Below are 576716 nucleotides of genomic sequence, written 5' to 3'. Positions count from 1 at the left end.
TTTCCTTCCGCACGCACGGGGGAAGCTCTTCTGGCAGAGGATTTCTGACCTCTCCCTTTTCCTTGACTCACTGCTCCCCAGCAGTGGGGAGGGACAGGAGGACGGGAAGGGGAGGAGAAGCAGCTTCTCAGTGGTGAGTGTGGGGAGTACGAACCCCAAATGCATAGCTCAGCCTCTCTCTGTCTTCCTTCTCTTGGCAGCCAGCCTCCTTTAGAGCCTCTATTGGTGCTCTTCTCCCGTGATGCGTGGTTTACAGGGACAGTTCCCACCTGGGAGGGCTGCTCCAGCCTGTGCGGGTACCCTGCCTAATTCTGGGGTTCACTTACCCACACGTATAAACCACTGACTCCAATATAAAACCTATCAGGATAAAGCTGATATTTGGATACCATTTGTTTGATCTCTTTATGCCCATCCCTTAATTAGAGCTTTGTAAGGGATGAGGGGGTGTCCTTCATTATGTCCTCTTGAATCCCCGAAATTATTAACTCATTTAATCCTAGGAAGACTTCCATTAGAAACGTACTCTTCCCCTCTCATATGAGGAAATAAAGCAGTTCCCATTTGGCCTCTCCCTTGAAGGATAAATATTTGCTCTTAGTTCGGGATCAGATGAAACTAAAGCACATGAGAGAGCTTGCAAATTGTTAAAGCTAAACAAACAGAAGGCCATAAGGGCGGTGGTTCTGGCTCGGACCCTGGCAGTGGGATCCCGATCGGTTGCTTTCCGGCTTCCGGCTCCTTTATCAGTAAAGCCAGGGGTCCGAGTGCCTGCCGCTGGCAGCTCGTTCCTGCTCTACCGTTCAGACTGTGAGTCAGTGGTGACTAGCCTCTGACTGTTTCCCCTGACTTCCTTTGCGTCACCGAGGACTTTTGGAGGCCGCCTTTCCCCTTGATCTAGCTGGGCCCAGTCCCTGGGGGGGCACGAGGTGCTTCAAACTCCCCTTCGGTAACGGGCTCTGCCTTCTGCGGTTTGCTGCTTGGTTACCTCTGGTTGCGCAGCAACATAACATACGCCCACACCTCCGGTTCGGAGAGCCTGATCTGCTGTCGGGCTCTCGTTGAAGGGGTTCCCCCACGCCCTCTGCTGCACTTCGTTGCTTTCTCGGAGGGGCCGGATGATGGCGAAAGAAACCCCCTAGTCATTCCGAGGGAGACGTCGGGGCTGAAGTGGAAACACGCAGACCCCTTCCCAGATAAAAATGCCCATCTCCCTCAGGTCAGCGTTAGGAAGAAAGACCTCACGAGATCCAGGCTTACTCTTAAGAACCTGATTCAGGACAGTGAGTTCTGCTATTGCAAAAGCTTGTCCTTTGATTGGCCTTGTGGAATCTAGTTGGGTCACCAGATTCTGGGGAATAGAGGCCATGTGGCAGGCCTTCACCATAAGTTGCATCTGATTCTGAAACGCCGGTGGTTTAACACCGGAAGAAAGCAAAATAGCAAAGAACAGGAAGTGGAAAAAATATTTTGCCTAGTGGAAACTACCTCTCCTTCACCTGCGTTCCTCCAAAACAGCAGTCAAATTAGCACAGATACCTCCTCTTCTGGGGGGCATCCCCACATGGTGCCTCCCCCAGAAGAACTTTGTTGATGAATCTGTTGCCCCAGTTTTTCAGAAGAGAGTTCTAAAGGCATCATTAGAGGAACCTGAGGCTGTGTCTCCCTGCTTCGAGAACAACAGAGCTCACTCTCTCGCATGTTTGAAAAAAGAAACCGCAGTGGGGTCAGGACGTCAGCACAGAGCCAGGGCCAAGTTCTGAACTAGCTCAAGGGAAATCTTTACATACTGGGAAGTGCTGGAGCAGCTCCCCCACAGGGAGGAGCAGAGATGTGTGTTTGCATTGGCCAAGGCGGACAGAGGAATAAGATAAGCACAGGTTTCGAAAGTGCAAAAGGGTGGGGAGGTCAGCGTGTACCAGAGGGAAGAGAACGGCAGCCAGGATAAGAGACACTGCTCCGTCCTCCTGACCCTTTGCTCCGTCCTCCTGACCCCTGCCCTCGCAGGACCTGTCCCACCCGCCACCAGCAGGCACTTCTTCGCTTAGGTGGAGGAGGGGGGTTGTGGCCCTGGCTGGCACTGTTCCCAGAATGAAAAATGAGGGTGTTGGCAACCATATCAAAGGCCTAGAATTGTTCAGAAACCTTTACACCTCTGATCACCAGACCGCAGAGCCCAAGGGCCATTCAAGGCCGGTGGGAAGTCTGGAACAATAGACTTGGCCCCCTGCTTATCTGTTTGCATGGCTCTCGGAAGGCGGTAAATGGGCCCCAGACCAATCACCATCCTACTAATCTCCTTCAAGCCAGTTCTCACAAATTACAGTCTGTACTAAAGCCAGCAGCAGTTAGAGACGGGAGCTGAGGTTAGGACACTCCACTCTGGAGAGACTGAAACTAGCTTGACTGAGCTCAGTGAGGTACTCACCTCAGCACACAATTTCAGGGGGCACCAAAAAACTAAGTAATCGAGATAAATAATAATGTAATCTTAAAAATTTTTTTTCTTTTGATATTTTGTTCATTATGGATTATTTTGCATTAGTTTTGATTTTTTAAATGATTATATCCAAATATTGTTTATCTTAATTACTGAGTTTTTTGGTGCCCCTTAAATTTTACACCTGAGGCGAGTGCCTTAATCACCTCACCCTAGACTCCACCTAGCTGAGAAATGATATTGTTCGCAAACATTCAGAAATTGGAGACGTGGAAAAGCCCCATGACAATTGATCAGGAGGTGAGGGTCCTTCAGAAGGTGTGGAAAGTGTGGCCCTGATATCCCAGGCCTGGATATTGAAGTTGGATGGAGATGTTAGAAAAGTCAGCCTTGTAACAAAGAATTCTGTCAGGGAATCCAGCTGGAAAGCCCCCTCCAAGGGCTCTATCCAGCCCACCTGAAACCTTTTACAGGGAGGCTGGGGAAAGCATTAGCAGTAGAATGTTGCCTACTTGGTATCATCTGAGAAGGACTGAAAAGGCTCCTTTTCCCTAAGGTCATGACAGGTGTACAATCAGTACCGTGGTCAGTCCTTTGGCTCTTGAAGTTGTCTTGGTTTTAAAGAATGAGCTGTTATAATACAACCATCTCTGTGGGAAACAATTACTGGTAGATATCTTAGCAGAGATGGACTTATTCATTCAACAAACATTCACTAAGCACCGTGGACCAGACTAGAGCAAGATCTACCCTGCCCAATCTAACGGGAGTGACAGATAGGAACGTCCACTTAGCGTACCAAGGTCAGGATGGAGGCCAGGGCAGGATGGTGGAAGGGCCCTTCATTCAGTTCAGATCTCCTTCCATCTGCGACTGCAGTGTGTAAGAAAGAGCAGGGTTCAGGGCAGGCTCCTGCCTGGGATTACAGAAGGGATGGAGACAGCTCTCAAAACACCCTTCACCTGTTTCTCAGATCTGCCTGGGCTTTGTAGGACGACGAGGAGGCAGCCAGCAATTGGGTTTGATTCACAGAGGTCTTGCTCCACAACTCCAGGGGGCACCATTCTCATAGAATATAGTGGCACTGGGCAGGATTGGGAGGGCTCTGTCCTGGCACAGTGAAGACACTCTCTGAGAGGAGGCTGAGTTTGCCCCTGAAGGTATGTGGCTGAGCATCTGTGGGCTTCTGCACCAGGAATCCTGACCCTTGTGGGGTGGGAAGAAGAGCCCAGATGGGCTCCACATCTTGGATCTCTGCCCAGGGCTGACCTGACATTGTGAGAGTTCATCCGGCTTTATGGCCCTGGCCCAGCTCCTCGGGTGAGAAAGAGGCTGTGACCCTAGTTAGGCGGCCTCCCTGGGAGAGACAGAAGCCATTCCACTGGTGCTTTCTTTGATGTGCTTCCCAGGGGAGGTGGCCGGGGAGCTCATCATTGATGGAGCAGCCTGGGAAATGACAGGAGAGTGGAGGACAGGAGTGGTTTAGGTTCCTGAAACCCGTCTCTCTTTTTAATCAACTACCCAACAAACACATATGCAGCACTTCTATATACATCTTCCTGTTTCTTTTTCATGACAACTCTTATGAGAGGTTCTATTATTCCCATTTTCCAACTGTGGAAATTGAGTCCTGAAAGGTGACATAACTTCCGAATAAGACAGTCAGTAAACGGAAAAGTTGGGATTGAACATGATACATCCGCGTCTCTTTCCCTGTGTCGCTCACGCCCTGTGACCCAAATGCTTCTGTGCTTCAGGCCAGACACCGCCGTCAGCCTTTCCTCCTCGTCACTGCTCCTCACACACAGACCTTGGCGGCAAGTATTTCTACCTAAGAATGGATTTCCACCTGCTCATTTTCCCTATCTCCCTGCCACTGGCCTAGTTCAAGCCATACTCATGGTTCTGTGGCCACTCTTGAACTTTCGTGGTTTTTTTTCCTCTTCTTACTGCTGTGTGTCTTTGGGCAAGTTTCTTAACGTCTCAGGGCTTGAGCGTTATCTCTGTTAAAGGGAACAGAGACTAGCACCACTCCACTGGGTTGTGCTAAAGATTAGGCACGATGCTGTGTTTAGAGCAGTTCCTTCCAAGAGAAATATAAATGCGAGACTCGTGTAATTTATAAACTTTTCCAGCCACCATATATTATTTTTAAATTTTATTTATTTATTTTTTATACAGCAGGTTCTTATTAGTTATCGATTTTATACATATTAGTGTATACATGTCAATCCCAATCTCCCAATTCATCCCACCACCACCACCCGTCCCCACTTTCCCCACTTGTTGTCCATACGTTTGTTCTCTACATCTGTGTCTTTACCTCTGCCCTGCAAACCGGTTCATCTGTACCATTTTTCTAGATTCCACGCATACGCGTTAATACAGGATATTTGTTTTTCTCTTTCTGACTTACTTCACTCTGTACGACAGTCTCTGGGTCCATCCACGTCTCTACAAATGGCCCAATGTTCTTCCTTTTTATGGCTGAGTAATATTTCATTGTATATATGTACCACATCTTCATTATCTATTCGTCTGTTGATGGGCATTTAGGTTGCTTTCGTGACCTGACTATTGTAAATAGTGCTGCAATGAACACTGGGGTGCATGGGTCTTTTTGAATTATGGCTTTCTCTGGGCATATGCCCAGTAGTGGGATTCCTGGGTCATATGGTAATTCTATTTTTAGTTTTTTAGGGAGCCTCCATACTGTTCTCCATAGTGGCTGTATCAGTTTACGTTCCCACCTACAGTGCAAGAGGGTTCCCTTTTCTCCACATTTCCCTTTCCAGCATTTGTTGTTTGTAGATTTTCTGATGATGCCCATTCTAACTGGTGTGAGGTGATACCTCATTTTAGTTTTGATTTGCATTTCGCTAATAATTAGTGATGTTGAGCAGCTTTTTTTTTTACTTTATTAATTAATTAATTTATTTCTGCTGTGTTGGGTCTTCATTTCTGTGCCAGGGTTTTCTCTAGTTGTGGCAAGTGGGGGCCACTCTTCATCGTGGTGCACGGGCCTCTCACTATCGCGGCCTCTCTAGTTGCGGAGCACAGGCTTCAGATGCGCAGGCTCAGTAGTTGTGGCTCACGGGCCTAGTTGCTCCGCGGCATGTGGGATCTTCCCAGACCAGGGCTCAAACCCGTGTCCCCTGCGTTAGCAGGCAGATTCTCAACCACTGTGCCACCAGGGAAGCCCCAAGAGCAGTTTTTCATGTGCTTCTTGGCCATCTGTATGTCTTCTTTGGAGAGATGTCTATTTAGGTCTTCTGCCCTTTTTTTTTTTTTTTTTTTTTTTTGCGGTATGCGGGCCTCTCACTGCTGCGGCCCTCCCGTTGCAGAGCACAGGCTCCAGACGTGCAGGTTCAGCGGCCATGGCTCACAGGCCCAGCCGCTCCACGGCATGTGGGATCCTCCTGGACCAGGTCACGAAACCATGTCCCCTGCAGCGGCAGGCGGACCCTCAACCACTGCGCCACCAGGGAAGCCCCTTTCTGCCCATTTTTTGATTGGGTTGTTTGCTTTTTTAATACTGAGCTGCATGAGCTGTTTATACATTTTAGAGATTAATCCTTTGTCTGTTGATTCGTTTGCAAATATTTTCTCCCATTCTGAGGGTTGTATTTTCATCTTGTTTATGGTTTCCTTTGCTGTGCAAAAGCTTTTAAGTTTCATTTGGTCCCATTTGTTTATTTTTGTTTTTATTTCCATTTCTCTAGGAGGTGGGTCAAAAAGGATCTTGTTGTGATTTATGTCAAAGAGTGTTCTTCCTATGTTTTCCTCTAAGAGTTTTATAGTGGCCTGTCTTACATTTAGGTCTTTAATCCATTTTGAGCTTATTTTTGTGTATGGTGTTAGGGAGTGTTCTAATTTCATTCTTTTACATGTAGCTGTCCAGTTTTCCCAGCACCACTTGTTGAAGAGACTGTCTTCTCTCCATTGTATATTCTTGCCTCCTTTGTCATAGATTAGTTGACCATAAGTGCGTGAGTTTATCTCTGGGCTTTCTCTCCTGTTCCATTGATCTATATTTCTGTTTTTGTGCCAGTACCATATTGTCTTGATTACTGTAGCTTTGTAGTATAGTTTGAAGTCAGGGAGTCTGATTCTTCCAGCTCCAATTTTTCCCCTCAAGGTTGCTTTGGCTATTTGGGGTCTTTTGTGTCTCCATACAAATTTTAAGATTTTTCATTCTAGTTCTGTAAAAAATGCCATTGGTAATTTGAGAGGGATTGCACTGAATCTGTAGATTGCTTTGGGTAGTACAGTCATTTTCACAATATTGATTCTTCCAATCCGAGAACGTCTGTTTGTATCATCTTTGATTTCTTTCATCAGTGTCTTACAGTTGTCTGAGTACAGGTCTTTCACCTCCTTAAGTAGGTTTATTCCTAAGTATTTTATCCTTTTTGTTGCAATAGTGAATGGTATTGTTTCCTTAATTTCTCCTTCCGATCTTTCATTGTTAGCGTATAGGAATGCAAGAGATTTCTGTGCATTAGTTTTGTATCCTGCAACTTTAGCAAATTCATTGATTACCTCTTAGTAGTTTTCTGGTGGCATCTTTAGGATTCTCTATGTATAGTATCATGTCATCTGCAAACAGTGACAGTTTTACTTCTTCTTTTCCAATTTGGATCCCTTTTATTTCTTTTTCTTCTCTAATTGCTGTGGCTAGGACTTCCAAAACTATGTGGAATACTAGTGGTGAGAGTGGACATCCTTGTCTTGTTCTTGAGCTTAGAGGAAATGCTTTGAGTTTTTTACCATTGAGAATGATGTTTGATTTGGGTTTGTTGTATATGGCCTTTTTTATGTTGAGGTAGGTTCCCTCTATGCCCACTTTCTGGAGAGTTTTTATCATAAATGGGTGTTGAATTTTGTCAAAAGCTTTTTCTGCATCTATTGAGATGATCATATGGTTTTTATTCTTCAATCTGTTAATATGGTGTATCACATTGATTGATATACATATATTAAAGAATCCTTGCATCCCTGGGATAAATCCCACTTGATCATGGTGTATGATCCTTCTAATGTGTTGTTGGATTCTGTTTGCTAGTATTTTGTTGAAGATTTTTGCATCTATATTCATCAGTGATATTGGTCTGTAATTTTCTTTTTTTGTAGTATCTCTGTCTGGTTTTGGTATCAGGGTGATGGTGACCTCGTAGAATGAGTTTGGGAGTGTTCCTTCCTCTGTAAATTTCTGGAAGGGTTTGAGAAGGATGGGTGTTAGCTCTTCTCTAAATGTTTGATGGAATTCACCTGTGAAGCCATCTGGTCCAGGGCTTTTGTTTGTTGGAAGATTTTTAATTACAGTTTCAATTTCATTACTTGTGATTGGTCTGTTCATATTTTCTATTTCTTCCTGGTTCAGTCTTGGAAGGTTAAACCTTTCTAAGAATTTGTCCATTTCTTCCAAGTTGTTCATTTTATTGGCATAGAGTTGCTTGTAGTAGTCTCTTATGATGCTTTGTATTTCTGTGGTGTCTGTTGTAACTTCTCCTTTTTCATTTCTAATTTTATTGATTTGAGTCCTCTCCCGCTTTTTCTTTTCTTTTTTTTTTTTTTTGCGGTACACGGGCCTCTCACTGTTGTGGCCTCTCCCATTGCAGAGCACAGGCTCCGGACATGCAGGCTCAGTGGGCATGGCTCACGGGCCCAGCCGCTCTGTGGCAGGTGGGATCTTCCCGGACCGGGGCACGAACCCATGTCCCCTGCATCGGCAGGTGGACTCTCAACCACTGCGCCACCAGGGAAGCCCTCCCTCTTTTTCTTGATGAGTCTGGCTAAAGGTTTATCAATTTTGTTTATCTTCTCAAGGAACCAGCTTTTAGTTTTATTCATCTTTGCTCTTGTTTTCTTTGTTTCTGTTTCATGTATTTCTGCTCTGATCTTTATGATTTCTTTCTTTCTGCTAACTTGGGCTTTTTTTTTTATTCTTCTTTCTCTAGTTCCTTTAGGTGTAAGGTTAGATTATTTATTTGAGATTTTTCTTGTTTCTTGAGGTAGGATTGTATTGCTATAAACTTCCCTCTTAGAACTGCTTTTGCTGCATCCCATAGGTTTTGGATCATTGTGTTTTTGTTGTAATTTGTCTCTAGGTATTTTTTGATTTCCTCTTTGATTTCTTCAGTGATCGCTTGGTTATTTAGTAACATATTGTTTAGCCTCCATGTGTTTGTGTTTTTTACGTTTTTTTCCCTGTAATTTATTTCTAATCTCATAGCACTGTGGTCAGAAAAGATGCTTGATATGATTTCAATTTTCTTAAATTTACTGAGGCTTGATTTGTGACCCAAGATGTGATCTATCCTGGTGAATGTTCCATGCGCACTTGAGAAGAAAGTGTAATCTGATGTTTTTGGATGGAATGTCCTATAAATATCAATTAAATCTATATGGTCTATTGTGTCATTTAAAGCTTGTGTTTCCTTATTACTTTTCTGTTTGGATGATCTGTCCATTGGTGTAAATGAGGTGTTAAAGTCCCCAAATGTTATTGTGTTACTGTCGACTTCCTGTTTTATAGCTGTTAGCACTTGCCTTATGTATTGAGGTGCTTCTATGTTGGGTGCATATATATTTATAATTGTTATATCTTCTTCTTGGATTGATCCCTTGATCATTATGTAGTCTCCTTCCTTGTCTCTGTAAAATAGACTCTGTATTTTAGAGTCTATTTTATCTGATATGAGTATTGCTACTCCAGCTTTCTTTTGATTTCCATTTGTATGGAATATTTTTTTCCATCCCCTCACTTTCAGTCTGTATGTGTCCCTAGGTCTGAAGTGGGTCTCCTGTAGACAGCATATATATGGGTCTTGTTTTTATATCCATTCAATGAGCCTGTGTCTTTTGGTTACAGCATTTAATCCATTCACATTTAAGGTGATTATCAATATGTATGTTCCTATGACCATTTTCTTAATTGTTTTGGGTTCACTTTTGTAGGTCCTTTTCTTCTCTTGTATTTCCCACTTAGAGAAGTTCCTTTAGCATTTGTTGTAGAGCTGGTTTGGTGGTGCTGAATTCTCTTAGCTTATGCTTTTCTGTGAAGCTTTTGATTTCTCTGTCGAATCTGAATGAGATACTCGCCAGGTAGAGTAATCTTGGCTGTAGTTTCTTCCCTTTCATCACTTTAAATATATCGTGCTGCTCCCTTCTGGCTTGTAGAGTTTCTGCTGAGAAATCAGCTGTTAAGCTTATGGGAGTTCCCTTGTATGTTATTTGTCATTTTTCCCTTGTTGCTTTTAATAATTTTTCTTTGTCTTTAATTTTTATCAATTTTATTACTGTGTGTCTCGGCATGTTTCTCCTTGGGTTTATCCTGCCTGGGACTCTCTGTGCTTCCTGGACTTGGGTGGCTATTTCCTTTCCCATGTTAGGGAAGTTTTCGACTCCCCTAACATGGGAAATATTTTCTTGGGCCCTTTCTCTCTCTCTTCTCCTTCTGGGACCCCTATAATATGAATGTTGGTACATTTAACGTTGTCCCAGACAGTCACCATATTTAAAAAGGCAAAAAGAAGTAAGTGAAATTAATTTTAGTAATATAATCTATTTAACACAGCATATAAACACAGTATCCATTTAACATGTAATCAGTATTTTTAAAATATTAATATTTATATTCGTTTTTTCATACTAAGTCTTCCAAGTCCAGTGTGTATTTCACTGTAACAACATATTTCAGTTGGAGGACTAGCCACGTGTCAAGTGTCCAGTAATCACATGTGGCCAGTGGCTCCTGTAATGGGCAGCACAGGCTTAGAGTGCTCAGAGCAAGGCCCTGGTGCCTAAGTGTTCACTCTTATAGTGGCATGTTTGCTATATATATATGGTGGTATAGCTGTTCCACGGTCCTGGGCCCCAGGCACATACTTCCTTCTGAGCTCACTGCTTTTGCTCTTGCTTTTCTCTGCCTACTACCTTCAATATGGGAGGTTATGGGACTGACTGCAGGTGGGGCAGAAGCTCTGGCATCCGTTTCCTGCCAGCAGCCAGCCTGAAGGTGAGGCCCACCATACCTTAGTTCTCCTGTCTGCTAATGGGGAGCAGTTCCACTCAGCGAACTTAATTATATCCAATCAATCCTAATACAATTAGTGTATCTGGTGAGGCTCCCCAGGGTGGGAAGGCATATTTTTGTAAGGAGCGTTCAGGAAATGACCCTTTGAGTCAGGAGAAGAGGCATGTCCACATCCCTGGCCCCCTGCTGAGGAGGAGGGAGGCACCAGGAGCCACAGTGGAAGGTGGTAATTAGGGAGGGGTTTCCAGGGCAGAGCTCTGAGTCTCTGCAGAGCCTATGATGTCTTTCCATTTCGTTCATTTTAAAAGAGTTTGGCTGGAAGCATCTGGAGCCTGGAAGGACAGTCTGCCCTTCAGTGCGGTTTCCTGCCCCCATCCCTAATGCCACCCTCCCCTGCCCAAATACAGAAGCAGAACGCTCTCTTCCAAGAGCTGTGTCAGGCAGGCCAACTGCTGGCCCTTGCCCTCAGCTCAGCTGCTGGCATGGGCTATTGGTGCTGAGGGCCCACTGTTTTCCTGCCCAGAGCATTCTCCATGACTTGGCTTTGCCCTCCTCACGCTTCTCAGGCATCCAGATGTATACGTTTGCTGGGGCTGCCCCAACAAAGCACCACAAACTGGGTGTTTTATCATAAAAGAAACCTATTGTCTCACAGTCTGGAAGCTAGAAGTCAGAAATCAAGGTGTGGGCAGGATTGGTTCCTTCTAAGACCTGTGAGGGAAGGTGTCCTAGCCTCTGTCCTAGCTTCTGGTGGCCTCCGGAGTTCCTTGCCTCATAGATGATGTCTTTTCTGTGTCTTTACATCATTTTTTTGCTCTCTGCTTGTCTGTCTCGAGGTCCACATGTCCCCTTTTTATAAGGACCCCAGTCAAATTGAATTGGGATCCACTCTAATGACCTCATTTAACCTGTCTACCTTGCTAAAGACCCCATCTCCAAATAAAGTCACCTTCTGGTGTACTAGGGGTTAGGATTTAAACATGTGAATTTTGGGGGGGACACAATTCAGTCTATAACACCAGCCTAAGCTCTTTTGGCAAGTGTGGGCATCTGTCCTCATACCTAGGAATCTAGAAGGTGGGTGAGCCTCTGAGCCTTCCAGGGCCAGGGACCGTGTCTTCAAGCCTGTAGTGTATCCAACAGAGCTGCCAGGATAATTGCCCGTAATTACCAAACCAGCTCACACAAACTCAGAATTCTCTGGGGCTGCAGGCAATACAGTGACCAACAAAACTCAGGCCCCTGCCCTTTAGGAAATGTAATTCAGTAGGAGAGATAAGACATTAACCAGATAATAAAATACAGGACAGAGAAAGGTACAGAGAATAAAGCCATAGAAGAGGGAGTACGTTCTTGTGGTTCAGAGGTAAGTGAAAGGTTCACGGAGATTCGCTTCAAAGGGTCATTCTGACTCCAAAGGCAAAGATAAGAAAGGATGGGCATTCCGGGGGTGGAATTCCAGGGAAAGGTGGGCCTTCCAGGGAAGACTGGATTGCGTGGAAGTGGACGACGGAAGCAGCTAGGGTGAGAACAGGGTGGGAGAGCAGGACAAAGCCTAGTTGTGGTGGTCTTTTCCTGCCAGGCCATGGGGTCCATGGGGAGTTTTGCAGCAGGAGCACAACATAATGCAAATCACTAATTAGGAACATGAATCTGGTCGGTAAGAATGGGCTAGGAGGGGTTAAGACGGTGGAGTAAAGGCGAGGACTTGTAGGAAGCTGGGGAGAGGCCTGAGTTAGGGCAGTTGCTGTGGAAAAGCAAAGGAAGGGATGGGAGTGGGGAAGTGGGAAGAAAGAGCCCACAGAACTTGACACTTCGGTGTGGGAGGAAAAGAGAAGACAAAGATGGCTTCAGCTTTTCAAGTCTGGGCAGTGTGGAGAGGGTGGGTACCATCAAGAGCAGGAAATGGGGAAGTCAGGGTGTGGCTGTCCTGCTCTGTCCAGACATGTCCTGCCGGAAGGGGGAGGCTCCCCCGTCCTCCCACCTCCCTGCAATTGCCAAAAGCAAGAGTGGCCTCCCCTGACCCCTCCTCGTTTCTGTTTTCCTCAGAAGCTGTATCTTAGTCATTTAAAGATACTCTGTGGTCTCAAGGGTGTTCTTGACGTCACAGTGAGGAAATGAGAAAAGGGAAAGACGTTCAAGCAACATGAAGGAGACTTCAAGAGATTGCAGTGGTGTAAAACAGAAATCGGACAACATCAGCCCAAAGCTGGCTCAGCACCCACAGAACACCTCTGACACTGGCACCCCCCCTTTGGGGCAAAAGAGACACTTCTATTCAGTTCCTAGGTCCTGGCTTTTCTCTCTCTGAAATGCATAAGATACAACTTTTCTCTCCTTATGAAAGCTTATCATCTCCTTTGTGTATAGGCCACGGAGCATGCCTGTGTAGTGTGTGTGTGTGTGTGTGTGTAGTGTGTGTGTGTAGTGTGTGTGTGTGTGTGTGTGTGTGTGTTCCCTGCTTGGTATCTCTTCGTCCCTACCCCATCTCACCCCTCTCCCACTGCAGGAGTATTATAACTCCTGCTAGCAAGTTCCAGAGCCTCATCAGGCAGAAATCCTACTGTGGGCAGGGAGATGCCAACAGTGTAGTTGGGAAATCACTGTCTGCTAATAAAATAAAGATGCTGGAAATGAGATCTAGTTGATACCACTTTTTTTTTTTTTTTTTTTTTTTTTTTTTTTGCCTCAGCTGTGATCTGTTATCTCTGAGGGCTAAGAGGGAGAAGCCCAAGTAGGAGATGAGACTGGGGCTCCTACCACACCTGTTTCTGGATGGGGATCATGCAGCAAAACATCTGGAAATGCCCTGAGGTTGACTAGAAGGGAACACAGTGTACAAAATGCCAAGCAGTCAGGGTGGTGGGGATGATGGGGTTGAGAACTTCAAAAGGCTGCGATATCATCCCCTCTGGTCTCAGCGTCTGCTGCTTCATAAAGGAATTTAAATTCCATCAGAAACAATCCAAATGAACTGCAATAGGGGATTGGCTTAAACCACTACCTTTTATCCACACAATAAAACACGCTGCGGCCACTAAAAGGGAGTGGTAGAAGTGGTTACACGGACATGGAAAGACGTTTATGATCTATTGTTGAGGATATATACTGTGATATCTAGTTTTCTGAGTGAAAACGTATATGCACTAAGTGTTGAAAGTGGTTATGTCCTAGTTGTATTACGGGTGACTTTTCTCTCCTTTTTTTCCTTCTTTTTTCTTCAATGAAAATGTACTACTCGTGAAATTTTTAAATGAATACAATTACTTAGCAGTTATTTAAAATGATTTAACATATGTCCTCAGAAATATTTCATGGGTGCTTAATAGGAAAAGAGCCTTAGATGAAGAGCATCTCTTGACTGCCCAGGGCAGCCTTGGTCCTCCCCACGCCCTCTCCTCACTGCTTTCCATCTCAAAGCTCCTGTCAGCAGGATTGCTCTCCTGAGCCCTGCTGGGAAGGATGCCCTGCTGGGATGGCGGGGGTGGGGCTGGGGGTGGGGCTGGGGGTGTGTGGGGGCTCCGATAAGCATCACTGCTTTCATTAGGAGAGGGGAAGGGTCTCAGGCAGGTTGAGTGACTCTTACTCTGAAATCCCCAGTTAATCGGGTCCTGTAGGAGGTAGGGACTGGCCTTTCTTTCTCTCTCCTTCTGTTTTCCAGCTGCCAGCTGCTTCTCTCATGAATAGGTTTTCTTTTGGTTTCAGTCCCATGACTTTGCTTTCCAAGTGCTATTGTACCCAGGCCAGCTGGTTAGCAGGACTGGTTTTTAGGGTTATAGAGTCTTCAGGTCACACTGGGGTTAAGTGCCATGGGAAAGGCAGAAACAAAGTTAGAAGGTCACAAGGAAATCATGTGGCCAGGGCCAGGGTGAAAGGAGGTGGGCCTTCCTGTGCTGCACGGCCGGAGGGCCCGAGTGAGTGTCCCATAAGTGGGCAGGTCACTGTCAGGGACTTGAGTGCAAGGTTCCTACAGCAAAACTCTCAGGGCCAAAAGAATGTCCAGGTGTTCCTCGGACAGCTGTGCAGGCTTTTGCCACTGCTTTGAAAGGTTAAAGTGGGTCATACCCACCTGTTCAGCCCTGCCTTGCCCTCCAAGGGGCACCACGGCTGCAGGTGAGAGGTCCTCTCCTGTTCCTGTAGTGCCTGCAGTGAGGAGAGCCTGGTTACAGGACAGCTTGTTCTATGTGTGTTTTTACTATGACCCAGCACCTATATCAGTGATTTTAATCTGGGGAGATCCGACCTGGGGAAAAGGGGAGCCCCGAGAAAACCCAGGCTCCCCAGGACCTCGGGCTGCAGCCTCTGAACTCTCCTTGATGGCTCTGCTTTTTCTTCTAAGGAGAAAAGAGTTCTGACATACCAGTTCCAGGGGGTACAGTCAGAAAATAGGGAGCAGTGGTTATGAACTCTGCCGGTATCCCTGGGCTACTTTAATTTCTCTGACCCTCAGTTTCTTCACATGTAAAGAGAAAGACTAATATGCTTTGGAGCTGTCGTGAAATAATGCATCATAAAGAATTTAGAGGACAGTGCTGGGAGCTGAGGGCGCACTAAGCAGAGATGGACTGGAAAACTGTGTAACAGCTAGTAAGGGCAGAGACAGATGTTCCTACCAGAGTGCAGGGCAAGACTGCTGGAGCAGGTTCTGGAGCACCTTCTGATGCCAGGCATTAGCTCGTTAGCTGCTGGACTGTGGGGAGTCTCCAGAGAGGAGCTGGGGTGATGAGGAAGGTAATGCTATTTATCCACAAGCGTGAAGTTACTTGAATACTTTAACAGTCGAGTATGGCAGCACACCACCTGAATATCAATTGTAATTCTAAATGTTAAATATTAATTATTCATTAGAATAAATAAATATTGGCTATAGGGCTTTTAAAGCTAGATTCCCTCTTCCCCAATACACGTGTGCATGCGTACACGTACACACACACACACACACACACACACACACACAGCTTCTTAACTTTTAAGGCAGAAAACCCACAAAGGTAAAGGACCAATACGTGTCAGACTTGGATTGCAGCGCTCAGATGCACGGTCTCTGGGGTGGGGAGTATATGCATCTGAGCAGCTGCAATCCAAGTCTGCTCAGGGCAACTACCTTCTGATGAGCCTTGCAGTCCTGCTCTGCCCAGTACAGATTCTACAGTGTCCAGATTGCAGTGTCAGGGGGAGAGGGCTGGGTGGGGCTACAGGAAAAGCTTCCTGGGCTTTGGTGGCACATCAAGGTGTTCTCTATTCGTTTGCTAGGGCTGACTTAACCCAGTACCACAGACTTGGTGGCTTAAACAACAGGAATTTATTTTCTCACAGTTGTGGAGACTAGAAGCTCCAGACCAAGGTGCCAACAGGGTTGGTTCCTTCTGAGGGATCTGTTCCCGGCCTCTCTCGTTGGCTCCTAGACAGCTGTCTTATGCCTGTGTCTTCACATCACCTTCCTTGTATGTGTCTGTGTCCAAATCTTCTCTTCTTGTAAGGATTCCAGTCATATTGGATTAGGGCCCTTCTTAATGACCTCATTTTAGAGCCTATCTCCAAATATGTTTACATTCTGAGGTTCTGGGGGTTAAATTTCAACATAATGAATTTGGGGGGAGACATAATTCAGTCCGTAACAAGTTCATGCCTCCCACCCTGGTATACCCAGGGCAGCCTGCAGGCGTTTTTCTCTGGCAAATGTAGGGTACGTGCTCCTCTTAGATTTCTCCCCATGTGTTCTTTTTCTCACTTTTTTTTTAAACATCTTTATTGCAGTATAATTGCTTTACAATAGTGTGTTAGTTTCTGCTGTATAACAAAGTGAATCAGCTCTACGTGTACATATATCCCCATATCCCCTCCTTCTTTCATCTCCCTCCTACCCTCCCTATCCCACCCCTCTAGGTGGTCACAAAGCACCAAGCTGACCTCCCTGTGCTATGCAGCTGCTTCCCACTAGCTACCTATTTTACATTTGGTAGTGTATATATGTCCATGCCACTCTCTTACTTTGTCCCAGCTTATCCTTCCCCCTCCCTGTGTCCTCAACTTTATTCTCTACGTCTGCGTCTTTATGCCTGTCCTGTGCCTAAGTTCTTCAGAACCTTTTTTTTTTTAGATTCCATATATATATATGTGTTAGCATATGGTATTTATTTTTCTCTTTCTGACTTACTTCACTCTGTATGACAGACTCTAGGTCCATCCACCTCACAACAAATAACTCAATTTCATTTCTTTTTATGGCTGAGTAATATTCCATTGTATATATGTGCCACATATTCTTTATCCATTCATCTGTCGATAGACACTTAGGTTGCTTCCATGTCCTGGCTATTGTAAATAGAGCTGCAATGAATATTGTGGTACATGACTCTTTTTGAATTATGGTTTTCTCAGGGTATATGCCCAGTAGTGGGATTGCTGGGTCGTATGGTAGTTCTATTTTTAGTTTTTTAAGGAACCTCCATATTGTTCTCCATAGTGGTTGTATCAATTTACATTCCACCAACAGTGTACCAGGGTTCCCTTTTCTCTGCACCCTCTCCAGCATTTACTGTTTGTAGATTTTTTGATGATGGCCATTCTGACTGGTGTGAGATGATATCGCATTGTAGTTTTGATTTGCATTTCTCTAACGATTAATGATGTAGAGCATCCTTTCATGTGTTTGTTGGCAATCTGTATATCTTCTTTGGAGAAATGTCTATTTAGACCTTCTGCCCATTTTTGGATTGGGTTGTTTGTTTCTTTGATATTGAGCTGCAGGAGCTGCTTGTATATTCTGGAGGTTAGTCCTTTGTCTGTTGCTTCATTTGCAAATATACTCTCCCATTCTGAGGGTTCTCTTTTCGTCTTCTTTATGGTTTCCTTTGCTGTGCAAAAGCTTTTAAGTTTCATTAGGTCCCATTTGTTTATTTTTGTTTTTATTGCCATTTCTCTAGGAGGTGGGTCAAAAAGGATCTTGCTGTGATTTATGTCATAGAGTGTTCTGCCTATGTTTTCCTCTAAGAGTTTTGCAGTGTCTGGCCTTACATTTAGGTCTTTAATCCATTTTGAGCTTATTTTTGAGTATGGTGTTAGGGAGTGTTCTAATTTCATTCTTTTACATGTAGCTGTCCAGTTGTCCCAGCACCACTTATTGAAGAGGCTGTCTTTTCTCCATTGTATATTCTTGCCTCCTTTATCAAAGATAAGGTGACCATAGGTGTGTGGGTTTATCTCTGGGCTTTCTCTCCTGTCCATTGATCTATATTTCTGTTTTTGTGTCAGTACCATACTGTCTTGATTACTTTAGCTTTGTAGTAGCGTCTGAAGTCAGGGAGCCTGATTCCTCCAGCACCATTTTTCTTTCTCAAGATTGCTTTGGCTATTTGGGGTCTTTTTCTTTTTCTCACTTCTTACTGTGAAAATATTCAAACACATAATAGAATATATGCCAATCCATGTATCCCCCACTAAATTCAATACTGGTTAACATTTTGTCAAATATCATTTTGTGCGTGTGTGTGTGTGTAGGAACCATTTCAAAGTTACCTTTAAATATTTCAGGATGCGCTTCTAAAAATAAATGAGAAATAAAAAGACATTCTTTTACACAGCCACCATGCCATTATCATATCTAACAATAATTTCCTATATCATCTAATATATAATCAGTCCATATTCATGATTCTTAGACTACCACCAGATTGTCTTACAATGATTTTCTTCACCAACTGAAATTCATACATTGAAAACGGTTCTGTCTCTTCAGTATCTTGCCTCTTTTCATCTTAAACATCCCCCCCCCACACCTTTTCTTTTCATCATATTGACTTTTTGAAGACACTAAGCCACATTGGAATGTCCCACATCCTGGTGTTGTCTGATCATCTCCCTCGAGGTAGTGTTTTATCTCAGGTCACTAGAATAAATAGCTACATGAAAACTGTTTATTTACTGTAAAACAGTTGTGGGGACAGTACCTGGCATGACTCCAGCTCTTGATGTATGTTCCACTGTATGAGAAATTCTCACCAGGTTTTAATACCAGGAAAGAGCTGTATCTACCCCTACAAATGGCATTTTATTTTCTTCTGATTAGAGCTATGAAACTTACAGTCTCTCTTTTTGTTCGGGAAGTGCAGAGTGAAATGTACAACTTAGGTATACTTTAGGGTTATGGCATCAGCTTCTCCTTTTTTCCCTCAATCCTGGTTTCTATTTTGTTAAGTCTTTAAGGCTATTGTGTGTCTTTCATTGTAAATTCAAATTCTTTTTTGTTTGTTTGCTTTAAAGATGTAGGATGTAAATAAATCCAGCTGATTTCCCCGAGGTCTTTCCTTATGTCCAAGCTAAGAGAGGAAGAGCTTGCCCAAAGGTGCTTTGGAGACAACTCCCTTCAGGGAACCAGAGGATTGCAGAAAACTTCTGAAGACCGAGCCTCTCCCGCACACAGTGTGCTCGTCAAGGAAGTTACGATTTAACAGTGACCTTGTCTTCTGACAGTGAACAGGATGTCCGCTCCACTTGCTAATTTCTTAAGGTGATCCTGGCTCTCCCAGAGTAACTTCTGGCCCACATGTATCTGTCACCATTCAGTTGTTCACCAAGCTCTGTGCCAGGAACGAAGAGGAAGCTGAGAAAGCAGTTAGAGCTTCTGAACTACTGGGTTTAAGATGTATGGCTCTTTTATATTTCCTTGAGATCACAATAGCTCTTGATATTCAAGGACTACACACAGATTAACAGGGTTATTAATCTCAGTGGAAACTTGATAGCCAGAAATATAAATACCATGAGGTCTGGTATTAGTAGCTGCTTATTAAGTACTTATTATGTGCCAGGAATATAAGTGTTTTGCCTTACTTAATCCTCACAACAATTCTGTAATATAAACATTCGTGTCAACATTTTCTAAAACAGAAATCAGAGGTTCAGGGACTTCCCTGGTGGTCCAGTGGCTAAGACTCTGCTCTCTCAGTGCAGGGGGCCTGGGTTCTATCCCTGGTCAGGGAACTAGATCCCGCATGCTGCAACTAAAGATCCCGCATGGCCACAACTAAAGATCCCCCAAGCCAAGACTAAGACCCAGTGCAGCCAAATAAATATTAAAAAAAAAAAAAAAAAAAGGAAATCAGAGGTTCAGAGATGCTGAGTAACTTGTCCGAGTAAGTGGTGAAGCTAGGCTTTAAACCTACATCTGTCTCCTAAACATTATATATTTATAAACAGTATAAATATTTTTTTAACATTATACCATATTGTCTGTGTTTTGTTCCTTGCATAGAAGAAATTAGAGAGGAGAAAAACGCAGCTGCTAGACTCAAGAGTGAGAGGAAAGGGAACTATTTATTATGCTTTTGATCTTCTCCAATACACATGGGGCAGGACTGTTCCAGGATGGCAGTTAGGTTAATTCTGTTTGCTTTTTTTTCTTGGCCCCTAGGCTGGAAGTGGCTTCTGACCACCGCAGCGGCCAGTGGCACCTGACAGTACGTGGAGCAGCAGCAACAGTATCTGGTCACACAGCCTTCCTCCAGAAGGCCTACCCACAGCCTGCTCCGCTTCACACAGGCAGAGCGAAAGCATCAGCATTCCCAGACCATGACGCTTGCCAAGAACTCAAACGCTTATTCAACAGAACAAATATGGTTGAAGAGAGTTTATGACCTGATTATGTGTGTAGGCAGAGCAGCTGCCCCAGCACCCTTGATCTCTGCTAATGGGAAGAGTTGGGACCCGGTGTGACGCCCACACCACTTGCACTTGGAGGGGTTTTATTTGGCTCTGGAAGCGTGAGGTCAAGAAATGTTAACTTAGGGCTCCTCCTGGGCTTCAGGGAGTCCCTGAAATTCTGTGCAAACTTTGTGTGTGTATGAATGAGGGGCTTTAATTGTTGTCAGATTTTCAAAGGGGACCCTGACCCTCAAAGATTAAGAATCATTACTTTGAGACTGATTCAGATAATGCTTTGTTGATTTAATATTAACTGGAGCTAATTTAAAATTAGTTTACCTTTCTGTTTGGTTATCTAGGTGGTGGGAAAATGTTAAGTAGAGTGAAAAATGGGTCGTTCATTAACCAGTGGTGGTTTAATCCAGCAGTGAAGAGCCCAGGGTCTGGAGCTTTGCTGTTCTCTAGCACACGGTCTTGGGCAAGGAATTTAAACTCTCTGAGCTTCAGTTTCGTCCTCTGTAGAATGGGTTGATAACTACAGTTCTACCTCATGATGCTATTATGAGGGTTAACCAAGGTAATAAGCACAAAGTCTTTAGCCTAAGGTTAGCCATTATTATTATTTGTTCTATTATTTCTTATTTAACCAAGTGGAGTCATTATTGGTGGCAGAGTCTTTGTGGCAAGAAGACGTGAAGGTTGTCCTTCCAATTCCCCCACATGCTCAGAACAGGCTGGGTCCTCCCACGTGATCCCTCCTTTCTCCTCCCAGATCATTTAAAGCTGGCATAGTCTTAAGGCCAGTTCAAGAAACACCTTCTCAATATCTCCCAGCACATTGCCTATTCCAATCTGGTTTATCTCTTTCTTCTTTTTTTTTTTAATTTTTAAAATTGAAGTGTAGTTGATGTACAATATCATATACGTTGCAGGTGTACAATATAGTGATTCACAATTTTTAAAGACTATACACCACTTATAGTTATTATAAACTATTGGCTATATTCCCTCTGTTGTACAAAATATACTTGTAGCTTATTTTATACATAATTGTTTTTACCACTTACTCCTATACTGCCCGTCCCTCCTCTCTCTCCCCACTAGTAACCACTATATATCTCTCTATCTCTGAGTCTGCTTCCTTTTTTGTATATTCACCAGTTTGTTGTATTTTTTTAGATTCCACGTATAAGTGATATCATACAGTATGTCTTTCTCTGACTTATTTCATTAAGCATAATGCCCTCCAAGTCCAACCATGTTGCTGCAAATGGCAAAAATGCATCCTTTTTTATGGCCGAGTAGTATTCCATTGTATACATATACCACATCTTCTTTATCCATTCATCTGTTGACAGACACATAGGTTGTTTCCATGTCTTGGCAATTATAAATAATGCTGTTCTGAACACTGGGGTGCATGTATCTTTTTGAATTAGTGTTTTTGCTTTTTTTGGATATATACCCAGGAGTGGAATTGCTGGGTCATATGGTAGGTCTATTTTTAATTTTTTGAGAAAACTCCATACTGTTTTCCACAGTCCATTTTAACCATTTTAAGTGTACAATTCAGTGGCATTAGGTACATTCTCATTGTCGTGCAGCCATCATCACTATTTCATATCCAGAGCTTTTTCATCATTCCAGACTGATACTCTGTAACCATTAAACAATAACTCCCCTTTGCCCCCTTCCTCCATCCCCTGGTAACCACCATTCTACTTTCTGTCTCTGTGAATTTGACTATTCTAGGTAACTCATATATTGCGGAATCAGACAACATTTATCCTTTTGTGTCTGACTTATTCCACTTAGCATAATGTTTCCAAGGTCATCCACATTGCAGCATGTATAAGAATTTCATTCCTTTTTAAGGCTGAATAGTGTTCCGTTAATGTATATATCTCATTTTGTTTATCCATGCATTTGCTGATGAATATTTGGGTTGTTTCCAGCTTTTGGCTATTGTGAATAGTACAAAATCTGTTTGAGTCTCTGTTTTCAATTCTTTTAGGTATTTACCTAGAATTGCTGGATCATATAATAGTTCTAGTATCCAGAGACCTTACCTTGGGTCTTCACTGTGTCCAAAGATCTATTTGCTAATGGTATGGGACAGGGAGCTGTTCTTCTATCTCTGCATCCTCAGTGGCTATGCAAATTAGGCTGCCTGTGATCCACCAATATAATGGTACCTTGTATTTCCACTGAGCATTTACTTTGTGCTAGCTTCTGTGCTGAGTATAGTGTCTTTTGTATGACTCTGCGAGGTAGATTTGATTATTTTCCCTCTTTTATAGATTAGGAAACTGAGGCATGGGGGTGTTTTAATTAATTAATTTATATTTTTGGCTGTGTTGGGTCTTCGTTGCTGCGTGTGGGCTTTTCTCTTGTTGTGGCGAGCGGGGGCTACTCTTTGTTGCGGTGCACGGGGCTTCTCATTGCGGTGGTTTCTCTTGTTGCCGAGCATAGGCTCCAGGCGTGCGGGCTTCAGTAGTTGTGGCACACAGGCTCAGTAGCTGTGGCTCGCGTGCTCTAGAGCTCAGGCTCAGTAGTTGTGGCACATGGGCTTAGTTGCTCCGCAGCATGTGGGATCTTCCTGGACCAGGGATTGAACCCGTGTCCCCTGCATTGGCAGGCAGATTTCTAACCACTGTGCCACCAGGGAAGCCCATGGGGTGTTTTATAACTCTCCAAGGGCACACAGATTGCAGATTCTGAGCTAGGATTTGAACCTGGACAACATCATGGTAGCTCCCATATGTTTAACCTGTATGCAATTCTACTTTTTCACACGGAGTGACCATTAAATTAGTCAGCCAGGACTGAATTTATTTGCCTAGAAGAAATAAACAGTTTATGTGGGATAATCACAATAAAAATCAAAGATATAAGTGAAAGAGCTAATGTAAGAAGCCTCTGTGGTTTCAAGGACCTCTGTTGGGAGCTCCCTTCTGTATCTGTGTTAAAATTTTTTTCTTAGCCTTTGTATATGAGAGGGGCCTTGTACACTGTGTAGAGGGGCTAGTTTGCTTTCTATTTGGAAGCATAAATCCTCGATTCTACGAGGTTTTTAAGGGTAACCTAGCAGACCACAGAAACGTACTCTAGGGTGTTGAAATTTGTAATGAAATGTATCACTAGATGGCAGTATAAATCAGTTTTTAAAAATCCAACTGCTTTCTAACTCTGTAGAGTAAATTAAGCTCTAGGAAAGCACCATCATTTTTGACAAGATCAGGGCAACTGTATTTAATTCAAAATTGGTTTTAATCACCTAGAAGAGAATTCACAAGCTTTTTAAAGTTAAAAGACCTGAAAAGTGTAAAGGCTTTTATAAGGAAAGCTGCTTCTAAAGTTTTAGAAATTCCTGCTTTGGAGGAAGACAAAGTTTTAAGTAAATGTTTTCACTTGAGAAAGTGCATCAGCAAGGTAACATCACATCCACATACTTCTGGGATTCTTTTAGTCGGCCATCTTGGTTTGGATAAGAAGCAGCCTTTAGTCCATAATTGAAAATACAGCTGTCAATTTAGTCCTTGGGGAAGTTCCTTTCCGTTAATGCCAGAGAAAAAGCCAGTATTTAAGTAATTCAGGAAGCTAGAATTGACCCACAGGTTGGTTTGACATCTGAGCCCCTGGGCCTATCGAGTTGTGGTTGAGATAATGAAATAGATCTCACCCATTAGAAGGGAATGCCCAGCTTTTTACTTGAGAGAGTACGTGGCAGGCAGTGAGAAGAGAGGTAAATGCATTTTCTCATCTCAGTTCACCAAGGTTTGGCTCTCACAGGATGAGAATTTAAGGATCTAACTGTTACCCTGCCTAGAAGAGAGAATTAATGTTTCATTTCAGAGAAGGCCTGGAGTCAAAATGGAAAACTAACTTAGAAATGGATTCTTTCTTTTTTTCTCTCCAGCTGTCCTATGTAAATTATAGTCTCTTTTAGAAAGTTCACAGGGAACCAGCATCAAAGAAGTGGAATCCAGCCAATCCCTCCAAGAAACTGAAATTTCAGGACATGCCTTTCGAAAGGCAAACACAGGCTGACTCCTGCCCACAGACCATCAAGAGCCAGAGTGTATCTGAAAGCCATTGTCAAAACACGGAGTGAGGACACCCATGGTCAAGAACATCTTGTGACCTTATGGGCAAATCATTTAACCTCTCTGAGCCTCAGATTCCACATTTGTTAAATGGGCATAATAATAGCTCACAAGGGTGTGGTGAGGGCAAATGAGATAATGGATGTGAAAGCACTTGTAGGCTATATGGTGCCATCCATATATTGGCTATTATTGCTTTTGACATGTCAGCCCACCCAACCCCATTGTCACCCTTCCTCCCTTCCCCCGACACACACACACACACACACACACTAATGTAGACTGAGCACTGTCTTTGTTTTCTAATGCCCCACACCCATCAATCTTCACCTCTTCCTCTCCATTTCCACAACCAGAAAAATCTGCTACATGAACTTTCTGCTTCTAACCTAGCCTTGCTTGACTCCATCCTGCTCACTGCTGAAGAAATAATCCTGCTAAAAACTCACTTTGATTATATATCTTTCCCCTATTCAAAAACTTTCAATGGTTTCCTATTGTCTGCAGAATAAAGTCCAAACTTCAAAGTAGCTGAAATGAAAAGCCATTGACAATCTGGCTCTCGGACCTAAATAACATCAATGAGAGGGCCACACGGAAATCAGGATGTAAGTGTCAGTGCTGATAAATGCTACATCGGAGGATAGGTGATTTGGCCACAAACGTTTGCCAGCAATTTTTTCTTCTTCCCCCTTCAATCTTTTTTTTTTTTTTTTTTTTGCGGTACGCGGGCCTCTCACTGCTGTGGCCTCTCCCGTTGCGGAGCACAGGCTCCGGACGCGCAGGCTCAGCGGCCATGGCTCACGGGCCCAGCCGCTCCACGGCATGTGGGATCTTCCCGGACCGGGGCACGAACCCGTGTCCCCTGCATCGGCAGGCGGACTCTCAACCACTGCGCCACCAGGGAAGCCCCTAGATGTATTTTTGATTCTCAAAATATCGGTCTGCACTGTGTTGAACAATGTACCAACTTACTGGACAATTGATATTATAAAAAATTCCATCTTATCTTGAGAAACTCAAAAAGCTAGCAACCAATCCTAGTCTCTCAGATTCAAATGGCTATGACTGACTTCTTGTAAAAGTTGTCTATATTGCTGCCTCCACCTCCTCAATTTCAACACTTTTCCCTAATTCACTGCTCATATTTTTATTTCTATTATTTCACAAAAAATGTTCTTGTCAATGACACCAGTTACCCCCATAATTTCCAAATCCAGTGGTCTCCTCTCTGCTTTGTCTTACCTGACCTTTCAGCAGCATTTGACACTTAATCACTCTTTGCTTCCTGAAATACTTTTTCCCCGGTACTTGGCTTCCATTATACCCCATGTCATGGGTTCCTCTTAGTCTTCATTGCTGGCTCCTGTCCTCTGCCCCACTCCTTTTTTTTTTTTTTAAAGATGAGTTCAGTTTTGGGGCTTCCCTGATGGCGCAGTGGTTAAGAACCTACCTGCCAATTCAGGGGACATGGGTTCGAGCCCTGGTCCGGGAAGATCCCACATGCCACGGAGCAACTAAGCCCGTGCGCCACAACTACTGAGCCTATGCTCTACAGCCCGCGAGCCACAACTACTGAAGCCCACGCACCTAGAGCCCGTGCTCCACAACAAAAGAAGCCACTGCAATGAGAAGCCCATGCACCACGATAAAGAGTAGCCCCCGCTTGCCGCAACTAGAGAAAGCCTGTGCACAGCAACGAAGACCCAATGCAGCCAAAAATAAATATAAATAAATAAATAAAGTTAAAATGATACTTTAAAAAAATAAATTGACTTACAAAAACTAGTCTTTAAAAAAAAAGATCAGTTCAATTTTTTAAAAAAATATTTATTTTTTTATTTTTGGCTGCATCAGGTCTTAGTTGTGTGGCATGCAGGATCTTTCACTGTGGCACACAGGCTCTTCGGTGCAGCATGCAGGCTTCTCTCTAGCTGTGGCACATGGGCTCCAGAGCGTCTGGGCTCTCTAGTTGTGGCATGTGGGCTCTCTAGTTGTGGCATGTGGGCTCTCTAGTTGTAGCATGTGGGCTCTCTAGTTGTGGTGTGCAGGCTCAGTAGTTGTGGCACGCGGGCTTGGTTAGCCTGCAGCATGTGGGATCTTAGTTCCCCACCCAGGGATCAAACCCACATCCCCTGCATTGGAAGGTGGATTCTTAACCACTGGACCACCAGGGAAGTCCCTTTGCCCCACTTCTAAAGTCAGCGTGGTCTGGGCTTGGTCAGGGTCCTCTTCTCTATTTGTATATTCTTCCTAAATGATCATATCCAGTCTCAGAGCCTTAAAGGTCATCTATTTGCCATGTCTACTAAATTTTTTTTTTTTTCCTACCCTGGACTTTTCCTTAGGAGTCCACATGTCTACATCTAACTGCCTATCTAACTTGCCATCTCCTCTTGAATTCTTATAAGCATCTTGAACTTAAACATCACAGAAAAGAGTTTTTGGATTTCCATCTCCCAAACCTCTTCCTCCTCCTTTTCTTCCTATGTCAGTGAATGGCACCATCTGCTCTCAGAGCAAAAAATCAGTAGCTCTCTTTCCTCAGCTTCCACATTCAATCCATCAGCAAGTCTCCTATTCCCCCAACACATAATCTGTACTAGATGCTGGGACATGCCCCTCAGAAGGGACTAGGGGACTTATGCCCACAGCTGCTGGATGTGTTGCCAACTCACAGCTACTCTGCCCTCTCTGGAAATTGCCCTCACCTGAAGAGAGCCACCACACTCAAGGTCACACCCCTTTCCTGGGGGTAAGCAAACCATGTACAGTGACTGACGCATGAGGCCCGACTCCTAACACAGGACGACTCTGCTGAGGCCTTCACTGCACCTGCATCACAGCCCAGCTTCTCCTTCTGCCCAGCCTGCTCCCTTCCTTTTCCTTTATCTCCCTGTCAAGGGTGTTGATGCTAAGAGCCCTGATTAATACACTTATTTCACCCTGATCTTTCTCAGAGTCAGCTTCCCAGGAAACCCAATCTGCAACATCATCCCAAATTTATCCACCTCTTTCCATCTTCACTTCTAGTTGAAGCCACCACCTTCTCTTACCTTGACTACTGCCGTCGCCTTCCCCCAATGCCCCCGCTTCTACTGTCTGCTTTCCTCACAACTGTCACGTTATCTTTTTAAATATTCAATTTGTTTTATCTTATTTCATTAGATAATATTTGATACAAAAATGTGATATATATGTATGTTTTGAACCTTTAATAAAAGTGAAAAATGAATGCAAAAAGAACACAATGCAGAAAACTTAGTATGAATGTTATTCTCACTAGATGTTCAGATCTGGTATAGCACAAGTTTTGTTTATACTATTTTGCATTTTTACAAACTTAAATCACTTTGGCTCATATACTTGCTATAAAGGGTTGGCAACAAAATTCCTCAGATTCATATTGTTTGGCCGCATTATTTCTAACAGATATAGATTTACTTCCAGTTTAAGAGAAAATAATATTTACTGTTGGTGCATGGTCAAGTATATTTTAAAGATTCAGTTAGTGCTTTCATCTAAAAACTTGTTTTTTCTTAAAATGCTGACATCTTCGTTGAAATATATCTATATATATGCATGCATTCCATTCCACTCAATTAAGATCTGGAACTACTGAAATTGCCTGTTTACCTTTCCTTGATTATAATCCCTCCCAACTCTCCAGAAGTAATCACAATCATGAGATTTGTTTTTATCATTTCTGTACTTACAACTATATAGTTTTACCATATAGATATTTATCACTAAACAAAGAGTTTAGTTTTTCTTTGTTTTTGACATTTATAAAAATAGAGCCATAGTGTATCTGCTGTTTTTTTCACACTCAAAAGTATATATCTAATACAATATAATCATTTATGTTGATATTTGTAACTTATGTTTATTCATTTCCATACTTATAGTAGTATTCATTAATCAATTTAATAAGTTAATTATCCACATAAATAAATCCACAATTTATTTATCTATTCTCTGTTGATAAATATTTGTATTTTCCATTTTTGTACATGTTTTTTGGTGCTTATGGGCAAGAGTTTCTCAAGCGTATATACCTAGAAATAGAACTGATGAATTTAGTGTATGCAAATGCTCAATTTTACAAGATAATGCCAAATTATTTTTCAAAGTGATTATACCAAATTTTACTTTTACTAAGAGTATAAGAGGGCCTCCTTGGTGGCGCAGTGGTTGAGAGTCCGCCTGCCGATGCAGGGGATACGGGTTCGTGCCCCGGTCTGGGAGGATCCCATATGCCGCGGAGCGGCTGGGCCCGTGAGCCATGGCCGCTGGGCCTGTGCGTCCGGAGCCTGTGCTCCTCAACGGGAGAGGCCACAACAGTGAGAGGCCCGCATACCGCAAAAAAAAGAAAAAAAAAAAAAAAAAAAAAGAGTATAAGAAACCCTATTGCTGTAAATCATACCAGTGCTTTAAATTTATGCCAACAGAATGGACATTATCATTGTGCAATTAATTTACATTTTTTAATTACTAATGAAGTTGATTGAGTATATTTTCATATGTTTTCATTCGTTTCCTTTTCTATTAAATTCCTGTACATATCTTTTGTTTGTTTTTTCCTGTTTTTATTTTTGGGCTTTTAGGAAATTGATTTTCAAGAGTTCTTATATATTTTGTATTGTTATCCTTTACCAGTAATAAAGTTAACAAATATTTTCTCCCAGTTTGTGGCTTTTAGCTTTCTTTATGGAATATTTTCATGAACAGAAGTCTTTTATTTTAATCTAGTTGACTTTATTATTTCCTTTATGATTTCTGTGTTTTATTCAATAAATCTTTCCCTTTTCTTAGGTTATATTTTCTTCTAAAAGTTAAATTTTTGCTTTTCACAGTTAAGTGCTTAATTCATATGGAGTAGATTTTTGTGTACAATGTAAGTAGGTATCTAATTTCTCTTTTTTTCCCAAGTGGTAAACTATGAGGAACTGTGAAGGGTCTGAGATTTATCCTACTTGCAAATGAATAAGCTAGCCTGCCACAGTCTCATTTATGCTGGCAGAACACACGAGACTCCTGGGTCACAGACGAAGGACAGGATCTATTACTCACAGCACAGCAAGCAGCGTGTTGGTGTTGGTTCCCCTTGCCGTGTTTCCAGACAGAGGGCTATGAGAAGAGGGCTGGGTGGTAACTGCAGTCCAGTGGGTTATATTACAGGAGAGGACACTGAGTTTAGGGAACCTGCATCTTTTATAATGGGCAATGAGTCAGCCTGATCTTTGCCCCAGAGGGAGACATTATCTTTTTAGAGAACAATAAAAAATCTACTTTCTTGGGCTTCCCTGGTAGCGCAGTGGTTGAGAGTCTGCCTGCCGATGCAGGGGACACGGGTTCGTGTCCCGGTCCGGGAAGATCCCACATGCCGCGGAGTGGCTGGGCCTGTGAGCCATGGTCACTGGGCCTGCACGTCCAGAGCCTGTGCTCCACAACGGGAGAGGCCACAACAATAAGAGGCCCGCGTACCGCAAAAAAACCAAAAAAAAAAAAAAAAAAAAAAAATCTACTTTCTTGCTTTGGAGGGAGACCCTGTCTCTATCCTCCCAGGCTGTTAGCTCTACAAAGAGTCTTGAAAAGATAGCTTGGAATAAAAGCAGTCAGTGTCTCTGCACACAAGACCTTCAGAAACACAAGAGGCTCATGTAGAATTGTCTCCCAACAACAACCAATTTGGGGAAAATCAGATCTTAATGCTAATGAGTTTTCCTATCAGTTAATATAGTATATCTCTATATTTAAAAATATTTTCTTTCAAGTCTTTCACTGAAGTTTTATTATTTTTTCCATAAAGGTTCTATACATATTTTGCTAGATGTATTCCTGGGTATCATGAGTTAATAATATATATTTTTGAAATTATGTTTTCTAATTGCTTGCTGTGTGATAGAGAAATACAGCTTCTTAAAAGACTTTAAAAAACTTCTAAATTGTAAAGTAAAGCATAGAAACAGAACACTAAATGAAACAAATGTAGAGCTTAGTGGATAACTATAAGATGGATACACTGTAGCCACTATTCAGGTCAAGAAACAACTTTTCCTGTCATCTCAGAAGTCCGTCTATATGCCCCATACAGTTCACAGTCCCCTCTCTTCCCCCTAGATAACCACTACCCTTTCATAGCCATCTCTCCCTTGAATTTTTTTACTCTATAATTTAGTCTTGCCTGCTTTTTTTTTCTAGAAAACACCTTGTTATGTCTTTTAAGTCTCTTTTAATCTACAGATTCTCCCTCCATCCTTTCTTTCCCCTACACTTCATCTGTTGCAAACTCAGTCTGTTTGACACAGAGTTCTACAGTGTGGATTTTGCTGGTTGCACACACATGTTATAGTCCATCATGTTCCTGTGCCCTCTGTATTTCTTAGAAATTGGCAGCTTGATCCAGATGCTTCATCAGGCTCAGGTTTTATCCATTTATGTTCTTTTTTCAGGAAGTCTGGTTTTCACTCTTTTAAAAAAATATTAGCAGCCATTGATACTCAATGTTTAGACTCATTAATTCATTGTCGGTTGCAAAAAGATGATATTCTATTTCTACCATTTTGCTTTCATGTATTACTTTGAATAATTGTATGAGATGCTTCCCTTTGCCTCCTAGTTCGTTATCCATGGAACAGTTTATACAGAAAAGGCAGAAAAAAATGCTTGAGTTTTTCCCTTTTACTTCCCCACTTTTTTTTTTTTTTAGAAATGTGATGTTTATATTTTGATCTTAAATCTAGTCATTTAATGAATTTCTTATAGATTCTAATAATTTTTACCTGTATCTTTTATGAGAGTAATAATAATCATAAAATGATGACAGTTTCATTTTTCTTTTCATATTCTATCCCTTTTACTTCTATTTCTTGTTTTACTCTGCTGGCGAAGATTATGCGGTATCAACAAAGGTACTGATGGTGGGCTTATCTGTCTTGTTCTTTATTTTAAGGGACTACTTTTTACCTGTCATAATTCCAAGTAAAAGTATATTGTTTGATAGAAATTGTTTCTTAGGTAAAGGAAATTGTCCTCATTCCTACTTCTGTAAAAATTCTTATTATCATAGATGGGTTTTAAGTTTTATCAAATGATTTTTTTTTGCATTTATCAGGCAATCATATGGTTTTTATCTTTTAGCCACTTAATGTGGTGATTTAAATAGATATATTTTAGAATGCTGTTCCTATTAGAATACAGAGGGGCCTGTAGTTTCCCTTTTTCAAACTGTCCTCAGAATGAGCTGTAGGACCATTGCTTCTTTCTGTTCTCTGGATAATTGTGTACTAGATTTAAATAATCTGTTCATTGAAAGTTTGATAGTTATTTTCTTTGTGGGATATTAACATTTAAAAAAATTGAGGTGTAGCAAATAAGGAACTTTTTAATTTTTCTGTGTCCTTATGCTTTATATGTCTCTTGTAAACAGCATATTGATGGGTTTTTAAAAATCCAATCTCAAAATCTCTCTTTTAACTAATTTTAATCTACTTCTGTTTATTATGTTATCTAATTTGGTTTTATTTTTTTCTATCTTACATTGTGCATTTTATTGGTTCTGCTTTTTCTACTTTTTTGTTGTTTTGTTTTTTGGGGAGGGCCTTCTTTTGTACTTACTTAGTGTTTTTTCCTTCTTATTCCACTTCCCCTCATTGTTTTGAAACTATATCTTTTACTGTTTACTTAAAATTTTTATCACTTATTTTTAACTCTCTAAAAACAGCACAGAGAATACTATATAGTGTATCCATTTTAGAGTTATATTACCTGGGTTTGAACCCAGCTCTTTGCTTTCTAGCTGTGTGACCTTGGGTAAATTATTTAAACTCTGTGCCATTTCTTTTATCTGTAAACTGAGGATAACTATAGTATCTAACTCAGAAGGTTAGGTTGTTATGAGGGATAAGTGAGTTATTACATATGTCTGGTGCATTATAAACAATCAGTTGTGAGCTATTATTCATCTATATCTCAACTCTCTTCCCAATTAATACACATTTCTTAAACTCTGATTATCTCATCCTAATTTACGTGTTATTGTTACCCAGTATTTTAGTTGTCTTTTTTTATTCCACAAATTAATGTTTTATTATTAATTTGTACATTTGTTTAGATTTATTCACATGTCCCAACTTCTTTGCTCTCTATTCCTTTTTGAATCTCAAACCTTACTTTTTTTTTAAAAAAAATTAATTAATTAATTAATTTTATTTATTTATTTTTGGCTGCATTGGGTCTTTGCTGCTGCGTGCAGTCTTTCTCTAGTTGCGGCGAGCGGGGGCTACTCTTCATTGCAGTGCTCAGGCTTCTCATTGCAGTGGCTTCTCTTGTTGTGGAGCACAGGCTCTAGGCACGTGGGCTTCAGTAGTTGTGGCTCATGGGCTCAGTCGTTGTGGCTCGCAGGCTCTAGAGCGCAGGCTCAACAGTTGTGGAGCACGGGCTTAGTTGCTCCGCGGCATATGGGATCTTCCCAGACCAGGGCTCGAGCCCATGTCCCCCGCATTGGCAGGCATATTCTTAACTACTGCGCCACCATACTTCCTGACTCATTTTCAGGAATTTTATTTGTGTTGGTCTATTGCTAGTAAATCCCCTTAGGTTTTGTTTATCTGAAAATGATTGTATTCCATCTTTGGTCTTAAAAAAGAATTTTGCTATATAATATTGTATATCAACTATAATTTTTTAAAAAAGTTAATTAGAAAAATGAGTTTTGCTGAAACACAGTTTCAGACTGACAATTATTTTACTTCAGCACTTTGAATATATTATGCTAATGTCTCTGGTATTTATTATCAGTCTAGAAATTGTTCTTTTGCAGGTGGTATACATTTCTCTTTGGTTACTTTTATGGTAGTTCCTCTAACTTTGGACTACACTTTTACTGTCATGCTTGAATTTATTTTTCATTTATCTTGCTTGATATCTATCATGCTTCCTATATGTGTGGATTCATATCTTTCATCATTTATGGAAATTTTTCAAACAACTTCTATTCAAATATTGTCTTTCCATTATTTTATTTCTCCTAGTGGAACTTTGATTAGACACATATATCTTCCCTGATTCTTAGCCTCTTTTCATTTTCCAACCCCTTGGCTTTCTGTATTTCATTCTGGGAAATTTCTTTAGATTTGTCTTCTAGTTTACAACTTTCCTCTTCAATTACACCTTTTTTTTTTTTTTTTTTTTTTTTTTTGCGGTACGCGGGCCTCTCACTGCTGTGGTCCCCCCTGCCGCGGAGCACAGGCTCCGGACGCGCAGGCTCAGCGGCCATGGCTCACGGGCCCAGCCGCTCCGCGGCATGTGGGATCTTCCCGGACCAGGGCACGAACCCATGTACCCTGCATCGGCAGGCGGACTCTCAACCACTGCACCACCAGGGAAGCCCAATTACACCTATTTTATATTTAATTTACAAATCATATTTTAAATTTCAGGGATCATATTTTTCAATTCTAAGCATTTTGCTTCAAATCTATCTGTTGTATCTAATGGATTCTTTATATTTTTATTTTTAAGGAATCACCTTTATTTCTTTTACATATAAAACATGATTATATATATTCTCTATCTAGTAATTCCAACATCTAAAATCTCTGGGACAATAAATCTGTTAATTATTTCTGATGATTCTGTCTCATGGTTTATTTGTGTGTTTAGTAATTTTAATATTGTGAGCACTTACTTTGTTGAACATAATTGGTGAGATCTGTGTGCCTGAGATCTGCCAACTACCAGTGCTCTAGCAAGTTCTTTGATTTCTTGGTTTGGAGTTTCTTTGATCATAAGGAGAGTGTAAGATTGAATTCCAGACTAGAGGGGGCCAGTTTCATGGGTTAAAAATTTCAGAGGTTGACTATTCCTCTTTTTCATTTTCACCCTATCTAGAATCAGTGTGGAGACAGACTTCTTGATAAGCTTCTTTTGTTTGCTAGCATGAATATTCTTCCTAGGCCACCCTTGTCTAAGGTTATGGCCATCTTCAAATGTCCTGGTCTAGGGTGAGATTCTCAAATTTAGCCCATCTACTTCAGTGGCCCAAGGCTTAGCCTCCTCCCATTCCCTACTCTGATATATGGATTTTGCATTTGCTTACACTGCATGCTACTTTTTACTTTTTCTTTTTTATGACTTTGGGATTTCTCTTACTTCCTTGCAAGCCAAGCTATGTATTAAAAATAAGCTCATTAGGGCTTCCCTGGTGGCGCAGTGGTTGAGAGTCCGCCTGCCGATGCAGGGGACACGGGTTCGTGCCCCGACCCCGGAAGATCCCACATGCCGCGGAGCGGCTGGGCCCGCGAGCCATGGCCGCGGAGCCTGTGTGTCCGGAGCCTGTGCTCCGCAACGGGAGAGGCCACAGCAGTGAGAGGCCCGCGTACAGCAAAAAAAAAAAAAAAAAAATAAGCTCATTGTAACAAAAATAAACAAATGGGATGTAATTAAAGTTTAAAGTTTTTGTACAACAAAGGAAACCATAAACAGAACAGAAAGACAACCTAAGGAATGGGAGAAAATACTTGCAAATGAAGCGACCCACAGGGATTAATCTCCCAAACATACAAATAGCTCATGCAGCTCAATAGCCAAACAACAACCAACCTGATCAAAAAATGGGTGGAAGAACTAAATAGACATTTCTCCAAAGAAGACATACAGATAGCCAACAGGCACATGAAAAGATGCTCAACATTGCTAAGTATTAGCGAAATGCAAATCAAAACTACAATGAGGTAGGTATCACCTCACACCAGTTAGAATGGGCATCATCAGAAAATCTACAAACAACAAATGCTGGAGAGGGTGTGGAGAAAAGGGAACCTTCTTGCACTGTTGGTGGGAATGTAAACTGGTACAGCTACTATAGAGAGGAGTTTGGAGATTCCTTAAAAAACTAAAAACAGAGCTACCATTTGATCCAGCAATTACACTGCTGGGCATATATCTGGAGAAAACAATAATTCAAAAAGATATGTACACCCCAATGTTCATTGCAGCACTATTTACAATAGCCAAGACATGGAAGCAACCTAAATGTCCATTGACAGATGAATGGATAAAGAAGATGTGGTACATATATACAATGGAATATTACTCAGTCATGAAAAAGAATGAAATAATGCCATTTGTAGCAACATGGTTAGACCTAGAGATTACCGTACTAAGTGAAGTAAGTCAGACAGAGAAAGGCAAATGTCATATGATATCACTTATATGTGGAGTCTAAAAAAAATGATACAAATGAACTTATTTACAAAACAGAAACAGACTCACAGACTTAGAAAACAAACTATGGTTACCAAAGGGGAAAGTGGGGGGAGGGATAAACTAGGAGGTTGGGATTAACATACATACCCTACTATATATAAAATAACCAACAAGCACCTACTATATAGCACAGGGAACTCTACTCAATACTCTGCAATAACCTATATGGGAAAAGAATCTGAAAAAGAATAGGTATGTGAATATGTGTAACTAAATCACTTTGTTGTACACTCAAAACACAACAGTGTAAATCAACTATACTCCAATACAGAATAAAAAAAAATTTTTTTATTAGTTTCTGCTTTATAACAAAGTGAATCAGTCATACATATACATCTGTTCCCATATCCCTTCCCTCTTGTGTCTCCCTCCCTCCCACCCTCCCTATCTCACCCCTCCAGGTGGTCACAAAGCACCAAGCTGATCTCCCTGTGCTATGCGGCTGCTTCCCACTAGCTATCTACCTTACGTTTGGTAGTGTATATATGTCCATGCCTCTCTCTTGCTTTGTCACAGCTTACCCTTCCCCCTCCCCATCAAAATAAAAAATTTAAAAAAATTAAAATAAGCTCATTGTAATTTATCCAAGACCTGGTAGAATAGTGTGAGGAAGGCTTTTTAGAGTACCTAGGTCATGCTGCTAGAAGCAGAAGCCAAGAGTAATCTTTCAAAAATGTAAGATGGTTTCCGTCTCTCTCCTATGAAGACCCTCAAATGGCTTTCTCTAACACTTAAAAAATGTACCATCCATTCTGGCCTACCAAACCGGAAGCTGGTTCCTGGCACAGCTCACACCCCCTTCCCCCCTCCTTGCTGCCCCTCACGAGTAGTGACCTTATTCCTGCCTTAGAGCCATTACACTAGTGGCGCCCCCTGGCTGGCTTGTTCTCATCATTCAGGTCTCACTCTAAATGCCACCTTTTCAGAGCAGTCTTCCTTGATTCACCTCCCTACTTCTGCATCTCATCACCACGTTTTAATTCCCTCTAGGGTACCTATTATCATTAACTGGCATTTTTCCATTTATTATCTCTTTTCCTACTAGAACATGAGACCTACAAGAGCAGGGGCCTTGTTCGTCTGGTTTACCACTATCCTCCCAGGGTTTAGAACAGTTCCTGGCACACAGCAGCGACTCAGTGCATATTTGCTGAATGACTAGAGCTGAGTATTGGCAATGTCATCTCTTTAGACAAGACCTAGGCTCTCCAGTGCTCCACAGTGCCCACTACTTCCTATTACCTCCCCATCCCAGCTTGCTTTGCTCTGGTAATTTACTTATCTCCCTGGCTCCGGAAGGTACTGAGTTTTCAATCCTTACCCATAAATGTTACTCTAATTATCTTCGACATTCTGAGAGCAGAGGCTGTGTTTTACGTTTCTTTTCTTCTTCAATGTCTTGCCTGTAGTAGGAGGAAGGAATGAAAATTCTTTTAATATTTCCTACAAGTCAAGCACCAGCATAGCACTATACCTTAATTTATAGCCTCACAACAACACTATGGGGCCCAGGCATTACTATTTGTGTTCATTTAATAGGTGAGGATGCTGAGGCTTAGAGTTGTTTAGGGTCATACAGTAAATGAAGGATCTGGCATTGGGACCTACTCAGACAACACATACTCAATATGAACTACTGTGAAAGGGCTGCTCATGTCTGAGGAACAGGTGGCTGTTTACAATATGCAAAAGTCGAGATGGAGCAATTAATTGGATGTTTCAGAATATTTCATGTCAGGTTTTACTTAACAGTCTGGCTATTCATTTATCACTTTCATTCGACTGAGTCTATAAAGATTTAGCTTGAGGTGTATCTATACTTGGTGAGAAGAGGCTTTGAAGATGTTAATCGTGCTTTCCACATGATGAGGGTCCTGCACATCCAATATGTGTCTGCTGTTGACAAATATTATGGAATCTGACAGGAAGGAGATTTTCCGAAGATAGTTATTTCAGTCAAATCATCACCTGTCACTGGATCACTGGACAAAGACAGATGCCGAATGTACCAAATGTGTGCCACACCACGAAACAATCTTTTAAATAACAAAATCTTATTTTTATTTTTTACAGAAATTCAGATATTCCAACAAATTTCTTTATATCCTGGACCTTAAAAAATTACACACAACTTTTGGACGCAATACAACAGAACAGAATGAGAAAGGGAGTCACTTTTTTTTAAAAAAGATAAAAACATACTTCGTATACTTAACATTTAGTGATTTACATGTGTATTACCTATGTACAAATGGTACATTGTCAATGACCCATCTTCAGAGCACTATGGTATGCTAAATTACACTTAGGTTGTATGGAAAAAATTTCTTAAAAACATTTGCATGTGGGTAGGAAGCACTTTTTCATTTTCATAAACACTATTAGTGTTGTAGGACTCCCAGTGGAATCTGTAATTTACATTGATTAGAGAAAGCCAATACCTTCTATTTTCATTATAGATAAAGTAGAGAGGTACCTCCCTTTAAATCAAAAATGAATTCTTGAAAAGTTGTGTGTAATTGAATTTAGTAAGCAGGGTGTTTTGAATGCAGTGGGAGAGTTAATATTTAAAGCAACAAATAACTCCCAGAATGGCTAATACTTTAGTAAGTATTCCCCTAATTTGGTTCTTTAGAAAATCCATATCTTTGTGAATTGAGTTGCACATATTTGACTGTATCTGTAATATACGTTTTAGTTATTTGAAACATAATCTCATTTATGGTGAAAAGATGTAGTACCAGAAACATTTGGCAAAACTAGGAGTGTGGTCCTAATAGAGACAGGGTAAGAGAAAACAACCATGATCTGTATCTTGCTTGATTCTTCTTGTATTATCCTCTGTCTGCTCTTCCAGTGATATATGCTAATTGGATCTTAATTTCGAGTCTAAAAATGAAGGCATTCTACATGTTCATGTTTTCTGCTCAGGTATAGCACATGGTTTGGCTTACACTGATTACCCCACACATACATTTTAGCTTGTTTTCATTCTCAAGCAATTGGCTACTTCAATATTAAATATTTTTCTGTTGTTGCATATTGGCAGGATATGTGGTGAGGGTGGTGGTGGGGGAAGCCTGGGAGCAAAAGATTGCTGAAGACAACTGATCATTTGTCACTACTTCTAAATGCCAACCAACTAAAAAAAAATTGAGTTTTCTTGAAACCAACATTAGTAAACAAGAAGGCAACTTACTCCTATCAAGTTTCTTTGACCTGTATAAGTTTATATTCATTTATTTCTAAGGCTATTAAATTATTTATTTTGTTAGTACCACTCACTATCATTTAGAAATGGGTTTAATGGAATGATGTTTTTTTAAAATAAAAATGAGTGCCTGTCAGTAAGGGAAAGAACGGATATGGATTTCTGATGTTATGTATGGCAAAGAAATAGAAAAAAAGAAGGTATTTTAGATGTTATTTATAAAGTATATTAAATTCCTATGCATATATTAGGGAGAAATAGAAAAAGTGTTTATTTGATAGCAGCCTATACATTATATGTGAGCATCCAAGGTGAAAATGAGCTTTCTATATTTTTCAGAGTTCCTTGATGCTGTTTCCTGAAAGATAGGGAAATCTATGTTGCTCAGGAAACTATGATGTAAAGATGTACTTCCTGTAATATACAGCTTGATGGAGTAATAGTATATGTCAGAAACACTTTCTCAGTAATAAGTACAGACAGATTAAACTGAACACAGACTTGGTAAAAAGTTTGAAGCGTTACATCTCTTAACCGAGTGGTTTTAACTAATTACACAGTGACATAACTGAACGGCAGACATGGGAACCAAAGGTCGTGGCTCCTATGAAAACATTCACAGGCATTTTCTAAGATGCTTCCTCCATAACTGATGCTTGATCAGCTTCTTGGCTATTGAAATAGGAATAATTTAGAATGGACTGCCTTTTTTAAAATAATCGTTAAAGATTAAAGCTTTTTGTTTTCCGTTTGATTAAAAAAGGACAGTTTACAAACTTCGGTACATATATATTTTACATGTTAATTCTAGCACATTTATATTCCTTTTCCTTAAAATATTTCCTGAATGTGATTTCTCATGAATATTATCTGCTCTTATTCAATGATAGTTTCCAGTGAGCTGGTGTTTAATCCGTGATCACATCTCCTTCCAGAAAATCACTCCCATCTCTGCCGATCTAGATTTAGAAGGTGCTTTGACAGTGGATGCTTCACTCTCGCCCATATCCATCTTGGTACTCTGATCTCTCCCAAGCGTCTTCCTTCTCGATGTTGGTGTACAAAAGCTGTTATTCAATTTGTTTAGCTGTTATTTGATTTGTTTTGTGCTCATTCTAGAGAATATTGGCTTAGCAGAACTGCAGAAGGGGGTATGGGGTGGGGAAGAGAAAGACAAAAGAGAGAAAGAAGAAAGGCATCATTTTCTGTCCTCAAGATTTTTGTGCATATTTGTCACGGAAAAACCACACCAACAAATGGTTCAAATGCACTTTAGATTTGTTATCAAAAAAGACTTGAAAAGTTTGAGGTTTCTGGTCCATTAAACAAACAGCACAGTCTTCCTGGTGAGGGGATCCCCTGATAACCCAGCCATGCATATTCCCTATGTGTGGGTGAAGATTACAGGCTGCTTTGAAAGAGCAAGGAAGAATGCAAAATGATCCCAAGCGTCACTGATTTTTCTGCCTGGCATAGAAAATGTCTCCTTGAGTATTTTCCTTTTCCTTCCAAGTTTTACTTTATTATCCAAACAACATTATAACAGCTACAAAAGGAATGATTATAAAGATGAATCATCCATGATCCAATCACCTTGAGACACGAACGGTTTTCTTCCATGTCTCTTTCTATTTCTAATCTAAAATGTGCACTTATTTGGTACAGTAGGAATCACAGTATAGATGACATTTTAAACATTATATTATAAACATTATATTTCCTGCGTTTCCACTCTGCATCATCAGCATCAGTTTCTCATGACTGCGTAATATTCCATTCCATTCTCATTCCTCTCCAGTCCACGCTCAATATTACATTCTCAATGATTTCACAAATGTCACATATGTAGGTAGGTTTCTGTTTCTTTTGTTATTATCAGTAATGAATATCTTTGCATATAAAACTATTTGTTCTCTTAAATTCTTTCTTTAGGACAAATGCTCAGGGGATGGCTGCTTTTTCTTTTCTCCAACATATTAGGGACTGTGCCTATATTGATAGAGACCACAAACAGTATGATCGACTCCATTCTTTGGATGATTTTCATAGACTTCGGCACTGTTGACCAGGGCTTAACCGCACGTTATATATTGTGAAGATGGGTCAGTGCACCTAGTTGGCCAGATTGGGGCGGAAAGAAAACAGCCTGTTGGGTTTTGCATCACAGAGCACTTAGAAACACAAATTATAATGAAACAATTGGCCCATTATTCAGTTTTAGTCCTCGTTTCACATCTCAAGATAAGATTATGCTTTTTGAATAAGTGCTAGGGAAACCTCTGAAAGATTCTGTCGTTGTTTCTAGAATTTATCCCCTTGTTGTTTTCCAACATGCTTTAAAAAATTTTAATGCACTTTATGATTTTTAATGAACTTCTCTCAGGGAGAGAAGTTGCTTTAATGTACCCTGACTACACAGGGGATAACTGAAATATGATCATGTCATAATGATGATTAGTCTGTAATGATTCTTTGAGCTTGAATCATGCTGGCAGAGTGATTTCTTCAGATAAGCAACATAAGTGATTTCTTCAGATAAGCAACATAAGATAAGCAACATCCATGGACTTTACATAGTGCTACAGGCACTTCTGAACTTTGTGTGTCTCTCTTGCCGTGTCATGGAGGTGCTCTTGTTCGATGGAATCCAAAGTTGGGCTTGTGGGTCCATGATTCCACTACTCCAGCCTAATTCACTCACTCTGCATAATTTTCTATTTAAAATCGACAAAGCTGCATGCCTGGGTTTTCGAGTAAGATTTGTGAAAGGTGCTAGTGGGGGAGGGGGGAGGAGGAGTGGGGTTGTAAGTGTAGGAAGGAGAACAGGGAAATGGGCAATGAAAAGGGGCCGTGCGTGTGGAAGAGAAGGTGGTCCCGGGAAGTGCACTTCTCAGGACTATACGTGTGTGATGTAGGGCAAGAGGGAGGCGAGAGGGAGTCCCCACTGTCTTAGGTTTGCAAATGAATACACCCCTGATTTCATGATAGAAAAGCGTGACGTGTTGTGAACCATTTGTTACCATCTCGGAAACAGAGACTCCTGCTTTCTCTTTCCCCAGCTCTGAGCTGCCTGATTTGGCTTTGTAATATCCTACTGGGCTGGGAAGAGAGCAAACAGGGGTTGGAAGGGCTTTAGTTCTGACACCCAAGCCTGGGGAGAAGGGAGCTTCCTACAGGGTATGCACCTCCCTGGGAAGATCCTGAGCCTTCTTGTAGGGAGGGAACCTCTGTGGCCAGTCTCACAGGGCTTCCTGTTTACGCCCCACCATCTGGGCCCATGGCGGAGGGGCAGACCAGGACAAGTCATTCATCACCAACCCTTCCTGGATCTGCTTTGGTCTTGGGTCACGGGTAGCCTCCGTGTAGCCAAATGCCTTACTGGATCCCTTGCTGTAATCTCACCGTCGACTACTCAGCCCTTCCTTCTTAAAGTTCTCTTCTTTTTTTTTTTTTTTTTTTTGCGGTACGCGGGGCCTCACTGCTGTGGTCTCTCCCGTGGCGGAGCACAGGCTCCGGATGCGCAGGCTCAGCGGCCATGGCTCACGGACCCAGCCGCTCCACGGCATGTGGGATCCTCCCGGACCGGGGCACGAACCCGTGTCCCCTGCATCGGCAGGCGGACTCTCAACCACTGCGCCACCAGGGAAGCCCAAAGTTCTCTTCTTTGTTGACCACTGTCCACATTGGGACTATACCCCCCACCCCCAGTACTAACCTTGGGTGGGGAGGTGAGGAGTGGACGGGAAAAGAGAGAGTGAAGTCTGCAAGCCAGGCCTGGACTAGGGGAGGCAAGTGGGGCTCCTCGGGTACGAGATTTAAGGAGGCGCTCACTCTCAGGGTCGTGCAAATGCAGGGCGAGAGCCTCCTTAAATTTTGCGTGCCAGGCTCCTCATTTGCCTCACCCTAGTCCCAGTCCTGCTATGAGCACAGGCTGCGTTGTCAGGAGGCCTCCTGGGAGAGCTGGCTGGGCTGGGGTTACTCAGACAGGGCTCCCACTGTGTATTCTTTCTTCCTCGTGTGCAACGCCCCCATGCAACAGGAACCCTGGGGCGTGCGAAAATTCTGCAGCCTGTGCCAGGCTAAAAGAACCAGCACCTGTGTTCCAGGGTTGATCAGAACACCAACACTCCTTATACAATACCAGGACAACACTTTGCCAAAGGGGTGCAATTAGAATTCTACAGCAATCACTTAAATGGCAAAGAATTTTCCACCTGAAAGCTTGGAAGGGGCTAGCCCTTCAAACAGACGTGTGAAGCCAGCAGGTGGAACAGGACAAAGGGCAGGGTTTCCCTCTCCAGATGTTACTGTCACTCCTCCTGCCTAATGACTCTGAGACACCAGGGCCGCCTGCAGAATTTGGTGGCAGAATTAGCATGGTTACACTGTGATCTTCGCTTTGTAAAACATTCTGCTTTTTTCAAAACTTTTGCTAACATTTCCCACGCACCATGGAGGTGGCAAAGCTCAGGGGAGGCGATTTAAAAGCTGTCATCTTCTCCCAGGTTTGTACAGAGCAGGGCTGAATAAATAAGTCATTCAGTGCTGCTGTGGATCTTTGTTCAGCCGGGTTTGTCCTTGTAACACGTCATGGGCTCCGAGTCGCCCGTGTTCCATTTCCAAAGGGCTCTTTGCAAACCCTTTACGAAGCTGTCATTTGAATCGCTGTTCACGAGAGCAGCGTTTAGAACGGCCACATTGTCCAGGCTGTCTAAATGCTGTGGTGTCGCTGAATTTTCTATGTGTTTGCCGGCTTTGAAAGGTCTCCTGTGATCTGCTTCTGTGTATTGTTCCTGCCCGACCTATTCAGCTAGGGCTTGGAGCTCCCACTGTCAGGATAGCTGAGGGGCAGGCACTGTCTAAGTGAGAAAAATGCTTCGTGGGGGTGGTCAGGCTTTCAGCAGAATAGCTGGCTGAATCTTTGTTGTGAAAATGAGTAAGGGCGGAATTCCAGGCCATTTTTTCTCATCGGCTATACAAGCTTAGTCATTTTCTCTCGCTCTATTGTTTCAAACTGTGCTCACCTCTGAGCGTGCCTTCTGACACCCTTCATCTCTGGGAGGTTGAATACAGTCCCCTGGAAATAACATCTCACCACCTACACCCTCAGGTGGTGTAGACAGGATCTGCCCCACAGTGGGTGTGGCAGGGTAGAGCTGGCTGCAGATTCTCTGCCTTTCCTCTCCTTGAGAGATGGGGTCTGTGTTCCCCTCCCCTTCCATCTGGGCTTTAAGAGTACTGGTGGTTTATTTTGTAACGTGGTAAAAGAAAAACACATAAAATACAATTTACCATCTCAACCATTTTGAAGTGTACAGTCCAGTAGTGTTCAGTATAGCCACACTGCTGTCAAACAGATCTCCAGGACTTCCCATCCTGCAAATCTGAAATTCCATACCCATCACACAACATCCCCCTTTCTCTTAGTAACATACCCCCATCCCTTAGTAACCACCATGCTGCTTTCTGTTTCTATGAATTTGATGCCTTTAGATAGCTCCTTTAAGTGGAGTCATGCAGTATTTGTCTTTTTGCAACTGGTATATCTTACTTAGTGTAATGTCCTCAAGGTTCATCCCTATTGTAGCCTGTGACAGGACTGCCTTCCTTTTTAAGGTGGAATAATATTCCTATGTACCACACTGAGTTTATTCATTCATATGTTGAGGGACATTTGGGTTGCTTCCACCTCTTGGGTATTGTGCATAGTGCTGCTATGACATGGGTGTGCAAATGCCTCCTCAGGACCGTGCTTTCAATTCTTCTGGATATATACCCAGAAGTGGGATTGCTGGATCATATGGTAGTTCTGTTTTGAATTTTTTGAGGAACCTCCATACTGTTTTCTATTGCACCATTTTACAGTCCCACCTTCGGTGCACAAAGGTTCCAATTTCTTCACATCTCTCTGACACTTGTTATTTTCTGCTTTTTTGAGACTAGCCATCCTAATGGGTGTGAGGTGATATCTCATTGTGGCTTTGATTTGCATTTCTCAGATGATTAGTGATGTTGAGAATCTTTAGAGAACTGGCAGTTTCTGATTCCCCCGCTGGAGTGACCACATAGAGAGGCCTTGGTAGTATGTGGAGAGGGAGAATGGCCTGGCTGAGCCCACCTTCCCAGCCATTCCTGAAAGGGCCCTACCTATGCATGAAGCCTTCTTGGACCCTCCATACTACTGATCTACCTGCCAAATGCCACAAAGTGACCCTAGCTGATGCTACATGGAGCAGAAGAACTGCTCAGCTAAACCCTTCCCGAATTCCTGATCCACACAATTGTGAGATATAATAAAACTGGTTGGGCTTCCCTGGTAGTGCAGTGGTTGAGAATCCGCCTGCCAGTGCAGGGGACACGGGTCTGAGCCCTGGTCTGGGAGGATCCCACATGCCGCGGAGCAACTAAGCACGTGTGCCACAGCTACTGAGCCTGCGTGCTGCAACTACTGAAGCCCGTGCACTGAGAGCCTGCGCTCCGCAACAAGAGAAGCCATCGAAGTGAGACGCCTGTGCACCTCAACGAAGAGCAGTCCCCGCTCAATGCAATTAGAGAAAGCATGTGTACAGCAACGAAGACCCAATGCAGCCAAAAATAAATAAATTTATTAAAACAAAACAAAACAAAACTGGTTGTTAGTAGCCATCCTAATGGGTGTGAGTTTTTTCAACAAAACTTTGACAAAGTTTTAAGCCACTAAGTTTTGGGATAGTTTGTCACGCAGCAAGAGATAACTGGAACAGTGGGCAGATGCCCTTTCTCTGCCTGTGGTTTCGATTTGCCGCATTAAATATACAGTAAATGACACGAACAGCTGGACAGCTGGCACAATGCTCACAAGTCAGGAAGAGGGCGCCATCTTTGACGTGTGCATTCCTTCCTGACACATAATTTCTAGAGGAGCAATACCTGAAACCCTGTCCTCCACCTACTGGTCTATCCATAGCCTCTCTCTGGGCAATCACTGGTTTGTCCCTCAGGTGGTCTAACTGTAGGGCATTAGGATCTGTGCTGAAAATAAATGCATGCCCACAACATACTTCTGGGCTGAACTAAGGCCTAACACTGATTTTGTTGCAGGTTGACTAACACCAGCGCTATAGGTGATGAGAAGGTCTGAATTTGCTGTGATTGCACGTATCGATATACGCCCGTTGCTCATCTTTACTTGCAGGCCACCCTCCCACTCATCAATCCCCATCAGCACACTCTCTGGCCCGTGACTGCAGTGATGCAAGAAAACAGTGAGATAGGAAGCTATACACCAGTTACCAGCCCGTCGATATTCTCTAATGCCTTTTTACCCCAACCAAAAAGGTAACACCAAAAAGTACTTCTTTCTGGGCTTTATAATTCAGCTTGCATCCAAATTCTTAGTTGCTTGCAGCCTGGACTTTTCAATGGGCCTGGCTGTGACTGTACCTGCTAGGTGGCATCTATAGTTTCAGGGCTGGTGCCAGAGGCAGAGGGATGGGGGGTGGGGAGAAAAGGAAAGGAGGTTGAAGTATTATAACCTTTGGCTCTTTTCACGGAGGACCAGGGACTATGTTTCCATGTTTAGAACAGAAAGCAAGACACAAAATAGAAATGACTTACTCCTGAAGGCTTCCACCACCCTACCTGTCATAGTTCATTTTGGTTTCTTTCTATCATATTTCAGTTTATTTGCTTCATAGCACTACGCATGATCTGTAACCATCTCATGTATTTTCTTCTTTTCCGCCTTTCTCCCCCATGAGAATGTGAGCTCCAGGCCGTCAGCACCTCCTTTGTCTTGCTGAATGAACGGAAGAATTGAGAAACAGAAGGGCATCTCCCTCTCCCCTGCCAATAATCTACTAGGTCAGTGCTTCTCAAACTTCAATATGTTTAAGAATTGCCCACGTAGCTTGTTAAATATGCAGATTTTGATTCAGCAAGTCGGGGTGAAGCCTGGGAATTTGCATTTCTAACCATCTCCCAGGTGAGGCTGCTGCTGGTCCCACACTCTAAGATGCAAGGCCCTGGAATGAGCTCCCTGAAGAGAGACTGTGTCCTATTCATCTTTACACTCTCAGCTCAGTGATGCGCTTGGTATATAATAAGTGCTCAGAAGTTGTTTGTTGAATGAATAGCTGAAACCAACCAGTCACAGGAATCTATGAAAAACCCAGCAAAGCAAATCTTGAGAGACTGGTGGAGGTACTCAGTGACCTGAAACCTCAATGTGGACTTTTGGGGGCTTTCAATTCCTTCCACCTCCATTAAAGGGCTGGGCAGAGGGAGCCGAGGATGGGGAGGGGTTCTCCTATCCTGAACCTACAAATAGAGATTTTAGCACTTGGTTGTCACAATAATTTTTTTTAAAAATAGAAATACATAGAGAGGTCGTTAAGAAATGAAAAATGTACAACCTGAGACGGACCTATAGTACATTTTCTTTTTCCTTTCTTCACCTATAGCTTCTCCTATTTTTTAGCCTTTATATTCTCTGCCTTTCTTTACCTCTCTTTTTCTTTCTGTCTGTCTCTTCCAACTTCATTTCCATCTGACATCCTATTTCGAACACAGGAGAGTTGGAGGATAACTGCTCAAACTGGTTTTCTGACTCCTCATGCAAATCTTCTTTGCTGAGATGGGGCAGACAATGGCCTAAGGATCAGGTCCTGGTGACCTTGCACTATTCCTGTGTGCAAGGGACAATTCACCCTTGACATCAGGCACAACACTATCTCATAGGACTTTTCCTAGAAAATAAATAATTCATGAGGAGGAATTTCGATTGTTAATTCATGAACATCTCTTTTCTCTTCCTCCTCCCCTTGTCCCCATTAAGGAATACTGTAGAATCTATTAAAAGCAAGAAAACAGGCACAATTACTTGGTAGGCTTCCCCCAGCATGTTGAGAATAGAATGTGGGTGCTGACTTATCAATCCTAACAATAGTCACTGTCCAGTTTTAACAGGAAGCCATTCCGTACTTTACACAGCTTGAAAGGCTTTTAATAATGAAGTCCAGGGCTTCCCTGGTGGCGCAGTGGTTGAGAGTCCGCCTGCTGATGCAGGGGACACGGGTTTGTGCCCCGGTCCGGGAGGATCCCATATGCCGCGGAGCGGCTGGGCCTGTGAGCCATGGCCGCTGAGCCTGCGCGTCCAGAGCCTGTGCTCTGCAGCAGGAGAGGCCACAGCAGTGAGAGGCCCGCGTACCGCAAAAAATAAATAAATAAATAATAATAATAATAATAATAATGAAGTCCAAAGACACGCCCGTCGGAGGGGGAGAGTGTAGCACCCTCATTCTTAGTGTATTTCACGAGAACTCACAGATTGGGTGTCAATCTTACTGCATCATTCCTGCCTTAGTGACTTCTGAGCACTCTTCTGTGCATAGAAATTACACATTTTTCATAGTTGTGTTGCCTTTGCATTTCATGAACTATCCTGAAAATAAGTGTGTAATGGGTTATATCTGCTCGGCCCTACAAAAATGTGTAACTTCATTCAGTCTTTGCAGATTGACTGTGACGTGCACCACATTCTGGTTTAATGCTTATTCAATAATAAAACTCTTTTCCTTTTCTACTGCTTTTATGGAGAGATTTTCTGGGTTGGGGGAAGATTTTGTTTTTAATCATATTACCCAGACAATGTATATCGATATATCTCTATTTGTGCACCTAAATGCTTTCTTTAACACCTGTCCTCTTTTAGGACAGAATTTACAATAAGGAAGGAAATGTCTTTTGAAAATTTCTCAGAGTGCTAGAATCAGTTTTATTAAAAAGGGCTTTACTAACAATTACCTATTAAAGCCCAAATGATGCTCCCCTTTCTTCTTTCTAACTACTCTACAAGCTTCTATGAAATTATGGTAAGGCACAACTCTTTAAAATCATAAACTCATCCTCTCCTTCAGGAAGTGGTGAGCCTTTTGTTTCTTAGGATGTGGACCTATGGCCTTGAGTGAGTCTTTAGCAGACAGAGTTCAAGATCATGAGGCTTCACATGCGCCTATTACCACAAATTTAACAGTCTTGATCCTAATTATCCATATGGGTGTTGGTTGTAATGAATTAAGATATTCAAGTATGATGTATGCTTCCTCTCTAGACCAAAGGGAAGTAGACCACAGGGTCCATAAGGCAATTTATAATCAAGATCTAATTCACACACACACACACAAACACACACACACACACACACACACACAGTAGCCCCTGTCAGAGGAGAAATCAAGAACTAATGCATTTGCAACATGGATGGATGTTGTGGAGGGCATTATGTTAAGTGAAATAAGTCAGAGAGAGAAAGACAAATACTGTACGATATCACTTATATGTGGAATCTAAAAAATACAACAAACTAGTGAATATAACAAAAGAGAAGCAGACTCACAGACACAGAGAACAAGCTAGTGGTTGCCAGTGGGTGGGGGTGGTGCCATATAGGGGTGGAGGAGTGGGAGGTACAATCTACTGGGTGTAAGACAGGCTCAAGGATGTGTTGTACAACACAGGGAATATAGCCAATATTTTGTAATAACTGTTAACGGAAAGTAACCTTTAGAAATTGTATGTATATATATATATATATATATATATATATATATATATATATATATATATAAAAGACCTAATGCGTTTAGCAAATGTGTAATCCATCACTGATTGGCTGACATCAGTTAGCCACAAATGACATAGAGGTATAGGAGAGACAGAGAACAGCTGAATTGCAGAACATTAGAGCTTTTTAAAATGCAGAAAGGAGTGGACTATTCTTCAGCATAGAACTTTTTAGAGGTGACTCTTTGCTGTCAGATAAATCCACGTGCTCAGCACTGCCCAGGAGGCCTCCCATGGCCTCACCACCACAGCCTCTCCTCAGGGGTTCCCCACTTCAGACTGTGCTCTGGCCTCCTGAATGTGACCTGCGGGTCTTGGAAGGAACCCTCCAGGCCTTTGCCCCTTCTGCCGAAATGCCCTTCCTCCAGTTCTCTAAGTGCCGAACCCCTCTCGTGTCTCACATCTCATCTCAAGACACTAGTCCTATAGGATTAGGGCCCCACCCTTATGACCTCATTTAACCTTAAGTACCTCCTGAAAGGCCGTATCTCCAAATACAGTCATACTGGGGGTTAAGGCTTCCACGTATGAATTTGGGGGGATACAAGTCAGTCCATAACAATGCCTAAGGCTCCTTTCAAGAAACATCTGAGGTTTGTTGAGCATCTGCTGTGCACTGGGTGCTTGGGACACAGAGGACTATCAGAAGCAGCCCTTGCGCTCACAGAGCTCACTGTCTAGCAGGACTAGGCAGGCTGGGTTAATGGATGACTGGTGCAAAATGGGGACCAAAAGAGAGAAGGGATGGGTCAGAAAATGCCAGGAGAAAGAAGAGGAAGTGACACCAGGGGTGTGCATGCATGTAAAAAACGCCACGTGAGGACACAGAAGGAAGACGGCCATCTGCAAGCCAAGGGGAGAGGCTTCAGGAGAAATCAAACCAGTCCACATCTTGATCTTGGACTTCCAGCCTCCAGAACTGTGAGAAAGTATACTTTTGTTTAAGCCACCCAGTCCGTGGTATTTTGTTATGGCAGTCCTAACAGTAAGACAGGTGTCGACAAGGCTAACCTCCACCCCTCCCCACCCTTTTTTGTTTTTTGCAGGTAAGCACTCTGAGACCTAGAGAAATGAAGTTGCCCAAAGTCATCCAGCTAGTTAGCCGAAGACTTGAATTAGCCTTCTTCTGACCTAGAGTGATGTTCTTTCTCCACTAGTGTTTCATTTTTTCCCCCCAGTGAAACACTTTTTTCAAGTGGCTCTTTTAGGAATTCCAGTTCTACACATGAAACAGAACTCAATGCAGCTGCCCCGATCAAGGGCCCAGAACCCCACTCTGCCCAGTCTTTCCCCTCTTCCCCTGTCCCTCCTCTATATCACACCTCTGCAGATCTCCAAGGATTCATGGAATCTAGTGTGAAAAGTACTGCTGTACCCCACGCTGCCTCCTCCATACGATATCACACATCTCTCAATGTGCCATGCTCTCTCACTGATGTAAGGCATTAGAAACCTGTTCTGAAGTAGGAAAGCCAACTGGGTCAGTAGAAGATAAGATGAGGCAGCCAGAAGATGGATGACTGGGATTTCTGAGATGGAAAGGTCACTACAGTTGATTTGGCTCTGTCCTGGGGAGATGGTAAAGACCTCAACAAGTACAGTAGAATCTTTCAGAAACCAGGTGTGCCCCTACCCTGGTCTGGGACTCATTTTCTAAGCAAGCAAATATCCAAAACATACACACGGCTTCGCTTCATTCCAACGTGTACTGATGTTACAGTAAAGGCACTTGGCTGATGACCAGGGTAGAAAATCCCATGGCCTTGGGGATCCCTGCCGCAGAAACCGGGCTTTGTGAATGCTCTATGGCCAAGGGCAGTGCCTCCTCTGGACCTCGTTGTATCTCAGTCACCTGGGTATTTGTGAATATGAAGATTCCAGAATCCCAGGTAGACCTACTGAGGCCGTATCAAGCCCCCCACGTGTACGTTCACATTTAAGATGGTTAGCACCTGGGCTTTGGAATCAGAGGAAGGTTTGAATCCCAGGTCGTCCACTTCCTAGATGTGGCCAAGTCATTTTACTTGCTATAGCTTTGGCTTTCTCATCTGTAAAGTGGACGTAATACCTATTTTACAAGTTTGTTTTGAGAAATCAAGGTCAACATGAAACCCTCATCCTCCCCGGGGGAGAGAGAGAGAAGAGAGGAAATAGAGTCAAATTGAGAAAAGCAGTTTCTAAGACTTCCCTGTGAAGTTTCTCCTATTTTGACAAATAATAAAATAAGAAATCGGGGCCTCCCTGGTGGCGCAGTGGTTAAGAGTCCGCCTGCCGATGCAGGGGATACGGGTTCGTGCCCCGGTCTGGGAGGATCCCATATGCCGCGGAGCGGCTGGGCCCGTGAGCCATGGCCGCTGGGCCTGCGCATCCGGAGCCTGTGCTCCGCAACGGGAGAGGCCACAACAGTGAGAGGCCCACATACCGCAAAAAGAAAAAAAAAAAAAAAAAAAAAATAAGAAATCCACATAGTGTCTTAGTGCTTATTTGGAATTCAGCCCTTTAAAATAACCCTCGAGGGTTTTATAGGCACTAAGGATCCAAGTGCTGGAAATACAACTTCATTGGGGTTAGCACTTGGCTGGAAAGAGGAGGGAAGGAGGCAACAGACTTAGCCCCCGGAGAGGTCTGTGTGCTATTTTAGGGACGTGGTCATAACCCGAGTCATACCCCAGTCAGAACATCTCCCCGAAAAGCTTAGAACTCAGCTGTGGTCCTTGTTCTCTGTAAGACCGTTGGCTGGGATTTTAAGGTTTCTCTATGATGATAAAAGCGACCTTTATTGAACACTAACTGTAGGCCAGGCATGTACTGAGTGCTTTACATCCATTATGCTGTTCAATCCCCACAAATACCCCTGTGGCAGGTAATATCATTCATTCCATTTTACTAGTAAGAAAACGAATGCAACGGTTATGACTTTGAGTAGTATATACCAGTAAAGATAACAAAGAGCAAAGGCACACAAGATCCAGCTCTGTTCTCTCGACCATTCTACTCTGATATTCCTTCCCCAGACACGTCGGAGTCTTGAGACAGTCTTGTCTGTCACTCTACGCCTTTCTCTCATCTGCATAGATGAGACTGGGGTCTCAGTGAATACCAGGTTGTGAGTGTAAAGTCCAATGAATGGCACTTAATAAATGTTTGTAAAAAGTGCTCTGAATATACTATTATAACAACAGAACAAAGTTGTACACATAAGCTTGTTTATTATGGCAAAAAATTGAAAGTAAGTGTAATGCCACGATAGGAGAATGGATAAATAAATTGTGGTGCTTTCCTACAACCATTTAAAGTGAATGTATTGAGAATGGACTTGAGGATATGGGGAGGGGGAAGGGTAAGCTGTGACAAAGCGAGAGAGAGGCATGGACATATATACACTACCAAACGTAAGGTAGATAGCTAGTGGGAAGCAGCCGCAGAGCACAGGGAGATCAGCTCGGTGCTTTGTGACTGCCTGGAGGGGTGGGATAGGGAGGCTGGGAGGGAGGGAGACGCAAGAGGAAAGGGATGTGGGAACAGGTGTATATGTATGACTGATTCACTTTGTTATAAAGCAGAAACTAATAAATAAATAAATAAATAAATAAATAAATAAATAAATAAAGTGAATGTAGACTGACAAAGCAATCTTGAGAAAGAACAGAGCTGGAAGTATCATGCTCCCTTACTTCAGACTACACTACAAAGCTACAGTAATCAAACAGCATGGTACTGGTACAAAAACAGAAATATAGATCAATGGTACAGGATGAAAGTCCAGATATAAACTCATGCACTTATGGTCAATTAATCTACAACCAAGGAGGCAGGAATATACAATGGGGAAAAGACAATTTCTTCAATAAGTGGTGCTGGGAAAACTGGACAGCTACATGTAAAGGAATAAAATTAGAACATTTCCTCACACCATATACAAAAATAAACTCAGAATGGGTTAAGGGCCTAAGTAGAAGACTGGAAACCATAAAACTCCTAGAAGAAAACGTAGGCAGAACACTTTTCCACATAAATTGTAGCAATATTTTTTTGGATCTGTTACCTAAGGCAAAGAAAACGAAAGCAAATATAAACAAATGGAACCAAATTAAACTTAAAAGCTTTTGCACAGCAAAGGAAACCACTGACAAAGTGAAAGACAACCTACTGAATGGGAGAAAATAATTGCAAATGATGTGACCAATAAGGAGTTAATATCCAACATATATAAAGAGCTCATACAACTCAATACCCAGAAAACAAACCACTCGATTAAAAGATAGGCAGAAGTCTTGAATAGACAGTTTTCCAAAGAAGACATGACGAGCAGGCACATGAAAAGATTCCCCAAATCACGAAGCATCAGAGAAATGCAAATCGAAACCACAATGAGATATCACCTCACACCTGCCAGAAATGGCTATCATCAAAAAGACCACAGATAACTAATGTTGGCAAGGATGTGGAGAAAAGGGAACTCTTGTATATTGTTGGTAGGAATGTAAATTGGTGTAGTCACTATGAAAAACAGTATGGAAGTTCCTCAAGAAACTAAAAATAGAACTACCATATGATCTAGCAATTCCACTCCTAGGTATGTATCTGAAGAAAATGAAAACACTAATTCAAAAAGATACATACACCCCAGTGTTCATAGCAGCATTATTTACAGTAGCTAAGATATGGAAGCACCCTAAGTGTCCATCAATAGATGAATGGATAAAGAAGAAGTGGCATATACATACAATGGAATACTACCCCCCATAAGAAGAATGAAATTTTGCCATTTGCAACACCGTGGATAGACCTGGAGGGTATTATGTTAAGTGAAATGAGTCAGACAGAGAAAGACAAATACTCTATGTTATCACTTATACGTGGAATCTAAAAAATAAAACAAACTAGTGAATATAACAAAAAAGAAGCAGACTCACAGAAATAGAGAACAAACTAGTGGTTGCCTGTGGAGAGAGGGAAGGGAGGAGGAACAAGATAGGGATAGGGGAGTAAGAGGTACAAACTACTGTGAATAAAATAAGTAAGCTACAAGGATATACTGTACAACACAGGGAATGCAGCCAATTTTTTTTTTTTTTTTTTTTTTTTTTTTTTTTGCGGTATGCGGGCCTCTCACTGCCGTGGCCTCCCCCGTCGCGGAGCACAGGCTCCGGACGCGCAGGCTCCGGACGCGCAGGCCCAGCGGCCATGGCCCACGGGCCCAGCCGCTCCGCGGCACATGGGATCCTCCCAGACCGGGGCACGAACCCGTATCCCCTGCATCGGCAGGCGGACTCTCAACCACTTGCGCCACCAGGGAGGCCCGCAGCCAATTTTTATAATAACTTTAAATGGAGTATAATCTGTAAAAATTTTGAATCATTATGTTGTACACCTGAAATTAATATAATATTACAAACTATCTATGCCTCAATTAAAAAATTTAAAAAGTAAAATAAATGTAGATCTATATTAAATGAGTGATATCCATGACATATTAAATGAAAAAAGCAGGTTATTAAATAGCATGTATAGTGTGATTCCATTTGTGAAAATAAAACACATTGATATGTGCATAGGAAAAAAAACATGGAAGGATCTACCCCATAATGTGCTAATTAAGCTCTGAATGACAGATTTATGGTGTTTTTCACCTTCTGTATTGTCTGCTTTGTTTTGTTTTCTTACAGTGAGCTGAGCATGCATTACTTTTATAATTAGAAAAAAATGTGGTATTATCATTTTGGAAATTAAATGCCTTGAAAAGAAAAGGAAAATGAACATTCTACCATCTTCATAGTCTTCATGAATTTGTGTTTGTTTCTCCAAGAGGGAGATTAGGAGATGGTCTGAAACTCTGAGCACACCACAGGGATAGCTATGTTTGTATTTCTAAGCATCCCTTTTGCTACCTCCACATATACTCAATATATTTTTCAATATGTCACTCAATACATTCTTGCTGAATGAATGAGCACTGGAAAGAAAATCTGTGATCGATATGCAAAGTATTGCCAAAGAAGCACAATTTCATAAGGACTGGAAGAAGCCATAACAATGGAAAAGAATAACTTTCCATTTCTTTTTCTTAGATTCCTGGTAGCAGGATTAACTTGTGTTCAAAGTAATTCCATGAATGATTCTACATCCTAGAATCAAGGCAGACCAGGGTGGTAATTGCTTAAGTCACTGTAAGAGCTGCTCCCAACAGACATTTCCCATCAACCTGTCTATACTACATCTCTCTTCCTCGTTATTGCTGCCTTTGGGGGATGCCACAGATAGGAGGGCTACCATGCCATTTCTCCTTTGTCCAGTGCATGTTCACTATAATAGAACATTCTTCTTTCACAAATGGGGAACAGATTTCTGGTTCTTAGAAAGGCTTCTCAACCTCCAAACAGACTTTGATGATTTTATTTTTGATGCAGGGGAATGGGTCTTGGTCAATATAAAAGAATACCAATTCAGTGACCATTCGAAACAGACTCAATTTGGCAATTAGATGTCTCTGATGTGAGAGGAAAGTTGAGGCGTAAGTAGGCAGGGCACCAGGTCAGCAGAAAGGCTCAAGAGATTAACCCTGACAGTTGCAACAGGTGCTACAGTAGCCGAAGTAGAAATAAATTATCTACTGTGTCACATAAAAAGACTAAACATTCAGTGGCCACCCACTCTGGTCTGTGGCAGGCATGATGCAAGGTGAACAGGGGCATGGCTGGTAAGCTTCCTCACCCCTTGTCCTGTCTGTTCTCATCAGCCTTTGAGGCAGACAAGCACAAGCAGTACCCTCACAGGCTTTCCTGGGGGCCACATTCAATCTCTACCTCAGACAAAGGAACAAAGTGCAAAGGTGGTCCTCACTGCCCACCTAAACCTGCTCAGCTGCTGAAGGCGGTTTGGGCAGAGCCTGGCTTCCCTCCTGGTCCTTCCGGGCCTCCAGCCTGAAATCTTTTCCTTCCTGCTAGCAGTTTATCTCAGCACTGGGCACTGAGGTTTGCACCAGCAAGTGTTAAGAGCCCACTGAGGGGGAGCGGCTGTCAGTTACAAAGGGACAAACATACACCCAATTTAGCCACTTAGTTGCAGCCCCTCCATATAGACATCAAGCCAGGAGCTCTGGGGCAGGGTTACTGCTCCAGGCAGTGACTGGACAGTTTTTCCTGAGCTCTACAGGGAGTTGTAATGTGGGGAAGGGAGAGGATGGAGCCCAGATTAAGATGAACAGCTCTGACGGCCCGGCGATTACTTAGAGCCTTCCTCAGGGTCTCTTCTGCTCTGCAGGGAAGGGCCATAAGAAGGCCCCCAGCATTATTCTGCTGAGCTGTAAAACATCCTTCTTAGATGTTTCCTGCTTCCAAGGACTGAATGAGGAGAGAAGACAAGGAAAGAACACCTCTAGGAAATAGAATTAGAATTGCTCCTTAATAAGAAAAATGGATTGAACTTACTTAATTTTGAGATGGGTACAATATACCAGGTAGAGTGTAGCAGCTTGAAGTTTTAAATTTCTATTTTATCAAGGCAATATGTGCACATTGCTACAAAAATCAAACCATACAAGTGATCTTGTGATGAAAGAGTCACCTGTTTCATCCCTTCTCATACCCAGTCTTACGCCCCCAAGACAATCTCCTTTAATAGTTTGCAGTTATACTATAGTAGTTACTTTGGTAGTCAAAATCATATGCTAATATTCCCCTATTTATTAATATATCAATTTTTGGATAATACCTGTTGAATCGCCTTTAGAAAAGTGAGGATTGGCCTCCACTACTCCTCACCTTCTCTCTCTCCCAATTTTGAGTTGGTTGCCTTAAATACTATGTATACCTTTACCTCTTTTTCTTGTTCTCTTTTTTTCTTTTAATTGAAGCACAGCTGATTTACAATGTTGTGTTAGTTTCAAGTGTATAGTGAAGTGATTCAGTTGTATATTTATATATATAAATATTCTTTTCCAGATTCTTTTCCATTATAAGTCATTACAAGATATCGAATATACTTCCCAGTAGGTCTTTGTTGTTTATTTTTTATATAGTAGTGTGTATCTGTTAATCCAAAACTCCTAATTTACCCCTCCACCCCTTTTCCTCTTTGGTAACCATAAGTTTGTTTTCTATGTCTGTGAATCTATTTTCTGTTTTGTAAATAAGTTTACTTGCATCATTTTTTTTAGATTCCACATATAAGTGATATCATATGATATTTGTCCTTATCTGACTTGCCTCACTTACTATGATCATCTCTAGGTTCATCCATGTTGTTGCAAATGGCATTATTGCATTCTTTTTTATGGCTAAGTAATATTCCATTGTATATATGTACCACATCTTCTTTATCCATTCATCTATCGATGGACATTTAGGTTGCTAACACGTCTTGGCTATTGTAAATAGTGCTGCTAGCTATGAACATTAGGGTACATGTGTCTTTTCGAACTACAGTTTTCATCTTTTCCAGATATATGCCCAGGAGTGGGGTCGCTGGATCATATGGTAGCTCTATTCCTAGTTTTTTTTTTTTTTTTTTTTCTTTTTGCGGTATGTGGGCCTCTCACTGTTGTGGCCTCTCCCGTTGCGGAGCACAGGCTCCGAATGCGCAGGCCCAGCGGCCATGGCTCACGGGCCCAGCCGCTCCACGGCATATGGGATCCTCCCAGACCGGGGCACGAACCCGTATCCCCTGCATCGGCAGGCGGACTCTTAACCACTGCGCCACCAGGGAGGCCCTATTTCTAGTTTTTTAAGGAACCTCCATACTGTTCTCCATAGTGGCTGTATCAATTTACATTCCCACCAACAGTGTAGGAGGGTTCCCTTTTCTCCACACCCTCTCCAGCATTATTTATAGATCTTGTTCCTTTTCTGGCTTTAGTCAGACTCATCTCTATTTGAGATGAAGCTATCACGTGACTGTTCCTTTTTCTTCTACCTTTTTACCTCTGACTTTCTGACATAAGCTTGACTTTTTGAAAGTCAACTGGGGATTTTCAGTATATTAATCAATGAAAACAACTTAGAGAGGAACCTCCCCTCTGCCTTATCAAAGGTAGTTTAAGGCCTTGGCTTTTTACATGTCTACACATGATTGTTTGTGCCTTGTTCACACATACAGCGATAGCTGCATTGTATTGTCATGGATCTATCTGCAAGGGTATCTTCCTCACTGGCATTATGTGAGCCTGGATGATAAGAACTGAGCATTTGACCTCTGTATCCTCATGACCTAGTAGCATGCCTGGTGCATGGTAGGCCCTCAATGTCTGTTTGCTGTGGAATGTATGTACTTCTCTCTATTTTTATATAACTAGACTATTGAATGGTTGAAGGGGTGTGGTAACTTAAAAATATGTTTGAATATGGAAACATTCATCAATGCTGTGTCTCAACTATCATGGTCTCCAGAGTGAGCATGTGTGTATGTGTACATGTATCTGAGGTTCTTGGTCTTGGAAAGAGTGGCCAGAGTGGCTCTGTAAAGGGGCAGCCCTGAGCAGGTGGCTGCCTTTCTGACGGCAATCCCAGAGGAAGTGCCGGCAGCTTCCAGAATGAAAGGCAGGGCTGGTTTCCCCAGTAAGGCACACCAGATCTTTTCTTTGTAACTTGTTCTGACTCTCAAGCTGTTGAGAGTTGTCACAAACAAAACCCAACCCCAATACAGAAAGTGCCAGTCCACTCAACCTGAACTACAATAACCTGCTTCTGAACATATCTCCAAGATTTCAGTTCTACTGAAAACTTTCCAGAGTTCTCCTGTTCAGCCTTGTTCATACACAAGATGACTTCATGGGAGAACATCCATTTTTTAGGAGATATTTTTTGCAAAAGTCAATATTCATAGCAAAGGCTGTTGATTCTCTGCTGCTTTCCCCTTGGGCTTTACCATTTCACTATCCACTGGAACAGTGTCCAACTGCCCACCTCAGCATCTTTCTGCCTGAGGACTTTCTCTGGACACAAGAGCCCTCTCTGCTTATGCATGGGGCAGACCAGAATTGCCAGGGAATTAAGTCCCCTCCCCTCAGCAGTCCTCAGCCGATGACTGGTGAGAATTGTTGTATACATACTACCTCCTTTGCCCCTGGACTACCAGGCTTCTCCAGTGGGACTGAGCTCCAGTTACCTGAGAAGTGACTTGAGGCTTCCCTCCCTTTCATGTCTCCCCTTCTCATGTCCTACCAGTGTTTCCTGGGATTGCTTCCCCAACAAACCACTTACACTCGATTCCTGGTTTCAGGGACTGCCTATGGGAGAACTCGAACTAAGATCATATCCTTACAGAATATGTTAGTCACTTTCCCTTCACTCCAGTTGTTTCCTACAAAGGAATCAGTTTTGCTTTTTCCTCTGCTCTGTGGAGCTGATGCTGACGTGCCCCTAGTGGAAGTTGATACCCACCTTTGTGGGAAAGTTTATGGGGAAATAGCTGCCAGCATAACAAGCTTTGGCATGAAAAGAGAAAATGCCATGGATTCCTTTAAGACATAGCAAGAAAGCCACAAAGCAGATTCTCCATCCATAGTTAGATGTCAAGAGTAGTAAGCTCTTTCGTGAAGTTACATCAGGCTTCCCTTCCATTGACCCCTGACACCCAGGGAGGCCTGCAAGAGTTTTAATGTGATTTCTGGAATGTGCTTAACTTTCAGAGAGGGAATAGTTTAGCCCCCGGGAGAATTCCATTAGTATAATTTTGCAATAGAAAAGCTTCCTATTGCCTAATCTTATTAGCTGTTTATGGACAGTAAGTGGGTAAAAGCTGAGTTTCTGACTTGGTAATTGTGAGTACGTATTTTTTCAGTGCTTAGAATGTGGACTAAAGAAGAGATTATTTATGTGTACAGAGAAGAGGTACAGAACTCCAGAAATGACCACTACTGAAATAGGGGGCATGTCGTATCCAAGTAGCCACCATAAAATAACACAAGGGAGGAAAAAAAGAGAGGAACTAGTTACTCCAATCTTTCTCCAGCTCTCTTAATAAATAAGACCTTCGATGTAACCTTAAAACCACTCGTCAGTAGCCATCCTTACTTACATTTGTACTTTTGCTTAGTTTCATATCATTCACTCAACAAATATTAATTGAGTATATATGATGCACCAGGCACAGTTCTAGGCACTAGGGACATAATGGTGGACAGAAGAGAATAAGTCCCAGCACTCACAGACCTTACACTCAAATGGGGGAGGTAGACAATAAACAAATAAACATACACTATAATATATCAGGTCGTTTTAAGTGCTATGAAGAAAAAGAAATCAGGGTAAGAAAAGAGTTGCTATTTGGGGGCAGGAGGTCAGGGAGGGCTTCTTTGCATGAAGTGAGGGAATAGACATCTGGGGGTCTCCACCTTCTGGGTGGAGGCATCGGCAAAGAAAAAGGCAGGAGGAAGAGCAGGGAAACCAGGGTAGCTGGAGACAGGAGGTGGGTCAGCGAAGTGGATGGGCAAGTCCTGTGGGATGCTCGGACCATGGTAAGGCATCTGATTTTATTTTACTATTATTATTTTTTTTGCGGTACGCGGGCCTCTCACTGTTGTGGCCTCTCCCGTCGCGGAGCACAGGCTCCAGACGCGCAGGCTCAGCGGCCATGGCTCACGGGCCCAGCCTCTCCGCGGCATGTGGGATCCTCCCGGACCGGGGCACGAACCCGTGTCCCCTGCATCGGCAGGCGGACTCCCAACCACTGCGCCACCAGGGAAGCCCTGATTTTATTTTTAAAGTGCTGGGAAGTCATCGGAGGGTAGGGAGGCAATGATAATTATGTTATAAAAAGTTCAACTGTGGCTCTTTGTGGCAACCAGACTGTAGGGGTAAGCGTGGAAGCAGGGAGAACAGTTAGGAGGCAACGAAGCAGGCTGGGTGAGAATGGCTCGGACTAGGCTGGTAGAGGTGGAGGTAGTAAGAGGCAGAGCCAGTGGGGTTTGGTGACAGGTTGGACAAAGGGTGTGTGTGTGTGTGTGTGTGTGTGTGTGTGTGTGTGTGTGTGTGTGTGTGTGTGTGTGTGTGTGTGTGTGTGAGAGAGAGAGAGAGAGAGAGAGAGACTCATGGATGACTCTGAAGTGTTTGATCCAATCCATTTGGGTGAGTGAGATGCTATTTACTGGGATGGGGAACACTGGGGGAGAAACAGATTATTTGAGGAAAAACCAGAAGTTTAGTTTGTATGTGTTAGTTTGAGCCACTATTAGACATCTAGGGGGAGGCATAGAGGAGACAGACACACGGATCTCATCATCAAGGGAGAGGCTGGGACTGGAGATACATATTTAGGAAACATCACTTGTACAGATGGTATTTAAAACCATGAGCTAGGAAGAATTCACTTAGGGGCTGTAAGAGAGAACGGGGGAAGCCCAAGCATTGGGGCCTGTGCCGTATCCCCCTCTAGAGGGAGAAGAAGTGGTCTGGGAGGAACAAAGAGAAGCAAGGGGCTATTACCCTCTTGCAGCTTTATATTAGACTGGGCAACTGGGCAGCTTCGTATTAAAAAATCAAACTGAGTAGCAAATAAAATAGAAGCCTCAGTTGTGATTTTCTCTGGGATAGAGTGAAAGGATAGCACCTGGGTTCGTTTTCCAGCAGTACATTCTGCACTTGGATAAGCTTGAAGCACTGAATGCTGTGAGGGTATTTGGGAGGATTTTTCTCCCTGTCCACCCATCCCCCAACTCCTCTGTTAACCTCTCCTCCATCTCCCATTCTTCCTCCTTCACCTTCTACTTCTCTTCCTCCTCTCCACCAGTCAGTAAACTTGGGACTGAATTTCAGGTGGTTCTAGGGCATAGGAAGTCTTCCCCGAGGTGTGGGTCACGGGCAATGTTGTTTTTCTTTAAACATCCATCTCAGACGTTTCACTAATTGGAAATTCATTAAGGTTTGCAAAATGTCAGAATGCAAATCTTCCTGAAAGGAGAGTTTATTTGTTCTCCACAGTTCAGCATGAATTACTTTAATCCGATAATCAGCTAATTTCTCTCCTAGCAGCTGATTGAGATCAATCTGTACTACATTCTCTATTTGAAAAAAAAAAAAAATCTCACTAGAAATACGGCAGAGATTCTCAAGCTTTATCACGCAATAGATTGACTTTGGAAGCTCATTAATATGCAGAGTCCTAGATTCCATCCCCAGAAACTCCCACTTCCTGGGTCCAGATGATTCTGATGCAGGTGGCTTTTGACCCACATGGGGAAATACTAGGGTAGAGAGGATTGAACAGAACTTTGGGGACCACAGAGTATTTCTGTGGAGAACATACTTGGCAAACTGTCAGAATGAAGACTTCTTAACAGACCAAGAATGAAGTAGGTCTCAGGGGGTCCCTGAGGAAGGAGAGAGGAGGGGGGAAAAGATTGCAGAATGGAAGGGAACAGAAGGAAGCTAATGCCTCCTCTGTGATGTCGTTAGCACCCGAACCCACCTTTGGCTTCCAGGGTGTACTACGGGCCTAAACATTTATGACGCAATAGGCACGGGATTAGGTATTAAGCACTTTGAGACACTGTCTCAGTTAATTCTTATCACCTGCCTCTGAGGGAGGTACTTTATAATCCCTGTTTGCGGACTAAAGAAGCTGCAACGGTTTTAAGCGGGACAGATCTGAAACCCTTGTCTGGCTGACTGCAAATGCATGCGCTCACCCACTGGGTCGCACTGCTGAAAGGCGCGCTCCAGGCTTGGAAGCTCAAAGGGTAGTCTGTGATGATCACCAAGGAGTGTCAACGACTCAGGGACGAGCACAACGTTCCTCCGGGATGGGCTTGCTTTGGTGCCCCCTTGTGGCCACTAACCTGTAGTGCTGAGAAGTGGCGGGGAGAACCATCACTGAGCTGAGTCCTGGCCTCCAAGGACGCAAATTCGATTATTAAAATACCGCTCCTCTCACCTGATAAAACATGCAGGCCCTTGACTGCCTGTACCTGAGCATTGCCGGGGAACTCGCGTTAGAGCTACGTCCCTCATATTCTGCCTCAGTGACACATGACACACTAATTTCCAAATTACAAGCCACAGCCTTTTAACCTGATTACACAGCGGCACACACCTTCCCTCCAACCATTTGGGCTCAGAGAACCGGCTTCATTTTCATTCATCAGTAAGGAAAAGCACCCCGGCTTCCCTACTCTACAAGGCCTGCTTCTATTTTTTAACAGCTGTCTGCCAAAGCACTAGTGTGCTAAAAATACTTACTTATAATACAATTCATCATGTACTCAGCTGCCAGGAGGAAGCTTAGTTTTAAGCTTCATCCAAGAGGAAACACTTCTATGAAACACATTATTTCATATAACTATTTATTAATATCATTTTTAAAGAGTTCTCCGATATGAACCCTTTGCCATAGACCTTGGAAATGAGAGAACTTGAGGCAGAAGTTTGTGACAAGAGATTTCTGCAGAACTATTTGGTCACAGTCTTGGCCAAGGTTATAAAATACTTTGGGAGCTCTTTTCCTTAACTTCAAACTCTATTTGTATCTCTTTGATTTTTTTAACCTTAATTCTAGATCTCTGCTTCCACTTGATCTAGGTGAACTGGATCACCTTGTGAAACTAGAGTTGCCAGGTTTAGCAAATAAATATAGGATGCCTAGTTAAATTTCAGATAAACATTCAACAGTTTTTTAGTGTAAGTATGTCCCAAACAGCCCTGAAACTTCTGTGTTTGGGAACACCCTCAGTCCCAGGCAAATGAGGACAGTTAGGTATCCTAAACACAACATAAGCTATACACTCCTCTTGAGGACTTACCACCCACTGAAAAGTCCTGTGGAAGAGAAACTCTTTCTTTTTTGTAACAGCTTTGAGATATAATCCACATACCATAAAACACCTTGTAAAGTGTACAATTCATTGATTTTTAGTGTATTCATAGAGTTGTGCAACCAGCACTACTAACTAACTGTAGGGCATTTTCATCACCACAAAAACCCAACACTTCTCCATTGTCTCATCTCTCTGGCCTTTGGAAACACTCATCTACCTCTGTCTCTATAGATTTACCTACTCAGGGCATTTCCTGTAAATGTATATGTGATCCTTTGTGACTGGATTCTTTCACCTAGCTAATGTTTTCAGGGTTCATCTGTGTTATAGCACAACTCAGTATGTCCTTCCTTTTATTGCCAAACAGTATTCCATTGTATGCATATACCACACTTTGTTTATTCATTCTTCAGCTGATAGTTATTTGTTCCTACTTTTTGGCTATTATGAATAATGCTGCTCTAAACCTTCTTGTACAAGTTTTCACATGGATGTATGTTTTCATTTCTCTTAGGTATATATATATACACCTAGGAGTAGAATTCCTGGGTTATATGGTAACTGTTTAAATTTCTGAGGAATATCCATACTGTTTTCCAAAGTGTCTGCAACATTTTACATTCCCATCAGCAGTATATGAGGGTTTCAATTTCTCCATATCTTTGCTAACACTTTTTGTCTATCTTTTTGATAACAGGCATCCTAGTGGGTGGGAAATGGTATGTCATTGTGGTTTTGATTCGTATTACCCTAATGACTAATGATGTTGAGTAACTTTTCATGTGCTTATTGGTCATCTGTATATCTTGTGTATATCATTTGGAGGAATTATTAAAATCCTTTGTCCAGTTTTTTTTTTTTTTTTTTTTTTTTTTTTTTTTTTGCGGTACGCAGGTCTCTCACTGCTGTGGCCTCTCCCATTGCGGAGCACAGGTTCCGGATGCGCAGGCTCAGCAGCCATGGCTCACAGGCCCAGCCGCTCCGCAGCATGTGGGATCTTCCCGGACCGGGGCACGAACCTGTGTCCCCTGCATCGGCAGGCGGACTCTCAACCACTGCGCCACCAGGGAAGCCCTGTCTAGTTTTTAAATGGGGTTACCTGTCTTTTTTTTGTGTGGAGTTTTAAGAGTTCTTACATATTTTGAAACATTAATGAAGGAAATTAAAGATGATTCAAAGAAATGGAAAGATATCCTATGCTCCTGGATTGGAAGAATTAATATTGTTAAAATGGCCATACTACCCAAAGCAATATACAGATTTTATGTGATCCCTATCACATTACCCATGGCATTTTTCACAGAACTAGAATAATCCTAAAATTTATATGGAACCATAAAAGACCCAGAATTGCCAAAGCAATCCTGAGGAAAAAGAACAAAGCAGGAGGCAAAACCCTCCCAGACTTCAGACAATACTACAAAGCTACAGTAATCAAAACAGTATGGTATTGGCAAAAAAAAACAGACATATGGATCAATGGAACAGAATAGAGAGCCCAGAAATAAACCCACACATCTGTGGTCAATTAATCTTCAACAAACGAGGCAAGAATATATAATGGCAAAAAGTCTCTTCAGCAAGTGGTGCTGGGAAAGTTGGATAGCCGCATGTAAATCAGTGAAGTTAGAACACACCCTCACACCATGCACAAAAATAAACTCAAAATGGCTTAAAGACTTAAATGTAAGACAAAACACCATAAAACTAGAAGAAAACACAGGCAAAACATTCTCTGACATAAATTATACCAGTGTTTTCTTAGGTCAGTCTCCCAAGGCAATAGAAATAAACAAATAGGACCTAATCAAACTTACAAGCTTTTGAACAGCAAAGGAAACCATAAACAAAATGAAAAGACAACCTATGGAATGGGAGAAAATATTTGAAAATGATGCAGCTGACAAGGGCCTAATTTCTAAAATATACAAACAGCTCATACAATTCAACAACGACAAAACAAACAATCCAATCAAAAACTGGGCAGAAGACCTAAATAGACATTTCTCCAAAGAACTCATAGAGATGGCCAATAGGCACATGAAAAGATGCTCAGCATCACTAATCATTAGAGAAATGCAAATCAAAACTACAATGAGGTACCACCTCACACTGGTCAGAATGGCCATCATTAAAAAGTCCACAAACAATAAATTCTGGAGGGGGTGTGGAGAAAAGGGAACCCTCTTGCACTGTTGGTGGGAATGTAAGTTGGTGCAGCCACTGTGGAAAACAGTATGGAGGTTCCTCGGAAAACTAAAAATAGAATTACCATATGATCCGGCAATCCCACTCGTGGGCATATAGCCAGACAAAACTATAATTCAAAAAGATACATGCACCCCTATGTTCATAGCAGCACTAGTCACAATAGCCAAGACATGGAAACAACCTAAATGTCCATCAACAGATGAATGGATAAAGATGTGGTACATATATACAATGGGATAGTACTCAGCCATAAAAAAAGAATGAAATAATGTCATTTGCGGCAACATGGATGTACCTAGAGATTATCATATTAAGTGAAGGAAGTCAGAAAGAGAAAGACGAATATTATATGATATCACTTATATGTGGAATCTAAAATATGACACAAATGAACCTATCTACGAAGCAGAAACAGACTCACAGACATAGAGAACAGACTTGTGGTTGCCAAAAGGGAGGGGGGTGGGAGAGGGATGGACTGGGAGTTTGGTGTTAGTCATGAAAACTATTACATATAGAATGGATGGACAACAAAGTCCTACTTATAGCACAGGGAACTATATCTAATGTCCTGGGATACACCATAATGGAAAAGAATATAAAAAAGAATGAATATATATGTATAACTGAGTCACTCTGCTGTATAGAAATCAACATAACATTGTAAATCAACTATACTTCAATAAAAAAATAGTAAAAAAAAAAAGAAAAAAAGAGAGTTCTTATATATTTGGATACAAGTCTCTTATCAGGTATATAATTTGCAAATATATTCCCCCCTCTGAAGTTTGTCTAAGAAATCTCTTTTTAACCCAGTGTTCCCCAAATGGAACATTTAAATTCTGTATTCCAACCATCTATTAAATATTGAGTTTACACTGTGTGCCAGGCCTGGAGGTTCCCAGGATGAAGAGGAGCTGTCAGGAGGAGTTCACAGTCTTGGGTGTGGGGGGAAAAGCATACCAGCAAATGACTTTGGGGAGAGCGGGGAGAGGAAAAGTTTTGTAAATACAGAGTATCTTCATCTATCTCTAGTATTTGGTGCAATGTGGGACACACAGAAGTGACTGATAAATATTTAAAATAAAGATTAAATCAGTAGCTAAATAAACTGGGGACCCTCCTGCCTCTCTTTTTTGTGGGTGCCGAGTTGTGATGTTTTTTATTATATTTGTCACACAATTTAAAGAATTCTAAAAGGCTTGATGAGGTCTGAAAAATCTCTATCTGCTACGAACAAGTAACACTTCCATCACCATTAAACACCCCTAAGGCTTTGAAGGTCTTGGTTAAAATGAAGCTATGTTATCTGGGATTATCTGGGAGCTATTATCAGTCAGGTAACAGATCTAATGATCTGCAGAAGTCAGGACTGGTAAATTTTGAAGGAAGCACAGAGCTGGTTTAGCTCCGGTGAGCTGGAGGGAGGGTGGCAGGAGGTGTGAGGATCTGAGGGTAGGCAAAGGAGGCAGTGACAAGGTTCGGGTGGACAAAGAAAGGAACATGGAAGAGCATCAAAGATGATTTTTTTTTTTTTTTTTTTTTTTTTGTGATACGCGGGCCTCTCACTGCTGTGGCCTCTCCCGTTGCGGAGCACAGGCTCCGGACGCGCAGGCTCAGCAGCCATGGCTCATGGGCCCAGCCGCTCCGCGGCATGTGGGATCTTCCCGGACCGGGGCACGAACCCACATCCCCTACACCGGCAGGCGGACTCCCAACCACTGTACCACCAGGGAAGCCCCAAAGATGAATTTTGACTGCGCAATTGTGCTTGGGACCTGCCCTATTTATGGGGAATGAGCATTTCACCTTATAAACAGAAAGGATAATTCATGTAATATTATTCTCTGCAAGAAGCATCAAACTGCAGAGTTTTAATGTTGTCGGATTAGGGGTGATGAATTAGCGTGATTTAACATGTATGTATTATGACTCTGAGAGCCTCTTGAAACCCAACTCTTTTGAATATAAGAAAGAATACCTTAAGGTAAAAAGGCTTCCTTTTAGGCACTAAAACACTGTCAGTAGAAAGACACTCTTGAAAAATCTCTCCCATGTCTTATTATATAAGTCAAATATTAATTAAAGCAAATAAATTAGGTTGCAATTATGTTCAACTGTGAATTGTAGTATTAAGAGGCAATGCTCTTAAGTTCAGTTAATTGGCATCAGTTGTGATTTATTCAAATTAATTTAATGTCCAGAGTGAGGTTAATGTTTTGAACATTCTAATAATAAAAAGAATTAGAGAAATGAGATTAGAGCAGCTGCCAGCTATAGATAGATGACATTTCTTGGGAGTCCTATCACATTTCTGGGGCTTCCTTCTACTCACCCACCCCAACATCAGTGAGGGAAGACCCCATAGGCCAGTTTTCATTAGGGATCTCCAAGAGCTTGGGAAGCCACTCATCCCTCCCTCCTCTCTGCCATCTCCCCCACAAAAGCACTGTCAGACTTTCCCGCGACATTCTGAGAATGACCAAGACTAGCTTCATAAAATGGGTGTAATTAAAAGTCTCGCCAGGGGCCGTGCCTCCCGTGCTGAGATCTCCCACTCTATGAAGGCAAACGGTGGGCAAAGGCAGTTTGCTGGCAGTACCCAGTATCCTCTTGGAAATGTGCAGGAGAAAAAGTAAAATGTGCACATGGGAGTGTATGAGCACATTTCATATATTGTTAAAAATCAGAATTTAAAAAATTAACAAACTGGTTTCAGGTTTTTTTTTTTTTCCTTAACAGGATCGTCTGTCACTGTTTTTCTTTGAAAATAATCTTAGTAACAACATATTTACTTGACACATAATCCTTTGGGGAAGATGAGTTGAAGACCAAATAAACATGAGAGAAATATTCATGTACACACACACACACACACACACACACACACACACACACACACACAGCCCCTACTTTGTCTTCTTTTGAAAAGTTTAAGCAGCCCAGTGCTTCAACCTGCACTGGCTATTAATAGGATTAGAACATCCCTGTCAAGTATTTGGGCAGCTAGGGGGGACCTTGGCCAGCAAGGCTGACCCTCAGTCCAGTGCTGTTACTTGTTCCCGCCCCACCTTGAACTAGAGAACAAGGACCTCTCAGAACTGGTACATCTCCACTGTCCATGTAGTACCCCCTGGCCTCACTTTTTGGTGAGAAAAAGACCTCACAGTTGAGATCCCTTTCTCCTCTTTGGAGGGTTTTTGAGGACGCATTTTTCACACAGGAAGGTGGGGATGGCCGAGTCCTCCAGACACCCAGGTTCTACGTTCCAGTTTGGATATATCTTAGGGTGGCCAGCCTGGAGGAAGCCAGACTCCTTAAGGAAACCTCTCCGAACTTCTTTCCTCGATACACAAACCGGGCCATCAGTCTGGTGAAGTTCCTGCTGTCCCAGGTCCCCTTGCTTTAGGGCTGGTAGAATTTTCTACTCAGGCTTTTCCACCCAGCTGAAAGTTTCATGAAGTCAGGTTCTTGGACCTGGGACAGTGCCTATGATGACGTTAGCAGTTGCCATTTATTTTGCTTTTGCCGTGAGTGAGGCAGGCTCTGTGCTAAGAGCCTTCATACATTTTCACCTGTAGCCCTTGCCCTGTGAGACAGGGATCACTATTCCCATTTCACAGACGTGCAAGTAGGCTTACGGGAGGGAAGCAGCTTGCTAGGGGTCACAGGGTTGGTAAGCGGCCAAGCTGGGATTTGCACCTGATCTGTGTGATACCAAATGCCATGCCCTTAGCTATTAGTGCTTGTTGCTTCTTGGTTTCAGGGCTGTTTCCTGCACAGAACGTCTGCATAGAGGGGGCCCCTAAATGTTTGTCGACTGAGTGAAGCAGAAGAAGAGTTAACAGTTATGTACTGCTAACTTTGTACCAGGCAATGATCTGGGCACTTTATGAACATATACAGCCCAACAATTCCAAGAGGCAGGTACTACTGATATCCCCATTTCATAGATGGAGAAGGGGAGGTGTGGAGAGGTAATATAACTTGTCCAAGGTCCTATAGCTAGCAGGTTGTAGAGCTGGGATGTTATCGTAGGCAGTCTGGCTGCTCCAGAGTCTGGGATCCTGAACATTTACACATATTCCCTCTTCTGAATGAGCATAAGCACATCCAAAATGTGGCTGTGACACGTTTCTTCTGTTGGTGTGAGGGTGGGTTATCCTGGATGAGGAAACTACTCTTGGAAGCTTTCCTGGCCCCTGTAGGCCTGTTCAGCTACTTCCCCCTCTGTGTTCTGGGAGCATCTGGTGCTTAATGGTTTTCTTGTCTGCCTCTCCTTGGTATGTAGTAGGTGATTCGGTACATTTTAAGTGAATAATCAGCTAAATGCAACCTCCTCCACACATTTCTTGACTGGGCAAGAAGTTAGCTAAGAGGCAAAAAGGGAAGTTGAGAAATGATTTTGGAAATGAGAAGGAGAATGATAAAAGCTGGGGAGAAAGATAAAGGTGGGATTGTGAGAAAAAGAATAGTAGGACCTAAACTAACAGTAACACTAAGTTAAAAAATGGAGATCTTTCCCCCCCAGAGAAATACATGTGTCTGCATCAGGAGGAGACTTGCTCAGCAAAATATGAGAAACTTCTTCTCCAGGGCCGCTTGCCTATCATGAATGACTGACCCCAGTTTCATGGAGTTCAGTGCCTGGTTCCCCCAGAGGTGAAGCGGTGTGAGGAGCATGGCAGAAGCAAGAGACAATGGGCTTTGTAACCAGAGAGAACTGGGTTCAAATCCCGACCCAGCTAGTGACTCACTGTGTGAGCTTGAGCAAGTAACCCAATGTCTCTGGGACTGTGTTGTCACGTGTCCAGCGAGGACAATAAACCCTACCTATCCCATAGGGTTATGTTAGAGCTAAATGATGATAACTGAACGAAAGTGCCTAGCATGCAGTAGTTATTCAGTAAAAATGTCACCTACCTTTTCAGCTGCACCACCCTGCCATCCTGACTACAAGCTGCCCTGAGGCAGCTCAGGGCTTTTGCCACACAGATCCCAACTGAAGCGGAACTGGTATGAGTGAGAAGATCCTAAAGACACAGTGCTTGCATTGTGGATGGCCTTTGATGTCACTGAAGCAAATGCAGAGGTCGTAACTGTGCTGATGTGACCACAGCTGTTGGCAGATGTGCCTTGAAAACAGAGGCAGGGGAGTCAATTTTGTTTGGCCAGAATGGAATTCGATACACTCATAAGAATAAATCGAAATGTTTCCAACTGGGAAATCAACCTTCTACCCATCATTTTTGCATTGTTCACTTTATAGGATTTTTGAGATGAAGAGAGAGAAGTTAAATGGAGGTCAAGGAAAACAAGGAAAAATATGATCTGGAATCAATAACACAAAGCCACTTCTATTCTTAGTTTCTTTTGGGGGAGGTCAGGGGCTCTAATTAGAAAAACCCACTAAGCCAAACATGAAGGGCAATTAACAGAGCATCATGCAGCTCTGCATACCTGGGCTTTGCTGTCCACCTCTGAGATGGCGAAGCTTGTTTACAGACACTCAGTTTTTTTAACTGTACAACATCTTTCCTCACGTGCTGTTCTGGGACTTTGCAGGGATGGGGGCAGTTGGACCCGGTAACCAGTCGGGGATGTGGGACCCCGGGCAAGACCAGCAGCTCATACACAGGCAGGTAGACCTGCCCTTCGCCAAATCACAGAGGCCGGAGCATCAGGCCTTCTGCTGCCTGGAGGGGAGTGGTGGTGTGATCCTGTGCTTGCGGTCAGAGAAAGCTGGGCCGCAACGCAGCCCTATCAGTGTGTGATCCTGGGCAATTGCTCACCATCTCAGAACCTCATTTCCTCCTCTGAAAAATAAATGGAAGATAATACCAGCTAACTGAAAGGTAAGTAGTGAACAGAGGTAATGTTTTAAAGTGCCTGGCGCCTGGAGGTGGCAGTATGTGGCAGCTCCTATATCAGTTCCTTTCAAGTCCACCCCTGAAGTTCATTTTCATCTCATTTCACCTGCATTAAAATTTAGGGGATGGGGATTCTGACTAGCCCTGGTCTGTAACTCCCAGCAAAAGGTGAGGGGCTGATTCTTCCAGCTGGCAGACTGTATGGCATTTTGGGGAAGTGGTACTGGAGGCTTAAACTTGAGGGAGGTGAAATTTGGAGACTATTTTCTAACCCTGAGTTGATTTGTCTCCTCTTAGGCCCTGATAGTAGAAAACAAAGGGCTGGACGATGGTGGAAGAGAGGCACCGCTAAGTCACTTCCCAGAGCGGGTTCTGACCTGCTGCCTGTCGGGACGCCGTGTCTCCATGAATGAGAAGTCACAATGCTATCATAGCAGATTGTCGGCCCAGCCTGATCACCTGCTGATATGTCCACCAAAGTCCATGAATCCTGTCGGTCTGCACTGTTGGACCCTAGCGCTCCCTGTAGACCTTGATGGAGAGAATAATCTCCAGATACCTGTGCTGATCAAAAGCCTGCCTGACAGAAACGCTACTTAGGAAGATCATCTCAAAGGGAAGGACTATCTCCCCTCTTCCCTTATGTTCTCTCATGTCTACCACTGACCATGTTAGAACATCAGGAGGCTCCACACTTGGACCATCACCTTAGCTTCTCCCAGAATCACCTTTGCTCAGATGTGTTTTTATGCCTTGATTTCAAGAACTAAGCCATGGAAAACACTCCTTTTTATCACACAGTTACCAAGCTGTTGTCAAGGACACTGTCCATTATGCCACTCAGTGTCTCACATAAAAAGAAATTCCTTCCATAAGAAACTATAGAATTTTTTAAAAGGAACATTTCCCTTTTTTCCGCCCTGAGAAAACAGTATGTTGCTTCTTTCCTGCTGAGAGATGTGCTTACTGATGCCAAGAAGCTCAGAATCAAATGTGATGCTCAGCCGCAGCAACTAGAGTAACTTTTGTGATTAGCATATCTGAATTTTGTTCCATCCTTGGTTCTGATTTTTCTTTCTCTTTTAGTAATATATGTATCTTTTGTTGTATATATATATCCTTTATTATAAATAATATATAGAAATATATGCATGTATACTCTGCACACATACTTTATTTTAGATGGAGTCAGATACTTTTTTGGAGATGCAATTTTCTGCCCAGTAGAAGTGGCCGGGTGATGATAAAGTTTAAGATTCATTCGTTTACTCAAAGAGTTCATCTTCAAATAACCTTTTTTAACATCTATCTCTCTGGGACATCTCACAAATCTAATAAATTTGGGTTATAGCCTTAGACCCTCTGTGATCTTTGAAAAGTTATTTGACCTCAAGCCTCAGTATAAAACCACTGCCCCATTTACTGAATAAAGTGCTACAGCGATCAAATAAAATCACAAATCCCTTTGAGGTGAGGCTTTTTTAAAAAGGTAAAAGAGTGGCTCAACAATTCTCAATGTACAGATCAGTGTTGCTTGATGAGGAAAATGCAACTGGGGGGGAGTGAAGAAGAAGAAGAAAGTATATTAGGCACTTTGCTTGGTATTTTCTGGTTGCTCCTCCAGCTCCCTTCTCCTCCACCCAGCCCTATATCCCAGGAGGCTGACCCCTTCAGACTGCATCAATTGGCCTCTTTTGCCCTCTTGGCTGCAGCTAATAGGAAACACTGGCAGGAGGTTGGAGGACGGAAGAGAGGTTGGAGGTTTTTCTCTCCTAAGGATCACAGGTTGGGTAGCAGCATCCTTCTACTGAAGGCCAGAGCTCCTGGGAGGGGGCCTCGCCCACAGCCAGCTACTGAGAGAGCTGTGGCTACATTCCTCTCCAGCTGTTTGTAACCACTCCCTATGTGATGGCTACCTTTGCTGGTAACCCGGGAATGCCTCACCATCCCTCTCCGTTCTCTTTAGTCCTGCCCACATCTTTGTAAATAGTTGCTTCAATAAACCCTCCTAATTACCCTGATTGAGGGTGCCATCTGTTTCAGTTCGGGATCTCTTTGTGTCCCCTCAGAGGCACAATCCTCACAAAACCTCCTTGAGGTAGATAGGACTGCTCATTTTATAGATGAGAAAAAGATATGGTTAAATAAATTTCCCAAGGTCACGTAAATTGTAAGCTGTAGAGCTCAGTATTAAACCCATATCTCTGTCTTACGCCCTTTCTATCCATCTTATGCTCTCACAGGTGGGTAAAGTGTTTTTGATGCTATATTACAATCTCCAGCATAATGCTTAATGGTAGTGGTGGTCAAGGCATCTTGTTCTTGACCTTAAAGGGAGGACTTCCAATGTTTCACAATTAAGAATGATGCTTGCTGGGCTTCGCTGGTGGCGCAGTGGTTAAGAATCCGCCTGCCAATGCAGGGGACACGGGTTCAAGCCCTGGTCAGGGAAGATCCCACATGCTGCAGAACAACGAAGCCCGTGCACAACTACTGAGCCTGTCCTCTAGAGCCTGCAAGCCAAAACTACTGAAGTCCACTCACCTAGAGCCCATGCTCTGCAATGAGAAGCGACTGCAATGAGAAGCCCGCGCACTGCAACGAAGAGTAGCTCCAGCTCGCCGCAACTAGAGAAAGTCTGTGCACAGCAACGAAGACCCAACACAGCCAAAAATAATAAATTAAAAAAAAAAAGTTGAAAAGAAACCAGCAATTTTGGGGAGTCAAAACGTATATGACAGGCTTCCCTGGTGGCGCAGTGGTTGAGAGTCTGCCTGCCAATGCAGGGGACACGGGTTCGTGCCCCGGTTCGGGAAGATCCCACATGCCGCGGAGCGGCTAGGCCAGTGAGCCATGGCCGCTGAGCCTGTGCGTCCAGAGACTGTGCTCCACAAAGGGAGATGCCACAACAGTGAGAGGTCCGCGTACCGCAAAAAACAAAAACAAAAACGTATATGACTATTAAAAAAAAAAAAGAAAAGAATGATGCTTACCATTGTTTTTTAGTGGATACCCTATAATGAGTCAAGGAAGTTGTCCTGTATTACAAATTTTCTGAATTTTAAACTTTTTTTAAGTCACTGAATACTTTCTTTTCCTGTGGCTATAAGAATGACTGTTGGATGTTCATTACAGCACTCTTTATAATAGCCAGGACAGGGAAGCAACCTAAGTGTCCATCGACAGATGAATGGATAAAGAAGATGTGGCACATATATACAATGGAATATTACTCAGCCATAAGAAGAAACAAAATTGAACTATTTGTAGTGAGGTGGATGGACCTAGAGACTGTCATACAGAGTGAAGTAAGTCAGAAAGAGAAAAACAAATACCGTATGCTAACACGTATATATGGAATCTAAAAAAAAAATTGTTCTGATGAACCTAGGGGCAGGACAGGAATAAAGACGCAGACATAGAAAATGGACTTGAGGACACGGGGAGGGGGAAGGGTAAGCTGGGACGAAGTGAGAGAGTGGCATGGACATATATACACTACCAAATGTAAAACAGATAGCTAGTGGGAAGCAGCTGCATAGCACAGGTAGATCAGCTCTGTGTTTTGTGACCATCTAGAGGGGTGGGATAGGGAGGGTAGGAGGGAGATGAAAAAAGGAGGGGATATGGGGATATATGTACACGTAGAGCTGATTCACTTTGTTATACAGCAGAAACTAACACAACATTGTAAAGCAATTACACTCCAATAAAGATGTTAGAAAAAGAAAAGAATGAATGTTGGCTTTTCAACTTTAATGTGATATATGATGTGCTTAGTTCTAGGCAGATAGAAATAATCAAGGATCTTGGTGGTGGAAGACACATGAAGAGAGGAAGCTGACATTTCCATCTCAATATCCACTGAACAAAAACAAACAAACAAAAAATCCACTGAACTTGGAAACTTCCCCTAATTACCTCCCAAAAGTTCTTTCCATGTTCTGCAGCTCAGAGAGTTGGAGAGTTCCTCACTGGCCTGGGATGAACCAGTATTCTGTAGGGCCTCCTCCTGGTATCGTATAACATAGCTACAAAGAACCCGTCTAATCTCTCTTCCTCTGGATAGCCCTTAGCACACAGCCAGAGGACCTGTTTTAGGTATTTTTGTCATCCCATTTATTCCTTTCTGAACACCCACCAAGGGTTCTATACCCTTGCTTTAAATGTGGTGTCCAGAGCTAAAATCAGCACTGCAGGCCTGAATCAAATACCGTTAAATGGAGGACACGCCCTTCCTTGCTCTAGACATTTTATCTTTCACAGCCTGAGATTCCATTAGCTTTTTCACAGTATTGGTGCCCAATGACCTTGCCATTTAACTAAATCCCTTGTGCCTTTCCTCCATACAGCTCCTGACTTGTGGCCTCTCTGTTTGTGTGGCTGGGTGTTGAGAACCAAAGTCAGGTCCTTATTGTTTGAACACTGTTGAATTTCATACTATTAGGTCCAACCTGTCAAAATCTTTTGGATCCATATTCTGTTACCCAGCTCTATGGTACCTCACACAGCTTTGTGTCCTGATACTTAGTCAAAATCATAGAGACAAAGAATGGAATGGTGGTTCCCAGGGGCTGGGGGGTAGGTGAGGGGGAATGAGCAGTTATGAAAAGAAAAAGAACTCAGGAGGAAGAGTAGTCTCTGGGACAGAAACAGGACAGATTCAGTGGTGAAGGAATAACAAAAGTGTGAAAATAAAGATGTGAGATGGACAGGAAGGGATCTGAAGCTGTTATTGGATGAGCATCGCTCCAGCAGAGGGGCTGGCCGGGGTCCACCGAGGGTGGAGGTGTATTTCGAACGTGAGCAAAGAGGAGGAAGTTTGGAGCCCCTTCTGGAAGGGAGGCGTGAAGGACCAACGAGAACGGATGAAGGAGGTACCCAGTGGCAACGCGCGCTCAACAGAGGTGAGCTGTGGGGTCTTTCTCCAGCTGTGCTCGGCTACCTAGGAGCAGAGGTCGGGAAAGCACATGGTGTTGGTGGTGATCCTGGACACAGGGTTCTCAAGGTGGCGGAAGCAGCTTGGGGTGCTTACAAAGTCTGAGCAGGGCAGAGAAAGGCACCCTCTCTGTCTATAGTTATGTTTGAGAGGAGGGTCTCTGAATGTAGCTTTGCTTTGGGGGACCAAATTGTGAGCGGGCAGAGAGGCTTGTGAATTGTAGTTTGCTGTAAGATCTGAGCCTGCCCCAGGTCCCACAGCCTGTAACTGAGCCCCTAGGGCTGTTTTGTCCCTAGGAAGCCCCCATAGGAACACCTGTAATATAAGAGGGGTGAGGAAAAGTCTTACATGTTGACTGGTTTGGGGTGAAAGACATCTGCAGTGCTAGTTTTCAGGGCAAGTCTAAAGGGTCTTCAAGATATTTTTACACAGTTTTCCTATTGACAGTGAGATATTCTGGTTTGTATTCAGCCTTCATAGCAGGCTAGGGCACGGCTAGAATTTACCAACTTATTTTAACTAGACTTTAACTGTCACAGAAGCTGCTACACAGTAATGATTTCAAACCACATGCCCCACTTCTCCTGCAGAACCTTCAGCTAGAAACCTCCCTGCTGTTCTCGGGCATAGCTTCGCTCTTTATTATCAGGGATGACATCGAGGGGGCCGGTTTTGGGAGCCCAGTAACTTTTATCAGCATTCAGGAAGGAGGAAAAAGATGGACTTTAACACACTGAAAGATGTTAAAAATTACAGTTCCCCAGATTGCATGACAAAGAGGCTTCAGTTCCAAATGTACTGCCCCCAGGAGTGGTTTTTTTTTTTTTTTTTTTTTTTTTTTTGCGGTACGCGGGCCTCTCACTGTTGTGGCCTCTCCCGTTGCGGAGCACAGGCTCCAGACGCGCAGGCTCAGTGGCCATGGCTCACGGGCCCAGCCGCTCCGCGGCATGTGGGATCTTCCCGGACTGGGGCACGAACCCATGTCCCCTGCATAGGCCGGCGGACTCTCAACCACTGCGCCACCAGGGAAGCCCCAGGAGTGGTTTTGCTTGAGTAAGAACAGCCAAACTGGCAGTTATTCTGACATCACACTAATGCAAGGGAGTTGGAGGCTCCTTCCCCTGACAGAATTTTAGGAAGGCAGGCCACGCAGCTAAATGGGCTCAAAATTGCTCAAGGAAGTTGGGGGTGCTGAGTTTTAATTCTGGACTTTCCATGTGACCCAACATTTTAGAAACTGGGAGCTTCTTGACACATATTGATTCTTTTTGTACCCCCAGAGTCTGCAGTGCATGTGTGCTTCATGGATTTAACACACAACGAATCACCATTGTAACAGAAATTGGGTGGACACATGGCAGCACAAAATATTCACATTTCATTGCATCACCTCCTAGTTTCTGCCTTATAAGGGAAAGGAAAACTACCATGATGGTTGGAACAGTGTCGAATAAGAGCCTGAATTCTGGAAGCAGACTGCTGAGAGTGAATCCCTGCTCCACTGCTGACTGGTCGAACAGCCCTGCTGAGCTACAGTGTCCTCGTCTGTAAAATGGGACAATATACTCAACCCTACTTCATAGATGATTGTGAGGAAGAAATGAGATAATACAGGCAAAGCCCCTGGCATACGGCAAAATCACAAGGATGCAAGCGAGTTGGGAGTCTCCTAGCCATTACCACGATTACCTTTTTCTCTAATCCTCCTGAAGATTCACTTCTCAGCACTTGCTTCCACCCTGAGGTTTTCCTAAGTACACCAAACACGCAGGGTATCCCTGCTCAGAGAGAAGTCATGAGGATCAGTTAGCTCACAGAAGCCAGCACAGTGCCCAGGTCATAGTACCTCCTCAATATGTGCTTACTAGGAGGATGAATGCTGAAAGCAATCTGCTCTCAACCTCTGGGAATTACAAAACATACATATTAGCCTTACTAAGCAAGGGATTTAAAGATTCTCATGCATACAATAGAATCATTGGATCACTAGGCTTTGAAAATACAATAATTCACTGAAATTAATGAGTTGTTTGGAGGTCAGTAGTTCTCAAATTTTACTACCTAAGAGTGTCCTAGTAACTAAAAAATTCCCAAACAACCACAATCGGTAGATCTGGGCAGAATGCAGGCTACAGCATTTTAAACCAATTCCCCAAGTGGTTCTGATGCAACATTTTAGGGCAGCCTCAAGGCCTCCATTGAGAAACCCTAGGGGTTACTTAAAAATGTGATGGGTGCTGATGTTCTTTTACTTTTAGGTTTCCTTCTTTGTTCAGTGGGTGAAAGAGTAGTAGGAGTGAAATTACCTTCAGTCATAGATTGGGCTGGGAAAATCTCGGCCCAAGCAAGTTCTGGTATTGTACAAGCACGAGCATGCTTAAAGGATTTGCCACAATGATCTAGAGTTATTTGGACATCCTCTATGCCTGGAAAACATCCAGATGGGCTATTCTTTCGATTGTTAAGCTAGGAGCCTATCTGTTTCTCAGTCTGACATTTCAGGAGGGCTGTATTTTCTCTTTCAGGATTAAAGGAAGAAATACTCTGCAATGCCTTATAAATAATTCAAAATCCAAGAGGGCTTAATGTGAACCACAAGACTGTGACCTGCAGTCACACTCCAAGTCCAAGAAGAATGTGTCTAGATCACGAATAAATGTATATTACTAGGAAATAAATGCTAGGCCCATCAGTCTGCAGGGGAGAAGTGTCTGTGTATTTCTGTGACTTTTCTAAGGAATTAAACTTCCCCAGAGTCTGGACTCTACCTTTAACACCTCCAGTTGAGGTCACCAGTCTGTTCTATCACGACATGGTGCTACGTGGCTTCACTCTCCCTTCCTCACTAATCTGTTGTTGTAAATGTTGCCTTGAAAGGGTCTTAAGATTCAATTATTAATCAGAACTAATTTAACAGACTGTTGATGCCAGGAATGAAATTTTTTCAATTTGCAAAGCTGGGATTAGCTGATCAAGGAGAATGGTATGATTTCACAGGAAAAACATTAAGCTTCCCACTCCGGCCTAAAGAGCTTACTGGGATTCACAGGAGTGCAGAGAAAGGTGTGTTTGGGTGGATACATTACTGGTCCATGGAGAGTAATTATGACGGATTTGCAAACCATAGCAGGCCTCAGTTTAGACAAAATTTTCTTAACCTGGAAGGGTCACAATGCTATACTCTCTTTTAAAAATCTCATTTAAAATGTAGCCCCACAAATTTTACTTTGACAAATGGTGCTCCAGAAATATTTTCTGCACTGAAATCTGCTTTATTTCCTTTTTTCATACTAAAGTGATGAGAAGTTACAAGCTTCTTAATTATCTTTGGAGGCACCAGACTTCAGACAGGAGGCTGATAAATGACCTAAACCATTTGCAATATACTGGAAATACAGACAATCTGTGCTGAGTGTGAGAAGCTATCGTTCTTGAAGACGTTTTCTCATAAATTAATGAACTGACCTCACCCTGGAACTCTCACACTGCCCTCTGCGTATCTGAGGTCACCTAGAAATGTGATGGGTGCTCATCTAAATGCAAGAATCTCTTTTATCTTTTTTTCATTCAAGAATCTTTTATTTTCTTTTTCATTCTTAGGTTTCCTTCTTTTTTTCTCCTGTAGATGAATGGATACTAAGGTTGAAATTACCTTTAGTCATAAATTGGGATCTTTTCCCCCCACAGGATTAGGATTTCCTCTGAAACACTGTGTAAGATTGAATTTGATCATCTCCAAGTCAGCAAGGATTATGAGCTGCACCATTTGCAGGCTCAGCGTTAAATGAAAATCGTTCAAAAAGCAGGCTTTTCCCTTCTTTCATGTGGTCTCTCTCTCTAGCCTTGTCATGATGCTTGTTTGTTTTCATTCTTTTTTCTTTTTTCTTACTGTGGTAACATACACGTAACATAAAACTCGCCACTTAGACTTTTTTTACATTTACACGTTACATGTACATTTTAAGCGTACAGTTCAGTGGTATTAAATACACTCCCATTGTTGTGCAATTACCACCAGTCATGGTGTTTCTTATTTCCTATTTAATGTCATTCTAAGTAAATAAAAATTAAAAATTTAAATGGTTAGCATGAATTTACCATGCATTTTTACATCATGCAATGCCAGTTTTAAGTGCAAATGTTAAGAGCATTTAACTCATTTGTGCAATTATTGAAATCACACAAATGTATTTTGTCCCTGGAGGATGCCTTGAGCTGGCCAGAAAAAACAAACACAGACAGATTCAGGAAGACTGGGAAGGAAGAGCGTGTCCCCCAGGCACAGAATGGGCTCGAGAGAGTGGCTGGGGGTGCGCCTCTGGCTCAGGGATACTTCAGAGCCTCAGAGGCGCCCAGAAGCCCTGCCCTGTGTGCCCTCTCAGGTCTGACGGCTGCTGGTGTTCCCCCTCCCACCAGCTGATGGACCGACACATTGTTCCCTGGCTTGGGGCAGGCCTTGGGGGATCTCTCCTTCCCATGAGGGGATATATGGGTGGTACCCCCAGCCCACGGCAGATGGATGACCCCCCCAGGGTATGGCAACCTCTGTACTAGGTAAATGGATCAGGGGTGGGCAAGAGGTTCTTCCGTCCTTGAGTTGCGACCTCCTACCAGACACGTTGCAGCCCTGCTAGTCCTGGGTGGGAAGGCCACTGCTGTGCCCGGCCCCAAGATGCTGCAAGACAGGTGCACCCAACCATGACCTTCCCCACCCGCACCTGGGCCCTTGCTGGGGCACAAGGCGGGGAGGCTGAGCAGGGCCCAGGTTCCAGGGCGCAGACAACTGGGCTGAGAACCCATTCCCAGGGAGCTGGGGACGGGGCCGGGTAGGGAGAGGAAGTGGGGAGGGGAGGCAGGGCACCGTGACCAGCCTCCCAGCCTCCCCACCCCCTGCACGCTCCAATGTGCCACCGCCCCGTCACACGTCACTGCCAAAACACAGTTCCAAGACTGGGGCTGCAGAGCATTACCCCCAAGCACGGGGCCCTTCTGAGCTTGGGACCCTGTGGACTACACTGGTCGTGCACTCATGGTGCCCTGGGTGCAGGAACAAAGAACAAGGAAGCGAGAGGAAAATCGGTGCTGCCCACCAGCAAGGCCGGCCCCGCCCACTCCCGACTCCCAGAGGGAGTCCTTCCTGACCCAGGCACATCCCTGGGAAGAGGGGATTTATGCTCTGGACAGAAGCCATCTCCTCTCTTTCCTGCTGCCCTATTTTCAACATTGCCCTCTTTTCTTCCTCTTCTCTTTCCTGCTGACTCAGGAATTGAAGCCTGCCGCTTTGACCCGACCCCCAGTGCTGTGGACAGTGTGGGCTGCACTTCGTCTGGACACAGAGTTTAACATTCGACCCTGTTTGTGGCCTCTTTTCGGATTTTCCTTTGCTGCTCTTCCCTTCCTTGCGTCTCCCGCTGTCTGAGGGAGGGGAGATGTGAGATCTGTCTTTTAATTATGCTTCCCGGTAAATGAAGGTGACATTCCCTGCCTGGCAGGATGCCTGTAGCCTCTGCAGTTAGCGCTGGTGAGGCTCTTGGAGTTCACGGGGTGGGGTGGGGGCTGCTTTTCAGGACTGTGGGAGGCCCGAGACGAGAGCAGAGGGGAGGAAAAGCTGGAGACATTCACAGAAGCAGAGGAAAACATGGGAAAGGGAGCATGGGAAAATGGGTAAGGGGCAGCCGATGGAAGGAAGGCGGCAACGAACAACAGGAGGAAGGCGGGAGGGAAGGGAGCCAGCGCTTTGCCTGCTCTACGCACAGGATTTTAAAGACTAGCGTCTTGACCCGGTAAAGCTGCTGCCCCCAGGCAGACAATACCCGTGCACACGGGCGCCTGCACAAGGACTGAGAACCCTGGGTGGCGACAAGGAGCGCCAGCACCACGTCTCTTGCCCTGCTCCCATCAGGTCCTTGAAAAACGTGACTCTGCGTACGTGTCTTCCCAGAGCACAGCCCAACGGATTAGTGCCCCATGACGGTGTAGGTGCTCCGGCGAGAACTGGGGGAGGTGTGTAAACGGGAATGGTACGTGGCACAGAAGAAGGAAGAGGGAAAATCCCCCCTGGAGCTCCCAGGAGGGCCCAGGGCTGTGTTGAGAAGAGCTGGGACTTTTCATTCACAAGAATCTTCACAAAAAGTGAACTCTGTTTCCAGGGTGATCAATGCAGACGCTGTATAAGCCAAGTGTACTCATAACCTCCAGTCTTGAAAACTCCTTCCTCCTAGCAGTATTATAATAAACCAATGTCTTGGGTCTTGTTGAGAAAGTACCACTAAATCTCGAATTGTTCGAGAAGGGAGAATAAAGGGCAACTTTCTATCGGATGGACTCACAGCCCAAAGATGACACACAGCTTCTCAGTCGAGCCTGACATACCACCCAGAGATCCAGGCTCACAAGAAGCCACAGGCCTCCCGTTCTTTCTGTTCCCTCAGGAATTATTATCTCTTTCCAGAGGAAGATTTCACTTTTGGATTGTGATATGGGCTCTACTGAGGTTTTCCTCACAGCAGCAGCAAAACCTCATTTGCTGAGGGAAAATATGACCTGCTTCAAAGACCTGGAGTATCTGATATGTTTACTGACGTCTCTCTCGTGACCAGTGAGATATAAGAACAATATTTATTGCTAATTCAAGAGAGGAAGCAAGGGGCTTCCCTGGTGGTGCAGTGGTTGGGAGTCCGCCTGCCGATGCAGGGGACACGGGTTCATGCCCCGGTCCGCGAAGATCCCACATGCCGCAGAGCGGCTGGGCCCATGAGCCATGGCCGCTGAGCCTGCACGTCCGGAGCCTGTGCTCTGCAATGGGAGAGGCCACAGCAGTGAGAGGCCCGCGTAATGCAAAAAAAAAAAAAAAAAAAAAAAGAGAGAGGAAGCAAAACTGTTGTGGTGAAGATGGCCCTGTTCCTTTAAGAACAGACTTTTTCAAAACGGTGGTCTGTGGATCTCTTGCATCAGAATTACATGGAATGATGATTTAAGAATCAGATTTCTGCATCCCCACTGCAGAACTACTAAATCTCTGTGGGTGAGGGGTCAGCACCCACATTTAAATAAGCTAAGAGTTTGTCATCACATATATACTGACGTTTCTGAATCCATGCTTGGAGCAGGGGGCCTCAAACTAGGGAGAGCCTCACTGTTGTCTGGAAGCCTGAGAAACACAGGTGGCTGGGTCCCACTTGCAGAATCTCTGATTCAGTAGGTCTGGGGCGGGGCCTGACCATCTGCATTTCTAACAAGTTCCTGGGTGATGCCGAGGCTGCTGGTCTGGGGACCTCACTTTGAAAACCACTGGGTTAGAACAATGAAAACAATCCAGCCTTGTGTCAGTCAGGTGTACCCTACTTAACTGTGCTCGGGACGCCCCGAGGATCAGAGTGTGGGTGGTGGCGGCAGTGGTGGCCTGGTGTTCTGTCACTCCAGGAGGTGAACGCCTGGGGAAGCAGTGCACAGCCACCTGGCCTTCAAGCCAGGCCAGTCTACACAGGGCCCCTGGGGGCAGATGTGGGTTGGTACATGTGTCTGTCAGATAACCAGGCTGCTGGTGGCTGGCTCTTCAGACTCGAGGGAGCTCAGTTTGGTTTCAGGTAACAGTGGGGTTATAGGTATATCTTAGGGCAAGTCAGGAAGGGTCCAGCGGATCCCAGAACTAAGCTGGTATAACAGGAGGTAGAGTCCTCACCGTGACTAACGGCCAGCTGGGCATGTTCCCATGGCGACAGACCACTAGGCCTCCAGGCTGATATTTCAGGGGCCTCGGGCCTCTGATACACCCTTTCCTTCATCTAGAAAGTACTTCAGGCTGAGGCCTCCACAGACCACCTAGGACATGCTTGGCTGTGTTCTGGGGCCGCCCATAGGGTCTGACTTCCTCCCCTCCTGCCTCAGACGCCTGTAGTGACCAGTAATGGCCACTAGAGGTCTCAGCAGGACAATTATTACCCTAGGAAGGGGCCAGGAAGGACCTGGGAGAAGCCGGAAAAGCGCGTCTTCCCACCACCCCAGGGATCTCCGGCAGAGGGAAAAGTAAGGTGAGGGGCTCAGGACCTCTGCCTGCCTGTCCAGCACCCTCAGCACGACAACTGGTCTTGTGTGGCTGCCCAAGGATGCCATTTTCCTCTTCATATGGCACAACAGTCACCATGGGAGAAGGAATGGTAACACCAGGGCAATGATGGTTGCCAAGAAGGGGCCTTAACTTCCAACAGCTGCTCCCTCCCCATGACACAGTCGATTGGCATTGTTCAATTTTATGTTAAGTGCCACGCAAATGCAGCTTTAAGAGTCCTTGAGCACAGCCCCTCCAGCCAGATTTGCTGCTGCCTGCAAAGCCCTTATACCACCAAAATCCTGAAGCTGAAATTCTGTCCCAGTAATATTTTCCAAGGTCGCAGCTCTTTGCAGTTCTCCATTGTGTCCAGCAGCGCTAGAACCTGAGACACATACAGGGAGCTTATCCACCTCTGTATTCATTCCCCCTCCCTGTCCTGCTCTTCCCACCAGATCCAGGGGAGACGGCTGCAGACCTGATGGGCTATCTTAGAAAAAGTTGCATGTTAAGCCAAACTTGATCTGTGGACAACAAAAGGGGCCAAATGTTAAATCAGTGATGATTCTTTGCTTTATAAAAAAGATTGATCATGAACATGCCATGGATTTACCATGGAAAAAGAAAGCTCTGTTAAAATGACATTGCACATTTGGTTAATCTCTGTATTTCTGTAATTTTATGTCAACAAGGAGCGTATCTCAAAACTCTGCTGCAGGGCTTCCCTGGTGGCGCAGTGGTTGAGAGTCCGTCTGCCGATGCAGGGGACACGGGTTCGTGCCCCGGTCCAGGAAGATCCCACATGCCGCGGAGCAGCTGGGCCCGTGAGCCATGGCCGCTGAGCCTGCGCATCCGGAGCCTGTGCTCCGCAACAGGAGAGGCCACAACAGTGAGAGGCCCGCGTATTGCAAAAAAAAAACAAAAAAAAAAACAAAAAAAACTCTGCTGCAAGCTAGCACGTGTGGGTCTCTACTCTTGCCTTAATTGGCTTTCAAATTATTCTCGAACTGCCTTACTGACTTCCCTGGCCCTGTTAGCTCAGTAAGCAATGCATCGAAAGGAGAAAACGTGACTTAGTTCACCCACTGAGCCTCCCTAAGTTCCAGAGCTCTAATCAGTGGTGTCTTGGAAAGGAGAGACGTGGATATCAGCCAGATAACCTCAGACTGCAGAAATCAGCTTATCTGAGATGATCACACCTGGAGTCGGCCATGTCCACCTCCGTGTGGCAGGTCCATGTAAGGGGGGCAGGCCATGTCCACCTCCGTGTGGCAGGTCCGTGTAAGGGGGTCAGGCTTCTTGTCTCTCACCTGCACTTTTCCCTCCTGCCCTTGTCTTTCCTCAGTTAATAACAGAGACTCACAGCGCTCTTGCTCCTGTAGGCTGTCCCCATTTACACAGCCTGACTGTAACTTTTCCCATAATCCTACGGTTAGAAATGAATACTGCTGGGAGGAAGCTGCATGGAAACAGCCCGAGGTTAGGAGCAAACTTAGCATCGTGTACTTTTTGAAATTAGCTGTTGTCAAAGTCGTTTTACAGATGAGGAGCCCAAGGTCCAGAAGGGCAGAGTAACTTTCCCAAGTTCATGCAGATATGTAGTGGCAGAGCCAGGAATGGGAACCGGGGTCCCTTCCTGGGATGTAGACTCCTTCACTTTCATTCACTTCCTGGTTGTGTACGTGGTTCTCTCCCAGAGAAAAATGAGCTGGGGCAGCACAGTGGTAAGATGCTTTGGTGAAAAGAGAACTGAGTTATTTATAGTCCAGGCTCTGCCCCATTTGGGCAAGTTACTTTCCCTCTGGAGGCCTCAGTCATCTGTGACTTAAGGGGTTTGGAGGGAAGAATCCATCTCTAAGGACCTGTAAGCTCCAGCATCCTGTGTATGTCTAAACGACAGGCTCGAGTCCCAGCACTGCAGGGCACTAAGCGCTCCGTCACATCTCATGAGAGAGCCCCTGCACTTTTAAATTCTTGTCATCTCTGACAACTAACTTGGAAAGTTTCCTCCTCACTCCCTTTCGACATGCGCTCGAAACTTCTGGGAGACTGAGGACAAGAGGAAGTTCCCACCCTGAAATCACAGTCAGGTGGGGAAAGCCGTACAGTAAGACAGGATACTTTTTGTCAGGCACAAATTCCTTCTCCCCAGTTTATTACTCTGTAAATCTAGTTTATCACATATTGAATTTGTGTGTGTGTGTGTGTGTGTGTGTATGGGTGTGTACAATGCAGGGTCAATATAACTCATATTTGGCTTAGAAACCATTATCCTTTCTCATTGATAATCACAGGTTTGTTCAATATATGTATATGTGTCCATCATATACACAGGTACAGAGAAAACAATAAACAAATGAGAAGATGACCACTTTTCTCCATGGCTCATTTTAGCCCTGTTGCATGGTATTTATTCTCACAGAGCATTCACTCCTGCAAAGGCTCACAGAACAATAAATCGTTTAGGCTCGTGGTCCCAGAAGAAGACTGCACAGCAAAGATGCAATGGGTGCCACAGCCTGCATGAGGGGCTTACACACGTTTCTGCTCTGTGGAGTAGAATGTTGCTGTGAGAACGTGGACACCAGCCCAGAATCCTAAAATCTGACAATACGAGGGTTCACTGTCAGAGAACAATAACAAAACACATTCCCCAGGTGTCCCCAGCTCCTTCCCGGGGAGGTGCCAGGCAGACAGCGGCAAGTTCTCTAGGGATTATGGGAGAGAGAAATACAAATACAAAGTCAGGAACAAAGACATAAGCTCTACGGCTTAAGAGCGACGATTCATGCGGCCCCAGGGGCAAGCGGCGAAAGCGGGAATCGGAACAGCGGAGGAAACATGCGGGGATGGTAGGCGGAAGCGCACAAAACACAGCCGGGCCCAGAGGAGCCATGCTCACACTTACATGGTGTGGTCTCACACTACCTTAGTGTGCTTTAAGCATTTCCATCATCTGAGAGTTTAGGAGGGAAAAACAGAATAGTTAAAGGTACAATAAGTTAAGAGCTTGCACTTTACTTTTAAAGGTTAATAATAACGGTGTTATTCCTGGCCATCCGATTCCTAGTGTGAAGAGCAATACGTGTGACAATTCATAGTGGTGAGAAGCACAGTTCTGAGAGCCAGACCCTGGTTTCTTATCTTGGTTCTGCCACTTGTAGCTGTGTGACTCTGTGTAAGTGTCTTACCTTTCTGTGCCTCAGTTTCCTCATCTGTAAAATGGGTCTAATAGTACTACTTACCTCATCATAAGACTGTGGTAAGGATGGAATAAATTAATACATGTAAAATACTTGAACAGTCCTATTCAAGACTAAGCATCATCTAAGTATTGGTTATCACTGTTGTTATTTTGATCTTTAGCTTCCTCAGGCAGTACCACCCAGAGCAGATGATCAAAAGTTTACAGAAAGCTAAGGACTTGGTGAGAAATTTAGATGCTCAATAAGAAAAACAACCGAAGAAATCAAACACTCAGGAGAAAAACAGACAAAGTTCGAAACGCACGGGTTGAGCAATAGTTTCTGTGTTGTTATAAGTCTTTGAGGGTGTCATTTCAAATTCCAAAGCAATTCAGAGTAGCTTTTTAAGAAAGATAAATAAAAATCAATGGCACACACACAGATCGATTAGAACCCTGAGGCCTGGTTCGTGTTGGACAATTCCAGGCTGTGTACACATCATCAGGTGTTAACCTTTGGACTGACGGCACCTAACATGTTCTAACTTGCTTCTGCTCAGTGCCTCACACAGTAAGCAAATTGCTAAAAGGTGCCAGCGCAAGGATTCTGGGTCAGGAGTAGCAACTCATACAGAAGGACAGACTCCTCTATTCTCTCCCAGAACCATTCTGTCAGCTGGGACTTCACTTGGCAGGATACTGTGGTCAAGGAAAATAGGGGACTTTAGCCTGAAAGGAACCTGCAAGTAAAGGGCTCTGAGGATAACCTGGGCTGAGGCTGCCTTTGCTGATTACACTCTGAGTTCCTGGGTGGCCAGGACCAGCGCCCTGCTAGTGCTTTACTTGCCCCCAGAGTGAATCCCCTCCCCCACTTCCATCTCCTATTGGTGCATCTGCACATGGAGACAGGTCTTATTTAAAAACATGTGGCAGATGGACAAGAGGCACATGAAAAGATGCTCAACATCGCTAACTATTGGAGAAAGGCAAATCAAAACTACAATGAGGTATCACCTCACACCGGTCAGAACGGTCATCATTAAAATGTCTACAAACAGTAAATACTGGAGAGGGTGTGGAGAAAAGGGAACCCTCTTGCACTGTTGGTGGGAATGTAAATAGATACAGCCACTATGGGGAACAGTATGGAGGTTCCTTAAAAAACTAAAAATAGAACTACCATAGGACCCAGCAATCCCACTACTGGACATATACCCTGAGAAAACCATAATTCAAAAAGAGACATGTACCACAATGTTCATAGCAGCGCTGTTCACAACAGCCAAGACATGGAAGCAACCTAAGTGTTCACTGACAGATGAATGGATAAAGAAGATGTAGTAAATATATACAATGGAATACTACTCAGCAATTATAAAGAATGAAATAATGCCATCTGCAGCAACATGGAGGGACCTGGAGATTATCATACTAAGTGAGGTAAGTCAGACAGAGAAAGACAAATATCTTATGATATCGCTTATATGCAGAATCTAAAAAAAATGATACAAATGAACTTATTTACAAAACAGAAATAGACTCACAGATTTAGAGAAAGAACTTATGGTTACCAGTGGGGAAGGGCGGCGGGGAGGGAGAGACTGGGAGTTTGGGATTGACGTGTACACACTGCTATATTTAAAAGAGCTAACCAACAAGGACTTACTGTAAAGCACAGGGAACTCTACTCAATATTCTGTAATAACCTAAATGGGAAAAGAACTTGAAAAAGAATAGATACATGTATATGTATAACTGAATCACTTTGCTGTGTACCTGAAACTAACACAATATTCTTTTTTTTTAACATCTTTATTGGAGTATAACTGCTTTACAATGGTCTGTTAATTTCTGCTTTATAACAAAGTGAATCAGCTATACATATGCATATATCCCCATATCTCCTCCCTCTTGTGTCTCCCTCCCACCCTCCCTATCCCACCCCTCTAGGTGGTCACAAAGCACCAAGCTGACCTCCCTGTACTATGTGGCTGCTTCCCACTAGCTAGCTATTTTACATCTGGTAGTGTATATATGTCCATGCCACTCTCTCACTTTGTCCCAGCTTACCCTTCCCCCTCCCCATGTCCTCAAGTCCATTCTCTAAGTCTGTATCTTTATTCCTGTCCTGCCGCTATGTTCTTCAGAACCTCTTTTTTTTTTTTTGAGATTCCATATATATGTGTTAGCATACGGTATTTGTTTTTCTCTTTCTGACTTCCTTCACTCTGTATGACAGACTCTAGGTCCACCCACCTCACTACAAATAACGTAATTTCATTTCTTTTTATGGCTAATATTCCATTGTATATATGTGCCACATCTTCTTTATCTATTCATCTGTCAATGGACACTTAGGTTGCTTCCGTGTCCTGGCTATTGTAAATAGTGCTGCAATGAACTTTGGGGTGCATGTGTCTTTTTTTTTTTTTTGCGGTACGCGGGCCTCTCACTGCCGCGGCCTCTCCCATTGCGGAGCACAGGCTCCGGACGCGCAGGCTCAGCGGCCATGGCTCACGGGCCCAGCCTCTCCGCGGCATGTGGGATCCTCCCGGACCGGGGCACGAACCCGTGTTCCCTGCATCGGCAGGCAGACTCTCAACCACTGCGCCACCAGGGAAGCCCGCATGTCTCTTTTTGAATTATGGTTTTCTCAGGGTATATGCCCAGTAGTGGGATTGCTGGGTCTTATGGTTGCTCTAGTTTTAGTTTTTTAAGGAACCTCCATACTGTTCTCCATTGTGGCTGTATCAATTTACTTTCCCACCAACAGTATAACACAACATTCTTAATCAACTATACTCCAATATGAAATAAAAATTAAAATAAATAAAAACGTGGCATTCCATGAAACCCAGATTAATGGGCTATCCTGTTCTTCTGACCCAGGGATACCTGATTCCTTCCCCTCTGACACCTTGCATATCCTGCTTCCCATTTCGCCCTCTCCTGACTTCTCTAGTCTGGTTGTTACCTGACTGTGTCACTTCTTATTCATCACTGGTCTGAGAAAGTTTCCAGGGTGGAAGCTGTAGGACTCTTCTGTCACTCTGAGTTCCCTCACACCCTTTCTCACTTCCTCAGAGGACTGTGTCGGCCCTCACTGGGATGTGAGCATTCGGATGAAGCAGTGTGATCCTTTAAAGTTGGAATGTTGGGTGCTAAAAGCATCATTTCAAATGAAAAATGAAAAGCAACACTGGAAGTCTTCAGCTGGTCAAACACAGAAGGGAAGAATGACAAGGAAGATGCCAGGGTCTGTTAGGAAGCCTGGCTTAACCAACTTTTGCCAGAAAGGGTGAGTCATAGGCTGCCTGGGCAGGAAGCACGCTCACCCCTGGAGCACAGACCCCATGATGGTTCTCGGCTTCCACAGAAGTGCATTTTCCCACCAAGCCGTGTGTGTGTGTGTGTGTGTGCGTGTGTGTGTGTGTGTGTCCAACCACAGACTGCTGTGCTCTGACAAGGCCTCTGCTTTGAGCAGAGTTTTAACATGGCTGATATTCTTTTGTGTAAATGTAACTCCTGCTGCCAGTTGGGCTGTGGGCTCCTAAAGGCTGGGCCTGGGTTCTTCCTCGGGTAGCCTCTCACTCTGTCAAGCACAGTAGCAGTAGGCTGTCTACTGCAGGAGCAGGTTAAGGCTGCTGGTGATTGCAGCTTCATTTGTCTGGCAGGGATGGTGGTTTTTTAAAGACACACTCTCAGATCTTTCCCAATTGCAGGTACAGCCTCAAGGACGTAGACTACAGTGCCTGGGCTCTGGGCAAGGACATAGGCTACAGTGCCTGGGCTCTGGGCAAGGACATAGGCTACAGTGCCTGGGCTCTGGGCAAGGACATAGGCTACAGTGCCTGGGCTCTGGGCAAGGACATAGGCTACAGTGCCTGGGCTCTGGGCAAGGACATAGGCTACAGTGCCTGGGCTCTGGGCAAGGACATAGGCTACAGTGCCTGGGCTCTGGGCAAGGACATAGGCTACAGTGCCTGGGCTCTGGGCAAGGACATAGGCTACAGTGCCTGGGCTCTGGGCAAGGACATAGGCTACAGTGCCTGGGCTCTGGGCAAGGACATAGGCTACAGTGCCTGGGCTCTGGGCAAGGACATAGGCTACAGTGCCTGGGCTCTGGGCAAGGACATAGGCTACAGTGCCTGGGCTCTGGGCAAGGACATAGACTACAGTGCCTGGGCTCTGGAACACAGAGAGACACTTTGATCTGTCCAACACCTCTTTGAATGAATGCTATTTACGTCAACAGGATGTTGCTCTGGCAAAATTACAAACGGGAGAAAGAGGCAGAGGATACTTAGACAAGCAAAGCGATTTCCAACCAGAAAAAGTAGGTCTAATGATTTAATATTTGCAGCAATGGAGACATTTAAACAGAATTATTAAGCAATTAGCTACATTTTAACTAGAATGGGAACTACAAGATGATTTCAGAGGGAACCATTTCAAGTAAGTCATTCTCTTGCCTTGGAGGGCTTTCATTCCATGCTGACCAGAAGGTCATTATTTTAACAGAAGAGACAGAGGCAGTCACATGTTTCTTGCTGATGGGACAAGCAATGCCACGTATCCTGGAGGATCAGTGGTCCTACCAGGCCACAGGACCGCAACTGGAGAGCTGGAGCCCTTGCTGCAGTGAAGAAGCTGTGGTATCATCATCCTGCACGGGGTGAATTTTAGTAAAGAGTTCAATGGCAGTAGCTTCTAAGTTCTCCTCTAGGTCCCAGGACCCAATGCTCTCCCAAGGCAGGACAGACATTTCTAGGTGTAAGCTGTCAGGCTAAGTTTCAGTGGGCAGCTCATGCAGGAAAAAGGCCAAAAGAATGGGTTCTGTTGCTAGATGAGGGGCGGATGCCTGAGTAATCTTAGAGTATTTTGATGCTCTATGCTGTGTCTTGGCTACAGAGGTCTCAAGGCAAACCTCTTCTGGGTCCCTCTGAACCCTAAGAGTTATCCCACAGACTACAGGGATGATATCCCAACCACTGCTGAGGCAATGGGGCATACTCCATGTGCACCCTTCCGTAAAGGTGGGAGAGGACTCCTTAGAGAAAAGGAATAGCATTACTTCTACCAAAAGGCAGCAGTGGCTTGGTGGTTCCATGCACATGCATGGCCAGCACACTTTTCTCTTTGCTACAGACACAGACAGGCCTTGTACCATCACTGCACACATGGGACACCTCTGAATGTGCACAGAGCTCACGACATATGTGTCGCTCTCAGAGTGGACTATCAGCCAATAGGCTGAGAGTCCACTCATTAAGTAATTTTATTTATGATACTCAAAGCATAAAAACAGACATAGCTTTTATGTTCCCATTTGATTTACTCGCACTCGAGTGAAGAGCTGTATCATTCATTGGAAACTTTATAGAAACCAGCCCAAATGTCCCTCTGAGATTTCTTTTATATCTGGGTGATTTGCACTGAATCCTGGGAGTTTGGGTTCTCTAGTTTAATTTCTCACTTCCTAGGTGATAGCAGATAATAGATGGGACGCTGAGCTTTACTTAAGTGAGTAAAGCTGAGTGTTGACTGATTTTTTTTTTCCTTCAAACGCATCACCTCCTGACCCTTCGGTGCTCCGTGGTGGAGGGTAACAAAGAAAAGAACAGAAACGAAAGAGAGTCCTAGTGAAAACTACTTTCAATTGAGAGGCCTTTCAGAGAAGACATAGGAGATGGTACTGCAATTTACTGTTATAGTCAAAGAAATCTAGGCTGGATGTGACCTTGGTAATTAATTATCCATTTTACAGATGAGGAAACAAAAGCTCAGAGAGGACAAGTGAAAGCCAGTTGGAGAGTCAGGGTTAGAGGGAGACCGCCTGACTTGTGGTCCAGGACCACCCTACCTATCACACCACTTCCCATTTGCAATAGAAGGGCACAGTTTTCTAAGCAAGGACCTCCATTAGGGAATATAATAGGAATAGTATGCCCAGCCTGCCCTCTGACTTTGGAAAGGTTTAATCTTTTCATAAGCAAGCTAAAGGCAAAGTTGGAAAACTGCTTTAACTCCTCCAACAAGATACAAATCAAGGGGTGTGTGTGGTCTGCCTCTAGGTCACTGATCTCCAAATGTGAAGAAACTATGGACCCCTTTAAAGGAAAATAATCCTCTAAGACCTACGGTAAATTTTCTTAACCAGCATTTGAGAAACATTTACTTAAGACAGCTGAAGTCTCATTCTTTGAACATGATTTTCAATTGAGAAGTCTCACTGAAGAAAAGACAAGTTTTCTGTTTATAATCGGTAAAAATGAAAGCACAAAACCTAAATGTCCTTATTAAGCCCAAAGACCCCCATCTCCCCACAAGCATAGGTGCCTGAAATCTGATTGGAGAAATACTGTCCTAGCTCAGAGTTCATTACTGCTCTCTTGTCTGGCCCATGAATGAACTTCTTCAGTTTACATGCCTCCCATCTTCGCTCCTTTGGTAGCTACTTCTTTCGTACCTACTTCTTTCGTACCGAATGGATTTTTTAGTTCACATTTTTGCAATGGAGCCTGTGTGTCCTGTATTCCTGTTGCCTCGTCACTCTCTCTCTTTCTGAATCTGGGGTCACTTTGTGATTTCCCTAATATTTGCTTTAGATGAAAATTCAGCACAATCCTGCTTTTGTGGAACGGTGTTTGTAATGAAAATGCTAGTTTTCTAAGGTGAAAGCGATTCAGGTTTCGAATCTGCCATCTAGGCAGCATCAGTCCCCATCTGGATTCCAGCAATGAAGTTCCATCGGTTAAAATGCACCTTAAACACCTCAGCTGGACTTGTACGGTTGTTAATTTCCTTGTTTTACAATCTTACCAATTTAACATTGCCATCCTGTCCTCCCTCTGGGGTGACAGGTGGCTAAAAACACATTTAGATTTTCCTCTGAGGGGGGATTTATCTCTCCTTGACAGTCTCTCTCTGCTCTGTGTCTCACAGACAACTAGGAATTTGCCATGGAGCTCCCCTTGGGAATGCCTCTTTCCTGCTTCTCTCCATTCATCTATCCTGGGTCAGAATTTGCTTTTTTTAAAGAATTCATTCCCCAGTGGAAATGTAAGCATGGCAGAGTTTCTTCCAGTCTCTTACAGCGTTGTTGTTGTTTACTGCTTTGGATTTTATGGAAAGTGAATAAAAAAATGGAATGGGTCTTAGTTCTATATTATTTTGGCTAAAAAAAAAAATGGAAGCATGTTTCTCTATACTGCACTGTACTTGTACATTCCAATACGGCAGCCTCTAGACACACGCGGCTATTTAAATTTAAGTTAATTAAAATAAAATACAGTTAAAATTTTAGTTCCTGGGTTTCCCTGGTGCTGCAGTGGTTGAGAGTCTGCCTGCCGATGCAGGGGACATGGGTTCGTGCCCCGGTCCGGGAAGATCCCACATGCCGCGGAGCGGCTGGGCCCGTGAGCCATGGCCGCTGAGCCTGCGCGTCCGGAGCCTGTGCTCCACAACGAGAGAGGCCACAACAGTGAGAGGCCCGCGTACCACAAAAAAAAAAAAATTTAGTTCCTCAGTCTCACTAGCTACATTTCAAATGCTCAGAAGCCACATGTACCTAGGACACTGTATTGGAAAGAGCAGATAGAGAGCATTTCCATCATTGTTCTGTGAGACAGTGCTGCTCTACAACATTTATTATGCTCTAATAAAACTTGAATGTGAGCCGTGTACTATGCTGTAGAAGTCTAATTCTGAAAAAGATACAATGAAACATAAATATGTAAGTATGTAAGTCATCTTCAGTCAAAACCCACCTGTAAAGTGCTGAGGATAATTATTTAATATATTTAATAAGCAATACAGGGACTTTCCTGGTGGCTCAGTGGTTAAGAGTCCGCCTGCCAATGCAGGGGACACGGGTTCGAGCCCTGGTCCAGGAAGATCCCACATGCCGTGGAGCAATGAAGCCCATGTGCCACAGCTACTGAGCCTGCACTCTAGAACCAGTGAGCCACAACACTGAAGGCCACGAGCCTAGAGCCTGTGCTCTGCAATGAGAGAAACCAGCGCAATGAGAAGCCACCGCACCACAATGAAGAGCAGCCCCTGTGTGCTGCAACTAGAGAAAGCCCGAGCGCGGCAATGAAGACCCAACATAGCCAAAAATAAATACAGAAATAAATAAGTTTACTAAAGAAAAATAAGCAATACAGGTAGAAGTCTGGGCGTCTTTATGTTCAAGTCAGCCACATAAAGCCTCATCATTTAATTTAGATTCTAATAAATCAGCCTTTATTTAAATGAAAAGATAGAATTGACTTTCTCTAAATGGAGGTAGGTGTCTGGGGTTGGGGACCGTGGAAGTGTATGGGGAAATGTATCAGAAACACCTGGAAACTTGCATCAACTTAGACAATTCCTCCTCTACCCAGATAGGATGAGGATTTGTTGGGGGAGGGGACGTGCTGCATGTGGAACTTCTGTAGTGTGAAAAAAGCTCATCAGGTGGTTCTCATGTGTTTTCTTACTCCATCCCTCTAGATGGGAACCACTGCTCCCAAGAATGGCTAAACTGGTTGAGGAGACTTGCCTAATTACAGACTATCAAGGACAATTTATGTAAGTCAAGTACCTAAGTCTTTATATGGGTTATATTAGTCAGAGTTCTCTAGAGAAGCAGAACCAATGGGAGATAGATACACAGATGGTGAAACTGATGATAAGAATTGGTTCATGTAATTATGGAGGCTGAGAGGTCCCACAGTCTGCTGTCTGCAGGCTGGAGAACCAGGAAACCCAGTGGTGTAATTCAGTCCAAGTCCAAATGCCTGAGAACCAGGGGAGCTGATGGTGTGAGTCCCAGTCGAAGTCTGAAGGCCGAGAATCGGGAGTGCTGATGGCACTTCTGAGGGGCAGGAGGAGACGGATGTTGCACCTCAAGCAAGAGAGCAGATTCACCCTTCCTCCAACTTTGGGTTCTATTCAGACCCTTGACAGATTGAATGACGCCCACTCACACTGGTGCGCGTAATCTTTTTTTTTTTTTTTTTTTTTTTTTTTTTTTTTTTTTTTTTTTCGGTATGCGGGCCTCTCACTGTTGTGGCCTCCCCCGTCGCGGAGCACAGGCTCCGGACGCGCAGGCTCCGGATGCGCAGGCTCAGCGGCCATGGCTCACGGGCCCAGCCGCTCCGCGGCATATGGGATCCTCCCAGACCGGGGCACGAACCCGTATCCCCTGCATCGGCAGGCGGACTCTCAACCACTTGCGCCACCAGGGAGGCCCCGCGTAATCTTTTTTACTCAGTCTACTCTGTTCTGGAAACACCCTCACAGACACACCCAGAAATGATGTCTTACCAGCTAGCTGGGCATCTCTTAGCCCAGTGAAGTTGATCATAAAATTAATGATCACATAGTTTAAGTTCTGGCTACAGGGGATAGTCTAATGGGTAATTCTGCATAAAAGTCTAAAGCCTTCTGGTTAGCTAGGTTACACTGCTTCTCCAAAGCAGTATAAGTAAAGTCTGAAAGCAAGTTAGCAGAGCATTAAACACTTATTCATTCAAGAATCACTTACTGAGCATCTAATAATATCTGTCAAACACCTTGATACGTACTGTGAATATGATAAAATAAGTAAGGAATGATTCTGGAGTGTGGTAGCTGAATTTCTGCACGGGCTTTGGAGTCAGCCTGGGTTTATATCTGGTACATTCTAGCTATGCTCTCAGGCAAATTACTGAACTCCTCTAAGGTTCAGTTTCTTATTAAATTGGAGATAATGCTAGCACTTATGCCATGGGGTTATTATCAAAATTGAATAAGATGCATAGTAAACATTCAGTAAACTTTAGTGACTACAGATTATTAAAGAGCATATAGAGGGTGGAGTCAACATGGCGGACTAGGAGGACACAGAATTTGCATCTCCACACAACTGGGGCACCTACCAGGCACCACAGACACATGACGGAATGGGAGGAATCCCCAGTGACCGGGTAGGATGTGGGGCATGGGGTGGGGCGAGGGGGGAGGAGAAGTGGAGGCGGGACAGGACCCGTGCCCCTGAGGGGCGGCTGGGGGAGGAGGAGGGATCCCACACCCGAAGGGGGATGGGGGACGATGGGAGGGCAAAGGATCAAAAGGCAGCATGGCCAGCGTTTCCCCTGCCCACCTGGGCCCCCCGGGAGCCTGCTGAGACGCTGGGCCCGATCCTCTGCCCACCAGGGCCCCCTCCAGCAGCGAGGGTCCTGAGGGAGGGAAAGGGGAGCAAAAGTAAAGGCCAGACCTCCAGGGAACGGCACCCCTGAGGGGCGGCTGGGGGAGGGGAGGAGTTCCTACACCCAGCGGGACCCACCCGCAATGGGGGAGACCCTGCGGGGCGGTGCGGAGGAACAGAAGGCAATGCAGCCAGCACTTTCCCTGTCCACTTAGGTACCGGGGAGCCTGTTGGGCTTCCAGTCCTAATCGTCTGCCCTGGGAGCCTCTCTCCTGCTGTGCAGAGCTCAAGCCCCGCCCCTACACCCCCAACTCAGGGCCCTACCTCTACACTCGGAGACCCCCTCCAACCATGCTGGGCCTAAACCCCACCCACACACCCTCACTCAGGGCCCTACCTCCAAACTCTGGAACTCCACACTCGGGAGGCCCTCCATTCCATGTGCTGCCACACCCCTTCTGCTCAGGTCCTAAGCAGAAGCCCCGCCCCATGCCTGAACGTCACCCAGCCTAGGCCCCGCCCCCAAGGCCGTTTCTGGTTGCAAGGGTCCTGAGCCTAGGCCCCGCCTCACATGTAAATGTCAGTCCCTTGCCTAGGCCCCTGCCTAAGTTCCACCCCCCACCTAAACTCTGCCCCCCATTACCAAGGCCTTGTTTTTTTTTTCTTTTTTCTTCTTTTAGGTTGGGGTTCTGTTTTATCTTCTTGTTGTTGACTCACTTATATTTTAATTTTTTTCCAATAAAACTTTTTTCTAATCTTATCTTATTCTTTATATTTTGTTATTGTTCTGCTCCTTTTGACTTGTTCCCCTTTTTAAATTTTTTTCTTTTTTCTGTTGTGGTTTTTGTTTTACCTTGTTGCAACTGTTTTAATTATATTTTTATTTTTCTTAATATATTTTTATTTTTCAAATTTTATTTTATTATTTATTCTTTGTTATTGTACTGCTCCTTTCTTTCTTTCTTTTTTTTTTTTTGGCCATGCCACATGGCTTGCAGGATCTTGGTTGCCAGGCTGGAGGTTGGGCCCAAGCTCCTGTGGTGGGAGTGCTGAATCCAAACTGCTATACTAACAGACAACCTCAGACCCCAGGAACTATTAATCAGAGTGAGGCCTCCCAGAGGTTCTCATCTCAGCACCAAGTCCCAGCTCTACCCAACTGCCTGCAAACTCCAGTGCTGGACACCTCAGGCCAAACAACCAGTAAGACAGGAATACAGCCCCATCCATCAAAAAAAAAAAAAAAAAAAAGAAAGGACAAAAAAAATACATTACAGATGAAGGAACAAGGTAAAACCCTACAAGACCAAATAAATGAAGATGAAATAGGCAAACTACCTGAAAAAGAATTCAGAGTAATGATAGTAAAGATGATCCAAAATCTCAGAAATAGAATGGAGAAAATACAAGAAACGTTTAACATGGATCTAGAAGAACTAAAGAGCAAACAAACAGTGATGAACAACACAATAACTGAAATTAAAAATATCCTGGAAGGAATCAATAGCAGAATAACTGAGGGAGAGGAATGGAAAAGTGAGCTGGAAGATAAAATGGTGGAAATAACTGCTGGGAGCAGAATAAAGAAAAAAGAATGAAAAGAATTGAGGACAGTCTCAGAGACCTCTGGGGCAACATTAAACACAACAACATTTGCATTATAGGGGTTCCAGAAAGAGGAGAGAGAGAGAGAAATGACCCAAGAAAATATTGGAAGAGATTATAGTTGAAAACTTCCCTAACATGGGAAAGGAAATAGCCACCCAAGTCCAGGAAGTTCAGAGAGTCCCAGGCAGGATAAACCCAAGGAGAAACATGCTGAGAAACACAGTAATCAAACTGATAAAAATTAAAGACAAAGAAAAATTATTAAGAGCAACAAGGGAAAAATGACAAATAACGTACAAGGGAACTCCCATAAGGTTAACAGCTGATTTCTCAGCAGAAATTCTACAAGCCAGAAGGGAGCGGCACGATATATTTAAAGTGATGAAAGGGAAGAAACTACAGCCAAGATTACTCTACCTGGCGAGTATCTCATTCAGATTCGACAGAGAAATCAAAAGCTTTACAGACAAGCAAAAGCTAAGAGAATTCAGCACCACCAAACCAGCTTTACAACAAATGCTAAAGGAACTTCTCTAAGCGGGAAACACAAGAGAAGAAAAAGACCCCCCAGAACAAACCCAGATCAATTCAGAAAATGGTAATAGGATCATATATATCAATAATCACCTTGAATGTAAATGGATTAAATGCTCCAACCAAAAGACACAGACTGGCTGAATGGATATAAAAACAAGACCCTTATATATGCTGTCTACAAGAAACCCACTTCAGACCTAGGAACACATACAGACTGAAAGTGAGGGGATGGAAAAAGATATTCCATGCAAATGGAAATCACAAGAAAGCTGGAGTAGCAATACATGTATCAGATAAAATAGACTTTAAAATAAAGACTATTACAAGAGACAAAGAAGGACACTACATAATGATCAAGGGATCGATCCAAGAAGAAAACATAACAATTGTAAATATTTATGCACCCAACATAGAAGCACCTCAATACATAAGGCAAATGCTAAGAGCCATAAAAGGAGAAATCGACAGTAACACAATATTAGTGGGGGACTTTAACACCCCACTTACACCAATAGACAGATCATCCAGACAGAAAATAAATAAGGAAACACAAGCTTCAAATGACACAATAGACCAGATAGACTTAATTGGTATTTTTAGGACATTCCACCTGAAAGTGGAAGAATACACTTTCTTCTCAAGTGCACATGGAATGTTCTCCAGAATGGATCACATCTTGGGTCACAAATCAAGCCTTGGAAAATTTAAGAAAACTGAAGTCATATCAAGCATCTTTTCTGACCACAATGCTATGAGATAAGAAATCAATTACAGGAAAAAACCTGTAAAAAACACAAATACATGGAGGCGAAACAGTGCACTGCTAAATAACCAAGAGATCACTGAAGAAATCAAGAAGAAATAAAAAAAAACCTAGAAACAAATGACAACGAAAACACGATGATCCAAAACATATGGGATTCAGCAAAAGCAGTTCTAAGAGGGAAGTTCATAGCAATTTAAGCTCACCTCAAGAAACAAGAAAAATCTGAAGTAAACAATCTAACCATACACCTAAAGCAACTAGAAAAAGAAGAACAAAAAACCCCCAAAGTTAGTAGAAGGAAAGAAATCATAAAGATCAGAGCAGAGATAAATGAAATAGAAATGAAGAAAACAATAGCAAAGATCAATAAAACTAAAAGTTGGTTCTTTGAGAAGATAAACATAATTGATAAACCTTTAGCCAGACTCACCAAGAAAAACAAGGGAGAGGATTCAAATCAATAAAATTAGAAATTAAAAAGGAGAGATTATAACTGACACTGCAGAAATACAAAAGATCATAAGAGACTACTACAAGCAACTTTATGCCAATAAAATGGACAACCTGGAAGAAATGGACAACCTGGAAGAAATGGACAAATTCCTGGAAAGGTACAACTTTCCAAGATTGAACCAGGTAGAATTAGAAAATATACACAGACCAATCACAGGTAATGAAATTGAAACTGTAATTAAAAATCTTCCAACAGACAAAGGTACAAGACCAGATGGCTTCACAGGCAAATTCTATCAAACATTCAGAGAAGAATTAATACATATCTTTCTCAAACTCTTCCAAAAAATTGCAAAGGGAGGAACACTCCCAAACTTCTTCTACAAGGCCACCGTCACCCTGATACCAAAACCAGAAAAAAATATCACAGAAAAGAAAATTATAGAGCAATATCACTGATGAGCATAGACAAAAAAAATCCACAACAAAATACTAGCAAACAGAATCCAACAACATAATAAAAAGATCATACACCATGATCAAATGGGATTTATCCCAGGGATGCAAGGATTCTTCAATATATGCAAAACAATCAATGTGATCCACCATATTAACAAACTGAAGAATAAAAACCATATGATCATCTCAATAGATGCAGAAGAAGCTTTTGACAAAATTCAACACTGATTTTTTTTTTCTTTTTTTGCGGTACGCGGGCCTCTCACTGTTGTGGCCTCTCCTGTTGCGGAGCACAGGCTCCGGACGCGCAGGCCCAGCGGCCATGGCTCACGGGCCCAGCCGCTCCGCGGCATGTGGGATCTTCCCAGACTGGGGCACGAACCCGTGTCCCCTGCATCGGCAGGCGGACTCTCAACCACTGCACCACCAGGGAAGCTCGAAATTGGGACATTCTTGATGTTATGGAGCCCCCTTGCCAGTCATGAACTGCTACCATCAGAATTCATATTATACGAAGGAAAATCAACCTCTCTGTGTTAAAGGCACTATTATTCGGATTTTCTGTTATATGCAGCTGACTCAGTCCTGAAACACACATTATTTCATTTAATCCTCACAATTCTGGATTATAGGACTTATTGTATCCATTTTATAGATAGGAAAATGCAATCTCCAAGACATTAAATAATTTGTCCAAGGAGACATAACTAGAAGGTGGTAGATGTTAAGATTTGTCTTGGATCAATCTGACCCCAAGTTCATCGTATTTCCATGTTGCTTCTCCTTTTTTTTTTTTTTTGAACAGAGCAGCTAACGTGTGACAGCAAATTCTGTACAATTCACACCATGGACTGCTTTTGCTGTCTAAATATGCTTCAGTTCATGAGGCTCACTGTGGCTATGCTTGGCCCATGCCAACCTGAGTGGGGAAGGGAACTGATCATTTGTATCCTTCTGATCTCTGTGCCAGTTCCTTATATCACTGTCCTACCTTAACATATTCTCTCTCCCTCCCTCCCTCTCTCTCAGCCATACATGCCTGCTTGAAATGTATACTCAAGGCTAAAGGCTGTTCTGTTTTGAGTTACTGGACCTACTGCTTCAAATATCCACTTTCTGTGTGTCTAGACACCAGCTGAGTTACACAAACGTGAGTACTTCAAAGAAGGCAAGTCACAAGCTGGGTCCTGTGCTTTCTAAGCTCCTAAATCTTGTTTGAATAGTTTATTAGCCATATCTCTTTTTTTTCTTCTTCTTCTTCTTTTTTTTTGTTCAGCTTAGTGGTCATACCAGCAAATGTGAAGGCTGATTTACAGTTTGTACTTTGTGCACTCTCTGAAGTGGGGTGAAAAATTGAAAGGCTTATGTCAAGCCCATTCATTCAGACACATTCAAGATCAAATTAATTTTAAAGTACTTATGAGCTATTTAATGTTTCTGAGTTCTGCTTTACACATCTATACTGAGCTTTATGGCATAATATATATTTCAAGCTAAAGCTATTGCAGATTTAGAAATACAATTTTTTATATAAAACATTCTGGGATGCAATACTTCAGAGAATGATAAATTAAGCTCAGAATGGAGAAAACCAAAAGGGCTCAGCGTCACAGAATGTTGTAGCTGGAAGGGCCTGAGAAATCATCCGGTTCAGCCCTCTCATTTTAGAGATGGGAAAACTGAGGCCTAGAGCAGTTATGTGGCTATCATAGGTCACATAGCTGGTTAGGACAGGACTAGTCCTTGAACCTGGGTCTACTAAACTCTTCATTCAGATGAAAAATACTTATAAAATTAAAAATTTTGGTAATAGAGGGACTTCTCTGGTGGCACAGCAGATAAAAATCCACTTGCCAGTGCAGGGGACATGGGTTCGATCCCTAGTCTGGGAAGATTCTACATGCCGCAGAGCAACTAAGCCCGTGCACCACAACTACTGAGCCTGCGCTCTAGACCCTGCGAGCCAAACTACTGAGCCCACGTGTCACAACTACTGAAGCCGGTGTGGCCTAGAGCCCGTGCTTTGCAACAAGAGAAGCCACTGCAAGGAGAAGCCCGCACACTGCAACGAAGAGTAGCCCCCGCTCATCACACCTAGAGAAAGCCCACGTGCAGCAACGAAGACCAAACGCAGCCAAAAATAAATAAAATTCAAAAAAAAATTTTGGTAATAGAAGTGTTTTTGGAATGAACTCATCTTTTTCTGAAATTATTTATTAATCTGGGGAGCAGTTAATAACATTCTCCACATAATGTGCTGACTATCATGTATCACTATTTCTGTTCATCACATATAGCTTGGACCATAATTTTACTGTTGGACATGTCTATGCTCATCTCCTCATGCAGACTATAAAGTTCTAGAGGCTTGGGACTCCATGTTACTTTGGTTTTGCATTCCTTGCAGGTATAGCACCAACACGGTGACATAGCAGACACTCAACAGCTACTTCGTGATAGAATGAACAGTGAGAACAAAGCAATCTTTGCATACAAGCCCACTGTCCTTTAAAATTCTGTCTTCACTTTTACTCTCTCGCCTGTGTCCTTTTTGTGTTAGCCCTTTGCTGAAGATCACATCTATTTTGAACCTCTCTTCGATCTAGGATTCCCCCCAAGCTGTCATGGCTTACTTGGTCTTAGGGGTGGACAAAGAGGGATTTGTTAACAGACCATTGCTAGCCCACAGGGTGCCTTTGTGTGAATTAGAAAAAGTTATTCCTTCTTTGACAAGCGTTCTCAACCAGGGGAAAGTTTGGGTCCTAAGGGACATTTGGCAGTAACTGGAGACATTCTGGTTTATTATAAGTGAAGAGTGCTACTGGCTTTGAATGGATAGAGGCCAGGAATGCTGCTAAACATCCTGAAATGCACAGGAAAGCCCACGAGCCCCAGAGAATTAGCTGGTCCCAAATGTCGACAGCGGTGATGCTGAGAAACCTTGTAGCAAGAGGACAGCATTCAGAACTAGACAAGGATGAAATATCAAGGAACTTGTTTTTACTTGATAAATGTGTTATAATAAGAATGTAGCATTTTCTACATCAAATATCTATTTGGACCAAGACTGAATACTTCTAGACATTTGTATTTAGAAACATCAGGACTACACTAGAGTTTATTTAAGCTCTATGTTACCACCTTTGAGAAAGACCCTTCAGACTAAGGTCACTTCTGGAACAGAATGAGCCCTGGGCTACTGAAGTCTCATCCAAGCATTTAGTATCACAGAAACCTCCTTAAGTGGACAAAGCCCAAATTATGATTGATGGTTGTGAATTACTGAAAGGTCCTCCCCCCTTCCTCCTCCAGGTGGTATTGTCACCAGACTCTAAGTTCAGCCCCTCATGCTTCACTCAATAGGCCCTTTCTGTCCCTGGTGTTGATGCCTTCTTAATATATGCAGGCTGTTATCATCTCCACCCTACAATTCAGGGGAGCTAAGTAGCTCTCAAAAACTCTTGGTAAATTTACCAACCTTTGATTATAGTACTTAATCTGTGTTTGCAAAGTGCTTCACCTATATTCTTATTCATGCAATTTATTGCATTGAGATGAGGTTTCACTTGGAGCTGGGAGAACTGGTTATTTAATTCACTCCTCTGTGAACTCTGCTTTTGCAACTCCAGAGGCTCTGCTACTTTAGACCTTTAAAGACAGCAAAAACAAGGTTATAAAGCAATGTAGTGAGATGGTCACGCTGCGGTTAAATCAGATCTCCTGAGTTCAGCACCCCATCTCATTCATATCACATGGAATGCCGTTAATGGGTCTAGTCTTTGTCTTCCAGAACCTTTGGGCCCATAAGTTTATAACTCTTGGAACTCGAAGATTTAGCTGTCTCTGAGAAGCAGGGACAGGTAAATTTACTTAAGGAATCATTTAGGATTTCTTTCCAGAACCAAGAATATACTCACCACCTCAGCCCTCACACCTCTTGCCCACAGGTACAAGTGCTTCTAACTTGGAAATCTTCACTTCCTTGCCTCTTCTGCTCCTACAGAGGCAGCCTTGCCACACCCTGGGGTGGATGCTCTTAGCAGGGGGCCTGTGCTACTCTGGAGTGGTCCACAGAGCTTTGGAGGAGGAGGATGTGGAGCAGCCCGTTGGACCTCATTTCCCCATGTCCTTACCACTACAGACATTTGCTAAAACCCATGGAATAGATTTGCTCTAGCAGGCACTCCCCGGCACGTTTAATAAAAATTCAATACAACATAATAGTATTTTTTTTTGGAAACAGAAAACATGCACAAAAGATTAATCTAGGTATCCAGAATGAGTGACATCAGCAAAATGGCTGAAGAAGATGCTCGTTGCTCATATCCCCTCCTTAACAACAAGTTGGAATCCATCCATGGACAAAAGTACCTTTGTGGGAGCTCTGGGATCCAGGTAGGAGACTGTCAAACCCCAATACAGTCTAAGAATGAGGAGAGCTATTTTAGCAGAAAGTCCCTCACCCAGGTATCTAACTTGCTGACCACGGTCCTGCCTATACACACAGAAACAACACTGTCACCCTGAGGACTAGGCTACAGGCCCTTTTCGCTTTGGTTCTGTCTTATGGATCATACACCCAGGGACCTGGGACAAGTCTCACCCACCTGTGTGCTGAGTCACGTGTGTGCTTGGCCCTGGCTGTGGTCCCTGTAGTGCCCTGTAAACTGGCTCCAGCTACTCTTGGCTGTGGTCCAGGAGCCCCTGGTGAACACTGACTTAGACAACCATCCATGGAGGAGAGAACATTTGTGGAAGTCTGGTTTTCCAGAGGAGAAATTCCAGCACTTCAATGGAGCAAAACAATTCAAAATTGGATGCACTGGAGAGGAAAAGAGGAACAGTTTGACTTGACCTGTATCAACCCTCCCCAAGGTGGCACGGCTCAGTTCCAAGAGCCCTTCTTGGCCTGTGGTTACTCCTGTGGGGCAAAGGAGAGCGTGTGAGTGCTTAGCCTCCCCATCTGTGCGGGACGCTGCCGAAGAGGCTCACTTCTCTCTTCTGTCATGAGCTGCAAGAATGGGGGGCCTGAATGTGTCAAGGGGATGCAGATCCTAATAACCATATCAAGGACTCCATGGGGGATGCCTACCCAGGAGCCACTGCGGATGTCTCGCCTGCAGATCTCCTCACTGGGCCCCCAGTGCTCTGTGTACCTCACCCACATGGCCCATTACCTCACGCCCGACTCCCTGTATGTATTCCCAATGATGGCAAGAACAAGCTTTTGCAGATGGATAGGGAGCCTGAATCTGTGGGCCTGGGAGAGACCACAAACTCGAACATTGAGCACTGCCCTTGGGAAAGCAAAAGGGAGGTTGTCAGCATATGGCATGGCTCTGCAGGATTGAGAGAAGGCATTCTAGTTTAAGAATTCTGTCACAAGAGGAGGCAAGAAGTGTGGAGCAGGTGTTTCTACAGAAGATCTGAGAAAGCCTCAGATCCATAGTAGGGCTGACAGAAGGTATTTCTCTCCTGAACTCAGTTAGTAAAGATGGAGGAGGCAACTTCAAATGCTAAGACAGCAATGCAAGACTTCAAGGAACATAAAGAATCAAGGACACATGATATTACCAAAGGAACACAAAAATTTTCCAGTAACCAATCCCAAAGAAGTAAGGATATGTGATTCACTTGACAAAGAATTCAAAATAGCTGTTCTAAGGAAGTTCAATGAGCTATTAGAAAACACAGAAAGATAAACTAACAAAGTAAAGAAAAAACAATACAAGAAAAATGAGTAGTTTAATAAATAGATAGACATCATTATCAAAAAAAAAAAAAAAAAAAAAAAAAAAACCCAAACAGAAATTCTGGAGCTGAAGAATACAATGAATGAAATGCAAAATGTAAAAAGAGAATCAACATCACAATAGATCAAGCAGAAAAAAGAATCTGTGAATTAGAAGATAGGAACTTTGAAATTATTACATCAGAGAACCAAGAAAAAAGAATGAGAGAGAGTGAAGAAAGCCTGTGTGATTTATGGGCTACCATCAAAAGAAACAATCTTGGAATTATTGGAGTCCTGGAAGGAGAAGAAAAGGAGAAGGCAGAGCTTATTTAAAGAAATAATGGCTGAGAATTTCCCAAATCTGGGGAGAGATTTATACATCTAAGTTCATGAAGCTTATGGGTCCCCAAACTCAAATTAAAGAGATCTCTTCAAGACACATTACAATAAAACTGTCAAATATCAAAGACTAAGAGAGGACCTTAAAAGAGCAAGAGAAAAGAAGTTTGTAACTTACAAGAGAATCACATAACGCTAAGAGTAAGTTTATCAGCAGAAACATTATATGCCAGGAGAGCTTGGGACAATATATTCAAAGGGCTAAAATTTTAAAAACTGCCAACCAGAATTTTCTATACAGCAAAGTTGTTCTTCAGAAATGAAGGAGAGATAAAGACCTTTCCATAAAAATACTTATATTAAGAAAAAAGAAAGATCTCGAATAACCCAACTTTACAACTCACAGAACTAGAAAAAGAAGAACAAACTAATCCTAAAGTTAGAAGAAGGAAAGAAATAACAAAGATCAGAGTGAAAATAAATGAAACAGAAACTAGAAAGACAATATAAAGAACAATGAAACTAAGAGCTGACTTTTTGAAAAGATAAGCAAATTGACGAAACTTTAGCTAGACTAACAAAGAAAAAAAGAGAGAAGACTCAAATAAATAAAATCAGAAATAAAAGACAAGGTATTACAAGAGGAGATATACCACAGAAATACAGGGGATCATAAGAGAATACTTTGAAAAAATATACACCAACCAATTGGATAATCTAGAAGAAATGGATAAATTCCTAGAAACATGCAACCTACCAAGACTGAATCATAAAGAGAAAATTTGAACAGACCAATAATGAGTAAGGAGGTTGAATCAGTAATAAAAAACCTTCCAACAATGAAAAGCCCAGGACCAGATGGCTTCCCTGGTGAATTCTACCAAACATTTAAGTAGGAATAAATGCCAATCCTTCTCAATCTCTTCCAAAAAATTGAATAGGGAATGCTCCCAAACTCATTTTATGGGGCCAGCATTACCCTGATACCAAAGCCAGATAAGGACACAACATGAAAAAAGTAAACAGGTCAATATCTCTGAGGAATACAAATGCAAAATTTCTCAAAGTATTAGCAAACTGAATTCAACAGCACATTAAAAGACTCAAACACTGTGACCAAGTAGGATTTATCCCTGGGATGCAAGGATGGCTCAACAGATGCAAATCAAAAAATGTGATACACCACAGGAACAACAATGAGAGACAAAAATCATATGATTATCTCAAAAGTTGAGGGAAAGTGTTTGACAAAGTGCAACTCCTTTTCGCGATAAAAACTCTCAACAAATTGGGTACAGAAGGAATGTTCCTCAACAGAGTAAAAGCTACATATGACAAACTCATAGCAAACATCATACTCAATGGTGAACAGCTGAGATCTCTTCCTCTAAGATCAGGAACAAAACAAGGATATCCACTTTCACTACCCCTATCACATAGTACTAAAAGTTCTAGACAGAGCAATCAGGCAAAGAAAAGAGATAAAAGGCAGCCAAGCTGAAAAGAAGATGTAAAACTGCCTTTGTTTGCAGATATTATATAGATATATATACAGACAATCCTAAAGACTCCATCAAGAAACTGTTAGAACTAATCAACCAATTCGGTAAAGTTGCAGGATACAAAACCAACATACAGAAATCAGTTGCATTTCTATACACTAACAACAAATTACCTGACAAAGAAAACAGTCCCATTTACAAAACAATAAAAAATAATAAAATACTTAGGAATAAATTTAACCAAGGAGGTGAAAGATCTGTACACTGAAAATTATAAGACTTTGAGAAAGAAATTGAAGACAACACAAATAAATGCAAAGATATCTGTATTCATGGATTGGAAGAATTAATATTGTTAAAATGTCCATACTACTCCAAACGATCTATAGATGTAATACAATCCCTATCAAAATTCCAGTGGCATTTTTCACAGAAATAGAAAAAACAATCCTAAAATTTGTATGGCACCACAAAAGACCCCAAATAGCCAAAGCAATCTTCAGAAAGAAGAACAAAGGTGGAGGCATCACACATTCTCCTTTTAAACTATATTACAAAGCTATAGTAATCAGAACAGTATAGTCCTGACATAAAAATAAAAGACACACAGACCACTGGGACAGAATTGAGAGCCCAGAAATAAACCCATGCTTATATGATCAATTAATCTACAACAAAGGAGGCAAAAATATACAATGGAGAGAAGACAGCCTCTTCAATAAATGGTGTTGGGAAAACTGGACAAGTACATGCAAAAGACTGAAACTGGACCATTTCCTTACACCAGACACAAAATAAACTCAAAATGGGTTGAATACTTAAATGTTAAGATCTGAAACCATAAAACTCCTAGAAGAAAACATAGTCAATAAAACCTTTGACATTGGTCTTAGCAATATTTTTTTTGGATCTGACTCCTCAGATAAGGGTAACAAAAGCAAACATAAACAAATGGGACTACATCAAACTAAAAAAGCTTTTGCACAGTGAAGGAAACTACCAACAAAATGAAAAGGCAACCTACTGAATGGGAGAAGATATTTGCAAATGTTACATCTAATAACGGGTTACTATACAAAATAAAAAGAAAACAACTCATACAAATCAATATAAAAAAAACAAACAACCCAATTTAAAAATGGGCATTGGACCCGTATAGACAGTTTTCCAAAGAAACATACAAATGGCCAACAGACACATGAAAAGATGCTCCTCATTACTAATCCTCATTACTAATCATCAGGGAAATGCAAATCAAAACCACAAGATATCACCTCACACTTGTTAGAATGGCTGTTATCAAAAAGACAACAAATAGGGCTTCCCTGGTGGCGCAGTGGTTGAGAGTCCGCCTGCCGATGCAGGGGACATGGGTTCGTGCCCCGGTCCGGGAGGATCCCACATGCTGCGGAGCGGCTGGGCCCGTGAGCCATGGCCGCTGAGGCTGCGCGTCCGGAGCCTGTGCTCCGCAACGGGAGAGGCCACAACAGTGAGAGGCCCGCATACCACAAAAAAAAAAAAAAAAAAAAAAAGACAACAAATAACAAGTGTTGGTGAGGATGTGAAGAAAAGGGAACCCTTGTGCACCGTAGGTGGGAATGTAAATTGGTGCAGCCACTATGGAAAACAGTATGGAGCTTCCTCAAAAAATTAAAAATACAATCCAGCAATCTCACTTCTCAGTATTTAACTAAAGGAAACAAAAACACTAATTTGAAAAGACAAATGCACCCCAAAGTTCACTACAGCATTATTTACAATAGCTGAGATATGGAAACAACCTAGATGTCCATCAGTGGAAGAACGGACAAAGAAGGTGTGAGATATATATATATATATACACATACATAAATATATATATATATGCAAAATGGAATATTATTAAGCCATAGAAAGAATGAAACCTTGCCATCTGTGACAACATGGATGGATGTTGAGGGCATTATTCTAAGTGAAATAAGTCAGACAGAGAAAGACAAATACTGTATGATTTCACTTATATGTGGAATCTAAACAACTGAACAAAAACAAAATAAGACTAAGCAAAAATGAGCTCATAGATACAGAAAACAGACTAGTGGTTGCCAGAGGTGAGGTGGGTAGAGGTAGGCAAAATGGGCGAAGGGAGTCAAAAGGTACAAACTTCCAGTTATTTTATAAGTCATGGGGATGTAATATACAGCAGGGTGACTATAGTTAATAATACTGTACTGCATATTTGAAAGTTGGTAAGAGAGTAGATCTTAAAAGTTCTAGTCATAAGAAAAAAAATTCTGTAACTAAGTATAGCAATGGATGTTAACGACTTACTGTGGTGATTATTTTGCAATATATACAAATATCGAACCATTATGTTATATACCTGAAACTAATATAATGTTTTATGTCAAGTTTACCTCAATTAAAAAAAACCCAGAAGAACACTCAATGGGGAAAGAGTAGTTTCTTCAATAAGTGAGAAAACTGGATAATCACATGCAAAAGGATAAAATTGTACCCCTGTTTTACAACACCCACAGAAATTAACTCAAAATGGATTAGACTTAAACACAAGACATGAAGCCATAAATCTCCTAGAAGAAAACACAGGGAAAAATTTCCTTGACATTGGTCCTGGCAAGAATGTTTTGGATATAACGTCAAAAGTACAAGCAACAAAAGCAAAAATAAACAAGTGGGCCTACATCAAACTAAAAGGCTTCTGCACAGCAAAGGAAACTATCAACAAAATGAAAATGCAACCTACTAATGGGAGAAAATATTTGCAAACATCAACAGCAAAAACCAAACAATCTGACATAAAAATGGGCAGAGAGGGCTTCCCTGCTGGTGTAGTGGTTGAGAGTCTGCCTGCCAATGCAGAGGACACGGGTTTGAGCCCTGGTCCGGGAGGATCCCACATGCCACAGAGCAACTAAGCCCGTGCACCACAACTACTGAGCCTGTGCTCTAGAGCCTGCAAGCCACAACTGCTGAGCCAGCGCACCACAACTACTGAAGCCCGTGCGCCTAGAGCCTGTGCACCGCAACAAGAGAGGACACGGCAATGAGAAGCCTGCGCGCCGCAATGAAGAGTAGCCCCTGCTCACCGCAACTAGAGGAAGCCTGCACGCAGCAACGAAGACCCAGCGCAGCCAAAAATAAATAAATAAAATAAATAAATTTATTTAAAATAATGGGTAGAGGACTTGACATTTTTTCTAAAGAAGACATACAAATTGCCAACAGGTACATGAAAAGATGCTCAACATCACTAATCATTAGGAAAATGCAAATCAAACCCACAAGGAGATATCACCTCACACCTGTTAGAATGGCTATTATCAAAAGATGAGATAACAAGTGTTAGAGAGGATGTGGAGAAAAGGGAATCTCTGTGCACTGTTAATGGGAATGTAACTTGGTACAACCACTATGGAAAACAGTATGGAGGTTTCTCAGAAAATTAAAAATAGAGCTGACATATGATCCAGCAATTTCACTTCTGGGTAGACACCCAAGGGAAATGAAAACAGGACACTGAAGAGATAACATGCACTCCCATGTTCGTTCACTGAAGCATTATTCACAATAGCCAAGATATGGAAACAACCTAAGTGTCCATTGATGGATAAATGGATAAAGATGTGAAAAAATATATACATAAAATTATATATACATATATATGTATATATATATGTGTGTGTGTATGTATGTGTGTGTGTGTGTGTGTGTGTATATATATATATATATATATATATATATATAAAATTCATCCATGAAAAAGGAGGAAATCCTGTCATTTGCTATAACATGGATGGACCTTGAGGGCATTATGCTAAGTGAAACAAATCAAACAGAGAAAGACAAATAGTGCATGATCTTACTTATATGTAGAATCTAAAAAAGCTTAACTCATAGAAACAGAAGTAGACTGATAGATTGGTGGTTGCCTGGGGCTGGGCAGTGGGGGAAATGCGAAGATATTGGGCAAAGGGTATAAACTTCCAATTATAAGATGAATAAGCTCTGGGGATTCAATGTACAGCATAGGTAATACTGTATTAGATACTTGAAAGTTGCTGGGAGTGTACATCTTAAATCTTAAATGTTCTCACTAAGAAAAGAAAAGATAAATATGTGAGGTGATGCAGTTGTTAACTAAGCCTATCCTGGCAATCATTTCACAACAGATACCTGAATCAAATCATCACACTACCCCTTAAACTTAAAGCTATATGTCAATTATGTCTCAATAAAGCTGGAGGGGAGGAAAAAAAGGTTAATCTAACTGTGGTGATGTTTTGAAGGTTCTATTTTATAAATTAGCAGTATAAGAGCTAATGTTGGGAAGAAGGCTCTTGGAAGGTGTTTGAAGTTCCCAGGGAAGGGGAAATGCAGGCCAATTTAAGCGGGGAAACCCTGGGAGTGTCACTCTAGGCTCCTGTCTGGGATCAGATCCTGAAAATGCTTAAATCCAATGTCAGGACAAACTGGTTGAAAAGTTAACTGTTTGCTTTCCTTGGCAGTGGGCTCACTGCAAAGGGTTGGGAGGCATTTCCTCCTCTTCTGGAGAGGGTGTGGTCAGGACCTCTGGCACAGAGGTCTCTGTTTTTTTTTGCCTAGAGGGGAGGTAAGGGGTCTCCCCCAAGTTGGTGCTTGCTGAGGTGGTGATGGTCAGACTGTGTAAGTGAGGTGCGTTGCCTGAATAGAGGGAGAAATGGCTTCTACATGATACTGGGAGGACACTGGTGTTGCTGGTTCCACACGCGGTGGACCTCTGCACCCTGCTCTTAAACTGAGGCAAGCTGGGCATGAGATAAGCTGCTAGGGAGCCTCAGTAAAGATCCCTGGAAACACAGATTCACCTGCCTCACAATTCTGCCAGCATCATCTCTGCTACCAGTTTGACAAGGCACGGCTGGCTTATGAAAATGTATTCTGGGCATTCAGCTCACATCTCTTTTGAGTATCTTCCTTTTGCTAATCAAACCCAGAGAAGCATTTCAGTTGGTCAGATGCCAAGCAGAAGCACTGACGCTTTAATCTGGACCGTGGTACATTATTAGCACTCTGCTCACCCTTTCATTCATTTGCTTCTCTCCCAGAAGAAGCTGCCTGGGTGATTTTTTCACTGAGAATGATAAATGGGCTTGGCGTTTCCCGCTCTCATTTTTTGCATGTCTGCGAATGCACTTGCATTTTCCAATTTTCAGATATAACATGTCCAGATGTGTATGAGTGAGAAGATGCAAATGTCCTGATGAGCTCAATTTTCCTGGAGAGAATTTTGCAATAATATGAATATGGAGACCAAATTGTTAAACACACAGGAAAGAGAACGGAGAAAGAGTTTCTCTCTCATTAAAAAAAAAAAAAGTCACAATCAGCTCATCTTGTGCATTGCTTTGATCCTAGAGTTTCCCTTTCATCAGGGGCCTGGTGACAGTGGGGACTACTGTGGCAGCTGAAGCTTCTCTATAGCCATGTTTGTTTCTTTGTAATTTTTGAAACTGATTGCTCCTTGGCAAACTGGGTGCCTTCAAAAACATAGGCTGCAGTGGTGGATTCATAAAGATGGTGTGGAATCCCTATTAAAATATGCAAATATCAATGAGCTCTGATATAAAACGACTGGAATCCTGAATGGTCATGATTACTTTTGAGCAAAGGGCTTCCCTGTGAACTGCATTTAAAGCGATTAACTGCTGTAACATGGGGTATTAGTGCCGAAGGACATAGACTTTATATTACAGGGGTAATACAACTGCTGCTTTTATGAGAAGAGGGAAAAAAGGCACAAGCTTCCTACTGCAAATTACTTTCTGCTGGGATATTGAGAAATCATTCAGAAGCCAGGGTCAGAGTTTTTTGTGTGTAATCATGTACGAGGCTCCTGTGCAAAGCTGAATGTAAGTAGCTGAGAGAGCAGACAGCAGGGTTGTTTTCTTATTTTTTTCCAGATCCAAATGTACTAGAGGAATGTATCCTTTTAGAGACAGATAAAGGGCAGAAGAGGTTTGCATAAAACTGAAAAAACAAAAAAAACAAAAAAACTGAACTCTGGTGAGCTGTGGTGGATTGCCAGTGGTGATATGTTAATTGTGATGGTTGTAAATAGGGAGCATCTGGTTTGGAACCATTATTAGAAATGCAAGCACATTCCCCATCATTCATGTGATTTCCTATTTTCTTAGCAGGATCAAGATGAAAAATGTTTAGTTGCATTTACAGGGATCAAATTAAGCTGATAGTACATCTATTTAGTAATGCTGGGAATGGTTTGGGGCTTTTTTTTTTTTTGCTGTACGCGGGTTGTGGCCTCTCCCGTTGCAGAACACAGGCTCCGGACGCGCAGGCTCAGTGGCCATGGCTCACGGGCCCAGCCGCTCCGCGGCATGTGGGATCTTCCCGGACCAGGGAACAAACCCGCGTCCCCTGCATCGGCAGGCAGACTCTCAACCACTGCGCCACCAGGGAAGCCCTGGTTTGGGGCTTTGCCTAATGCATGTAAAATAAACATTATGAATATCAACAGGGGCCATAATATATTTTCTCTTAAGTTTCTACATAGCTATGAATTGTACAGGCAGTCTCTTCTATAATGAGAAAAGAGAATCTCAGTGTTGGTGATGGCATTACCAGAGATAAAAAAGAGGAAGAAACCTAAAAACTAGCACTTAAAGACAAAATCTCAGGGAATTCTCTGGTGGTCCAGTGGTTGGGACTCCGTGCTTTCACTGCCAGGGCCCGGGTTCAATCCCCAGTTGGGGAATTAACAAGCCACAAGCCACACAGGGTGGCGAAAACAAACAAATAAAAACAAAAAAAAAACATGAAATCTCAAGGATCTTGAATTTGTATAGGAATTTTTTTTAAAGCATTTGAGCAAGAGAAGAGGAGAACTTACTAAAACAAGCTAACAAATTCCCAAATCCAACCCTTGTAAATAACCACATTATAGGAAAAGTGAAACATCGTTGTTTTTCTGGCTTTGCTCCAGTTTCCTCTCTGAGTACTTCTGAATATCTGAAATTTAGATTATTAATCATCCACTTGTAAACCTGAGTCCATAATGATATGCCCACTCAGGGTCAAGAACAAAAGAATCTCAGTAAAGCATAAAACTGAAACTGGGATTAAAAAAATCAAGTAGAGCGGGCTTCCCTGGTGGTGCAGTGGTTCAGAGTCCGCCTGCCGATGCAGGGGACGCGGGTTCGTGCCCCGGTCCGGGAAGATCCCACATGCCGCAGAGCGGCTGGGCCCGTGAGCCATGGCCACTGAGCCTGCGCGTCCGGAGCCTGTGCTCTGCAATGGGAGAGGCCACAACAGTGAGAGGCCCGCGTACTGCAAAAAAAAAAAAAAAAAAATCGAGTAGATGTTTAACGATCACATATATTGGGCTACCCAGGTCAGCTGTCTCAGGCAAGTAAGGAATTCCACAAATAATGTTAGAACTTCCTGCCTGTATGGATTGTGATAGGTTTGATAGATTACCCAGAAGGTGGTGAAAAGACTCTCCTTGAAATTGATAGAAAATGAAACAAAACAGTAAAAGGAACTACCATATTCCTCAGAAGAGTTTAGGCACATTCATCCCTAAGAGTTCTGAAATGAACTAGATGACCCCTGCTGGCTCAATAAATCCTTCCTTCCCCTGTTTTATCATCACTCTTCTTGCTTGCTCTTAGTCAGCACTGTCCAGTACAACTTTGTGTTATGTTGGAAATGTTCTGTATCCGTGCTGTCCAATATGGTAGGCACTGGCCACATGTGGCTACTGATCATTTGAAATGCAGCTAGTGTGATTAAATTGGAAACTTTAGGAAATAAATTGTATTTAATTTTAATTAGTTTAAATTTAAATAGCCAGCATGGGTCTAAGTCCTTAATATTTCAAGTGAAGACTTTATGATGAGTCAGCAATGGGAGGATTTCAAAGGACAGTTGATGATGTGGTGTGAGGGAGGGACTGTTCAGAGCAGAAGTGTGTAAGGGTGCAGTTAAGGGGGTTCATATGGGATTAAAATGAGACAAATGGTACTGTCTGATGGAGAAGGCTTCTGTGAATCTCTACCTAAAACTGTCAATCAGTGAATCAGGGAAGGCCTCCGAGTTTCTTAGGGATGTGAAACCCTTGGGGCTATATAATAAAGCACAGGCATGGTTTTTGTCCTTGGGATTCTCCCAGTCTAATGGAGAGAGATGAAAAAGAGTAAAGATTATACTACTGACCGAAAAACAAGCAAATAAGTTTTGCAAGAGATTGGGAAAGGGATGGAATCCAGAGATAGAGTTGGAAAGTAAGGTTATTAAAAAAGGTGGCATCTACGTGAGAAAACTTCCCTGGAACAAGAAAGTCATGCTCTTCTTTGATTTGGGGTTGGGCTGCATCAAGACAGCCATTAGAGAAGATTAATCAGGTGAGGAGGAAAGTGGTGGGGGGATGCCTGTGAGGGCTGATTGAAGATTATGGGGTGAGGTTAAAAACATCGGCGCCTTTACTTGACCTATCAATATTGAATGCCCCGCAGGGGATAGGCACTGTCTGTGCACAAAGCATTGGACAGGGCTCCACCCTCAGGAGATCTTAATGAAGACGGCAAACCAGCTCTACCTAAGCTGAGATAAACACCACCACAAAACAACACTCCAGTGAGGTGCCTGGAGAAGCAGAGCAGGGCACTCCCAGCTTCAGAGCAGAGAGAGGCGCCTGCGTGCTGGGGTGGCCAGGGTGCCGGGGGTCTTGGGCTGGAAGAGTTTAACAGGGTGGGAAGTGGAGGAGGGAGAAGGGACAAAAGCTGGAGAGGAGCTACAGAATGACTGGAGGAGACAGCTGTCCGGAAGTTAAGGTGGTAACGGTCAGAAGTATGGGCTTGACCCAGAGGACTCTGGAAAGCCACAAGACAGAGAGCTAACGAGGCAGGCTTGGTAAGGGCATTTTCTTGACAAATGCAGTGGTGTTAAAACAGCCCGAGGCTGGGAGGCCCCAGGGAGGCCGTGACCGGAGCAAGACGAGCTATTTCTATACTCTGGCAAAGGTTGCTTAGGCCCGAGCCCTCTGCCAAGCTGAGTGGCCTGAAAATGAAACTGCTCAGCTCTGACAGCCACTGTCTGTCTGGAAAAGCAGGGTCCAAAGTTCATTTTATAAGTGAATTCCCATGCAGACCAAAGTAGAAATTTCAGAGGAGGCTGAAGAGATTCAACCCAGTATCTCCTTTATGTAACTGCTCATAATAATTGGAAGAAGAATTCTGAAACCATGGTTACCATGGAGGACTAAAATTAAGATCAAAGGTGATGATTTCAAATCCAAGGAAATAGAACAGGTTCAAGCTAGAGCTCACATTTATGCTTTGTATAGACTATCTGATAATCCTCTGCACATGCATCTTTTTTCGAAGCAACCTCAGGAGACAGTGTGGTGGTTCTCGCAGCCCTGAAGCTTAGTGCAGACCCCCACCAGTCCTGGGTAGCAGGATGGAATCCTGCTTGGCTGAAAGGAAATGAGGTTTGTAACAGGTAGGAGGTTTTTAGACATGATTCTTACCTACACTGCTGATTCTTGTTACTCCTGGTGGGCCTAGTTGGGGAAAAGCTTGGCATCTATTAGCAGAGGTGATGGCTGTAAAAAAAAAATTTTCCCAGGAGACTTCAGAATAAAGATTTTCTAACAGGGCTCGGTTTTTCAAGTTGTTCTTTCAGGCAGGGATCTCAATCTCGTATTTATAAGGAGGGTGAAGACTGTTGTGGAATGTTCTAGAACAGGTGACAGGAAGTACACCACAGGGCTAATTCTCCTCATTGTGAAAGGGGTGCCAGCCTGTCTGGAATGTTGTGGACAGCTACGAGGCCTCTGCACTCTGAATGAGCAAAGCAGTTCCCTGCATAAATCCCTCATTCTTCAAAGAGGAGGGTACATTGCCAATACTGTAAGTTGGGCAGGAGGCTGTTCTCACCACTGAGTCTCTTTCCCCCAGTGCTGCTATGAGGCAGTGTGGTTACCCAGTGTCTCCCAACAGTCGTGCCTGCAGCCTGCCAAGAGACGACCTCTCCTTGCGTCAGAAACCAACAGACGGTTGAGGTCATGGGAGCCTACTATGGGTGGGGTAGGGGGCAGGGGAGAATCAAGTGGAATTAAAACAAAGGGCCATCTGAGGGGGAGGTGGTATTGGGGAAGACTTCTGAACAGAAGGAGAAAAAGGTAGAGCTGGAAGAATTCTTTTGGGGAATAGAATACTTGGGAATATTCCTCAAATTATTCCTTTGGGGAATAAATCATTGTAACAGAATTTTAAAAATTTGCAATTTAGGTTCCCTCAAATCACTACTCAAGTGGTCTCTTTATCTTAAAAGATTTTTTTGTGTGTGTGAAGTACACATTCAGAAAAGTGCATAAGATACAAATGCACAGACTAACAATTTATTATAAAGTGAACACTAGTCAGGTCAAGAAACAGGACATTGCCAGCAGCCTGGAAACCCCACATGCCCCTCCCCAGTCACATGACCTTCTCTTCCCTCTGGGGGTGACACCATTCTATCTTTCATGACAATCACTTCCTTCCTTTTCATTATGGGGTTATCAGCTATGAACACATTCCAACAATATTCTAAGTCCAACTTCTGATCCTAGAGGTATACTATGTGTTCTCTTTCTTTCACTCAGCATTGTGCATTGTAAGGTTCATCCGTGTTGATGTGGGTAGCTGTGCTTCTTTTATTTCCATTGCTGTACAGTATTCCATTGCATGAATATACCAACTCATTCATCCATCCTACTAGGGATGGCCACTTGGGTCATTTCCCTTTCCTTTCTGAGATCATTGCTTTCTCAGCAGCTGCTGGCTCTCCCTCAGTAGTGGTCATGACAAAAAAATAATTAATTGAAGCTCAGAAGGAGATTTTCTAGGTTGTAATGAAGATCAATCACTGAGAAAATGTTATTGATCACTTTCCAGGTAAGACAGCATGTACAACACACAGTAGAGCTCACGGATGCTCGGACACTGAGAGAAGCTTGAGTCTCCATACTGGCAACTCTTAAATTTTCACCTGCTCTAATTTTGTCAACATTAGAGAAATAATTCTCTGTATTAGTACATTCAGCTTACAAATTATCAAATAATAATTTAAATCTTTACTGTTTGTGAGCTGTATTAATTCTGCAGACTTACTATCCAAATCCTTCATTGTTGTGTGCATTCTCTAAAATAGCTTTCTCTCATGATGATATAATCAGCTGGTAGGTGACAGTAATAAATGTCTTAATGTTATTTCAGGTTTAGCCTTCAAAATGAGAATGAACTAAAAGTGGAAAGAGCTTTAATACATGCATTCATTTATGCTAGCTTTGACAAAGACCGATGCCGAGAATCAGTGTGGCATCTGTCATAATGATAATTGCTAATGATTATAACAACCACGGCAACAACATGCTGTCATCCAGATATAAAATGATGCCACTAACTCAGAGTCAGTAGAATATACTTTTTAGTTTTTTTTCCCTCCAGGATTGGAATATATGTGTGCTCATCCATCCCTGTTCTCTTAACTGACCCCCATTAAAAGTCTGACTTTAGGCAAGTTGCCTTTGATCACATTTCATCCTGACTCTAACTTCAAGATGGAGACAGTTCTCCTGGGCACACTCACGGTATTCCTGGGCCCCCTGATATAAGAAATGCTATAAGAGAAAGGACAGAGCAATAATCCTTTGCTGCCAGTTTATTCTGGCAGCTATAATGACAACAGCCATAAAATGTGTCAATTAAACATCATAGAGCAATTGGAAAGAAACAACTCCCTTAATTGTTCTCTTGGTGGAAAACCCTTTGGTCAAGAATTTCACATAGGGCTTCCCTGGTGGCGCAGTGGTTAAGAATCCACCTGCCAATGCAGGGGACACGGGTTCGAGCCCTGGTCCAGGAAGATCCCACATGCCCTGGAGCAACTAAGCCCGCAAGCCACAACTACTGAAGCCCGTGTGCCTACAGCCCGTGCTCCGCAACAAGAGAAGCCACTGCAATGAGAAGCCTGTGCACCGCAACGAACTAGAGAAAGCCTGCACGCAGCAACAGCCATAAATAAATAAATAAATAAATAAAAGAATTTCACATAAACTCAGACACGTATATCTGCTGTCTAACGGATATCTTCACTTGAATATCTTATTGGTACCTCCCACCTCAATATGTCCCCACACAAGAATGACCATATGTCTGGTTTTCCAGGAACAGGCTCAGTTTATATTGTTGTCCCAATAGTACCAATAGTACCTCCTTTCCTTTACAGATGTGTGCTGGTCTGGATGATAAATGATATGGTCACCCTACCCAAAAGGAACTCATGTCCTCCCTCCTCCAATTTCCCTCCATGTCTCCAACGTACGACTCCACTGATATTCCCTTTCTCAGCTACAGGCACCATCATCCTTCCTATGGCTCAAAGTGGAGGAGAAGAATGACCCTCTCTCATCAAGCCCTGTAGATTCTACTTTGAAATCTTTTTCCAACCAAGCACTCCTCCACCTGCCTGCCACTGCACTTCTTCATATACCATCATCTTTTGCCTGGGCTCTTCCAGGAAGCCTCCCCTCTGGTCCCTCTGCCTCTCGTCTTGATCCTTCACAACTTGATTTCCACCCCCTTTGAACCACAAGTCTGATCATGTCACCCCTGCTTAATCCCTGCAATGGCTTCTCATTATCCTTGGATGAAGTCCATGGTTCACGGGGCCCATCACGGCCGGCCCTCTGGCTGCTCCTTTAGCACTCTTCATGTTACCCTCTGCCTTCTAGGCATGCAGGACCTCAGGTGTTAGGAGCACTGTGCCTGAGCTCTCTGAGGCACTGCAGATACACCTCTCCTCATCTGGCATGTTCCTCCCCTTCACCTGGCTCGCTCCTTCAGATTTCAGCTTAGTTGCTGCTTCCTCCAAGAAGCTTCCTCTGGCCCTTGCAGACTAGAAGCAGTGTTCCTGTCAGGTATAGCCTGCATCTTTCCTACTGGAGCACTGACCATAATTTATTCTAATTGCTTACTTATAGACTATGTGCTCCAAGTAGCTAGAACTGTGCTCATCTTGCTTATCACTGAATCCCTGGCACCTGGCTCGTGAGCATCACTGGTGCTTAGAAAAGATTCATCAATGAAATGACTAACATTCAAATCCAGGGTATCTGAGCCACAGAAGAATGAACTTCCTCTGTCCTGTTTGGGACACACTCCTTTTATCCTCAATAATAATTTCCTTAGCAAAAATAAACAAATGGGATGTAATCAAACTTATATACTTTTGCACAGCAAAGGAAACCATAAACAAAATGAAAAGACAACCTATGGACTGGCAGAAAATATTTGCAAATGACACAACTGACAAGGGCTTAATTTCCAAAATATACAAACAGCTCATACAATTCAATAACAAAACAAACAACCCAATCAAAACATGGGCAGAAGACCTAAACAGACATTTTTCCAAAGAAGATATACAGATAGCCAATAGGCACATGAAAAGATGCTCATCAGCGCTAATTATTACAGAAGCAAATCAAAACTACAATGAGGTATCACCTCACACCAGTCAGAATGGCCACCATCAAAAAGTCTACAAACAGTAAATGCTGGAGAGGGTGTGGAGAAAAGGGAACCCTCTTGCACTGTTGGTGGGAATGTAAATTGGTGCAGCCACCATGGAGAACAGTATGGAGGTTCCTCAAAAAACTAAAAACAGAGTTGCCATATGATCCAGCAATCCCACTCCTGGGCATATACCCAGATAAAACTATAATTCGAAAAGATACACGCACCCCTATGTTCATAGCAGCACTATTCACAAGAGGCAAGACATGGAAACAACCTAAATGTCCATCAACAGATGAATGGATAAAGAAGATGTAGTGCGTATCTATCTATCTATCTATATACACACACACAATGGAATATTATTCAGCCATAAAAAAGAATGAAATAATGCCACTTGCAGCAACAATGGATGGACCTAAAGATTATCATACTAAGCAAAGTTAGAAAGAGAAAGACAAATACCATATGATATCACTTATACATGGAATCTTAAACATGACACAAATGAACTTATCTATGAAACAGAAACAGACTCACAGACATAGAGAACAGACTTGTGGTTGCCAACGGGGAGAGTGGTGAGTAAGTGAAGGACTGGGAGTTTGGGATTAGCAGATGCAAACTATTTACATAGAATGGATAAGCAACAAGGTCCTACTGTATAGCACAGGGAACTATATTCAATATCCTGTGATAAACCATAATGGAAAAGAATATAAAAAAGAATATATATGTATAACTGAGTCACTTTGCTGTACAGCAGAAATTAACACAACACTGTAAATCAACTATACTTCAATAAAATTTTAAGAAACTATTCATTTGGAACTATACATAAGACTCCTATATAAGATTATTGATAGGAAACACTATTTATCAATAATTCTAAATTTAAAATGCTATTGTGAGTGTGTGGGTTATATATTTTAAAAAAGAAAATGTATCAAGAACTAGTAAACACAGCTGACACTAGATCAAGGGCTTCAGGATTCTTCCTCACAGAAAACCTGTCCTGTGTCCAGGCTCAGCCCCTTAAAGGCAGATGTGGATGGTCCCTCCAGCACCCCTGCAGCGTCCACTAATATGCTCTTCGAAGTCGAAACTGGAAAGGGCTCTTCGCATGTCGCTCACTCTCTTCACCACATGTACTAAGAAAAGAATCTGAAGGCATATGTACGTCTTCTGTAGGGCTCAGGAAACTGACTTTTAGGAAAAAGATGTTCAATGATTTATAAACTTCTGGAGAGCTCCCTTCTGAAAGACCTGAACTTTATTTTAATTTTTATTTTATTTTTTTTCCCCCGGTACGCGGGCCTCTCACTGTTGTGGCCTCTCCCATTGCGGAGCACGGGCTCCGGACGCGCAGGCTCAGCAGCCATGGCTCATGGGCCCAGCCGCTCCGCAGCATGTGGGATCTTCCCGGACCGGGGCACGAACCCGTGTCCCCTGCATCGGCAGGCAGACTCTCAACCACTGCACCACCAGGGAAGTCCCTGAACTTTATTTTTTAATATTTCCCTCCCCCCAGCTTTATTCAGATATAACTGACTTATTGTTTAAGGTGTACAATGTGTTGATTTGATACATTTATATATTGCAAAATGATTGCCATCACAGCATTAGCTCATACTATTTCCATACTGTCCATAATTATCATTTCTTTTTTATGGTGAGAATGTTTAAGATTTATTCTTTTGGCAACTTTCAAGTATATAATACAATATTGTTAACTATAATCACCATGCTGTATATTTGACCCCAGAACTTATTTGGCTTATAACTAGAAGTGTGTACTCTTTGACCAACATCTCCCCATTTCCGCCACCCCCCAGCTCCTGGTAACCACCACTCTACTCTCTGCTTCTACGAGTTCGGTTTTTTTAAATTCCACATATAAATGATATTTTCAGTATTTGCTTTTCTGTAAGACCTCACTTTAGATTCATTCCTAATCTTTTGGTAAGATGATCCAAGATCCATTGGGTGTGTGTGAGAGGGCAGCAAATGACCAAGTAGTGATTAATAAATATTTTGTGAGGGATTACCCTAAAATCAAGAGATATTCCTAATAATTAATACTAATAACCTTTTTTTTTGTTGTTGTCATTTGCCTGTTTTTATGATTCACTAGCCTTAAGGTATCTAATAAATATTGCCTTGCAGTGCAGGTAATTATTACAAGTTGGTGGAACCAGCCACTGGTAGAGCAAAAAGAATGAATATTTCTGGGCTTCCCTGGTGGCGCAGTGGTTGAGAGTCCGCCTGCCGATGCAGGAGACACGGGTTCGTGCCCCGGTCCGGGAAGATCCCACATGCCGCGGAGCGGCTGGGCCCATGAGCCATGGCTGCTGAGCCTGTGCGTCCGGAGCCTGTGCTCCACAACGGGAGAGGCCACAACAGTGAGAGGCCCGCGTACCACACACACACAAAAAAGAATGAATATTTCTCTCTCAATATCCAGACCCTGGTCACCCAGAGCTCTGGCCTTGAGTTTCTGTCTTCTTCACCTCTTCACCTCCAATTCTAGAGGATTTCTACCATGTTGTGGAAAAAGCGTCAGCTTTGGAGTCATTCAGGCCACAAAATATTTGCTGACCACCATGACGTACCAGGCACCATTTCAGGATCTGGCTCCTAAGCAGAGAAGTCCTGAGGCATAAGTTCAGATCCTAGCTCAGCCAATTCCCTGCTGGATGATCTTGGGCAATCCAGCCACCTGTGAAATGGGTGGTAATTTTTGAAACGGGAATAATAATTCTTCCATATTGGAAGTGGGGGCTGGTGGGATCAACTGGTAGTAAGTGTCTCACAGTGTTTTACGTATCTAGCAGGTGCTTGATACATGGTACCATGTAAAATCACCTGGGCACCCTGGTCCCTGCAGGATGTTGGCAGAGTTTGCTGTCTTATGCCTCCTCGTGTCTACTGGAGGAAGAGCGTGGGAGGGGGAGAAGAGGAGGTTGAGAGTCAGAGCACTGTCACTTACACGACAGGCACAGCCCTCGTGGGGACACAGACCACGTTTTCCTCTAGGATGGAGTGCAGGGCTGGCTGAGGCAGAGGTCCAGACCTCCTGACCATTGTGTTGAATGGACGAAGGGGCCAGGAACTCTGATTTCCTCTCAAGAATTATCCATTTGTGATTAAACACCAGTGTCTACCAATATATTCAGTAAGAATAGGTATTCAAAAGATTCAATAACGAGTCCGCTCTACACTATTTGGGTGGGTGGGTAAAGCACAAAGATAGAAAAGAAATATATACCTTGCGGAGGCTGTTTACATCTTTTGTATTTCACAGAGGGGAGCCAGGCTCAGTTGACTCATTCTCTTCTTCCTCCTGCTGCTTCTTTTGCTTCTCCTTCCACTGCTGCTGCTTCTTTTGCTTCTCAACTTCCACTGCTGCTGCTTCTTTTGCTTCTCCTTCCACTGCTGCTGCTTCTTTTGCTTCTCCTTCCACTGCTGCTGCTTCTCCCCCTTCGTCTTTTGCCACTTCACCAGCATCATCACCGTCATCATTATCAGCAGCAACAGCAGCAGCAGCACCATTAACTTTTATTGAAAAACCGTTACGGTCCAGGCATTAGGTTATGTAAGCCCTTTACATGACTTTGGGATGTCTGTGTATCTCTTGTCAACCAGGCAGTTTAGAAGAGGGTTTTGAGCTGGAAATAATAGTTTGGATTTGGGATCTGTATTAGTTTTCTAGGGCTGCCATAATATGTACCATAGACTGAGTAGCTTATGTAACAGAAACATATTGTTTCAGGGTCCTGGAGGCAACAAGTCTAGGATCACGGTGTTGGCAGGGTTGATTCCTTCTGGGGACTGTGAGGAAGGAAGGATCTGTTCCAGGTCCCTCCTCTCTGGCAGTTTGCTGGCAATCTTTGGCCTTCCTTGACTTGTAGAAGCATCATCTGTTTCGATCTCTGCCTTCATCTTCACTTCGTGTTCTGTGAGTGTGTGTGTGTATGTGTGTGTCCAAATTTCCCCTTTTATGAGGACACAGTCACACTGGATTAGTGCCCACTCTATGACTGCATTTTAACCTTATTACCTCTTTAGAGACCCTATTTCCCAACAAGGTCACATTCTAAGGGAACTGGGGTTCCAACAACTCTTGTTTTGAGGAGGTACAATACACCCCACAACAGGGTCATAGGAATAAGTGAAATTATTAGGAAGAACATGTAGAAGGAAGAGAGGACTGAGAAAAGGAGAAGAGAATTTCCAAAAGCAGCGTTTAATGCCTGCGAGGCATGATGAGTACAATGAGGCCCTTGGCTCTGGCAGTTAGGAGAGTGAAGGCAGACACCTGATGCCAGACACAGCCCACGGTAGGACTTTGCTGGGTGCCCTTTCCTCACTCCAGGGGCCAGCCCTACAGCTATTTTGTTCAAATTGAATGAAAAAAAAAAAGGACCTCCTTGCACTAATAAATAATTAATCTTCATTCTAGAAATGTCAACAGAATTTAATCATTTTGATTTTTTTTTCATGCTGAAAACATTCAGATGATGTTCAGATCAAAGAACATAATGGACAAACACCCTAAAAAGATCCTAGGGACTCTTCATTTTAGTAGACACTCCAGAGAAAACATTCATGGTCATCATGAGAGCATGTATGACTACTAAAAAAGAGAAGTTTGATGCTTTGGTTCCCAGAATCCAGAACTTGTATTTGTATCAAAGACAACTTTGGGGTCAATGCAATCCCTTTACTGGTTGATGAATCTACCGAGATCCAGACCCATTTGAGGATTCTCGGGAGAAACTGTCATAGAAAATTTTCCCCTAACTGAATGAGTTTTATCCTGAGTTAATAATTTGAAACATGTAATGCATCTCTAAACAGTCTATGAATAATTCAGTCCTGAAAAAACGAAAACTGAAGTGTGAGAGAATCATTGTTTTGTAGCATATAGCATCAGAACTCTGGAAACAAACAAACAAAACGCAACCAAACCAAAGTGAAACTAAAACCCAGAACCTTCAAGTAGTTATGACCCAAATGACCTAAACTTCAGTTAGAAAAAAATTAGCAAGCTTTCCCTCTGAATCCTGCTCTTTGTCTGAAAGCTTGCACCTCTCAATGTCATGTGCCAGGCTGTGTCTTCACCCAGGATTGCTGTAATTCCCGTACTGTGAGTCGCAGGCATTATAACATGGCCCGCAGCAGGCTTTAATTACCCATAAATGCACCACCTGTCGCCTTTTATTGCTTAATCATGAAACATAACACGGTTTACTGCCCGATGAGACTGAAATACTATATTGACTTGCAGAATCACAGAATCCACAGAAGAATAAAGCCCAGGTTTGGGATGAAGCCGCATGGCAGGGGTAAACCTGGTGAATCCTATTCCCTGAGGGGTGAGGCATCCAGTCTAAAAACTGTGGATCGGGTGGAGAGGAGACGGGTGTGAGCAGAAAGGGGGTTCAGCGTCAGCCTAAAAAGCCCAGAGGAAAGAGGAAAGAGGAAATATGACTCTGCAGGTAGGATGATGGTTCTCCAAAGAGCTGGGACACCCTGGAGCCCGACTGAAGGAAAGGCTCTGTGCTTTGGTGGCTGGAAGTTGTGTGCAGTGCTGTGAATCCTCCTTCAGTGCTAACTGCAGCCTGGGCTCTACGGGGCTACAACTAAGCATCCCTGGAAAGAGTGACGGAGGGGAAGAGGAAGGGACTGAAGACAGAAAGAAGGCTGGTGTGGGACTATATGCTCTGACCACGCATGATGACTCCAGGTAGGAAAGGACGTCAAAAACAGGAACAGGTGAGAGCTGTCCCCATCACCACAGACAGTCATGACCTGACATTCACATGGACTGCATTTTCATTTAAGTCATTTCTCTCTTGAAGAGCAGTTATTTTGGGCTCCAAAAATGCCTCCTTACCCTTCAGCTCAGCACCGTCACATTATGTGTGGAGCTGACTTCTGTAGCTGAACTTAAGGGATGCCAGGAGGGCCCCGGATATCAATGAAAAATGTCACTGAATGTCTTTTCCTTTGGGTTAAGACCTAAGGGATCTGTGATAATTGGCCCAGTCAGATGCTTTCTCTGAACAGTGAAACTGTTAGTTTCTAAACTGAGGTTGGTGCACAGATGAGTGAGGGGGATGTATGGGGAGCGGGAGTGCTGGGCCTTCCCCAGGGTATATAAACCCTCTGGTTGCTCAAGACTGGCACTGGGTGCTGGGTAGGAGGGGGTGGGGGAACCAAAGCAGACCTGTGAGAGATTCTGAAAGGCACATGGGAGGGACAGGGAAGCCCATTGGTTATTTATTGCTGCATAACAATATTACCACAAACTTAGTGTCTTAAAACAGCACGCATTTGTTATCTAGCTCTTCTGTGTCCTCTGTCTTAGAATCTGTCACAAAACTGCAATCAAGGTGTTGACCAGAGCTGAAGTCTCACCTGAAATCTTGACTGGGGAAGGATATACTTCCAAGGCCACAGGGTTGTCAGCAAAATTTAGTACTTTGAGGGCTTTTGGACTGAGGGCCTCACTTGCTGTCCAGAGTCACCTTCAGTTATGCAGGCCTCTCTAAATCATGCAACCAAGGCAATAGAGCGAGCCTGCTTGCAAAGTGGAAGTCACAATCTTACATCTTAATCATGAAACTGACATTCCATCACCATTGCCATATTCTATTGATTAGAAAAAGTCACAGACCCCACCCACACTCAAGAAGAGGGCATTACAAAAGGGTAGGATGTCAGGAGTTGGGGGTCACTGGGGGCCACTCAGAGGCTGCCCAACATAGGGAATCAAGAGGGATGGCAGACATCTATTGTTTTTTTTTTTTTTCTTTTTTCTTTTCTGCTTTCTATCCATTCATTTTTCTTCTGGTACTTACATTTTCCCTCTCCATCATCCCCAAAGTGATTCTGGCAGTCCCAGCTACAGAGGTGACATGTGACTCAAGCCTGGTTAACTAGAATGTCATGTCTGGTGATCATGATTGGCTTAGGGTTGGACATACGACCCAACAAGAGCGAGCGAAAAACAATGAAACTTTCTTGGGAATCCGGGAAGAATATGCCCCACTTTTCAGACTGACTTAAAACTAGAGAGAACCTGGGGCTTAAAGCTCCTGCCTCTACTTGCTATGATGTAAAGCCTAAGACCGAAGGTAACATAACAGAAGGAGCACCAAAGAGTCCTAACGCTATTGCTGAATCCAGCTGTGCTTTAACTGAATTATTCCTAACATACTCAATCCATTTTGGATCAAGTTTTCTGTGACCTGCAACTGAAAGGGTCCTAATTGACACAAGGGAAGAAACTAACATTCATTTGGGGGTCATGAACACCCCATATCCCATCTGAAGGCAACGTCTGAATCCTTTGGTTTTATTTAGAGTTGACAAATTATTTTACCTACAGTGATAAATAGTTTACCTAAAATATTTAGCCTATAACGAATTGCCCTAACGCGAAGTACACATGAAGCTTTGAGATAAAGGGGGTGGCTTCCATGATTATCACCTTCCTTTCATCTTTGACTTTCTTGTATTTTTAGCAGCCCCCCAAAACAGAAGGGTCCCAGATATGTATATCCTGCATAGGAATTTATAGCTTCTTCTAGAGCATATTTATGGCTAATATGACCCAAAGGGTCACCTGCTGCTGACATTCACCAATTCAGCCACATCCTTCCAGTTCAAAGTCTTCACACCCTGTGGTCTCTTTGTCTAGATCCCAAGGCTCCGCTAGACCACTGCTGTTTCTCAGAATCTTGCTGGTCTCCTCTGGGACAAGCAGGAACTTCTGACACTCCTACACGCCTTGAGCAGTCCTTGGCAAACTGGAAGCATACCCTTAGGCCCATCTGCCTGGTCACCTCCCTCAGCTCTGTCTAGGCTGTGGCTCAGGGGCCAGATAGTGTGAATTTCTGCACGAGGCTGGTGGTCTCATAACGGGAAGCCAGGCCGAGGTCCTATCTGCTCTGGGGCCTCCAGAACTTATTTGGAGCTTCTGTTGTACTCTGACTCCTGTCCACTCCCTGGTTCTGGTGCCAGAGTTGGGTGTGTGTACAGAAAACTCTAGCATCTCAACTGCGACCCCCTTCTCCAGTTCCTCCTTTATGTACTGTCTCTCTGGCCAGTAAGGAAAGGAACGAGATCCCCCAGGAATACTCAAAGAGGCATTTGGGTAGGTGGGTTGATGGTGGTGGGAGGAGGCAAAGGTTTGGGTGGGGAGATAAAGGGTCAATTAGTTCAGCTTAGGCAGGTTGAATTCGAGGTGTCTAAGGTATTGAAGACACCCTGCATTAGCCGTTGGAAACAGGATGTGCAGCTCAAGAGTGGTTGTAGTCAGAGTGGCTGGTTATGGGTGGTCAAAACAATGGCAGTGGATGGGCTTAAGGAAGAGGAGAGAGGGGAGAAGAGGTGTGAGGAAGAGAAGCTGGGAGGACCCTGGGACGGAGTAGTTGGAAAGGTAGGAGGCAAGTTCTCGGTCCTGCTTGGAAATGAAGCCTAAGATCCCATACATACATACATATCCATATAGATCCATCCACCTATCCATCCATCCATCCATCCAGACCCCAGAAAGCTTGACACCTCTTGGAAAGCTCACAAAAACTCACTTAAGCAGCAACACTTAAAGTTCATTTTGTCTTTCAAATAAGAGAGAAGTATATTTGCTAAACTGAGATGGAAACTCAGTTATCATTGAGGAAGATTCTCAAAGGTGAGGCACTGTCAGGCTTAGGCTTAAGGACATCTCTGGTTTAGGGACAGCAGCCCCTGCATGATCTGCCTTTGTAACTATTTAAAATTTCAGCTCGCTTACATAATAGCAACAAAGGACAAAGCCTAGACCTGGTATCCTACAGTCACAAAAAGGAAGGTCACCTGGAAGAGTAGAACTAGAGACTCCAGCACCAACTGGCCGTCTCTGAAATTATGATAGTAAAAATAGCTCTCAAGTATGGAATTATAACTGCATTTTAGAATAGGGCACAAAAAAATGTAAAAAATGAGCATCTTGTCACTATGAAATCATGCCATTTTTTGAAGATTATGACCTAATCAATACTACCCAGGTATGCTATTCTGGAAGCTCTCAACAACCAGAAAGAGTGTTTTTGAATGCAGCAATATAAATTATCTATAGGAGGGTAAACCACCAAATCTTAAACATTACTCTCAGTGGGGAAAAAAAAAAACCCTCCTCCAAATCATTCTCAGATTATAGACCATGGAATTCCACACAATTCATTTTTGTTGAGCTGGTTAGAAAAATTTTGCTATATATACAGGTCAGAGTCAATCCAAAAAAAGCAGCAACAGAGACAGGAGTTGGTTTTTAAAGTTTTTTTAAGAATGAAAATATACTTGAATATATGGAAGAGGTATTTTAGGTATTAATCACCAAAAACTTTGAGACTTTTTCTGTCTTATTTTCATTTAAACTAAGTTTTCTAAAATCAGAAAATATCCAGAGACTTTACAGCACCTATCTTTTTGGTAGTAGGATAATCTATATCATATACCTACTTGTTCATACTTTAAAAAATGCAGGGCCTCCCTGGTGGCGCAAGTGGTTGAGAGTCCGCCTGCCGATGCAGGGGATACGGGTTCGTGCCCCGGTCTGGGAGGATCCCGTGTGCCGCGGAGCGGCTGGGCCCGTGAGCCATGGCCGCGGAGCCTGCGCGTCCGGAGCCTGTGCTCCGCAGCGGGGGAGGCCACAACAGTGAGAGGCCCGCATACCGCAAAAAAAAAAAAAAAATGCAGTCATTTTACAAAAAAGGCAACTAAGAGTAGAATGACGGTTACCAGGGGCTGGGGGAACTGGGCAGATTTTAAGGGTACAAACTTGCAACCAGTAGATAAGTCCTAGAGATCTAATGCACAGCATGGTGATCACAGACCATACTATATTATAAACTTCAAAGTTGCTAAGAGATTAGGTCTTAATTGTTCTCACCACAAAAATGATCATAAGTGATGTGACAGAGGTGCTAGCTAACGCTATGGTGGTGACCACATTGTGATACATAAATATATCATATCAACACGCTGTACACCTTAAACTCACACAATCGTAATGTCCATTACATTTCAATAAACAGCCAATTATAAGATGAAATAGCACCAAGTTATACTGTTTGGTAGACTATACATTAGAGCAATAAGCATTGCCTATGTGTAGTAATATACACATACCAATTAGTGATACCTACATCAAATGCATTTCAAAAACTAAAACTTATTGGAATAAACATAAGACTTAAAATTTTTGTTTTCTACATTGTAGGCTAGTTTTTTCCATGAATACATTTCTGATCTTAAGTAATTGTTTACATGAATTCAGATTTCCTTGATCTGGATAATTCTTTTTTCCAAATTTTTTTTTTTTTTTTTTTTTTTTTTTTGCGGTATGCGGGCCTCTCACTGTTGTGGCCTCCCCCGTTGCGGAGCACAGGCTCCGGACGCGCAGGCTCCGGACGCGCAGGCTCAGCAGCCATGGCTCACGGGCCCAGCCGCTCCGCGGCATATGGGATCCTCCCAGACCGGGGCACGAACCCGTATCCCCTGCATCGGCAGGCGGACTCTCAACCACTTGCGCCACCAGGGAGGCCCTCCAACTTTTTTGAGTAACTTCTTTAATTTAAAAAAATCCAACAGAAAGTAGATTCCTTTTTATTTCTTATATGCCAGGCATGTGTTTATGTCCTTAAGATCATTAGATTATTTAAAAGAGACGAATTAGGAATAATTTTTTTCTCTTGTTTCCCTTGAGGACAAGAACCATAGCTGGCAGCTCTGTCTATAGAAGGGGATTCTCAGGAAAATGTTGCTTTTTTTTCTGGCTCTAGTACAGACGTGCTCACCCTGGCCTGCCCATACTAATTGATATGTGATGTCCACCTCACCTGGCCTCCTTACCTAGGACAAGACCCCAAGAGCTAATATCAGCTGCTGCCATGGATGCTGTTCATAGCAGTATCAAGGACAAATATGTTGGAGTATTAGAGAAAAGGTCTTAGTAGGTTTTAACAACAAAGTTTATTTCTTGTTCATCCCCACCATGGGTTGGCTGGGGGCTCTGCCCTATGTCTCCTCATTCAGGGATGTAGAATGAATCAGCAGCCACCATCTAGAGTACTCATCTCACAAGCAGAACTAAAGATAGGTCTGGAGGCCTCACACTGACCATTAAAAGTTCCTGGCCTGGCAATGACATGTGTCACTTCTGCTCACTACCCATGGGCTACAACAAGTTTCATGGTCTCACTCAATCTCTAGGAACCAGGAAGTACAATCCCATCACGTGCCAGGAAGGTGGGAAGCCAGAAGCACTTGGTGGACAGCATTAATGAAGATTATAGTCACCCACACAATATACATCTCCTCTGTCTCCTTCCTAGGAGAAGGCTGACTTTGATTAGTTATCTCTCTCTCTCTCCCAGGCTGCCCATTAAGTTAGGCAAATCTGACCTATTTCTGTTCCAGAATAGACCTTGATGTATTTAAGCCAATCAGAATGATCTCAACCTGGTTGCAATTAGTTCAGGAAGGAACATGAGACATAACTTAGGCCAATGAGATGCTATGAGCGGTTGTAGGGCCTTTGGGGAAAGTTTCTTCTCATTTTTCTAGGACAGCTTCTAGGGGTAGCTCTCTTGTTCTCCCTGGATGTGAGACAGAAAGCACAGGAGCCCAAATGAGACTTGCAGCCATTCTGAGACCAAGAGGAGAACGAGTCTCAGGATGGAGCTTACACTGGGGATGGTAGAGCAGAGAGATAGAAGACACCTGGGGCCCTGATGAAATAACGGGCTTCTGGATCAGCCAACCCTAAAGCTTATCCTACCTTTGGACTTCCAGTTATCTTAGCCAAACAATGTCCTTATTGTTTAAGCCACTTTGAGTTGGATTTTCTGTTATTGGCAGCCCAAAGCATCCAAACTGATATATCTGCTTAACTAGGTTTCCTGTCATGTCCTTCCTGCTTGATTTGTAGCCCTTGACTCCAACTTGGCCTCCTTATTCATACCCTACTGGCCACCTTTCCCTCTTGTCACAGTTCACTCAGATATATCAATAGAATACAGTTTTGCCTCAAACTCCCAGTATCGTATGAATTCCTCCCCTTGCTTACCGACTTCATGACCTTCATATATGGCCTGCTGTTCTTTTACTCTCTGCCTCCAACTACTTGGACCATTTCTGGCCTCCCTTGATTCGCAGCTCCCCATACCAGTGCTAAGAAGGACACCAGCTTCTCAAGGACATTTTTTTGCTTCTTAAAAACATGTCCTTTGTGTTGTTAAATTGTATTTTACCTACACACTGGTTGAAACTAAAGCAGCCCATCTGGTCAAATGCTATCCAATACAAAAGGTCAGTGGAGCAGTACTGCAACTCCGTCAGCTGCACATACTATCAAAGAGCTGCCAGCTTTGTGATTTAATGACTTGCCTAAGTCCTAAACTGGGGCTGCACCCCTGAAGCCTCAGCAATCTGATTTAAAGCTGCCATTGAAACATCCCATCGCATCCCATACATGGGCTGAAGGGTGTCAGTAGAGCCCATTTCTGTGGCACTTGCCACAGCAAAAGGCAGAAGTCCCAGCGCTCAGTGAGCAGGGATGTGCTTTTTAGGTCCAGATTTTAATGGGCATATTTTAGGTGAATTCTAATAGGCATGAAGTTAACACAGTTTGTATGTGTCTCCCAGCCTAGCTCATATACCACCATAAATATAAGAAGCTGTGCCAAGATAACTCACTTCAAGTAATTCTGGAGAAGTCAGGGACGAGGCAAAGCCGTGAGTAATCTAAGAAATAGAAGTATTCAAGGAGCTGTGCAGCGGTAGAGGGCCTGGTGTGACTGGTGACTGGACACGTGCAGTCTGAATTGGCCCTTTCCTGAGTAATTAATACTTTCTAAAACCATACCCTGGAAGACCTGGACCTCTTATATTTACTGTCTTTGTATCTAACAGGGGTGATTCCAGCGAGATTTCTGGCAGATTCGGGGAAAATATTCTGAGACTGACAGTTGCTTTGGGGAATAAAGAGGCAGCATGTGGCTGCTTATTTTCCCCCTCCTATTCCTTTTCTTTAGCTCATTTTATTGAGTCATGCAGGGCTTTCACTAATACAGTTGAGGCTTACAAACTGTTAGAAGAATCGCTGTCTTAATGAACATCATTTAAGGAAGAGAGGAAGAAAGAAAGGAGACAAGGGATGAGGAGAGAGAACAGAAGGCTGTTATCTAGCCAGCTTGGCTTCCTCTCATCCAGAAGGCTGACTTTCCGGCAGTGGGAAGGAGGATGGGTCAAATTATGGTAATTAGGATCTTATGTGGCAGCTCAGGATGTGCATTTCCTTCACTTCATTGTTTCCCTTCATGTTTGCTACAGGACAAATAACACACGTCTGAGTTTGTACCAAAGGATTATTCTTGGGACTCAGAAGAGGGACGGCCATCAGAGAGCATGTCTGGCCTGGTTTTCCAGAATGGTTTTCAGGGAGAGAAGGCAAGTGGCTTAGTAGAATCAGGTGACCTATCTCTAGGGGACTTTAGAGACTTTAGCAAAGGATCATGAGATTTTTAAGAATTTCCCTGTGGATCCAGGTGCTGACTAACTAGCTTGATTGTGCATTGGATTATCAAACTCATTTATTTTTCCTTTCTGTGTTCTACTAAACATGTTTTGCCTCCCAAGAGACTCAAGTTATAGGAAAAGCCCGCAGGGAATTAGGTAGGTTTAGCTCATTTTCTTATCAAAGGGAGGTTACAGTCATTTCTATCAATCCAGCAAACGCCCTCCAGCCCAGGCCCTGGACTTTTCCCATCCATTGTGAGGTGTGAATGGCAACTTCTCACTGATGATAGAGATTGCCGATTCTCCCTAGCTGCCAGTCACTGTACAGGTCACCTTCAAGTTCACTTCATATTAAATAAGAAAGGAAAGGAAGTGCTTGAAACACCAAACTGCAGGATTGGTTGGAAGTTCCTGTAGTATATTTTAACAGAATCACATTTTCCAGCAGCTACTTTTGAGAAGAAACTATTAGAGAAACATCGGTTCTTGGATGTAATGTGATTGCGACATCACTAGCTGTGGGATGAACATCTGCTATTAAAGTAGGGGCCCACACTGACAGCCACCTGAATTCTACATCTTTGCTATCAACACAGCCCTGTAGTTCCAATTATTATTCTACATCATTCCCCACTTGGCAAATTTACACAGCCTTCAGTTCATTGCCTCTTCTGGGAAGGCCTGTGGCAACTTTGCCTGTGTTCTGATTATTATTCGAGTCACTAATAGCAGGAGTATCAATGCTCTGCATTCATCACGTGCCAATGATGACGGCACCGAGAAGCTTCAGAACTGGGATCATTTGATCTGCCTTCTCATTTTGTAGAAGAAACTGGGGCTCAGGTGCCCTCCTCCAAATCTGTTGTCTATTTAGAGAAAAATTGGCAAGAGAATGCAAAGGCTTTTTTAATGTAAATGTCTCACTGAAGTCTAATGTGTATTGTACTTCTGTATTATATATAGAAAAGTATGCATATCATATGCGTGAGCTCAGTGAATTCACAAAGTGGGAACACCTAGCCAGACGGCAACCAGCTCAAGAAACAGAATCAGTACCTTTATGCTCCCTTCCCAACCGTATTGTGCCCCCCTAAGGGTGACCTCATCTTGACTTCTAATACCCTAGACCAGTTTTGCCTGCATCCAGACTTTATACTAATGGATCCCAAAGTCTTTAACTCACTGCTCCTTCTACCACCACCATAGTTTAGTTGGGAGAGATCTTCTACAGGGGACGACATAAAAGTTGAGCACTTTCAAAAACAATGCTGGAAGGAGAGTCCAACTTTATTTTGAAGTCAGATTACCATCATATTCAAGTTGGCAGCTCTATAATCTTTCACAGTTAGGGACAAGGCCACTTTATTGGAGCCAAGTTGCTAAAAAACCAAGACAAGACAAAACCAGCTCCTGTCTGATCAGTTCTGAGTGCAGGGCCACTTAGTTGCTTATTGGCCACTCTGATGACAGTTATAATTCTGTAAGTGTGAGTTCTAATCATTCTTTAGAAAAATTTATTACCTTTCTGTGGTGGCTATTGATTTTCACCCTGACATATTACTGTCCTTGACAATACTGCTTTTTCATCACTGACGTCTTAGTAGATTTGTTTGTTTTCATTTTGAATTAAACACTTAGTTTCTATGACAGACATTTCCCATCATTCCTCTGTTTTCTCCCCTTTCTCCAGGAGGTAATGTAAATCTACATGCTTCATTTACCATCCCGTTGTGCAGCTGACTGCATCTTATAAATGTGAGCAAATAGCAGGATCTGATACAGACTAATGGTCAGCTCACAGAATATCCACGACAATTGTTGCATCTTTTGGTCACACATCCCTCTTTGCACAGTCAGATCTTTTTCCAAAGCGGTTTTTTATGTATTCAGATATAAGTGGCTACAGGATTGGGTCTACCAGCTGTCCAAACTCTTTCAGCATATCTGTGGATCATCTTATTTTTCCGCTCTACAAGTTACTGAATACGGGAAAAACAGAATAGGTCCTCCTTGTCTGGTACATGAAGGAGATAAAGTTACAGTAGTAGAAACAAGGTACAGGAACAAAGTGCTTGCGTTTGCTCTCCAGAGGGCATTTTATACAGTCTGTGCCTTCTTCCCCAGAGGCAGCAGGATTCTTTTGACATTTGAGTCTTGAAGAACTCTAAGAGACAATAGTGAAAACGCTATTTAGTCATGGATAGAACCATGTCAAAGTGAACTGAAATAAGTAGCTGTGACGGAGGTGATTAACCCATACGTAATAGAGTTTGGACTCACAGAGAATTCTAGTAGTTTTTGATTTCAAATGGGAGAGAGACATGTTATGGTTTCCAGGAAAGAAGCTAGCCATAGAGAGATCTTCTGTCAGATTAAAAAAAATTTACAGGCTGCCAGCCTTTAGCTGATAAAGGGGCTGGAGGCATACACTTCTATCTATTCTCCTTCCCAAGATGTCTACCCAGTGTCTCCCTGTCCATTGGATGGTTGTAGGCCATCCTGCATTTGTGGGATGAGGGAAAGGGGAGAATGGAAGTAGGAAACAGGGCAGGAATGATACTGATGGGGAAATGCTCTGTCTCTGACTTTGAATGGGAATGTGATGTTTTCTTTCCAACAGCAGTATGGAAACTTTGTTATTCTTTTTTTTTTTTTTTTTTTTGCGGTACGCTGGCCTCTCACTGCTGTGGCCCCTCCCACTGCAGAGCACAGGCTCCGGATGCACAGGCTCAGCAGCCATGGCTCACGGGCCCAGCCGCTCTGCGGCATGTGGGATCTTCCTGGACCGGGGCACGAACCTGCATCCCCTGCATCGGCAGGCGGACTCCCAACCACTGCGCCACCAGGGAAGCCCCTGGAAACTTTGTTATTCTGAGCTTCTTAAAGATCCAGTAACTTTCTACAATCCATTGGGAGACTGGGAGTAGGCAAGCTCTCCCAGTCAAGCTCTCCGGTTCCTGAGAGCACAGTATCTTGAGAAAGAAAAGCCTGAAAATATCCTGTAGCTACTACTAAAGACTCTTAGAAGTTGACTGTCAGGTAAGGTTGTCCTAGTTTGATAGGCCAGGTGAATCAGATATAGTTGCCTTGGAATCCAAGAATATCAAGTCCCCGCACTCCTGGGGGAATATTATTTATAATAAGGCAGGAAATACATCCCTTAAGATCCCTGAAAGTCAGAATCTATCTCCCTCTTCTTTGATTGTCAGAAGCGGTAGCAGCCCAAAGAAGTTGAGCTCCCCAAGGATGGCAAGGCGACCAGCAGTCCCGGCCATGCCTCCAAAGATGCAGGCAGGTGGGAAGACCCTTAGACTGTAGGGACCACATGGTTGGAAGCGAAAAAGATCAAGGAACCTGTGATGTAAGGCTGCCAGAAACCCTTTCTCTCTACTTAACTCCATGATTAATTAAACCCTTTTTAATTATGCCAGAATTAACCCTGTCCATAGAAATGTTGCCCACAGGCTCAGTGCCCAGCCTTTTGAAATTTCCTGTGTACTTTCATGTTTGTTTTGTGAGCAATGAGAAAGTTTCCCTGACGCCAAGGAAGTCTAATGACACCCTCCCCCCATTTTCAGATCAGATCACGATGGTGATAACTTGGTTACTGGCGAGGAAACAGCTCAGAGAAACAGTTCCAATTACACCAACAGGAAGCATGAACAAAAAGAGAGCAGGTTATGGCAATAATAACAGAATATCAATCGGAAAAACAACGGTAAAGCCTTCAATTCGTGGAAGATCTAGGAAGTTCAAGATGCTCTATCCGCACTTTTATGTCAACAATGTATAGAAAGACCAGTGACTTGATAATTAAACGTACATGTTTTAGTGTTTTATTGATATGAATTGCTTTTGCTTATCCTGTCTTTTTTGATCCTTATTTGAACCTGGGAGATAGAAAGGTATGTAATAGAGTAATTTTGTACACAAGGACAATGAGGCTCAAGAAGGTTATGTGACTTGTCCAAAGTCACGAAGGACTTTGAATCTGGTCACCTAGCAGTTGGTCAGATATGAATTTCAATGCACTAGAACGTCCTGTTCAACATATTTCAGGAGGGTGAATTCTAGAATGTGGGCTTGGCATCCTAACATAAATCAAATAATTACTAAGATTACTATAGCCTGTTTTAGGCACCACGGGCTTCAAAAGGAAAACAGAATGTGATGCTGCCCACAGGTGATTTACAACCTGGCTGGGGAGAGTGGTCCTGAAATAAGGGATAAACAAGACACTGCAGAACTGGACGGTACCAAAAAAAGAAAGAAAATTCCAGAAAGGAGACATAAATATGGCCAGGCAATGCTTGAAGGTTTTCAGATAGGAGGCTGTAGAAAAGTAGGCTCTGCCTATGGGGAGATCAGTGGGATGTGTGAATCTGACCCAGGGAGCAAAAAGGCAACTTGAGGAACATCTTGATTTTAGTTATGTACAAGAAGATTTTGAGAATTGCCTTGGAGGGGTGAATAGGTAAGGCTATGAGGATTCAAGTCATTTAAAGCTTCAGGATAAATTTCAACACTTGGAATTGCATTTGGAAGCAACCAGGGAGCCAGGCTGGAGCGCAGAGCCCTGGTTAACACAAAGGTCCATCTGGTTTACACGACTCAGCAAAGTGCCATCACCAGCTTTCTTCTTGTCTTGCAAGGCAGTTTTGAATAAAAACACTAGCAGGGTAAATCAGGAAATTCAGAAACCCAGAGACACACTTGCTTGGCTGGCAAATCTACAATATATAATGTAAATTCAGTGCCATCACTATATAGCAGAGAAGAAAAGAGCTCCTAGAAACAGTTAGGGCCTATAGTCAGTCTGAATGTTGACAAGAGTCCTGTCCAAGGCTTCACTCCTCCACTGAGATGTGTATGGAGAGGAATTCTCTCAAAAAGCATCTAAGTCAGCCACAGAAACAGCCACCTGAACCTGGGGCTAGTAAGAGTGAGTGTTGAAGACTGATAGTGGAAGGAAAATCATAGTTTATGAATAGATGGCTATATTAGGTAATTTTTCTCTGTTTTTCTACTACTCATTAAGTTGTCCAAACCCATTTTAAGGTGCATATGGATTTAGTAGAAAATGGTGGGAAAGGAGTGATTGACGCCTGAAAATAGGAGCCAAAGTTTCTTATTCCTAGTAGGTTGGGCAGTGGGACAGGAAGCCAGAATTTATGTTTTTATATTAATTTTGTTTCCTTCATGGTGGCTTCCAATGCAGATAGTTGAAGGTTGGTTGGAACATGGGAAATCCCAGAAACCCAACCCATTTAAAGATGGCCCCTTAGCATTCCTCTCAACTCTGGGAGTCTTGGAGTTTATAGTCCTTAAGATTCACTTATTCCCTGACCTGTGTCCCCAGGACTGAGTTAGGTTCTCTCCATGTATTCACCAAGAACACTATGTTGTTATTGGCTATAGTGTGAGAACGTGGTGTGTGTGTGTGGTGTGTGTGTGGTGTGTGGTGTGTGTGTGTGTGTGTGAGTAAGGGGTGGGGGGGAGGATTAAATGGTGCAGGATGGTTACTGGCCTTCCATGGTAGTTCTGGAAGGGAAGCTGTCATGAGCGTGTGATGGGCTGTGAATTCCATTCTTCACTCAGTCCTTTGCAGTCCCCTGTGCTTTGCATACTGTGAGCAACTTGTCCTGTCATGTGTTTTGGAGTTTAAATATATATATATTTTAAAGCATAGTGTATAAATACAAGAGTGGTGTTCAACAAGCAGCAACTGCTTCCCACACCAGCAGAAAGCAAAGTTGGATATGTTGGACGTAGAGACAGGCAGTGCTTCCCTAAAAGGGTTTTACAGGGTAATTCTGGCTATGACTTTTGCACTGCCGCTCACTTTCACCACACCTCCCGTGTACATGCAGTCTTCCTCAAGAATGAGAGAGAGAATGGATGAAGGTGAAGAGAAAGACGGAGGAAGTGGGCAGTATGATTTGGACGCCTCTTCCACCAACACCTCAGGAAAGTTCCTCCTTGCCCACGAATGTTCACATCTCCATACACTGTTGATGCAGCATCTTTTCCTCAGGCTTCAGCCATTCTCACAGCTTTCACGTGAGGAAGGCAGAGAGAAGACAGTCTTCGCCTTATTAGAAAAGCAAGAAAGTCACGATACCGGCTGGCCTTAGTCTGTGAGAAAGAATTAGACTTAAAACTCCAGACCCAGTGTATCTCCTCACACATACAATTCAAGCACTATGTGCTTTCTCAAAAGTGCAAGAGCAAAGCAACAGAACAAGGTTTTTACAGTCCCGCTGGATGAAGCCCCACAGCATACTGAAGAGATAAAGTGTGAAATGGTGCCTGAAGACAATGAGCTAAGTTAACGGAGGAGTCAGTCTGAGAGGCTGCAGCTGACAGGATTCGGGATGGAGCATCGCTGATGTCTTCTGGAGAAAACAGTCTTGAATAGTTCATTCATATCTCTTGATACACATACGCCAAGCTCCCTAATAGTTAGGCTGTAGGTGATTCTATTCTGCTTCTTAGACTGTAAATTAGTTGACCTACATCATGTATCTGAGATTATAAAAACAGAACCAGCAAATCTGCTGGGAAGACTCTTCATCAAGGAATTACATTTTCTCCTACGTGTAAACAGAAATGGTTTCTACTCTTCCTGCGGGACTATACACAATTTATAAAAAGCCTCACTAGGGACAGGTTGCACTGTCCAGGGTTTAAAAATTCAGTGAAAAGAATGCAAGGAAGATAACCATCCCAAATCTATTGTTCTCATGCTTTCAATTGTTTTAGGACATGTGATTATCCTGGGAATGAGCTAACATTAATTTTTGGCTTCACAGCTGCTGTGTCCCAACAAGTTACCCAAATTATACTGAAAGGAATTGCAAGACTCTCCGGTACTCGAAGGGCAGAGAGCATAAACTGAGTAACGCGAGGCTTCAGTGATGATGCTAAGAGTGTTTCTGAGTGGTTCTGGAGGCAACTATGAGAACAAGCCCGTTTTAGAAGTGAAAGAATATCTGCCACAATGCCCGGCAATGAAAACATTTACAAGACAACAGAACAAAGCACAAAGGTAAGTGGCTTGAAATAGCAAAGATCTACCTTAATAACCACAGATTGCAGTGAGGCCACGTCATACACGGGGTAAGAGAATTTTCCAGAACTATCTTTATCTTATTGGTTCTGAACAATGCTGGGCTTTTAGAGTAAGTCACATTGTTTCTTTAAAAGTTATTTTTCTAGTAATACAAATGCATTCATATGATCTGGGTAATTAAACTTAATTGTGTAATTAGAACCAATGAGCAGAATTAGATTGCACTAACCACATGTAACAACATTATTAGGTATACAAATCTTTCGTTCAAGTTTTATATGGAACAAACAAACACACACGGTAGTTTTACCCAGGATCATGAACATTCATCTTATCATGTCATTCAGGATGGCACTATTACTTCAATGCCTCTTACTCCCCTGCCTAAAAGAAATTGTATAGTGGTACTCAGATGTTAATGAGGTCTGTTAGTGAGAACACACGCTTAAGTAGCAGAATGAGAAAGTTGATTCTATGATAATAATAATAGCTGCCATTATGTCATGAATTGGGTTAACCACTTTACATATCATCTCATCCAAAATTTGACAACTCTATGGGGAAGGTATTCTTAACCTTATTTGGCAGGTGAGGAGTTTGAGCAAATAGCAACCAGCTACAGAAAATTTCAAAGCTTGGCTCCTAACCATTATAATACTTTTTTTTTGTTTTTTGTTTTTTTTCCTGGTATGCGGGCCTCTCACTGTTGTGGCCTCTCCTGTTGTGGAGCACAGGCTCCGAACGCGCAGGCTCAGTGGCCATGGCTCACGGGTCCAGCCGCTCCGCGGCATGTGGGATCTTCCCAGACCGGGGCACGAACCCGTGTCCCCTGCATCGGCAGGCGGACTCTCAACCAGTGCGCCACCAGGGAAGCCCCTGCTTTGTTTTTTAAGTTAAAAAATGTTTAATGTGCTTAAAAAACCACACAACCTAAAATTTATCATCTTACCCGCTTTTAAGTGTACAGCTCCATGTGTTAAGTATATTCACATTGTTATACATTGTTTCCAGAACTTTTTCACCTTGTAAAACTGAAACTCTATGCCCATTAAACAATTACCCATTTCCCTGTCCCCCAGCCACTGGTAACCAACATTCTGCTCTCTGCTTCTATGAATTTGACTACTTTAGATTCCTGATGTAAATGGGATTGTACAGTATTTACCTTTTTGTGGCTGGCTATTTTCTTTTTTTTTTTTTTTTTGCGGTACGCGGGCCTCTCCCTGCTGTGGCCTCTCCCGTTGCAGAGCACAGGCTCCGGACGCTCAGGCTCAGCAGCCATGGCTCACGGGCCCAGCCGCTCCGCGGCACGTGGGATCTTCCCAGACCGGGGCACGAACCCGTGTCCCCTGCATCGGTAGGTGGACTCTCAACCACTGCACCACCAGGGAAGCCCTGGCTGGCTATTTTCTTAGCATAATGTTCTCCAGGCACATCTATGTCATAGCATGTGACAGGATTTCCTTCCTTTTCAAGGCTGAATAATATTCCATTGTATGTATATACCATATCTTATTTATCCATTTATCTGTCGATGGACGTTTGGGTTGCTTCCACCACTTGGCTATTGTGAATAATACTGCTATGACACAGATGTGCAAATATCTCTTGGAGACCCTGCTTTCAATTCTTTTGGATATATATCCAGAGTAGGGTTGCTGGATCATACAGGAGTTCTAGTTTTAATTTTTTGAGGAGCCACCATGCTGTTTTCTATAGTCTACTTGGTTTTTGATATCCCTGTCTAATTCTCATTGGGAAGAATAGAAAAGAGAGCTATTTTGCATATTAGCTGTGTGTTGAGGAGCATATGTGCATTATCTTACGTAATCCTCAAAACAATGTTGTGAAGAGGTATTACTACTGTATTTTGCAGGAGATACAGAAGCAATAAGTAGTCCATAAAGCTGGTTAAGACTTGGGACTTGACTTTGGGTCATTCTTGATTTTCAGATGCAGCCATTTTGCCATTTTATTTCTAAAGAGAAGGGCTCATTTTCTCAAGCTCCCTAGTGATTCATGAACTGTTTTTCATAATTTGGAGAGTATTTTGTGAATCACAAGGTTACACTGAAAAGGATCGAGAGTCAGTAATTATACTGCCACTCTGATAATTTGGGCCCCGGATTCTTAAATAGTCATATTCTTCTATGCAGAAAATAGAAGCAGTTCATTCTAGGTATCACCAACAGCACTCCAGGTTAGCACTATGCTGAGCCTCTCATTTCTAGCTTGGTTGTCTGCATTGTAAACGGTTGCGGTTATTGTGCGGAATTAATGAATAGTTTGCAAACTAGCATCACTTCTGTGAAAGTTGATGGACATGTTAATTACACCTTATTTAGATTTCACAGTTGCATGAGCAGATTCTTCTTTTCTGCCAAATTTCCAAAGATTCACTGGCATTTTAGAAACTCCAGTAAACACAGTTAGTGTATTAAAATGCAAGCAATGGAGGAATTGGCCACGCAGAGACAGGAAGATGATGAGCTTGGTTTATCTGATTACAGGGCTAGAGTCAGGTAGTCTATTTTCAGGATTTTAAGTTGATTCAACAGTGCGGATCTTTCCCCTTCGGGGTTTTATTAAAGTCTTTTGTAGGCACTGTACCTACTCAGGGTCTCCTTTCTATTACGCAAGGATCAAAGCATTTACTTGAAGCCGGATCCTGGCTGCTAATTACCAGTATCCTCAGTGCATTAATTCTCTTGTTTATGGTGTTTGTAGTCTATCCTTCTAGAAGATCGAGATGCACACCTGAGTTTGAATCCTGGCTTCACCACTTTTTATTGAGCTACTAATGTGACAGGCATTATGTAGATGCTGGGGATACACCAAGTAAACAAGATACAATCCTTGTCTATGGGAGCTCGGAGAGAGCCCACTGGGGCTAAGCAAGTAAGTAGACAATTACACTACCCTGTGATGGGGATATGATCAGGGGAAAGATGAGGGACTGTGGAAACACACAGAAAAGATCTCTATCCCAGGAGTTAGGTGGAGGGTTAAGTCAGGGAAAGCTGCCTGGAGGAAGTGTTGTCTAAACTTGTGTTTCTCAGATTTTAGTGTGCACCAGAATCACCTGATGGGATTGTTAAAGAGAGATTTCTTGGCCCCATCTTTAGAATTTGATTCAGTAGGTCTGGGGTGGGGCCTGAGAATTCCCATTTCTAACAAGTTCCCAGTTGATGCTGATACTGCCTGCTCTGGGACCACACTTTGAGAACCACTTCTTTAAGCCAAGATCTGAAGGAGGGTGAAGATTGAAAATGTATGTGTGTATGTGTGTGTGTGTGCTCACCCATGGGAGATGGGGCATGGGGAGTGCTGGGTAGAAGTATTACAGAGGCTTGGAGATTAAAGAAGGCATGACATGCTTGGGGACATCAATGCTGTAGAGTGTAGAATATAAGAAGTGGTGAGAGGTGGAGGTGTCAGCAGTGACACGTTGCCAAGGACCTAGTTGGCCATGCTAAGGAGTTTGGGCTTCCCCCTCAAGGCAATAGGAAGCTGCTAAAGCGGTTTAGCCAGCAGTGTTGTGATGTGATATGCATTATAGAATGCTGCTCTGGCTTCATTGTGGGTAATGGGATGGAAGGGGCAACATGGGAGCAGGGAGAGCAGTTAGGAAGGCATTAGTAATCCAGGAGAAAAATGATGGTGGCTGTGCAGAGACTGTGGGGTATTTTTTGCTGTGGAGAAGGTTGTGGTGGATTGAAGATGACCACAAATACTTGGATCCCTCTTCCCACTGAGAGAGGGGGGTCTATGTCTTCTTCCCTTGAATCTGCGTGGGCTTATGACTAGTTGACCAATAAAATAAGGCAGAAGGAATGCTGTGCCAGGTTCTAGGCTCAGGCTCTCAGAGACTGGCACCTTCTTTTCCTACCTCTTGGAGCACTTGCTCTTGGATCCCTGACCTGCCTTGTGAGATGACTACACAGCTTGGCTGGAGAGGCCACAAGGAAAAGTCCTGAGACTACATGCAGCAAGAGAGGGTCCCAACTTTCTGGTTATGTCTGTCAAAGTGCCACTCATGTGAGTGAAGACATCTTGGGATTCCAGCCCAGCCCAGCCACTAGCTGAATATTATCGAGTGACCCCAGTCGATGCCATGAGGAACAGAAGAATTGCCCTGCAGAGCCCTGCCTGAATTTCTGACCCACAATGTTATGAACATAATGGAATGGTTGTTGCTTTGAGCCACTAAGTTTTGGGATAGTTTGCTTAGCAATGATAGATAATTGGAACAGTTTCAGTAATTTTTAAAATAATTAATTAATTAATTTATTTATTGGCTGCATCGGGTCTTTGCTGCTGTGTGCGGGCTTTCTCTAGTTGCGGCAAGCGGGGGCTACTCTTTGTTGTGGTTCATGGGCTTCTCATTGCGGTGGCTTCTCTTGTTGTGGAGCATGGGCTCTTGGCGTGCAGGCTTCAGTAGTTGTGGCACGTGGGCTCAGTAGTTGTAGCTTGCGGGCTCTAGAGCGCAGGCTCAGTAGTTGTGATGCATGGGCTTAGCTGCTCCACGGCATGTGGGAACTTCCCGGACCAGGGCTCAAACCCGTGTCCCCTGCATTGGCAGGTGGATTCTTAACCTCTGTGCCACCAGGGAAGCCCCCAGTTTCAATAACTGAATCACAAAGAACATCAATATTTAAGGGTTAGGCAGGGGAAGAGAGGCCCTCCCAGCAGGATAAATTGTAGGGAAGGAAGAAAATAAGGAGAGTGTGGAGTCATGGAAGCCAAAAGAAGAGAGTAGATCAAATAGGAAGGGGTGGTTATCAGCATCAAATGCTGTTGAGAAGAAAAAGATAAGGACCAAACTGTCCTTGAGATTTAACAGCACAGAGGTCTCTGGTGACACTGGTGAATATTTGGTAAGTCCAGAAGACGGTCTGCAGTGAGGAAGTGGAAGCAGAAGGGGGAAAAAGGGAAGATCCGTGGGTAGGTAGGGTTGAGGAAGGTTTTTACTTTTAAGGTATCGGACTTGAATACATTCCAGTGCTGATGGGAAGAATACAAAACACAGGGAGAGAGTGAGGCAAAGCACTGGGGACAGGCAGATACTGTAAGATTCTGCAGAAGCCAGAGGGGACATGTTCCACTGTACAAGCGGACGGATTTGCTTGGGATGGAAGAGGGAGTCCTCTTGCACTGTGACAGGAGAGAATGGGAAAATGATGGTACAGAGGAAGAGAAAGGTATAGATGTATGTCGGCTGTAAGGCGAGGGGATGCTTTATCTGATGGTACCTATGTCTTCTGTGAGGGAGGAGACAGGCTGTGTGCTGAGACTGGTGGGGGAACAGGTGAGACGAGACTTTCAGGAGAATGGAGAAGACTTGAAATAACCACTGTGGGGGACAGCAGAGAAGGATTGCATCCTGGGTAATGGTACATATTTCTGTGGATGTGTGATTTTCTTTTCCCTTTGGCACTACTTAGCAGTCCAGGTGTAAAGTCAAAGAAGGCAGACAGTTGGATTAATCTAGGGTTGGAGTCTTGTTGGATTTATTTAAAGGCATGGATTTGAGGCAAAGGATTTGAGGATGTTGGCAAAGAAAGGACTGAAGTGAGGGCACACTGATCAGAAAGCAAGCGATGACAGAGAAAGAAAGTCAAGTGTGAGGGATCAAAGTCTTGATCAGCTTAAAGGACAGAGAATGGATATCCGGTTTTGATTTTTGGGAGGCTGTAGGTAATGGCAGTCCAGGATTTAGAATAGCTGGCTGGAGTGGAGAGGAATTGAAGAGCATTACGTAGAGGAAATCAAAGCACTGAGAGTCCACGTGATGAGGTCTCTGTGAATGGGGCAGGGCTTGAAGGTAGAGGAAGACTGGGGGCACCAGCTGCTGAAGTGCTCAGAAAATATGCAGGTCTGGGAGGTTGTAAAGTACTGTGATGAGGAGGGGCTGGGAGAGAGGAGACCTGGTGACATGAAGCTCAAGGAGCCTTTTTTTCCCTGTTTCTTTGTTTTTCACCTGAGGGTGCCAGAATATGCCCTGGAAGCAGCACTGGAAATGAAGGAGGATACTGTCACCAACACCTTAAAAAGCTGTGGGACAATGAGCACATCCTCTGGCCAGGGCTGCAGAGGTGGGGCTCTCAGGGCAGGGCAGGGCTTCGGTTGAGGCAAGGAGATGGGGAGGAGGTTGAGGCAGTTGTTGTTGTTGCTGCTGCTGGTTTTGCCACAGAACAGGGGTGCCGGGCACTTGCTGACAGTGGGAGTGGAACCACTGCTTGGGCCCCTGCTATGGCTCTCTCCCTTCCAGGGAGTCTCGGTTCCCATGAAGGAAAGTGGGCTTCTGCACCAGCACTCGCTCAGGAGGAGGAAGTGGCCACCAGTGTGTGGGGTGGGGTCCTGTCCTGTCCTTGTACATGTGGGATCTCTCTGCCCAAGGATGGGGCCACACCTATAGAGATGTGCACAAGAGGAGCGGCCCCTGGGCCCTAGAAAACCTGAAAATTCCTTTGCTTACAGGCAAGATTATAAGCTATGAAATAGATTAAAGATTACTTAAAAAAAAAACCAAATTTATCTACTTCGAGGAGTTCCACTTAGGGGTTTCAGTCATGAAGCTGTGCTGCAGGGATGGCTTCTTAGAGACCAAACACAGTTATAGTAAGAAGCCTACAGACTGCTGTCAAGTCAGACTTGCTGCATGTGGCTATTGAGTTTGCTCAGAGTCCATGTTCAGGGAGAAGTGAAGAAAGGAAGGAAATGAAAACTAGAGATCAGGAGTTCTAGACTATAATCTGTTAAACTATATTTTAGGTACAGAAGATACAGAAAATCAACAAGCCATCCCCCTGTCCTCAAGGAGCTCCAAGTTTAGTGAGAGAGGCAGACAAGTGGGCCCACACTGATATGAGGCTCTGCTTATGTGGTGCTTACTAGGCCCTGGTGTCGCTTTCCGTGTGTGACTTACTTCATCATCACAACCACCCTCCACAGTGAGACCTATTATTATCCCCGTTCTACAGAAGAAACTGTGGCACAGGGATCACACAGTTATTAAGTGGCTGAGCGAGGCCATGAATCTAGGGAGTCAGGCTGCAGTGTTTGTGTTCAACCACAGGAAGCCACCTGTAATTACAGTATATGCAATAGCAGCTATAGAAGGCTGATGCCTAGGGAGCAAAAGAGGGTAGGACGGGTTCCTAGAGGACACGTGTGACATCTGAATTGGCCCTTGAAGAAGAAGAATAGCTCACATTTATCGAGCCAGGCCTTATGGCAAGTATTCTATCTAAAATAATTCCACTGAATTCAACTCTCCTGACATCTCTCCCCACATCCCTCTGAGCAGAGGCTCAATTATCATCCTTCCCATTTTAGACAAGATGACACTGAAACACAGGATGCTTCAGCACTGGCTGCACATGTGTGGAGACTGGATTTTAACTGAGGCAGTATGGAGACGGAGCTGGGGCATCCGACCACCGCCCCTCAGCCCAGGAGCTCCAGGTGATGGTGGTGGGGCACAGGGGACCTGGGGCAGAGGGAGTGTGTCGGTTAACGTAGGAGGAGGTGTGTGCGGGAAATGCCTCGGATGCTAGCAGGCTCAGGGAGTTCCTGCAGGGTGCACATCGCGGGCAGACTGCAGAAACACAGAGTGAAGGATTTTGATTCCACTTGGGCACGAGGATAACTGTTCCTTCCACGTGAGCATGCGGAGCTCAGGACGCCTCTTGGGTACATTTGTGGAGTGGTGAAGTCTGTGGCTGGGGTGCTCCTGGCTCCCCGCTCCCTGCACCAGGAACACAGCCCAAGCTCACGTGGCTCAGCCATCCTAACAGTCAACTGATGCTGGCTTAGGGAAGCAGCAGCTGATCAAGGCCCTCGAGCCCGAGATGGTACAGTTGCCACCTCTGCACGAGGCTGTGGGGGAACGAGCCACTCACAGGTCAGGCTGTAGATGACTCAAGGAGGTGGGGACCATTGAGAGCCCACAGTGATGCAAATCTAAACCCAATCGATCTCCTGCTTCCAAAAGCATGTGTGAAGGATCTTGTGAGAAGTATGTGGGCTCAGGCTCTCTCCAGCCACAGCACCTCTGGCTCCACTGCCCTTATAGGACCTGGTCTGCTTCCTTCTCAGTCCTCCTTCCCCAAGACAGGGCTCTAGTCCCAGGAAGCTGAGCCCAGGTTGTCGTGGAAGGAGCTTGGGTAAGCACTGTTTGGGAAAGGATCATGGATTACATACATGCCGGATTCCTTCTAGACATCAAATCCTGCACAGGCCAACAAGCAGCTGGGGGACAAAGCCTGCTGAAATGATTTACTTAAATTACAAGGGATCTCCGTCCTCCCCTTTCTTTTCACTGGGAGGCATTTCTCAAGAGAATGTGATTTCTGCTGTTTCTGTTCCAATTCTGCCTCCTGGTCAGTCACTCAGACAGAGAAGGAGAGAGAACAAGTGGTTAATCTCCGGCCACTGAGCCATGTAGCAGCGAGCCAGAGAGGACTGTGCAATGGTCTCCCCAGGTTTCTGCGGAGAAACTAAATAAGACAAGCTATTTTCTCTGATGTGCTGGCGATCAGGCACTGGGGATTTCTGGGAACATTGCCTTTGGGGGTTTGGGTCGGGAAAAGGGAATAAATAGCAAGGGACAATGAGAAACCGCAGACTGCAACCAGAAGGTGTCCTCAGGAAAAGCCTCGTGGCGCCTTACTCCCATCAGATCCCGAGCCCGCAGCACTCCCTGACTTGATACCACAGCAGCAACAGAATCAGGAGCGATGGGCCACACAGCGGCGTCCGCTAACGGACGTCAGGGCCTATTAGAGTGCCACTCCCTGCTAACCTCTCAAACCCTGCTTTCTAGGAGCCCCTGGAAGGAAAATATCAAGTGCTCAAGCCTGAACTCATCTCCAAACATATCAAAGAATGTGCAGAGACCCAGTAAAAACCATACGTGAAACACGGTCCCTTCAAGGCAGAAAATCATGACAAGGGAGGTGGCTTCTTCCTCGTAAGGCCACACCAGAAGTCTATGGGCCTATATTTTGTTCCCTGCATCTCTTTCCTGTGGCCCAGACAACCTGAGACTCCTAGAGGTCATGGCGCTCAGAATCAAGACAGCACTGGGCCCTCTGGATGATGCTGGAACATAATGTCCTTTTCCAGTGAGGTGGTCTCAGGGACCGAGTTCACTAAGTCGAGCATCATTTTATTTCTCAAATGGGGCTTTCTGCAGTTGAATCAGGGGTGAGGGGTGTTCAGCCCTCAGTAGGTATTTTTGTTCCCCTTGTCGTAAAAGCCTGTCACAGCTTGTTTTCTTACAGTGTGGGATTCGCTGACCTTCAGTCTGGCAGCCCAGCCACCCAGCCCGGTCCTCACAGCTCCACAGGCTGTAAACAAGAAACCAAACACAGGGGAGATACTCAATGAAAATGCAGCATCTAAATGTCAATACAAATATTTGGGATGTTACAACAGCCATTCCTTGTTACATTAAGACCAAGAGATTCTCCAAACGTGGACCCAGGACTGGCAGGTTCTTATCACCTATGAGCTTGTTAGACACGCGCATTCTTGGGCCCTACCCCAGACCTTCGAATCAGAAAGCCTGGGGCTGAGGCCCAGTGGAGCGGGAGGCTTGGAAGGTAATTCTGATGCAGACTGTTAGGTGAGAACCACTGGTTTACACTGACCTGAGTAAAAGAGGGAACAGGCAGAGGGCTCTTGTGCCTGGACTAGGACAGATACAGGCTGTCTTATAGCGTGGGAGGAAGGCGGAAAGGGCTGAAGTGGCAGTAGGGGTGTAGACACCCGTAGGTAGCTAGGTAGCTTGGGAGCATGGATTTGGGGTATGAATTTTTTTTTTTTTTTTTTTTTTTTTTGCGTTACGTGGGCCTCTCACTGTTGTGGCCTCTCCCGTTGTGGAGCACAGGCTCCGGACGCGCAGGCTCAGCGGCCATGGCTCACGGGCCCAGCTGCTCCATGGCATGTGGGATCTTCCCGGACCGGGGAACGAACCCGTGTCCCCCGCATCGGCAGGCGGACTCTCAACCACTGTGCCACCAGGGAAGCCCCGGGGTATGAATTTTTAAAATTTGCACTGTTTGGCATTATAATCATGGCAATAGGTTAAATGTCATATTTCCCAATACATTTTTCTTATCAGCGTGGGCATATAATTTCAATTGTAGCCTGAGTGACTCTGGACACACAGAGATGACTTCCCTTCTAGTCCTTGGTATCTGTCATGTCCACCACGATGAAACTTTGATGTCCTTAGGAATACCTTTAGAGTTATGTCCACTGGGTTTATACACCTCTTTGGCTTTGGTCTGGTGGTAACCAGTCTACACCTTAAACCCCCGCTTGAAAATATGGACAGAGGGTGTTTTCGGAATTACATTTTCCTTCTTTTCTTCTCAACAGTGCATTCCAAGATTCTGATACAAATCAGATGCTTTTTAGGGTACACATGGAAAATCAAGATTTAAGAACAATGTAAACATGCATTTTTTAATATTCTGATAAGCTGAGCAAAAAAGATGGGAGAGAAAGTTCAGAGAATTTAGAAGAAGAAACCCTGAAGGATAAGCCTTTTAGCCAAGAAGAAAGATTGTTAGTTATATTCAGAAGATTTGCATTTTTAAAGTTAATGACTAAAGTAATAAAACTTTCCAGTTAAATTATTACAGTGGCTGCTTGCTTCAGGGCAAGTAAAAAACCTTTGAGGCTTTATGTCACATTCTTCAGTCTGGCAGGACAGGGTATTTTAAATTCTTGCAAAACGGTTTCTTTAATCTCTAACTTTTCTCTACCTGACCTCTAATTCTCACACACCTAGCAGGCAAATGAAAAAAATTTTTTTGTACAAAAAATGTTGGTATTTGGATACAAACAGGTAATATTAAGAGAGCTGAGGCTTCCTTGGAGATATCCTAGGTTAATAACCTATAAAAAAATCGGTAGCTGTATTTCATTGCCTAAAATGCATCATATTTTAGTTATCCTATTTTTGAGCCTTGGTGTGATGCAAACTTTGACATGTGCACTGACGATGGGACAGGACCCTTGAAATCAAACCTGTCTCAGAAAAGCCCAGCGATTTGCTGTAACTGTAACACCAGTGCTGACGCCTCAGCATTTGCCTTGCACCAATGAGGCACGGCAAGTGGAAATTTTACAGCAAGTTCTGCTCTAATGCATAATGATGCTAAGACTCATATATTTTGCCTCCTGAATGAAGCCTTTAAGGCAGCATGCTCCTTGTACTGCAAAGAGATCCTCAGAGCAAAACGCCATAAAAGAACACGATCAGGAAGAACTGAATATACAAAAGTTCTCGAATAAAATGAACCATATCTCAATGCCCAGAATATAAGTAATCAAAGCACTCTTTGTCAGTAAAGCCCAAGTTCTGGAAAAACACTGGGATGTAGTGACGGGCATTTGCTTAGAGGCTCTACTGGGGTTTAAGCACTGGAAAAGCTAAAGGTTTCGTTTGACCTCAGATTGCAAAGACCCTTTCTTTCTACACTATCTGAGGAAAGGTAGAGAAGTGAACAATGAAGTGGTAGGAATTGGGTTCTGGAGACTTACTGCCTGGGACCGAATCCTGGCTCCACCACTTATTAGCTGAGTGACACTGGACAAGTTATCGAAAAATCTTTTGTGTTAGTGTCTTTATCTGTACAGCAGGGCTAACAGCAGTATCTAACGTAAAGTTGAGGTTGGGTAATGATGTAAAGTGCTTAGAACCATGGCCGGCAAACAGCAAGCTCTCAACGAGGTCAGCTTCTACTACCAATGTTATTTTAGTTTTTACGAGTGAGGGCCCTGTAAGGAGAAGAAGAGAAGAGGATGCACTGCTTTCTTCCTTTCTTTTCTCCTTTTCTTCTGTCACCTTTCTCTCTTTCCATTTCTATTTCTTTGCCACATTCCAAAGGGGTCCTTGAAGCCGAGGAGTTACGCTGAGCATGGTTAGTGTTGTGTGTGGACACAGCCCTGGTCTAGAGAGGGGGGCGCTGACTTCTCTTCCTGGCTTTACCGTTAACTAGCTGTGGGATTCTGGGGAAGTTTTCTTGCCTTCTGTATTAGTTTGCTAGGATTCCCTTAACAAAGTAGCACAACCTAGGGCTTCCCTGGTGGCGCAGTGGTTGAGAGTCTGCCTGCCGATGCAGGGGACATGGGTTTGTGTCCCGGAAGATCCCACATGCTGTGGAGTGGCTGGGCCCGTGAGCCATGGCAGCTGAGCCTGCGCGTCCGGAGCCTGTGCTCTGCAACGGGAGAGGCCACAACAGTGAGAGGCCCGCGTACCGCAAAAAAAAAAAAAAAAAAAAAAAAAAAAAGAAAGTATCACAACCTGGGTGGCTTCAGACAGCAGAAATATCTTGCCTCACAGTTCTAGAGGCAAGAGACTAGAGGTCCAGAGCAAGGTGTAGGCAGGGTTGGTTCCTTCTGACGCTGTGACGGGGGATTCTGCTCTAGGCCTCTCACCTGCTTCTGGAGGTTTCCTGGCCGTCTTTGGCCCCCCTTGGCTTGTAGAAGCATCATTCTGCTCTCTGCCTCCCTGGTTACAAGGTGTTCTCCCTGTGTGGGCGTCTGTGTCCAAATGTCCTATTTTCATAAGGAATGGATTAGGGGCCCAGTGTATTCCAGTGTGACCTCATCTTAACTAATTATATCTGCAAGGACTCTATTTCCTGATCAGTTCACATTCTGAGGTACTGGAGGTTAGGACTTCACCATACGAATTTGTGATGGGGGGCACACAATTCACCGCTAACACAAGGGGACACTTCTCAGAGTCTTCGGGATGTTGTTGGGCTCTGTGATTCTCTGAGAGGGGCATAAAGCATGTATGGTATTTCTCCAACTTATCTAACTAGAGAGCACTTTTGTTCCGCTGTGGAGAATCCTGACAACCTCATGGTAATCACGACAGCCTTTTAGACAATGCTGATAGGGCCGTGACTTCCCTAGCATGAATATGGACAATCAGGGCTGACCATAACCTGGCTCAGAAAGTCCTCCTCCATCTCAGGGCAGAGCCCACCTCCTACCATCTCCTCCAGCTGCACCCTGCCTGTCTGTGGCTAGCTCGCCAGGATGATGGGTGAAAGCAAGACAGCAGCCCCTCACTGCCCCGTCAGTCTCTGGGTGGGTGAGAGACCCCCCAGGGGGCCTTTCTGGCTCCGAGACAGCTGGTGTGGATAACACAGAGACTGGGCGGCTGCATTTACATTCAAGCAGCTGTGATCCCACACAAACGAGAAGGGAAAGGCCACAAGGGAGAAAATGACTTACTCATAAAATTTTAATAAAGAGGTTAAAAGAAAAACCTCCCTCAGCTTCGCACTGCGTTGCTGTCAGCGAGCACATCTTTCAGAGCAAAATGACATTCTTGTCGACAGTGCTGTTAACAGCACCCCGGATAAGGTAATTACCCAACAGAGTTAATGTTAGCCAAACTGCATAGTACTTGAATTAAAAATATATCTGGGGCTTCCCTGGTGGCGCAGTGGTTGAGAGTCCGCCTGCCGATGCAGGGGACACGGGTTCGTGCCCCGATCCCAGAAGATCCCACATGCCGCGGAGCGGCTGGGCCCGTGAGCCATGGCCGCTGAGCCTGCGCGTCCGGAGCCTGTGCCCCGCAACGGAAGAGGCCACAACAGTGAGAGGCCTGCGTACCACAAAAAAAAAAAAAAAAAAAATAGTCAGAGGACCTGAATAGACATTTTTCCAAATAAGACATACAGATGGTCAATAAGCACATGAAAAGACGTAATCAGTAATCATCAGTAGTCATCATGCAAATGCAAATCAAAACCACAATGAGCTATCACCTCACACCTGTCAGAATGGCTATTATCATAAAGACCAGAAATAACAAGTGTTGGCAAGGATGTGGAGAAAAGGGAACTCCTGTTCACTGTTGGTGGGAATGTAAATTGTTGCAACCACTATGGAAAACATTATGGAGATTCCTCAAAGAATTAAAAATAGACCTACCATATGATCTGACAATTCCACTTCTCAGAATTTATCCAAAGAGAATGAAAACACTAATTTGAAAAGATATTTGCACTCCCTTACTTGTTGCAGCATTACTCAATAGCCAAAAACATGGAAACAACCTAAGTATCCAGAAACAGATGAATGGATAAAGAAGATGTGGTGCATACATGCACAATGGAATATTATTCAGCCATGAAAGAAGGAAATCCTGCCATTTCTGACAACATGGATGAATCTTGAGGGCATTATGCCAAGTGAAATAAGCCAGACAGAGAAAAACGAATACCACGTGTTCACACTTGTATGTGGGACCTAAAAAAACAAAACAAAACAGAAAAACCAAACAAACTCAGAGATACTTAGAGAACAGACTGGTATTTACCAGAGGCAGGGGATAGGGCGTGCGGGAAACAGATGAAGGGGGTCAAATGTACAAATCACCAGTTACAAAATAAATACGTCATGGGATATGATGTATAGTATGGTGACTATAGTTAATAATACTGTATTGCATATTTGAAATTTGCTAAAAGAGTACATCTTAAAAGTTCGCATCACAAGAAAAAAAATGTGTAACTGTGTATGATGACAAATGTCAACTAGACGTATTATGGCGATCATTTCACAGTAACTGAATCACTACCTTGTAAACCTGAAACGAATATGTCAATTGTACCTCAATAAAAAAATAAAAATAAATAAAACTAAGGGTCAATTCTGGGCTCAGAGGAAACAATCCAGAATCTCTTATTGTCTTCAGAGAGTAAGTAGTAGAGTAAGCAAATCACTCATGGATGAGCGTGAGGGACGGCAGGAGAAATATTAATTAGGAACTACAAGAGAGAGCCCAAATATCAATATTCATTGGGCTAAAAAAACTAACTTTCTTTAAAAAAAAATTTAGTGAAATACTCAAAATATAACATAATGACCACTATATAACTAGTATATATTTCCAAAACTGTGGAACTGGAGAATATGGATACAGCCTCAGCTGAAGCAAATGAGCTACCAAATGGCAGCATTATCTAGTGGAAAGAGCACTGAGCAGAGAGACGCTACCTCTGACATGAGCAAATCACAAGAAAAACCACCTCTGTGCCAATGCTCCCACGCCTATAAAATGGAGATGATAATTCCTGTCCCCTTCACCTCGTAGGATTGAATGAAATGAAATACATATCTGAAAAAGTGAAAGTGCCGTACACCTATGAGGTATCATTCTTTTAATCATTTGATCTGTTCTCTGTTCTTATTCTAATTCAATTCAGCAAAGACTGATTGGAGGGTCTACAGGCCAAGTGTGGTAAGTTTGGTAAAGAGGTTACTCATGCATGTGGCTGCATGAAGCAAGAAGAGAAAGACGTGGCTTCTGGCTGGAAGGGCTGAGAAGGGTTTGTTCCAGAGGTGATGTATGAGCTGTCCCTGAAAAGTATGACTGATTGATCCACCCTTGCGCCAAGCACTGTTCTAGGGCCTTGGGAGTTCATCAATGAACAGAAGGAAGATCCTTGCACTTTAAGGAACTTACATTCTAGTGGAGGAAGGTCGGGGCCGGGTGAGAAGAAGATGCAAGTCATAAGGGTGAGGAGAGATCATCCAGGGGGGAGAGAGCAGCGTTAATAGAGATACCTCTGTATCTAGGGAACTCACAGGGGCTAGAGAAAATAAGCTTCATTTCTGGGTTTATTTCAGATTATTTGGTAGTGGCCGTCTGGAATCGATGTTGAGGAGGATTCTGAGACTTCCTTATGGCTCAGGTGGAAGAGTGACAGGATTGATTAATGATGTCTGCAATGGGTGTGGAAAGGGAGAATTGGAGGATGTGTGTTGGATGTTTGCCATTCCTATGTGGTTGGGTTATACCTGTGCCATTATGGTCTGTGCTCTTCCAGTCTCCTGAGAATGTTATGAAGCTCAGTAAGCAAGTATTATTAAGTTCAGCGCTTATGTGTACATGAAAAATTATTTGGACATGCTCAGAGCAAGGCTCTCCTACATAAATGGAAGTGTTACTGGTCTACTTCTCTAACTTTTATCTCCTCTACAGTGAGACCATAAGTAGGTGTGTTACGCAGCAATGTTTCACAGAACCTGTTTCTCTTTGTGGTTCCACTTCTTTGGCTCCCGGGACCCCAGCTCAAAGTGAGCTTCAGCCTCAGATTCTCAGAATTTTTAGTTGCTTAATTTTTATTCCTGTCTTCTGTTTGGAGTCATCTAATTTATCCACAGCATTTTGGAAAGCATCTAATAAATCCACAGCATTTTGGAAAGAGAATGATGTATTTCTTTCCTTTAAGTCTCCTAAAGAAACTACACATCCCTCCTTGTTGACTCATCCTCTTTGCCTTGTATCTCTTACAGTTTACTGGGGTTTCAGAATATCTAATACTAGAATGACTCCAACTTTCTGGCTGGGCCTCAAAGGCAGATGGGAGGAAACCCTATTACTTAGCCTTTTATGTGTCAAATAAATAAATTTAGCAAGTCCTTTGTTGAGATTGTATTGCTTTTAGACTACCACGTTAGTGCAAAATTTATTTTGTGTATCAAGAGTGTTAATTTTTTCTATTAGATTGAACTATAGGAAATTGCCATATTTTAGGTCAAAAAGGTTGCCTGAAATTTTCTACAGTTCAACCTAATATTTGTATACTTTCTTTAACAGTGCTAATCTTGAGGGTCTGATTTAGACTATATTAGGGAGATTGTCTTGTTCTTAGAAAGGCAAAAGAGAGATGAACATTAATATTTTGTTAAAACATGTCTTCCTGCCTTTAAAGCCCATTCTTCTTGTTCCCTCCATTATGACAGTAAGAAAGTTGCTCAAAAGCCTTTCTTCCCAAACTTGAAGAGTTGGTTGCCCTTCAACTTGGCTTTTATAAAGGATGTAAAGCCAGAAGGCAGTTTGTCCCCTTTAGAATTCACTGGTTGGATGGAAAAAATCAAATATTGAATGAGAAACTCTGGGATGTTTGAAATGATATCTACACCTCTGTTTCCCAAAAGCCTGAGGGCAGTGTGGTTTCTGGATTAACTACTGAATAGCATCTGTGTTTAATAGCTGACAGAACCTTGAAGGAAGGTGAGGCTGGTGTTCAGAGACGTTCTGTCTGAGCATCTCTTTTTATTTCACTCATGTCATCCAGTGGCTGTTTGTGCATGCAGGTATGGAAGTACCTGAATGCTTTGATTAACATTTGTATGAAGGATTGCAGTGCAACTGAAGAGTGCAACAGAACAGGCAAGTTGGAGAGAGGGCTGTTTCAGTTTGCTAGAAAGTGGAAACAAACCCATCTTCTAAAAGGAGGATGCTAGGAGCAGTGTTCTGTTCCTGGAAATAGAAGTCAAACTAATCTCTTTGTGCCAGAGGCTTTGCTTGCTGGACCTACTTCTCGTTGTTTGAAAACTGTTAGTCGTAGAAATAATGCAGCCAGTTGGCTAATTAGCAGGGATTCTGCTGCTGGGAAGGGTAGCATCTACAGATGACAAAGGGACACTAAGAGACCTTGGTTCCTTGCACTGTCGTCTCATACCATTTCACACAGTACCTCTAGCTACGTTGGGCAAAGGAGCAGGCTGAAGCCCAGCTCTGCTGACTTCACTAATAAAAAAGGCAACACTCAGTGGTTTTTACTCCACAGAGATAGGAGTGTGTCCTTTGGTGTCAATTTTTTTCTCACTGAGACGAGAACAGTGTTCTCAGCAAATTCTCAGACACCCTCAGGCAATTGACCAGGTCACTGTATGAACTTAAAAACAATATAGAACCTGAAGAGCAAAACTACAGAGCTGAGATATTTCCAGTAAGAGGAAGGAAGGAAGAAGCATTGTTCCTGGTTTTGTTTTGTTTTGTTTTCTAGCAGAAGGATCACAAGGGTGTTGGAATGTCTGCTTCAGTCTTTCATAAGTATTCTCCTTGGAGGCTGACGTGGAAGACGTCAGTAGCTTGTTTTTCTTTGCTCCAAGAGTCATTATCTCAGAGCTTTAGGGATTAGAGAACTGAGAATGCCACGTGATGGGGATGAGAGGGTAGAAAACAATCTGGGAGTATTTACTTTTAGGTAAAGATGAAAATCACATGTCTTCTTTTTCTGCTTTGTTCTACAATTTCCTTAAAAGTCATGTCATAGGACAACAGTATAAATAAAAATTATTTTACAAGTGGGGAAAAACCCCCAAATCTGGAGGTGTGATTGTTAGGAGGGGAAGTCAGAAGCCACTGAACTATGGGTTTTTATTCTAAAGCCAACCTGTGGATCTGGAGATATATTTTGGTCAATCCATTTAATTTCCATGGTTTTTTCAACAAAATCACTCTCTGCCTCCTGTGCAAGTTGCAAGGTTGCTTTAATTAGGGTTTGTACTTCGAGAGCCTTGATGAAAGGTGCTTAGAAATTCAAGGCAGTGTAACAAAGTAAGCTGAATGCACCTTATAAAAAGATTAAAAATATGCACAGGGTACCTAAAACTCATTTCGGAGAAGCCTAAATGCAAACTTTACCCAGAGACTACATAAATACCAACTGGAGAGAGTAAGATCAGCTTCCCCGGGCCTCAAGATATCAGAGGCAGGGTGATTCTGTTAATCCTGTCCCTCTGGGTATTACGTGAATTTTCAGCCCTTCTCTCTAGGTTCTCTCCAGGATGGAAGAAACCTGCCAGAGGCACGCCTGGGTTACAAATCCTCCAGCATTCCCACTTCTCCTTCCAGAGCGCATTCCCTGATCGCAGCACCAAATGACCTCTCTTGGCTCCATTTAATCCCCAACTGCTCTCGTCCTAAACAGTTTCTATCTGATCACTACTGAGGACACTAAACTAGAAGACTGAAGAGAATGAACATGATGGTTACCTTGACAAATATCATTTTCAGAAAGTCCCAGCTTATTCCATTTGATCATAACTTTGACCTTTTTTTAAACTGGTTTGGATTATAACTTCATCTTTCAAATTTTGGAGACATTCAGTAATTTTTTGTTGTTGTTGCTGAAACATTTTTACAGGAATAAAGACGGGGACGTAGAGAATGGACTTGAGGACATGGGGAAGGGGAGGGGTAAGCTGGGACGAAGTGAGAGAGTGGCATGGACATATATACACGACCAAATGTAAAATAGCTAGATAGTGGGAAGCAGCTGCATAGCACAGGGAGATCAGCTAGGAGCTCTGTGACCACCTAGAGGGGTGGGATGGGGTGGGGATAGGGAGGGTGGGAGGGAGATGCAAGAGAGAGGAGATATGGGGACATATGTATATGTATAGCTGATTCACTTTGTTATAAAGCAAAAACTAACACACCACTGTAAAACATTCAGTGATTTTTGCTTTTAGCTTTTTAAAAAGGAAATCCAAGTTTCTTAAGGTAAAGGCAAGCAATTACAATGCTTCCCATAATTATAAGCTCTGCGAAATGCAAATAATAATGGAAATAAAATGTACGAACTTGGTATCCAAACCAAGACTAAGCTGCTTTGGATTTGGTGCCCGTCAGAGATATTGACCGAAAATTCTTGAAATGAGTTTTCCTTCCCCCAACATCATTTTATGTGTTTTGAATATGACTTTTCCGGGACATCTGGTATGGCTGCCCAAACCCACAGTTTGAACTTTGCCACAGATTGACCGAGTGATAGAGGAGAAAAACTGAGGGGAGGAGGAAATTAGAAGAGAAAAAAACAGGAGCAGGAAGTTGGGAAGCAGAATGGAAGAAGAAAGGAATGTTTGCTCTCTTTCTCATCCTCTGATGTCAAATTCTGTCACTCACCTCAGGGGCTCAGAATCAGAGGATCACACACAAGGCTAGAAGTATGGCAGTGGTTTTCAAACTGTGGGCCAAGGAACCCCAGCGGTTATTTCCAGGGGCTGCCTCATAGATGGGGAGGGAGAGAAAGGCTCCATCCCCTTTTCCCCAGACCTCTCATGGACTGGACAGCAAAAGAGAATCCGAAAGGGAGAGCCCATTATAGTTTTCCAGGTGAAATTTAACCCATTTAGTATTTTAGTTTTAAAATTAGGATCATCACAAATTGAACAAGGTGGAGAAAATCAGCAAAGATCAGAAATGATCCAAGTGAAGCATCCTGTAGTTGTTATTGGTTCACGTCCTTCATGGCTGGATTTTCCAAGCTCAGGGGCCTGACAAAGCGGGTGCTCCTCACACTGGCCTCTGCCAAAGCCTCGTTCCTGTGACATTCAGACTCCCAAGAAAATACAGTTTAGCTGTAGATGGCCCCACTCCTCACTCTTCAGATTGTCTCCCGTATCTCCTAAGTGTCTTCTGTTCTCTAGAAAGCCAAGATAACAACAAAGCTCAGCTTCGCCATGCACAGAAATTGTTTTACGGTCATTCCAGATAGTCGTTACAGATCTCTGTGCCAACTCAGGAACAAACAACTGTGTCACACAATGATGATCCAGCAGAAAAGAAGCCATAGAGCAGGGTTTAGAGAATTATGAGAGCTGACTATAAAACAGAGAAGAATATGCTGGGGTTTTAAAAAAGCTCCCAAGTAGTGGTGCGAAGTGCAGGGGGGTGACTAGAGCCTGATGTCAATCGTGAAAGAGCTGCCAGAACTTTTCTGGGAGAAGGGCAGGATTTCTGCCCAAGAGATTGGAGCCTGGACTTCCATCACTGTGCCACAGTCATCAGACATCTGCCCTGCATATAAACGGTGGGCAGTGGAAACGCCTGATGAAAGGTCTGCTGAGAATTACAAGAACTGAGTCTTCAATCACAGGACTCTGCCCTACAGCCACAAGGTCTTCATGGGAGGAGTAATGGAGCAGCTTGCAAAACCGAAAAGTATTTGGTCCTTTGCACGCCCTGTATTGCTCTTTGTATATGACAACAGCTCAGTAACTATTAGTTGAAGATGGTGCAGAAAATGCCTTTGCAACTTCTCTTGGTAAATGCCTTTCTTTGCAAAAGGTGGGCTGAAAGGAAAGCATAACTACTTCTAAAAGTGAGGACGAGAAAGCAAGAATGGGTCCCTTCAGGCTCATGCTGTCCCTCCCCAGCAGAAATCATTCCTAAGGTGTATTAAAATTGGAAGGTCTTCTAGGCATCTCTGTGAAGTACAGCAAGAAACTATAGCAAGGTCTTTGGCCAAATACGGAGTTTAGCAGCATTCTGCAGCCCATGCTTATCTTTAAACTCAAAAGAAAAACATCTAATTCTATTTCAGATGTGTTTTAACAGCTCCCTAGTAACCTGCTAGTGTCACAACCTTTCCTCTTCCTTGTAGCTAGGCTGGAGTCCTTTCCCTTAAAATGGCCATTTAATTTAGACTTATCAAAATTTTAACATTCAACAGAATTTTCCCCACCCACTTCATCAAAAACAAAATAAGAAACTAAGTGCCATTTTCTGGTTGCTTCTAAGGAACCCATTATAAGAAGTGGCTTTGAAGTTTCAGATCTGACATCCTATGAGACTGGGCTCCATTTACATTTTGGCTTCCCTCACCCATACCCCAACATTATTTCCCCCGAGAAACAGAAGATGGAGGCATGAACCTTGGCACCAGTTCTTACGAAATGTATAACCTTGAACAAGTCACCTAGCTTCTGTGAGCAATTTTCTTGTCTCTAAAATGAGGACAATAATAATGGGACGGTTGGAAGGATCAAATGAGATAGAGGATATAAAAACACTTTGTAAAGTACTCCACAGATATAATTATAAATACTAAAGAAGCAGTGATAGTACAGTGGAATGAGCATCAAATTTGAGGTCAGGAGTCATGGGTATAAATCCGAAATCTTCTGCTCAACAGCGGTGTGATTTGGGGCAAGTCATGTAAACTAAGACCCACTTTCCTAAATTGTAAATGTGGATCATTAAACTACCAAAAAACTTCACAGGGCTTTGTAACTGAAATAACAGCCAGGTGAACCAGGGGTAGACATTCAGTCTAACCTAGGCCAATCAGTTTCTCTCCCTTGGGAATTTGGGATGAGGCTTAAAGGACTGTCCATCATTTCTGAGCAAGAATGTCAGAGAGAGGAGAAATCAAAGCACCTTGTATAAAGGGCTGATGAGTAAAGAAAGCAGATTTACTGAGAAGGAAGAATGAAGTGGGTGAGAGAGACAGGGATACACACATACGCAGAGAGTAAGAGTCAATGATTACTCCTTGATTTCTTTACTGCTCCGTTTCTAGGTGACATCCCTAAATATCCTTATTGTAAATTCCTCCTGGATTAGTCAAGGTTCAGCTGCAGATAAGAGAATCCATTCTAGCTAGTTTAAGCGGAAAGGGGTTTAATGTAGGAATTGGGTACTGACCAAGCTGTTGCTAGGGAGAGGAGCGGGCTCTAAGCCAAGCTTTCAGGACAACTCCCCAAATGACCCCACAGAAGTGGCCCACTGGGGGAGTTACTGCCCTTCCAGAAAGCTGGGGAAGCAAGAAGCTGCTCCCAAAGCCACTGGCTTTAGGGCCACACTGGTTTTGTCAGGAGCCACACCAGGAAGAATCTTGATACTTGTGAAGCCAAGAACTGGCCATGGAGAAACCTGCTACCACTCTCAGCCTCCAGCCCCCGCACCCCCTTATCAACTGGGGGGCGTGGCCTCCAGCTCTTGAGGTAACCTCTGCTTGGTGGAAGCTAAGTGGTGTGCAGAGACGCGTTCTAAGGATCTGAGCAACGTGGTCTCCACTGCTCCAGCCTGTGGCGTGCAGCAAACCACACATGGGATACAATAGGGTTCAGTGGGCTAATTTGCATATCCCCACCACATCTCCTTTGCCTCTTTCTCTTCAAACGTAGTCCAGTCAATTCCTGTTCATTTAAACTGAAGAGCATTCATCAACACACCCATGACTACTGCCAGGCTGTTGAATGCACTGCAACGGAGCCTCTGGGTTTCTTTCAATGAAATGTTTGGGGACAGCCACCTCAGACACCCACATAGAGAAATAAGGACAAGGTCTGGGTACAGTTGGGACATTGTGACCTTTACAATGTCTCTCCTGTCCTCCCCCAACAATTTTTGCGCTGAATTACTATTGACAAGCCCAGAGCTTAAGATATGGGTACTTCCCACATGAAATAACTGAAGAATTAACAAAGAGACTGAATCATTTCTGGCATCATCACAATCCTGAAGTCTTGGCAGGTCTTCACTATGTCCCGCAATGCCTGGCACCTTATCCTTCCCTCCCTCTCCCATCTTCAGGCCACTTGCTGAACTGAAGGCCCACCTCCTTCCTTGAATCTGGGGTCAGACTGCAGGAGCCCTGGGCTAGAGTTATATTATCCCATTAGTGTGCTGCTAGGCCTGTACGGGGTCATGGAAAGAGCATAGAATGTGAGTTGTTTGCTTTGCCACTTAACAGTGAGGGACCGTAGACTAGAAATTAATTCCTCTGAACCTCAGAAACTTGTCCAAGATGGAGTAATAATGCCTGCCACAGATATCTATGAGAGCTATGTGAGATAGTAATTACAAAGCCCTTTGCAACAGTGCTCAACACACAGACCATGTGTATTAAATGCTAGCTTTTTTAGGGCTGAGTTTTCATATCTGTGGGCTCAGCCATGTTTCTGAAGCTGCACTTTTGGTCAATGGAACCTTGTCTTGTTGTCCTCGGTCTGAGTCTGTGTCTCAGTTCTAGGAATCTGCAACTCAGCTGCTTGCCCACACAGATTTCTGATGCTTCTGAGATTCCCCACTGCACCCATCACCCTTTCAACGGTCATGACATCCTCAATGGCTACTGCTGGCCTGAGGTACCACATGCTATTTGTCATGTTGCTCTTTGGATACCAAGTTCCACCTGGCTTTTCTCTTGTCATTTTTAGTCGGGTCCTTATTTTTCCTCCTTGCTATCTGCATCTCCCTCTCTTCCTCTCTGGTTTCAGTGAACATATCTGCTCTCAGGTCGTGGATATTAACCCTCTCATGCCAGGTACAAAGTCCTCTAGGTACTTGCTGCTCAAACTGTGTGCACTGGCATCACCTGAAGCTTATTCTGAATCAGAATCTGCATTCTAACCAGATCCCTAGGTGATTCATAGGCACATGACAGCGTGAGAAGCACTGCACTATAGCAAGGAAATGTAGGTAGCTTAGAAAATCTTTTGGTAGTGTCTGGTAAAATCGATCAGTCTTCCTCCTTGTGATGTTCTAGAGACAAACTGCTGTTTCCTAATATGGCTTGCTGGCACTTCCATCAAAGGGACTGCACTACGGTATTCCGTGTCTTTACATCCAGGGCATGGGCTTTGTGCTTGAAGAACGCAGTCCAGGCTTGTGTCAAGGTGCCATTAAGTGCAAATTCTGGTAGGCTATGTATTTGAGGATATTGACTCTACGGCAGTTCTACTTGTTTCCGGATCAAATCAAACGAAGGAATTCTGCATTTGTGAAATACACTCTGAAGAGAAAGAACTCTTCAAGTCCATTTTTTATCTTATGGTTTTTCCCTTGTCCTACTCCAGCCTTCCCAAACCTTCCTTCAGAACCAGCACCCAAGCGCAGAGCAGAGCCCAGGAGTCATAAGAGACATGGGAGGGAAAAGCTTTGAAAAATGGCAGCATTTTTGGTGACCTGACTGAACCGGTGGCCTTTCCTCCTAATGTTTGTGTTCAAAACATGTCTTTGTGATATTGGGGTATTACAGGTTTTTTTCAATTATTCAGATAGACCAAAATCCCACCCTTTCCCTTCTTAAAAGCTCTATGTGTTACAAGGATGAACTATTCTAAACATAAACAAAAAAGAAAAAACCCCTATCAATCAATCCACATTCAGATAAGAAAACAGGCTTAAAGCATCTGTTATGAAAGGTGTAGGCTGTGGGTGACTTGAGAGACTTAGTGGTCTTTCCAGCCTAATTGCCCCACATCCACTTCACTTCCATCTATACAGTCATGAGGTGACTGAGTAAAGAACAGCCTGTCCCTCTTTTTGGTTTTGAACACACATATGCTACTCATATTTCTGATGAGGCATCTAAGGAAGATAAGTCTTCCATTTTCAGTGCCAATATCAGTTTGCCCCATCCTGTCAAATCAGCACACCCGGGTCTGCTATCATCTTGTGAAAATGATGGGCTCCATTAGAGGCAGCATAAGGTAATCTGTTGTTTTTCTTTAGATACTGACAGGGTTTGAGAGTTGGGTTAGAAGAGAGGGCTTAAAAGTCATTAAAAATAAATAAAAGGAATGAAAAGGGCTCTCCCTTGCAAGAATGAAAAGGGCTAGAGGTCACTGGCTAGAGAGATTGAAAATGCTCCCAAGCCACTTAATAAATCAAGAGATGGTGGAACTTGTTAGTAGAAAGGTAAATAATTTCTTGTCTCTTGAGCACAGCAGTGGAGGTTAAAATACAATAAGTTAAATTTCAGACTGGGATAGGATTTTTCTAAGCTGCGGTAAATGCACAGTGACTATCACTTGCTTTTAAAAAATGCCACTAGGAAAATATCTGATGATGTGGCTCCATCTTAAATAAAAGATACTGCATGAATTTTTCAAAAGGAAGTAGTGGTGACTTAGAAATGTCTGTGCTTGAGAAAAGACTACCCAGTGTTTACATGATGCGAGACATCCACATGTATCATTTCCTCTTCCCTGCAGGAACTGGGTGAAGAGGTGAATGCTTCCTTACTTGCAATAAAGTACTTACGTTCAATGGTTAATTAAAATGAATAAAAAGGGTCATGATGAGTGCATCTTTCCCAGTCCATACTACAGGGTAGCCAACTTTAGCTAAGAGAACAATAATGGACAAATTTATAGATCAAAGTTCAGTTTCTGCCAACGTAGGGAAGCATCATTATTAGCTTGAGACAGATAGGCATCTATATAAGATATCATATCCAGTCAGTACAGCAGAGGTTCTCAAATTGTGGTCCCTGGACCAGCAGCATCAGCATCTCCCGGGAACTTGTTAAAAACATAAATTCCAAGGACCCACCCTGACCTGCTGAATCAAAAACTGCGGGGGCAGAGGCCAGCAACCAGTGTTTGAACAAGACCTGTAGGGGACCTCACCAGTTGGAGAGCCACTGCTATTTAGCGAGGTCTGAGGGACCGTGATAGAGCAGAAAGTGCCAGGGCTCTGGAGCCAAGCCCGAGTTCCTTCCCTCCCTGCTTTGCCAGCACTAGCTGTGTGACCCTGGTGAGCCCTTGGACTCGCTGATATTGATTTTCTCTTCTGCAAAATAAGGACCATTTCCCCTTCTCACAGATCTGTTTTGGGGCAAATGAGATGACCTAAGTCCTTGTTCATACAGTAGCTCAGAAAACACTGATGCTTTTCCTCTTCCCTTCCCTGAAGCTGGGTTCCTGCTGGGAAACACAGCAGGTCAGATTCATCAATTATTTGTGGAAAGCTAAGAGCATTTTCACATACTCATGGACATTATAATTAAAGTCAGAAAACTTGTATTAGGTGGGCTATTTGCTGCCTTGGCCTGTGCTGTCCTATGCAGGCCCCACTGGCCATGTGTGGCCATTGAGCGCTTGAAATGTGGCTCATTGAACTGAGATGAGCTACAAGAATAAAATACACACTGGATTTTTAAGACTTAGTATGAAAAAAATGTAAAAATATTTAATTTATAACTTTTCAAAACTGATTACATGTTGAATTTAAAGTTTGGATATACTGGGTTAAATATATTCTTAAAATTAATTTCATCTTTTTTTCTTTTAACTTTTAAAAGTGTGGCTACAAGGAAATATCAAAGTACTTTTCTGCCTCACATGACATTTCTGTTGGACAGTGTTGGTCTAGGCATCCCCAGGGTCTAGCATGGCACTGCTCTCATGCCAGACCCAGGAGACCAGGGAATAAAAATTGCTGATAAAAATTGCTTATTATCTTCTTGGCTACAAAATTTATAACCTCTGTGGAATTGTTCCTCATTATAGTCTTTGCAGCATTTTGTAGCTGCAAAGGATTCCACAATCTTTTCATCCATTATTGCTCAGGACATAGTCTATGAGGCAGGTCACTGCTAAATTATGAGACTCGTTAAAGTGATCTTCACCATTCACAGGGCAGTGGAGGCCTCCACAGACACATACCCCCACACAGTGGTGAAATGGGATAGCAAAGGAATGGCAAGAACTACAAAGCAGAGGCTGGGGTGGGGAGCGAATACAAATGTGGGGCTAACCTGGAGTAACTTGTGCATGTTAGTCATGTCCTCCCCCCCACAAGGAAAGCTCACTGTGTGGTCCCCCCATCCCATGCGGCATCACTTCTCCCCTACTTCACCATGCTTTCTAATGGGCAGAATCTAGAGACTTGATTAACCCTTCAGATATTTTAGACTCAGTTTTCAGGAAATGAGGGTTCTGTCAGCATCAGCTCACTCTATCTTCTCTTGCTTAACAAAAGCCAGTGAAAGGCACTTCCCTCAGAGGTCTATTTCTCCTCGGTTCCACTTAAAAATCAGCTCAGGAAATCATTTGTCAATCAAGTACATTACAGAGAGAAAGAGTCATGGAATTACCTGACTTGAGATGTTTCAAATGACAATTTTGCACTTGCACCTCTTCAATTATTCCAGACAACACAAGGCTGCTCTAATCTTTAAAAAGATTTTAGGATTAAGGAAACTTGGCGCTCTATGTTTCAAATATTTAGTCTTACTTGAAGAACCCAGCTCTTACAGGAGAATCAGGGAGGGTTCCAATAACAGAAAGAAGCCCCTTGACATGAGGAATAGGCCAGGTGGTAAAGACAGATGACTCTATGCAGGTGTAATATGTATGATATCTGATTACTCTTTCATTTCAGGTTTTTGGTTTGGGGGAGTGCAGAAAGTTCCCAGTTAGCTAAGCTGAAATAAATATTGAGCACCTGCTGATGCCAGGCACTCTGCCAGGGCACTGAGGGTACAGAACGGAAAGATACACAGTCCCAGGTCCAGCTTGGACTAAAATAGAAATAAATGACAATCCCCTTTACATACCCATGATTATTATTTTGTTGATTTTCATGTATAGAGCCCATTGTTTTCTTTTTTCCTTGTTTGCAAGGCACCATTCTAGGTATTGGGCCCTTGATACATTTTTAAAGTATGAAAGACATTTTTTTTTTTTTGCGGTACGTGGGCCTCTCACTGTTGTGGCCTCTCCCGTTGCGGAGCACAGCCTCCGGATGCGCAGGCTCAGCGGCCATGGCTCACGGGCCCAGCCGCTCCGCAGCATGTGGGATCTTCCCAGACCGGGGCACGAACCCGTGTCCCCTGCATCAGCAGGCAGACTCTCAACCACTGCGCCACCAGGGAAGCCCTGAAAGGCATATTTAAATTTAATTTTAGCAGCAGAGAAAGGAATATTTTGCACACAGTAGTGAAAAGTCATTAGAATCTGGGTTTCCCTGGTGGCTCAGTGGTTATGAATCTGCCTGCCAATGCAGGGGACACGGGTTCGAGCCCTGGTCCAGGAAGATCCCACATGCCGCAGGGCAACTAAGCCCGTGTGCCACAACTACTGAAGCCCGCGCACCTAGTGCCTGTGCTCCGCAACAAGAGAAGCCACTGCAAGGAGAAGCCCGCACACTGCAATGAAGAGTAGCCCCGCTCGCCGCAACTAAAGAAAGCTCACGTGCAGCAACGAAGACCCAACACAGCCAAAAATAATAAGTAAATAAATTTATGGGGAAAAAAAGTCATTAGAATCTGTATTTAGTATTCAAACCAAAAATGCCTTTTTGAATGAATGAATGCTTCTTTGTTGCATTTATAATGTAATATGAATGCACATTTCAGGCTGCTTAAGCAGGTTTTCCCCTACCCTGGGACAAAAGATTCATTTTTTTTCTTCAAAGAGACTTGTGGATACTCAACCATTTCATTAGAAACTGACAATTTTGTATTTAAATTTTATATATGCCATACTGTAGCTACTGATACTAGTATGAACATTAACAGCAGGCTATGATAGTCTATCAAAGGTTCAGGGCAAGGTATCATGATTTAAAGGTTAGGAACAAACCTTATAAAAACTTGTAATTTCATCTCAGTCTTTGGTTAACATCTCTGCATTTGTTCTGGATTCAAGAAAGGGGTTTTTTCCTTTATTTAAAAAAATATTCGCAAATAGCACTATCTATTCAGTTGTCTACTTCTTTAAGAATAGATCTGCACCCTTCTGCACGTCCCACCCCCAGATCTCAGAGTAAGACTCATCTGTCTTTAGTTACTATATTAAAGTTAATATCACACTAGTCACTGGGGCTTCCGCCCTCATGTGTGTGGGTATTTCTCTGTGTGTGTGAGAGAGACTTGCTCAGGCCCACTTTTTGCATCATCTGGCATTCAGTTTTCCTGCTTTTCCAGCTAGGCTGTGTTCCCTCTTGCCTGTCACTCATAAGAAGGATGTGGCTTCCTGTGTTGATTGCATGAATGGGCCAGTTCTTCACCCTTCCCTGTCCTCTGTCCAATTATTTTGCTGTGCCTTCCTCCTAGGGGTGGGGTGCAATTCCCCACCTGTCGGCATGGGCATACAACTTACTTTGACCACTTATTTTAGCAGATGGGACACAGCAGAGGCCCAAGTGTCCTGTGCTATTGAGCTTGATTTTCCTGTGTCTCTGTCATCACCACGGGAAGAACATGCTGGCCTATTAGTTCCAGGAAGAGGGTGAGAGACACGTGGAGCAGAAACACCCCCAGACGAGTCTAGTCCAGGTGCTCCAAACCCCAGGTAACCCACAGACTCCTAAAGAATAGTAAGTGATTGTCTGCTTAAGCCACTGGGTGTTGGGATGGTTTGTACACAGAAAGACTTCCATCCCCTCTACTCTGTCATCATCACAGATGACAGCTCTCCCCTTCTCTACTTCACAGGCCTCTTTTCCACCTAACGTCACTCTGTCCTAGCACCCGGTGGCAAAAAGTGGGACCCTCTGTGGAACTGGGGAGGGGAAGTGGAAGAGAAAATACGGGGAGGAAATAAGGGCAAAGGAGAGAAGACTGATACCAACTGCAAGATGTTTATCGGAAAGATGGAAAACTTAATTGTCACCGCACTCAGCCTGCTCCTGCCTCCATTCTCCCATCTCCTTTCTCTCCCCCAGCCCTAATTTCCTACCCTTAATAAACAATGTTCCCACAATCAATCTTCACGATAAGGCTGAAGTTATATTACGATAATGCTAATATTTATTGAATACCAACTGTATATAGTAAGCACTGAGTTAAGTGCTTTACTTGGACTGTATCTTTTAAACCTCACTGTGATGCTGTAAGATAGATAATGGGATCTACATTTTACTCGTGAAGAAGCTTAAGAGACACCGAGACCCACAGCTAGTAAGGGGTGGAGCTGAGGTTCTAATCCAATCAGCCTGATGCCATAGCCCAGCCTCTTTACCCCCACACCACACGGCCTCCTCTTGTTGAATCCCCTTATCCCCATTTCCCACTGTCATTCTGGGCAACCATTAATGGATATATTTTTATTTTAACATATTTTATATTACACACTGTGGATCATTGTTTGATATGAATTATTTTTAATGTATGTAAATGGTATTTTATTACCTATATTATTGTTTCCTTTTTCTCACTAAGCATCTTGTTTTTTTTTTTTTTTTTTTTTTTTTTTTCGGTATGTGGGCCTCTCACTGTCGTGGCCTCTCCTGCTGCGAAGCACAGGCTCCGGACGCGCAGGCCCAGCAGCCATGGCTCACGGGCCCAGCCGCTCCGCGGCATGTGGGATCTTCCCAGACTGGGGCACGAACCCGTGTCCCCTGCATCGGCAGGCGGACTCTCAACCACTGCACCACCAGGGAAGCCCAGCATCTTGTTTTTGATACATCGATGTTGCCATGTGTTGGCTGTTAAAGCAATCCTGAGAAAAAAGAACGAAGCTGGAGGTATAACCCTTCCAGACTTCAGATTATACTACAAAGCTACAGTAATCAAAATAGTGTGGTATTGACACAAAAACAGATACATAGATCAATGGAACAGAATAAAGAGCCCAGAAATAAACCCACACACCTATGGTCAATTAATCTATGACAAAGGAGGCAACAATATACAATGGAGAAAAAAAACCCATCTCTTCAACAAGTGGTGCCAGGAAAGCTGGACAGCTACATGTAAAACAATGAAATTAGAGCATTCCCTCACACCATATATAAAAATAAACTCAAAATGGTTTAAAAACCCAAATTTAAGACATGACACCATGAAACTCCTAGAAGAGAACATAAGTGAAACACTCTTTGACATAAATCATAGCAATATTTTCTTAGATAACTCTCCCAAGGCAAAATAAATGAAAGCAAAAATTAAAAAAATGGGACCTTATCAAACTTAAAAGCTTTTGCACAGCAAAGGAAATCATCAACAAAATGAAAAGACAACCTATGAAATGGGAGAAAATATTTGCAAATGATGTGACAAACAAGGGGTTAGTATCCAAAGTATACAAACAATTTATACGACTCAATATGAAAAAAACCCAAACAACCCAATCAAAAAATGGGCATAAGAACTAAACAGACATTTTCCCAAAGAACACACACAGATGGCCAACAGGCACATGAAAAGATGCTCAACATTGCTAGTTATTAGAGAAATGCAAATCAAAACTACAATGAGGTATCTCACCTCACACCAGTCAGAATGATCATCATCAAAAAAGTCTACAAATAGTAAATGCTGGGGAGGGTGTGGAGAAAAGGGAACCCTCTTGCACTGTTGGTGGGAATGTAAATTGGCACAAACACTATTGAAAACAGTATGAAGGCTCCTTAAAAAACTAAAAATAGAGCTACCCTATGATCCAGCTATCCCACTCCTGGGTATGTATCTGAAAAAAATGAAAACTCTAATTTGAAAAGATACATACAATGGTCACAGCAGCACTATTTACAATAACCAAGATATAGAAACAACCCAAGTGCCCATCAATAGATGAATGGCTTAAGAAGATGTGGTATACATATACAATGGAATATCACTCAGCCATTAAAACAATGAAATGTTGCCATTTGCAGCAACATGGATGGACCTAGAGGATATTATGATTAGTGAATTAAGTTAGACAGAGAAAGACAAATACTATATATCACTTACATGTGTAATCTAAAAAATAATACAAATGAATGTATATACAAAATAAAAACAGACTCACAGCCATAGAAAACAAGCTTATGGTTACCAAAGAGGAGAGGTGTGGGGAAGGACAAATTAGGAAAACAGGATTAACAGATAAAACTATTATACATGAAATAGATTTTAAAAAACAAGGATTTACTGTATAGCACAGGGAATTATACCCAATATCTTGTAATAACCTATAATATAATCTGCAAAAATACTGAGTCACTATGCTGTACACCTGAAACTAACACAATATTGTAAATGAACTATACTTCAATAGAAAAAGAAAGATCCATCCATCCATGTTGCCCTGTGTTGATTTCATTTTTTGTCTCTGACCTGCTACAGAATAGTCTATGGTTTCCACTCACCCCAAATAATTTATCCACTCCTCCATAATGAAGATCCAGATTTTTTCCAACTCTTCACCACAAATGATACTTCAGTGAGCATCCTCATATGCTGTCCCTCATGGTGCTAGTGAGAAATTCCTGGACATAAATCCAGAAGCACAACTGGTAGGTCATAGGGTATGTTTAGCAACTGGAATAGACTGCTCTCCAGAATGGCTGCTCTGGTTCACACTCTTACTTAGCAGTGCAGAGGGAAATCCCTGCCTGTTATCCTGTCTAAATTCTGCCAACCTAAAAGGTGCAAATTTACAACTCATTGCTGTTCTAATTTATATTTCTCTATTAACGATTTGGGACATTTCTTCATATACCAGTTCTGTTTCCTTTCCTACAAATTGCCTGTTCATAATCGTTGCTCCTTTTGCAATTGATTTTTTTTCTTATTAATTTCGAGGAATTCCTTGTTTATTCTAGATACTTGCTGTTTTCTAACATCCCAAATAAGTTCTCTAAATCTGTCACCTGGTCTTTGCCCTTGCTCTCCTTCATGAACAGAAGTCGTATTTTGATGTAATTCAATTCATTTTTTTCCCAGTGATTCTGAAGCATTTATTGCCCTGATGGCACAGGGTGTTCACTGGGCAGCTTGGCTGTAGCCCAACTCCTCCCCTCCCACCATGCGCTTTTACACAGTGTGTAAAGGAGACCCTTTTATTGCCAAGAGATGTTCAGTCTCTCGGGGAATAGGACCAGGGGCTTTTCTGGGGCCTCAGTCTTGGGCACTGGCTTTCAGAGCTGCTTTGTACTTCCCTGTCATTTCCCTGGGCAATGGCACCAGGCCCGGGCAGGGCACCTGCCCCCTCCACCTCACAGATGCACTGCCGCAGGCAATACTTTTGGGGGCCGAAGTGGGCTGGGTGAGAAAGCTGTTTTTTCTCCTGCTCCTCTCTCTCAAGGGTTTCCTCACGCTTCCCCAGAATCTTTTTGATCTGCTCCATGATCTCCTTATTGCTCTTGGTCTCCACGTCCACAAGGACTTGCTCCCCAGAATCTAAATAGAACCGCAGGAAGGGTGTTGGCGTCATGTTCTTAAACATCATGATCTGTACCCAGGGGTTCTTGTACTGGATCTGAGGTATGTTGAAAAACACGAATTTCCTGGCGCCCTCGCCCAGCTCCCTGTGCGTATTGTAGTTCACCGTCATGACCTTCACCGAGTCCTTGAACACTACGTCCCCCGGCCCAGGTACTGCAGGGGGCGGCGTATCGGGAAGCGGCCCTTCATGGACATGGCGTCTGCGGCGGAAGGGCCGGACCACCGGCCGCGAGCCCAGCAGCGCTGAGACGAGCCAAGCTGACGCCGCCCGGGCGGCCCTCGCCTCAATTAATTTTTTTTTTTTTTTTTGCCTTATGGTCTGTGCCTTTGAAGTTTTGTTTAAAAAAATCCCATCCCATCTCCAGTTCTCAAAGATTTTTATTTTGTATTTTTGTTTATTGACTTTATGGGCTTACATTTCTATTGCCTTTAAAAAAAAGTCCAATTGCTTAAATAACCTTATTCTTCTAACGTTATGAGTGAAACAAGCTTTGGAGGGCAAATCCAAGAAATTGACCGTTGTTGACATCAATTGCTTCTATGAAAAGTATGTGATCTGAGTTCCAAAAGACCAAGCTGGAAGTAAACTTTTGGAATAGATCCTATTTATGCACTGAGGGGTGCCAGGATATTTATGAAAAGCAACTCTAAAGTAACAATACTGCTCTGGCCATGGTTGTTGGCCTCAGTATCGTAACATTATAATTGTAGTGTTAATCTGATTATAAATGACCCTGAGCAGTGTTCCTTAAAGCATTACCCTCAAATCAACTGCATCACATTTACTTAAATGTACTTATTAAAAATACAGATTTCAGTGTCAACACCCATAGAATGTACAACACAAAGAGTGAACCCTAACATAAACTATGGAGTTTGGTTGATAATAATGTGTCAATGTTGGTTCATCAATTGTAATAGAAGAGCCACATTGATGTGGGATGTTGATGGTGGGGAGGCTGTGTATATGGGGAAAGGGGTGTGTGGGAACTCAGACTTTTTGCTTGATTTTGCTGTAATCCTTAAACTGCTTAAAAAAAAAAGCTTATTAATTAAAAAAGAAGACTCCTTAGAGCTGTTCCTTAGAACTACTAAAGCCATAATTTCATTTTTTCATTAGTATCCCAGGTAAATATTATTCTCATAGAAGTTTGATAGCTACTACCTGAAATGTATATTTTAATAATAATAATAATAAAAAAAAGGTTTGTTACCTGGTGGGTGTGAATTACCGGTGAGGGAAGGGATCAGTTTAGAGTGTATCAGGAGAGAGAGCCAGAGGTAAATGGGTTTTGAATAATGAGGGAGGAGTCCCCCCAGTTTATTTTAGCTTCTAATAAAGATTTTATTACTTATGTTTGTTTGACATATGGATTTTATTTGCCATGTATGTGGTGAGGAAAATAAAGATGTGTTCTGACCAAAACACAGGCACATACTAGCCGAGTAGCACTAAACTTTTATTACCCTATGTAAGAACTGAAGCGATTGTATTCTCCTACATTCAGGGGATTCTTGTCTTTACTGCTTTTTCTGCCTGGGTGGAATCCCTTCCCTCTATCACTTCTGAAGGACACTTCTCACAGACATTTTTAAGGCCTTGAGTTTGGCTCTCATCTGTCTAGCAGTGCAGTGAAGGAATTTTCCGTCAGGTTGAAATTGGGTAACGTTGTAATGAGTGAGTCTTATTTCTATCAGGGGATCATGGGGTCTCCTTGGTGACTGTCACTGAATTTACAGAGCTGGCTATACGGTTTGAGCTCTTTGAGTAGCAAATATAATGGGATACCTCCTCCCCCATCCCACCCCTGATCACCCTGAGATATGAGTACATGCAGGAAGATTACAAAGAAACAAAGCAAAAAATCCCACAAAACCTCCAACCAACCAACCCTCACCAGTCGTACTGAAAATATTTGTAAAATTACCAGATGAAAAAAGTCATATTTAAACATGTGGAGGGAACAATTTCTAGATCTTAATGAGGTCCCCATTATGATGCAGAGTTGCTAAGAACAAAGGGAGACCATGGTGCAGTGGTTAGGGTGTGGGCTCTGCACCGCAGGAACCATGGCATACAAACAAGCTCCATATATGTGTCTGTCAAGTAAAATCAAAGCTCTCAAAATAAAAACAGCTTTTATAGGTGTCAGACATCGTGACCGTTTACATACACTATCCCGTTTTCACAACATGAGGCAGGTCCTATTAATGTCCTTACAGGTGAGGACACTGAGGCTTAGAGAGGTTTGCCCAAGTTCACAGAGACAGAAGCTGCCACAGACCGATTTCCCAGGGCTGGCAGAAAGCTCTGCTTCCAAAAATAACAGCAACTGAACTGTAGCAGAGGTGATTATTTAGCCTATTATAGAATGAAACGTGACTATTTTCATGGGTAACCTACTGATTTCTAATGATAAAAAATCAGACCGATGAGATGATCTTTATTTCCCCTCTCTGTGGCTTAGCTTCCTCATCTGTAAAACGAGGGCGCTGGGTGAAGCCATTGGTCCTCAGCCCCGGCTGTACATGAGAACCGCCTGAGGAGTTCTCACACCTGGATCCACCTCATGCCAACTGAATTAGAATCTCTGCAGTGGCGCCCAAGCACTGGAATCTATTTTAAGCTCCCCAGCTGATTGTAAAGAGCCAGGTGATTTCTGGCTCTACAAGTCCTCACTCTGTGATTATACTTCAACATTTCTTTAGCTTGACCCTGTCCCCCGCCACACCCCAGTACAGATGAGAGGAGAGAGTTGGCCATTCACCCAACATCTGAAGAGTTATTAAGCCCACCACTAAGACTTCTTTTCAGTTTGATTAAAAAAAAACAAAAAAAACACAAAAAACCAAACTGTCACCCATGCTTTGAGAAGATTTTCCTGAAAAAGAAACTTCAAGACAGTGTCATCTGGTAATCTGCTACCATGTACTAATCTACATAGCATCTTTGAGCCCCCCTTACCAAGGTCAGGAAAGGGATTTCTTACTTTTTCTTTTTTTAAATGGGTGAACTGGAAACAAAGCTCCCAGAGCCCAGACAATTGCACTTCTCCTGTCTGGACAGTCTGGTTCATTTTGTTTGTTGGCCTTGGCACCAAAAGGCCAGCCCCTGGTGAGAAGCTATCAGGTGAGCAGATGGAATTTGCTCATGTGACTTCTGGGTTTGTCACCCTCTCTGGGACAAGGGACAGTGTTTTAGATTTTCTTTGGAGAAGCTGCCCCTTGTAAGGGCTCCGGATCGGAGCCCTCCTTTCAGTGAGCACTGCAGCTTCACCCGCTGGCACGAGGGGCTGTGTCCGGCTTCTCTCCAGCGACCGGCCTGCCTAGTGGTTCTGTCAGAACATGTGTTGGGGTGGCTGACACTAACACCACAGCTGCTTTTCTCCCTGGTTGAATTCTGCCCTTCAGATCTCTTGACAACATTGTCACTCTCGCTCTTGTGGGCTTGACAGCACACTGACTTGCAGACAGCATCGCATGGCAGTTGCCAGAATTCACATTTCATCTCCTGGTTATTCCAGACACATCATCAAAGGTGACATGGTGAAGTTAAGTCAGGGAGATGATATCTACTCAAGTCAAACCGATTTTTCCCCACAAAATCTGAGGCTGAGATTACGTGTGCAGCAAAGCAGGAAGCAAAAGGCAATGAAATGCATAAATACAGCACTTGCTGAGGATCAGCTGGCTGACTGACCGGAAAGACATTGTTCAAGGGTGATAACATTGGCGGTACAATGGACTTTCCCCCAAAACAGTTTCTGGAGTTTAGATTTTCAATAGGCTGCTCTAAAACGAACGCTTTAGCAGTAAGCGAGAACTCCCCACCTCTCTATTCTGACTTGTCCCTGTCCACAACATATCTATTGCATTTTTTTCATTTCTTCACAGTTGTGTTCTCCTTTGTTTATTTAATACTAATAGACTCACGGATGTTTTTCTACAAGCTGATTTTTTTAAAGCCTCTCAGCAGATGAAACCTTGCGTGTCAAATTGTCCTTGGGAAGCAGTCTCTGCTTATTAGAGCATCATCTTTCACAGGTGCTGGAGTGAGGCAGCTGGCAGGGACGGCATGCACTCACAGAAGTGGTACCAACAAAGCGACCTGGTGAAGCCATGTCTACGAGAACGGGATTGGAACTCAGAAATATAACCTAGTGCCTACAACACTACATGTTCTCCCCAAAGAGACTGAGGGCAAACCTTGCCCCACTCATTCTGGAACTCTCAGTGTTTATCACGAGGCTTGGCACACACGAGGTGTGGAGGAAATGTTTGATGAGCTGACTGATGTGGTTTTGCCCATTGCTTGGCACACGGCAAAGCACAGAGTCCATTTCTGTGCCTGTTGAAATAAGGCCTAAAGCGGTACACTGACTTGCTGAGTGGCAGAGTTACAGTATATTGTTCCAACATGCCGTTCTCTGATTCTTTAAAAATATGTATCTATGTGTAACATGCAGGCAAATTTATTTCCTTTGCAATCCATGAAGTAAGAGACAAACTGCTTCATGTGCAGGAAACATGTTAAATGGGACATTTACTTACACAATTCTTTCATGGAATTGATTCAATAGAAGTAATAACAAGTGCTTAAATTTATGAAGCATTTACTATGTGCTGAGAACTATAATATTGGATATAACAGATAAATAAGACATAGTCCTTGCTCTCAAGAAACTTAGAGTAAAAAATGTAATTTGCAGGGTTTTTGGGGGGGTGGTCATATTTTGTAAAGCACTAATAGAACACCTATTTCTGCAAGTAATCTCAACATTTATTTATCTCAGAAGTATCCGCTTGGCACTGTGTCCTTACCTCCCCTACCAGACGTTAAAAACAGAAGATGTGATACACACACACTCACACACACACACACACACACACACACACAACGGAATACTATTCAACGATAAAAAAGAACGAAATTTTGCCATTTGCAGCAACATGTATGGACTTGAAGGGCATTATGCTAATAATAATAAGTCAGAGAAATGTCAGAGAGAAAGACAAATACTGTATGATCTCACTTATATGTGGAATCTAAAATATACAACAAACTAGTGAATATAACAAAAAAGAAACAGACACACATATAGAGAACAAACTAGTGGTTACCATCGGGGGGGGGAATGTAAGACTGGGGGACTGGGAGGTACAAACTATTAAGTATAAAATAGGCTACAAGGATATACTGTACAACATGGAGAACAGAGCCAATATTTTATAATAATTATAAATGGAATATAACCTTTAAAAATTGTGAATCACTGTATTGTATATCTTTATATAATATTATACAGCAACTATATTTCAATAAAAAAATCAGACCCCCCCCAAAAAAACAGCTCTGTTTCTCCTTTGCCAGGGGCAAGTGAAGTGACAGGTTATATTTTCAGTGTATTCTTCGACCTCACAATGGAATCAGTGAGCATGCAGCAAGAATGTAAACATCACTTGCCAAAAAAGTTTCATGTACACTAAAAAAACAAGTCTGAGTAGGGACACTGAGTCCCAAGGAGATTTAACTAGAATGAGAGTCAAGAACACTAATGTTTCATTTGGTACCTGTGCTTCTCCAGGCAGAGCATGTGGAAAAACACCAGAGACTCCAGCATGAATAAGAGGAAAGCTAGAGGGGTTCATTGTTAGGAAACTAACTAGATAAACAGGAAGCAACTAAACTACTGGAGAATATTTATGGGGGAGAAAAAATTTTCAGAGGTATATTTGTGGCCTAGAAGTTTAAATATGTAGATAAGAATACTAGAAATAAGAGATGTCACGAACTGAGATGGGGAAGACTGTGGGGGAAGGAGGCTTTGTGGGAAAGATAAGGAGCTCAGTTTGGGAAAGTTTGTTAAGTTTGAGAAGCTAATTTAGATATTAAAAAAGGGTATCAAGTAGGCAGTTGGATATATGAGACCAGAGTTCATTGGAGAGGTGGGAGGTGGATTAAATTTGGGAGTCATTAGGGTACAGCAGTCATTTAAAGTCACGGAAATAAAGACACAGACCTACTAGAGAGTGGACTTGAGGATACCGGGAGGGGGAAGGGTAAGCTGTGACAAAGTGAGAGAGTGGCATGGACATATATACACTACCAAATGTAAAATAGATAGCTAGTGGGAAGCAGCCACATAGCACAGGGAGATCAGCTCGGTGGCTTGTGACCACCTAGAGGGGTGGGATAGGGAGGGTGGGAGGGAGACGCAAGAGGGAGGAGATATGGGAACATATGTGTATGTGTGTGTGACTGATTCACTTTGTTGTAAAGCGGAAACTAGCACACCACTGTAAAGTAATTATACTCCAATAAAGATGTTAAAAATAAATAAAGTCATGGCAGAGATGAGATAACCTGGGATATGAGCATAGATAGAGTGGAGAGATAGATAGCGAGGAATCAGCAAAGGAGACTGAGCCCAAAGAGCCCCACAGAGGAAAGAGGAAATCTAGGCAAGGTCAGCTACTGGAAGCCAGCTAAAGACAGACCTTCAGATGGGGCCAGTAGTCAACTGTGAAAGGTTGCTGATAAGTCAATACAAGGATTGATAATTGACTATGAGATTTAACAATTAGGAGATTGGGGGTGACCTTCATAAGACAGTGTCTGTGAAGTGCTGGGGGTGAGAACATGAATGGAGTGAGCTTATGAAAGAGTGAGAGGAGAGGAATTAGAAGCTCCAAGTATATAAAACAACTCTATGAGCACTAAGGTCCGCTCCAGCTGAGACTCACTCACTCCAGTGAGCCCCTCTGAAAAAGTGTCAGGATGTATGTCATTTTTTAGAGGTACACTCTGAGATGCTTTGACGACCACGAGGACTTTGTTCAAATCCCAGCGGGAAACAGACAATTCACCACGGCTTCATTAAAGCTTTAATTCAAAGCACTTGAAGATACTTTCTTTCCTACACTTCCTGATCTTACCTCACCAGGTTTTTATAAAGTTACAGAGTCAAGTAAGAGGACGAGTTTTAAATCAAGGCTATCCCCCATTCTCAGGTGTATTAAACTTTTGATTGAATAATATTATCTAAAAGCTACCAAATGAAAATAAGACTATACTCTATATATAGACTATACTCAGGGCTGACTAGTCAAGTGGAAAGCAATAGAATCAGCATCCATAAAGAATTGATTACATCATGTTGTGTAATAGAAAGAACTTGAAATTTCAAGTAAAATGATTTGTGTTTGAGTCCTGGATCCATTCCTTCCTAGCTGTGAAAATTTACACAAAATATTTAACTTTTATGAACCTCGGTTTTTGACATGTATAACTAGGATGATGATAACAACTTCACAGGATTATTCCAAAGATCAATTAAAATGTCCTATGGGGGAAATGATTAGCAATAAGTAAAGCCGATATCAATATGATTGATTATAAATTGCTTCTACATCGATGCTTTTGGCGGATTCTCCCAACTCTACAGAGGAGGCAGAACTGGGTATTATCATTCCCATTTTAAAGAAAGTGACGCTGAGGCTCTGAGATGTTAAGAGACTTGTTCAAAGTCACATGACTAATAAGTGCCAGAGTTGAGACCAGAAAAAAAGTTTGTGTCTGTGATCTGGGACCTTGTTCACTGTCCACGTGTCCACATGGACATCACATAGTATGGGAATCTAGTGGGGCAGGGAGCCTCCTCTGCATGGGACAGAGTTTCTAAATCTGACTTATTCTCCTCTTGGTGGTGTGCACGCGTGGGGCTGTGACAGCAGGTTCAGTGGGGAGGTACACAGCTGAGAGAAAAACACCTAGGCATCCTGGACCTCCTTCCCCTTGACCTTTATCTTTCCCGTCTCCTAGTCACCCCAGCATTGCTAACAAGTCCCCAAAAGAGCCTTTAGTGTATTCATTGCTCTGAGGGTAGAAGCTCTTACGACTCTCAGAGCATCCTTAAAGGACGCCTCTGAAGGTGTCCCTTGAATTGGAATATTTTACAGCTGGAAGAAACCTCAGATGCCATTTAGGTAAGTCTGCATTTTACAGAGAAGGAAGCTGAATTCCGGGACTATTAAGATATGAACGCAAGGCTCCTCGGGTCACATCACACCAGCTCTGGGCAGTGCACACTCTTTCCACAGACCACACTGCCGCCCTCAATGAGGCCGTGGCACGGCATGGTACCTTAACTCAAAATCTTGAAGCATTTCTCAATTAGTTATTTAAGTAAAATGCATTTATTCTAACTCCCCCTATTACAGCATTAAAAAGAGCTTAAACCACTTAATAAATAAGTGGCAGCTGGAGTCACCTCTTGATGGATAATCATGTTTTCTCATTTGAAGTTAAAGTGCTAGAAGACAAAGTGACTTTAAAACTGCTCATGAGAGGCCCCAATTATCCGATAAGCAATTCCAAAGACCATACACATACACGCAGAAACAGAACTCTTTATGAATGGTGTCTGACAAGGAAAGAGATATTTGTGGCAAAGGAGCTCTTGAAAATGTAATTATTTATCCTTTGACAATTAATGAAAGAAATTGAAAATGAAGCTTTCATTTCAAATCCTTTTCATCTGGATGAAACTTTAACTTTACATACTGAAATTGACTTCACAGTTCAGTGTGTTAAAATATGCAGTTAAGCAGCATTTCAAGGTTAAATGACGACTGTTGTTGGCCCATTTAGAAATCATGCTGCCCAACGCCCAAAACAAGAATCAACACCTGCCTGTCTGCTACTATCCCCAGATCCAGGGACAGCACACAGCCTGCAGGGCCGGCTCCCCAAACGCAGGGGATGCAGTTGAGTTTTCTTGCATGTGCCAACTCCTGTATAAAGTGAGTTGGATATTTAGAGTTTTCACTCCTCTTTGTTTTTCAGTGGGGCTCTTTTTTGTCTGTTTGTTAGAGCCCCATAGATGATTAACTTTCTCTCTTACAGAAGTCTGCCCAAAGACAACACTTGCACCATCAAATTTTCAGTTTGGTGAAACAATGTTAAAACTCCTTCATTCAGATTTTGCCATTTCACAATTTATGATCAATTTCAGCTTAGATCTCTTTCAAATTATATTTACACTCTTAGAAAAGGAGGACCTTATGAAATGCTGTGGGAGGTGTGGTACGGGAACATGAAAATGGGATCGAGGTGAGTTCATTGGACATTTATCTTAAGAGACAGAGGTGGAGATGTTCATCTGTGGACCTCTCCGTTTTCCCTTTGAATAGCACCTTTGTGACAGTTAATTTATGGCTCTGGAGCATCCTATGGAGCACCTTTCACCTTAAGACTCTGTACGTGGAGTAAAGGCAACAATTAGAGCTGCATTCCCTTCCCTTCTCTGATATAGTCTGTAACAGTGATTCTTGTTTTGACCATTGGGGTGGTTGTTGGGAAAGACTTACGGATCTAAGCAATATCTTATTGTACTGAACTCACTTGGTGGCTTTTCTAGATATACAGGGCAATTGTGTTATTAGATTACAAAAGCCACATAAAGAAGAAATGATAATGAGACCTTTCAGGACAAACTTCTTCGAACTGGGGGCATTTGCCACATTTGCAGGTTTATTCTTTCTATAATGGTCCTGCTACTTGTTATAAGGTGTAGGTTGTTAGGATGATTGACAGGCCATAAAACTGGAAGACTACAAAAGATACTACAGTGTGTGTGGTGATATAACCTATATCATAACCTATTTCCTCTTCTGAGTCAAAGCTTGAGTTATGGTATTATCTGCTTCCATGATACCAGAAGGCATCATGTAGTTTATAAAATCTTCCAAAATTCCATGAGCTAGATTTGGCTCTTGTTTCATTGCATTGTGCTGGAACCCAAAGGAGGCCTTAGCTATCAAAGGACATCACGTTAGTTTCATCAGTTAAAAAAAAAACTGATAGTGAAAAACAATGTTTCAATAAGGGAAAATTTATATTAACGTAGCCAAGCAAAGTACCTATATATAACCAATTTCATAATTACAACTTATTCTTACAGATCCTCAGGGAAGTGAAATCTGAGAGAAGGTAACAATGATGTATTTAGTTTTGGTTACTGCATGCACTTCAAAGCCATTAAACTACTGATTAGTGAAACTATGTTCATACACAAACATACAAACAAACCACTGACTGGTTTTCCCTCAAACAACCTAAGTTTTTGCAAATTTTAACAATGAACAAGTGTTTAAATAATAACAAACAATAACGGCTACTCTCTACAACAACCGTAAATCTCCTACCGTTTCTCAGAAACATGCAGGTTTGATTACATTTTATACAAGGCTTAGAAAACCCTGCTCTGATTTTTACAAGGCCCTATTGTTTACGGATCAGAACTGCCTGGGTAATAGAACTGTTGATACATTCTCAGAGTTCCAGGAAAAGGAATTTCAATTGTGAAATAAAAATGTGGTAGAATTGAAATGTTTCATCAATAGGGCCTGGTGCTCTCTGCTGCTTTATTAGATCTTTCTGATTTGATACAGATGAACTGCTACTGATTTTAGTCCCTCAGAACCAGATGGAAGAAGCTCTAGAATACATCCAAATATGATACGTTCAAATGGAGAAGATGATGAACACAGAAAAATTATTCACAGATAGTCCCTAAACCGTATATTGGCCTATTTTAATCTTCTTTCCCATTAATGCTTTTACAAGGTGTTTCCAATATATCATTGAGTAGAAAATGATGCTTTCTTTAATAAAGACCTAGACAGAAGGGATCAAACATCCACATTTAACTGAATCAACTGAAAGAAAAGACCCATCTTGGAAACTGTTGATTATTATTCTATAATCCTGCCTGTTCCATCTTGAAGTATGAATTCAGGAGAATTGTCAGTTGTATGTGTGATTGTGAGTTAGAATTCTCAGTGGCCAAGTGAAAACATTCCTGGCTTTGTTATTTTTTTGTTCTGAATTTTCTTCTTCTTATATGTGGTCAAAGGATATCTGGAAAGTTAAAGGTTCTCAATATAACTTTGAATTGTACAGTGAATAAATAGAATTCTGGGTGGTGGTGGGAATCAAGCATTTGCAGAACAAAGTAGTTTTCTTTAATTCATTCTCTAGGGAAAGGTAATTTATTCTAATATTGAGCTATCTCTCCTATTAAATTTGAAGTGAAGTTAACAGGACAGAGACCCGTCTGTGTACATCCAACAAGACACAAAGACAATAGCCAAGGGCACCAAATTAATGAGTGCATGTGAAAGCACTTTAAACCTGCAACATGCTTTATAAGTGTAATCAGCATCTAGAAAAGGCAACTCAGAGGGAGGTAGTCATGTTTTTAGGAAGTTCAGCACTGTTCCCCTATGAAAGGATTATTTTTGTGTTTAGAATATTTTTGATAGAACCAAGTAAACTAATATGTATTCTGTCTATAAATCAGAGGAATAAAGGGCTCGCAGGTGACTGCTCCTCTCCCAGACTTCTCTATTCATCTCTTTATAGTTCATGGTTTATGAGCATAAATTGTGATGCTCTAAGTATAAAGCTTGCTACACTATCATTACATGTGACATTCACGTAGATATTAATGTATGCTTATATTTGAGGCACGTGGAGGCAGTGAAGAGTTTTTCAAGTAAACACTACTTGAAATAAACTAAATTTCATAATTCAAGGATGGATTTAGTTCTTAATTAGGAATAAAAGCTAGAAGAAGGAGCCACTCAGTTGAAGGTGCTGATACAAGTCCAAAGTATTAACGATAACATAAAGACAAAACAATTTAATGAACCTAAGGCTTTAACAAAACAGAGACAGTAAAATTCTATCCCGAGAAATTGGTTTAGAAATGTGGAAAGAAAATTAAAAGATTTATCTTGAATAACGACTTGCTAGCTCTTACTGGCACACTAGAATATTCATGTATCATTCACTAGTCAATGTCCTATTTTCTATCCTAGTTTGTGTGTGTTTTACAGAAGGCATTTTCTTTTTGAAGAGAAATTTGAGGACTTTTGATTACCCAGATAACACATTTTAAAATTCAGCTAATTAGGTAAACACTGAAATATCTAACTGTAACTATTTGTGGCCAGTATCTCTACCTCTTTCTGAGAGGTTGAGTCTGAATTCAAGTATATTGATGGTGAGCAGTTTAACAAAGACGCTTATAGATGATTCTCAAAGACTCCCCAGGCATTTATTTCAACCTGGAAAACCGCTGAATACTTGGCGAGAAAGCACTTGCTGTTTGGCCCAGTAGGGCCTCCCCACACCCACCCCCCAAAAAAGTTGTTGTTTCATAGCCATTAATTCATGGAAGGAAGAAACTGGAAAAACTGTATCTAAATAACAATGGACTCAGAAAGCCTCAGAAAGGTAAACGTAAAAATACACTAGTTTAATTGTGTAAATGTCTCGAGTCTGGGAAAAGTCTGTGAACTGGACACCATTAAAAGATGCAGTATCTGCTAGTCCCAAGCTCCCAATCCATCCTTCCCCCAACCCTCCTCCCCCTTGGCAAACAAGGTCCTACTGTATAGCACAGGGAACTATATTCAACATCCCGCAATAAACCATAATGGAAAAGAATATGAAAAAGAATGCAGATATATGTATAACTGAGTCACTTTGCTGTACAGCAGAAATTAACACAACACTGTCAATCAACTATACTTCAATTTTTTAAAATGCAGCAAATTAGACCCAGAGGGGATGCACTGCTACCAGACGGGAAAGAATGCAGAGTGTCATTTTTTGTGTTTGAGGCGCCCAGGTAAGAGTTCCCCAAAGCAATCTTACCTTTGTTTTCTGCCTTCAGTTCCTCCGCCATCAAGCTGTCTTGTCGGTTACCAAGCACGAACGCCAGAAACGAGAGGATGAGGGCATCCAAAATCCCAATGATAGCCAGGATGTAAGCCCAGCGGACTGAACAAGCCCCAAGAGTGTACTTGTCTGTCTTTTCTCCACACATCCGTTTTACTTCATCTGAATCCCAGCCATCAGGGAAAATCATACAGCCAAGCACAAGGCAGGCAGCTTAGAGAGAGAGGAAAAAAAGAGAAAAGGAGTTGACATAAATTCCATTTTAGCAAATATAGCTACTGTGTGTCAAATCACTGTCCAAATTCTTGATGTAAAAACCAGCAAATCTTACTGCTGTCCAACCCTGAGTGATTTTTTCCTGGTTAACTTAAAAGCAGCCCAGCACTCTGCAGTGAAAGGGGATCTGGTAACACTCTTTTCAGTGAGACTGAGCATTATAAGAGAGGTTAAGGTATGTTGATGAATAAGAAAATACTAAAAAAAAAAAAAAAAAAAAGAATTTGAGTGCATTTGTGAGAAGGCTTCCACTGCAAATAGGCCACAGGCAATCTTAACACTGCAGAATGACAATTCAATGCTGGTTTTGAAGAGCTATAACAGCAGCCAGATTAGGGATTTAGGATAACATGGAAAATACCAGCGCATATATTGACTTGGAGTCACAGTAAAAAATAGTTTCATATTGTGACCTCCGACATACACACTAAAAAGTTTCTTGAAACTACACTTACCACCGCAATGCACTCTGATATTTTCTAGTCTATTCTCCGTTCTATTTCATTTTTTAAAAGGCCGAAAATCATGGTAACGCAGTGTGGCACCACAGAGCTTTTATGGGAATTCAGGAATTTAAGGAGAATACTTATGTTCTATTTCCCAAATATCATCAAGTGAATCATATGAATACTTTAAAATAAGAATATGTTCATTTGAAGGCTTTTGTTGCTACTCTCTTTACATTTAATCCAATTATTTGAGGGTAAATGATGACACTGTTAGGTTACATAGAGCATTCTGAATAGGTAGTTCACTCATTAATTCAACAACTGCATATTGAGTGTCTCCTAAGGAGTACCAGACACAGTTCTTGGTGCCATCAAGGGATACAGTCATCAAGAAAAGAGACATGGTTTATGTTATCATAGACTTTATGTTCTGTCAGGAAAGGAGGCAAAAGATGAGTAAGCATGCAAATAAAATAACTGTAAGTTGTAATAAGTAATAGGCAAGAAAGAAACAAAGGGCTCAGAGAATAGCGGGTGGGACCTTCTTTAGAGAAAGAGATCAGGTAAGGCCTCTTGAGGGGATGACAGTTTTGGCTAAGGCCAAAAACAGGCAAAGCACTAGACGTGTGAAATAGATGGGAAAGATGTTCCAGGCAAGAGCATGTGCAAAGGCCCCGATGTTGGAAAGAGGCTTGGTGTATTTCAGAAATTACCAGGAGATTAGTGATGGGGGTGGAGAAAGTGATCCTGTTGATGCTGTGAGGCAGGCAGGGGCTATGCATCCCAGCAGGTTATTGCTTCCAGGGCATGTAACTAAAGAAGACTATGATGGCACAACCAAGTTAAGAGTTCTGTGACTATCAGAGGCAAACAATCCCTGAAGCTGGCAAGAGCAAGTCCCATATAACTCTTACCTCACTGCAACTTACTGAACAAGCCAGAAGTAGACACACAAATATTCTCTTACTTTTTAACAGGAGCACAGCTCTACAAGACAGGTCTGGAGGAGACAGATACCAAGAGGGGTGACAGGAAGGAAGACTGCCTGGGAGGACTCTGATTTAGGATTCCCTGTTATTTTACAGGATGATAGTTCAAAACTTTGGGTCACACTTAATTCCTCTCTTTTCTGTGCCCCACATCACAAATGTTGCCATGCTTCTCTTATCTACCTGTGCAATATCTCCGCATAGGCACGCCTACTTTAAGCCTTCATTATCTCTCAAAAGGAACCCTAACTTCCCTCTGCCTTCTGTTCATCCTCACCGTATTTCAGATCACACATTACTGCTCATGCTCAAAATGTCTTGCTGGTTCCCACGGGTACTGAAGAACACTCAGACACTCAGCTAGGTATTCAGGGATCCACGGTCCAGCCCCTACTTAGTTTCCAGTCCTCCTCCCCTTTATACTCTCCACTTCACGTGGGTTGAAATACACATGACCCCCTGTCCATGCACCAAGTTTCTGGATCTCTGTTTTCTCGTTTGCCTGGAGACTTTGCCACTACTGTCCCTAGATACTCTACTCTTAAATATCCTTTAACATTCAGTCAAAAGCAACATTCTCCACAAAGTGAGCCCCTCAAATTCTTCCTGAACTACATTATTGCCCTTCTCTGAACTCACATAGCTGTTGACTGCATTGATCTTCAAGTTCTTATTGTTGTTGTTTTACATGTGTTACAGTTATTTATTTATAAGCATTATCTCAATTACAGACTATAGGCTTTCTGAGAAAAGAATCTTTGGTTAAGTCATCATATTTATAGCACCTAAAAGAGTGTCTTGTAGATAGTTGGCAATAAAATACTTTTGAATCAGAAACTGAATGAAACAATAAACAAATGATAGCTCCTAGACAGTATACTCTAAAATACAGTTTACAGAAGTCAACATCACAACTACCAAAGGTCACCAATCTAGTTAAATATGGATTCATACTTCGATGACATCTAACAGAGGCAATTTTTTTATAACTTGACAACAGATTACAAGTACTTGGGAGATTAGAAAAAAGTGGAGTTGATGATTTGAAAATACTTCAAATTCCCATTCCTTCTGTAGTTTCTAGCATTCAGTACCAACATGCTCTCCAAGGTATTTCTAGTAGTAATCATCCTTGTATTTTAAAAAACATGTGGTTTCCGTGAGTGAAAATTCGTTTTATTTGGGAAGACCCAGATTTTTAAATCTAAACCGTACTTCAGAAAAATCACCTCTAAGGAGGCTATGTTACATGGAATATCTTCTAAAATATTCTAAATGCTTTTTAACATTTTTATTTATGACAAAATTACTTAAAAAGGAAAATCAATTTTTTTTTAATGAATGGGAATCATTTGGAGCATGGTAACTTTCAGTTTTAGCTAAACTAAATAGACATCACCAAGTGACTCAAGTTCAAACAGGTTATTGGATATTATAGAACAATTCCACTGGAATAGGATGTTTGTGGAATGCTGACATCAACAAAGACATCTTTTCTCAAAGTCTTTATGCACTGAGGGTAGACTGACTATCTTAAAAATTTCCATTTCTGGAAACTCTGAATTACATACTGGAATAAAAAAAGCAGAGGCAGAATTCACACTCTGAAGCTAAAACCACAGGAGAATATGAATGGCAATTCATTATTCCCTATCTTCAAAGTATATGATTTCCTTAATCAAATTTTAAGTGAAGGATCTGGGAAGATAGAGGATATAATATACCATTGTGCTTCATTTTACACAATGGGATTTTTGCTGAAAGTAACAAGAATAGAATTTTTGAAGTGCAATTTTTATTTTCAACATGGTCTAAGGGAGTTGGCTGTTCAGAGGAATCTTAAGATAAAACTGGGGCTGATAACAAGGTCGGGTTTTGGCCTCCCAGGGAAAAAGGTTTAGGTCCCCCACTCACAGGTGTACTCCAGGTGTCCTTCAGGCCAGAAGGCACTGGATTTGTACTGGATTCTCCACCCCCTTCTTGTTGGCTGTCTCTTAAAGTGAAAGAACTGATCTTTTAAAAAAATTTATCTGTTTTGAAAATCTGAATGGTTCTGTGTAGTAGGATAATAAAAAATGAAACTTAACTGCACTTAAAAGCTTTTAAAACTTTGTAAGTGAAGTCTGTGATTAAAATCCAATTTTTAAATAAATAAATCCTATCTTTTTGAAAGCTGTGCTTCTAGATGGCCACTGCATAGCAAATTTTATTTTCTGACAATGTATTATCAAATATACATTTTCTTCTCACCCTATCCAAACTTCCCCAACTTGGCTGTTTTATTTTTGAAAGGCAAAGCCCCTTCCCCAAAGTTATAGTGTATTAAAGATTAATTTAAACCATTAAGATAGTTTAGGCTCTGTTGGTTTCTTTGGAAAGGTATGGTTATTACATTCTGCATCAGTGCTTGAGTGCTATTATAAATTCTGTTTTCTGGCATCTTATTAACCAGAACCTCACTAACCTGCACGATTTGTAGAGCCGCTAGAAACTAACAGCTGTTTGTAATCCTGACTAAGAAGTACCTGCAAGATGCTAGGCTAATGCCTCAGTCAGCAAAGGATGAAATAATATTCCTGTTGGCTTTATAATTATTTCTAATTCTTCACAAATTGATCATCTGATCATCCTGTAAGACGCAGCACCACCACTATACTAAACATTAGCGTATACAAGGCACCAGAACATCTGATTAACTTGGACATGCTATTTCCTGACTGGGAGGGATAGTGGAGAATTAGTTCCAACTGGGCTATTATCCAAAAACGGTTTCTTATTAGAATGTCACCTAGAAAATGACTAAGTTACTCGCAGTTATATATTCCTTCATTTCAGCAGCAGGTTTTCCAGAAGTATATCAGAGAACATTGTTGAATATTAAAGAGAAACAAGAGCTCACAAGCTGGAGGTGAGCAGAGAATAATGATGAAAAGAAACCTATGTCCTTATGGAATGCTGCCATGACATCTTCTAATCCAGAATATACAATCAAGGCACCTTTGTGAGGGCATGACTGTTGATTTCAATTTTAAGCATATTCCAAATGGCTAGGAAGCATTCACATTCTAAAAAGAACCTCTATGTAGAGGCTGCCCACAATGGGTTCTTCTGAAATAGTACACAAACAGCTAGTGGTTCCCTAGAGCCACTAATTGCTCTGGCATTTTTCTTTGCCAAAGAGCTGAATATAACCTCTGTGAAAGAAACAGCCTCAGAAAAATCCACAACTGTTTTTAATTGGGTCTTTCTCCAAAGGGGAATGAAGCAAGAGGAAAAAAGCAATAGTGGGGGGTCTATGATTTGGGTCACTTGGGCCTGCTGATACTGCTGAACCAACTCTCCTAATCAGGACTTTCAACATTGCAAACCTGAGAACTGCTTATTTTTTGGACAGGAAGGGACGGTCTAAATTCATTCTTTTAAAAGTCTATGCACAGTTGCACAAAAAGCATGATAAATTACCTCACGTTGCTGAAGCATTCAAAGGGAACGTGGTGAAAAAAATGAACCTGAGTTCACTTTATCAATTATTCAGGCATATAGTAATTGAAGAAATTGATGCCAGAAGAGCTGCCAGGCTATGGAGGGGGAACTTTCACAGGAGGATTTTTACTCTAAACACCTGGTAAAGGAGAGACACGAAGCATTCCTACAGTTTCTTCATTAGCACAGGGCCAACAAAACTGAACCATAGTATTCATACGTCTGGAAAAGGTACTGTATTTATACCTCAGTTCACATCTGGAGAACTGAGTTGCTAGACAATCCAGGACAAAGTACTGTGGTTTAGAGTCCAGTGGAGAAAACAAATTGTCTCCTGACCAGTTTTGGTTTTAAACCCAGTATAATTTTATGAGCATTTAACTTGGGGTCATAACACAAAACATACAACATCCCTTAGAAAGAGAAGAAAGAGAAAATGTAAATAAACAACGGGTTCTCAAAAGAGGAGAATTAGAAAGTTGTGTGTGATGAGAGAAGCTTCTCTGCACAGACGCTCAGCCCTAACTGCCCGAGTAAAGGGCGCCAGGCATCCACTTGTACCTTGTGCTCAATCAGCTGTGAAACCCACACCATCGGGTTTAATAGAAAGGGGAGAATCAGGAGTCCACCCACACCTGTACTTAGGAGCTACATAGTGGAGAAAAGGCTTTTCTGGAATATGAGGAAAAACACATTTGACTAAGTACAACGTAGCTTGCTAATCTGCCCAAATTTTGAGGGTTACTAGCCAAATATAATTACAAATCAGAATGTAGAACTTAAAAATACAATACAGTTCTGATCTCTAGAAGGCTAGTAGATGGCTTTTGATATCTATCTTGGATCCAGTCAGACTCCGTGAAATCTTGATATGACATAGCTAATAACAGTACACACCATAATAAATAGCTAACATTTATTATACGCTCACCATGAGTGGGGCACACTGCACATACATCATCTCATTTAATTCTCAAATAAAGCTAAGACAAACAATACAGCACTACTTCCCAGGTTCTCTAGTTTCTAGAAACAGGGATTTTTCCTGAAATACCCTTTGCTCCTAATCCCATTCTTTCTTCCTTCCCACGGAGATGGAATGAGTCCCCTGAGGAATACCTGGAGGTATTCCTCTCCTTACCTTAGGAGCAGTTTGCCCACATGAAGAATATACTCCACTCCTCTGTGCTGTACATTTTACACAGGGTGGGCTTGATTTTCCAGTGATGCCCAGAAGTAGGAAGACAAGTATGTTTGATTCTGGGGGTGCAGATTAGGAAGTCCTTTTGGCTAAGAGACCCAGAGTCATTTCTTCAACCTAAGCTTTCTTATCCTAAAGGGTATATTTGGTCTCCATCTGCCAGCTCTTCTCTCTCTTAGTTGGTTCAGAGCTTGGGAGGGTCCCACAGTTCTGGAGGCTAGAAGTCTGAGATCAGAGCACCAGTATGGTGGGTTTGGTGAGCACCCTCTTCTGAGCTGCAGATGGCTGACTTCTCGTTGTATCCTCCCTCGCATGGCGGAAAGACAGCTAGCTGGCCCTGTGGCCTCTTCTTATACGGGCATGAATCCCATTCACGGGGGCTCCGCCCTCAGAACCTAATTACCTCCCAAAGGCCCCAGCTGCTAATACCATCATACTGGGATTAGGGTTTTAACCTGTGAATCTTGCGGAGACATAAACATTCAGTCCACTGCAGAGGGGGAACAGAGGATTGTCATTCATTGCTTCTCCACCAACCCCAACATTATTTTCTTTTTTATGTATAGGAAAAAAGGAAGCTGAAGCACAGAAACGTCAAAGAGCTTGCTCAAGGTCATACAAAGCCCACAAGTGGTGAAACAGGATTTGAATTCAGGTAGTCTAGCTTTGGAATCTATGCTTTTAACACCACATACACTATTACCCTTTACTTATCAACAATAATGATGCATATGAAATTACTTTATATTAGAGTTTAAGATTTCACTCTTTTCTTTTTTTTTTTTTTGGCCATGCAGCGCGGTATGTGGGATCTTAGTTTCCCGACCAGGGATTGAACCTGTGCCCCCTGCAGTGGAAGCACAGAGTCTTAACCACTGGGCTGCCAGGGAAGTCTTGAAATTACTTTAGAATATTTTTATTTTTACTAAGAACACTTACAGAATCTTGAAAGTGCTTGTTGTTTATAATTAGACATTTATTGAGTACATGAGCTACTACTAAAATGATGCTTAGAAACTGTTAGCTTTTATATGTATAAATATTTCTTTTGTTTACACCAGTATTTCACCTAATCAGAATTTCACCTTATATGCAGTGCCAAGAACATTAGAGTAATTATAAATTCTAAATGTGTGAAATGGGAATTAATGAGATTAATTATAAATAAATATATGTATATTTGGTTTTATACACATTTCACAAAAAAAGTCCAACCTTTTTTTTTTGGCTTGATATTTTAAGTTGGTTTTTGGCTTGATATTTTAACTTGGCTATGTGTTAGCCAAACATTTTATATGCTCTTAAAAGGTATATATTCCTTTTAAGAGTATATATGTGTATATGTGTATATATGACTATGAATATATTTATCTTATTAATTTACATATGGTTACTTACATATAGAATAAGTTCTACTTCAGGTAAAAATAAAGACATGAGTCAATTCGGTCCTATTAAAGTTTTTGTGAAGATTTACTTCTTTTAAGTAACTTCTTTGACTTTCAGTAGACACATTGCTTTAATGAACATTTCAATAAACGCAAAACCAAACATGCTGGCAGGTCACAAACTTGTCTGAAAATTGCAGGAGAGCTCTTGACTCAGGCAACATTTTCAAGCGCTAAAATCTATATTGCATTTCAGACACAGGACCTTAATAGAAGAAAATATCATCTTTCTCCACAGCCATATGAACAGTACACCTATCATTGTTCTCCCAGCAAATCTGCTTTAGCCATGGTAACACCCAGAGCAAAGACCAATTACTATCTTGCCAGCACTTTTCCGTGTGGCTCCTTGTGTCAAGCTACTTTATTTGTAAAACAGGGAGCCCTGGTCTAGATGTTTGAGTGGTTATCTACTATTTACTTTATATAATTCATATTTAGTAGTATATTTGTATTCACTTGATGCTCCATACATACACATATGATGAGAAATAACTGCATTTGTAAAGTAATTCCTGAGCGGACTCAATGTCTTCCTGCTCAGGGGCTTCCTTGGTGGCGCAGTGGTTGAGAGTCCGCCTGCCGATGCAGGGGACATGGGTTCGTGCCCCGGTCCGGGAAGATCCCACATGCCGCGGAGCGGCTGGGCCCGTGAGCCATGGCCGCTGAACCTGTGCGTCCGGAGCCTGTGCTCCGCAACGGGAGAGGCCCGCGTGCGGCAAAAAAAAAAAAAAAAAAAAAAAGTCCAGGAAATGTCTTCCTGCTCAGCAGACAGAGCGAGGGTGGTATCCTCGCCCTCTGCCCTAACTCAGGGAAAAGAGGCATTGGCTGGAGTTTGACAAGGTCAGGAATCTCATGCCAATCCAGCTAGCAGCATTTCATTTCTCTGTAAAAGGGATAAACCTAGGAGCAACTGAACTCCTTCTCAGTGAGGATGAGCTCTCCCAAACCTGCCAGACTCCCCCGAAACAGAGTGCCCATTTGTACACACTTCCCTGAAACAGAATTTGTCACCAATATAACTTTATGGTGGCAAGCTTTTCTTTTACACAGCTTGCCCACTTTTTATTTTATTCTCCTGATGTAACATTTGAATTCTTTAGAAACTTCAAATGGCAAAAATTATTGTTCAAAGAAAACATGTGGAAAAACTAAATACTACATACTAAAAATGTCAGAAGTGGAACTAAGCTCAAGCAAGATGGATGCTTCCCCAACCATCCTTTGTAAGGAAGGCTCTTACTTTCAAGGGGGCATTAGATGCACACATGAACACATTATTTACAGACTCCCAGGTTATGTTTTTTCACAGTTTAGCTGATACTTCTTTCTCTCTTTCTTTCCCTCTCTCTTTCCCCTTCTTTCTCCCCCCTTCTCTTTCCTCCCTTCCTTCCTTCCATCTATATCTAATCAATATATCAATATTGATATCAATATCGATATGATACATACAGATCTCCCTCTGCTTCACTCCTTGTCCCTATACAGCTTAAGAACAGCCACATAACTATGGAGTGGTGTCACTTTCTTTGCAGAGAGGGCTTGTAATATCATTCAGGACAGATACGGTCTAGTCTAGGCACTGAATTATTTTTTCATCACGTTGAAAAAGGCAGGATGGCACGATGGGGCTCTGGATAACAAAATTTTCGAGCTGACTGTCCCTAATGTCTATTCTGTTCCTCTTTAGTGTCACTTCCTCATTTCCATCCCCTCACCACTTGGATGCTTAAGATCAAGGTTATGTGGACTCTCAGGGTCTGCTTTATTACAGCTAAAACAAAAAACTGCTAAAGAAAAACACAACTGTGGCAAACTGAGTTCCTTTTTTTTTTCTTTATTTCTTGCTCCTTGAAAAAAAATTATTTTTAAAGGCTTCCATTCTCTTTGCTGTGCCTTTGAAACAATTTATTCAGACTAGGGAAAATAATCTGAGATATGTTAGGCTTTAACTAATCTATGGTAAAATCTTCAGTGATTTATGTTTATGGAAAACGCTAATGGTTTAGAACAAATAACTCTCCCCAGAGAAACGGAATTGGAATTGGCAGTGGCTATCAAAAATGAATAGGAGAAAAACCAGGTCAAGAGAGGGTGAAAGAAGTCAGTGGGTTCAATGTTCTGTCAAAAGATTTTCACACATCTTTCAACTTCAAATTCTTAAAGTGGTAACCAAAAGTTTATAGATACAACGGTGTGGCATTTGAAGAACAATGACTGAATCAGAACAATGCCTTCCCTTGACTAAAAGGAAATGCAACCTAGTCTTAACCTGCCAGTGAAATGCCCAGAAGGAGGTTTTGCTTTGAACTCAGGTGCTAGAATGGCCCCAGGCAGGGCTGTGGGTAAGTCTGAAACCTCAGCAGGGAGCTCAGGGCTTTTGCTCTCTGCCCTTGGGGATCATTCCTGCCCTCAGGGTTCGGTACTTTCACCCTTTAACCAAGGCCCCAGGTTCCTGCTTGGGGTTAAAAAAATCTACTGTGATTCATGTGCCACTCTCATAACCAAGGCTGGGGTATGCTGATGGGAATTATAGCACTGTGATGATCTAAGTATTTTAAATTTCGAGATGATGGCCATGTGAATTACTGATAAACTCTGCTAGTTAGAAACATTTAATAAAGTGATAGGATGGTACATTTGTTCCAACATGTTTCAGTAAAGAATTTGTTTTTCTTGGGCTTCCCTGGTGGCTCAGTGGTTAAGAATCCACCTGCTAATGCAGAGGACAAGGGTTCAAGCCCTGGTTGGGGAAGATCCCACATACTGCGAAGCAACTAGTAGTTGTGCTACAACTACTGAGCCTGCGATCTAGAGCCCACGAGCCTCAGCTACTGAAGCCCGTGCGCCTAGAACCCATGCTCCAAAACAAGAGAAGCCACAACAGTGAGAAGCCCACGTACCGCAATGAAGAGTAGCCCCCGCTCGCGACAACTAGAGAAAAGCCCGCACATAGCAATGAAGACCCAATGCAGCCAAAAATTTAAAAAGAAAAAAAAAATTTTTTTTTTACCACTATCCGAATCCAGAATACCAGTTTCCTGTTTGCCCAGACAGAGAGAGGGATATTAATTCTTGTTAGAGACCAATATATGACCAGGGGCAGAGCTTAAAATTTCTGAATGGAAATTGAGAACAGCCTAGAGCAGCCATGATCTGGGCTTGGGTCCTGGTCCCTATCTTGAGTCCGGCTCCAGGGAATAAAAAGATGAACACACATTCTCCACCCTACAACCCTGCCTGCTCTCCCTCTTCAAGGTACTGTTTGTATTCTTCAAAGAGTAGTTGACTTTCATATGTAAAAGAAATATCACTTGGGACAAACTGAGGGCTTGTTGATTATACAAACACAATCTAGATTAAGCATTTCCTTATCTGTAATGTGTATTAGTTTTCTACAGCTACTGCAACAAATCGCCACAAACTTAGTGACTTAAAATAACACAAAACCATATATTTTTTTAATTTTTTAGATTCCATATATTTTTGTTAGCATACGGTATTTGTTTTTCTCTTTCTGACTTACTTCACTCTGTATGACAGACTCTAGGTCCATGGTTCTGAAGAACCTAGGGGCAGGACAGGAATAAAGACGCAGACATAGAGAGAATGGACTTGAGGACACGGGGAGGGGGAAGTGAGAGAGTGGCATGGACACATACACACTACCAAATGTAAAACTGATAGCTAGTGGGAAGCAGCCGCATAGCACAGGGAGATCAGCTCGGTGCTTTGTGACCACCTAAAGGAGTGGGATAGGGAGGGTGGGAGGGAGACGCAAGAGGGAGGGGATATGGGGATATATGTATATGTATAGCTGATTCACTTTGTATAAAGCAGAAACTAACACACCACTGTAAAGCAATTCCACTCCAATAAAGATATTAAAAATATATATATATATAAAATTCTGTAAATCAGAATTCTGATACAGGTCTCAAAGGGCTAAAATCTCATTGTTTGTAGGGCTCCATTCCTTTCTGGAGGCTATAGACAAGAATCCATTTCCCTGCCTTTTCCTGCTTCTAGAGACTGCTGGCACTCCTTGGTTCCTGGACCCTTTCCCTCTTTCAAGGTCATCAATGGTGAGTGGGGTCTTTTCACATGTATCTCTCTGACCCTCTTTTGCCTCTTCTCCTTCCACTTTTAATAATTCATGGGATTAGATTGGGCCCACCCAGATAATCCAGGATAATCTCCTCATCACAAGGTCAGCTGATTAGCAAACTTAATTGCATCTGCAAACTTAATTCCCCATCTCCATGTGACCTAACATATTCACAAGGTTCCAGGCACTAGAGTGTGGACATCTTTGGGGGGCATTATTCTGCCTACCACATCATGTTACACATGGTAGTGTGTTGTTATAATCTTTTTTAAAAAATTGAAGTCTAGTTGGTCTACAATGTTTCAGGTGTACAGCAAAGTGATTCAAATACACACACACACACATGTATATATATATATATATATATATATATATTCTTTCTCAGATTCTTTTCCATTACAGGTTATTACAAGATACTGAATAAAGTTCCCTGTGCTATACAGTAGGTCCTTGTTGTTTATCTATTTTATACATAGTAGTGTGTATCTGTTAATCCCAAACTTCTGATTTATTCCTCTCCCCTACCTTACCCCTTTGGTAACCATAAGTGTGTTAGAATTCTAAGTCCGTGAGTCTGTTTCTGTTTTGTAAGTAAGTTCATTTGTATCACTTTTTTAGATTTCATATACAAGTGATATCATATGATATTTGTCTTTCTCTGTCTGACTTATTTCACTTAGCATGATAATCTCTAGGTCCATCCATGTTGCTGCAAATTGCATTATTTCATTCTTTTTTGCAATTGAATAATATTCCATTGTATATATGTACCACATCTTTATTCATTCATCTGTCAACAGACATTTGGGTTGCTTCCATGTCTTGGCTATTGTAAATAATGCTGCAATGAAACTGGGGTGTACATATCTTTTCAAATTATGGTTTTCTCCAAATGTATGCCCAGTAGTGGGATTGCTGGGTCATATGGTAGTTCTATTTTTAGTTTTTTAAGAAACCTCCATACTCTTCTCCATAGTGGCTGTACCAATTTACATTCACACCAACAGTGTAGAAGGCTTTCCTTTTCTCCACACCCACTTCAGCATTTATTGCTTGTAGACTTTTGATGATGGCCATTCTGACCAGTGTGAGGTTATACCTCATTGTAGTTTTGATTTGCATTTCTCTAATAATTAGCAATTTTGAGCATCTTTTTGTGTGTCTCTTGGCCATCTGTATGTCTTCTTTGGAGAAATGTCTGTTAGGTCTTCTGCCCATTTTTTGATTGGGTTTTTTTTTTGACATTGAGCTATATAAGCTGTTTGTATATTCTGGAAATTAATCCCTTGTTGGTAGCATTGTTTGCAAATATTTTCTCCCATTCTGTAGGTTGTCTTTCTGTTATGTTTACAGTTTCCTTTGCTGTGCAAAAGCTTTTAAGTTTCATTAGATCCCATTTGTTTATTTTTGCTTTTGCTTACATTACTCTAGGAGATAGAGCCAAAACACACTGCTACAATTTATTCAAGTGTGCAACACACTTCAAAGAGTGTTCCGCCTATATTTTCCTCTAGGAGTTTTATAGTATATAGCCTTACATTTAGGTCTTTAATCCATTTTGAGTTTATTTTTGTATATGGTGTTTGAGAATGTTCTAATTTTATTTTTTTACATGTAGCTGTCCAGTTTTCCCAGCACCACTTATTGAAGAGACTGTCTTTTCTCATTGTATATTCTTGTCTCCTTTGTCACAGATTAATTGATGATAGGTGCATGGGTTTATTTCTGGGCTTTCTACCCTGTTCCATTGATCTATGTGTCTGTTTTTGTGCTAGTATCATACTGTTTTGACTACTGTAGCTTTGTAGTATAGTCTGAAGTCAGGGAGTCTGATTCCTCCAGCTCCATTCTTCTTTCTCAAGATTGTTTTGGCTATTCAAGGTCTTCTGTGTTTCCATACAAATTTTAAAATTATTTTATTTCTATGAAAAATGACATTGTAATTTGATAGGGATTGCATTGAATCTGTAGATTGCCTTGGGTAGTATAGTCATTTTAACAATATTGATTCTTCCAATCCAAGGACATGGTATATCTTTCAATCTGTTTGTGTCTTCTTCAGTTTCTTTCATCAGCATCTTACAGTTTTCAGAGTACAGGCCTTTTGCCTTCTTAAGTAGGTTTATTCCTAGGTATTTTATTCTCTTTGATGCTATGGTAAATGGGATTGTTTCCTTAATTTCTCATTCTGATATTTCATTGTTGGTGTAGAGAAATGCAACAGATTTCTGTATATTAATTTTGTATCCTGCAACCTTATCAAATTCATTGATGAGCTCTAGCAGTTTTCTGGTGGCATCTTCAGGATTTTCTGTGTATAGTATCATATCACCCGCAAAACAGTGACAGTTTTACTTCTTCCTTTCCAATTTAGATTCCTTTTGTTTTTCTTCTCTGACTGCTGTGGCTAGGACTTCAAAAACTATGTTGAATGAAAGTGGTGAGAGTGGGCATGTTGTTATAATCTAGTTCCTGTCTTCTGATTTGTAGTTACTGTGGTCCACACTGAGAGGCATAAAGTCAATTGTAGATCTATTGTAAGGGATGAACCCTGAGCATCTGTGCCACACAAGGCTGGCCCTCCATGGATCTCTGCTGGGTTTTCTGCACATGACATAGTTCTATCTTGATTTCCTGATTACCTTTATGTTTTCCTGTTGGGACCAACGTTTGACCTTTTTTGAGCCTGCTTTTCTGAAGTCCTGATATTTTTCCTGTCTCCGACGGTATACATTCTTTAGCTTAAGCCCTTAAAGGCAAGCTTGAGTCATGTTTCAAGAGTGTGGATTATCTTGACCAAAGCAGACAATGCTCAGAAAGGCCATGACTTGGGGGCCTTCTTGCTAGGACCAAATCCACTGCTTGGCCACCTCTCTGCCTTGGATATTCAAGCTTCCAGCTTGAATCACACCTAACTTTGGAATCCTTTGGGCTGTTTGCTATTCCTCTTAGTGACTCTGTGCAAGCACAGACTTGCTAGTCCCCACTTTCTCCCTTTCAGCACTGGCTCCCTGTTGGGGTCACAGCATACTACTTGGTGGAACTCACCTAAACTGCAGCAAACAAGGCCACCTCAACAGCTCCAGACCTGGAGAGATGACACCAAAGACTATCTTTTCTCCCTCCTTCCTAAAAATGCGGGTGATCAAGACGAGTACCTCTGATGTCTGCAGAGTGAGAGCTGAATAATAATTTCCTGAAACGTTTGCCATTTGACACATTTGGAAGTTTGAATAAGAGTGCATATGGATCCTGTCCCCTAACCTCTAGGTACTGATGTATTCAACCTGTGGGCTCGACCTTCACACCTCTAACCCATCTTCACAAAGACAGGCAGTACATTGGGAGGTTCAGATGTAGCTGCATGGAGTTAGTTATGGGTCTAGTGTGTAGCATGAGCTCAGTACCTCAATTCTTACCCATTATTCCCATGTACTGATCTCTGGACATTAATAATAGTATTATTATTGTTCTATAAAGCCAAAGCTATCATTTAGGTTTCTGAGAGTCCAGAATCTCCAGTGAGAATAGTAGTTTGAACCAATGTTGAAGAAAATAAATTTGTCAGGGAAATTGGAGCAAAAACCTGTAGTGCCGGGCCTCCCTGGTGGCGCAAGTGGTTGAGAGTCCGCCTGCCGATGCAGGGGATACGGGTTCGTGCCCCGGTCTGGGAGGATCCCATATGCCGCGGAGCGGCTGGGCCCGTGAGCCATGGCCGCTGAGCCTGCGCGTCCGGAGCCTGCGCGTCCGGAGCCTGTGCTCCACAACGGGGGAGGCCACAACAGTGAGAGGCCCGCATACCGCAAAAAAAAAAAAAAAAAAAACCTGTAGTGCCTTCATTTTCCTGAAATATTTTCATACTGTAAAAATAACAGCTAACATTATGAAGCACTTGTGTCACACACACTCTTATATGAATCAACTCATTTAAACCTCATTACAACCCAATGAAGTATGTACTATTATTACCCCCACTTTATAGAAGTTGAAACAAGAATAGAGAGCTTAAGTAACTTTGAAAATGTCACAGCGGCCAGGATTGACACCTTGGACAGTCTGACTATTGTTCCATCTCTTAACCATTTTATAAGTATAGACTTTAATTTTTACTATTTCAGGAAAATACAGAGCTTTCCTCTGACAACAAAATCAGAATACCAAAAAAGATTCACCCAAGAACTGGTGAGACTGATATAGATAATCTGACAAAAGACTGGTCTTTGACTTAATTAAATACAGTCAACAATTAAGGTCAACACAAGTTGTTAAAAATGCAAAAATTGGGGCTTCCCTGGTGACTCAGTGGTTGAGAGTCCGCCTGCTGATGCAGGGGACGCGGGTTCGTGCCTTGGTCTGGGAAGATCCCACATGCTGCGGAGCGGCTGGGCCGTGAGCCATGGCCGCTGAGCCTGAGCGTCCAGAGCCTGTGCTCTGTGGTGGGAGAGGCCACAGCGGTGAGAGGCCCGCGTACCGCAAAAAAAAAAAAAAAAAAAAAAAGCAAAAATTGGACACATCAACAGATATTTGTATTGCGGTACATGGCTAGAAGCCCATTACTGAGAAATGGTCTTGTGGTGGAACAATACTAGAGTTCCCATGAACTTTAAGAAATGGACCAACTTATCTTAAAGTGTTGGCATCCTGAGTTGTCAAAATGACACCCCTAGAAATAACTGGCAGCAAAATCTCAGTAAACTGAAATGCAGGAACTTCATCGATTTTTGTTATTGCTCTTGTTGAACTTTAGAGCAATATATTCCCAGTTAAGGGAGTTCTTGTCAACAGCTGATGAGAGCCTTAAGAGGTGCCATTTCTTGTATGGCCAGACATAAAGGGATTTTACATAGCCTTGGCAAACAGCTTCTTCAGTCAGGTAACTATTATTTACGTCCCAGTTCTGGGGACAACAGGTGATTAAGACACATCTAATTCCTTCTCTCAAGGGACTTGTAATCTAAAAGGGTACCCAGTTTAACTGCTGTAATAAGGAAAAAAGGGAGAAATAGGTTACTGAGGGTAACTGAACATATAATCTTAAACCTCCAACCTATGCTTTGAAATCTCAAAATTTGCTGAAAGGGAAAATTTAAGATTTTTAGTCCCAGACCACTATTCTTTCAACCAGATCCAAAAGTTGGAAGAGGACTGGGACAAAGAGGACTGGCAGCTGGAGGAGGTAAGTAAAACAGTATGTGTGTGAATGTGTGTGTGTGTGTGTGTGTATGGGGGGGAGCATGGTTATTTAATTATAATACTATATAAAATAAAGGTACAGGTATAACTGTTAAGACTTGGAAGATAACTAGTATCAAAATAGGAATATGCAGTAAAACTTACAATTACTAGGGAGGACAAGAGGGATTTAAAAAAAAATAATTCTAGCAAAAGAAATAGGAACTGGGGTATAGTCTCAAGCTGAGGAGGTCGGGGGATGTCTCTGCTATATGACAATATGATTCAAACTCAAGCTCCCTATATCATCGATAGTGTGGTATGTTATTCATCTCTTCTACTGGAAGTACAGTAAATATTAGGACTGGATGTTTCCACAGTGTAAGTTATGTTTCCTTGAAAGAGTCCAAATAGGAAAAATGATTTACCATTCGCACATTTTAGATGAGGATACTTCATATCTTTCCTCAGTACCAGATCCTAGAACACTGCCTGGAAATGTGAAGTGATGTATGGTTTACATGATCTGTAAAGGCTGACAAGAACCTTGCTCTTGGGTCTTTCTTCATGGTGATGGGTGTTTGGTTGTTTCCACCAGCCCCCCAAACTGGCCCTTCGAAGCAAAGGGAAAAGAGTTCTAGGCACTCATACTCCTGCTCTCCCCTCAACATTTATTTCTGGCACATTCTAGGTCTTTGGCCTCTCTAATGTCCCTGTAGACTCCTCTCAGCATTTTTTGGAATTAAGCACCATTTCATGGTTTTAAATTACTCTTGCTTGCCCTGGTACTATCAGGGCTAAATACGTCCCCCCAAACTTTAATTCTGCTCTTTAAGCATCCTTCTTTCTGCACTGGGTAGGGGGATCACAGTGGTCCCTTAAATTCTACAGGAAGTGTTTTCAGTCATGCAGATGCAATCAATAGAGAACTCAACACAGCCTTTATAAGCCAGAATGTTGCCAGTATACAGAAAGATCTAAAAAAAAGTACTAGAGACAATGGAAAAGGCACACAGCTCTGTAACTAAAACTACTCATGGGTCAGAGGGAGAGAAGGAACATCCTTCTTGTGGTCCCAGCAGGACCTCTATCAGGGATGGTTAAATGCTTAAGAGTTCCTTGAAGTTCCAGTTGTCATGGAGCTATTTGTAGACTGGTCTTCCCAGGATATCAGTTGCTTCAATATTACAGATTATTCTTGCATGGTTGGTGGCCAGTACATTTTTGTGATTTCTAGGGGGTCCCAATTTTTCAGGTCCACTTGACCAGGAAGTTTCCACACCTCAGTAGGGGGTGTGTGTGCTTATTTTACTCATTTCAGGCTGATACAATGCTAAATTTGACAGAAGGTATTTTTCAGTGAACTGGCTGGTTAGAAACCCTAAGCTTCTGGCTCTTCCCTGACTGAACACTATGTACCTTGGGAAGTGGTGAGCTCTGGAGTGAATTAAGCCTAATGGAGCATGAACTTAGGTCTACATCCATCTGCTGTCAGGCACATTCATTTATTGGGTTTGACATGAAATGGTGCTTTAGATGTGGTTGAGTGATGATGTAACTGCTCCTCTGGCACACCTCGGATGCTGAATGTTTGGTGTCAAATTTAGAATGAAGACCTAAGGCTTCTTTTGTTGTTTTATCATAATGCCCTGAGGGACCAGGATATTGGTTAGCATCATACACTAGTCTAGCTGGGCACTGGATCCTGTAGATATCACTCACCCCTTGCACCCTCACGCCACTGCCGACCCGGCTCCTGCTAGAATCTCACAACTGCAGCTACTCATGCTTTCCAGTTTTGGTTTTCTTTTTGTTTTGTTTTGTTTTTAAAGATGTTGCCAAGCATGAGAATTGTGGCTGGGCCACTTAATCTGGAATGATATTGACATCAGCACTGGCCATTGAAATTTCATCACATAGCAAAACATCACTCATGATGATCTTTCTCCCATCTGAAGGCTAATAAAAGAGGAGGCCTTCATGGGGTACTTTATAAGATATGCCCTACCAACCTGAAACTTGACTTCTAGTAGATAGTTACTACCTACAATTTTCACCACCTTAATGCAGTCAGTTCATACATCCTCAAACAATGGTTCTGGGATGCAATCTTTACTGAACTTGAATGTTGGCTCTGTTTCAACCTAGAGTAAGAGCTACATCAGGGATGCCAACTGTCTTGCCTATGAGAACTTAATGGTCAAGAAAGTGAGAATGCTGCCCACCTGGCCTAACTTGTCCAGCTGTAACAATGTCCCCAGTGGTCTCTTGGAATGCTGAGTCACAGGCCAGAGCTAGATGCAAAGCAGCAGTGTCCTTGTCAAGGCCTGTCTGTAAGTGATATCCCTGTCTGGTTTACCTGCCAGTGGTATCACTTGCTGGCAGCAGGTGATATCCTGGAATTTTTAAGGTAATGAGAAATATCATGCCTCCTGTTGCTTTGGTCTGATGATGCTGAGTAGCTACTATCATCATGACATTGGGTCAGGCTGTAAGCCTATAACATAGTCTACTGCTTTGCCACTAAAATAATGTATTGGAAGATGAAGGCCTGAGAACACATCCCGGACTCATTCCTCCAAAAAAAATGAACAAATTGAGGCTGCTGGCAAGTTAAGAGGGTGTGTGCCAACCCGAGAGTCAAAGTTTCTGCTCCCTGTGGTGTTGAGGAAGAGTGGAGAGGGCTGTGGAGTGGAGACTCCAAATTTCCTGCTCCTGGAGGGGGCCAGACCAGCAAAGGCCTGTATGCATATTCTGCTTATGCTCCTGGGAGGACTGTCCGACCTCATGGCCTAAAGGAGAGATATTTTTGTAGCTGAATTGCTTCCAGTCCCTTAGGCGGAGAGGACTGCTGCCTGTTCCCAGAAAGGCCTCCTTCCCACCTCAGTGCAGCGACTACCAGCTCAATGCTTATCAACTGACATAAGCAGAAGTTTTCATGGCAAACATCAATGGCCTAGGGAACCTCTAAGTCCTGACTGAAGCTGAGGGTAAATAAATCATGAAGAGTCAAAGGAATGATAATTCCTTTAAGGGGAATCAGACACCCAAGGGAGAAAGGAAAAGCTGAACTGGAGCTGGTGGCTCTATTGTCATAGTACTGAAAGAAGTGGTGTGTGTGGGGGGGAGAGAACTTGAACAAAGTACTGATGCTCCTCAATGAGATGCAATTAGAATACATTAGACTTCCTGGAGCTAAATATCAACCTCAATTTAAAAAAGAAAAAAAAAAAAAAAAAAAACGACCTGAAGAAGATGGGTGTTGTTGAGAACTGAAATAGTGGTTTGGAACACCGTGAAGAACAAATGGCACAAAAGAACAAAATCCCAAGGTATAAGGGAAAGGACAAGAGAGCTGGAAGTTAGAAACTTAAAATGTAAATAGTAAGAGCTCTGAGAAGAAAGAAATATATGGAGAAATAATTTTTTAAAAAAGAAGAAAATCTCTTTGGATAAAGACAAGTTTTTAGATTAATAATGGTTACCAAGACTCAGATGGGATTAATGGAAAAAAATTTACATACCTAGTTATACCTTGGTGAAGCTTATAAATTCCTTGGATTAAAAAAATCTTATATAAACTTCTACAAAGAACATTATGACAACAACAACAAGAAAAATTAACTAAAGAAATGGTTACTATGTGTTACAGAGTTCTGAAACAAAAGATATACTGAAAGGGAAAATAATATCCCCCAACTAAAATTTTGAAGCAGTCCAGCAAACCCTACAAATTTCAGTGGAAGTAGAAATGCTGTGGTGTATTGGAAATGATTAACAACTGATTCTATGGAAAAATGATAAACAAAAAACAAAGCCTTGGGCCTCCCTGGTGGCGCAAGTGGTTGAGAGTCCGCCTGCCGATGCAGGGGATACGGGTTCGTGCCCCGGTCTGGGAGGATCCCATATGCCGCGGAGCGGCTGGGCCCGTGAGCCATGGCCGCTGAGCCTGCGCGTCCGGAGCCTGCGCGTCCGGAGCCTGTGCTCCGCAACGGGGGAGGCCACAACAGTGAGAGGCCCGCATACCGCAAAAAAAAAAAAAAAAAAAAAAAAAAACCCAAAAAAAACAAAGCCTTGCTTTGTAGTGCTTGCCAATTTTCACAGTGTAAATACTCCCTCCAAGGTTAATTTCAAGCTCTCAAAGTGATGTCATTGAACACAGAGTTGGGAAGAAATGACTCAGTTTAAACCAGCTCCAGGACACCACGGCAGAGAGCGGTAATGTAGATATAACAGCTTAAAAATATCACCTCTGTGGAATACTTGATGAGTATGCAAAGAAAATACCTTAGTGGAAGGACACCTTTAATATGTTAATAGAGAAATGCAGGTGTGATTATCACTGTTGGGGTGAGAAGGTAAGCCTTGGAAGAAGTGAAAACAATTAATTAGCACTTCCAAATTAATAGGGCAAAATACAATGAAAGAACTGACCAAGTTAGAAAAGTAGGAGGGACTTCTAGTTTCCAGTCTATCATGCAAGGAGCTTGGAAGTCACCACTTCATCCTAACTGTAAGTAAAAATTTGAACTAAAAAATCAATAACATTTCTCAGATCTATCAGGAAAGTGACGTCACAGGGCAAACTGCTGTCCCCAAGTTTGGAGAGACAGACAGGTGGATACAGAGACTCACAACTTATGAGACATCAGAAACCCATGAGCTGAAACCTGAGGAACCAGTGCAGGGGCAGGAAAACCTGAACTGTAACTGACAAATTGCTGGGGGCTCAGTGTGGACAAGTTTGAGAGTTACAAACTCCTAGGGGCCCAGTCATAAGGTGGCCTCCACACATTTGTGAGTTTTACCTTCTGGAGCTCTGCCAGATCCCCACAGTGAAGACTGGAGAAAAACCCCCTCATGCTGCTGGCAGAGAGAGGGGCAAAAGAACCATTTTGAAATATGCCAGAGTGTCTGTTCATCTTAACAAGGCCTGTCCTCAAGGAAAACTATTTTACCAGAGTCTAGTATTGGGATTTTATCAGAGGTTCATCAACATGGGGGGAGGGAAGAAATGCCCAACTCCAGCCCCTTCTAGCCATCCTGTCCCATTTAAAGGTAGGGAAAAACTAGAGAAGCACTTGTAAAGAAAAGTAAGAAGAGGAAAAAGAAAAAAATAGTGTGTTCATACTAAACCTAAAATTAATGGAAGGAACAACACAAAGAATATCAGTTATGCAACAAATATGAAAAGTCTGAATTTGCCTATCAATATACATTATCATATTCAGTTAGACAAAATCTAGTTATATGTTAACAAAAATCACCATTAAAATAATGTGATGGGGGTGGAGTAAAGATGGTGTACTAGGAGGATGCGGAATTCGCGTCTCCTCACAACTAGGGCACCTATCAGGCACCGGTGGGGGGCCACGGACAGCTAAGGGGATGGGAGGAACCCCCAAAGACCAGATTGTGAGATCGTGGTTCCCAGGACGAAGGTTGGGCCCAAGCTCCTGTGGTGGGAGCTCCAAGTCCAAATGTCAGGACTAACAGAGAACCTCAGACCCCAGGGAATATTAATCGGAGTGAGGCCTCCCGGAGGTCCTCATCTCAGCACAAAGACCCGGCTCTATCCAACTGCATGCAAACTCCAGTGCTGGACATCTCAGGCCAAACAACCAGTAAGACAGGAATACAGCACCACCCATCAAAAAGAGAAAAAAAACCGAAACAAAAAAAAAAAATGTTACAAAGAAGCAACGTAAAAACCTACAAGACCAAATAAATGAAGATGAAATAGGCAACCTACCTGAAAAAGAATTCAGAGTAATGATAGTAAAGATGATCCAAATCTTGGAAATAGAACAGAGAAAATAGAATAAACATTAAGATGAACCTAGAAGGACTAAAGAGCAAACAAACAATGATGAACAACACAATAACTGAAACTAAAAATTCTCTAGAAGGAATCAATACAGAATAACTGAGGCAGAAGAACAGATAAGTGACCTGGAAGATAAATAGTGGAAATAACTACTGCAGAGCAGAATACAGAAAAAAGAATGAAAAGAATTGAGGACAGTCTCAGAGACCTCTGGGACAACATTAAATGCACCAACATTCGAATTATAGGGGTCCCAGAAGAAGAAGAGAAAAAGAAAGGGACTGAGAAAATATTTGAAGAGATTATAGTTTCAAACCTCCGTAATATGGGAAAGGAAATACTCAATCAAGTCCAGGAAGCACAGAGAGTCCCATACAGGATAACTCCAAGGAGAAAAATGCCAAGACACAGATTAATCAAACTATCAAAAATTAAATACAAAGAAAAAATATTAAAAGCAGCAAAGGAAAAACAACAAATAACATACAAGGGAATCCCCAGAAGGTTAACAGCTGACCTTTCAGAAGAAACTCTGCAAGCCAGATGGGAGTGGCATGACATATTTAAAATGATGAAAGGGAAAAACCTACAACCAAGATTATTCTACCCAGCAAGGATCTCATTCAGATTCGATGGAGAAATTAAAACCTTTACATACAAGCAAAAGCTAAGAGAATTCAGCACCACCAAACCAGCTTTACAACAAATGCTAAAGGAACTTCTGTAGGCAGGAAACACAAGAGAAGGAAAAGACCTACAGTAACAAACTCAAAACAATTGAGAAAATGGTAATAGGAAGATACATATCGATAATTACCTTAAAGGTAAATGCATTAAATGCTCCAACCAAAAGACACAGACAGACTAGCTGAATGTATACAAAAACAAGACCTGTACATATGCTGTCTACAAGAGACCCACTTCAGACCTAGGGATACATACAGACTGAAAATGAGGGGATGGAAAAAGATATTCTATGCAAATGCAAATCAAAAGAAAGCTGGAGTAGCAATTCCCATATTAGACAAAATAGACTGTAAAATAAAGACTATTATTACAAGAGACAAAGAAGAACACTACAGAATGATCAAGGGATCAATCCAAAAAGAAGATATAACAATTGTAAATATTTATGCACCCAACATAGGAGCACCTCAATATATAAGGTAAATGCTAACAGCCATAAAAGGGGAAATTCACAGTGACACAATCATAGTAGGGGACTTTAACACATCACTTTCACAAATGGACAGATCATACAAAATGAAAATAACTAAGGAAACACAAGCTTTAAATGATACATTAAACAAGATGGACTTAATTGATATTTATAGGACATTCTATCCAAAAACAACAGAATACACTTTCTTCTCAAGTGCTCATGGAACATTCTCCAGGATAGATCATATCTTGGGTCACAAATCAAGCCTTGGTAAAGTTAAGAAAATTGAAATCATATCAAGTATCTTTTACAACCATAACGCTATGAGACTAGATATCAATTACAGGAAAAGATCTGTAAAAAATACAAACACGTGGAGGCTAAACAATACACTACTAAATAACCAAGAGATCACTGAAGAAATCAAAGAGGAAATAAAAAATTACCTAGAAACAAATGACAATGAAAACACAACAGCCCAAAACCTATGGGATGCAGCAAAAGCAGTTCTAAGAAGGAAGTTTACAGCAATACAAACCTACCTCAAGAAACAAGAAACATCTCAAATAAACAGCCTAACCTTACAACTAAAGCAATTAGAGAAAGAAGAACAAAAACCCCCCCAAAGTTAGCAGAAGGAAAGAAATCATAAAAATCATATCAGAAATAAATGAAAAAGGAATGAAGGAAACAATAGCAAAGATCAATAAAACTAAAAGCTGGTTCTTTGAGAAGATAAACAAAATTGATAAACCATTAGCCAGACTCATCAAAAAAAAAAAGGGACAAGATTCAAATGAAAAGAAATAGAAATGAAAAAGAGGAAGTAACAAGTGACACTGCAGAAATACAAAGGATCATGAGAGGTTACTACAAGCAACTCTATGCCAATAAAATGGACAACCTGGAAGAAATGGACAAAGTCTTAGAAAAGCACAACCATCCCAGACTGAACCAGGAAGAAATAGAAAATATAAACAGACCAATCACAAGCACTGAAATTGAAACTGTGATTAAAATCTTCCAACAGACAAAAGCCCAGGACCAGATGGCTTCACAGGCGAATTCTATCAAACATTTAGAGAAGAGCTAACACCTATCCTTCTGAAACTCTTCCAAAATATAGCAGAGGGAGGAACACTCCCAAACTCATTCTACGAGGCCACCATCACCCTGATACCAAAACCAGACAAAGATGTCACAAAAAAAGAAAACTACAGGGCCTCCCTGGTGGCGCAGTGGTTGAGAGTCCGCCTGCCGATGCAGGGGATACGGGTTCGTGCCCCGGTCTGGGAGGATCCCATATGCCGCGGAGCGGCTGGGCCCGTGAGCCATGGCCGCTGAGCCTGCGCGTCCGGAGCCTGTGCTCCGCAGCGGGAGAGGCCACAACAGTGAGAGGCCCGCATACCGCAAAAAGAAAAAAAAAAAAAAAGAAAACTACAGGCCAATATCTCTGATGAACATACATGCAAAAATCCACAACAAAATACTAGCAAACAGAATCCAACAGCACATTAAAAGGATTATACACCATGTTCAAGTGGGGCTTATCCCAGGAATGCAAGGATTCTTCAATATACTCAAATCAATCAATGTGATACACCATATTAACAAAATGAAGGCTAAAAACTATATGATAATCTCAATAGATGCAGAAAAAGCTTTTGACAAAATTCAACACCCATTTATGATAAAAACTCTCCAGAAAGTAGGCATAGAGGCAACCTACCTCAACATAATAAAGGCCATATATGAAAAACCCACAGCCAACATCGTTCTCGGTGGTGAAAAACTGAAACCATTTCCTCTAAGATCAGGAACAAGACAAGGTTGTCCACTCTCACCACTATTATTCAATGGAGTTTTGGAAGTTTTAGCCACAGCAATCAGAGAAGAAAAAGAAATAAAAGGAATACAAATCGGAAAAGAAGAAGTGAAACTGTCACTGTTTTCAGATGACATGATACTATACATAGAGAATCCGAAAGATGCTACCAGAAATTTACTACAGCTAATCAATGAATTTGGTAGAGTAGCAGGATACAAAACTAATGCACAGAAATTTCTTACATTCCTATACACTAATGATGAAAAATTTGAAAGAGAAATTAAGGAAACACTCCCATTTACCACTGAAACAAAAAGAATAAAATACCTAGGAATAAACCTACCTAAGGAGAAAACAGACCTGTATGCAGAAAACTGTAAGACACTGATGAAAGAAATTAAAGTTGATACAAACAGATGGAGAGATATACCATGTTCTTGGATTGGAGGAATCAACAGTGTGAAAATGACTATACTACAAAGCAATCTACAGATTCAGTGCAATCCCTATCAAACTACCAATGGCATTTTTCACAGAACTAAAACAAAAACGTTCACAATTTGTATGGAAACACAAAAGACCCCGAATAGCCAAAGCAATCTTGAGAAAGAAAAATGGAGCTGGAGGAATCAGGCTCCTGGACTTCAGACTATATTACAAAGCAACAGTAACCAAGACAGTATGGTACTGGCACAAAAACAGAAATATAGATCAATGGAACAGGATAGAAAGCCCAGAGATAACCCCACGCACATATGGTCACCTTGTCTTTGATAAAGGAGGCAAGAATATACAATGGAGAAAAGACAGCCTCTTCAATAAGTGGTGCTGGGAAAACTGACAGCTACATGTAAAAGAATGAAATTAGAAGAATTCCTAACACCATACACAAAAACAAACTTAAAATGGATTAAAGCCCTAAATGTAAGACTGGACACTATAAACTCTTAGAGGAAAACATAGGCAGAACACTCTATGACATAAATCACAGCAAGATCCTTTTTGACCCACGTCCTAGAGAAATGGAAATAAAAATAAAAATAAACAAATGGGACCTAATGAAACTTAAAAGTTTTTGCACAGCAAAGGAAACCATAAACAAGACCAAAAGACAACCCTCAGAATGGGAGAAAATATTTGCAAATGAAGCAACTGACAAAGGATTAATCTCCAAAATTTACAAGCAGCTTATGCAGCTCAATAACAAAAAAACAAACAACCCAATCCAAAAATGGGCAGAAGACCTAAATAGACATTTCTCCAAAGAAGATATACAGACTGCCAACAAACACATGAAAGGATGCTCAACATCTTTACTCATTAGAGAAATGCAAATCAAAACTACAATGAGATATCATCTCACACCAGTCAGAATGGCCATCATCAAGAAATCTAGAAACAATAAATGCTGGAGAGGGTGTGGAAAAAAGGGAACACTCTTGCACTGCTGGTGGGAATGTGAACTGGTACAGCCACTATGGAGAACAGTATGGAGGTTCCTTAAAAAACTAAAGATAGAACTACCATATGACCCAGCAATCCCACTACTAGGCATATACCCTGAGAAAACCATAATTCAAAAAGAGACATGTACCACAATGTTCACTGTAGCACTATTTACAATAGCCAGGACATGGAAGCAACCTAAGTGTCCATCATCGGATGAATGGATAAAGAAGATGTGGCACATATATACAATGGAATATTACTCAGCCATATAAAGAAACGAAATTGGGTTATTTGTAGTGAGGTGGATGGACCTAGAGTCTGTCATACAGAGTGAAGTAAGTCAGAGAGAGAAAAACAAATACCATATGCTAACACATATATATGGAACAACAACAAAAGGTTCTGAAGAACCTAGGGGCAGGACAGGAATAAAGACGCAGACGTAGAGAATGGACTTGAGGACACAGGGAGGGAGAAGGGTAAGCTGGGACGAAGTGAGAGTAACACTGACATATACACACACTACCAAATGTAAAGTAGATAGCTAGTGGGAAGCAGCCACATAGCACAGGGAGATCAGCTCGGTGCTTTGTGACCACCTAGAGGGGTGGGATAGGGAGGGTGGGAGGGAGACGCAAGAGGGAGGAGATATGGGGATACAGGTATAGCTGATTCACTTTGTTATATAGCAGAAACTAACACACCATTGTAAAGCAATTATACTCCAATAAAGATGTTAAAAAAATGTTTCTTGCGTGAATGCTTGTCATTCAATCAGAAAGTCAACTCTTTCCTTGTGTGGAATGTGTTACAAGTTGCAGCAAGGGAAACAGGTATGGGCTTAAGCAGGTTGCAATGTAATGGAGGGGACCAGACAAGCTAAGATTATCAAGAAAACTCGAGGTCAGGTGTCAGCAAACAATCTGTAAATGACTGGATACTGAATTTTAATTTTAGGTTTTGCAGCCCATATGGTCTCTGTTACAACTACTCAACTCAGCCATTGTAGCATGAAAGCAGCCACGGACAATATGTGAAGGAATGGATGTGGCTGTGTTCCAGGGGTGGAACATATACCTGATTCACAGCAGAAACTAACACAACATTGTAAAGCAATTATACTCCAATAAAGATGTTAAAGGAAAGAAGAAAAAAAAAATAAAGTGACAGAGATATGGCAAACATATGTGTGACTATGTCTCCTCAGGCAAGGAAAAGAAAAGCAAAAACAAACAAACAAACAAATGGGACTACATGAAACTAAAAAGCTTTTGCACCGCAAAGGAAACTATATAAAAAGGAAAGCCGGCTTCCCTGGTGGCGCAGTGGTTGAGAATCTGCCTGCTAATGCAGGGGACACGGGTTCGAGCCCTGGTCTGGGAAGATCCCACATGCCGCAGAGCAACTAGGCCTGTGAGCCACAACTACTGAGCCTGCGTGTCTGGAGCCTGTGCTCTGAAACAAGAGAGGCCGCGATAGTGAGAGGCCCGCGCACTGCGATGAAGAGTGGCCCCCGCTTGCCACAACTAGAGAAAGCCCTCGCTCAGAAACGAAGACCCAACACAGCCAAAAGTAAATAAATAAATTTTTTTAAAAAAGTAACAAATGTTCAAGTACAATTGGTGTCTTTAAAAAAAAGATACTATGCTGTCTCTCAAATAATAGGCACTGAATAAAATTAAATTAAAAAAAAAAAGGAAAGCCACCTACTGAATGGAAGACAATATTTTCAAACAACCTATCTGATAAGGGGTTAACATCCAAAATATACCAAAAAACTCATGCAACTCCACATCACAAAAGCCACAAACGACCTGATTAAAAACTGGTCAGAGCAAAGATGAACAGAACAAACTTATGGATACCAATGGGGAAGGGGGTTGGGGTGGGATGAATTGGGAGATTGGGACTGACATATATACACCACTATGTATAAAACAGATAACTAATGAGAACCTACTGATTGCACAGGGAACTCTACTCAGTACTCTGCAGTGACCTAAATGGGAGGGAAATCTAAAAAAGAGGGGATGTACATATATATATATATATATATATATATATATATATATATATATATATATACAACTGATTCACTTTGCTGTACAGCAGAAACTAACACAACATTTTAAGCAACTATACTCCAAAAAAATTAATTAAAAAAAAAAAAACTGGTCACAGGATCTCAATAGACACTTTTTTTCAAAGAAGATGTACTGATGGCCAACAGGCACATGGAAAGATGCTCAACATAACTAATCATCAAGGAAATGCAAATCAAAACCACCATGAAATATCACCTCACACCTGTCAGAATGGCTATTTTCAAAGGACAACAGATAACGAGTGTTGGCGAGGGTGTGGAGAAAAGGGAACCCTTGTGCACTGTTGGTGGGGATGTAAATTGGTGCAGCCGCTATGGAGAGCAGTATGGAGATTCTTCAAACAATTAAAAATAGAACTATCACACAATCCAGCAATTCTACTCCTGGGTTTTTATCCTAAGAAAATGAAAACACTAATTAGAAGAGATACATGCACCCACTACGTTCATTGCAGCATTATTTATAATAGCCAAGACATGGGAGCCACCCAAGTACCCATCAGTAGATAAATGGATTTGCAACAGCATGGATGGACCTGGAGGGTACTGTGCTAAGAGAAATAAGTCGTACAGAGAAAGCCAAATACTGTATGATTTCACTTACCTGTGGAATCTAAAGAACAAATGAACAAACCTAACAAAACAGAAACAGAGTTATAGATAGAACACATAGGCAGGAAAAAATGACACAGAAAGATTGAAAATAAGGGTATGGACAAGGACACATCTAATTAATGCACACAAAGGAAGCAGTGGTAGCAGAATTCAAAGTCAAAAGCAGTTCATGGGACCCCTGCCGTCTGCGGGCCGCCAGGCCCAGGTCGCCACCAGGCTCTGTCAGTCGGTACCTTCGTGAAGGTGTCTACCGCCCCTTTGGCCGTGTCCAGGCTCATCCATTTGCCACCCCTCTCCACGGGGCCTTCTGAGCCCCGTTCACCAAAGTTCAGGAAGAGACCCCAGCAAAGAAGATCAAGAGGGCAGCATGGTGCCCTGCCTCTGTTACCTGCCCGGTTTGCTGCGGCCAGCCGCGCTCCTCCGATGGCCTCATCTTAGCACATTTTAATACGCCTGTGTCCACCTCAGAACAAAGTCGTGGAACCTTTCTGGGGAAGATACCGAGCACAGGAAGCTGCTTCGCAGCCATGAGCTAGTGATGTCTGGTGATCACAGGAATTCTCTTTTGTGTATTTCTCTTCACACACACACACACACACACACACACACACACACACACACACACACGTCACACGTCACACACTCTTTAGTGCGTTGCCTCTTCCATACGCCACCCTCACTCTCCTGGTCTAGCTCTTCCTCTTCTCCATGCCCTGTCCGCACACACACGCGCTCTCCACCCCCCAGTACCCGGCCTTACTGAGCAGCTGCGCCTCCAGCTTTTCCCCGCAGGTGGAATGCTGTCCACCTGACACCCCAGCGCCATCCCGCCTCCCTCCCATTCAGTGTGACCCGCGGAGCTACAGCCGGGGCACACATGAAATCCAAGGGCCTGCAACACGGCTCCAGGCACAATTCAAGGCCTGCTGGGGGAGACCACCCCCCAGTCCCCATCCCAAGCCTACACCCGCGGAGAACACAGACACCTTTGTCTCCTCTCTCCACAGACAACCCCCTGCTCCCGGGGCCCATGATTTTTGTATTTCAATACTAAGGCTAGACTGAAGCACAGAGTAAGTGTGAAAGCCCAAACATAAAGAGAGGTGACCACTTCCACTGGAAAAAAAAAATTTTTTTTTGCGCACCATTAAGATTCAGCCTCTTTTGATGAGAAGAAATCCCCACCTTTCTTCCAATTCTCCTGGGCCCCAGAACCATTTTCACGTTTTCCTGAGTGCTTTCTCCGGAGATGAGCATAGCTTCCAAAACGCAGATCTGAGGAGGAACTGAAGAGAAATGAGAGGCGCCGGGCAGAAAGGCGCCTACACGAGCCGAAGAGACGCCTGTTCAGGCCGCAAGGTGGAGGCGAGAATCGCAGAAGACGCCGCGCTCCCCAGACCTCAGCTGACGGAGAACCGCGATGACAGGGGCCACGAGGCCAGCGGCACCAACTTCCTGTATTCCAGTCAGAGGAAAAGGGCCTCTGGTACCACAGGAGGTTTAAAATGCGGAGGACCTCTCCTGCTGCAGAAAAGGCCGGCTCGGAAACCCCTTTCCAGCCAGCGGCTCCACTTCAGGCGAGGCACACGCGCGAGCGCATCACGTGGGCTGCCGTGCTTCAGGCTGATTGGTCGATTGATGGAGGGCGGGCGGGCTGCAGGCTCCGGAAGCCAAAGCGGCACTAGAGGCTTTTGCGGTGATAGGGCTTTGAAGGCTGTGAATATTTTTTTTCTTTCGTATGCCTCAGTTTGGGGACCCGATATCTGGAGCTCACTTAGAATTTAGGATTAGGTCACACAGAAACGTCTTAGTTTGCAACAAGTTCATTTCAAGAAGCAGTTTATTAAATGGTGAAGCCAGACTGTGCTAAATCCAAAAGACTTAGACAATTCGTGCCTGGAATATCATGTGTGGGCTTTAACTGGGTTCTGGTTTGCACAAATCAACTGCAGAAAACATTTTGAGAAGCATTAGGTATACTTTAACATAAACTGAAAATTAGATTATGTTGGGGAATTATTGTTAGTTTTGTTAGGTAACCAGGGAAGGGGCCAAGGAGGAAAAGTAATTCCGATTTTCAGACACACATGCTGAAGTTTTTTTGCCATCTAATGATTTTTGGAATTTGTTTTAGAATATTTAAACTTTTACTAAATCAAGGATATGGGGTAAAATGGAAGGAGAGGAACAGTCTTTAATAAAGGGAAAAAAAAGCATTTAATGGGACAAAGAAGTTTATGTACTAACCTAAGATGATATCCATGAGAAAAATAAGCCATGAATCTTTCTACACCAGGTTATGTACAAGCATAGCAGACCAACACCTTAGTAAAAATTTTCTAAAAATTTGAGGAGAAAATGATAAAATCACAGTGGGAGGTTTTAATAAACTTCTTTTGGAATTTGACAGTCTAAAAATAAACTAAAGGATTTGAGTAACATGATCAACAAGGTCAAGTTAACTGACATTTATAGAATTTTTACTCTACAAACACAATAGGTAATCTGAGCCTTTAAAATACTTATAAATATCAATTTGGTGATGAAGAACCTAAATAAATTAATAACATTGGGATTTAGAAGTTACATCTTGATTTGGAAAGATCAGAAATCAATAATAAAAAGATGACCAGAAAAACTACTTGGAAATTAAATAGATACCAGAAGTTAAAAAAAGCTGAAAGATAAGAATTTTTGGATTGAAAAAAATGACTAAATGCTGAGTGGGGTGAGTGAAATCAGATAACTCATGTCACTGTAAAATTGTAGAATGCCAAATATAAGAAAGTAATGTTAACAGCTTCTAGAGAGAAAAAAGTTCAGTACAACAGACAAGAATCAGACTGACATCTGGCATATCAGCAACACTGGATGCTTCAAAACTGTCTAGCAATTCCTTAAAAATTCTAAGGAAAAAGGATTTTCATCCCAGAATTCTATATCCAGACAAATTATTCATTAAGTGGGAGAACAGAGTAAAGACACAGTCCTACAAAGATCCAAAGTTTACGACCCACCTATCTATTCTTAAGAGTTATTTGTCGACGTACTCCAGCAAAATGAGGGTGTAAACAAAGAGGAAGGCATGGCGTCCTGAAACAGTAGATCCAAACCAGGAGGGCAATAAAGGGAGTCTCCCAGTTACTGAATGTGCAGCAGACCTGGAGACAGACTGGTACAAATTGGACAGGGGGGATGGAGGGCTCTAGAAAAAAAGGAAGTTGACAGAATAGAAAATATGATGGATGTTTAGGGGGCAAAAAAGGACATAATAAAGTCAAATAATGCAAGACAAAAGGGCAATTAAAACTAGAAAAATCAAAACTATAAACTAAAATATGGCATGAATTTAAACCACTGATGGAACTTAAGAAGAGCAAATCCATTAACCTCAACGCTAAAAATACTCTCCTTTGGGTCACTGACAGAGGAAGGAAATATAATCAAACACACCATGTGACCCGAGACAAAAGCACATTTGCAGGTTATATTAAAGTAAAGGCAGTTCAGACGTTTTCAACTCTTAGAGTCAACCAACGGACAAAGTAGAGATGATTAACAGTGCCTGCAGGATATGTCACATAGGAAGCTCCATATACTCCCCACCCCCCCAAGAGAAAGAGTGGAGAGCCCTTCCTCCCGGTGGAATCAGGAGAGAGAGAGAGAGTTTCACGGGCAATGAGTAAAGAAGAGTGAGGACCCTGACTGGGTCCCTCATGAATCCAGTAGCTCACCAATCTGGGCCTTGGCCAACGAGGTGAGTGGGTAGAGATTATGGGCACTTCAGGTAGGCTAAGAGGAAGGCCAAAAAAACAGGGATCAGTCATCTCTTTCCTGATTATCTTTGAGCCAATATTGAGAAGGGACAGGACAAAATGAAATGGTGGTAGGACACGTTGATGTCAGAAGAGGACTTGAGGCAGTTCTTATTGATTCCGCATAGCATGGAGATCCTGCATGGTCCTCAATTGCGCAGGATGTGTAAGATGCCTAAAGATGCAGACTGCTGGTCTTATGGCGGGGGTGGGGCGGGGTGGGGGTCAATGCAGGATGGGGTGAAGTGACCTTACAGCTAAGGACTGAAGGGTAGATTCCCAGACTGGGGAATGAAGAGACATTGCAGCTGACCCCAGGGGATCTGTGAGGCCTGATGGCTGAGGTTAGGGTCTACTCATCAGAGCAAGAGAGCAAACTCCCTGGGAGAACAGACCAAAGATGCTATTATGCTGGAGGTAGGGCCAGAACTTCTTTGGGTCAAGACACCCCAACTGATGTCAGAATGCAAGCCAAGGGCCTGGCACCAGAGTTACAAGGATACCTAAATTCTGGGAAGGAGGAAGCAGCCAGGAGAAGCCTGGAAAGTAGGGAAAACTGCCCTTAGAGTAAAATATACATAACATAAAATTTACCATTTTCACCACTCTTAAGTGTACAGTTCTGTGGCATTTTAAGCGCATTCACGTTGCTGTGCAGCCAGCACCACCTCCAGACTTTTTTTGTCTTCCCAAAATGAAACTCTGTTCCCATTAAACGCTCTCCTCATGCCCCTTTCCACCCCCAGCTTCTGGCAATGACCACTCAACTTTCTGTTTCTATGAATTTGACTGCTCTAGGAATTTCACAGAAGAGGAATCATACAATATTTGGTCTTCTGTGACTGGTTTATTCCACCTAACATTAGGTCTTCAGGATTCATCCATGTTGTAGCATATGTCAGAAGTTCCTTCCTTTTTAAGGCCGAGTAACATTCCATTGTATGTGCAGCACATTTTGTTTATCCATTCATCTGTCAGTGGACACTAGGGTTGCTTCCACCTTTTGTCTATTGTGAATAATGCTATGAACGCTGGTGTACCTGTTCACCAGATATTGTTCAAATCCCTGCTTTCATTTTTTTGATTATATACACAGAGGTGGAACTTGGATCATATGGGTTTTCTGTTTACTTTGTGAAAAACGATACTATTTTGGCGGTCACACCATTTACCTTCCTACCAGCTACATGCAAGGGTTCCAATTTCTCCACAGCCTCACCAACATCTGATATTTCCTTTTCCTTCCTCCCTCCCTGCCTCCCTCCCTTCCTTCCTCTTTCCCTTTCTTCCTTCCTTTCTTTTTTTGGTAGTAGCCACCTTAATGGGTGTGAGCTGGTATTATGGTTTTGACTTGCATTTCCCCAATGACTAGTTAGGGAATATGTTAAGCATATTTTCATGTGCTTATTGGCCATTTATGTACCTTCTTTGGAGAAATGTCTATTCAAGTCCTTTGCCCATTTTAAAATTGGGTCATTTGTTTTTTTGTTGTTGTGTTGTAGGCGTTCCTTGTATCTTGTGGATATCAGTTCCTTATCAGATACATGATTTACAAATATATTCTCCACTTCATGGATTGCCTTTTCACTCTGTCGATAGTGTGTCCTGATGCATAAAAGTTTAAAATTTTGATGAAGTTCCATTTACCTAGTCTTTCTTTGTTTGTTTGTTCTTGGTTGTGCTTTTGGTCCTTATAGAGTTTTAAACTTTGAATTGACTGAGAACCCAAAAAGTCTAAGTCAACACACTTCCAAAGCTTAATGAGCAGAAAGAGACATGGCTGACTTTCACTGGTACATTCATGACTTTTTTGGTTTTTATTTTTTGCTACTAGGTGAGAATGAGAGCTCTACTGTAAAGTATGATGGGTTATAAAAAATAAATAAAAGTTGCTTTTTTTTGTTCTTGTACATCTGAATTTTAGTGTGTACATTTTTGGCCCTTACTCAAAAAGATGGCAGAAAATTCAGTAGCAAAATGTGACAAAAGCCCCATGGAAACTTTGATAGAATATCATTCCACACCAAGAATGAGGCCTGGTTGGCAGGCACACTGCTCAACATTTGGAGAGTTATACACATAGGCCCTGTGATATTGGATGAGGGTTTGGAACTTATTTAGGTTAGTTTGTTTTTCCTTCTCAAGAACATGAAAACCATCACCGTGGGAATAAGAAACCTGTAATACAACCATGCTAAAGATGGGAATTTAAATTGAAAGTCATAAAAGGCAAAACAATTTCAGAAGGAATCAATATGCTGTTGCATCCGTTACCTGCCTACCAGGTCCCTGGGATGCAACTGGGTGTTCATTAACTGGGTGTTCGCTCTGCTGCTCTGGTTTCATCAGCGCCAAGTTAAAGAACTTGACCAACTGGCTTTCTTTCCCCTTCATATTTGAGAACATAAATATTGCATTGGCACTAGGGTAAAGCTCAATTATAAAGACAAGTTAGAGGAAAAGCTCAAAATAAAAGCTTTGTTCTTTTGGTTTTGTTGTACTTCTGAAATCGTGTATGGAGAAATTGTTCTGATCTCCAAAGTATACTACATCCTTATTATTTTTGAAAAGGCAAATGAATGATTACATTTACATTCTTTGGCCTAATATACAGCAAATCTGATTTCTGTTCTGTTGGTGCTTCTAAGAAGGCTATAAACCTCCTTTTGGCAGGAAACATCACTGCATATTTTATTTATGTTTTGATCATGTGCTATTAATATTCTCAGACACTATATCTGCTCTATCCTTGTTTATGGATTCTTGCAGCATATAAATTATGTGAACCTCCTCATATACCTGCCAATTTGAAATAAACTGCAGGTTCTCACATAGATTCTCAAAGAACTCAGACTGATGAGTCTTTGCTCAGAGCCTATCTCTTATTAGTCATTAATGCTTGTCTTTATTTTGGGAGACAGTATTTTCTTGTTGCATCATTGCCCCCTTTCTCCTGATCAGACAACTATTTCCTTGTTGTAGGAAATGTCCCCTTGACATGGAACAGAGATATCCTACGGGGAGTGACTTGATTCCCTTCTGCCCCAGAGCCTGTTGATGGAAACAGTTTCTAACAAAGGGATAAAATGATGGGTTATTTCATTTTAACTTCACCAGCTACTTTGGCTTTAACAAAAGACCATTATCTTTCCTTATGCCTCCTATTCACCTTTTCCCAAAGAGTGGCATTTTTTGCACGTTCACTCCCATGCTCTGAAACCCCACTCCAATGAGCCTGTCTGCTGCCCCTGGACTACCCCAATGCTATGCATTTATTTTTTATCAAGCAGCTCCAACACCGATTCACAAAACAAATTCCTGGGTTGGAACTCTGCAGGGACACCTGGTTTACGAGGTGCTGAAAAATCCGCAGAGCCATCCATTTCTTTTATCTTTTGTGGAACTACCTTGAAATGTTCAGTTCTTGCTGCGTTTAGTTCTCTCCTTTAGTGATGGTGAAGCAGGGACTTACACTTGTTTCTATCTTCCCTTCTAAGATTTCCTCCCCATCCCCTTAGCTAATTTAACCCATATTCTCAAAACCCTTCATAAGGTAAATTTGGTAAATTTTACAAGGTATGCACATACACATACACACACACGTATACACACACATGCTCAGTGACATGATTTTTTTTCTGTTTCATCCTTTTAAACTTTCACCCATCTCTTTCTTTCAACTCCCATGTGCTGAGCACGTTTTTTACACCCTGGTGCGTTGCTGTTCACGTATTCTCATTTAATCCTCAAAATAATCGTGCAAGTAGGGATTAATCCTGGTTTACAAATGAGAGATTTGAAGCTCAGAATTCAAATCATTTGTCAAAGAGCATGCACATTTCGGAAGTGGGTGAGCCCAAGGCTGCTGCTCTTTCTACTCTAGCCTGCTGCTTTTGTACCTGGTGTTCTGCACAATTTCCAGGCCTTCTGCTCACTGCTTATTGCCCTTGTCTATCTAAGGCACACATGTGCTAGATTTAGTACATTTATTGCTAGTGCTTGTGGGTCCCTTGGCTAAGTGGTAAGTTTCTTCTGGATGTTTTGCATTCCTCCTGTCAACTTACTTCATCTACATGGACCACACCCAGCAGAAACTATGTGTAAATCTTCCAGATCTGAAATACCCAGATGCAAAGCCCTTGTTTTCTTAGTCACAGCTTTGGCCATGATTACAATTAGGATATTTGCTCCTTTTCATCTGGCATTTCTCTCCAGCTAAACTGTCCTTACCAGAATATTGAGGATTCAAAAATCTAGGAGACCCAACCGATAAGGTTACACCCTTTTTTTTTCTTTTTTTTTTGGCGGTACACGGGCCTCTCATTGCTGTGGCCTCTCCCGTTGCGGAGCACAGGCTCCGGACGCGCAGGCTCAGTGGCCATGGCTCACGGGCCCAGCTGCTCCGCGGCATGTGGGATCTTCCCGGACCAGGGCACGAACCCATGTCCCCTGCATCCGCAGGCGGACTCTCAACCACTGCGCCACCAGGGAAGCCCTAGGTTATACCCTTTTGATAAGGGTCTCATCTGTCTTCTTGCTTCTTTGTTGCTTTGCATCTTTTATTGTATCACTCTTAGTTCAGGTTGGAGATGACCCATCAATGACAATTACATTGAATTAACATAGTTAATTCATTCACTTATTCAATTAAAAACCTGACAAACTATTTCCCTTTCTTTTGGGGGAGTGGTGATGGTGGTAGACATCCATACAACTCTGAATTTTTCACTCTATTTTGACATCATGTCGGCAAACATTTATATACATTTCTATCACCACTGCTTCCACTTCCAGAAAAAAAAAAAAGGGGGTTTTAGGTTTTTAATTGGGTAAGTGAATTAACTTTGTTAATTCAATGTAATTGCCATAGTGCCTTTAATAATTGTTATTTTTTGGGGTGTACTTAGGTTAAGACTATTAAACCTGGTTCCCAAGGCTTCCATGTTGCAATAGACCAGTGTTTCTCAACCTTTGTTTTTTCATTATTCCTGTCTAAGGAGCATTTTTAGACTTTTTTCATAATTGCCCCTCTTCCCAAGGAATTTTAATACTAAAATGCATTGTGTATCTGTTTACATACTATAGCCCTTTGGGAGGGGTTCACAAACCAGTGTAAACTGATATTGCTCCCACTGAGAATGCATGCAGAGACCACCGAGGTAAATTCTACAACACTGTGGTTAGGTGTTAAAAAATTCTAGAACACTTTTTATGATCCTTGCTGTTTCTGAATAGGGAAGTAAAAGCAAACACTATTTCTCCTTCCATTTCAAGACACTATCACTAGACCTAACTACTTCCTAGTGAATGTAGAACATAGACTAATTACTAATTATGTGTGTGGTTATTAAGAATCTCAGATGACAAAATCAGGTGTGCAAGACACCCAACTTTCTGTATTTTTCAATAATGAAACAATTTCCATTTCCTTCTCCCATTCTGCTGCGTGGGAGACATTCAGTATCAGGTAACTCAAGATTCTCACTCCTCTTTTCTCAGGGAATTTGTTTAAACTCCTGGCAGGCTTACAGAGCTCTGGTCCTGAGTATCCTATCAGGACTGGTGTCTGTTGAGATGCCCTGGCTTCCAGCTGCTGGTCCGGGTAGGGCACGCATTTTTTTTGTTTTGTTTTTTAAATTAAAAAAATTTTTTTTGGCTGCGTTGGGTCTTGGTTGCTGTGCGCGGGCTTCCTCTAGTAGTGGCGAGTGGGGGCTACTCTTCGTTGCGGTGCGCGGGCTTCTCATTGCTGTGGCTTCTCTTGTTGTGGAGCACGGCTCTAGGCACGTGGACCCTAGAGCATGCAGGCTTCAGTAGTTGCAGTGCACGGGCTCAGTAGTTGCGGCGTGGGCTCTAGGGTACGTGGGCTTCAGTAGTTGTGGCACATGGGCTCAGTAGTTGTGACTCGCGGGCTCTAGGACGCAGGCTCAGTAGTTGTGGCAATGGACTTAGTTGCTCCGCGGCATGTGGGATCTTCCCGGACCGGGGCATGAACCCGTGTCCCCTGCATTGGCAGGCGGATTCTTAACCACTGCGCCACCAGGGAAGTCCCAGGGCACTGTTATATTCTCTTTGTATCCACCTGCAAAGACCTCTGTCCTCAGTTGTCCCATTCTTGGTGCGTGGGAAGCACATGGTGGCTCCCACAAACTGCTGTGCTGCAGTGAGTTCCACTTCTCTACTCCTATCTGGCACCAGGGCTCACCTGCGTGTCCCATGGGTGGTGCAGGGGACCCTGCAGGCTGTCTGGAGCCTGTCTGCTGTTACGCTGGTTGAGGGGCTGGGTTCTTATTACCTCTGCCCACTTTGAGAGTCTGGGCACACCCCTGGAGGTGTGGTCCTGGGGTGGGGAAGGAACAGGACTTCTCTTCAGGGACCACCTCTACTACCCCCACCCTCCTCACACCCTGAGGGCACTTTGCTCTCACAGTGTTTCCAAACCTTTTGTCTTTTGCCAGGGCTTAGGCTTTTGAAACTCAAAAGCCAAGAATTTGGCTCTTGTTATTTGTGTCCGGCTGAATTGTCCTTTATCTGAGGGAGTGAAGGCAGAGTTCTGCCCAGCTGTCCTGAATATGGAAAAAGTAAGGGTAATATAAAATATTAGAGGTGCAAATGTCAGTTACCATTCTGAAACAGGATCTCAACAATCCTTGGGTGCTTATTTCTCACTCTGAAGGACTAGTTCTTACTTTTTTAAATCTATAACCATTTCTATACTTAATACATTCCCACTGGTAAAACTCTATTTCAATAGGGCAAGGCATGCCCCACCCATCTGAGAATCAATGGTAACTCATCCTGGGTGAATCTAGTAAGATGCCCATTTATACCTGAAGTGCATAAGCCACCTGAGAATCCTTCCTTCCTTCCTGCTTTTTGAGAATCTGCTGTGTGTTTTGGACTTTAAACTCATCCTTGGAATCTAGGCCTTGGAAACAGAGGCCTAACCTCAGAGTGCAGCCTAAGATGGTGGCACAGAATAGACTTGGTCCCATTTGGACCTGATCATTCTTAGAAATATTTAGAGAGGGCAATCTTGGAAGAGACAGACTTTTTGTGGGTTTAGCAAGATTGAGGTTAAGAGCTTAATGATGGCCATTCACATTTAAAGCCTGGTTAGCTCTGGCCAGACCAGTTACACAGAGAAATTTATTCTGAACCTGGCCTCGAAGATTAAGCAGAACTTCTTGTACCGTCTGCTGAGTGTTTGGAACTTTGCTTTTACAGCTCTTCCCCCAAAGGGGTACAAGGCACTAAGAAGTATACAGTGCAAGGAGTTCAAGTAGAAATTTGTTCCCTTAACCAAAAATTTCAGAACATACCATCTAATAGAATATTAGATGTGTAGGGGTTTTGAGTTTACCCTATGTAATCGACATGAATAATATGTAATAATACTGGAAACTATCAATTTTGGAAGCAGCATTTCACATTCAATTTTGTGAATAAAGAAGCCTAAGTAAAAAAGAAAAGAAAAAAAAAGAAAGTCATTTCAGAAAGTGCCCCTCTAATTTTTTTGTGTGTGTGTGGTACGTGGGCCTCTCACTGCTGTGGCCTCTCCCGCCGCGGAGCACAGGCTCTGGATGCGCAGGCCCAGCGGCCACGGCTCATGGGCCCAGCCGCTCCACGGCACGTGGGATCCTCCCGGCCCGGGGCACGAACCCGCGCTCCCTGCATCAGTAGGCGGACTCCCAACCACTGCGCCACCAGGGAAGCCCTGCCCCTCTAATTTTAAACACAGACAGGGTCAGCCCTAATCTACTCTTCCTTTCCCCTCTGGCTAAACAGCACACTTCAGACCTCCATTTTCCTCTGCAATACCGTCGTTGCTTCAGTGGCATTTCTATTTATCACGCTAACATGGAATCATCTGGCTGCAATGTCTCCTCGGGTCTTGCCTGGACTCGCTAACCATTTTCTCAATTCCTCCTCATCTAATCCTTCAGAGATATTTAAACAACAAGTCACGAGGAGCAACCGATCTTAATCTGGAGAATACCTACAACTTCCCCTGGGGCAGGTCTCAGCTGTGTCCATGCATAGTGTGTTTATCATGGAATCTGTGCTCTCAACACTACGTTCTGTCTTTTGTCAAATGAACGAAATCTTAGAGGCCAAGGGTCCTGCAGTTCTGATACTCAGTTGATCTGCTGTGGCTACAGGTACCTGGTTACACCTTCTGGAGGCTTCCTGTGATGAGCACCTGTAAGGATGCCTCCTGGGTGCTCTCACACGCTTTTAAAAATCTAGTGAGTTGAGTAAGGCAAGGAAAACGCATTATGAAGGAGACAGTGTGGAAGAGGGCAAAGAGTACCTGGATTTGGGTCATGCTACCGCCTCTGAGGGTTTTCTTTATTATTTTTTTATGAGTTACTGAATCTTTCTGGGCTAGGCTTCCTCTGAAAAACAGAACAGATGAACTACAGCTGCAGAGTCCTAAAATCCTGTATCTAATACTTTACTCCGTGGTCACAAGAATAAGTGAATGAGTTTCTCTTTGAGAAGGACAACCTATTTCTCTTCTCAAAGTACCCATATAGGCAGGATACTTTGAGATATCAATTCTTATTTTGTTTTTACGCTGTCAAAGAAACAGAATGAGTATGATTGTCCCTCTCACCCAAAAGAGGACAAATGGGACCCTGAGTGGTGGATATCAGGAATATCCTTAACTCCCAAGTTCTCAAAAAAGGATGAAAATTGTCTAAGAAGTAGGAGCCAGCAAGGTTTGAGCTGGGCACGCTTCCCCTCTCTGGTGCAGGCAGCGCATGGCAGGGTGGAGCATCTAGGGCTGCCTGGCAGTGGGTACCTGGATTCCTACCTCTACAACTTCCTTTCTTTGGGGCACCAGGTGGGTTTTTACCCTGAACATATCAGTGGCATCGAGTGTGGAAGAAGATCAGAGCAGGAGGTGGAAAATCATATGGCCTCCTGCCTATTTTTGTACAGCCTGGGAGTAAAGAATGGATTTTACATTTTTAAATGATTGAAAACAAATTTTAAAAAGAATAATATTTTATGACTGTGAGATATTAGAAAAAATATATATATTGGTCTCTGCCCCTGGTTCCTGGAAAAGAGCTCCTGAAATTCTTGTAATTTCCTAAGTGATAAGAGCCCTAGGAACATCTTCTGTTCTCATATTTGGTCTTTGACCCTCATTCCTGGCAGAGTTCCTAAATCCCTTGGAATTTCCTGGGTGATCAGAGTGTCATTTGTTCTAATGAGGTGACTCTTCATGGGCTCCTAGATGGGGCTGGTCACCAGAAAGACCAAGCCATGATTAGAAGCTTGGAATTTTCAGCTCCACCCGGCATTCTCCAGAGAGGAAATGGAGTTAGTAGTTGATCATGCCTCCATGAGGGAGCCTCCATAACCAATACTACGGGGTTTCGAGAACTTCTGGATGGCTGACCATGTGGAGGGGCTGGGAGAGTAGGGCACTCAGGAGAGGGCATGGAAGCTTTGCGCTCCTTCCCACATACCTTGCCTTATACACCTCTCCCATCCGGAAGTTCATCTGTATCCTTCATCATTTCCTTTTCTAATAAGCTGGTAAACAGTAAATAAGCTGTTTTTCTGAGTTCTGTGAGCCACTCTAGCAAATTAATCCAAGCTGAGGAGGGGGTCATGGGAACCGCTGCTTTATGGCCAGTCAGTCAGAAGCACAGGTGCCACCTGGATTTGCGACTGGCATCTGAAGGGGTGGGGGAGTCTTGTGGACTGAGCCTTTAATCTGTTGATCTGATAATATCTCCAGATAGATAGTGTCAGAATTGAGTTAAACTGTAGGACGCCAAGCTGGTGTCACAGAATTACTTGGAGTGGGGAACAACCCCACACATCTGGTGTCAGAAGTATATCGTGACTGTGGCAATAATGTGAGAGTAAAGGAGAAACACAGGGGGAGGGAGGACTAAGCTTTCTCCTACACGACACATGAAAATTACACGAAGTTAAAAGTTTCAATGTCCATAAATGAAGTTTTGCTGAAATACAACTATATTCATTTGTTGACATATGTATTGTCTGTGGCTGGTTTCTACAATACCAGAATCAAGCAGTTGCAAGAGTGACCAGTATGGCCTGCAAAGCCTGAGATATTTATTATCTGCCCACTTATAGAACATGTTGACCCCTTGACTAAGAGAGCCCTTGGAGACTTTCATTTATTTCTGGTGAGAGGAGTCCCATAATGAATGAGGTGAAATTTCCCACCAGTTGGGATTCATGGCAGACCAAATTAGATGTAGAGAGATAAAATAAATATGATGCTTATTATATGAGTGTTATAGATTAAGACGTGCACCTATTATTGTTGTTTGCAGAAAAGATTACATAAGAAGTTTTATTGAACTGGGAACCTGGCTTAAAGTGCCCTCTTTATTAGGCACTTTTCCATTCAAATGTCATCTCTGGGTAGGGCAGAGCATTATATAATCTCAACCAATTAGTAAGCTGCAAGTTCTGAAAACAAATATGATCCATCCCTATTATACTGTCTAGTTTAAGGTAGAAGATTTTTTAGTATTTGGCTATGCAATCAATAAAAAAGATAAAAAAGTTTTATTGAAAATATGTCTCTATCAAAGTTATCCCTCAGAGGAATCTTAAAGGTGTTTCAAAGACCAAGAATCAGATTCTTCTACTGGGAAAGGACAAGTGGAATATTCTATTCGATTCTATTCTGCTCTATTCCATCCCATCCCATCCCATCTCATTCTATTTATTTATTTTAGCTACACAGTCTTTTGTTCAAAGGTAATCTGAAGCACAGAAGCATGGTATTAAAAACAGACAAGAAGCTGAGCTGGGCTGAGCTGCCTGGTGGGGAGCTTGGAGGCAGGGTCAGGGTCAGGGGTATCCGGAATCCTACCTCCTCCTCATCTTCACCTAAGAAGGTCCCTTAGGAGAGGGGGTTTCAGGACCTGCTTTTGAAAAACTCTGAATGAATATAACCTCATTATTTGTATGAGTATTGGGTGATTTGTCCTAAATCTCAGTTAAGTAGGAAAGAATTTTTTTTATCATGAATTAACTTTAGTATGACAACAATATGGGAAATAAAAGGAAATAGTTAGAAAGCAAAACTTAAATTCAGAATTGTGGATTAACAAGCTTGGCACTAATGTATGTTCCAGAAACTAAAGTTTTAAAAGTAATCTGGCATTTTCTTTATGGAAAAAGAGGGTTAAATTCTGCCCCTAAATATAGATGTGCCTTTTTACAAACATTGCAGAGAGAATTGGTTCCTTATAATAATAGCAGCATACACAAAAGCCAACAAAAATTTTTTGTTGAAGTCTTTAATTTGAATAAATGGAGAGAAATGTCAAGTTCCTGGCTAATAAGGCTAAATGTTGTATAAATGTCAATTCTTCCTCAATCGAATTAAAGGGATGTGGACTTCTGATTGTTGTTTTTGGTTTGTAGCTTGGTGATAATATTGAAGTTTACTAAGAAATGAAGAATGCAAATTAAAATAAGGAACCATCATTATATTACCCCTCAATTAGTAGAAACTCAGAAACATATACTAACTCTGGAGTTAGTTGGCTTTGTATTTAGATTAGTACTTAGACTGCTTCTGGGAGAAGGACCGGCATAGTCTTTCTGGAAGCTGACATTATGTTTCAAAGTAAAGGTATCAAATACCCTCTGACTCAGGAAATTTTCAGGTGGGGGGAACCAATACTAAGAAATCACCAGTCATGGACAAAGATTTATAAAGAAGAACATTCATCATAAAATGATTTAAGTAGTAAACAAAATTACAAACCATATATCTTTTCAATTAGGGGTGGTTAAATTTTGAAATAATCACAAAATAGAATAATAGAGATCCATTTAATTTTCTTCAAATTATATGAGCTGGGAAAGTGTTCAGGACAAGTAAAAAAATCAGGTCACAAATCCACCCATATAATACCACTTTTGCTTAAATTAAGATTGATAAGAAACACACCCCTTAGCAGCAGTGGTTCGTATTTTCTAACTTATCTACAATAAGCATATACTGCTTTCATAGTCAGATATAAACAAGCACCCTAAGAAGAAAAAAATCCCATCAACTAAATATGAGCTTGAATTCAAAATGTTGCCTATTAAAATTAATGTCAAAGCAGATGACACCATCAAATCCTAACAACGGCTCAGCAGTTGAGAGGATAAAAATAAACTTGCAAAGATACATTCGACCAGAGGAAGGGGGCACAATTATCCAAAAACTTGTCTTCCCGTCGGCACAGTCCCATTCCAGGACCCTCTAAAGCCAGACCCAAACATTCTGATCTTCCCAGAGGTTTCAAGGTTCCCATTATTGTAGGGAACAGAATCGTGGGTAGAAGGAACAGAATTCTAGCGAGCAGTATCAGACGCTATGCTGGGCACTTTAATTCTCACATCTTCCCCAATGAGGTCACTGAGGCTTAGAGCGGTGCTTCTCAAGATTCAATGTGTCTGTGAGTCACCTGGGGATCGTCAAAAGCAGTTTCTGATTCAGTGGGTCTGGAGTAGGGTCAGAGGTTCTGCATTTCTAACAAGCTCCCTGGCAAAGCCTGTACTGCGAGCCCCCCCAGAGCAACACTTTGAGGAGCAAGGATTTCCGGAGGGAGGTCTCTGGTCCAAAGTCAAACAGCTAGTAAAAAAAAAAAAATGGGGCTTCCCTGGTGGCGCAGTGGTTGAGAGTCCGCCTGCCGATGCAGGGGACATGGGTTCATGCCCCGGTCCGGAAAGATTCCACATGCCGTGGAGCGGCTGGGCCCGTGAGCCATGGCCGCTGAGCCTGCGCGTCCGGAGCCTGTGCTCTGCAGTGGGAGAGGCCAAAACAGTGAGAGGCCCGCGTACCGCAAAAAAAAAAAAAAGTGAAATGAGTTTGAATGTAGGATGTCTACATGAATTATTTTCCATAACTAGTTAGGCTGCTAATAACAGTGCTTGGCAATTATGTAGTTCGTTATATTTTCAAAGCTTTTCTGTAACTATTGGTTTGCTAATCCACCAATTTATCTTGAAGAGAGGTAACTATTATCATCTGTGCTCTATGGCCCAATTAACTGTACACAGTTGTCTTCAATCCTTTACAGTAGGCTGATGGCGGAATCGGGATTTAACTTGAGCTATATAAGTATTACACACAGACAGGTATGAGAATCTAGACCAGGATAATGTGTGTGGGACGCGGCCTACATGTGCCTTAATGTTGTCTTTTAAAGGTTAGAAGAATGATATTTGTTGAGTGAATACATGTTAGAATCAAGCCCTTTGTTAGCTGTGTGGTTTAGGCAAGTTACTTAACCTCCTTAAGCCTCAAAGCCTTATCTGTATGGGTTGGCCAAAAGGTTCGTTTGGGTTTTGTGGTACGATGTTATGGAAAAACCCAAACGAAATTTTTGGGTCAACCCAATTAAATAGGGATAAAAAGGCCGTGTGGGGATTAAATGTGATGATATTTCCTTCCTCTCTTAATCCCTTCCTTTCTCCCTTCCTTCCTTCCTTCCTTTCTCTTGCTTCCTCCCTTTTTTCCTCCCTCCTTTTCTTTCCCTCATCTTTTCCCCCCCAACATTATTAAGATATAATTGACATATAACATTGTGTAAGTTTAAGGTGTACAATGTGATAATTTTATACACATACATATTGAGAAATGATTGTCACAGTAGGGTTATTTAACATACCCTTCACCTCACATAATTACCATTTTTGTTGTTGTTGTGGAGGTGAGAACTTTTAAAATCTACTGTCTTAGCAGCTTTCAAGTATACAAGGCAGTGTCCCCATGCTGTACATTAGACCCCAGAACTTATTCCTTCTCTCACTGGATGTTTGTACCCTTTGACCTCCTTTCTTCTTTCAATAAATAATTTTTGAACACACACTTTGTGCCAAGAACTATTCTACACGTTGCCTAAGGATATGACAGTAAATAAAACAGACAAAAATCCCTGTCCTTATCCTCATGGGCCTAAGATTCTATTGGGGGAAACAGATAATAGGGCATACCAGCCCCCAACCCCGCCAAAAAAAAAAAGGTAAACAAGCAAACAAACAAAACCCTCAAAACCAATAAAATATGTTAAGCATATGTAACAATGTCTTTCACTTAATAAATGCTTAACAAATTAAAATATTATTAGTATACTGGGGAAGGAGGCTATATCTCATATAAGACAATCTGTTCAAGTACATGTTTACGTTTCTATATGAAATAGCAATATTTTAAAAGCTCAAGCTTAATTTAGGTTGGATGGATAGATACTAGAGTTCTATGAATTCAGCCAGTAACTAATTTACTCAATAAACATTTAGAACCAGGCTAATTTTTCTTCCTTTAGATGCTTCCCTTCCTATGTTTTGGCCCTCAGGTAGAATTTACCCTGTGTGGGCAACGCCCAAGCTTCCCTACTTTTCTTTTTCTTTCACCTCCATCAGGTTTATCTCTTTTTTGGTCCTGATTCTTCCAAGCAAGGATCTCTTAGTGATTACAGTAAGCATTGCATGTTAAATTGTCCTGGCTAATGTGTACATTTATAGTGTGAATTCTCTTTCCTAGACCCATGGAACAAAACCTACCAAAGGCCTTTGGGACCAACTCCCCTGGAAAGACGTGAGAATTGTTAGGTCTTGCAAGGGGAGTTCCTTTTAAGGAGGCATGAATGATATGGTAAGAAGCAGAAAATGGGGCTTCCCTGGTGGTGCAGTGGTTGAGAGTCCGCCTGCCGATGCAGGGGACACGGGTTCGTGCCCCGGTCTGGGAAGATCCCACATGCCGTGGAGCGGCTGGGCCCGTGAGCCCTGGCCGCTGAGCCTGTGCGTCCGGAGCCTGTGCTCCGCAACGGGAGAGGCCACAACAGTGAGAGGCCCGCGTACCGCAAAAAAAAAAAAAAACCCAAAAAACCCCCCCAAAAGAAGCAGAAAATGGTAGGACTTAATAGGGAGGTATTTTTGGAGTAAAGAGAGCTTCAAGTATCCTCAAGTCACACCATCAGAATTTCTTGTTCATGTCGCCCACACAATCCTGAGCATAAGTGATTGATGAGTAATCCCCTGTGCAGGCAAATATTCCTGCAGCCATGAGGGGTGATGAATGCTGTCACATAGGCAATGCCATGACAGCCAAATAGGGGAAATCTGTTTCCAGCTTGGAGCCCAGTCAGGACACTACTCTTGCTGCCAAAGGAGTGGGATACACCTCATCCCGTCCCCTCTGCATAAGGAGCAGCACAGTGGGGGCAGGCACGGTGAGTAGCCACATTACCATGTGGGCAGAAACAGCCCATTCTCAGGGAAAGCAAAAAGGGCTCAGTGGTCTGCATGCTTATCTCACTGCTTTTCTTCTTCCCTGTGACACCGAAGGAAATGTTGTGCTTTGGACATGGCAGTTTTGAGAAGCCAATTAATCATCTCAGCAGAGATGTTGAGAAGGCAGCTGGATATACAAGTCTGAAGATCAGGGAGAGGTCTGGGCTGGAGATAAAAAATTGGAACCTTATTGAATTGCATGAGATCACCCAGGAAAAAATGCAGACAGGGAAAAACAGAGGGCAAGGGGTTATTTCAAGTAGAATGTCTTCCATTTGCCAGGGCAAAGCTGCAAAGCACCCACTAGTAGACTTTTCTGCCTCTTTCCTTCAGGGTTGAGAGACCACCTGAGTTTTCTTTGCACCCATCTTTCACAACCAGCCTAGTAGAAATCTTAGGAAACAGAGGGTAGCATGCATTATTGGACTTTTGACTTCACAAACGTACATTCTTAGTGGGAAAAATGTGTCAGGCACAAAATTACAATTACTGTGTAACAGAACCCCAAGAAACATGGAGAGAAAAAGTATACTGCAAATCTGACATTTGACTATGAACCTTGGCATGTAAGTTCTATTCAGATTCTAAGTATGGCTTTGTCCTCTCTTATTTGACAATAGTATAATAAACATAGACCAATCAAGCTAGTTAACAGGTTAAAGCATTCCACGTATGTTTTGGTTTAAAGTACACACATTCCTTGATACTGCCTTAGAGCCTTCAAGAGGCAGAATCTCATTCCTTACTTCCTCAATATGGGCTGGACTTAGTGACTCTCTTCTAATGAACAGAATAAGGCAGACATGGCTACATGACTTCAAGGATGGTACACAAAAGACAGTGAGGCTTTAGACTTTCTCTTTTGGATTACTAACTCTTGCTTCAGTCAACCACCATGTAGTGAGGACACTCAAGCAACCCTGTGGAGAGATCCATGTGTTGAGGCCTCTGTTTCTGTCGAAACTCAGTAAGGAATTGAGACTTCTTGCCAACAGCTATAATGGAAGAGGATCCTCCACTTGGAGGCTCAAGCTAAGGCTTCAGATGACTACAGCCTGGCAGACAGCTTGACTGACATCTCATGCGACACCCTGAGCTAGAACCACCCAGCCAAGTTGCTCTAGGATTCCTCACCTTCAGAAAATATGTGACTAATACATGTTTTAGGTTGCAAAGCTTTGGGTTAAGTTTTCACACAGCAATAGATAATGAATACAATGTACAGTTATGAATTATAACTTGAAGTATATTTTCTTTTACTTTTTGTTTACTTTGTAGAAAATTTATTTAGATTTTAATTAAATTTTCCACAAGTATACTCACACTAATGTGAAAACAAAAAGAAAAAATATTTCATATGCATTTTTAAAAAGCAAGAAACAAGTGAAACCTATGGCCAAACTGATGTCAATGTTCAAATGCAGAGTTAATTGCAATGTAAAGAAAGTCTAACTGAAAGTTTTTTATGACTATATAATTATACCTAAATGCTTCTGCCATTATTTCATTATTTTTAAAACATTATTCTCCCATCAGAGTACGATAGTTACATTACCTTAAGTGCTATAAAATTTAATAATTCTGATTAAGAAGAATTAAGAATTATACCTTTTTCTTCTAGTTAGAAACAGAGATAGTAGTAGATTTGGGGGAAGCTCTGAAACACATTAACCAGAAGAAAATAGCTCTTAAAATCTCAGCCATAAAACAAAATACAGGAAAAGAGCAGGGTTTTTCCCTCCTCCTTTTACGAGGTCATTATAGGGTAGTTCTTCATTTGTAACTCTAATGTGCAGCAAATGCAGACAGAAATAAACCTGTTTACTTATTTTTATTTAACTACAGTTGATTTACAATATTGTGCTCATTTCAGGTGTACAGCTTCAGATTCTTTCCCATTATAGGTTATTACAAGATATTGAATACAGTTCCATGTGCTACACAGTAAATCCTTGTTTATCTATTTCATATATAGTGGTGTGTTTATTAATCCCATACTCTTACTTTATCTTTTCCCCTCCCCTTTCCTCTTTGGTAGCCGTAAGTTTGTCTTCTATATCTGTGAGTCTGTTTCTGTTTTGTAAATAAGCTGATTTGTATTTTTTCAGATTCCACATATAAGTGATATAATATTTGTCTTTCTCTGCCTGATCTACTTCACTTAGTATGATAATCTCTAGGTCCATCCATATTGCTGCAATTGGCAATATTTCACTCTTTTTATGGCTGAGTATTATTCATATATATGAATATTATATGTAATATATATATATATATATATATATATACACACATATATATATGCCACATCTTCTTTATCCATTCATCTGTCAATGGACACTTAGGTTGTTTCCATGTCTTGGCTATTGTGAATAGTGCCGCTGTGAACACCGTGGTCCATGTATCTTTTTGAATTATGGTTTTCTCAGGGTATATGCCCAGTAGTGGGATTGCTGGGTCGTATGGTAGTTCTATTCCTAGTTTTTTAAGGAACTGCCATACTAGTCTCCATAGTGGCTGTACCAATTTACATTCCCACCAACAGTGTAGGAAGGTTCTCTTTTCTCCACACCCTCTCCAGCATTTATTATTTATAGAATTTTGATGTGTCCATTCTGACTGGTGTGAGGTGATTCTTCATTATAGTTTTGATTTGCAAGAAACGAGCCTATTTAAAACACAGTATTTGAGAAGGAGTGTTGTCTACCTTGTCTGAGCATCAGAATCTTGCCTGTAACATTAGGATAGTATTTACCCTGTCCAGAATTCTATCTTTACCAGGATGCAGAAGAGTTTTTTAATTATAAATTTTATGACACCAACCAACTATAGGAATTAAGAAAAAACCTACATTATGGAATGAGAACTCTATATGGTTTACTTAACAGTTAATTTACACCTAAATTACGTGCATCTATGAATTTTATACAGTGGAGATGGAAATAAACCTCCAGTTTCTCCTAGGAAACTGATGGGATCCTAACTCCAAAGGGGCTGAGAGTCTTGGATCTCATCTACTCTGGATCTTGTCTCTTCTCATACTGAACAGGGTCTGATGACCCTGTCCTCCACGCCCCATGCCATAAAACTGCATTGTCCAATACAGTAGCCATTACCTGTATTCTGGTTCTGTAAATTTAACTTAATTAAATTGAAGAATCTGTTTTTCAGTTGAACTAGCTCCATTTCAAGTCCTCAATAGCCACATGAGGCTACTGCATTAGCACAGATATAGAGCATTTCCATTGCTGTAGAAAGTTCTAAAGGATGTGCTGCCCTAGCATGTTGCTTCTGTGCTATTTCCATGAAAAACTCCTAGCCTTTTCTTCTGTAATTGCTCCATGTGTCCATGTAACTAATAAATATAAAGCAGAAAAATTGAAACAGGCAAATCTAATAAAATTAAGATTACTTATCTCACACCACCCAGAGATGAACATATTGTTTGACTTATTTTCTAGGCATATGTAAACAGAAATAGGCTATAGACTTTCACTATATTAGAAGCATTTTTCTATGTCATTACATGACATCATTGTAATTGCTGCATAGTATTTTATCATACAGATATTTCTGTATTGTTCATCATGTTCCCAACTTTTCACCACCCCAATTATGGATACTGTGAACACTCTCATAGTTAAATCTTTGCCCTCATCAATGTGGAACATATATACAATGGATATACAGTATATACAGTATATACAATATATACTCAGCCATAAAAAGAAACGAAATTGAGTTATTTGTAATGAGGTGGATGGAACTAGAGTCTGTCATACAGAGTGAAGTAAGTCAGAAAGAGAAAAGCAAATACCATATGCTAACACATATATATGGAATCTAAAATAAAATGGTTCTGAAGAACCTAGGGGCAGGACAGGAATAAAGATGCAGACGTAGAGAATGGACTTCAGGACATGGGGAGGGGGAAGGGTAAGCTGGGACAAAGTAAGAGAGTGGCATGGACATATATAAACTACCAAATGTAAAACAGATAGTTAGTAGGAAGCAGCCACATAAGCACAGGGAGAACAGCTCGGTGCTTTGTGACCACCTAGAGGGGTGGGATAGGGAGGGTGGGAGGGAGACGCAAGAGGGAGGGGATATGGGGATATATGTATATGTATAGCTGATTCACTTCGTTATACAGCAGAAACTAACACAACATTGTAAAGCAATTTTACTCCAATAAAGATGTTTAAAAAAATAAATATATGTATATATTTTCACTCTATATCAAAAAACACATTTATTGCTGCCTTTGCGTACATTTCTAGGATCAGAATTTCTAAGGCGGGGACTGCTGAGTCAAAGGTATGCCAAGGGGCTTCCCTGGTGGCAAAGTGGTTAAGAATCTGCCTGCCAATGCAGGGGACATGGATTCAAGCCCTGGTCCGGGAAGATCCCACATGCCGCAGAGCAACTAAGCCCATGCGCCACAACTACTGAAGCCCGCGCGCCTAGAGCCCGTGCTCCGCAAGAAGAGAAACCACTGCAATTAGACGCACGCCCAACGCAGCAAAGAGTAGCCCCCGCTCGCTGCAACTAGAGAAAGCCCGTGCACAGCAACGAAGACCCAACACAGACAAAAATAAATAAATACAATAAATTAAAAAAAAAAAGGTATGCCAAGTTTTCAGGCTTTTTTTTTTTTAACATCTTTATTGGAGTATAATTGCTTTACAGTGGTGTGTTAGTTTCTGCTATATAACAAAGTGAATCAGCTATACATATACATATATCCCCATATCTCTTCCCTCTTGCATCTCCCTCCCTCCCATCCTCCCTAACCCACCCCTCTAGGTGGTCACAAAGCACCAAGCTGATCTCCCTGTGCTATGCGGCTGCTTCCCGCTAGCTATCCGTTTTACATTTGGTAGCGTATATTTGATACAAATTGACACACTGTCTTCCAGAAAATATATACCAGTTGTCAAACCCTGCAGCATTGTTTCAGAAAGACCATGTCTCTATCTCCTAGTCAACTGTGGATTTTTTCTTCTATTTTGTGTTCTTTGCCATTTTGGTAAGGGAAAAATTAAATTTCATTCATATGTATGTATATATTAGTGAGGCTAAACATCTACAAGTCTTTACCAATGGTGTTCCTAAGATGGTTTGCTTCATCCAATGTGGTTGTCAGATAACTTAAAAAAAGACAAGATATGCTTGGTAAAATATCTTCTACCAGAAAACAATATGTGCATGATATGAGAAGTTTCTTGATGACTTTTTACTACATCTTTGCTTTTACATTAGATATACTTAAATTTTTGTTTTCACTCCTTTGGAAGCCAGTGATGAATTTTTAAAAGTAAAAAGGTGATAAACATAAGGCTATGACTTCCTGGCTTCACACCTGTTCATATGTATAATCCCTTTCTGCGCTGAAGTGTTAGTGCTCCTCTCAGATATTTTTGAGTTTTTAAGTGTATCAGGAATACTAACCTTTTGTTTGAAAATTTCCCCCCCATCTTGGTTTTTGCCTTTAGACTTAATTTGCAATGTCCTTAGAATAGAGAACAGTTAGTAAACATAAAATGACTAAGTGAGCATAAAAGCAATAGAGGTCATGAAGCAAACATTTGACATATCTGACCACATAAAAATTGTACTCTTCCAAGCGTCTCAGTCTTCTTTGCTGGCTCCTCCTCATCGGCTGGCTCTTAATGGTGCAGTGCCCTAGGCTCAGCCTCAGACAATTTTCCTTCCCTCTACCTTTTCAGCCCCTAGCCAAAGATCACCGCATCTGGTTTCAGGTTTTTAAAAAACATCCATAGGCTGAGGACTCCCAGTGTCCATCTCTAGTCCCATCCTTTCCTCTGAACTTGAGACTCACACATCCAACCACTTTGGAGGGACATCTCAAATATAACACGTCTAAAAGGGAACTCCTGGGTTTTCCTCCCAAACCAGCTATCCCCACAAACTCCCTCATGCTTCAAATTACTGATCTAGCTGCTCAGGTCAAAAAAACCGTGTGTCGTTTGAGACTCCCCTCTCTCACACCCCACATTGGATCCTTCAGCAATACCTGTTGACTCTGCCTTCAAAATATATCCAAAATTTGATTCTTTCTCACAACTCCTTTGTTATCACCGTAGTCCAAGCTAGCTTCATATACTACCTAGATTGTTGCAATTGCTTCTCAGTTGCTTTCTCTGCTTTAGCCTTCATCCTCCCCAGCTTTTTTCTACATAGCAACCAGAACGATGATCCTTTTAAACCTTAAGCCACACTATGTCACTCTTCTGCTCAAAACTCCCAAAGGCTTCATATCTCACTCAGAGCAAAGGCAGGGAGTAGCAGGAAGACCCTGCAGGACCTTTTCCTATCTGCTGCACTTTTGACTTCATTGCCCACTGCTGTCCTTTCTGCCCACTCTGCTCAGCCACACTGGTGGCTCTTATTTTGAAGACACTAAGTTTTCTCTGCCTCGGGGCATTTGCAGCTCCTATTGACTTTCCTAGGAAGTTCTTCTCTTAGATGTCCAAATGGTGAGTGCCTTCTCTTCTCTCTGCTCAAATGTCATCTTCTGAGGCACACAGCCTCCTAATCCCTGGGATTCCTTATTGCTTCTACTCTGCTTTATTTTGTTTGTTTTGTTTAACGAATACATTTCTATTTCTTCTTCTCTGAATTGATCAGATCATTGATTCCTTTTTCTTTCAAGTTTTTAGTGTTTCTGTTATTGGTTTATATGAATGATTTATATTTGGGATACATTTACCCTTCATTGGAAACATATTCTACTAATTTTGATTTGCGTTAAAATTTGGTTTATGATATCCCCTGAATCATGGAAATATTAAAATTTTATGCTGTCATGTGCATCAGTCTTTCTTCCTTATAGTTTATTTCATTGCTTTTATGCCTTACAAAGTCCTTTTCCCCTTTCAAATTTAATATTCACACATACTTTCTTGTAGAGTCTTTTTTTAAAAATGTCATCTCCTCTATTAACTTTAATCACATTATCAACATGCAGCCAAGAATGAAGCTTTGACAGTAAGCCATAAATTTACACAAGCAAGCATTGTCACTTTTCTGCAGTAGCAGCACTGAGATAACACGAAAGTTGAGTATTTTCTTTCTTGTGCCTTTCTTTACTGAAGAGCAATAAAAAAAGTCCTCAAAGATTTATCCATGCCTCAAATTCATCTGCCATAAATCTCTTGAAATTATTGCATTTAATTTTGCTTGGTTTATGGCAAATAAAAAATCAACTTCGTTCCTCAATTAGATTGTTCAATGCAGATTTTTAAAGATCACAGTGAAGACAGAACTGGTACATGTTTCATCATAATACACCTGCTTATGAGAACAGACGTTAAACACTAAAAAGGATTTACATTTAACATGGATCGTTTGCCATGTGGGCAAATACTTCCGGTTTACTCAGAGCTAGTCTTTACATGGTTCCAGAGGGAGGTCTTGCAGATTTTGCTGATTACTCATTAAACAGTTGAAACATGTATAGACATTATTTATCTTACAAAGCTTACCCACAGCTAAACAGACATAAACATTAGGTAAATCTATGGGCCAGGTTATGGTTCTTGGAAAGGTTACAAGTCACCTATATTTTTGGTAAGCTTTTCCTTGTGAGCACGTTTTAAAAGCTGAAAATATGAAGTGCTGGAAGGTCACAAACTTCACAAGCATGTCTTGTCATCCAGTGAAACACGGCATTACCCTGCCATGCAAAATCTGCAACTTCTCCCAACAGGTCATTCAGAGACCAATGTGGCTCTCTGCGTAGCAGAGACAAGGTTTTCACTCTGCTCTCTCTTCAATGTGATGTCTGCTCCCAGGACCGTTGTTTCCCAGTACATTACTCATGGAATAACACTGTATACATTCCTCCAAGAGCCAGGGAGGCTATGACAGGCAGCCACCACATCTGCTTTCTGAGCCACAATAATAAACTCTCCAAAAAGTGTTAGGCGAGAACACATAACAAATAAAGGCAAATAATTTTATACTTAATATTCTATTTCGGAACTTCTCAAGGCAAACCAACAAGATAATGCTAACTTCGTGTTTCCCAAGAACTTCATACTATGTGTGGCTAAGTCACTTGGGACCCGTGTATAAACCCTTTTTATGTTTTGCTCAAGTGTTAAAAAAAAATAAAGTCTGATTTAGTTCAGAATTCAAGTCATTCTCAGCCTTTTTAAGATACAGATCCTATGTAGAGGATCTATAATTCAGGCTGTGAATTTGCAGGGGGTCTGCCAGATGTCATAATGCATTTGTACATAAATGTAAACTCATCAGTAAGTGAGTTATCACGGCAAGGGATTAACATCTACGGTCAAGTGAAAGAGGGGGGAACGTTATTTCATTCAGATTAGAAATCAAAACAGCCTTGGGAGAGTCATGCAGAGAAATGACCACATTTTCTCCTTTACGGATTGGGTAAAGAAAAACACATAGGAACCCTGAGGGCTCAGTTGCTCTAAAGAAGAGGGCAGCAACAGCGAGCCATTCCTGGGATTGACCAAAATAATGGGAGAAGAAGAAAGGTGAAGGAAAACAGCACAAACTCCACGAGGGTTCATGATGAACTGCAAAGGTGTGCTTCTCTTGAGTCCACAAACACCAAGACGAGATTAAGTTGTGATTCGAAAACACAGGTGTGGGTCTGAGATACTTAATAACAATGTGGTAGAGCAGGGGAGGAGAGCAACCTGTGACTTCCCATTAAGCATGAGGCACAGCCTAGCCACATCATGATCGTCTGATGCTGATTCTCTCCTCGACTCTGTATAAAATGTGGGGAGAAGAGTCAGAGCTGGTGCTGCCACTTTCTAGCAGTTGACCTGGAAGAGATTATTCATTTCTCTGAGCCTTGTTTTCATGTCACTCACTCTTAATCACTGATTCATTCATCCAACATTTATTGACCATATTCACTGTGCCAACTACTGTGCTTGGAATCAACAATCACTTAATCACTTATCCATTCATCCAACATTTATTGACCACATTCACTGTGCCAACTACTGTGCTTGGAATCAACAACACAAAGATGAATGAGGTTATGGACTTTGGCCCCAAGAAATCCTGAGCCAAAAAGGCGAAATACCATAGCAGGTGGATTATAAAACAAGATGGTTAGTGCCCCTAGGAGAGAGGAACTCTGTGAGCCCAGATCATTTATCCCGGGATGATATTCAAAACGTTTAACATCTTGTTAACACGGTATTGCTGAGTCACAAGGGAGGCGGCCAGAAAAAAACCAACCCACTGACCCATCAGTTTGGGCCTTCCTGTGCCTATTGGCTGGATGTCAGCCCTGCAGACATCCCATCAAGTAGGAAGTTTGCATGAGTAACTCTTGCAGCAGCAGCGACAACGAAAACAAAAGATGCACTTGGGAATTAAAGTGAATATTCTAAGAAGGGAGAACATAGTACAAAAAAATTCAACACTCTCCCACTTGCTTTTATAAATTGCTCTTCAGTACTACCATCATAGTCAATAAAAGTAATGGAAGGAAAGAATAATTCTTTCAAAAGAAATAGGAACATTGATATTAGTAGAGAAAAAAATCAGACACCAATTCTCCAACTAAATTATAAAATGTGTATAATAACATTTTCTGGGTTGTTATTAGAATTAAATTAAATAACAGATGGGATGTAAACCAGCTATTTCAGTACTTAGCACCTAGAGGGCCCTGAATAAATGGAGACTTTTTTTTTTGCGGTACGCGGGCCTCTCACTGCTGTGGCCTCTCCCGTTGCGGAGCACAGGCTCCGGACGCGCAGGCTCAGCGGCCATGGCTCACGGGCCCAGCCGCTCTGCGGCAGGTGGGATCTTCCGAGAGCGGGGCACGAACCCGTGTCCCCTGCATCGACAAGCAGACTCTCAACCACTGCGCCACCAGGGAAGCCCTAAACGGAGACTCTTAATGTCTTTTTTACAGATGAGGAAACAGACTCGAAGAGGTTAATTAATTTGTACACGTTTACATAACTAGTGTTGAAGCCAGAATTTGATATCATTATATAACCATACAGTGGAAAAGTCCGTAGCTTGTCCTTGTATTTCTTTAATTACTAAGTTGTAAGTTGCAGATATAATGACGTGTTAACCTTCGTTACTATTTACCTTTGGCTGTTTCGACAAGTTCAAGGTTGTACACTAAATGGATAACTAATATGTGTTATGCTGATATTTGGTCCAATTACAAGGCTTTGGAGGAAGACTGGCTAATCTGACCGCAAGTTCATCACCCAGATGACATTGATCCTGCTGGGGCAGCTAATTTAAATTATAGGCATAAGCACCCAGAAGGATGGAAGCAGCCGCTGGGTTGTGAACCTTGAAAAGTCAAATCTACAAAGTGATAGCAATGGCCCATGGCATGTGATGTTTAATACAGGCAGGGAGCATGACAGTGATTTGTGATTATAAGAATGTGGCATAGCCACCATAAAACATCTTTATGTGCTCATATGTACTGGGTGCCGTGTAAGCCAATTAAGGATTTTTCCCCACAAGAAAGGATAATTGTAGGAGGAGATATTTGCACTGGAAATTTGCACCTTTAAAAAGGTTTCACCTAAAATCATTTAGAAGCTATAGTGGAATCTTTCAAACAGGATTTGTAAAGATAAAGCAAGGTACATCTGCAATGCATTTGGAATCTGTGGTTTTATGCCCAGAGGAACTCCACATGGGAAACAGAGCTCAGCAGCAGGAGTCCTCCTCACCTCAAACTGAGCCACCCAGTCTTCTCTGATAGTTAAGAGAGCAGGAAGACACCTGTCGATCTAGGCACTGGAAAAAGTCAAAGCGGCAGAAAATCAATTCTTTCCTCAACCACAAGTCCATTAGAGATAGGTCATTCTTTCCTCATGCATCTGAAATAACTCACCTTTGAGCAGAGATAAAACATATGTGAAGCTTCACTAAAAAAAAAAAAAATCACATTTTCTTTCATTCAAGTTATGAACAACAGATACATGTGAATTAGGGTGTCTATACTCATAGCTCTTACTGCCTTGGACACAACTCTGTCTTGATATAATTGCTTTGTAGTTATGCAAAGCAGAGTTTCTGTACATGGACAAGTCAAAGTTACCGTGGAGACTACAGTTTAGAAATTCCTGGAATTTTTTTGTTTTTTTTTTTTTTACAATGAAAACAAATCTCAATATGGTTGTATTTTTAAAATGAATGGATTATTATAATTAGGACCTGATTTTTAAAGCTCTGAACCATATTTTCCTCATCTTCTGAAGAAAATACTTTAACTTCAGAAACAATTCAATGTCCAGTCTTCATGGATGGACCCACCTGCTGAGTGTTCTGATGAAGACTATACAGAAAATCCATCAGTTAATTACAGATACACAAACTGTCACTTTCCATTAGATGCTACATTTGTAGATAACAAAAAATGTTTCAATAAAAACATGAACTATTGGGCTTCCCTGGTGGCGCAGTTGTTGAGTGTCTGCCTGCCGATGCAGGGGACACGGGTTCGTGCCCTGGTCCGGGAAGATGCCACATGCCGTGGAGCGGCTGGGCCTGTGAGCCATGGCCGCTGAGCCTGCGCGTCCGGAGCCTGTGCTCCGCAACGGGAGAGGCCACAACAGTGAGAGGCTCGCGTACCGGAAAAAAACAAAACAAAACGAAACAAACAAAAAAACCAACATGACCTATTGTTTCCAACATAGAATGAATTACCTCTTTTGAAAACTAGTTTTATAATAGCAGTCTGGGGCAAGAAATTCATAACTAGTAAATTAGTGATTAAGTGCTAAAGTTCATTCCATGAATAGTATGGCTTTTAAGAAATCTGAAACTCAATGTTCATTACTTTAACAGGACCAGCAGAATAGTAGCTATGAGTATGATACATCTGTGGCTAGAATGGCTAAATGTCTATCAAGGACTCATATTTCTCTTCCATGATAGAGATAGAGGTGCTGCCAGGAAGTGACTTCCCAGCCAGGAAGAGACTTTCCAGCCAGGGACTACATTTCCCAGGCACCCCTGCATCTAGGTGAAGCCTTGGATTAATTCTCACTAATGGAAGTGATGCATGACACTTTCAGGGCAAGATGACTCAGCAAAGAGTGTCTGTGTTCTATACATTTTCTGGGAAGATTCTGAGACCTAAGGACAGGGGTAAGCAAAATACAGCCTGGGGGCCAAATCTAGCCTGCCACTTGTTTTTGTAAATAAAGTTTTATTGGAATACAACCATGTTTAGTCATGTTATGGCTACTTTCTGTGCTACAACTACAGAACTGAGGAATGGCAAGGGACTATATGGCCTACAAAACCTAAAATATTTACTCTCTGGCCCTTTGAAGAAAAAGGTTGCCAACTCTTGCCATGGGGAATATTGGAGACAGAGTATGAAAGGAGCCTGTGTTCTTGAATCATCATGAGGAGGAAAAGTACCTGATTAGAAATACCCATTTGGGGTCTGAAGGAGGGAGAAAGAAATAAACTTCTGTATTTGAGGCATCCTAAAATTTTTAATTAAAAAAAATTTTTTTTTATTGTTTTACCATACATTCAAGGAGAATTGGAAGGCCAAAGTTTTTATATGGCTGAAAGAAAGAATGCTTAAATAAAATTTGGTGCAAAACTGGCTAATGTCTTCGGGCAATAAAAATGTAAACTTTATCTTTTCTATGGGACAGAATATGGGACAGAAATTAATTTCTATCTCTACTGGACAAAATTCATTGGATTGCTGTCAGACAAGAGTCATTTCCATCACTATTAGTTTTCTAAGAGTTATTATCTATCTGCTAATCAACAGTAAATAGCAAATTAAACAAAGGAACACACTCCTACAAAATCAGATACTCCCCAGGCAGTTCTGCTAGCTAGTATGTCACCTAACACTGAAAACACATGCAATAATAACTTTTGCCTATTTCAAATTTTTGTTGGTCTTATAGACAAGGTGAATAAATATGGTCTGGGTGACCAAATAGTTGAACATCCAGCTCCAAAGACCTCTTGTTTACATGGATCCAATTCTAGGATCATGGCATTCTGTGATAGTAAATACAAATTTATCTAGGTAATACACCATGAAATCCCAGCTCTTTTAGTTTTCTGGTTGTTCTCTTTTAACATAAAATATGTAGTTTCCTAAACTTGATCTACTACATGGTAACCTGGAAAATTTTGGCATATACCCTAACTCTCCTTGGTTTTCCCATGACAGTAAGGCTACTAGCAGGGCATATGACTCTTTACAATTCTGCATGTTTTATATGAATTCTGCAACCAGATGGTGTAGCCATGTTTCATTTGAAATTCACAGCCTGGATCTATGCTCAGTGAAGGATGGGTGAGCCTTGGCTCCTACTTCAGACAGAGAGCTCCAGCCAGAACTGATACATGGTTTTCTTTAGCTGAATCCCTTCAGATAAAAGTTTCACTCTTCCTGGATTGGAATGCTAACACTGGCTGCCCAAAGGTGTTGAGGAAAAAAGAAGAATTCACAAAGATTCTCTCTATGGGTTGGATATCTATTACTTCTGATGTGTCTTCTCTCTCAGTGTATGAGTTTGTCTTCTAGCATATAATGAAAATCTTTTTTTTTTTTTTTTTGCAGTACGCGGGCCTCTCACTGTTGTGGCCTCTCCTGTTGCGGAGCACAGGCTCCAGACGCTCAGGCTCAGTGGCCATTGCTCACGGGCCCAGCCTCTCCGCGGCATGTGGGATCTTCCCGGACCGGGGCACGAACCCGCGTCCCCTGCATCCGCAGGCGGACTCTCAACCGCTGTGCCACCAGGGAAGCCCGAAAATCATTTGTTTTAAAAAATCCCTAAAAATTTCAGATTCAAATTCACATGCATTGTAAACAAGTTTGACTATAACTCAAGAGGTTGAACCTTCCAGTTCTTGGGTTTGTGATCAAGGTTATTATTTTATTTTATATTCTGAAGTTAACATTTGGAAAATAGGCATTCAAATAACCATTTTTTAAAAAATGTGCCAATCATGGTCGGATTTGTGATGAAAGGCTACATGAGGAACTGGGACTTAAATAAATTGTGGTGAAAAGGAAAATATTTTCAAACACAGATGAACATGACTTATTAGAGGTAGCTGAGAGAATCAGTTCAAAATGTCTAAAGGATCTTTCTGGAAAATCATACATTTTGATTTAAAACTTAAAAGACTGATGATCTAATGGTAATCATACAGAGCTTTTGCTGTTATTAAATTATTCTGATCTGATATTTGGGAAGACAGACTCCACCAACAGGTTCCATCAACATTTACAACCCCCAAAAGAAGAAACTCCTTTTTCTTCTTTGCAAGATGGTTGAATATTCATTCATTTGTTTGTTCACTAATTTGTATCATTCCTCCAATAAACATTCATTAAGTGCCTATAAAGCATCCTCATTGCCCTGGGAGTTGAGTGTCGCCTACCACACCCCTCGGGGCACAAAGTTAAAGAGAGTTGATTCCAGAGCCAAGCTCCCTAACTTTGACTCTAGACATCTCCATTTATTAGCTGTGTAACCGTGGGCAAGTTATTCAGGTTGTTGTGTTCAGTGTCTTCATCTACAAAATGGAAACTAATAATAGTATTTACATCATTGGGTCTTTGGGAGTATTCAATGAGGTAGACTATTTTAAAAGCCTGGAGCAGTGAAGGTAAATAGTGAGCACTGATATACCTCTGCTATAATAATTACCTGTAAGATGATTCAGTTCAAATATGTCACCAGAACTGAACCATAAACACAAGCTGTATCCTGCTACCACAGTTCTTGGTATCTATATATTATGAGGGAAACACGTTTTGGATTTATCAAATACTTCTCCCTGTCCCGATCCCCAAATAATATACAAATATCTTTTTCTCCTCTCAACCAAGAAAACAAGACAAAAACGTCAGAACATAGGCATTTTGGATTCCTGAATTAATTGTCTGTCATTCAGAGAAGGGCAGAGCGGATGGCCTGCTTTCTCAAACGGTGGTCTAACGTGAGTTAGCTCAATGAGAAATATAGCCATGGATGTTGTAACTGTTTACAGACTCCAGGGAACAGGGCATTTGGGTGGAATGGTTAGGACCACCTTCCCACTCAACCAGTAGAACGATGCTTCTGGAGGCCAAGGAGATTTCCGTCTGTAGTTTACATCTATATATCCAGCTGCCATCACCACCCCATGGGAACCTGAATTTCCTTTGACACCATCTTAATTAGGTTCACTGTGCTCTGGGTCCAGCAACTTCATGGACCATTACTGCACCATCCTTAAGCCTGGCTGATATCAGTGCTTACGTGATCTCAATACAGAGGCATCCATCTCATTAAGAAAGTTAGTTGTACTAATAGAAATGTGGTGTCTCCATGACCACAATGCCAGCCAGCAGCAGCACCAGTTTTAAGATTTAAGTCCATCTGAGTTTACATTCGTAGGTATAATATGGAGACGCGTGGCATCTAGTTTTAGGGGATGTGCTCTAGCATAATGAAAAGAAGACCAGAGAAATGGTGGACACTGGAGTATATGACCTTGGGAAAACCATCTGACTTCTATGTGTTATGCAAGAAGAGATGAACAACCTAAAGGGCTGTGGTGAGGCCAAACGTAGAAGATTTTGAAAAAAAAAAAAAAGAGCTATGCAAATGTGACTATTAATATAACCTTCAAGGCAAAGATGAAAGTCTTCAAGGATGATTTAATTGACACTGACTAGAGAGTAATCTAGTTCCTTACGCCTCCACATACAACAGAAGGTGACTAGGATGTTCACATTGGGTTGTTTATATAGCAACTTTCTAACCCACTCTGACATGAAAATCATGTACCTTCTGCTAAATTTGCAACTAGTTGATAGAAAGAGACAACATGGCATAGTGCAAACAGACAGCCTGGTATGACTAACACTCTCCCCCATACTGACTGAGGAAAAAAAATCATTTTTTTTTCTTTCTTTTTTTTTTTTTTTGGTCCAAGGTACAATCGATTGGAAAGAGATCTCAGCCTGGTGGTGGGCAGAGCTGGGCTGGTTGTGCTGACAAAGCAGATGGTAAACGGATCACTTGCTGTACATCAGGTTCAATTAAACAAAAAGGGTTGCTATGGGAAACTTGAAGGCCAAGGAAAGGAATCAATTGGAAACATCTCATAATTATTAAGAAGAAAGTGACAATGAGGCCCTGCTCTGGGGGCAGTGGGCCAGCAGGGCACAGCAGGGGACCACTTCTAACTAACTCTTTCTCTCTAATATTAGAGCTAGTTGGCTCAGAAATAGGGACTGTGGCTAATCCAGACCAAAGCAAGATAGCTTTCTATGTTAGCCACCCAAATTCTTCCTGATTTCACTGTCTGAAATTTTGAGAAGCAGCACCATTGCGTTCAGTTGCTTATTTAGAACAATTGCACTAAGATACCCATGTTAATGGTTTCAATTTTTGTGTTGAAAAGTAGTCACTTTGGTCTCTTTCAGGGCCTCAAGCCATCCCCCTAATCCTACTAAGAATTCTCCTACCACCGTGGATTCAGGTCATCAGAAGCATCCAGAAAAAACATGTGGCTATACTGTGTGTTATGGAGCATGGCTGGCTGGCATCTGAAAGTTCCTGACCTGCTGGTGTGGCCTGGAATTTCCTGGCAAGAAGGAAAGAGCACTGAAGGGCCGACAGAAGATGGTGGTCCAGATCCTGGCTCTACAACCCGGGTGCCTTATTTAGAAGTACTCCTATGTTCCAGGCACGGAGGGAGGCACTGGGTATCTGAGATGAGGCCCACCATGGAGGAGCTGACAGTCTGTGGGAGCACAGACAGGTGTAGAACCAGACACCTGAAATGTGGTACTTACATACCAAACCATCAGAGCAAGCCAAAGACAAGGAGCGGAGGATGCACTCTGCCCGCCAAGAGCTGGGCCATGAAGGGTGAATGGGTTTCCAGACACAGGAAGGTCATGTGCAAAAGCATGTGGTGTGCTCAGGGGACCAGATGGTGCAGGTAGTAGGACCTCACTGAATCTCAGATTTTCCACTGGTAAATTTCTATCTCATAGGCCTGCCTTGAGAATCCAGTAAGGTAATGTTTATTACACGAGTTCTATATCTCTTCCAGTTTATCTCAAAGTAGGGTTTGGGGAATTGCCTGTATCAGAATCATCTGGGGTCCTTGTCAAAAATCCAGATCCCTGGGCTCCAACCCAGACACCCTGAGTTTGAATCTGGGGTGCAGCCCAAGGTGGTGACTTTTTAATAAGTACTCCAGGTACTAAAGATGGAGAACCACTGATGTCATCTATAGTGATTCTGAGCAATTCAGAGATGAACTAACCTGATTTCACAGACTCACTGAGTAGATAAAGGACTAAGTCAGCATGTTTTCAAAGTTGGGAGTGAAAAAAAAAGATCAGAAAGATGTGTGTGTACATATATGGGGAAATGTATTTCCCTAAAGTCTTTCTTCTCATTCTATCTAGAAATGCACTTGATATTCAAAAGAAGTCAGAATTGAGAACTCGCAATAATATATATATATATATACACAAATATATTTAATGGTGCATAAAGTGCTATATGCATATTTTTTGATCAAGTCAGCATTAAATACCAAGCAATTCTAACTGCAAGGCAGCAAGAAATTTGAGAGCGCTCCATAATATTACTTGAAATCATGTATTATTTTCTTCCAATGAACACTTTATGATTTAATATTATGGCCTTTTTTTTTTTCTGCCAAAGGCATAGCATTGAAAATAATTGTACTAGTATCTATGGAAAAACACTTGATTAAATGGGCCCACATATCACTGTAATTGCTTTCTACTGGCAAGTTAGTAGCCAAATAAAATGGGATATTATTCAACTGTCAAGACAGAATTTACTATCATTAAAGCAGTTCAACTTGACTGTGATTGTGGAAGTTTTCAGTACAGTGGAGAAGAAAAAGTTTAAAGCCGTGACCTGTGAGTTGGGGAAGGGAAGTCTGTAAGAGGCCAGGAAGGAAGCTCCAGAGAAGGAAGATGACGGACAGACGGGTGGGTGGGAATGAAATGCACAGAGAGAGCGCCAATTATACCGGAAAGAGTGTGGGATTTGGAACCAGATCTGTATTCACATTCGGGCACCTTCATGCATTTGGTAAAGTAATTAGTAATATCATTCTCAATTTCTTCAGCAGAGTGAAGAAATTATTGTCTATCCTGCTGGGCTGCTATGAGGATTCAATCTCTGCCAATACCAGATGTTTAGTAACTAATAACTATTAAAATTAAACACTGGTATTTCCAACAGAAATGTAAAAAAAAAAAAAAACCCTAGATTTAATTTTTAATCCTCAGAAGGAATTTCAACCCATGATTTGCTGCCTGAAGAATCAAACGTAAACGTTGCCTTTCCAATGTCATTAGTTACACATGACTTAGAACAGTTGAAAGTATTGATAGGCAGGCTTAGCAGAGCATGCCTTCGGGAAGCAGGGTTCCCTTTGGCAGCATTTCATTTCATCTGAATTCTTCAAAGGCAAGGTTCTGCCAACAGCGACTGCTTTTAAACTATGCAGAGTTGGAAAACATGTTGATGATGGGATATTTTGATTCTGAAGAGCCACTTGAAGAGGGATTCATAAAATTAATTAGCATACACATAAGATTGCTCAGCATGTATTAGATTCTGTTAGATTATATTCTGTTAGATTATGCATGATTGAAAAAAAATAAAAAGGGGAATGTGGAGAAAGTGAGTCATCACAATCAGCCAAACTCCTATCCTTACCCTTAAAAAAAGGCAAATGGGAGGCGAGGGCCTCCCAAATGGTTCTGGCCAGGCATACATATTTTTCTGAGGTTTGGACTTGTGGACAACGACAAGTTCCGAAAATGTAAGTTAACGTGGGCTCCAAAGGGACGTGGTAGACACCCATGACCTTTTTTTTTTTTTTTTTTTTTTTTCGGTACGCAGGCTTCTCACTGCTGTGGCCTCTCCCGTTGCGGAGCACAGGCTCCGGATGCGCAGGCTCAGCGGCCATGGCTCACGGGCCCAACCGCTCCGCGGCATGTGGGATCTTCCCGGACCGGAGAACGAACCCGTGTCCCCTGCATCAGCAGGCGGACTCTCAACCACTGCGCCACCAGGGAGGCCCCCATGACCTTTTTAAAAAAGGGCAGTAGAATGCAAAGATGCCCAGATGGGGAATTAGCATATCCACGTGATGTCTTCGCAGGAAGATAAAGTGTGCTTGTAAATGGTCTTACAATCAGCAGATATTTGGTCGGACAGGTCCTCCTCAGCTCAGGGAGTCCTGAAGAAGTCTGGGAGGTAGGAGGAGAATGCTGTGAGGATGGTGGGCAGAGGTATCTTGTGGTGCCTGGCCAGTGGGTTTCCTGTGGGCAGGGCCTTCTCAGGCTGAGCAATGTCCAGAGGGCCACCCTCTTCAGGAAGCACGAAGGCGGGGGATGCCCTTGTAGGTCAGCTCCTCATGCAGGATTTAAAGCTGCCTCTGCCAGGAGATCTGGTCACTAGGTTCCAGGCAGCATCAAAGGAAATCAAGAAGTGGGGCTGGGAGCAGCAGGTAATCAGTGTCACATACCTGGAAGTAGCCCCGAGATTTGTCCACATGCACTTACTTCCCAGCAAGACTCACTCTAGCTCACGTTACCCTCCTTTAGGGCCTACACAAGGCCTGTCCAGACTAATGGATGCACTTGGGTTAAACTCATTTGAACTCATTGTTGTGTAGAACAAGCGCTTGGTAATCATAAAAAAAAAAAAAAAAAAAAAAAGCCTCTATGGAACAGGCTCTTCCCCTGCACACCCTAACTCCCATCTCACTTACTTTCCCCCGGAATCATATAAAACACATTTAGCAAAACAAACAAAAAAACCCACATTTAGCCATTTCAGGGATGTTGGAGGGAATCAAATCAAAAAAAAATTAGCAGCAGTCATCTTGTTTATTTTATTTAGGTGGAGAAGCTCAAATTGTTTTTTTGTACAACCAGATTGATTTTATAGAATTTTATATAAAATGTCTCAATTCTGAAATCTGTAATGAGAGAAATAAAACCTCCCCAGTAAAGAAAACCCCTACTAGTCATTTTCTGCTTTTTTGTTACTGTACTCATTTTTTTTTTTTTGTGGTACGCGGGCCTCTCACTGTTGTGGCCTCTCCCATTAAGGAGCACAGGCTCCGGACGTGCAGGCTCAGCGGCCATGGCTCACGGGCCCAGCCGCTCCGCGGCATGTGGGATCTTCCCGGACCGGGGCACGAACCCGTGTCCCCTGCATCGACAGGCGGACTCTCAACCACTGCGCCACCAGGGAAGCCCCTGTACTCATTTTATTGAAAAACAAAATGCAATGTTTTTCTGGAGACAAAAGCACATCACTAGTTCTAACCTTTGTCAATGCAGCACAAAAGCAGAGATACTTTGTTTAACACCAGAAACCCACAAATGAAGAAATGAAAGTCATTGGTAACCAAGGAAACTAACAGTAAATGGTTGGCTGTCTTTCAAAGGAAGATAAGAAGGGGAAGGAGAAAGATAATACAACATAGGTTAAATCCCACGGGAAGAAAAGATGTACTGCGCCCAGGTATCCTATTAGTACCATCTCTATTTGCATTTTGCTGATTTCTTGCAACAAAATCTCCTGCCACAAACAATTCAACACAAGGAATACCTGTTTTTGGTCTTAGTCCACAGAACAGTTGTGTTTTATAATAAAACCCATTCAATATTTCATTTTGGCCCCTTAAGTATCCCCAATTTTGCCCTCAAGGGCTGTCACCCCAAAGTACATACCAAACACTATTTCCTGTCAAAATATTTATTTGCTGTTGTGATTGACAAGTTATCATTCCTGGCATATAACATCGTCAATTGTACCTATTCACGATGCACACCCAGATATCTGCTACACAATCATGTTTCTCCATTTTTAATCATCAGTCAAATGCATTCACAGGATGCCAGCCATGCATTGAGAGGAGAGAGAGAAGAAACAAGAGGTAGAACCCTGGACCAAGAAAACCTAAGAGACAGAACAAACATGGAGTGAGAAAACAAAAAACATCCAACTGGGAAAACAGCAAGAGAAACACAGGAAGCACACTTTGCCAAAGCTAGTTACACAGCCCCGCACGTACGTGTGGGAGAGCTGGAGTGGGACAAGGGTTGTCGTCGCTCACGGATGGCTTCCTGGACCAGCTGGGGGAGGCAGAAAAGGAAGCAGAGATGGAAAGCAGCATAGGATGCACTTGGAAGAAACTACGCACTTAGCTTCTTTGGATATGTTCTGAAATGGGAGTCTGGGACCTTACAAATATTATGACAACCATTTACTGAGTGCTTACTGGGTGCCAGATGCCTCACTTGGAAGGTTACAAGTCTTATGTCTAATCCTCATGATAATCCTACAAGGTATGCACGATTATCCTCATTTCACAGATGAGAGGTCTGGGGTTCAGAAACGTTAGGTCACTTGCTCAAGGTCACACAGATATTTGAATCCGGAATACAAGTCTGATTCTCAAATTGGAACATTCCCACTATCACATGCTGCTTTTCTCAGAGGTGCACTTCAGAGGGTACAAGATTCAGGAAATCATTTACTCAGGGCAGCCCACCTAAATCCTCTGATCTTGGAAACATGTTGGAATGTTTAAAACAAACAAACAGACATTCTCAGACATTCTCATTAGCTGAAAGGAGCAAGTCCTTTTGGTCAGCCCTTGGGTTTTCTGCCAAGGACACAAGGCAGAAGTACCAGCATGATGCCGTGGACAGCTATCACACCTGCTTTCCTGTTCCTGTTCTTAGACAATGCAACTGACTAAGAAACCTACTAATTAAGTTGCAGGTGGAGTTGCAATTGGAGAGGAACTGCTTACTTGTGGCTTCTCTCTGGAAGCAAGTGGGGAATTTCTTGGCACCGGAGGGAATGGGCAGCAGACCCTAGGTACCATCCGAAGTTTTTTTTTTTTTTTGTGGTACGCGGACCTCTCACTGTTGTGGCCTCTCCTGTTGCGGAGCACAGGCTCTGGACGTGCAGGCTCAGCGGCCATGGCTCACAGGCCCAGCCGGTCCGTGGCATGTGGGATCTTCCCGGACCGGGGCATGAACCCGTGTCCCCTGCATCGGCAGGTGGACTCTCCACCACTGTGCCCCCAGGGAAGCCCCCCGAAGATATTTTTAATGTGAGCATTGTCATGCAGGAAGTTGCTCCCAATTAAGCTTAAGTAGTGGGCAAAAAAGTGCAGTCTCCAGGGAGGCACATCGCCTGGCTCTGCATGGAGTCTGCAGGCATGCAGCTTGGTAGAATGCATCGGGCCTGAGGGTCTGGGGGGATGCCAAGCAACAAATTAGTTCTGCCTCCAGTAGATGAGGCTATAATTTCTTTTCCTTGGCCGGGAGGAGGGGATGAAATTTTACAGGTGAATGTTTTGCAGGAGAAAGTCCCCATAGGCAGGGGGAATGTCAAAGCGTTCTACGTTAATTTGAGGGGTGAAGAGAGCAAGCTCCACACACGTATGGGGTCAAAGCAGAGCTTAGTAAACGGGTCAGCAAGTGACAGCTGGTTAAATCCAGCTTGCAACCTGTTTTGGTATGATCAGAATGACTTTTGCATTTTTAAATGTTTGAAAAAAGAAGAATATTTGACAGAGACCGTATGGGGCCTGCAAAGCCTGAAATATTTACTATCTAGCCTTTTACAGAGAAAATTTGCAGATCCCTGGTTTGAATGTTGCCACTAAAGGACTTTAGGGTCCCTCAGTGCCTCAGTTCCGCTCTGGGGATTCCATCACTTGTGCTTTTTGCCCAATCCTCAATTTCTGGTTCCATCTTTCTTCTCTCTTGCAGCTCCACTCTGCTTAAAAATATCTTTGTTTCCATGACCCTGACTATTCTGAAAGACTCTGTCCTTGACCAAACTCAGGCTCTTCTGAGCCTTCTTCTAGACGAGGCCTCAACCTTGGCCTATAAGGACTGCAGACTCTGCATAAACGACTTCATCCACCCTGAGCTCCACTAAGAGACCTGAACCAACTTAAGCACAGTTTCTTACAGCTCAAGGCCATGTCCCCATCCACTCTTAAGTTCATGCCTGAGAAAGCTCAAGATCCCCAAAAGAATTTACTGTCTGTTCCAGCCAACACCAGAACATAGAACCCTTGTCTCTGATAAGCATCGGACAGCAAACCCAGATGGCCTAATTACACTGACCAACGCCTTTACCTGCATTTTGTAATTTTCCACTTTTCCGACTTGAGCCCCAATCATTCCACCTGCCTATTCCCTCCTTCTACCTTTAAACCACCAATCACCTCTGCACAGAACAAAATTGAACTTGGCTTACATTGGACTCTCTTCCCTATACTATAGTAGTTATTGAGTAAAATCGGTCTTTATTGCTTTTTACTAATGTCTGGCTTCCTCTCTCTTTGACGCCTCCCAGAACTTCTACCCCTCGTCCAAGTGGCCCTCACTTATCACCTCCAAGGTCTTACCTCCCACCCACACCTCGGTCCCCAGCAATCAGGGTACTATCTCCAGAAAGTCCCCACTGACCTCCTAGCGGTCTCCTTTCATCTTTTTCCTCCCAGGCCTTTGCAGCATCTGACCCCATAAAAGACCTTCTTTCTGAAACTTTCCCAAGAATTCAGGACACTGCCATCATCTGGTTCTGTTCCTATTTCGCTCTCTATTCTCCAATCTATGCTTCAATGCTGGCAATCCCCAGGGCTTTTCCTTAACCCTTTCTCCACATGCTGTACACCCTTGTTAATGGCTTCACAACCAATACCATCTACTGTCCCTGGATATCGATTCATCTTTTCAAGTGTCTCTGGACATCTTTTCCTCTCAAACTCAGCAGGTGTCAAACCAAACATCTCGCCCCAGACTACCTACTCCTCTTACATTTCCTTTCTCAGTTAAAAGCAACTCAATTTACCTAGTTGCCGAGCTTAGAAACTAAGGAAACTAAGGCTCAGAGAGGTTACTACCTTCCCCAAGGTCTCACTGCTAGCGGGCGACAGTGATTCCAGAGCACGTGCTCTGACGTGCTTCACGGGCAAGATCAAAGTGGTGGTATATGCTGGAGGCATACAGAGTAGAACCAAAAACGCTTCATGGTGCAGATGGAAGAAGACCTGGCTGAAGTCACTTTCATACACTTCTATGAAAAAATGACAATGCTGGATCTCTTGTATCCAACTCAGCACTGCCTGCATGAAAAACAAAGGCAGGCACCTTGCCTCCCTTACCTTCACAAACTGCACTGCTGAGGGCATGTGCCAGGGTGAGCATCTGATCCACTGCCAGGTGAGGAGGCACCTTGGAGAAGGTGGCAAGGCCCCAGGGCTCAGGGCTGCACACAGACATGTTTTCCCGGAGATTCTTTTTTTTTTTTTTTTTTTTTTTTTTTGTGGTATGTGGGTCTCTCACTGTTGTGGCCTCTCCCGTTGTGGAGCACAGGCTCCGGACGCGCAGGCTCAACAGCCATGGCTCACGGGCCCAGCCGCTCCGCAGCATGTGGGATCTTCCTGGACCGGGGCACGAACCCGTGTCCCCTGCATCGGCAAGCGGACTCTCAACAACTGCGCCACCAGGGAAGCCCTCCCAGAGATTCTTAATCCTTGGGTTCCCATACCTCACAGTGCATTCCAGCCAGATAGCCTATGGCTTAAAATCTTTATTTCAGAATAATGGCAATATGGAACCCAGACAGTCAAGGCTTTGCTCTAATTTCTACCAGTCTTAGAGCTTGAGGAGGCTTGGATTTCTAGCTCATGGAAGAGAAAAAGATCATCAGGGACCATGTTTTTCCATGTGGCCCATTAAAGGGCAGCCTGTTTCCCACTTATTCAAAGATCTTCCCTCAGTGGCTTGGTTTCAGCTCACCCTTGTCCTGCTCCCCATGAGGTGTTATGTAGTCTGATTATTCTCACGGCAGCTGTTACCTCACAGTACTACACTCAGAGGCGATCCTATCACACGAAGACACTCAGATCCTTACAAGTCCTTTGATATGAAGACAGATTTCTATCGAAGTAAGTCACTGTAGAGGCTGATTTTTTTTTTCACCAGTCTCTCTTTGACAGTATGAATCATTCCTTTTAGAAGTTTCACTGTGATGCCCCATAGAAATTTTGAATCACCTTAAGTGACTGTCCACTTTGCTTTCACAGTCTTGTCCCTTTTTCCTGCCACTGACCTCTTTTGCATCTCTCCACAGTGTCAAGGGCAGCTCTCTTTCCACACTGTGGATTTTCTCCCCCCCAACCAAAGGTGTATGTGTTGACAAGAGAAAGGGTAATCAGAAGCTTGTAGCATTGAAGACCTCACTCTCTTCGGGCTGTTAACTCTTTCTGAAGGTTACAAACTCTAGGGGCACTCAGGTGTAACAAAAACAATGCTTTCAGTAAGGGATTCACCAAACTGAATGGAATCATTGAATTTTGCTTGCTATAGTTCTGCTTTGCCATTATTAGCCCTGTATGAAATGTTTCTCTAATATTCCAGATTCATTGGGTCTTGAAAGCATTTAACTGGCTAACTCCCATTAGAAGACTGTTCGCTAAGGAAGAAGAAAGCAGCAGTGAGGACGACTTCTACCGTCACCCTTGTTATCTGGGAGCTGTCTGCAGAAGTACCTCTGTTGCCCCACCTTGTGTGCTGTCCAGCGTCTTCTGAGGCTGCTGGGGACGTGTGTATCCGCCCAGAGGATGGCTCACTTGGTCCCTGGAGAAACTGTGTCTTCCCATTTCGGTGGCTTAATGGCAGCCTCTTACTACACACACCTTCTCCAGATCGCTGTGCCTGAGCACGTGGCATCCGATCCTGGCGTCCTGGACTCCCCTGTCGCTCTTACATGGGCAGATGTTTACTCTTAGTTGCTGTCTCCCCTCAAGTAAAAGCCTTCTACTGGGACTCATTCTTGGATGGAATTTAAAACAGACCTCTTGGTAAAATTCTCTCTTGCCCCTGTCTACTAGATCAGTGCTTCTCAAATTTCGAAGGGCACGTGGGTCACCTGAGGATTCTACTAAAAGTGCAGGATGAGTCAGCAGATCTTAGGTGGGGCTTGAGATTCGGCATCTCTAACAAGCTTCCAGGTATTGCCAATGTGAACCACCGACCACACTTCTGAGTACAAGATACTAGATTCAGTGATACTGGGACAGCACCTCAAGGGGATCCCTCCCCGAAGCCCAGGGCTCCACTGGGATGCACAGGCACCTTCTTTGTTCTTGCTGCTCCCCGTCACTCACATCTCTGGGCTAGTCACACGCAAACGCATCCTCCTCCCTGGATTAAGCACCTTTGGCAGATGCGTGCCCTCTCAACAAGAGATTGTATTCAGCTCATCAAAATCCTAAATGCAGCAACATCACAATTTCTCTTTCTGGGCTGGTCTCCCGTCTCCCTCCCTCACCCTAATCACCTTCCAAGTGACTGATACTGGCTGAGAGGTTGCTACCGGCCAGGCCCTGCCCCTTGGACCCTGCAGCTCTCCACGCTCTTCCATTCCTCCAGGCTCTTGAAGACACTACCCCTTTACTAGGAGCCCCCTCTCCCATCCTCTGCTGTTGAGTGGCAACAGGTCCATGCCAGCTCTCCTGGAAAGTGCTCCTGGATTCTTCCAGGCGGGGTTGCTTGCACCCTTCTCTGTGCTCCAAAAGCTTCCAGGAAAGATCTGCTTTATTTTGTTCATTTGCCTGTCTCTGTTCCCCAGATGTACCCTCCACAATGTGAGTTGAAGGGGCCTGCAAAGTGTCTTGTCATGCCTAGCATCGATCCTAGCCTTTCCCCGTGCTCCAAATTAATGCAGTAAAGTGAATTCTGCTAGCTAACCTATTTGCTCTTCAAAACAGTCAAGTCCTCTCTCAACTCCTAGATCATGGGTTAGGTAAGCAGTGCCTAAGGGATACTGTCCTCTGTTCAACTTGACTGGAGCACAAGGAGTGAAGAAAAATGGGAGGAGCCCTTCAAAGGACGGAAGGCCAGGTGTGTCCACGGAGTTCCCTGTGGTTTGGGTTGGAGAGTTGACAAGACATGTCTCATACAGCAGAATTAAACATCTCCACGTGCTACTTTGAGAGCCACTACTGCATTATCATGCAGAGTAGGGTGTCTGGGATCAGACAATCTGGGTTTAATCTAAGCAATCAGCTTTACTTTTAGAGCCTGTTTTCCTGATAGGACTAGTAAGCGCTAGTGCTAGTAGTCATTGGGTAGCTATTCTGAGGGTGAAGTGGGCTTCTCTATGGCCAGCACTTACTCAGTGCCTGGCACAAAGTAAGCACTTTATACACGGTTGTTACTCTATTACATAGAACCATGGTAATCTAGGGAAGAGGAGAATAAAGTAGTGCAGGGCTAGGAACAGACAAGTCAGGTCTCCAGCTGGGTGACACAGGCTGAGTTACCAAACCTTACTTTACCTTTACCAGCTTTGTGTGCTCACATGGGAATAATACCACCGTTCCTTGATTCTGTGATACCACCAGTGGCGAGATACTTCATTAATTTAATAACAGCTTTCCCTTTGGTAGGGGTCTGAAGATAGAAACTATTAATGTAGACATCATCCGAGGGCCTCGCCTTGAAATTAAGGAAATATGGCTGATTGAAAGGCTCAAGAGGCATCCCTGGCAAGCTCACTCCTGAGCACAGTGCTTGGCAGTGGGGAAGCACTCAGTACACAGAGATGTTATTGTCACTGTTACAAGTAGAAGCAGCCCAGGAAATGGAACAGTACACACTTCAGGACTTGTGTTTCTGCCACTGGCTTCCTACCTAGGAGAGGTCCTTCAGGGGTAATTATACAGATTATGCTTTGATCTGTCAGATGGAAACGGCCCAGCTACTCAGTAAAGAAAGTAGAGAACACACATATAAATATACAATAGAAATAGAAGATACTTCACTCTTCAATCAGTTCAGTAGAAGCCTTCCTCGGAAGTCAGGTATCACTGCTGATATGAGTCAAGTTATTTAGTAGATATGTGAGTCCACTTACACACTTATTTCAATATCATCCATTGCATCCATGAGAGGGGTACATAGCAGACTCTGGTGATTGGCTGACTCATTCCCGTCCCAACTCCCTTTCCCTTTCTGGCTCAAAGAATTGCCAGAAGAGGCCTGCTGTAGGCTTCCTGGGAAACCTGCTTTCCTGATATAGATGCTGCCCCGTCCTCTTCATCCTTCTTCCTAAAGGAACATGAAAAAGATGGCAGGAACTACAGCAGCCATCCAGTGTTATGAGGAAAGGACCAGAGAATCGAGGAGAGTTCTGCACTGGCCTTGTAGATTTGTCGAAACAAATTCCAGTAACGTTACATGAGAAAAAAGAAAACTCTTAGTTTAAGTCACTCTAGTAGAGGGTGCTGCTACTTGAAGCTAACAAAATTTCTAATTAATGCAACATGGAGGAAACTAGAGAGGATCATACTAAGTGAAGTAAGTCAGAAAGAGAAAGACAAATACCGTATGATATCACGTATATGTGGAATCTAAAATATGACACAAGTGAACCTATCTATGAAACAGGATCATGGACACAGAGAACAGACTGGTGTTTGCCTAGGGGGAGCGATGGAGTGGGAGGTTGCGGTTAGCAGATGTAAGCTTTTATATATAGGATGGATAAACAACCAGGTCCTACTGTATAGCACAGAGAACTATATACAATATCCTACAATAAACCATAGTGGAAAAGAATATAAAAAAAGAATGTAGGTATATATATATATATATATATATATATATGTATGTGTAACTGAATCAATTTACTGTACAGCAGTAATTAACACAATATTGTAAATCAACTACACTTTAATAATAAATAAAAATTTTAAAATACCATATGGCACTTGAAAAATGAATATTTGACATAGTAAACCCTACAAATATGTGCTAAGAACCAATGCAACAACAAAAAAGCCAAATTAACAAGTTATTCCAGACTCTTCCTAGATGCCTGTAGAACTCATATTCGTAATTCCAGCCCCACTTCATTCTATTTCATTGCAGCCTGAATGAATACATTCCTTAGGCAGGAACCACTAGCTCAAGCCAAACTCAGCTACCCAAGGTCCAATCCTAAGTTGACATATGTCAGCCTTACTTAGTTGAGACCATTTTACTTGGTGTTCTGGGTGACATGAGCCTTTATGAACTAAGGAGGAAGCTTTCTAGTGTTGGTCCAAACAAATGAATTCCCCCTTCCTGAAAAACTCAGGTTCACAACTTGTACAGTTTAGCAACTATATTATGAATAGTAAAAAAACAGGGAGACTTGTGCTTTCATTAGCCTGAATGAAAAGAAGTAAATAATTAAGACTTCCCCTAAGACTCCTAGTCTGTCCTGGGTATCCCAATGGGATTTCTGATCCCTTTCACTGGGCAGAGGATGGGATCTGTGACTCTGGGTTAATCAATGCCTGTTTCTAACAGCGGCCATTGTACTCAGTTGACTGAATCAAGATACTCATGTTCACAAATCCGTGGGGGGTCCTGAGGCTGGTGGGGGGGTGGGGGGAAGGCACTGTGCTTATTCATACTTGTATTGTAGCACTTAGCCCAGAATCTGGTACTCCATAGAAGTTTGCTAAATACTGAATAAATGGAGTCATTTCTATTAACAGTGAGTTGGTAATTCAAATTTCATTGCTATACTCTAACTGCATTATACTTGCAGAAAATCATCTTAGTGACTAATGACTTAGGTAATATATAAACATTCAATAGTGCAGTTCCCTATAATTATGTTTATCTTTGATTAGGACAGCTTCAATTTGTGCCTGCCCATTTAATTTGTTTTAGTATAATACATATTACAAGTAAACTTGGAATGTCATCCCAGTTAAAACAATTTTCTCATTGAGTTTTAGAATCTGTTTTTCTAGTGGAAACTGGATAATGCAGCCCCAAAGATTTCAGGTCTCTTTTCTCTCTGTTTGACAATTTTTATATTCTATTTCACAGAAATAAAACTCTGAATCATAACTCCTCATTATATACATATATAGCACTATTTTTCTTCACTTACAATGATACTGGTGATCATTTAAAGAATGTTCCAGAGTGTGCTACAGAAAATAAAACTTAGAGTCTTTGGTGACCCAAGTGGAAGTGAACAGATTCTTTAAAATACATGTTTATAAATTGAACAACTGATTTATCAAGCAGCTACAATACACCTGGCATTGGGGTTGTTGCTGTACAAAATTTCCTTAAGCCTCATATAGACATTGAAGGGGATCAGGATATGCCATCCCCAAATATGCCCTTTGACATAAGGATCACTTTGAACTGAAGGCAATTAAGAAACAACAGATACAAGAAGAGTTCTTTGCCCTTTTCTTATCTGCCTAAAAAAAGGGCATACATTTCCCCTTTTCCTGCACTAGGATGAGAGCTGGCACTGAGATGAGTCTCCACGCACAAATCTTACTAAAATAACCCTTATCTTCCATTAATTCCCCTATATGTTTCCTAGTTACTTCTCTGCAGTTTTTCATTTCTTAAAGCCCAAACCCTCTTTCCTGTGCTAAAAAGGGTATATAAGCTCCTGAGTCTAACCACTTCAAGTTTCACTTTTTTTCTGTGAACTCCCATGCATGAAAAATATTAATACATTTATATTTCTTTTCTCCTGTCAATCAGTCTTTTGCCCGTTGAATTTACAGGCCCCCAGGAAAGAACCTAAGAGTGTAGAGGGAAAGTTTTTACTCCCCAACAGCATTATTACCCCTCTCTTAGATGACAAAGGAATATGAGGCTCAGAGAGATGAAGTACCTTATTTTTGGTTCCCTGACTTGTAAGAGGTGGTGCCTCGAGGCAAACCCAGCCCTCATGTTCCCCTGAGCCGTGGTGCCTGGAGTGTTATGAGGAAGCCTCTCCATCACACACTGCTCTGCATTTTGAGGATGAGAGATCCTGATCCCGAAGAGCAGTAGTATGGAAAATCTACCCCCGTAGAGCAGAAATGTCAGGAGAGTGCCCTTATATCACAAGAGGAGCTAGACAGGGTTCCTTTAGAAACATTTTGCTGTATTCATAAATTATTCCTTTTGCAGAGTTACTTCATATTCTCTTTTTGTCAGGAACACAATTAATGTGAGATATTCAGAGGGAATATAGCACTCATCAAGGAATTTTATAAAAATTCTTTCCACTGGGCAATTATAGTTCATGTAATAAGGCCAAAAGACTCCTTATCCTGTTTTATTTTATTTTATTTTTTTTTTACGGTATGCGAGCCGCTCACTGCTGTGGCCTCTCCCGTTGCGGAGCACAGGCTCCAGACGCACAGGCTCAGCGGCCATGGCTCACGGACCCAGCCGCTCCGCGGCATGTGGGATCTTCCCAGACCGGGGCACGAACCCGTGTCCCCTGCATCGGCAGGCGGACTCTCAACCACTGCGCCACCAGGGAAGCCCCTCCTGTTTTATTTTTAAAACTTAAGCAAAAACTTATTTCTTTTTAAAAATAAGATGTCTTTATGGAAAGTTTTTACTAGATTACATGCACATGGCTCAGAAATAAATAGTCTGGACAAGTTAACATGAAATCACTATGCTCCTACTGAGGAGATCACAGCAAGTTTTAGTCACTTGTCTATCCTTTCTGAGATGTCAGAGCATAACCAAGTAAACACAAGTGCATGTACACACACACACATATTCCTTAACCCCCTTTAAAATATATTATAGCATACAATACACTTTATTCTTCACCTTGCTTCCCCCCCGCCCCTCAGTTGCTTTGTACTCTACTGCATATATGTACTGTTGTTTAACTGGCCCCAGATTTGATGGACATTTAGTTTCTAATTTTTTGCTGCAATGAATAACCTTGTACATACATTTTATACACTTCCAAGCACATCTGTAAGTTCAATTCCTAGAACTTCAATTACTGGGTTAAAAGATGTGTGCATTTGCAATCTTTTAGATATTGCTATGTCTCATTCATTGAAATTTAAGCAAATCTGTTCTTCATAAGCGACATATTAAAGTCTATATCTCCATGGCCTCACCAACACAATGGGTTATTAGGTTTTTGAAGTTTTTCTAATCTGATAGGTGAAAATGGCATCTCAGTGCAATTTGAATTTTCATTTCTCTTTTTATGAATGAGGTTGAAAGTCTTTTCATTTAAGCCAGCTGTAATTTCTTTTTGTGATGTATTTTTTCATATCTTTTGCCTGTTTTCCTTCTGATTTATTTTTCTTTATTGATTTCTAAGAGCTCTTTATATAATTGATAAGTTTAGCCCTTTGTCTGTGATGTGAGTTACAAATATTTCCCTGGTTTGTTGTTTGTTTTTGATTTTGCTTTAAATGTTTTTTTGCAGCTTAGAAGTTTTTTGAATTTTATACATTTGAAGATACTAATTTTTTATTTTATTGCACTTTGATTTTAAGTCACAAATGAGAAGGCCTTTTTTACTCTGACATTATATAAAAATTCTTTTGGCATTTTCTTGTATTTTCATGGCCTCATTCATTTTTTTTTAACATCTTTATTGGAGTATAACTGCTTTACAATGGTGTGTTAGTATCTGCTGTATAACAAAGTGAAATCAGCTATACATGTACACACATCCCAATATCTCCTCCCTCTTGCGTCTCCCTCCCACCCTCCCTATCCCACCCCTCTAGGTGGTCACAAAGCACCGAGCTGATCTCCCTGCGCTATGTGGCTGCTTCCCACTATCTATTTTACATTTGGTAGTGTATATATGTCCATGCATGGCCTCATTCTTTAATTTCTAATTTATTGTCCTGTATGGTGTGACATGTGAGTCAAATTTTGTTTTTGTTTTCCAATTGCACTCAGTTGTTCTAACACCACTGATTGACTAGTCCACCCCCACTGATTTGCAATATACCTTGATCATATACAAAAATTCCATCTATATCAAGGTCTATTTCTAGACTTTTCTCTCAATTACATTGGTCGGATTGCTTATTCATGCACCAGTGCCACACCATTCTACTTGTTAAGGCTTTATAATGTTATAAAATCTAGTGGAGGCTAGTTCCCCATCATTGATCATTCTCAAAACTTGCCTGACTATTCTTGCTTGTCTATTTTTTCATTTCAACCTAATTACCTTATCTAGTTCAAAAGGGGGGGGCTCTTAATACCTTTATTTATTATGATTGGGCTAAATTTACAAAATGACTTAGGGAGAGTTGGCACCTTTGTGATGTTTGTTCCCACCTACAACTTGGTCATTTATACAAATAACTATGTCTATTTTAATATTACATAAAATTCTTCCCCATCTCCAGTCGCTTAGCAAAATTATACTTCCAGGGAGATTCCTACCAGTCACATTCTGGATCATCCCTGGAAGTATGCAAACCTTCATTGTAGAAGTTCAAGTTCTAAGGGGCTGTGTTTAAGATGGAAAATATTTTCTCCTTACAATATAATTGGTTCACAGTATGAACCATGATCATTTAAACTGCAGATTAGCTGTGTCTTCCAAGTTGCTTAATGACCCTCTTCAACTCTTTCTTGTGACCTTCCACTTCCCCTAGGCCCATGTACTACAACTGTAGATGCTCAGTGACCATTTTATAAACATTCCTTTGCCCTGGCCTCAGTGACTGGACTTGAGAAAATCTGAGACCTGTATCTAGAAATTTAAGGTTGGGATTGAGAGAGACCAATTTCATTTCTTTCGGTGACTGGGCCTGTTACCTGTTGGTAGCTAAGTTCTGCTATGTGACTAAGGAGGAAATGAAGCTGGTTTAGCAAGAAAAGGAGGAAACAGAAGCACAGAGAACGAGATGAGAATCATAGAGTGGTCCCTGGCTCTAGGCCTTTCCAGGTTGCATTCCCATCCTTGAATTTTATAAAACATCACTGTATCCGGGAAGATCCCACATGCCACGGAGCGGTTGGGCCCGTGAGCCATGGCCGCTGAGCCTGCGCATCCAGAGCCTGTGCTCCGCAACGGGAGAGGCCACAACAGTGAGAGGCCCGCGTACCGCAAAAACAAACAAACAAACAAAACATCACTGTATCCTTATAATAATCCAATTTGCTTAAGCAAGCTGAAGGTGGTTTTTGTTTCTTGCTATCAAAAGTAAACTAATACAGTCAGTGCTTCTGTATGAAATGATCTATATTAATTCCACAATCATATGAAAAAAAAACCCCAAATCTTCCAAATTTCATAGAGAACAGACTTGTGGTTGCCAAGGAGGAAGGGTTGGGGGAAGGTGGAGTGGGAGGTTGGGGTTAGCAGATGTAAGATTTTATATATAAAATGGATAAACAACAAGGTCCTACTGTATAGCACAGGGAACTATATTCAGTATCCTGTAATAAACCACAATGAAAAAGATTATTAAAGAAAGAATGTATATATATATATATATATATATATATATATATATATATATATATATGTATATGTATAACTGAATCACTTTGCTGGACAGAAGGAATTAACACAACTTTGTAAATCAACTATACTTCATTAAAAAAATAAATTAAAAATATCTTCCAGGGCTTCCCTGGTGGTGCAATGGTTGAGAGTCTGCCTGCCGATGCAGGGGACGCGGGTTCGTGCCCCAGTCTGGGAAGATCCCACATGCCGCGGACCGGCTGGGCCCGTGAGCCATGGCTGCTGAGCCTGTGTGTCTGGAGCCTGTGCTCCACAACGGGAGAGGCCACAACAGTGAGAGGCCTGCGTACCGCAAAAAAAAAGAAAAAAAAAATCTTCCAAATTTAAAAATGCTCTTAAATACCTAACAATAGCAATAATGAACAGGAATTACATGCTTACCAAGTATTGAGTTTAAGCGCTTTACATACTCTCTCATTTGATCCCTACAACAGGCCAATCCTGTTTTACAGAGGTGGATACTACCCAGGTATGTTAAGTAAAATGCCTACTCACAGATTTGAGAGAGTCAAGATTTAAAGCCAGAGTCAGAGGTCTCACCTGTGAGTTATGCTGCTTCAAACACTGACTTTGCCTCACAAAAAGCAATGGGGGGCTTTCCTGGTGGCGCAGTGGTTGAGAGTCCACCTGCCGATGCAGGGGACACGGGTTCGTGCCCTGGTCCGGGAGGATCCCACGTGCCGCGGAGTGGCTGGGCCCATGAGCCATGGCCACTGGGCTTGCGCGTCCGGAGCCTGTGCTCCGCAACGGGAGGGGCCACAACAGTGAGAGGCCTGTGTATCGCAAAAAAAAAAAAAAAAATGCAATGGGAAAGTTTAAGCCAACTCACTCTCGAAGCTGGCCCTGGCTTTCCTCAACTGAGGCTGCAACGCTTACCCAGCAGTTCTCTGGCAGAAGCGTTGAGGGAGGAAGACTTGGCCTGAGTAGAAGAACTAACATGTGGTTCTGGAAGAGGCCACGGGCACAGGAGCGCCTACTCGTTTCCCTGGCTGGATGAGAAGGACCCAGATTGGAAAGGTGCTCTAAACCTGGACACCAGGTACCATGTTCCACCGGAGAACTGCTTATTGGGAATTGGCTTAAGTATTGAGAAATGGGGCCATATGAAAAAGAAAACTATTTCAAACTACTGAACTTTAATTAAATATAGAAGTTAATACTAGTAGGAGAGCTTTTGGGGGTCTGTTCTCCTTTCAAATCAGTATCTCTTTCAATTTTTTTTCAGATGTGTACACATTTACCTGGAAATAAAATGGAGTTAATTTGCAAAACATATGCTAAAAATAAATTTTGTAAAAACAAGCATTTTGGAAGAGAAGCCTTTGCTGTACCTTTGGGACTTCTCAGCGACGGGGTGCTCTGGCATGTTCCCTCTGCCGAGTACCATAGGTTGAGGGATGTTTCTGTGCCACCGCTCTTGCTTCAAATGCTAATTATATCACTAAAGTCTGGATTATATGCACACCAGCCACCCTTGTCGCAGTTTTGCTCGTAATTCATTTTTGTGCCTTGCTTTTTGAAAAGAGGAGTACTGGGACTCCTCTGTCGGGGTAAAAGCAGCAAAGCAGAGCCTGCGTCTGCATGCGCAGTGCAGCAGGGAGAATCTAGATTATCCTGATGCAACAGAAAAAGCTGGGTGGTTGCCTCTTTGTTATGGTAGGAATGCTTTTATAGTAAGAGCAGAGCAGACGCAAGGTCTGGGAACGGTAGAGGGGTGGTGGGGAGGGGAGAGGCCATGGGGTAATGGATGAGAAATTCGGTGGTTTGAAACACTCGGTATACATCAAAACCACGTGGGGGCGTTTTAAAAAATACCAATAACTGGAGGGTTTTGTTTGTTTGTTTGTTGCTTTTTGATTGATCTGGTGTGACTTGGGCCCTCCTGTAATTTAAAACTCTTCCAGGTGATTCTTCTGTTCAGCAGGGGTTGGGAAACCACTGGGTGAGTTGATGGACACTTGGTAGGCTGGGAGGGTGGAGGAGTGTCCGTAGAAGCAGCAGCAGGCATTGACCGGGGAGGAGAGTCGGAGCACAGCCCTGAGCAGGGCTCCAAGGACTAAGGACAAAGTCATTTCTCCTGCTGCATGTCACGCACTGCAGATATCAAGAAGCCTTTCTACCGAGAAAATTGAGTCTTGGCCATAATAAAGCGCTCAGCTTGGCAGATGAAGAAAATGCCACTACCCAGTTCTATTCTGACTATTCTAGATGTTGCTTTCCCCAGAGTGGGCATGAATGCTGCCAGTTCACCCACGCTTTGTGTGTGTGTGTGTGTGTGTGTCTGCTTTCTTATCACCCGATACTATTTATATACCTGTGTTATGCGTAGTGTGAAAAAAGAGATTTCTTGGGAACAGCTGGGTTAAAGAAAGTTAGTAAAGGACTCTCACAGTGCTGGCAGTTTGAACCTGGGTTGGTGTGTGAGCGGGAGCTCTAGGTGAGAGGATATGGAAGACAAGTGAAGTCTGCACCTACAACTGTGGGATTGACCATTCTACAGACACAGGTGCCCGAGCCTATTAGAAAGACTCAGAAATGGCAATTGTAACTTAGGACTGCATCAGTGAAATATTTGGTGATGAAGGAGAAATTTGATAATTAGTATTCTGACTAATTTGTGAAATCAATGACAAGTTATTTTGACTCCTATCAATTAAAAAATGGGAAATGTTTTATCAGTGGCTACAGTCTCCTAGTACAGGTAACACTCAGCAAAGAACTAGTAGCTGACATCCATTAATGGTGCTTGGATTTGAACTACATTCGCTTATAAGAGCTCATTAACAGATTTCTCAGGGTTTCTCTGGGATAAGATCATAGTTCAATAGCTACCCAGGAAAATTCTGCAATGTTACAAGTGGTGGAGCATTCCTTTGTGAATGCGCTCTGCATTGGCATTTTTACAAGCTGTACACTGAAGAGAGAGCCCCTTGCTGGATTTTGTTCAGGTGGATTTTGAATCTAAGTTTAAACAAAAATAGAGTTTTCAGCCTTGGTTGCCCATTAGAATCATCTGGGGAGCTTTCAAAAGGCCCAGGCTGTGTCCCAGGACAAACAGTTGAATACTTCCAGGTGTGGGGTCCAGGCATCAGTAGTTTGTAAAAAACTCCGGGTGAGTCCATCGTGTGACCAGGGTCAAGCACTACTGACCTAGAGCTCTCCATGAGGCCCTCAATGTCTCCCACTGTTCCTGCTTTATCCTGGAGATGGCAAGATACATGTAAAAATTTCTAGGAACTTTTCAAGAAACTCTATCCAGAAGAATCATAATGTATATGATAATCATGATGTATATAAGGTACACAGAATGTATATGATTCCATATATAACAAACCCTGTAGTAGTAGTAGCAGCAGGAGTTAAGAAAACAATAATAATAACTAATATTATGGATTATCTCAATCATAAGAAAAACTATGTGAGGTAGGTACTATTGTTACCTTCATTTTAAAAGTAAGAAAACTGAGGCTATGGAGGCCGCAAGAGTCTGAAGGAAGGCTCAGAGAAGATTTTATTTACCATGTCCCTTTTTTATTTCCTGTGTGGGAACTTGGTAGAGAAGGGGTCAGAAGGAGGTGTGGCCAGGGGAGCTGCCCTCCAGCAGACACAGCCAGGTGAAGAAGTCAAGGCTCCACCAACAGAAGAGATCTGGTGGGCAAATGCCTCCCTGATGAGCCAGTTTTATCGGAAGTTTAGACATCAGATTCTTGCGGGCATTCATGCCCCCCTCTGCAGAGTAAAGACCAACCTGAGTTTATGTGAAAAAAAAATCTAAATCAAAAGAGCTTATAAGCAAATAAACTAAAAAAAAAACCTTGGTTAAATATCACTGAACTTGGACTGAAAAGGGGGTAAGCTTTTAACTTCATGAAACTAAAGAAAAGTCACTGCAAATTACAAGATTTTTAAAACAACCGCTTGAGAGAGAGTTGCTGGGCTATAGTTAGATAATCTTTTAGCACTCAGAATGCCAGCTGGTGAAGAGGAAACCTCCAGAGCTGAGACTTCCACCAGGTGTCTTATAATCAGGTGTGGAAGCAGGTGGAAGCAGGATGCTCCCCAGCCCTCTCCTATCACGCCCTGCGTGGGAGACTGGGGGACCAGGTTATGGGGAAGAATGTGGGAGGGGGTAAAAAGTGGTTTTTATTTCCACACGGAAGGGAAAAAACCCCTCTACCTATGACTAACAAGAAGGAGGAGAAAGAGAGAAACGTCACAAACTAGAGGCTTCATTTTGTAAACATGAGATGTACTGTGCTCTGAAAATTGAAGCGAGCAGTAAAACAAAATTTTTCAGTTGGAAACATTTTTATTTATGTTTGTTCTCTACCATATTTATTCCTGAGCAACCAGATTCCTCTAGGGGAGGAATAGAAAATAAACCAATTTGTGAAACTTGGAAGTTATGGGCCAGTAGAAAATCTCAGTGTGAAGCAATTTAAATATTGCTCCCAAGGAATCTTTAAGAGCAACAACCAAAAGATTTATTATTCTTAGTGTCTATTTTGTTATGTCTGGTTACAAAACTTGGGTTTTCATCATTTACGTATTACTTCAAAAACATTGGCTAATGAGAGAACAGAAAACCATCACTTTCATAAGGAGATCTTTTTTTCTATGCCTGTAAATACTAATAATTTAAAAGTTCTGATATACACAATGTTATGGCAATCATAACTCAATAAAAAAGAAGTACAACATTAAAAAAAGAAAGTTCAGATAGAACCTAATGTTCTGAGGATGTGAATGAGTAGTCTTGCAAACATTTTATAATCTCTCCTATTTCTCCTTTCATATAAAGATTTTCCCACTCAATTTTTTTTTTTGCGGTATGCGGAACTCTCACTGTTGTGGCCTCTCCCGTTGCCGAGCACAGGCTCCAGACGCGCAGGCTCAGCGGCCATGGCTCACGGGCCCAGCCGCTCCACAGCATGTGGGATCTTCCTGGACCGGGGCACGAACTCATGTCCCCTGCACCGGCAGGCGGACTCTCAACCACTGCGCCACCAGGGAAGCCCTTCCCACTCAATTTAAGAAGGAATTTGTCACTGAAACCACAGGCCAGAGCACATCAGCAAAAAAGAGTGACTAGTCACCAGAGAAAACCCTCTCATATTTTACTTAAAAGAAATAACCAAGAAAGAGAGGTATCCACTTGAATACTACCCTTTCCCCAGAAGAAATCAGTTCTGATTTTCAAGTTTACCTCCAATGAAAATGGACCAAATGAAGGACACTTACTGAGAGGTAATTACTGCATAAGCGATTAGCTGGATCCTCTTTCATAACAAAATTAGCTCATTCATGTGTCCTCTCTACATAATTCACTGACCATGTTATGTTCTCCATGGTGCATTAAGGGAGGGAGTCACATGGTCCCAGTCAAGTGAAGCTACTCGTGTTTCTAATTTAACTCATTGGCTGATGATCTGAAGTCTGGTATTACCAGCTTTCTCTATCTTGTGCATTGCTGGTGATCAAAAATAATGTCTGGCTTATTTTGACATTCACACTTTTATTACTTTTGCTATTTCTCAAGTTATTTGGCATCCCACTTGAAATAAGATAGACTGGCTAGGAAAAAATGTGGCACCAACACACAGCCAACACACTTACTTATTCCCTGTCCTACTTTCAGCCCAGTGTGCCTTATTTTTGCTCCTCCACCCACAGGATAGGTTCACTTAGGAAAAGAAGACCTGTCTTTAATATGAGTCAACCTAAGGAAGCATCATATAAGGGGCAAATACGCTTCTAAAATCATGTAATATGGTCCAAGACCAAACGTAAATATTTTCCCCATCCCTCAGAGGTAACCCCTTTCAACTCTTTGAGCTGTTTCTTCTGGCACTAACCTCCATGTTTCTAAGTATATACATATCCTGCTACTTCTTAACACATCTGCTTTAGACACTGACTATTGAAAAAGGCTTAATTTCCTCTGTGATAGGTAAATATGCTTCCCCCTCTCCCAATATAATTATGGTTAGGTCCACATGTATTCAGTGTTTTCATTATGATTATGTAAGGATTGTTCACTGCTGAACCAGAAAGTTAATATGATTCCATTTCCTTTCTAGAATTACATTTTATTGTTGATATAGCTAATAATGCCCTTTGTTTTTTTAAACTTAAAAAAAATTTATTTATATTTGGCTGTGTTGGGTCTTCGTTGCTGCGTGCGGGCTTTCTATAGTTGCCGTTAGTGAGGCTACTCTTTGCTGCGGTGCGCAGGCTTCTCATTGCGGTGGCTTCTCTTGTTGTGGAGCACGGGCTCTAGGCGTGCAGGCTTCAGTAGTTGCAGCATACGGGCTCAGTAGTTGCAGCACACGGGCCTAGAGCACGTGGGCTTCAGTAGTTGCAGCACGTAGGCTCAGTAGTTGTGGCGTGCAGGCTCTAGGGAACGGGGCTTCAGTAGTTGCGGCTCGTGGGCTCAGTAGTTGTGGCTCATGGGCTCTAGAGTGCAGGCTCAGTAGTTGTGGTGCATGGGCTTAGTTGCTCCGTGGCATGTGGGATTTTCCTGGACCAGGGGTCAAACCCGTGTCCCCTGCATTGGCAGGTGGATTTTGAACCACTGCGCCACCAGGGAAGTCCTAATTCCCCTTTTTATTTACTCATTTTGGGGTGAACATCTGATTGTTTCCCACAACCTCCAACAGCTCTATAAAATGCCTCTCAGTATGATTTTCAATGTGGTCAAATTTGTCATTAATTTACTGGTCCATCTCTCTCCTGAAGACATACCTCCTAGGGTCCTCTAGTTTCCTGCTCCAGTCTTGGCTGGCTGTGCTCTGGCCTGGAACAGAGATGGCATGCTGGGACTTCCTTTCACTCTCATACTGGAGGTGTCCTTCGTCTCTTTCCTGTATTGATCCCTACTTGTCTTCCTCCTTCTTGTTCACTCCCCTTGCTTTTGTGGAATACATACTGCAGTAACTTCTTGAGTAATGGTGCAGAGAGATAAATTTTGTGTGTGTGTGCTTGCATGTCTAAAAATGTCTTTTTTCTTCCTTTCTGTTTACATGATAGTCTGGCTGGATGTAGAATTCTCAGTTAAAGATCATTTTCTTTCAGTATCTTGAAGGCATTTCTCTATTGTCTTCTGCTTCCAATGTTTCTGTTGAGAAATCCCATACTCCTTTAGTCCTTTTCTTTTTTTTTTTACATGTTGTCCCTTTGTTCTCTCCAGAAGGTTTTTAGCATCCTCTCTTTCTCCCTGGTGTTTGGAAATTTCATTATCAGGTACCTTGGAGTATACCTTATTTTCATTCATTGTTGGAGTACTTGGTAGTTTTTTCAAACTAGAAACTAATACCATCCTGTCTTAGAAATTGTTCATTTCTTTAAAAATGTCTTCCTGTCTTTTAAGTTCTTTCTATAACTCCTATTTGTTGCATGTTGGGCATTCTGTATAGATACTTCATTTTCTTACCTTTCCCACCACTGTATTGTCTATCTCTTTTTTGTTCTGCATTCCAGGGGTTCCTTCCATTGAAAAAAATTATTTGGGTACACCATTCTAAATTTCCAAGGGTTCTTCTTTAGTCTTTTGTTTTTGTTTTTTTTGGCTGCGTGGCTTGTGGGATCTTTGTTCCCTGACTAGGTTTTGAACCTGTGCCCCCTGCAGTGGAAGCACAGAGTCCTAATACTGGACCACCAGAGAATTCTTCCTTAGTCTTTAATTGTTCACTTTTTAAAAAAACATAGCATCTTATTCGTGCTTTGTGTTTCTTCTCTTAGCTTTCTAATTATTTTAATTATAGTCTCTTTGACATTTGATTCTGTTCTGTACTATTTGTTTCCCCTGGGCTCTGTTTTTCTGATTATTTGTTGTAGTTTCTGTTGGAAACCTTCTTCACATGTCACACGGTCCTTTTCTGTCCATTTACATTTAAGAGTGAGGCACCAAAAAGATGACTGGAAGTTCTCTGGGTATAGGCAGGACTGATATACTCAACGGTTTTATTGTAGGGCAGTGGATGCCCAGCTGGTATTTTGAGGGGAATATCCAAATTTCAGTACCTGTAGTTCTTTGACATGGTTCACTTTCTTCAGAGAAGGATCCTCCATCTCCTGCTTAGGAGATAAGATTCTGGGTGCTAGCATACTAGAGCTGGGGGCGGGGATGGGGGAGGTGGGGAGAAGACTGTGAGAGTCTCACTGTTCACTCTGAAGACTTTGATTTAATCCCCTCATTTAAAGTCTCACATTCTTTCCTCTTTGGTGCCTGGTGTCCTTGATCCAGAACTTAACAGATTCATTCATTCATTCATTCAGGGCATACACCTCTATTTTCTGTGGAGGTGGGGGAAGATTCTGTGCCTTAATGGCATGGGAAGGATGTAAAATTCTGAGGGATTCTATCTATGCCTTATGTAGACTTTCAAATACTCTTCCCTCTTTTCAGCCACAGCCTTCCTCTTCCTGTGATGCTTAATGTCTCTAATTTCTAACCCTTTTTAAGAGTCTCACAGAAGAGGACGTTGGCTTGCTTGTCAACGTCCTTCCTCCTCTTGCCTCTGGTGCATGGGATCAACTTGACTCTTCTTGGATAAGTCATTTACCATTCTCATATTTGCTCTCTCATTTCATATGTTGTGATTCAGGATGGTAAATATCTTTGTTCAATTCCAGATGGCATTTGTGCTTTTTGCTTTTGTTCTCTCCGTTGTCTTAGCATTTTTTTTTTTTGAGAGAGAGAAGGGTCATAAGTTATAGGACAAAAAGACAAACACACTTCATCAAATGGTCTGAATCCATGTGTCAAAATGGCTGTTCAACTCATTGAATAAAATGTTAGTCTAACAAGTTTTTTGCTCATAATATATGGACAAAGTATTTTTCAGGGCAATATGGTATAACTGGAAAGAGCACAAGCTCTGGGCTTGGAAGGATCTGGGCTTGAATCTGAGCTGTGAGTTTTCCTAGCTTTCTCATCTCAGACAATTTACTTAACCCCTTTGACCTTAAATTCTCTATATTATTCCTAAATTCAGAGTTGTAGTAAGGCTTATGTGAATATGTGTAAACTTTTTAGCACAGTGCCTGGCACTCTTCAGTGAATAATTTAGGAATCATGAAGATATAGTGTTATGGACTGAACTGTGTCCCCTCCTAATTCATATGGTGAAGCCTGAGCCTCCAAAGTGACTATTTGGAGATAGGGTCTGTGAGGAGGTGATAAGGGTGGGGCCCTAATCCAGTAGGGCTGGTGCCCCTATTAGAAGAGGAAGAGATACCAGAGCTCTCTATGTCCACCATATGAGGTCACAGTGGGAAGTGGCTATCTACAAAGGAAGAAAACTCTTGCCAGGAGCCAAAACCAACCATGCTGGCACCCTGATCTCAGACTTTCAGCCTCCAGAACTGAGAATATAAATTTCAGTTGTTTAAGCCATCCAGTCTATGGTATTTGTTAGGGCAGTTCAAGATGATTAATGTATACAGTGACCATATATTTTATGAAAAAATGTTTATTAGCTATTGGACTTTACATATTTACTTCAGAAAATAAAGAAGACATCAGTGAGGAAAGATATTTGTTAGATAGTTAGGAAGTTAGTGGTACTTAATCAGTGCTGTCTTAGAATTACTGAATTATGCAGGTGAATAGAGAGGGGTGGTTGACACTACCTAAGTGGTCTTTAACACCAGCCGCTGTGTGTCACAAGTGGGCTGGAGCAACAGGGTTGATGCCAGAGGAATGGGTGGAGAATAGGTAGAAAAAAATGGCTACCCCATAGTGAAATAAATTAGCTTAATGGTGGCAGCTTCAGCAGTTACTTTGATAAAGATGAAACTTTTTTTAAAAAGATGAAAATATACAGATGGCAAATTTTTCCCAAGTGAGAAGGTTTATATCTAGGAGAGATTAAAAAGATACATAGTTTCTACTAATGTAATTATGTAACACAACAATACATTGCATATTTTGGGGAAATGATCCCTCACTGCCACAATGTAATAAACATGTGTCCATTCCATCTAATATCAAGTTTTAGGGAGAAAGCTCTACAAGACAGAGATATTAGGTGGTTTCTATCCTTACAGAAACAAAATTATTCCTGCTTCATTATGGTGGTAACATTCAGCCAATCTGATGGGGATGTAGACCACTTATAGTCATTGCCCAAGCAGAAGGCCATGAATAGACTTATTTAGTCCTAAGTTATGGTTGCTTACAGTTTACCAGTGGTTTTCCCAGCCACTTGAATAGAAACAGACAAACAAAATGACTGTCACAAGGTAGGTGCTGAGGTATGGGTTGTGGAACAAATGAACATTCTTTCCCTAGAAAGTTATATTTGTTGAAAATAATCTTGGAACTTAGAATGTAAGATAAATCACTAAATTATGCTTCCAGATGTTTAACTAGCATTCAGCATTGACTGATGTTTTCGAGTATCTGACATTGAGAAATCGAGTAACTTGCAGACGATCAAAATAGAAGCCTTAGCCAGGGCTGGGAAAGTTTCAGAAGCCTCTCACGGCACAAAAAATTGTTTCTAGACTTCATTATTACTGTCATCATATCATCATCATCATTATCACTACCATCATCATCCCTTGTACCTATCAAAAATGCCTATTCTGAGGTGCTCAAGCATTAGTAAGATTATACAATTACTTGCATAATATTCATAGTTTTCACATCTATACCCTTAACATTTAATATCTAACCTGGTGCCCTGAATTGTATATAACTCTGACTTAAATTAAAAGGGTTATCTGCATAGAAAACTAGAGGGACTGAATCAAGTTCCTTAGAAAACATTTATAAAATAGTCCTTGTTCACCTTTTAAAATGTAACTAGGTTATTTTACAATAGTTATAAATTGTTTCACATTATAGCACTGTAATAATCTTTAGGCTACGAATTTACATAACAGTTTAAAATGAACCATCAAATCCTTTCCTGTTATAATAATGTCTATACCTGAAGAGCACATTCAAATAGTGGTATTAGTAATGGCCCTATGCAACTTAATTATGTACAGGAATTTGTTTGTGTCTCTAGGACTGGGATGACTCCAAGTCTTATTGCTGCCTATATATGAGAGGCTGGTTTTAGTGGTCTCTTCACCGTTTTCTTCCTAAAAGAGATGTGACCTCATCAGGCACAAATAACTTAGAGGATGGGTTATATATGAGGTTTGAGCCTTGTCTCTTTGAAGGAATATTGGGATAATAGGCAGGGCTACCTTGGCCTGTTCATATAAAGGACTAGAGAAAGAAGGAAACTCAAATAAATATGTCCCACCTCAATCCAAAGAGAGATGACTCATTACCTCCTAAAATAGTTCCTGATTTTTCTAAGCAATGCTAATATTGAGAAAGTTCTTCTTAGATTGGATCTCAGGTTCCTTCCCATAACTTATTCCTGATGGTTCCTCTTCTGCCCTCTGGGATGATAATGAATAAGTTAAAATTATTTTCTGATATGAAAGCACTTATAAAGGTTGGAACCATGTCTTGCTTCTGCCTTCTTTTTCTTAGGCTAATACCCCCAGGTCTTTCCAGCATGCTTAGCTCCTTCGTCACACTTCATCATTTGTAAGTGGCATAGTTCTTCATTGTCTTTCTTTAAAATGGGGTGCCTAGAATTGAATGCAATATTTAGGCCATAGCAAAAGCTCTGCAGGTAAAAACTAGGCCAATATATCCCTTGTTCTGAATCTGATTAATGCATCCTCAGATTGTATTTGTTTTTCTAGGGATCATATCAAATTGTGGGCCCATAGTGTACCTAGAGCAAACTAATCCCCCCCACTCCCAGATCTTTGTCACAGAAACTGAAAAATCCATTCTCCCTCCGTCCTTTGCACGCAGAGCTGATCAACAGCCCTACTGAATATAAGCATATTAGTTTAGACCACTCTTTCCCAGTCATGAGTCATACTCCCTCCAAGGACCAATCAGGATCTCTGGAGGAGGTGGAGTTGGGTGGGTGGGTGAGACACAGTTGACAAGTGTAAAAAGCATATTCAACATGGTTTTATATTTGAAAAATGAAAGGGGACGTTGGTCAACTCCCCGGAAATGAGAAGAGGTGTTCTGGTTATCCATTTATTACTCAGCTGCAAATTCATACTTTATCGCTTGCTCTGCAAAAATTGAGCTAGGCCTTTTAAATATTCTATTTTGTCAGCTAGTAGTAGGTTGTTAAGCATTGTCAGTAAAAGGTGTTGCAGGAGATGAGACATGTCCTCGTGAACAGCTTTTCCTGGCACCCCAAGGGCAGATTTCCAGCAAGTTCCACCATCATGGCACCCCAATGACTTCTCTGTCATTCAGTAAGCCACAGGTCTTCCCTCTCCAACAAGGTCTGGATTTTAATCCTCAGGCAAGGGTGGAGGGTGTCAAGGCTCTTCCTTGGACACTCTGTCTAAGCTCTAAGGAGAATGGCTGCAGTGGCTACTCCTTATATCTGATTTTCTTATCTTCTTTAGAGCTCTTGACTTTTTTTTACTAGTCAATCTCTTGTTGCTCCAATCCTCTGTTAGAAATAATAATTCTTTATAGTATTCAACATCCCTGTTCAAGTTACTGTGTGCTTTTTCTCTCCTAATTGGAACTTGACTGTTAAACAAGGGCCATGAGAAAGAACTGGCTCCAGTTTGTAAAGATCAGGTAAGCAAATATCTCCACAACACCTGGCAAATGCAAAACAAAATAATGGAGCTGTCCCCTGTCCTGAATCGTGTGGTGTTGAGTTACTAGATTCATCTCCTGCACGTGGTGTTCCAGGCCTCCCATTGATGGTCTCTTTTCTTGCTCTACCATCATAGAAATCTCAGTTTTCAGATTTTTCCTGTCAGCAGTCTTTACCCCAACCAAATCTGCATGCCGCCCTCCACAAGGCGACCTATGTTCTTACAACTATCTCCACTTTTTTTGCGTGTGGTTATCTCCTTCTTGAATGCTTGTTTTCCTCCTCGGAACCAGTCCTATTTCCTTAGAAACCTGGACTGCCATTCAATTTCACTAAAAAAATCTTTCTAACAAATCTTATCACGTATTATTTGCTCATCTGTCCTGCATCTGCCCTTGCTACTTTTGTGGCTTTGGTGTACAGGTACAATGTAAAATATGGATTTTAAATGTTTGAAATCTCTTTTATAAGTCTGTTGAGACTCTGACAGTAAATCACAAACTCCTCAAAGGCAGGGACTTTGTCTTTTATTTGTCTGACACGTTCCTTGAGGGACCTGGTAGGTTTCTTACTTAGAGCTATAACTGAATGACTAGGGACAGCCAGAACCTTCAGTTCTTTGACAAATGATGTGCTGAAAACTGCTGCAGGAAAAGAAAAAGGCCCAAAGCAGTATCCTTTCCTTGGGGTATATGTGACATTGAGGCAATGCACATGGTCCAGTTTATACATTTCCTACTTAAGAGTAGTGGTCAGAAATAAACCTCATCCCAATGTAGCATCAACACTGTGTCAAGCTGAAGAGTCAGCTAAATGTTACAGAGTAGGGGAAACCACGTTTAAGGGACATTATGGCTGGGATACAGACTGGCTATAGCTACTATAAGTAGCTTCTTAAATAGTTTCCTCAACACCATTTTTTTTTTTTTTTTCAGTACGCGGGTCTCTCACTGTTGTGGCCTCTCCCATTGCGGAGCACAGGCTCCGGACGCAAAGACTCAGTGGCCATAGCTCACGGGCGCAGCCGCTCCATGGTATGTGGGATCCTCCCGGACCGGGGCACGAACCCATGTCCCCTTCATCGGCAGGCAGACTCTCAACCACTGCGCCACCAGGGAAGCCCTCCTCAACACCTTTTATGCATCAGTTGGAAAGTCTGAGTCACAAGTGGTGAGCTGGAACATAGCCACTCTATCAGTACTGAAGCCAGGCTTGGAGTAGCATCAGCTCTGCAGGGTTGGAAATGTACAAATGACAGATAACATAAGGCCTGCTTGCCAGATTCCACGTGGGGATGGAAAGGGCAGGCAAAAGAAATGTGGTGAAGACTTCTTGGGGAAGACCTAAGGTGCTGCTACCTACACTGTAAACACTGCAGAAGCTAATCAACCTGGCTTGTGGCCCTCAGAGGCAAAGTAAATCATTTTGAACTGTGGGACCACAAATTCTGGAGGGTAAATAAGCAGAATTGTGAACAGTGACAAAGCCAGCAACTAACCTTCCAGAATATGCAGTAAGTCAGGAGCTGCTGATCCCTCATCAGTCTTTATCAGCATGTGAAAGCATGTGAGCCTCAGTGATGTCAACAGCATCCTTCTATGAATACAAAGTGCAGTGAGTGAGACAGGTCTAATATGTCAGAAGAAATAAGGGAGAACACTGACAGTGCAAAGGAGAGAAGAACGTTTCCAGTCATCAGCAGGTAACACATACAAGATATTTTTGGTGGCTTAAATGGCAGTATTACAATTACACAAAAGGAATAAATCCAAACAAAATTTAATTGACAGAAGGCAAGTTGGTATTTTATTTAGCAATATTCTCAGACACTTAAGTAAGGAACATTTTCAAGATACCTTAATGTTAATATAACTGGTGCTGAGGACAGTCATTGATCCCATGAATTTGAGAAGTCTGCTTCGTATCTGATATCAAGAGACATTCCCACTTAAGGTGTAGCCTCCCAAAATTATGGCCTAAATGTCCAAAGACACCGTTATTAATCAGTAAGAGTAGAACTGGGGTCAGTTCTTCATTTCTTTAAAAAGAACTAACCTTTAGTTAAAATTACATAGAAAAATCCTATAAAAATCGTTCATTTAATTTCAACTGAAAAAGTCTAAATTTAGCTCTAGGGAATCTCAGTAATATGAGTCTCCCTTTCCCTCTCTCACTACACACACACACACACACACACGGCCACTTATTTCCAGTGATCAGAAAACACTGTCATTGGTTGCAATAATTTAGCAATTCTGCACATGCAGTTAGATCCTCGGCAATTTTCACCTGATGGAACCACAAGGGAAGATTTATTAACCAAATTTAATATTCTAGCATCACAGTCTCAAAGTAAATATTATTTACCTCATCACTGATATCTCCCCAAGAGATATTTGTAAACATAAGAGGATCCTTCATACATCATCAGATTAAAAAAACCATTGAGCACTGGATTTTTGTTGTTTGTCAAATTCTGCAGCTTGATTTGCCAGTATCTGAGGATTATGTATTCCAGGGCAGTGCTGTTTTTTGGTTTCTTGTGCTTTACCTTAGCTGAATATGGCAGTGATTTAAAAGCCCTAGTCTAGGGCTTCCCTGGTGGCGCAGTGGTTGAGAGTCCACCTGCCGATGCAGGGGACGTGGGTTCGTGCCCCGGTCCGGGAAGATCCCACATGCCGCGGAGCAGCTGGGCCCGTGAGCCATGGCCGCTGAGCCTGCGCATCTGGAGCCGGTGCCCCGCAACAGGAGAGGCCACAACAGTGAGAGGCCCACGTACCGCGCACGCACGCACACACACACACACACACACACACACACACACACACACACACACAAAGAAAGCCTTAGTCTAGGGTAGTAGCTGCAGCAATAAAGTACTGTTCTATTTAAAGCTTGCTCAGTAATGTACCTAATACAACATTACCTCCAATGAAGTTTCATACTCATGCACAATTATCAGCATTGATATAGACAGGAGTGAGCCATGTGTATCTAATTTTCTATGGACAAGAGAACAGCTATCACTGTCATACACCTCAGACTTGTGCTTCCCTCTTTCTGCTCTACAAGCCCTTCCATCTAAGGCATTCAAGAGTTACCGTGACATTCAAGATTAAGAGCATAGCTTCCCTGACCCCAGAGGAATGTTAGAAACCTTGCCTACTCTGATGATTCAGGACGAAAAGGGTCATACATTTACTACCTTTAACGGATTAGACATCTGGTTTGGATAATTCATGGTTACAATTATTTCCTGATCTCCATTATTGCAAGAGCAACAGTCAACTGCAGAGCAAGAATATTAGATTTTTCAGTAACTCTCCCCACAACACCACATGAGGCAAAAGTGCTGTCTTCGGATTCTGCCTTGGAGGCAATATAGGCTGGCAGTTTGATTGTGGATCAAATTTTAGACATTCAGAGTTCTAATCTCAGATTCTCAACACAGAGCAGCTGAGGTATGCAAGGAACTGTCCTGGGTGCTGTACTCTTCCTAGTTTGTCATTCACAAGAACATTCAGTACAAATAATGAAAGGAATGGTATCTTCATGAAAGGCAAGCAAAATCAGGAGGTCTCTGCGTTGGAAGAACAGGAGACCTAATTTTGTGGAGAAGCCTGCTCACCCCAGATCTGTCCAGTATTACAATACTGTCTTCTAGTTCTTCCTGAAGATGTCCCTGCCTTTACCGTAACAACCACAGTTTGGTTATAAAAGCAGCAGGAGGGGTGCTCCATCAACTAAATAATTTAGTTTCTGGATGTTCCCAACCAAGACATCCAAGTACCTCATAATATCTCAAATTGTTTTGCATCCATGTCCAGCAATCCATATGTCAAAAATCCTAAATTACATAGATGTGTATACTAGATTGGGGACCCCAGATCACAACAAAGAGGACCATTAAAAAGAGGGATGGATGGGACGTAAGTATTTTAAAGTGCCTAAATGAAAGAACAAAGAAAGGATATTATGCAGATCAGAACAACTCAGCTTATTGTAAATTCCTACTTGGGAAACTGAAGAAATAGAATGCAAGTTTGAAACCTTCTGCCTCTAATAGTGGCACTTGTAACTGTGAACAGCTGGACTCTAGAGGGAGGAAGTCTGATGCTCAGAGCTCTACATGTCCTTGGGGTTGATAATGAGTCACACATACCACCCTCTCTGGAAAGCAATCTTGTAAGAAACGGGCACTCAGGTCTAAAATGTTAGGCCCTGGAGCTAGTGCATATTTTGATTAAAGTGAAAAAAGTACATGGGTGTGGAGGATGTTTTTCCCATAATATTAGTGTCTTATTTATATGAAAGGAATGACTACAGTACGTTTGTGTTGTTTATTCTTACTGAATATATGCCAAGTGTGAACGTGGAGCTTATTAAGGTCTATAAGGCAAATTAGCTTTGGCAGGGCCATGGGAGGGAAGATGACAGCTGGTTGGCTGGGGTGTTATTTCAGAAACTTTGAAGAAGTTTCCTGATGCGAGTACCATGTGAACCTTTGAAACATCACCATTTCTGTGTGGGTAAACTTGATTGTATTTGGTTGATAAAGTCACATCCAGTTCATGAAGGACCCCAGGGAAGAGTTCACAGATTGGTAAAAATTTCCCCTTAAAATTTCAAGTTTAGCTGGGCCTTTGACCACTTAGTGATTGAAAGTTGTTTGTAACTTGGAGATGGAGGACAGCCAATGAGTAAGGGAGGCTGCTGTTCACATCGTAAATGCCTGGTGATATTAGTCTCAACAGAAATACCAATGGTAAGAAGGATAATATGGTCTTATCCTTCCTTTATGGATAAGATATAGAGGTACAAAATTAAGGCAGGTATGGTAGACGCTTTGAAGAGAGAAAATGCCAAGTGTTGCTTCTCTCTCTGCTAGAATGCCATGCTTGTTACTGCTGCTGGACTTTTGGTCATGAGTGGGAGGATTTGGGTCTCCTGTACTGTGGAACTGAGATGGGCAGCATTTTGCTTATAGAATAAAAAGGCAATATTGTAAGATTGTTGTTTAAGTTGGCTGTTTTATGTGATAGGCCACAAAATGCCAAATGTAATTACAGTCATTGTTTTCCCATAAATGTCATGATGAAATCAGAATGGTCCCCTTTTTTTCACACATTTTGTTTGGTGAAGAACGACAGCATATTCAATGTAATTAGTGTCTTTTACATAATGGCATGATCCTTAAAACTAGGTGGTGACTTAATGCAAGGACCATCTTAGTGAAGAGTTCATCTGACTATGTATGATTTTCAGAGACGTTTTAATAAATTAGAAGCAGGAAGGGCCCTCTACATATAACTGTCACCTAAATGACGTGGGAAAATGAATATTTAATTCTTCATAATCTTTAAGGAGGTGAGAACACAAGGCTTACTCTCTATAAACTATCTCAATGATTAACATCCCACCTGATCGGAAAGTTCAAGTTTATATGCCCGAACCCAGATTTATTCTCCTTTTGCTCTTTAGTGAATCTCTGGAGATAAATGTCTCTCCTATATGATAAACTAAAGACACATCCAGCTTTTCTGCTAGGGAAAGAAAGAAGGAAAGCACACAACTCATAAATCTCAACCTACCGTTTGTGTGATGTTTCATTTTTCTTGAGTTGAAGGGATACCACTAAATAGTCTTTCAAAGAATATTATTTTTCCTTCTATCCATCCCCCTATCCATCTTTCTATGCATCCATCCACACACCCTAGGGGACTCTGTGGTACTCAGGAGGAAGATAAGTTCCAAGGACATGAAGTGACTTACCCGTGACTGACTATTAGAATAGCTGAAATTCTATCGGAAGTCCTGATTTTCAGCAGGTCCTCCTTTATATACAAGCAACAGGGGTTAATTAGAGGAAGCCTCTGATTCGTGATATTAACTACTTAGCTAGTAGTTGGGTTGTTGAGCACAGCTACAGCTCCACAAACTGCATCCTGAATTGTTTTTAAAAGTGGATGTGGATACTTTCAGATGTGTGTAAAAGTCTCAGGATATTCGGTTTAAATTTGAAGTGATGTAGCATAAAGGCCTGAAAAACCTCCGGCATCCACAATAGTCAAGACTTAGGGTCAAAATTATAACACCAAAAAAATCATCTTTTCTAAAGTAAGTTTCTTGAGTAAATATAACCTTTTATTTCTGAACTAAACACAGTCACTTCCCCAGTGTTTCAGTTATCTACTTTTGTGGAACAAACTATCTCAAAACTTAGTGGCTTAAAATAACATCATCTTATTTTCTCATGATTCCGAGTCAGGCATTTGGACAGGGCTCATCTGCATGGTTCTTCTGCTTCACATTGCATTGACTGGGGTGCTGGATTTCCCAAAAGGTCCAAAATGGCCTCATTCACATGGTTGGCAGTTTGTGCTGACTTTGGCTGGGAGTTCAGTTAGAGGTGTTGGCCAGAGGCCTCAGTTATACTTCATGTGGACCTTTCCGCATGGCTATTGGGCTTTCTCACAGCATGGCAGATAGGTTACCAGGGGAAGTTTTTCTAAATTTGAAGGCATAGTCTGAAGATCTTTTAAGATACAGACTCAGAAGTTGCTCAGAGTCACTTCTGCCACATATCTGTCAAATGAGCCAAAGAGTCAGCCCAGATTGAAAGAGGAATGCCATTGCAAAAAAGCATGTGGGAAGAGAAAATATTTGTTAATCATATATATGATTTGTATCTAGAATATATAACAAACTCTTACAACTCAATAATAAAATCCAAATAACACAATTTTAAAAATGGGCAGAAGTATTCAAGTAGGCATTTCTCCAAAGAAGATATATAAATGGCCCATAAACACATGAAAAGAAGCTCAGTGTTATTAGTCATCAAAGAAATGTAAATAAAAATCACAATGAGAGAATACCTCATACCTATTAGGATGGCTATAGTAAAAGAGACAGATAATAACAACTGTTGGGAAGGATGTGGAGAAATTGGAACACTCATTCAGTTCTGGTGGGAATATAAAACACTGCAGCCACTTTGGAAAACAGTCTGTTAATTCCTCTAAAGGTTAAATGTAAGAGTTACCATATACTCCAGCAATTCTATTACTAGGTACATAACAAAGAGAAATGAAAACATATGCTCCCACAAAAACTTGTATATACTGTTCAGAGCAGCATTATTCATAACAGCAGAAAACAAAAGTGGAAACAACCCAAATGTCCACTAAATGCTGAATGGATACATAAAATGTGGTATTTCCATACCATGTAATATTATTTGGCAATAAAAATAAAGTACTGATGCATGAAACAACATGCATTCATTTTAAGTGAAAGCAGTCAATCACTAAAGAACACATATTGTATGATTCCATTTTATATGAAATGTACAGAATAGGGAAATCTATAGAGACAGCACGTAGATTAGTGGTTGCCTAGGGCTGTGGGGTATGAGGTTTTTGGGGGGTGGTAATAAAAATGTTCTAGGGCTTCCCTGGTGGCGCAGTGGTTGAGAGTCCACCTGCCAATGCAGGGGACACGGGTTCGTGCCCCGGTCCGGGAAGATCCCACATGCCGCGGAGCGGCTGGGCCCGTGAGCCACGTCCGCTGAGCCTGCGCGTCAGGAGCCTGTGTTCCGCAACGAGAGAGGCCACAACAGTGAGAGGCCCGCATACCGCAAAAAAAAAAAAAAAAAAAAGTTCTAAAATAAATTGTGGTGATAGTTGTTCACTTATGAATCTATTAAAAACCATAGAATTGTACACTGTAACTAGATGAATTTTATGGTATGTAAATTATATCTCAATAAAGCTTTTAGTGGGATGGGGGATACTGTTTCAACCATCTTTGAAAACACAATCTACAGCACTCAGAGGGATTCATCGTTTACGCCACAGTAAGTAGAAATAGAGGGAATTTAATAAATTGTAAACACATATGCTTTATCCTCTCAAGTGGGAAGAGTATTTTTTGGTAGGTAGAAGATGATGTTTTTGGTGTCAGCATGGGTTACTAAAAGACCAGAAGGCTAGGCATGAGAGGCCTATTTAAAAAAAATTCTTTGCAGACCTAGAGTTCAAAATTGCTATAAAGCTAGTTTTGTGACCTCCATAAGTGGAGTGGTCCTCTCTTCCTGCCCTCCTTCCTTTTAACATTCTATGATAAAATAAGAGAACTGAAGTTGCTGCCATCTCTTATCCTAGTTACAGATGCAACTAAAAAGCCAGTTACAACCCCCTAGTGAGAGAGAGAACAATTCCCTAGTCTGTCATTATCTTCATAGCTGGCAGTAAGATTAAGTGATCTGCCGGCTTCATGGAGGGAAAGGTGTCAATGTCATCACCTCTGTATGGAAGTTCTAGGTGCCCCCTCTTGCCCAGCTCACTCTTCAGTGGTATTTGTCATTCATTACAGAAGCAGCTGCTTCTTTTAGTATGAATCTGATGGAGTGGGTAGTAATTCAGTTTGCAAATGTGTTAACTCTGGGAAATCACATATTAGCATTGTGCTTTTAGGAAAGGCCACATACAAAAACATGAGCATACCTGAGTGGCAAACTCTTTCAGTGAAACATCTCTCGTGGAATATTAGTTTTCTATTGATCCATCAAGAGAGAAAAAAAAACCCAATTCAACTAAACCTCAAGAGCCCCCAAATTAATTTTCAGGACCAGATCTCATTTGACTTTTGGATGGGCAGGAGAGGTGTCATGGGATTATGGGTAGGGTTGCAGACTGAAAATTGGGAGACCTGGGGATGGGCCCACAGATTTGGAAGATAAAGAAACTTCAAACCCTAGTCCTCATTTTGTCCCTTAGATTGCCTGTGTAAGAGAGGGTATATAGGACAAACGCCTGAAGAGAGCCAACTTCTGTGAGCAGAGGATGGGTTTTTCCCAAAGCGGGGGTAGAGATGTATACTGTAGAGGATTGAGGAAAGGGCTTTCTCTCTGAGGAAGGAAATGAGACAAGTTCCTGGACCTGAGGGCATTTGAAGGTCAGCCTCAGGCACGATCACTTGATATCTTTCTCTGAATCTGCACTCTGGTTACAAAATTAGTCAGGTACGTCATTTAACCTTCTTGTTAATCATAAACCCCTAAACTGGGCTCCTACACACAGGAAGTATTGCCATTTCAAGATCCTGGGTGATGAGTCTGGGCCATTATGCAACTAGAAGTGGAAACTCACTGCGGGGAAGAAAAAGTGCTACACTAAAGATAAACGGTATTTCTATTTGGCTAGAGTTGCTGTGTGTAACGAAAGACCTAGTTGGAGGCTCAGACAAGGGGTTAAAACTGATAAGGAGTCCCTGCAGAAATGAAATGAATGTTGATTTATGAACATATTCAAAGAATCACAGGCTTGAAGGAAGAAAGCAGAGACTGTCACGCAGTGATAAATGGTCAAAATGGAAGCCAAAGTCGCACAATTTGACAATAAAGCAAAAGATGCAGTAGTAGCAAAACATATGTAACACAATCTATACAGACAAAAGGGTTTATGTGTAATTGTTCCATTTAAAGCTCTGAAACACTTTTATGAATCTATGATAGAGCGATAACTGTTTCTAATAACATGTCTAAAGCACTATTAGATCCGAAAGTGTCCTCTGAATCTTCCAAGATCAAATTATATTTAACAAGATTTGCCTGCTTCTCTGATTTCCCAAGGCTGGGTCACAGGTTTGTCTGAAGGTCCCCTAAGAGCTGTGTTCTTACCCACACCATATGACACTTCACATATTGTATGATACTTGTCTAGCTCCCCAAGTAGACCACAAACTCCTTGGATAGTGACGTTATGACATTGTTATTTTCCCAGTATCTAGAACACTGTTTGATTCAGCTAATAAGAATTTTCTGATTAAAGGAATAAATTAATGAACATTAAGTGGTTAAGTATATTTAATTTGAACTATTTGAAAATTGATACCTCAGCCTATTGATTTAATAAATATATAGCATTCTACTAACTAGAATAAATATGTATTATTCTATTAACCAGAATATCTCCCATTCAAATCATTCCAAATTAATAGAAACTTTAATTGAATTATAAAAGAAATATGACAAGCACCGGCAAAAAAAATTTCTGAAACAAGAACAAGGGCCTACAATTTGCAACCTGATATGTAGCATTAAAATACCAATGGCATTAGACTAGAAATTTTAGAAAAAGTCATGGTAAAAGGAGTACATGAAAAGTAGCAGAAGTGGGGCTTCCCTGGTGGCGCAGTGGTTGAGAGTCCTCCTGCCGATGCAGGGGACACGGGTTCGTGCCCCGGTCCTGGAAGATCCCACATGCCGCGGAGCGGCTGGGCCCATGAGCCATGGCCGCTGAGCCTGCGCGTCCGGAGCCTGTGCTCCGCAACGGGAGAGGCCACAACAGTGTGAGGCCCGCGTACCACACACACACACACACACACAAAGTAGCAGAAGTACAGAGAAGGGATTTTTTAAAAAAGCAATGGAATTAATGATAAAACAGTTTTCACACTGTGGTCTAAAAATAGTATCAGAAATAAACATTAATACTGACAAATAAAAGAGACTGTTAAGTTGTGACTACATATGACAAACTGTGTACTATTTTTACTAAGGTCGTTTATATCTAAAAAACAAATCCCTTTGTACAGTCTTAAAAAGCCTCTCCAGTTTCCCACTCTCCGTAGTACACACAGCACGCTGCCTCATTTCTCCTGGAGTCCAAAGGGAAGGCATGAAGCCTGAGCAATGCTCCTGATACAACCACAACTGATGGTTTCATCCCTCACTAGGTGGGGATGAATCGAGAAGCTACCAAGGGGCCTATTCTTCCAGCTGTCCTGAATTCTAGTGATCTGCTGTTAGTGGAAAGGGGATTACACATCATTCCGAACTTGATGAAGATACCATCCCTAACCTCAGCAAAGTCGCTGGCAAGATACATGTGCACTAGTCCCAGCTCTACCATTAAGGGTTGTGGGACTTCGGCTATCATGTGACCTCTCTGAAGTTTCCCATTTGGATCAAATAATCTGAATCTAGTGATTTTTATATTACCCTTCCTTTTCAGAATCTAGTATAGAGCTTCTCCCCCGAAAACAAGAACCTTTTTTTTTTTTTTTTTTTTTTTGCGGTAGGTGGGCCTCTCACTGTTGTGGCCTCTCCCGTTGAGGAGCACAGGCTCCGGACGCGCAGGCCCAGCGTCCATGGCTCACGGGCCCAGCCGCTCCGTGGCATGTGGGATCTTCCCAGACCGGGGCACGAACCCGTGTCCCCTGCATCAGCAGGCGGACTCTCAACCACTGCGCCACCAGGGAAGCCCCCAAGAACCATTCTATAAAGAACTGGTATTGAAACGGAGCACGACCCTATGGTCCTTGACCCCAATGTCCTCAGCCTGCCTTTTGTCTGTGGAAAAACTTTAGCCAAAGAATAAGTTTAATCAGAGAAGTGAGAAAATGCAGAAACAGAGGAAGACAGTCAAAGGAGACCAGATAATAATAGTTTAGTCATTAAGCATAGTCAAGTACCTTTAGTTCCTCCTTAAGGGCTATAGATAATATTCTGAGCCATATCCTGTAAGCTGTTTTATAGATACTGAAGCCCCTAGCAGGTGGAAGAAGTTAACTACATGATGACCAGGCTGTAGCCATGATATAAGCTGCCACAATTCCAAGAATAGGCCTCAAAGAAGTGGAAACAAACCGACCCTGGAATTTAAGATTAACTGCACCTAAAACAATAGAGATAACGCTAGTCGGACCACTGATGACCAATTTCAAGACGACTGTCAGAGGTGACTGAATTGTTTCTGCATGTAGCCCCCCTCCCTCTGTCTATAAAAGCTCTTGCCCCCTGATTGTCGGGGGTGGGAGTCAGCCTTTGGACAGGCGTCCGCCATCCCCACCGGTTGCCAGCCTCCGAAATAAAGCAACCTTTCCTTTCCTACCAACACTTGTCTCTCGAGAATTGGCTTTCGAGCAGCAAGCAGCCAGACCTGGGTTCAGTAACAGTATGCTACTCTAGGTTATTTAGGTCTGTGACATAGCCCAAGTAAGTTTTTCATTACGAAATGGGAAGACAGGTAAAGCTGAGATGATCCAACAACATAAAATGAATTGGAAGAGGTAGGTTAAAAAGGAAGTAGATAGAGGCAGCCAAGCATGGTGTTTAAAAACGTGGAGTCCAGAGCCAGACTACCTGGGTTTGAATCCTGGTTCTGGCACTTGCCAGCCATGAAACTTGGGACAAAACACTTAACCTCTTGAAACCTCAATCTCCTCATCTGTAAAATGGGGAGGATAATAATAGTACCTTCCCCATAGGGTTGTGATGAGCATTATATGAGCCTGTGTTGTAAAGCCCAGAGTAAACACTGCATAAAGTGGGGTTGTTAAGCATCTGTTCATTGGAGCACTGATGGTATTATTTTCTTTATTGCAGAATTTTTGGGGTCAATTTTTAAATTGATGTAGAGTTGATTTACAATGTTGTATTAGTTTCTGCTGTACAGCAAAGTGATTCAGTTACATATATATATGTGTGTATGTGTGTGTGTGGGGGGGTATACAAATATATATATATATTCTTTTTCATATTCTTTTCCAGTATGCTTTATCACAGGATATTGAATATAGTTCTCTGTGCTATACAGTAGCACAGTAGGACTTTGTTGTTTATCCATTCTATATATAATAGTTTGCATCTGCTAACCCCAAACTCCCAGTCCATCCCTCCCCCAACCCCCTCCCCCTTGCCAACCACAAGTCTGTTCTCTACATTACAGAATTTCTTTATTCTTCACTTATTTTCATGTTTATAAAACAATCTTTATCAAAGTGCAGAAACAGTTATTAAATATTATAGTAAGAAGCCAAGACGCAAAAAGTTTCTGGTTATAAAAAAAAAAAAGGAATAGCTATATTATGGAGCTAGTGTAGAAATAGATTCTGGGAAAAAACCAGAAAACAAGGACTGAACATAATCCCTTATTTCAGTCATACCTGAGAGTCCTGTTGTGAATAAACATGTATTCAGTCAACAAATAAGTATTGAAAGCCTACTTTGTGCCAGACACTGTTCTAGGTTCTGTGATATAATGGTGAATAAAATGGGTAACACAGAAGAAAATAATGGAATTGCTCATGATGTTGGAAGGAAGGTGATGGGAAAATGGAACCCCTGTTAAAACAACAGTACCGCCACTACCAAACCACTGAACAATGGTGCAAGCTGCTAATGTCAATTTCAGGATGTGTTATTCGTTTCTGCAAATATCAAGTATTTTGGCAGCACAGACATGATTTTTACCTACACACATTTCTGGGCAGAGTGTTTATGGAGGGGCTTGCTTTTCACTACTTAAGTTTTCATAACATAAAGTTGCCATTTGCAGAGCCCCATTCCTCAGAAGTAGGCAGGTGCTCCAGTGAGGTGTCCATCCTCACCATTCTACCAAAAGAGACTCCTCTTGTCAAAGTCACCAATGATCTCCATGTTGCTAAGTCCAATGGTCAGTATCCAAACCTGGCCCTATTCCCCTGAGGCTGGTCCCTGGACAATCCTCATCTCAGTTAATGGTGATCCTGTCCTCCTGGTTGCTCAGCCCAAAGTCTCTGGAATCATCCTTGACTCTCTTTATTTCTCACACACCATGTCCAATCCTCCATCAGCAAATGTGTCCAGAATGCCACCACTTCTCTCCTCCTCCACTAATACCCTGGGCCAGGCCTTCATCATCTCTCACCTCAATATGGCAATGGTTTCTTCAGAGTGTTCCTCCGTTGGCCTTGCCCACTTATTGTCTATTTTCTAAAAATGTTGTCATATCACATCACTCCTGTGTTCAAACCCTCCAATGTCTTCTCATCTCACTCAGAAGTACATCCCAACTCTCTGCTCAAATGATACCTTATCAGTGAGGTCCTCCCCAAATGCCTTATATAGTACAGCAATATCTCCCACCTTCCACCCAGACAGGCACCTATACACACACTGCCCTCAGAACCAGAAATTCCCCAGCCCCTTTACCTTCCTTTTCCCCCTCTGAGGCACTTATCTCCTTGAGGACTTGTTTTTTGTTTTGCTTCTGTTTTAATTTTTAGATATCTCCTGCCTTTAGACCATAAGCTTAATGTGGGCAGGGTTTAATCTGTTTTGCTCACTGCTCTCTCCCTTGTCTCTAAAGTAGGCACTCAGAAAATAGTTGCATATGAACAGGGATGTCAGAATACCCAAAGCCATTCCCTCCTTCCTTGCTGGCAGAATCTGGACATCCAATTAGGGGAAATCCTGGTTATTCTTTCTTCCATAGTCTCATTCTTCTTGTCAGTGACTAGTTTAGGCCTGCACAAACGATCAGATAATATGATGTAATGTGAAAGATTGCTGGGAAAAGTTCCTTGGCTGATAAAAAGGGACATGTAGGAAAAGATGTCCCTTCTCCCTCAACACAGTATCTGGAGTTGAGGCAATTTTTGGTCCTGAGGACAAGGAGGACACCTGGAAGACTGCAGAACATAAACAATGGACAGTGATGATATTGTTAAGCTGCAGATTCAACAAGTCTGGATCTACCTTACCAACGAGTTCTTGTTCAGTGAGATAATTTGATTTCTTATTGTCAAAGCTTAAGGCCTAATTTATTTTGAGTTCATTTTCTGTTGCTTGGCAGGAAAAGTATTGTAACTGATACAGGATGTGAAGACTGCCAATTTTCTCTACATGCACAGATATTGGCTCGGATTTTGTCTTCAGCAAAATATGGAATTACTATTGTCATGAATCTGTTAAAGAAAACCTTAAAACTCTAAAATGTCAGCTTGAAATCATTACTGAAGCCACAAAGTAGTAAGTTCGGGGGTTACTTGAAGTTAGAACATTTGGATGAAAGGCAAGCCATTCATCTAATAATTATTTCTTGACATCTATGTGTCCCTGTGATTCAGGTATCGGGAAATACCTGGATAGTAGATATTATCTAGAAAAAATCATAAAGCTATTAACTGGATTGTTTTCTTTGCATTCAGGTGTTTTAGCATTACGTAAACATGAATTATATCTAGGAAGAACAAAAGAAATGTAAGATGTCATTATTAGAACTCTTCCAAGTCTGAAGCTTTGGAAGGAACCTAATTTAAATATGTAAAGCAGCAAATTACCTTTTGTTGTCTTTACAATGCCACCACAGGATAGTCCTGGCAGAAGTGAAAGCCTGTATTTTGTGTTATGATTTAAGAATGCTGTTGTTTCATGTCATGCTTGAAAAGCTGATTCTTGGTGTCTGGAAGAAGTTTTTAAATTTCTAGATTCATTTTAATAAAGTCTGTTTCCTGGGACTTCACATTCAATTAACAATCATCTTTATTTTATTTAAAAGGCAGCTGAATCACGGACTTTAGGGGGAGTATCCTCATTGAGGAGCTTGTGTTCCGGGTTCTGTAAATACTTTAATTCTTCTATCAGAACTTATTCTTCTAGTCCAAGGCTAGACTTGAGTGATGATTTAAAAGTTTTATAAAACTACAGTGACTATTTCTGAAAAAGAATGATCAATGGGGTGATTGTAAATGCTTTTACTTGCTGTGGGGAAGTATTTTTGAGAGAAGAAAGATGACATTAGTACAAACGTTTCCAAGTAATTTTTAAAAGAGACATGCTATTTATCTCCTGGAAGCATCGTTGTAAATTTGAAGAGGGTATGCAAAATTTTACCACATCTAATTAGGGCTCATCTATTGTTTTGAGCCAGCTCAATACATGAAAAAATATTTTGCACAGACTTTTGTTCTATCAGTGTTTACTTGAATTATCAAGGGGAAATCAGGTAAAAGACACGCTATTTGGATGGTTGGACAGTACAGAGCTGTGGTCATGGTAATATGTAGAAATTAACAAATGAAGTCTTTCTTCTTTTACCCAATATCCAAATGAATCTTTAACCCTATGATAACAAAGGAAGAGCAGGGAGGAATTCTGAAGAAACTGGGTTCTGTCAGAACTTTCTCTTTTTCCCACAAAAAAAAATTTTTTTAACATCTTTAGTGGAGTATAATTGCTTTACAATGGTGTGTTAGTTTCTGCTGTATAACAAAGTGAATCAGCTATACATATACATACATCCCCATATCTCCTCCTTCTTGCATCTCCCTCCCACCCTCCCTATCCCACCCCTCTAGGTGGACACAAAGCACCGAGCTGATCTCCCTGTGCTATGTGGCTGCTTCCCACTAGCTATCTATTTTACATCTGGTAGTGTGTATATGTCCATGCCACTCTCTCACTTCATACCAGCTTACCCTTCCCCCTCCCCATGTCCTCAGGTCCATCCTCTACATCTGTGTCTTTATTCCTGTCCTGCCCCTAGATTCTTTTTTTTTTTTTTTGCTGTACACGGGCCTCTCACTGCTGTGGTCTCTCCCGTTGCGGAGCACAGGCTCCGGACACACAGGCTCCGCGGCCATGGCTCACGGGCCCAGCCGCTCCGCGGCATGTGGGATCTTCCGGGATCGGGGCACGAACCCGTGTCCCCTGCATCGGCAGGCGGACCCTCAACCACTGCGCCACCAGGGAAGCCCGCCCCTAGATTCTTCACAGCCCTTTTTTTTTTTTTTTTGATTCCATATGTATGTGTTGGCATACGGTATTTGTTTTTCTCTTTCTGACTTACTTCACCCTGTATGACAGACTCTAGGTCCATCCACCTGACCACAAGTAACTCAATTTTGTTTCTTTTTATGGCTGAGTAATATTCTATTGTATATATGTGCCACATCTTTATCCATTCATCTGTCGATGGACACTTAGGTTGCTTCCATGTCCTGGCTGTTGTAAATAGAGCTGCAATGAACATTTCCCACAAATTTTTAATGGGAGTCTACTATGTATCAGGTACTCTGTACTAAGGACACAGTGGTAAACAAAATAGAGACACTGTCCCTGTCCAAATGGGCAAATACTAAACATACTCAAGACGGGTACCTTTGGGGCTCTTATCAAAAACTCTTCTTAAGCTTGTAAATTCACAAACTTTTAGAAGCCCAAACAAGTAGTTGTAATTGAAGAAACTATTATGAAAGTGCCATGAAAGCACATAACAGACAGAAGGACCCTGACCAAGATGTTTCTAATGTTCCCCTAACTTGACTAAACTTTAGACAGGTTGCTTCCTGACTATAGGTCCCAGATCACCCTTTTCTTAGAGATTTACATCAGAAAACTTGTAACTGTAAATTCTATTTCTGCCACTTGGAGGTGTAGATCTTCTCCCAACCTCTTGCCCGTTTTATAACCTAAGAACATTTTTCTGAAGGACCTAGGAGCCATCCCTTTGAAGTGTAATCATCAAGAAAGATAGCTCACCTATCTCCCAGTCAGGGTGGTGAGGAGGTATAGAAGCCTAACTTAAGTGCCAATTAGCAAACACAGATGGCCTAATCACATTCATCAACTTTTTCTAGCTCTCTCCAGTGCTGGAAACCTCTCCCACCTTTTCTCTCAACAGAGCTGAACTCAATCTCTCCCCTATTGCAATAGTCTTGAATAAAGTTTTCCCTGCCAGTTCAACTTGTCTGGTGCAATTTTTCTTTGACAACCTAATCTATTTTGAGTGGCAGAGTGTCTGGGGACACTTCACAAAGGAAGTGATGATTAAGACAGGTCTGAAAGTTGGAGTTACCTAGGCAAATGCTGACAGGGGATGAGTGGAGGGTAGGTGGTGTTGAGGATGGGGTAGGTATGCAAGGCAACAAGGGATAAATTATCCTTTATCACTACCTTTTATCAACCTTGGCCACTTTCAGCCTTCCTATGGGTTCTGAAGAGGTAATTTCAAAAGCATGATCAGGGCCTCCCTGGTGGCGCAGTGGTTGAGAGTCCGCCTGCCGATGCAGGGGATACGGGTTCGTGCCCCGGTCTGGGAGGATCCCATATGCCACGGAGCGGCTGGGCCCGTGAGCCATGGCCGCTGGGCCTGCGCATCCGGAGCCTGTGCTCCGCAACGGGAGAGGCCACAACAGTGAGAGGCCCGCATACCGCAAAAAAAAAAAAAAAAAAAAGCATGATCATTTTCTAAAACCTGGATCCCTTTCTTTGACAGCAGCAATTAAAAGGCATTGAGGTTCATTTGCAGTTACACAGGAAAACAATTCTAGGATTCAAGGCAATAGAGTTTTTATTCTCAAAAATTCTTAAATAGCTCAAGTTGCTTTTAAATTAGATCTGCCCTAAGCTGATCTTTGAAGTTTCCAACTGGGCACTGAGCTTTTAAAAAGTTCTGGGGCTCTGGCATCATTTGGTACTGACTCCCTTTACCCCACCCCTGCTTTACTGGGGTATGATTGACAAACAAAAATTGTATATGTTTAAGGTATACAACATGTTTTGACATACATATACATTGTGAAATGATTACCACAAATCAAGCTGATTTATATGTCCACCACCTCACATAGTTACCTTGTGTGTGTGTGTGTGTGTGTGTGATGAGAAGATATGACACCTACATCCTCAGCAAATATTAAGTATACAATACATTATTCTTAACTATAGGCACCATCTCGTATACTAGGTCTCCAGAACTTATTCATCTCATAACTAAAGTTTGTATGCTTTGACCAACATTTTCCCATTTACTCTACCCCCAGCTCCTGGTAACCACCATTCTATTCTCTGTTATGAGTTTGACCTTTTTGGATTCCACATATGAAGAGTTTTCATTACAAGCACTATGATTGTTAAATACATTTCTTTGCATATTTGTTTCCTAATGAATTACTCCAATTCCACCTCTCAATCATAAACGTGAGAGCTGAGCGTGGTATGGGAAAACACTGATATGAAAAATTCAGGAACAAAGAAGCTATGATTAATGCCACAGGTTAATTCACAACATTTGGGTTCTCAAAGCTAGCCTATGGAGGAGGAGGAAGAGAATCACTGGGCAAGGCAGTCAGGAAAATGAAATGTCAGTCTCTCTAAGCAAAGCAGTGTCATCATCCTTCACAGCCCTCCACCTCCCTGTATTGGCCCAAAACTACACGATTAATCAGTTGAGAGGCAGGAAGGTTTAGATCTCAGCACAGGCGCCTGTGGGGCTTTCATCGAGAACCCTTTTTAAGCTTTTTAATTAACAGACACATTTTAGAAGCCCAAACACATTGTGTGGGCATTCAACTACTTCTAAAACTACTAGCAGCTTTTAGCGAGGGATTTCTCTTTATTCTAAACTTTGGTGTTTGTAAGTGCACTCATTTCTTTTTAAGGCATTCGTTGTTTTGTTTTGTTTTGCTTCTTGGCTATCCATCCATCCATCAGTCCATCCATCTATCCAGCATCACTACTGAAGCATCAGGATAATACTTGACACATTTTATTCAATCCTCAACAACCTGGGAGTTGGCTAAAATCAGCACTAGTTCACATATGTGGAAACTGAGGCTCAGAGGGATTAAATAACATATTTAAAGTCCTAGAGCTAAAAGGCAGAGGAGCTGGGATTAAAAACCTGGTTTGGTTACAAAGTCTATATTCTTAATCTCTGGTCTTGAATTTCCAAACCTACTTAAGTAATTAAGTTCCCTCATGTTTCTGACACCATGTAACTCCAAAAGAAGAACAAAATCAGCCTAATGATGGAACAGAAGTTGTTGTGATAATTATCCAGTTCAATGTTGGAGAGTGATAATATTTTACTGAATACTTACTGTAGGCAAATTGCTATCTCAGAAGCTGATGTTAGTTGTAGATGACATGCTCCCGAAGAGCCCACACACCAGCCTGAAGTGTACAAGGCAGCCCAGGGCTGCATTATCTACTGTACAAAGCTCAGCACTTTTGTATTCTTTCTTTCAAATGATCTAAATTGGGATTTAATTCATATTCTTATAACTACTCTTATTCTATTATTACCCCTATCCCTAAACCCATCTAAATTTTTTTTCTAATATATTCTGCCTTTTAATCAACTATCTTGTTTGGACCCCATGTTTCTTTCTTCTCCTCTATAATTAAAGTTTGGGGTGATTGAGCAGAGATGATTCTACTTCTCTTTTACCCTTTTTCCCCCTTTTTTTTTTTCTTTTGCTGCAATCAACTATCCTCACTGCCGACTTCTCTGAGGTGAGCTAAACATCAGAGACTAGTCTTCCTTGTTTGCCTTTTAATTCAGACACTTCGAAGTGTTCTAACAAATATACCCTTCCTCTAACTAGCTAAGGCAAAACTGTGCAGAGGATGATGTGTGCCCTGGAGTAGTTTCTGCCTGGTTTTCTCCCTGTGCAGCCTGTATTGCTTGGTACTGATGTCTCCTTCCAGCAGTATCACATGGTGGGTTGGAATTCCAGCTCTGTAACTGACCTGTGACTTTGGATCTAACCTCCAGAAGTCTCAGTTTCCTTAGTTGTAAACTGGAGACAGTAATAGTACATGTCTCATATGGTTGCTCTGATGATTAAATAAAATTAGTGTTATGTTACCTTCCTAATTCATTATGATCATTTCATAAATGTTATCTGCTATCCTCGCCACCACTGCTACCATCACCCAACACTTAAAATCATCATCCTAGGTTTTCCCCAACTCCTTTATCAGCCTATGTCTACCTTTCCTGGTCCATACATCTCAGCACTGCTTTATTTTCTCACCCTTCCTGTCCCCCTGCATTTTAAAATGACCAGTCCAGCCTCTCCTTGCTTCATAGGACTCAACTGATTCATGCCACTCTGCAAATGAAAAGAGGGTTAGAAGGTTGTTCCAGACAACCAGAAATGGCATTTAAACTGAGTGTGTGTTTGAGAGAGACACTCTACTTTTTCTCATCCACCCGTGTGATGGTTAATTTTATGTGTCAACTTGACTGGGTCATGTAATGCCCAGATATTTGGTTAAACATTATTTCCAGGTGTGTCTGTGAGGGTGTTTCTAGATGAAACTGACATGTGAATCGGTAGACTGAATCAAGCAGATCATTCTCCCCAGTGTGAGTGGGTATCATCCAGCCCGTTGAAGGCCTGTGTAAAATAAAAGGCTGAGTAATAAAGAATTCTCTCTCTCAGTCTGAGTGTCTGTAAGCTGCGACATAAGCCTTCCCCTGCCTTGGAACTCAGACTCAGAATGGAACTTACATCATCAGTTCTCTGGATTCTCAGGCCCTCAGCCTCAGACAGGAACTATATCATTGAGTCTTCTGGGTCTCCAGCTTGCCAACTGCAAAACTTGTACAGCTGACCCTTGAACTATGTGTGGGGATTAGGGGCACCGACCCTCCACGCAGTCAAAAATCCACGTGTAATTTAGTCAGCCCTCTGTATCAGAGTTTCCTCCAGAACCGTGGTTCTGAATCTGCAGACTCAATCAACCTTGGATCGTGTAGTACTACAGTACTTACTACGGAAAAAAAATCTGCGTATCAGTGGATCACACAGTTCAAACTCATGTTGTTCAAGTGTTCAAGGATTCAAGGTTTACCTGTACTTTTCAGCCTCCATAATTATGTGAGCTGATTCCTTATAATAAATTATATATATATATATATATATATATATATATATATATACAATTCTTATTTACACAGCCTTTTATTTAACACGGGCCTTCAATGGGCTGGATGAAACCCACTCATATTGGAGAGGACTATATATATATATATAAAATTGGTTCTGCTTCTCTAGAGAACCCAGACTAGTACAGACTAAGAGTGGTTCCAGAGGAAAAAAATTTTAAGGAAGAGTTTTCTGAATTCCTACTGGGATTTCTGGAATTGGCTTTTTAATCTGATTAGATTTAAAGATGCTAATGACTTGTTTCCAGTAGTAACAAGGTTACTGATAGTCCATGGTGTGACCTGACAAAAGAGGTGTGCAAAATATCTCCACTGGGTACCCCTAATCAAATCACTTATAAGAAGTAAGAAGCTAAGTGACTCTGTATTTGACGCCTCTGAATATTTTTGGAAATCTAATTAGTATGAGGTTGGCTAGTTGCTCCTAATGTCTCTTGACAAATGGGTGAAAGAAAAGGATGAGCTCACGAATTGAAATTCCCAGCTCAAATTTATGCCACATAAAATGACTGAAAGCTTCCATGGGTGCCCTGAAGGAAACCCTTCTCCTGCAGCCCCAGGTCTGACACTGCTGAAAATCAAATGCAGAATCTCATTTTGCAACTGGTTGAATTACAATGCAAGTTAAACTCCCAGCCTACTGTTAAAGTGGGGGCATTGACTGAGAAAGAATGAGATCCTGTAAGTTGGAATGGGGGCACGTGGGAAGACCCTTTTGAAGCTGGGGACATTGCACTGATGGGTCTTCTTTGCCAGTGGAAGAGGCTTCTCTACTCCCAATGCAAACAGCTTCCCAATCCCCAGTGGTACCAGCCTTTTCATCCCCTACTGAGGGGATTAACCTTAGGTTTCCTGAGGGAACTGTAATGACCTCCCCTGAGGTAGTTATCATGCAAGACAATGCTGATTCTCCTTAGGACCCATCTTTACCACTCTTTGCTTCTAGACCTACAACTAGACTCAAGTCCCAGCAGGCACCTAAAGGTGAGGTATGAAGTGTGCTCCATGAGGAGTGTGCCCAAAGAATTACTTGAGTTTTTTATTTATGTAGACAGAAATCTGGGGAACACGTGTGGGAATGAATGTTGAGGTGTAGGATAATGGTGAAAGGAACATAAAGCTGGATCAGATAGAACTTATTGATAGGAGCTCACTAAGTAGAGTTTCTGCATTTAATGTTTCAGCTTGGGTAGTTAGAAAGAATTCTGTTTGGTTGGCTGAAACATGGATCAAAAGGTGACTCACAGTGTGCAAACTGGTTTAATGTAGAGGAAAGGATTCATAAGCTTAGGGAGATTGGAACGTTAGAGTTGATTTGTTGTTTAAGACCTACTCACCCACCCTGGGAGGGTCCAAAAGACATATCTTTTACCACTACTGTGAAAAATAAATTTGTGAGGGGTGCTCCAGCATCCTTGAAGAGTTCTGTGATTGCTCTTCAATGTAGGCCAGACTTTACAGTGGGGACTGCAGTCACTGAATTCAGTAACCCAAATGTAGTGGGAGTAACTAGATTCCAGGGTGGCAGGGGCCAAGTGGCAGCATTAACTGCCAAAGGCAAGGTAGGTGTGGTTATCATCACAGACAACAGAGTCAAAGCAGCAATCAGAATAGTCTGATTCTGCAAACCTGTAGTGTTGGTTAGTTGTTCATGGTATTCATAGAAGTGAAATAGATAGGACTCTACTAAATACTTGGATTTTATAAGCAGAAAAGTTCTAGGTCAAGTGGACATAAGTCCAACCTAAATCATAAAAACAAAATTATGGCACCTCAGTCAATTCCCAGATTTGAGCCAGTTTACAGATCTAGAATCCCTTGAATGAAGGGAAGGCTGGGCCCCCTCGAGGAAGGACCCTGGTGTACTTCCCAAATTTGGACTATGAATCTTTCTTTTAGTCTTCCCCAAAGGAACCTATGGCCTTTTACCAAGGTAACTATGCATTGGGAAAAAAGAAATAAACTTTTTGGGGGCTACAGGACATTGGTTCTGAGCTGACACTAATTCTAGGAGATCCAAAATGTCATTGTGGTCCACCAGCCGGAGGAGGGGCTTATGGAGTGATCAATCAGGTGATCAATGGATTTTTAGCTCAGGTTTGTCTCACAGTGGACCCAGTGGGTCCCCAGATCCACCCCATGGTTGTTTCCCCCACTTTAGAATGCATGATTGGAACAAATAGACTCGGCAGCTGGCAGAATCCCCACACTGACTTCCTGACTTACGGATTGAGGAATATTATGGTGGAAAAGGCCAAGTGGAAGCCAGGAGTACTGCCTCTACCCAGGAAAATAGTAAATCAAAAGCAATACTGCATTCCTGGAGGGATTGCCTAGATTAGCACCACCATCAAGCAGTTGAAAGATGCAGGGATGGTGATTCTCACCACATCCCATTCAACTCACCTATTCGGTCTATGCAGAAAACAGATGCATCTTGGAGAATGACAGTGGATTACTGTAAGCTTGATCAAGTGGTGACTCAAACTGCAGCTGCTGTACAAGATGTGGTTTTATTGCTTGAGTAAATTAACACGTTCTCTGGGACCTGGTATGTAGCTAGTAATCTGGCAAATGCTATTTTTCTTTATAAGTGCTGGTAAAGACCACCAAAAGCAGTTTGCTTTCACCTGAAAGGTCAGCAATAAACCTTCACTGCCTGCCTCGGGTGTATGTCAACTCTCCAGCCCTCTGTCTTAATTTAGTTGGCAGGAATGTAAATTGCCTTTTCCTTCAATAAGATATCACACTAGTCCATTACACTGATGAAAATAGGCTGCTTGGATGTAGTGAGCAAGAAGTAGAAACCACTCTAGACTTATTATTAAGACATTTGGGTGACGGGGTGAGAAATAAATCTGACAAAAATTCAGAGGCCTCTACCCTGTTGAAATGTCTAGGGGTCCAGTGGTGAGGCACATGTTGGGAGGCCCCCTCACTTTTTAAGGTGAAGCATACGTTGTTGTTTCTGCCCCCTTCTACAACCAAGGCAACAAATTCCTCATTTAAGTGTATTCCTCTGGATCATTTACTGAGTGATCCAAAAAGTTGCTAGTTTTAAGTGGGGCTGAGAACAAAGAAAGCTCTGCAACAGGTCCAGGCTGCTGTGCAAACTGCTCTCCTGCTTGGCCATAGGAGGCAGCAGATCCAATGGCGCCTGACGTGGCAGTGGCAGGTAGGGGTGCTGCTAGGAGCCTTTGGCAGTTCCCTGGGGGTGAACTGCAGTGCAGGCCTTTAGGACTTTGGAGCAAAGCCACTATAGCTGACCCTTGAACAATGTAGGGGTTAAGGGTGTTGAGCCTCTGCACAGTTGAAGACCCCTGTGTATCTTTACAGTTGGCTCTGTGTATCCATGGGTCTGCATGGATTCAACTGACATCTGCATTGTGGATTCAGATAACCACAGATCATGTAGTACTGTAATACTGATATGTGTGTATTGAAAAGAATCCACATATAAGTAGACCCAAGCAGTTCAAACTCATGTTGTTCTAGAGTTAACTGTACTCTCCTTTTGAGGAAGAGCCCTTGGCTGGCTACTGGACCTTAGTGGAGGCTGAACCATGGGCCACCAAGTTCCCATGCAACCTGAGCTGTCCATCATGAACTGGGTGTTATCTGTCCCACCAAGTCATGAAGGTGGGTGTGCACAGCAACACTCTATCATCAAATAGAAGTGGAATATATGTGATTGGGCTTCAGCAGTTCCTGAAAGGACAAGTGAATTACACGAAGAATTGACACAAATGCCCATGGTCCCCACACCTGCTCCACTGCCCTCTCTCTCCCAGCCTGTACCTATGACTGTATGGGGAGCTTCCTCTGACCAGCTGACAGAGAGAGAAGACTGGAGCCTGGTTTAGAGATGGCTCTGCAAGTTATGTAGGCATCATCTGAAAGTGGAGAGCTATAACACTATAGCCCCTTTCTGGGACATCCCTGAAGGAGTGTGAATTCCTTAGAGTAAATCTGTTAATGTGTTTGGGTGTGTGTGTGTGTGTGTCTCCAATTGGTTCTGGAGAGCCCAAACTAATACAGACCCCATAGGAGTGAATTGCAATTAGATTTCCAATTGACCAACAGGGGAATTGGCAAGTTGATGAGAAAAATATTATCGAGTAAGTAGGATCTCTATGGTCCTTTAAATCGTACCACCTAACATAGAGGGTCGGCCATGCTTCAGTCAATTTAAAAAAAAAAAAAAACACTGACTAATTCAATCAAAGATGTCCAGATATTTAGTGAGTCTTTCAGAAGATTCAGGATACAAGGAGGATTTCTTATTTACAACTCAGAATCTAACATTTACTCCCAAGTTTTAATTTGTTGTATTGCATCTCTAGTCACAGAAAATAGTTATACAGCCAACTGGAATCAGTACTAGAATGGGGATCAGCTAACAAAATTAGATACAATTTTGGTTTTAGCAATAACTCTGGGAAGGAATTCAGGCAAAATGTTGATGTCTATTTAATTTGAGTGGTCAGAAAAATGTGTCCTATATTATTTTTCATACCTCTGTTAGTTTGAATAGCTTCATTATGAAAAATTAAAGAAGAAATAATTATGCTTCCCTCACAAGCCCTAAATGTCTCCACTGGCAATGTCTGAGAATGCAATATCAGGTCTTCCCAGAATAGTCTCTTCCTTTTATCCTCAGAATTGCATTATTTAATTACTGTATTTTTTAACTAAAATATTTTCAAACTAATTAGACACTGTTTTAACTATTTTTCCAGATGTCTTCCTTGCTTACCAGCCAAATTTAGGAAGTGATGGCAAACAAGCTTGGCAGGAGCTCATGTGTAACTGTTTTCTGGGCACGTGTAATACCAATATTGTCATTTTAAATGTGCTTTACTGTTCTCCTGGGTTTGTACACCGTCTGCGCCATTTCCATTACTGGTAATTCCGTGCCTCTTCCTGCTCATTTAAGCTGAGACCCCTTAATGTGCCCAACCTCTTAAACCAAAGAGAATATTTATTTTGAATATCAGATAAAGAAATAGATAGATTAGAATATTAGATAAAGAAATATCTACTTATGTATCTCAAGACATATCTCAATTACTGAAAGAAAATTCTCCACGTGCAGGAGATGGGTAGTTGCTTACATTTATGTTATAGATGGACCAACAGAAGTATAGGAGTTTAAATCCCAATTGAGATAATTAAAAAAACGAATTGTAGCTAACATGTATTGAAAACTCACTATGTTGCTTAGCTAAGTGCTTTTTTATTTAATCCTTTTAACAACCCCATTAGATGTGCATTCTTACTATCTCCATTTCACAGATGATAAGACCAAGGCACAGGGAGGTTACGTAACTTGCTCACATAGTTACGTGGATCAAGCAGAATTCACTTTTTAAATTCTGTTCTGCATGAGACTGACTTAACCACCATGCCTAGACTTGAATGCATTTGCTAAAACGGTTAGATTACTGCCAGAGGTTCCTAACTCTTCCTACAGGACTGACACAGTGTCTAGAACAGCATCAGTATTTTTACTCTTCATTCTCACTTCAAGGAAATGTGGGTGTGCTTCTAAATGCCAGACGTCACGCTTTTGGTCTCAGGCTTGGCCCCCTGTGGGTGCTGACCCTCTGCCATGAGCCTTCAATCTTCAGTCTTGCTGGACCTAGCCATGGTGGTTTATAGAGCGCACGTCACACAGGGAACTTTGCAAAGCCTTTCACATACATACACGTGACTCTGATCTGAACACACACTTTTGCAAGTAGTTAAGATTCAGGGATTTCTTGGTTCATTTCAGGCAGACAACTCTCCTGAGACCATTAGAACGAAACCATCCATTTGTGCAGTGCTTTGTGATTTTCAAAGTCCCTTATCGTAAAGAATCTCACTTGACCCTCTTAGGCAGGCAGGAGCAGTATTATAATTAACTCCATTTTTTACATTTTTACAGAAACCTGAGGCTCAAAGAGGATACGTGATTTGCCAAAGCTCACAAAGATGGAGGATTTCCAATACAGAGTCAGAGCAAGTCAGCCCTAGACACCTGTTAGCCTGTTTAAAACAACAAAGCTAGTTGTCGTCTGTAGACATGACCAAATGATGAATTTGAAAAAAAAAAAAAAAAAAAAAAGCCCAAACCATGATAAAAGCAATACTGCTTTCCGACATCTCTGCTTGTCTTCCTACTTCCAAATCTCACTCACTACCATCTGGTCAAAAGCCAACCATGGGACTTCCCTGGTGGTGCAGTGGTTAAGAATCCGCCTGCCAATGCAGGGGACATGGGTTGGAGACCTGGTCCAGGAAGATCCCACATGCCGCGGAGCAACGAGGTCCGTGCACCGCAACTACTGAGCCTGTGCTCTAGAGCCCGTGCTCTAGAGCCCGTGAGCCATAACTACTGAAGCCCGCGCGCCTAGAGCCGGTGCTCCACCACAAGAGAAGCCACTGCAATGAGAAGCACACACACCACAGTGAAGAGTAGCCCCCGCTCGCCGCAACTAGAGAAAACCTGCATGCAGCAACGAAGACCTAATGCAGCCAAAAATAAATAAATAAATTTATATATATATTAAAAAAAGCCAACCATGCTGAAGGAACCCAATCAGTAAAGGTGGATAATTATGATGGGGGTGTGGTTCATACCACATGTTTCCAGTCCCCATGAGACCCTAACTTCTGTCATCTAAACGTGTTCTTGGTTCCCTCTAACTAACACCTTTATGTTTAAAAGTAAGACCTTGTAAAAATCTGCAGTAGCTTTTTAATATTTTTTATGATGTTTCTTTTTAGTAACTGTCATTTTTATTTTGAGCAGCTTCAAAAATGACTTGAATTTTCTGCTCTTTTAATATGAAAGTAAGCCTGGTGATTTTTTCTGTAGTTGTAGCAACAATGGTAAACATTGCTTTATGCATCAGGGATGTTCTTGAAAGTTATCTGTAAACTGAAACACCAAAAAATGTGATTTGAGGCTCTTAAAGTGAAGATTTCTTTTATATGAAATATCACTTACTAACGTTTGTGAGATTATAATTTCACAGTTTTATCAAATCAGAGTAGACCTTGGAATTTCTGTGTGTATGAGAGAGTGTGTGTGTGTGTGCATGTGTAATTTGTAAGTACATATCGATAAAATATTTTTCACTCGTTACTCTGTGGCCAGCATTCTTAAGTTGTAAGTTTGTACTACTGCAGTAGTTATAATATGAATGAGCATGATTTTAAAAGACTTAACCAAAAACAGCTTGGATAGCCATTAAGAAAATTAATATACATGCTTATCACTGTCACTGGAATCAGAGGAACTGACCATTTTTCTCACTTGCCTTAATAGGAGAAACCTTTTCATTTCTCTTTATTCCATTACTAAGAAGGTAATTCTTTGGAAAGTCGGATTATTAGAAAGGTGAGGAAGGTAAAAGGATTGTCCTTATGAAACAAAGTGAAAGCCATTATTTTGACTGAGAATTGTCAGTCAAAGGTGTAAGAACCTTATTTGATAGGGTAGAATTTTTCTTATGGATTAAAAAAAAAGGATAGTTTCTGCATTTACATTGCCAAAACCCAGGTTATTTGAGTATTTAGTTATGGATAATTTGTACAGATAGCTGAAAATAACAGAATTGTGTTTACTGAGAGAACTTTCAGAACCTTGAAGGATGAAGGAGGTGGCTGGTAAATCCCAGTAGGAAAATAATTATTTCCCCCCAATAAAGTCCATTTAATTCTTAGGGTCATTTGTGACCATTTTGAAATAATTCACAGGCTCCCTGGAGATTGACAATCCTGATAGCTTCATCTGGCAGTGGAACAGTCTTGAAACCAGTTCTGCATGGCCCAGCAGCTTCGACAGCTGAATAATTGAGTGGAAAAATCCATTATTGGAGGAATTTGATCTTCCTGCTATTTGCTTTTCCAAGAAGTTAAAAAATATATATATCATAGTGACAGACACAGTTTTTTTTCTGTTATCCTGGTGGAGCTTATTTCAGAGCTCCTGCCAACTTAGGTAGATTCAAATTAGACATTTAAGCATTTTAAGTCATAAAAACCTTAAAATTAAATCATCAGGACTTACACAGATTTCAAAAATGGTAACTGTTATATTTAAGTATGTATTTAAAAATCTATGAGAGGTAAGTTGATCAACAGAGTACGTGCTAATGAATACTTGCTGAAAGAATGAATAAACTGATTTAGTGTCCAAGTCCCACTTGAGAAGCTTATCTTAGAAATTCAGAATTTTGTCCAAATTCATCAATGAAAAAAATGAGGAAATGTCTAAGGGTCTGAATACAAGAAATTTTATTCAACATATCTTCAGCATCTATGTACAAGGCACTGTGGGGCTGTGAAGGTGAAAGATATCTGTCTGTCTTCACATTGAGACGGGAGAGATAACCCAAATTACAAGTAATTTCAATGCAATGCGGAGGTCCCGCTGTAGACACAGCAAGTATCATGGAATGGTAGGGGTGTGTTAATTCTAACTTGGGGTCATCAGTGAAGGTTGTGCAAATCTTTTTTTTTTTTTTTTTTTTTTTGCGGTACGAGGGCCTCTCACTGTTGTGGCCTCTCCTATTGCGGAGCACAGGCTCCGGATGCGCAGGCTCAGCGGCCATGGCTCACGGGCCCAGCCGCTCCGTGGCATGTGGGATCTTCCCGGACCGGAGCACGAACCCGCGTCCCCTGCATCGGCAGGCGGACTCTCAACCACTGCGCCACCAGGGAGGCCCTTGTGCAAGTCTTGAGCTTGGCCTGACAGCTTCTACGAGCTATAATTTATTTAAAGGTTGGCTTTGTGGAAGACTCTCTTCAAGTAAGTTCCAGAACTTGCTTTCTGCTCCATCACAGACCAGGAGTAGCAGAGCTGAGTACTGTCAAAGGATTCACATCCCCAGGATACGTTTCACAGTTTTTTACAAGGAGAGAACGGAATAATTTGAAATATCTCCCAAAGGTCATCAACTCCTTTACCCCATCCCCGATCTTTTATGTTATAGTTTAAAGTTCATTTTTCACTTTTATATAAACTTGGTTTCCATTCACTGTAAGTCCTAGACGAATGTATTTCAGTGATTGGTTTGTATGAAACACTTCTACTGACATCATTCTGAAGGCACCATCGCTTCTGTGACCTTGAGACTTAATTATGCGGAACTTCACCACTCAGCCTTCCTCTGTAATAAAAACCGAATAGAAACATAGCTGCCAGTCACATTTTATGTAAAAATTACAGGACTCTGGGTATAGACATGTCCAGCAAGGACTCATGAGCCAAGATGCTTTCCAGAATCTTCTAGTTCCCAACGGCTCCACTAGCTGCCTTGTCTCCTGCTCATATATTAAGTTCCATTCAGAGGGCAAGAAAAGAAAAATCTGGGTCCTTAACAAAGACAAACGGCTTACAGAAGAATAAACCTCCGAGGTGAATGTTTTTCAGTTTTTAAAAAACGGACATTTTGAAAGTCAACTGTCGTGAGCCAGGGGCTCTCTCTGTGTAGGTTCCCACCCTTGTTGAAGATGGAATGAGTTCTCCTATGGGTGGGGGGAGCCATGGAACCAAGGGCAGGGCGGTCGTGCTTCCAGGTCATGTGGACCAGAGCCAGCTCCAGGCTTTGGCATAGAGAATGGCTTGTGACAGCCAGCCTCGCCGGGTGCTCTTGGCGTTCTGGCCCGAGCTGGGAGTTGAGTAGTCTGAGCTCATGCTTGATGCCTTTGTGGGATGAGGGAGAGCAGTGCCAGTGCCAGCTGTAGGCAAGAAAATGCCCAAGACCCGACTCTAGCTCTCCGCATGGGGTGGCTGCTTTTTGCCATTCATTCTTGGCCTGAATACCACTCAGAGAAGACTTCTTGACCACCCTATCCAGCAGTCACTCTCTCTCCCGGATGTCTATCTCATCATCCTATTTAATTGCATTCAGAGACCTTGTCACTGTCTGGAATATATGCTTCATGAGCGTAGGGGCCTCACAGATTTTGTTCACTGCTGTATTTTCAGTACCTAGAGCACACTTGGCACACGTGAAGTACTCAATACGTTTGTGTTGAAAGGACAAAATTAAGTTGGATCTTTAAAAAAAAAGACTATAACAAGAGTTAAGAGATACAGTTTATTTGCTAATACGGAAGGGAAGAGTCTTAAACCACCCTTTCTCCTGAACGCCCCTCTCCTCACCACCTGCTTTTACCAAGAGTTTCTGATATATCTCCTAGGGGACCAAATCCTTTATGAAAAATCTCTGTGGTGTAAGAAGAGAAGATTATCAATGAGCATGTGCTCTGCTTGTAAATGGATTGGAGATGGAAAAAAAAAATGAGAACCTCTGGCTTAATGGAAAGAACCTTAGAAAAGGAATTTCAGAACTGACTCTACAGCCGGTAAATGGAGACCTGGGAATTAATTGGTTTACTCTTCCAGCAAATATGTATAGTGGTCCCTACCTCACAGAATGTTATGATTTAGATAAGACATTACATATGAATACACTCAGCACAGTGCCTGGTCCAAACTAGCTGCTTGATACCTCTTAGCTGGAGGCGAATATGCATGAACTTAGGTAGCTACATCCCCTCTTATGTACCTCAGTTTCCTTATCTGTAAAAGAATAGTAACTGCAACTCACAGGGACACTGTGAAGAGTGAATGAAATAACAATACAGCCCCTTAGGAACTAGAGAGTGTGTTCAGGCAGGAGGCTCTCTATTTCTGGTTTCACCATGAGCTGAGTGACTATATCAGTCTTTGGTGCCTCTAAATCTTTATCAGTAAAAAGAGGATTTTATGTGTATTATCTACTTCTTCACTGTGAGGATAAAATGAGATAATAGTTTGGAAAATGGTAAAAGTGAAAAGCATTATGAAATACGAGTTTTTTTGTCATCACCACCATCAAAATCAAAATGATGCCTTCAATGGCTCTGGTAACAGCGTGATTGAACAATAAAGGTCCTATTAGAACCTGCTGAAAGAATAATCTTTCAGTCATAGATCAGCTTGGTGACATGGAAAGTGTACAGAATGAAAGACAGTTCCTTATGCTTTTGCGGGTTTGTATGCCCCACAGAACAGAGCTCAATATCTCAATAAATATGTTGAATGGAAAGAAAGAGGGTTTAATTCTCAAAAGCAGCCAGCTCAGAAAGTATTCAAATAGTGAAGTAATGGTATGGTGACAAAATCTACTGAACAGTTCTTCTTCTGTGAATTCAGATACCTTCCTTTTCCCTCACTCCCCAACAGGAACTGTGAGTCAGTGGGCCAGGAGTTACAATTACAAGGGTTAAACACAAAATAAAAGAGTGGAGAGGAAGAATGGGTTCATTACCCTACACAGGCATCAGGTCAAGGGCAGACACTTAAGTCCTTATCTGAGGCTCCTGGCATAGGATAAGGAGTCTACAAGCCTGGCCGGGGCCAGAGCCAAAGGGCCAATGCCACAGTGCTCCCTGGGGCTGTAGTTTTAGGGCTAGGGAAGCTCTGGGTGGTGTCTGGGTTTAAGAGGTCTAGGGCTTTTTACAAAACTTTAAGCTAGTGCAGCTCAGGACTGCCTGCAGAGCTAGACTTTGGTTATCCAGTGGCCTCACATCAGCCATTGCTGATGTTTGGCTGGGAGAGGCACTTTGGTTGACTGAATGGGAAAACAAGAGACCAGGTCCCTGGCCCTTCCACACTACTGCTGCAAGGAAGAGAAGCCTGGTGTTGGTCCTCTGTGATGCTTCCTTAATACCTGGTGCACATCTGCATCACAGACCTTCTTCAGTGTATTCAAGTATTAAATTTCTGACATCTCCCTCATTAGACAGTGATATGTGCTTGGTTCATCCTCGTATCCCCAGTGCTGTACATAGTCTCTGGCATAGAAAAGGTTCTTTACTGGTTGAATGAATGAGGAAGGGAATGGATAAAACCTGTGATGGGTTCTTTTACTCTCCAAGCCTAATGCTGCTCTCCCTCTAAAGAGAGGACACAGGATTCATTGACCAATTAAGGACCATCTAACATCATGACTCTGTCCTACTACTTCTACCCCCATTACAGCCAGTCCAAGAACTTCAGTTACACTTACAAGAAACAGTGTATTTCCAAAATAGAACTTGAAAGCCAAGTTTTATTCCAAAGAAAATGCAAAGAAAGTAAATATAAAACACTTCTGTGACAGAAACCAACTATCAGTGGTGATAATAGTGATTCTACATGTATGGGTTTAAAAATCACATAAACTACAAGAAATCTACAGAAATCACTCTCATTTATTGCGTGGCTAATTCTCAACTTGTGATCACTCAAATGGGAGCAAGCGCAAAGTTTTCTCTTCTACTATCTTTAAAAATAATAAGTGGACACAGTTGGGAGAATATTTATCTATTAAAGAAAAGCACAGCCTTCAAGTCCTTTAGAAGCATTCACATACATGCAAAAGGGGCAATCACAATGTTAGCAGAAGCCAGTATTGTCAATATACAAAGCAATTTTATATATCGATTGAAAGAGGACAAATTCTAGTCAGAATTTTAGCAAAGATAATGCCAGTTCCTTAAAAATTCAGTCTATTTCAGACTTTAATTCATTAAGATTGTATTTCCTCTGAATTAATGCAAGTTAAGTAACCACATTTTATTTTCTTCCACATATCTCAATACAGGCAGGCTCTACTTGTCTATTTATATAGTGGAGTAAAGTAGAGTAGACGTGAATAATCTAATGAGAAAAATAAGCATTTAATTTCTTCTGGTACGACTGTATTATCGGAAGCCTGCAAACTACCTTTAATCAAGGGAGATCAATTTAAAGATGCATCTGCAAGTCTTAACTAAAGTGTTTTACGATTCAGTTGTATCAAAGATTGAAATGTAAAGAGTGAAGTGGAAACTTCATTTTGCAGTTAACTCTAAAGGCAGCTTTAATGAATATTCACAAAAAGAATGAGTTGAATTAAATAGTGTGCAAAAGATACAAAGAAAGAACAACTACTCAAAAAGAAGTTTAAATGGAAAGAAATGCCTTAACATGCTAAATATATAAATTAATAAAAGAATGTTACTCCCATTAAGCAAAGTATTACTGGCTGTGACATCTTATATATCCATTTATCATGTGACAGCTTTGTGACTTAGACTCTGCATGAATTTACAGCCAAAGTATTACTGGCTGTGACATCTTATATATCCATTTATCATGCTACAGCTTTGTGACTTAGACTCTGCATGAATTTACAGCCAAAGTATTATTGGCTGTGACGTCTTATACATCCAGTTATCATGCTATAGCTTTGTGACTTAGACTCTGCATGAATTTAGGTGGGCAGATGACTATAGCTGCTTTCAGGAAGAATAGAAGAGATAGTGTGTGTGAGTTCCTATAATTCAACCAACATGGCTATTCAGCACTCAGATATGGGTTAGACGTTGGGATTGATGTTAGGGATAAAGTACATGAACAAGATAGGGTCACTAATTCCCTCAATGAGCTTATGGTCACTTGGGGAGGATGGACATATAAAAAAATAACAATTTAGAGCTCATTAGTCACTCCAATAAAGAGTACAAAGGCCTAGCCACTCATCTTCTGGCAATGAATGTGGGATGCTATTAGGAGGAAAGCTGGCCAAGTCTACAAGTGTAAATCTTAATGTATCATTAGGTATCTGAATGCAACCTCCGCTCTACAAGAGTAGATCCCGTGATTACCAAGGCAGGTATGAAGTACACTGAGAAGCTTTGTGTCACTAGCTGTTTTGTTATTCATGTGTCTTTAATCTATCTTGAAACAAACAGATCTAACAGAGTGATTTTTATTTCCTAACCTTTGATAAGATCCAAAATGACACAGGATTACTATCATTATTTCTACTTCACGTTGGACAAAGAAACCTGAAAAGTGCTCACTTAGACTTGTAGCCACCCACCAATCATATTGAGATTTAAATTACAAATGGAGGAAGCTACTACTTCATGAAGATGCTGCTGCTTCTGAGGAGAACCTGTGTGATCTGTCTCAACCAATCAGTTCTAAGTATTTAAATGTGTCATGGGCTCACCTTGGAACTGGAGTTCACAGTGGAGGTCTTCATTGGCACCTCTCGACTAAACACATGTTTATGAGCCCTGATAAGGTCCTAGGCAGGGAGACTGCATCCCATGTGATGAAAATTCAAGAAGCAATTTGAAGTTTGGGCACTTCCACCAAAGCTGGATAGAGAGCTCTTGCCTGCAGCAACTGGGGAGCCTAGGAAAGGCTGGATGCAGACCATCCTCAGAAGCACCACGTAAATAACTGTCCTCATGTCTGATGTTATCTGCATGCGTGCTTGCAGAGGATGTTGGAAGCAGATTCCACAAGAGGAAGGGGCATTTGGCGGGAGTATTCCACCCAAAAACTATTAGAAAACGTCAGGTTCTATCAAAGCAGTTCGTATCACCCAGCATTCAGCAATCCTGATTGTTTACACAATAGAGAGTCATATGACACGTCTCAGGGCTCCCTGCTACTTATTCTAATATTCCTAGTTGGAATATTGTAATCACAATATTATAAATACAACTGAATTACAAAATAAAATTTTCATTTTCACTCTTTATACTTTATTATTCTTACTTATGTCCTAACCAGATCCTAGTAAGTGTAAAAATAAGAAAGGATTCCCATTAACACAAGCTTATAGTCTGGTGGGGAAGACGGGCTTCCCCTCCCTTCAAATTACAGAAAAAATTTCAAAATTTTAATGGTGCTCAATGTTTTTAAGGAGAGTTGTGGAGGGTTATAAGAGCATCCATCAGGAATCCTAACTTCGTCAAGAGGATTGAGGGAAGTTTTCCCTGATGTTTAGGTAGAGACCTGGAGAATGACTAGATGGAAGTGGGGCTGGGTGTCCAGGCACAGAAAACAGCCCATGGAACAGTGCCTGTCACACAGTAGGCTCTCAATAAAAATTTGTTTAATTAACGATGGAAGAGCATGGGCTGTTTAGCTCTTTGCCAAAGCTGACAAGGTTACCATGAAGCCTTCAAGGTTATGATTATGAGTTTTCATTGCTGGAAGCTATGCTGTGAGGTCCACAGCAGCTTCAAAGAGAAGTTTCTATTTATTATAAAGCACAACATGGAAGTCCTTTAGGAACTGTTTCATACTACTAAGAATCAATTTCCAAGAAATTCATGCCACTAGAACAACTTGACCCCAGGAAGTTGGCCAAGAAACTTCTGAAGATGTTCCCCACAAACTGAGAGCACTCAAGGGGAAGCTACACCACTGAGTGCAAATTTAGTCATATGTACTGCAGATTACAAAAGTCTGAAACTGGCAAATGATCCATGTTCAAGGTAGTCCAAAACATAAGATTCCCTTCTCTCCACGTACAGCACATCTTTTTCTACAGTTTAATTTACCAAACCAAGTAGGAAAGATTTGTCAGGATATCAAAGGTACCCTCTTACTCAAGTGGGCTTTCTGCACGAGCTTGTTATCTTACAATAACAAGGGTCAAAATAGAAAAAAACATTATAAAATAATATTTCTTTTCATTTAATGACTCTTCTTACCCTCACACCACATTTTTTTATTAAACATCTTTATTGGAGTATAATTGCTTTACAATGGTGTGTTAGTTTCTGCTTTATAATAAAGTGAATCAACTATACATATAAATATATCCCCATATCTCCTCCCTCTTGCGTCTTCCTCCCACCCTCCCTATCCCATCCCTCTAGGTGGTCACAAAGCACTGAGCTGATCTCCCTGTGCTATGCGGCTGCTTCCCACTAGCTATCTATTTTATATTTGGTAGTACATAGAGTCCATGCCACTCTCTCACTTCGTCCAAGCTTACCCTTCCCCCTCTCCATGTCCTCAAGTCTATTCTCTATGTCTGTGTCTTTATTCCTGTCCTGCCCCTAGGTTCTTCAGAACCCTTTTTTTTTTTTTTTTAGGTTCCATATAAATGAGTTAGCATACGGTATTTGTTTTTCTCTTTCTGACTTACTTCACTCTGTAGGGCAGACTCTAGGTCCATCCACCTCACTACAAATAACTCAGTTTCGTTTGTTTTTATGGCTGAGTAATATTCCATTGTATATATGTGCCACATCTTCTTTATCCATTCATCTGTTGATGGACACTTAGGTTGGTTCCATGTCCTGGCTATTGTAAACAGAGCTGCAATGAACATTGTGGTACATGACTCTTTTTGAATTTTGGTTTTCTCAGAGTATATGCCCAGTAGTGGGATTGCTGGGTCATATGGTAGTTCTATTTTTAGCTTTTTAAGGAAACTCCAAACTGTTCTCCATAGTAGCTGTATCAATTTACATTCCCACCAACAGTGTACGAGGGTTCCTTTTTCTCCACACCCTCTCCAGCATTTCTTGTTTGTAGATATTTTTATGATGGCCATTCTGACTGGTGTGAGGTGATACCTCATTGTAGTTTTGATTTGCATTTCTCTAATGATTAATGATGTAGAGCATCCTTTCATGTGTTTGTTGGCAATCTGTATGTCTTCTTTGGAGAAATGTCTATTTAGACCTTCTGCCCATTTTTGGATTGGGTTGTTTTTGTTTTTTGTTTTTTGTTTTTTGATATTGACCTGCATGAGCCGCTTGTATATTGTGGAGATTAATCCTTTGTCAGTTGCTTCATTTGCAAATATTTTCTCCCATTCTGTGGGTTGTCTTTTCATCTTGTTTATTGTTCCCTGTGATGTGCAAAAGCTTTTAAGTTTCATTAGGTCCCATTTGTTTATTTTTGTTTTTATTTCAATTTTTCTAGGAGGTGGGTCAAAAAGGATCTTGCTGTGATTTATGTGATAGAGTGTTCTGCCTATGTTTTTCTCTAAGAGTTTGATAGTGTCTTGCCTTACATTTAGGTCTTTAATCCATTTTGAGTTTATTTTTGTGTATGGTGTTAGGGAGTGTTCTGATTTCATTCTTTTACATGTAGCTGTCCAGTTTTCCCAGCAGCACTTATTGAAGAGGATATCTTTTCTCCATTGTATATTCTTGCCTCCTTTATCAAAGATAAGGTGACCATATGTGTGTGGGTTTATCTCTGGGCTTTCTATCCTGTTCCATTGATCTATCTTTCTGTTTTTGTGCCAGTAGCATACTCTCTTGATTACTGTAGCTTTGTAGTATAGTCTGAAGTCCAGGAGCCTGATTCCTCCAGCTCCATTTTTCTTTCTCAAGATTGCTTTGGCTATTCGGGGTCTTTTGTGTTTCCATACAAATTGTGCAATTTTTTGTTCTAGTTCTGTGAAAAATGCCATTGGTACTTTGATAGGGATTGCATTGAATCTGTAGATTGCTTTGGGTAGTATAGTCATTTTCACAATGTTGATTCTTCCAATCCAAGAACATGGTATATCTTTCCATCTATCTACATCATCTTTTATTTCTTTCATCAGTGTCTTATAATTTTCTGCATACAGGTCTTTTGTCTCCTTAGGCAGGTTTATTCCTAGGTATTTTATTCTTTTTGTTGCAGTGGTAAATGGGAGTGTTTTCTTAATTTCACTTTCAGATTTTTCATCCAAAACTATGTTGAATTATAGTGGTGAGAGTGGGCAACCTTGTCTTGTTCCTGATCTTAGTGGAAATGGTTTCAGTTTTTCACCATTGAGAACAACGTTGGCTGTGGGTTTGTCACATACGGCCTTTATTATGTTGAGCTAAGTTCCCTCTATGCCTACTTTCTGGAGGGTTTTTATTATAAATGGGCCTCACACCACATTTTATGAGTTTTGCCTTTCTCGAATACTAAGTGAGCCAGTGGCTTATGTAATCAAGTCTGTGCTCTGAGCTTTGCTTGAGGGGATGTTTTTTCTACCTACCAAAACAATAATTAATATGTTAACCTAAAAGTCCATTATGGGCTTCTGAAGGTTTTGAATCCTTGAGTGACAGAATGATACACAGAACTTTTTACAAATTGAATCTTGTGAAAAACAGTCATCTTTTAAACTATTTAAACTGGTGTATGAGGCTCTGGCTCACTAGTAGACCACTAGGAGTCCTTTTATTCAACCCTCCTACCCTTCCCTTCATGGCAACTCTCTCTCTCTCTCTCTCTCTCTTTTTTAAAAAAATTGAAGCATAGTTGATTTATAATGTTGTGTTAGTTTCAGGTGTAGAGCAAAGTGATTCAGTTATACATATATATCTATTCTTTTTCAGATTCTTTTCCCTTGGGTTATTACAAAATATTATGTATTAATTCACTGTGCTATACAGTAGGACCTTGTTGGTTATCTATTTTGAATATCATAGTGTGTATATGTTAATGGAAGTCTTAAAATGGAACTGGTCACTGTGGCTATTCCCAATGCATCTTTTCACTTTTCAGTTGGCACACGAAGATGATGTTGCGACAAATGAGCCTGACTTTGGGAAGGTGGAGGGAAAGGTCAGGTGTGGCTACGTGAGAAGGAGTGAGATTACGACTCTTCATGGACCATGTCTGGCTCCAGAGGGACATCGGGGGATGGCCCCAGGGAACATCTTGAGGGCAGGGACCATGAGCTATTTTTGCCTCACTATCTCCAGGGCCTATCTTAGGTCCTGGCATATGAGCACTCACTGAATAAATGAATACATTTGTTGAGCAGGGTGGTGGTGGAGAAGCAATAGGAAGTGAGGCAGCCTCAGAGCTCCCAGGGGAAGGTGATAGAACCAGCAAGAAGCAAGGCCTCTGTGGTCTGTGGTGAGTGTTGTGACCTGCCCTCCATGTCACCCACATGACTTTTGCAATACAATTGCTGAATGCTTAATTTCTGGTAAAAATAAATCTTTTTAAACATTTTCCCTTATATTTAAGTCCTCCTTCACACCACCAAAGTAATCTTCATAACTATCAACTCTAATTTTATTACTCCTGCTTAATACCTTCAGGACTCCCAGATGCCTACCAGATAAAGTCCACACCCTTGACAGAGTTGAAGAGAGCTTTCATAATTTGGAACATACATAGTTCTCCAACTTGTCAACCCCTTAGAGACTCGACTCTTTGGTTAAACTTAGCTGCTTGTAATTTCCACAAGTGGGCCATTTCATGGGGCCCCAGGCTGCTTTTGTACCTGTCTCCTCTGCCTTCTTCCCTTTGCCAAGCAGTCGAACATCCACTCATCTCGTAAGACTCAACTCTGAACACATCTCTGATCTCATCTTTCTGGATGCCCTTGTATACCCTTCTGTCATGGCACCCATAATGTGTCACTGAATTTGTTGGTTAACATAGATATCTCTGGATTCCAGACAGAGGCCTCCTGTCTGGGGCCACCTTCATATTCATTTCTGTACCTCAAGTGCATATCATAGTGCCTGTACCATGGTAAGTGCTCAATACAAGCAGACTAAATGAATGAATGAATAGCTCAATGAGCACTTCTCTGTATTATTTTTGGCATCACAGTAGAAACAATCTCTGTCTCTTTGTTTCATACTTAATCCTTAAAGTTTTCCTAATTTTATGTCTCTGAACCGGAAAAGAGCATGGATACCATCTTTCAACAGGGTACATTTGAAAGAAGGGTCTGTTCGACATTTCACATACTCCCAGATGGGCCTACCAGCTCTTCCAGTAGCTTTACAGAGGACTCAACAGGGGCCTACAGATTGGGTTAGGGTGCTCTGCTAGAAGAGGTTGTTATAAAACACCCCTATATTGCCTGACATATAACACAGGAGACCCACATCTGTTTACTGAACCAATCACTTTTTTAAAAGTTACTATACCAACTGTTCTGACAGCCTTCTATAAAAATGAAATGAGTAGATAATGCTAATTCTAAAATGTTTAAGATGTTTTCACCCATTGGAAATTTTAACAAAATATTTAAATTAAATTCCCTTAAAAAAACATAGCTTTTCAACTTTTAAGAAAGGGATTCTGGGGAAGGGGAGATGAAGAAAACGTAATTTAAGTCATCTCAACTTTCTACTTTGTAATACTTTGTACAATCAATTATTTTTTGAGCAGGAAAGATAATTTATATGCTGTGTTATCTCTTCTCTTGAATATACAGAGGAGAAAGAAAAGATGTGTGTACAGATGAAACCAGGGAGGAGAAACTTGTGGGTGGAAGTAGTAGGTGAATTATAAAAACTGTTTTCAGCACTCTAAAAGACGGAAGAAGCAGATGTGAGAAGAAATAATATTCGATATTCTCTAACTTGCTTTCCCACCAACCTTAACTCCTCTTTCTCTTTCCCCATCAGAACTGTCCAATCCTTAAAGTTCCCCTAAGTTCAAATTCTAACACACCTTCTTTTATTTCCTCCTTCCAAATGAACATAAATGAAGTTTATTTTCATGGTTCACCTTCCCCACAATTTATGCATGTTCTGATATCCTAATTCAGATTTTCATTCTATTCATTTTTTAAAACATCTTTATTGGAGTATAATTGCTTCACAATGGTGTGTTAGTTTCTGCTTTATAAAAAATTGAATCAGCCATACATATACAGATTGCCAACAAACCCATGAATGGATGCTCAACATCACTAATCATTAGAGAAATGCAAATCAAAACTACAATGAGGTATCACCTCACACCAGTCAGAATGGCCATCTTCAAAAAATCTACAAACAAGAAATGCTGGAGAGGGTGTGGAGAAAAGGGAACCCTCTTGCACTGTTGGTGGGAATGTAAATTGATACAGCCACTATGGAGAACAGTATGGAGGTTCCTTAAAAAACTAAAAATAGAATTACCATATGACCCAGCAATCTCATTCTATTCATTTTTCACATTAATTCTCAACTGACTGACCCTCTTCATTGGTAATTATTACTGTGAAGGTTTTGAATACAATTAAACTCTTCTCACTAGCTGCATTAACTTTAAGATAATTTGATTAATTCAGCAAGTCACTGGTAGATGCAGATTTAATACCTCGTAGAATCTGTGCGTTATCAGTATCAGTATTTTGCAGCAACTAGATCAGAAAGATAAATGAAATCCTTCCGGACCAGATTTTTAAAAGGCTGGTTGTTTCCCTGCAAGATTTTAAGTAATTTTGTTAAGCCTTAAAAAGTGCATTCTAAATTGTTTCCCCCAGAATTACAAACAGAACATTCCTCTGCATTCCCCTGCAGTCTTGGTTTAATAACTTTTCATTTCTGTGGCGCATGTATATTTCCAGGGCTCAGCCAAAGGTTCTTCACTTGGGAGAACACAATGACTTTGAGGCAGCAAAAGTTATCAACTGATAAACTGCAGAACAATGTAACTTGCCAAAACCCTCCTCATGCAAAGGCTTCTGCTCTCTTCATCCCTTATCAGAGACAAAGCCACGTTAGCATGTGTGTATGTGCGTGTGCGTGTGTGTGCATGTGTGTGTGTGTCGTTTTCTCCCCAGTGCCTTATTCCATTTCCAGCATTAGCTGCATCATATTCAAATACAGTGGCTATGGATTAAAATGATGAGGGAGGTGATGGAGAATGCTGAAGAGCCCCATGAAGATCTTGACAAAAGTAAGACCTGTTCACGGTAAATGTTAACATCTTCTTTTAGAGGAACAAAGAGTTGGTTAAAACATTTTCTTGGGTTGAATCCTTTTAGTCTTAGATATCCCCTCAGGCAAAGTAGTACCTGTGGGGGTCACCAGGTGCCACAAGAATCTGTGACAGGCCCATGGTACAGGGGAGACAGAGGGCAGATAATAAAAAGAGGAAAGGAAGGACAGGTAGAAGATGACACAAGATTGTTAGTAGTAGAGAGAAGGAGAGAGCATGTGAGAGGGGAAAAAGTGTCAATCATGGCAAATGCCTGTGAGGCTCAGGAGCCACTGAGGGACCACAGTGTGAGGGAACATCTGCCCTTCATGTACGTGCATAAGGCTTTAGTATAAACATAAAACATAAAACCAAAATAAAATCCAAAATATGCCACCTACGTTGGTAAGCCTACTCCACATTTCTTAGTTGATTTAGATTTGTTGAATTCACTGAGCTACTATGCTGACTTATGTTTATTCTGTGGACCACTACGACCAGTGAGTTTTTCCTCTTAAGTACTACTATCTAGTGATTCTTTCTTATTTTGATGACTTATGAGCTTTACTATTTCTTTGAAGTGATAATATAAGCATACTCCTTTTAGGAAAATATTCAAGATTCCATACTAAGAACTCAATGAGACTTTCTTACCTTGGTTAGTCTTCTAATTTGATAAATAACAACTGAACTCTACTACTGTATAATGGCTTACCAGTTGGTTTCCATTTAGATGGTATTTTAGTTAATTGCTAGGAAACAAAATAAAATCATGCCAAAACTTTATTAATAAAGATTTAGTAAATGATCTCTATTTTCTACATAGCTGCTTGACTAAAGGGGGGAAAATGAATGCTTGCAATGTTTCGGTTTGGACAAGTCTATTTTGGCAGTACTTTAAAACGTCACCTATCCAGATACTCTCTGAAATGGCTCCAGGAGTGCCAGACTAGCTACTGAATGATTTTACATTTTTTATCTGGTTTTATTAAAAAATAATATATAATAAATGCAAAAATCCTTAGCAAAATAATCAATCAATGTAATTCATCATATTACAGGCCAAAAATAGACATATACGATAATCTCAGTAGGTACAAAGAAGCATTTGACAAAATTCAACACCCATTCATAATAAATATTAGCAAAATAAGAATAGAAGAGAACTTTTTTAATCTAGTAAAGAGTATCTATGAAAAAACTACAGATAATATCATACTCAGTGGAGAAATGTGGAATACTTTCCCTATGACCAGGAACAAAGCAAAGCTGTCTATTGTCACTGCTTGTATTTTTCTGGAGACTTGCCAGTGCAACAAGGCAAGAAAAATAAATGAAAGGCTTATAGACTGAAAAGAAAGTATTAAAAAAAAAGCCTGTTTGTATTTACAAATGGCATAATTCTTTAAGTAGAAGACATTAACTAATTTAAAAAATAATAATAATTAAACAACAAATGGATCACTGAAGAAATCAAACAGGAAATCAAAAAATACCTGGAGATAAATGAAAATGAAAAAACAACAATCCCAAATTTATGGTATACAGCAAAAGCAGTTCTAAATGGGAAGTGTCTCGTGATACAAGCTTTCCTCAGCAAACAAGAAAAACCTAAAATAACAAATTTACCTTATACCTAAAGAAGCTAGAAAAAGAACAAAAACCCCTAAGGTCAGGAGGAAAGAAGGAAATAAATCATAAATATCACAGCAGAAATAAATGAAATAAAGACTAAAAAATAGAAAAGATCAATGAAACTAAGAGCTGATTCCTTAAAAAGATAAACAAGATTAATAAACCTTTAGCAAGAGTGATCAAGAAAAAGAGAGGGCCCAAATCAATAAAACAGAAATGAAAAAAGAGAAGTTACAACTGACACCACAGAAATACAAAGAAAAAGAGACTACTAAGAACAACTATATGCCAATAAAATGGACAACCTAGAAGAAATGGACAAATTTGTAGAAAAGTACAATCTTGTGAAACTGAACAAGGAAGAAATAGAAAATATGAACAAATTATCAATAATTAAATTGAATCAATAATGAAAAAAACTTCCAAAAACCAAAATTCCAGGACCAGATGGCTTCACAGCTGAATTCTACTGAACATTTAGAGAAGAGTTAACACCTATCCTTCTAAAACTATTCCAAAAAATTGCAGAGAAAGGAATGCTTTTGAATTCATTCTAGGAGGCCAGGATCACCCTGATACCAAAAACAGACAAAGATATTATCATATTAAAAAAAGAAAATTACAGGCCAGTATCACTGATGAACATAGATGCAAAAATCCTCAACAAAATGTTAGCAAACTGAATCCAACAATACATCAAAAGGATCATACACAATGATGAAGTGGGATTTATCCCAGGGATGCAAGGATTCTTCAATATACGCAAATCAATTGATGTGATGCACCATACTAACAAACTGAAGAATACAAATAATATGATCATCTCAACAGATGCAGAAAAAGCTTTTGACAAAATTCAACATCCATTTATGATAAAAACTCTCCAGAAAGTGGGTATAGAGAAAATATACCTCAACATAATAAAGGCTATATAAGACAAGCCCACAGTGACCATCGTCAATGGTGAAAAGCTGAAAGCATTTCCTCTAAGATCAGGAACAAGACAAGGATGTCCACTCTCACCACTATTACTCAACACAGTATTGGAAGTCCTAGCCACAGCAATCAGAGAAGAAAAAATAGTAATAAAAGGAATCCAAATAGGAAAGGAAGAAGTAAAACTATTACTGTTAGCAGATGATATATTTTACATAGAAAATCCTAAAGACCGCACCAAAATGACTACTAGAGCTCATCAATGAATTTGGTAAAGTTGCAGGATACAAAATTAATACACAGAAATCTGTTGAATTTCTATACACCAACAATGAACTATAAGAAAGAGGAATTAAGGAAACAATTTACATTTGTTTGAAATTACATTTGATTGAAACCATTTACCATCACTCAAAAAGAATAAAATACCTAGAAATAAACCTACCTAAGGAGGCAAAAGACCTGTACTCTGAAAACTATAAGACACTGATGAAAAAAACTGAAGACAACAAAAACAGATAAAAGATATACTATGTTCACAGATTGGAAGACTTAATATTGTTAAAATGATAATACTACCCAAGACAATCTACAGACTCAATGTAATCCCTATCAAAATACCAAGGTCACTTTTCACAGGACTAGAACAAATAATTTAAAATTTTATATGGAGATACAAAGGGCGCTGAACAGCCAAAACAATCTTGAGAAATAAGAATGGAACTGGAGAAATCACACTCCCTGACTTCAGGATATACCACAAAGCTACAGTAATCAAAACAGTATGGTACTGGCAAAAAAACAGACACATGGATCAATGGAACAGAATAGAAAGCCCAGAAATAAACCCATACACTTATGGCCAATTAATCTATGATGAAGCAGGCAAGAATATACAATGGAGAAAAGACAGTCTCTTCAATAAATGGTGCTGGGAAAACTGGACAGCTACATGTAAAACAGTGAAATTAGAACATTCTCTAACACCACATTCAAAAATAAACTCAAAATGGATTAAAGACCTAAATGTAAGATTGTAAACCATAAAACTCCCAGAAGAAAAGATAGGTGGAACACTCTTTAACATAAATCACAGCAATATTTTTTTGGATCTGTTTTCTAAAGAAAAGGAAATAAAAGCAAAAATAAACAAATGGGGCCTAATTAAACTTAAAAGGTTTTGCACAGCAAAGGAAATCACTGACAAAATGAAAAGACAACCTACTGAATGGGAGAAAATATCTGCAAATGATATGACCGACAAGGGGTTAATATCCAAAATATATAAACAGCTCATATAGTTCAACAGCAAAAAAACAAACAACCTGATTAAAAAATGGGCAGAGGAACTGAATAGCCATGTTTCCAAAGAAGACATACAGATGGGCAACAGGCACATGAAAAGATGCTCAACATCGCTAATCATCAGAGAAATGTAAACTAAAACCACAACTAGATATCACCTCACACCTGTCAGGATGGCTATCATCAAAAAGAACACAAATAACAAATGTTGCTGAGAATGTGGAGGAAAGGGAACACTTGTACACTGTTGGTGAGAATGTAAACTGGTGCAGCCACTATGGAAAACAGTATGGAAGTTTCTTTAAAAAACATAAAATAGAACTACCATATGACCCAGCAATTCCACTACTGGGTATTTAACTGAGAAAACAAAAACACTAATTAGAAAAGATACATGCACCCCAATGTTTATGCAGCATTATTTACAACTGCCAAGATATGGAAGCAACCTAAGTGTCCATCAACAGATGAATCGATAAAAAAGTTGTGGTATATATGCACAACAAAATACTACTCAGCCATAAAAAAGAATGAAATTTTGCCATTGCAACAACATGGATGGACTTAGAGGGTATTACACTAAGTGAAATAGGTCAGACAGAGAAAGACAAATACTGCATGATATCACTTATATATGGAATCTAAAAAATAAAATGAACTAGTGAATATAACAAAAAAAACCCTGACTCACAAATATAGAGAACTAGTGATTACCAGTGGAGAGGGTAAAGTAGGGGTAGGGTATTAAGAAGTACAAACCACTATTTATAAAATAAATAAACTACAAGGATACATTGTACAACACAGGGAATATAGCCAATATTTTAGAATAACTACAAATGAAATAGAACCTTTAAAAACTGTGAATCATTATGTTGTACACCCTAAGCTAATATAGTATTGTACATTAACTATACCTCAAAAATAAAATATTATTAGAATTAATAAGAACTTAGTAAGTTAATTATAAGGCCAACATACAAAATCCAATAACACTTCTATATATAAGCAATGAAAAATGAAATCAAATAACATTTCTATTAATATTAGTGTTAAAAAAACACAAAATAAAATTTAAAAAAGGATCTGAAAAGAGGAATAAATTTTTAAAAGATGTACAAACCTCTCTAGTAAAAACTACAAGGCAGTATCAAGAGAAATTAAAGAAGACTAAACAAATGGGGAGACATACTATGTGTTTGGATTGGAAGACTCAGTGTAGTTAAGATACCAATTTCCTGAAACTGGTTATAGATTTAATGTAGTTCTGATAATAATCCCATCAAGGCCTTCTTTGGTAAAAATGAACAAGATAATTTAAAATTTTACATGGACATGAAAAGTATCTAGAACATCCAAAGCAATCTGAAAAAGAGGAACAAAGTTAAAGGACGTCAATACTCTACTTTAAAACCTACTATCAAGCTACATTAATCAAGACAGTGTAGCATTTGGCATCAGAATAGATAAATAGATCAATGGAACAGAATACAGAGCCCATATGCAGACCCACACCTATATGGTTATTTGCTTTTTGATAAATGTTCCAAGATAATTCAATAAGAAAAAGAAAGTCTTTTCAACAAATGAGGCTGGAACAATTGGATATCTATATGGAAAAAGTAAACTTCATCATACACAGAAATTAATTTGAGATGGATCATGGACACAAATATAAAAGCTAAAACTATAACTTCAAACATAAAAGCTAAAACTATAAAACTTCTAGAAGGAGAGATAGGAGAATATCTTTATAAGCTGAAGGTAGGAAAGGTTTCTTAGACAGGACACAGCAAATATGCATGAAATTTTAAAAACTGATAAATTCATTTTCATCAAAATTAAAAACTCCTGTTCATCAAAAGACACTGTTAAGAAAATGAAGATGTCAGCCACACAATGGGAGAAAATATTTATAAAACATGTGTAAGACAAAGAACTTACACCTAGATCATAAAAAAATCTTCTACTCAAAAATAAGTGGCAAACAAATCAATAAAAATGGGAAAATATTTGAATGAAAACTTCCCTAAGGAAGATATAAGAATGGCCAATAAGCACATGAAAAAGTGCTCAACATCATCAGGCTTTGGAGATTTGCAAACTAAACCACAGTAAGATATCACTACACATCCCTCAGAATGGCTAAAACTAAAAAGACTGATGACTTCAAATATCAGTAAAGATGTAGAGCTCTCATACTTTGCTGATGGGAGTGTGCAATGGTCCAACAACTTTGGAAGACATTCTGGCAGTTTCTTATAAAACTAAACATGCACCTACCCTGTGACCCAGCAATTCCATTCTTAGTTTCTTACACAAGGGAAATGAAACATATCCACAAAAAGATGTACAAGAACATTCATCGCAGCTTTATTCGTAATGCTCATTCACTGGAAATAACTGAAATGTCTATGAGCAGGAGAGTGGGTAAACAAACAATCATACACAGGAATGCTACTCAACATAAAAAGAACTAGGGTACATGCAACAACATGAATGGATCTCAAAAATATTATGCTGAGTGAAAGAAGCCTTACACAAAAGAGTTCTTTCAATTTATATGAAGATTTAGAACAGGCAAAATTAATCTGTTGTGGAAAAAATCAGAACAGTGGATGCTTTGGATGATAGAAGTTAGCACTGACTAGGAAGAGTTGGGTGAACTTTCTGGGGTGATAGGAATGTTCTACATTTTTATAGGTGTTCGAGTTACAGGGGGCATGCATTTGAATGATATGCTTAAGATTTGTACTTTATAATGAAATATTGAACTCTAGTTAATGATAGGCATGCTGAACTGTGTAGGTGTTAAAGTCACTGATGCTTGCAACTCACCTTCAAATATCTAAAAAGTAAGATGGATTGATGGATGGATAGATGGAAAGATATATGATAAAGCACAAACTTGTTAACAATTCTAGAATATAGGTGGCAAGTACATGGGTGATTACTGCACAATTCTTCCAACTTTTCTTATGTTTGAAAATTTTCATAATAAAATGTTTGGGAAAAAGAAAAAAAATAAGATATGCTGCAGTTGTCACCTGTGACAGACTGTGCTCCTGGGCTTCACAAAATAGTCACTGATAATTTGCATATGTCAGCACTTCAGAGGGAACATGACTGGTCAGCTGAAAGAAGTTTATTAAGCATGAAAAGATTCTCAGAACTTATTTTGACTAAAGATGAGTGAGTGTTTTAATTTCTATAAATCTTCTGGGAGTCTTTGCCAGTATATCCCTGGGTATCTCACCTTTCAACTTAGGACTGAACGTTGAAAGGTCTTATACTTATAGCACAGAATCTAACATCAACAGTTAACTATTTAAGTAAGTACCTCATTACAAAAAGCTGAGTTTTGAGTTGTAAATCTTGCAACTAAATAGTAAAAAGACTTAACTCTGAACCCCCAAGAGCTATAACATGCCCTGTAAGCAAGCTCTAGCTCTAACTTTAGTTACACAATCAGCTTCAGGAGGCTGAAAACACTGTCTTAACTCACTACTGGGTCCCCATTGTGAGCAGAGTTCCCTGATCATGGTAGGTGTTCAGTGAAGATTTATTGTATTGAATGGGTGGATAATATTATGGGTTGGCCTCAGCTTTTTCACTGGCGTTCTAATCTGGTCTAATTCAGTAGTAACTACTGAATGGAGTAATTTAGATATCTATAAAATACTAAAAGTAAGCACACAATAATGACAACAGGGCTAAAGTTGATTGGCTGACTTACTTGGGCGTCTAGAATATGGGGAAAAGATAAGCATAAGCTAAGATCAGGCAACGTAGTTCAGCCCAGTAGACCTCTCAAATGCTTCTAAAATGCATTATCACATGCTCAAATAGTTGGCCAAAAAAAGAGGATGCTTCAGGACACTGGTGGCAGGGCTCTAAATTCAAATTAGGAGACTCAAAATGTAAATCTGCTTTAAGCTCAGGAGTAGCCAAGTATGGTCTTTGAGGGACCACTCTTAGTTGTATCTCAGTTTGTCTCTGACTTTATCTGCTCATCTGCCCATCTATCAATTCTAAATCTTTTCAGGGACATACCTAAATGTGGAGTGAGAAGGGTAAGGTATAGAGTGGTCCCTACTGATGGTACTGCCAAGCAGCATCTATCACGCCAGAGGTGGGGGTACTGATGGGCACGGTCCAAGAATATATGCTAAGGATTGGACACCAGGAGAGCTGAAGCAAGGTTAGCAGTGCAAAATAGGAGATTATAATACAATATGATTTGGTACGATATAATGTAATATAATACAATATCAACTTTTAAGGCTTTAAAATATTTTCAGATGCTTTATTTGATCCTCAGAACATTTTTGCCTGGATGCTTTGAGGCCTGGCACCCACAGGTAAAGACAGGGGCTACCCCTGGCTAGAGAGCGGGAGTGTGGATATGGTGACCAACGGCAGAATCGGTTTGTGAAGGATGAGAAATCCCAGTGTTCAAATGTCTCATGAAGTGGGATGGAAAGTGACAAGGATTATAACTGAAGCGGGCTCATCACAAGGCAGCTCCATGGAGGCTTCTCAGTAGGGGGGCTCACTAGGAGTTATCCGTGCCTGGAGGAAGCCTTTTGAGAACAAGTCTATAATACTGTGAATCTTCAAACATAAATCAGTGACTCTTTCTGAAACCTCTTTCCTGGAAAAGCTAACTGCCTTAACTTTTCTTGACACCTGAGACACAAACAACCAATATTAAGTGACTTAGAAAAATTCCTTAAATAATTGTCCTTTATTGCATTTCTTTATCTGAGGTGCCATTCTTCCTGACATTCTATATATGCCACAATAGATGATAAGCCGACAGAATTTCCTTCCAGAATTTCTTTTTGTTTTTCCATAAAGAAACAAACCCAAATGTATTTTTCTCACTTCACCATGGATGAGGGGAAAAAGAGAGTCTGTATTACTGTGGAAAAGCTTTAAGTATTTATTAAAGATGTCAGAATGCATTAGGAGCCTTGGGACAGAACGGGCACAGTGATGGTTTTCTAGAAAATACAAGGTGATAATGAGGGTGACCACTCACAGAAACCACAGCTCAATATGCCTCACATTATGCTGAATAAACTCCATCTCCAACTTCCCATTAGCATTTTTTTTTTTTTTTTTTTTTTTGCTGTACGTGGGCCTCTCACTGTTGTGGCCTCTCCCATTGCGGAGCACAGGCTCCGGACGCGCAGGGTTAGCGGCCATGGCTCACGGGCCCAGCCGCTCTGCGGCATGTGGGATCTTCCCGGACCGGGGCACGAACCCTTGTCCCCTGCATCGGCAGGTGGACTCTCAACCACTGCCCCACCAGGGAAGCCCCCCATTAGCATTTATAGAAGGCATAGTTCATGAAACCTGAGAACTTCTAGCAAAACAGTGAATATCAGAAGGAGAGTAGAGGAAACCATATGCAGGTTTAAGAACCTAGATATGAAATAATTCACTTTGCATGCATACATGTCCACTTACACACACATGTACCCATACATTTACATATATACATTTACAAATATACAAACAATATATATTCATATTTATATATACATACTGCTGGAATTTAAACCACCTTAGCCAACCCTCCCAGGTGTGGAACATGATATGTTTTAAAACAAAGTATAATTGACTAGATTTTTAAAACTACTCCAAATTAAATAAACTCTTGAACAAGTTTTAAAAGCTATATTAAAGGTGAGATAGTACAAATCAGATTTACATTGGATTGAAACCTATTTGAGCGTGGGCCCAAGAGAAGGTATGTAGCTACTTTGCCTGTATCCTACTTCCCTTACTTCCCCCACCCCTAGCCTGGAGAAGACTTCCCAAGGTCTTAGAAAGACTCTCTAAGTACTTATGAAAATCCCATCTACCTTGGCTATCGAATTTTAGTTGTCCCTAGAAATACTTTCACAAAACTACATTTTAATATCATGATCACAAGTATCCCTTCTCTAGGCATTTATGTTACTACTACCTGGGCTCTGCCATGTAAGTTATCACTCCTTACCTGCTCAGCTTTCTATCTTGTGAAAATATGTTGAAATCTTTAAGCTACTGAGGTGGTCTTTCTAGTGTTTTTGCACAGAGTGGGTAGGTAGTAGTTGCAGTATTTTATTCCTGCACGGTCATTTTATTAGGGTTTTGGGGCAACTGCCATGTTTAACTGGTATGCTACCTATGTTTTTAGAAAACCTAGAATCAAATTTTCAGCTGCATTGCAGCAGCTAGCCTTAGCCTAGGTTTTTTCACTTCTAATTATTTTGCATCTATTTTTAAAAAATCCTTATTATAATTATCCTAAGGTACTTTATTTCATCCAATCTAAGATTGTAAAACAATATTATTCTATGAACCACTAAGAAAGAAAAAAACCCACTGCCAATTAACCTAAGAAACAGGGCTAAGATCTGTTGATATTACAACACACATTGATTTCAGAGAGGGAAAAATGAGAAAAAATGCATTCTTAGAGTTGATAAAATATGGTATCTGTCATATTATTATTATTTTTTTTCTTTTTGCGGTACGCGGGCCTCTCACTGTTGTGGCCTCTCCCGTTGCGGAGCACAGGCTCCGGACACGCAGGATCAGCGGCCATGGCTCACGGGCCCAGCAGCTCCGCGGCATATGGGATCCTCCCGGACCGGGGCACGAACCCGTATCCCCTGCATCGGCAGGCGGACTCTTAACCACTGCGCCACCAGGGAGGCCCTGTCATATTATTTGCTCCTCAAATCCTGTTTGGAGGCAGGTGGAATGTTTATAATAAATGAGTGAATGAGCCTTCACACTGCACTGAGCTTCCCACTTTGGTTGGGTGCGCTATTGACAAAAAGGGCAGGTTGACTACGCCTCTGGCCCTTGTGTCGGTACCTGGTCACACAAGAGACGCTCACAGACTGGCGATTCTGAGATGTACATAGTAAAAAGCTTTCTTCTCTGACATCTGTATCTTTAAATCCCACAGCAGTTATAGACCTTGCAAAAGACACCTACACAATAAAGATTTGTGGAATTAATCTCCAAATAACTTAAACGATGAACTTACATAAGAAAGGCTTTATGCGAACCTTTACTGGCTACTTTTTTTTTTTTTTTTTCGGTACGTGGGCCTCTCGCTGCTGTGGCCTCTCCCGTCGCGGAGCACAGGCTCCGGACGCGCAGGCTCAGCGGCCATGGCTCACGGGCCCAGCCTCTCCGCGGCATGTGGGATCTTCCCGGACCGGGGCACGAACCCATGTCCCCTGCATCGGCAGGCGGACTCTCAACCACTGCGCCACCAGGAAAGCCCTACTAGTCACAATCGATTAAGAGTCAAGAGCAGATTTTCACAAATAAAACAATACAGTTTAGGAATGCCAAAATAAATTTCTCTGACACAGCCAAAAGGGATCAAACCCCTTAATTTAAATTTTTTGATTTATCATCCAACAGGAGCTCACTGACACTTGGGAAGTACTAGCTTACAAGGCGGGGGGACTAGATGATTCAGTTTGCAGACACTGAACAAAAAGAAAATCTTTAGAAAAGGTTAAACTATTTGAGAGCATTAATAGAAAATAAATTACATGTGGTTCTGTAGGAAACTGCAGTGGCTAAAAGTTTAAGACTCTGTGAACACAAAGGTTAAAGCACACAGTGCAGGATATGATTATTTTCCTCACATATGTCAAGATAACTCTAAGTAGAACATGGAACTTTCAATGTCAAATCAGTTAAAAAATTTGGTGTGAATTCAAAGAACTGCAGCAGCAAGTGATTAACACAAGGTGACTGAACTATGACACACGATCAGTGAAATTTATTGTGTGTAGGCTGATCCCATGTAACCCAGTGCCACGGAAGAGAAAAGCAGGGAGAGGATCTTATCTGAGACATGAGAACAGTGGTTCCACTTCCACTTCATGTTCATGCAATAGAGAAACTGAGGCCCCGGGGGACAATGTGAGAGCGTCAATTCTTCGTGGGCAGGTGATAAAGATTTAGCTCTCATTTTCAGTTCTGTAGGTGTCCCATAGGTGAGATAATCAGAAAAAATCTAGTAAGCAATTCTCTCACTAAACTGTGAGGGAATCTTGGAATCCTGAATTTTTCCTCACTGCTCTCTTTCTGGACCAGTGATTATACTAACTGTTCCTGGATGATATCAGCCAAGGGTTTATGAGTCTTGGCTCTGGACCGTGTAAGTTTCCAAGGAAAGTGAGTTTTTTAAAACAAATCAGATGGTGGCACTGCCACCTCCTTCCCGAAACATCCTGCTGTCACACCTGTCATCACACAAGGACAATGATGGGGCCACATCTCTCTCCTTGAAGCCACGCTCCTGGCTTGCTTATCATCACATTCCGTGCACCCAGCACACAGTCTGGCACATGCTAGGTGTTCATGAATGTTTGCTGAATAATAGAACCAATAGATATTTTCAGAGAGGTGTTTCAAGGAAGAGTTGAGCTAATTAACTAAAGAAAATATAGCCTAGGGCCTCCCTGGTGGCGCAGTGGTTGAGAATCCACCTGCCAGTGCCGAGGACACAGGTTCGATCCCTGGTCCGGGAAGATCCCACATGCTGCGGAGTAACTAAGACCGTGCACCACAACTACTGAGCCTGTGCTCTAGAGCCTGCGAGCCACAACTACTGAGCCCACACGCTGCAACTACTGAAGCCCGTGTGCCTAGAGCCTGTGCTCCATGAGAGAAGCCACTGCAATGAGAAGCCCATGCACCACAATGAAGAGTAGCCCCCACTCACCGCAACTAGAGAAAGCCCCACACGCAGCAAAGACCCAACACAGCCAAAAGTAAATAAATAAAATAAATAAATTTATTTTTTTTAAAAAAGAAAATATAGCCTAAATGTGTGGAAAGTTTCCAGATCATGAGTTCCAAAGGTGAAACTCTCTCCAGGGACTTTGGTGGAACTCCCATTCTTTTCTCTTATTTCCAGAGGTTTTTTAATATGAGACAAGATGGCTTATACAACATTTAAACTCTGACTTGAAGAAGCCTTCTCTACAGTGACGATTATCCTTGATTCTGACTGATGCGCTAACTACAAAATCAACAGGACCGGTGATTCTGGATCTTTCAAGTATTCTTGGAAGGGAGAACTGTTCAAGCCAAACAATCTCACCTGTTCCTTCTGTGATGGAATTTGACCCACTAAATAGAAAGTGTCTCTGATGTACTAGCTATTCTGCGGTGAAGGACAGGCTAGTTCACAGATGAGGCAGAAATCCTGCGTGGCTGCTCCCAGTCCTCAGCCATGTGAAGACTGATGCCTGACTTTTAACTGTTAGAGTTCAAACACTTTCTTGGACATCAAATACTTTTCTTTGACATCAGTTAAAATACAGTTGGCATTAGAACAAAATCGGTTTAAGCTCTTATTTTCACATCGCTGGGAGTTAAGAATCACAGAACAAATTTAGATCCAGGAGAGGGGGGACTCAGGAGGAGCCAGGGAAAGAAGGGGTCCGAATAAAGACAGGAGGACTAGAAGGCTACAACATTACACTCAACGGTTGGTTCTTCATTAATATAGACACACACACATACACACACACACACACTGAGAGCAGATCTTTGAAACATCACCATAAAAATAGGTCTAAGATACACCAGAAATACAGCTACACATGGAACAACTCCTACAGAACACCTACTGAACGCTGGCAGAAGACCCCAGACCTCCCAAAAGGCAAGAAACTCCCCACATACCTGGGTAGGGCAAAGCAGAGAGATTCCCGCACAGAGGAGCGGTGCCGAGCGGCACTCACCAGCCCGAGAGGCTTGTCTGCTCCCCCGCCGGGGCGGGCAGCGCTGGAGCTGAGGCTCGGGCTTCGGTCAGAGCGCAGGGAGAGGACTGGGGCTGGCGGCGAGAACTCAGCCTGAAGGGGGCTAATGTGCCACAGCTAGCCGGGAGGGAGTCCGGGAAAACTCTGGAGCTGCCGAAGAGGCAGGAGACTTTTTCTTCCCTCTTGGTTTCCTGGTGCGCGAGGAGAGGGGATTAAGAGCGCCGCGTAAAGGAGCTCCAGAGACGGGCGCGAGTCGCGGCTGAAAGCGCGGATCCCAGAGACGGGCGTGGGACTCTGGAGCTGCTGCTGCCGCCGCCAAGAAGCCTGTGTGCGAGCGCAGGTCACTGTCCACACCGCCCTTCCGGGAGCCTGTGCAGCCTGCCACTGCCGGGGTCCCGGGATCCAGGGGCGGCTTCCCTGGGAGAACGCACGGCGCGCCTCGGGCTGGTGCAACGTCACGCCGACCTCTGCCGCTGCAGGCTCGCCCCGCACTCCGTGCCCCTCCCTCCCGCCCGGCCTGAGTGAGCCAGAGTCCCCGAAGAGGCTGCTCCTTTAACCCTGTCCTGTCTAAACGAAGAACAGACGCCCTCCGGTGACCTACACGCAGAGGCGGGGCCAAATCCAAAGCTGAGACCCAGGAGCTGTGAGAATAAAGAGGAGAAAGGGAAACCTCTCCCAGCAGCCTCAGAAGCAGCGGATTAAAGCTCCACAATCAACTTCATGTACCCTGCATCTGTGGAATACATGAATAGACAACAAATCATCCCAAATTGAGGAGCCAGGAGTCAGTGCTGTGCCTCTGAGGTGGGAGAGCGAACTTCAGGACACTGGTCCACAAGAGACCTCCCAGCTCCACATAATATCAAACGGCGAAAATCTTCCAGAGATCTCCATCTCAACACCAGCACCCAGCTTCACTCAACGACCAGAAAGCTACAGTGCTGGACACCCTATGCCAAACAACTAGCAAGACAGGAACACAACGCCACCCATTAGCAGAGAGGTGGCCTAAAATCATAAAAAGTCCGCAAACACCCCAAAACACACCACCAGACGTGGACCTGCCCACCAGAAAGACAAGATGCAGCCTCATCCACCAGAACACAGGCAGTAGTCCCCTCCACCAAGAAGCCTACACAACCCACTAAACCAACCTTAGCCACTGGGGACAGACACCAAAAACAATGGGAACTACGAACCTGCAGCCTGCAAAAAGGAGACCCCAAACACAGTAACATAAGCAAAATGAGAAGACAGAAAAACACACAGCAGGAGAAGGAGCAAGATAAAAACCCACCAGACCTAACAAATGAAGAGGTAATAGGCAGTCTATCTGGAAAAGAATTCAGAATAATGATGGTAAAGATGATCCAAAATCTTGGAAATAGAATAGACAAAATGCAAGAAACAGTTAACAAGGACCTAGAAGAACTAAAGACGAATCAAGCATCGATTAAAAACACAATAAATGAAATGAAAAATACTCTAGATGGGATCAATAGCAGAATAACTGAGGCAGAAGAACGGATACGTGAGGTGGAAGATAAAATAGTGGAAATAACTGCTGCACAGCACAATAAAGAAAAAAGAATGAAAAGAACAGAGGACAGTCTCAGAGACCTCTGGGACAACATTAAACGCACCAACATTCGAATTATAGGGGTTCCAGAAGAAGAAGAGAAAAAGAAAGGGACTGAGAAAATATTTGAAGAGATTATAGTTGAAAACTTCCCTAATATGGGAAAGGAAACAGTTAATCAAGTCCAGGAGGCACAGAGAGTCCCATACAGAATAAATCCAAGGAGAAATACACCAAGACACATATTAATCAAACTGTCAAAAATTAAACACAAAGAAATCATATTAAAAGCAGCAAGGCAAAAACAACAAATAACACACAAGGGAATCCCCATCAGGATAACAGCTGATCTCTCAGCAGAAACTCTACAAGCCAGAAGGGAGTGGCAGGACATACTTAAAGTGATGAAAGAGAAAAACCTGCAACCAAGATTACTCTACCCAGCAAGGATCTCATTCAGATTTGATGGAGAAATTAAAACCTTTACAGACAAGCAAAAGCTGAGAGAGTTCAGCACCACCAAACCAGCTTTACAACAAATGCTAAAGGAACTTCTCTAGGCAAGAAACACAACAGAAGGAAAAGAACTACAATAACGAACCCAAAACAATTAAGAAAATGGGAATAGGAACATACATATCAATAATTACCTTAAATGTAAATGGACTAAATGCTCCCACCAAAAGACACAGACTGGCTGAATGGATACAAAAACAAGACCATATATATGCTGTCTACAAGAGACCCACTTCAGACCTAGAGACACATACAGACTGAAAGTAAGGGGATGGAAAAAGATATTCCATGCAAATGGAAACCAAAAGAAAGCTGGAGTAGCAATTCTCATATCAGACAAAATAGACTTTAAAATAAAGACTACTAGAAGAGACAAAGAAGGACACTACATAATGATCAAGGGATCGATCCAAGAAGAAGATATAACAATTGTAAATATTTATGCACCAAACATAGGAGCACCTCAATACATAAGGGAAATATTAACAGCCATAAAAGGAGAAATCGACAGTAACACAATCATAGTAGGGGACTTTAACACCCCACTTTCACCAATGGACAGGTCATCCAAAATGAAAATAAATAAGGAAACACAAGCTTTAAATGATACATTAAACAAGATGGACTTAATTGATATTTATAGGACATTCCATCCAAAAACAACAGAATACACATTTTTCTCAAGTGCTCATGGAACATTCTCCAGGATAGATCATATCTTGGGTCACAAATCAAGCCTTGGTAAATTTAAGAAAATTGAAATTGTATCAAGTATCTTTTCCGACCACAATGCTATGAGACTAGATATCAATTACAGGAAAAGAGCTGTAAAACATACAAACACATGGAGGCTAAACAATACACTACTTAATAACGAAGTGATCACTGAAGAAATCAAAGAAGAAATTTAAAAATACCTAGAAACAAATGACAATGGAGACACGACGACCCAAAACCTATGGGATGCAGCAAAAGCAGTTCTAAGAGGGAAGTTTATGGCAATATAATCCCACCTTAAGAAACAGGAAATATCTCGAATAAACAACCTAACCTTGCACCTAAAGCAATTAGAGAAAGAAGAACAAAAACATCCCAAAGTTAGCAGAAGGAAATAAATCATAAAAATCAGATCAGAAATAAATGAAAAAGAAATGAAGGAAACGATAGCAAAGATCAATAAAACTAAAAGCTGGTTCTTTGAGAAGATAAACAAAATTGATAAACCATTAGCCAGACTCATCAAGAAAAAAAGGGAGAAGACTCAAATCAACAGAATTAGAAATGAAAAAGGAGAAGTAACAACTGACACTGCAGAAATACAAAAGATCATGAGAGATTACTATAAGCAACTCTATGCCAATAAAATGGACAACCTGGAAGAAATGGACAAATTCTTAGAAATGCACAACCTGCCAAGACTGAATCAGGAAGAAATAGAAAATATGAACAGACCAATCACAAGCACTGAAATTGAAACTGTGATAAAAAAATCTTCCATCAAACAAAAGCCCAGGACCAGATGGCTTCACAGGCGAATTCTATCAAGCATTTAGAGAAGAGCTAACACCTATCCTTCTGAAACTCTTCCAAAATATAGCAGAGGGAGGAACACTCCCAAACTCATTCTACGAGGCCACCATCACCTTGATACCAAAACCAGACAAGGATGTCACAAAGAAAGAAAACTACAGGCCAATATCACTGATGAACATAGATGCAAAAATCCTCAACAAAATACTAGCAAACAGAATCCAACAGCACATTAAAAGGATCATAAACCATGATCAAGTGGGGTTTATTCCAGGAATGCAAGGATTCTTCAATATACACAAATCAATCAATGTGATACACCATATTAACAAACTGAAGGAGAAAAACCATATGATCATCTCAATAGATGCAGAGAAAGCTTTTGACAAAATTCAACACCCATTTATGATAAAAACCCTGCAGAAAGTAGGCATAGAGGGAACTTTCCTCAACATAATAAAGGCCATATATGACAAACCCACAGCCAGCATCGTCCTCAATGGTGAAAAACTGAAACCATTTCCACTAAGATCAGGAACAAGACAAGGTTGCCCACTCTCACCACTCTTATTCAACATAGTTTTGGAAGTTTTAGCCACAGCAATCAGAGAAGAAAAGGAAATAAAAGGAATCCAAATGGGAAAAGAAGAAGTAAAGCTGTCACTGTTTGCAGATGACATGATACTATACATAGAGAATCCTAAAGATGCTACCAGAAAACTACTAGAGCTAATCAATGAATTTGGTAAAGTTGCAGGATACAAAATTAATGCACAGAAATCTCTGGCATTCCTATATACTAATGATGAAAAATCTGAAAGTGAAATCAAGGAAACACTCCCATTTACCATTGCAACAAAAAGAATAAAATATCTAGGAATAAACCTACCTAAGGAGACAAAAGACCTGTATGCAGAAAATTATAAGACACTGATGAAAGAAATTAAAGATGATACAAATAGATGGAGAGATGTACCATGTTCTTGGATTGGAAGAATCAACATTGTGAAAATGACTCTACTACCCAAAGAAATCTACAGATTCAATGCAATACCTATCAAACTACCAATGGCATTTTTCACAGAACTAGAACAAAAAATTTCACAATTTGTATGGAATCACAAAAGACCCCGAATAGCCAAAGCAATCTTGAGAACGAAAAACGGAGCTGGAGGAATCAGGCTCCCTGACTTCAGACTATACTACAAAGCTACAGTAATCAAGACAGTATGGGGCCTCCCTGGTGGCACAGTGGTTGAGAGTCCGCCTGCCGATGCAGGGGATACGGGTTCGTGCCCCGATCTGGGAGGATCCCATATGCCGCGGAGCGGCTGGGCCCGTGAGCCATGGCCGCTGGGCCTGCGCGTCCGGAGCCTGTGCTCCGCAACGGGAGAGGCCACAACAGTGAGAGGCCCGCACACCCCAAAAGAAAAAAAAAAAAAAAAAGACAGTATGGTACTGGCACAAAAACAGAAAGATAGATCAATGGAACAGGATAGAAAGCCCAGAGATAAACCCACGGACATATGGTCACCTTATCTTTGATAAAGGAGGCAGGAATGTACAGTGGAGAAAGGACAGTCTCTTCAATAAGTGGTGCTGGGAAAACTGGACAGGGACATGTAAAAGTATGAGATTAGATCACTCCCTAACACCATACACAAAAACTAGCTCAAAATGGATTAAAGGCCTAAATGTAAGGCCAGACACTATCAAACTCCTAGAGGAAAACATAGGCAAAACACTCTATGACATAAATCACAGCAAGATCCTTTTTGACCCACCTCCTAGAGAAATGGAAATAAAGACAAAAATAAACACATGGGACCTAATGAAACTTCAAAGCTTTTGCACAGCAAAGGAAACCATAAACAAGACGAAAAGACAACCCTCAGAATGGGAGAAAATATTTGCAAATGAAGCAACTGACAAAGGATTAATCTCCAAAATTTATAAGCAGCTCATGCAGCTCAATAGCAAAAAAACAAACAACCCAATCCAAAAATGGGCAGAAGACCTAAATAGACATTTCTCCACAGCAGATATACAGACAGCCAACAAACACATGAAAGGATGCTCAACATCTTTACTCATTAGAGAAATGCAAATCAAAACTACAGTGAGGGCCTCCCTGGTGGCGCAGTGGTTGAGAGTCCGCCTGCCGATGCGGGGGATACGGGTTCGTGCCCCGGTCTGGGAGGATCCCATATGCCGCGGAGCGGCTGGGCCCGTGAGCCATGGCCGCTGGGCCTGCGCGTCCGGAGCCTGTGCTCCGCAACGGGAGAGGCCACAACAGTGAGAGGCCCACATAATGCAAAAAACAAACAAACAAACAAACAAAAAAACTACAATGAGATATCATCTCACACCAGTCAGAATGGCCATCATCAAAAAATCTAGAAACAATAAATGCTGGAGAGGGTGTGGAAAAAAGGGAACACTCTTGCACTGCTGGTGGGAATGTGAATTGGTACAGCCACTATGGAGAACGGTATGGAGGTTCCTTAAAAAACTACAAATAGAACTACCATATGACCCAGCAATCCCACTACTGGGCATATACCCTGAGAAAACCATAATTCAAAAAGAGACATGTACCAAAATGTTCATAGCAGCCCTATTTACAATAGCCCGGAGATGGAAACAACCTAAGTGTCCATCATCGGATGAATGGATAAAGAAGATGTGGCACATATATACAATGGAATATTACTCAGCCATAAAAAGAAATGAAATTGAGCTATTTGTAATGAGGTGGATGGACCTAGAGTCTGTCATACAGAGTGAAGTAAGTCAGAAAGAGAAAGACAAATACTGTATGCTGACACATATATATGGAATTTAAGAAAAAAATGTCATCAAGAACATAGGGGTAAGACAGGAATAAAGACACAGACCTACTAGAGCATGGACTTGAGGATATGGGGAGGGGGAAGGGTAAGCTGTGACAAAGTGAAAGAGCGGCATGGACATATATACACTACCAAACGTAAGGTAGATAGCTAGTGGGAAGCAGCCGCATAGCACAGGGAGATCAGCTCGGTTCTTTGTGACCGCCTGGAGGGGTGGGATAGGGAGGGTGGGAGGGAGACGCAAAAGGGAGGGGATATGGGAACATATGTATATGTATAACTGATTAAATTTGTAAAATAAAAAAATAAAAATAAATAAAAAAAATAAAGTCCAACCCTTGCTTCCGTGTTTTATATTCTAAATGAAGTTGTGGCTAAGATAAAAAAAAAAAATAGGTCTAATTTGCCCACTGCAGCTTCAACTAAACTGCCCTCTCCCAGGGCATTAGCATTTTCAGAAACAAGGGAGAGTGATTCTCTCTTTCCTTCTTCATCACAGCCCCTGCCTCCCACCCCATCACAGCTTCTCTGCTACCACCACCTACTGGGATGGCTTTGAAACTAGGACAACCACTCGGGCCCTTTATTTGCTAACTGGGCTCAGCATTAATATCCCTGCCTCCCAAGGGATACAATAGCCCAGAGAAGTATCTCCCATCAATCTCTTTACTTGTCTTCAGTCAACTCCTCTCTTTCCCCTCAACTGGAATCTCAGACTCACCTCACAAGGGGCCAGTGGGCATGATCTCATGCAACTTCCTGTTTCAGGTTCCCCTTAATTTCCCCCCAATTTACGTACATCCAACTCATCTTCATATGCATATGTAAGTTTCAGAGGATGAAATGGGTCAAGTCCAGTATTCTATCTGTGCCCTTGACCATACCTTTTCCAGTAAATCTAGAACCATATTTTGTCTGCCATTCCCTACCCCTTGCTCCTGTCTTCAATCATTACCATTCTTCTTTTCTTTCCATTGGTTGTTTTCTTCTAGTTATAAGATTCATCTTTCTCTTCCCTTTTCATCCAGACTCTCAAATACACCCTTACTTCTTTCTTCCCATTCATATACATGCCCACTGCAATCTGGCTTTTATCACACATAGCCCCACTTCCCACCCTACTAAATCCTCCTGCATTGGCTTGCAAAATCTAATGGGCACCTTTCAGCCCTTAAAATACTGAACCTTCCTGTTGAATCTCAAGCTGGTGGTGATGTTCTCCTTTCCCAAACTCATTCCTCCTTTAAGTTAGCTTTCCCCCTTTCTTGTCTCCCCCGGTGCGGGTATCACCATATACCCAATCCTTACGCTAGAATTGGAGTCCTAATTTCACGACTGCTTCTTTCTCATATATCCCAAGACCAGTTAATCACAACGTCTTGCTTATGTTGAGTCTTATATAGCTCTTACATTTTTCTTCTCCCTGGTCTAGTTCAGGCTCTTATAATTTTTTCTTCAGATTACAGCCACAGCCTCCTCACGTATCTCTCTACTTCCAGCTTTGCACATCTCATTATTTAGTGAGAGTGATCTTTCTAGACTATTCCCATGCTTGAAACTCTCCACTGACTGCCTAGCCACTCACGTCCTCTTAATACTTTATGCTCCCAAGCACTGAACTAGTTGAAATTCTCTATATTGTCGGTACTGATTCTTACATCCAGGCCTTTGCTTATGCTGTTCTTTCTGCCTGGATACCTTTCTCTCGCTAATCATTATTTCATGCCTACTTACCCTTTAAGAATCAGATTACGAATGACTTCTTCCAGGAAGCTCTCCCTGACACCCCCATGCTGCCACCTGCTTCTCTAACACTCCCATAGCTTCTCCTAGAGCTCGTTGTCTTTGTCTCGTTATCTCTTTAATACGTCTAGGTCTCCCATTTATAAAATATGTCCCTCTCCTGAGGGCAAGAACTGAATGTTTATAACCTTAGAACTGCAGTTCCTGATTCATGTTTAATGTTCAGCTAATGTGTATTTAATGAATAAATCAATGAACTGTTGGATCCTTTTCATGGAATACAGGAAAGCTGAGGCTATACAGATTCAATTGATTTTGACGTGCTTCATAAAGTCATCAGAAGGCAACCGATCAAACAGAAGATTAAGCTAAAGCCCTGGGCCCAAGGAATGTTAAGCAGAGAGTCTTTGGAGACAGATTCTTTGTGGACAAGGACCCAGTAAGAGACTGTCAAGAGAGATTAATACAATAAAGACCCCTAGGAAGTGATGGTAGATAAGACTGATGGCTTTTGGAAAGTTGGCACTAATTATTCTCCTTTTTAAGCCTTAGCCATGACGTGGATATAGCCATAACTTGTTTGTTTCTCAAGGAACCTGGAGGTCAAGGTATAAGGTTGCTGACTAAGGGGCACTAGGGAATAAATGGTCCATGAAACAGTATAAGTCATGTCAAAAAGGACAGCAACTTTCTCCAACAGGACAGAGGATCCGTAGGTCTGCCCTGGGAGGAAGACCTATGTTTACAATGGTGGTGGGATAGGGAACTCTATGCTTCATTTAGACAGAAAGGCAATCTGGAAGCTTAAGAATTAATAGCAATGCCTAGCATTGGAGGGCTATTGGTGGTACTTGAGCCTGCCTATAATCACCATCAGTTTTCTTCTTCAGACTACTCAAAATGAACATACAGTCTAAATATAAACAGTGTCTTTGCAATCTTGGCTGCAAGCCAAATTACTTAACCACCCATTCCAAAAAGATGGCCTCCCTTAAACCCCTTCTATTTGGAAGTTTTGGAGACAATACTTTCAAGAACAACACATCAAGAACAGTTGTGTGGGGCTTCCCTGGTGGTGCAGTGGTTAAGAATCCACCTGTCAATGCAGGGAACATGGGTTCGAGCCCTGGTCAGGGAAGATCCCACATGCTGTGGAGCAACTAAGCCCATGCGCCATGACTACTGAGCCTGCACTCTAGAGCCCGTGAGGCACAACTACTGAGCCTGCGTGCTACAACTACTGAAGCCCGTGCACCTAGAGCCCATGCTCTGCAACAAGAGAAGCCACCAGAGTGAGAAGACTACGCATGACAACGAAGAGTAGCCCCTGCTCCCTGCAACTAGAGAAAGCCCGTGCGCAGCAATGAAGACCCAACTCAGCCAAAAATAAATAAATAAAATAAATAAATTTATTTAAAAAAAAAAAAGAACAGTTGTGTGTAGCGGGAGGTAGTTTCCCTCTTTGTGTTTCAAGGGTAACGTGAAGAAGCCTGCCATGGGGACCTAGGCAGCTTGCTTGCTTCTGTTTTTCCAACTTCTTGGGGTACTGTCTGCTATTTTATCACTCTCCACATGTTAAAAATAGGCTTATCTGTCAATAATATATTAAAAATGCGCATAACACTTTCAGTGAATTTTAAAGTCAGAATCGTGTAGCTAGTCATACTCAATTTCTATTATTGTATTCCTTAAATAACCTAATCTCCAAATTTCTTTTCAAGATTGATTTTTTTCAAAGTAATTAGGGACATCTCATAGACTTCATGCAAACCCTTAAAGAGAATTCTTACAAGCAAGAGGAAAATGGTGTAGTGGAAAGAGGAATAGTCTGAGAGGCAGAGGTCTTAATACTTAGTTCTGGCTTGGTGATTAACCGAGTTAGGCACAATTTCTCTGGGCTTTAGTTTTCTGATTTGCTGAACTGGGGAAACTGGATCCCCTCTAAGGTTACTTCCAACTCTCAAATTTAAAAAATTAGTAATAAGCAAAATATTCTTAGCCTCTTTTTAAGAGAAGTCTTCTGTTGTATGTGTTCCGTTTCAGTTCTCTCAGAAACAAATGCATTATTTGTTTAGTATTTTTCTTTAAAATCAACTCACCTTTCTTCACTAAATGAACTCATTTAAAGGAAACCTCCTATACTAACTTTAATGGAAAATGAATTATCAATTGCCAAAAATATAATTACTATTAATGTAAATTAATAACTATTAACGTAAATACAATGAAAACAAAACAATTTCATTTAATTCTAGCTAAATCTTGTTGTTGGCCAAAAGCTGTGCTTGACAAGACCTGCTCTTTCTATTTAAAAGGAAACTCGTTAATGTTAGAGACCAACATGAGACTTTGTTCTTCTATTAATTAATAGAATTGAAAGTAATTAAAGAAATACCTTTCTCACTTACGATTCAACATATTCAATGTAGTCCCTAAAATGCCTAAAATCATCTGCTAAAACACCAGTGGTGAAGTTCCAGATTTAGGAAAACACTGATCTACTTTAATCCCTGTACAAGATTAACCCTTAGAAGTAAAGCACTATTAGGAAATATGTGCTATTATGAGGTCACTAATTAGTAGAGCAGAAAGTATCTTTTCTGCTGTTTTGCAAAATTATCCAGCAGAAATATAAAACGTTAGATCACCTTTTCCAAAGAAAGATAGCAAATGTACTTGTGACAATAGGTTATATAAAAAGTGTTGGACAACATTATTATGAATGTTCTCAGTGTCTGAAGAAAAGGAAATCTCCCTAAAAGGCTTGATTTTAGCACCCCAGTTGAATCTATGAGCCTGTAAAATTCTTCTTCTCTAGAATATTCTTTTGAACTAAAACAGACTTGATCATTTGCCGAATCAAACTCCATATTTCTCTCTTGCTTCCAAAGCCACCTCTCTAATAGGTAGACCATAGATGAGACTAAAATTATAATTGTGTGTTATTTTACAAACTTTTTAAAATAACAAAATATAGATTTAAATCTGTGAGGAAAATACTTGAAAATGTCACCACATTTTTTTTATATGACAGATTATTTTTTTTCAAAACTCAAGTGGTACATCTCTTGAAAGGAATAGAATTACTCAGTTAAAATCAGTACTTCAAGCCAGACTGATAGCCAGAATATCCACCAATCCACCAAATGACTCAGAGTGGCTGTCCCTGGGTGGGAGGAGTGTTCCAGATTTTAGGTTTTTATAGTCTACTTTACATATGGCATATTGTTAGTTTTTTTTAAAAATAAGAACACATACAATTTTTTTTTTTTTTTTTTTTTTTGGTGGTACGCGGGCCTCTCACTGTTGTGGCCTCTCCCGTTGTGGAGCACAGGCTCCGGACGCACAGGCTCAGCGGCCATGGCTCACAGGCCCAGCCGCTCTGCGGCATGTGGGATCCTCCCAGACTGGGGCACGAACCCGTGTCCCCTGCATCGGCAGGCGGACTCTCAACCACTGCGCCACCAGGAAAGCCCCATACAATTTTTTAAAGATTTTTTTAAAACCAAAATAGAGTGCATTCAGAGAATCATCAAGATGGCCAATATAGTAAACACCATTCCTCTAAGGAAGGAATGAGAGTATAAGCATATTTACCCTTGGAAGACTTGGATGTCTGCAGATAACTAAGGGTTCCTGGAGATGGGTGGTGGGTGGGAGAATATGGTGGGGTGGTGTTTCTTCTGAAGGCAGAATTCAGGTTAATTGGTGGAAACAATAGGGAAGCAGATTTTTGTTTCTATTCAAGGAGCATTTTTCTTATAACCTGAGCCACTCCTCAGTGGATTTGGCTTCTTTCAAATGAGTGAGCTCCTAATCATTAAACGTGTTTAAGGAAAGACTTGGGAACCATGGGCCGAGGACTTCAGAGATGAGGTGTCTGCACTGTGAGGAAGCAAAGGATGGAGAATGGAGGAGCTTTGAGGCTCTTTCCAAACAGAAGATTCTGTGATTTGTGCTGAAACACATAACTTCATTCCATACCTCATCTTTTTCCATTGACTGAAGATTACAAAAACAGAAGAAAGAGTTTAGTTTAATGGAGAATCATTTATGGTCTCTTGACTGGATGAAATGACAAATTCTTAAATTTTTCATGGCCTTTTTTTTTTTTTTTTTTTTTTTTTGCTGTACGCGGGCCTCTCACTGCTGTGGCCTCTCCCGTTGCGGAGCACAGGCTCCGGACACACAGGCTCCGCGGCCATGGCTCGCGGGCCCAGCCGCTCCGCGGCATGTGGGATCTTCCGGGATCGGGGCACGAACCCGTGTCCCCTGCATCGGCAGGCGGACTCTCAACCACTGCGCCACCAGGGAAGCCCTCATGGCCTTTTTATTATACAGTCTAAAGTAGACACAGGGCATCACGTAAAAATGAGAAGTATGAATTACTGACATCATAAACCATTTAGGATGAATTTGCTCAAGGAGTTCATAAGAGGTTTTTAACACTGAGGCAAGATGAATTTAAGCAGAGTATGAAATATAATCAAATTAACATTTTAATTCAGATGCTACTCTTATTCACATTTGCTGGGTTCTCCAAAAGAGTCCTTTTTACCAGGTGAACACTGAGGGCAGGATGTCTGAGTAATGTGAAAATGTCTGATTATTTACAAGGTAAGAACAGCCAATATTCCAGAATGATTATTAGAAGGAAAATCAGGGTTATTTGGGTAGGGTGTATATTTACATATAAGAGTTCATAAGAAAGCAGCAGAGTTTATTCCAAGCAATTCTATTATCATCAGTGATATCTATTAGATAGTGATATATATTATCATCAGTGGAAACTGATAATAGAGACAGTGCAGCTGCTAGGCGTTCATTCTAGGATAAACAGGGACAGGTACTGGAAATAAATTTGCTTCAGATATAGCATCTGCCCATTTATCAAGGAGACTGAAATTCAAGAAAATTGCTCCATCTTTTTGGCTTGTGACAAAATAAAAAATGCAAATCATACCATCAGGCCCAAGTTCTGACTTGAACCCAGGTCTACCTAACATACTGGCTGAGTAGACAGTGGTGTCATTGGGGACATAGTCAGTTGAGCTCCTGAAATTCTACTGTAGAAAATCCTTCTTTCGGGTGAAGCTTTCTTGTAATAAGTCTTTAACCAAAGTGTGGTGCCATCATGAGGGGTGTGAGCAATGCTGATGATGCTGAGTACAGGCAGGACTGACAAGAGCAGGCAGAAGGTAGAAATGGAAAGGCTTCAATCAATCAATCAATTAATCAAAATTGATTGGGTATTTACTCTGTAATGATAAATTTTACCCATCCCACAATTTTCCAATGGCTTGTGGAAGGTAGAGCTTTCATAACACAGAAACAGTCTGATTTAATTTAAGCCAGCACTTTAAACATGTAAGAGTAAACACATTTTGGAGAAATCAACATTTTCATATAACACTCTTATGCTGCAAAACACAATGAGTCATGTCTTTGCTATAGCAAATATTTATGATTCTCATGAGTTTGTCTTAAGATTATCCTTGAAGATAATCAGGAAAATTGGGTGGTGGCAGGGGATGGAAGGCAGTATAGCACAGTGGTTGAGAAGATAGTTTCTAGTTTCAGTTTCAAACAGAAACTAGAGTTTGCTTGAATCTTATTTCCATTATTTGTAGGCTATGTGACCTGGGGCAAGTTACTCAACTTTCCTAAGCCTATTCTGTATCATGCACATAGGGGAAATAAAAGCATCTCCTTCATACAGCCTGTTGTCAGAATTAAATGACATAACATCCCAGACTAAGCGTTGTGCCTGGCACATAATAAACCCTCAGTAAATGTTAGATGTCATTATGAATACTGCATTTACAATTGCTGCTATTAAGAGATGACTGAATGAGAAGTTGTGGGCAATCATGTGCAATTCTTTCTACCTTTGCCATGAAAGTAAGACTATTTACCTTTTATTTGCAGGTCACATGTCATTCATTCATTTGAATGTGTTTATTGAATATCAGCAAGATGCTGGTGATATTAAGACAGATAAGACATTTCTCTGTCCTCATGCTCCTTGGAGTCTAGCAGAGGACACAGTCATAAAAACAAATACTTGTAGTACAATGTCACGGGTGCTACACTGGGGATAAATGTAACAGATACCATGGCCCAAGGAAGGAAGGTAAGGACACAGGAAGACTTCATCCTCTGAATCTCTGTTCTTCAATCACTACATTGTCTATAGCTGGACATCTATCCAGGGCCACAACATAAAAGATGAGTTAAAAACATAATTTAGGGCCTCCCGGGTGGCTCAGTGGTTGAGAGTCCGCCTGCCGATGCAGGGGATGCGGGTTCGGGCCCCGGTCTGGGAGGATCCCACATGCCGCGGAGCGGCTGGGCCCGTGAGCCATGGCCGCTGAGCCTGCACGTCCGGAGCCTGTGCTCCGCAATGGGAGAGGCCACAGCAGTGAGAGGCCCGTGTACCACAAAAAAAAAAAAAAAAAAAAAAAAACATAATTTATTTAAAATATGACATTAGAGGTATTGAATCTTTTAACAAAGGCTAATCACCAACTCTATTCATTCTCATGGGGATCTTTTTGTTTTTGTTCAAATATACTTATGCTAGCCTGTCACTTTCATGTATGTTGAATATGTGCTTCAATATTCAGTCAAAACAAAGCTTCTTTCCCCATTAATTCAGATAACTAAAAAAAAAAAAAAAAAGCCCACTAGTTTTTTAGTAACATTATGTTGTTTTACATCTCAAGGAATAGAGTCACAGAAAACTTAACTGCAATCCGAGGAACTGATTGAAAAATTTAGTTATTGATTTATAATGTTTTAGGAAATGAATTTTAGTTTCTCTGGCCTTTGGCAGGGAATCACCAGCATGTTTTGGGGAGACAAGAATCTGCACCATATCATGGGTGGGAAGAAGATAGAAACAACCAGAAAGGAAAAGGAAGCTGCCAGATGGGCAGTATGATTTCTAGCATGTCATACAGGCTGCAATCAGGGGTTAGTCAGGTCTACAAGAGAGAGGCCCTATAGATACTATAAGGTTAGAGGGTAAATGTAAGATGTCAGTCCTGCAATAACAGAAAGAAGAGTGGACTGTGAGTAAGATGATCAGAGCCCTAGTGTTAACTGTGCAAGAAATTCATATGTGACCTTGGTTAAGTCATTTAACATTCACCAGCCTTGGCTTTCTCAGCTGAATAACTTCCCATCTCTTCTACAAATCCTGAGTACTTATCATGGGATAAATAATAAGATTCAAAGAAGAATAGGACATGGTCCCTTCCTCCAGGGAGCTCACAGTTTGGTGAGGGAGATGAGCAAAACACAAGTACCTTTAGCACAAGAGGAAGAGTGCTACATGATATCAGATGCTTAACCGGGATTGCACATCAGAATTGCCTTGGGAGTTCCATCTAGCATCTACCAAGTCACTTGCTCTCTGTGGAGCCTGAGTTTGAAAGTCTCCCCCGGTGAATCCCAGGGATTCACCTATTAGGGATCCTATTAGAAGCGATTTGTCTCCAGGGTTCCTTGAGGGCCCATATGAGGGGTGTGGGGGCTGAAGGGGAGGGTAACTTAAACAAGAGTATTAGCCTCGGGTCTCTTCCACCCTGACATATTTGAACCTACAGAAGAGCAAAGCATGGCTCCTGGGAAGGCACTGTTGGTACCTTGAGACCTGACTGAGAGGGCAGCAGACATGTATCAGGCTGCAGGGCTTAGAGGGACGGGAGGAAAAGTATCTCAGGTCTGGAAGGGGTGGGAGGGTCTACAGGAAAACACAGCTGGCATGACCATTAGTTCAACAGCCGGGCTTGTCTGTCTGTACTGAAGGTATGTCCTCTACAGAATGAGGCAGGGATCCACAGGAGCATGTGGAATGATGCACTAGGTCCGTGGGGCATCTTCATGATACAATCTAAAAGGAAAGAAGCCCCCTTCTCTCACTACTAGCCCCAGTCACTTTCTTCACTGTGGGCTGGTCTCTGACAAAAGAGCTTTCTTATACTGTCTAAAGGGACTCTAGAACCTCCCCCAAAGAAGAATGGACAAACGGCTTTGCGACTAGAGGAATGCTTTTGTCCTAGCATCTGTTGGTTTTGACCTAAAACTTGCCCAGATCTTCATCTGATGCCATAGATGGGCTGACACACCAGCTTTGGGGATGTTAGTACATTCAGAGAGAAGAATGTAAGAATGCCCACATCTCCTGATACAATGTGGGCATAACCAAGGTGAACGAAAGCTGCATTGGAAGCTCTTGAAGGGTCATCAAGTCAGTGGCGTCTCCTGAGAGTGACTGATTTATTTAGAGGGTCTAAAACGTTCCTATGATTAAACTGCTCTATTGCCTGTGCGTTCCTATAGACATAATTACTGAGAAGAAGTCATTGAACTCATTGGTAAAGGAAATATTACAGAATCTTCTAAATATGCATGGTCTCTCAATCACTAGAAGTCACTTTAGAAACTCCGCTGTCACAAAAGTTAAGTGAAAGACTGTACTACCTAAAAACTTAGTTTGATATAAAGCTGACTGTTTTGTATACAAAATATAGAAATTACATAGCTGTGTGAGAGGAAGCAATGCAAATAAAACCAAGTTTGCTGAGAACTACGCCAGTCATCGTGGAATACTGGCACAAAAGTGTGTGAGGGATGGGCTACAAGCACGTTACCTGGAGAAGAGAAATCCTAACAGAAGATCAAGGCGGATGTTTAGTTTCACTTGAAAGTTGTAACATTTTCTCCTTATGAAGTACCTCATACAAATAGTTATGAAATGGAAAATTGCATGTAAGAGATAAAGTTTTCTTTGGTGCTTGGATAAACGAAGAAACAAATGGCACAGAGGGGACCTGACTCCCTCTCATGTAGTATTTCCTCAAAACTTTTCACTTTAAAAAATATAAATATAATTCTCATTAGATAAGGTGCACAACTGCCCTGGTGTCATCACTGGGGAAGAAAGGCACGACTTACAGGGCCATCAGTTGACTAGTGGGAAAGAGGTCAGAACAAAGCTGTGGGCCCTGTCATGGCCCTCTTCACATCTCTCAGTTTTAATAATATGTGTAATCTTTGGATCTTACTCAAATATCCATCTTTTTTCCTCCTTAATATTAAAAAGAAACTCTGAAAGCTCTTGTATAAAGTGTATGATGGACAACTCAGTTTCTAAACATGAATAAAAAGACTTATCATGACAAGCCAGGGTATTTTTATTTCCAGATGTGGAAGCTGAGCGTAGGCGTTAAGTGTAGGGAGAAGGTAGATTCTGAGTCACCAACTGATTAGAGCTTACCTCCTGATTCCTACCTCTGTTCAGCACTTCTAGTTAAAATACCTTTTCCCTTTGGTGAATGGATGCCCGTGGGCCTTAACAGTGCCCCACACTTGTTGACCCTGCCACCTACGGGTCAACAAACGTCCCAAACGGTCATCACTCATCAGCGGTTGCCCCAGAATGGGAGCCCAGAGTATCTGTTGACTGGTAATATAAAGGCTACTAAAAGAAAAGACCAAAAAGAAAGTCTTCTATACCACTACAGACCTGGTTTTTGTATAAAAGCCACTTATCATCATAGTTTCTAATGAATCAAGATGCCACATAAGACATACCCTTGTCCCAGAATTGATCTTTAAAGTGATAGGTCATAAGGCAAGATTATTGAAAATTATATCGAGACAGGAAGATAAAGCAGGGTGCCATTTATGTAAACATAGGGAAACTTGAGAAATAAAAGGATAACTATTATCTGTCTTCATTTGGATGAAGTGCATGCATTTGCTGAATGGCTTTCATTAAAGTGCCAAGCAATAAGGAATTTGTATTTTAAATTAGTATTTTCCCAGGATTTAAACGTTCACGCAGCTTTCATTTTTCCTCCTCTCTTACAACTACCTTTCCTCGTATCTACTGAACAAACCTGTTTTGGAAAAGTTAGACCAATTTAACTAATAGGCCAGTTTAGTCCTGATTCTTAAATACAGTTTTTTAAAGAGTGCTCAAGTAAATAGCAGCATTTCGTCTTCAACATTTGTCTCTTAAATGTATGATTTAAAGCACAGAGCTTTCTGAACAGGAGGTAGACTTAAATATATGATTTTCTGGAGGGTTTTAGTTTCTTTCAAAATATCTATGAGTCACAACACTGTAAAAGGTTATCTCCACAGGACTAAATATTTTTTCAATAAATATGTCTCATATGTTTGAATGCTTAGGTGATTTCAAAGACTTACTTGTACTTTTCTAAAGTTTATTAGTTAGCTATAATTTTAACTCATTAATAGTATTTCTACTGATGATAAATTCAGCCATCTGCAAAATGACTTTCCAGATAAATGCAGGCCACACATTGTCATTTCATCTTCCACGTTCACAAGATTCCATCGCTGACTTCTATCAGCTTATATTTCATGATCACTACCGGAGAGTTGCTGCTAATGGGAGCAGTGAGCGTGGATAATTCACATTCACACAGCCAGCAACCAAGCCTCTGCATCCAGCACCAAAAGGAAGATGGTGCCCTCTTCACCACTCTTCTACCCACTTTGGGAATCTGGCTACACCTACATGGACACAAGGTGGGTATCATGGGGTGGCCCTCCCTGGCTTCAGAACCAGAGAGTTCAGCAATGTCTGTTATTTCAAGGCCAATCTTCCCATCCTCAGCTCCACTGCCTTCTGAAACGGACTGGGTGCACAGTCACATCTGATTGCCTGGGTCTTAGAACATTACCAGACTAGGGAGTCTGAAAGACATTCAGGAGAACACATTTCTCTCTGTCTAATTTTGCCTGTTTTGTTTCTTTCTCATATAAAAACATTTTTTATTTAGGTGATCTGATGCAATGTGGTATCTAGGTGAGTTCATTATATTATTCAAATATCTTTTTATCCTTATCAATAACCAGCTTTTATATCTTACACACCACAGGCCCTCAGTAAATATTTGTTGAATTGAATGAAGTACAATTTAATGTCATCAGTTCCCACTCTGGCTATTTTACCTATCTTAGTGGTATATTTTGTAATGCAAGGAAAGATTTTCTAAAAGTGGTATCATTACATCAAGAATTACTGAGTCTTGACTATGACAAGCAAAGCTGTGACTGTAACTTACACATCCAAACATCAATCAGTAAAAGTAGAGGCTATAAAGAGCATAGCATTGGGATTATGAACACAAAGTCAGACAAATATAGGTGTAAATCCTGATTCTATCTGGTGTATGACTTTGGCCAGGTACTTTATCTCTCTATTCTTTCTTATATGGAATAATAGTAGCCACACCATAGGACTGTTGGAAGGATCAAGTGAGATATTATATATGAAGTGTTTAGCATAATGCCTGACATAATAAGCACATACTGCTTATTAACGATAAATTAGAGCTTATAAGTAGTTGCTATTACTATAGCTACTGGGAACCTTCTATGACAGGAAGATCAATTACTGCAACTCCATTTGCCTAACAATCATTAAGTCCTTGGCTGAATGTCAGTTTTAATATTTCTGCTTAGCTAGATGGTTTCTTTACATTTATTGAGTTTTATATAGAAAATGCTAAACTTGAAGGGGATAAAATATACCCCAAGGATCTTCCAATCAGGTTGTTGGCTTGCAATTTGGTTAGGTGCCTTGCAAGATATAGAACTGATGACAAGTCAGATTTGTAAATCACCTAGGATGCATGATAAGAAAAATAAATATCAATGAAAATAATTATAATGTTATTATAATCCTTTTCCTAGATGAAGACAAGAATGTCAAATCAACTAAGGTAAAAACATTCAAAAATAAAAACAAACAAAGACCAAAAATATTGACCTGTTTATCAAAATGAAATAGACAAGGATGTTTCATTGTAAGACTGATGGATAATATAAAGCACTGTGCAAAGGATCAGAGATTTTTTACTGATGAGTTGTCATCAGCCAGAGAGAGCCACATCATGATGTACCTTGGGTATCATATGGAAAGGACTTTGGAACTGACATCACAAGCGAATACTGGGAGACAAAATAAATCAGAATGAATCCACAATAATTCACATTCACACAGTCAACACCTGAGCCTCTAATCTGGCCAGACACTGGTTACTGGAAAAGGAAGATTCCTCCAAGCCTGGACTGATTAAGTTCCAGTGTTTACTTCTCAGCATGAAATGTCAATAACAGCTGGGATGTTAATATGGCAACAGATGGGACTTGCTTATTTGTAGGGTATGAAATAATCTCAGTATTCTGTGGTTTTAATTTGTAAATTGCCTTAAGGCTCATGAAGAATGTGATACAGACCAGTAAGGCACAGAAAAAGAAAAGTTAAACTGAAAAGAGAAATGGGAACAAGGTGACATTAAGCCACTTACAGTTTAGATTCATACTCCTAAATTCACTGGACCTAGAGGCAGTTTCATATTGAACCAGGAGAGTTAGGGTTAAAATTTTCTGAAAGATGTTCAAAGGTTAGGGAAGTAGCAAGTGGTCTCAACTCATTCCTTCCCCCACCCCACCGCCCATGCTAAGAAAGGACCTAACTCTATCTAGGTTGAGGATGTTGGGCCCTTTATAACTTATCAAAATAGACAGAAAGGCAGCAAAGCAGCAGTGGAGAGCATATTTCTGTGTCTTACAACACAGTTTCTGTGGGCTGCCTTCTGCCCTGAGTTATTAATCTGAAGGCTAAACTCTGGCTTCAGTTCAAAAGGTGTGAACTCTAAGAATGTGAAATGTGGTTTCTCTTGGGCAAGGATATTGTAAAACATCTACAGAACAAGACCTGAATTCTTAGTTTAGATTCAGGATCAAAATAACATGGTAGAAAGCTTCACACTGAGCTTAAGGTGTGGAGAGGTATGTGTAACCTCTAACATGTAAATAATAATAATGTAACCTCTAACATGTAAATCTAACATGTAACTAATCATAATTATAATACAGATTAATGTTTAATGAGGCAGAAGTCTAAGTGCTTTATGGATACGAACTCATCCAATTTTCAAAATAACACACAAAATATGTACCACTCATATTTTCATTTAAAGAGGGAAAGCCAAAACAGAGAAGTTAAGTAGCATGCCCAGGTCATGCAGCTAATAAAAGGCCGAACCGGGATCTGAACGTATGAGCTTTATCCCTTTTTCATATTTCCAGATTATAAAAATCTAGATTAAAAAAAGAAGAAAATTAGGAGATAGCAGTTTTCTTCATTGGATTCATTAGATTACAAGCAGCAAGCTTAAAAACCCACTACACTTAAAAATATTTCAATTATAAAACATACATATACATAAAGTTCCTAACACAGATTAATTACAGGTAAAATATGCACTTGCTTAGAAATGGCCAAGAACTGAATTTGTTCCTTGTAAGGCTCCAACCCTGATTCACACCTCTATTGCTTAATGCAAAAGCAAAAGCAAGAGTAAGTCCCCAAATTAAATTTTCTGAGGGGAGAAGGAGATGCCTTCCCATTCCTACTCCACCCCTAGGAAACTTAGCTCCTCCTCACAGGGCCCTCAGCAACATCTGTCAGGTTGGAAGATCTCAAACAGCACAACCATGGACAGGGTGAGCCCTAATCAATGAGGAGGAAATCACTACAGTGCTAAGTCAGAAAGCGAACCGTTGTTTATCAGAAAAGGAACTCACAGCCCGGCTCACGTGGAGCTGTCCATGGTGCTGATCTCTTTTTGAGCCTGGCTGCTCTTGCTGGTCTTGTTAGTGTTTATTTTGATTACTTGGCTCATGTCTCGCTCACTCAGTTGCTGCCTGATACCTTTCCAATGCTGCTGTGGAAGACTTTAACCCCTGTGGCCTATCTAGGCAGGGCTTTACAGATTAGGAAACTGAGGCACAAGGAGCTTAATTAAGTAAACTGCCCAAGGCATATGGCTAGTAAGTAGTGAAGCTGGGATTCAAACCCAGCCTGGTCAGCAGCAGAGACCACGCCTTCAACCTCCCTGAATAAAGGTCTACAAGGCTTAATTAAGTACTGCATAAAAGCAGGCAGGAAGTGCCACACTGTGACTGAGAGTTCTGGAGAGGATAAGGTGGCTGATGAACAGAGCACACCATGAAATGAGCAAATGGTCAGCCGGCCAAGTTGCTATAAAGAATTTCCTCTTGGAGGCTGATTTGCTTCAGAAGGAGTCTTTCTTCCTTTTCTCACACTCCTCCCTGGGAAAGAACTACCCAGCATTTCCCTTGATTATTCAGCTTTCCCTTATTTTTATCCCTGAGAATAACCAATACCTTTATTTTAAATAGGATTGCCAAGTTTAGGTAAATTTTTGAGTAGTTGTGTTGCCCAGGGTCAGGAGGGCATGCTTGGTTTCCCACTTTGTCATCAATACTGTAATTACTATTACTATGAATACTACAATAATAAGTAATATAGTAGAGGCATTTGTGGAAAAAAACAACAACAACAACTTGATTCTGCATTCAAAATACCTTGACAACATGAGAGGTCTCCCTGAGCAAAACTTATCCACAGGAACACTGCAGCAAAATTAGGGGAGGGGACAGAGAGGAAGGGAGTGTTCATGTTCCTAGGAAGAAAACTACACCCCTGCAGGTCAATCTCTGCATACAGATCCTGCCTACAAACCAAACCATACCTGAGAAATAGAACCCAAGGGTGAGCTATTCAAAATTTATAGCTATCATAAACATGCCAGCTTTATTCAAACAGAAAGAAAAATTTCCTATGAAAAAAAGAAATGCAAATCTATGCTTTCCCTAAGCTCAAAGAAATAAAGACTATTTAAAACCTATATTGTTCCCAAAATCTCAAAACATCTGTCTTCCCCTGGACCAGCTTAAAAGCTGTTTTTCAAAATACTCCAAAACATGAATGAGTGTGTGCATGCGTGCGTGTGTGTGTGTGTGTGTGTGTGTGTGGACAAGGCCGGGGCTGGGGCCACTAACCTCATTCAAGTCTATTAAGAAATGTTCCAATTAGTGTATCGTGTTGTACAGTCTATTGAAAAGGTCAAGGTCTATAGCTGAGCTAAATATAACCTGGTGAGAGAGAGTTAGGAGAGCTCTGGAAAATTTTGAGAGGATGTCAAACTGTTTGGAAGATAAGAACATTTTTTGAAGGAATTTTATTCTTTTTTATGAAGTGTGTGATTGAAAAAAAGAGGTACCAAGGATGACTAAAACTTCTTAGACAAATAACTTTAAAGAGAAATCTAGAATAATTTCTCACTGGTTAAAAAATCATAAAAATAGGGGCTTCCATGGTGGCGCAGTGGTTGAGAGTCCGCCTGCCGATGCAGGGGACACGGGTTCGTGCCCCGATCCCGGAAGATCCCACATGCCGCGGAGCGGCTGGGCCCGCGAGCCATGGCCGCGGAGCCTGTGTGTCCGGAGCCTGTGCTCCGCAACGGGAGAGGCCACAGCAGTGAGAGGCCCGCGTACAGCAAAAAAAAAAAAAAAAAATCATAAAAATAATGCTATGCTCCTCTTGTCTATCTTTTCTCTAAGAAACTTAAATCATTTTCACAGGTTTAAATAGAGCTGGTAATCTTGTTCTTTTTGTGAGAGTCGAGGTCAGGGTGACCTTCCAAAGACACACAGCTGACCGGGATCCTTTGCTACTTAAAATCCCAATGACTCCTCATGGCCTGTGGGACAAAGTCCAGAACTCTGCCATGCAATCAAGGCTTCTGGTTTTCTGGCCAATGGTTTCCAGCTCTCTCTTATTCTGTTTTACTCCCATTCAGTCTGTGGTCCTTCAAATTACCTGTGATATAACTGTGTGCCTTTGGACAAAATTGTCCTTTCCCACATTGTCTGCAGGCTCTTCCTCACCACTGAACTGTTATTTCCCCAGTCACACCACCACTGACAACTCTGCCCCACCCTCTATTCCTCTTTCCAGGGCAGAAATGATTTCATCTTCCCTTTGGTCGCCATTGTACATTTTACAGGCAAATGATAGAACATCCAGAATATTTATCATATTTATTAGTTAACATCTCTGTCCTCCCCTCAGCTGTAAATTCCAGGAGGGCAGTGTCCACCCAGCACAGTGCCTGGTACATAATAAGTTGAACTATAAATAATCAAGGTCTCCAGATAGATACAGAAATACAGAAGTTCAGCAAATTTTTCTCCATTGTGTAAAGACATCCTCAGATTAATCAAAGCTGTTATCATTTTTATTTTCTAATCTCATCTCTTCCTTCTCATTATCTGCCTGTTACGAAAGCAAAACCATGAAAGCAATGTCCCTTGTGGGTTCCCACCATCCCAACACATATTTGGGTAGAGGAAGTTCATGCCAAATGTGTATTGTATATGTAAGCATATGTGTGTGTGTGTGTGTGTGTGTGTGTGTGTGCACGGAGGGGTGGGGTGGGTGCTGAAAAGAGTGTACCCTGAAAAACTATTAGGCTGGTGACTCCCCTAGCCCTGTTTTAATCAATTTTGATGGTTTGTGCCAAGCAATAATAATTACCTCGTGCCTAGCCTTGAAGAATACTAAAAACAGTTCCACCTTCATTTTATACCATTTTACATGGCAGGAGACCGAGCTCTCACTTGCACAAGATTACTTTTATCAAGATTCTTCAGGTTTCCTGACCAATTTCCTACTCATTCCCGTACACTAAACTGAGCTCAATGACAGAAGATCAGCACACTTCATGTTCCTTCCAGCATTTCCCTTCAAGAGCACCATACTGTCTGGAACCAAAGGCCTGGGTTCAAATCCTAACTCCATTACATGTTAGCTATGAGACTTAACCTTCTGTGCTTGAATGTCTTGATCTATACAATGGGGATTAACAAAATCCACTTCATTTGATTGTACTATGGGTAAAATGATTAAATATACACACACACACACACATACACACACACTTATAAAATAGAACACTGTCTGAAATATAGTAAGGACCAGAAAGTATCATTCCTGAACCAGAACCTTTAGCAGTCCACCTTGATTCTTGATTACTACATCAAGTGTGGACTCTCACACTACTTTTTTTTTTTTTTTTTTTTTTTTTTGTGGTACGCGGGCCTCTCACTGTTGTGGCCTTTCCCATTGTGGAGCACAGGCTCCAGATGCGCAGGCTCAGCGGCCATAGCTCACGGGCCCAGCCGCTCCGCGGCATGGGGGATCTTCCCGGACCGGGGCACGGACCCGTGTCCCCTGCATCGGCAGGCGGACTCTCCACCACTGTGCTACCAGGGAAGCCCATCACACTACTTTTAAAATCATCTTTGCTAAGTACTCCTTTTTCCACCGATGCACCAGGTTCTCCCATTATTCCCTGTTCAGATCTTATTAACTCCCATCTCAACCCATAGAGGTCTCTTTTCCCCACAGGCCCAACTACTGGATTCTCCAAAGCTGAAGTAAAGTCCAGTTGTCCTGAATATGTCCCGACTCTACAATTCTGCTCTAAGAACCCCTTCATGACTTCACGACTCTATCGAACACTTAAGATAAATGCACTGAGCTACTGTCTAGCTGTTTCGTGTAGGAAGGCAAGACCAAGAGCAGCTGCCTCTTTTCTTCCCAGGACTGGTTCCCAGTTTGTGGAAGTGCTAATTGTCAGAGAACTGCTGCTTTGTGTCTCTCTCCCAGGAAGACACAGAAAAGGGCACCTCTTTCTTCCTACCACTCTCCTGGGCTGGCTAACCAGTGCAAGCTTGGCCAAACTATATCTCTCCTGGGCAGGGATTCCTATTGGAACACTTAGAGAAGGGAATTTTCTACAAAAAGCAGTTACAAATATAATGATTAATTCAAAAAATCACCAGTTTTTTTCTTTAAGTTTCAGGACATACACAGATTATACAAAGTTATAATTATTGGAGCTCTCCATTTGCTCCCTTTCCTCTGTTATTTCATTTTATAACACAAAACTATTTATGTGTTCATACACAGACATGCAACTGGAGAACGAATGTTTACAATAAAACAAGTAATCAAGACTGAGAGGATGAGCAGCAAACAACTTCTATTTCTCAGATTCCTCAATTATCCTTTGTTAATCTTTTGTAGTTATTCCAAAATATTTGGGAAAGAAAGGATAATGGTAAAAACACTGTCTTATTTTTAAATGCTTGTCTACATTGACATTTAGTTTTCATTTGTAAGCAAATGTTCATGATAATTGTCAAATCACTTATGATCAGCACTGGCAGATAAAATCAAAGATTGTATAGATCAACCACGTAATGTTTAAATCCCTTCTGTAAATTCCAACTAAATGGTCATTCAGTTTGTGCTTGCATGCCTGCCAGGACGGGGAGCATCCTACCCTGCATGAATCTCATTATCTCTTTGGACTTCCCTGACCATTTGGAAGGCCTTTTATATATTAAATGAAATAAGTTCCTAGAAAAAAAAAAAAAAGACTGAGAGGAAAACTGCATCAATTATTGGAAAGAGAATTTTATGGTTAAAAGAATACTGGTTTCAGACATTTTGGTTCTTATTTAGTTTAAGCATAGGATGAAAATACTACTCAGAATAAAATAACACTCTAAAAAATGTAGTGAGCTTTTAATCTCTAAGTAATAATTAATTAACTGTGTGTATGTTCTCATAGTTGCCTAGATGTATTTTATATTTCTGAAAAATAATGTTATATTACACCATTTTTTTTCCAGACTTGGAATAGCTGGGATTTAAATTGTATTTGCTGATATCTGCTGTGAGAGCAAATGAAAATATTTTTTCTAAAATGTTGAACTCTAGCTGGTTGCCACATTACTTATTATTAGATGCATTTGATATAAATGAAAATTGAAGAGGGATGGCCCAAATATTCCTTCCATAAGCTTTTCTGGCTCCTGGAACTTGGAAAGGTACAAATCTCCACTTCATTCTCCTACTTTTCCTCATGTCCTATGGAATAAGAACGGCCAATGAACTTGCAGGTCAATGTACCGTCTGGAAGTTTTCTGAATCTGAGAGGAGTTTGCAGGAACATGGCCCTTTGGACAACTGAGGAATCCTGTCTACTCATACCATAATCAATAATCATGATTTATTTATACAAGATACACATGCATACAAACTGCTTTTATATTCAAGAGGCAACCTTGAAGGATCACCCCAGAACCACGTCACTATTTATCATTCACACTCATTATAATTCTCATGCTTCCAAGTCCAGATTCCAACCCCTGGAATACACTACTGAAAAAGAACTGCAATATATCCCTGAAGTACTGTGAAGTCACCAATGCAGCCATCAACACTGACAGGTGAATAAATTAATTCCATCTGGAAGCAGGGGAATTAACTAGCATAGTTTATACTTATTTAAAGACAGCATTTGTTGAGTTCTTGTTAATACATGTGCCAGAAACTTTACATTTTCTCACTTAATCCTCTCAACAACCCTGTGAGGTAGGTACAGATTATTACCCTCATTTTATAGAAGAGAAAACTGAGGCTCAGAATAATGACTAAGGTCACATAGCTTTCTGAGACCAGGCCATGGAGCCAAGATCTGAGCCCAGACCTCCAAATCCAAAGTAAAAACATTCATAACTCAGTTATGCAGCTTCTGGAGGACTCAAGAATTTACTGTAGGTGATGACTTCCCTGTATGATCCTCTATAGCTACAGTGGATCTTTAATTCAATGTGTTATTAAGGATATTAGCAATAGTAACAATTTGTACTACAATGAAAGGAATCTACATTGTCACTTTTATTACAGGGAGGAAACTATTCATTAAAAGATCAGCCTTCATGTCAATTACTAGTTTCATTACTTGACTTTCTTTTGAGTGTCTTTTTTCTCCCCCCCACCTCTCAACACACAAAATTGCATTTGTTATCTGGTGCCTTATTAACTTTCATTATGCAATGTATGATTAATAATAGTTGGCAATGAGTCTTGGCTACGTATCAAGGGAATTTCAAAGATAAATTTACTGATCCAAAAGTGCTAGATTAAATATTTTGTTATGGATTCATGTATTTCCACTAGAAATATAAAATTAAATATAAACTACAAGTGAGGTGTTAAATCAAATTCCAAGGTCCTTTCCCTGGGATATTTTTTTCAAAGTCAGGATGCAAACAGTGTGCATCCACTAAAGACCCATTAAGTACACTGTGGTTCAGGAAGTTACGTCATAATGAAACATACCACAATAGCTCAGAAACAGCTTCCGAAACAAAAATTTAGTTTGCTAATATGAGGCCAAAATTTTCCTCCTTTGCAATGTGTGTGTGTGTGTGTGTGTGTGTGTGTGTGTGTGTGTGTGTGTGTACTATCCTTTGTAAGAGTTTTAGCTCACAGTGGGCTCATAGGCAGCCAACAATCCACTAAGTTTCAGTGTCTGAAGATTTTCACACAGGTTAAGGAAGAAAGAAAAATGCCTGCCTGTTCCATGTAGAAGAGGGGTGCTTGCCTCTTGTACCCTTTTCAGTTGGCAATGCCCCAGTGGAAGAAGGCCTGGTAGAGGTAGGAGGCTGACCCAGGAAGGCCAATGGTGTAATGTCCTTGTTCTTAGGCTTTTCAAATAGATTTGCTGAAGCAGCACGCTCCAATTATGGGACACTTTGGAGGGTGGTAGGAAGGAGCTGCTGGTCGGAAAGATACAATGGGCTAAACTTAGTCCCCTTAACATCTCTAGGGGCTGTCCATACAGTTGGAGGGGAGGTGGTGGCTTCCACAGTATTCTACCAGAGCCAACCCAATCAAACTCACCTTGAAGAAAGCCCTTGAAAGATTAGAGCCCTTCTTCATACTCTCCTCAGAGCAAGCAGGAAGGATGCAGATGACTTGACTGGTAACAAGATCTGGATATTCTCTGGAGGTCAGTATTAGAGGAGCACAAGAATCTAGGGAGTGACGGAAAGTGGCAGGGATGAACATTAGAAAAGAGGCCCAGAGCAGGCCATTCAGAAGTAAAAAGCTTAGAGTTGAGCTGGGCTGATACCATTTGGTAAAGTTTATTTGGTATTTGATCTTTCTCTTCAGTGACAAATAACAAAGCCAGACAAAGATGAAAATAAAAAGGCAGTGACTATGGAAAAAAGAGGAACCAAAGGCAGTCCACGATGGTAGAACTTACCTCCTCTCACAGATACACTGAACCTACAGATACTCATGAAACAATCCTTTTTTTAAAAAAACCTGAAAACTAGCAACAGCTCCTTCACAACAAACAGTAAAAGGGCTACATCAAGACAGGTAGGAGAGGCAGAGATGAGGTCTTGTCAAAAACCCCACCCCAGGTATGGTGACCCACAATCAGGAGGAAACTCACACATCTGGAGTTTCTCTCTGAGAAGCAAGGAGTTTTTGCCCCACATTAAGCACCAAACCCTTCAGACCTGCAATGGAGAGATGAGCCCCCAAAACATCTGGTTTGGAAAACCAATGGGGCTCATGACCAGGAGACCCAAAGGGCTGTAGGGAACTGAGACTTCTCTTAAAGATCTTGTGTGCAGACTCACTCACCCTGGGGACCAACACAAAACCAGCAATTTGAAAAGTGACTAGACTATATGTGAAGGAGATTCATTTGCTAATCTTAGTGTCTGCTGGAGGAGCAGGGGCCTGATGGGACTCTCCTCAAGGACGGAGGCACTGGTGGGCATCATTTTTATGCCCTCTCTCAACTTTGATAGCACTGGCAAGTGTATCCGGCCCTGTGCTCTCCAGCTGCCTTGCTAAAGCCAGCAGGCACGCACAGTCCACGAAGTGTATGCTTCTTCGTCACCTGCTTCTGGTTCCATATGTGTAGAACATCTTCTTCCATACCTTCACTTTTAGTCTCTGTGTGTCCTTACTCCAGGTGAGTCTTTTGTAGGCAACATATAGGTCAGTTTTTTTTTAAATTCATTCAGCCACTTTATGTCTTTTGATTGGAGAATTTAGTACATTTACATTAATTATTAATAGGTATGTACGTATTGCCATTTTGTTAATTGTTTTCTGGCTGTTTTGTAGTTCCTCTCTATTTATTCCAAGGATGAAAGGATGGTTCAATATTCACAAATCAGTGTGATACTCTACATTAACAAAATAAAGGATAAAGATCATATGATAACCTCAATAGATGCAGAAAAAGCATCTGACAAAATTCAACATCCATTTATGATAAAAACTCTCAACAAAGTGGATATAGAGAGGACATATTGAAACAGAGTAAAAGTCATATATGACAAGCCGACAGCTAACATCATACTTAGTGGTGAAAAGCTCAAAGCTTTCCTCTAAGATCAGGAATAAGACAAGGATGCCCACTCTTGTTAATTTTATTCAACATAGTATGGGAAGTCCTAGTCAGAGCAATCTGTCAAGAAAAAGAAATACAAGGCATCCAGATGGGAAAAGGAGTAAAACTGTCACTACTAGTGGATGACATGATTTTATATATAGAAAACCCTAAAGACTCCACCAAAAAACAGTTAGAACTAGTAAACAAATTCAGTCAAGTCGCAGTATATAAAACAAACATACAAAAATCTGTTACATTTCTATACACTGACAATGAAGTATCAAAAAGAGAATTAAGAAAAAAATCCCATTTACAATTGCATCAAAAAGAATAAAATGCAGAGCAAATTTAACTAAGGAGGTAAAAGACCCATATATTGAAAACTATACATTAATGAAAGAAATTGAACTTCTTCTCAAATAAATGGGAAGATAGTCCTTGCTCATGGATTGGAAGAATTACTATTGTTAAATTGTCCATATTCCCCAAAGCAGTCTACAGATTTGATGCAATTCCTATAAAAATCCCAGTGGCATTTTTCACAGAACTAGAACAAAGGGCTCTAAAATTTGTAATGGAACCACAAACGACCATGAGTAACCAAAACAGTCTTGAGAAAGAAGAACAAAAATGGAGGTATCATGCTCCTTGATTTCAAACTATACTGCAAAGCTACAGTAATCAAAACCCTATGGTACTGGCACAAAAACAGGCACATAGATCAATGAAACAGAATACTGAGCCCAGAAATAAACTCATGGATATATGGTCAATTAATTTATGACAAAGGATACAAGAATATACAATGGGAAAAGGACATTCTCTTAATAAATAGTGTTTGGAAAACTGGAGAGCCATATGCCAAAGAATGAGACTAGACTACTATCTTGTATCATATACAAAAATTAACTCAAAATGAATTAAAGATTTGAATGCAAGATCTGAAATGATAAAACTCCTAGAAGGAAACATAGGCAGTAAGCTCCCTGACATCAGTCTTGGCAATGATTTTTTGGATCTGACTCCAAAAGCAAAGGCTACAGAAGTAAAAATAAACATGTGGGACATGGGGCTACATCAAACTAAAAAACCTCTGTACAGCCAAGTAAACTGTCAACAGAATGAAAAGGCCTACCGAATGGGAGGAAATACTTGCAAATCATATATCCAGTAAAGAGTTAACATCCAAAATATATAAAGAACTCACAAAACTCAATAGCAAAAATACCCAAACAAGCTAAATTTTTAAATTGGCAAAGGATCTGAATAGACATTTTTTCCAAAGAACATATACAGATAGCAAACAGGCACATGAAAAACTGTTCAACATCACTAATTATCAAGGAAATACAAATCAAACCAACAATGCGCTATCATCTCACACCTATTAGAATGGCTGCTATCTAAAAGACAAGAAATAACAAGTGTTGGAGAGGATATGGAGAAAAGGGATTCCTTGTGCACTGTTGGTAGGAATGTGAATTGATGCAGCCAATGTGGAGATCAGTACGGAGATTTCTCAAAAAATTAAAAATAAAACTATCACATGATCCAGCAATTCCACTTCTGGGTATTTTTCCAGAGAACATGAAAGCAGTAATTTGAAAAGATATATGCACCTCTATGTTCACTGCAGCATTATTTACAATAGCCAAGATATGGAGACAACCTATGTTCATTGGTAGATGAATGTATAAAAGTGTGGTATATATATACAATGGAATACTACTCAGCCTTAAAAAAGAATGAATTCTTGCCATTTGCAACAATAGGAATGGACTTTAAGGCCATTATGCTAAGTGAAATAAGTCAGACAGAGAAAGACAAATACAGTATGATATCTCACATGTGGAATCTGAAAAAGCAAACAGAACATAATACAACCAAACTTATAGATACAGAGAACAGAATGACAGTTGCTAGTGGCAAGGGGTTTGGGGGAGGGGGCAAAATGGGTGAAGGAGGTCAAGAGGTATAAACTTTCAGTTATAAAATAAATAAGTCATAGGGATGAATACTATTGTAGTGCATATTTGAAAGTTGCCAAGAGAGCAAATCTTTAAAGTTCTCATCACAAGGAAAAAACCTTTTTTTTGTATGGTGACAGATGGTAACTAGACTTACTGTGGTGATCATTTTGCAGTGTACACAAGTATCGAATTGTTACATTGTAGACCTGAAACTAATATAATGTTACATGATAATTGCACCTCAATCTTTTAAAAAGGTAGTGATTGTGGAGAACATGCATTTTTACAAGAATGATGTATGTGGGAATAATTTTCACATTATTCAATTGTCCCTAATCAAACCAAAGAAGGAACTGGACAACTTTCAAAGATAAAAATGATTTGAGAACTTATTTGGGGGAAATAAGAACACAAAGGCTTGAATTCAAGATGAGATGAGGCTGTATCCATTTTGGTATAAGTAGCAATGGACAAACTGTCAGGTTTTATCTGATGTAGCTAATCCAGAAATCCTATATTTGAGGCTCAGTTAAACCAGATACATTTTCAAATGGCTAAACCTCTGTTTCTCCAGAGCCTGTTTTATAACAACAGCTCCACTTCTGGTGAGGGGCAGGAAGAGGACCTCTCATTTTAAAGAATTTCACAATTGCACACTCATCCTCAAATCACTTTCCAATTACCACATAAAAACAGACTTCTTTTCTTCAGAAATCATCTTTTCAGATAATTATAGCTGCAGTATGAAGGGATGGAGTGGCAAGGAACTAACCCATGGCAAGGGTGTTTTTGTTTGTCAAGAGCTCTCACCCATCATTTCTCAGCTAAAACTCCTGGTTGTCCTAGAAAGAACTGAAAGAGAAATGACTTCAGAGCTTAGGGTTAATGGGAATAGAAAATGTTATATTTCTGAGGGAGAGGAAAACAGATGTCCCATCAAAATGCATCTGACCCTATAATGTTCCAAATTTCTGTCTTTGTGAAGGCAAATTATAATTTTGTCGCTTGCCTAACCACCACTTGTTACACAGTGACTTGTGTGTGTGGTTAGCTTATATCCTGAGATACGTTTGAGCCATACACATCTTCCCCCAAACCTATAAATGTGAGTTTGAGTTTACTATTGGCGTTACTTTCATTCCCTAAAAGTGGGATCATAAAATTCATTGGGAAGGGACTGAAATCCCCAGTTATTAGTGGTGTTTTATGACCATCAGTATTTGAATTATCATTTACTGATCTATTTCTATTTTCTCTAAATAGCACCTAGATTAGCTAGAAGAATAAAAATCAGACAATTCTGTGCTTCCTCACCCACCTTTGGGGGTTAAATAAATGGAAAACTCTGAATAGCAGGTATTTTTAAAAGAGCTCTTGCACTGAGAAAAGTCAATGAGAAAGGAAGCAGCATCAGTGGTTGCCTTACTCCCCGATGCCCTGGGGTGGTTCCAGCAGCCTCCCACCTGGGAATGGGTGCGTCTGGGGTGGAGGCAAGGGCAGTGCCTTACTGAGGATCATGACTTGTCTGGGCAGGGCCTCTTATCCAAGATTCCCACCTTGGGGAAAGGTGGAACAATAGAATTGGCTATCAGAGCATGTTCTGTACAGGACTAATTTGGGAAGTCTCAAAGAGCAGCCCGGGTCCGAGATCGGGTCTCTGGTTTTTTGTGGCAGTCCCCAAACTGCTTCTAGTCTTTAGAAGATGGGATCCCTCCACACTGGCTCTTCCATTACAGTTACTGATTATGTACTCGTGGCTCCTTAAGACCACTCAGGCCAGCGGAGGGCTTTAATCTTCACTAGCTGAATTGCCTTACCTTGTTTAGGGAAACAAAATCTAAATGATATAAGGAATAAAAACTTTTAAGGCCAAGTCTCTGTGACCAGGTCCTAGAACCGGGGCCTCAAAAAACCAAGTCAGGGCTTCCCTGGTGGAGCAGTGGTTGAGAGTCCGCCTGCCGATGCAGGGGACACGGGTTCGTGCCCCGGTCCGGGAAGATCCCACATGCTGTGGAGCGGCTGGGCCCGTGAGCCACGGCCGCTCAGCCTGCACGTCCGGAGCCTGTGCTCCGCAGCAGGAGAGGCCACAACAGTGAGAGGCCCTCGTACTGCAAAAAAATAAATAAAAGAAACCAAGTCACCTTCCCCTTAAGCTGTCATCTCTGACCTCTCCATGTCTCCTAACACTCCTGGTGCTTCTCCTTATCAGGAAGGAAAGCTTTGTGAAATAGTCACTTCTCTCCCTTATCTTACGCAGTGTCTCAGCAGCACTGCACGGAGATGACCACTTCTTTCTTCAAACACTCTCCTCTGCTGTCTTTCACAGCATGCACTCACTTCTGGTTTTCTCTGACTGTTTGGCATCTGCTTTTTCATTGCCTTCCCAGCCTCCTCCTTTAAAGGCCTATAACCGTTGGTGTTCCCTGGGCTTCATCTCAGGCTCCTTTCTCTTCCTTGCTAGACGTTCTCCCTAGGAGATCCTATTTATTCCTGTGGTTTTAAATGCCATCTATGTTTTATTTAGATGGTTCTCAAATTTAAAGAAACATGTTCAAGCTTATTCATTTAACATTTGCTGAGATTACACAAGGCAGGAGTATGCTTCTATATTTTGACAATGTTAGCATCCCGGTCCTACACACTTGTTCACTTATGAATCCTTCTCAGTGATCTCCCTCTACTCTCCCACGTGGCCAGTCCGTCAGCAAGTCTTATAGACTTGTTTCTTTTGTGTATTTCACATCTCCTCTTTCCTTCCCCCTGGTCAAAATCTTATTCAAGATGCTCATCACCTTGTGCCTAGGAGAAGAAAGCAGACTTTTATCTGGCCCTCCTATGTGGAGAATACTGAAACCAACTCAATATTCACACAGAGTGATGGTGGGGGTCATTCATTCAGCATGTATCATTTGAGCCTACTATGTGCATGTGTTATTGAAATCATACTGTCCTGGCTCTCAAGTTGTTGACATTTTAGTGGAAGAGCCAGAAAAATAAGTGAACCCCTAAAGCAAAGGGTGGTAAAGGCAATAATGGGATAGGCACAGGTGCCATGGGAGCACGTGGAAAGGGCACCTGCCTCAGTCTTGGGGATCAGAGACGTTCTATCCCTAAAAGTGAGCTCTGAAGGAACTAGAGCAAGAGTTAGCCAGAGGTGTGAGTGAGTGTGTGTGTGTGTGTGTGTGTGTGTGTGTGTGTGTGTGTGTGTGTACTGCAGGGAGGATGTGGATACGAGGAAAACAAGCACCAGCACAGGGAAGCAGAGAAACTGCCAGTGCCTCCTCACTACAGGGTTTTAAGCAGGAAAGTGATCAAGTCAGGAGCACTCTTTGGAAGGCTCCCTCTGATATAGTCAGGAGAAGGGATGAGAGGAAAGCCAGTGGGAGGCTGTTGCGTTCAGTAACCCAGGCAACAGATAACGGTAGCTTTGAACAAAGACGGGGGCAGTGGGGATGGACAGCAGTGGAAGGATCAATAACTTACTGGCCTTGGCGAATGATTAAATGGCACAGAGCCAAGTTCAAATCTGATCTGAATCATGAACTGGATGCAGGCCCCTCACAACCTTCCCTAGCCTCAGCATCCTCATTTGTAAGAGGGAGAAAATAATAACTAATGCCCGGGATCATTAGGATGGTGAATCAGGATTTACTGCATGTGAGAATGCCTGATATAGAGAGTTGTCCATAAATTTTCATTTCTTTCCTTCCTCAAACATTGTATTGATCTTGTAATACCTTACTCCAGAATGCAGAGCAGTTCTCTGCTATTTTATTATATTGAAACTAACTTCCTGTAGAGCAATGTTTCTCAGCCTGGGCACAATTAACAAGGAGGCCTGATAATTTATTCTTGTGAGATGCTGTCCTGTGCATTGATTAGACGCCATTAGATGCCAGTAGTACTCCAACCCTAGTGATGACAAGCAAAAATGTCTCTAGACATTGCCAAACATCCCTATAACCTGGGGGGAAAACTGGCTGTGGTTTAGAATCATTATTCTAGAATTTTCTGTCCCTTTGCCAACCACACTTTCAATATTACCTCCCATCCTCTCAAATACGGTTTCTGATTACTTTCTTCCATGGACCACGACTCTAGCCAGGTAAGATGTATTACAATCTCATTCTCATCTCATACCACATAATTTTCCCACACTTTACACAATGCCTAGAACACAGCACGGAATGTCACTGAATGATATTTTCATCAACTCTATTATGAAGAGATTAGAGCCCACACTCCTAGTAGGCAGTCAACATTGCATAAGTCTAGCTCCTCTAACTCTCCAGCTGGATATCATTATCTCCTATTATTACCCCCACCCCAATTCATCCTTTGCCATAACACTCTGCCTTCCAGACTTCAACATTTCATAGATTAGGGATCTCCACTTTCAATCTCAGCTCACCCACACAAAGAAAACCAGCTAAGTTTGCCAACTTTATTTTTCTAGGTAATAACATTTCAAAAACAATAACAGCAACAAGCGTCCCACTATCCCGTTGTTAAAGGAAATTTTCAGAAAAATAGAAAAGAATGTAATCTCAGGATAAAAGAAAAGAATTTAGATGGATTGAATTTAGTTTTACGAAAGGACTCACTACATTGTTCTTGTTTTCCTTATTTCTGAGAAAACTGGTGCAGATTTCATCATGGACCAGCTTTTGAGACCCACTGATCTCATTTCCAGGCCAACCAGACTAGGTTACTTTCTTCCTTGACCTGACCCTCTTGGCCCATGGGCTTCTGTATGCACCCACCCAATACCCGCTTCCCACCCTTCCCTGCCTGGAAACCTCCACTCCTTCTCCAAAGTCAGCATATAGAAATTAAGTTATGTCCAAATCAGAGGCAGTCTTTCTCCTCACTTGCTTTACTTCTTGGGTCACTTCCATAGTCTACCTGTGGGAAGTGTTGTTATATAGGCTACAACTAGCAGCATCTCCTCACCTTTGTAGAAAAGAACCTTGCAAGTAAATAGTGGACATCTAATAAATGCGTGCTGTATCAAGAGGTTGAAGTGACTCCTGCTTTGGATATTCCACTGCCTCCACTGGGAATAGCTACCCTACTAGTTTCCTATTACTGCCATAACAGATTACCACAAATTTAGTGGTTTAAAATAACATAAATTTATGACCTCATAGTTACGTAGGTTAGAAGTCTGACACAGGTCTCACTGGGCTCAGATCAAGGGGGTAGCAAGGCTGTTTTCCTTTTTGGAGGCTCTAAGGGAGATTCTGTTTACTTCCCCCCACCCCAGCTTGTACAGGCCAGCTGAATTTCTTGGTTCGTAGCCCATTTTCTCCATGTTCAGAGCCAGCAATGCTGCATCTCTCTGACCCTTCATCGATAGTCACATCTCTGTCTGACTCTGGCCTGAGCCAGAACAAGTTCTCTAATTTTAAGGATTCATGTGATTAGATTGAGCCCACTTGGACAATCTAGGATACTATCTCCATCTCAAGGTCCTTACGCTTAATCACACCTGCAAAGTTACTTTTACCATGTAAAGAAACATAGTCACAGGTTCTGAGGATTAGGCTGTGGACATTTTTGGAGGCTATTATTCTGTCCATGATACCCACTTTTGCTGTTCTTTATCAATCCACATTCCTCACTCTTTATTCATGATCTGAAATTTGCTCATGCTCACAAAAATAACATCATAGAATCAGGATTTGAACCCAGGTCTATGTGGACACAGAGCTCCCTCTAATACCTTGGTGATAAAGCAATGGCAAACCTCTGCCTTGTGCAGTGGATGGCCACCATGTGGAGTGGATGACGAGGCAGTGAAAACACTTTATTCTGAGCACCTTTTAAATGGCATTTGAAAATGCACTGATGCTTTCCCCCAGTACCCTGTGTGTGTATGGTTCTGTGTTCAAAGACAAATGTTCATGGCCATAAAAGACATCTGAAAGACACTCTTCTAAATTGGGCTCCAGCTTTTGTAACTCATCTCTGTGTGCTCAGGCGACACTCATCCCTAGGTGTCAATGTATTTTTAGCATCTTGGAACCTTACACAGTTAGGCTTCCTGAGCTTTGATCTAAGAACACGTTTCTTACAAACTTCCCTTTAGCTGTCACAGTGTTCAGATTTGCAAAACCTGTGTGGAGTAGGAATGGTTATTTTTGTTTAAAAATTTAGCATTGATTATACAGTGGTGATTATACAGTGGTGATTCATGGCTTGGGCACTTCAAGGCTTAATTAACATAATAAGTAAGGTCTTAATAATAATAATAAGTAAGTAATAATAATAATAATAAGTAAGTAAGCATGGTAAGTAAGGTCTTTGTGGCAGAATTCATAACTAATTGGCACTGAACTAAAATCCAGAGTTATTGAGTTTTATTTTCTCTAGCAGGGCTCAGTAGAGACTATTTCTTGCAGAAGAAACCTTGCCTTGACTTTCATTCACAGTGACCTACAGCTTGTTTGGACAGTCAGACAATGACTAGAACTGTCCCTGGCTTCAAAATAGTCTTTACCTATCCAAGGAGGAGCTTGGTGGCAAGGATTCTAAAGGAATCAACTGTTTAGAGGCAGGGCTGTGTATAAGATATCCTAGGTAAGTCTCTCCAATTTCCCTCATTCATTTGCATTAGAGACAATTAGGGAAAGAGAGCTCTCTCTTTTTCTCCAGCTGTGTTGAGGTATAATTAACAAATGGTAATTGTATATATTTAAGGTATACAAGTTGATGTTTTTATATATGTATTCATTGTGAAGTAATCAGCACAATCAAACTAATTAACATATCCATCACTCACAAAGCTACCATTTTCTCTCTGTCTCTCTCTCTTTTTTTTTTTTTTTTTGGTAGTGTGAACACTTAAGATCTACATTTAGCAAATTTTAAGTATTACAGGATGGTTAACTATAGACATCATGCTGTACAGCAGCTCTCCAGAACTTATTTTTCCTGCATAAATGATACTTTATACTTTTGGACCAATACCGCTCCATTTCCCTCACCCTTCAGCCCCTGGCAACCAGTATTTCACTCTCTGTTTCTCTGAGTTTGACTATTTTAGATTTTAGATTTTAGATTTAAGTGAGATCATACAGTATTTGTCTTTCTGTCTGGCTTATTTCACCTAGCATAATGTCCTCCAGGTTCATCCATATTTTTGCACATGGTAGAATGTCCTTCTTTTTAAAGGCTGAATAGTATTACATTGCAAGTATATACCACATTTTGAGAGTGCTGTCTTGATTTAAATTAGCAAAAGGAGTGCCATTGATGGTAATCCTCCATCTATATATGATTATACGAGCTTCAAAATGTTCACATCCATGAAGCAGGGAATTCAACAATTTTATCCATGTTAATTAAAGCTGACAAATGCATCACAGATTTACATGCACAACCTTTATCAACCATCAGGACAGATAAAACAGCTGGAGAGGCTGGGTGATGGTTCAGATGCAGGCTTAGTGAGATCACTTTGTTTCATTATATGTGCTTCAGATATGGGCAATGTACCCAGGAAAATCAAACAATTGGGGCTGGAACCCACAACAATTGAGTGTGGGGGGGGTGGTAACAGACAAACAACCAAAAAGCAAAACCAAAGTTGCCTAGCTGAGGAACTTTAGCACAAGAATATCTTTCTTATAAATAGTCTAAAGATTCTAGTGATAACTTCATTTTCTAAAAGTCCTCCATGGGAAACGGAAGTGCCAGAAGGAGAAGGAAACGTGAAAAGAAGCCGAGAGCTTTTAGAAATAATTACTGTTAACTGGAAATGTCACTCTCCCCCACATCCCCATGTCTCTTTTTAGATTAGCAAGCATCAGTGACCAGATGGAGGCTGTGTGTTGAAATGCCTTCTGTGACACTAGCCAAACAACTGCAGGAGTCAAGCTCCTCTTGAATAGATGGACCACCAATTTCTCGGGTTAAAGATCAGCCAGACTCATTAAAGAAGATGCAAGGGTTCAACAGTTAAATTTCCTTTTTAACCTCCCATCCTGAGGGACAGAAGTACCTTCTGCAACCTAAAAAAAAAATGGTTAACCCGAGTTGGGAGATTACATAGTCCAAACTATTGATATCAAGGACTACAGGAAAGAATATAGACAAAAAAGGATGGGATTAAAGGATGGTCATTTAAGCCTAATGCTATTGCCCATTAATGACATTCTTTGGTACTTTTTGGTGTGTTCTATTATAAATGTATTGACTTGAAGGGAATTAGTGGAAGAGTTTTTGCCTAAATGCAAGCTTAATTTATTACAATTCTGAAATAACCAGTACAGGCTGGCTAAAGGGAAGTAAACAAAAGGGGCATCTTACCTTCAGTGTAAAAGGATTAAATTAAATAGAAAATTTGAGGCTGCCACTGGAGGGGAAGCACACGAGGAAGCAGAGATCAAAAGTTATGTTTCATGTTTCCTGAGCAAGATCAGATCACAGAAGATTGGATCAATAGCTTCCTCTGACAGAACAACTTTAATTGACAAAGAGAAAGAGCCAATTATTCATTCCTACTTTAGGGTAAGACTTGAGGTAATGGTCTGGGAAATCGTACTTGGAAAACATTTTTCAAATTGACCTGGAGACGAAATCTCAAGTATTCCCAGGCACGTGGGCTGGGTCAACCATTAAAAAGTATGTGAATCCGTCAAAATTCGACTTCACTGCCCTCTCACATTCATCTGCTTTCCATCTTCATTTATTGCATTTTGGGGTTACAGTTATCTCCCAGCTTCATTAGAGATAGATAATAGATATAGTCATAGGTCAACAGATATGAACCCCATGGTAACTACAACTCAAAAACCTGTAACAGATACACAAAAAAATAGAGAGAGAGGAACACAAGCATACCGCTATTCTAAATATTTTTAAAATTAGGACTCTTTAGAAATGTACTATATACATTTGCACTTTCCTAAACAGGAAAACTAAGTGCCATTTTATCTTGGTTTGAGATTGGGTTCTCTTTACAATTATGAATTATCTGTGATGCCCTCCCTGCAGATATGGCTATGGACGAAGGTGTAGGTGGTATGGGCCACAGGAAGACGAGGTAGCTGGCTAAGGAGTCCCTGTGAGCACAGTGATGTCCCCTCCAGACAGTGGAGCTTCAATAACTGTGCTAAGGCGCACACAGCTCATTCTGGGGGTTGCTAACATGTGTGTTGATGCCACGTGCTTCCTACTTTCCAATGGCATAATTTTTCTTTCTTCCCCTGGCTCCCATCCCCAACATCTACAACAAGCTTATGATTTCCATAGCTTGTTATCCCTGTTGCTTTTAACATTCACTGCTCTCTTCTTTCTGCATTGCTTCTTTGTTGTCTCTTTGGATGCCCATGCTTCTCCCATGTTCCTTAGCTCTCAAAGGCTAGCCTGGTCTTGATACATTCTTCCACTGGTACAGGGCTTTTTTTTTTTTTTTTTTTTGGTAATATGCCTAACATCTAATCTCAGGGTTCCCTATCTGAAATTAAGGTGTTCTGTGGCTTTCACTGTTGCTGGGCTCAAGGGTTACTCCTCTGCTGGTAAAGGCCCTTTTCCACTTAAACCCATGTTTAGAACAGAACCGGACCCTTGAGGGGACTGTTGGTGGGGAGGGTGTCTATGAGTTAACAAGGATTTATTGAAGTGGGTCCTGAATTACTTCACTCAGTAATAGAAAATGAATATGTTCCAGCTACTCCATGGGCATGCACAGAATCAAATGAAGGGTACAATTCTGAATGCCTTGGAAATTGCATTTGGGTACATTTTACTGGGTTGTAGCCAAATACAACTTCTTGCAATACAGATCCAGAGTGACAATTTACACTGCTTGATAGAAGCATCATTTGGATTTTTGGCAATTCTCATCAAGTTATATGATATGATCAATCCTTTCCCAGAGACGTAAAATAACACAAAGTATGCCATTTTCTCCTAGGTTTTCTCTCTTACCAAAGAATAATGCATCTTGAATAACTCATTTGCAGTTCAATCAGAGAAATACTGATGCCTAAAACACCTGGTGGTAGGATTAATGACCTTCTTAAATACAGGTTAACAGGACAAAAAATGACAGAAAGAAGAGTCAGAACTTACTGTCTATATATAGTCTTGGTAAATCGATTCTTTCCTCCCCTCCCAATATTTTATTCCCAGGTCTGTGTGAAGCACGGAAGAGGTAACAATGAAGCAGAAGTCATAACTGCAAGTCATAACTGCTATCCTCAATGGGCTTACAGTCTAGTTATTCAAAGCAGAAAAACCCTAGTTTAAAAATGGCATAAAAGAATGGAATAGGGCTTCCCTGGTGGCGCAGTGGTTAAGAGTCTGCCTGCCGATGCAGGGGACACAGGTTCATGCCCCGGTCCGGGAAGATCCCACATGCCACGGAACGGCTAGGCCCGTGAGCCATGGCCGCTGAGCCTGCGTGTCCGGAGCCTGTGCTCCGCAATGGGAGAAGCCACAACAGTGAGAGGCCTGCGTACTGCAAAAAAAAAAAAAAAAAAAAAAAAGAATGGAATAATTCAGGAAAACGTACCACCTCACAGAGGAACTGATTTCTAAATTAATAGTGTGTTAGCAAAATGCATACTGCTTAGTTCAGCGGTGACTAAGTGAGGATATAAAAGCAGTCTGCAAATACTTTAAAGGTGTAAATACCAAGTAGGGTGAGGAATTATTCTGTCTAGTACTCTACAAAATAGCACTGAACATAGAATTAAGAAAAGGAATACACTGAATTACAATTACAAAGGAATTCTTAAAATGTAGCTCCAGGGTACTTAATGACCTCAAAAGCAGCTGTGGCTCTTTGATAATACCTGCTGTCATCCTGCAACTGTCCAGTCAATGTCATTGAACTTCAAGACTGTAATAGACCCCAGGATAGAGAAAGGTAAGAGAGAACCTCCAGCTCTTTTGGAGCAGGAGGTGAGATGGAAATGTGGGCAGAGGCCAGCCATGGTGGATTTGGGGGGTCATGCTAAGGAGGCTGCACATCAGAGTTACCCAAGGAGCTCTTTCAGCACATTGATGCCAAAGCCCTGTCTCAAATCCACTGAATTACCCTCTCCAGAGTTGAAGCCAAAATAATATACTTGAAACATTTCATGGAATTTTTTTCTGATGAGATGTCAGGGTTGCAAATATTTGCTGATAAGTTTTAAGCAAAGGAATAATCAGCACTGCATTTTAGATTGTGGGGAACAAAATATGAGACTAGGAACCACATAGAAGTTGTCTGAATAATCCAGGGAAGAAGAGATGAGGGTTTAAGTTAAGGCAGTGTCAGCAGGGGTGTAAAGGAGTGTCCAGAGCAGGTTCAGTGATGGCTTAGCGGTTTGAGGAGGTGAAGGAAAGTAAAGAGCCAGGACTTCAAGTCAAGTCTGGAAGTCAGGACATCATTCACCAGGAGAAGGCAGCCTAGAAACTAGTTGAGGGAGTTTCTTCCAAGATTGCATGGGACAACATAATCAGAGAGATAGAACACAGTCAAATATTAAAAGGGAAGTTGAAGTCCAAGAAGCAAAAAGGGAGATGAAAGATTACCAAGATGGTAGGGGTAGAAATAAATGTAATAAAACCTGGAGTCCCAGAGCCAGTTGGATGAGAGCAATAACAAGGAAACAGGGAATAAATCTGGAGCAGCTGTAGCAACTACTTAGAATAGGTATGAGTTTTGTGTGCTTGAGTGGACTGGTCAAGATGAAGGAGAAGGAATGGAAATGACAACCTTGTGAAAGATAAAAAGAACCCTAAAGTGGGGTACAGGTGGGTAGGCTAGAAATGGAGGCATTCTACTTTGGCACTGTTGAGCTTGCGGTGCTAAGGAACATTCACATGGGGGTGTCCAGCGTGCATCTAGATGTAAGGGTCCAAAGTTCAGCGGGCTCAGCAGGGATGAGTCATTAGCAGATGGCTGGTGGTTAAAATTCGGAGAGTAAGATCACCTTGTGAAGGGAACAGAGGACGAAGAATGGAAGCCTGGATTTGTACATGGATACGGATTCAGATGTGGATAAAGGAAAAGGCCTCAGGAAGGATTTCAAGGAGGAAATATCAGAAAGGCAGGAGAAGAACCATGAAAAAGTGCTTCTTTGGAGTCTGAGGGAGAAGAGAGTTTCAAAACAGAGTGGTCACTCATGTCCAATGCAGTCAAAGGTCACAAGAAGGTTCATTTTTTCTGGTGTTTCTGTTTATAAACATGTATCTTTATTTAAAAAAACATTATAATGTAGAGGATTTGTCTAATACTAAGAGATAAAAGATGACTGTATAAATCACTACATTATATATAAAATCATATAAGTACAACAGTTTAATTTGTAAGTGGAGGCATGACAATCATAGGTTCCTTGGAAGATTTCTGGGAAGCCGATTCTCTTTTCACTTTCTCCTCATTGACACATTAAACTAAACTCAGTTTCTCTTTTACCTTGGACACTGTGACAAATTCATAAATTACTCAATGCATGAGATTTGCAGATGCTTTTGTCTAGTGTTTTTGTTTGTCTGTTTACCCAGTGCAAAAATGAATCAATCAGGCATCTGCCTTTCAGAATGTGTGTATGTGTCTATGCTAGGATAATTTTTTTGTGATAATAAGTTATGAGTTTCACCCTATATTTTCTATTTCCTATTCCCCTTCAGAGAAAGAAAAAAAGATTGCCTATAGAAACTTCTTTTCTTGGCTTTTATTTCCAGAAGCAAAAGCCCATTGAGAGGACTGCCCTGGTGGCGCAGTGGTTGAGAGTCCACCTGCCAATGCAGGGGACATGGGTTCGTGCCCCGGTCTGGGAAGATCCCACATGCCGCGGAGCAGCTGGGCCTGTGAGCCATGGCCGCTGAGCCTGCACGTCCAGAGCCTGTGCTCCGCAGCGGGAGAGGCCACAACAGTGAGAGGGCCGCGTACCGCCAAAAAAAAAAAAAAAATGTCCCTTGAGAGTAATGGGGTATAAGAAGATGGGGGTACTTGTGAGGAAAACATAAAGAGAGAAGGCTTTTCCCAAGCTAAAAATAGATTCCCCAGGGCCAGAGGAAAAAGAAAGAGACGTCTTGTGTGCATGCTTCTTCTGGAAATAGAGGCTAAAAACATTATCTAGGCTGTAAGGAGGAGAGAGAGAGAGGTGTGTGGTCTCTTGGGAATTAGAAACTGTAAGTTAGTCCCTGACAATACCAAGAAGAACTGGTAGAACCTAGGAGAAATCAAAGCCCAGGACTCCCAACCTTGACATAGTTTCTTGTGTGCCCAGTGTCAAACCAAAGGTATCAATCAATGCACTTGATGACATGGGCTGGGATAATGTAGGGACAGATGCTTGATGGCCAGGGGGACCATCCTTAGAACCTTAGCAAAACCATGGTGGGGAGAGCCCTACAGATAGCTGAGGTTATAGTCCAGCAAAATGCAGTGTATCATAGTCAGAATTAAACTGTAACTGAAAATTAAAGAGATATGATAGCTCCTGTACTCTTGAGTTGGTGGCCCTCTATTCTTACCCACAACATAAATCATTCCCCATATGGATCCCTTCGTTATACATCTAGCTGTGATCCTTGGGGAAATCCTAAAAGACATGTGTGCACACAGCAGGTGGGCCAGGCTGTCTTTGTGAAGGTCTCAGGCTCCAGGAAAAAGTACAACAATTGCCTTTGAAGCATCTCTGAAATTAAGAGTCTCATTTCAAGGCCAGTGACGTAATTATGTTAGCATCATGCCACAAAGTTAATTGGGATCCTGAGTGTGTTAATCAGCAGAAGCTTAACCCTCCCTCTAGGAGAATAATCAGCTCAGACCCAGTGGCCCTTGTCAACTCTTATTTTATCTAGTGGTTAACAGACGTTGTGGTTGTTGGCTTGTGAGAACTGCTTATATCTTTACTGGAGTCCTACTGCTCCCTGAAGTTCTTAGCTGACAAAGTGAGCTGATTAGCCTGGAGACCTCTGGGAAGAGGAAGCGGTTGTAGAGGGAAAGAAAAGAATACTCAACACTGACAGAAATAAAATCAAATGAAAAGAGATGCAATCATTGTTGTAAAACCGAACATCAGTGGTTTAGGGCAAGAAGCAAATGTTAAGTGGGCATCCTTCAGGGCTGACTTAAGACTTTGTAACTCAGACTCATTCCAGACTGTGTTATGACTTCCAGAACTTTCATTGATTTTTTTTTAAAATACAGCCAATATTTTCGTTTCAGACATTACATAATTGTAAAGCACTTTCTACCAGAACAACCGAGGAGCATTATGCACCTGCCATGGAGAGAAAGCAGACATGTAAATCGATACTGCATACCATAAATTACTTTTTATTACAAGACAAGTAAATGATTGCCTCTGACACTGGACCTGCTTTCCTGGTGAAGAATTAAAAGCATGTTTATTGTTGCAATCCAAACCTTTAAAACAAAACCGTTGGAGGTAGAAAGACAGATTTTGGTGCTTCTGCGACTACTCTACAACACGCTGTTAAATCAGTCCCCTTTCTTGAAGCAGCTAGTAATTTATTGCCCAAAATATGTTGCTGTTGTCATCTGTGAATTCGGAGTCACACAACTGTTAAATTTAACGAACTATGGTTAAGAAATGAATGAACAGTTATGAGCATCACAAATCAAATTCTCAGATCTACACTTCACTTTTTTTGAATTCTAAATATATTTACAGCAGGCATGGCTCCACCCCTCATTGGCTTGTCACGCTCAATTTTACAATGACAAGCACACCACCAGCCACACTGGCTGTCTGCCAGTTACAGCTGTAGCTGGGGTGGGCCTTGGGTGGACTGAAAATACCACTGCTGGGCAGGAAAGTACTCTCTAGGCCATATGCTTTCTGTTTGTGGCCATAAAGGGCCACATGGCCTCCAGTGCAAAGTGATTTGGGTTATATTTGAGTCAGTAGAAAATAGAACCAGTATTTCATCTTCTGCAAGTCTATGGGAATTCACTTGTTTTCATTTCTACAGTCTATAAAATGACTTCTATCGGGGCCTCCCTGGTGGCGCAAGTGGTTGAGAGTCCGCCTGCCGATGCAGGGGATACGGGTTCGTGCCCCGGTCTGGGAGGATCCCATATGCCGCGGAGCGGCTGGGCCCGTGAGCCATGGCCGCTGAGCCTGTGCGTCCGGAGCCTGCGCGTCCGGAGCCTGTGCTCCGCAACGGGGGAGGCCACAACAGTGAGAGGCCCGCATACCGCAAAAAAAAAAAAAAAAAAAAAAAAAAAAAATGACTTCTATCTAGAACTAAAGGCCCAAGTCTCAAGTTCAGAGTTGCAACCATAAATGATTCTTCAGTTGTATCATTTTTTCTTTCCTAATAGGTCAGAGCCCCCTTCAAATGTTACACCACTGTTAGCATTCCAGCAGAAGCTGTACTGAGGACCATTTAGGCTGGGAGGATAAAATCAGAGCACAGACACATTCTTGGATAAGAAGCAACTAAAGCTGTACACTCTCCTAGCCATTTTGGACCTGCACATCCATCCTCACTTCTCTTGTCATGTCTACCCGCCCTTCAGAGACTGACTCATGCTGCCTGAGTCGCACTCTCAGATTTGCCCCGGTTAGTTTACCCCAGGCTGACTTGTTTGACACTAGGCTTCCACCTAGTAGCCACATCCTCTGTGCTGACTCAGCCTTTTCTGGAATAGCCCTACACAGACATGCTCAGATCCTGGTGTTCTGACTCACCAGGCCACTCTCCAGGCCAGCTGAAGAATCTGCCTGTCTTCTTGCCTGCCACCTCCCCAATGAGTCTGGCCCTCAAAACGTGGGCCAGGGGCTTCCCTGGTGGCGCAGTGGTTGAGAGTCTGCCTGCTAATGCAGGGGACATGGGTTCGAGCCCTGGTCTGGGAAGATCTGCCAAATCTCTCAACATGATTTTCTGCCTTCTGTAGAAAAAGAGGAATGTCACCCACAGATAGGATATGGGAAGTGCTTGATGACTACTTTCACTGAAGAGGATGTTATACCCAATTTTTTGATGTATCTTCTTTATCACTCTTTTTGGAGGACGCTTCATCAGGTCAGGTCAGGCAGGAGATGGACCTTGAACATGAGACTGAGTTTTTCCAGAGAGGGAATGATATCAAGGGATGGCAACTGCATAAACACAAGCTCATCATTCTGAAAAGGGCCTGGGGTTCTTAGGAAATAGGAATTAATTCCTTGTGATTGGAACATTGGGGGTTGAACAAGGAATAGCAATAGATGAAGCTGGGGATACAGGGCCTAAGTGAGGAATCTTGTTTAAGGTGTGTTGTTTTGATGTCCCAAAGACAGCAAAATAATATTCAAGGCAAGCCATGTTAATAAGGTCTGGCCAATCAGAACATCACATCCTTCTGATTATACTCATTGGTTCAGAGTTGGACATGTGATCCAATCAGAATCAAGAGATGCAATGAACCTTCTGCAGGGCCTCTTGGGAAGAAAGCACATATTCTTAGTCCACTGGGACTCTGAGCCTTGAGCTGCCAGAAGCTAACATGTAGTGTCTGAGGCAGTGCAGGAGAAGGCTTCATGGAGAGCTGGGGAGAAACTGAGCTCCTAGATCGAGCTATGCATGAAAATAGACCCAACTCTAGACTGGTTATATGTGCTAATGAATTTCCTTTTCTGCCAAAGCTAGAGTTGGGTTTCCTATCCCTTACACCCCCAAAAAGCCTTCAGACACACAGCTTGGATGCTATGCTAAGGTATTTGGACTTAATTCTCTAAAAATAAAAAGATGGTGTGTGAGGGCATGTAATCTACATAATTATGACTCTCTTAAGATAAAAGTTATAATTAACCTTTCATAATCCTGAAAAAGGCCTGGTGATCTTAGGGAACAATAAACCATTCCATAAGATTGGAACATTTGTTAACATGATCTGTTGCACATAGTTTATAACCCTTCATTATATATTACCTTAGACAGTTTATAATTGATTTTTTAAATTTAATTTATTTTACTTAAATTTTTAAATAGATATTTATTGGAGTATAATTGCTTCACAATACTGTGTTAGTTTCTTTTGCACAACAAAGCAAATCAGCCGTATGCATACATATATCCCCATATCCCCTCCCTCCTGAGCCTCCCTCCCATCCTCCCTATCCCACCCCTGTAGGTCATCGCAAAGAACCGAGCTGATCTCCATGTGCTATGCTGCTGCTTCCCACCAGCCAACTATTTTACATTCGGTAGTGTATGTATATATATATGTCAATGCTACTCTTACTTCATCCCAGCTTCACCCTCCCACACATGTCATCAAGTCCATTTTCTATGTCTACCTCTTTATTCCTGACCTGCAACTACGTTCATCAGTACCATGTTTTGGTTTTTTTTACGATTCCATATATATGCATTAGCATACCGTATTTGTTTTTCTCTTTCTGACTTATTTCACTCTGTATGACAGACTCTAGGTCCATTCACCTCACTACAAATAACTCAATTTCGTTTCTTTTAATGGCTGAGTAATATTCCATTGTATATATGTGCCACATCTTCTTTACCCATTCATCTGTTGATGGACATTTAGGTTGGTTCCATGTCCTGGCTATTGTAAATAGTGCTGCAATGAACACTGTGGTACATGACTCTTTTTGAATTATGGTTTTCTCAGGGTATATGCCCAGTAGTGGGATTGCTGGGTCATATGGAAATTCTATTTTTAGTTTTTTAAGGAACCTCCAAACTGTTTTCCATAGTGGCTGTATCAATTTACATTCCCACCAACAGTGCAGGAGGGTTCCCTTTCCACCACACCCTTTCCAGCATTTATTATTTGGAGATTTTTTGATGATGGCCAATCTGACTTGTGTGAGGTGATACCTCATTGTAGTTTTGATTTGCATTTCTCTAACAATTAGTGATGTTGAGCATCTTTTCATGTGCCTCTTAGCCATCTGTATGTCTTCCTTGGTGAAATGTCTATTTAGGTCTTCTGCCCATTGTTTAACTAGATTGTTTGTTTTTTTGATATTGAGCTCCATGAGCTGTTTGTATATTTTGGAGATTAATTCTTTGTCTGTTGTTTCATTTGCAAATATTTTCCCCCATTCTGAGGGTTGTCTTTTTGTCTTGTTTATGGTTTCCTTTGCTGTGCAAAAGTTTTAAGTTTAATTAAGTCCCACTTGTTTATTTTTGGTTTTATTTTCATTTCTCTAGGAGGTGGGTCAAAAAAGATCTTGCTGTGGTTTATGTGAAAGAGTGCTTTCCCTATTGATTCTTATACACTTGTCTTGTTCACTCAACTAGCTCTTCTCTTGTGATACTAGGGACTGTGATTTTGTATGCACTACACAGTCTTGAGCATACGGTAGGTGTTTTTTAATTGCTTATCAGCCTGGGGTAAAAAGGATGAGAAAAAAGGCAAAATCATTTAACTGGAGTCTGTGAACACTTCTCACCAAATTTAGCTTCAATTCCCATATCACAAAATTGCTTATTCTCCAAAAGGAAGCTAAATGACTCTATTTACAGAACTGCTAAGTCCTCCTGCTCTTGTATATATTTCTACCAATCAAAGAAACTCACCTAATTTCTTTGAAATATGTTTATAAATCCCCTGATGGCTGCGGAACCCAAAAGGAAAACACCAGTCCCCTTGAAATGATCAAACCAACAGAATTCCTGATGTAAAAGCAACTGATTTCAGTTCCTTTGTGAAAAATGGATCACAATGTCTAAGGAGCTATTAATTTAATTATCAGCCTTCTACATAAATTCTCTGCTCTCTTGAGACTTTAATTAATTTGGAACAACCATTTTCAACGGATGGAGAAGGATAGAGATCAATGTCCCCAAAGACAACCATGGGTAAACTTTGATATTTGATTTACATTTAAATAAATACGGTGACCCTCTTCGAATATTAAACGTATAGCTTCTGTCCTTGTTACAAGTTTTTGAGTCCTAGGCTATCCTCTATCAGGTGGAAAGGCTGAAGTAAATGGATATTCCTTAATGAGTTTCAAAGATGAGAAGTGAATTTCCCTCTGTATTCAGACCTATAACTGAGGGCAAAGTGAGCTGCATGGCCATAGTGAGGCCAAGACCTTCAAAGGGGCCACCTTGGGTCTGTTGCCTGACCTTCCTCATCACTTGCTCCCTCCCTCCCACCTCTCTGTCCACCTTCCTCCCCAACAGTCTACCTGCACCTCTCTCAAAATCACTACTGATATTCTTCTTTCTATTTAAAAATAAAATTAACCATTGTCCAAGTCAAGGTCTTTTTTTCAGTCTTCACTCTCCCTATCTGGGGGGGTTCTTAACATCTGTTACTGCCCTCTTCTTACTAAAACTCTCTTCCACTTGGTCTCCAATACAGTTGCATTATCCTTTAAAATACATCTAAATCTGTCCATGTTGTACGCCACCTCCATTGCCACCACCTAAGTACAGTTTTTTTGAACTTCCACCAAATCATTCAGTCTTTGCCCCACACAAAAACTAGAGAGGTCCTTTAAAACTGTAAAGTTTTCTCACCGTGATCACCCCCAAATCTTCCAGTGGCTCCCAACCATGTTTAGAACACAACTTCAAGTCCTTGCAGTGGACTACAAGATGCTACAGTATATATCCCCTTCCTACCCCTCCAACGTCATCACCCACCACCGACTGCTGTAGTCACACTGGTGTGAACAGTCCAAGCTTGTTCTCACCTCAAGGCCTTGCCTTTGTGCTCTCACTTCATTCCTGTGTCATCTCCTTGGAAGGGCCTTCCCTGACCCTTCAGCTGAAGTAGCAACCTCTAATACTCTTTTTACCCAGCTTTGTTTTTCCTCATTGCACTTAACGCTATTGGGCATTTTATTACATAAGTGTGTGTTTAGTTATTATCTGTCTCCCTACTAGAATGTATGTTCCACTAGGGTAGGGATTTTGAGAGTCTTCCTCATCATAGGATAGTGCCTCTCACTTAATAGTTACTCAATAAAACCACTGAATGAGGGTTTTTCTGTCTTTGCTGAGAAGAATCCTATGGTATTACTAGTGGGTCCACAGAAACAGAACTATCTGAGATCTTAAAACTGCTTCCTGGCCTCTGATGTCAGTGCACCAAAAAGTCTTAACTACGATGTCAACAAAAGTCTGGATAACATTTCTCAAGTGGGTTAATAGGATTGTTCACCAATTGTCTTAGACTGGGTAGCTTATAAACCACAGAAATTTATGTCTCACAATTTTGGAGGCTGGGAAGTCCACATCAAGGCACCAGCATAGTCAAGTGAGGAGCATCTTCCTATTTCATAGCTGGTACCTTTTTGCTGTGTCCTCACATGGTGGGAAGGGCAAGGGAGCTCTCTGGAGCCTCTTTCCCAAAGGCACTAATCCCATTCATGAGGTTTTTACCCTCATGACCTAAGCACCTCCCAAATATACCACCTCCTAATACCAGTCAGGCATTAGGATTTCAACATATGAATTTGGAGGGGGGAACACAAACAATCAGAACATAGCAATCAGCATTTTAAAGAAATCATTAATTAACATCAATCACTGTCACAGTTCTCAGGTTGACACTGGCCATTATTTACTTATACTACTTAAGTAAATAGGCAATGAATTTGTCATTTGTAACTAGAGAGCTGAGGACTACTATGACATTTTCATACAAAAGCCTCCGTATTTTTTGTCCACCTCTATCTTTTTATGGTATCACTGCTGTGCCATAAAGATGCTTGTAGACATTTTCATAGAATCACAAATACTAAGTAAAGCTCTTTAACGGATGTATTTTTTTGTGTCTGTTTCGCTACTGACCCTTTGTTTTGGAAAATCACCTCTTCCCCATTTCATGTGGTTTTCCAAACCACTGAAATTGGAATTTCTGCTGGTGGTGTCTGGGAATCTGAATTTCCCAAAGTACCCAAGGTAATTCTTATGCAAAGTAAAAGCTGAGAAACTTTGATTAGAGGGGCAGGAAAAGGGTTCATGTGGGACCAATCCAAACCTTTTCTTGGATTGATAGATGAACTTTGAGAAAAAGATGCTCTCTTTCTACTAGGGTTGCCTATCTGAGAAGGAATGAATCTGGGTCTTCCAGCAACTTTCTTCTCCACACATGGGAAGAACCTCCCTACTTGCAGGATAAAGCCAAGGAGAGACAAGCAGAGTCAAGAGAAGATAAAGACAGAGAGCTGGAGGCAATTCCTCTGGACTAGTCCCTGAGACCTGATTCCTTAAAGGTCTTCTTCCAATCTTGTGAATCCCTCAGTAACCTTCTCTGCTGCAGGAGCAGCAAAGAAGGATACTTTCTCCTTTTGCTTAAATTCATTGACTTGGGTTTCCGTCACTTCCAAAAGTATCCTCACTACCCTAGAGTAAAATAATGTCCACGAAAATCATGCATTCAGGAGGCTCTAGAAGGCTCCTTGAATATTTATCATATATATTTATACTGATGCTGTTAGTCTTCAGAATTCCAATGCCTGATGTCGTTATGTTCCACTATGAGTGGATTAGTACATATAGAAATGGTGACATGAGCAGTTTGAAAAGGAGGGGAACTGCTTTTCTTGGGATGATTTGAGAGCTAAAACAGTGAACAGCATATTGAGATTTAAGATGTGTGATACACATTGAGGAGCTCAACTCTCGAATGGGAAACAAACACCCACTACTACTTTAAGGGGAGTTGTTAACTCCAGCGCAAGCTGAAGGAGCTGTTGAATCAGCACCACTTTCTCGTATTTCCATGATGATGCATATGGCCACAGCAGAGTCTGCTTCTCTAGGAAGCCAACATTACAGCAGAAATACTGGGTATATATAATTTGTCAGTGGTTTGAAGCACTACAGAAGCCAAACCAGAAAAAAAAGAATGAAAACTTTTTTTTTTTTTTTAAAGCGAACTGCTGAGCATAAAAAAGGGATTAACAGGGCTGAAAGAATACTTTAGGGGAGGCATAGTACCTACACATTTTGGAAGAAATCTGAACTGTGGGCCAAATACGACTCAGCATTAAAACGTCCCCATTATTCTTGGTCTTTATCCAAAGTAGCACAGTAATCAGTGTTCTAAAATTAAAACATGCCTTTTTCTTGCGGATAAGATATTATAAGACTCTTGAGCAGTACCATGGGTCAGAGTCTATCAGGAGTCCTCAATTCAGTTTAATTCAGTTCAATAAACACTGACAAACACTAGGCTAAGCCTGAGGCTACAGGGAGAGATGCTGCAAGAGCTTGACAATTTTGCAAGTCCAGAGAAATAGGCAGGATGAATTCCATGAGTGCCAAGGACAACCCCATGTATAACTTCTAATTCTTCACTTGAAAAAATGATGCACCTAACCATCCCTCAATACGATATCTACAGTTGTTGCCCCAGAAGCACTTGGAGACGTCTGTGCACAGCTGGCTTGTCTCTCCTGTATCAGTTATTGTCTACGGCTCCCAGGTAACATAAAATTAACAGTCAACACAGTCATCAAAGCCATGACCTTGGCCTGCTTATCTGACTTTTTGAAACAGAAAAAAAAAAAAAATCAAAGGTGTTTTCTTGACACAGAGCTCATTTGGGGGAGAGGTGAGTCAGTGCAATGCAAAAACAAACAAACAAACCCAAGAATTCAAATGATCAGCTACTTTTAAAGGTGCTGGTTTCCCGCCTTTACTCCAAAACTAGTTTCAATCTTATTTGGGGCATATATACATATATATATACTGGAGCATTCAATATCAGAAATATCATGGTTAAAATATAAAAAGTAACACATATCTAGTGAGTTTAAGTTTCTCAATCATGAGTTCAGCCAAAATTCAATTTGGTCCACGAAGTTGCCAATGGCTCCCCTCTCTCTGGTTGGGCTCTCCTGACCATCCTGTACTACCTGCAATCAGAGAAGGCCCAGCAAATCTCAAAACACCCATATAAGTTCTGGGACCTTTCCTCTTCCTTCAAATGCCTTTGTGTCTGGTTGAAAATTCTCACTGTAACATCGTTCTTTTAGGTTACATCATTATTTCCAGGAAGCCCTTGTACAGAACTCTTCCTTTTGGGAAGAGTAACTGATTAACAGTCACCCACACCAAAGTAAGTGTTAGCATGTTAGCCTGCTATGGCGCAATGAGGGTTCTCAGGGACCAGGAGGAAGAGAGTTTTGCTGGAAGAGAAAGAAAGCTCTAAGACAAGGGTCTTCAAAACATTTTTGCTCATATATCCCAGCCCCTCCAAATTTTGAAAAACTATGTGCCCCTTTGCCCATTTTTCAATTAAACATCTAAAGTCTAATTATAAAATTAAACAGGTACAAAGGAAGTATATTAACATTCTAAAACAAAACCCTAACATCGCCCTTTTAAACATACCCAATGGAATTTAAATAGCATAGACTGGATAATCCACTATCATTTATTTAATAGAACTAGACCCAAACTCTTCGTCAAATTTTTATACCACTCTTTTACTCCTTTAAGTTATATTTCCCTTCCACTTACTCCACTAATTATTATTCAAACATATTATATTTTCATCCTTGGAAACCTTTTATTGATTACTCTATCATAGCTCTCTGAAACAAATAAACAAAAAAGTATATAAATTAGAATTTTAAAAAAATGTTCTATTACCATCAGGTGGCAAAAAATTTTTTAAATTCTCTTCTGAATGAAGAAATTGTAATTATTAGTAGTAATACATAAATATTACCAGTAGTATACCAGTGATCAAAACAACACATGTAGATTATAAATTTTGATAAATTATCAAAGTAAAATGCTACTGGAAATGCAGCTCTTAATGGTTTGTTATTCTTGCTGTTGATCTAGCTTATACATTCCTACATTGATATTTATTATTGGAATGAACAGGGCTCATTATCGGTTTGATTCCTATTTTTCATTTTTATAGACATATACTATGAAATGTTGCTCATATAAATAAGTAGATGGGATTGTATTATAGGAATGCCAACCAATTATTTGAACAAATTTTGAGTTATATGCCCAAAATCATTGGGTGATTTATTACTAAAATTAGTTAATAATTTAATTTCATTAAAATTATTTGTCAAATAAATTTAGTCAATTAAATTTAATATCAATAATTATTTAAAATAATTTTAATGCTTATATCTTTTCATTCATTTTCTAAATTGAGGTATATTGACATATATTAGTTTCAGGTGTACAACAGGATGATGTGGTAAATGTATATCTTGTGAAGTGATCACTACAATAAGTCTAGTTAACATCCATCACCATACATAGTTACAAATTTTTTTTCTTGTAATGAGAACTTTTAAGATCTACTCTCTTAGCAACTTTCAGATATGCAATTTAGTAATATTAACTATAGTTGCCATGCTGTACATTACATTCCCAAGACTTACTTATTTTAATAATTGGAAGTTTGTATCATTTAATCCACTTCACCCATTTCACCCACCACCATTCCCCACCTCTGGCAACTTTTAATTCATTTTGGAAAACAGAAACTCATCTTGTACAAGCTTTTGATACTTATTCATTAGAGTCATTAACTTTATCAGGTTCTGGGAAGTGTACCAGAAAGATTTTACCAAGATTCTTCAAACAACTATTCATTAAACCTGTTTCTCTTTCACTTAAAGGCATCTTATCTAACTCAGCATACTCAGAAATGGTTGGAGAAGGAAAAATATTGTTAATTTCAAAACTCGTTTGCCAACAAAATTTTTAATAACATGACAATTAAATTTTTGTCAAAACTTCAGAGCTGCAGATCCAGCTCATTCAATTTATGTTACATGTCTTTGACCTAACGCAAGGGGCAAAGCAACCCTTATTGTCAAACAAGTGGCTTGACAACCACACTTTTTGTTAGAAACGGTCTGGCCTAGTGTTTCCATTCTAATAAGTGTGTTAATACGCATCCCCATGACAGCCACCTCACTTTGGATTCTTAATTCTCAGATAGACGGGTAATAGGGTAATAAGATGTGGAGCCCTGCCAAGAGACTGTTGTAAGAGTTAAATAAAGCGCTGCCACCTTCACTATTTATTTTATGCTTTGTTGGCTCTGTTCTGAAAGAACTCTCCCTCAGGAGCAATGTGTTCTTTCATAATAGTGGAGGATGGAAACAATGAGGTCATTAAAGAAAAACTGCCATCACTATGGGATCCAGAATATCTCAACAAGGACAATCATAGTTGCCTCTAACACCGTGCTTGGCCTGTAACAGCAATGTGTCTAAGACAGGGAAGACACATGCCCTCCCTAAGTGCTTTGATTAAGGGAGGTTACCCAACTTCAGTATTTCCAGTTGTTCCTTTGTTTGATATTCTGGAGTTTACCACAGTGAGGTTTTGGAAGGCTGAAAGAGACTTTGTTTTGTAAAGCAGGAAAAGAGTGATAATGAAACAGGAGGTGGGAAAGAACCTGCATAACAGCTCAGCATATTGACTGCAAGTCCTGTCTTTAGTAGGTGAGTTTTAGGAAAGAGTACGTATGGACACTGAGGATCCAGAAGTGGATTCCCTTATGCTTCCTGTGTGTGTCTACCGCGTAGACACCCTCTGTGAGTCCTGGGAGCACATGAACACTGGTAAGGAGTTCTCTGGCCTTAGGAAACTAAGGGGAGAATGAAAGGCAGTGCTATAAACAGAGAGATGGTGAGAGCAGTTGGCTACATTCTGGCCAAATGCACAAGTTTTCCTAAGGAAGTCATACTTCTTAATTTTATGGTTAAGAGAACAAAAACTCTTCACTGCCAGCAGCGATGTACACACCCAGTGTAGCAGGAAGTGTGCTTTTTGCTGTCACATAGGTCAATGGATAAATTTAGGCAAATGTACAAAATAGACAAACCTTATTTTATTTTATTTATTTATTTTTTAAACATCTTTACTGAGGTATAATTGCTTTACATTGTTGTGTTAGTTGCTGCTGTATAACAAAGTGAATCACTATACGTATACGTATATCGCCATATCCACTCCTTATTGGGTCTCCCTCCCACCCTCCAATCCCACCCCTCTATGTGGCCACAAAGCACTGAGCTGATATCCCTGTGCTATGCTGCTATTTGCCACTATCTATCTATTTTACAGTTAGTAGGAATATATGTCGATGTCACTCTATCACTTCGTCTCAGCTTACCCTTGCCCCTCCCCAGGTCCTCAAATCCATTCTTTAAATCTGCATCTTTATTCCTGTCCTGCCCCTAGGTTCTTCACCACCATTTTGTTTTCTAGAGTCCATATATATGTGTTAGCATATGGTATCTGTTTTTCTCTTTCTGACTTACTTCACTCTGTATGACAGACTCTAGGTCCATCCACCTCACTAAAAATAACTCAATTTTGTTTCTTTTTATGGCTGAGTAATATAACATTGTATATATGTAACACATCTTCTTTATCCATTCATCTGTGGATGGACACTTAGGTTGCTTCCGTGTCCTGGCTATTGTAAATAGACCTGCAATGAACATTGTGGTACATGACTCTTTTTGAATTATGGTTTTCTCAGGGTATATGCCCAGTAGTGGGATTGCTGGGTCATATGGTAGCTCTAGTTTTAGTTTTTTAAGGAACCTCCATACTGTTCTCCATAGTGGCTGTATCAATTTACATTCCCACTAACAGTGCAAGAGAGTTCCCTTTTCTCCACACCCTCTCCAGCATTTATTGTTTGTAGATTTTTTGATGATGGCCATTCTGACAGGTGTGAGGTGATACCTCATTGTAGGTTTGATTTGCATTTCTCTAATGATTAGTGATGTTGAGCATCCGTCATGTGTTTGTTAGTAATCTGTAGATCTTCTTTGGAGAAATGTCTATTTAGGTCTTCTGCCCATTTTTGGATTGGGTTACTTGTTTTTTTGATATTGAGCTGCATGAGCTGCTTGTATATTCTGAAGCTTAATCCTTTGTCAGTTGCTTCATTTGCAAATATTTTCTCCCATTCTGAGGTCTGTCTTTTCATCTTGTTTATGGTTTCCTTTGCTGTGCAAAAGCTTTTAAGTTTCATTAGGTCCCATTTGTTTATTTTTGTTTTTACTTCCATTTCTCTAGGAGGTGGGTCAAAAAGGATCTTGCTGTGATTTATGTCATAGAGTGTTCTGCCTATGTTTTCCTCTAAGAGTTTGATAGTGTCTGGCCTTACATTTAGGTCTTTAATCCATTTTGAGTTTATTTTTGTGTATGGTGTTAAGGAGTGTTCTAATTTCATTCTTTTACATGTAGCTGTCCAGTTTTCCCAGCAGCACTTATTGAAGAGGCTGTCTTTTCTCCACTGTATATTCATGCCTCCTATATAAAAAGTAAGGTGACCATATGTGCATGGGTTTATCTCTGGGCTTTCTATCCTGTTCCATTGATCTATATTTCTGTTTTTGTGTCAGTACCATACTGTCTGATTACTGTAGCTTTGTAGTATAGTCTGAAGTCAGGGAGCCTGATTCCTCCAGCTCCGTTTTTCTTTCTCAAGATTGCTTTGGCTATTCGGGGTCTTTTGTGTTTCCATACAGATTGTGAAATATTTTATTCTAGTTCTATGAAGAATGCCATTGGTAGTTTGATAGGGATTGCATTGAATCTGTAGATTGCTTTGGATAGTATAGTCATTTTCACAATGTTGATTCTTCCAATCCAAGAACATGATATATCTCTCCTTCTGTTTGTATCATCTTCAATTTCTTTCATCAGTGTCATATAGTTTTCTGCATACAGGTCTTTTGTCTCCTTAGGTAGGTTTATTCCTAGGCATTTTATTCTTTTTGTTGCAGTGGTAAATGTGAGTGTTTTCTTAATTTCACTTTCAGATTTTTCATCATTAGTGTATAGGAATGCAAGAGATTTCTGTGCATTAATTTTGTATCCTGCTACTTTACCAAATTCATTGATTAGCTCTAGTAGTTTTCTGATAGCATCTTTAGGATTCTCTATGTATAGTATCATGTCATCTGCAAACAGTGACAGTTTTACTTCTTCTTTTCTGATTTGGATTCTTTTTATTTTTTTCTTCTCTGATTGCTCTGGCTAAAATTTCCAAAACTATGTTGAATAATAGCGGTGAGAGTGGGCAATCTTGTCTTGTTCCTGATCTTACTGGAAATGGTTTCACTTTTTCACCATTGAGAATGATGTTGGCTGTGGGTTTGTCATATATGGCCTTTATTATGTTGAGGTAAGTTCCCTCTATGCTTACTTTCTGGAGAGTTTTTATCATAAATGGGTGCTGAATTTTGTCAAAAGCTTTTTCTGTGTCTACTGAGATGATCATATGGTTTCTCTCCTTCAGTTTGTTAATATGGTGTGTCACATTGCTTGATTTGCACATACTGAATAATCCTTGCATGCCTAGGATAAACCCCACTTGATCATGGTGTATGATCCTTTTAATGTGCTGCTGCATTCTGTTTGCTAGTATTATGTTGAGGATTTTTTGCATCTATGTTCATCAGTGATATTGGCCTTCAGTTTCCTTTTTTTGCAACGTATTTGTCTGGTTTTGGTATCAGGGTGATGGTGGCCTCGTAGAATGAGTTTGGGAGTGTTCCTCCCTCTGCTATATTTTGGAAGAGTGTGAGAAGGATGGGTGTTACCTCTTCTCTAAATGTTTGACAGAATTCGCCTGTGAAGCCAGCTGGTCCTGGACTTTTGTTTGTTGGAAGATTTTTTTTTTTTTTTTTTTTGCGGTACACGGGCCTCTCACCGTTGTGGCCTCTCCTGTTGAGGAGCACAGGCTCCTGACGCACAGGCTCAGAGGCCATGGCTCACAGGCCCAGCCGCTCCACGGCATGTGGGATCCTCCCGGACCGGGGCACGAACCCGCGTCCCCTGCATCGGCAGGCGGACTCCCAACCACTGCGCCACCAGGGAAGCCCTGTTTGTTGGAAGATTTTTAATCACACTTTCAATTTCATTACTTGTGATTGGTCTGTACATATTTTGTATTCCTTCCTGGTTCAGTCTTGGAAGGTTGTACCTTTCTATGAATTTGTCCATTTCTTCCCGGTTGTCCATTTTATTGGCATAGAGTTGCTTGTAGTAGTCTCTTAGGGTGCTTTGTATTTCTGCGGTGTCTGTTGTAACTTCTCCTTTTTCATTTTTAATTTTATTGATTTGAGTCCTCTCCCTCTTTTTCTTGATGAGTCTGGCTAATGGTTTATCTATTTTGTTTATCTTCTCAAAGAACCAGCTTTTAGTTTTATTGATCTTTGCTATTGTTTCCTTTGTTTCTATTTCATTTATTTCTGCTCTGATCTTTATGATTTCTTTCCTTCTACTGACTTTGGGTTTTGTTTGTTCTTCTTTCTCTACTTCCTTTATGTGTAAGGTTAGATTATTTATTTGAGATTTTTCTTCTTTCTTGAGGTAGGCTTGTATTGATATAAACTTCCCTCTTAGAACTGCTTTTGCTGCATCCCATAGGTTTTGGATCGGCGTGTTTTCATTTTAACTTCTCTAGGTATTTTTTTTTCATTACCTCTTTGATTTGTTCAGTGATCTCTTGGTTATTTAGTAACGTATTGTTTAGCCTCCATGTGTTTGTGTTTTTTACCTTTTTTTCCTTGTAATTCATTTCTAATCTCATAGCATTGTGGTCAGAAATGATGCTTGATATGATTTCAATTTTCTTAAATTTACTGAGGCTTGATTTGTGACCCAAGATGTGATCTGTCCTGGAGAATGTTCCATATGCACTTGGGAGGAAAGTGTAATCTGCTGTTTTGGGATGGAATGTCCTATAAATATCAATTAAATCTATCTGGTTTATTGTATCATTTAAAGCTTGTGTTTCCTTATTTATTTTCATTTTGGATGATCTGTCCATTGGTTTAAGTGAGGTGTTAAAGTCCCCCACTATTATTGTGTTACTGTCAATTTCCTCTTTTATAGCTGTTAGTGGTTGCCTTATGTATTGAAGTGCTCCTATGTTGGGTGCATATATATTTATAATTGTTATATCTTCTTTTTGGATTGATCCCTTGATCATTATGTAGAGTCCTTCCTTGTCTCTTGTAACATTCTTTATTTTAAAGTCTATTTTATCTGATATGAGTATTGCTACTCCAGCTTTCTTTTGATTTCCATTTGCACGGAATATCTTTTTCCATCGCCTCACTATCAGTCTGTATGTGTCCCTAGGTCTGAAGTGGGTCTCATGTAGACAGCATATATATGGGTCTTATTTTTGTATCCATTCAGCAAGCCTGTGTTTTTTGGTGGGAGCATTTAATCAATTCACGTTTAAGGTAATTATTGATATGTATGTTCCTATGGCCATTTTCTTAATTGTTTTGTGTTTGTTTCTGTAGGTCCTTTTCTTCTCTTGTGTTTCCCACTTAGAGAAGTTCCTTTAGCATTTGTTGTAGAGCTGGTTTGGTGGTGCTGAATTCTCTTATCTTTTGTTTGTCTGTAAAACTTTTGATTTCTCCATCGAATCTGAATGAGATCCTTGCAGGGTAGAGCAATCTTGGTTTTAGGTTCTTCCCTTTCATCACTTTAAGTATATCATGCCACTTCTTTCTGGCTTGTAGAGTTTCTGCTGAGAAATCAGCTGTTAACCTTATGGGAATTCCCTTGTATGTTAATTGTTGTTTTTCCCTTGTTGCTTTCAATATTTTTTCTTTGTCTTTAATTTTTACCAATTTGATTAATATGTGTCTTGTAGTGTTTCTCCTTGGGTATATCCTGGCTGGGACTCTCTGCACTTCCTGGACTTGGGTGGCTATTTCCTTTCCCATGTTAGGGAACTTTTCAACTACAATCTCTTCAAATATCTTCTCTGGTCCCTTCTCTCTCTATTCTCCTTCTGGGACCCCTATAATGGAAATGTTGTTGCGTTTAATGTTGTCCCAGAGGTTCTTTGGCTGTCTTCATTTCTTTTCATTCTTTTCTTTATTCTGTTCCACAGCAGTGAATTCCACCATTCTGTCTTCCAGGTCACTTATCCGTTCTTCTGCCTCAGTTATTCTGCTATTGATTCCTTCTAGTGTAGTTTTCATTTCAGTTATTGTATTGTTCACCTCTGTTTGTTTGTTCTTTAATTCTTCTAGGTCTTTGTTAAACATTTCTTGCATCTTCTCGATCTTTGCCTCCATTCTTTTTCCGAGGTCCTGGATCATCTTCACTATCGTTATTCTGAATTCTTTTTCTGGAAGGTTGCCTATCTCCACTTCATTTAGTTGTTTTTCTGGGGTTTTACCTTGTTCCTTCATCTGGTACATAGCCCTCTGCCTTTTCATCTTGTCCATCTTTCTGTGAATGTGGTTTTTGTTCCACAGGCTGCAGGATTGTAAGGCTTCTTGCTTCTGCTGTCTGCCCTCTGGTGGATGAGGCTATCTAAGAGGCTTGTGCAAGCTTCCTGATGGGAGGAACTGGTGGTGGGTAGAGCTGGCTGTTGCTCTGGTGGGCAGAGCTGAGTAAAACTTTAATCTGCTTGTCTGCTGATGGGTGGGGCTGGGTTCCCTCCCTCTTGGTTGTTTGGCCTGAGGTGACCCAACAGTGGAGACTACCCGGGCTCTTTGGTGAGGCTAATGGTGGACTCTGGGAGGGCTCACGCCAAGGATTACTTCCCAGAACTTTTGCCACCAGTGTCCTTGTCCTCACGGTGAGACACAGCCACCGTCCGCCTCTGCAGGAGACCCTCCAACAGTAGTAGGTAGGTCTGGTTCAGTCTCCCCTGGGGTCACTGCTCCTTCCCCTGGGTCCTCATGCACACACTACTTCATGTGTGCCCTCCCAGAGTGGAGTCTCTGTTTACCCCAGTCCTGTCGAAGTGCTGCAGTCAAATCCCACTAGCCTTCAAAGTCTGATTCTCTAGTAATTCCTCCTCCCGTTGCTGGGCCCCCAGGTTGGGAAGCCTGACGCAGGGCTCAGAACCTTCACTCCTGTGTGTGGACTTCTGTGGTATAAGTGTTCTCCCGTTTGTGAGTCACCCACCCAGCAGTTGTGGGATTTGATTTTATTGTGATTGCGCCCCTTCTACCGTCTCATTGTGGCTTCTCCTTTGCCCTTGGATGCGGGGTATCCTTTTTGGTGTGTTCCAGTGTCTCTCTGTCGATGATTGTTCAGAAGTTAGTTGTGATTCCGCTGCTCTTGCAAAAGGGAGTGAGAGCATATCCTTCTACTCCACCATCTTGAATCCAGGAATCTGTGACCACATGTTTAAATCACAGCCTTTTCATTGTCAGTATACCTGTCCAAATCATAAAGCTCTCAGAGTCTCATTTTCTTCATTATAAAATAGGGATTATAATCTGAACCTACACCTTTTAGGATCAAATTGAGGCCCACGTGATATAGTGTATATGTATTTAATGAACAACTATTAGTGTTAGACATCATGTTGGCTCTGGATATACAACAGTGAGTATAATACGGCTTCAAGGACTTGACACAGTCTAGTGGTAGAGATAGATAAGTGAACAGGTAACGGGTTACGTGGGAGGGAACATGATATGCACAGCAAAGGTCATGGGAACACTTAGGAGCCTTGAGGGCTCAGGCAAGGATTGCCAGAGGAGATCCATATAAGCTGAGTCCTGAGGCATGAGTAGGAGTTTAATGATGAGATATATATGGGAAGTGTTCTGCATTCTCTGAGGAGAAAGAAAATAGTTTCCTTACAAAGTCCGTTTTCATGCTATTCCAGAGAACTGAATGTGAAGTTCACTTTCAAAGAAATGTGTACATATTATGTGTAATCAACGCCATTTTTGGCTTTGGAGGAAGAGATATGTACAAGATGCCTTTTCACTATATAACTTCTGGTCTACAACTATGATCTTTGAAAATGGAGAAGAGTAACTTTTTAAAGACTTTTCATTAATCTGCTTAAGAGAGATTAGCTTTTATATTACAACAACATCCTCTGATAATTGTAACACTGACTAATTCCATTAATTGTATTTATTCTTATTTGAATACTTGATTAGGTTCTTCTACTATCATCGTTCATCATCGTGTTCTTATCTTTTAGGGATTTACAAATATATTATATATATATGATAATTGGCCAATTGCTATATTCCCAAAGAGTTTTAATTTTTCATCTCTTGAACAAAACAACTCAGTCATCCATGCTCAGACAATTTTCCCCACAACATCCAACACCATTGATATTGTTAAGCCTTTTTCATGTAGAGCTCACCGACAGCTTACCATTCTCCATCTTAACCATTTCCAACTTTTACCCTCTGCTTTCTCATTACCTCTAGGCATATACAGGAGAACACACAGTTGTGCTTTATAATTATCATCATTTACTTCTAATTTGCTCTTCAACATCAGCAACATGAAAGTTTTCATTTCCATATCTCATTTTAATGTGATGGCTTTAAAAATAAATGTAGCCCAGGGAAAATGTTTTCTCCTGTTCATGACTGAATGTAATCATGGAGTTAGAAGACACAAATTCCACTGGTTGTATGATTTACATCACACAGGACAGAAAAGATATATGTATTTTCTTTAATGTTCATCCGTCTGACTATTGATTTGCAGGGCCAGGGCCACTCTGATACAACTGTAAATGTTGAAGAGCTTTGCTTTGATGCACTACCTCCTACATATAAGCAGTGTGACTTTGCAATTCTTGAAGACAAGGAAAATTTCATCAGGTCACGGCTAAGGATTGGCCAACAAAAATCTGCCACAGTAACTCAATGAAGAACAAAGCACGCCAAGTCAACGTTATTTCTTTTTACGCCAATACCACACAGCAAAAACAAAGCAATAGTGACTCAAGCAATTTATCTTGAAATATGGTAAAGGTTTTAATCCATTACACACCATGTCTCATCAACAAGGTAGGAAGTAAGGTGTTTATTGCTCTCTTGTAATGGGGGCAGATACTTGAATCAAGGAGGGAACATGGAGAAGAGGTGATATGGTATGTTTTGGAATCAGCCCTGAGCCACTGTATTTGTTTTTTTCTTTTTTTGAGGCCACTGTATTTGTATTCAACATTCATGACCCAGAATCAGGAATGCACTTACAGATCTGTGGAGAGTTCTTAATCAGAAGGGTTGTTACTCCTCTTAATACCACTGACCACATTCAAAATGACTTTAATATTTTTGAGATATTTTAGTATCAGAAGAATGCAATTTAATGCCATAAGTGTAAACATATAAATGAGAAAACATTTAGGACAAAAATCTAACAGCAGACATTAAAATTGAAAAGAGAAAATTCTGGGAAATATTAACTGTTTATAAAGTGAATACACAATTAACAATGACTATGAAAAAAACCATATCATGTTCATGAAGAGCCAAGGGTTAAGGATAACTACTTCCACTATAGTCTGTCTTAGCTACATTTTTCTATGATTGTCTCTAGTTTCGTAACTGCATTTTAAATTCTACATGAAGAAAGAGAACAGTCAGCGACGAACAACGAATAAAGATGAAAGGAATAGAAAATCGATTCCCAAAGAAAGATAAAAGGAATGGGGTCTTTATAGGCCTGGAGAGGAAAAACGAGTAACAGGTAACAAATATCTTCAAGTACAGGCAGGATCATTGTGCTGAAGAGTTATTTCCATTATCAACCGAATGAAAATGAAACAAGACACAAAAGACAAGAGCCTAATGAAAAAAAATGGGCTTACATGAATGTGCTAAAGAAATATCAGACTTAAGAAAAAAATTTTTTTAAATATGGAAATTATCAAACTATGAAATAGAATACTTGAAAACATTCTGGAAATAACTGCCTTGAGCACATAAAAATATTTTTTGTTTTTTATGAAATAAACAAACATCCATTATAGAAAATCTAGAAAAATATAGTGAGCAAAGGAGATGACTATAAAAAGCACCTATAATTCCATAAGCCAGAGAGAGCTATTCTTTGTGTGTGCATGCACGTGTGTATATGTGTTTGTTTTTAGCAAAACAGGCGATCTTTGTTCTTTCTATTTTTTAGCTTGATCCTTCCACTTAAAATCATGTGTGAACATCTTTTCATAGCTTTATAGTATTCTACTATCCTATTAAGCTTCATTTATTTAACCAATCCCTTATATGGGGTATTTAAATTGTTCCTTGTTCTCCTTTTTACAAACATGTGATGAGAATTTATATAACTAAACATTTACAAATATATATAATTACATTTCTAATATAAATTTCTAGAAGCAAATTGCTGAATCAAGGGTTTGCAGAATTCTAAGGTTGTTAGTAACTATTTCTTAACTATCTTCCAGAAAATTTGAAATGATTTATACTACCACTGACAGTGTGAAAGAGTGACCTTTTCTAAAGACTCAGATATAACTGAGTATTATTATTTTAAAACATAATGCCCTGAAAACTAGAACCAGAATCATCCTATAAACCAGTTAGTATGGAATACAGTTGAATAAACAATAAGAAATGTTATTTATGCCCTACCAATACTGGCATTGGAAAAATACATGTTATTAGAAACCCTTTGAGTTGTAAGGGTTAGAAAGTCACTTTTAGACAAGTTACACTACATTAGTGCATTTCACCTTCTTTGTAAGGAGCAAACCCAAGTACCTCAGGAGGTGATGTATGTGATGGGGACAGGCAGAGCACAGCATCCTGGACTCACCCTGGACAACAGGTACAATCTTCTGTCATCTTAATGTAGAGCAGTTATCATTCCTGCCATCAGAGTCAAGAGATCTGTAAGTACCCACTAGGCAGATGGCTTAGCCAACAAGTGGACACTGTTTCTGTGGTCTTTTCTTGCACATCTTTATGACTTCAAATAAGAAGAGTATAATACCATTTTTTCCTTAATTTGGTGGGAAGCATTATCTCTTTTAAGAACTAAAGCATTAAAAACTGACTTCTTGGGCTTCCCTGGTGGCGCAGTGGTTGAGAGTCCGCCTGCCGATGCAGGGGACACGGGTTCGTGCCCCGGTCTGGGAAGATCCCACATGCTGCGGAGCGGCTAGGCCCGTGAGCCATGGCTGCTGAGCTTGCGTGTCCGGAGCCTGTGCTCCGCAACGGGAGAGGCCACAACAGTGAGAGGCCCGCGTACCGCAAAAAAAAAAAAAAAAAAAAAAAACTGACTTCTTTCCTACTTTTTAAGTAAAAGTGTTTCCAAATTCCAAACCATAGGATAAAGAGGACAGGTTTTAACTAGTTCAGATGTTAGCAAATAAACTGTGCTTTGCACTATTATATTTCATATATAATATAGAAAGTAATGTGTTATACAGTTAGAATACAAGATCTACTATTCTGGTGGACACAAACAATTCTGAATAAATTGTTTCAATATTCATAAAATCTCAATAATGATATGTGACAGTTTGATGATTCATGTCTATTTTCACTGAATCATTTTCTTTATAGGTATCTTTAGGAGTCTAATTTCCACCCCTTTGACCAAATGCATTTACAATAAGCAGACCACTATCTGATTATTTTAAAATTATTTTCAGTTAATTCTATTCCCAGCACAGTACAGCTGCAGAATAAATTTGGTTTTCTTTGAGATTTTCCTTGAGTTACAACCTTTCATTTTCCCTCTAGTTCAAATGGGAATCTGTCATTTCTAGAATTCTGTTTTACTTCTCTTAACATGCTTGAGCCTTAGGCTGTGGCAGGTCAACTGTCTCAGAACCTCTGAACTCACAGTATTTAATAGCAGACATCAGAGACAAGAAGGGCTTGGGAAATACAGCCCCAAACCTCCAGAAGAGAAGGATTGAGTGGCTTGTCAATAAGACTCGTCCTTACAGTTAAGGGATAGGAGTATGTATCTTCAGTTCTACAGTTCACAACAATAAAACCACAAGCAAAAAATTCCATTTAGATGGAGCTCCAAAGTTTATTAACATCTTATTTGCTCTTAACTTCAAATCTAAAAATGTCTGCCTTCAGTTTAAACCACATTAGCAATTGTATAGAGCAGTAACTGCTCCCAAGTGACCGGAACAGTTTAGTTGGCTGGGTTTGAAGGCTTTATCTTACTTAATAGCTTTTAAATTAGCAGAATGAATGTCGTTGAAAGAAAAACAGCATTAAAGTGGTATATGGTATTGGCTTATAATTTTGTAAAGCGTCTGTGCAAATATACTTGTGATTAACTAAGGAATAATATTTGAAGTTCATAAGGATACACCAAATCAAGAAGTTTGTTCCTTTCTTTATTCTTTCCTTCCTCCACTCAATACATATTTACTGAGCACTTTTGCCTGACACTGTGATAAACCGTGCGGATATATTAATGATAAAGATGAGGAGGCAAGAAGTAAATACAAAGTTGCAATATAAAATGACAAGTGTATAGACAAGATAACTATATGCCAGGTAAGATAGAGGGTAAAGCTGCTAGAAGTGTAGGGTTAGATGGGGCAGGTTTGAGAGGGTATCTCAGGGACACATGTCAGTTGAAGGCTGACAAGGCATTTGAAAGGTCAAAAAGAATATTCCTGGGAGAAGAGGCTGGGAGACATAAAGGAGCACAGACCATTCAGAGAGCTGCACACGGTCACATCTGAACAGAAGAGAGGGTTTATTCCACGGGCAGGGATTTGCTCAAGAATTGTAGGCTGGTGAGTTCATCTGATTTGTTTGTAGAAAATTCACTCATTCTTCCGTGGGGAGGAAAGGGTGTAGAAGAGGGAAAGACGTGAGGCAGGGGGACCAATGTAGGCTAATTACAATGGTCTGGTGAGAGAGGATGAAAGCCCAAGGTAGTCCACAAGGAACGAGGAAGCATAGGTGGGTGGATTCAAGAGATAGAGTGAAACCTACAAGGACCTCATCCCCCATCAGAGTACAAAAGGCTAAGTAATGAAATTGTCATACATACGATTTTAAATACATATATAAATATAAGTATATTATTATATATATTCACTAATTATCTTTTTCTTACCTTCATAGAGGTGAAATGTTAACATATTTTCAGCTTTATAAAGCAAAATTTAGCCAGCAATACTTTATAAAATCTCAAACTAGGCTGTAGCAAGTTCTTTCCACTTTGTATTTCAAAATATCTAGTACTGATTTCCATTTGATTAGAAGGGATCACAACGATATTGATAAAATCAGCAGGTTGTTGATACAGATTTCAAGAAGCTGTCTAGTACCCTCAACTATCTCTGAGAAGAACAAACCTCAGAAGAACTTTGTCATAAGGCTATGATTACCTGTGGAATCTCTGAGGCACCAATCTTTACCCACATTCCCGTTTCTTCTAGGACTGAATCAGTCCTGGAAACAGCCATCCAGTCAGGGATGGTGTATAGCCAATGTTTACCCATCCACATGTACTATGCTCATCTTTATGATTGAATCCACATGTACTATGCTCATCTTTATAATTGAATTCTGTTAAAGAATTCTTTAACAGAATAATACATTACTGCATTTGGAAAAATAAAAATTATAAAACATCTTCTAATCTGTTGGTGCATTTTGTTATTTTCTTTATTTCTAGCAATATTTTCTTTTTTCTTCTACTATTAAGAAACTATTAAAATATAATGGAATCTTTTAAAGCAATTTACCAAACTGTACAGTTTAGGGGTTAAATGTGATTATAACTGTACACAGTTTATTATCTTGCTTCAAAATATGGATGAGATCATTAGTTTAATGATTTAAACCTCCCAACAAAAAGAAATTAACATAACAGATTGAGCTAATTCATCTTATTACTACTCACTAGGCTGCTTCAGGGAGGGAAAACATTCTGTAATTAATGACACAATATTGGTGCACTGAAAGCTAACACAAACACAAAGAATTCCCTCATTCTTTTTTTTTTTTTTTTTTTTTTTTTTTTTTTTTTTGCTGTACGCGGGCCTCTCACTGCTGTGGCCTCTCCCGTTGCGGAGCACAGCCTCCGGACACACAGGCTCCGCGGCCATGGCTCGTGGGCCCAGCCGCTCCGCGGCATGTGGGATCTTCCGGGATCGGGGCACGAACCCGTGTCCCCTGCATCGGCAGGCGGACTCTCAACCACTGCGCCACCAGGGAAGCCCTCCCTCATTCTTTTGAAGGCCTTTCTCCAAAGGCCTGGGAGCCACTGAGACTAACTGGTGGAAGAACTTTCCAACAGGAACCGCCAGGGTGATATTAAGAGAGTTACTAAAAGGATAAGAGCTGGGTCATGCTTCACAGTAAACATAACGGGCTTCTTCCATTAAGAGTACATATTAACAAAAATGTTAATAATGCAGGTTTGAGATATATTACAAAAATTTTTTTTCAAAGCACATCAACATCAATCACTTTACTTTATATCAAGGACTCTGTTAAGATGAGTAGGGAAATTTTGATTCATCTTGTAAATGAGGAAACAGGTAAACAAGGGTTAAGTAGTTTTCCTAAGATCACTCATCAAGTTGATGGCAGAGTAAAGACTGGATTCCATGTCTCCTGACTCTTATCTTCCCTCGTATCCTTCTTTTCCCCATAAAGTGGTTAAGATGACACTCCCTTCAGTAATAAGATTAAGGAAATCAAGAGGCTTTCTAACCATGTTCTATGCCATCACTTTTGGAGCAAAACATGACTTTCATTCATGCTTCCCTGAATTTGACCCTCCATGAGTTGCTGTACTTGGAATGTCCATGTCCAAACCCTAGACCCACTGCCCTCATGGAAGGAAATTCATTGAACATTTTTGGAACTGGTCCTCAAAGGAGAAATAGATGTATACATCTTTCCATTTAAAAATTTACTTAAATGTTCTATTTGTAGGTTAGAATTGATAGTGGATGCATTTTCACCCTAACAGCTGGCATGTCTAAGCGTTCTTATTGCCAAGGGAAAAGAAAATTTTATTAAAAATTGTTTCCATGTGTAGACAGTGAAGCATAAGTGAATGCAACAAATGAGGATTAAAATTCACTGCAGATTAAAAGATCTTGGACCAATTATCTTCTAGTGCAAAGATAAGACATCTGGAACAAGGAACAGAGGTGGGTAACAAGGAAGCTTCAGGGCCCAGTGGTTTGATAGAACATATGGGGATTTTTTTCCCAGTAATGGTAGTCATGGCTGATTTTGTTGTCAGAGTGCAACCATAAGCACAATGATGAAAAACGGCATGTTATAGTACAGTGAGTTCACAGCATACATTCATGCTGATTATCTTATTTTTTTTTTTTTTTTTTTTTTTGTGGTATGCGGGCCTCTCACTGTTGTGGCCTCCCCCGTTTGCAGAGCACAGGCTCCGGATGCGCAGGCTCCGGATGCGCAGGCCCAGCGGCCATGGCTCACGGGCCCAGCTGCTCCGCGGCATATGGGATCCTCCCAGACCGGGGCACGAACCCGTATCCCCTGCATCGGCAGGCGGACTCTCAACCACTGCGCCACCAGGGAGGCCCTGATTATCTTATTTAAATCTTATTTAATCCTCACAATATCTCTATGGGGCAAGTATTATTTTTTTTGTCCTCCTGTTAGAGATTAGGAAACTGAGGATCAAAGATAAATCTGCCTTAAAGAAAGAAACTTGGCAAAAAATCATTTGGGCCTTGGGCACCGATGCCTGCCTCACCGACATGCCTAGTTTTTCTGTCTTCCTTAAAACACAGGCCTTTGGATCCTGGCTTCTCACATGGTGTCTGGGCCACCTAAGACAGGTTAGGACTGTGTGACTCAGTCGTCCAGACTCTGTTATCAACATGAGCCATGCAGGGCTCTGGTTCTGCCTGTCCACCCCGGGGTGTCTGCTGCCTTCCCTGGTGGCAGTGGAGATGGGATTGATGGGTTACACTGGGACATCAGAGTCAAGAGATTTCTGACCCGGCTCCAGGCAGGTAACCAGAAGTGGGCACCGCTGGACGGAAGAATGACCAGCACGTTCCACACCCTAGCATATCTTGTATCCAGTTTTGCACAATTAGGGAAGGACGTTAATATTGAAATGTATGTGTGTGCTTTCCTTTCCTCCTTTTTTTATTGGTGTGTGCAGGAATTCTGTAGGGTGGTAACCATAGTAACAGAAGAAGGAGAGAAATGAGATTTCACCTCAAAAATTGCATATTATAGGCTGTTTACAAAAAGTGGCACATCTGCTCACCCTCACAGATGAAGACAAAGCCTTCTTTTTTTTCCCAGAAACTCATTTTATTTATTTATTTTTTAAACATTTTTATTGGAATATAACTGCTTTACAATGGTGTGTTAGTTTCTGCTTTACAACAAAGTGAATCAATCATACATATACATATATCCCCATATCTCTTCCCTCTTACGTCTGCCTTCCGCCCACCCTCCCTATCCCACCCTTCTAGCTGGTCACAAAGCACCGAGCTGATCTCCCTGTGCTATCTGACTGCTTCCCATTAGCTATCTATTTTACATTTGGTAGTATATATATATGTCCATATATACCTTACCACTCTCTCACTTTGTCCCAGCTTACATTTCCCCCTCCCCGTGTCCTCAAGTCCATTCTCTAGTAGGTCTGTGTCTTTATTCGCATCTTGCCCCTAGGTTATTTATGACCATGTTCTGTTTTTTTTTTTTTTTTTTTTTAGATTCCATATATAAGTGTTAGCATACGGTATTTGTTTTTCTCTTTCTGACTTACTTCACTGTGTAGGACAGACTCTAGGTCCATCCACCTCACTACAAATAACTCAATTTTGTTTCTTTTTATGGCTGAGTAATATTCCATTGTATATATGTGCCACATCTTCTTTATCCATTCATCTGTCAATGGACACTTAGGTTGCTTCCATGACCTGGCTATTGTAAATAGAGCTGCAATGAACACTGTGGTACATGACTCTTTTTGAATTATGGTTTTCTCAGGGTATATGCCCAGTAGTGGGATTGCTGGGTCATATGGTAGCTCTATTTTTAGTTTTTTAAGGAACCTCCATACTGTTCTCCATAGTGGCTGTATCAATTTACATTCCCACCAACAGTGCAAGAGGCTTCCCTTTTCTCCACACCCTCTCCAGCATTTATTGTTTGTAGATTTTTTGCTGATGGCCATTCTGACAGGTGTGAGATGATATCTCATTGTAGTTTTGACTTACATTTCTCTAATGATTAATGATATTGAGCATTCTTTCATGTGTTTGTTGGCAATATGTATATCTTCTTTGGAGAAATGTCTATTTAGGTCTTCTGCCCATTTTTGGATTGGGTTACTTGTTTTTTTTATATTGAGCTGCATGAGCTGCTTGTATATTCTGGAGATTAATCCTTTGTCAATTGCTTCATTTGCAAATATTTTCTCCCATTCTGAGGGTTGTCTTGTGGTCTTGTTTATGGTTTCCTTTGCTGTGCAAAAGCTTTTAAGTTTCATTAGGTCCCATTTGTTTATTTTTGTTTTTACTTCCATTTCTCTAGGAGGTGGGTCAAAAAGGATCTTGCTGTGATTTATGTCATAGAGTGTTCTGCTATGTTTCCTCTAAGAGTTTGATAGTGTCTGGCCTTACATTTAGGTCTTTAATCCATTTTGAGTTTATTTTTGTGTATGGTGTTAGGGAGTGCTCTAATTTCATTCTTTTACATGTAGTTGTCCAGTTTTCCCAGCACCACTTATTGAAGAGGCTGTCTTTTCTCCATTGTATATTCTTGCCCCCTATATAAAAAGTAAGGTGACCATATGTGCATGGGTTTATCTCTGGGCTTTCTATCCTGTTCCATCAATCTATATTTCTGTTTTTGTGCCAGTACCATACTGTCTTGATTACTGTAGCTTTGTAGTATAGTCTGAAGTCCAGGAGCCTGATTCCTCCAGCTCCGTATTTCTTTCTCAAGATTGCTTTGGCTATTCGGGGTCTTTTGTGTTTCCATACAAATTGTGACATTTTTTGTTCTAGTTCTGTGAAAAATGCCATTGGTAGTTTGATAGGGATTGCATTGAATCTGTAGATTGCTTTGGGTAGTATAGTCATTTTCACAATGTTGATTCTTCCAATCCAAGAACATGGTATATCTTTCCATCTATCTGTATCATCTTTAATTTCTTTCATCAGTGTCTTATAATTTTCTGAATACAGGTCTTTTGTGTCCTTAGGTAGGTTTATTCCTAGGTATTTTATTCTTTTTGTTGCAGTGGTAAATGGGAGTGTTTTCTTAATTTCACTTTCAGATTTTTCATCATTAGTGTATAGGAATGCAAGAGATTTCTGTGCATTAATTTTGTATCCTGCTACTTTACCAAATTCATCGATTAGCTCTAGTAGTTTTCTGATAGTATTTTTAGGATTCTCTATGTATAGTATCATGTCATCTGCAAACAGTGACAGCTTTACTTCTTCTTTTCCAATTTGGATTCCTCTTATTTCTTTTTCTTCTCTGATTGCTGTGGCTAGAACTTCCAAAACTATGTTGAATAATAGTAGTGAGAGTTGGCAACCTTAAGACAAAGCCTTCTAATGTAACTTCCAGTTGCCTTTTTTTTTGTTCTACCATATATATATATATATTCACAATACATATATGTGTGTATTTTTTATTAATAATGTTCAAAATGAAATTTTACTTTTGGGGTTGAAACCTAAGAATCTTCTTTATGAAATGAATTAGCAAGGCTTTGTTCTGACACACAAGTAAACCTTGTAAATGCATAAAACATGCTATGGGAAAAATGCTTTTGTTTTTTGCTTTGTCAGTCACACTTGATGACCATAATAATGGTAATCAGATCACCTTCTCTTCCATTCTCACACCCCCAGCAGCTCAGCTACCCAGCAAATCACCTATAACAACCACGGTCTCTAATCACAAAATAGTCCGTGGGACAATTTCTCCTGGTTCTAAGGAGACAGGAAGATGCTTAGGGCAGGAATGATAGAGTGAGCAAAAGGGACCTTGTTCTTCACTTAGGCCTTTAATTTTATGTGATAAAGAGGCAGAAATGATATCTGAAAAGTAGTTTGGGAACGTTCTTAAGAACTGGAGAGTTTATAAGAACTGAAACTAAAGTTTTTCTAGGTTTCCCCTCCCTCCCTTTCCAGGAATGCTTTGTACTCACACCCTAGATGGACTGCTCTATGCTGGGCCCAGAGGGTGAGCACTACTCCTGCCTGATGAGTGAGATGAGATACATATTCAAAGGCATGTATTCAATCACATTTAAGCTGAAGTAAAACAGGTTAATGGCTAAACACAGACTTTGGAACTAGCAAGGTTCCAAATATTGTTTAAAATCCTGGTTCCTCTATTTATGAGCTTTGTGATTTCATACAATTAGTTTATCATCCCAAAGTGAAGTAATAAGTGAGGATTAAATGAGATAAGGTACGCAGTGTCTGGCACATCCTGAGAACAAAGGGAAGTGAGACACTGCTCAAATAAATGTGCCATGAAAATCCAAAAAGGTAGTGACTAGCTGGCTGATAGGGGTAGAGGAGGAAGGAAGTGAGCCGTCTGTGAAGAGGAGATCTGTAAACCAGAGAAACACCCTAGGAGAGATAGAAGTATAAAGAAAATGGGGTGAGAGATTGGGAAACCAACCGTAATCTTAGCTTCTGCTTCTTGCTATGGATTTTGAAAGACAAACGGATTAAGCAAGTATGATCTTTTTGAGGGTCATGGAGCAACTTGCATATACCACACAGAGCATTAAAGGAGCTGAGGGGCATTTTTCTGGCATGGAAGAAGCAAGGAAGATTTTATTATGGGGGGTGGTGGATATGGACATGGAACATTGTAAACAAAGAGGGATGGGAACACAAGGGTATGAGTGGGGAGTACGTGGCAGGCACGGTTTTGAGGCATGGAGAGTATAAGCAAGGAACAGAGGGCAATAATGCATATCTGTTGTATGAGTGAATGAATGCATAGGAAATATAGGTTGGGATCAGATGGTTCAGGGCATGGAATGTTGAACTAAAAGATTTAGATTTGATGCTAAAGGAGGCGCTTTGTGAAAGCATTTTGTAAAATAACATATGTTAGTTACTGCTTCTATTGTCAATATCATTTCATGGTGATGAGACGCTGTTAAATTTTTTGAGCAAAATAACATAAGCCTCACTATGTGTTATAACAGTGCTACCTAATAGAAATATACTTAAAATCACATATGTAATTTATAATTTTCTTATTTGCAAACAATGCAACTGACAAGGGATTAATCACCAAAATATATAAACAACTGATACAGCTCAATGTCAAAAAAACAAACATCCCAATCAAAAAATGGGCAGAAGATCTAAAAAGTCATTTCTCCAAAGAAGACATACAAATAGCCAAAAGGCACATGAAAACATATGCAACATCACTAATTATTAGAGAAATGCAAATCAAAACTGCAATGAGATATCCCTTTACACTGGTCAGAATGGCCAACATCAAAATGTTTACAAACAATAAATGCTGGAGAGGGTGTGAAGAAAAGGGAACCTTCTTACACTTTTGGTGGGAATGTAAATTGGTACAGCCACTATGGAGAACAGTACAGAGGTTCCTTAAAAAACTAAAAATAGAGCTACCATAGGACCTCACAATTCCGCTCCTGGGCATATATCCAGAGAAAACCATAATTCAAAAAGATACATGCACCCCAAGGTTCACAGGAGCACTATTTACAATAGCCAAGACATGGAAGCAACCTAAGTATCCATCAATATGAATCAATAAAGAAGATGTGGTACATATATACAATGGAATACAACTCAGCCATAAAAAAGAATGAAATAATGCCATTTGCAGCAACCTGGATGGACCTAGAGATTATCATACTAATTGAAATAAGCCAGCCAGATATGATATAGTTTATATGTGGAATCTAAAAATAAAGATACAAATGAACTTATTTACAAAACAGAAATAAACTCACAGACATAGGAAACCAATTTATGGTTACCAAAGGGGAGGGGGAGAGGAATAAAATTAGGAGATTGGGATTAAAATATACACACTACTATATATAAAACAGATAGTCAACCAGGACCTATTGTATAGTGCAAGGAACTATACTCAATATCTTCTAATAACCTATAATGGAAGAGGATGTAAAAAAGGAACATATATTTATAAATATATGTATAACTGAATCACTTTACTGTACACATGAAACTAACACAACATTGTAAATCAACTATATTTCAATAAAAATTAAAATAAATAAATTTCTAGCTATCACAAAAAAGATGAAACTAATTTTAATATATATCATAATATAATTTCAACATGTAATTCATATAAAATATTATTAAGGTATTTTACATTATTCTTTTAGTATTAAGTACTCAGTATCAGGTATGTATCTTACACTTACTGCGTATCTCAATTGGGACTAGCCACATTTCTAGTGCTCAGTAGCCACTTGTGATTAGTAGCTCCCCATTGTATAGCATAGGTCTCTATGACGGTGGAGAAAAGTAAGAGACCAGGAGAGGGGATTAGTCAGGAGGTGACTGTAATAGCTCAGGAGAGAAGTAATGGAGGGGCTGAATTTGGACAGTGGTGGTAAGAACAAAGAAAAAAGACAGTTGCAAGAATTATTGCAGAATTAAAACCAACAGCCTCTGAAAATTAACTTGACAATGGAGTTAAGGGAAAGGGAGGAGTCAACGCTGATCCTCGTGACTCCAGGACTGGAGAGAGGAGTGGGAGCATCAGCAGGTGTAAGAACACAGCAGGAGGAGCAGCCGACTTGGTCTGATGCATTGGTTGGAGGGTCCACTTTTGAAGGTGTCTGGGGGACATCTAGGTGAAAAAGGCCAGCAGGCTCTTCAGAGGCAAGAGTTCTAGAGAGAGAGGATGGGTACTGAAATCTAAATCAGGAGGTCCTCACACAGAGGAGACACGGAAACTCTGCTATGGGGTGACATTCCAGAGGTGGAGAGCGTTAGGGGGAGGAGAAGGGAGCCAAAGATAAAAAAAAAAAAATCACACCTACACTTGGAGGTGGGTGTGGGGGAGAAAGAGGAGATGCGGAAGGAGCAATCAAAGAAGTCCAAGGAGACCTGAGAAAGCCCTTTGTCCAAGGTGGAGTACATTCCCAGAAAGTGGGAGTCAGATTCTGCAGAGAGAATGGGGAAGATGAGCACAAGAATTGGGAAGGTTTTCACTGGAAACCTTCAAGATCCCAGGGCATGGGGGAACAGCAGCCAATTACAAAGGGTTAAAGGGCATATGAAAAATGAAGTGGAACAGTGCACATATATTACTCTTTTAATAAAATTGAAGAATAAATAAATAAGGAATACGGGAGAATTGCTTGAAGGAGAAAGTGAAGGCTTGATGCTTTGTCTTTTAGAATTAGTGAGACGAGTCCCTCTTTACAGACTCAGGAGAAGGGTCTGGTGGAAAAGGAGGAATGATGGATTGATGAAGGCCCTCAAAGAGGCAGGAGGGAATGGGAGCAAAGATGCAAGTGGAGGGAATAGGTGAACATCTACATTGTCCTCTAAGACAGAAAGGAAGGGGAGAGGGTGTTAATACACAGACATTTTAAATAGGAAAGGAAGAAATTTGAGGGCTCTCACAAGTCACAGATCCTTTAAATTAGTGGACATGGTAGTTATAAATGAATTTGAAACCAGAATACATTTTCATAGAATTTACATAAGAACCAGAACCATATGTCTTTTTTTTGAATTTTATTTTATTTTATTTATTTTTTATACAGCAGGTTCTTATTAGTTATCTATTTTATACACATCAGTGTGTACATGTCAATCCCACTCTCCCAATTCATCCCACCACCACCCCACCCGCCACTTTCCCCCGTTGGTATCCATACGTTTGTTCTCTGCATCTGTGCAGAACCATATGGCTGGAATGTGTATTATTATACAATATTCATTAAGCTCTTCTGCTGTAACCGTACAAGTTTCCAAATGGAAAGCACAGCCAACAAAACAGTTAGCATGTGCCAGGCAAAGCCTGAAGCCAGAGCTATTGCTCAGTACTCCCTGCAAGGTACCATTTCTTCAGTAAATTCAGTATGGTCTATGGTCTGATCCTAGGTTCAGGCATGATCTGAACGGATCCATTCCAGAGTTAATCAGTTGGAAACGGAAGCATTCTCCCTAAAACGAGTCAGTAAACAATTTGGGGCAAGTCAGTATCCTCTTTGCCCAGAAGAGTCCAGTGATTCAAGAATGTTACTATCCTATTTCTATTAAGGGAATTTTGATGTTGTTTCCTGTTAACTACTTGTAAATAAGAAAGGAGGAACAATCACTTAATGAAGCACAAATGCAAAACCAACATTTTAAAATAAAATCCAATTCATAACAGCATTGTTATTCAAATGATCCTATAGTTCTCATCTGCTAGTTGAGAATTTATGCTAGAACAGAAAAAAAACTTTAATAATTTTTAAAATAAATTAACTCCTGGTGAATAAGCACATACTAAAGGAAAGAAACATTCAGAGACAATTACCTTTTACCACACAAACTTCCCCAACACTGGTACACACACACACACACACACACACATATTTTCTTAGAATATAGACGTAATTTTTGTACGACTTTTGAATGAGAATATTTATGTTTACATGTGATGGAATGAAATTGGTAAACATAAAACATTTCTAGTTGGAAAATTTGTATTTTGGGTGCTATGTTGGTCATTTTAATTTGGATGAGAAAACTTATTATTTTGGATATAGTATTAGAATGTTTAATTTGGATTAAATACAGACTATAGTGGAAATAACTTAAATATAAAAGGATTCTAATTCTGTACTTTTATTTTACGCCTCTATGCCCCCACCCCTACACTGAAGGGGGACCCGCAGGCTCTCCCTCACTGTGATGTGATAATCCCCAGCAGGTATCTGGTAGAGCCCTGATATCTCCCTGCCCACCCTGAGGAATGTGTGGGCTGCTGTTTTTATGTCTAGCCTCTCCACCCCCTCAGTCTACAATGCGTTTTTGTACATGGAAAAGTTCTTGTTATTTTGCCAAGCTTGATAGGGTCATCTCTTTACCTGCAATGCTAAATGAAAATACCTAGAAAGGAATATGAATGTGGAACTTCAGCTGGAATAGACCATGATCGACAATGGGAGTCATACACATATGCACACATTAAAGATCCCCTAAAGCTTAGCTGCAAGTGGTCATTTTCCATTCCATTTCCCCCAACTGTATATTCTGTGGGGAAGTAGAGTGTTGCCAGGATTCCTAGTTAACTGCTGAGGCAAAAGGTACATCTATGGAGACAGGGTAGAAATGAAACACCAGTACTGCACATCTGAGTCTACTTCCACAGCTAGATGAGCTTTCTTTATAGAGAAAGATATAAGAACTTCAAGAGCCCCAAATCGTTGAAGGAGAGGAAAGGGGAAAGGAATTAAAAAGTCTAATCTCCAAGCCTATTATGATTAATAAGACTTGAAAATCTCAAGGATACTGTTCAGAAACATATCAATAAAGTTGCCACATAAGCCAACTCTGCTCATTTACTTGAATCAATATCTTATGTAAAATGACTACATGTCCAAAATACAAATTTATGATTTTTTTACTAAGTTACTTGGAAGAACTACAAATATTTCAAAATGTGTCAAGAGTATCTCGCCCACATATTTACTTTTACAGTATATACCTTTTTAGGGGAGAAAAACGGTAAAATTTTCTGTGCAATTTTAAAAGCCTGTGGATCATCAATTTAAAAACCTTGTTCTCTGGTTAAGAAAAGAAAGGACATTACAATTGAACATAAAAGTTATAAAATGGTAAATAAGAGTGGCAGTCATCGTGATCCATACCTTTCCTGTTTAATCTCAGCACCCCCAAACAGTTTATCAACAATTAATTAAGCATCACCACTTGCTGAAAATGTTTTCCATCCTATTTGAGGACAAGAAGGGCATCTATGGGAACAGAATTAATCTTGCGAAACAAATCAAGAGTAAGAGTGAGAAGAAATGACTGGTTCCTGTCCTTTGATCAGTGAATGGAGAGGTCCTCAAACATTTGTTTTGATCACAGTGAGCACATTTTCACAGAATTTACTGACTTCCATCTCTTTTGGAGTCAATACCTCAGTTCTGCGAACACTCCAATCTCTTTGCAAAACCAAGGTTGAGAGTATCCATGTGGTTCCACATGTGTCCATTTCATCAGGACATAAAGTGCATCCAACATACTTCCTGTATTCCGGTGTACATTTCCCTATGGGCAGATAATAAACACTGTCCAACAAACTAAAACCCGATGGAGACTTGGCTCTTAGAAGAATGATGCTGAGCGTATCTACCAGAACTTCTGTGTTCCTCAGCCTGGACCACAGCCAGCCCATGAGCTGCCAGTCAAGAGGAGGCACACCTGGGGTGGGAAGGACGGCAGATGGCACACTGGGCAAACTGCCAGCTGCCTTTTGGGTCCTAAATCTGTTCAGTGTTCCTGGGATGCAAGCAATTGCTGTTTTAGGGTTTGAAGAGGTGGCAAGGAGAAGGAACAAGAAAAGCAAAGCTGGGGCTTCCCTGGTGGCGCAGTGGTTATCCACTTAAGTGGTTAAGTGCAGGGGACACAGGTTCGAGGCCTGGTGTGGGAAGATCCCACATACCGCGGAGCAACTAAGCCCGTGCGCCACAACTACTGAGCCTGCGCTCTAGAGCCCGTGCCACAACTACTGAGCCCATGTGCCACAACTACTGAAGCCCACGTGCCTAGAGCCCGTGCTCCGCAACAAGAGAAGCCACTGCAATGAGAAGCCCGTGCACCACAACGAAGAGTAGCCCCCGCTCACCACAACTAGAGAAAGCCTGCACACAGCAACAAAGACCCAACGCAGACAAAAATAAATAAATTTAATAAATTTAAAAAAAAAGAAAAGCAAAGCTCAGAAAGGCAGTATCTTCTCTTAGACTCTTTCGTGACGAATGACTGACTCACTCTGCCTATTACGCACATTGCAGCAGGGAGAGAGTCACAGGAGTGCAAACACCTAAGAGCCTAAAAGGACAGACCCAACTTAAAGAAGAGCTGTGCTAACTACACCACTGCTGGGACACCTATTCAGGGTGAGAAGAGAGGCTTGAAAGAGGCTCCATCTGTGCAAATACACAATTGGCAGCAACCCTCCGGAGCCCCTTCATCAGGAAAGTCTGGCTCCACGAGAGGGTTTTGGGACCACCAGTGTGGCTTAGGTTGGGTCCCTAGAAGCAGAGCATGAGCCAGGTAATTTGCAAGTGATTTATGAGGAGTGTTCTCAAGAGACAAACTTGTAAGGAGGTGAGGAAGGAGGGAGATGACGGGAGAGATAAAATAAGGAGGTCGGTCAACTGAAATGTAACTTCAGCATGGTCACCTGGGGAGCTCTAGAGTGAAAAGAGCAGGTACTACAGGGTTCTTTCCCCTTAAAGAAAAGAAGCTGGGCTTTTGTACCCCTGTTTCAATCAGTCATCAGTTACAGGCCCCCTCCCCCCGAGGGGAGGGAAGTGTGTAACCGTTCAGGCAGGGCAATTACCCTTCAATAAGGGCAATTCTCCAGTGAAGGGTACAAGTGTGAGTCCATAGCAGCGCACACTTATGAAGTGAGAGGGGCAGGTGGGAGCAGCATTACAGATGTAGACACGGCACCAATAGCTGCTACTACACAGTGGCACAGCCTAGACTGCAAGGTCAACCACTTAGTCCTTGAAAGTGGTTCTGTCAACAGTGGAGGGAAATCTCCCAGGACAGCACAAGTGTGTGGTTTCACCAGTCACTTTGCATAGCTGTCAGAAACTATTTTAGGACTTCCCTGGGGGTCCAGTGGTTCAGACTCCACACTGCCAATGCAGGGGTTGTGGGTCTGATCCCTGGTTGGGGAACTAAGGTCCCATATGCTGCACAGCACTGCTAAAAAGATTTTAAAAAAAAAACCAAAAACTATTTTAGCCAACAACAATGTCCTACTGTATAGCACAGGGAACTATATTCAATATCCTGTGATAAACCATAATGGAAAAGAATATGAAAAAGAATATATATGTATAACTGAATCACTTTGTTGTACAGCAGAAATTAACACATTGTAAATCAACTATACTTCAATAAAATTTTTTTAAAAAGAAAAAAAATCTATTTTAACCAGATTATGGTTCCCTAATCCGGTTCTGGGGTAACGTTGTCCAGTTACCACCCCATCCTCAGTCCATGCCCACAGAACACTCCTGCTTCCCGCAGGGGGCACTTTATTGTGCATTGGAGTTAAGACTAATACCTGAGAGCTAACTGTGCAGCAACATACCAAGGAGTGCCTGAAACTTGGGAAGGGTCCTTTATTAGTAGCCGTTAAGTATTTACCTGAGTTTCACTAAGAGAGATATTTAAGATACACGGACAGAATGCATGGAGCACACCTGTAAACAGCACTCAGAGGACAAATTCTTGCTCCATGGGACCCTTACACCAGGGACATGGGTGATACAAGACCACGTAAAAGGGTAAACCAGTGGTCAGCGAGGGATCAAGATGAGCTGAGGTGCCTTGGTTGTTCCCAACCCCCCAGCCCTGCCATTTTCCCTCTGGAGGACTCCAAGCCTCGTTAAGACTTTCGGTGTCCAGGTGCGTGGAGCAGTGGAGAGAAGAGAAAGGACTAAAGAAGCAAATACCAAAACTGCCTCAAGGTCCATGATCTTGGCTCTTATTCAGAAGCTGTGACTTCTAGGAATCCTGGGTGACTGAAGCACCAGAAACCAACAGATCACACATCTTCCCTCGCCAGGTAATTTTATGGAAGTTAAAATAATTCCTCAACCAATCAGAAGTTTCATTAAGATAATGGAACATCATAAAAGGGTTCCTAGAAAACTATCCATCTAATAAAAGCCCATTTTGATTCATGAGGATTTTTATAACTTTTAACTTTAAAAATATTATATTGTCACTGTTAAAAAAAGGATAAAAACAGAGAGGTAAGAATTTATATACAAAGCACTCACAGTTAACATTGTATTCTTACTCTTCTCATCTTTCCTCCCTGCAAAATATAGAGAGGGCTTTGGAGAGTTCAGTCATTATTCCCCATGGCACTGGGCTCAACATGGACCAGCTTTTCATAAGCTGTTCATAAGCCTGGAAAGCTTTTCCTTCCCCTCCTCATCTGGGGAGTTCCTTCCTGATCATCCTTCAAATCTCAGTTAAGTGTCACTTCCTCAGTGAAGTCCTCTTTCACATGTTAGGTTCTTTTGTTAAATGCTCTTGTAGAGCAGCATTCCTTTCTTTAAAATGCATCAGTGTGTTCATAATCATCCACTCTTTGGTGTGATTATTGGATTAATGTTTATCTTCTCTTCATGGCAGGCTGCATGACAGCAGGGACCATACCAGGTCTGCTCACCAGCTTACGCCGATCGATACCACCATGCTTGGTACAATGCCAACACTTGATAACTATTTACTGAATGAGTGAAGAAAGGAATGAAAGTACCTAAAAGAAATTATGTTTTACAGAGACCAGGATCTCAATGAAATGTTCAACAGTAATTTATCAAATGGCCCCTCTCCTGCTTTACAGTTAATTTTGCTCCAAATGTGTGCGCCGACAGAGTGTATTTATTTCTAAGTTATCTAATATGAAGACTTGAGTGAAAATAATTCCTTTAAAACTTTTCTTTTCCTTTTTTTTTTCATTTAGCAATAAAATGAAGAGAGAGACTAAAGAGTCATTTCAAGGTTCCAGTGAAAGTCATTTATATACACCCATTTCCTCTGACATTCAGATGTTATAATACTCAAGGGGTGACAAAAGTCAGGAACAATATCAACAGTCAACATCATCTGAAACCTAGTTTTCCAATCTTTTCACCAGGAAAGTCCTATCACATTATTTTGATATTTTACATCTCCTGTGTGGTATCTCCAAGTCAGAAAATCTTCTGATGGGATTTCACGTTTGTTTTATTTTTCTATAATAATAATAATTGACAAAGAGGCTCCTTTGGGCATGCCCATTCTACATGGAAGAAGGTAGATGTCTGTCAATGAAAAATGCTTGGGAGAACATTGAATAAGTGTTTTCAATAATAAACAGATTACCACTCCAGTTTCTCTAAGCTCAGTAGGCACAGATTCAAGACATGCTATACTTCTAAGCGAGAAGAAAAACTACTTCTAAGAGAGACTAGTGTCAGTGACAATATGTGTTAAGAGTTTTTCTCAAAATTAAGAGGCTAAAAAATTAACAGCAAAAAAAAATTGATGAATTTCATGTATTCCACTCAAGAAAGAATAGAAAACAAATCATTCACTATTTTCTAGCCATGGCATCTAGACAAGCATTTCCTAAAATTGTTTTGAGAAAAACTAGTGTGTAGTACTATGTTTTGAAATTTAGCACTAAACAAAATTAAATGGGTTCCTTCATTGCAGGACTTCTCAGAGCCTTTGTGAACTGTTAAGTGACCAAAATGGAATTATAAGTATGTACATTTCACAAACATACTTGAGCACAGAGCCCTTTCTGTTAAGACATGATTTTTAATATACCAAAAAACAAGAGTATTCAAGTAATATGCCAAAAAATTCTGGATTAGTTAAAAGATTAAAACCACCAGGACAGATGTAGGGGATGGTTAACTAAAAATATTTAGTGGTTTTCTTTGATGATAATGGGTCACATCTTTTTGAATCTCCATCTGCACCATTACTCCCAAGCTTCTATTGATTATCACTACTCCCATAACTTTCAGAGAATAAAAGTGAGAAATAATGTTTAGATATTATCAGAAACAATGGTCTTCCAGCTGTACCAAAAACGTCATATTGAAAGCAAGCTTATAGCTTACAAGGGGTGTTTTATACATAAGGAAGAATTCTCATGGAGAAATATGGTTAAACTTATTGTATCATGTTTCTTCTCATCTTGACACCCTGCAGTGACTCTCATGGCCTAAAACATGAAGTTTGAGCTTCTTTGCAAGGATTCTGTGCCCTCCATGATTTGGTCCCAGTTTAAATTTCTAGTCTTTTTTCTCAGTACCCAGTGCTTCAGACATCCCACTGTTTCCCCACACACGGTATGCTATTTTTAGATCCCTGTGCCTTTATCTCTTTTATGATTTTATCTGGGCATGTGCTTCTCCCATGTTCTCCACTAAGAAGAACTCACCCACTCTCTGCAACAGGAAATAAAGCCTCTCCATGACACCTTGCTTATGTTTTTTCAGCATGTATTTTATTCCGCTATTACATCCCCTATTCCCGAGCCACAGGGTCTTTGAGGTCAAGGATAATTTCTGAACCTTTTTATTCACCTTCATCCTAGCACAGTGCCTTTTCATAATACTCAAAAATTTGTCCAACTGAATTGAACTGAATCCCGAAATAGACATTCTCTGAAGGTCTTTAGAAGCAGATCAAATTCTAATTGTTCAGCAATGACTTATATCTGCACCTTCCAGAAGACAGGGGATGAGCTAAACTGGCTGGAATGATTTTCTTGTACTATGGTGAATGTGGGTAGAAGAAGAGGTCTTAGGATTTATTTTACATGACTCTCTGCTGAGTAGATCACATGTGCCTCCTGGCATGGTATGTCTTTCTGCTCCCTGACATGGCAGGTTTGAGGGAAACATGGCGAGCTTGTGAGCAAAAGTACACACTGTTTGTGTGTCTGTCTGTCTGTCTGTGTGTGTCTAGGTGGGAGAAGGAGGGTGTGTACTCCACACAGCTTTATAAATACTTTACCCCAAATAAATATTTTACTTTTATTCTTGTTTCTTTTAGTGAAGGGTGACTATCAAGGAACACTTTTCAGAGGAGTGCCTTTAGATATCATCTGTCAAATCAATTTCTAAAATAAATTTACTTTAAGATTTATTTAGTGCTTACTATGTGCCAGGCACTCTTCTAAATGCTTTGCATGGGTATCTAGTCTAATCGCCACAATAACCCCATTAGATAGAGACTGTTTCATTCTAATTTTACAACCAGGAAAAATGAGGCACAGAGTGGTTATGTAGTTTGCCCAAGGTCACACAATAGAGAAGGGATTTAAAACCAGGATTTTTTTTTTTTTTTTTTTTTTTTGGCCACGCCATGTGGCATGTGAGATCTTAGTTCCCTGACCAGGGATCAAACCTGTGCCCCCTGCAATGGAAGAGCGGAGACCTAACCACTGGACCACCAGGGAATTCCCAAAACCAGTCTGTTCTGACTCCAGAGCTCAAGTTCCCCACCACATTCATGAAGAGAAAGGCACAAAGTTAGCATTGAATAAATACCTGTTTTCTTGGCAAATAGTGGAATCAACTGATGAGACAGGAAGATTATAAGAACCAAGCATAATTGTGTTAAAGCTTTTATAATGTTAGTTGACTTGCCTGTCATTTGCTATTCATTCTGTATTAGATACAAGTAAAAAAAAAATGTGGGATGCATGGGTGTTCCACTGAAAAGTCCACCTGGAAATAATCCGCATAAAGAAAATCTTTATTGTCATTAAAACTTTAGAAAGGCCAACCATAAACTGCACAGGAAAGTATTTTAACAGGTTGTAAAACTTATGTTTGAAATAAGTATTTATTCCCTACAGGGTTCTGGTAGTTGTTCTCCAGACCACATGTTGGTTGGATTTATATTTCATAGAATATGTCAGTATAATTCTGAGCCATTTCTCGGAAAACAGTTCTCCATTTCACTGCCTCTAGTTCCACAAAGGAGAAAATCTTAGTTTCATTACAATTACAGCTATTTGAAATTAGAAATCTCTTTCATTAGGATCATTAATATTTGTTCTCCACCTCCTGAGGGATCTAATGAAGGAGGTTCCTATAATGCCACATCAAATTTTATTTTGATCACGTTCAAAATCCTCAATCAAGGATTGGACTGTGACATTTTACAATGAAATTGCATTTTGTTATCAAGCCAGTGACATAAAAAAAAAGGACTGTGTTAAATTAAAAGAGACTTAAGGGACTATAACCAACTATAATGATACTGGTTTAAACAAACCAAGTGTACAGAAAAATACTGGGTCCATTAGGGAAGTAGGAATATGGACTTGATTTAGATGAGATGAAATTTTACCTAAATGAAATGGAAGTCATTGGCTGAAAAAGTAACAGATTACTTAATGGTGGGCATAACAGGATAACATTTTGATTAATTAAAAATGAATATTTGCAAATATTCATAGACATACCTGCATACAAAGGGATCTGGAAACATATGCAGGACAATGCTACAGTGATGATTTCTGAGTGGTAGGAATGTCATATTTTTTATATTTGCTTGCTTATATTTTCTAATATTCTACAAAACACATGTAGTGTTTAAAGGTTATTAAAAATAGAATGAAGTAGCTTTTAAGGACAGTACTTCATATTACCCATTTCATGGAGTGTGAGGCTGCATTTCTAAAAATGTAGCTTCTTTCCACCTCTCATCTTTCCCTTTTGAAAGCATATAAACTTCATGAGCAGCACAGGCTGATCTATATTGTTTTCCCCAATTTTAGTGACTAAAATAGTAAACATTTACTAACACCGAGTAATGAAAATTTTACATTAAGTAAAATGTTCAATAAAAGCGTTAATGATCCAACTTCAGTGTAAGATTTCTCATAGCATCTAAACACATTTACTAATATAATTCAAATTCAAGGTATGAATCCAAATGAGAAGTTTTTTTTTTAACATCTTTATTGGAGTATAATTGCTTTACAATGGTGTGTTAGTTTCTGCTTTATAACAAAGTGAACCAGCTATACATATACATATATTGCCATATCTCCTCCCTCTTGTGTCTCCCTCCCACCCTCCCTATCCCACCCCTCTAGGTGGACACAGAGCACTGAGCTGATCTCCCTGTGCTATGCGGCTGCTTCCCACTAGCTATCTGTTTTACATTTGGTCGTATATATATGTCCATGCCACTCTCTCACTTCGTTCCAGCTTACCCTTCCCTCTCCCCGTGTCCTCAAGTCCATTCTCTACGCCTGCATCTTTATTCCTGTCCTGCCCTATGTTCTTCAGAACTGTTTTTTTTTTAGATTCCATATATATGCGTTACCATACGGTATTTGTTTTTCTCTTTCTGACTTACTTCACTCTGTATGACAGTCTCTAGGTCCATCCACCTCACTACAAATAACTCAATTTCATTTCTTTTTATGGCTGAGTAATATTCCATTGTATATATGTGCCACATCTTCTTTATCCATTCATCTGTTGATGGACACTTAGGTCGCTTCCATGTCCTGGCTATTGTAAACAGAGCTGCAACGAACATAGTGGTACATGACTCTTTTTGAATTATGGTTTTCTCAGGGTATATGCCCAGTAGTGGGGCTGTCCAGCTCCGTATTACTTTCTCAAGATTTCTTTGGCTATTCGGGGTCTTTTGTGATTCCATACAAATTGTGACATTTTTTTGTTCCAGTTCTGTGAAAAATGCCATTGGTACTTTGATAGGGATTGCATTGAATCTGTAGATTGCTTTGGGTGGTATAGTCATTTTCACAGTGTTAATTCTTCCAATCCATCTATTTGTAACATCTTTAATTTCTTTCATCAGTGTCTTGTAGTTTTCTGAATACAGGTCTTTTGTCTCCTTAGGTAGGTTTATTCCTAGGTATTTTATTATTTTTGTTGCAATGGTAAATGGGACTATTTCCTTAATTTCTCGTTCAGATTTTTCATCGTTAGAATATAGGAATGAAAGAGATTTCTGTGCATTAATTTTGTATCCTGCTACTTTACCAAGTTCATTGATTAGCTCTAGTAGTTTTCTGGTAGCATCTTTAGGATTCTCTATGTATGGTATCATATCATCTAAAAACACTGACAGTTTTACTTCTTCTTTTCCGATTTGGATTCCTTTTTTTTTTTTCTTCTCTAATTGCTGTAGCTAAAATTTCTAAAACTCTGTTGAATAATAGTGGTGAGAGTGGGCAAACTTCTCTTGTTCCTGATCTTAGTGGAAATGGTTTCAGTTTTTCATCACTGAGAACGATGTTGGCTGTGGGTTTGCCATATATGGCCTTTATTATGTTGAGGTAAATTCCCTCTATGCCTACTTTCTGGAGAGTTTTTATCATAAATGGGTGTTGAATTTTGTCAAAAGCTTTTTCTGCCTCTGTTGAGATGATCATATGGTTTTTCTCCTTCATTTTGTTAATATGGTGTATCACATTGATTGATTTGCGTATACTGAAGAATCCTTGCATTCCTAGGATAAACCTCACTTGATCGTGGTGTATGATCCTTTAATGTGCTGTTGGATTCTGTTTGCTAGTATTTTGTTGAGGATTTTTGCATCTATGTTCATCAGTGATATTGGCCTGCAATTTTCTTTTTTTGTGACATCTTTGTCTGGTTTTGGTGTCAGGGTGATGATGGCCTTGTAGAATGAGTTTCGGAGTGTTCCTCCCTCTGCTATATTTTGGAAGAGTTTGAGAAGGATGGGTGTTAGCTCTTCTCTAAATGTTTGACAGGATTTGCCTGGGAAGCCATCTGGTCCTGGGCTTTTGTTTGTTGGAAGATTTTTTTTTTTTTTTTTTTTTGCGGTATGTGGGCCTCTCACTGTCGTGGCCTCTCCCGTGGCGGAGCACAGGCTCTGGACGCGCAGGCTCAGTGGCCATGGCTCACGGGCCCAGCCGCTCCGCGGCATGTGGGATCTTCCCAGACCAGGGCACGAACCCGTGTCCCCTGCATCGGCAGGCGGACTCTCAACCACTGCGCCACCAGGGAAGCCCCTGTTGGAAGATTTTTAATCACAGTTTCAATTTCAGTGCTTGTGATTGGTCTGTTTACATTTTCTATTTCTTCCTGGTTCAGTCTCAGAAGGTTGTGCTTTTCTAAGAATTTGTCCATTTCTTCCAGGTTGTCCATTTTATTGGCATATAGTTGCTTGTAGTAATCTCTCATGATCCTTTGTGTTTCTGCAGTGTCAGTTGTTACTTCTCCTTTTTCATTTCTAATTCTGTTTATTTGAGTCTTCTCCCTTTTCTTCTTGGTGAGTCTGGCTAATGGCTTATCAATTTTGTTTATCTTCTCAAAGACCCAGCTTTTAGTTTTCTTGATCCTTGCTACTGTTTCCTTCATTTCTTTTTTTTTTTTTTTTTTTTTTTTTTTGGCAGTACGTGGGCCTCTCACTGTTGTGGCCTCTCCCGTTGCGGAGCACAGGCTTCGGATGCACAGGCTCAGCAGCCACGGCTCACGGGTCCAGCCGCCCCGTGGCACGCGGGATCCTCCCAGATCGGGGCACGAACCCGTGTCCCCCGCATCGGCAGGCGGACTCCCAACCACTGCGCCACCAGGGAAGCCCCATTTCTTTTTTATTAATGTCTGATCTGATCTTTATGATTTCTTTCCTTCTGCTAACTTTGGGGTTCTTTTGTTCTTGTTTCTCTAATTGCTTTAGGTGTAAAGTGAGGTTTTTGTTTTTTTTTTTTTTTTTGCGGTATGCGGGCCTCTCACTGTTGTGGCCTCCCCCGTTGCGGAGCACAGGCTCCGGACGCGCAGGCTCCAGACACGCAGGCTCAGCGGCCATGGCTCACGGGCCCAGCCGCTCCGCGGCATATGGGATCCTCCCAGACCGGGGCACGAACCCGTATCCCCTGCATCAGCAGGCGGACTCTCAACCACTTGCGCCACCAGGGAGGCCCAGGTGAGGTTGTTTATTTGAGATTTTTCTTGTTTCTTAAGGTAGGATTGTATTGCTATAAACTTCCCTCGTAGAACTGCTTTTGCTCCAACCCATAGGTTTCGGGTCATCGTGTTTTCAATGTCATTTATTTATAGGTATTTTTTGATTTCCTGTTTGATTTCTCCAGTGATCTCTGGGTTATTTAGTAACGTATTGTTTAGCCTCCATGTGTCTGTATTTTTTACAGTTTTTTTTTCTGTAATTGATATCTAGTCTCATAGCATTGTGGTTCGGTTTTCTTAAATTTACCAAGGCTTCATTTGTGACCCAAGGTATGATCTATCCTGGAGAATGTTCCATGAGCACTTGAGAAGAAAGTGTATTCTGTTGTTTTTGGATGGAATATCCTATAAATATCATTTAAGTCCATCTTGTCTAATGTGTCATTTAAAACTTGTGTTTCCTTATTTATTTTCATTTTGGTTGATCTGCTCATTGGTGAAAGTGGGGTGTTCTAGTCCCCTACTATTATTGTGTTACTGTCAATTTCCCTTTTTATGGCTGTTAGCATTTGCCTTATGTATTGAGGTGCCCCTATGTCAGGTGCATAAATATTTACAATTGTTATATCTTCTTCTTGGATTGATCCCTTGATCATTATGCAATGTCCTTCTTTGTCTCTTGTAACAGTCTTTATTTTAAAGTCTACTCTGTCTGATATGAGAATTGCTACTCCAGCTTTCTTTTGACTTCCATTTGCATGGAATATCTTTTTCCATCCCCTCACTTTCAGTCTGTATGTGTCCCTAGGTCTGAAGTGGGTCTCTTATAGATGGCATATATATGGGTCTTGTTTTTGTATCCATTCAGCCAGTCTATGTCTTTTGGTTGGAGCATTTAATCCATTTACATTTAAGGCAGTTATCAATATGTATATTTCTATTACCATTTTCTTAAGTGTTTTGGGTTTGTTATTGTAGGTCTTTTCCTTCTCTTGTGTTTCCTGCCTAGAGAAGTTCCTGTAGCATTTGTTGTAAAGCTGGGTTGGTGGTGCTGAATTCTCCTAGCTTTTGCTTGTCTGTAAAGGTTTTAATTTCTCTGTTGAACCTGAATGAGATCCTTGCAGGGTAGAGTAATCTTGGTTGTAGGTTTTTCCCTTTCATCACTTTAAATATGTCCTGCCACTCCCTTCTGGCTTGCAGAGTTTCTGCTGAAAGATCAGCTCTGAACCTTATGGGGATTCCCTTGTATGTTATTTGTTGCTTTTCCCTTACTGCTTTTAATATTTTTTCTTTGTATTTAATTTTTGATAGTTTGATTAATATGTGTCTTGGCGTGTTTCTCCTTGGATTTATCCCGTATGGGACTCTCTGCACTTCCTGGACTTGATTGACTATTTCCTTTCCCATATTAGGGAAGTTTTCCACTATAATATCTTCAAATATTTTCTCAGTCCCTTTCTTTTTCTCTTCTTCCTCTGGGACCCCTATAATTTGAATGTTGGTGCATTTAATGTTGTCCCAGAGGTGTCTGAGACTGTCCTCAATTCCTTTCATTCTTTTTTCTTTATTCTGCTCTGTGGTGGTTATTTCCACTATTTTATCTTCCACCTCACTTATCCGTTCTTCTGCCTCAGTTATTCTGCTACTGATTTCTTCTAGAGAATTTTAACTTTCATTTATTGTGTTGTTCATTATTGTTTGTTTGCTCTTTAGTTTGTCTAGGTCCTTGTTAAACGTTTCTTGTATTTTCTCCATTGTATTTCCAAGATTTTGGATCATCTCTACTATCATTACTCTGAATTCTTTTTCACGTAGACTGCCTATTTCCTCTTCATTTGTTTGGTCTGGTGTGTTTTTTGCTTGCTCCTTCATCTGCTATGTGTTTGTCTGTCTTCTCATTTTGCTTAACTTACTGTGTTTGGGGTCTCCTTTTTGCAGGGTGCAGGTTCGTAGTTCCCGTTGTTTTTGGTGTCTGCCCCCAGTGGCTAAGGTTGGTTCAGTGGGTTGTGTAGGTTTCCTGGTGGAGGGGACTGGTGCTTGTGTTCTGGTTGATGAGGCTGTGTCTTGTCTTTCTGGTGGGCAGGACCACGTCCGGTGGAGTGTTTTGGAGTATCTGTGACCTATGATTTTAGGCAGCCTCTCTGCTAATGGGTGAGGTTGTGTTCCTGTCGTGTTAGTTGTTTGGCATAGGGTGTCCAGCACTGTAGCTTACTGGTTGTTGAGTGGAGCCAGGTCTTAGCGTGGAGATGGAGCTCTGTGGGAGAGCTTTTGTCGTTTGGTGTTATGTGGAGCCGCAAGGTCTGTGGTGGACCAGTGTCCTGAACTCAGTTCTCCCACCTCAGAGGCACAGGCCTGACACCCGGCTGGGGCACCAAGACCCTGTCAGCCACACAGTGTTGTCCTAAAATGAACAGACTGTCAGTTATTTCTCCAGCAAAGATGGGTTTCTTCTGTATCAGAAAAGAATTGCATTTCTGGATCTATAACCATGAGGAGCCATGAGTTAATCCCCCTAAGTGAGAAGTATTAAATGTGAAATTGTATTATGCAGCTTTCAGATTTTATTAATGAAAATAAAATGTAGCCAGGAAAAATGAGGCATAGAGTGTTTATGTAAATAACTTGCCTAATGTCACAGAGTAGAGAACCTTCTATCTGAAGTTGATCAAGGTTTCTATAAGCTCTATATAGTAATTGTCAAGACCATAGATTTTGAAGCCATTGTCTTGATTTTGATCCCTGGCATTGCCATATACAACCTAGGGCAAGTTACCTAAACATCTGTTTCCTCATGTGTAACACAAGTGTAATGATATCCACCTTATACTGGTGATGAGGCTTAAATGAAACAACTTATAACAGTGGCTGGTACAATATGGTCAAAATAATGGAGGAGGGAGAGGAAGATAAGACAAAAACAAGGAGGAAGCCACATCACTTTGTTTCAACAGTGACAACAAAACATCACATTCTCATCCTGCAACTCAGTATTGTCATCGTCAATAACTATTACCATTGCCGTCAAAGATATTTATTAAGAACATTCCATGGGATGCTTTGAACTGAATTACAAGGACTTTTCTTGACTTCTAGAGTCTAAGAGACCATTAACACAAACACATAGAAAATAAACCAAAATAACTGGGCATACCCTCTGGAAAGAAATACTTAATTGTCTTATTGTATATAGCATAATGATCATGCATCAGGAATATAACAAATGAGAAAATCATGGGACTTCCATGTTTATAAAGAGAAATTGTCTTTTTATTGGTGAGGGATGTCTTTGCAGAAAAGCTGAGATTTCTTGGACTCACTGGAAACTGAGAAAGCTTCAACAAGACAAAGGGTAGAAATAACCACTCTGTGAACTGGGCTGGCAACTGGTGGGAAGGCAGAGCCCTGGATGCAACATGTAGACTGGACAGAAAAGGTCCCACCAGGATTTAGATTATGAAAATGACGGTTGGAATGAAAGGGAAGACATGCAAAAGCCAGAGGAGTTGCTATCCAGAGAAAGCATGAATGAGGAGACCATAACAAGTGTCTGTACGCTATGTGACCTTGATCAAGTTCCCTACCCTCTTTGTCCCTCAGTTTCCTCATCTGTACAACAGGGAATAATAGGGCCATTATCAGAGTTCAGCAAATTAGTATTTGTAGAGCTGTTTGTGGTTCCACAGAGGGAGCACTAAAAATTCTGGGTAAGCATAACATGCTGGGACTCTTCCCGGGCCGGGCATGAAGAGGGTCACAAAGATGAGCTGCTCTCTCAGCTAAGGTTAGTTGAGCTGAGATATGACAAATGCTTTAAAATCCTGTCTTACACACAGTATGTTATATGATTGGGACCACGTGGGAAATAGAGGCTCACAATGAATGAGTAGGTAGTAAAAATAAGAGGATGAATATGGATTAAACCATTTGTGAAATAGTTCATTTTCTCAAATTCAGAATTATCCTACAAGAGACGCGACATGGAATCATCAACAGAGGCCAATTCTGGCTAAGACTACTACTCTAATTGACCATTTTTCCTTTTCTTGCTTTTGAAAATATGAGGCCAGACACTAAGAACAGAGAGAGAAAAAAAACCCCAACAATATCCATTTTCTCCTTTTCTCAGTATCTCCCAGCTGGTCCATTCTTCAACCTCCCGTCAACTGTTCTGCACTTTCAGAAAGAAGTACAAAGCAATGCGTGTTCTCACCTAACGTCTGACCCACACACAGCACGCTCACCTGGGGTTTGGGCATTCTAGAATGTGGCATTCTAAATTCAGCCACTTACTTCTCTACACTTTTCCATAACTGTGCTATAACTGTGCTCAAAGGGAATATTAGATTAGGGATAGATATTAATAAATTATTCGTCTCACCTTTAGGACAGTGATTGTACCTTATTCATGCTCTGAAAGTTAAGAAATGTCACCTCTCTCTAACCAATAACAACAAAAACATGCTACATTGATTTGAGTTGGTTAAAGTGTCTCTGATAACCATTTTTAATGGCTTCTAGAAAACAAGAAACAAAATTTAATGTTTACTATTAGGGAACAGAGTTCTACCACTGTTAAAGGTAATTTAGAAGGGGGAAACATCACGAGTCCTTGAAACCGCCAAGAGCTAAATTCAAATGGGGTGGGCAGGAAAATGGATGGAAAATGCGGATTTTCAGTTAATGTCTACCTCAGTCACATGGCCACCCTCTGAAGAAGATTTATACCAAGTTTCATGAGTTATTTAAACCTAGTAAATAATATTAAGAATCATTAATAAGCTATTTATTGGGGGAGGAGACTTTCAGTAAGAAAAAATAAACTAATTCACTAAGAAAAAATAAACGAATTCACTAAGACAAAGTAAACAAAACCCAGTTCAGCACCACTCCCAGTTAATGCCTCCCAGGAAATATTCACAAAATGAATCCCCTGCATAGTGCTGTAAAGCTACCTCATCAGACATACTGATTTCACAGGTCAGGGCACAAAAGGTAGCAGGGGTTTAAAAAGACCTTATCCTTTCTCTACTTGCACAAAACACATTACTGATGAGCTGGGAACAGAATGGAGGTCTGCTTTGAGCCCCCCTGCATGACATCAGTTCTCCGTTTCTACATAGCTCTTGTAAGGATGTGCAGCAGCCATTTCTGAAATAAATCCATCAGCCCTGAAGCTGTCGGCACTCATTTTATTTACTCCAGTGACCAGAGGCTAGATCAAACCATCCATACATCCACAGGGCAAAGGTTTGATGTGAGCTTGTTAAATTGGAGTCTCCCAGGGAATGAATGACACGAGAGCTGAATGAATCAAAGTTCTCTTGCCTGGGAAGCACCTCAGTGGTTAAAGGCAGGAAATGTTTCCAAAGTCCTTGCTACTTTGGGTAATTTGTCACTCTCCATGGAAACTGCTCCATGTTGAAACATGCCTATACAACCCTCAGTCTGAGAGCAGATCTTCACATCTTTGCTCTCAACGTGTGAGGGTGCAAATGAGACATCCACTTTATTGGTTTTCTATAACCCAAAGTCATTATTTTCCCCTCTTTGTTTCTGAAAACTTCAGGATGACCTGGCAATGTAAGCCAGCCAGCCTCCCAAGCTGAAGTTACTGGCAATAGCTTCCATTCTCACCCCATTCTTGTAAAAGCTGGGAAGTTAAAAATTAAATTTCTAGACTTCTTAGAAGCTAGGGTTCTGGACGCAATATACATTCTGCCAATGAGATGCCTCTGCTGGCAACATAGGTCATTATAACCTCAGTAACTGGATTCCATATGCCAGTGTCCAGTCACAGCTTCAAGGATGCAAGATAGCTGAGGCTGGGGGTGGGCAGGGAGGGAGAGCAGTTGCACTTCTTGGCCTCTGGATTGCAGCTATGATAGTTTAACCTCGAAATCAATTGTTCAGATGGTTTCTGCTCCTCCAGCCCTTTCAATAACTTTGTAAACACCTAACTCTCTATACCAAATCATTCTCTTTAAAATATCTCAAGTGCACTGAAAACTGACAAAGCCACCTCTCTGGGGTGAAAGTTGGACAAAGACCTGGCCCCTACTGCTAATGTTATGGGAACACAAAAACACTGAACACTAAGGAAATTCATGGGTCAGTCTACAAGTGAAAGACGTAGTAAACACTCTACTGAAGAGAAGAGAAAAGAAGACAGAGGCAGTGGGGGTGGGGGGAGGTAGAGAGGAGAAAGAAGAACATAAAGTGGGGAGGAGGAGAGGGAGGAAGAAAGAAGGAAACCAAATGACTTAATACTCAAACTAATAATATGCTCAATGCAAATTCTCAATTATTGCCAGTCCATGTTTTCAACTATCTATTCTCAAATATCCTCCTGTCCAAATGTATATAATTTCTTGACTGGGTGAGGAGAAATCAACCCAAGAAATATTATTAAATTGGATATGCATCTATATGCCATCTGCCAAATAACAGAAGATGGTTTGTTTGTCATGTGACACAATCTAATACAGGGATAATGAAATGGATTAAACCCGCAGAGTCAACTTGCCACTTTTTACCTGAACAGAGATAAGCCTGTATAACATACGTTTTTTAGCACTTTACAGTGTACAAGTTATATTCACATACCATATCTCATTTGCTCCTAATACACTTCTGTGAAATGGACAGGTAGGAATTATTTTTATTCCTGTATGACCGTCGAAGAAATAGACACTCAAGGAGACCCCAGGCTACTGAGTTGCAGAGATGTGAGTTAAGCTGAAGTTTTTTGCCCCTTCCCCAATCCTAGGTCCTACCCATTACCCCTTACTGCATCCTAGTTACTCTTGTTTGACTGTCACACCAACCACGTGAGTGAGACAGGTATAGGGCAAGGAACGCCTCCCCTCCCATTTTTACAATGAGTCTTATTGACACCACTTAAGACACTCACGACTGCCTTTTTCTGAGTTTCCACTAACTTTAGACGCCACTGGACTTCAGAGATACAAGTACAAAAAAAACCCAAACAAAACATTTTATTCTAGAGAGAATGTTGGGAAAGAAGGGCACCAATGTATGTGATGTTAATAATGGAGGTGACCAGGGCTTCCCTGGTGGCGCAGTGGTTGAGAGTCCGCCTGGCAATACAGGGGACACGGGTTCGTGCTCCGGTCCGGGAAGATCCCACATGCCGCGGAGCAGCTAGGCCCGTGAGCCATGGCCGCTGAGCCTGCGCATCCGGAGCCTGTGCTCTGCAACGGGAGGCCATGGCAGTGAGAGGCCCATGTACCGCAAAAAATAAATAAAATTAAAAATAATTAATTAATTAATTAATTAATTAATGGAGGTGACCATTGGAGAATCATTAGGATGGGTTTATTCCTGCAGTGGTGAGCATCTTAGAGGGAGGAATGTAGAACTAAAGGAAAGCGTCAGGTATATGGTTCTCGAGAAAGAAAAAAATGGCAATAGGAACCAAAAGTTAGATGATGATTCTGGGCAAATGCTATGTTGGAACATGTGGAGTCCTACAACAAGGTTTCATTTGATTCTCATCAGAAGATTTTAACTCCAGCTAAAATCCCTTCTAATCCACAGGCAGAGATTAAAGCTAGGTCAAACACCCAGTTCCACTTATCCATAAAGTCTTGGACTGATGCCAAACCAACAACATAAAAGCCAGTTTGCTTCAATCGAATAGAACTGATGGAAATACCGGCAGAGCTGTGGCTGAGCAAGAACTGACAACAATATGGGAACATAACTGGACTCTGTAGAATTTGAAAAAGCAACGGTCACTTTTTAGCAGTGGAAGAGCATATTGTTTCCAAACTACCTAGGTATTTTTAGTAGTAGTATTAGTATAATACTATAGAATAAGTGTTTGTATCCCCACAAACTTCATATGTTGAAATCCCAACCCCCAAGGTGATGGCATTAGGAGGAGGTGGGGCCTTGGAGAGGTGATTTGATTATGAGGGCAAAGCCCTCATGAATGGGATTAGCGCTCTTATAAAAGAGACCCCACAGAGCTCCCTTGCCCTTTCTGCCCTGCGAGGGCACAGCGAGAAGACACTGTCATGAATCAGGAAGCTGACCCTCACCAAACATGGAATCTGCCAGTGCCTTGACCTTGGACCTCCCAGCCTCCAGAACTGTGAGAAATAAGTTTCTGTTATTTATAAGCCACCCTGTCTGTGGTATTTCGTTAGGGCAGCCTGAATGGACTAAGACATGCCCACAGCTGTCTGAAGCATGGTAACACAGTCCACTTATTTCTCTTGTTTCCAATGTTGACATTTTCTGCTCTCCTGGGGAAGGACAAAGATGTAAGTATTGTCTAAAAACACATTTATGTGTTTTTAGACACATCAGAAACATACCTACAAGTTCCAACAACATTAGAAATATTTTTGTTTGTTTGTTTTTGCATACTCTCAATAGCAATAGTTAAGGAGATGTAAATTTTCAAATATGTAAATTGTTGCTGGGTAAAGGTATCATTGATGCAATTTTTTGGTAAATTTGTTTAAGCAGTAAAAATGGATTCTTTTTTAAAATTAAGGTTAACAGTCCCTGTAAAGTAACACGCAAAAAGAAGGATATCTTCCTCAACTGTTAGATTGCATTACTAATCCAGGCACAAAAAGACAAATATATAGACTCCTAGGTATTTATCTCCTCTCCAGTGCCAGTCACTAATGGGGCGCTTCTCCTGACAGTTTTCAAGGCGATAGCTTGAGGGAGGTGTGATGCAGCCAGGCACAAGCCCGGCAGAACCAGCCATGAAAATACTTGGATCCCTATAAATTCTTGCCTTCTACACTCTCCACAGCCAAACATTAAATAAAGTATTCCTTAGATGGTCAGTGGTGGCAGTTGGCACCAAGAATTTTGATCTCCTCAGACCAATATTTCTGCCCACTCCATCTTGTTATACTGGCTTCTTTGAAAAAGATTCAGAATGAGGCCTTATGCCCAAGGCTATAATTGTATTTTGGGTTTAAATCTGTTGCTTCAGGTTAAATTCCCAGAGTACATGAACATACTAGGATTTGGACACATTAATAGGTAACAAGTGACACTTAAGTGTGGGAATGAACACAGTGCGTTAGGAACTGATCCGAAAACACGAACCACTCTAGATATTTTAAAAAGAAGAAATTTAACAGAGGAATTGGTTACACAGATGTTGGAAGCACCTTAGAAGCCAAGGCAGACAAGGTTACATTACTCAGAGATTAACTGCTACCCTGGGCAACAGGAGCAGAAACACTCTTGGGGCCAAGGCTCCATGCTGCATGTTTCTGGCTGTCCTTGTAGCCTGGCTGCTTGTGCAGGAGCCCAGGAGCCTGCTGCTGAAAGCCCTGCTGCCCAGACACCCGCTTTCACCCCACCCCCATAGCCAAAGCCAACAATGCTGTTACCTCTCCTGCACTGTTGGAAATTCGCCCCTCCCTACCTCCCAATCCCCTAACAGTGTCTTTTCGTTAGCAGAACCTAATGGAAAGCCCACTGACAATGGGATGTGAGAAATACAGTCTGAGTGCTGGGACCTAGCAGAGCACAGGACAGCTGAGAGCAAACAGGCCAATAACAGCACACAAGGTTTTTAAAATACAGCAGAAGAGAGACCCTTTAAAAATGAGTTGGGGATAAAAGCTGAAAACAATCGTAAAGTATTTAAAGCTAAAATGTGAAGCCACTGATATTTCTTTCCAAAACTTTGGCAACATCTCCAGATGTAGTTTTTACATATTGGAATTTTTTTGTTCTTGAAACTGCAGTCTGAACACACATATATCTCATCATTGTTTCAATTTCTAAATATCAGTTTATTAAAAGCTGTATAGCATTAGTCCTCTATCTATGCATTGCCCCCTTCCACCCTTCAATCTTCCAGGTAAACACAAAGTTCTTCTGAGAGCATCTTAATGGCTCTGCCTTGAGTTAACTATTTCATCATAATTTTTGAGCTTACAAAAACATAAAGCATCACATTGTATAAATACTTTACAAATTAAATGTATATGTATATTTATTCTTCTTTCTTTATTAATAGAGTACATAAAATTGCAAAAGACACATTTCATTTATATATGCAGAACTGTAATAGTCAACTCACTAGAAATTGAGTCTATAATCGCAGTAACAGACAGATAACAAGAGTGCTCCTGACACGTAGGTGCTTCATGTTCTGTTGGTCAACAGAAAACAAAAACAAAAAACTTCATAATCAACTAAATTCCTATTGTGAACCCTTAAAATATAAACTAATTGTCACTGAATAATACATGCAATGATTTATGAAAATAGAGGTTGCTCTGACTTTTTGAGTATTTTTTTCTTACAAATAAGCTAAATATTTGTACCATCTTATAAGGAGTATACTTGGTCAGTATCTTGAGCTGCTAATTCTTAGCAGTTTGAGAGAAATAACTATTAATATATAGAATTCACAATCTAAGTCCCTCTTTTTTATGAATTGAGCTTTAGATTCTGTTTTTGGAAGTGCTTGCCATACACTGTCCAAATTTTCAGATCAGAAACTTTTCAATTAGTTGTGAATCAACTGATTTGCACATTATAGACCCGAGATAAGCAGTTTGTGACTCAATTAACTTGTCTCATCACCAGTGACTCATTAAAAGAAAAATGCTGATTATTGTGCATTTTGAAATCACAAGATCCATTTTTGGTGAACAGGGCTGCCTATGGTCAATGTTGATATTGGTGATGAAGTGAAAAGTTGCAATCCACACCTAGTTTGTGCATCAAGATTAAATGAAACTATAAAGGAAAAACACAGGAGGCTCTGAGGCAAAGTGACAGAGACACAAGGAGAAGACTAGCTAATTGATCACACCTAATAAGGCAAGATGGAATAAGCAGGTTACACACTTCATTTGCTTTCCCCTCATCATTCACACAGTACAGAGTAGACCATGAAACCAAAGGATAGGGTTTCCGAGTAATTTATACCTTTACAGATGGGCAGTATAGGAACTAAAGAATTGAACGGTTAGGCAATTATGCCCCTCATGTCTTTTAATCAAAGCAGGGGGATGGCATTAATGAGTTGGGGAGACAATACGATAGGGAAGGGAACAAAAATTAATTGACCTCATTCTACGTGAGGGACCTAGACCAGGCATTCTGCATACGTGATCCCACTGAATTATCCCACAAACCTTGAGTAGAGTTATTATCCCCATTTTACAGGTAAGGACACTGAGCTTCAGAGAGGTTAAATTACTTGTCTACAGGGTACTAATAACAGAGCTGTGATTAGAAGCCAGGCCTGCATGTCTCAGGGCTCCTGCTTTTCCCTATGTTGTGGATACCCTTGACAGGTACAATTTGTGGCAGGTGAGGATGAGGTTACTCAAGTAGGAACCAGCAGAATCCAAGTGCTCAATGAGAGTAATAATTCTCATTTCTCAGAGCTGAGAACCAATCTTACAACACAGATTTTGACTGCCTGACCTTGGTGGAGGGTTTCAGAGGCCAAGCAATGGGTCTGACTGTACCTATGGTCTGACTGATACCCCTCTGCACCATGTTCCTTTTACTTCAACAACCATTTGTACACACATGACATGAATTTCAGTCCTAGCTTCTGCCTGAAAAGTACTTCAACCAGTAAATGGAAAAGTCGAAGCTATTCCTCTCTCCCCCATCTCTTGCCTTGATTACCTTCCCTAGGCCTGAGATGGATATTACCAAGCAAGACACTCTTAACAGCCCCCTCAGCTTTACTATTAGACAGGTTTCTTCCTGACTATATGCCCTTTAAATTTCCCTTTTCTTAGGGTGTCTAGAAAACTTGCAATTGTGAATTCTTTTTCTTCTCCTTTGAGATGGAGGTGTGCTATAATCCAGAAATATCTTTCTCAAGGGCCTGGGAGCCATCCCTTCAAAATGCAATCATTAAGAAAGATAACCAAAAAAAAAAAAAAAAAAGAAAGATAACCACCCCAACCTCCTAGTGTTTGTGGGAGGGTAGGAGCTTAACATCAAGAAGCACTGATTAGCAAACAGAGATGTCCTAAATCACATTAGTTAACCTCCTCCCATCCCAGAAGTCCTCCGGTACTTTTCCACTAGCTCATTCTAGCGCTTAAATTCGCCACCTTTTCTTTCAGTGAAGTTGGGCTCAATATCTCTGCCCTATTACAATAGTCTTGAATAAAGACTTCCTTGCCTGTTTAGCTGATCCAGTGCAATTCTTCTTTTACGCAAGCAAGTCTCAGATCAAGGAGCAGACAACTGTAAAGGCTCTATTAAGTAAAAGTTTAAGACAAATTACCAATCATAAAAGTATTTGAAATACATATGACAAACACAAGGTTAATATCTACTATATAAAGAACTTTAACATATTAAAAAAGGTACAGGGCTTCCCTGGTGGCACAGTGGTTGAGAGTCCGCCTGCCGATGCAGGGGACACGGGTTTGTGCCCTGGTCCGGGAAGATCCCACATGCCGCGGAGCGGCTGGGCCCGTGAGCCATGGCCGCTGAGCCTGCGTGTCCGGAGCCTGTGCTCCTCAACGGGAGAGGCCACAGCAGTGAGAGGCCCGCATACCACAAAAAAAAAAAAAAAAAAATATATATATATATATATATATATATATATTCAGTTATATAATATATATAACTGAATCACTGTGCTGTACACCTGAAACTAAGATGACATTGTAAATCAACTATACTTCAATAAAATTTAAAAAAGAAAGAATAAGTATTAAAAAAAAGGTACAAAGATGCCTCCTGTGCCACTGTGTGAAAACTGTAAACAACTTAAATGTCCATCAATAAACCCACAGTAAAATAAAATTCATCTGTAGATTAAGATACAACACAGCCATTAAAACTGATGTCTTGTGTGAGAAGTTGCCATGTCACACTTTGAGTAAATAAGCAGTCCCATTTGTGGAAAGTCACATAAATCAATCCATACCTACGTATGCATAGAGAGATGACTATAAGGAAAGAACACCAAAATGTTAGCAGTGGCTATTTCTGGGTGATAGTTTTGGGAAGTTTTTACTGTCTTTCTTTTATACTTGACTATATTATTTGAAAATGTTAAACAATGAGCATGCATCATTTTTGCCAACACAATAAAAACATTTTAAACATAGTATATTCTAAAAAAAGAATATATATTCTAAAACCAATTTTATCATATATATTTATGCATAGAAAAAATGTGCTTTAACCAAGTGTTGACAGTTATCTATCACTAAAATGATTACTAGTTTTTACTTTCTTCATACATTTTCTACATTGTTTGCTTTCATATATAGTACTTTTAAAATCAGAAGAAGCTATTGCACTAGAAAGCAAACAGGAAAAAAACAATACTCTTCATCACCAGCATCAAGGCATTCCTCCTTCCCTCATACCCTAGTACTTTACAGATTAGATATGCTTAATCAATTTATAATTGATTGGCTTGCCTTACTGACTCCAATTCCTTCAGTTGTCTTAACTTTGAACATGGCGGCCAAGTACACTTTCCAGCCTTGCCAGCTTATCACCAGGAAGACATTCTATCAATGAAAGTAGTAATCTGTATGAGTCGTGAGACACTCTCCCTGACACCCTCCATGAAAAAAAATAATTAGCCATTACATACATACGATATCCGGAAAAGCAAAATCTAAATCTATAGTTTCAATTCCACTTTCAGTTCTCTCTGGTCCTAGTCCCACTGGGTCTTTAGGAGGAGTTATGGGCTTCTTGCTCAGGGCTCTGGTCCACCTATTATGAGCCTCCCACCTCTGAGGACCCCCCTGGACAGAAGCGGAAGGCAAGAAGTAGAGGAGGGTTTACAGGAGCCTGAAACATTCATTTCCACTCTGCTTTGTCTCTTTAGTAAGGGCTTTTCAGAGTGAGACAGAAAGAGAGACAGAGAGAGAGAGAGAGAGAGAGGGAGACACAGAGAGAGAGAGGGAGGGAGGGGGGGAGAGAGAGAGAGAGGGAGGGAGGGAGGGGGAGGGGGAGAGAGAGGGAGGGGGAGAGAGAGGGAGGGAGGGAGGGGGAGGGGGAGAGAGAGAGAGGGAGGGAGGGAGAGAGAGGGAGGGGGGAGAGAGAGAGAGAGGGAGGGGGAAGGGGAGAGAGAGAGAGAGAGAGAGAGCGCGCGAGCTCTCTGTAGAATGGAGACAGGACATCCCCAGGGAAGCCATGAGGGTAAACACACAGCCAGCAGCCATTCTTTCTCTTTTTGTTCCTAACTAGAAGGGTAACTTCATTTCCTACTACTGTTTTTTTAGAAGGCACTATTTAAAATTCAGAAGTCAGGAAGGACCTTTTAATGCTAAGGGTGGCACTTTTGATGCCAAACTGCATAAGCAAAACAACTTTTTTCTTTCTTTCTCTTCTCTGCCTCTCACTACTCTCTAGATTTCTCAGATAAGTTTGGGTGATTTTTTTTCCCCTGAGAGTCATCAGAAGACCACAGATGTTTCTGAGGAAAACAAAAACAAAAACAGAAAACAAATTGCCATATAGTATCCAACCATTAGGAGGGGGTTTTCTTTGGCCCTCTTCCTTGAATATTTCCACTCAACTGAGGGATGAAAATGTAAATACAAAACCAGAAAGCTGTGTGAGCTGAGGGAAGCAGTTGAATGTGAAGGAACTCTCCTCCTCATATGTCACCTACCAAGAGAATCCAGGCAGACAACTCCGATTATCAAGCAAGTGGTCACCTGAGATAGAAAATGTTAATGACATTTCACATTCTTAGGGAAGATAGCCTAGAGTCACTAGCTGGAGAGAGAAGGCAGAGTTTGAGGCCATTATCACCACAAGGGATGATGGGAAAGCACCGTGAAGAGACCTCAAACTCAGTTTTCTTCCCTGATTCAATCACACATGGATTAGCAAGATGGACTGAAGGACTTTTCTTGGAAATGTAAATGGATTAAGGTAAACCCTCAGGCTAAGGCTTAAAATGACACACTGAGATACGAACCACATGTGTGAGGAGCAGTCAAGATCTTATTCTTCACCCTGTGCTCATAGGGTCATTGAATGCAGCAAGTCCTGGTGTGGCTTGTGGGATTCCATTTCAGAGTCCTTGCATGATTCCATTCTAATTCCCCACTTCTGTGCTCGGCAGAGACTTTCTAAATATACTTAGATTGTCACACCTGTACTCAGTGTATGTAGCATGCCATCAGGGGAAGAAGCAAGAAACAGCATGGCATTTTCCATCAAAGCCCAGCAGCACAGTGTGGCAGGGCGGCTATTTTTGTCTTTCAGGGGGGAAAAAAATCATTACAGTGGGCAGGCACTCCATCTACAACCTAATGCATTGCTTTGTTAGGAATCCTTGCATGATGCATCACTGCAAAAACAAACGAGCACAGATTCCTCACCACTGTCTCCATGGATTTTTTTTTTTTTTTCCGGTACGCCGGCCTCTCACTGTTGTGGCCTCTTCCGTTGCGGAACACAGGTTCCGGACGCGCAGGCTCAGCTGCCATGGTTCACGGGCCCAGCCGCTCCGCGGCATGTGGGATCCTCCCAGACCAGGGCCCGAACCCGTGTCCCCTGCATCTGCAGGCAGACTCCCAACCACTGTGCCACCAGGGAAGCCCCAGCATATCTTCTTAAATGGGTTTTATACTTCTGTCATTAAGCTATTCCAGGTTTAAATGATCACATAAAAATTGTGCCAGGGCCTAAACATTATAAAATCATTTCTTCCCATTCTTTAAAGGTAATAAAAGCTATTTTCTTCTCTATCAAAGCAATTCACATTAATAGTCCGGGCACTGTGTCCTGCTATCTCTGACACTGAGAGACTGTTCATAATAGAAATAACTATAAAAACAATTACACTAAGTGATTTTCACGTTGAAATAGAGCCTTGTACAGTGTTCATATACTACAGGAATGGTTTTCAAAGAGGTTCCAGGGCTTCTCTGGTGGCGCAGTGGTTGAGAGTCTGCCTGCCAATGCAGGGGACACGGGTTCGAGCCCTGGTCTGGGAAGATCCCACATGCCGCGGTGCAACTGGGCCCGTGAGCCACAACTACTGAGCCTGTGCTCCGCAACAAGAGAGCCCGCGATAGTGAGAGGCCCGCGCACCGCGATGAAGAGTGGCCCCCGCTTGCCGGAACTAGAGAAAGCCCTTGCACAGAAACGAAGACCCAACACAGCAAAAATAAGTAAATAAATAAATAAAAATTTAAAAGAGGTTCCAAAATACTCATAAAGGGTGATAGGGAATTAGCTGAATGCTGTAGATTGATAGACTATCAACGAAATAACACACATTTTTCATGAAAATGGCTAAATCACTATTTACTTGATGAACTGCAATGTAATGGCTCTGAAGGAGTCATTTTGCTGTATTGGCTAAATAATGTGTGTTTACCAAAACTGGGTAATTATACAGTCATATAAAGCACTGTCTGTGCCTGCCAAGGAACAAGATGAACCTGCTACAGGGTGAGACCTTGAAATCTGGCTACAGTTATTTCTAATTCTGGCACTACAGCCAGGAATGGATAAACTGTATCCTGAAGAAAAGCAAACGAAGGAAAAGAATATCCCTGTCATTTTTGCTATTTAATACTCTTCAGGAGCAAAAAAAGTCTACCAGTTAAATCTGTGACTCCAATAAATTATTTTACTGAGAAAGAACCGAAGGATGCCATCTTCTTTTGCAATATGTGAACCATATTAATAATAATGGAAGTTACCCACATGACTTGAGGAAAATTAAAATAAATCAATTTTGTTGAAAATGAGAATTTTTTCATTAAAATGTATTGGAAAGCCTAAAGGTAAATCACATCTCAATTTATACAGAAGATGGATTTTCTACATAGTAATAGAGAAAGCAAATAACATATGAGAAAAAGAGAAAACTGCCGATATTTGACCATTTCTGACTTACAAAAACAGTAATTTTATATGGTTCAACTTAATATCATACATGTGTCCCAAACTTTTACATTCAGATAAGTGGATATTTTCATTTATTTAAATCAACAGATAGAAAAAAGAAAAGTATAAAGTAATGTTTTTAAAGGATTTTTATAAAAACAAATGTTTCAGAGAGAATAGAAAAAAATGCCTAAGATATGAATCTTGGTGAAATCTCTTATTTAGGAAACACAGAAGTGAGAAAGGTAAGAGGAGTATCAGCCTAGGTTTCCCCAAATGAGGATCAGGCATTGGTGCTAAGAACTAAAGAAAACAGTACTAAGCAAATGCCACTGGACTTGAAGATTTAGAGACTATTGGTGGCCTTGATTTTTAAAGAACCTAACTGGCTTTTTGACTTGTATCACCAATTAGATTAAAAAATTCTTGAAGGTGAGAAACTTGTAATTATTTGAATCTAGATCAGTAAATGTTTTGAACTAAAACACTAATCTAAAAAAATCTAAAAAAAATGATACAAAGGAATTTATTTACAAAACAGATTCACAGGCATAGAAAACAAATTTATGGTTCCCAAAGGGGAATGGGGAAGGGACAAATTAGGAGTTTGGGATTAAAATACAGACACTACTATATATAAAATAGATAACCAACAAGGACCTAGTGTATAGCACAGAGAACTATACTCAATGTCTTGTAATAACCTATAGTGGACAGAATCTAAAAAAAGAATATATATATAAATATATATATATCTATCTGAATCACTTTGCTGTACACCTGAAACTAATACAACATTGTATATCACCTATATTTCAATAAAAAAAAATTTTTTTAAATAAGTGTTCTGGTTGACCAATTAGAGAAAGTATTGTCTTTTTAAATTCAGTATTCACAGAGTGAATTCCAAAGACCACTGGGGAGGGAATCTTACAACCTTTCTTTCACTGCAGATTAAAGTAAGTTATCATCAGAGGTATTAGAGAATCAATGCAGTTTTTTTCCCTAGCGTTTACCCCAACAATATGGTCAAGTCCCCACACTTTGCAATCTGAGAACCAAGCTCAATGCAATTTGATATTCAATTATATAATACGCTAGAAAAAGTTGTAGAAAAAGGACAAAACGTACTATAAAGTTGTACTCAGCACCAAATGCAAAATAACAACTACAGATTTCAATACTGCCCCTAATGTGAGACAGTTTTCCTACCTTTGTGTCTGAAAACTAATATTCTCCTACAGTTAAGAATTTATAATACTGATCTATTTGTATGAACCAAAGAAAGCATGTTATTTTGTAACTGATAGTTTAAAAAAAAGGTAATAAAATTTGAAAAAAAAATTTAACTCTAAAGATGCTAAGACCTAAATGTGATATGTGTGCCAAATAAAACTGTCATCTACGAATAGCTGTGATGAAGGATCTTCCTACAGAAAGGGTTTATAGATACAGAAAGAACATCGATAGTTACACATGACCTTCTGGGGGCCCCATCTTCACTGATTATGTTTTTATCTTTGTTTTTGCACCTGCCCTCTTCCTCCTCCAACACAAGATGTCATTCTAAGTGATTAGAGAGCAGAAAACACAAACAGAACTGATTGCCCTGAAGTCAATTTCTACTGAAAATTACTTCTCAAGTCCAAAGAATTTGTTTTCATTTTGGGGATAATTCCCAGTCCTCCTGAGGAAAAATTCATAGAAACTGACCTACAAGGCACTTTATCAAATAAATATCCAGCTTTGTCCAATTACCCTGTGTCCCTCGGAGAAGGCACTAACTAATAAACCCTCCTGGTGATAAGAACAATGTCTTATAACACTTGACTTTCATTAGCAGCTCCTGCAGAAGATGAAATGTCCTGTTTTATGGATCAGGGCCAAGAGGCTCAGATTAAACCAAAGGACAGAAAAAACGGTCTTGGTTCTCTCCTTGCTTTGCTGCTATTAAGTCTCAGGAGAGATATTAAGGGAGGTGGGATCCAAAAAATTGCAAAACCCCCTTTTTCAAAGACATATAAAAGAATGAAATTAACTGTTTCCAAGTTTTATATCTTCAACTTTGCCTAGATACATATTTGATTATTATAAATGAAAAAGGTATTTATATAAAAAAGGAGGCACTAGTCTGGAAGTCTGTTTGTTTTGTGTCACTTCCTTAAAAGAAATGCAGTAACCAGAGAAGGGAGAATTAACTCCAGGGGCAGGTACCATTTCTCAAGCCTGTGAGAACATTAATAGATGAGATGATAAAAGTTTACTGAACATTTACTGTGTGCCAGGTCCTGTACTAAGTGTATTACTTTATTTAATCTTCACAACAACCCTGTAAGGTAGATACTCTTTAATATCCCCATTTAACAATGAAGAAACCAAAGATTAGAAAGATTAAGTAGCTTGCACAAGGACACACCTAGTAAGAAGGGAAGCTGCAGTTGGACTCAAGGAGGCTGATTCCAGAGCCAATGCTCTTATCCATCAGGTTATACCATTTCCCTATACACTGAAGCTTGTGAAATTGATTTTTCAGTTCCATAAAACACCAAGCTGTGTATTAATAAAATAAGGCACTTAAGTGTCCTAGGAACAAATAAATACACAAGACCACCACATCTCGGCCAGATGACCAATATAGTGCCAAAAAACACATGAAAAGAATGTTCAACATGATTAATCATTAGAGAAATGCAAATCAAAACTACAATGAGGTATCATCTTACACCGGTCAGAATGGCCATCATCAAAAAATCTACAAACCATAAATGCTGGAGAGGGTGTGGAGAAAAGGGAACCTTCTTGCACTGTTGGTGGGGAATGTAAATTGATACAGCCACTATGGAGAACAGTATGGAAGTTCCTTGAAAATCTAAAAATAGAACTACCATATGACCCAGCAATCCTACTACTGATGAAAGTATATATTGGGCATATACCCGAGAAAACCATAATTCAATAAGAGTCATGTACCACAATGTTCATTGCAGGTCTATTTACAATAGCCAGGACATGGAAGCAACCTAAGTGTCCATCGACAGATGAATGGATAAAGAAGATGTGGCACATATATACAATGGAATATTACTCAGCCATAAAAAGAAACGAAATTGAGTTATTTGTAGTGAGGTGGATGGACCTAGAGTCTGTCATACAGAGTGAAGTAAGTCAGAAAGAGAAAAACAAATACCGTATGCTAACACATATATATGGAATCAAAAAAAAAAAAAAAAGGTCAAGAAGAACCTAGGGGCAAGACGGGAATAAAGACGCAGACCTACTAGCGAATGGACTTGAGGACATGGGGAGGGGGAAGGGTAAGCTGGGACAAAGTGAGAGAGTGGCATGGACATATATACACTACCAAACGTAAAATAGATAGCTAGTGGGAAGCAGCCGCATAACACAGGGAGATCAGCTCGGTGCTTTGTGACCACCTAGAGGGGTGGGATAGGGAGGGTGGGAGACACAAGAGGGAAGAGATATGGAGATATATGTATATGTATAACTGATTCACTTTGTTATAAAGCAGAAACTAACATACCATTGTAAAGCAATTTTACTCCAATAAAGACGATAAAAAGAAAAAAAAAGAGATGCAGAAGAATTTCAGGTAAAAAAATTAAAGTATATGTGTATAAAATGGATGGCTAATGAGGACCTGCTGTATAGTGCAGGGAGCTCTACTTGGTACTCTGTGGTGACCTAAATGGGAAGGAAATCTAAAAAAGAGTGGGTATGGGTATGTGTATGGCTGATTCACATTGCTGCACAGCAGAGGCTGGCACAACATTGTAAAGCAGCTATACTCCAATAAAAATTAATTAAAAAATAATAAAAACAATAACTACTACAAACCAAAAACAAACCAAAAACTGCCTAGGCAACACAAAACTTCAGATCAACTATAGAACATATTCAAATTAACAAATATCTGAAAGGTCCCCACATCTATAATACTCTTTAAAAAGAATCATCAACCTACTCAAATCAGGTTCCTTGTCGTTAGGTCCTGCCAGTCAATGTTTACGATTCAGTGAACATGGTGACTGCAACTTAGAAATCATGGTTAAGAATTATTGGAAAAGAATAATGTTACATTGACAGAAGGTATTCTGTCAACACAGAATAGTACACAGTGGAGGTACCCAGAACCTTCAATGAAGAGTTCTAAAATTCCTTTAAACATAATCCATAAACAACAAACCTCTCAAAGTACTGAGGAGTGGCTTCTAACACATGCACAAAGTGGGTCAATTAAAGTAACACGTAGTTCAATGGATTTCAGAGCAATCATAACCTAGCACTCACTTTACTGACACACACATTATTGTCCTGACAACACAAAAAACCCAATGCTATTGTTTGCTTTCTATAGGAATGTAAACCTTGTCAGAAACGCCATGCATGGATATCCTTAAATGAATGGTGAAGTCACTCTGCAGGCATGTCACAGCTGCTCTGCTGGTTACAAATGGCCCCTGGTATCTGTCTCTCTACTCCTGTTCTGAATCACACCTGAGAAAGGAAGAAAGAATCCATTTTCTGAGTAAGTAGTTAACTGCATGTGGAATGACAGTTTCCCTGTTCTCTCTAAAATGCCCAAAGGTTTTGTTAGTTTGTCAGCAACCTATTTTATACGGTGATGATCAGTCAACTTTGGGGGGATGAATACTGCATTAATCTACATTTCATTTCAATAAGTCCATCAAGGGCTTCCCTGGTGGTGCAGTGGTTGAGACTCCGCCTGCTGATGCAGGGGACACGGGTTTGTGCCCCGGTCCGGGAGGATCCCACATGCCGCGGAGCAGCTGGGCCCGTGAGCCATGGCCGCTGAGCCTGTGCGTCCGGAGCCTGTGCTCCGCAACGGCAGAGGCCACAACAGTGAGAGGCCCGCGTAACACACACACACACACACACACACACACACACACACACACAAAATAAGTCCATCAAGACGCTAGATTTGTTTTGTTTTGTTTTTGTTTTGCGGTACGCGGGCCTCTCACTGTTGTGGCCTCTCCCGTTGCGGAGCACAGGCTCCGGACGCGCAGGCTCAGCGGCCATGGCTCACGGGCTCAGCCGCTCCGCGGCATGTGGGATCTTCCCGGACCGGGGCACGAACCCGTGTCCCCTGCATCGGCAGGCGGACTCTCAACCACTGCGCCACCAGGGAAGCCCTAGACGCTAGATTTTGATAACATCTTTTTATCATTATAATTTTTCTTGTCCTCTCTGTTCCTCTATTACTCTCTTCCAGTTTCCAAAAGAAATATGTCCATTCTGCTTTTTCTGACCACTGAAGAACATCTCTGTAATCATTTTCATGAACAACATACAGAAGTATAGGCCATCAGGGTCTGCAGAATATTGTAGAGCAGCCTTAGACTGAAATGAGAGTGGGGTTACACACTCCTCACTTAGACCACTTTCCAGGGGTCGAGTCACAGCTGCTTTGAGATTAAGGAATTTTACAGTTACATGTCCTTGGCGGTTACACAGAAGCACCTGGGGTCAGCCTCCATTCCTTTTATCTTGAATGCTTTCAAATTTTCTCATGACTGATATGGAGGGTCTTTTTAAATTCTAGACATTCTGGACCCTTTGCCTCATCTATGAGTGGTGGACCTGGTAGGTCGAGGGAGTCATGCAAAGATGTCTAATGGCGTGTGTATCCTTCAGTGTTGATGGGCAGTCACAAAATGATCAGAGCTCACAGGAGAACACAGACCTTGGAGGCCAAAGATCCATGCATTGGAAATAATGGTCATGGACTCCTCCTGTCTCCTCTGACAAATCACCCCCAACTGTGCCATCCAAGGTGGGTATTATCCTGGTAGATGGGCAGGGTTGGGGGATGCTAGTATTGGGTGATGCTGTGCTCTCTGCTTTGGGAAAAGGCTTAGGGCTACGTCTTGCCTGTCTCCCACCCTCTTCAGTGGCTACAAAAGACCACAAAATCTCCCGTTTCTACCAGCCACACTGATCTTCCTCTTCTTAAGTCACCCTAACTACACTTTCTGAAAATGGGGTACTGACAAGGTTACCAACTGTTAGGTATAAACTCTTCCTAGTCTCCAAGATAACCCAAGTCAATGTGGGGATTCAGGGTTTAATCACCAATCACTAGATCACTTATGACAATCACTCCAAAGGATGACTCCAAATATTACAAAAATACAGGATCAGGCTTAAAAATCAAAGGCATCTGTGTAGGAGTACAGTGAGATCTAAAGATAAGGGAGCCCTATTCTTAGGCATTCTACAGAGTAAGGAGCGATCTCTGGCAGCCCCAGTGATACACTTAAAAATACAATCTCCGCCCCAAACTCAGCAGTTTGCCAAGGAGACTCTTTAAAAAGGTACAATATGCTGCCAGAAAGAGCAAGCTTTAATAAACACACAATTAAATAATCTAACATTGCCTGGTCAGATGGCACCCAGCCTGCAGAACCATCTGGCTGAAGAAATATTCAGAGAATCATCAACCTAAAAACCTAGATTCTACCCAGTAGGCTACAAATCTAGGTTCCTAGATATAAACTGCTTCATGAAAAGATAATGATTCACAAAACCTTAGCAATCTACTCTTTTAGATATGTATTTTCCCTCAGCCTCCATAAATTTATAATTCAGTTCAATTCAACATATAATGTCATTCCTTCTATCTTTTGAAAAGCAAGAATCCTTGTACCAAAGCTTCATGTCAATGTCTATATACATAGGCTGAAATGGAGAAGAATTAAAATAAGGCTAGCATTTTTTAAAAAAAGAATTGAAATAGATAAGGGGTTAATAGCTAAAACATATAAGGAACTCCTACAATAGCAAAAAATAAGAATAACTCAATTAAAAAATGGGCTAAGGACTTGAATAGACATTTCTCCAAAGAAGACAAATGGCTAGTAGGTATATGAAAAGGTGCTCAAAGTCACTAATCATCAGGAAAATGCAAATCAAAACCACAGTGACATATTATCTCACACCTGTTAGAATGGCTATTATCCAAAAAAATGATAACAAGTGTTGGTGAGGATATGGAGAAACTGGGACCCTTGTACACTGTTGGTGGGAATGCAAAATGGTGCAGCCCCTATAGAAAACAGTATGGAGTTTCCATAAAAATATTAAAAATAGACCTACCATGTGATCCAGCAATCCTACTTCTGGGTATATATCCAAAAGAACTGAAATCAGGATCTAAAGAGATGTCTGCACTCCCAAGTTCACTGTAGCATTATTCACAATAACCAAAATATGAAAACAAGCTAAATGTCCATTGATGGAAGAATGGATAAAGAAAATGTGGTATATACATACAAGGGCATATTATTCAGTTTTAAAAAGGAGGAAATCCTGCCATATGTGACAACAAGGATGAACCTGGAGGACATTATGCCAAGCGAAATAAGCCAGACACAGAAAGACAAATATTGCATGATTCAACTTATATGAGGGATCTAAAATAGTCAAATTCATAGAATCAAAGAGTAGAATGGTGGTTGCCAAGGGCTAGGGGGAGGGGGAAATGGAGGGGTGTTGTTCAATGGGTATAAAGTTTCAGTTACACAAGATGACTAACTTGTACAGATCTGTTGTACAACATAGTACCTATAGTTAACAATACTGTATTGTACACTTGAAAAATTTATTAAGAGGGAAGATCTCAGGTTAAACGTTCTTACCATATACAGGAAGAGAAAGAGAGAGAGAAAGAGAAACAAAGAGAGAAAGAAAGAAAGAAAGAAAGAAAGAAAGAAAGAAAGAAAGAAAGAAAGAAAGAAAGAAAGAAAGAAAGAAAGAAAAGAAAAGAAAAGAAAAGAAAAAAGAAAAGGAAGAAAGAAGGGAAGAAAGGGATAAAGGGAGAAAGAAAAGAAAGAAAGAGGCACAAGGCAACTACTTTTGGAAGTAATTGATATGTCTATTACCTTGATTGTAGTAATGGTTTTATGGCTGTGTACATCTGTCTAAACTCATCAAATTATATACATTAAATTTGTGCAGTTTTTTGTACATCAATTATACCTCAATAAAGCTGTTTAAAAAACTAAAAAAAAAAAAGAATTGAAAGGAACCACTCACATGACTTAGTCATAAATCAGATATTAGTGTAAGTAAATATCCTACAAGTAGATACCCAGTCTTCCTTAGGATTCACAGTTAACCTATGTAGTCACACAATTCTTTAGAAATAGAGTTCCATAGTTCACATGCCTTGAACCAATCAGGAGGTCACCCTGGTCATGATCTTCTCTGCATTCTCTACTTAGCATTCTAATTCAGTCAACATACAATCACAGTTTATGCAACTTCTCTTCCTTTTTCCTTACGCCTCTCCTCCCCCAACCTTTTTTTTTTTTTTTTTTTTTTTTTTGCGGTACGCGGGCCTCTCACTGCTGTGGCCCCTCCCGTTGCGGAGCACAGGCTCCGGAAGCGCAGGCTCAGCGGCCATGGCTCACAGGCCCAGCCGCTCTGCGGCATGTGGGATCTTCCCGGACCAGGGCACAAACCCGTGTCCCCTGCATTGGCAGGCAGACTCTCAACCACTGCGCCACCAGGGAAGCCCGCCACAACCATTTTTGAGCTAATTAGTGCTACTCTGAGAGAAGCTGGGACAGAGAGAAAACAAGCTAATGAATTGTTCTCTTCAATTTGATGAGTGTCTGAAGAGAGGATATATAAACTGTAGGTTGAATGTCATTTGCTTATGTATATATGTATGCACGTACACATGTATGTGTTATCTATATAAATTACTCAAATTTTCCTTCCCCTTATTATTAGGCTTTCCATATAACCTCTGTTCAAGTAGGTCAAAATTTCATATGGCCAAACTTATACTTCGGTTCATTTAAAACCATACTCTATGGGTGACAAGTTTATGGCTTTGTATATATACTGACCTTGAATTGTGAAACTCACATATTAGTTTCATTAGGTTTTGTCATGGTGGTTAAGACTGTGGTTGCTTCCTTAGAATTTTCTGTACAATCATGTTGTTTATATTTAGGGACAGTTTTACCTCTTTCTTACCAATTTTGTTTTACTTCTTTTTCTTACTTTTTTCATTGGATAGGATTTCTACTACTATGTCAAATAAAAATAGTGACAGTAGATATCCTTGTTTTGTTCCTGACCTGAAGGAGAAAGCATTCAACTTTCATCATCACTATTTTAGCTGTAGGCTTTTTGTAAATGCATTTTACCAGATTGAGGAGTTTACATCTATTCTTTGTTTACTGACAGTTAATTTTTTTTTAAATCATGAATGGACACTGAATTTTGTCAAATGCTCTTTCTGTATCATTTGAGATAATCACATGATATTTAACTTTTAGTCTGTTGATACAGTAAGTAAAATTGTTTGATATTTGAATCATTCCTGGGATAAAGCCCAGTTGCTCATATATATCTATATCTATATCTATATCTATATATCTATATATATATATCATATATAATATTTTTATATGTATTGTTGGATTTGATTCACTAATTTTAAAAGAATTTTATGTCTATGTTTATGAGGAATATTCATTTGCAGTTTTCTGTAATGCCTTTGCCTGACTGGTATCCAGGGTTATTCTGGCCTCATAAATTAGTCAGGAAGTGTTTCTTCTGCTGCTGCTGTTGCTTTATAAAGAGTTTATATAAGATTATTATAGCTTCCTTAATTCTTTGATAAAATTCATCAGTGAAACTACCTAGATCTGAAGTTTTCTCTGTGAGGGGATTTTTGTTAATAAATTTAACGTAGTTCATAGACATAAGCCTATTCATATTTTCTACTTCATCTTGTGTCAATTTTGATAAATTGTATTTTTCAAAAAATTGTCCATTTCATAGAAGTGGCATATACTTGTTCATATTATTTATTATTCTTTATAGTTTGTAAAATTTCTGATGATATCCCCTTTCCTTCCTGATATTGGTAATTTGCATTTTCTCTTTTTTTCTTGAAAAGCCTTGCCAGAGATTTAATAATTTTGTCAATGTTTTTAAAAACTAACTTTTGGCTTTGTTAATCTTCTCTGTTGTTTGCATTCTATTTAATTTGTTTCTACTCTTAATTTATTATTTCCTTTCTTCTACTTACTTTTGGGTTAATTTGCTCATCTTTTTCTGCCTTCTTAACATGGAGATATAAATCACTGATTTCTAAGCCTTTCCTCCTTTCTATTTTTTAACTTTATTGAACGATAGTTGATTTACAATGTTGTGTTAATTTCTGCCACACAGCAAAGTGATTCAGTTATAGATATATATATATACATATACTTTTTCATATTCTTTACCACTATGGTTTGTCACAGGGTATTGGATATACTTCCCTGTGCTATATAGTGCCTTTCCTCCTTTCTAATACAAGCATTTGAAACTATAAATTCCTCTTAAGCACTGCTTTAACTGCATCCCCAAATTGATATGTTGTGTTTTCAATTATCATTCAGTTTTAAATAATTTCTAATTCCCCTTATACACAAATTACACCTCAATGACAAAATCATGAAAAATTATTTTCATGAGCCTCTGATGTACCAGAGAATCTATATGCACATAGTATATGAATTATTTGGTGAGAACCATGTTTTATGGAAAATCTATGCAAGTATAACCAGTGGTGGAGTAACTTTTTAAATTAGGATTTTAAAGAAAATATTTTCAAGGTCAGGTTACAGAGAAAGCACCAGACACAAAATTCATTCACTGCAGTCAAGCTAATGGCACTTACAAGGTCAGCCAAGGTGCACAATGTAACAGTGTCATCAATGCAGTTCATTTTGTACAAACATTTTTTAAAAAGTAGAGCCTGGTAGAATCTTTACAATAATTTAAAATAAGATTGTTGCTAACCATAAAAACGGTTTCATCTCTGGTATCTTGTGGCAAAATACAGAAGTGAAGAAACTTGTCAAATGTAAAGATGTTGCATATTTTTTGACAAAGGACAAGTGTTATAAATCTTCCAAATTTCTCTGTGATGACAAGAAGTATGTGACATAGCAGATATTTTGAAAAAAATATATAATTAAACTTAATCTGTCTCTTCAAAGCAAAGGTGTCATTTTTAGCAATGAGAGCAGAAATATTTAAAAGACAAACATGGAAATGTTTAAACATATGGATTTTAAAAAATAACATATGGGGGCTTCCCTGGTGGCGCAGTGGTTGAGAGTCCGCCTGCCAATGCAGGGAACATGGGTTCGTGCCCCGGTCCGGGAAGATCCCACGTGCCGCGGAACGGCTGGGCCCGTGAGCCATGGCCGCTGAGCCTGCACGTTTGGAGCCTGTGCTCCGTGACGGGAGAGGCCACAACAGTGAGAGGCCCGCGTACCGAAAAAAAAAAAGACACAGAAGCTTCCCTGAACTTTATCTTCTATGTGTAATAGTTTATTTTAAGAATATTCAGCCCAGTATAAAGGAGAGCTGGGAAAGGATAAGAATGTATCTATTTTGTAAGTAAAAGGTTAAAAATGAGAAGATGGAAGAAATACTTCATTTAGTCCTCTACATGAAAAAGCTTCAGAAAAACCTTCTAGGAAATAATTTCACCAAATCATCTCCCAGGGTTAAGAGAATCCCTCAGGCTTTACCAACTGTGAAAGTATAAAAACAACTCCATTACTGAAAAAAGAAATTAGTAACATAATTAATCACCTACAGATGTGATATTAGAGCTAAGAAGAAAGCTGAATCTTTAAGAAAAACATTTCAGCTAAATTCTTTTTCTTTTTCTTTCATTTCTTGTCCTTCTATTCCCTTCAGGTGACAAGATAGTAAATAACCACAGTTGTCTTCTAATAATCATCGTAAGAACAATAATAAGATGTAACATTTATTGAGCACCTAAGATGTGCCAGGTGGCACTATATTAAGAGCTTACATACACTATTTCATTCAATATCTGTAACAGGCAAATGAGGCACACATCCATTTTTTGCAGATAAGAAAACCTTATTCTCAGAGAAGTTAACAAAGATCACCAAATTACTACATGTTGGAATAAACAGTCAAGTTCACATCTATGTGTATGTGACATACAAACATCCTTTGTCAATATCAATACCTGGACAACCCCCATCCAAAATCCCCATTCCAAGAATCCCCAGTCTCCAACCCCACATCTGCTTTCCATCTCATCTCCTCCGCTACCATGATTCCAACACGCCTTTCCCCTTACTGGACCCTACAATCTACCGATTGCACCACTTTTTACAGCCCCTCCGCTACTTCATGTCTTTGTCTCCCTTTCCCCAGCTTAAATGCCATGTCCTATCAGAGGGTTTCTCAGCCTGGGCACTACTGACACTTTGGGATGGATAATTCTCTGTGGTGGAGGCTGTCCTGTGCCCTGCAGGCAGTTCAGCTGCATTCCTGACCTCTACCCACTAGGGTAGCCTCTAACTACCAGATGTCAGTAGCTTCTCCTCCAACCAGCTGTGATGCCCAAGAATGTCTCCAGACCTGGCTGACTGACCTTTTACATTAAGCAATATTTGGATTTATTGTTTGGATTTATTGTTTATTCAGGTCGTCTATACTTTTTACACATTTTTAATCTATCTTTCTTTGGTCTTATATAACCTCTTCTGTAATGGAAAGCCGTGAGCCTATTGAAATGAATTGAAAGACTGTCTAGTCCTGTTGTAGATCCTGCAAGAGCTCCTCAGTGCCTCAGTGGACGGCCTCACTTCTTTCTGTTCCTTCATTCAGCAGCACTTCTGTGAATGATGACAGACAGTTCTCTGATTCCCAGCAAAAGGAGCTCAAGCCAACTGGGGCTCTGCCACCTCTTGCAGAGCAAGTGCCTATGGAGAGACAGCTAAACCTGAACACCAGTTTCTCTAGAATGATACCAGTCCCCTTCCCCACCTCCCCCCTTTTTTAAGGGAAAGAAGCATTTATAGGATATTTTCTTGTCTAAAGCACTAATTGAGTGATTTTTGTTTTGGGGTGTTTTTTGCTATGTTTTATTTCAGGAAAGCACATTAGGTAGGATGCATCATATTATCTCTTTAAAAACAAAGCTAAAGCCCATTTCAGACCATTGTTCCTTCTTCACAGACCTGTTTGCTACTGGCTTTTCTTCCTACACCACTACCCCGCCGACTCCCCACAGCTTTATTGAGGTATAACGGATATTATAGCATTATATAAGTTTAAAGTGTACAATATGGTGATCTTATATTTGTATATGTTGCAAAATGATTGTCACAATAAGGTTAGCTAACACATCCATCACCTCAGAAAGTTACAGTTTGTGTGTGTGTGGTGAGAACTTGCAAACTCTACTCTCTTAGCAAATTCCAAGTATAGAATATTGTTAACTACATCAATATACATATAATATACATCATGCTGTATATTAGATCCCCATAACCTATTCATCTTATAACCAGAAGTTTGTACCTCTGACCAACCTCTCCCCAAACCAACCAATCTGTTCTCTGTTTCTATGAGTTTGGCTTTTTTTTTTTTTTTTAAAGATTCCATATATAAGTGAGATCATAATGTATTTGTCTTTTTCTGTCTGATTTATTTTACTTAGCATAATGCCCTCACAGTTCATCCATAATGTTGCAAATGATGCAGAATTTCCTTCTTTTTTATGACTGAGTAATATTCCATTGCATACATATACTGATTCTTTTTATCCATTCATCATGGACACCTAGGTTTCCATGTTTGGTTACTGTGAATTATGCTGTAATGAACGTGGGGCTGCAGATACCTCTTCAAGATAGAGACTTCATTTCTTTTGAGTACGTATCCAGAATGGGAATTGCTTCTATCTGTAATTTTTTGAAGAACCTCCGTACTGTTTTCCATTGTTCTGCCAGCCTTTCTGACCACTGCTGGCCCTTTCTAGTTCAGCCTTTCCTCTCTCCATGGCCAGGCCAAGTTAGATGGCCCACCTCTCTGCTTCTATAAGCAGCAGCCCCTCTGACGACTTCATTATAAATGTCCCATCCAACCCCCAAACATCTTGCTCCATGAGGCCTACCTTACCCTTAACCTCTATTTTCACTGGCACTTCCACCACCTCTCCCCAGCCTGGTCTCCGTTACCATGAGCTTATTCTCCTTTCCTCTCATAACACAAGCCACCTCCTTCCTAATGGACTTGACTTATTTACTCTAACACTTATTTTTTCTTTCTCTTAGTAAAATGCAAATTCCATAAAGGCAGGGAATGTTGGCATGTTTCATTCACCAATATATCCCCAGCACCTGGAACATTGTAAGGAGCTCAGTAACTATGTGTCAATGAATCAATTAATTTTGCTATAATTGTTGATTCATTCAAAGGTATTAATATATTTCCCAATAGCCTCTGAGCCCTTGAGTACAGGGATTCCAACGTATTCATCTCTGAATTCCCAATGTATTTTATAACACCATCATCATCACCAGGGTGACAGGGAATATTAATGAATGTGTACAAATTGCTAGCTCTGTAACCCTTTTTTGGTGCAATACCATATTTCATCTTCACCATGAGATAGCTATTACATTATTATCCCCTTCGTATAGGTGAAGAAACTGAGGCTTACAGAGATGAAGTAACTTGCTTGAGTCATATAGACAATTAATGATGGAGTTGGGATTCAAGCCCATTCCATTCAAGTTTCACTCTAGAATTCTTGTGTAACAATTTTGGAATAAAAGTTAGTTGAAGATAAATGAATCTCTATAAGCCACAAAGCCCAACTTAATTTATTTTGGGAGAGGAGGAAATTAGAGAGACTATCACTAGGAGGACTATGGCAATCTGTGCTTTCCATGACTGAACAATTTCCTCCTCTGTGTCTTGGCAACATATCTTATTCTTCCCTCTATTTATTTTTCTGTAGAGCATTTTCTCTTCCAGTGCATTATGTAATCTTCAGTGTTGACAGCCATCATCTTCCCTCTGGCTTCCCTGGCTGAGCCTCTCCAATACTCAGTAAGACTTCATTTCCTCTAGTTCAAGATGCTACAGAAAAAAATTATTTTCATGGCCTCTTCCCAAGAAGTTGTTTTTTTTTTTTTTTTTTTGTGGTACGCGGGCCTCTCACCATTGTGCCCTCTCCTGCTGTGGAGCACAGGCTCTGGACCCGCAGGCTCAGCGGCCATGGCTCACGGGCCCAGCCGCTCCGCGGCATGTTGGATCCTCCAGAACTGGGGCACGAACCCGTGTCCCCTGCATTGGCAGGCGGACTCTCAACTACTGCGCCACCAAGGAAGCCCCCCAAGAAGATTTTTATGTGACTTTCCCCCATCATATGTGATCTTCATCTACCTCATCTCACATTTTCAGTCCATTTCCTTCTCCCCAGTGTGCTCTTTCGAGTCTTTCCTTTCTGACTCCTAACTCTCTGATATCATTCCATAAAAACCAGCTGCTAACAGGTGGGCATCTGCAACACACCCAGTTTTCTCCTGCCCCAAAGCCTTTCCTCTGGTCAGGACTCACTTCGACCCTTTCTCTTCTCTACCCTCACCCAAACCTGCCTACATATTTTTTTTCTTCCTTAAATCTACAGGAGCAAAGCTATTCTTGTTCACCAGTCCTTAAGACTACACTTACATTTAAAACCCACAGCATCTTCCTTTTTAAAAAAATTTCAATGATAAATCCTTTTCTAATTCTATCCTTTCTCATGTCCTCCAGGACCTTACATCATTAAGTGTGTGTTTCTCTTTTGTACAAACTTACTACATTTGCTGTTTCCTCTCTCTGACAGTCTCTCTTATCTTTCAAACAAGATGCAATAACAAGCACAAATGTCTCAGTCTGGCTGTACCCTTGGCCCATCTCTCTCATTCCTTTCAACTCAAATTACCCCAAAGTGTCATCCACGATTTCTCTCCTCCACCCTTCCCACCAGACTGTTCTTCACCCCTGTCAATATGCCTTAATCCACTGCACACTAAATCCATCCCTTGGAAGGCTACAAGCAACCATGTAAATTTAAATTTTACATAACTTAAATGCAACCTGTCTTCAATTTTCACATTCCTCCATCTTTACACGGAATTCAACACTTACCACCACATCTCTCTCAGCTCGTCTTTTCTTCTTTGACAAGCCTCTTTGTTACCTACCTGTCTACCTGTCTTGTCTCTTTATTAACTAAAAGGCAGAGGATTATCATAGCTGTTTTATGTCTGCTGCCTGCACTCCACCTGCAAGGGAGGGAAGCCTGCCATGGACACTCTGCTGACCACTGTGCCCTGTCCTGTTCTCTCCTTTCTGTGTAGCAAAAGCAACAAGAAGGTCTGGCTGTAACTCCTGGAAGAAGGCCCAGAAAAGTGCTTTCTATCTTGCTTTGCTTCTGGGTTCTTAAGGTTTATCCACCAAGGCAGATGCGGTCTTCTCTGTGGCCGAGTCTGGGCCCCTGGAACTCTTCCTGGGGTCATAGCCAAAGCTCTCTACTAGTAAGTATCCCTCTGCCTTTCTTTACCTTCTCTGAACTTTTTTTTTTTTTCACTTGGAGTCTGAGGATAAGAGTAAACTTGTCAAGGGTATGGCCAGGGTATTTCTGGTGCTCTAGTCCAGTTTGATCACATTTTCATGCCATCAAAACACAGAGAAGAGGAGGAGACCTTCAAGATGGCGGAAGAGTAAGACGCGGAGATCACCTTCCTCCCCACAAATACATCAGAAATACATCTACACGTGGAACAACTCCTACAGAACACCTACTGAACGCTGGCAGAAGACCTCAGACTTCCCAAAAGGCAAGAAACCCCCCACGTACCTGGGTAGGGCAAAAGAAAAAAAGAAAAAACAAAGAAAAAAGAATAGGGACGGGACCTGCACCAGTGGAAGGGAGCTGTGAAGGAGGAAAAGTTTCCACACACTAAGAAGCCCCTTCACTGGCGGAGACGAGGGATGGGTGGGGGGAAGCTTCAAGCCACAGAGGAGAGGGCAGCAACAGGGGTGCGGAGGGCAAAGTGGAGAGATTCCCGCACAGAGGATCGGTGCCGACCGGCACTCACCAGCCCGAGAGGCTTCTCTGCTCACCTGCCGGGGCGGGTGGAGGCTAAGAGCTGAGACTCCGACTTTGGAGGTCAGATCCCAGGGAGAGGACTGAGGTTGGCTGCGTGAACACAGCCTGAAGGGGGCTAGTGTACCACAGCCAGCCAGGAGGGAGTCCGTGAAAAAGTCTGGAACTGCCTAAGAGGCAAGAGGCCACTGTTTCGGGGTGCATGAGGAGAGGGGATTCAGAGTACTGCCTAAACGAGCTCTAGAGATGGGCAGGAGCCGGGGCTATCGGCATGGACACCAGAGACGGGCATGAAACACTAAGGCTGCTGCTGCAGCCACCAAGAAGCCTGTGTGCAAGCACAGGTCACTACCCACACCTCCCCTCCCAGGAGCCTGTGCAGCCCACCACTACAAGGGTTCCGTGATCCAGGGACAACTTCCCCTGGAGAACACAGAGTGTACCTCAGGCTGTTGCAATGTCACGCTGGCCTCTGCCGCCGCAGGCTCGCCCTGCATCCCATACGCCTCCCTCCCACACAGCCTGAGAGGGCCAGAGCCCCATAATCAGCTGCTACTTTAACCCTGTCCAGTCTGAGCGAAGAACAGACGCCCTCAGGTGACCTACACACAGAGGCGGGGCCAAATGCAAAGCTGAACCCCAGGAGCTGTGCTAACAAAGAAGAGAAAGGGAAGTCTCTCCCAGCAGCCTCAGGAGCAGCGGATTAAATCTCCACAATCAACTTGATGTACCCTGCATCTGTGGAATACCTGAATAGACAACGAATCATCCCAAATTGAGGAGGTGGACTTTGGGAGCAACTATAGACTCGGGGTTGGCTTTCTGTGCCTAATTTCTTTCTGGTTTTATGTTTATCTTAGTTTAATATTTAGAGTTTATCATCATTGGTAGATTTGTTTATTGATTTGGTTGCTCTCTTCCTTTTTTTAATATATAGATATATATATTTTTTTCCTTTTTCTCATTTTGTCAGTGTATATGTGTATGCTTCTTTGTGTGATTTTGTCTGTATAGCTTTGCTTTTACAATTTGTCCTAGGGTTCTCTCTGTCCATTTTGTTTGTTTCCTTCTTTGTTTTTACTATAGTTTTTAGTGCTTGTTATCATTGGTGGACTTGTATTTTGGTTGGGTTGCTCTCTTTTTTTTTTCTATACTTTTTTTTATATTTTAATTTTTTTAACTTTAATAATCGTTTTTATGTTTTATTTTAATAACTTTATTTTATTTTATTCTTTCTTTCTTTCTTTTCTTCTCCCTTTTCTTCTGAGCTGTGTGGTTGACAGGGTCTTGGTGCTCGGCCAGGTGTCAGGCCTGAGCCTCTGAGGTCGGAGAGCCAAGTTCAGAATATTGGTCCACCAGAGAACTCCTAGCTCCACGTAATATCAAATAGCAAAAGCTCTCCCAGAGATCTCCATCTCAACGCTAAGATCTGGCTCCACTCAACGACCAGCAAGCTACAGTGCTACACACCCTATGCCAAACAACTAGCAAGACAGGAACACAACCCCACCCATTAGCAGAGAGGCTGCCTAAAATCATAATAATGTCACAGACACTCCAAAACACACCACCAGACGTGGACCTGCCCACCAGAAAGACAAGATCCAGCCTCATCCACCAGAACACAGGCACCAGTCCCCTCCACCAGGAAGCCTACACAAGCCACTGAACCAACCATACCCCTGGGGGCAGACACCAAAAACAACAGGAACTACAAACCTGCAGCCTGAGTAAAGGAGACCCCAAACACAGTAAGATAAGCAAAATGAAAAGACAGAGAAGCACACAGAAGATGAAGGAGCAAGGTAAAAACCCACTAGACCAAACAAATGACAACGAAATACGCAGTCTACCTGAAAAAGAATCCAGAGTAATGACAGTAAAGTGATCCAAAATCTTGGAAATAGAATGGAGAAAATACAAGAAACATTTAACAAGGACCTAGAAGAACTAATGAGCAAACAAACAATGATGAACAACACAATAAATGAAATTAAAAATTCTCTGGAAGGAATGAATAGCAGAATAACTGAGGCAGAAAAACAGATAACTGACCTGGAAGATAAAATAGTGGAAATAACTACCACAGAGCAGAATAAAGAAAAAAGAATGAAAAGAATTGAGGACAGTCTCAGAGACCTCTGGGACAACATTAAATGCATCAACATTCGAATTATAGGGGTCCCAGAAGAAGAAGAGAAAAAGAAAGTGACTGAGAAAATAATTGCAGATATTAGAGTCAAAAACTTCCTTAATATAGGAAAGGAAATAGTCAATCAAGCCCAGGAAGCACACAGAGTTCCAAACAGGAAAAATCCAAGGAGAAACACACCAAGACATATGTTGATCAAACTATCAAAAATTAAATACAAAGAAAAATATTAAAAACAGTAAGGGAAAAGCAACAAATAACATACAAGGGAATCCCCATAAGGTTAACAGCTGATCTTTCAGCAGAAACTCTGCAAGCCAGAAGGGAGTGGCAGGACATATTTAAAGTGATGAAAGGGAAAAACCTACAACCAATATTACTCTACCCAACAAGGATCTCATTCAGATTGGATGGAGAAATTAAAACCTTTGCAGACAAGCAAAAGCTAAAATAATTCAGCACCACCAAACCAGCTTTACAACAAATGCTGAAGGAACTTCTGTAGGCAGGAAACACAAGAGAAGGAAAAGACCTACAATAACAAACCCAAAACAATTAAGAAAATGGTAATAGGAATATACATATCTATAACTGCCTTAAATGTAAATGGATTAAATGCTCCAACCAAAAGACACAGACTGGATGAATGGATACAAAAACAAGACCCATATATATGTTGTCTACAAGAGACCCATTTCAGACCTAGAGACACATACAGACTGAAAGTGAGGGGATAGAAAAAGATACTCCATGAAAATGGAAATCAAAAGAAAGCTGGAGTAGCAATTCTCATATCAGACAAAATAGACTTTTAAAAAAAGACTATTACAAGAGACAAAGAAGGACACTACATAATGATCAAGGGATCAATCCAAGAAGAAGATATAACAATTGTAAATATTTATGCACCCAACAGAGGAGCACCTCAGTACATAAGGCAAATGCTAACAGCCATAAAAGGGGAAATCGACAGTAACACAATAATAGTAGGGCACTTTCACACTCCACTTTCATCAATGGACAGATCATCCAAAATGAAAATAAATAAGGAAACACAAGCTTTAAATGATACATTAAACAAGATGGAGTTAATTGATATTTATAGGACTTTCCATCCAAAAACAACAGAATACACTTTCTTCTCAAGTGCTCATGGAACAATCTCCAGGAAAGATCATATCTTGGGTCACCAAAAAAGCCTTCTTAAGTTTAAGAAAATTGAAATTGTATCAAGTACCTTTTCCGACCACAACACTATGAGACTAGATAACAATTACAGGAAAAAATCTGTAAAAAATACAAACAAATGGAGGTTAAACAACACACTACTAAATATCCAAGAGATCACTGAAGAAATCAAAGAGGAAATGAAAAAAATACCTAGAAACAAATGACAATGAAAATACAATGACCCAAAACCTATGGGATGTAGCAAAAGCAGTTCTAAGAGGGAAGTTTATAGCTATACAATCCTACCTCAAGAAACAAGAAACATCTCAAATAAAAAACCTAACCTTACACCTAAAGCAATTACAGAAAGAAGAACAAAAAACCCCCAAAGTTAGCAGAAGGAAAGAAATCATAAAGATCAGATCAGAAATAAATGAAAAAGAAATGAAGGAAATGATGGCAAAGGTCAATAAAACTAAAAGCTGGTGCTTTGAGAAGATAAACAAAATAGACAAACCATTAGCCAGACTCATCAAGAAAAAAAGGGAGAAGACTCAAATCAACAGAATTAGAAATGAAAAAGGAGAAGTAACAACTGAAACTGCAGAAATACAAAAGATCATGAGAGATTACTACAAGCAACTCTATGCCAATAAAATGGACAACCTGGAACATGGACAAATTCTTAGAAAAGCACAACCTTCCGAGACTGAACCAGGAAGAAAGAGAAAATATAAACAGACCAATCACAAGCACTGAAATTGAAACTGTGATTAAAAAGCTTCCAACAAACAAAAGCCCAGGATCAGATGGCTTCACAGGCGATTTCTATCAAACATTTAGAGAGGATCTAACTCCTATCCTTCTCAAACTCTTCCAAAATATAGCAGAGGGAGGAACACTACCAATCTCATTCTATGAGGCCAACATCACCCTGATACCAAAACCAGACAAAGATGTCACAAAGAAAGAGAATTACAGGCCAATATCACTGATGAACATAGATGCAAAAAACCTCAACAAAATACTAGCAAACAGAATCCAACAGCACATTAAAAGGATCATACACCATGATCAAGTGGGGTTTATCCCAGGAATACAAGGATTCTTCATTATAGGCAAATCAATCAATGTGATACACCGTATTAACAAATTGAAGGAGAAAACCATATGATCATCTCAATAGATGCGCAAAAAGCTTTCAACAAAATTCAACACCCATTTATGATAAAAACCCTCCAGAAAGTCAGCATAGAGGGAAATTACCTCTACTTAATAAAGGCCATATATGACAAACCCACAGCCAATATCATTCTCAATGGTGAAAAACTGAAACCATTTCCTCTAAGATCAGGAACAAGACAAGGTTGCCCACTCTCACCACTATTATTCAACATAGTTTTGGAAGTTTTAGCTACAGAAATCAGAGAAGATAAAGAAATAAAAGGGATCCAAATCAGAAAAGTAGAAGTAAAACTGTCACGGTTTGCAGATGACATGATACTATACATAGAGAATACTAAAGATTCTACCAGAAAACTACTAAAGCTAATCAATGAATTGGTAGAGTAGCAGGATACAAAATTAATGCCCAGAAATCTCTTGCATTCCTATACACAAATGATGAAAAACCTGAAAGAGAAATTAAGGAAATACTCCCATTTACCATGGCAACAAAAAGAATAAAATACCTAGGAATAAACCTACCGAAGGAGATAAAAGACCTTTATGCAGAAAACTATAAGACACTGATGAAAGAAATTAAAGATGATACAATTGGAGAGACATACCATGTTCTTGGATTGGAAGAATCAACTTTGTGAAAATGACTATACTACCCAAAGCAACCTACAGATTCAATGCAATCCCTATCAAACTACAAATGGCATTTTTCACAGAACTAGAACAAAAAATTTCACAATCTGTATGGAAACACAAAAGACCTCGAATAACCAAAGCAAACTTGAGAAAGAAAAACGGAGCTGGAGGAATCAGGCTCCCTGACTTCAAATTATACTACAAAACTACAGTGATCAAGACAGTTGGGTACTGGCACAAAAACAGAAATATAGATCAATGGAATAGGATAGAAAGCCCAGAGGTAAACCCATGCACATATGGTCAACTTATCTTTGATAAAGGAGGCAAGAATATACAATGGAGAAAAGACAGCCTCTTCAATAAGTGCTGCTGGGAAAACTGGACAGCTACATGTAAAAGAATGAAATCAGAACACTCCCTAACACTGTATACAAAATAAACTCAAAATGGATTAAAGACCTAAATGCAAGGCCAGACACTATCAAACTCTTAGAGGAAAACATAGGCAGAACACTCTATGACATAAATCACAGCAAGATCCTTTTTGACCCACCTCCTAGAGAAATGGAAATAAAAATAAACAAATGTGACCTAATGAAACTTCAAAGCTTTTGCACAGCAAAGGAAACCATAAACAAGATGAAAAGACAGCCCTCAGAATGGGAGAAAATATTTGCAAATGAAGCAACTGACAAAGGATTAATCTCCAAAATTTACAAGCAGCTCATGCAGCTCAATATCAAAAAACAAACAACCCAATCCAAAAATGGGCAGGTCTAAATAGACATTTCTCCAAAGAAGACATACAGATTGTCAACAAACACATGAAAGAATGCTCAACATCACTAATTATTAGAGAAATGCAAATCAAAACTACAATGAGGTATCACGTCACACCAGTCAGAATGGCCATCAGCAAAAAATGTACAAACAATAAATGCTAGAGAGGGTGTGGAGAAAAGGGAACCCTCTTGCACTGTTGGTGGGAATGTAAATTGATACAGCCACTATGGAGAACAGTATGGAGGTTCCTTAAAAAACTAAAAATAGAACTACCATATGACCCAGCAATCCCACTACTGGGCATATACCCTGAGAAAACCATAATTCAATAAGAGTCATGTACCACAATGTTCACTGCAGCTCCATTTACAATGGCCAGGACATGGAAGCAACCTAAGCATCCATCGACAGAAGAACGGATAAAGAAGATGTGGCACATATATACAATGGAATATTACTCAGCCATAAAAAGAAAGGAAATTGAGTCATTTTTAGTGAGGTGGATGGACCTAGAGTCTGTCATACAGAGTGAAGTAAGTCAGAAAGAGAAAAACAAATACCGTATGCTAACACATATATATGGAATCTGAAAAAAAAAACGGTTCTGAAGAACATAGGGGCAGGACAGGAATAAAGATGCAGACATAGAGAATGGACTTGAGGACATGGGGAGGGAAAGGGTAAGCTGGGACGAAGTCAGAGAGTGGCATGAACGTATATACACTACCAAATGTAAAACAGATAGCTAGTGGGAAGTAGCCGCATAACTCAGGGAGATCAGCTTGGTGCTTTGTGACCACCTAAAGGGGTGGGATACAGAGGGTGGGAGGGATATGCAAGAGGGAGGATACATGGGGATATATGTATATGTATAGCTGATTCACTTTTGTTATAAAGCAGAAACTAACACACGATTTTAAAGCAATTATACTCCAATAAAGATGTTTAAAAAAAAAAACAAACACAGAGAAGATGGTTACTTTCTGTGTTTCTCCCTGCCCCTTTTTCTTCCTCTTTCCCCACACTGTGATATTCCTGAGCTTCCAGTCTCCCTCTCATCCTCTTCCACAACTTCAGCCAATGCATATGGCTACTGCCCTCAACTAAAATCTTCACTCAGAACACCCCCAAACCTGTAGCTTTAGCTTCATCCTTCTTCCAAGTCCTAATTCTGAATTTTAAACTTTTTGTTGGAGATATCCACTTCAAAATCATTATGTCTAATGTCAAGTTTATAATCTTCTCCCTAAAATCCATTCTCCTTTTAACATCTATATCTGTGTTTTTAGTAGTAACATAATCCTCCAGTCATCCAGATCTGAAACGTGAATCCGTCTTTGACTTCTTCCTTTCCTTTCCCTTTCCCCATTTTCCATGGGTTACTAAATTCTGTTAACTCATCTCAGAAATATGTCTTTCCAATTCTCAACTGTTCTATATCAATCTCTCAGCTGTATTTCGAGCTCTGGTTACCTCTCCAATGGCAATTTCTCTCTTTAACTAATCCCCTTAACTCTCGTATCTCTGTTTCAAAAAGTCCTATACAGTATCACCAGATTGCCCTTCCAAAGTAACATTCTGAACCTATCACTGTGCTGCTCAGAAGCCCCATGGCACTCTAGTCCCTGCTAAATGAAGTTCAAACCTCTTCAATTGACACTTAAGCACCCTCCATAGGTTTTCACCAGTATACCTCTTCTGTTTTCTTTCATCACTATCCAACTTGCATTCTAAACTGCAATCGAATTGGATCTACTAGTCTTACTGTGTGAAACAATTTTCTCACACACGGTAAAGAGCTTGGGCTCTGGAGTCAGACAAATAAGGATTCAAGTTACGAACTCCATAACTTGTAGCTGTATAACCCTGGGTAAATTACATAGCCTTTCTGGGCTATGGTTTTTTTCATCAATAAAATGGAAACAATAATGGTATTTGTTTGGTAGGCTTGCTTTAAGGATTTAAGTAGATAATGCACGTGCAGTGCAGAGTTAGCACAGTGCCTGCCACAGTGGTAGGGCTTCACTATCTTTTAGCTAGAATATCACTAATTATTTCTCATTCTTGGAGCATGATTTATGCTTTCCTATCTATGTCTTCCCCATCTATGTCTTCACCATGCCATACCCACTGCCTGGAATGCCTCCACTCCATCTCTGTTCATTGAAATCACACTCACTCTTATAGGGTAGGGTGAAATCCTTCCCTTCTCTGAAGCCTTCTGGACTCTTGCTCTGAAGTGACTTCTCCCTTCTCTAAAATCCTAAGAAAATCTGTATCACTTTTAGGAGGTTTATCACATTGTATCACAGTTCTTTTTTAGGAGGCTTATGACAATGTATTTTAGTTCTTGGCAAGTTTTCTCATTTCTTAACTCAACTCAAAGCCACTTGATCCATGTTCATTGTTGAATCATCTACTGTGCCTGGTGCAATCTCTTGCCTCCAGGAAATATTTGTTGAAGCAATGAGTAAATAAAGTTTTGATTTTACTTTCCTTAAGAAGAACAGAAAATACCCACAACATAAAAACAACATGAAAGTTAGTAGTTACTGATATTTTACTGAGCATATCAGTGTACTTCCCCTGGGTCAGGCACTGCTAAGCATTTTATGGCATATTAGGCATGCCATAAGGATAGGACTTCCTCATATATTTTAATTAATGTAACTTGGAAAAAAAGGATTGTTTTCTTAGCTATTTCACATACAATTTGATTGATCCTCAGCAAAAACACTGGCAGCAACTTAATGCCTCTCAATACTAATATCGAAAAAGTGCTTGCTTAAATACATCCTTCAAAAAATGGCAAGGCCCCAATAAAATCAGACCAGAAGAAATGCAAAGTGTAAACTACACGTGGAAAAAATATTTATTCTTTCTAAAGATCAAGTAAATGTGAATCAAAGCAACCTTAAGGTATTTACCAATTAAATACAAAGAAACTTTAAAAAAAATCACTTAATCCTGGGATTATGATCAAACAGGCACACACGTATACTATCCGTGAAGTTATAAAGTGAGAAGATGTTTTTGAAAAGAAATCTATGAATATGTAGTTGGAGTCATGAAGGCTGTAATATTCCATTCAAGACATGGCTCAACAGAAGCAAAAACATATAGGCATACATATGTTACTATACAAAATAATAGCAATCTGGAAGTTACTCTGACTGCCCGTAAAAATAGAAAAAAGATTTTTAGAAATAGCATCAACATGATGGAATATTATGCAGCCCTTGAAGTCCATAATTATAAAGTCAATCATATCAGACTCTTGTCATTCCTTTTGGTTGCCTGGCATTTGAGCCCCTTCCTAACATTGGGAGAATTCCATACCTTATGAGTTTCATTGAGAGGCTATAGAAGCAGAAAATGCCAGCTCCTCATTTTCCTAGCCTACCTGCAGCTAGGGCATGGGCATATGTCCTAGAAGTCACTGCTCAGATGCCCCTGCCATGCTTTAAAGAGGAGCTGGTGAGCCAGAAAGAGGGGCCAGGGAAGGTTTCTCTCTGGAGACAGCGAGGGCAGCGAGTAGGTGATTCGGTTGTGAGTAGCATATTAGTTTGCTAGAGCTGCTGTATCAAAGTCCCACAAACTAGGTGGCTTAAAACAACAGAAATTTATTGTCTCATGGTTCTGGAGGCCATGCGTCCAAAATCAAAGTGTTGGCAGGACCACGCCTCCTCTGAAACCTGCAGGGGAAAATCATTCCTTCGTTCTTCTAGCTTTTGATGTTTGCTGGTGATCCTTGGCACCCACTCTGTGCCTTCATCTTCATGTGGCCATCTCTTCCTTGTGTGTCTCTTCCCTCTTACAGGGATATCAGTTATATTGGACTAAGGGCCTACCCTACTCCAGTAGGACCTCATCTTAACTAGCTACATCTGCAACTATTTCCAAATGAGGTCACCTTCTGGGAGTTAGGACTTTAATCTCTCTTTTCGGGGGGCCACAATGCAAACCTTGGCAGGTGGTATCTATCAACCTGTGCCAGTCTGTCTCCAGTGCAAGCTTCGATGTCTAGTGCTTGGTGGCTTCCTCCTCATGCTGGAGACCTGACTGGGACCTTGCTTTGGGCTCTCCAGCCAATTATAGCCCTGCTGGAAAGTCTAGAAGCTCTCTGATGTCCTTTAATAATTCTTTTTCTACTTAAACTAGCTACATTTCTGTTGCTTTCAACCAAGAATGCTATACAACTATTTAGAAGTATAAAAATATTTATGTATCTAAGGGTTTTGATAAATTTTTAATGACATGTATCTACCCATATAGAATAGTTTCACTGCCTTAAAAATCCCTGTGCTCCGCCTGTTCATCTCTCCCTCCCACCTCACCCCTGGCAACCATTGATCTTTTTTTACTGTGTCCATAGTTTTGCCTTTCCAAGAATGTCATAGAGTTGGAAGCCTGCAGTGTGCAGCCTTTTCAGATTGACTTCTTTCACTTAGCAATATGCATTCAAGGTTCCTCCATATCTTTTCTTGGCTTGATAACACGTTTCTTTTTATAACTGAATAATATTCTGGATGTACCAGAGTTTACCCATTCATCAATTGAAGAACAAATGTATAACACAAAGAGTGAACCCCAGTGTATACTGTGGACTGTAGTTAATAACAGTGTATCAGTACTGGCTCATCAAGTGTATTATAACAAATGTGCCACACAAATGCAAGAAGTCAATAGAGGAAACTGTGTCGGGGCAGGGGGTGAAGGTAATATGGGAATTCCCTATACTTTTGCCCAATTCTACTGTAAATCTAAGACTGTTCCCCCAAAATCTACTAATTAAAAATATGTTTATGTATCACATTAAATGAAAAAAGTAGGATAGAAAATAGAATGTGTTTTATGATTGTAAGCATGTGAAAATATGTTCTTAGGTAGCCCAAAACTGGAAATTAGGGGAATATTATATTGGGGTTGGGGTGAGGGAATAGCTCTGCTTTATCAATTTTTCATAATTGTCTTCCATATTATTATATAATTTTCTTAATTTTCAAAAATTCTGGAAGAAATGAGAAGGAAAGAAACAATGACTCAAAGTCTGCCTCCAATCTGATACTATAATTTATTATTTTCTTAGTAGGAATTTCAAAATAGTGCTTGGGGATAGGGGATCCATCTACCACTCTGGTAGTAAGAAAAAAAACATATCACGCATCATTCACAGAATAGTTAAGAGTGACAGCCACTCAACCGAGCTCTCAAGTCAAATTGAATCTTAACTATTTTGTGTTAGCATGTAGCACAGGCATCACAAACAGAAAATGCTTAACAAATAGTTGTTGTTGAATGGTTAAATTATTAATGATTATATGAGTAAGCAAGTGTCCTTGATGTAGGATTAAGAATTTATTCTCCCACTTTTCTGTTTCGATTTCCAATTTCTTGGCTCTGCTCAAACCGACACCAGTTGATGAATAAAAAGTTATGCTCTTAAATCAATTTCTGCACTCATTGTTTTTCATCATGATCTCAATTATATGCTAATCAGAGTTAACATTCACTAGTGGTATAACGATATGGGGCAACTTGTTTTCTTCTCAGGCTGACTCATGAAGGAATGCTAACAACCATTAAATCCAAACACATCCCGAGCAATGTCATTATTAAATATTGGAAACACACTCATTTGAAATGGTGGATAAAAAATTTTAGATGGCAACATTATCTGAATTTGTCAAAGTTCTTTTTAAATCAGTAAGAGAATTCACCCCTCAAAAATGAAGCATTAAGGCGGCTGGTTGGCAGCATGAAATTGAATGCAACGAGCCTGTTTTGGATCACTGCTTAGCTGCTAAGGTCAATAAGACTTTGTGCCATCTACAATTTATGCATAAATCTCAGAGCATAAAGAGATACTCTAGCCAATTTACATTCTCAGCAGCAACTCTGCTTTTACAATTTGTTTCTGTCTTCTGAAAGGGGGAAAAAGAACAATTTAATTGATTGCACGTAGTGTCTCGCTTACAATTTTCTTAAAAATATCAGGCCAGCTGGGTTTCATTTCAGAGTTACCTGTCCTCAGATTGGGGCACAATCATGTTTTGCTCAGAATATAGAGGCTCCAAAGAAATTCTATGAAATGCCTAACAATGTTCTCCTTCTGCGGGATCCTTTAAGAAAACCACACAGAAATTCCTCTGCTATGGATCCTGAAAAACTCATCAGCTGCAATTTCCTCTTCTTATTCCTGAAGCTATATGTGTTTCTTAAAATGCAAAATGGAAATTCTAATTAAGAGCATATTTTTCACATGGATAAAACATGAAAGCTGCTGTGACTGATGGTTAGTCATTTTCGGTATAACTATGATTCTCCACCTACTATTCACACTAAATGCCAACAAACAGGTTCCAAAGAAAAAATAAACTTTTGTGTGATACAGGACTCTCACTGAAATAATGGAGAAATGCCGTGCCACATTTAAAGGAGATAAAGGGATTCATTTAACTAGCCCATCTCTACTGTGATATTATACTTCTTTAAAGTCTGTCTTTCTAATAAGCGAGAGAGTTGTATACTTTAAATCACTTTTTCTGCAGCAAAGAAATTAATCTGGCCAGTGGGTCAAATGGGAAGTTAAAAAAAAAAAACGTTCCTAGCAAAAGGTGATCCTGTGAATTGGAAGCCTTGCCTGGTGTTTGACAATGATGGGAATAGAAAAGAGTCATAAACAATGACCCTAAGATACTAAAAACAATGTGAGATGGTATTTCTATGAGTAAACGCTGTTTGTAGTGAAGAACACACCACCATTTGGGGCATCCCAGAAAGGTTCTACCAGAGGTGAGGAACACAGAGCCAACTTCTCTTGGTGAAGGCAGGAGCGCACTGCTCAATAGCATGGTCTCTGGAGCCAGACCACCTGGGTTCCAATTCCCACTCTACCTCTGACTATGTGACCTTCAGCAAGTTATCTTACTGCTCTGTGCCTCAGTTGCCTCTCCTACAAAATAGGATCTCCCCCATAGGGTTGTTCTGAGAATTAAATGAACTAATATAAAAAGACCTTGGAAGAGTACCTGACAAATAAGTGCTTTCTAAACTTTAGTATAATTATTTGTGGATGTTGAGGATTCAGAGAAGAATCACCAAATTATGAGGGCCAACTGGAGAAACAGGCACATCTTAGGCAAACAATGTAGGGATGAGACACATACATCACAGCCTTTATGTCCATGTTGGCTTAACAACATCAGATTCTTTTGAGGGAAGAAATTGGTCAGCACTGTCTGGCGCCTCACTCTGCTGGCTGATGCTGGCCACCAACCTGAATGGTCTGATGAAGAGGGAATCTGCAGGTGGCAATAAGCCAGAGCCTATCCCTTTCCTTTCCTTTAACTGACATATTCTAAGCCAGTAGTTGATTTTGCAAAGAGACTACCGTAGCTACCGTTTCTTCCTCTAAGCTTGCAGGTAGTAAGTAGATCAAGAGCAGGTTTGCAATCCATCCTCTTCTGTTCTTGTGCATGGGTTGTGGGGTGGACCAGAAGGGGATGAAGAGCTTTGGAAAGAAAGAAGGCAGGTGACCGGTTCAAATCTCCTTATAAACATGCTAATGACAGACCTCTGATAAATAAATGGTATCTACTTGAAAAAAATATACATATATGTATGTACAACTGAATCACTTTGCTGTACACCTGAAACTAATGCATTGTAAATCAACTATATTTCAATAGAAAGAAAAAAGGGGGAAAATAGTATTTATTAGCAGAAGAGTCCTTATCTATAGAATACTTTTAGTAGAATGTAATAGGGCAGCCTATTTCCATTGTTCTGAAACTGTTACTTCTAAGCCTCAATTAGGTCTATGATGGGTGTTTTTAGGAAACAGTGGGGAGGGTCCTTGATGGACATACATGTTACCTGTATGTTTCAGAGAATTAAGACTATTAAATTCCAAAAACATACAAAAGCTATATAAATTATCTTTCCTGGGCTTCCCTGGTGGCGCAGTGGTTGAGAATCTGCCTGCTAATGCAGGGGACACGGGTTCGAGCCCTGGTTTGGGAGGATCCCACATGCCGTGGAGCAACTGGGCCCGTGAGCCACAACTACTGAGCCTGCGCGTCTAGAGCCTGTGCTCCGCAACAAGAGAGGCCGCGATAGTGAGAGGCCCGCACACCACGATGAAGATTGGCCCCCGCTTGCCACAGCTAGAGAAAGCCCTCGCACAGAAACGAAGACCCAACACAGCAAAAATTTTAAAAAGATAAAATAATTTGAGGAAATAGAGTATATGCTCTTAAAAAACAAAAAATTATCTTTCCCTCCTACCACCTTTTGTCAAAAAGTTACGCTAATCAGCCTTTTCCATTGTTCTCCTGTGAAGGATATATCTAGCCAAAATAACCTGCCATTCTGAATAATGACTTCAAGATATTCATACAACAGCCAATGGCACAATAGCTATCTATTCTCTTGTTAATCCTTTCACATATAAAGATAAGTGATCAACATTATTATCAATTAAAAAAACCTATTGGAACCTAGAGCTGAACTTGTAAGTCATAAATCGAGAGGTTAACACATTCAAAACCAACTGATCAAGCATGAGAACAGAGTTATGTTTCATACAGCTAAGCTCATATTACATCTTAATTAGAATACCGTCACTGAAAGTAATCCATTTGGAAAGAGTCTACTTTTATGAGGACATACTCAGTATGCCTTCTCTATTCTGCAGTGTTTAAAGCACAGAAGATATTTTCCATTGAAATAATTTCTGGTTGGGTTCTATAATACTCTTACATGATTGAGGAAATGAATCACTTCTGAAAATCACTCAGAATCACATTGAGGCGCTCAAGATACATCAGCATTAGACATTTTGCTTTGCCAATCCATCCTTCAAATGTTTTAATTTACATGTCTACTAATATCCTTTTTAGCTGCTTCCCTGTAGAGTTATCAAGATTGTTTGGTGATTATCTTTGTATCATCCATATTAATCAACACAATATTAAGTACATTATTACACATACTTGTCTCTCTGCTGCAAAATAATATACTGTTTATGTCCTTTTCATGACCTTGTTTGAATCTTTAATAAGATGTGTTATAACTCAAAAATGACTTAGTTGGTCAGTTTAATGGTGTAACATTTCAATTTATGGATTATTATTCCCTTTATTCACTAAATTTATGTTAACTTTTAACTTGTTTACACATTCATTATTTTATGTTATCCAGTTGATTCTCATAGCAACCCTGTGGACAAGTTAGGTTCTTCAATGGGTAATACAGACACAAAGAGAAGTTAAATAATTTGTTCAAGTCAGGCAGCTGGTTAGTGAAGGAATCAGGTCTCCTGGTTTTTGTTCAAGTGCTCTTCCTAATAATCAGGAAATATCACCTCACACCTGTTAGTGACTGTTATCAAAAAGACAAGAAATAGCAAGTGTCGGCAAGGATGTGGAAAAAAGGGAACCCTTATACATTGTTGGTAGGAATGTAAATTAGTGCAACCACTAAGGAAACAGTATGGAGAGTCCTCAAAAAATTAAAAATAGAACTGCCATATGATCCAGCAATTCCACTCCTGGGTATTTACCTGAAGGAAATGATATCGCTGTCTCAGAGAAATATCTGCACCCCCATGTTCACTGCAGCATTATTCACAATAGCCAAGACATGGAAACAACCTAAGTGTACGAAACTTGAGGGCATTATGCTAAATGAAATAAGTCAGAAAAAGAAAGACAAATACCACATGATCTCATTTATATGTGAACTCTAAAAAAGTCGAACTCACAGGAAAAGGGTAGAATGGTGGTCATGAGGGGCTGGAAGACGGGTGGATGGGGAGAGATTGTACAAAGGGTAAAAACTTCAAGTTATAAGATGAGTAAGTTCTGGGGATCCAATACACTGCTTACTGACTATAGTTAACAGTACTTTATTATATACTTGGGAGTTTGCTAAGAGAGTAGATCTTAAACGTTCTCACCACACACACACAAAAAGGTAATTATGCGAGGTGACAGATGTGTTAACTAACCTTACTGTGGTAATCATTTCGTAGTATATATAGTTATCAAATCATCTGTTATACATCTTAAACTTACACACGGTTATTTTGTCAATTCTATCACAATAAAGCTAGGGAGGATCAAAGTTAATGAATATGCACTAAAGGAAATGAAAACTGAAAAGAAAAAAAAAAGAGCATCTGGCTGTCAATCCCTGACTCAGCCTCTTTCAGGCTTCTTCTAAGATACCTACCTACACACACACACACACACACACACACACACACACACACACACACACACAGCTAAATCATGAAAACATAAAACAAGACAAAACTTGGGGTACTACCACGAAATTTGGAGGAAACAGGCCAGTGGAGTTAACTGAGAATCTGAACTGGAGCCTACCATACACTTCCCATTGAAATAATACTAACAACTTTGAGAAGACAGACAGATGTTCTCCTCTCCTGCCCCCACTCTTCCTGGCCCCTGGTCTCAGTAATCCAGCCCCGGAACCAATCAAAAACCTCTGTACCATCTCTCTGCCGTGAATTTGCTGTATATGGTTACTAAGTGTCGGCACCACTCCTCTCTTTGGATACCTCCCTCTGCATTCATTCTGTAATTCTTACACCCAGAAAACTATAGGAGCCAGAGCGGTGGGGTGGGGGGAAGAGCATGAGAAAAGGAGGTACACCAGCAGTGCACTGCTTTCTGAGAGGTGTAAATCCCACCAAAGTTGGCAGGAAAACAAATTGATAAAACCGCTCTAAAAAGAAATCTGATAATCTGTAACCAGAGCCTGCTCATCTATAATACCCCACTAATTCCATTTTTAGGAGTCTAGAGAAATCATCAAACATAAAAGCAAAGATCTATGTTCAAAGATACTTGTCACGTTATTTATAATAGCAAATCATCTGGACATCCAAAAAAAGGGAATAGTTAAATGTTTTAATCATTTAAATACAATGAAATAGTATGCATTCATTTTGTTTTCAAGACTATTGAACAAATGAGAAAATGTTTAAAATTTGCTCGTAGGATAACATGTGCTCACAGTACTTATCCCTAAGTAATGAGATCATGAGAGATTTTAAACCTTTCTTAACTTTTCAGCATTGTCTAGAATGTTTTATTTTTTGTTAAAGTCTACTCTTGAACAAAAACAAATCTTCTGAGAATCAGAGCAACACCAAGGGTTCACCCAATATTCCTTCATATTTGTACGACTTGATAACTTTCAGACACACGCGTACACACACACACACACAGTTCTAAACTTTCTGATAGATTTTTATCAAATCAAATGGAGGAAGGCCACTTTTCTGGTTTTCTGATAAAGAAGCAGGGTCTGAGAGCTATTTTCCTCTCTTTCATCAAGGTTGGAGGATTACTCCACTAGGGCTGCCACTCCTTTTCTGTCCCACTCTCCCCGACAGCACAAAAGGCCGGCATTGCTAGTCTATCACAGAGCTCATTCCAGTGAGCATGGACATATCTCAGACTTTTCTGCCTTGAGTGTCCAGATAGGCGCTACCCAGTTGTTCAGAACTGGCATGTGGAGAGTAACCTATTTGCTATTTCTGAGATAGACTCTATTGATCGACATTATGAAGTTGTGATGATAAAATGAATTTGGCCAGATAGCTTCCTTATTGGTTTCAAGGGCTTATTTCCAGTAATACTCTGCTCAATTCATATGACACCAGGGTGGAACACCAGAGTTGTATCATAGTGTCCAATATTGATCAATATTTGGGGGATACAGAAAACTATCAAATTTATTCCAGATATCTGAAGATCCGGTGAGTAAATTACCAGCTAGTATGTGTAAACACCACAAATTCACATGTGAAAGCTAAAGTTAAAGTTAAATCCAATCTGGAGAAAAACTGCTCCCACAAGAATAAGGTAGCTCAAAAATTGACCCTACTATTGGCTGAAATTGAAAAACAAAGGGATTCTGAAATAACAAAAATGAAAAAATTACATTTGAAACATACTGTTCTGGCATAGATTAGAAATACTGTTAAAGCCAGAAAAGAAGGTTCAAAGGTCAGAAGAATGGACTTAATCATTGCAAACTGTGTTGGATAATAAAACTGGGTAAGAAGAGTCCCACTCACATGTCTCTGGGTTAGTTAGGCTGAGCAAATAGTCCAACCATGTGAAGCAGGGAATTTCTGGGTTTTCCTAATCCATCCCATCTGGGGAGAGGGCTCAAAAGAAAAACAAGCCATACACTATCTAATTGTAGTCCTGTCCCAAAGAGAGTGAAATTAGATGATAGACAGTATGTTAAAGTGAAAATCATTGGATTTAGAATGATAATAATACATGGGTTCAAGTCTAGACTATGACACTTACTGGTTGTTCACCTTTTTTTTTTAAAGATGAAAGAAATGAATACTTTTTATTGTTAAGAATTATGTTAATCCTAGAAATTAAATCTATACATCAGCACTTAGAGGACACAATTTAAAACTTATAATGGAGAGATTAAAGATTCTGCTTTTAATCAGGAAAAGAGAAAAGTTACTCTTACTTTATTTCAAATATATAATGCAGCTAAGGATTGAGGAGAATCAAACTATACCATAGCTGCTTCTGTGGGTTAATCTACCTTTTTATTAGTTTATAGCCACTTTTTAGACTATTGGGCTTCCTTACTTTATTTAGCAAAAGCAAAATAAATTAAACATCATAATTCTTTTAAGCTTTACCTAGGTCAAAACTAAGTTTTATTCTCAGATGAGTTTAGACTTGGATAGTGAAAAACTGTCCCAAATTTTTAATTAAATTAAAATTTAATACTCATACATGTTTTAATGTATCTGAAAAAATACATTAAATTTCTTTAAAAAGTACACCAATTTTTTTGAATGATCAGCCCATAATCCTCAATTTGAAAAGCTGAAAACTATAAGGCAGCCATGATTATATTATCTAAAAACCAGAGTAGCAATCCTATTTTGCCCCCAGCTACTTCCCTTTCTCTTCCCATCTATAACAATTTTACAGGCTCTTCATTTCCCATTTAGTTTTTAACTACTGATACCTACCCTCTGCCCTCACTACACTAATTGGTCACCTTCTACTTTGTGTCTTCTTTTTGCAAAGCCTTTGTTCCCTTGACTTTACTTACATTACTCTCTCCTAGTTCTTTCTTCTTTTCTTTCCCCCGCCCCCCAAGGCCTCTACATTTCTACATTTGTATTTTTATCTGCTTGCCCTTTTAATCTGTTTTCTTCCATTTAAGTCAAGTAACTTTCTCTTTTTAAAAAATTTATTTCATTGTGGTAAGGACACAACATGAGCTCTACCTTCTTAAATTTTTGAGGGTACAACACATTCTTGTTGACTATTGGTAAATGTTGTACAGCAGATCTCTGGATCTTATTAATCTTGCTTAACTGAAACTTTATGCCCTTTGATTAGTAACTCCAAAGAAGACATACAAATGGGCAACAGGCATAGAAAAGGTGCTCAACTAATCACCAGGGAAATGCAAATCAAAACCATAATGAGATATCACCTCTCACCCAACAGTATGGCTATCATCAAAAAACAAAAGCCAAGTGTTATTGAGTAAATGGAGAAATTGAAACCCTTGTGCACTATTGGTGGGAATGCAAAATGGTGCAGCCATTATGGAAAACAGTATGGAATTTCCTCAATATATTAAAAATAGAACTACCATATAATCCAGCAATTCTACTGCCAGTTATTTATTAGAAGAACTGAAATCAGTTTCTCAAAGAGATATTAATACTCTCACATTTACTGCAGTGTTACAATAGCCAAGATGTGGAAACAACCTAAATGTCTATCAGCAGATGAATGGATAGAGAAAATCTGGTATACATCAGTGGAATATTATTTAGCCTTAAAAAAGGAGAAAATTGGGCCTCCCTGGTGGCGCAAGTGGTTGAGAGTCCGCCTGCCGATGCAGGGGATACGGGTTCGTGCCCCGGTCTGGGAGGATCCCATATGCCGCGGAGCGGCTGGGCCCGTGAGCCGTGGCCGCTGAGCCTGCGTGTCCGGAGCCTGCGCGTCCGGAGCCTGTGCTCCGCAACGGGGGAGGCCACAGCAGTGAGAGGCCCGCATACCGCAAAAAAAAAAAAAAAAAAAAAAAAAGGAGAAAATTCTGCAATATGTGACAACATGAATGAACCTCAAGGGCATTATGGTAAATAAAATAAACCAGTCACAGAAAGGTAAACACTGCATGATCTCACTTAAATGAGGTATCTAAAATTGTCAAATTCATAGAATCAAAAAGTGGAATGGTGGTTGCCAGGAGCTGTGGAGAGGAAGAAATGGGGAGTTATTAGTCATCCAACTTATACTTAAAATTTCTAGATGGTTTGCCATGAAAGACAGTGGGCTAATTTAAATAAAATTATTTCACCCTGAATGGGAAATGAGGCACAAAGAACTTAGTTGATCTCTACTGATTTTGTTCCCACCATCTGTCATGTTGAGATCTTAAACATCCTTCAAGACCTCAGTCACACCCCAGTGACACCAAGGTTTTCCCCATTCTCTATTTCTTTTGCTTCATAAGATCCACACAGCAGTATTTGTGCCTTTCTTATAGAACTTATCCTATCTACTTTTTTTTTTTTTTTTTTTTGCTGTACGCGGGCCTCTCACTGCTGTGGCCTCTCCCATTGCGGAGCACAGGCTCCGGACACACAGGCTCCGCGGCCATGGCTCGCGGGCCCAGCCGCTCCGCGGCATGTGGGATCTTCCGGGATCGGGGCACGAACCCGTGTCCCCTGCATCGGCAGGCGGACTCTCAACCACTGCGCCACCAGGGAAGCCCTATCCTATCTACTTTTAAAACTGTTTTTGTTCTTGACTATCGCTTCAAAACTTTAAATTACTTAAGGGCAGGGATTATGCTTTATAATCTTCCACCAACCACAGAACCTAGCAGAGTGACCTGATCTTTTAGAATTAGCATCTAAGTGAGAGTAACCTGAAGAAAGGAGGAGTAATTCTTGTATCCCGCAGAGGGTCAGATGTGGTTACATGAGATGTCATTGAGCCCTCACTTCAACCTCATGAGGTAAGTCCTGTGAATGCCCATTTTACAGACAGAGCAACTGTGGCTCAGAAGGGTTCCTGAGGGTAACCATCATCCAACAGCTATTAAGTGACCAAGCAGGAATCCAACCCATATCTTGGACTCCAAAGTCCAAGGCCTTTCTAACTCATGACCAAAGAGATGTAGGTTAACAAGCACAGGTTTCCAGAAAGACAGACAATGCGGGTACCCTGGAATGTTCCCTAAATTATACAGTCCCTGAAAGCAGGGTGTGCTGTATGTCTTTTTGAATCCCACTGGTTTTAGCACACAGCCTTTGGCCACAAGAAGAGATCAGTGAGTATCTATTGTCTCCATTGCACTTCCCGGTCAGTCACCTGGGACACCAGACATGAGTTGGCTTCCGTGCAAGAGCAATGACATCACATTTTCTTTCTGCACACCTACACGTGTCTTTCTCAAGAAGAACAAATTTAGTTCAGTAGAAAGATCACAGGCTCTGGAGTCTGACAACCTGGATTTGAATTATACTACACAACTGTGCAAATGTTATTCACCCTCTGACTTTAATACATGTGTCAATTAAATGAAACACGGTCTCAATTCGTGGAGATAGTTATAACAACATCCTAGGTGATTCTGAGGAATCAATGATAGAAAATATATGAATTTCCTGGCAACTAGTGGTAGGCAATTGTCTTAGTCTGTTAGGGCTGCCATAACAGAATACCATAAGCTGGGTGACCTATAAATGACAGAAACTTATTTCTCACAGTTCTGGAGGCCGGGAAGTCCAAGATCAAAGCACCCTCAGATCTGGCATCTGGTAAGGGCCCGATTCCTGATTTGTAGACGGTTGTCTTCTTGCTATGTCCTCATATGGTGGAAGGGATGAGGGAGCTTTCTGGGGTCTATTTTATGACCTAATCAGCCCCCAACAGCCCCACCTCTTAATGCCATCACCTTGGGGATTAGGTTTCAACCTATGAATTTTGTGGGGACACAAACATTCAGTTTATAGCAGCAATACATATTGGTTACCTCTTTGACCCTTCCTTGGACAATCGCTGCTAGTGTCGGCTATGAAACTGTTCTCTTAACATGTCCAACTCAGCCTGCATTCTGAAGGTAAAATGCTCCCTCTATCCCCTGCCTGCAAGGATGCTTTGCTGGTCCAAGCCTACGATCTCTGGACTCACAGTTTCCATACAAATAGGAATATATCTGCAGCACAATTACACCTCCATTCAGCTGGGTCCCAGCTTGCTAGGAAGCTCCCAATTGGCAAGGGTCTGGGTGGAGAGTGGCTGCGTTATAAATGGAAACCGTTAAATTAGTGAATGACTACGACTTGACAGCATACTTGTGAAAAGTTATGACTCCTTATCTAGAGGACAATAAAGGAAAAAGAAACTCCTAGCCAGATACATCCAGAAATGAGTCACTCTGTGCTAGAATTCTAGCTGTCACTTCACCTGTTTAAGTCAGGGAATCTTGCTAACCTCCTAAAGGTTCCATTTCCTATTTTATAGACAGGAATTATGAATCTTACATTTCAGTGCTCTTGTGAGGAATAAAGGGAATTATAAGAAGTGAATGTCACTGGCCTACAGTCTAACATACAATAAACGCTCAACTATTATGTGCTGAATTGAAATCTTCTCAAACATATCCATGCTTTAAATGTTCTGTTTTGTCCCAGATCTAAAAACAAAATTTATAATTAAGAAGTTGACAGAAAGATAATGATTGGGAGGCAATATAGTATAGGGGTTAAAATCTTGGGCTTTTGATTTAAACAGTTGGAATTTGAATCCTGAATCCACTGTTACTGTGTTAGACAACTTACTTACCTTCTCATTGCCCAGTTTATAAAATGAGGCTAATCACAGTACCTAGTTCGTTAAGACTATTGACAGGATAAAGAGAGAAATTTTATGTAAAGCACTTAGGAGAATGCCAAGTGTATAATAATTCCCTGGTAAATGTTAGCTGTCATTATTGGGGAACATCTGTTTTTTTTTTTTCAATTGAGATAACATTGGTTTATAAGTTTCATGTGTATAACATTCTATTTCTACTTCTGTACACACTACAGCATGCTCACCACCAAATCTGATTTTCCATCCATTACCATACAGTTGATCACCTGGATTTTATTCTTACTTTGGCACTCATCTGATAAGTTAAGTATTAAATGTACTACTGAAGTCAGCAATGAAAAACATTTTATTTCCTGTCAATTCTACATTATAATTCTACATTATTAAAAAGTAAAAGTGCAGGAAGGATAAATAGTTTTTATACCATAAAATATTAAACAGGAGAAAATAATATCTCAAATGTCATTATTTTCTTCATTTTATAATTCTGTAGTATTGAAATTGTTTTGCTAGGCTCAAAATTCTAACCGCTAGAAAAGTAGACTGACAAATCCCATCATGATTTTACCTTAAGTATAAAAAGTAAGATCTCACAAATAGGATCAGTACTATTTTGAAAAACTACCCATCTGAATTTATTAGAAACACATAAATCATGCACACACACACACTCACCCACACCCCTCCTTAAAAACTCAAGTAACTAAAGTAAGTGTAAGAACCTGTTGAGTAGGTTTGTTGGCTCTGATCAATTAATTGCCAAATATTAACAAAAGACCAGGGAGAAAAAAACAAATTTGAGAACAACTTAATTTCCACCTACTTTGTATTGGTAATTCTAGAGAAGTTTGTTTATTTTTACTTGAACTACAGGGATACTAAGCTATGCAGTCAAGGAACTTAGAGTCCCTGTAAGGTAAAACAGGATAACACAAGATAAAAATACAAAATATGTCAATAAATATTTAGCTAGGTTCATAGGTAGCTGGTTTCCAGCAAAGAAAAGGTGCCACCTACTCACCTGAGATTTTCAGTTCGACTCATGGAGCTCAGCTACTTTGCCTCCTAAAAAGGTTCTTCTCTGACACAGACAGAGTCAGAAAACCATGGAGACAAAGTACTTGTTTAAACAGTGCAGTTTGTCTTACACTTTTATGGCTCAATTCTGATTCCTTTTAAGACTGGAGAGGTGACTTACTGCTACTAGCCAGAGTCAAAAGTCAGTAACCTTGGGCTTCCCTGGTGGCGCAGTGGTTGGGAGTCCACCTGCCGATGCAGGGGACGCGGGTTCGTGCCCCGGTCTGGGAAGATCCCACATGCCGCGGAGCGGTCCGTGAGCCATGGCCGCTGAGCCTGCGCGTGCAGAGCCTGTGCTCCGCAACGGGAGAGGCCGCAACAGTGAGAGGCCCGCGTATCGCAAAAAAAAAAAAAAAAAGTCAGTAACCTTGATTTTCAAGCCAGACTTTACCTCTCAAAGTACTCTCTCTAAAATATAGCGTGCATTTCTCAAACAATCTTACTTCAGCAAAACTGGACCTATAATCAAATCGTTATTGATCTCTAATGAATCACATAAGCATTTTTTAAAAAATCTTTGTTGAATTTGGCTAAGAGTCTAACTCCAAAGAAATTTAATTAAATGTAATTTTATTTTGAAAATTTTAAAATGTTGAGCTTCAAATTTAAGCATGGCTATTTCACCCATACTACAGAAAGTAGGAAAACCAGAAAATAATTGTCAAAGTGATCTCATGAAAATAACTATTTAAAGATTTAGTTTATCGATCAAGATACAAGACACCATTTTTTTCGAGAGTATTGTAAAACTCTATTATCTCTCTAGAGCAAGCATCAACTAAGTTTTTCTTTAGAGGGCCAGATAGATCTTTGAGGCTTCAGGCCAAATGACCTCTGTCACAACTCCTCAAATTATGTTGTCATTGTACAAAAGCAACCACAGATAATAGGTAAACAAATGAGCATGGCTGTGTTCCAGTAAAAACCTTGATTATGACCACTGAAGTGAGATTTTCACATAATTTTCACATATTACAAAATATTCTTCTTTTGATTTTTTTCAATCATATAAAAATGTAAAAATTATTCTTAGATAATAAGCTGTACAAAACCAGGTGGCAGGCCAGATGTGGCTAGGTAGCTGTAGTGTGCCAACCTTGTTTCTAGCCATCAGAAAGGAATGACACCTCTGTTACAGGCTTTCTGTCTCGTAATAAGAGAGACCGAGCACCTAGGCTCACAAAGGACATGCTTTGATCCCCTGTGCCATCAAAACTGCAATCAGTTCTAGAGTGATCCTGGAGATTCACTTTATAATCTTTCTCAATTTTTTTTCCCTCCAAAGATATCTTTAAGCACATTTGTAAAAATGTTGTCAAGAGATCTGAGAATTAAAAACGTATCCAAAGACCAAAGTGATGCCCTCGAAAGGAGAAAAGTTGAATAGCTCCATCATTAATTGTACCTTTTTCTCATTCATTCTTCCAGGTAACAAAATTTTTCAGAGTGCCCACTCTGTACACAGGGCCTTGAGAAGTGCCAGGGGTACAGAGATGAGTAAGACACAGTCCTTGTCCTGAAGGAGCTCAGGATCCAGCGGAGGAGATAAGCAAGTAAACTCAGATTCCACACACTGTGCCCTGTGCTAGGGTGCAGGCATCCTCCCTCCGCCTCAGGAGGACCCAACGCAAATGCCCACTCCTCGCCTGTGTGGCAAAGCCTTCTCCAGTACGATACGTAAGCTGAGTCCCAAAGAAAGAATTTGCCAGATACAGTGAACTAGAACAGAATAAGCGAAGTCTATTCTCACAAGCCCTTGGCTAAGCAAGCCAATTCCCTACTTTAAACTTTCATATTAATTTACTTTAATTAGGTTGTGGGATCTCCCCCAAGTGAAGAAACTAGTAAGTAATAACAAAGAGGACCTTTTCTGTTTTATTTGCTCAGAAAGCTCACTGTCTTAAAATCTGTAACACTTCCAGTGGGAGAAAATATTCAGTCATCCAAAATTATTCACTGGTTGGAAGCTTTTTTTGATAACCTTTTTGAGTTTATCCTGTTATTTTTGATTATACCCACGTGGCATCATGCTAAATAATTCTTCTTTCTCTCGGTGTTTTACACATTTTAAATGCCTGTAGACTGTTATTATCACTCCCCTGAGTCACTTCTAAGCAAAGCTAGACATTCTTTGCTACCTTAATCTTTCCCTGTAATTTAATTCCATTGTTCCCTTAATAATTTCTACTATTTGTTTTCTCTTCACTGGGTTCTGTCTTCAGTTTTCTGAATCTTTCTCTTAATGAAACATACACAGCTGAGCCACTCAAATACCAAAAGCAAAAACAGAGAATGTATAACTTTATTTATGGCTGTTTTTAGTATAAATCTAGTTTGTCTTGACTTGTATTTTCCAAATATGCTCCTTTCCAAATTGAATTTCTGAAAAATATCTGGCACTGGGTAGCTTCCTTTTCCTTAAATAAAATTGAGTTTAGGATTTCTGCTTTTGTTTTTCAAATTCTAAATCATTCAAGACGTTATGGTCTTTTTTTTTCTTTTCTCCATTGATCTCTGCCCTTTTCTATTTGGTAAATACAACTTAGTTTCTGCTCTTCTGAACACTACTGAAATTGATTTCGCTATTTTTATTTAATGAAAATATTAACTTAAATGTTATGCCAAATACATTTTTAAAAAATCCATCCTTTGGGCCCTGAACCAAGATGGCAGAGTAGAAGGACGTGCTCTCACTCCCTCTTGTGAGAACACCAGAATCACAACTAGCTGCTGGACAATCATCGACAGGAAGACACTGGAACTCACCAAAAAAAGATACCCCACATCAAAAGACAAAGGAGAAGCCACAATGAGATGGTAGGAGAGGCGCAATCACAGTAAAAATCAAATCCCATAACTGCTGGGTGGGTGACTCAGACTGGAGAACACTTATACCACAGAAGTCCACCCACTGGAGTGAAGGTTCTGAGCCCCACATCAGGCTTCCCTACCTGGGGGTAAGGCAATGGGGGGAGGAATTCCTAGAGAATCAGACTTTGAAGGCTAGCAGGATTTGATTGCAGGACTTCGACAGGACTGGGGGAAACAGAGACTCCACTCTGGGAGGGCACAGACAAAGTAGTGTGTACATCAGGACCCAGGGGAAGGAGCAGTGACCCCAGGGGAGATTGAACCACACCTACCTGCTAGTGTTGGAGAGTCTCCTGCAGAGGCAGGGGGTGGCTGTGGCTCACCGTGGGGACAAGGACACTGACAGCAGAATTTCTGGGAATTACTCCTTGGCGTGAGCCCTCCCAGAGTCTGCCATTAGCCCCAACAAAGAGCCCAGGTAGTCTCCAGTGTTGGTTGCCTCAGGCCAAACAACCAAAAGGGAGGGAACCCAGGGCCAGCCATGAGCAGTCAAGCCAATTAAAGTTTTACTGAGCTCTGCCCACCAGAGCAACAGTCAGCTCTATCCACCACCATTCCCTCCCATCAGGAAACTTGCACAAGCCTCTTAGATAGCCTCATCTACCAGAGGGCAGACAGCAGAAGCAAGAAGAACTACAATCCTGCAGCCTGTGGAATAAAAACCGCATTCACAAAAAGATAGACAAGATGAAAAGGCAGATGAAGGAACAAGACAAAAACCCAGAAAAACAACTAAATGAAGTGGAGATAGGCAACCTTCCAGAGAAAGAATTCAGAATAATGATAGTGAAGATGATCCAGGACCTCGGAAAAACAATGGAACCAAAGATCGAGAAGATGCAAGAAATGTTTAACAAAGACCTAGAAGAATTAAAAAACAAACAAACAGAGATGAACAATACAATAACTGAAATGAAAACTACACTAGAAGGAATCAATACCAGAATAACTGAGGCAGAAGAACGGATAAGTGACCTGGAAGACAGAATGGTGGAATTCACTGCTGCGGAACAGAACAGAATAAAGAAAAAAGAATGAAAAGAAATGAAGACAGCCTAAGAGACATCTGGGACAACATTAAACTCAACACATTCGCATTATAGGGGTCCCAGAAGGAGAAGAGAGAGAGAAAGGACCAGAGAAAATATTTGAAGAGATTATAGTTGAAAACTCCCCTAACATGGGAAAGGAAATAGCTACCCAAGTCCAGGAAGTGCAGAGAGTCCCATACAGGATAAATGCAAGGAGAAATAGGCCGAGACACACAGTAATCAAACTGGCAAAAATTAAACACAAAGAAAAATTATTGAAAGCAGCAAGGGAAAAATGACAAATAACATACAAGGGAATTCCCATAAGGTTAACAGCTGATTTCTCAGCAGAAACTCTACAAGACAGAAGGGAGTGGCATGATATACTTAAAGTGATGAAAGGGAGGAACCTAAAACCAAGATTACTCTACCCTGCAAGGATCTCATTCAAATTCGATGGAGAAATCAAAAGTTTTACAGACAAGCAAAAGCTAAGAGAATTCAGCACCACCAAATCAGCTTTACAACAAATGCTAAAGAAACCTCTCTAAGTGAGAAATACAAGAGAAGAAAAGGACCTACAAAAACAAACACAAAACAATTAAGAAAATGGCCATAGGGACATACATATCAATAATTACCTTAAATGTGAATGGATTAAATACTCCAACCAAAAGACACAGGCTTGCTGAATGCATACAAAAACAAGACCCATATATATGTTGTCTACAAGAGACCCACTTCAGACCTAGGGACACATACAGACTGAAAGTGAGGGGATGGAAAAAGATTTTCCATGCAAATGGAAATCAAAAGAAAGCTGGAGTAGCAATACTCATATCAGATAAAATAGACTTTAAAATAAAGAATATTACAAGAGACAAGGAAGGACTCTACATAATGATCAAGGGATCGATCCAACAAGAAGAAATAACAATTATAAATATATATGCACCCAACACAGGCGCACCTAAATACATAAGGCAATAGCTAATAAAAGAGGAAATCGACAGTAACACAATAATAGTGAGGGACTTTAACACCTCACTTACACCAATGGACAGATCATCCAAAATGAAAATAAATAAGGAAACACAAGCTTTAAATGACACAATAAACCAGATAGATTTAATTGATATTTATAGGATATTCCATCCAAAAACAGCAGATTACACTCTCTTCTGAAGTGCACACGGAACATTCTCCAGGATAGATCACATCTTGGATCACAAATCAAGCCTCAGTAAATTTAAGAAAACTGAAATCATATCAAGCATCTTTTCTGACCACAACGTTATGAGATTAGAAATGAATTACAGGGAAAAGAACATAAAAAGCACAAACACATGGAGGCTAAACAATATGTTACTAAATAACCAAGAGATCACTGAAGAAATCAAAGAGGAATCAAAAAATACCTAGAGACAAATGACAATGCAAACACGACGATCCAAAACCTATGGGATGCAGCAAAAGCAGTTCTAAGAAGGAAGTTTATAGCTATACAAGCCTACCTCAAGAAACAAGAAAAATCTCAAATAAACAATCTAACCTTACACCTAAAGGAACTACAGAAAGAAGAACAAAGAAAACCCCAAGTTAGCAGAAGGAAGGAAATCATAAAGATCAGAGCAGAAATAAATGAAATACAAACAAAGAAAACAATATCAAAGATCAATAAAACTAAAAGCTGGTTCTTTGAGAAGATAAACAAAATCAACAAACCATTAGCCAAACTCATCAAGAAAAAGAGGGAGAGGACTCAAATCAATAAAATTAGAAATGAAAAAGGAGAAGTTACAACAGTCACCACAGAAATAAAAAGCATCCTAAGAGACTACTACAAGCAACTCTATGACAATAAAATGGACAACCTTGAAAAAAAGGACAAATTTTTAGAAAGGTATAACCTTCCAAGACTGAACCAGGAAGAAACAGAATATATGAACAGACCAATCAAAGGTAATGAAATTGAAACTGTGATTAAAAATCTTCAGACAGGGCCTCCCTGGTGGCGCAGTGGTTGAGAGTCCGCCTGCCGATGCAGGGGATACGGGTTCGTGCCCCGGTCTGGGAGGATCCCATATGCCGCGGAGCGGCTGGGCCCGTGAGCCATGGCCGCTGGGCCTGCGCGTCCGGAGCCTGTGCTCCGCAACGGGAGAGGCCACAACAGTGAGAGGCCCGCATACCGAAAAAAAAAAAAAAAAAATCTTCAAACAAACAAAAGTTCAGGACCAGATGACTTCACAGGTGAATTCTATCAAACATTTAGAGAAGAGCTAACACCCATCCTCTCAAACTCTTCCAAAAAACTGCAGAGGAAGGAACACTCCCAAACTCATTCTATGAGGCCACCATCACCCTGATACCGAAACCAGACAAAGATACTACAAAAAAAGAAAATTACAGACCAATATCAGTGATGAATATAGATGCAAAACTCCTCAACAAAATACTAGCAAACAGAGTCCAACAACACGTTAAAAGGATCACACACCATGATCAAGTGGGATTTATCCCAGGGATGCAAGGATTCTTCAATATACCGTAAATCAGTCAATGTGATACACCATATTAACAAATTGAAGGATAACAACCATATGATCATCTCAATAGATGCAGAAAAAGCTTTTGACAAAATTCAACACCAATTTATGATAAAAACTCTCCAGAAAGTGGGCATAGAGGGAACCCAACTCAACATAATAAAGGCCACATACAACAAACCCACAGCAAACATCATTCTCAATTGTGAAAAACTGAAAGCATTTCCTCTAAGATCAGGAACAAGACAAGGATGTCCACTCTCACCACTATTATTCAACATAGTTTTGGAAGTCCTAGCCACGGCAATCAGAGAAGAAAAAGAAAAAAAGGAATACAAATTGGAAAAGAAGAAGTAAAACTGTCACTGTTTGCAGATGACATGATACTATACATGGAGAATCCTAAAGATGTCACCAGAAAACTACTAGAGCTAATCAATGAATTTGGTAAAGTTGCAGGATACAAAATTAAAGCACAGAAACCTCTTGCACTCCTATACACTAAAGATGAAAAATCTGAAAGAGAAATTAAGGAAACACTCCCATTTACCACTGCAATAAAAAGAATAAAATACCTAGGAATAAACCTACCTAGGGAGACAAAAGATCTGTATTCAGAAGACTATAAGACACTGATGAGAGAAATTAAAGATGATACCAACAGATGGAGAGATATACCATGCTCTTGGATTGGAAGAATCAATATTGTGAAAATGACTATACTACCCAAAGCAATCTACAGATTCAATTCAATCCCTATCAAATTAGCAATGGCATTTTTTACAGAACTAGAACAAAAAATCATAAAATTTGTATGGAGACACAAAAGACCCCGAATAGCCAAAGCAGTCTTGACGGAAAAAAAACGGAGCTGGAGGAATCAGACTCCCTGACTTCAGACTATACTACAAAGCTACAGTAATCAAGACAATATGGTACTGGCACAAAAACAGAAATATAGAGCAATGGAACAAGATAGAAAGCTCAGAGATAAACCCACGCACCTATGGTCAACTAACCTATGACAAAGTAGGCAAGGAAATACAATGGAGAAAAGGCAGTCTCTTCAATAAGTGATGCTGGGAAAACTGGACAGCTACATGTAAAAGAATGAAATTAGAACATTCCCTAACACCATACACAAAAATAAACTCAAAATGGATTTGAGACCTAAATGTAAGACCAGACACTATAAAACCCTTAGAGGAAAACATAGGAAGAACACTCTTTGACATAAATCACAACAAGATCTTTTTTGATCCACCTCCTAGAGTAATGGAAATAAAAACAAAAATAAACAAATGGGATCTAATGAAACTTCAAAGCTTTTGCACAGCAAAGGAAACCAGAAACAAGATGAAAAGACAACCTTCAGAATGGGAGAAATTATTTGCAAACGAACCAATGGACAAAGGATTAATCTCCAAAATATATAAACAGCTCATGCAGCTCAATATTGAAAAACAACAACCCAATCCAAAAATGGGCAGAAGACCTAAATAGACATTTCTCCAAAGAAGACATACAGATGGCTAAGAAGCACATGAAAAGCTGCTCAACAGCACAAATTATTAGGGAAATGCAAATCAAAACTACAATGAGGTATCATCTCACACCAGTTAGAATGGGCATCATCAGAAAATCTACAAACAACAAATTGTGGAGAGGGTGTGGAGAAAAGGGAACCCTCTTGCACTGTTGGTGGGAAAGTAAATTGATACAGCTACTATGGAGAACAGTATGGAGGTTCCTTAAAAAACTAAAAGTAGAATTACCATATGATCCAGCAATCCCACTACTGGGCATATACCCAGAGAAAACCGTAATTCAAAAAGACACATGCACCCCAATGTTCATTGCAGCACTATTTACAATAGCCAGGTCATGGAAGCAACCTAAATGCCCATTGAGAGACGAATAGATAAAGAAGATGTGGCACGTATATACAATGGAATATTGCTCAGCCATAAAAAGGAAGGCAACTGGGTCATTTGTTGAGACGTGGATGTATCTAGAGACTGTCATACACAGTGAAGTAAGTCAGAACGAGAAAAACAAATATCGTATATTAACCCATATATGTGGAACCTAGAAAAATGGTACAGATGAACCGGTTTGCAGGGCAGAAACTGAGACACAGATGTAGGGAACAAACGTATGGACACCAAGGCAGGAAAGTGGCAGGGGCGTGTGTGTGTGTGTGTGTGTGATGAATTGGGTGATTGGGATTGACATATATACACTGATGTATATAAAATTGATGACTAATTAAAAAAAGAAAGAAAAATGAGGAAGAGGAAGAGAAACAGGAAATAAGTATATTGTTAATATACTGAAATAACAACAAAAAATATCCCATCCTTTGGAAAATGCACAAAAATAATATTTTCTCTAAGATTTTCTTTTCCTCTAAGAATTTCGAGAATCTTTATAAACAAAATTTCGGATAAATACTAGGAATTCGCCTATAATAGCCATGTTCTATTGTGTTTAGAGTTTTTGGCTGAGAATCTCTATTTTCTCCACACATTATTCATTATTTGTGCTACCTCTGATCACTATATAGGGGCTGAGAGTCCTTACCAATGACAGCCAAGCCCAGGACTGGGGCCCAGCCCCAGACTACAACTGGCCCTAGAGCTTCCCCTCCATGTAACAAACAAGAAAATTTTATACATTTTGTTACTTTTATAGGACTCCAGTGCAGATGTCAATATAAAATTCATAGCTCTAAATTACTTACAGCAGTGTAGTAATGCACATGGATAGTCCAGTAAACCCTTACAGATGGTGGCTGTCCTCACCAACAGGGGGTATTTATAAAAATGATGTAAAATGGAAAACCCATAAATAGTTCTCATGAAACATTTGCAGAAGGAGGAGGTTAAAATTTTTGAGTTGAAAATACTGAGAAATTTTTTTTAATGTCTGTGGTTTTCACAAAAATTTTAAGAAGCTGGGACAGTTTAGATAGTGTTAAAGGGTATTTGAGTTTGTTAATTTGGTTGAGTGTAAATGATATTGCCTTTGAGGTCAAAGGTCTAGATTTTTTTTCATTTAACATTTATGCACTCTGGTAAAAATCAGATGTAATGTGGGACTTCCCTCGTGGTGCAGTGGTTGAGAGTCCGCCTGCCGATGCAGGGGATATGGGTTCATGCCCCGGTCCGGGAAGATCTCACATGCCGCGGAGCGGCTGGGCCTGTGAGCCATGGCCGCTGAGCCTGCGCATCCGGAGCCTGTGCTCTGCAGCGGGAGAGGCCACAACAGTGAGAGGCCCGCGTACCGCAAAAAAAAAAAAAAAAAAAATCAGATGTAATGTAATTGAAATCTGGAATTTTTCAAGCATAACTCATAAACTAAGGAACCGCTGTATGCTCGATGTAAAATATTTGATTTTCTTCAGTAAAATGGTAACCAAATGGCTTTCATGATGAATAACCTTAAGAATATGCCCCTGTGTATATCAACTATACTTCAATAAAATAAAATTTAAAAAAAAAGAATATGCCCCTAGGCAGATGAAAAAATTGACCTACCAGATAGGGTTAATTATATTCTCCCATTAAATGTTGGACAAACTCCACCAAATACAACTTCAGTTGCAGTATAATTTATGCCAGACTGTTCTTTTCAACAATAGTTAATTGGCAGGTTCAGACACTTCTTGTGTCCATCACCACATCTGAGAATACATATCTTCTTCTTTGAACTTCAATAAGTAACTTGACCCTGGATGACTGCTCAAAGACATCAATCTGTAAAAACACATGGCAGGTCAAGCTCTAATTCTCTCATGGAGTCTTTCTATAGCCTTCCATACAAACGCTGGGGTATCTGGGGTAGCCACTTCAGTGTAACATAACTGCCTTAAGAACAGAAAAACACAATGGAATTCGTAAACAGTTTACTCTGATCTCACCCAGTGACAGAAGAGATGTGGGAAAACATCATTAGAGCAAAAATAAACGATAAATAAAAAATCTTAAGTTACCCAGCAAAATTAAAACTGCACAAAATACCAACATTCACTGTGATTTCAAACAACTTAGTACCTAGATGCTTACCCTAGCATCCTGGAGCTGCACCACGGCCTCGCCCACCTGAGGACCTAGGATGTCCAGGGAAGTGAGAGGACAGCGGGGCTAGCAGCTTCTAGGCCAGCTCATGGAAACTCTCCATCCCTCAGAAAACTCCAAAGGAAGTGACTTCCTACCCCCCAGTTCCTTGCCATCTTTCAGCAGCTCACAGAAGCTGCAGCAAACTGGTGTTTTTACCCCCACTATGACTATAAGCCCAGTCAATAGAAAGGATATTAACCATTTTTAAGCACGTACTATATGTCAGACTCTATGGGAGGTCCTGGGGACATCGAAACAGATAAGAACTCAACCCATGCTCTCAAGATGCTAATGCTAGCAAGGGAAAAAAAGAACAGGCAAACAAATCATAGTAAAACAGTGTGATAGGAGCTGTGATATAGTGACATGTAGCTTGGATGAGAGCACCCAGGAAACACTCTTTTTGTCGGGGAAGGTTTCCTGAAGGAGGGAAAAGAGAAGTTTGCCAGCAAAGGAAAGAAGATTAAGAGTGAGGAACGGGATATGGCAGCTGCTGGGCAGGCTCACCCTGTCTATCATGAGAAACTGTTGAAGTGGTTCTGGTTTTTGCCATCTCTGTGGGGCTCAAGATAAACTATCTACGTACAGGAGCCTTTACTTGTGCCCTTTTCTTAACATGGAATGCCCAGTCCCTATTCACTATCGAATTCCCACTCTCCCTTCAAGGTTCAAGTCCATTGTCAGCTCCCTTTGAACGGAACACTCCTTGGTTTAGTTCAGGGCAACTTGGTTTAGGACACTGCTTCTTTTCTGGTTGCTCACACCCCTCCTTCTGCCTTTCAAATAGTAGATGTTCTGTGTTTGCTGAATAAGTGGGTTATTGGAGGGTAAGAAATGTGCCTTCTTTTCATACCACGAGGTATGTGCAGGGGGAGAAGAAGGATGGACTGCTCTCAGAGAAGGGGGAAAGGACAGTTCTGTAACTTGGCAGAAATGAGGGGGTAATGTGATGAAGTGGCTGAAAACTCCCTGATCAACAGTTACATGTTTCTTCCTATGCTGCCACTGTAAGCATGGCCACGGCTTCCCAGGAATTCCCAGAACATCTCAAGGGTCTCAGGTTTTCTTAGGTGGTGTGGGTGGTGAGAAGGTCAAAAATCAATTGAGATTCATATACAGGCATACCTCCTTTTACTGTGCTTTGCTTTATTGATTTTTTTTTTTTTACAAATTCAAAGTCTGTGGCAACTCTACATTGAGCAAATCTATTGGCGTCATTTTTCCAACAGCATTTGCTCACTTTGTGTCTCTGTATTGCATAATTCTCACAGTATTTCAAACTTTTTCATTATTATTATATTTGTTATGTGATCTCTGATCAGTGATCTTTGAAGCTACTATTGCAAAAGATTATGACTCGGGCCTCCCTGGTGGCGCAGTGGTTGAGAGTCCGCCTGCCGATCAGGGGACACGGGTTCGTGCCCCGATCCCGGAGGATCCCACATGCCGCGGAGCGGCTGGGCCCGCGAGCCATGGCCGCGGGGCCTGTGTGTCCGGAGCCTGTGCTCCGCAACGGGAGAGGCCACAGCAGTGAGAGGCCCGCGTACAGCAAAAAAAAAAAAAAAAAAAGATTATGACTCGCTGAAGGCTTAAATGATGGCTAGCGTTTTTTAGCAATAAATTATTTTTAAATTAAGGTATTATGTTTTTTAGACATAATGTTATTGCACACTTAATAGACTACAGTATAATGTAAACATAACTTTTATATGCACTGGGAAACCAAAAAATTCATGTGACTTGCTTTATTGCAATATTCTCTTTATTGCCATGGTCTGGAACCAAACCCACAATATCTCTGAGGTAAGCCTGTAAAAACAATTTTTTTAATGAAATAACTAATGGAAGTTAAGAAGAACATGGTGAAATGATTTGTTGGGTAATGAAACCTAAAAAACAATAATAAGATTCTCTACTCTTAGTGTTACAGCTCTAGGGTAATTTTTAAGATGAGAATGTTACATGATATAAAATTATAGTCTATAATTTTTACTTTAATGTAGTTTGTATAATTTTACTGGAAAATTCACTTGTTACTAATTATTTTAAATTAAATGTGTCCCAAGCTCTATAAAAATGTTCTTTATGTGCTAATAAATTTATTTTCGTATTTGATTTTATTGTCAGTCCTCTCTGATTTCCAGATTTTTACTGGGACTCCTTGGATATATTAATCTAATGATTTTTAACCCAACCAAGCAAAACATTACAACTAAAAATAAATAAATAAAAAGAATAAAATCTCTGCATATTTTTCACCTTTCTTTTTCTTAACTATTCATCATTGTGCTTTTGTACCATATTTCATTGTAGAAGTATAGGGGATCTAAGGAAGAGTATGGGTTGGAGAAAAGAGGATGCCTCTGATTTCCCTAGACTGAGCTTTGATGAACCTTTAATATAATAGCACTGTCATTCCTCCCCTTGAGAAATGCAGATTTATAGCATTATAACCCTACGCTGGCTACACCCTCTGCTTTCAGTCAGTTGAAACTTTATCAACTTTTTCTGGTATCTTCCCATAATCACTGCTCTGGAGCCCTTCATGTCCGGGCTATTATTTATCTTATGTCAATACCATTTTGTGTCATTTTGTGCCATCTCCATTTCCCTATATTTGACCTTGTTCATCTCTCCCTGTAGGAATAGTCTTTGGAAGCCATTTCAGACCCTAACATAAGGCAGGCAACTGAAAAAACTGAGCTAATTTCCTTGGTCCAAGAGAGAGTTGGTCCCTATTAGTGTGGCTGAACCTATGGAATTATGAACACATAAATTCAGAGGTACAAAACATTAATAAACAGAAACCTCAATTAAATAGAGTCGGGAGACCGGAAGGGGGAGCTCTCATGCCCTGTGACCATAACAGAGTCCAACAGGAAGAAGAAAGACTCCTCTTCTTTCCTGGCAAGGACTCAACCAATGAAAGGTCTCTTGGTTTACTGAGCCCTCCCAGCTTCCTTTTCCCCACTATAAAAGTGTGCCCTTTCCCTTGCTGCTGGGGGACTTGCGTGCGGCTCACATGGTTGCACGCCCTGATTGCACTTCTCTGCTGATCACAAAGAAACCCAGCTTTGCTGCAGAAATGTCTTGCAGTTTATTATTATTTCAGGTTAACACAGGTAATGGAGTTGCCATGTTTTCTACGTGGACCCAAGGGCAGGAAAGGGGCCCTACAGAGAGAGAAGAATGAAGAAGAGGGGCCTTGGTGGTCTTCCAATATGTCCTTCCTTCAGGCCCACCTGCCTTCTTACTCTTGAGGCCAGTTAAGACAATCTGGATCCCCTTTGGGTTTTACATTTACTTGCCTATTTCTATCCCTTTTAGCCAGAAAGAGCTTTTATTAGTAAATGCACATTTATAAAAAGCAAAGTTTTATTTTTGAGGGTGTTATAAGATCTAAAGGTAGATGAACACCATGAACATTAGGAAATAAAGGGTAAATCTCATTATGACTTAATCCAACATGTGAAATCACCTGGTGCCTGAGAAAAATCCAAGCTGAGGAAATCTATTCTCATAAAGTATTGAAATTTATTCTCATAAAGTATATTTGAGACCGAGCGGAAACCGAGACAGAAAAATGCAGAAGAAAGTATCTCAGGGGCAGGCAATTTATTTCTTCCACCTGTTGTCCAATTACTCCCATGTCTCCTAACTGTTGCCTCTCCTGTCAGTCAGCGGGTCCTTCTGATAACTAAGTAGATAAAAACTATGGAGAGTGTCTCTGGGGTAGGAGTGGAGGAGGAAGTCTGAGAGTAGGTGGCAAAGAAACTGGCTGCCAGTTTCAGGAAAAAATTATTGCCTGTAATGACACAAGTGACACTGAGTGGCAGACTGGCTGGGCACACAGGTAAGTCACTGAATGTACTAAAAGAACATGGAAGGGCTTCCCTGGTGGCGCAGTGGTTGAGAGTCCGCCTGCCGATGCAGGGGACACGGGTTCGTGCCCCGGTCCGGGAAGATCCCACATGTCGCGGAGCGGCTGGGCCCGTGAGCCATGGCCGCTGAGCCTGCGCGTCCGGAGCCTGTGCTCCGCAACAGGAGAGGCCACAACGGTGAGAGGCCCGCATACCGTAAAAAAAAAAAAAAAAAAAAAGAACATGGAGCATGTGAGCAGACAGGAGAATCCAGCCATTGCCACAACTAAACAGCTCTGAAGTCAGCTTGTTTTAATGGACTGTGGACACATGTATTTAGGAAAAAACTAGAGTTAACTTTTAAATCTCCATGTTTGTTGATCATGCTAAAATGAGCCTTGTAATTTAGTAAGCTATCCAGTACTTAATAAAATAACTACAAGCTCCTTAAAAATCAAATCTTTAGAATCTCTTCCCCTTTGGTGTCTTTCATGGCAATGAGACATATAGTAAACATTGGGTAATTGTAATATAAAATTAGCTCTCTGGGCAAGAACTAGTCACAGCATATGGCAGTGTTGATCCTTAGAAAATGATGGCTAGTAATTATAACTAATTAACCTCAATCGACGTATTAATGCTAACCAGAATGTTTAAAAAGGAATATAAAATTAATAATAATATGAATATATATACTTTGATTTTCACCCATAACTTCTTTACAAAAGGAAATGACAGAAATGTAGGATAGATGGAAAACTAACACTAGCCTAAAAAATATAACATGCTTGCAGAGGATTTATTTTCCTTTTTAGAAATGGCTATTTACATTTTTTTTTTTTTTTTTTTGCGGTACGCGGGCCTCTCACTGTTGTGGCCTCTCCCGTTGCGGAGCACAGGCTCTGGATGTACAGGCTCAGCGGCCATGGCTCACGGGCCCAGCCGCTCCGCGGCATGTGGGATCTTCCCGGACTGGGGCAAGAACCCGTGTCCCCTGCATCAGCAGGCGGGCTCTCAACCACTGTGCCACCAGGGAAGCCCTACATTTTTTTGATTACTTAAAAAAAAAAAAGAACTTTCAAAGAATCAGAAAACTTAGAAGGGTATAAAAAAGAAAATTTAAATGACCTAAATTTACATCACTAGGTCCATTAATTGATATTTCTGAAGTTATCCTTCCAGACGTTTTTTTTTTTTGCAAGTCTATTAGTTTGAAGACCAGAAGCATCAACATTACCTGGGAGCTCATTAGAAATGTTGAATCTTAGGCCCCACCCCAGACCTATTGAACCAGAATATGCATTTTAATAAGGTTCTCCAGGTGATTTGATGTACGCTAAAAGTTGAGAACTACTGTACTAGGTAGAGTTTTGGTTTGCTTTGCCAAAACGTTGAACCAGAATTTTTCATAACAGTTTTAGATATAATTCACATACTGTACAAGTCACCCTTTTAAAGTATACAAATAAGTTTTTAGTATATTCATAGAGTTGTATAGCCATTGCTAATACCTGATTTTAGAATATTATCATTACCATTAGCAGTTACTCCCCACTCCTACCCCCAAGTCCCCAGCAAACAATCTATTTTCTGTCTCTAAAGATTTGCCTATTTTGGAAATTTCATATAAATAGAATCATATAACATGTAATATTTGTGGCTAGCTTCTTTCGCCTCACATGTTTTCAATATTCATCATGTTGTAGCATATATCAGTACTTCATTTCCTTTTATTGCTGAACAATATCCCATTATATGGACACGTGACATTTTGTTTATCCATTCATCACTTGATGAACTATTTTTTTCACTTTATGGCTATTGTGAACGTTCATCTACAAGTTTTTCTGTGGACATATATTTTCATTTCTCTTTGTTATATATCTAGACATGGAATTGCTAGGTCATATGGTAACTATGTTTAATTGTTTGAGGTCCTGCCAGACTATTTTCCAAAGTGACTCCACCATGTTGCATTCCCACCAGCAGTATACGAGAGTTCTGATTTCTTCACATCCTCAACAACACTTGTTATTATCTGATTTTTTTTGATTCTAGCCATCACAGTAGGTGTGAAGTGGTATCTCATGGTTTTGATTTGCATTTCACTAATAACTAGTGATGCTGAGTATCTTTTCATATGTTCATTGGACATCTGTGTATCTTTCTTAGAGAAATGTCTGTTCAGATGCTTTGCCTGTTTTTAAATTGGGTTATTTTTTTTTTTATTGCTGAGTTATAAAAGTTCTTTAAAAATAGACCCTTAACAAATAAATGATATTTTCTCTCATTCTGGGGGTGTATTTTCACTTTCTTGTTCATGTCCTTTGAAGCACAAAAGGTTTTAATTTTAACTTTGATGAAATCCAATTTATCTATTTTTTTCTCTTGTGTTTGTGCTATTGGTGACATAGCAAAGAAACCATTACCCAATGACAGAAAGATTTACAACTATACTGTCTTCTAAGAATTTTATAACTTTAGTTCTAACATTTAGGTCTATGATCTATTGTGAGTTTTGTATATGGTGTGAGGTAGGAGGCCCAACTTCATTCTTTTACAGGTGGATATCCAATTGTTCCACTACCATTTGTTAAAGAGACTATTCTTTCCCCGCCAAATGCTCTTAGCATCCTTGTTTAAAAAAATCAGTGGACCATAGATGTATAGGAGTATTTCTGGACTCTCAATCCTATTTCCTGATTTATATGTCAATTCCTATCCTAGCACCACATTGTCTTGAATAATGTAGTTTGCAGTAAGTTTTGAAATTGGGAAACGTGAGTCTTTTAACTCTGTTCTTCTTTTTCAAGATATTTTGGCTATTTTCAGTCCCTTACACTTCCACAGGAATTATAGGATCAATGTTTCAACTCCTGCAAAGAAACAAACTGAGATTTTCACAGTGGTTGCATTGAGTCTGTAGATTACTTTGGGGAGTGTTGCCATATTAATAATATTATGTCTTTGAATATGGGATGCCTTTCCATGTACTTAGTCCTTTAATTTCTTTCAACAATGCTAGTTTTCAGTGTATGTCTTAAATTTCTTTTGTTAAATTTATCCTTAAGTATTTTTTCTTCTTGATGTTATTAAAAATGGAATTGTTTCCTTGATTACATTTTCAAGTGTTCACACATTTTATAGTGTTCATTGCTAGTGTACAGAAATACAACTGGGGCTTCCCTGGTGGCGCAGTGGTTGGGAGTCCGCCTGCCGATGCAGGGGACACGGGTTCGTGACCCGGTCCGGGAAGATCCCACATGCCATGGAGCGGCTGGGCCCGTGAGCCATGGCCGCTGGGCCTGCGCATCCGGAGCCTGTGCTCCGCGGCGGGAGAGGCCACAACAGTGAAAGGCCCGCGTACGGCTAAAAAAAAAAAAAAAAAAAAAGAAATACAACTGATTGTTGTATATTAATTTTTTTATCCTGCAACCTTGATAAACTCATTCATTAGCTCTATTTTTTTTCTGGATTCCTTAGGTTTTTCTATATATAAGATCATTTATAGAGAAGGTTTAATTCTTCCTTTCCAATCCTGATAACTTTTATTTCTTTTCCTTGCCTTATTACTCTGACTAGAACCTCGAGTAGGATGTTGAATAGCAGTTGTGAGAGTGGACATTTTTGTCTTGTTCCTGATCCTAAAGGGAAATCACTCAGTCTTTTAGTGCTTTTAATAGTCTCTTAAGTATGATATTAGCTGAAGGCTTTTCATATTTTTCTTTATCAGGTTGAAGGAATTCTTTCTATACCTAGGTTGTTGTTTCTTTATCATGAAAGAATGTTATATTTTATCAAATGCTTTTCCTGTGTCTATTGAAATGCTCTTGTTGTGTTTGTCCTTTATTCTATCAATAAGATATATTACATCACTAGTATTTTGTTGAGGATTTCTGTGTCTTTATTTATAAAGGATATTGGTCTGTAGTTTTCTTGTGATGTCTTTGTCTGACTTTGATATCAGGGTAATACTGCTCTCATAGAGGGAATTGGGAAATATTCACTTCTTTTTTATTTTACATAAATTTGTGAAGGATTGATGTGACATCCTTTTCTCTGGGCACTTTGAATATGTCATTGCACAGCCTTCTAGTTAACAGTTTCAGTGAAAAGTCAGCTGTATATCTTATATCTTTGTACAAGATCCCTTGTACAAAATGAATTGTTTTTCTCTTGCTACTTTCAAGATTCTGTTTGCCTTTGTCTTTCAATGCTTTGATTATAATGTGTCTAGGTGTAGATATCTGAATTTATTCCACTTGGAATTCACTGAGTTTCCTGTATGTTCAGATTGGTGTTTTTCACCAATTTGGGGGCAAGTTTGCCACTATTTCTTGAAATACTCTATCCCTCGTTTTTCACTCTCTTCTCTCACACCTCTCCTTCTGTGACTCCTACTATGCATGTATCGATATGCTTGATAATGTCACAGGTCTCTAAGACTCTGATAATTTTTCTTAATTCTTTTTCTTTCTGTTCCTCAGGCTGGATAATCTTAATTGTGCTTGCTTCAATTTTGCTGATTCTTTCTTCTGACAGCTCAAATCTTCTTTTGAGCCCCCTAGTGAATTATTCATTTCAGTTATTGTACTCTTCAATTCCAAAGTTTCTATTCAGATCTCTATAATCTCTACTTATATTCCCTATTTAGTGAGACATCACCCTCATATTTTCCTGTAATTCTATAGACATAGTTTCTTTTAGTTCTTTGAATATATTTATATAGCTGATTTAAAGTCTTTGTCTAGTAATCCCAACATCTTGGCTTCCTCAGAGACAGTTTCCATTGACTGCTTTTTTTCTTCTGTGGGAACCATGCTTATTTGTTTCTTTGTGTGTCTTGTAATTTTTGGTTGAAAAATGGACATTTTAAGTAACATAATGTGGCAACTTTGGAAATCAGATTCTTACCCCCATCCAGGGTTTGTTGTTACTCTTCTTTTTTTCTGTTGTTGTTTGTTTGTTTAGTGACTTTCCTGAACTAATTCTATAAAGTCTGTACCCCAGACTTTCTAGCTACAGAATTCTCTGCTCAGTTAGCTTAATGGTCAGCTAATGATTGGACAGGGATTTTATTAATTGCCTTGAACTTAGTTTCCCAGCCTTTACTGAGGGGCTCTGTGTGTATATAGGGGCACACCTGAAACGCATTGGAAGTTTATAACTCTGCCTAGTGCCTTCACTTCCTGCGTGTACAGAGCCTCAAAATCAGGCAGACATGGTATATTAGGACATTCTCTGGTCTTTCCTGACATGATCATAGTCTTGCACATATATGTAGCCTTCTATATCCCCAAGACTATGGCAGAGCTTTTCAAAAACTCCTATGGACGTCTTACTTCTCACATTGTCTTTTTAAGTTTTTGACCAGGTTCTTGTTTACCCTAGTTGGCACTGCAGCTTCAGGCAGCAGTAATATTAAGTAATCACCACAATTATTTTTTTACACACTCCTCAGGGATAGTGATTTTCCTAGACAGTGAGGTCCAAATCAGGTCAAATAATGACAGTGCCCTATGAATATAGCTTTTTCAGGGAACTGTGGGAAAGGTCAAGTAATGACAATACTCTGGAGATAGGATGTTTTGGAGAGTTCCAAACCTGTTAGCCCTCTCCAATGGCTACTAGGTTGCTGGTTTTCACAACTACAATTGTTGTGAGGCTGCTGGGTTTCAAGGCTGCCACAGAGCTGGGTGAGGGGGGATGAGTACAAGTAAAAATGCCATAAAGCTCACTGTTCCTAATGAGATTCAGGTGCTTTTCTTTAATAAATGCTTTTCAGATTTTTGTAAGCCTTTGGTTAGTTTCCAGAGCTCTGAAAAAGTTGATTTTAATCATCTTTGTCAGTGTTCTCATTGCTGTTATGGAAATGTAATTTTTAGAGGTCCATTCCCAAAGTTCTTCCTCCCTTCAAACTTTAAAAAATAAGTATTTTTAAACTTATTCCTCTACGAAAATTAACAAAAATGAGAACATGACATTTGATGCATTAATCTTCAATTTAGGACCACTTATAGCTCACAGTATTATAAGGTAGGTAAGAAAGTGCAGTTGCCTTAGCTCATCCTAGCATTAAAGTAAAACTCCCTCTATTTCTTGAAGGAATGAATGAGTGAATTGGTACATGAGTGGATAAATGAATGAATGAGTGAATGCATGCATAAATGATGAATGTCCATCCTCCCCAGGAGTTCAAGTGTTACCAAGAAAGGCAGGCTGGCAGCCTACCAAGATGCCTTCTAGAGAGGCAATCATTATCTTGGTGAGTTTACCGTGCTGCCAAGTCTGGCCTACGGATTTGCAGACTCAGCTTAAAGCCAGTCTTTCAACACATAAGTGGGGCCACACCTCTCAGACAGCTTCTCATTAACCCAGCTCAGAAAGATCAGAAAGCCAACTTATTAATTTACAATAAGAACTATAAATACCACGAGGACCACAATAATTATATCAGCAGGTCTAGTGAATTTTCTCCCTGTAGGTAGATCTAGATGGAAAGATAAATCCTTTTGAGATGTTTGCCAGGTGAGCACAGAAACAGGACAACAAGAATTGTATTAAAACACAAATTTTTAATGACATTGGGCTACTGAGGCCTGAGAATCTATTAAAACTTAACTTCTGCCTGTTCCTGTTGCTTTAGGAGACTAGAAATAATGGAAAGGTAATCTCACCATAAAAGATCCAAGACCCTTTTTACCCGGAGGAGGGAGTTAGCGGGGAGGTTAAGGAAAGGGAGGGAATAAACATCTTCTTCGTACTTTTTTGGGCCACCACCAGTCTTTGTTTGGAAAGTTGGACCCAGCAAGGAGTTAAGCGGACAGGGCCCCAATTGGGATAGAGAGAGAGATGAATGCTTAAACAAGAAAAGGAAGTGGCCTGACCTGGCAGAACATGATTTCCCTAAGCTTGAGAAGAGTAAGAGGGGGACAGGGTTTGGGAAAGTGGTTCCACAAGTGGCAGAGGCCTACAGCTCCCACTTCAGAAAGCTGGACGTTCAATATCTAACTGCTCAAGTTTTCAAGGGGACCATTCTGAGGCAGGAGATTGATGGGCCCCAGGCTGAGCAGCTGGAGTTTGTCCCCTGAGGGCAGATATACCAAGATGAAGAGGAGGAGGAGCTGAGCCCTGCCCAGATAGGAGACCACATATTTCTCACTCTGGAGGTCAAGGAGACCTTCCCGACTGACTACACATGCACAGAAAGGCTCCTCAGAGGTCAAAAGGGAGGGGGTGTCACCCTATAGTAAGTGATGTCAACCTACCCATAGATCTCTTTACTAGAATCCATCTTGGCTAAGAGATGTGCACACACACATGGGAAAACCCTGAGATAAACCAAATACGGACTCAGAACCAGGCAAAGCAAGATGATTGGCCAAAGGAAACCCAGAAGAACTGCCCCATATAACTGATTCAAACTACCATGAGGGCGCAACTCTCTCTCTGAGTCCACCCATGTGAGTCTATTCACATATACCATTTTTCCTCCTGATAAACACTCTACGTGTTTCACTACTTTCCATCTCTTTGTGGGAATTCATTTCTACAAAGCCGACAGGCCAGGGCCTTGTCACTGGCCACTGGTTTAGTGGGTAGGATTCAGGGCTCTCACTGCTGTGCCCTGACTTCAATCTCTCCTGCTTCAAGGCGCTGCAGGCTGAGGCCACCAGAGATCAATTCCAGCAGTGAGAGTGAAGGCAGCCTGAAAACTGGAGGCCCAACTTCTCTAGAACCTGTAGAACTTCTCTGTCACCTGTAGAATTCCTCAGTGCAAAATGTAACTAAAATTTAAGTTCCCAACTGCTCCTTAATTTTCTGATGCAAAAAGACTTCCCTCTCCCGGGCAAAGTTTGAATGGTTCTCACCAAGATCCTTTTCACTGATTCCCCTTTTAATGTGTGCCATTTCTGAACGATCCCTCTTTTTTTTAATAAATTTATTTATTTATTTAATTTTTGGCTGCATTTGGGTCTTCATTGCTGCGTGCAGGCTTTCTCTAGTTGCAGTGAGCGGGGGCTGCTCTTCGTTGTGGTGCGCGGGCTTCTCATTGCAGTGGCTTCTCGTTGCAGAGCACAGGCTCTAGGCACGTGGACTTCAGTAGTTGTGGCACATGGGCTCAGTAGTTGTGGCTCGCGGGCTCTACAGCACAGGCTCAGTAGTTGTGGCGCATGGGCTTAGTTGCTCCGTGGCATGTGGGATCTTCCCGGACCAGGGCTTGAACCCGTGTCCCCTGCCTTGGCAGGTGGATTCTTAACCACTGTGCCACCAGGGAAGCCCGACGACCCGTCTTTTGATATGTTCATTCTTTAGTCTTACTTTGGCTTCATTCAAGTCCCTCAAACAGACTTAACAGAGCTGCTCCAACCCAAGTTCCAGGAGGCATCTCATTTTACCATCACATCTTGATTCTGCCACTCAGTTTTGTATTTATTATATCTGCATTGAACAGGTTATCGTCACATTCGGTGTCCAAACAACTGTCTAAAAAGACATCTGATCCTTCTCTTTTCCCCTTTACCCTCTGTCTAGTCTTCGATCTCCCTATTCTTAAATCTTTTATTTAATCTCCCTCAATCCCCAGAGTTGATAACATTTCCTGACATGCTTATTCACTAGGTCTTTTCCTTCTCCCATCCTCAGCACCCTCAGTGGTTGGTTTCATTTAGTTTCCTTTGCCATCATTATTGACCACTATTTAACTTATTCTCCCCACATACTCTGCTCTAATTATTCAAAATGTCTCTCATTTCCATCTCTCCCACCCGCATAGGTTGCAGATGGAAAAGTCAAGTGAATAATACTCATGTCTACCACACTTCCAGGATTCACAAGATGCCCTCTTGAGTGCTGAAAGAGGCTACAGCTAGAGGTCAGACAACTGATGACATGTTCAAAAATAATTCCACAAGACACCCAGCAACAAGCCCTACTGACATTCAAGATTCAAAACTAACCTTTAATGAGGGTCCATAAGACTTTCTCCATTCCCCTGATGAGAAAAGAAAGAAAAGAGTGCCACTGTTTTCTTGCATATTTATAGCTTTTTAAAAAAACAAACGGGATAGCAATTCCTGCAATCTTACCTTCAGACTTTAAAGACCTGTCCAAAAGAGCAGCAAACTCACAACAAAGTCCAGGCTTCCTGAGAGCAACATTTTTCCATGTAGAAATCAAATGAATTTTAAATGTTGCTCTTTAGGAGAAGAGACCATTTCCTTCATAGAAACACTTTGAAAGAGAAGCCAGGTGCTGTGTATTTCATCAGCAAATGCTAATGAAATGCTAAGATCTTAGGGCATAAACTGTCAGACTGAAGATCTTCAAATGCTGGTTCAACTATCTGAATATCTGGTTAGAGGAAGTACACTCCCAGGGCCAATCAGCATGTATGTTTTTAAAAATTAACTTTAATGATGATTGACAAGGCCAGTCTCTGTCTAAACAGATTAAGAAGCCGTTGATTTGTGAAGGATATTGACAATCCTGTGACCAAGACCCCAGCCATAGTTTGTCTTGGCACTTGAAACCTCCATGCCATTGTCGCTGGGTTAGACAGGAGCCTCAATTAGAACTGACACTAAAACATGCACAATTCACAAGAGAAAAGAAAGGGGAGGAAAAGCACAGTTATTAAAGTACGACTAGGGTTTTCTACATTTGTGACTACATATGATCCTGTTACTACATATGATCTTCCCAAAACTATCCCCAGGTCCAACTGTTACTATCATTATGATGAGGCATTATAGTATGGTGGTCAGGAGCATGGGCTGTAGAAGGAGACTAACTGGACTTGAAGCCTGGCTCTGTCATGTCCTAGTGCCTCACTGTGCCTCAGTTTTCTCATCTGTGAAAGGGGGAAAATAATGTACTTAGAGTACTGCTGTGAGCAGTAGATTAATTATTACAGATAAGCTCCCTTTAAGAGTGGCTGGCACACAGTAAGAATGTAATGAGTATTTTGATTATTATTTTTCAGATGAGAAAACTGAACCGTAAGGAAGTGAGGTAGCCTGCTGGCAATCATACAGAAGGTAAGTGCCAGAGCCTTGAGCAGTCATCAGGGCCATCTGTCTCCAAGCCCAGGCATGTGCTTTCCATACTATCTCCCCACAATAAGATCTCAATGAAGCTGGCTGCTTTGTTTTTCAGATTTCTTTGTGGAAATGAGACACAGGATATGTAAACTGTGGTCAGATGTGAGGCAGAAAGAGAACAATGGTCTGCAAAAATCTAGGTCAGTGATACTCAAACCTCTCTTCACAAACAAGTTCACAGCTCTTGATACTCAGGCCACATCTAAGAACAAACCCAGCGTCTTTGGAGGTGCAACCCAATCAGCAGTAGTTAGTAAAGTTCTCCAGGTGATTCCAATGTGCAGCAAGTTTGAGGCCTGCCAGATCAGAATCACAAGTTAAATACAAGTTAAATACAAACTTCTGCTGCCACCCCCAACCCCCAGAGTTTCTGATTCAGTAGAGGTGGGATAGGACCTGAGAATGTGCATTTATAACAAAATTCCACAGTGATGCTGATGCTGCTGGTCCAGGGAAAGCCCTTTGAGAACTACCGCCCTAGACAATCAAGAGGAGCTACAATAAAGTAAGAGGATGAATGTATGCAGAGATAGGAGGAGCTAAGTATCTCAGACTGGAGTCTAGAGACACACAGTGGGGAACAAAACACACTCCTGCCCGCCTCAAAACTTCTTTCCTAAGGCTTGCTCAAATGATGAACAAGAGTTGGCATTTTTATGCCAATCTTTGGTATTTTTAATCAAATGAGTGTCTCTCATCATTCCAGTACATCTGTTCCAGTGGAAGCAGTAATATTTCACCCAACACCAAGCTTTCAATGAAGGAGATTGGATTTTTTTTTTGGGGGGGGGGATATTTTTTTAAAGTCAAAACCTACTTACCATTATTCATTTATAAATGTTTTATATTAATGCATGAGCAGAGATTCATTGGCAAATAGTGAAAAGAGGAATCTTAATCTTAATTTGTCCTTAGATTCTAAATTCCATAACTGTTTTACTAACAACTTCATATCCAGAACAAGTGCAGTGGCTGATACATAGTAAACATTCAATAGCTGCATGTTGAACAGAGGAAGGGAAGAAGGGAGGAAGGCAGGAGGAGAAAGAGAGGAAAGAAACATGATGCAAGCAAAAAACAACAAATGGGGCAAAGAAGATTAAGTGGGTATGGTCCACAATAAAGAGATAATGGTCACCAATCTTTATGTATTGAATAGCATGACGTGGAAATATGGAAAAGAAAAAGGTTTAATGTATAAGGCAGAAATGCGAGAAGCTCAATAGTAGTAGACCTTTTTGAGTCACCCTATTTAAGTCTGCTCTTACTTACAGTATTTCATTGAACTCTCTTCTTTTTTTTTTTTTTTCTTTTTGCGGTATGCGGGCCTCTCACTGCTGTGGCCTCTCCCGTTGCGGAGCACAGGCTCCGGACGCGCAGGCCCAGCGGCCATGGCTCACGGGCCCAGCCGCTCCGCGGCATATGGGATCCTCCCAGATCGGGGCACGAACCCGTATCCCCTGCATCGGCAGGCGGACTCTCAACCACTGCGCCACCAGGGAGGCCCTGAACTCTCTTCTTAATCGACTTGATCTGTAAATCTTGGTCAGCATGTAAAGGAATGGCACCCAATTTAACTTATAGTCATGTATGAATATAGTCATATGTGAACACTGGATTTTAATCTTGTCATCCTGCTTTATACTTTTTTTTTTTACTTTGTATAGTACTTTAATATTTCCTTCACAGTCTATGTTTGCAACAGGGATTATATTTAATTTTTTAATATATTTTAAAAACAGCTTGGGACTTCCCTGGTGGTCCAGTGGTTAAGACTCTGTGCTTCCACTGCAGGGGGCACAGTTCAATCCCTGTTTGGGGAACTAGGATCCTGCATGCCGCTCGGCATGGCAAAGAAAAACAACTTTATTGCAGTATAACTTATATGCCTTAAAATTCACCTGTTATGCATGCCTATTTGCAGTCTCTATGCTTTTTGGAAGGTATAGTTCTATTTCTAATTCTACTTATAAGTATCCTTCAGCTTTAAAAAACACACTGAGCCTATGACATCAATTATCAGCAGGAGAGTGAAACAGTACTCTTCAACTCCCTCTCTTGAGGTTAAAAAATGAACACATTAACTATTTTCTACTTACTATTCCTCACACTTGCTATTTTTTAAAAATAATTCAGGATTTTCTAACAAGCTTATAAATAATAAACTAGTATTTATTTTCTCTCAAGAATTATTTATTACAATTACATTCTCAGTAAACAAATTTTCAACAATTAAGGATTAAATCTGCACAACTAATTTCAATGTTCTCAGCTATTCCTTTTATGACATGAATTTCCCTCTCTTGTTTTCTTTGTTTTTATTCATTTCTTTCTTAGCTAGAGAATGCCTGTAAGGAAAATATTCAGGATTATAATAAAATGAGATATTTTCTAAGCCCTTCTAAATCTGAGAATGTCTTTCTGATTCTTTCAGGCATACAGAGTTTAGAATTCCTCAGTCACAAATGTTTCTCCTGAAGTTCTTTTGACACATGGTCTTCATCTTATGGAGATGTCTAAGACTTACTTGACTTTTTATTCTACTGTAGGAAACTTTTCTTTCCCTTACTGAATGCTTGCCAGAATTTTACTTTACTCTTGAAATTCACACAGATATGTTCAGACTACAGCTATTTTCATTAATTTTTCCTGAAAAATGATAAACTTTTTCAATAGATTCAGGTCTTCTTGAACCCTGGAACATTTCTTCGATTTATATCTATGAATTCTGCTTATGTTCCATTTCTTCTTGAACCTTGTTAGAAACACCAATTACCATGTGCTGGACTATGGTTTTTCATCTCCATCTCTAACAACTCTTAATTTTCATTTCTCTCTCTCTCTCTCTCTCTCTCTCTCTCTATATATATATATATATATATATATATATGTGTGTGTGTGTGTGTGTGTGTGTGTATGTATATGTATGTGTTTATATATATACAAGGATATTATTTTAAATAATATAATAGTTAATGTCTATTAAAGGACTCACCATGTGCTGTGCACATGGATTATCTGAATAAATCTTCATAAGAAAATTCTATAAGATGGGTCCAGTTATATCCTCATTTTTCAGTTGAGAAACTTGAGGCTGAGAGAAGATATAGTTACATGTTCAAGGTCAGACAGCTGGAAACTGATGGAGTTATGACGGGAAGGCAATCATTCTGGATATTTGATGCTGTGCTCTTAACCACTATGCTTACTAATAAGAATATGATATGTATCATAATGAAACAGATAAGGACTTATAATAACAAACACAAAGTATTCTTCCCATTAAATCTATGCCATTAGCAGAATTCAATATTTCTGCTTTAATCAGAGAATTTTCATACAACCAGTCCAATAAATACACAAATATGGCATTTCCCATCATGATAAACATGAGATTTGGTAACACCTGGGACAGCACTGTAACTGAGGGTCACAGACTGTGGCTTCAACCACATCCATTGCTTCCTCTACATAGCAGATCATCCCCTTATCCACCATTTCTGTTTCCCCTAAAGTTCAAAATGGATCTACACATATGCATGAACTTTGGTGACTTCTTCCCTGATAGTTCAGTGGCTTTCTTCTCTATTAGATCTTGTCCTAGAAGCATTCATTAACTGGTGAACCTACAGGAAAGTCCATTAGCCAATGTGTCTATTATACCACCCTCCTCCTCAGATGTCCTGCTTCCTTACTTGGACAATTAGAATAGTTGACTAGTCCAAGATTTTCAAAAAGAAGCACTTTATTATTTCAGATATGGTACTTCTCTCAGATATATCATGATCCTTAAGAAACCCCTTTACTAGCCTCTTGGAATAAGGAAGGGACTCCATTTTCATGTTCGAGAAAACATCAATAATGGACAGGCACACTTACAAACTTACAAGGGAAATACTCCAACATCAGCAGTTAGTTTGGTCTGGTTCAGGCCAGCCTTCAATAAGGAACACCCAAGAACTGTGGAAGATTTCCCCAAATTACCTCAAGTTCCCTGAGGTATCAATTTGGAGACCTGGCTCTGTCATGCAGCAGCTTCAGGGACCTGCCAATCAACCTGGATTTACAAGTTTGCCCTGGAAGTGGACCTGGTTGCACTGAGTTGGCAAGAAGGAGCAACGTCTGTATCTCCGGGCCATCTGGCACTATTTCTTTCAAAACTTCTAAGCTAAGTTTATAAAATAAAAGTCAGCACTCTTGCTGACATAATTGGTGCTTGGTTTCAGAATTCAGGAGCAATATACTGGATGATATGTTGGGAGACAAGAATAAATTGAACTCAAAGCATAAAAGAAAAACATTGATAAATTGGACTGCTCGAAAGACTCCATTAAGAAAAATGAAAAAGGCAATTCAAAGACTGGGAGAAAAGATTCAAGATCTATATATATATATATCAAAGGACTAGTACCAAGGATATATGAAGAGCTCTCACACCAAACTCTTACAAAAGATTTGAAAAGACACTTCACTGAAGAAGATATACTAGTGGCCAAGAAGCACGGAAAAAGTTGCTTAACATTATCATTACTCATCAGACAAATGCAAATTAAAACAATGAGATACCATCATACATCCACTGAATGGCTACATTCAAAGCAATGTCAATGACAAGTGTGATGAAGATGTGGAGAAAGTGGAACTCTCATACGTTGCCAGCAGGAATGTAAAGTAACACAGCCACTTTGGAAAACAGTTTAGCAATTTCTTAGAAGTTAAACATGCACTTACCCTATGTCCAAGAAATTCCATTCCTAGGTATCTACCCAAGAAAAGTGAAAGTATGTGCATTCACAGACTTGTACATGAATGCTCATAGTAGCTTTATTCATAACAGCTAAAACCTGGAAACAACATAAATGCTCATCAACAGGTAAACAAATGTATATCCATACAACCGAATACTATTCAGCAATGAAAGAAAATGAACTACTGATAAACACAATCATTTTGATGAATTTAAAAAGCAGGCTCTGCAAAAGAAGCATAAGACTAGTACACACTGTGGTTTCCAATTCTCTGAAATTCAAGAAAATGTCAACTCATCTACAATGACAGAAAGTAGATCAGTGGTTGCCTGGGTCAAGGATGAGGGGAATGACTGCAAAGGGGTGAAAGGAAAGATTTGGGTGTGACAGAAATCATCTACCTCTTGATTGTGATAGTTAAGTGCATAGTTTGTCAAAACTCAACTGTACATTGGAAGTAAGTCATTTTATTATATGAAACTTATACCCCCAAAGAGTTGATATTTTTTAAAAAACTAAGCTGAAAGTAAATTTCTTTCAGGAAAGCTCAGAATTCTAGTGCAGTGCTCTATCCATTTTATTTTCACAAGATGGAATTTTTACAAGAATTGAAGAAGCCACAGAGAAGTAAAGTTTAGGTTTCTAAGTTGAAAGCAAATAAAAACTTAGCTCTTATTCTTGAGAAGACACAGGAAAATTCAGAAAACATTATTATATTTTAATATGCAGATTTGTCCTTCCCAGGGGTTATGTAATGCTGAGAAGACACTGCAATGATTTGGGGTGGGGATAAAGGTGAAACATGGAGCAGTCACTGTTTTGCCAACTGTCACAGAAAATGGTGAAAGAGTCAACTTATGCTAATTGACCCAGTTCTCACAGGTGCAAGCTGATTCTTCAGAAAAGCCAATAGATGGTTTTAAGTATTCCAAGCAATTAGGCTTCTGTCATCTCTTTAAAAATTGATTCCAAAAAATAAAGATACTGTGATGAAGGGATGCTTTTCCAAATCATTTGGTTTGAAATGCTTCATTCCTTAAACTCTTCCTTTTCCTCCTACCTATGTGTGCTTGGTGATACATCAAAACCTGATTTCTTTCCTTTTCCTATAAAGAATGGAGTTATGTCTCCCTCCAAGTAACAAATAAGCAGGGAAACAAAAGGACACTTTAACCACTAAGTGTGTTTTGCAAGAGGTATTCAGCATTATTGGCACCCCGTGATCCCTCTCTGGGTCACCTTTCCTAAGGATGGTTTAAATCAGGCACCTTCGAGGATGGGAGGTGAGTCAGCAAATTCCTCCCTTCCATCCTGCGATTAAACAAGGCATGGAACTTTAGAAGATGTCAAGGCAAATCCAGTCCCCTGCCACCCACAACAACGGGGATATATCTGACCTTCCTGCAGTCCTAATGGAGTTAGCTGGGAACTGGAAACTGTCCAGATATTTGGGGAAATGTAGCCAATTCGTGCTATTTCCTTTTTGCCCTTTACCAAGCAAAATTTCCAGCAAGAAAAGTAAGCTTTCTACATAATATATCAAAAATTTTAAGTCATAACTCAGGTATACTACATACCAACAACAATGCTAACTTGCTTTTCAGGACTCCTAGAACTTCTAAGGAAAAAACTATATATTCTGAACTGTAGATATATAAATACTATTGGTAAGATGACTAAAATAGCATAATTCACCAATATATTCTAGCAATTAGAAGGAGGAGGAGTGTAGCCACAGCTTCCCTGCCAGCCCAGAGTAACAGAGACTGCCCTGCAGACACTTCACCAACTTTATTTTCTTCTTGATGTCCCACCAAGGAGCACATTTTGACAAAAGCTTTTATAGAGCAAAAATTCCTTCTCATATTACAACTTTTCACAACCTCCTGCCAGTTCAGCCCTATCTTATCACCATGACAACCTACATTCCAAGAAAAGCAGCAGGGATATTATCAGGAGAATGGAAAGGAGACAGCTTCCAATGTTATCCTTGCCCCTACTGGGGGAGATGACTGGCTTCAGAGATCTCATCTAACATCTCCCTTCCTGCAGGCTCTTGGCATTTGATGATACACTGAAAAGTTCTATATGAAAACTTCCTTACACTTCATTCATCACAGTTAGCACTACCTGAAAACATATACTTTTTATTTGTGTATAGTTTAACACAGAAGATGAAGGCAGGCAGCTATGATAATGGTAAGACAATGCAGGATTGCTAGACAGCTATAACGATGCATGCTCTGGAAAATAAAGTGAGAAAAATACTAGCCCATGCAGGCTTGCCTCCAGAAACCCATTACTGAAGTGGAGGACCCACGATAGTGGCTGTGAGGTTTGCACACATTGTTTCTACCAAATCCATTTATTTTTTCTGGGGTCAAGTCTTACAAATCTAAATGCTGTCAAGACCTCTTAGCCAATAAGAAATTTAGCCATGTGTAATTTTGAGTCATGTTAGTTTTATATTACTTTGATTACTTTTCATCAAGTCCAATTTTTCCCAGGTCAGTTTTTACAGATTTCAATTTTACCAAACAGATTTGGTCTTACAACTAGTTTGCCAAACATACCAAATGTTACCATGTGCAGTGTTTACCACTTTCATTTTCACTTTGAATTTTTATTTCTACCGATAAAATTCATTATGAATTGAACTTTAAATAAACTAATAGTTTGTATTTATTGCTCAAAGCAAATAGCATTAGTAAGGGGAAAACAATGATCCTAATGACAGGTGGGGTCAAAACACTCTGCTTCCAATTCTAGTCATTCATCAAAGACTCAAAAAAATAATTTCCTGTTTATCATGTGCCTAGCACTGTGCTAGGATCTAAGAGATAAAGAAAAAAACACACACGTAAAGACCATCCTAAGAAGCTCAGAGTCTGGTGGAGGAACCCGCACTTCTAGTAGGCTCCAAAACTATTCGCAGTAGCATTAGTCCCTCTGATGCCATTCATCAGAATTGGTTACAAAACCATCCCATTAGATCAAGGCAGGGCTCTGTGTGTTTCTAATACCCCAGACAACCCCCACCTAGTACTTCTCGTGCTGTGTCTTATTTTCCAGTTTTCATATGTGTCTCCCACCCACCCCCATACCTATTCTACAAAGATGCTTTAATATCCATTCATAGATAACAGAATTACCCTCCAAATCAACAGATATTCAAGACATGTTTATTCCCAGCTTGGGAGCAGGTTATAACACACCATCAATAAATAGAAAGCAAAAATAATTTCAGAAATATTAAAACATATATAATACTTTTGAACCAAGTGCTCCCTAGGTTCATCCAACTAAAAATTCATTTCATTTATTTCACAGTCTTTCCTGAAACGTGATACTGTGCAAATAAGACTTTTTTTCTTTGATCTTATTTCCAAGTAAATTTCAAGCATTTTGTTGTCTTGAAAAATTTGCTTAAAGCAGAACATGCCAGTGGAGACACTATTCTGTTAGATATAACATGGAGGAAAAGGTCTAACAGTCGAATAAGTAAAACATGTTGGATTAACAGAGTTCACCAGCATTAGGTACTGCGGGACTTCTCAGAACCTTTAATAGGTTAGCGCGCTTTATGAATCGCTAGCAGAGGACGAACGCATGCCGCCGTTCACAGACTTACTTGCCTGTGGAAGTGTTTTTCTTAAAAAGCATCTCTCAAGAAAAAAAATGTTTGCATGTTTAAGCCACAGACATTTTCCTTTACTCAGAAGTATAGTCAGTGACAGGCACGGAGTGTTTTATTTGGGTTAATTCATTATCCACCACTCACCGGTTAATGTATACTAAAATCACAACCGGCTGATCCTAGGATGAATAGGAGGTGAACAGCATCCTGTAAACACTGAAGTCAAAGCTGCATCAAGAACTAGGCTAAGGGCTTCCTTGGTGGCGCAGTGGTTGAGAGTCCGCCTGCCGATGCAGGGGACGCGGGTTCGTGCCCCGGTACGGAAGGATCCCACATGCCGTGGAGTGGCTGGGCCCGTGAGCCATGGCTGCTGAGCCTGCGCGTCCCGAGCCTGTGCTCCGCAACGGGAGAGGCCACAACAATGAGAGGCCCGCGTACCGCACAAAAAAAAAAAGAACTATGCTAAAACTCAGATGCAAGTATCAGATTTACTGCTCCTGTTGGTCCCACAGCAACATCATATATTCAGAACCTACAGCCCTGAATTTCCATTTCACAGGCTCCCTGACCAGAAAAGGAGAAAAATCATACAAGTCAAAGTGAACGTGAGAAAGTAGCTTCCTTACCACTGCCCAGGCCGTTAGAGGCTGGATTTTTATGTTGTGGGTGGATGTCTGAGTACCTCCAGCAAAGACTAAAGTCATATTTAGGTCCTGACTACTCTGGCTGAATTCATAATGTTTTTAATGGCTGTTTGGAAGAGGAACAAATTATCACCAAAGAGGAAATGGTTCTGAAAGAGCTAGATTATTCTTAAATGGACTGCAACTTTCACTGAAAGGAAAAAAGGAATTAACTGGCCATTAGCAATCCACCCACCAAAAATTTTTATCCTTTCTGATGTTTTCAATGTGAAGTGAGATAATTCTGGTCTTCAGACTTTTGGTCTGGATAATTCCTACAGGTATATCCATAGAATCGGGAAACATTCATATGCTATGTGCATATCAAAATAAAGTGAAACAGTTCACTTTATTTTGTTGCAACACTATTTTGTCTGTGCAAAATTATGTTCCTGTACTCTTATAAGTATTCTTTAATGTCACTTTCAAATTCTAAGCATAAAAGTATCACACAGCCTATGAACCAATTATGTATGTGTAGCATCCATACTGCGAGTCATCTGGAAAAAGGGAAAATTTGCCTAATTTCTCAGTTGGGGAAAGTCGTGGTAATATCACTACTCTAGAACTTGCAAGTTAAGGAATGAAAGCATCAAGTTCAAGTCCAAAGTGAAAACAGTGAACCATATTCTGAGACTCAGAGAACCAGAAAGCAACTAAAAAATAGGAGAGAAAGACATAATCAACTGGAAAACACGATTCTCCTCTAATGTCAAATTCTCCCATCCCTCGTGGGTCATTCTGGGGGAGAAAAAACATACGCCCTGGTTAGTAAACCATTCCGATCTTGCAGGAAGTGGAGAGTTGAAAGTGAGAGACAGAGTTATTTTTTAAAAAGCAATTAATCCAGGTGGATTGGTTTCTTTTGAAGACTGGATCCAAAGCTCACCATCTGGGGTCTCTCTAATTAGGGTCTAGAATTTTATAATTCTCTTATGCATTCAAGAATTCAGAAGAACTATGGTAGCTTTTTCTCAACTGACAAGACCACAGAACCACCAAGATCCAAGAGTTCAAAACAGGAAGGAGCATTGTTTGCAAATCATATGTTTTATAAAAACATGTGGCTGGATGAGAGAGGCAGACTCTGGAGCCAGATATGTGAGCTCAGATCCCAGCTCTGTTCCTTATCGGCTTGAATATCTTGGGAAAGTTACTTCATTGTTCCTGAGTTTCCTCATCTGTTAAAAGGGAATAACAGTACCACCTACACATGCTGGTCACTAAGCTATTTTCTTTCTTCATTTTCTTTTACTTTGTTTATTTATCTTTGGCTGTGTTGGGTCTTCATTGCTGCACCCAGGTTTTCTCTAGTTGCAGACAGCGGGGACTACTCTTCGTTGTGGTGTGCAGGCTCTCATTGTGGTGGCTTCTCTTGCTGTGGAGCACGGGCTCTAGGCGCAGGCTTCAGTAGCTGTGGCTCACGGGCTCTAGAGCTCAGGCTCAGTAGTTGTGGCACACGGGCTTAGTTGCTCCACGGCATGTGAGATCTTCCTGGAGCAGGGCTCGAACCCATGTTCCCTTCATTGGCAGGCGGATTCTTAACCACTGTGCCACCAGGGAAGTCCCTAAGCTATTGTCTTGAAGGGAGACTTCAAACTCTCCTTTTTATACTCTATTCTTTGATGCTAGGGCCAGGACTCTGCAAGCCACGTTTCTACTTCGTCATTCTCCTCCTTTTTGGCTCTGCCAATGTGGGGGTAGGGGGGAGGAAGAGAATGGAAGGCTGGAGGAGGAAAAAGGGGCTTCTTGATCTTCCTTTCAGTTGCCCTCATCTTTCTTCTTCTTCCCATTAGTGGCAGTTAGTTCCAATAGCTGCAGTTAACTCCAGTTTGCAGTTTTTCCAACTCCAAGAACTAGCTTCACTGTATCCCCTCATAGACACCACCACCAACTGGGCAGCATCCTCTCCTCAGAGGACCAAGCTCCTTCTCTAAGCTTCTAAGCCTTATAATTTTAACCTCTTCCCTTTGTTCCTCCATCCTTAGAGGTGTTTGCTACTTCTTGCAGTGGATGCCTCCATGAAGCTTTTGCATTCTTTTTTTGCCTTTTCAGTTCTTCAGTACATGGTTAACACATAAGGTTAATAACATGGTTAATAATTCTTCATATTAAATTCTCTCTATTAAAATAATTGACGTGGGAAAAGACCAGCTAGAGCCTGGGAGAAAACATTTGCAAATTATGTATCGGATAAATAAAGAAGTCTTCCAACTCAAAACTAGGAAGATAACAAACAAGAGACTTGAATAGACAATTTACCAAATAAGATAAGTGAATGGCTAGTAGGCACATAAAAAGTGCTTAAAATCATTATTCTTTTTGAGAATGCAAATCAAAACCACAATGAGATACCACTAAACACCTATTAGTAATGCTATAGTCAAAAGGACAGATAAAACCAAGTATGGACAAGAACGTGGAGAAACTGGAACTCTCATACATTGATCATAGGAATGTAAAATGGTACATACACGCTGGAAAATAGTTTGGCAGTTTCTTAAAAAGTTATTCATAAACTTACCATATAACCAAGTAATTCCAGTCCTAGGTATCTACCCAAAAGAAATGAAAACACATGCCCACACATTATTCATAATACTCAAACTGGACAAAATGTAAATGTCCATCAACTGGGGAATTAATAAACAAAAACAGTATAACCATATAATAAAATTCAATTCAGCAATGAAAAGAAATGAACTTCCGATACATGCAACTACGTGTGATGTTCAAAAGCATTATGCTAGTAAAAGATACCAGACACAAAATACCACAGATTGTAGGATTCTGTATTTATGAAATACCCAGAAAAGGTATATCTATATGGATATTGCGGAAATGAGTAGTTGCATGAGGCTAGAAATGGGAGCAAGTATTGACTGTAAACAGACTCTAGGTTGTTCTGGGGGGTGATGGAAATGCTCTAAAACTGGATTATGGTTTTAAACTGCACGTCTATAAATTTACTAAAAATCACTTATGTAAACTTATGATGTAAACTTATAAACCATAAACTTGTGATGGATAAATTTTATGGTATATAAATTATACCTAACAAAGCTATTAAAATGGTATGGTTTCTGTCTTCTAGATAGACCTGACAGATATAACCCTCCTAGGGTAGCTGTGAATATAAAACAAGTTAACATGTAGGAGGTGTGTAGAATAGCACCAGGCACGTAGTAAGTGCTATGTAAGTGTTAACTCTTACGTTATATTACTTTGTTCTACCACAAATTAAACATTGTATGTACATTGCTCTTGGCACATAGTAGGTATCAGTGCAGAACAAGCTGGCCATGCTCTTCTAAGAGGCTAGGATGGAGGCATCCATACCAAAACCATAGAACCATCGGTGTGGGAGTGCTATGCAAAGAAAAACAAAACAGCACACGCACGCACGCACACGCACGCGCACACACACACCCCAACTATATTTCGAAACAGGACAAAGATACTGGGGCTGGGAGTCAGGGACAGGAAAGGAGAGGAAAGACTTAGGCAGCGGCAGGAACAAAGAAATAAATGAAAGTCAGGACGTGCTGGTGAGCATAAAGGGACAGACTGCAAGCCAGAGAAGTGGGTGCCCACTTCCCCCACCCCATTCAGGCAGGTCAGTGTCTACAAGCATCTTGCCTTGGCCAAGGTCCTGCAACTTCCTGCTAAGCGAAAATCAGAGCCTTCAAAGTCCCAAACTGAACCATTCAGGTCCCTTTCTTCCTTTCTCCCTCACATTTTCTTTCAAAAGAAGCTGGACAGAGGTTTTAATCACAAGGAAAATGTTATTCAAACCCAAATTGTCCTGCTGGGGAAAATAAAGTGCAGGACCCACAGCAAAGGTTGCCTGGCGAGGTCTCCTAATATAGCCCTCCTTAATTCCACAGTATACCTGAATCACATGCCCCGCTGCTAACCAGCTGACGGCTTCACTCAATACTGCCTCTATGGATAAACAACCAAGCAAAGCACTGAAGGCCCAATGAGAGGAAAGCTGGGTTCACAGGCAAGAAATGATAGCCAAAGAGTTACAATGACAAATTTCTAAGTGCTTCTGGGCTAAAGGCTTAAAGTTCAGAAGTACAAGGGGGAAAGTAAGCACTGGGGATATAGCTACTTCTAGTAAATGAACCATTACAGACATGCAATGTTTTCCTTGTATCTTTAGATGAAATTCTAAAAAATTTTTCCTGTGGGATATTCTCCCCTCCTTAAATCCCATCAGTCCCTCAGCAATGGCCACTTTCATCTGCAAGTCACAAAAACTCAATTTTATTTGCCTGGGCAGCCAGAAACAAAAACAAACAAATAAACCAAAACATACTTTTTCTAACATGATGTGAATAGCTCTAGAATTTCCAAGTTGGAAAACACATATCCATTGTGCTGATGTTTCCAATTCCACTATATTTTACTGTGGTCATCATTACGACAGCAGCCTCCCTCTTCAACCTGCTTAAAATCTAATAATCTATATCCCCAAACCATAAACAGCCCATTGTATCTGACCTAACAATAATACTAGGTAGGGGTTAAAGTTGAATCCCATCTTAAGACAAAGCTTGAGTGTAACAACACACCGATTCACTAATGTGGAAACAGGAGAATAAGGAAGATGTTCACTCAGGTGACAACTTAAATACAGGGCATTTAATCTCCAAGCTGGAAATGAAAGGGCTACCCTGACATTTATAGCCCATAAGGCTCTCAGAACTCAGCATCGAAATAGTTCCCTCTGATGATCAAACATGTTATTTGTATGCAGTAAAGGTTGAAACTTCATAGAACCTCTCAAAAATTAAAAAAGTCTCTCTGATATTTTAGTTTGATCATCAGAACCTAGCTAAATTCACCCCAATATAATTAACCCACAAACTCCTGAGCAAACTTAAACCACTTCTCAGATAAATTTTAATAGCAAAATAATGGGGCAAGAGGGCCCCATGCAGTCCAGACTTCATTACATTTAGAAAACATGCTTCAGGACATTCACAACAAAGCTATGAAGTATTTTCATAAATATGTAATTAACGACCATCCACACTTGGCAAAATAAATGAAAAAAAAAAAACCCTACATTCGGCAGTGCTGGCTGTTTGATTTGTTTTCTCTTTCCTGGCTATTTTGCAAAATTCAACAATCCACAAATGGATTCACCCATCTCTAATATAAGTTAGCTGAGTTCTCATTTCTCTGTACATATTTACTGAATCTCCTGAAATGACTCTTTATCAAGAATATAGTAAAAGCCATGACCATAAAATGTATTCATGCAGGCAAGCAGAAGGATATAATTTTGTATCAGGGTGAGAGCAGAAACGCTTCCTATAGAAGTGGGAGGTAAGGCTGGTATAGTTAGGGAAATTACCCCTTATGGTGGAGCCAGCCATAAAGAGAGGAAAGGAAAGCCCTGGATGGGGTACTTGGCAGGAGAAACTAGGTCATCTCCTCTGAATGAGATGAGAACTTCGTGTGTCAAAACTGGTCTACAGCCTGGTCACTGCAGAAATGTTTTCCTGATTTCATCCTTTGCCATCATCATAGACAGCATTCAGCTTACTTTGCTTCCAAGAAGATGACTGAGCATCTACTCTGTGCCCGACGGTATACTAAGGACTGGGATATCAAAATAAAAGAGACTGTTGGCCCTGGCCTTACTGGGCTCATAGTCAAGTCCTCTGACCTCCCTATTCCTCGACCTTCTCAAAAAGAGAATGTAATTCCCACTCGATTTCCATCACTCACAGGTCTTAGAGCATCTTGGCTGAGTACTGTTTTGCCTCCAGGGTTTCCTGCGTGTTCAAGACACCCTCTCCTTCCAACTGACCCTTCTCTACTCCCTCACAGAGACCACAGAAAACTTCAAACTCTTTTCTGTTTTCCTCCCAAGCCAAGTTGCCGAGGGCAGGCACTCCGAGGTGGCCCTGTCTTCCATTCGGGCTCCCTCCACCCTTGTCCTTGTGTGTCAAAGGATGAAAAGTATGGTAACTGAGTACACCACCATTCCTGTTGTTCAATTTCATGTGAGTCCTTGAGGTGCTCCAACATGTTTCTATTCCCCTCTTGGTAACAGCGGCCATGGCTCATGGGCCCAGCCGCTCCGCGGCATGTAGGATCCTCCCGGACCGGGGCAAGAACCTGCGTCCCCTGCATCGGCAGGCGGACTCCCAACCACTGTGCCACCAGGGAAGCCCTTGGTAACTCTCTTGATTCCTCTCCACACAGTTGTTCCAGACTTTTTCTCTACTCCTTACTATGTCCATCTCCCCTTCCTGCCCACATATCCTAGGCAGATGACCAAGCTGGCATGAAGCCTTTTATCTTCCTGACGCCACCTCATCCCGTATAGTGTATCTATATGGTAGATACACTACCCGTATCTCCACCCACTGTGGCCCCGCTCCAGCCTGTCTCACCTTTCTGGACTGAATCTTCCACACTGATCTCCTGATGTCACTCTCTCCCACCTCCTTCACAACCTTGCTACAGCAGAAATTTTCCTTCTCCTGCACCTTCAGTAACTCTCTCAACTAACTCCTTCTCTCAGTCTAAGTACAAATACTCTGACATCTCTTCTAGTCTAAAACGAAATTTCTCAGTCCTGCTGTCCCTCTACACTGACAATCCCTTGCTTTATTTTCATTGCCAAATTTCGAGCTACAATGTTCTCCTCCAGTTTCATCTTACAAGTGAAGAAAGCAAAGTTACATAATTTGTGCATGTGAGAGTGTACCTAAACACAAGCATGCTACAACTCTTCACCCTGATGATTCCCTTCCTCCTAACATTGCTCTCTCCCCCAACACCTAAATTCTAATCATGACTGTGCCGCAGCATTTTCCACTTCTAGAACTTGCCCCCAAGACAAGAGTAGAATTTTGGTAGATGATCTGGGTTCTTTGGACTTCTGAACAGGGCTAAGCAGACATAAAAATCTAATATCTACTATCAGCTTTGCTATTACTTGTTCAAGGCCATTTTTCTTCTGGCAAAACCTCTTCAAAATGCATGTGTTGTGTGTGTTTGTGTGTGTGGCTAATGTTCCTTTTACATTTATTCTGTTTGGTTGTGTTTCCAGCTCACTGAGAAAATGCAGCCCACAACAAAAGGAGTTGCTGGAACACATGCTGAAAAGGGCAACCACTCATAAACAAGCCCCCCGCCACCATCATGCTGTAATATTATCAAACTGTACCTACTGCCAAAGGCTCTTATTACATGTTCAATACAAAAATCTTTGAGTAATAATTGCCTGTCTGTCTCCTCTGTCTCCAGGCCATCTAGGAAATGGCTAAATCTCAAGATTAGGTTTCGGCTGCTGATTTGGGGGGCAGGAACTTTTACAGAGCATCCTCCTTGTTACTCTGCTTCTAAGACTGAAATATAGGAACTTTCAGCTACAGCACTTGGTTTCTCGGAATTTTCATGAGTCCACATAGGAAAGTCAACATCTGAATTAAATATATTCCAAGCCGTAATGAGTTAATCTATTAACAAGTTAATCTATTAACTAGTTAACCTATTAACAAGAAAAGGAGGAAACTTGTGAAAATAAATTAAATCAAGTCTACTCTGGGAGACTCTATGATCGCTCACCAACATCTGGTGTCCTTCCCACTTTTTCGATGAAATGTGAACAGAAGTAGCATGTCAACCCTTGGTGAAAGCTTTGAGAGGCTACATGTACTTCACCAAGCCCTCTTCCCTCTGACCCTTGGACCGAACTATGGTAAACGAGGCGAGGTGCTTATACTATAAAATGTAGGAGACACTCATTCCCAGGGTCATGTAAATGCACGGTTGGCTCTTGTAGGACCCTGAGAGTGAGTGTCCGTGGTGCGTCGCTGGACTCACCCTAGAGCCAGCACCACCCTAGCGGCTGCCCCATGAGCCTGGATCCCCAAGGGAGGACGCTATCCACATGAAGCCACGCTGCCACCCACACGGACATGTAGTGAGAGGAATAAGTTGTGGTTAAATCACTGAGATTTTGCGGGTTATTTGTTACTGCAACATAACCTCCCAACATACACTCATCCTCCCAACATTACAAATTAAAACCCTAAAATTTTAGGAGGAGGCAATTCTATTCTTACACAGCATTGAGGAAAAAGCATGAGTGGGGCTGTCATGCAGACGTGGATCTGTATCCTTGGCCTAAAACTTACCAGCTAAGCGACTTTATGTAATTTATACTAACTCCTTGGTTTCTTGTAAAATGTGACTAAAGATACTTTTTTTCCAGATTTTTTCAGAATTAAACAAAATTACTGAGGCAAAGGTCCTGGCCCAACTAATTCCAACCTCCTTAGGAATCCGAGGTTTACTCTACACAGCGTCTCAGAGGGTCCCAGGAAGATGGAGTCCAGGTTGTCCACAGGTTAACCATCCCTGATTAGATATAATAGAAAGCCTGGATTTTATCCCAGGAAAACACCCTCTATTGGCTTTTCCTCTTCCTTCTCCTAATCTCCCTGCTCCTCACTTTTATTTTTCAGGAGCACCTCCCCAAAACTGTCTTTCTACAGATCAAGACAGATTTATGTACCTTGAAGTCACAATAGTCTCCCTCATGGCTCCAAGATTTCTATACTAGTTTGGCCGCATTACAAACACACATTTAATCATCAAATCTGAATTGTTTTACTAGAAACCTATTATTATGTGAGTCAAAGATGAAGATCATTACCTCAGGGCCCTCTGTGTGTCATTAAAAATAATGTCTTATACTGATTGCCGCCTTTCCTCAAGAAGCACAAACACTGCCTATACATTATCTCATTAATTCTCACGGCAGCCTGTGAGGTAGCGTGGGGCAAAGGGCTGCTATTACTCATCCCACCCTTTCTCTTCAGTGCCCACTCTCAGATGGAAAAGTTCAAAAGCAATTGAAAAATTAAAGTTCTTTTACCTGGATCAATCATGAGAGATTTTCCAGATGCTATTTAGAATGTACCTTCACAATGTACAATTATTCCACCCCTCCATGCCAACACACATTAAAGTTGCACCATAAAAATCAATAGAAATCTATACATGCGATCAGTCTGCTCTGCTAGAAGGCTCCTGAAACAATGCTATTGTTTTCCCACCAGCCTTAAAAGGGGATGACACTACAGTGGCTTAGAGCAGAGATTGGCAAACTTTTTCTGCAAAGAACCAGACAGTAAATATTTTAGGCTTTGTGGGCCATAAGGTCACTGTTGCAACGACTCAACGTCTGCTCTCGTAGCAAAAACAGCCATAAATGAATGGGCGTGGCTGGGTTCCAATAAAACTTTATTTATGGACCCTGACATTTAAATTTCATATAATTTTCAAGTCATAAATATTCTTCTTTCAATTTTTTCAACCACTAAACAATGTAAAGATCATTCTTAGCTCAGTTCTTGTAGAACTGTACAAAAACGGACAGCAAGAGGGATTTGACCCACAGGCTCTACAGTTGCCCAATTATTAGCTTAGAGGCCAAAATGGAGATTTTTGAGTCTACAGAGCAGATGATCTCCCCATTTTCACTCTCCCTGAAGTCTTTCTCTGTACTCTTTCATTGTTTTCATCTTGGGCAAGAATGTATATAAATGTTTAAGCACACACACACACACACACACACACAAAACAGAAAGCACTTATTTAAAATATATATATCCACTGTGGAAATCAACTTCCCTAAAGCTAAAAATACTATGAATGGAAAGGCTGGATTTTATCTTCAAGTCTGTCATTGCATTTATATTTCAGGGGCCAGCTGATCCATCCTCAGGCATAGAAATTGGTGGCTTGTCTTCAAGTTCGGTTAGCTCGCCCGTGGTCTCCTACTTCCCCTGCCCAGTCTCCCTCTGGCCTTCCCTTTGTTCAAGATTCACCTGGATGCCTTCACCTGATTAATTCAATACACACTCATTCAGGTCTTAAATCCTATGCCAGGCTCTGTGCCAGACACCATAAATGATGACAAGTATGACTATAGACACATGGGCGGGTGTACAGCCAGCACTGGGGAGGGTGTGGTTAACTGTGGGACATGACGCCTGTGAACACAAGGCTCCAAAGAGGAGGTTATGCTTAAGGTGTGTTTTCTAAGAGAACAGAAACTCTTCAAGTAAATCACTTGCCATTGCCCTGGTCTTCTATCAGGAAACATCCCCTGGATTGCCCTGTCGCCTTTAAAACTGTAGGCGCTCTATGCCTTGTTTTCTGGTGACTAGATGCTATGGGCCGAATGTTTGTGTCCCTCTCAAAATTCATACGTTGAAATCCTAAACCCCAAAGGTGACGGCACTGGGAGGCAAGGCCTTTGGAACGTGCTTAATTCATGAGGGTAGAACCCTCATGAATGGGATTATTGCCTTACAAAAGAGACCCCAGGAGCTTGCCTGCACCTTCCACCATGCAGGGATACAAGGAGAAGTCTGTGACCCTGAAAAGTGCCCTCACCCAACCATACTGGCATCCTGGTCTTAGACTTCCAGTCTTCAGAACTGTGAGCAATAAATTTCGGTTGTTTATAAGCCACCCAGTCTGTGGTATTTTGTTACAGCAGTTCGAACAGACTCAGACATTAGCTCTGTGGCTAAAAACCTCGTTAGAATGGTGCAAGACAAGGACTCCCCTGGTGGTGCAGTGGTTAAGAATCTGCCTGCCAATGCAGAGGGCACGGGTTTGATCCCTGGTCCAGGAAGATCCCACATTCCGTGGAGCAACTAAGCCCGTGCACCACAACTACTAAGCCCGAGTGCCACAACTATGGAAGCCCGCGTGCCTAGAGCCTGTGCTCTGCAACAAGAGAAGCCACTGCAATGAGAAGCCCGCACACCGCAACGAAGAGTAGTCCCAGCTTGCTGCAACTAGAGAAAGCCCACACACAACAACAAAGACCCAACTCAGCCAAAAATAAATTAATTAATTAATTTAAAAAAAAAAAAGAAGAAGAATGGTGCAAAGCAAAGTAACAGAGTTTGAGAATCAGACTGTCCTGGGTTTGAAGTCAACTTTGGCACTATCAGTGCGACTCTGAGGGAGTTATTCACTTTTCTGAGTGTCACTTTTATGATATGATGCATAGCGCACAAAATTGTTAGAAAACGTAAAATCAGAGGAATGGCAAATATTCAACATGGAGGCAGAGGTTGATAAGCTGGAACCGATGCTGTTACGACCACTGACTGAAGAAAAAAAAATTGCGGCAGAGCAATTAAGAGCTCACATGTCAGACTTATGAAGAAATGGACTTGCAAAAGGGAACTCTAATGGGGAAGAAATCAATTCCAGAGAGATTTAGGAAGATGTATTGTTAGCACTTGATGGCTGTTGGTAGGCGGATGACAAAGGAGAGCTGGCTTGCATGACTGGATAGTGATGCCTTCCACAAGAGAGGGGAATACAAGAAAAAGGGCAGATGTTATATTAATAAAGTTCAGCTAAAAGGATGGAATGGAAATAAAGAGATTTTTTAAATATATGCAGAGGGGCGGAGTCAAGATGGCATACTAGGAGGACGTGGAATTCACATCTCCTCACAACTAGGGCACCTACCAGGCACTGGTGGGGGACCACGGACACCTGAGGGGATTGGAGGAACCCCCAGTGACCGGGTAGGATGCGGGGCGTGGGGGGGAGTGAGGGGGGAGGAAAAGTGGAGGTGGGACGGGACCGGCGCTCCTCAGGGGCGGCTGGGGAGGGGAAGGGATCCCACACTCAAAGGGGGAAATGGGGGAAACAATGGGAGGGCAAAGGATCAAAAGGGAGCGTTGGCCAGGTTTCCCCTGCCCACCTGGGCCCCCCGGGAGCCTGCTGAGACCCTAGGCCTGATCCTCGGCCCACCAGGGCCCCCTCCAGCCACGTGGGTCCTGAGGGAGTGGGAGGGAGGGAAGGGGGAGCAAAAGTAAAGGCCGGACCCCCGGGGAACGGCACCCCTGAGGGGCGGCTGGGGGAGGGGAGGAGTTCCTACACCCAGCGGGACCCACCCTCCGTTAGGGGTACAGCAGTGACAGGGGAGACCCTGGGGGAGACAGTGGGCAAGGGGCATGAAGGAACGGAAGGGAACGGGGTCAGCGCTTTCCCTGTCCACATAGGCATCAGGGGGCCTGTTGGGCTCCCGGGCCTAGTCCTCTGCCCTGGAGCCTCCCTCCTGCTGCGCAGAGCCCAAGCCCCACCCCTACACCCCCACCCAGGGCCCTACCTCTACACTCGGAGACCCCCTCTGAGACCCCCTCCAACGGCCTGGGCCTAAACCCCACCCACACACCCTCACTCAGGGCCCGACCTCCAAATTCCGGAACTCCGTGCTCCAGAGGCCCTCTTTCCCCTTCTGCACAGGTCCTAAGTATAGGCCCTGCCCCACGCTTGAACGCTGCCCTGCCTAGCCCCGCCCTACGTTCAAACATCACCCACCCACCCACCTAGCTCCCAACCCACCCTAAATCCCGTCCCTGCCTAAGTTCCACCCCCCCACCTAAACTCCACCTCCATAGCCAAGGCTTTTTTTTCTCTTTTCTTTTTTCCTCTTTTAGATTGGGGTTCTTTTAGATTGTTCTACTTTGTTGATTCATTGCTGCTGATTCTTTTATAGTCTCATTTTTCCTAATAAATCTTTTATTTTTCTATTTTTATTTTATTCTTTATACTTTGTAAGTGATCTCTCCTTTTGGCTTGTTGCCCCCTCCCCCTTTTATTTTCTTTTCTCTGCTGTGGTTTCATTTTACCTTGTTGGAGATGTTTCAATTATAGTTTTATTTTTCCTAATATATTTTTTATCTTTCTAATTTTATTTTTTATTCTTTGATACTATACTGCTTTTTTCCTTTCTTCCTTCCTTCCTTTTTTTTTTTTTTAACTGTACCACAAAGCTTCAGGGATCTTGGTTCCCAGGTTGGAGGTCGGGCCTGAGCTCCTGTGGTGGGAGCTCTGAATCCAATCTGCTGGACTAACAGAGAACCTCACCCCGGGGAATATCGATCACAGTGAGCCCTCCCAGAGGTCCTCATCTCAGCACCAACACCCAGCACTATCTAACTGCCTGAAAATACCAGTGCTGGACATCTCAGGCCAAACAACCCATCAAAAAAAAAAAAAAAAAAGAAACGGTAAAAAAATATGTTACAGACAAAGACAGGGAGCAAGGTAAAAACCTACAAGACCAAATAAATGGAGACAAAACAGGCAACCTACCTGAAAAAGAATTCAGAGTAATGATAGTAAAGGTGACCCAAAATCTCACAAACAGACTGGAGAAAATACAAGAAACATTTAACAAGGATCTAGAAGAACTAAAGAGCAAACAAACAGTGAGGAACAACACAAATACTGAAATTGAAAATGCTCTAGAAGGAATCAATAACAGAATAACTGAGGCAGAAGAATGGATAAGTGACCTGGAAGATAAAATGGTGGAAATAACTGCTGGGTAGCAGAATAAAGAAAACAGAATGAAAAGATTTGAGGACAGTCTCAGAGACCTCTAGAACAACACTGAATGCACCAACATTCAAATTATAGGGATCGCAGAAGAAGAAGAGAAATAGAAGGGGTCTGAGAAAATATTTGAAGAGATAACAGTTAAAATCTTCCCTAATATGGGAAAGGAAACAGTCAATCAAGTCCAGGAAGCACACAGAGTCCCATAGAGGATAAACCCAAAGAGAAACACACTGAAACACATTAATCAAACTATCAAAAATTAAATACAAAGAAAAAATATTAAAAGCAGCAAGGGAAAAGCAACAAATCATATACAAGGGAATCACCATAAGGTTAACAGCTGATTTTTTATCAGAAACTCTGCAGGCCAGAAGGGAGTGGCAGGACATATTTAAAGTGATGAAAGGGAAAACCTACAACCAAGATTACTCTACCCAGCAAGGATCTCATTCAGATTTGATGGAGAAATTAAAACTTTTACAGACAAGCAAAAGCTAAGAGAAATCAGCAGCAGCAACCCAGCTTTACAACAAATGATGAAGGAACTTCTCGGGACAGGAAACACAAGAGAAGGAAAAGACCTACAAAAACAAACCCAAAACAATTGAGAAAATGGTAATAGGAAGATACATTTTGATATTTACCTTAAATGTAAATGGATTAAATGCTCCAACCAAAAGACATAGACTGGCTGAATAGATACAAAAACAAGACCTGTATATATGCTGTCTACAAGAGACCCACTTCAGACCTAGGGACACATACAGAATGAAAGTGAGGGGATGGAAAAAGATATTCCATGAAAATGGAAATCAAAAGAAATCTGGAGTACCAATTCTCATTTCAGACAAAATAGACTTTAAAGACTATTACAGGAGACAAAGAGGACAGTACATAATGGTCAAGGGATCCATCCAAGAAGAAGATATAACAATTGTAAATATTTATGCACCCAACATAGGAGTACCTCAATACATAAGGCAAATGCTAACAGCCATAAAAGGGGAAATTGACAGTAACACAATCAGAGCAGACAGTAACACTTTAACACCCCACTTTCACCAATGGACAGATCATCCAAAATGAAAAGAAATAAGGAAACACAAGCTTTAAATGATACGTTAAACAAGATGGACTTAATTGATATTTATAGGACTCTCCATCCAAGAACAACAGAATACACTTTCTTCTCAAGTGCTCATGGAACATTCTCCAGGATAGATGATATCTTGGGTCACAAATCAAACCTTGGTAAATTTAAGAAAATTAAAATCGTAACAAGTATCTGTTCCGACCACAACGCTCTGAGACTAGATATCAATTCCAGGACAAAATCTGTAAAAAATACAAACACATGGAGGCTAAACAATATACTACTAAATAACCTAGAGATCACTGAAGAAATCAAAGAGGAAATCAAAAATTACCTAAACACAAATGACAATGAAAACACAATGACCCAAAACCTATGGGATGCAGCAAAAGCAGTTCTAAGAGGGAAGTTTATAGCAATACAATCCTACCTCAAGAAAAAAGAAACATCTCAAATAAACAACCTAACCTTACACCTAAAGCAATTAGAGAAACAAGAACAAAAGAACCCCAAAGTTAGCAGAAGGAAAGAAATCATAAAGATCAGATCAGAAATAACTGAAAAGGAAGTGAAGGAAACAATAGCAAAGATCAATGAAACTAAAAGGTGGTTCTTTGAGAAGATAATCAAAACTGATAAACCATTAGCCAGACTCACCAAGAAAAAAAGGGAGAGGACTCAAATCAACAGAATTAGAAATGAAAAAGGAGAAGTAACAACTGACACTGCAGAAATACAAAGGATCATGAGATATTACAAGCAACTATATGCCAATGAAATGGACGACCTGAAAGAAATGGACAAATTCTTAGAAAAGCACAACCTTCCAAGACCAAACCAGGAAGAAAGAGAAAATATAAACAGACTGATCACAAGCACTGAAATTGAAACTGTGGTTAAAAATCTTCCAACAAACAAAAGTCCAGGACCAGATGCTTCACAGGTGAATTCTATCAAACATTTAGAGAAGAGCTAACACCTATTCTTCTCAAACTCTTCCAAAATATAGCAGAGGGAGGAAAACTCCCAAACTCATTCTACGAGGCCAACAACACCCAGAAACCAAAACCAGGCAAAGATGCCACAAAGAAAGAAAGCTACAGACCAATATCACTGATGAACATAGATGCAAAAATCCTCAATGAAATACTAGCAAACAGAATCCAACAGCATATTAAAAGGAGCATACACCATGATCAAGTGGGGTTTATCCCAGGAATGCAAGGATTCTTCATTATAGGCAAATCGATCAATGTGATACACCGTATTAACAAATTGAAGGAGAAAAACCATATGATCATCTCAAAAGCAGAAAAAGCTTTTTACAAAATTCAACACCCATTTATGACAAAAGCTCTCCATAAAGCAGGCATAGAGGGAACTTACCTCAACATAATAAAGGCCATATATGACAAACCTACAGCCAACGTCGTTCTCAAAGGTGAAAAACTGAAATCATTTCCTCTAAGATCAGGAACAAGACAAGGTTGCCCACTCTCACCACTATTATTCAACATAGTTTTGGAAGTTCTAGCCACAGCAATAAGAGAAGAAAAAGAAATAAGAGGAATCCAAATCAGAAAAGTAGAAGTAAAACTGTCACTGTTTGCAGATGACATGATACTATACATGGAGAATACTAAAGATGCTATCAGAAAACTACTAGAGCTAATCAATGAATTTGGTAAAGTAGCAGGATACAAAATTAATGCACAGAAATCTCTGGCATTCCTATACACTAATGATGAAAAATCTGAAAGAGAAATTAAGGAAACACTCCCATTTACCATTGCAACAAAAAATAAAATACCTAGGAATAAACCTACCTAAGGAGACAAAAGACCTGTATGCAGAAAACTATAAGACACTGATGAAAGAAATTAAAGATGATACAAACAGATGGAGAGATATACCATGTTCTTGGATTGGAAGAATCAACATTGTGAAAATGACTATACTACCCAAAGCAATCTACAGATTCAATGCAATCCCTATCAAACTACCACTGGCATTTTTCACAGAACTAGAACAAAAAATTGCACAATTTGTATGGAAACACAAAAACTCTGAATAGCCTAAACAATCTTGAGACAGAAAAACGGAGCTGGAGGAATCAGGCTCCCGGACTTCAGACTATACTACAAAGCTAAAGTAATCAAGACAGTATGGTACTGACACAAAAACAGAAATATAGATTGATGGAACAGGATAGAAAGCCCAGAGATAAATCCACACATATATGGTCACATATATGCCTTTGATAAAGGAGGCAAGAATAAACAATGGAGAAAAGACAGCTTCTTCAATAAGTGGTGCTGGGAAAACTAGACAGCTCCATGTAAAAGAATGAAATTAGAAAAGGTCCTAACACCATACACAAAAATAAACTCAAAATGGATTAAAGACCTAAGTGTAAGGCCAGACACTATCAAACTCTTAGAGGAAAACATAGGCAGAACACTCTATGACATAAATCACAGCAAGATCCTTTTTGACCCACCTCCTGGAGAAATGGAAATAAATCAAAAATAAACAAATGGGACCTAATGAAACTTAAAAGCTTTTGCAGAGCAAAGGAAACCACAAAAAAAGATGAAAAGACAACCCTCAGAATGGGAGAAAATATTTGCAAATGAAGCAACTGACAAAGGATTAATCTCCTGAAGCAGTTCATGCAGCTCAATATCAAAAGAACAAACAGCCCAATCCAAAATTAGCCAGAAGACCTAAATAGACATTTCTCCAAAGAAGATATACAGATTGCCAACAAACACATGAAAGAATGCTTGATATCATTAATCATTAGAGAAATGCAAATCAAAACTACAATGAGGTATCACCTCACACCAGTCAGAATGTCCATCATCAAAAAATCTACAAACAATAAATGCTGGAGAGGGTGTGGAGAAGAGGGAACCCTGTTGCACTGTTGATGGGAATGTAAATTGATACAGCCACTATGGAGAACAGTATGGAGTTTCCTTAAAAAACTAAAAATAGAATTACCATATGACCCAGCAATTCCACTACTGGGCATATACCCTGAGAAAACCGTAATTCAAAGAGTCATGTACCACAGTGTTCATTGCAGCACTATTTACAATAGCAGAACCTGGAAGCAACCTAAGTGTCCATTGACAGATGAATGGATAAAGGAGATGTGGCACATATATACAATGGAATATTACTCAGCCATAAAAAGAAACAAAACTGAGTTATTTGTAGTGAGGTGGATGGACCTAGAGTCTGTCATACAGAGTGAAGTAAGTCAGAAAGAGGAAAACAAAAACCATATGCTATCACATATATGTGGAATCTAAAAAAAAAAAGGTCTGACATAGATGTCCTGGCCTATTGTAAAAGAATATTCATGTACTCTCAGTCAGTCAAATGTAAATGAACGCACTTTGGAAATTAAAGGACAGAAAAAATATTTGTATTATATTTTAAAAAAAGAAAAAGTAAAATCATATGTAAAGAGTGCCCTGCACATCTTAGACATCCAACATACAACATCACACTCAAATAATCATTTTTCAATAGGTGTCCCCTAGAGATAGGCCAGCCTGAAGCATGGACCTTAACGGTGGCCACAGGTGATACAGTCGGGCCGAATTCTCCCTCTATAAGTATAAAGCTGCTCCTAGGTCCCCACGTGCAGGACTCAGAGACCTGAATAAATCGAAGGAGGCCTGTGATGTGTAAGTTTGCTGATTCAGTTTTGTGGAAAGGACCACATCAAATTGTACTTAGCTTTTTTATATGTTTACTGAGTTGTAAACATATAAATGGGAACATTCACACCTCAAAAAATTTATTTTGTCTAAAATTTGTTTTTTAAAGGCTGAAATCAGCAATTATGAAATCAGCATATATGATGGTTAATAGTAACTTTTAAATTTCATTTTCAATTTGTAAAAATGACATAAAGGTAGCCCAACATAAGACCTTCCAAAGATTCTTTGAGGTGTCTGAAGTCCCACTTATGCCAGTAAATAAATTTTTCCTTCACAACTTCAAATACTTAACGTTGCTTCTAAAAAACCTGAAAATATTTCCAAGGAGAAATCTCTGTATTGAGAACATTAGACATGCAATGTGTTGTTTCCAGTTGAGAAAGAAGAAGCATGAACACGAACAGAAGGACATCCCGAGCTGGCCCTATTTGTGCGGCTGTGTATGTCATCTCTGAACATATGCTCCATGCAGCCTCTTCCAGGGAAGGCCCATTTTACTCCCCGGCCCCAGGGTACTGTCAGAACCCATTTTCTTGGTGATCCATAACTCTAGCTGGGAATTCATCTATGTCTGTCAGTAGCAACAAATTTGAAAAACATTTCTCTGAACTGTCACCACTGCAAAAGGATCATTATGCTGACATCCACCGTACAGCAAGTAAGAGCTCATGCTATACACAGAGGAAAGGACCCACACATCACAGTTCCCAATAAAAAGCGAGCCTGAAAAGCATTTACTACGAAGAAAAGAGCCATGGCAGTAAAATATTCCCAGGAACCCAAGTACAACAGCCAAGCTAAATCTCAGTTTTCTGACAGCCCGGAGATTCATGACAGTCTTCCCAATCGGTGCACTCTAAACAGAAGCTCCCTGTATCTGCAGATTTTCACCACTGGCTCTGTGAAAGCCACCCAATTCTGTATTATCTTTACTACTCAATATGCTTTCAAGCTGTCTAAGCAAAGCCTGCCTGTGCCCTCACATTATAAGCTGGGGATTCAGAACAATAGGCTTGAACAATGTCCATCTCAAGTGTGTAAGGGAGCTGAGGCTGCCCCTTGTCAAGGACCTGAATCCCTTGCTTAAACAAAGGTAAACACAACAAATTGGCACTTTTAAATTACACCTAAGCAACCCACAATAACGGGTGTGTTCCAATTTGTGCCCTGTGCAGTCGGCTGTGCAGAGCACGGCATAACATTTGATAATAATATTGGATTATTTTTCAATTATGGTAAAAATACATATCACATAAAATTTATCTTTTTTTTTTTTTTTTCCTTTTTGCGGTATGCGGGCCTCTCACTATTGTGGCCTCTCCCGCTGCGGAGCACAGGCTCCGGACGCGCAGGCCCAGCGGCCACGGCCCACGGGCCCAGCCGCTCCGCGGCATATGGGATCCTCCCAGATCGGGGCACGAACCCGTATCCCCTGCATCGGCAGGCGGACTCTCAACCACTGCGCCACCAGGGAGGCCCTTAAATTTATCATTTTTAAAGCATACAGTTCAATGGCATGAGGTACATCCACGATGTTGTGCCGCCATCACCATGCTCCAGTTCCAGAACTTTTACATCATCACTAGAAGGAAACCTGTACTCATCAAGTACTCACTCCCCATGCCCGGCCGCCCCCAGCCCTTGGCAACCAGAAATCTGCCTTCTACCTCTGTGGGTTCATCTATTCTAGATATTCATAGGAATAGATTCATATCCTGTGTGGCATTATTTAAATCTTTCATGGATTCCCCTCTGCCATTGCTATATCCCACTGTTAATGTCACCTGCTCTCCCCTTAACATCAGGGCTGGTCTAAAGGAGGTGTGATGGTCCATTTTACATGTCAATTTGGCTAATCTATAGGCCCCAGTTATTCAGTCAAACATTAATCTAAGTGTTGCCATGTAGGTAGTTTATATAATAGATGTAATTAAAGTCCATAATCAGTTGGCAGGCCTTAAGAGCATAACTGAGGCTTCCCTAAAGATGATGGAGAAGAAATTCCACCTATAAACAGCAGCTTCAGCTCATGCCAAGAGTTCCCACCTGCCCTTCCTGACAGCCTGCCCTATAGATTTCAGACGTGCCCAGTCACTTCAGTCCCCACAATCGTGTAAGCCAATTCCCTGGCTTATATATTCTCTTAATATATATCTCCTATTGGTTTTGTTTCTCTAGCTGAACACTAACTGATAGGAGGAAAAAGAGAGGCTTCATTTTTCTAGTCTACTGAAGCTGGCTACCTGAAAGTTAGTGCTTACAGAGCTTTAAAGATGCCCTGTCTTAAATAGTTGTTTTAGATAGTCTTTGCCCAGATGTCCCTGTCAATAACCATTAATTGCCATTAAGAGGAGGAAAAAGGTCTGACTCTGTATCCTGGGTTCAGACCCATACTTGGGGCCCTGGTATCTGGCCAGTACCACACACAAGTTGTCCAGGAAGTGAGGAAGCGCTTGTCTCACAGCTCTGAGATTACTCTGGGTTATCTTCACAAAGCTATGAGACAGGTAGGGTACAGACATGGATGCCTTTACTACTTAGCCCTTTAGACTAAGTACAGTAGGCAAGGAATTCTGGCTGCATAATACCACTTGGGACTCACCACTGAATGAGAACCCAAGCATGCTTTTTCCAGCTCATCTTTGTCTATGGAAATTCTACTCATCATTTAAAGTTCACCCAAAGACCACAGTTCATTCCAAGTCTCCAAATTAAATTAAATGTGAAGGCTTCCCACTGAACTCCTACAACACACTGTGTCTCTCTTCGACCACTTAGCACAGCCTGTCCCTTGATTTTCACTGTGTATGTGTTGCTGCCATCTCCTCCCCATCAGATTATGGGGGTGATGGATCTCTCATCTTTGGGATCCTATAAAGACAAGCACAGTGTCTATTACAAGACTGCTTGCTGAAGTGAAGCAAGTCCTAGGAGTCTGGGGAAATGAGAGCCAGAGAGCCCATCTTTAATCGTTTTTGGTCAGAACTGGGTTTTCTTTTCTTCATTCTTTGTCTGCTCCTCTAATGCCCTCACCTGCTCTCCTTGTCACCCGGTTCTACCAAAGCTAAAGGAAAATACTTGAACCTCATAGCTGCCATGATCCAAATGAAACTCTTCCTGGAAATGATTTTTTTAAATGGGGGGATTCAACAGGGTCGAGTAAGGATGATTCCAGGCCCACATGTCTTCCCACGCTCTCGATGATTCCTTTCCATCGAATGCTTCTCAAACTGGTCTTCGCCAAGTTTAACAGTTAAAGTTGCTCCCCCTTTTTCTGGATATCTGGTCAGAGGAAGACTGTGCTCAACATTAAGGACTAGAGAAAACAAGGAAGAAAATTCTTTCATCTGCTATATTCTTGCCTTGAGTCTGGATTCTGCCCCTTTCTCTTCACCCCCATGGTCTGAGCAGTGACTGCAAGTTGCAAGCAACCACATTTTTCATTCTTTTGTTAAAGCACGTTTCCTTCTGTTATAAAAGCTATATCCAAATACAGTCATTTAACTGATACTACATTTGTCCTACAATCTTTCACCCTCTCTTTATTATTAATGTTTACCATATTGTATATCATTACCTCTTAATTTGGCACATCTGTGTAATGAACAATATCAATAATATCAAAATGAAAATCTATCTCTCTGTATCATATTTTTCTTATTAAAATGAGACTGTGCACTGGCTTTGCCTTTGCAGTAAAATCCACTAATCCTTATGTCAGATTAAAATATTCAAAGATTGTTCTACTAATTCATTCTGAATAGATGCTGGTAGAGGAAGAGGCTTTCCACTAACTTCATGTCCAAGAAATTTCTCCAGACACTTAAGACACGCTATAGTTATTTCTGAGAAGAGGTCTTTGAAAGGCTTGGGGTGGGGGTTAGCTATAGTGGAGGGGAACTTATTATTTTATTAAACAAATTTTATTTTTATAAACTTGATTCCCTTCACTTAGAAATTGTTGTGAGTAGGAGGTCACATCTGATCTATACTTTTGTAGACATATTAAACACACAGTTGATGCTTGAAAAACATCAACAGAAGAATTACCAGACAATGTGCAATTGTTAACCAAGGCCAAATGTGATTGTACTAAGAGCTAATTTAATTTCAGGTTACTCTGATAGTAGCAGAGTGTCTGGGTCAGAGGAGCTAGAATTCATCTGAACACTGTCCTATCCAAAGACTACATCTAAAGAATCATGCTGCTTCCAGTGCCCCATCTTAGGAAAGAAATGGACAATCTGGAATGCAATCAACCCAAGGGCCCAATATGATTAAATGAAAGAACTATGTCATGTGAGGTACAGCTTGGGGAAATGGGGATATTGAGGCCCAAGAGAAGACATCATGAGGAAAGTGAAACTCAAGATCTATAATCCAAGGCTTATCAGGATGTCCTCTCAAAAAGGGATTACAGAATGGGAGAAAATATTTGCAAACGAAGCAACTGACAAAGGATTAATTTCCAAAATATACAAACAGCTCATACAGCTCAATATCAAAAAAACAAACAACCCAATCCAAAAAATTGGCAGAAGACCTAAATAGACATTTCTCCAAAGAAGACATACAGATGGCCAACAAACACATGAAAAGATGCTCAACATCACTAGTTTATTAGAGAAATGCAAATCAAAACTACAATGAGTTATCACCTCACACCAGTCAGAATGGCCATTGTCAAAAAATCTACAAACAATAAATGCTGGAGAAGTTGTGGAGAAAAGGGAACCCTCTTGCACTGTTGGTGGGAATGTAAATTGATACAGCCACTATGGAGAACAGTATAGAGGTTCCTTAAAAAACTAAAACTAGAACTACCATATGACCCAGCAATCCCACTACTGGGCATATACCCAGAGAAAACCATAATTCAGAAAGATACATGCACCCTCATGTTCACTGCAGCACTATTTACAATAGCCAGGATATGGAAGCAACCTAAATGTCCATCAACAGATGAATGGATAAAGAAGATGTGGTACATATATACAATGGAGTATTACTCAGCCATAAAAAGGAACAAAACTGGGTCATTTGTGGAGACATGGATGGACCTAGAGACTGTCATTCAGAGTGAAGTAAGTCAGAAAGAAAAAAACAAATATTGTATATTAACACATACATGTGGAATCTAGAAAAATGGTATAGATGATCTTATTTGCAAAGCAGAAATAGAGACACAGATGTAGAGAACAAACATATGGATAGCAAGGGGGAGGCAGAGGATGGGATGAATTGGGAGATTAGGACTAACATATATACAGTACTATGTATAAAATAGATAACCAATGAGAACCTAGTGTATAGCACAGGGAACTCTACTTGGTGCTCCGTGGTGACCTAAATGGGAAGGAAACCCAAAAAAGAGGTGATATATGTATACGTATGGCTGATTCACTTTGCTGTACAGCAGAAACTGACACAGCAGTGTAAAGCAACTGAACTCCAATTTAAAAAAAAAGACAGATTACACATTTTATGTGTGGTCGTGGAAAGCAATATAAGAAGGGCTTTCTAATAATCAGACATATCTAAAATTTTATAAACCATGTAAAGTATTTTTCTGTTAAAACTTTACTTGTACAAAGTGGCATTTCACTTCAGTCACTGAAAATTCAGCATCTGAACTGAGATGTGCTTTCTTTGTTAAATACAGATAGGATTCTGAAGACTTATTATGGAAAAAAGAATATTAAATATCTCATGTACAATTGTTTTATCAATTACATATGGAAACAAAAACATATCTATTGAGTTAAATAAGATACATTATTGAGATTAATTTCACCTGTCTCTTTTTACCTTTTTTTAATGTGGCTACTAGAAAATCTGAAATTACATATGTGGCTTATATTATATTTTGAATGGACAATGCTTATATAGAGAGATGGGCAAAGCTCTGACCATGACCTTCACCCCATGAACTGGAACAGTTTAACAGCAGAAAAATTTCAGCTAACAAGCATATAAAGAGATGATGTTTTAAAACCATTAAAAATCTAGAGAAATGTAAATTAAAACAAGGAGCTATGACATTACACATACAGACTGACCAAAATTAGAAAATTACAAAAAGATGAGAAAACTGGAGATGCCAGTGGAGATGAGAGGGTCCAGGAGCACTCCTGCCCTGCAGGTGGACATGCAGACTGGAGTGGCCTGCCCGAACAGCAGACTGACCCAAAACAGTCAAAGTTAGCATGTGTGTGCCCTACAGTCCTGCAATTCCCAAACAATCCCACACAGGTTCATCAAGGGATGTGGACAAGATGCTCAGTGCAGGGTGGAGACCTAGAGGCAATAGGGGTGTCACCAGATGAAATAGGGTGGATATCACTGTGGAGTACTGTGCAGGTGTCGGTAACAATGGACCAGAAGTCCCTACAGCCAATGGATGGATCTTCAAAACCTGGTGCTGCACAAAATAAAGTTTTAACTAGATTCATGGATAACAAAGAGAGAGACAGATCTATAGCAGAATACCATTTACTGAAATTAAAAATAGAGGAACACAAAAGAGAAGTCGTTTTTTACAAGAATCCATACAATCAAAGGGATACACTTCAGACTCGTTACAATGGTTTGTCAGTGGGTGAGGAAGGCAATGGGAGGGGGAAATGAGGGAAAAAGGGACTAACTAGAAAAAATATATCAAAGAACAGACAGAATCAAACCTTGCTTTTGCACTTACCATGGTGGCTGTGCACAAGGGGCATAACCTCTCTGAGCTTCAGTGACATCATCAGCAAATAACAAAATCTATCTTGAAGGACTGTTAAGAAAAGTCAAGGTGCCACATATAAAGCACCCAGCACAGCGCCGTTATATCCCAGGGCTCCTTAAATGGCAACAACGATTATCACTTGGAGTTTATACAGGTTCTGCGCACCCTTTGAAGCACATCCTCCTGCTCTATTAGGCACTGATGCTCACAGCTTAACTCCAGGCTAATCAGGCATCGAGGAAGAAAACAAGGTGACATAATTCAGATTTTAGGTAGTTTGAAAGGATTATCCTTTATCTTACAGGAATGACTCTCACTCTGAAAATTCTTCTTCCATCCAGAACCTTCTCTCTCTGTGTATATACTGTACAAATGAATAATTTATCACTGTATGTATCAGAGACACAGACCCAAACTAAGGCCTGTGGAAACATAAATAAGAAGAACTATAGCTGATTCACTTTGTTATACAGCAGAAACTAACACACCATTGTAAAGCAATTATACTCCAATAAAGATGTTTAAAAAAAAAAAACTAATGTGATTCAATGACAGAACATTCAGAAGTTCTGAGAAAATTGTGATCCCTCCCACATATTATGTTCCTCATTTAGTCTCATCGAACATCTCTGGCAGCACGGCGCACCCTAATTTACCCCTCTTCAGTGCCGCTGCCTATAAGCTCAGGTAGCTTTAAAAGGTGAATTCCTAGGGCCTCCCTGGTGGCGCAGTGGTTGAGAGTCCGCCTGCCGATGCAGGGGATACGGGTTCGTGCCCCGGTCTGGGAGGATCCCATATGCCGCGGAGCGGCTGGGCCCGTGAGCCATGGCCGCTGGGCCTGCGCATCCGGAGCCTGTGCTCCGCAACGGGAGAGGCCACAACAGTGAGAGGCCCACATAAAGCAAAAAGGAAAAAAAAAAAAAAAAAAAAAAGGTGAATTCCTCCAACACTGTCTCCTGCTGCATATCTATCTTACCCTTCCTCACAGAGTGGCCCATAGTGTGACAGTGTGATAGATATGCATATATACCCATATACAAATTACATATATACTATATTACATACATATGTAACATAAACTGTTTTCATGAACTCGTCAGAGCTTTTAGTGCTTCCTCACAAATCCACTGCCAACAGAAATCAGTACATTTCAACCCCTTCCAAGCCTCTGTGAGGCATCCAGAACAGCAGAGGAAAAACAGCCTTTCTGTGTAGCCCTCACAGGCACCCCACTGAAATCAGGCGCCTATCCAGTGCAGTTGGAGACTCACCTCCTCTCAGCTGCCAACTTTCAAGCTTTTTTAGATTGTTTTTAAATGGGCTTGGGGAACCCCAACTGTTACTGGAAGATGAGCCAGGAGCATGTGGCTGGTTCTACCTGGATCCTGCCCACACTCACTGGACCCAGACTCGTGGCTGGAGTCCTGGTTTGGGGCCCACATGATCCCCCCTACATTGAGGGTAAAGACTGGAGAAAGCTCCACCTCTGGAGAAACAGGCTTATTGTCTTCTGCCTTGAGGCCTTCCCTTTAGGTTATAAACAGGTGAAATCTCAACAGTGCCTAGTACAGGATATTAAAGGGTTTTCAGGGTATAGGAACTCCTGAAATGTGCAGGATAGATTAGGAGAATTAGGAGGAGAATCAGTGCTCACCAAAGGAGACATGTTCCGTGTATGAGTTGTCGGGTACAGGGGCAGGATGGAAGACATAGGTGGGCTACAGCAAGAAAAGGGTAGTATGCTACAGACAAGACCTGCTTAAACAAAGCAGAGAAAGGGTATAGACTATTAGGGGTAATAATGATAACAGCTATTAGCATGTACTTGGTAGTATTCAAAGAATTTTACATGTAAAAGTAACTTACATGTAAATTGCTTGGAATACAAATATAAAAGTAATACTTTATATTAATTCATTAACTTATTTTGTCCTCACAGATAAGAAGAGAGGTGGGTAGTCATCCAGTTGTACTAGCTCTTAGAGAAAAGGAAAGCATGGACTTGGACTTACAGGATGTAAGGAACAGTGCCATAGCCAGGAAGGGAGGGTGCACAGGAAATCCTAGGAATTGCCTTATGAATTAAAGCTTTCCAAATACTTGGCAAATGAGAAGCTGAATGTATCCTTAGGGGGTGTCAAGGCGGCTGTCTTAAAAAATTTTAATTTACTCAGAGACTTGGGATTCATTTTCTATGTTTGATGAAACTATTAACAATTAACAATTAAAATCGTAAGTCTGTTGATTCCAGGAGTAAAATTTTAGACCATGATTTAGTTTCTTTTCAACTTAATTTTCTTTTTTTTAATTTAATTTTTATTTTATATTGGAGTATAGTTGATTTACAATGTTGTGTTAGCTTCAGGTGTACAGCAAAGTGATTCAGTTATAAATACATATATCTATTCTTTTTCAGATTCTTTTTACATATGTTATTACAGAATATTGAGTAGAGTCCCCTGTGCTATATAGTAGGTCCTTGTTGATTATCTATTTTATATATAGTAGCGTATATATGTTAATCCCAAACTCCTAATTTATCTCCCCCCCCATTAATTTTCTTCTAAGAAGAATTTTATCAGCCTGGCTTTACATACAATAACTTCTGATCTGGTAGGCTTGTCTGTATTTATTGGCGGGAGGGGGCCAAGAAAAGCCAAAAGACTTTTCCAACAAATATGATCCTGTAACCCCATTGAGACAAGGTTAATCATAGAGGGGTGTCAAGATTTGCTTTGTGTTGCAAAGTCTGCAAACTACAAAATCAATAATATCTGGCTCAAAGGAAAATGTACAGAAACTGGGAAAGAAAGGTGACATCACACCAAGGGTGAGAAAGGCTGAAGAGATGAGATATGACAACAGAGAAGAGAAGGAATTTCTGTGGATGCCTGCCACCTTATGTGGCACTGAACAGGTTAACTGAAGCCACTGATCTCTGCCTCAGGGCCCTTGCACTGCTACTCCCACTGCCTGGCTTGCTCCTCTCCCACCTCTCTGTGTCTTCTTTCTCCCAGGTCTCTTCTTAAATAGGGTCTTATCAGAAAGACTTTTCATCAGCACTCCCCATCATGATTCTTACCATGCTTTGCTTTCTCCACAGCACTTATTGCACTTGATATATTATATATTTAGTTGTGTGTGTCTGTCTGCCCCCAGCAGAATGTAAGCTCTGTGAGGTCAGGGAATCCATCCGTGTGGTTCACTGCTGCACCATCAACAGCATCTAGAACAATATCTATCACTCCGCAGGGGCTCTGTAAATATTTGTGGAATGAATGAATAAATGTCCCATTCCATCTTTAGTCATGAGTCTTCCCTTTATCCTTTAGGTTAACATCAACACATAGACTCTTGGTACCAGTCCCTTGGTTGTTACTGGATGGGGGAAAATAAGATAGTTCAGTGCAGTTCTGAGTGTGGACCCTGGAAGCAAACCACCTGGCTTCAAGCCTGGCTTCACGACAGCACTGCCCAATAGAACTTTCTGCCATGATAGGAATCTTCTGTTCTACACTGTCCAGTAGAGTAGACACAAGCCACGTGAACCTACTGAGCACTTTGAGTGTGGCTAGTGTGACTGAGGAACTGAATTTTTTATTTAGTTTAACTTAAATTTAAATTTAACTAGCTGCACGTAACTAGAGGTTACTGTATTGGACAGCACAGTTCTAGCTGTGTAATCCTAGACAAGATTTATTAATCTCTCTGTGCCTCCATTTCCTCATTAGTGAAATGGTAATAATAACAATAATAATAACAATGACAACAGTAGCAGCACCCACAGGATTTTGTGAGAATTAAATCAGGCAGTATGCAGTACCCTAAAACAGTACCTGGTACATAGTGAGCTCTCAGTAAGTGGTACTATTGCAGGCAAAAGGAGCTGGCTTTGCAGTAACACTGAATCCTTATTGAGACATAACAACAATATTAATCTAACATATAAATAAGCAAAGGGAAACTTAGGCATTTCCAGAAAGTAAGATTATATCAAATATGTGATAAGTCAGAAAATAGGGTAAATGTAAGGGAAATCTAGAATCGCATGCCAACAAGTTGACAATTTTAACTGACTGTAAATGTTACTCTTTAATAAAAGAGCAGTTACCATAGCAGCCAGACATCACAAAGTCATTTCAAAATCAAAGACAATGAGCATCTTCTTAAATAATCCTCGTGAACAATGTAACTGAGTAATATCATGAAAGGGCTCCCTTGTATGTCTAGGGTTTATCATTGAGAACAGTTCATTTCCCAACAATTTTCTCCAGTTTCCCATCTCTAGTTTACACCCAAGATTCTACACATTTTTCTTATTTCTGAAGGTTTATTCAGATGTCTTCAAAGAACTCAAAACAATGAAAAGTTAAAACAATTATTTTATTTAAAAAACATGATTATGAAGGATCGCTTATGACACCACTTTATTATTGCCCTAGGAAGCAGCAAACCGATGTTACTGTATTTTGAAGGAGGCTTGAATTAATTTTTTAGTATTGTGTATTTTTGTGAGCCTCCAAATAAAATGTGCTTCCCCTACCTCTACAGGTTTTATTTTTTTTATATACTCATGCTTTTCTTCCTTCCCAGAGAATTTGAATGTCAAGCCAAATTTTTTTTTTTTTTTTTTTTTTGCAGTACACGGGCTTCTCACTGTTGTGGCCTCTCCCGTTGTGGAGCACAGGCTCCGGACGCGCAGGCTCAGCGGCCATGGCTCACGGGCCCAGACACTCCGCGGCATGTGGGATCTTCCCGGACTGGGGCACGAACCCGTGTCCCCTGCATCGGCAGGCGGACTCTCAACCGCTGCGCCACCAGAGAAGCCCATCAAGCCAAATTTGAAAAGAAGAGGAGGAGGATGGGGCAGAGAAGGACTAAGAAAGATTATTTTGCTCCCTGATTAGACTTTACCTGATCAGCTCTCCTCTTGCTACCATTATATAAATGTCCGTAACTGGAGCAGGGATGGCAGAGACCACAGAAGATTACTCCTGCCTCTGTCGCATGACAGACCCATCTGTCTAGCTCCTTGAACTGTATCGCTCTCTTCTGTCTTCCTCCTTTGTCTTCTAGATCGTCCCATCTTGCTCTACGCTCAGATTTTATGGTCACTACCTTGAAGGCTGAGAACTAAAAGAATTTCTTTTGGAAAACAGTCTGTTTAAAAACAAAGTTTATACTCACATATGTTAATGTTTACTTGGTTCTGTAACATTTTCATTCTTTGTGTTAAAGGTCAAAAATCACAAAGCATAGGGCCCACATATCTGATTTTAATAAAACATCTATTTGTTCAGTGCCAAATTTCTCTGGTCAAGGTGAGCCAGTTAGAATGTGTCATTCCATATTCCTACACACAAGATAGTAAAGCATAATCAAGTTTGGTTCATAGTTCATTGTTTTGAAATGTGAAGTAAAAATAGGACCTGTTTTCTTAAGGAGAGCTTAAATCATACAGAAGTGGTAAGATCTCTAGTTGCACTGACTCTGTGGGGAAATCCCTATGTTGACCCCTTCTCTAAAAAGAGCTGTGAAATTGTCTTTAGATCACTTCCTAGGATAGAGCTTTGTATTGTGGCATACGTTTAATGCACTGGAAGGTAAAGCAAACTTAAAACAACAAGCATCCTAGGCACTAAATGCAGTGGTGAATAAAACAGCCATGATCCCTGTCCTCAGGAGGCTTCCAGTAAGAGGGGTGGGAGGAGCTAAACTGCTAACTGCTACACTTCCTGTCCGAGCCCTAATGATGTCATTCTACAGATCCCAATCTTCAAACCCAAAAACAGGGCTAAAAGGGCATCCACTTGAGGGAAGTTCCACATCTTTCTATGTTCTCCTCTCACTATCATAAAATCCTCACAAAGGCCTAGAATGGAAAGGGCTAACCTCACCCACCAAAAAATGGAGTAGCAATGAATTGACAGCTTCAAAATGTACAAGATTCCTTTTCTAGATTAAAAGAGAAATAAAATTTCAAGGTCATGTGGGAGTTTTATAGAACAGCAACCTACTCTGTTCTTTACACTTCTTATTGTTTCTTCTGGGACTGTCTTTCTAGAGTGATGATGATGACACAGCCATCATAAGGGTGATACTAATATCTAACATTTATGAGTGTCTTCCAAGTTTCAGATGAGAAAGGTACTATTTTTATCCTCATTTTACAGATGAGGAAACTGAGGCATAGATAGGCTAAAGAATTTGTCCAAGGTCATACGATGACCTTGTAAATGAAGCAGCCACCACACAAACCCAGGTATTCTGGTTTCAGAGCTTATGCACTCATCTAGTATGATAGAGCTGCCTCCATGTTTTTCTTCTTAGTAATGCAATATTCTTTCCAATCCTGAGAAGAAAACCAATCACAAAGAGATCCTTAATATTAGAAAGCATTTTAGTCTTCATATCATCTCTAGTACACATAACAGGCAGACAATAAGGAAGGATAAATGAATAAATGAAAGAATAAAAGAAAAACTAAAAACTCAATCACAGTATTTCTGTTATTTAATTTGGTAATTTTATATTAAAACTAAGAGAAAAAACAAAAGCCAAAAAACAAACAAACAAACAAAAAAACACAAAGAGAAACTAAAATACCACACCTTAAGATTTTAATTCCAATAAAAAAAGTAAAATTCGGGTCAAAAAAAAAAAAACTAAGAGAAATCTACATTACATGCATATGTCATTGGAAGTGGAGACCTTCACTTCTTTGCTCCTAATATATAGCTCATCTTAGAAAAATATGATGCTAATTTGCCATGGGAGATACATGAGTCTCGAGCAGTGGGTTCAGAAATTAAAACTGGTTTGCATGCATCAATCTACACTTCTCCAATCATGTACCCCTTTTAGTAATGGCATAAATTGGCTGACTGGGCACTCTGAAGTTTAGTTCTACGTGGCCATAGAACTAAGCAATGTCAACTAAATATTATCCATAGGATTTACATTTTGGGCAACACGGCAGATCAAATGTCCCTCCGCACCCCCACAAAATATCCCAAATAGAATACCTAAAAATGCTGGATAAAATTTCAAAAATATTTTTAATGAGCATGGCTTAGCAATAGTAAAGTAGGAGAAATCCATACAGGTAAGAAAAATTTCAGAGAAGAAACTGAACACCAAAGCTAACAAGGACCTTGGTGGCATCAACTGACCCTTAGTGGCTAAGGGTTTTTTCTCATGTTTTTCATACCATGATACATATCAAAAATGAAATTATTATAATAGCAATTGCTAGAATAAATGGGAGAGTATTTGGGAGCATTTATATGTAACTTTGCAAAAACATTCATTATATTTACTTTATATAAGAAAAATAAATTATAAAGTATTAAATATACTGAATTTGTATAAACCTGCCATTAGAATATTTGTAAATACTTTTTAAGTAACTTGAACTTTCTTTCATGAATGTATATATTTTTTCATTTTATGTCACACTTGAGATGGTTGCATGCAATTCCTAATAAAAACTTTTAAAGACAATCTCTTCAAAAGTCTCATTATGGATAAACCATTTTTTCTGTAAGTTTGTAGCAGCTAAATATCAATGAGCTCAGTAACCAACTAAGAAGTTAGAAAAAGAACAAAAGAATAAGCCCAAAGAAAACAGAAGAAGTGAAATAAGAAATAAAAACAAAACTTAATGCTATAGAACAGAGGTATGTAATGGAGAACAACAACAAAGTTGGTTCTTTTAAAAAGACTAATTAAAAAAATTTAAAATAAATAAATAAAAAGACTAATAAATCTGACAAACTTTTGGCAAAATTTATCTAAAGAAAATAGGACGCCAACGAACAACTCCAACTATTTTAAGAGTATAGTATGAACAACTTTATGCCAGTAAATTTGACAGGGTAGATGAAATGGACAAATTCTTAGAAAAATATATCTTTAAAAACTGGCTGAAGATGAAATGAAAAAACTGAATGATTCTATAACAATTAAAGAAATGTAATCAGTAGTTTAAAATCTTCCTCAAGGAAACACCAGGCCCAGACACTTTTACAAGTTAATTCTATTAAACATTCAAGGAACGGATAATTCCAATGGTTCACAAATTCTTTCAAAGAAAAGAGACTTCTCAAATACTTTTATGAATCTTACATAACTCTGATACCCAAACTAGATAATGACAGTATGACAACCCAAAAAACAAAAGCCTTACTCGTGAAAATACTTTAAAAAATAATAAATAAAATATTAGAGACTGCCGAGTCTCACAATGTATGTGAAAGTTGGCTTTGTTTTAAAAAATGCAATATTTCAAATCAGAAAATCCAGTATTGTAATTCATCTCATCAATATATACTAGTCAGAAGTCATTCGATTACCTCAATAGCTACAGAAAATTCATTCAATAAATTTCAATATATATTCACAATCTAAAAACTTCTTATCAATGTAGGAATACAAGAGAACCTCCTTAACCTAATAAATAGTATTTGCAAAAAAATCTACAGCATATGTCATGCTAAATAGTGAAATATTAAAAACATTTCCTTTAAAAACAGAAAAAGACAAAAATTAAACAACATGTTACTCGGGAATATGTACGTTAGTGATACAACTATAAGGAATGTAGGGTAATAACACAAAACTCAGAGAAGCAGCTACCTCTGGGTGGTTATAATCAGGAAAGTGGATAGCAGATACACAAATGGTCATTATTGTTTTTAAACTCTACACACACAGGCACATACACACAATATAAAACATATTATTCATAACATGTTTGCAGATGAATTGAAACAATGATTCATTCTGCAAATGTTAAACAAATCCAGAATGATGGCTAGTCTAAATAACATTGTAATTACTATAGAAATTTAAATCACCTTATCTTCCATTGTACAAGTTCATGTTTGCCTTCATATACGTCATATTTCTACACTAAACTTAGGTCATAGTTTAACACATTTGGGAATAAATTCCAAATGAACTGCTCACATCCCAGTGAGACTTAGAGAGAAAAAATTATATATGAGACATTCTATTTCCTGAGTAAAATCCATCACAATTAAAACTTTAGTGTAAAGGGACCACCTCCTGCATCATGAGGTTGGTTTTTTAGAAACCTTTTGTAAAAAAATCAATTCTTTAACAGTACACAAAGGAAAGGAACAGCCTTCATCAAATGAACTCACTTGATTGCAGAATTCTTCCCCTTTGTTCTATGCACGTTAAATTCAGCCCCCAAATTCTAAGAGGCCCCACAGCAATGCTTAGTGTTCTCTATTGAACCACAATATCGAGACAGTTCCAGATTTTCTGCTTGGTCTGTTCAGGCACAGACACTTTAGAGGGCACTGGGGGCAGAGTGGAACATTGGCGCTAATGAGGGGGAAATCTGGGGAGGATTAAAAAGAATGCTTTCTGAGCATGAGATGGAAAAAAAAAGGCTTGATATTGAGCAGGGAAGTGCTTTTTGAAAGTTTTCCTCTAAAGAACTTTCTGTATTTCTGGTTCCCAAAGAGACAAAATAGAAACCAGACTGAGTTCAGGTTCCTTTTTTTTTTTTTTTAAAGAAAAAAGAAAAAAAGAAAAGAACGGAATTTGTGTGTTCTTTGAGTGGCTTCCAGTGGAGAAAGGTATGTGTGAATACAGCAGGCACTCATTCATTCTCTTTTTTGTTACTGTTGTGTTTAAGGAAGTGGAGACTGGAATATGTAGGTAGGCACTAGTAACGAAATTAAGTGCCCAGTTTTTCATTCTGATCATGTGAAGCATTACTTGCTTATGGCTGGGGTCCATGTTCTAAGTTATTGTAAACATTATTTTTAAATTCTGCAAAGTCCCTGAAGTTTCCCAAGAAATCGTATTTCCAATTCTACTTTTTTTTTTTTTTAATTTCAAAACATGCTCAGGCTGCTGCAGATGTAACCAAGCAGAACCCTATGGAAACTTCCCAGGACAGACCCCTCCCCCATATCCTCTGCTGTAGCTCCTCTCTGAAGTACCTAGATAATAATATCTGATGCACATGTCCTGAGTTGTTTTACAGAGGCTAAAACCACCGCCAAATGGAAGAAATTAACTACTTGATGATCATGAGCACTAGCCCCCAGCCCTACTGGCGCCTAAGGATTGATAAAGTTAACCTGTGACACTGCCCTGTCCTCACCATCAGCCAGTCAGAGAATTGTGCATGAGCTGATCACATGCACACCCCTCCCTCACCTTGCCTTTAAAAATACTTTGCTGAGGGCCTTCCTGGTGGCGCAGTGGTTGAGAGTCCGCCTGCCGCTGCAGGGGACACGGGTTCGTGCCCTGGTCCGGGAGGATCCCACATGCCACGGAGCGGCTGGGCCCGTGGGCCACGGCCGCTGAGCCTGCGCGTCCGGAGCCTGTGCTCCGCAACGGGAGAGGCCACGACAGTGAGAGGCCCGCGTACCGCAAAAAAAAAAAAAAAAAAAATACTTTGCTGAAACCCATCAGGGAGTTCAGGTGTTTTGAGGAGTAGCTGGCCTGAACTCCTTGCTTGGCGTCCTACAGTTAGCATTGCACTTTCCTTCACCACAACCTGGTGTCAGCAGATTGGCTTTATTTCGAGTGGGTGAGTGGACCCAAGTTTGGTTCAGTAACACAGAGATGCAACCTGCAACCATAATGCATCGTTCATGACCACCAAGATCAAACAGCTATTTAGAATCCTGCCGTTCTGTATGCCTCAACTTCTTTTGAATTCTACAGTAACCTAATATTAGCAGGTCTCCAGTGACCTGCTAATTCTCCAGGGATGTCCAAGTTATTCCAAAGTGTCCACCTCCAAGCTGAGAAACCATAGCCAAAATGTTCAGGTGTTTTGAGGAGTAGCTGTCCTGAAGACAGCTACTGTCTTCAGTAGCTGTCCTGAAGAGGGGAGAAAGGCCATCCCAATGAGTCCTCTAAAAAGAGTAGGTCAGTGGAAAGTCACAACAGCTTCTTAACAAGTCAGATAAGTTAGAGAGTAATTTCAAAGAATTTATATCAAGGCAAGGGACTGTAAAAAAGTCCAGGAGGAGTTGGCTTTTTCCTCATAGGTAAATGAGTGTTCCCATCTACTGCTTGCATTTTGGATGAATGCCTTTTCTTTTTCAGCCTTCATGTTTTATCCTCCACCCTCCATGCTCTAAAATGCTATCTTACACATAGTGTCAGGCGGAAAATGACTCTGGACCTGACCCTATAAAAAGGAAAGTTCTGAGAAGATGACAGGGCTGGAGCTCCCTCTAGAGCCCATCTTGCAGTGCATGGAGGGGTCTTCAGTAAACTGAACCAGAGCTGGACAGATCCTGGCCCATTTCCCCATCCCAGCTCATCTTGCTGGAGAGCCCTTTCCAGCAGACTGAGAGGTCTGCAAGAGCAGAGCTATTCACTATGCTCTGCAGGATGCAGTTGGGAGGCTGCCCAGCAGTGCTCACCAGCATCTCTTCACCAGCATCTCTAGAAGCAAATGGTCTGATGGAGAATGCTTATTTAATAAGTTCTCTTGTCAACCTCAGCTCTGGATATTCACCACAAAAGGGATCTTGATACTATGTAGAACAGAGAATGTTCATTTGTTCATTATTCAATCCAGCAGTTTGGGTCATAGTCATAGGTGTAGTCATAACAAATGGATACTCTCATTTTACAATAAGCTGATGACTTTAAACCTGAAAGGAGACTATTAATAAGAAACAATGTTGAGCTTTTTTAAAACTTTCTTTAGAAAAGCTAAAGAAATACAAGGAATTAACATGCTAATGAAAAACAGAGCAACACAATCTTCATTTGAGCATAAATCTGAGAATCTTAAATCACTATTTTCTTTAGGAAGAAAAATAAAGATTCACAGATATCATATTGAGAAACCTAATTTTCAATATATTACAGTTACATGTAAAATAACACAGAATAAAATGCTTCTTCTGATTTGTTCCTGTTACATGATGTTATTAGAGATAGAGAATATTCAATTTTTCTTTTGTGAAGAGGGTAATACCTGATAACATTTCTCTGTCAGTTGGGGGGAACTTAACAAGAATGCCTAAGTGCTTAGGTCTTGACATAATCAGAAGATTGTCTGGTCCACATTGCCTTCAAAACATGGCTTCTTTGGGCTTCCCTGGTGGCGCAGTGGTTGAGAGTCCACCTGCCGCTGCAGGGGACACAGGTTCGTGCCCTGGTCCAGGAGGATCCCACATGCCACGGAGCGGCTGGGCCCGTGGGCCACGGCCGCTGAGCCTGCGCGTCCGGAGCCTGTGCTCCGCAACGGGAGAGGCCACAACAGTGAGAGGCCCGCGTACCGCAAAAAAAACCCAAAAAAACATGGCTTCCTTTTTCAGGTTAGTTCAGTTGAACTTATTAAATAGTTCAACATTATCTCCAAAATATATTCTTGTTACTTTTGAGTCACTGCTGTAGACAAATAAAATGGAAGAGCTAGACCCTGTCAACACAAAATTAAACTCTTAACTGAATATGGTGTTTTCTTAGTAATGTACAAAATTTATTCTAGGAATCACAATGGCATTTATATAACACTGCAGTTTCTAAAAGGCTTTCACAGCCATTATCTTTCTTGATCCTCAGAATGAGGTAGGTCTGGCATATACAAGTTGTGAAATGCAATTATCCTTCTTTAAGTTGTGTATTGTGAGTCCAATTTTTCTGTCTACTAAGTTTTCTGAACACTAACCACTTCTCCAGCCCTGCTTTCTTTAGTAGTAGTAATGACAACAACAATGCCAATCATAGCTAATGTTTATTGAGTGCTTATTGTGTACCAGGTCCAGTTCTAATTGTCTTACATGCATTAATTCAATAATCCTAAGAACATAGGTGTTTTACTTTATTTATTTTTAATTAATTTATTTATTTTTGGCTGCGTTGGGCCTTCGTTGTTGCACGCTGGCCTTCTCTAGTCACGGCGAGCAGGGGATACTCTTCGTTGCAGTGAGTGGGCTTCTCATTGCAGTGGCTTCTCTTGTTGCGGAGCACAGGCTCTAGGCATGCGGGCTTCAGTAGTTGTGGCACGTGGGCTCAGTATTTGTGGCTCTTGGGCTCTAGAGTGCAGGCTCAGTAGTAGTGGGACACGGGCTTAGTTGCTCCGTGGCATGTGGGATCTTCCCAGACCGGGGATCGAACCTGTGTCCCCTGCATCGGCAGGCGGATTCTAAACCACAGTGTGCCACCAGGGAAGTCCCAGGTGTTTTTATTTAAAGTCTCATTATACTGAGGAAATCTAACTCTAGATATTGTTCCCTACTTGCTTCCTCCTTTAATTTCACCCTGTCTTTGATGGTTTTCCTAATATTCACTTTATTGATAAAGGCATAGCAACACTTGGTTAGCAGATGATATGTTTTTAATGTCCAAAACCTACAGCCTCTTTTTATGTATCCAAAATACAATTATGTTAACTTTAGAAAAATGACATCAAGAAAATGGAAAGTCAAGAGTAGTTAGACGACTTGGCCAAAATCATTCAGCCAATAAGCAGCCAAGTCAAGATGCAAATCTACACCCAGTTCCCTAATGCCTCCAAAAGCTGCCCAAGTCTATTTTTACCCTTTCTGGAACTGTGTCTGTGACCTGGTGATCCTGTGTACTATCACCATCTTCACCATTACCATCAATAAGCAAACCTATTAAGATTGTTTCTACATTTGACGCAGGGCAGAAATGGATGACACAGAGCCAGTAATGTGGACATTCCCACAGGAATTCACACTCAAAGAATAACAGCAAGGAGATCTGAGATATAACCAAGGGGACAATGTGGGTAAAGAACCACTCAGGCTCTAGATTATGAAAATGAGAAGGATAGGATGAGGAGTACCTCATCACACCTAAGTATGCTTGAAGAGGGAAGCCTGATAAACATGTAGATATTTTCCCTGTAAATACCAGAACCTTCCTTTCATGTTGATACAAAATATTGCAAATGCACATTTAAGTTAGGAGGAAAAAGAAAGTGACAGAAAGGCAATGCACTGGGAATCAGATGTGTTAGTTTCAACTCTATCAAGGTGTAATTTTGGCAAGACAATTTCTCTGAGCCTCAGACGCAAAATATTCTGTCAGACAGGGGGAGAGTCTGATTTTTGTTCAAATCATTTACTGGCTCTGTGACCCTGAACAATTTTTTAAGCCTCAATTTCTTCATATGCAAATGTATATAATAATTTCAACCTTGTAGGTTTGTTGTGAAGGTTAAATATACAAACTAAATATACTAAGGTTTTTGCAAATGGTAGCTGCTTAATAGTATTTACCATTATTATTTCTTTATCAAGGAAATGAGGAGACTGCTAAATAATTTTTAATATCTCTCCAACTTCTAAAAGCCTGTGAGTCTATATTCACTTGGCACTGGGTTAATCATACTTATTTAAATGTTTAGCTAGACAGATTGTTGCTTTATGACCATGTCATTTTTTTCACATAAATGGTCAATCAAATCACATCTAGAAAAAATAATTCTTATTTTCATTCAACCCACAATTTAATTGGGGTACATTAGCATTAAGTCATTAATGGAAGTGAGATAAGAAAAATGTCTCAAATTGTTTAGATTAGGTATAGGAAAAAACCTAATCTGCCCTTTAATGCAAAATTACCTATGAATTGGTGCAAACTTTCACAGTTTTCCAAACAAGAGGTAATTATTTTTCTAAATTCATACTACATCATCTTTTCTCTGGAATAGCATCTTTCACACATTTTGAATACAGCCCATAGTAAGCAATACATTGCAATCTAGTCCACATACACATATGTAAATATTTTAGGAAATAAAGTTTTCACAAAACCCTTATTATCTGCATTGCATTCACATTTTCTATTCTTTTTTAATCCAAGCTTTAACGCTGATCATTATCTACTAAACTGATATCATGACCTATCAAAGGGTCACCAACCATGGTTTGTAAAACGTTACAGTACAGCAATTCTTTCTCTATGAAGGTTTTTCAAAAATGCCAACTAGTCAGTACTACATCTTGTCCAGTCAACTGGTTAAAACATGGACACTCAGTTAAATAATATGTAGCATTACACAGATCACAATATTGCTGGTTATTAATCATCTGAAATTTAGATAAATTCAATTAATCTAGCTTATAACTGTATATGTTCTTAAAATGCTCTGCAAATATATTTACCCTAAATGCTCACTGTAAGTTCCGTTTCCCACTAAAGGCATTATAGAAATCAATTTAGCTTCGCAATCTGGAACTAGAATTTCAAAGAGAAACTGGAGGAATGCTATTTATCAAATTTTACAATGACCTTTCTTTTCTTAGGGTGACTTATTTAATCCTCTATGTTTGCATCTGCCATACAAGAACCTCTATCATGTCTCTCTTTGTATAGCTTGATTTTAGAATCTACTACAACTTCCTACAGGGGGCGTGGGGTGGAGCCATAATTCTTCTTTCTTGATAATTGGGATTTGCACACAGCTTTGCACTGTAATGCATATTCCAGCTCTCTGCTTATCCTGTGTCAATACTTTTTTTTTTTTTTTTTTTGCTGTACGCGGGCCTCTCACTGTTGTGGCCTCTCCCGTTGCGGAGCACAGGCTCCGGACGCGCAGGCTCAGCGGCCATGGCTCGCGGGCCCAGCCGCTCCGCGACATGTGGGATCTTCCCGGACCGGGGCACGAACCCGTGTTCCCTGCATCGGCAGGCGGACTCTCAACCACTGTGCCACCAGGGAAGCCCTGTGTCAATACATTTTTAAGCCATTGATGATATCAAATTCAACGGGCTTTTGATGTTATCAACTTTCACAGGCTTTTCAACCTTGAAGTTCTTCATGTCTTCTCTATTCATACTTCATTTATTTTTGCTGTCACTCTTCTATGTCCCTGTCATTCTTCACATCTGGATCTATTTGCCTGTGTTTCAAATACTGAGCCTCCTGTCAATGATGATACACATTTCCCACTCTGATTTTTACAACCTCACTCTTGATCTTCATTGAAACCAAAAAAAGGCCATACAAAGCACCCCACTGCAGGAGTTTCCAGACACTTTAGTAAACAGGCCTATGATGCATTCTGTACTAAAGCCAAAGTTGAGTTCCCTTCAAGGTCCTGTTTGCCATCATTTTCTAGTGTGAAACTTTTCTGATTAGTTAAGCTCTGCATGTCTGCCTTTGAGCTAAGGCCTCTTTTCTGATCTACAACTATTTATTATTCATTTCACTACCTTTCCCTACTCTTCCACTAGCCCTTTCATTGATAAGTCATAATCTCAAAATTTCATGCAATTAGACTAACTTCATACAGCCTATCATTTAGGATCTTTTCTCCTATTAAGGACACACAGACAGTCCCTACACTACTGCAGACCTGGTTTCATTAGGAATGATATCAGAATCCAGGCACGAGAGACCCATTCTGGCAATTCCACACCAGCAACTCCATTTCAAAAACGTTTGCTTTCTTTTTTCGTTCTGCTCAATAGTAATTAGATATGGTTCATATCTATACGGATCAAAAAATTATTTATCTCCCTCTTGCAAGCTACTCATTCTTCTGTTTTATTTTAGCAGAAGCAATGAGAAATGTGCTCAAGATTACAGTTAGGACAATTTAACTATGGATGGTGCTGTGACCTTGTGCAGTACAAGCATCACAGAATCGTAATCATAATTTGAGAGCTGCATGATATTAGTTATGTAAACATTTAGGATGCTGGGGGAGGTTGGTGTTGTTTCTTTCTTTCCTCAAAATGCCCTAATGACTTTTCATAACAGCTTTATGTTTAAATCATCAAATAACTTACCTACTATTTGCTATGTGAACCAGCCTCTTAGCCTCTTAGCTTTCTGTCATTATTAATATCTTCTTGTTATTATTAAGAATAAAGGTCAGCTCCTTTGTCTTTCCTCATGTCAAATAAAAACTCCAGTTGACTTATTATAAGGAAAAATCACATTAATTAAACCTGGTGCTGACCCCTAAAGTTCAAATATATTATGGAAATTGCACTTTAAAACTCTCCCAGTTATGCTATGAAGCCCCCAAATTAGAATTCTCCTGGAGTGTTCTCTGCTTCATGCCAGTGCGATCTGAAGTTCTCTCTACTCCTCTCCCCATAGTTTATCTCCTCACACCACACGCAGAAGGGCACTGAGCCACATGCTGCAACTAGAGCTGTATGCTCTGCTGGGTTTGGGGTTTTTTGGTTTTTTGGGGTTTTTTCATTTAAAATTTTACTCACTTTTAAGATTTCTAAGGTATGTACATAAAATGTAACATACTGGCCTGGCCACCTGGATTCTCTTTACTGCATGATGTCATCACACTAAACAGAAGCACCAATCACGAAATAATCATTTTCATGTTAAGCACCTGACACCATATTCTGGTTATATATGTATGTGTGTGTGTGTGTATATATATATATATATATATATATATATATATATAATTTATAAATGCATATAAGCACCTTTTTAACATTTTTACAATGGAAAAAAGCTGTTAAATGTGGAGCCTCACACCAAGAAAAGAAACCACCTAATAATATACCTATGGGTTATATGGGGGTCTGTTATTTTTCACAAATGTTCACTTAAAATCTCACTGTTATAAAAATCATTTGATATTCACATTAATATGTTTTCCAACATCTCTTCATTGTCACAGTCCTTGACATACTACATAAAAGCAAAAAAAAAAAACAGTTTCTAAATTCTCATTTCAAATCATTTTCTTATAAGTTTGGCTTGGTAAATCGAAAATTCTTACAGGTGAAATGCGTTGTAAGAAAATGAAAACTGCCTTCCCTGGGGGTACACATTCTTCTCTGCAATCTGGGGGAGTATTTGAAATGCTCTGGCAGAGGAAAAACCCCTCTTCAGGGCCATAACTCTGAACTTAGGATGGATTAGCAGCTCCAGGAGGCAAGACCTCACTTTCTCACATGCTCAGCACCACCCAAATAAAGAACTGGTGATGATGGTCCTGAACTTGAGTAAATCCCGACCTTGTCCTCTCTTCAAAGTTCCCCATCAGAGCTCTGCACATGCTGGGCCACCCATCTGAGCCAGGCTGCACGTCCAAGAAGAGCACATCTGCTCTGACGCCCAGAAAGAAGAAAGGAAAGCCTGGAAGACATATCCTCTTCTCCTGTCCAGATTGCTCCTATAGGCGTGCAAGGAAACCCAAGCTGGAACAGGAGTCCCCTCTCTTATGAAAGAAAGCCTGACCTTTTGATCCTTACATAAAACCTCCATTTTGAATAACATGATTTTTTTTTTTCATGAGAAACTAAAAGGTAAGGGAAATGTTGCTGAATCCTAAGATATAATTAATTATATCCTAGCATTGTAATAAAGATCATTACCTATGCATCAGAAAAACCCTCCATTTGGGAATAAGCTCATCATGAATTAGGCTGTCAAGTCACAACCACTGGCATCAAAGAATTTTGGAAGAATTCCTTTAGTGCAATTACTGCTGATGCTACAAACCAATGAGAAAGATGAGCATCATGGCTTTTAAAGTATATGGTATGGGCCTCCCTGGTGGCGCAAGTGGTTGAGAGTCCGCCTGCCGATGCAGGGGATACGGGTTCGTGCCCCGGTCTGGGAGGATCCCATATGCCGCGGAGCGGCTGGGCCCGTGAGCCATGGCCGCTGAGCCTGCGCGTCCGGAGCCTGTGCTCCGCAACGGGGGAGGCCACAATAGTGAGAGGCCTGCATACCGCAAAAAAAAAAAAAAAAAAAAAATTAAAGTATATGGTATTCACTTCTCAACATGGCATGTGGGACATTTTAAATCACTTCCTTCTCTTTTCATTCTTCATGCCATTAATCATTCGTTTTTTTATTCATTAACTGAATAAAAATGAATACCTATTATGTGCCAGACATATACGTACTACTGTGTGCCAAGATACAGTAGTAATAATAACATAAGAACAGTAACCCTACCTAACACAACTATACTGCTTGCCTACTATGTGCCAGACACTGTTCTCCTGTATACCTTGGCTTATTTAATCCTTGCACCAATCTCCTGAGGTAAGCACAATTATATGCTCACTCTGCAGATGAGCAACTGAAGTACAGAGAAATTAATTCCCTAGGTCATACAGTCAATGAGTACCAGAGCCAGGGTTCAAACCCACATCTTTTTACTCCAATGTCCATGATCTTGAGCTCTATGCTATATGAAAAACAGACATGGATTTAAAGAACTTTCAGTATACTGGAAAAGACAGACATTAAACAAATAAACAAACAAACACATTTGTAATCTCAAATGCTGTTAAAGATATATAAGAAAAGAGCAAGGTGCCCTGAGAGAATGGTATAACATTGCCAAGGCTCCTTCTGCAGGTTAAGAAATGCAGCAATTACCTCAGGTGATTCTCATCTCAACTAAATGACAAAGGTATAAAATTTAAGAAAGCAAGCTGATTAAAAAGAGCTGGGAAAAACTAAGGCTGGGAGGCTGGGGAAGGTAACTAAGCAATTCAGCCGTTAACCCTTGCCACAGAGCCTCGCCATCTTGGTGGCCCTTCCTGTTGGTACACTCAGAATGACCAGAGATAGGGATCTGGTGAATGCAACCCCTCCTCCTATCTTATCCCTACCAAATATGGAAATCTAACTGGATCCGGTGCCCCTTATTCACAGATGAAACCAAGTACCTCCTCATCTGCAGTTTTCCACCAAAGAGTCTGTGGTGGATGTCTAAAACCCTTAAATTCTGCCTTAATGCTTTAGCTTATTAAAAAAATAAAAGATTTCATTGGCCTATAATGGGTAAAACTTGCGTTTCTGAAACCAATTTAAGACATGGTTGGTAGTCAATAAAACAAACAAAACCCCACCTTTATGAAACTTGGCTATTCGTAGACTTGGAAACAGACTGAAATACTGATTTGAAAACAAATACATGAAAGCAGAGAGTCAAGCTCCCAGAAAGACAAAATCCCTTTGCCATCCTGATTTAAAAAAAAAAAAGATCTGTACTTTATTGCCCCTGCTTGACAAGTACAGATCTACCTCTTTCTTATTAGTAGAGAAATCATACAGAAAGAAGAAACATCTCTCTTTTCTTCTCAAGAAGTTGTCTCTCTGTGAATTGGGGAAATTTTGCATCTCTAATTGTTATTATTTATTTTACAGGTTATTTTTCTGTCTTCAGTCTTTATGTTTGGCATGGTCCCTAAGTACAGGATTATATCTGGAAGAAGTGTGACATATTAGCTCCTAATTCTGTAGTTTCACTCCACTGAGGTTAATGATGATTCAGAGGGGAGAGCACGAAGGAGAGGGCAGGTGTTCATAATAGCACCATTAATTATGTGTGCTTTGCACATCTAGGTAGAAAGCAACGTCATTTTCAGGTCCAATAAATAAAGTACTTTTCCTAGTTCATTGTTCAGAATCATAAAAAGAATAAGTCTTGATGTTGTATTGCCACAAGAAAGTCTCCTGCTTCATCATCTTAGTGTATCATTTCATATGGGATATTCCACCTGGCTCTGATATACGAGGTTAATGCTTAGATAACTAAATACACAACTTAATCATTTGACTTCCAATGAAGGTTAAACAGTCTCAAGCAAACGGCACATTAAGTCTCATCTTAATAGTTAGAAAATTACACTTGAGAGGCCTAGGTACACTTAAATTATGAGAAGCCTTCTTAACATTAAAAAGAAAGAGCCTAAAGGTTAGAAACTAAACTTTGACAGTAAGTTACAATACATTATGTTAAATTTACTGTTAGTGTCATGAGACTTTAAAAACCTGAAAAACACCTTAAACGAGACTTTCTTCAGATATACCTTCTTTATCCCATCCTTTAAAAACATCTGTGAATAAAACTAACTCTTAATATAATTGACTTTGATTCATAATCAATTCTTTTTTAATTAATATACTTCAGTAATAAATACGATTACATTCTTCTGTGGTTTACCTAGAAATAAAAGACCAAATAAATTGAAAATAAAGATTTTTAAAGTATGCCAGAGACTTAGGGATCTGGACTTCTCCGAAAATGAAGTAAATGTCCTTATATCTTCATCAGTACAAAGGCTATCATTAAATTTTACATTGATATATGGGAAACAGGACAGTATATTGATGTCAAATTTCTGAAAACATGACATCATATTTCACTACTGCAGAATAAATGATTTTTGTCTGCTCTATTCCAGGAAGAGGAAAGAAAAAAACATTGTAGTAGTGGCAGTTTGTATTAACTTCAAAATGGTAATTCTTTACCAAAGATAGTTTTCTTTCCTTTTTAAAACAACTTTGGTTTAGAGCACAAAATCTCATAAAAATAAAATACCTTGTAACATGTTGAGAAATCACCTGCAAATTACTTTCAGACCTTTGAAAAAGAATCTAATTTGAATCACCAGTCTAAATAGGTCATTTAACTTAGAAAAATTAAAATTAGCTGTGCAGGGTCAATTCTTTTTTTCTAAAGCATCTGCATCCTCAAAGTCCTGCTATCTTCAAAGTCAAACCAGAGCTAAGTGCCAAGAACAACAATAATATATGAATTTATTCCAAATCTCAAAGTTAGTCTGCTCTTGAAATGGCCATAAAAGACAACATGATATATAAAAATGGGGGGGAGGGGTGCTTCAAGAAGCTGGGGGTGGAAGGCCAGAAGGAAAAGCAGAAAACTCATATTTCAGAAGAATAATGGTGTATTTTCTGGGGAGGTGTTCTCTACTGGTGTACATTTCTTACCTTTCATGTGCACATGTTCACCATATATGGCAAATCAAAACCAGCTGAGGCATACTTAATACAAAGCAAATACTTCCAAACAAGTTCATTCTCCCACAGGCTTCTCCTATAGTAAACTAGCAGTATAAGATCATGAACTTAATGCTCTTGTCGGCACCCTTCAGGACTTAATCGTCCTGTAACATTCTGGTAAACTCAGGGATCAAAGCCCTACTCCCCAGAAAACCTTCCCAGGCATAGGAGAAACGACAAAATCTTGAAGGTAACACCTTTAAGAACGAGAACAATAAAATAAAACAAAATACAAATGAGAATGTGGCTGCCTGAGACATCCTATATCCCTTCACAACCAGACCATCCATAAAATCAAAACAAAAACAGGAGGGTGTCAAGTGTTGGAGGATGGAGTCTGCCTCTAGAAGGCAGGGCACCCAAGGTGGCTAGCAGAAAGGGAATCGGGATCACGGGAGGTAGGGAAAGGAGTCAGTTTGGTTTCAGGATTCTCCAAAGCCACCAGGAAACGCACCCCCATCCTTTCTGGGTTAAAAGTAACTTTGATGCTCAGAAAAAGTACTCTCATATTCTCCAGCTAGCAACCATCTATCATCCACAGGCAAAGAGTTTTCAGAGACACCAACGAAACAAGCTTTCCTCTCTGCCCATCTTTCTAAAGCCACTTCCCCAAAACTGAGATCTTGAGAAATCTTGATTCCCTCAAGATTTCTCTGTTTAAAGATGAAATGGAAGGACCTTTGCTCTGACAAGGAAGCAAACTGAAGACGTGACATTGGGGAATTGCTAAGGAACATTCTTAGCTACATTTTTTCTTAAAAGGGTAAAACCCAAAACGGAATTCGGATCTCTTCACCTCCAGATGGACGACAAAAATTTTATAACTTCCCGGGACAAGCAACTTCACTCCAGCTCTCAACAACCCTCAAGAAGCGGTGACTGAAACCGTCCCAGAGAGCCACAGAGCAGGCTGACCCTCCCTGCACTACAAACACTCCAAATCCGCTTTTCGCCTCGCTGCCAGCTCCTGCTTAGTCCCTCAGCTCGCGCCCTGAGCCCCCGCTTCTTCTCCCCATCTCTAGTTCGCAGGGGACTCGGCCCAGCAACCGCCCTGCCTCCATCGCGTCTCTCTGGGTGGCGTGCCCCACACTTTGGAGGTTCTCGAAAGCCCCGGGACGAGGCGCCGGTGTCGAGGCTGGGGAACCCCGGGGATTCCGGCCTCCAAGGGCTCCCGCCTGAGCGGGTTCAAGCGCACGGCCCCCCCTGTCCCTCCCACTCCCGCCCCTCCCCGGCTCGAGCGCCCCGGGTCCCCCCGCCTCCGCGGAGGTGAGCGCGCACTCACCGGAGGTGAGCTGCATCCAGGCACAGATCTTGTACACCGTAGCCGTGTTGCAGAAGAAGAAGAGGGTAAAGCAAATGATGCAGGCGATGATGAGCATCATGGAGAGGCCGATAAAGAAGGAGGCGGCTTTGAAGGCTCCCGAGGGCAGCGTGGAGAAGTCCGTGAAGCTGCCCCTGCAGGTCAGCTCCCGAGAGAAGCCGTTGCCGATGCAGTAGTGGAAGAGCCCGAAATAGCCGGCTTGCGGGGTGTCCACGCCGTCGCCGATCCAGTAGGGCTGGATAAAGCACACCACGTTGACGATGGCAAAGCAGATGGTGAAGATGGCCCACAGCACGCCGATGGCCCGCGAGTTCCGCACATAGTTGGTGTGGTACAGCTTGGCAGCCTCCTGAGCCGGGAGCATCGCGGCGGCGGCGGCAGCGGCGGCGGCTCCGGGCATTCTCCCCCTCCTCCTCCTCCTCCTCCTCCTCGTCCTCCGCCTCCCCCCGCCTCTCCGCGCTCAGGAGACACACTCACCGAGCCGCGCGCGCTGCAACTCCCCTGCCTCCGCCTCAGCCCAGCAGCGCCAGTTTCAGAGTCTGCATCCTCGCTCCCGGAAGGAGGGCGGGGGAGCGCCGAGCACCCCTCCGGCTCGCCTGGCACAGCCTCCCGGTCCCCCTCCCTCCCTCCCTCCTGGCCCGGGCTGCAGCCCTCCTCACCGCCCTCCGCCTCTCTTCCCGCCGCCGCCGCCGCAGCTGCTGCAGCTGAAGGCGGCAAATCCCGCGCTGGGCGTCTTGGCGCGCGAGCTCGGGCGCCCCCCCCCCGGTTCCCGCCTTCCGCCTCCCTTCACGCGCGAGCCCAGCGGCGCGGAGCACCTCAGCGACCCTGGGACGACCCTCAAGTGGCGGGCGTGGGCCGGGGATGCAAGCCTAGAGTTGGGGAGGGGGACCTCAGGAGGGGGCGGGAGCACCCACAGGGATCCTAGAGGCGATCCCAGGATCCCGGTTGGTGTTAGTGGCCGGGCGCCGGAGGCTCGTTCTGAGAGCGTTTCAAGCACCGCACGGCAACGTGCTTCGACCTCTGCCTCTCTGCAGACGCGCGAGGGGCAGCGCGGCAGGTGAAGGCGAGAGACGCCAAGGGAATAGAGGCGTGGTGCCCCAAGAGACTCCCAGTGACAACCACAGAACACCGCCCGCAGCTAACTCCTCGGTGGCCTCGGGTCGACGAGGTGGAGACAGAAAGAAGTTGG

General features: G+C 41.1%; 1 protein-coding gene and 1 pseudogene across 1 annotated transcript; both read right to left on the bottom strand.

The window, feature by feature from the left end:
• Nucleotides 1-177235: 177235 nt before the first annotated feature.
• On the bottom strand, nt 177236-177792 carry LOC132496337 (small ribosomal subunit protein mS25-like; annotated as a pseudogene).
• A 12404-nt stretch (nt 177793-190196) lies between these two features.
• Nucleotides 190197-575927, bottom strand: LHFPL3 (LHFPL tetraspan subfamily member 3). The gene is made up of 2 exons (XM_060108847.1): nt 575489-575927; nt 190197-190558 (listed from the first exon to the last, which is right to left on the bottom strand). Exons 1-2 carry the CDS (start codon nt 575925-575927, stop codon nt 190197-190199), a joined length of 801 nt encoding a protein of 266 aa, XP_059964830.1.
• Between the last annotated feature and the right edge of the window lie 789 nt (nt 575928-576716).

This window comes from Mesoplodon densirostris, chromosome 9 (assembly GCF_025265405.1).
Source record: "Mesoplodon densirostris isolate mMesDen1 chromosome 9, mMesDen1 primary haplotype, whole genome shotgun sequence".
NCBI lineage: Eukaryota > Metazoa > Chordata > Mammalia > Artiodactyla > Ziphiidae > Mesoplodon > Mesoplodon densirostris.
This window is presented reverse-complemented; position numbering and strand designations above follow the sequence as displayed.

Coding starts and splice junctions, on each gene's coding strand:
- LHFPL3 (XM_060108847.1), bottom strand. CDS start 575,927: ATGCCCGGAGCCGCCGCCGCTGCCGCCGCCGCCGCGATGCTCCCGGCT. Junction 190,559..575,488: donor CTGGATGCAGCTCACCTCCG/GTGAGTGCGCGC, acceptor TCTCTCTCTAAG/CTGCCTGCCTTGTGCTTGGC.